This window comes from Podarcis gaigeae (genome assembly GCF_964106915.1).
Source record: "Podarcis gaigeae genome assembly, chromosome: 10".
Classification (NCBI taxonomy): Eukaryota; Metazoa; Chordata; class Lepidosauria; order Squamata; family Lacertidae; genus Podarcis; species Podarcis gaigeae.
This window is the reverse complement of record NC_139686.1, coordinates 23878269-24301021: the sequence shown is the minus strand read 5'-3', so window position 1 is coordinate 24301021 and position 422753 is coordinate 23878269. Positions and strand designations below refer to the sequence as shown.

At 43.3% G+C, this 422753-nt stretch overlaps 6 protein-coding genes and 3 long non-coding RNA genes across 23 annotated transcripts in view; 5 read left to right on the top strand and 4 right to left on the bottom strand.

The window, feature by feature from the left end:
* Nucleotides 1-636: 636 nt before the first annotated feature.
* Nucleotides 637-18606, bottom strand: LOC310826373. The gene is made up of 3 exons (XR_014555801.1): nucleotides 18552-18606; nucleotides 1378-1419; nucleotides 637-688 (listed from the first exon to the last, which is right to left on the bottom strand). It is a non-coding gene; the product is annotated as an uncharacterized lncRNA (long non-coding RNA).
* A 66-nt stretch (nucleotides 18607-18672) lies between these two features.
* On the top strand, nucleotides 18673-171368 carry LOC310826312. Of its 2 annotated transcripts, none has more exons than XR_014555728.1 (4): nucleotides 18673-19238; nucleotides 85492-85990; nucleotides 119989-120086; nucleotides 171169-171368. It is a non-coding gene; the product is annotated as an uncharacterized lncRNA (long non-coding RNA). The 2 variants fall into 2 exon arrangements; XR_014555729.1 differs by lacking the exon at nucleotides 171169-171368 and adding an exon at nucleotides 149697-149831.
* A 3385-nt stretch (nucleotides 171369-174753) lies between these two features.
* Nucleotides 174754-179165, bottom strand: ASCL1 (achaete-scute family bHLH transcription factor 1). The gene is made up of 2 exons (XM_083700961.1): nucleotides 177829-179165; nucleotides 174754-176078 (listed from the first exon to the last, which is right to left on the bottom strand). Exon 1 carries the CDS (start codon nucleotides 178576-178578, stop codon nucleotides 177868-177870), a length of 711 nt encoding a protein of 236 aa, XP_083557087.1. The 5' UTR covers nucleotides 178579-179165; the 3' UTR covers nucleotides 174754-176078; nucleotides 177829-177867.
* Nucleotides 179166-190345: 11180 nt separating this feature from the next.
* On the top strand, nucleotides 190346-230682 carry PAH (phenylalanine hydroxylase). Of its 4 annotated transcripts, none has more exons than XR_014555639.1 (14): nucleotides 190346-190696; nucleotides 197739-197846; nucleotides 206092-206275; nucleotides 213154-213242; nucleotides 215319-215386; nucleotides 221335-221531; nucleotides 222464-222599; nucleotides 222984-223053; nucleotides 224363-224419; nucleotides 225383-225478; nucleotides 227153-227286; nucleotides 228096-228211; nucleotides 229101-229611; nucleotides 229983-230682. XR_014555639.1 is itself a non-coding variant. In XM_083700714.1 (13 exons), the coding sequence occupies exons 1-13, from the start codon at nucleotides 190694-190696 to the stop codon at nucleotides 229142-229144; spliced, it is 1302 nt and encodes a 433-aa protein (XP_083556840.1). In that variant the 5' UTR covers nucleotides 190346-190693; the 3' UTR covers nucleotides 229145-230682. The 4 variants fall into 4 exon arrangements, 2 of the variants coding, with proteins under 2 accessions (XP_083556840.1, XP_083556839.1); XR_014555640.1 differs by lacking the exon at nucleotides 190346-190696 and adding an exon at nucleotides 194965-195367; XM_083700714.1 differs by having other exon boundaries at nucleotides 229101-230682.
* A 4504-nt stretch (nucleotides 230683-235186) lies between these two features.
* LOC310826107 (tyrosine 3-monooxygenase-like) lies at nucleotides 235187-253980 on the top strand. Its single transcript, XM_083700726.1, has 12 exons — nucleotides 235187-235467; nucleotides 236461-236635; nucleotides 239024-239112; nucleotides 239348-239415; nucleotides 239806-239856; nucleotides 243988-244133; nucleotides 246527-246662; nucleotides 247357-247426; nucleotides 248764-248820; nucleotides 249594-249689; nucleotides 252908-253041; nucleotides 253743-253980. Exons 1-12 carry the CDS (start codon nucleotides 235336-235338, stop codon nucleotides 253900-253902), a joined length of 1314 nt encoding a protein of 437 aa, XP_083556852.1. The 5' UTR covers nucleotides 235187-235335; the 3' UTR covers nucleotides 253903-253980.
* Nucleotides 253981-308300: 54320 nt separating this feature from the next.
* On the bottom strand, nucleotides 308301-393509 carry LOC310826324. Of its 2 annotated transcripts, XR_014555747.1 has the most exons (7): nucleotides 393437-393509; nucleotides 390940-391127; nucleotides 351469-351592; nucleotides 327131-327205; nucleotides 310238-310401; nucleotides 308900-309021; nucleotides 308301-308753 (listed from the first exon to the last, which is right to left on the bottom strand). It is a non-coding gene; the product is annotated as an uncharacterized lncRNA (long non-coding RNA). The 2 variants fall into 2 exon arrangements; XR_014555748.1 differs by lacking the exons at nucleotides 351469-351592; nucleotides 390940-391127; nucleotides 393437-393509 and adding exons at nucleotides 332507-332606; nucleotides 334117-334247.
* Nucleotides 318425-383555, top strand: IGF1 (insulin like growth factor 1). Of its 4 annotated transcripts, none has more exons than XM_083701017.1 (5): nucleotides 318567-318938; nucleotides 327072-327231; nucleotides 370829-371010; nucleotides 372943-372998; nucleotides 381859-383555. In XM_083701017.1, the coding sequence occupies exons 1-5, from the start codon at nucleotides 318876-318878 to the stop codon at nucleotides 381896-381898; spliced, it is 501 nt and encodes a 166-aa protein (XP_083557143.1). In that variant the 5' UTR covers nucleotides 318567-318875; the 3' UTR covers nucleotides 381899-383555. The 4 variants fall into 4 exon arrangements, with proteins under 4 accessions (XP_083557144.1, XP_083557143.1, XP_083557142.1 ...); XM_083701016.1 differs by lacking the exon at nucleotides 381859-383555 and adding an exon at nucleotides 374711-377349; XM_083701019.1 differs by lacking the exons at nucleotides 318567-318938; nucleotides 381859-383555 and adding exons at nucleotides 321188-321254; nucleotides 374711-377349.
* A 13132-nt stretch (nucleotides 393510-406641) lies between the features above and the next one.
* Nucleotides 406642-408641, top strand: PMCH (pro-melanin concentrating hormone). Its single transcript, XM_083701015.1, has 3 exons — nucleotides 406642-407155; nucleotides 407937-408141; nucleotides 408401-408641. Exons 1-3 carry the CDS (start codon nucleotides 406886-406888, stop codon nucleotides 408448-408450), a joined length of 525 nt encoding a protein of 174 aa, XP_083557141.1. The 5' UTR covers nucleotides 406642-406885; the 3' UTR covers nucleotides 408451-408641.
* The window catches only part of PARPBP (PARP1 binding protein), a 29741-nt gene continuing 14342 nt past the window's right edge, over nucleotides 407355-422753 (bottom strand). For 3 of the 7 annotated variants that reach the window (XM_083700441.1, XM_083700442.1, XM_083700443.1), the window contains 5 exons: nucleotides 416806-416989; nucleotides 415733-415899; nucleotides 412834-412915; nucleotides 411152-411314; nucleotides 408523-409125 (listed from right to left, as the gene is read on the bottom strand). In XM_083700441.1, the coding sequence (XP_083556567.1) occupies nucleotides 408785-409125; nucleotides 411152-411314; nucleotides 412834-412915; nucleotides 415733-415899; nucleotides 416806-416989 (937 nt within the window). In that variant the 3' untranslated portion in view covers nucleotides 408523-408784. Of the gene's footprint in view, nucleotides 410857-410983; nucleotides 411315-412833; nucleotides 412916-415732; nucleotides 415900-416805; nucleotides 416990-422753 lie in introns of all 7 variants that reach the window. The other 4 variants (XM_083700439.1, XM_083700437.1, XM_083700440.1 and 1 more) reach the window with 3 other exon arrangements.

The window sequence follows — 422753 nt, the reverse complement described above, 5'->3', positions numbered from 1 at the left end:
TGGTCAATCTGTTCTAGAGGAGGAATGGGCTTGGATCTGAAGGAGTGTCCTCTCCCAATTGATGTCAGTAGTATCAAAGGAAGATTTCTATATAAAAAAAGAATTCCAATGGCATCTTACAACGCCAAGTCCCAGTTTCAGAATAGTATTTGAAAATATGGCATGTTGCTGTTATAACCATGATAACTTCTTCTTTTTTTTTTTTAGGAATCAGAGGGAGGCAAAATGGTGAATGGCTTATTTATGGGAAAGCTAAGGGGTTTAAAAAATAATAATAGAAGCGAGTGGGAAAGGGTCGAGGTTCTGGGGAAAATGACTATGATAATTTCACCCGCCATTTAAAATCACATATAGTTTTAAAATCACATATAGTCTTGACTAGATGCGATTTTGGCTTTAGGCGTGATTCCCTGGAACGTAACCCCCACAATAAGTTGCAGACCTACTGTACTACTGACTTTTCCAGGGCAAAACCAGAGGTGCTCTAATCAGGAATACCGCCAAAGGTCAGATATGGACTGAACCAGTTGTTTCCGGTATGCCCTGGGATATCCTCGGGAGAAAACAGAAGTTGAAATTATTCCTTGCCCCTCCAGGCACAATTGGCCCTTTCAGGTTCTCTAATTTCAGTTTATACTACGGATCAGGTTCCCTCTACTGGCCACGTGTGTGTATTACATATTATAATCTAGTACAGAGGGAAACAAGAGGGGGGGATCAGATCAGATCTTTCCATATACTGTATATATAGAAAGAAATCCTAAGAAGAGGTTCCGCCTCCTAAAAACCCAGCACAGTGTAGTCTGAGCATGCTCAGTTTCCATGGAATACTGATGGATGGGAGGGGTACAGTAGGCTAGTTTCTACACATACTTTCACGTCCCTTTCTAACCTCCATGTAAACAATCAAGGACATGCTCCAGCCATGCAAAAACACGTGTGTGTGTGTGAGAGAGAGAGAGAGAGAGAGAGAGAAGCAGGGCCGGGGGTGGGGTATGACCTGGATATGGGTTGGGAAGAGTTCTGAGGACCAGGGAGAGGCCTGGAGGATAGACAATACTGATCTAGACAGAGAAATAGTCTGAATTAATATGATGCAGCTGTGCATGTTCCTAATTAGTTACCAGGAAATGAATCTTCTTAAATTGCATGTGGTTAAACTAGAATATTTTCTTTCCCATGTGTCCCATGTGCAAATTCTTCTTGTTCCTTTGCATAGAGCGCAGAAGATTTCGTTTGTGTACAAGACTGACCAATGCTATTCATTTAAATCTTCCCGTGCCACTAACTAGATTTGTTCAATCACAACCTCTCTGAATAGACTTTTATCTCATTGGAAAACATTAATCACAAGCACCAAACAAATAAACCTCCAACCTGTCACTGTGGACGTGTATTGTTCTTTTTGAGAATGTTCTGCTAAAAAAGAAAAAAGATTAAAATTCTAAAAATTATAACATAGGAAAGGACAAGGCAGAGAGATTTCCTGCACACTCATCAGATCTATTATGTGCAGGGGAAGTCGATCGTTTCTCCAGGATTTACAATGTATACATTACAGTTGACTGTGTATACTGAAAGCCTATACTGTACAGCCAAGTCATCTTGTGGGCCATTGTTTCGTTTTGACCTTTATTTCAACAGGTCTATCCATGCACTTTGACTTTTGTGGCCTGTATGTGATTTATGGGCAGCTGGATCCACTCAAGAAGGCTTCATTACTGTACGGAGGTGCACATGTGCCCCCCCCCATGTGTGCCAGCTTGCAGAAGTCGCTGCTGGTTCTGGTGCAGCTTCTGGGATCCTCGGATACAAACTGGTGTCCATAACAATTCCAATGCAGATCCAAGATTCCAAGAGGGGACCTGCAGCTAAATGGTGCAGTGTAGTCTCTCCTCCTAGCATAAAGTAACCAGCCATCCAGCCATCGTGCCCTTCTCTAGCAGCCCATTCAATTTTTGCACCCCTTTCTGGGTTCTCCATTCTTCTCCTTGATTGACACTTGACATTCTGTGGCTACTGAGCATGCTCATTCTTTAAGGGACTATGCGTTTATTTTTATTCTAGGGTTGTTCTCTTAAGTTTATTTGAAATGGTTTTTCGGGGGTGGGGTGTGACTTCCCTGAACATGCTGATACCTTCCTCTTGTTTTTCAGTGGTCCTGTTGGGGTTCCATTCTTCTCAGCCTATACAACCTGAGCCTGCTATTAGTGGGAATGTTACCCTGGTGCAAGGCTGCAGAGACATGTCACTGGAACACAGAGCAGCAGTAGCAGAGAGGAAGCTGGATGTTCTCTCTTCCTTTGTGTCACTTTGTCAAAATGTTTGGATATAAACAGAAGTGGCTTCCCAGGTAAGGCAGAACTGCTATGCTGACATCCTAGCAGGTGGGTGGCTGTTGTTTACTGGGAGGGGTGCATGGAGGTCAGCAAGGTGCAAATGCACTGGAAGGAGCACCATGTGGCCTCTGATGATGCTTTTCCACCATGCCACAAGTGGAGAGAAAGCAGGATAGGAGGTTAGTGCAATGAGGGCCAGGGGAGCTGCAAAGATCCATTATAACATTTGAGAGATTGGAAGATTTGTATGATTGTGATTCCTAGCAGTTCCTGAGTTGCACTACAAAGAAGGAAAGAGAAGAACTCAAATTAAGCACACAGAAAACCTAGTAACTCACATTAAGCATAATTTGTTTGTTTTTCTTGTATCTATGTTCCTGTTTGGCAACTCACAGGGTCCTGCAGCAACTGGGGGGGTCAATGTGGCTTCTTTCCTGTTATCCTCTGTCAACCAGGGGTCCAGAACAGCTTTCAGAAAGGCTAGAATTCAGACATTTCCCTTTCCTGTGCTATGATCAAGACAAAGCCAAACATTCTTTATCCATCACCAGGATGGGGGATGGGGGAGGGGGGACCCACCCTTTCATTCCCATGAGACTTGCTTCTTCCCCACTGCCTGCAAATACCAGAGCACAAAAATATGCTCCTGTGTGGATATATATATTTTTTTAAGGTCTCACTAGGAATGTTTGCGGAATTAGATTTCTGCAACGCAACCCGACATGCATTTCCCAGATTATGGGTGGTATTCAATGAAGCAATAGTCATAGCAAACCCACTGAAATTAATGAACACAAGTTAGGTCCATTCATTTCAATGGGCTGACTCTGAGTAAAGCTTAGTGGAATATGTCCCTTAATATATGCATCAGAACATATTAGACTCTCCCCCCCCCATTTTTTATTCATTTTATAACACAAATAAAGAACACAAACAGAAAAACAAACAATACAAACAAATTCTTGTCATATCCTTATTTTTCTAAACATTGTTAAGTGGGTTTCCCCAAGTCCCACCTATCTGATTTTCATTTTACTTCATCTTTAGCAGTTTACATATACCATAGTTTCTAACCATCTTTTTTTAAAAAAATACACTTAAAATAACTTCACATTTTATCACTTACAAATAATACTATTTTAAAATACACTATCTTCTACTTCTAACCCTACAGCCTATATCCACTTCCAAAGCTATTCTAAGATTTAAATATTAACATATTTTTTCAAATATTCCTTAAACGTCTTCCAATCATCTTCCACCATCTCTTCTCTCTGGTCTCGGAGTCTCCCAGTCAGTTCGGCATGTTCCATATAGTCCATCATCTTCATCTGCCATTCTTCGATAGTTGAGAACATATTAGACTCTTGGGGTGGAATTCAATGTCACGCTAAGGAGATCGTTCCATCAGTGCCAGCATTTCTGCTTCCAGACAGAACAATCTCCCCCCTCTGTGTTGTCCTGGGGTTTTCCTGACTCACCCAAACAGATTGGGGGAGAGTACAGGGTGGGAGTCACTAGCAGAACTCATTGCGCTAGCTTCTGTTAGTGCCTTGCTTATTATGTGTTATGTACAAATAGTCCCAAACTGCTTGTGTATATTATGGAAATGTATACCTTACTTATGGGACGTGGGTGGCGCTGTGGGTTAAACCACAGAGCCTAGGACTTGCCGATCAGAAGGTTGTGGTTCGAATCCCCGCGACGGGGTGAGCTCCCGTTGCTCGGTCCCTGCTCCTGCCAACCTAGCAGTTCGAAAGCATGTCAAAGTGCAAGTAGATAAATAGGTACTGCTCAGGTGGGAAGGTAAATGGTGTTTCCGTGCACTGCTCTGGTTTGCCAGAAGCAGCTTAGTCATGCTGGCCACATGACCCGGAAGCTGTACGCAGGCTCCCTCGGCCAATAAAGCGAGATGAGTGCCGCAACCCCAGAGTCGGCCACGACTGGACCTAATGGTCAGGGGTCCCTTTACCCTTTACCTTTATACCTTACTTATATGTCTTGTGGCTTCTTGCAAGCGGAGGAGTCACAAATGCACAAATGCACTGTGAAATTAACTACAGTAAACCTTCACTGGGCACTTTGAGAACCTGTCTCTATTTTCTTATATCTAGTGTTTTACTTCCTCTACTGAACACTACTAATAGACTCCAGTGAAGAAGACGGAAACATTCTGCGTATCTCACAGACTTACTGAGAGCATTCTATGGCTCACGCACACCACAATGGAAAATCCATTTCCCAAACCTCTGTACTCCCATGCCTATCTGATTCGTTAATGATTCACATAACTCTGTGTTTATCAATTAAACAGGCCCACATTTCCTTTGTTTTATATAGTGCATTTTGTTTCGTGTGCTGCATTTTGCTTAGCCCTCCCAAGGTCCACCCATAGATGGCCCCTGAATCTACCCTCCCTTGCATATTTGCCGGCGCATGTGCATTAGTGGAAGAGAGGAAGACAGAGCAGGCAATATATTTCCTTCAATCCTTCCCTCAACAATACTCCAGTGTGGCATTTCCAGAAAACCAGAATACATTTTGGTTCTGCACAGGCTTTTTCCTTTCTTTACAGGCACTGGGAGGGAGGGAGAGAGGGAGGGGTCATCATGGCAAGTGCTGGTAGTTATTGCATGGCATAGGTAGTGAAAAGCTATCTACGGCAGTAGGGATGCCCACTTAAATAAAATACTGTGGGGGCCCAGGTAAGCCCCGCCCTGCATAATTGATCACATGACGCAGTGCACAGACACCATTTGAATAGGAATGCCCTTCAACTTTGTGGGGGCCCAGCCCCCTCAAATATTTTTATTATGGGGGCTGAAGTGCCCACAGCCCCTAGGAGTTGGCTCCTATGTATGGCATCCATACCAGCAGCTGGGAAAAAGAGGCTGCGGAACACAGTGGAATGCAGGAACCCAGTACCTATATTTACAGTTGTTCACATCTACGCTAAAAAATAAAATTATAATAACAGATCTACAGAGTTACAGAGCTAGGCGAAACAAGTGGCGGAAACCAGCAACACGCCAACACATGAAGGGAAACAGTAAAAGCCCGTAAAGCCATGAAGTGCTTCAAGTGCTCTCTTCTTGGCAACAGATATGAGCAACACAGAAAAAGAAATGAGACAGAACAAATCTAGGATGGATGCAGATGGGGAGTGTAGGAAGGGGCAAGGGCACGGAGGAGTAGTTCTGAGGTGGGGAAAATTGGGATATGCAACCTCCCATCATTCAGGGAAGCAGTCATCCCTTTGATTTTCAAAAGTTTTCATATTGTTAGTGGGTAGTGAGAAAGTGGTTTGTTTGTTTGTTTGTTTGTTTGTTTGTTTGTTTGTTTGTTTGTTATGTGAGAAAGTGGATTTGAAAAGAGGAAAACCTGAAATGTCAATCTTTCAATAAAAGCATGAAATGTTTCTTGTGAAATTGATATAGGTTGCTGGCCTCCATTTTGTATTTGGTACCATAAATATTGCTTCTGGGAGCCTGTAACATTTCCTACCGTTCTCCTCCCTGGATTGCAGCAAAGGGAAAATAATTTCATTTGGCATTAAGAATGAGAAAGCTATAGTTGAGCACAGCAATTTATGGAATACTTCAGCGTCAAGGCACTGCTCTGAAACTCTTTGCAGGAGTTGTGCCGTTACAAATCTTGGTTTCTGTCATGATGGCAGCCATCTTTGTATGGGTGTGTGAGAGGCAGAGACTGACAGAACTAATAAATTATGAGAAACCCCATTGGAAGCCTTCGGCCAGAGCTGCAGATGGTATGCTGAGGAATGCTCTGCGTCTGCTGCAGCCTGTCGCTTTTCATCAGCGCTAATGAGGGAGAAGGCAAAGACAGCTGACTGAAATGAGAAAGTGTTCATGGGGCACACAGCTGATGGTGGTGCACGCTGTCAGTCAAGGGGTGGTCTTAGCCACAGATTAGATCTTTCCAGCGGCCTCTGCAGCTTGCTCGCTCCCTTTGTTCTTAAAAGACTCTCTCAGCTGGTGAAATTGCAAACAAAAGGCAGCTCTATCCGAAGCAACAGTGCAGAAGCCATCGCTGAGGAGGAACATTAAGGGAAGCCGTATCAGCGAGACAAGCGGTGCTCGGACAATGCAGGGGACCACCGACGGCATTGCATGAGACCTCGAGGGAGTCTGGTAATTACTCTTAGAGGCCCCTTCCATCTAAAAGGCTGTAGAGAAAAAGGCCCCGTTCGCACATTCTCACCCGTTGCTTGAAGACTGCAGCACCCAATGTTGCATATCCCCAACGACACATCATACTTTTCAGTGCCGTTATTAGTCACATTGCTGTCCCACCCATTTCTAGAAGTACAGGATAGCATACAAGTCCCCACCACCACCACCCATTTTTATCTACACAACAATTTTAAATGGACCAAGACCTGAACTATCACACTGAAAATTATAAAATGATGTGAGATTAAGTGATTCTCTCCACCACCACCACCACCACCACCACAACCTAGAGTGTCAGAGAGCAAACCGGCCAGTAAATCACACAGTTAAAAAGTTGGAGTTAACTTTTTATTAGCAAAAAGATGATCTTCACAAACTTGAGTGGGTGCGGGCCTAATGGAGCACAGCAGTTCATTCCCTGTAGGTCTTACTCTATGAAATCAGTTGCCAAGACTAAAGGTACCCCCAAGCCATCTATGTATCCTCCTCTTGAGGGCTTTCCCCAAGCATTCAGAGACTGTACCTGTGTGCCTCTCTTTGCTCCTTTTGTTTCATGCCTCTTCTGGTTCTGGCAGTCTGGAGTGGGGAGCTTGTCATAGCAGGTGGGGGAGATGCCCAGGACTCTTCACCAGCCTGACTCATCTCTGCCTCTTAGCCTCCCTCCTGTTTCAGCTTCTGCCTCTAATTCTGGGCTTCTTTCTGCCACACACTCTCCCAGCTCACTAAGCCCTGCTACCTCTTCAGTTGACACCTCCTCTTCCCCATCTTCTCCCTGTGACCACTCATCATTGTCCCACCACCATTCCCCAGGCTCTGCACCTTCTTCCCTTGGTGATTCCTCAGCTGGTTCCTCCCACCATACTTCTGCATCCAACCAGCCCATCACAGACAGATTACAGAGAAGTCATTTGTGAGGTAACCAGAAGCAAAGTTGGCCAGGCCTGCTGTTGCCAATAAGAGGCTTTTTCTCAACTAAGGTGCTGCTTAAAAGCAGTGGCAGCTGGCAGTGGCGTAGCGTGGGGGGTGCAGGGGGGCCGGCCGCACCGGGTGCAACATCTGGGGGTTAGGGTTAGGGGGCGCAAATCCACGGGTTAGGGGGCGCAAATTACTTGCCTTGCCCCGGGTGCTGACAACCCACGCTACGCCACTGGCAGCTGGTGTGTATAGGGACTGGTAGGGTGGAAAGTGGGGAGCCCAACTGTAGATGGCGCCATAGACATTAGCAGGCAGAGCCCGCCAGTTCTGGTTTCTCCTCTCTCCTACTTCCTGTTGAGTTCTACTAGCTACCTTGTAAGCCAGTAGTGGGGAATATCCAGACGTTGTTGAACTACAACAACACCTTCAGCCTCAGCCAGCCTGGCTAATGGTCAGGGATTTGGGGAGTTGGAGCCCAACAACATCTGGCGGGCCACTGGATCCCCTTCCATATAAGCAAAGTGGGTTTTTTGAAGGGGGGAGGGTTTTAAGAAAGGGTGGTATGGAGACCAGGACCCACCATGAAAATTTAGGAGCCCCTGGGCCACCTCTAAAGCACCTTTAGGCACTAGGCGATAATGTTCCTTTTCAACCAAACCTTTGGCTGACTGACATCTGATGCCCTTTTAAATGTATTGTGGGAGGAAGGATTTTTGTTTTGTACTTATTTTTATTACGTATTTTTTTATATTACAATTTTATGTTGTCAACCACACTGAGATCTACGGTTGTAGGGCGGTATGCAAATTTAATAAATCATCATCATCAACATCATAAAGTGCAATGGTTATAAACTGCTATATGGGAGAGATCAGCCTTAAGAGCACTGGAAGACCTAAGACCAGTGTCAGGAGAACGGTTGTGACCTATGTGACCCAGAATGCCTGGATTCCAAGTATCAGTTGCATGTGCTATTGCTCAAAGAAAAATTAATGTTATTTCCACCAGGTGGCAGCAGAATAAAAGCAATTGCAGTAGATTATAGCCGGTTGAAACAGCTGCCATTTCAACCACCTTTCTCCCTCCCCTGACCAGCTTTTAGAAATCTAACGGCTACCATTCTGGAATTGGTAGCTCCTGAACACATTCGTATCATATTTTCTTGCAGAGGTGTAGACTTTTGCTTCCAAGATTACATGCTGACGTTACGTTAGTTAAAAATGTGCGTTAAGAAGAGGCCTGCAGGATCAGACCAAAGACATATCTAGGGCAGCAGCCTTGTTCACACAGCAGCCATTCAGATGCCTATGAGAAGCCCACAACTCCTGCCTCTTTCCCCAGCAACTAGTATTCAGAGACATATTGCATGTGTCTGTGTAACTCAGATGTTAACATCTTTATTTTATTTTAATTGCTTTGGACAATCCTTTGTGTAGGATCTCAACAAAAAAATATAGGAAATCTTTGCAGGGTAATAAGCCAGGAAAGTCTGGAGCAACTTTTTCTTACAATTTCTGTACTACTACTTAAAGGGCCTGGAATAGCTCAGTTGGTAGAGCATGAGACTCTTGATCTCAGGGTTGTGGGTTTGAGCCCTACATGGGGCAAAAGATTCCTTCATTGCAGGGGTTGGTCGAAATGACCCTGTGGTCTCTTCCAACTCTACAACTCTACTAGAATTCTAAGATTCTAGTATATAATGTCTGCCTCCTGCAATAGATGACAGTGGAAGGAGCTAACAGGCTCTGCATCAGCACCTTGGCCAGCATAAGCCCACCAGCGCTGATTCAAGTCACCACGGCATCCTTCCTTCCTTATTTTAAAAAAATGTTTTATAGTCAGCGTGTGGCTGACTGGGCATGAACATGGTTACTGATGCTCGTTTTATTATTTGCACATTACAAATGTATTATCCATTTCTATGGATGGTGCTTATGTGCCCAAGGAAACATATTCAGCATCAGGATAGCAAAAGCAAATTGCCACTTTATTGCTCTGGCTAAAATGCAGTGAGTTTAAAATGCAAAACTGCACATGGTTGGCAAACTGGGTTTTGTTTACATTTTTGCTCCAGGACATCTGTAGTGTGGAAGCAGTAATGCATGGAATGCGGGGGGGGGGGGGGGAGAAGATAAATGCAAATGGGGCACAACCTCAAAGTCACCAGCTGGTTAGTTTCCTCCTCTTTAGCCCCAGTTTTGTCCATGTGGAACTCAGCAGGAAGGAGGACGGGGACAAAATTGGAATTAGGCTGTGTGCATGTTACTGGCTTAAAACAAAGCTAGGCCATTCTTTTTCTGAATTTGGATTGAAGGTGGTTTTGGGGAAAATACATCACAGAATTCTGGGGTTGGAAGGGATACCAAGGGTCATCTAGTCCAACCCCTTGCAATGCGGGAATCACAGCTAAAGAGTCCTTGACAGATGGCCATCCAGCCTCTGTTTCAAAACCTCCAATGAAGGGGAGTCCATCACCAAATTGCAGCATTTCATAAGAAACATCAGCGTAGATACAGATAGATATACGTTGTGGCTAATGCCATGTGTACACAGCTTCTCGAACCAGCAGCAGGAACACAGTGGATACAGAAGTGTGTACATAGCTGTTGTTAGCGCTGCCTGTCTTTGGTTCTGGCGCCACCTACTGTCAGTCTCCCTGCCCTCCACCCTACCGGTCCCAATGGGCACCCGCTGTCACTGCTTCTGAAGCGAATTGTCTGTAATAACAACTGAACATTCCCCGCTCAATCCAAAAACTGCATTCCAGTCCTGCCTAATCCAGCAGGGTGTAATGGTTCAGCAGGGTGTAATGGTTCAGATGTAGGAATGGGGAGACCTACATTAAAATCTCCAGTCTGCCAAGAAGCTCACTGGGTGACCTTGCACAGTCACTTTCTCTCTACCTCACAGGGTTGTTGTGAGGATAAAATGGGAGGTGGAGAATTACATGACACAACTTTTAGCTGCTCATTGAAGCCCATAGAAGACAATCTTTCTAAGGAGCTGCCTGCATTTTGCCAACGCAAATGAACTGAGAGGAACCATTGCCTGTCAAGCTCGTTGATTGAACTGAGCTATGAACTTTTGTTTGACTGTCATTAGTTCCAGTCCTGGCAGCTGAAACACAGTTCCCCTTTGTATGCATGCTACATTTTCACCTTCCCTGTGGGCTGAAAGGAGGTTTTTATGTGACCTCTTTGAAGGCCAAAGTATATGTCTCTATACCCCTAGATACACACCGTCATAATAGAAAGCCAGAAAATGCTGGCAACATGAATGACTGCCACAGTTATCCTGATTTCCTCTCTATTTCTGGCTCATAGCTAGCAGGTCAGAAGATTTTAAGAGTAACATAATTAGTGCACTGTGCAAAGCTCACAAAGATTGATACACAGGTTCAGCTCAATGTGACACCGTGGCGATAAAAAAAAAAAGGTGAACTTAAAAACCTGGTCAACATTTTCTGCTATTTATTTATTGTTATTGTTACTGTTCTTTCCATATAGGTATATATTTTACACCTCACCTTTCCTCCACGAAGCTGAAGGGGGTGGCATATGGTTCTTCTCCCACACATTTTAACCTAACCTCGAAATAACTCTGTGAGGTAAGTTAGGCCAAGGGATAGTGACTGGCCCAAGGTCACCCAGTGACCTTCATGCCTGAGTGGGGATTTGAATGCCCGCTCTCCCAGGTCCTCGTGTAACCCTCTACCCACTGCACCACACTATACGCCACCAAATGTTTTGTTTTCACAGAGAAAACAAGGAAGGCAGGTCTCTTGTCGTACGATTAAGGATAGCTCCTAGTGAGCAGAACTGCTCAAAGGCTGGAGGTAAACTTATCAGCCTCTGTCTCCAATCCATCCTTTTGAACAACTGGAGTCGGGACAGCTTTCTCTCCTGATTTCCATTGACTCCTGCTTCGTGTGCTTCCTCTACTATTGGATGGTGAAGGAGGTATGAAAGGCACTGGATTCCTTGGGGTAAGAGGAAGGACCCTAGGAGACCCTGGGGCTGTGAGATTCGGGTCAGATGGCCCTTGTCTGCCAGTCTCCAGTTTAACATTCCTCTGATCACCTGCATCATGCTCAGAGATGGCAGCATGGACCAGCTCCCCAGCTGGTGGCAACGTAAACCTGTATCAGTGCCCTGTATCCTTCCAGGGCTTCTTGGTTCATAACAAGGCATTATACCCTCCAACATTTCGCCATTGAAAATAGGGATGTCTTAAGGAAAAGCGGGACGTTTCAGGATCAACTCAGAAGCTGGGATGGCGTCTCTAAATCCAGGACTGGCCCTGGAAAATAGGGACACTGAAGGATTTGAGGCATTGCCATGTTCCTGATTACAGGTATATCCTCAGATGCCCCATGAAACATAGAGCTCAGAAGGGGCCTCAGTTGAAACCAAGCTAATCCATTAAAAAAAACACAACACTTTTATTTGTGAAATTTTAACAGCTTTTATACACACATCGTACAGTATCCACCACTCATCTATTTTCCTAAGACTTCCCAATCCAGCTCTCTGTGGCATTCGAGGGAAATCTTGATCTGCATATCCTGATATTTCACCCATTATCATTTCAAGTCTTCCTTTTTTGATGTTATCTGCTGCTCATATGTTAGGTACAGTGGTGCCTCGCTAGACGAAAAGAATCCGTTCCGCGATTCTCTTCGTATAGCGGTTTTTTCGTCTTGCGAAGCAAGCCCATTGACAGCTTAGCGGATTAGCGCTACAGCGGTCTAGCGGCTTTCAGCGATCAGCTGTTAAGCGGCTTATCAGCAGAACAGCTGATAAGCGGCTTAGCGGCTTAGGAAAAGGGCGAAAAAAGCGGGGGGAAAACGTGGGGGGACGCAAGATTTTTTCGTCTTGCGAAGCAACCCCATAGGGGAATTTGTTTTGCGAAGCGCCTCCAGAACGGAAAACCCTTTCGTCTAGCGGGTTTTCCGTCTTGCGAGGCGTTCGTCTTGCAGGGCACCACTGTAAAGGTAAATGTAAAGGACTCCTGGACGGTTAAGTCCAGTCAAAGGCGACTATGGGGTTGTGGTGCTCATCTCGCTTTCAGGCTGAGGGAGCCGGCGTTTGTCCATGGACAGCTTTCCGGCTCATGTGGCCAGCATGACTAAACCACTACTGGTGCACGGATGACCGTGACAAGTGCCAGAGCAGACAGAAACTTCATTTACCTTCCCACCACAGTGGTACCTATTTATCTACTTGCACTGGCATGCTTTTGAACTGCTAGGTTGGCAGGAGATGGGCAGAGTAATGGGAGCTCACCCCATTGTGGGGATTCAAACTGCCAATCTTCCGATCAGCAAGCCCAAGAGGCTCAGTGGTTTAGACCACAGCTCATCCTGTGTCCCTCCTATTTAGGTTAAATTGCACATTGTACCCTCTAAGATAATCTCCAAAACACCTCTCCTCTCCTCTTCTTTAACTAATCCTTATTCCTTAGTTTTGTGGTCATGGTTATTAATTCTATTCTATTAATTTGTTCTGTCAAATTTCCTTCATGTGTATCTCTTATTTTTTCCATTTTTTTTTGCTAATTCAGACTTGTTCATATCAAGCTCATTTTGGGTGAGCCCATTCCAGATTGAACTCATTGAAGCTTACCCATCTCTAGTTACACCTTTGGACATATGTGATCAGAGCATTCAAAGAAGCCCACAAAAATTTCTGGCCTGCACAATTTTTTGTTACCCCATATGCCTGCTCCTGCAAATCTTTTGTTAAGTGCTGAGGGTCTGAAAAGGGGCAGGCGTTTCTTACTCAGCAGACTTGTAAAGAGCTACTCATGATATCATGTGTCATCTCAGCTCATACAGTGCAGGTCCCTGTTCTTGACAACCCTTTGTCCTTATGATATGCATTTTAGGTCCGGTGTAACCAATTCCCGAAGCATAGCTTTGCTGACTGCCTTTAGTTTGTTGCAGGAACAGGCAAACTGAGTTGCTGCCATTGCTATCAACTTTACATGGAGCAATGACAAAACTTCAAGTTGTATTTCTGTGTGTGGGAACCTTTTTTTTATTTTAGAGGATATTTTGGAAGCTTATAGAAGCCTAGTGACAGGAAGAGGGGAAACTCAAAATGTTCCTGGGAGGAATAGGGGGACGGAACACATATGTTGTTTATGCTGACACATTTCTGTTGCCCATCTCCACAATAATTAATTAACAGATCCCCAGCATAGCCCCCCCCCCACTTTCCTTTCCTTTCTTTGACTGCTCAGATGCCTTCATCATCTCCATTTGAATAAAAGCAAGTCTTTGCCATGCTGATTTCTAAAAGCAGAGAGGCGGTGCTCTCTCTCTCTCTGTGCTTGTGTGGAAACTAGCTTTCAGTTTATGCAGATAAAAAATGTATATTGGAAGAGCTATGGAACTTCTTATATAGAAAAGGACCAACTTATTCAGTGGCAGCAACCTACAAAGAAAATTAGATTAAACCTGAGACTGATTCAGAATTCCCCCCCCCCAGGGGTGCCAGACTCCACAACGTATTTGTAGGAAGGCACTGTCTAATACAGCTGCTGAAATGTAATGCCGAAAATGCCTTGTTGAGATACATGATATTGACAATTTCTTCCTCATCTGAATTTACTGTCTGCATGCTTAGCGTTGCTCAGCACAAACATGCCTAGGATTCCACTGTAAATTAAGACACACACCGTATTCTTTTCTCAAAGACTCCATAGAATTGTAGTTTACTCCTCATAGAGCTACAATTCCCAGCACTCTTAGCAAACCACAGTCCTTAGGATGCTTTGGGAGAAGCCATGTGCTTTCAAGCCGTAGCGCATGGGCAACTGAACTTTAGCTGAATCTGAGCCTGTATATACAGTATTATCTTTCCCTTTATTTATTTTCTGGGCGGGAGGACAATTGCTTATGTAGCCAGTGAGGCACCATCCATTCTCAAGAGGAAGGTGCCAGCATTCTTACGAGGAACCCTGACATTTACAGAGTGTTTTAAAAGCCTCAAGTGCATTGAAAAGAAGCTGCGGCTGCACATGGCGTTTTCCCACTCCTTGCAAGCAATGGCCGCTGTGCGCATTAACCTCTCCTGGGACTTAAGCAGTGACTGGGGTGGGGCAGAGGAGACATTTCAATAGAATAAAAGGCTCACAAGATTCTGAACTCCTCAGCACAGACAAACGGTGTTTTCCTCTACAGAACGAAGGAGTCCCTCATTGAACATTTTGATACTGTACATCTGCCTGTGGCATGAGGACAGTTCACAATTCCAGACCCTTGGCAGTGTGGTGTAGTGGTTAAGAGCGGTAGACTCGTAATCTGGTGAACCGGGTTCGTGTTTCCGCTCCTCCACATGCAGCTGATGGGTGACTTTGGGCTAGTCACACTTCTCTGAAGTCTCTCAGCCCCACTCACTTCACAGAGTGTTTGTTGTGGGGGAGGAAGGGAAAGGAGATTGTTAGCCGCTTTGAGACTCCTTCGGGTAGTGATAAAGCGGGATATCAAATCCAAACTCTTCTTCTTCTTCTTGGCAGGCCTGCTTTATGGGTGATCTTGCTTAACTCAGAATAAAGTGAGTGATTCCAAGGAGTGTTCATCCACGGATATAGAGGCCATGTCTGCACTATCCTTTTAGAGCAGACAAGGCAAAGAATCCTCGGAATTAGTTTAAGGATGTAGGGAGTTGTTAGGAGGCTTCCTCACAGAGCCACAGTTTCCAGAGTGGTTAAACAATCAGCCCCTCTCCCCAGGGAACTCTGGAAACTGTAGTTTTCTAAGGAGAATAGGGGTTTTCTGACAACACACTCAGCATATTTAACCAACTACAGTTTCCAGGATTCTTTGGGTTAAGCCATCCATATTTAAAGTGATATGATTCTGCTTTATATGTATAGTGCAGACGGGGCCATATTTTAAAGAGGCCTTGCTGCATGAGCTCTTGCTTTGGAAAAGCTTTTGGGCAAGACGCTTCTCTCAGTGAGTCTAACTCCATTTCTGTAGCTCAGTCAGTAGAGCATGAGACTCTTAATCTCAGTGTTGTGGGTTCAAGTCCCATGTTGGACTGAAGATTCCTGCATTGCAGGGGTTCAGACTGGATGACCCTTGTAGTTCCTTCCAACTCCAGGATTCTATGGTTCTACCACCAATTGCTTCATCTTTCCCATCACTGCTACCACCTATTTGCTTGCCAGGCACAAAGCCAACAAGCAGACTGGCATCTCCTTCTCTCCACAACTCTCCACATGGGTGATCAAGCAAAAGCAGGCTGCAATGGTGAAGAGTAAGAGCAGGTCCCGGGGGCTCTTGTCAGTGGCCCCTCTGCCTGCTGGGATGTGGGCCCTTAGTAGTTGCGAGCCCTGAATATTCGTTCCATGCATTACGCTACTCATGCGAAAAGAACTGTTCCGAAGCATGCCTTTTTAATGTATAAAAGTACCACTTAGAAATGAGGTTTCTCATATTAAAACGATATCTCCTCCTGGCACTTTACATGTTTTGACAGCCTCTTGGGAAATGAGCAACCATTAACTGGAAGCCATGCTTTGTCTTTCAGTGATGCATGGCAGACGCCACATAAAGTTCGGAGCTTCACATCATCATCCTGGAACGGAGCTCCAGTGTGCTGGAAAGGATAACAACATCCAGCGCTGCCACTTAATTATCCTTGAAAGTGCATTCAGAAGGCCCTTTTCTCCATCTCCAGGTTTGAGCCAGATAATTCTATTTACCTGTGTTGACAGATTTTCCTGTCTGAAACAAATCATTCTGCAAACTCTTTGCTTGATTCATGGACATTGTTTTTAGCTTACAAGACATATCTTGCATGGAAAACAAGCCAAGCTACTGGGTTCTGAAGCAGAAATGCCTTCACAACAATAACAACAAATAAATAACAACCCATTGTTTACATTTACTTTTGGATGCAGTTTTAGCTTGTCATTTACCATTTCCACAGCACTGTTACCATTTATTACTGTAATCATTTACATAGCACCATCAATTTGACCGGTATAAGAGGACAATTCTCTGCCCTTCAGGACACAAGCTAACACAAAGAAGGGAACAGGGAGATGGACATCAATGTACTGTCAATGTACATGCTGCTTTATGGGGGATAATATAAGCAACAAAACAATACTCTTTCCCTAGAAGCCTGCAATCCAAATGTTGACAGAGCAGGAGGTAACAGATGAAAGGGTGGGAGGAAAAGAAAAGACCAGAGTAATAAAGGATGGATATATGCAATGGCAGTCACACATGCTCAAGCTTAGATTTGGATTGGAAAGAGCTGAGCAATAATGCCCCTGTTCAAAACTCAGGGTGCCTTAAGGCGATCTGACTCTATCTGCTCCCACTGGCTCCCCACTATCTCCAGCAAATACTACAACTCTGTTTGGCCCTACTGCCCCTGGTGGCGAGTTGCTGGGGATGTTGCCCATTGCAGGGACTGCAGAACTGAAGTCCCTCAAGTTGGAAGTGAAACATTCAACTTGTGGCCAGTGAGCACATTCAGTCATGCACTGTATTGCCAATATGAAAACTCTGGAATTAGAGGGAAGGAGCAAGATTGACGTGTATGCAAATTCCTGCTCTTACCTTTATATCCACACAGATCTCATTTGAAGACTCATTAAAGGCCCCTTTAGGCCCCAAATCTGGGGTGAAATGCTTTTCTGGTGCTGCCCACTTTTGACATAAGTCCTTGCCTAGCCTGAGTATTCACTGCTGGGCTTAAGTGTTGTAGCTCAAATGAGGACACTCAAGTGAGGACACTGTAGTCTGTATATGCCTTCAACTAGAACAGTATATGTTTTGCTTCGGAGCAAACAGAAGAGTGTGCCAAGCCATCTTATCACACGCCTCTGGCTTAAAGAAGAAATCCTTGGAACAATCTAAGCTGATGCCTAATTACTTTTCTTTCTTTTTTTACCATTTGAAATATATCTACCATGAAAATATGCATAAAATGAATGATGAAGTGACTAACTGTAGGGCTAGATTACAGCACCTGTGTTTCATTCAATGGGATGAATAGGATGCATGTGTCAGAAAGGGGTGGTTTATTGATGAGTAATAATAATAAATTCACAAGACACAACGGAGCTGCACTGAGCATCCCTTCCATAAATTGTGCCTGCTCTGGGATTGCTCATAGATGAAGAGCAGAATACACACACACACACACACACACACACACACACACACTAAAGTTAGTTGTTCTTGAGCAGCTCAGTAGTAGAGCACAAGATTTGCACTTCTAAGTCCCTAAATTCAACACCAACATCTACAGCAATGGCTGCAATGTTTTCTTAATACAGCATAAGGCTAGTGTTGAATATGATTTAGCACTGGGATAGGATTGGGTTCTTCAGTTTAGACATTACACTTTCCATATTATCCAGAGTCTAAGACTGCAACCCTAACTCCACTTACTTGGGAGTAAGCCCAGTTGAATTCAATAGGCCTTACCTCTGAGTAGATATAGCTGGGATTGCAGTGGCTCAGTTTCTTAAGGGTTGGATCCCAAAAGTTTGCTTATGTGCCTTGCTTTTTAAATAAACAAATTTACCCCAAAAAAGCAAAATAAGCATATCCTTATCCAATATATCCCAAACTATAGTTATCATTTCTTCCATCTTACATTTTTATATAGAAAAAAGAAATACAGTGGTACCTTGGGTTACATATGCGTCAAGTTACATACGCTTCAGGTTATAGACTCCGCTAACCCAGAAATAGTGCTTCAGGTTAAGAACTTTGCTTCAGTATGAGAATAGAAATCGTGCAGTGGTGGTGCAGCGGCAGAAGGAGGCCCCATTAGCTAAAGTGGTGCTTCAGGTTAAGAACAGTTTCAGGTTAAGAATGGACCTCCGGAATAAATTAAGTACTTAACCTGAGGTACCACTGTAAAAGGGTGGCATTCTGAATTCCTTGGGCTCATATCCTGGCAAGTACGTTTACGAGCTCAGGCACAATCCTATGCAGAGGTACTTGTTTATTATAACTGGGTTAACTATTGCACTTGGTAGTAAACCCCAGTGAAATCAGTGGGGCTCAATTCTGAGTGTGTGTGTGGGGGGGAAACCACTGTGTCTACATTTGCTTAAGCGTGCTTACATCTCAGAATCTGTTTTGATGCATGTTTTCCAATTGCACGGTTTACTGAGGCTGTTGTCGCCTTCCTCCCCACCACCCCCTTATACAAGATTTTTTTTAAAAAAAAATCAGCATTTTTAAAAGTGCCTTGGTAAAATGACACACACACAGAGCTCTGAAGGTAGGAGAGATGCTATCCCCTTTGTCAAACCCCTTCCTCACCACGCTACCCCTCCCAGCGAGGCCCCTGGAGGAGCCAACCACAATTTTTTGGACTATCGGTTTATTGTGTGGTAGTGCAATATAGTAGGCCCTTTCTTCGACCGACCTCTCCCCCACCCCCGTCTCCTTTCAGCATTTCAGCAGAAGCAGCTCCGCCGCGAGGGGTGTGCGGGGCTGACCCTCGGCATCTTCACCCTGAGCAATGTGCAAAAGCATCCCTCGCGCCCTGCGAGCCTCGCGGCCTTTGACGGCGGCGAGGCAGGAGCAAGGCGAGCGCAGCCGGCTTCAGCTTCCAGCCGAGCCCGGCCTTCTCCCCGCCCGCTCCATGTTTCCCCCTCCCCGCCCTCCTCACAGCGCGAGAGGGAACAAAAAACAGGCCCTTCCCCGGCCGCTCCCGCTTAATCTCCCTCCACCCACCGGTTGCCCGGCCAACAAGCCAGACAAGCAGGTGATCCATTGACAGGGAGCAGATGGTCTCCCGCCGAGGTAAGCGAGGCCCAACAAAGAAACCATATTGATCATATTGCTCCTTTCCTATTCTTCGGATGCAGCGTCAGGGCTTGGGACGTTTTCTCACTCGAGCTCCCTCCTTCCCGCCGCGCCGGGCCTGCCTGCATCTCCCTCTCACACACAGGGCGACGCTGCTCCGCCTCCCCCTTGGAGAGCGGAGAACCAAGCAAGGCCTTGAAGGGCTGCCTCAAGCGGAGCTGCAAATGGCGCGCTTCCTTCCTTCCCTCCTTCCTCTTTGCCTAGGGCGCCTATAGCCCAAGGCCGGCCAAGTATTTTAGGCTCCTGAGGCAAAGCGCCCCACAAAATACTTCTTCCCTCATCCTGACAGGGAAAAACGCCACAACGGTTCAATCGCAAGGTGTTGTCCTTTCCATAGCTGTCCACTTTCAGATTTGAAAATACAGTGGTACCTCGGGTTACATATGCTTCAGGTTACGTACGCTTCAGGTTACAGACTCCGCTAACCCAGAAATAGTGCTTCAGGTTAAGAACTTTGCTTCAGGATGAGAACAGAAATCGTGCAGCGGCAGAAGGAGGCCCCATTAGCTAAAGTGGTGCTTCAGGTTAAGAACAGTTTCAGGTTAAGTATAGATCTCCGGAACGAATTAAGTACTTAACCCGAGGTACCACTGTAAGGGATCAGCAGCCTCCCCTGTCCGGGGGACAGTCTACGGGATATCTAACAATCCGGGATAGCAGCGGGAAACGGTGCTGGAATAAAGGAATTTCCCGCAAAAAAAGGAAAGGTTGACAGTTATGGTCCTTTCATGGTGCCCCAAAATCAACTGTTGACACACCATCAGGGCCAGATTTCATAGAATCATAGAATCATAGAGTTGGAAGAGACCACAAGGGCCATCGAATCCAACCCCCTGCCAAGCAGGAGACAATTTAGATTTAGGTTTGATGAGGCCCTAAGCTACTGAAGGTAATGGGGCCCTTTATATGTCCAGCTGTCCTTTGTCAACAACAAATCGTGTTTTTGTGTTGAATATATGCTATATGGACCTAATAGGTATCTAAATCCATTTGCACATGTTGCCATGCAACCAGTCCATGAAGAATGTAGGCACCCTATATATAGAAATGAGCAAACAAGTGATATTTTAGGGAGCAGGCTAGCAGGCTTGGCCCATGACTTACATCATAGGAGCCTACACAACACAACACTGTTGCTGTATGTAGGTTTTATTTTATTTGTTTTTTATCTTTTATTTTGGAAATGTACATCCAGTTTCCCCCCCTTAAGAGAGTGGGGCCCTAAGCTATAGCTTATTTAGCTTATATGTAAATCCGGCACTGCACACCATACATCTAAACTGTAGTTTGTTAATGGAGTGGTGGCTCTGAGTGCTGGAGTGGTGGCTCTGGAGTGGTGGCAAACTACAGTTCCCAAGATTCTTGGGGAGAGGGGCGAAAGTTGTGTGCTTTGGGTGTGTGGTGTGTATGCAGCCTCAGTTTCTGCCTAATGGCAGGGCCAGCTGCTTCACAGTTTAATGGATGTATTCCTCGCTTCCCACAGCCTAAGGAAATCTTGAAGCGATGGATCAGGGCAACTTCTGTTCCGTTAAGGATTTGATACCCTTGAGGTAAGGAGAAGAAAGTCATACGCTTGGAGGCACCCTTCCATTCTGTCACATAAAACCACACTTGTGAAAAAGTGGGAGGGGAGGCTGTCATACATTTTGCTGCTTGAGATAGAGTAGCAAATAGAAAACCTCACCCCTGTCATGGGTGTAGCCAAGGGGGGGCAAGGGGTACAGCTGCTCCCCCTAAAACAATACAAATCTGAGGTTCTGCCCCCTAACTCCCATGACCCCTGTTGAGGTACATGGTACTCAGGACTGGCCAAATTATTTTGGCAGCTCTGCTTACTGGCACTGTAATAAATCAAATAGCTAACCATTTGCTGCCCTTTCATGACACCCCAAGTTAGCTTCCTAAGGTGTCTGTCGTATTCTGGCATGGTTCATAAAAGCTGAGCCAAAATATGGCTAAGTATGAAAGGTATAACTGGAGAGGCGACCATGGCCACTTTGTCCTCCCTTCTCTGCTTCTGCAAACTAAGGCATAGTTTGGCTTCACATCTGATCCAAAAACAGTCTCATACGTTATCTCCCCATGGCAAACTTTGTCTAAACCTTGTGCTTTGTTGGATGACACACTGAGGGCTCATCTTTGTCCCACCGCTTTCCCCCATGGTTTAGTGATGAAGTGGAACAAACAGCAACCACATTTTCTGTGGATTGCCGTTTGTTCCAATTTAGTGCTAAAGAGCATGTTTTCCAGGGGAAAATGGCGGAGCAAAAGCAAAACTGTAAAAGACACATGCTTAGAAAGAATGGGACAAACAGAAAACCACTCAGATCCATGCTTTCTAGGCACAGGACAAGAAGAAGTGTGCATAAGCCCCAAGTCCCCCCAACTTTTTTTTGCCATAGACTGCTTGAAAATTGCTGAGGGCTTTGGCTCTTTTTTATAATATATTTATTAACAATTTTTTAATTTAGTTACAGTTCCAATAAACGATACAATATAACATATCTTTTAACATAATCTTCTTAACTTCTTTGGACTCCCTCACATCTCCCACTCCTGCGTTCCTAGCCAAGAAATTTTTTCCAGATCTTGGTAGATCTTGGGTTTTCCAATGCTTAGCGACGAGTATCCTTGCTGCTGTTGTTGCGTACATAAAAGATGTTCGGTCCTTCTTTAACACCTTCTGGCCGACTATACCCAAAAGGAAGGCCTCTGGTTTCTTAGGGAAGGTATACTTAAATACCTTTTTCAGCTCATTATATATCATTTCCCAGAAAACCTTCACTCTAGGGCAGGTCCACCAGAGGTGAAAGAATGTTCCTTCACTTTCCTTACACTTCCAACATTTGTTATCAGACAAGTGGTATATTTTTGCAAGTTTGACTGGGGTCATATACCATCTATATATCATTTTCATAACATTTTCTCTCAAAGCATTGCATGCAGTGAAATTCAACCCAGTAGTCCACAACCTCTCCCAGTCCTCAAACATGATGTTATAACCAATGTCCTGTGCCCACTTTATCATAGCCGATTTGACCGTTTCATCTTGTGTATTCCATTTTAACAGCAAGTTATACATTCTAGAGAGTACCTTAGTCTTAGGCTCTAATAGTTCAGTTTCTAACTTCGATTTTTGGACCTGGAATCCTAACTTTTTGTCAAGTTTAAAAACTTCTTTGATCTGAGCATAATGCAACCAGTCTCGCACTTTATCTTTCATTTTCTCCTGACTCTGCAATTTCCAATTATCTCCATCTTTTTCTAAAATTTCCCAATACTTCGGCCATTTGGCCTCCATATTGAGTCTTTTCCGGGCCTTAGCTTCCAATGGTGAAAGCCACCTTGGAGTTTTACTTTCCAATAAGTCTTTGTATTTTGTCCAGACATTAAACACTGCTTTTCTGACAATATGGTTCTTGAAAGTCTTATGAATTTTAACCTTGTCATACCACAAATATGCATGCCATCCAAAAGCGTTGTTAAATCCTTCCAAATCTAGAACATCAGAGTTTTCAAGAAGCAGCCAATCTTTCAACCAGCAGAAAGCTGCTGATTCATAGTACAGCCTTAAGTCTGGCAGGGCAAAGCCCCCTCTTTCTTTCGCGTCAGTTAATATCTTAAACTTAATTCTGGGCTTTTTGCCCTGCCAGACAAATTTGGAAATATCTCTTAATGATTTTTCTGCCTGTTGTACCAACTATAATGTGCTGCGAAAGGTGCTATACAATTTTAAATTGTATTTTTACAGACAGGCCATGGACCACCTGAATGAAACACTCTTAGACCACAGTTCGGGTCTTCTAATCTTTAAGCCCTAAGCTCATAGCAGCATAGCAGTAAGAGGACTAGGAGGGGAGCAAAGCAGCCACGTTTCTCTAGGAACCCACATGCTTTTTTGTTTCTGACGAAACGTTGTTTGGCTTAACAGCACATATGATTCAGGTCTGTGTCTAATAATAGGGCTGACACAGCTTTTTCCTCATCTGGGCTTAGCTTTTCTTTCATCCCATATTACTCTTTAATGCTGCTGCTTTGGCATTCTATAAACCCTCTTTCTCATGACTGGCTCAAGACATTTTAGCACCATGAGTGGCATCATGGCAAAATTTGAGTGCGGTGTCCCAGGATCCTTTACAGTGTATCAGAGTGTGGCACAGGGTTCATAGGGACACAAGATCAGGAGCAAAACTGGCATAGCTCTGTGTATTTTATTTATTATGGGAATTCATATTCTACTGTTCAGACAAATATTCAAGGCAACTTCCTGTGTAGATGTTCCTGAGTTCCTGAGGTAGTTTGATTCCAATGGAAGGTTGTGTGCCTGTGTGTTGGCAAATTGCAAGTCTTCAAAGTGCTGCAAATTGCAGCCTGGGGTGGGGGCATGATGGAAGGAAGGATGTTCATTTTCTTCTGTTGCATTTTCTTGCTATTTGCCCTGTTATACTTATTGAGTTTTCATAACACTAGATTGTGTGTATGTTTGGGATTTTCATTGAGAAAATGGCACAGGGGAATGTGTCAAGCCCTCTGTATGTGACCATAGTCCCAGTCCAAATGGGAACCCCACATTGCTTCAGTTTTCAAAAGGCTAAAGAGTGAGATGCATTCACACACATCTGTCTCATCTATTTTGGCCCTCAGACCCAATCCATTGAACCAAATATTTCTTTGTTAAAACATGCCCTCCTTGAGACAGAAGAAAGGAAAGGAAAATGACCCTATAGATTATCTCCCTGCCCCCAATCACTTTATTCAAGTCTGGATGCTTATGAGGGATATTTGGAGGCTCTCCGACTGTACAGTCTTTCCCTTCTTCTCAACCATTTATCCGGACCGACTCAGTATTCACTGCTGTGTAGCAAATTGTGATGATACCAACAAGGAAAGCTTGAAAAATGGTTAGCTCTTGTTCACAATTTTGTGTCCTACTTTCATAGCTGTCACATAAATTCACCGCAAGCTTTGCGCTAAGACAAGAGAGAAGAATTTTTAAAAAAAGAAATAGTCTGAAAACAACAGTGACAAAACCCAAGGGCACAGTTTGCTACGGTGTCTGCACTTGTTTGCAGGTGGTTCTGGAAACCATAACTACAGTAGCTGCTTCTAGTGTTTTCACAAGTAGTTGCTGTATAGCTTTTAAGATAAATTTACTCTCCCTTCCCCCCAGTCCATTTTACAGTAAATAAAAATGCCCCAAAGGACTTTTATTTCCCTAAAAGGGTGAAATGTGTGTGTGCATGCGCACCCCCTCCCCATACACACATGCAAGAAAGAAATGAAAAGAAACAGGTTCTGTGAATAAAGGCCAGACAATGCAGGGTCACAAAGCTGTCTCAACTAATGTCATAGTGGAGCTGCTGGGCCAGCTTACAGAGGACTGCTTGTTCCTTGATGTTTATGGTGATCGGTATAACGCATGTAACACTTTGCGAGTAGTTTTAGGACAAGTGGAAAAGAAAAGGTCTTTCACAATAACCTCTTTTCTGATGCATTTGGAGCATTATGTGCTCCCAAACACCTGTGGTTGACAAAGAAGGAGCTGGGCGAGACAAACATAAATAAATAAATAGAGGGAACAAGAGATTGTTTCGGTGTATGCAGCCCCTCTCTTCTGAGCACAACAGAGCTTTTAGCTTTAAAATGCTCCTTAAGTTAGTCTTTTATGAACTTCAGTAATGGACAGCAGCACAAGAAGCAGAGGGTAATTTAAAGTGATGGCAAAAGTTTTGTTCTGCAAAGGTATTTCAAAAGATGCGATGCTTTCATGCCATTTGAAAACATTTTCTCTGTGTTGTGCTTTGTTTTATTATTTACAGCCAGGCCTAGCCACAAGTGCCTAGCAGTCTTTGTAGACTGGAGAATTTTGCAGCATAAACCACAAACACTAAACTATTCCATGGAAAAGGCTGGTTTGTAAAAGAAATACATACACAGAGGTACTCTTACTGGGAAGAAAACTTCATTGATCTCAGTGCCGCTTCTAAATAAACATGCCTAGTATTGCACTGTGTGGGTGTAATAAACATATCTTTCAATAAGTGTACTCAGTGATGCTTACTTCTGAGTAGATGTATAAGGGACCACTGCTAGGCATCAGTTCCTATGTATGCATATCTAGAAGTATATTCACTTGAAAAAATGAGTGAGACCCACCTCAAAGTAAGGATGGAGAACAGAGAATAAATATATTTCTGTAATTTTTTAAAAAGAACATATTACTATAGTAAGTTCTTTTTGGACAGACAAAGTTAGGAATACAGAAAATCCAGATTCAGATAGATTTGATGTAGTTGCACAACTAATATGCAAAATTAGAGCTGTATCACACCTTTACTTTTGTAAAGTGTCACTGACTTAATTCTGGCCCAGTGCCAAATCTGTACGGCTACCCACTTCCCTGCCCAGTGCTGGTGGTGGTGGGGAATGAAGGGGAGAAACATATGGGAGAGAGATGTTTTGCTGCAGCTGGGTCAGAGGAATGTGTCCAGTTGTGCTGCTGCAAGTGCACCATGCTGTTTCTTCTCTCTGTACTCCTCACAGCAGTCATTCCTCCTCTGGTCACTGCTATGGATGCATGACCTGATTGTTACTCTCCACACACTGCAGTAATATGCAAGGGATTTCTGTTCTAATGCCAGGGTGGGAAAACTATGACCCTCCAAATATCCTTCAGTTCCCATCAGCCTCAGCCAATATGACCAATACTAGCAACCAAGCTTTATGGGTATGTTTAGCCTGGAAAAGAGAAGACTGAGAGGAGGTATAGGCATCTTCCAATATCTTAAAGGCTGTCACATGGAAGATGGAGCAAACTTGTTTTCTCCTGCTCGGGGGGGGGGGCAGGACTTGAACCAATGGCTGCAAGTTACAAGAAAGGAGAGTCCAAATAAACATCAGGAAAAACTTTCTGATAGTAAGAACTGTTCGACAGCGGAACAGACTCCCTTCATTGGAGGTTTTTAAGCAGAGGTTGGGTGGCCATCTGTCCTGGATGCTTTAGTTGAGATTCCTGCATTGCAGAGGGCTGGACTTGATGACCCTTGGGGTCCCTTTCAACTCTACAATTCTATGATTCTATGATTCAAAAGTAGGGGTGATGGGAGTTGCAGTCCAGCCAGCAGCATTTTGAGTGTAACAGTTTCCCCACCCCATCTAGACCAAAAATGGTTTGAACTACTATTGTTTCAAAAGGTAGATACATAAAGATAAATATCAGGTTTCCATGTAATAATTTCATATATTTCAAACATATTATTAGACTGTGAGAAATGGTTAAATAATTGTAATAAAGAAATATGATTTGATGCTGCTTCATATATAACTATTCAGGAAAGCACACATAATCTTCTTTACAATTTGCACAGCTAGAATGCTTTGTATTGAGATCAGGTTTATTTTCAACCTTCTGGGGAAGGGATAAGGTTTTATATCATGTCATTGAGGTTGGTAGCATTAGAAATAAAGGGAAAATAAAGGGAAATTTAGCATGGAAACAGATGTTGTAATTTAGCATGGTATGGGGTCCAGTTTGGATTATTATATGGATTTTAAAAGCTGTGATTCAGGGCACTGGTTCCCAGAGTAAAATCATGCTGTTTAGGATTGTCTTGAAGGAGAATCCTCAATTTATGAAGGTCATAAAGCAAGGGATTATACAGATAGGTTTTCACAAAATATCTGATCTGAAGCTCATTGAAATCAGCAGGAGTTTTTAACTCCAGCTTTAAACAAGTAATGAATTGAACCCCCAATGCATTATTTATATTAAAGTATACTTTTCTGAATCAGACTGTTAGCAAATCAGATGTTTTAACCAGGGGGCATCTCAAGCTCTTTCAAGATTGCAGGAAAAGTAAAATATGTTTACTTGAGAAGCTGAAGTAGAATTCAATGATGTCCAAACAAGAGATGAAAATATACTTATTATATACAGCATACATCCGTCACAATCCCCAACTAAATGCAATAAATAATAATAAAATAAACTGAAGCAAAGCCTAAGTGAGAGACCTTGTGGGGTAGTGGTTAGTGTAAGGGACATAAGCTAAAGAGCCCTGGATTCGAATCCCCACAAAGCATACTTGGTGATCTTGGTCTAGGCATTCTCAGCCTACCATACTTCACAGGGTTACTATGAACATAAAAGGAGAGGTGTCTTGCATACCACCCTGAATTCTTAAGGAGAGTAGGATAAAGGTTGCCAGGGTGACAAATCTACAGAAAGTGGAAGAGGAAACTTAGTAATAAGAAATTACATGCAGATTTGGGAGAGTGTGCTCTATGTCAGAGATGGGCAATGTGGTGCCCTCCAGAAATTGAACTATAACACTCCCCTTCAGCCCCAGCTAGCATCAGCAGTGGTCAGGGGTGTTGGAAGCTTTAGTCCAAAAGCATTGAAGGGCAGGTATTGACCATTCCTCATTTTTCTGAATGAAGGATAGTTAATCAGTAGCCAGTGTGGTTGTCATAAAATCAGTGTGCTGTGTTCAGACCTTCTCATCACAGTCAGCAATCTGGCTGTTGAATTCTGCACTAGTTGTAGTTTTTGAACTATCTTCAAAAGCAGCCCAGTGTGTAATGCATTACAGTAATCTAACTTATAGGTTATCAGAGCATAGACAACTGAAGCTAGGTTATAGGGCTGGGAATCACCTTTGCTTGAAACCCTGGAGAGACACTGTCAGTTAGCTAGGGGAACTGAAGCATAATGTAGCTTCCTAAAGTTCTATATTGCATTTGCTGAGGTATATTCTGAATTAAGTTTTTCCAAATATGTCATTAACCAGCAGAACCAACATGCACTGAAATCAGTGGAGCCCAGGCTTCTGTAGAGTAAATGAATAAAACTTGCAGCAGGCAGAAAAGAAGAGTCTTCAGCAATGTGTGATAGTGAGGTGCATGTGCTGGTAAAAGTTTTGGGGTTGTTACAAGCCTGTCTCTATCTCCCCATATGAAATGTTGGAGGGTATGCAAGGATATCCTATCATGGACACAGCAGCTGACATTTTGGGCGGCTGGTTCCATGAGAGCAAACCCACTGGTGTCTTCCACCCCTAATTTGACAAGTAAGTGAACAAACATTTCATACCTCAGAAGGCTGTGTTGTAGAATGTGGGATGGTTCTCCGCTCTCTGATGTTTCCCCTCAGTTACTTAGCAATGGCTAATCAAGATATGCACACACCATATTGTTTTACGTGTTTGACTAGGACCCTGACAGATTAATAGGAAGGGTAAATAGCAGGCCTCTCCGTGGTGGCTCAGTGTGGGCTGGCAGGGCTGACTGCTGCCAGACTTTGTTGTAGCTGCACAGAGGAAGCTGCAGCAAAAGCCTGCTGGGGCAAAGTGACCCAGGTCATTGGTATTTGTTTCTCATCTCTATAGAAAACAATTGTCCCCTCAATGGAAGACGGCTTTCCGAAATGATGTGGTTCCACAGGAGAGGAAGCAAGTTTGCTTCCACAGGAGTATAAAGACATGGATGTACACAAAAGCTTTAGAAAGCTTTAGAAACTACTGAATGCCATGCAAAATTTGGGGGATGGTGGATCTGGAAAATTATTTTTACAAATTTTTCTATTCGAAGCAGCAGATAATCTAATGATTATTGCTGTAGGACTTCCCCTGTAGGACTTCTGAAAATTGTCTTCTTCCTTACTCTGGACATCCTTGGTGGCGGCGGCTGTTTCTTTTCATGACTATTTGTGTCATGGTATAAACTTTCTTCGTTCCATACACGTTTCTAAAGCAGTCTAAAAGCATGTTTCCCCATAGGAGCTTAGTGTAAGAAGTACTACTGTAGTGACTGTCTTCCTGGTTAATATACTTAGCAAAATTAAGCTTTTAAACCAAAGTTTTAAACACATAACTTATTTTCACACATTTGTTTGTATAGCATGGATGTGTGATTGTATAGCGGAACTGTGCCTACACTTTCTGGACGCTGTCCTCCATATGTTCATCCAAACCTATGAACAGTGCCTACTGTGTCTTTTATAAAAGCAGGAAAGAAAAAACAGAAAGATGTTTATGGTGAGAAAGAGCCAATGAGGATATGTGGAATAGGGCTTTTTCTGGGGTAACTGAGACCTAAGCACAAGAGCACTCTCCCCTCCTGTGGTGTCCAGCAACTGGTATTCAGAAGCATTATGTATAGCTATCATGGGTAGTAGCCATTGATAACCTCCTTCATGAATTTGTCTAATCCATCTAATTAAGGCCATTCATGTTGATGACCATCACTGCCTCCTAAGAGTGAGTTCTAGAGTTTAACTCTGCACTGTGCAAAGAAGTACTTTCTTTTATCTCTCCTGAATCTTCCAAGACATAAAGTCATAGCTAGGAGTCTAGGACTCAGCTGCCCAACACAGCTTGGACTACTGTCACTCCAGCAAAGTAAACCCAGCAGGGTCCCCTGACAGAAGAATGGGACCAGCAGAGGACTCATTCCCCTGGCCCCATCAACTTCAGCCTGGCCTAGAGGCCACTTGTCAAGCACTTTTGCAAAAACAATGAGGTTTCCCTGGATAGTGTGTGCTTTGCCTAGTAAGTGGCTAGAAAGAGATTGTCTCTTTCATTGGTTGACCACTTCCTGTGATTCCTTTGCTTCTGCTAACAGATACTACAACAGTCCTAGGCAGTGCAGAACAGAAATGTGAGATGTTGTAGCCTTGGCTTACATTTCTTTTGCTTTGCTTTGGTTCAGCTGCTGTTGCCCGTAGCTCCATCCTTTCCAAGACTTTCATATCTGAGGCACAGTGTTAGCCAACATGATGCACTCATGCTGGGGCTGGTGGCAGTAGAAGTCTAGCAACATCTGAACAGAGGCAGCTTTAGGAGAGTGCAACTGGTTTGGCTGCACTGGGCACAGAGCCTCATGGGTGCTGCAGAGGATGCCACAACTATTATTTAAATTGGAGCGAGAGAGATGGCCAGGGTGCTGAATTTTGGTGTCCCATAGGGTGGCACTTAAATTTGAGACCCCAAGGTCTGCCGCTGATCTGAAGGGCACTTACCTTTGACCTTGTTTCTGCTCTTCCTTCACTATTGACTTTGGTTAGGACCATAACTTTGTTACAACTTCCATCATGTGTTTATGACTTTGGTGGCTGACTTTAAAATCATACCCTTCAACGTTACACAATTGAAAGAAGGGACACTCAGGACCTAGCAGCCCAATGCCATGGCCTGGGTGATGGTGGTGGACAGTCCTTTTTTTCCCAGGGAGTCCTCAAGAGCACGCAGTACCGGCAACCCTCTTTTTTTGCACTGGTGGTGGGTCAAAATAGTCCAGGCTTAAAGGTGGTAATCCATTTTCTCTCTCTCTGACCCCAGCAGCAGCCCACTTTCCCTCCCCTGCCTCCCTCTGGTTTCTCCATTTTCACCCACCTTGTTTCCCAGTTCCTTCTCATTTTTTCAGTTACTCCACCGTCAGCTGCTCAGGTTCCAATCTGAGCCTTGGAGTTGAGGAAGAATTGTGAAAGTGTGTGGCTTTTCCAGCTTCCTCTTTCAGCTTTATGTACATTTCAAGAGGTGGGGAAAGGTAACCATCTTCATTACCATGGCATGATGAAGAGACCAGTACCCTTCCCAGAGATGCTTACTGGGTGCCTGCACTATGGTCTCTTAGATCCCAGGTGAATGTATTTTTATTCTCTCATATGTTTAAAGTATAATGGCTGCTTCTATTTTAACACTTTTCACAAACCCTTGCTGACTTTAGATTGTTTTTAGTTGCTGTGTTTGTGTTGGTGTTCACTGTTTTGATTTATTTATCATTTGTTTCAATGGTTTTCAACTGTTTGCATTTTGTTTTATGTTTTTAATAAGCAAACTATCCAGGGAACAGTTATATTGGCAGTATACAAATGTAATAAATAGATAGGCACCCATGCATGCATGCATGTAATAAATGAATAGACACCTGGTTTTCTCTTCTCCCTCCCTCCACTATTTTATATTTTGGCAGCCAAATGGATGGATGACTGATTAACTTACCAGCAGTGGGTAGTAGTAGTAGTAGTTGTTTTTATAATATACATCTTGATGCTTATTAATGCATTAGCATGTGGGTGTAGAAGGCTCTGGAAGTTCCCTCCCCCCTAATATAGGGAGCTCTTCCTGCCTTTCTTCCCCACTCCTCTTTTCAAACTTTAGTTGCAGTTCCCAGCCATTGGGCTTGAACGAAGAGGGAAGCAGCTAATAGTAAATAGATATCATTTGCATGAAACGCCAAGGCTTTTACACGGAATGGGTTTTTGGGGGGGGGGGATATCAGTGAGTGCATTTAGAATACTATATTGCACCAGCTTTTTTGCCTCAGATCACAGAACTACAAATTATGCAAGAAGTATATTTTACCCCTTCCTTTCTGCATAACCTAAACTTCGGCTGTGTACTTATACACAGCATACAATGGAAGTACCTTTTCCAACCCCAGAAAATCTTGGGAACTGTAGTTAAGAGTGTTAGGAATTATAGCTCTGTGAGGGGTAAACTAAAGTTCCCAGGATTTTGGGGGTATGTGTGTGCTTTAAATGAATGGTATGTATGTAGCCCAAGTATCCAAAGTACAGACTATTACATACACCAGCTTGCTAGATGTTAAATGTATAATGTCTGTGTTCCAATTTCATTTTAGGTGCTATAGGCAAACAAACAAAAAATAGAGAGAGGCAACCATACCACATGGAGGTGTGTTTGCTTTGAGGAATGTGGCAGCCCAGCTAAAAGAGGGTAGTTGGAAGATAAGCAGCATCCTAGTTAATTTCTTAATAGAAAGGCAAATGTGGCTCTTTATCTAATAATTGTTTTCAACTTCTGTGTGGCCTTTTAGAACGAATCATAAAGTAACTAACCAGCTTCATTTCTTATGCCTGTGACTTTCAGCTAATAGAAATGTTAAGCGAATGAACACATACAAAGAGAATAAAAAGTTTTATCTAGCTTTCCAGCACTGCCTGAAAAATGCCTCATCCAGCTATGCCGAGTGGGGAGCTGGCAAAACGGCTTATTTTAAAGATTCATGATTGGAGCTCCCGATAGAATCTGCCGTCTCCATAGAGCCAGGCCCTAGATTCCCCTTTAATGTAATTAAGCCTCAAGATTTATGAATACAAGAGGCCAGAACTTGATCCATGTTCATTTTCAATTACTGCGCTGAAAGGCCTCCATCCAGATGTCTCTATTTACAGCATTCAAACAGACGGGACCAGGGGCCTTAGGGGGGAGGGATCGCAAATTGTCACACTTGTTAATTCTTCACTGAGGATACTCAGCAGAGGTCTTGGCTTTGACCCAGTTACAAAAGACAGGGGTCTGCTGGAGCAAGTGCATCAATGATTAGAGGACTGACCCCATGACCTGCCAGAGTCCCTCCCTCTGCTTTGTAGGTATTTGTGTAATAATGGTGAGGGGGGCTTCAGTCCTTTTTTTAAATTTTAAATTCTGTTACAGTTCTAGGATACAGAAAGAAAGCAGCTAGCCTAGCTCTGATGTGAAAGACAAACATACATAATGAGAAGATCAACCCTCCCTTGGCAACAGTAACTGCTATGAAATGCTACAGGGGAAACACACAGTACTTAGTGACCCAGATAATTGGGCCTATTTTAGCAACATTGTTTTATTTTTCTTTAGAAGGTCCCCCCATCTCATGTTCCCAGAATCTGTAAATCAGCTTGGAATATTAGAAGATAGTCTCTTTTCTTTGTTACAACTCAGGGTTTTAGGTATAAACTTTTAATTCCCTAGCCCTGAATTTGTGTAAGAATAAAAAGTGCAATATTTGTACTTTTAGTTTCTGTTTCCCATCTCCCCCACACCTGCTAAGCACAGACTAAGGATCCCTCTTGTTAAAAATACTGACTTTAAAATGTAGATTACATTTACAGAAAAAGAAATACAGCTTGCTGTGTGCCTGTCTTCAATTAAAAATGCTAACAGAACATACTGTGTTTCTCAAAAATATTGCCTCTACCATCTTCTTACAGCTCAGGAGACGCAAATGCTACTTGTCTGCCATATGCCCTCATTAAATAGTCTTGCTGAGTTCTGCTAAATATGATTTGATTTCTTCTGTTTATTTATTTTTAAGTCCTTCAATAATTGCTGGTAGAGCTGTTCCCATGTCAGTCTTTTTGTAAGGTTTTGTGAGCTGGTTTATACAGCTAAAGTAGTATTCTTGAGGATGTGTACTGGACAAGGCTGGGTAGAATTTAGGCAGAAGTGGAAGTGGTTGCTGTTGGATGGATCAGCCTTTGCCAGCCTGGTGTCCTCCAGGTGTTTAGGACTGCAACTCCTATCAGGCCCAACCAGCTGATGGGGATGTCGTCCAAAACACCGGAAGGGCTCCAGGTTGGCCCAGGCTGCATTATATGATTGCTCCATGATCCACCCATTTGCCCTTCAGAAAGCTGCTGCTACTGAGGCCCAGTTCTCACAAACAACAGGTAAGGAGCCAAACCTATTTCTGGGCTGCACCACCTCAGACTCCTCCATACATAAAATAAAATTCACCACATAAAAACTAGCATATTGGAGGAGAAGCTAGGCTAGAGCTCTTTCTCAAATCTAGCTTTCTATGTGCAAGGAATTCTTTCTGTGGAGGAGTTTCCATTCATGTTGTCCACCTGCTGTCTGACAATGGTGCATTCCAGAAACACACAAACCACCTGATCTGCTCTTTGTGGGAAGTTTGTCTACATGCATGCAGGCTGAGTTCTGATCTTGGGTGCATGGCTCGTTTGTGCATGACAATTGAATACCATTTGCTGGAAACCAGGGGAAGGGAGACTGCATCTGAGAACCCTGGTTAGGCCATGGTCCCCATTTGCATCTACACAAGTGCACATGTATGTGTGGCATTTGCACTTCATGTCTTTGCTGTGGTATAATACCATTAGTTCTCATGTATTTCACTTCTTTCCTTGACTCAAGCCTCAAAGCTGTGCATTCCTGCTGTAGTTTTATCATGACCTCATACACTTGTTGGAAATTCCTTCGGAATATCTCTTGGCTACCATAGACACTGTGTGAACAAATATTGAGACTAGCACTTCCCTTGAGTTCAGTACTTTTGCTCCGAGATTTGCAATTCTACTATCCCACCATTTTTTTTTAAAAAAAGGTGTGTGTGATAAATGTAGCACATCCTGAGATGCGAAAGAAGCAAAGATACTTTCCATCCTTTCCTCCAGGAACTTGATCAGTCAACCTACTACAAAGAGGCCATCATAAGCTGTTGAGATCATATATTCTCCTAAAGACCAGAAAACAATAAAAAATATAGCAGGATGGGTGACCGGGAGACTAAGCTGCTACTTGCTCAGGAAGATGTTATGATGCCAATAAAACTAAAGAAATTAACTTTGGGTAAGGGAAGTATAAACTATGATTGCCTTGAATTCATGAATTCAGAAATGAAGGTGGGTGAGGTAAAGCTTCTAGGTGCTTTAATGTCTGCTTTAGTCTTTCTGGTAAAACAATGTGGCATAGATTATAATTAAATAAACATTATGAATATAAGTACAAGTAAATATTTAGAATTTTACACATATTACACTGACTTGTTGAATGTTCTTTTTGATTCCCGACTAGCCATTCATGATTTATGCTTTCAAGATAAATTATCATTTGTGCAGTGATATATATAAATCATATGATCAGTTATATACTGTACATACTTCCATACCATGTGTCCCACTATATATTGACCCAAATCTAAATAATTTTACTTTATTTTGTCTATTCTTAGGTGTTACCTTGTGAGGCTATTTACTATTTACCTCGAAAGGCAACCTTTGGTAGCACATGACTCTCTTCATCTCAGGGTTGTGGGTTCGAGTCCAATTAGGACAAAAGATTCCTTCATTGCCGGGAACTGGACTAGATGACCGTCATGGTCCCTTCCAACTTGATGATCCTATGATTTCCTGTGAAATGAGGCAGTTATGGTGAATTCCCTTAAAAGTAATGAAATCAGGCAGAAGGACACATGAAATTAGGCAGAGTGGCCAGTTAGGGTGAGGGCCACATGTAGCTCTAACAGTCCAAGTTGTCCACCTCTGCTCTTAAGTGATGGACACAAGTGGCTTAACATCTGTGGAATGCTCTCTCAAGGAGGCTCATCTGGCAACATCTTTATTTATTTTTACATGCACAAACTTTCCTTTTTACCCAGGCGTTTGCTCCTTAATTTGAAAGGATTTAAAGTATTTGTGGCCTCTTGGGACAGGATCTGTAAGTCTTTTAGTATTTCCATTGGGTCTGTAAGTTGGTTTGATTCCTTTCCATGAGTAAAGCAACTAAATAATTTCAAGTGGGACATACTAGTAAATCTTCAGTTGTTCAGATATGGGAATAAGCAGCTCACACATGCACATTTACCATTTGATGAATGTGATGACAGGTGACAGGCTTGCATATGTCTAACAGTTCAGTGATTTCTTGCTGTTAATTAAAATGAAGACAAATCCTTCTCAGGTGTTCCAGGTCACAGGCAAGAAGTCAAACTGTACATTGTGGCTCTACATTGATTGCTGCTGACGATGTTGTAACTTATGGGTAGGCAAACTAAAGCCCGGGGGCCGGATCAGGCCCAGTCGGCTTCTAAATCCGGCCTGGGAATCAGCGTGCATAGAATGTGTCCTTTTATTTAAAATGCATCTCTGGGTTACTTGTGGGGCCTGCCCGGTGTTTTTACATGAGTAGAATGTGTGCTTTTATTTAAAATGCATCTCTGGGTTTTTTGTGGGGCATAGGAATTAATTCATATATTTTTTTCAAAATATAGTCTGGCCCTCCACCAGGTCTGAAGGACAGTGGACCAGCCCCTTGCTGAAAAAGTTTGCTGACCCCTGTAATGTAACCTGTGCAGATGCAGGATGTGTGTTCATGCACTTTCTTGAATATAGTGGAACTAGATTAGAGTAAATGCAGTCAAATGCTGCCTGTGTCCCAGCATGTTACCGGGGAGAAAATAATGTGCTCCTTCATGCCGTTTGGTTTGGCTGGAAGTGAAGCCAGAAGCATGACCTTTGGATATTTATGGAGAGGCTATATAATTATCTTTCTTCTTAGCTGACCTAAGATTGTCCAGCTGTGGAAAGCAAGTGCTCTTAGTATTGATTTTATCTTAAGGATTTTATCATAGGAGGAAAGAAGAAGCTGAAGTAGGGGATATTTTTTGTAATTAGGTGACTCAGAAATTGAATAAAATAAAATATACAGTTGGCTACAAAATGGACTATCATTCTCTTAAAGCTTACGTTAATATACTAGGGAGTTTTTGCAACTGCACACAGGTCTTATTCTTTAATACAGCCTTCCATAACCTGGTACCCTTCACATGGGTGTGCTGGCTGAAGCTGATAGAAGCTGTAGTGTAGAGCACACCAGGTTGGAGAAGGGTGCTTCAATAGTATCTCCAGTGCTGTATGCAAATCAGCAAAAACAGTTGGCACACATTGATAATCCATCATGAAAAGCTTGAGTGGATCCCACTTTCACCCACAAGGACCTGGTGTTTTATCACTATATTGCCTGTAGAATTGGAATGTAATGCTTGCATGCATAAAAGTTAGAGTTCCACTGCTTGTGAGGTGATGCAGTGGAAGAAAAATGTTTCTGTCATTGAGTGGGTGACTGAGGGAGAGGTGGACACTACATGGACGCAGTGGTGGCATGGGGTTGCTATGTCAGACATGGGGCTGGTGAACGGCTGGTGTCAGCTGCCTCTACTGGGTACTGTCCCAATAGTGATGTGCCTTTTACTCTGTTTTTCACAATGTGTGGGTGAGAAGGAAGGGTAAGGGAAACAAATGGAGGAATAGGGTAGGGTGGGGAGTTTGTGGCCAAATAATTTTAGATACCTGTGGGCTGTGGCTGCAATCCTATTTACACTTCCCTGCTAATAAGTCTCACTCAACTCAATTGGATGATTTTCTTCTAATTAGGTCTGCATAGAATCACACTGTTGGAATATCTAAGCAAAGTTAAAGGCTTCTTCTCTTCATATTCCATCTTTGTAAAGTTAGGTAAGCTTCAGAATCTGATGATAATCCTGGATAAAACTCTTAACAAAGGGTAACCATCACAAATATGAGCAACTTCCCACAGAACTGTGTTTGCACTAAAGTATTGTTGTTGTTTAGTCGTTTAGTCGTGTCCGACTCTTCGTGACCCCCTGGACCAGAGCACGCCAGGCACTTCTATCTTCCACTGCCTCCTGCAGTTTGATCAAACTCATGCTGATAGCTTCGAGAACACCATCCAACCATCTCATCCTCTGTCATCCCCTTCTCCTTGTGCTCTCCATCTTTCCCAATATCAGGGTCTTTTCCAGGGAGTCTTCTCTTCTCATGAGGTGGCCAAAGTATATTCAGAAGTAAATGCATATTTGCTACCTATTGTGGGATCCCATGTAACTTACCTTTCCCCCAGGCTTTTGATAGACTAAAATGATACTATTATGCTGTTAGTATCCTGCCAAAGCGTCATGTTGCTGTTATGGAGGGTTGTTTGCTTTGCTTTCTTTTTGTGGTGTAATGTGTTTATATTTAAGTTTTTAATGTGTTGCACGTCACTTAGAGACCTTCAGGATAATATAGTTCCAACGTGTTGCTGAAACAAATGCTATATGTAAGTTAATAGAGATGAACAGCAAATATAGACCATGGGTTAGGAACTCCTGTTACACATGGGGAGGCCTCTGCCTGAAGGTCTTTCCCCTAACATCAGCCTCCAGCTTGCACTGCAAACTGCTGTTGAATTTCTCTGGAATTTAAATCAAGGCTAAGAATGGGGTTATATTAGTAGTGCATTAATGTGTCGGTGAGCATATACATATATTATCAAAATACTGTTTTATATAGCAAGAGCTGCTGTGGCATCTTAAAGATGGAGACATTTAATCTGGCATGTGCTGGCAGAACACACTTTACCAAATGCATGTACAATAATGAATTAGGTGGTAAAGAAGCATTGAGGAAAGTGGACTCTAGTGCTCATAAACAGATGCCACAATAAATGTGCTCATATTAAAGGCGGCATTGGGCTTCTTGCTGATCTTGCCAACCTTGATCTTCATTTAGAAATAGTATTGAATGTGGTTGCTGAGCCATCAGACTCATTCGCTATGGCACTCTTATCAACTGTCCTAAATTTGTGATTTTTATTTTTTTGGTTGGCAACTTTTGTGCTACACATTATTTGAGTTGAGAGTGATGACTAATGGTACTTTTATAGCACACATTCCTTTTCATAAATAAATGCAAAGCTTATTAGCGGACTGTTTAAATATTATGTTCAAAACATTATTTATGCTACCTGGATGTAGAGATGTTTTCTTTTTTGAATTGTAAAGACCAATTCATACACATGAGACAATCTAGAAGGTAACTCCTAAATTTTAAATGTGCACATCTGTCAGCTTTTGACAACAATGAATCTTAAGTAGATTTGCGAGTTATTTATGGTTATCAAAGTGATGTCCCCATTGTAGATGGAAAGTCATGGGGAGCCTCCCTTGTTTTCTGACTTCCCTCTTGCGGTGCCGTAAATCTAACTTCTGCCCATCCCATTGTTAAAAGAAAAGCAGCCATATTGTGCTGATTGCTATTAAATTAAAGCAGAAAGAGTGAGAAACAAATGGGAAAGCCCATCTTACCAGCAGGAGTGCCACTACCTTTTATTTGGCCTTTTGGAGGTCACAAAGTCATTCCAGGGATCTGACCTCCGATAACCCCCTTTGCTGGAACAGCATGCAGCTTCTCTCTGGAAGAACTTAATTAAACACAATTGAATTTCCTTGCTAACATTTGTAGCTGAAAAGCTTGCTCTTTGATTGCTTGGTGTTTGCTGGTTAGAAGAAAACCAAGATGCTGCTTTTGTTCCCCAAAGAAAAGTTAGCATATGTTAGTTCAGGAGTCATGGTTTTCTTTACATTTCTCACTGGTTCTCAGGCACTGCAGGGTGAGGAAAATATTGCAGGATAAGGAAAGGGGGGAAATAAAGATTTATTGTTGTATTAATTAGAAAACGAAAGACAAATTCTTATACTTGGAGATAGTGTGCGGCTTGTTTTGTTTCTTTTTTCTTTCCCCACTCATTTAAACAATTGCCTAAATAATTGGGTCAATCTATTTGGACAGGCTGCCCTATGCTAATTGCCAAAAACATAGCTTTAAAATACCTTAAAATGTATCTGACAAATAAACCCACATGGAGTGAGGCTTTTTAAAAGGCTGATTGTGCATGTGTGTTTTGGGTTAATTCCTATTTGCATGGTGGCCCCAACTCAGACATAGCACATATGCAAACACCTGTAGTAACACATTTCTGGCTATCTCATCACTTGTGTGCCAAGTTGCTCCCTGGGTCAGTGTCAATTATTCCTCGGGGGCGGACCCTAACAAAACCCATTGGCCGGTTGAGAATCCCCAGATCCAGGCCTGCCTGCTATTGGCCAATCTGCAGGCAGACTTACACTCTTCCCCAATCAGCTGCTGGATCGCTGATGTGGGCCACAATACTGTCTGAGCGTTTAAAGTAAGTGGATTTTTACCTGCCTTTTAAACAGCAGACCCACAGTTTAGAAGAACGCCCCATACCAATGTGTGGCAGTCATGCAACTAGTGCAGCTATCCAGAAGCAAGTCCCACCGAGTTCAAAGGGGCTTAATAGCTAGGCATAGGATGGCAGGTGTGCAGTCCAAGACAAGGCACATCTACTCAGAAGAATTAGTATGTACAAAAGAAAATACTTCATACAATGTCTAATAAATTTATGGAAATCACTGCTGCAAGATGTGATTATAGCCATTGCATTAGATGGCTTTGAAATGGGACTAATTTACGGAGGACAGGTTTACCTGTTGGTGCTAGCTAAATGGAAGCTACAGTCATAGAGCTAAATGGAAGCTAAAATCACAGGCCCTCTTGTCTAGAAAACCCAGAAGTGGAGCATCCCCAACAGATGGCTTCCTGGGTTCCTTGGGGATCTCCCACCACTTCCCTCCTTCTGTAATTGGTGCCCTTGCCAAACTGCTCTTAACATCCAAAAAATTCTCTTAATGTTCAGCAGGAATCTACCATTTTGTAACAAGCATATAGATAGACATTAAGTTGACTACTCTCAAAAAACTTTTGACAAGGTCCTCACCAAAGACTCCTGAGTAAATTTAGCAGCCATGGAATAAGAGAAGGGGTCCTATTGTGGATCAGGAATTGGGTAAGTAACTGAAAGCAGAAAGTAAGAATAAATGGACAGGACAGTTCTCTGAATGCAGAAAGCCAGCATGGGAAAGAACTCCTGGAAAGCATAGTATATATAGATTGGATGTACAGCCCACATGCACAACATGAATTTGTATGATGGTATGCAATGAACTTGTGTGACAGCCCTTCAGGTATTTGAAGAGCGCTTATTGTGTGCCCTGCGGTCTTCTCGAGGGTAAACCTCCAGTAAGGATCTGAATATGCCACTGAAGGCTACTTAGGAGGACAACAGCAGAAGAGGGTTGATCTGCTATGTGCTTCCCAGAAGCTTTCAGATGTGCTTTCAGATAAATCATGTGAAAACTGGTCTAAGATTCTCCTACATGAACCTAGCTAGGGCTTGCAAACTGAATATTCAATTAGATGGCACTTTGGCCTGATTCAGCAGGGCTTATATTATCTGACTGTTTTCTTTAGGCTTAGCCCTGTCCTTGTCACCCAATCTGGGACTGTGTAGATTTTGTGCATAGAAGGTAGGGAGGGCCAGAGGTATATTTAGGGGCATGCAACCAGTTCATCTGCAATGTGTGCCACAGGGGATGCCACAACTATTATTTAGAATGGAGTGCGAGAAATGGGCTTGGAGGCACACACAGAATTTTGGTGTTACAAAGGACGCCACTGAAAGTTAAGGTCACCCCAAGGTCTGCCACTGGGAGGGAAAAGACATATGTGTGATTCTACTTTACAGATAAAGGTTTTGTTGTTGTTGTTGTTTTACTTTTTCTAAGGTTACATGATTCTACACAGTGTTCCTTATTGTTCAATCAGATGTACTGGAGGAAAACCTGTGTGGCTGTATCGGGTCTTAAAAAGCGCATGTTTATTCTCTGGCCTGCAGGGGTTTGATGCCCATGTTTAGTGGAAGCACACACACACACATGTACACACACCACTAAACCAAAATAGATCATTTTACCAGCTCATTAGAGTGAATGTGTCCTGATAACTGTAAAACGAACCTCACCCATTTCATTCTGCCCCCCCTCCCATTTTGCACATTTAATTTGCTAGGTGGTTTCATTTATTACTAGATTCAAGCAGGCAGGCCCTGGGACTGGGTCTTCTTCATGAAACAAAAACATTAACCCTCTAGTACACCACCTGTTTGCACTCCATTGTTAACTCAAAGGTCTTTCTTTTTATATCCAAAGTTGTTTAGCTATTTTTTCATTGACTTCGTTCTTTATGAAGACAGAGGCTGGAACTGTGTTCCCTTTTAAAAAACATACACACACAAAACCAAACCAGAAATGTACTCTCTCTCCCCCTCTCGCTCTGCCATTAATACCATACTTATGTGAGTTGTGTCTGCTTTTCTCTGTATTCAAAGAGGACACAAAACTCCTTGTATTCTTTTTAGGACCGGTGTACCTTTAGTTTTCTGCCTCACTCCTCATGCTTTCCCCAAATGTGCTTGATTAGGTGACAATATATAATTACTGGCAAACTAGTTAAATTGCTTTATAAGTGTCCAAAATTCCCTCATTTCATTGCTTTCATTTATCAGTCCCTATTGTACAGCCACAGTTCTATATAAACACAAATGATTGTTAATGAATGCCTAATGCCATATTCATTAGAAAATTGGGTTAATGGTTAGCAGTGAATATCTGAAGTCCTTGGTAGCTTCAAGTATGTTTTCTCCCTTTGCTGGATACAATGCCTTATTTTCTTTCTGATGATTTACCTGTTTCTTATTCTCATGCAGCCTAACTTTAAAAAATTGGAAATGAAGCCTTTGTTCCAAACCCTACAAAAGCTTCCCTGCTGCAGGTGCTTAAGAAGAAGAAAAAGAAGACAGACATCAGCAGCAGTAATTTATGATTAGCAAATACTTTGCAGAATAAGAGGGTGGTTAATGTTCAGAGCCCTTTTTTAGAAAATATTTTTACGTAAGGACTCAGAAACCAGACAAAGACTGTTAAATATGCTAGATGTGCTTTCCTACTTTCTCTGGTGTCACCTTTTGGGGACAGATGAGAATGAAGTCCAGTTTCTGCTAAAGCATGAAATTACACACAGGTGTAACTTCAAATTAGTGTAGGCAGTAGCAGGCATACACTGGCGTAAATGGTCACGTATGAAGATTGCAGGGATGTCTAAAGGGTATTTTTCACACTAGGTAAAGGGTAAAGGGTAAAGGGACCCCTGACCATTAGGTCCAGTCGCAGACGACTCTGGGGTTGCGATGCTCATCTCGCTTTATTGGCTTTATTAGTCATGTGGCCAGCATGACTAAGCTGCTTCTGGCAAACCAGACAGCGCACAGAAACACCGTTTACCTTCCCGCCGGAGCAGTACCTATTTATCTACTTGCACTTTTGATGTGCTTTTGAACTGCTAGGTTGGCAGGAGCAGGGACCAAGCAACGGGAGCTCACCCCGTCGCAGGGATTCAAACCGCCGACCTTCTGATCGGCAAGCCCTAGGCTCTGTGGTTTAACCCACAGCGCCACCCACGTCCCAATTTTGCACACTACACAAAGGCAAACCCAGTGTAAATGATCTTGACTTAGGTGTGAGCAGTGAGGTGGCCAAGTTTGCTGATGGCACCAAATTCTTTAAGGCAACATGAAGCAAATCAGATTGCATAAAATGCTTAAAGGATCTCTTCAAACAGGATGAATTGGCAGCAGCATGTGGTATGGTAATTGAAAAATGATGCACATTTGGACAAAAAAATCTCTTTACCTAACATCATGTATTCATAGATAAAGTCTGAGCCAGTAGTATCCAGGAAACCCAGAAGTGTGTTATGGTGTGTGTGTTGGTGTGTGTGTGTGTGTGTTTCAAGATGGTCAGAATGTCAAATAATAACTTTATTGGCTATCATATTCAATATTGTGCTTGCTCAAAATATAACTGTGCTGTCAGTTCTCTTTTTTGCCTGATCATCCATGGTCCAGCTCCCTCTGTCTCCCCCTTTCCAGGGTGCATTGTGGTGACTGACCAGAAAAAAGATCTCAAGGTGGTGGCTAGCTCAGTGAAAATACGTGCCTGGAGCACTTCTAGTCTGTCATTTTTGCCATAAAGAAAAGAAGTGTTCTGTTCTCACAGAGCCAACAAGATAACCATGGGAAGCCCATAAGCTGAGTGCAACAGCACTCTTCCACTTGTGCTCCTCAGTGACTGATGTTGTAGATGGGCTTGCTCATAGGTGAGAGATTGGAGCAACCTGGGGAGGCAGGAGGGAGTTAACTTGGCTTCCAAGTGAGAGGTGGAGTGCTGATAAGCTGTTTCTATGGTGAGAGCATGAATGCAGCCCAGGATTGCATATCCAGTGTAATTTTGCTATTTTAAATTGCTTTGATCATTTTTGTATTCATATGCTATTCACTGCTTTGAGGTCATTTGGGTCAAAAAACAGTATATAAATCATAATGTAACATAATAATAATAATATAATAATATATTTTATTTGTATCCCGCTCTCCCCAGCCAAAGCCAGGCTCAGAGCGGCTAACATCATATAAATAAGACAATATGCATAATACAATATACAATATGCACATATGGTTTGAAATACAGAGGGTTCTTTCTGTGTGATCAGGAATTCAACCTTTGTGTGCAGATAGTCCTCTTACACACATTTGTCTGAGTAGAAGTTCTGTTGATCTCAATAGGGCTTACTTCCCGTTAGACATGTATAGGATTGTACTATGGAAAAAGTAGGCCTAAACCTTGTGGTACTAAATGTTCTGCCCATTGCTTACCGAAATCTCAAGTAGTTCCCAGAGCTGAATCCTCTTGTTTGCTTTATATGTATATGAATGTGAAAACAACCATTATTCCCTTGGGCTCAGGAGACACAGCGTGACAAATTCTGAGAACTCTCGACCAAACTATAATCAAAACTGAAATACAAACAATCTGGCCACTCTTTTCTTGTCACTTTCATCCACCCACCAAGCTGTGATTTGAGAACTAGGGTTATATATTATATATACACTGTAAAGGATGAAAGGCAAATTACTGGGGTGGAATGGGGAAGAAACTCTACCAACCATTTGTTCAATGTTTAGGAAATGATGTTCTCCAAGGCACAAAATACATACAAACTAAAAAAAAAAAATATGAGAGAAAATTATAGTATCGGGTTAAATAAGGTTACTTCATATCATATGATTCAAGCAAAATTGACAACAGGGAATAAGATACAAGGCAAAAGGGGGCATAATCTTCCCTCCAGGTATAAGTGGATCAAATTCATTTATGTAACAAGAACGTAAGAAGCGGTGCTTCCTACACAGTTCATTCTCATGTAAAGCATTTTCATCTCAGCCAGGCAGTCAAGGTTTGGGAAAATGAGCAGTTTATGGCCATTTTTTTTACAGAGTTAGACGCAATATGAACATCCAGTACTGCTCAGTCAATTCTTTAGACTTCAGCTCCTACAACTAAGCCATTTAGACCTGTGGATCCTTATGGGGTTTCCTACCCAATACAATTCAAAGAAGAAGAAAGTAGGCTTTTCCCTCCCTCCTTTCCCACTTTATGCTAGCTGGAAAAAAAATGGGTTATAAGGATATTTAACAGTGCAATGCTGTGTTCAATTAAGCTTGAACCCTTTTGATCACAGGATAAAATATGTAATATACCGTATACACTCAAAAAAGCTCAGTTGGTTGGAGCATGGTGCTGATAATGCAGCTTTGATCCCCGTATGGGACAGCTGCATATTTCTTCATTGCAGGGGACTAGATGATCCTCAGGGTCCCTTCCAATTCTAAAATTCTATGATTCTATGAAAATACTTCTAAAAGAGATAATTACAATATCCCCATATGCATCTCCCCATCACTCTATGCATACTTCGTAGGCCATCTTGTTCAACCCCCGCCTAATGTAAGAAATTATAGTTAAGAGTACCCCTAACGGATGGCTGTCCAGCCTTTGCAACACTCCTCTAGATAATTGATTCTATTGTCAAACTGCTCTTACTGTCCTCATGAAAATTCATCAGCATTTTAGTGTGAATTTCTGCCTCATACTTTTGCCTAATACTCATATGCTTGAGAAACAATTTCTCCCCTGCATTTTCATTAATGTATGCATTTCTTACGCACACTTTACCCTAGTATATGCATTTTTGTACATATTACTGGAGGACTTCACTGGAAAATTTGGAAGCGTGCAAATTTGGAAGGATTGCTGCGTTTCGGTTTTCAAGTTGTTTAGGAAAGTGCAAATTAGGTAGGTAAAAAGGTAAAGGTAAAGTACCCCTGCCCGTACGGGCCAGTATTGACAGACTCTGGGGTTGTGCGCCCATCTCACTCAAGAGGCCAGGGGCCAGCGCTGTCCGGAGACACTTCCGGGTCACGTGGCCAGTGTGACATCGCTGCTCTGGCAAACCAGAGCCGCACACGGAAACGCCATTTACCTTCCCGCTGGTAAGCGGTCCCTATTTATCTACTTGCACCTGGAGGTGCTTTCGAACTGCTAGGTTGGCAGGTGCTGGGACAGAGCAGCGGGAGCGCACCCCGCCGCAGGGATTCGAACCGCCGACCTTTCGATCGGCAAGTCCTAGGCGCTGAGGCTTTAACCCACAGCGCCACCTGCGTCCCTCAAATTAGGTAGACTTGCCTTTAAATGCGAACTGAGCCAAGCAGCCTCAATAACTCAGCAAGGCAGAGCATGAGACTCTTAATATCAGGGTCATAGGTTCCAGCTTCACTTTGGGCAAAAGATTCCTGCATTGCAGGGGGTTCGACTAGATTACCCTTGTGGCCCCTTCTAACTCTACAATTCTATGAAAGATTCTATGAAATTTCTCCCCTATCCCCATCCTGCACATGAAAACTACAATGCCAGGAAGAAAAGTCTAGACTGGGTTTTTAATTCAAGCCATGTGTACTTGGTACAATGATTGGTGTGGTTGGCATCACAGGAGCACTGAATTGTACCTTTGTGGGGAAAAAGACTATCACTATTCTGTTTTATATTACTATAGTCTCCAAAAGTATCAATCCTGGTTTGGGCTTGCCACGAGGGATGGTTATATGTTTAGTGACTGGACTTAACCGTCCAGGTGTTCTGGTTCTTTACCTTTACCTTAGTGAAACTACAGTTGCTTGATTCCCAAATTGCCTTGGAACTGGCTCACACCTTAACATTTGATTTAACACATTCCATTCATGTCGTTTCCCCCAAAGAATCCTAAGAACTTTAGATTACCTTTCACAGAGGTACAGTTCCCAGAACCCTTAAACTACAGTTCCCATGATACTTTGTGGGAAGCCATACACTTTAAATGCATGGTGTAGATGTGATAGTAAATGGCCCTAAACTAATGAACAAAGTATTTGAGTGTTAGCTGGTAAAGCTTAACATGTTCAAGACACACAAATAGAAAAGAGAAGAGCTGTATTGGACCATGTCATGGTTAAAGCATTCTGATGGAATGACACCAAGACTATCCAGTTTGTCCAGTAATCTCAGATCACAAGAAGTTCCTGACACTAAACTAGATGGGCCATCTATTCATATACTGGCTAACAGCAGCAATCTATGGTATTAATGTTCTGATGATGGGAGATGATTGCCTGTAAATGCATTAGTTAATTACTTTTAATAGATTACTTTAAAAGCAAAACAAATTACACACCCAGCTGTGTAATTTTACATAATTTCTTAAATTCCATCATACACATTGTACATACATCAATTTTGTTTTTATTGCACAGAACATTAATTAAAAAATTGTTCAGTAGCACCTTAGAGACCAACTAAGTTTGTTCTGGGTATAAGCTTTCATGTGCATGCACACTTCTTCAGATTCTTAAGGCTTTGTGACCTAGTGTACCCAGTTCATGATACTTAGTGGATTATTTACAGTGCATTTTTTCCTGCATCTAAATGTGCTATGCAGCCAGCCAGCAGATGTCACTCACTTGTAGTTCCACAGCCTTCAGCCTCACCTGCAAAATTAGCTGATCAGTTCTGTAGTATGCTGTACTGTCTCAAGCAGCATTTAACCGACCAACAATTTGAACAATTTGAACTTTTGTGCAAAAGTCACAGGAAGCAAAATCCACCTGTACAAACTCCAAAGGAAACTTAAATCACTTTCATTTGAGTTGATAAGTGTGAGAGCTGCATGGTCCTAGTTTCAATCTTTGGCATCTCTATTAGATGGGCTCACAATCTAATAGCAGTGATATAAGTGATATAAAGAAGTGATAAAAAGAGTGGGGAGGGGAGAGCAGCTACTCCTTCAGTGGCTGGGGCTGCATCTGTCTCCCCCCTGCAATGATCAGGCCAGTGGTCCATCTTATCCAGATGCCACAAGCAGGACCCAAGAACAAGAACACTCTGCCCTCCTGTGGTTCTCAGCAAGTAGTACAGTGGTACCTCGGGTTACAAACGCTTCAGGTTACAAACACTTTGGATTGCAAACTCCGCTAACCCGGAAGTAGTACCTCGGGTTGAGAACTTTGCCCCAGGATGAGAACGGAAATTGTGTGCTGGCAGCGTGGCGGCAGCAGGAGGCCCCATTAGTGAAAGTGCGCATCAGGTTAAGAACGGTTTCAGGTTAAGAACGGATCTCTGGAACGAATTAGGTTTGTAACCCGAGGTATCACTGTATTCAGAAGTATTACTGCTTCTGACTATGGAGGCAGTAGTAGCCATGATAACCTTCTCCTCCATGAATGTTCTAGTCCTTTTAAAAAACCATTCTGGTTACTGGCCACCACTCCTTTCCGTGGAAGTGCATTCCATAGTTTGATTGTATGAAGAAGTACATTCTCTTCTTATGTTCTTATGACTCATCAAAGTCAAGTAGGCAAATTAATATTTCCAAGTCTGGTATGAGAATGTAGAGAAGGGGCCCTTGCTCATTCTAATATTGCTTCTGTTATCATCCTTTCCGTAGGCTGTAGTGGCTTTGAAGTTAGAGCCTGCCATAGTTGTACAAGCATGGCAGTGCCAAGGTATAGGCAAGGAATACTTTCTGTGTGTATGCGTGTGTTTGTTAGAGAGAGAGAGAGATCTGTGCCAAAGTTCTTAGGTTGCCTGGTACTCATTCATGCCATGATATATTACTTGAAACATTTATGTGAAAATTATATTCCCTCTCGAAAGGGAAGGCCACATCTCCTGCAGCTCACTTGTGACATTAGCACAAATACTTTCTGAGACAGATTACAGTATTTTGGATGCATTACTCATCAGTAAGCATAATTACCGATGAAAAGGAGCAGATGTTCAAACATGCAGGGAGAGTATCCTTGACACAGCATTTAATTCCCTTTATTTGTACTTCTTAAAGACCACAGTTGAAGAAGTGCAAACAATAAACCCTACAACAATAGGAAGTGTTTGATAAAAACATATGGGGACATTAATGCATTTTTAGATCATGGTTTATTGTTGAATTACTAAGGAAGCTGGTTTTACTCAGAAAACTATTGATGATAATAGTGCCAAAAGCTTCTGTCTTCAAACATGCCAGTGCCCAGCATTGCCTCTTTCATCTAGGGTTAGATCCTTCCACTTTAAAAACCCCTCTTTTTTGTTTAAAAGGGCAACTGAAACGTATAAAATCATTGAGGTGTGTGAGGGAGATTACAAAGTTTATGCTAAATGATAGATTTGTTAGATAAGAAAACATGTTTGATCTTTTTTTAGTTCTTTGTTTCAACAATATTCTAATATTTGCTTAAAGAAGTGAACTTTGTTTCTACTGCTGCAAAGCACCCCAGAAGTATAGTACTTATGCATTTGATGCAGACCTTCTCCACTAAATGGGTGCACTAAATGCATGGAGATGTGGGAGAGTGGACTGAATGTATGCATGCTCAGCACAACATCTACAACCTGGTGCCTACTTACACAGAGCTGTGCACACACAGGGGCTCCATTCCAGTGGTGTTCATGACCTAACAGGGGCTGCACTCATGTGAAGCACCAATGTATGAACACTTCATTATTATTACATTTATACCCCACTGTTCCTGTTGTAAATGTTCCTCTCCCCACTCCTTATTTTATCTTAACATTTTTTTAAAAAAACCCAGAATATTAGACTCCATCTCCTCTGCCACATTTTAGACAGAGGAATACAGTGATTTTAAAATTATTATTTTTTGCTGGACATCTTTAAAGTTGATCTGGTAAAGGTCAAAAGTTGATCTACTCATCTCCCGTGATTTTCATTCCTACAATCTGGGGTGGGGGAAATAACATTGCCACCTTTTCCTAAACACACCCAGAGAAAAACACATGGTGTTCAAGATACATAAAAATGGCCTAGTTCAGATACAGCATGTGTCAACTCAATAAGGTGAGGTATGCACATGCTTTGTGTTTGTTGCCCCTTCCTTCCTTGTTTCACATGCTACAGCTGGTTTAATTAAACATAGTTGCCCATTACATTTGAACCAGGTAACTATAGCTATCAGGATCTGAAAAAAAACTTCTGATCACTATGTCAGAACCTGATTTGTTCTGAATGTGGTAGCTAAGGTTTCCTGGTTCTGATGTAACAGGGAATTAAGATAAGAACATGAGAAGATCCCTGATTGGTTAGGCAAAAGGCCCCTCTAGTCCATCATCCTACTCTTGCAGTGGCTAATTAGATGCCTTTGGTAAGCCTGAAAGTCAGACCTAAGTGACACAGCTCTCTTTGCACTTGTAATTCCCAGGAATTGCTATTCAGAGGCATTCAGCCTATGACAGAACATAATCATCATGGCACATAACTATTGAAGGCTTTTATCATGGCACACCAAGAAGGAACAAAGGAAGTGGTGGTGTAGATGGTCACAAGGCTCGTGTTATGTCTGAACTGGGTGGGCCAATGTGTCTCATAATGTGGCAGGAGTATCTTCTAGCAGGAATGGGCGGAACTGTGTCTCCATACACTCTGAAAATGGATTTACCTGATGTTTTCTGGATGGCCAGAAACTTAATCTGGATTCAAAGTTAGGGACAAAATATTGGAAAAGTGTACATTATGAATGGAAACAAGGTGATAATTTGCTGGCTAAGGCTTTATAAATTTGGAAAGTAGGAGTGAGAGACGTGAGGAAGTTCAAAGATGAAAAGAAGGAATATTGTTTGTTCTATGTTATGCTGTTTTTTCTTTCTTTCTTCCTATTGTATTAAAAAAAAAACCCTTAATAAAAATTTTATATATATAAAAAAAGAAACTTAATCTGGATTCCAGAGTGGCTCTCATGGGACAGCTCAATTGGTAGAGCAGCAATGATGCCATCACTATTCTCCAAATTCTGGAGCCAAAGAAAACTCCCCACCATATTGATTGACTTGATGCTCATGAGAAGCTTAAAAGCAGGACAAAGAGACTGGAGTCCTCTCTTTTAGCATGTCCTGCATATTGGCGCCCAGGGGTATACTACCTCTGAACAAGGAAGATTCATTCAGCTGTTGTGGTTAGGAGTGGTTGATAGACTTACTGTTCTGTATGAACCATGGAAATGAACAAGCATATGATTTATTATCTTTTTCTGACCTAGTACCAAAATTGCTATTAAATTCTAACCATGATGAAGTCAACAGGAGCTCAGAAGAGAATGGCAGATGCAGCTGATAGACTATATGCAACTGGCAGAGATGACCGGCAGAATCCGTGACCTGGGAGAAGAAAGGATTGAAGAAGACTGGAAGAAATTTAAAATTTATTTACAAAAATATTGTAATTTGATTGAATGTTAAGAAGGATGCTTGATCATAAATAACTGGCCACCACTAAACTAGATTGGAATTTGATGATAAGTGAGATTAAGGAAAAGACAAACCCTTTGGGAGAACTATTAGATTATATTTAAACGAGTGGATATAAGATTGCAAATAAGATGATAATTTGCTTGAAAAAACTTCTAAAGACTGTAAGTGGGAGCAGGAGACGTGAGGAAGTCTAAACAAGTTATGAAATTCTGTTATGATATAAGCAATGTTGTTTGTTACTTATGTTTTTCTTTTACAAAAATCTTAATAAATATTTATATATATATATAAAAACAGGAGCTCAGAAGAAGTTCAGCATCATACAGAATTTTCTCTCAGAAAGGCCGTTTCCGTTCAGCTGCAGCCATCGTTCTAGTCCAATAAGAGTTGTGTTGTTCCAGTCCATATGACAATATGGTTCTGAGTGTAGCTTTTGTGCACTGACAAAAATGCAACTTTGCATGTGAACTTGACATGTTTAACTTCTTGGCCTTTTTTGAAATTATACTCTGACATTAAGTTTTACTTTTTGTGGCTAATGAAATTACCAGGAGGGAACAACCCCATGTAAATAACAAAATCCTATAATTCTTCTTTAGCCATTGTGTTCTTTTTTTGCTATTCATAGTGTTGAGGGCCATAGATACTAGATATACTTACGTAAGACTTAACGAACAGTAATTATCTTTTGGCGAAAGAGAAAGCCCAAACAAATGCTAAACTGCATTATCGTTTGGCTTCTGACATGAGCTGATAATCAGATTTTCTTGCTTAAATCCACGGTGCTTGAACAATGCTACCCACTGTCTGTCCTTCCCGATATTACCCTAATTAGAAAGAACAGAAACACAAATCTGAATTATTTCAAAATCTGGTTTCCATGGTCAATGGTTTGATGGGTTTAACTTTATTACAAATAAACCTGGTTTTATAGACTAATGAAATCTGAAATGCTAGAGAAAAGATAGATGCTACAGTAGCAGAATGGCGTTTACCCAGTGAACTATCTAGTATGGGCAAAGTGTTTTGCAATAAATAATTAAGTAATTGATTTATGATTGCTTACTCCAAGCCCCACATAAACAGAAGAATACAAGGATGATCAGAAACTGTAAAACTAGGCTACCATACTTTAGGTTAAACTTTAGATGTAATAGGTTATTATCAGCATTGTTATCATGATTATAAGGTTTTTCATTTATTTTAAGGTACTGTCACAGGCTCAAGTGTCTTGCATATATCCATGGTGCTTCTATGATAGCCACTTTCCCCAGTGTTAAATGTTTTGATGTGTCTGATTTCAGATGTTTTTAATTTTTGCTGGTTACATCAGCAGGCTGTTTCTTCTGCCTGGCAAATCACAAAAGGGCAAATTCTGAATCAGGGCAGAAGAAACCTTCTGGAAATCCAAGCAGGCTTAAAGTCAGTAACAGCTAGTTTACATATCATTTTAAACTTTAGGTAAGCTTGGTGCTGTTTTTCTAGGAAAAAGAGGTGCTGGTACTCAGCATAAACGCCTCCCTTGTTCTCTTATAATGGTAATGGCACCCATCTGAGAGGTGCTGGAACTGAGTTCCAGTGAGTTCTGGCTTTAAAAAAGCCCTGGACCGTAAGCTTAGCTATGGTTTATAGGTGAACGTGCAGCATGCTGGTGCACAGGGCTTTACTTAAATTGTGGCTGCTTTCCTCCACACCTGCTCCTATTGTTGCCAGGTGGCATGCCCCAATGAGTCCTCTCAGGGGTTAGGATCCCATCCCAGGGAGGCAGAAGCCTTCTATCCAAAACATCAGCATGCATTTGTGATGCTGGCATAGCAGTGTCCAAAACAAGTGAAGTTAAAGCATCCTGTGGGTTCACCTTCAAATTATAGTAAAGCTAAACTCGGTTTAAAGCAATGCACAAATAAGGCCCTTGTTTCCTTGAAAGACCTGAGACATCCTTACATTTGTAGGGTAGGTAGTTTTCAAAAATAAAAATAAAATAGTCTGACCATGCTGTTTAAGAAGGTAGGACCACTTTGGCAACAAGGAACAGAAAGTACCTCTTGGTGGTGGAGAGTATACCCTCCTCCCACCTTTTCCTATGTCCCTCTCCCATCTTTTCCAGATCCAGGAGCTGCCTCTTATATTTGTTCTAATTTTTTTCTTTTTTTTTTTAAAAAAAGAGTGGCTCAAATGCACAAGTGATCTCACAGGAGTTGAATAGAATTGACATCCACGCTGTCTGTGGGCTGTTGTCCAGCCCTCCCCTATAGCCTGTGGGTTAACTTACTTATCTACTCTGAAGCACCTTGTTCACTTCCAAGCTCTGCTTGCTGCACAGTCTGGCCCAGATTGCTGGTTAATCTATGAGAGCTGATGTGCTCCTGAATGGCAACACTGCCTTAGGGCCTTGGCCTTATGCTTTCATGCAGGGCCATTGTTCTCTGATTCTAATTTCAGGACTTCAGCACTAACCAATATTCTTGTTAATGAACCAATACATTACCTAGGATATTTCCCAGGTATATATTGATTGCTTACCTTGCCATGTGATGTTTCATGAAAACTAAATTGAAATTCTGTGTGCACCCATCACACAGAGTTAGCATAATAACTCTTAAATGAGAGCGCAGTCGACGTTGGCTAACTGAAGCAGTTTTCAGTTCAATTGTAGGTATGCTTTTTGAGAAAGGGAGAGAGAGTAATAAAGCAATTTAATTTTCTTTTTTAGAACAAATATATACAAGCTATAACATATATAATTGAGATTGATTTTTGTATGTAGTAAGATCTTTGGGATGGCAGCCACTGTTTTGCCACAGAGGGTATTCAAGGAGTGATCATCTTAATGCAACTTTTGCTTCCTGTTTTTAAAGTATTTTCATTTATACTTTAGTCAGGGTGGTTATCTTTCATGATTACTCAGTTTTTCTTCTATCCATCTCACCTTCTTTAGATAAAGACGGCTTGGGCCAGGGGAATCCAAAACAATAAAGGCAATTGATATGTATTTTTTAATGGCCCCCATCCTTTTGAATCTGGTTTTAGCTGTTTTGTTTCTTTCTTTTACAGTTAGTATTACCAGGTTGCAAGTGGAAGGTCCTGTGCTGAACTTTAAAATTCTACAAGGCAGCATGAGATGAGGTTGCCAGGGCTGGCTCCAGGTTTGTGGAGCCCTTGGCATGGGGTCTTGAGGAGCCCCATTTCAGCCCCTCCCTTTCTAATATTTCCACCATAAGAACATAAGAAAAACCTTGCTGGATCAGCCCAAAGGTTCATCTAGTCCAACATCCTGCTTTTTATAGTTACCAGTCATATGCCTGTGGAAGACCTGAGTGCAGCAGTGCTCTCCCCACCTACAATTTCCAGCAACTAGTGTTCAGAGAAATAGAGCCTCTGACAAGCAGAGGTAAAACATAGGCACTGATATCCTAACTCTCTTTTTAAAGCCATCCAAGTTGATGGTCATTCATTCAGTTTATGCACTGGGTATAGAAGTTATTGCTTTGTCTATCCTGAATCTTCCAACGTTCAGTCTCATTGAATGTCCCAAATTTTAATTTCATGAGAAATGACAAAAAAAGTTTTCCCTACCCACTTTCTCCATGATGTACATAAGTTTCTACTTACGTTATAACCTTTCCTTATGGGGGAGTTGTTCCAGCCCCTTGATCATTTGGTTGCTTTTTAAAAGTCTTTCCCAGTTGTACAATACCATTTTTGAGATGTGTTAGAAATATGTGCACTATTCAGAGTGTGGTCGCACCACGGATTTGTATAAATGGCATTATGATATTGTCAGTTTTATTTTCAGTCCTTTGCCTATTGGTCCCTGCCAATGAATTCACCCTTTTCACAGCTGCTGCACATCTTCAGCAAGCCAACCATTACAACCTAAAGGTCTTAGTCACCACTAGTTAAGACCCAATAAGCATATATGCAAATTTAAGATTATTATTTTTTGCCCCAATGTGTGTCACTAGATTTATTTATTAAATCATTTTCTATTCTGCTTAATTTCCATTGTCTTGAAGTAGTTCACAGGTTACTCAGTAGAAGAAAGATAATCTTGCTCACATTAACTGGCTTACAATAAAGGGAAAGATCACACTTCCTTACATGCATTTGCCATTTAACTGCCCATTCATCCAGTAATGTGGTCTGGGTAACTGGACGTACAGGGAGGAGGACCGTGGTAGTAGAGGAAATGGCACTCCTCCTCTGAGTGCTGGGTGACTAACACTGTAATTCCCCATGATCCCTTGTGGAATTGTATTCAATGCCTCCAGGGCATTATATTTAATTACACTGTCAACCATTTGGTGCTCACTGAAGCATGAGTAAAGGAGGCCCAGATGACTGGCATTGGCAGTAGTGGGACTTTGGCAGTTTCCTAAGATACTCGCCCGCAACTCAGACAGCCGCTCCAATAGGATATCATGGTTGTTAGCATCCTGAGAGATAGCTCAGTTGGTAGAGCATGAGACTCTTGATCTCAAGGTTGTGGGCTTGGGTCCCATGTTGAGTGAAATATTCCTGCATTGCAAGGGGTTAAACTATATAATCCTTGTGGCCATTTCCAACTCTACAGTTCTATGATTCTATAATGCATTGCCTGCTTACGCCAGCTGTAAAGGCAGACATGGCTTCCCCACAGTGTTCTGCTTGTCACACCACACAGCTGAGGGATGAAAGAACAGGAACAGGGGAAAGAGAGTGAAGGAGAAGTTACAACTGCTTCATCTCTCACTTCATTAGGACATCTCTGGCTGCTGGAACCTTGCAGTCCTGGAAGCTTCCAGGAGGTGGCTACACATGTGTACATATGTGTGTAGGCTGGTGAATGTCATTGTCTCCTTAAAAAAATTTGAATGAACTCTACCTCTTCAACCTACATTGATAATTTAAAAAAACAATCCAGGAAGCCACAGTGATCTTGGCAAACGTAAAACTGAACAGTACAGGTGCCTGGAGTGTGCGTAGGCCCAAAGCAAACACTACTTCAGAAAGGAAATCTAAAGATGGCATCTTTCATGCTGAGAAATTTATTTCTCTTCAATATTTGCTATGTGAAACTGATAGCGTATAATGCCACTTGGCTTTATTTTCTGACAAAAGGAGGTAGCTTGTGGTAACAAGCAGATGCTTAAGTTGTCCATGCACTATGAGGTACAGTATACCGTCGGCCAAGAAGATCAATATTTACTGTTCTGGTGGTGAGGAAGTCTGCCTTGTTGAAAGAGGTTGATGAGTAGCATGTAAAGCCTTGTTTTGAGTTCATCTATAATGGAAAAAGAATAATTAAAGGCATATCTCATTACAATGATTTTTTTAAAATAAAAAACTCACCTTTTAAGATATAATGGGAGGAATTAAATGTTGCACTGTGTCAATTGTTCTGGCAGGGCAAGCATTTCAGCTTGTCAGACAGAACAATCTTCCTTCTCTTTCCCTTGTATGCTGTCTTGGGGGATCTTTGGACACTTCTGTGCCAATTGCAGAGGGTTCTGGGGTGCTTGGGAGGAGAGGAAGGAAAGTCCCATGGTGCAAGCAAAAGTCTTGGGATGGGCTTCCGCAGCTGGGACTTGTTAGTTGAATCACACCCATTTTTAAATTTATTTTTGTACATTGCTGTATCATGGCATGTTGCAAAACATTATTAGCCTCCCAAGAAAATTCAAAGCAGAATATCAGTAATGGAGCAGATACAATGAAATTCAAAACAGGGGTGGGTGGATTGCCTGAATTTAGCCTGTACTACTATAGCACAGTTTACTCATAATACCATTCAGTTTTTCCATATTAATCTGTGATTTTTAAAAAGACTTCTTATAATATGTATTTAAAAGCTACTTGCTTCCAAATACATATTGAAATACATATTTTATGATGCGTAAACTGTTGAAAACTATTTTTGCAACATTTAGAGAAGTTAGGCATTCAGTGGGCCAGGGAGGTGATTAATGCCTTCCTGCAAGAAAGGATGGTCCCTGCCTGCTTGAAGGAGGCAGTGGTAACACCATTCCTCAAGAAACCCTCCCTGGATTTGGAAAATCTAAGTAACTACCAGCCAGTTGCCATTCTCCCCTTCCTGGGCAAGGTTCTTGAGCAGGTGATTGCGAATCAGATTCAGGCACTCTAGGAAGAAATTGATTTTCTAGATCCATTTCAGTTGGGGTTTAGTCCCAGTTTTGGCAGAGAAACGGCTTTGGTTGCTTTGTATGATGACCTCTGTTGGGAAAGAGACAGAGGGAATGCGTCCCTGTTAATTCTTGACCTCACAGTGGCTTTTGATACCATCAACCATGGTGTACTTCTGGAGTAGGTGTCCGAGTTAGGGGTGGGTGGGACCGCCTTGCGGTGGTTTCCGTCCTACATATAGATGTTTCCAGAAGGTGATGCTCGGAGAGTTCTTTGGCCCCCTGGAATCTTCAATGTGGAGTTCCTCAGGGCCTGTTTTTATTCCCTTGCTATTTAATATCTACATGAAACCATTGAGTGGGGGTATCCAGAGGTTTGGAGAGTGTGGTCAGCAATATGCGGATGACACACAGCTCTACTCCTTTACATCTGCAGGTGTGCTGGACCATTGCCTTGTCTCGGTAATGGACTGGATGAGAGCCTACAGATTGAAACTCAGTCCAGATAAGACTGAGGCACTTTTAGTGGGTGGTTCCCTAGACCAGATGGATGGGAGGTTGCCTGCTCTTGATGGGATTACACTCCACCTTAGGGGTACTTCTGGATCCTTTGCAGTTGCTTGAGGTTCAGGTGGCAACCATCAACTTTGGCTGGTGGCCCAGCCACACCCTTATCTGATCAGAGATAGCCTTACCAATTGTTACTACTGGTGGTGGGAGGGGGTTGTTGTTTGGTTTTGGTCTTCTTGTTTTTATTATGTGTTTTGTGTTTTTATCTTGTATTTTTATGCTGTGAACCACTCTTAGTTCTATGGATGAACGGCGGTATACAAATTTAATAAATAACAATAAGAAACAGTCCTATATCTATCTGTTCAGAAGTACCAGTAAGTTCCATTGAGTTCAATGAGACTCACTCCTAGCCCCATGTATAGGATTGCAGTCTTAAAGAGAGTGTAAATGGTACAAATGCATCAGATAGGTCATCATAGTGCAAGAGAAAGGGATTTAAGATAGATACATGTACATGCATACTGTTTTATTTGAATGCCACCTTTCCTTAGTTCAAACCATGCTCAAGGCAGCTAACAACATGAAAAAATACATAATAACAGCATTACAAAAGTTGTCAAAAACAATAAATGAAACATCAAAAAATACACAACCCAAATTGAACAATTTTCACATCTAAAATAAAGATAAAAATGAATATCAATAACAGCAACAACTCCCCTCCAAGAACCCCCCAAGCCCCAATACCCCAGCCCAAAGATCTGTTCAACAACCATAGCTTTTGCAGCAGGAGTCAGTCAGTCAGCCCCACCTTCCCAGGCCAGGTGAAAAAAGGTCTGCAAAGCAGGAAACAGATCTTCCAAGACTCAATAAAGTTAAGTTAGGTGGCAGATAAAATATATTAGGGCTATACCCCAAAAAGGTTTTCACCATATATGTTTTTAATAGCATAATTAATATAATAACACCCCCATAACTATATGGAGCATTTCCCAAGGCCTCAACACACTGTTCAAAATACAAATACTTTGTATTATTTTTGGAATAATCGGTGAACGTGCTGATTGGTTTAATGCGCATTATTGGGATTGTTCTTCTTTGTGTATTTGATACATAAATGTTTCATAGGCTAATGAACAAGTTATGCAGAACTTCCTGAATGCTGCAGCTTGACATGCAGGGCCATGACAATACCTTTGGGTTGTTAGAACACAGCAGGAGGCGTTATAGTTAGCTGCCTTAAATGGAATCAGACTGTTGGTCCATCATGCTCAGTATTGTCTACACTGACTGGCAGTAGCTCTGCAGGGTTTCAGAGGGATTCTTTCTCCGCCCTACCTGGAGATGCCAAGGATTGAACCTGGGACCTTTCGCATGCAAAGCATTTGCTCTACCACTGAGCTATTAACTGTCTCTGAAAAGCAGAAGGTCCAGTTTGTTCATTGCTTCCAATCTGGGGTCAAATATTTACTCAGCAAGGAGTAAGACATTTTCTCTGCTGTCTTCAGCTTCAAAGGAGGATCAGTGCCAGGCCAAAAGGAAAGTACAATGGGAATTTTTCCTCTATATACTAAGGGCTATAGTTTATCTCAGAGTGATTGCTGAGAAGAGGCTCTGGTTCATAGTGGGAAGCCCTTTCTGTGTAAGAGGCTTACATTTAGGAAAGCTTACACATATTGCACACTGTGACAATAATGCAACTTTACAAGTAGCTGAAAAAATATATGGTGTGTACCCTAAAGATATTAAAATCTGTTCTCAGAAACAACTGTAAAGCATCAGAAACATCAGAAGTAATCTGTACACCATGAGAATCAGAGAAGAGCAGGATTGTTGAATACCACACTCTTTGAGTTTGGGAACCCCCCCCCCCCAATTTTCAGGAACAGCTGGAGACACTAACCATGGTGTCTATTCTCTGCTCCCATGGCTGGAGGAAGTAATGCTTCTGAATACCAGTTTCAGGAAAACTTAGGAGGGGAGAGTGATTTTGTGCTTGGGTCCTGCTTGCACGTTTCCCATAGGCATCCGGGTAGCCAGAGAACAGGATGCTGGACTAGGTGGGCCACTGGAACTTCTTATGTTCAGTGTACACAATGTGGCACAATGTGTAAGAATGGTGGTGTTGGTGTAAATGGTGGTAGTGGTAGGGAACAGCTATCTTCCTGTGTGTGTAGTGCTGTATATTAGGGGTACATAGATCATGTATCTAGTTGTTATGATTGAGCTAGATTTCTGAAATCAGTTATAAGAATACTACATCAAACATTAGTGGTCTTGAGTGGTCATTTGCCATGTGAGTTGCACTTTGAGGAGAAGCTGTAGCACAGTTGTAGAGGGTATGCTTTGCATGCAGAAAGACGTAGGATCAGTTCCCACATCTCCTAGAAAAGGATCTTGGGTAGTAGATCTTGGAGAGCTTTGTGACTGAGTACTTAGAGGGCTGCTAGGCTAGATGGACTAATGCCCTGACTCTGAATAAGGCAACTTCTCATATTTGTTCATGTTCCAAGCTTAGCAACATCTTTACAAGGGCTGGGTGGGGAACCTGTAGGTGTGGCTGGGCTCCAACGCTAGTCAGCATGGCCAATGGTCAGGAAGAATGGAAGCTGGGATCCAACAACTTCTGGAGGGTTACAGGTTCTCCATCTCTGATTCCTCAGCACTCAACCTGCATTGCAAATTAGACTGTATGTGCCTTGTGGGCAGGTAGCTGTCCTTTGCTTTTGCTGTTTAGAAGGTACTTTGTGAATAATACATAGTAATATGTTCTCTATTCCTGCCGAAATCAAGAAGACCGACCATTCCAGTGTTATAGCTAAGTGGGTACTTTGCATTTTTCTCAATATAAAAAGGTAAAGGGCCCCTGACAGTTAATTCCAGTCGCGAACGACTCTGGGGTTGCGGTGCTCATCTCGCTTTACCGGCCAAGGGAGCCGACGTTTGTCCGCAGACAGTTTTTCTGGGTCATGTGGCCAGCATGACTAAACTGCTTCTGGCGAACCAGAGCAGTGCACTAAAACGCCATTTACCTTCCCACCGGAGTGGTACCTATTTATCTACTTGCTCTTTCGAACTGCTAGGTTGGCAGGAGCTGGGACCGAACAACGGGAGCTCACCCCGTTGCTGGGATTTGAACCGCCAACCTTCTGATCAGCAAGCCCAAGGCTCAGTGGTTTACACCACAGCGCTACCCGCGTCCCATTTCCCCCCCTCAATAGGGATTACTTAATTGTGCTCTTAAAGTGGTATTCATCTTTACAGGCTTTGTTGTGTGATAGACTAGTGAAAACAATGCTTTGCCTGACTCCTGACTTTTTCCTGCCAAAGACACATCTCATGGGTACATTCATATGTATCTTTTTCTTTCTTTGTCCTTACTTCCATGGTTACTTGAGCATTAATTACCGTATATACTTGTGTATAAGCCGACCTTTTCAGCACATTTTTTATGCCGAAAAAGCCCCCCTCGGCTTATACTCGAGTGAGGGTCCCACTTACTGTTTGCTGCCGCCACTCGTGCTATCGCCGCTCTGCCAAGTGCGGCTCCTGTGCCTGCCCTTGCAAGTGGCAGAGGCTGTTGTTGGCGGAGGAGGAGGAACGAGCAGCCCGAAAGCAGCCCTTTTGGGCTGCTCCTTCCTCCTCCTCCGCCTTTGCCGCTGTTGGCATTTCCCACCCTAGGCTTATACTCGAGTCAATAAGTTTTCGAGTTTTTTGTGGTAAAATTTGGTGCCTCGGCTTATATTCAAGTATATATGGGTAGTTTACTTCTCTTGCATCCTTATGTGCCATTCAGCAGCAGGTTTAGATACTATTGTCCCCTTCTGATGCTCAGTTCATGCTTTGAAAACTAGTTTATGCTATAGCATTTTTACCTGAATAGGATGCTATACTTTGCAGTACAGCTGCAATGCAGGGTTAAGTGAGAATCAATATTTTTTTTCAACATCATTATGGGGGCCTTTTGCTACACAGAGTTGGCCAGGCAAGGAAGACATGATTATTTATAAATTTATTTTAAAAGTTATATTCTGCTCTTGAATGGCCGACAGAGTGATTACGATAGATTAATATCCCACCAGGCCTTTTCATTTTGGGGCCTTCCCCACCTTACCTTTCTCCACTGCCTGTTCCCACTTCACCTTTCTCGAAGCTAAACTTTTTGTTCTTGTTGCTTGGAGAAGGTGAACTGGATTGGAAAGAGCAAGTTAGGTTTATGAGCATTCAGTTAAAAAGCCCACTTGGTTTTCAGGGACAGCCAGAAGGGCTCTTTAGTTTAATTTGGAGATCAAGGCTCAGTCACAGTGATAATGCCTGTCAACTTCCCTAGGAAAAAGGAACATCCCGTTTTTTCTCACGAGAGGACAGTGGCCAAAATGGCCTCTGCAATCTCACGCAATTTTGGAGTAGCAAACTTGCGTGGTGCTGCAAAACGTGATTTTCCATGCCATGCCACGCAGAAGCGTTTTTTGGGGGGCCTTAATCTCACACGGGTCACATAACTTGCATGGGAGTGTTGCCCTGGAATATTGCATCCTGGTTTTGGGCCACTTCGTGTTGGAGGGCATGAGTGATACAAGACATTTAGGTCATATATTGAATTTAAAATGAATTAAAAGACCTTCTAGCATAAATGTGTGAATACAGTCCTGTTAGAACAACCCAGTTTTTATCTCTTTAATTATTAGAAGGTACTAATTCTCCAAATTTTAAAAGCAGCAACTAATTATTGTACACAATTATTGCTTGATTACTGCACAGCGTCTGATTTGTGAAGTCTGCACACTCAGAGAAGGTGCAGCCATTTCTCTTAATCCTTTTGTTTTCTCATAGTTTAGTTCTCGGGGAATGATGCAAAATTAAAACTGCAGGCTTGAATCTCTGAAATAAAATTCTGGACGCATCGTATCTATGTGGGGAGGGAAGTAGGGCGGTTATCAAAGTCCCCACGCTGCTGTATTCCTATAAATGCTCCCTCTTTTGTCCCTGCAAGTTTCTAAAGAATTAAAAAAAAAAAAGCCACAAAGCACAAAGCAGAGGAGGCACCGAGGAGTGAATGCAACAGTATTTCCTTAATCCATGTGGATCAAAAACATTAACGTTTCGATTCTGTAAAGAATCTTCCTCAGCATGCTGGATTAATCACATGGATTAATAAAACACTGTTGCATTCACTCCCTGGTGCCTCCCCTGCTTTGTATTTTTCTTTTATTGTTATGCTTTGGAGCTGTACTTGAACAAAAGAGAGGGCATTTATATGAGTATCGTAGGCACAGAGACTTAGAGAAATCTCCTCCAGTAAGTTATGCTTCCTGCATTTTGCGGCATTTTCGAGTCAGTTAGACTTTTATTTAGACTGTGGTAAAAGGTTTCACGTTGTTTCAAGTATTTGTAATGATTCCTTCAAAAACTGCGCAGAATTCTACAGCTAAGAATATACTTGGATTCTATTCATCATTACTGATTTATTATTTATTTGTTTTATAAACTGTATATACCACTTGATTGTTAAAAAAAACCTCCAAGTGGTTTACAAAAGATAAACAAGTTAAATCAAGAAAAATCACAACCATACTTAAAACATACACAAGTTTAAATACTAAAACATTAACTTTCTAAGCATCTGGGTAGATTTGTCTAAACAAGAATATTTTTAGTAGGCACCATAAAGAGTACAGTGAAGGTGCCTGCTTGATCTCAATAGGCAGGGAGTTCCAAAGTGTAAGCGCTGCCACACTAAATGACTGAGTTCTTACAAATGCAGAACAGGTATTATGTGACACCTGTAGTTCTGCCAATTCCACTGATCGAAGCAGTCGATTGGGCACATGAGGGGTAAGGTGATGTTGTAGGTAAAATGGTCCCAAGTTGGTAACAGCTTTATATTCTAATAGTAAAACTTTGAACAAATCAGCAAGCAGTGCAGATCTCTGAGCACAGGTGTCATATGCTGACAAAGCCCCACTTCCTGTCAGCAATTGTGCTGCAGCATTATGCACTAACTGCAGCTTCCTGATCAAGTGTGAGGGAATCCCTACAAAGAGTGCATTGCAGTAATCCAGTATTGAAGTAACCAATGTAGGAACTACTGTGGCAAGGCCTTCCCACTCCAGGAATTGCTGTAGTAACACAGCTGGATCCAGAAGCACCCCCAAACTAAAAATCTGCTCCTTAAGGGGGAGTGCAACCCATCCCCCTATCTTCAGTCTATCCAGCATATTACCTGGGGCAAAGAGCACATCAAGACTGTGCCCTGCTTGGTATGTCTGAGAGAGGCCTATGTTTGTCATGAAGGCCATGAAGTCTTGAGCTGGCCTGTCAGCAGCCTCCGCGTCGATACTGAAGTTACCCAGGATTATAATTTTAGGGTCTTCTAACAATGCTTCAGAGATCACCTTGGCCAGCCTGGTCAGGGATGCTGCCAGGCAATGGGTTGGTCAGTAGATCAGCAAGATCCCTAATCTTTCTCTTTGACCCAACACCATGTGCAGACCATCTAATTTTTTCTGAGGTCAAGGAGAAGGTGTCCATATAGACAATAACGCTCTGGATACCCAAGGTGGACATGTGCTTCGTTTAAAATAAAATACAATCTAGAACCTTTTGTAATCTTTGCAATGTTTTTCTTTCTTTATAGCATTTCCTTATGTCCATCCTTCTTCTCTTGGCATTTTCCTTATAGCAGTATAGTAACACAATCCATATTATAAATGACAGCAATGTGCATGTCGACCTCCTAGTATTTTACAGGATCCTTACTGTATGGCTGTGAAACATGGACCCCTTATAAACGCCATCTCCAACTCCTCGAAAGATTCCATCAACAGTATCTCTGAAAAAATTGACACATCACTTGGGAAGACAGGTGAACTAATGTCAGTGTACTGAAAGAAGCAAAGGTCACCAGTGTTGAAGCAGTGATTCTTCAACATCAACTTTGTTGGACTGGTCATGTTGTGCGGATGCCAGGTTATTGTCTTCCAAAGCAACTACTCTATTCTGAACTTAAAAATTGAAAGTGTAATGCTGGTGGTCAACAAAAGAGGCTTAAAGACTCTCCCAAGGAAAATCTAAAATGTAGTATAAACCCCGACAACTGGGAAACACTGGCCTGCGAGTGCTCCACTTGGAGAACAGCCTTTACCAAAGGTGTCATGGACTTTGAAGACACTTGAATTCTGAACGATAGGGAGAAATGTGCTAAGAGGAAGGCACGCTTGGCAAACCCTTACCGTGATCAACTCCCACCCGGAAACCAATGTCCCCACTGTGTAAGGACGTGTGGATCCAGAATTGGCTTCCACAGTCACTTACGGACTCACTGTTAAAACCGTGTTCATGGAAGACAATCCTACTCCAGAGCAGCTTACATAAGATCAGTAATGAAGAAGGGAGTGCCTGCCCTTAGGCAGGACACCAAAGGAAAAAGGAAAATAAGCAAACTCCTACTCTTAAAGTTGCGGAGTTCTTATAAATGACCAGCTGGACAGGAAACAGTTCAGGGAGAGAAGGAGCGAAATAGACCTGGTCTCTTTCCGTCTGCTATAGACATAGCACAAAGGTGTCCATCGAAGCTGGTCTTTCAGCGGAGCTGATGGAGTGGGTCATGCAGTCCTATATGCAGACTGTAGTATAGCCTGACTCAGAGTTTCCCAAATTGGGTTGCCAGCTGTAGTTGGACTACAGGGCCCATCATCCCTAGCTAGCAGTGGTCAGGGTTGATGGGGATTTTAGTTCAACAACAGCTGGAGAAACCCCGGCCTGACTTAATGCATCATCATCATTAGCTACAGCCCCCTGCCTGCTATCTGCCATTTTTCTCCTGGCTCTACATAAACTTGATTGGGACAAATTATTTACATCCATGAAAAAATGGATTTCAGCTTGGGAAAGATCAACTTGCCACTGAAGTTTCTCCGATTTCCCCTTTAGGGAGTGTGTGTTCATTTTGAAAACAAAAATTAAACAAAACAACACAAACTTTGCTTGTTTTGTTTTAGTTATAGAAACGGATGGGAATTCAATTGAATGACTTCTGATTGTGAATGAGAATCCCCCCCCCAAAATTTGGTTTAGTTAGAGCCCTGCTAGAACACATCAGTGAAGGGTTACAAAGAAGGAGGAGAATCAGAATCAGATGCCAATCAATAAAATGAATGTACTAGCTAGGAGTCATTTATGAATATGAATGAAATGCAAATGGATAAGTAACATAATAAATGACACTTTTAAGAATGAAAACAAATGGAGGAGGTAAATGATTCCCCTTCCCCCCGCTGATAATGGCTTGATATGAGAATTTTGGCATTGCAGAGGATTTGATGTGATTGTCTATAAAGCTTTTTTAAAACTCTCTGGTGATAGCCAGCACGGGATGCCTTCCTGTAACTTGACTTCAGTTTTAATAAGGAAATGTGACATATCGTTTATTGAAATCTCACATGTGATGTCCTGTCTAGATTAGAGCCAACAATACCTTCATATAGAAGAGGATGGCAGTTGCAATTTCCTCCCTTACATGCAAATTAGCATTAGCCCTAAAATCCCTGGCGGAATGCCAGGGTTGCCTTCTCTGGCAACAGTTTCACTTCAGCCCTTTTCTCCATCAAAGACCCTTTTCCATTAATCAAATGGGTCCAGCATTTTACAGAGAAAGATGAGATCTTGATTTGTATTGGAGGCAGGTCTAAACTTGCATTAACTTTAACCAAGGCAGAATTTGGCCCTTTGATGTGTGTGTGTGTTTTAAAGACTTATTTTATAAACAAAATCATAGTTTGGGTACCTACAGCAAGCACTCAGCCAAGCTATAATAAACTACAAATAAAATAATGTAAGATATTCCTGTTGCTCTCAATGTATCGTTATGGCTTCACAAATGCTATTAACATGCAGGTCATGAATTATTGTATGCCTGTCTCTATGAGCCTTTTAAAAATCACTCAACTACATAATGACTTTGAAATATATTCTTTTTGAAATGGAAAATGAAAAACCTTTTTGCATTTTTTTAAAAGATATTGATAGCTATTCAAGAAAGGCCTTAGGAATGTCTTAATATCATGCTTTGTAGAGATCTTTTATGCTTACTACATTCACTTGATGAGATTTTTTTACATTTGAATGGCATTGTGTATTGACTAGATAGCACACAGTGGGAATTTAGAAGATTTTTTCCTGACACATTTTCTAAAATTAATTTCATTTCAAAACTCCCCATTTTTTATATTCTCCGGAAGCAAATGTTGAAAAGTAATTTGTAGAGTGGTGGGAGGGCTGAATAATACAGTGCAATCTCATCCAGGGCTGGCCAATTATATTTGCTGGTGAAAGGCAAGATGGCAGCTCCTCCCTGCTTCACATATAGAAGCTGAATGGAATGGCAGTTGAATTTTATTTCAGCACTAGTGGCAGGATAGCATCCTTCACTGCACCTGAAGCTGCTGGTTTAGGGCCACAGGCTAGAGACTATACGAGATATATATATATAGAGAGAGAGAACTCTGTCCTCTAACCAGTGGTGGATTTATGGTCCATTGGGCACAACCCTCCCCCCCCCAACCATTCACCTATGTAGAACATGAGTATGCCTGAAAATGGCCTGTGTTTTTGGCATTTCCTTCACACACAATTGTTGATTACAGGTAAAGGTAAAGGGACCCCTGACTAGCTTGCTCATCTTGCTTTACTGGCCGAGGGAGCCGGCGTACAGCTTCCGGGTCATGTGGCGAACCAGAGTAGCACACAGAAATGCCATTTACCTTCCCGCCAGAGCTGTACCTATTTATCTACTTGCACTTTGACGTGCTTTTGAACTGCTAGGTTGGCAGGAGCAGGGACCGAACAATGGGAGCTTACCCCGTCGCGGGGATTTGAACCGCTGACCTTCTGATCAGCAAGCCCTAGGCATCCCTAATTACTTGTCATAATTTATGTACCTCTTGCAATGTAGAACCTTCAATCACTAAGGCTGCTGAACTCGCTAAATTCTCTTGACCATATATGGTAGAATGCAAGTAATTTTTTATTCTTTTAAGGCTGTTGAATGAACTTTCACCAGTTGCATCACCACTTTATTAGGGCGGTACATAATTTGGGCTTTGTGGTACAAAATGGTACAAAATCAATACAAAACCTTGGCACCAGTTTGGAGGGGATCCCAAATTTTGTGGTTAATAAAACTAATTGATATGAGCAATGTTTACAAATATTCAAGAACTGCTTCTGTGTTAGGAAATGTGGTGTGCAAACCACCAGTAACAAGCTCATAAAGTGGAATCTAAGATATTGGTGATATAAAGTCCTCACTTCACAAAAACACAACAAGTTTCACTATTTTAACAGAATCTGTGTCCTCTGAATACATATCCATTAATTTTTGGATGCTGTCATTTGTATTTTGTAAGAAGATTCCACAACAGTGATTTCAGTCTGAAATATAAACTCATTGAGTTGTGTCCCCAATTCTGCTCTGAAGGGCCAGGAGAACCTCTAGAACTTGCTAGACTGTATAACATACAATAATGATGAAGGATAATAGTATTGACAAGTGAGACCTGCAGCACAATATTGCAGTGCAGAATGTGTTCCTGTTCACTCTGCCAGCCAACCAGCCATGCCATTTTCCTGGATCTTCAGTTTCACGGAATGACATTATATGATGATGTAGTGCAGCTGTGATGAGGAGAGTTGAAGATTTTGGCTGAGCAGTGCCATTGATTGCCAGTTGTTGGTGAGCAACAATGAGGAAGGGCTGTCCATGCTTTCCTAGCGGACTTCCCAGAGGAAGTGTGAATGAAGATGCTGGATTCACGGAGCTTTGGTCTGAACCAGCAGGACTCTCCTTATGTTTACACACCGTGCCTACACAGTGCAGCTAAACAAACTTCAAACCCAGAAATAATTGGTTTCTGAACCTTATGTTGCCAGTCCTTTGGTGGATACTGGTTTCAACATTTCTAGGCTAGAGAATGATGCAGGCACATCAACAGAGCCAGGCTTTTTTTTTTATAAGATATTTATTAAAGATTTTCTTAATACAATAAAAAAACAAACAAAACAACATATAACTTTACAATAACCATATTTTCTTCACTTCTTTGGACTTCCTCACATCTCTCGTTCCTGCGTTCTAAGTTTTTCAAACTTTACCCAGCAATTTATCACCTTGTTTCAATTCTTATATTATAATTTCCAATATTGTGTCCCTAGTTTTAGATAATTTTACCCAAACCTTAAAAGCTTAATTTTAGCATAATATTTATCCAAAATTTGTCTTTTCTTATGTTTTCATTTATCTTCATATTTCTTTTAACTAACTTGATGGTGCCATATTGTTAATAATCTTACATCTTTCTTAACACTCATACAATTTACAATATTTTTGCAGATAGTCCTTAAATTTATTCCAGTCCTCCTCCACAGCCTCTTCTCCCAGGTCCTGGATTCTGCCAGTCATTTCTGCTAGCTCCATATAGTCTATCAGTTGCATCTGCCATTCTTCCAGTGTGGGCAAATCTTGGGTTTTCCAGTGCTTGGCGAGAAGTATCCTTGCTGCTTTTGTTGCATACATAAAAAATGTCCGGTCCTTCTTTAACACCCTCTGGCCAACGATGCCTAAAAGAAAGGCCTCTGGTTTCTTAGGGAAGGTATACTTAAATACCTTTTTCAACTCGTTATATATCATTTCCCAGAAAGCCTTAACTCTAGGGCAGGTCCACCAGAGGTGAAAGAACGTTCCTTCAGTTTCTTTACATTTCCAACATTTATTATCAGACAAATGGTATATTTTTGCAAGCTTGACTGGGGTCATGTACCACCTATATATCATTTTCATAATATTTTCTTTCAAGGCATTACATGCCGTGAATTTCAAACTGGTGGTCCATAACCTTTCCCAGTCAGCAAACATGATATTGTACCCAATGTCCTGTGCCCATTTTATCATAGCCGATTTAACCGTTTCATCTTGTGTATTCCATTTTAGCAGCAGATTATACATTTTTGAAAGTACCTTAGTCTTAGGTTCTAACAGTTCCGTTTCCAACTTTGATTTTTCCACCTGGAATCCTATCTTTTTATCCAACTTGAAAACCTCTTTGATCTGAGCATAATGTAACCAATCTCGCACTTTATCTTTTAGTTTCTCCAAACTCTGCAACCTCCAATTATCTCCATCTTTTTCTATTATTTCCCAATATTTCGGCCATTTGGCCTCCATATTGAGTCTTTTCCGGGCCTTAGCTTCCATTGGTGATAACCACCTTGGGGTCTTATTTTCCAATAAGTCTTTATATTTTATCCAGACATTAAACACTGCTTTCCTAACAATATGGTTCTTGAAAGCCTTATGACTTTTGACCTTGTCATACCACAAATATGCATGCCATCCATAAGCATTGTTAAAACCTTCCAGATCCAAAACCTCAGTGTTTTCAAGAAGCAGCCAGTCTTTCAACCAGCAGAAAGCTGCTGATTCATAGTACAACTTTAAGTCTGGCAGGGCAAAGCCCCCTCTTTCTTTAGCATCAGTTAGTATCTTGAACTTAATTCTGGGCTTTTTGCCCTGCCAGACAAATTTGGAAATATCTCTTTGCCACCTCCCAAAACACTCCATTTTATCCACAATCTGTAAAGTCTGGATCAAAAACAGCATTTTTGGCAATACATTCATCTTTATAGCAGCAATTCGTCCTGACAAGGAAAGTTTCAATCTTGACCAAACTTCTAAATCCCTTTTAATTTCAGACCAACACTTTTCATAGTTATCCTTAAATAGACTCATGTTTTTCGCTGTTATGTTTACCCCTAGGTATCTTACTTTTTTAACCACGTTTAACTCTCTCTTTCTGAAACATTTCTGATTCTAAAGGTGTTAAATTTTTTTCCAATACCTTAGTTTTCTGCTTGTTGAGTTTAAATCCTGCCACCTGACCAAACTCCTGAATCAATTGTAATACCCTTTTCGTGCTAGATTCTGGCTCCTGTAGGGTCAAAACTAGGTCATCTGCAAATGCTTTAAGTTTATACTGTTTCGCTCCGACCTGAATTCCTTCCACCAACCGGTCTCCTCTAATCATATTTGTCAGAGCCACCCGTGGTCCCAGCTCACAAGAGACCAAAGTCCAGTCCAAGTTATATACAAAAGGTTTTATTGAAGAACATTGTTGGCATTACATCCAAGCTCCGTGGCTCCGGATCTGTTACTCTTAGATCGTAGAAGTCCCCTCTGAGTCAGTCCCGCCCCTGCACCAGCTTAAGAGGCTTGTACTGCTCCACCTTTTCCTCTCCTTCCTTTTCCGCAGGGTCTTCCTGCCCCCCTGTGCTCCCTCCCTCCGGGACTCCCCCGAGGCTGAGTCTTCTGACGCCTGCTCCCCCCTCCTTCGTGCTTTGGGACCAGGCTCCTCCTCAGGGCTCTCCTCATTTCCGCGCGCCTCCACATTTGAACTTGGCGCGCGTACGTTGCCTCTGACCTTCCTTTCGACCGTTACGCTACTCTCGGTACTACACTCCTCCCCTTCCGGCAGGACGTTCTGCTCCGAACTCCTTCCCCTCTCTGCTCCCTGTTCTGCTCTTTCTGACACACTGGCAACTCCACCCCCTTCACTCCGTTCCGACGGAGAGGCCGGTCCCGATCTCCAACCCCCACTGGGGATTCCCTCTTCGTTCCCCTGCTTCTGACTGCTTCCCTCTCTACTGCCCCTTGGCCTGACCAGGGGGGCTCCCTTTTGGGAATCCTCGGATTCACTTGACGGACTCACTGACAACCTCGGGTCATCGTCGTCCTCTTCCTCGTCGCCCTGGGACCCCTCCCCCTCGCTCTCTGTCCCTGAAACCCTGACATCCATCCCCCCCTCGAAGCCCCCCCTTCCCCCCTCCCGCCCATCGGGTGCAGGTTGTAGGAGCTGCAGCTCTTCGGAGGTGGATGCAGGATACAGGTTGTGTACCTCCACTTCCTCTGCTTGCAGTTCGGTGTATGAGTGTTCGAATTCGGGTTCTTGACCCAAAGTGTTCTCTTCTCCCTCTTCCATTGGTACCTCGTCTGGTGCTGCCGGCCAAGGTCCCGTCAGCCATTTCCTGCGCCAGTCCTCCTCTGGTTGCTCTTCCCACCAATAAGAGGGTTCTGTGTCCACCCCTGAGCACGATCCCCTGGGCGGGCTAGATTCTGGCGTTCCCTCCTCGGCTGAAGAAAAACCCCGGAAAGTACTGTCTGAGAGTGTGGGCGTAAAGAGCCAGTCATCAAAGTACTCGGCTGGCATGGGTCTATGCGGGAAAAGGGCATGGAACTCGTCTTTTAGAAGAGGTTCGTCTAAAGCGTAGCCCGGCACCCAACCGTTGGCACTGGCTGGAGTGCCCTCTGTGGCTAGAAAGTATTCTACCCCCTCTTTCCCCCATCTCGAGTCCAGGATTTCTGTGACCTCGTTGAGTGGTTCGGCCCTAGGCGCCCTCTCCCTCTCCTGTGACTTAGTGTGTAGTTGCGGGACTGTTTCAGACTCCTGAAACCTGTGCGGTGCCTTGTAGGGGGTGAGCACCGACCTGTGAAATACCGGATGCACTCTGGAACCTTCGGGGAGGGCTAGTCGAAAGGCTACAGGGTTGATCTTAGCCTCCACCTGGTACGGCCCTAACTGCCTGTGCCCTAGCTTCTTCTTGGCCAACGACTTGGCTGGCATCGCTTGGGCCGCTAACCACACCCAGTCCCCCACCTGGATCTCCTCCCCCGCTCTCCTGTTTTTGTCTGCCTGCACCTTATATGCTTGCTTGGCCAGCTCCAAATGTCTCCGCAATTCTTCGTGCACCTCCTGCAGCTCCGCTGCAAACTGGTCGGCTTCTTGCGGCACCCCCTCTCTCGGTGCCCCGAACACCGGGAAGGTTCTTGGATGACGACCGTTGTTCGCGAAGAACGGCGTCACCCCCGTGGACGCGTGCTTCGTGTTGTTATAGGCAAACTCTGCCATCGGCAGGTAGTCCACCCAAGCTGCGGGTCGCTGATTGGCGTAACATCTCAGGTACTGCTGCATGATCGCGTTGACCCTCTCAGCTTGGCCGTTGGTCTGTGGGTGTCTCGCCGACGTAAGGTTGATCTTGACGTTCAGGATACCTAAAAGCTTCTGCCAAAAATTGGAAACAAACTGGCGCCCCCTGTCGGACAGGATGGACTGCGGCAGCCCATGCACCTTGAACACGTGATCAATGAAGAGTTTGGCAGTCTGTTCCGCCGTCGCCACCTTTGCGCACGGAATGAAGTGCGCCATCTTGGTGAACAGGTCCACAACCACCAGTACCGCCGTCTTCCCTCTGGAGCTGGGCAGGTCAGTAACGAAGTCCAGGGCTACCCTCTCCCACGGTTGCTGTGGCGTTTCCAGCGGTTCCAACAGCCCCGCTGGCTTCTGGTGTACTGGCTTGAACCTCTGACAAGTGTCACACCTGGCGACGTAATCCGCTACCTCTCCGCGCATCCGGGGCCACCAAAAGTCCCTTGCCACCAGTTCTATTGTCTTCTCCTTACCGAAGTGGCCAGCACTGGGGGCGTCGTGCAACTGCTGCAGAACCTTTGCGCGAAGCTCGTCGCTTGGCACGTAGAGGGCACCTTTGGGAGTTAGCAGTCCGTCGCGTAGTTGGAACTCTTCGCCACTCTGCACACCTCTGCGCAACTCCTCCATTTTGGACTGTGCGAACTGATCCACTTGCAACGCGCGTCGCACCGCGTCCAGATCTACTGTGATGGCAGCGCACGACCACGCCTGCGGTGCGAAAATGTGCTTGGCTGCTACTGGCGCCGCTTCATCGAGATATTGCGGTTTCCTGGATAGCGCATCGGCTATAACGTTGGAATCTCCTGGGATGTACTCTATCCGAAAGTCGAAATCCGCGAAGAATTCCGCCCAGCGCATGTGTCTCTGGCTTTGGAGCTTCGCCGTGCGCCAATACTCTAGGTTCTTGTGATCCGTGCGGACCTGTACTGTGTGCTTGGCTCCTATGAGGAAGTGTCGCCACGCTTTGAAAGCTGCGTGAATGGCTAACAGCTCCCTGTCCCATATGGTGTAGTTTTGCTCCGCCTTGCTGAGCTTTCGGGAGTAAAAGGCACCGGGTCTCCAGTTTCCATGTGGATCTTCTTGCAGGAGTACGGCTCCAACCGCTCTGTCTGACGCGTCGGTCTCCACTCGCATGGGCCTGCCTGGATTCACGTGCAGCAGTTGCTCCTCGGAGGCGAAAAGGCTTTTAAGCTTCCGAAAAGAGCGCTCCGCCTGTTCCGTCCACACGAACCTCTTCTTCTTGGAACTCAGAGTGTCCGTGATCGCTGCCGTCTCCTTTGCAAAACCTCTGATGAATTTGCGGTAGAAGTTGGCGAAGCCGATGAATCTCTGGACTTCCTTCCGATTGCGTGGGCTCTTCCAGTCCAACACCGCGCTGACCCTGACGCTGTCCATGGCGAGCCCCTTGTCGGACAGCTTGTAGCCTAGGAAATCCACCTCCGTCACATCAAACTGGCACTTCTCTAACTTGGCGTAGAGCCTGTTCTCCCGTAGTCTCTGCAGGACCTCCTTTACGTCCTTCTCATGGGCCTCTTCCGTTTCCGAAAAGATCAGGATGTCGTCGAGGAAACACACACATTTCTTGTAGAGAAGTCCCGCTAGCACGTGATGCATAAAGGCTTGGAAGACGTGAGATCCATTTTGGAGACCAAACGGCATAACTCTGTATTCATACATGCCCAGAGGCGTGAACATGGCCGTCTTCCACTCATCGCCCTCCCGGATGCGTATGAGGTTATACGCTCCACGCAGATCCAATTTGGTGAAGATCTTCCCCTTCCTCACGGTTGCTAGGAGATCATCTATCTTGGGCATGGGGAAGGCCTTGGGCTTGGTCATACTGTTTATGAACCTATAGTCCACAATGAGTCTTTTTTGGGGCGTGTCCTTCTTCTTTACAAAGAACACAGGACTGCCCCCCACTGCTTTCGATTCCCGGATGAATCCACGCTTCAAATTGTGCTCTATGAACTCCCTGAGCTCTTGCATCTCGTCCTCAGACATGGAATACAGTTTTGCAGTCGGCAACTGCGCCCCCGGCACCAGGTCGATGGCACAATCATAAGGTCTGTGGGGCGGCAACTGGTCAGCTTCCTTCTCGCAGAAAACCTCCAGGAACCCTTCGTACTTGCTAGGTACTGCCTGCACCATGCCAAGTCGCAGCTGGTGCTCAGCCCCCTCCTCCTGGCAGGACTGGATGCAATTTTGAGCACAGTACGATGAGCAAAAGGTGATCTGGCGTTGGTACCACGCTACAGCAGGACTGTGTCTCTCCAGCCAACTCATGCCTAATACTATAGGCGTGTCAGACAGGTGGGTGACATTGAAGCTAATGACTTCTCGGTGATCTCCTATCCGCATCACCATGGGAGGTGTCTGTTGCACAACTTGCCCTCCAAGCAATTTCCTGCCATCCACCGTGACTACGTTCAGAGGCGTCGTGACGGGCAGAAGCGCTATGCGATGCTGCTTGACGAATTGCATCCCCACGAAATCGGCGTTGCTCCCAGAATCGATCGTGATGGGCACTTCTAGGGTGGTCCCATTTGGCAACTGAAGTGTTGCGGTGAGCTGCACCGCTGGCTTGGGTGGTAAAGGGTCTGTGGGTTGCAAAGACGCTGGGGACTGTTCTATAGATCCGCCTGGCTGAGCCCCAGCATTCGTGCTTACAGCCAGGCACTTTCGTTTCCCTGAAGCTCCTCTTCTTGGATCACTTCTGCTGCTACTGTTGCTAAAGCTGCAGTGTGTTTCTGGAGCCTCTGGGGGCACTCTTTCGCCATGTGCAGTGCACTGTCGCAAATGTAACACTTCCTGGTTCCTCTAGGAGGCTTCGCCTTTACTGCACCGGAAGCTGGGGCTCTGGCTGTTGCTTGAGCCTTAGCACCACCAAGTTCCATCGGCTCCTCCCCCTGCCTCCCCAGCGGCGAGGGATGTGACTGACTGAACTCCCTGGGGATGAAAGAAGACGTTCTCGCTGGTGGACGCACCTGACGTTCTTCCTCATTGTGCCAAGGACGTCCCTCGTGACGTATCCCAATCGCCAGAGCCCTCTGCACCACCTCCTCCAGGGGTCTGAGGTCTGTCTCCCCTGGCAAGTTCGTCCTTTATGGGACCGCTGAGACCCTCCCAGAACAAATCCCTCACAGGTGTGCAGTCTTTCTCCCAGCGTAACGCAGTCAGTAAAGCAAAAAATCTGGAATGGTACTGACGCACAGTGGCTTTGCCTTGCCGTAGTCCAAATATCTCCCTGCGTGCAAGATCCAAATCTACAGTTGACTGGAAGCAGGCATCCATCGCTTTAATGAATTCATCAGAATCGCGGCGGGCAGGGCCATCTTCACGCCACAAATTGCGCAACCAGTCTCTGGCCGCCCCATACAAGTGAGAAACAATAAACCCCACTTTCTCCTCCTCATCTTTAAAGTCATGACGAAGCAAGTGCAATGCATACAAAACGTCTGCTCTGAAACTGGGGTAGTGCTTCAGGTTCCCATCGAAGTGGGTGACTAGGCTGCCCCCCCGCCTTCCAAGTCCAATTCCCTCTGATCTGGACCCTGGGAACCCTTCCCTGCTTGCACGCTCCCACCTTGTTTGCAGGTCTTGGCAGCGCTTCTCCATTTCGTCATGCTTCTTCTGAGACGCAAGGACTGCAGCGGTGAGTTCGGAAACTGTAGTTCGCAGTGCTGTCAGCTGATCCTCCGCACTCATGGCTGTCACCGTTTGTGAGCTTTGCAAAAAAAATTTTTGCGTTCTTTGGGAGGGGACTTACTGTCAGAGCCACCCGTGGTCCCAGCTCACAAGAGACCAAAGTCCAGTCCAAGTTATATACAAAAGGTTTTATTGAAGAACATTGTTGGCATTACATCCAAGCTCCGTGGCTCCGGATCTGTTACTCTTAGATCGTAGAAGTCCCCTCTGAGTCAGTCCCGCCCCTGCACCAGCTTAAGAGGCTTGTACTGCTCCACCTTTTCCTCTCCTTCCTTTTCCGCAGGGTCTTCCTGCCCCCCTGTGCTCCCTCCCTCCGGGACTCCCCCGAGGCTGAGTCTTCTGACGCCTGCTCCCCCCTCCTTCGTGCTTTGGGACCAGGCTCCTCCTCAGGGCTCTCCTCATTTCCGCGCGCCTCCACATTTGAACTTGGCGCGCGTACGTTGCCTCTGACCTTCCTTTCGACCGTTACGCTACTCTCGGTACTACACTCCTCCCCTTCCGGCAGGACGTTCTGCTCCGAACTCCTTCCCCTCTCTGCTCCCTGTTCTGCTCTTTCTGACACACTGGCAACTCCACCCCCTTCACTCCGTTCCGACGGAGAGGCCGGTCCCGATCTCCAACCCCCACTGGGGATTCCCTTTTCGTTCCCCTGCTTCTGACTGCTTCCCTCTCTACTGCCCCTTGGCCTGACCAGGGTGGCTCCCTTTTGGGAATCCTCGGATTCACTTGACGGACTCACTGACAACCTCGGGTCATCGTCGTCCTCTTCCTCGTCGCCCTGGGACCACTCCCCCTCGCTCTCTGTCCCTGAAACCCTGACAATATTCAAGAGCACCTCCAGGACCGAAATAAAGAGCCAGGCTTTTTAAAAAGGAAAAATATAATAGGAGTGGCTTTAGTATTCCCCCCCAATCTCAAAAATACAATTATTTTGGTACTCTCAGTCACTTGGTTAGGCTATGAGCTACTGCTGAATATATATATTTTTTAAAAAACCAAACTTTTGTTAATGTACAGGCATTCGTCATCTGCTGTTCATTAATGCACATAGGCCTGGCAATGGAATGAGCGTTTTTCTAGAGTGGGGTCGAAAAACTAATTATTCACCATATGGTGGCCGGCTCAGCAACAATTGCTGAAGCCATGGAAGCAAAAGGAAGTTGGCTGGCTGCTCTTTGAGCAGTTTGCACAGCGATGACTCTCTTGACACATGCCATTCATTTAGCTTCTGAATAACAGATGGACTAAGGCTGGGAATTGTGGAAAAATCATGGCAGGGATCTGGTGGCTGCCCTTGCCTTTTTATCCTTCAGAATGACTTTGGGTCACATGGCCTGTGAAAAATAACAAGCAGGGGATTGTACTCCCAGGATTTCCCTGCTTCTTTCATAAAGCAGGGCGTAATTTTGACTGCCTTTTCGTATTTTGTTTATTAAAGGGATCAGGGGTTTTAGATGAAAGAGATTACTTGGTTTGTGGTTGGTGTGTGTGTGTGTTGGATGTGTGTGGGGGGGTTGTGCTGTACCAGTGACACTCAGCTCATTGTTAGAGGGGAAAATGCTGGCAGTTTGATAAGGGATAAGAAAACAGAGGAGGTTTTAAATTTAAATTTAAATTACTTGCTATTTGTTCTCCTCCCGTTTGTAAATTGCACATAGGCAAGTTAAGATAAGAGCTGTTTTAGATTCAGAATGTTCAAGCTGGGAGGGGGAAGAGTACCCCCCCTTCCTGTTTTCCCCTCCCACCACCCACAATAGAGTTTAAGAAGGAAGGGTAACAATCACAGGACCAGAACATCATCTGCACTTGCAACTTATATGCTATCTGGATTTAACATTGTTTTCAAGACTGACAAGTGTGGAAGAAGGAGAAAACTGCAAGGAAGATTTTTTTTCTGGACTTCTTGTTTCTGTAAAAGTGAATCAGATTAATTCAGGCTATTCATGGAAAGTGAATGAAATTTTAATTAAGCACGGTTGACAGTGGTAATATGGGTTAAAAGATTTTTAGTCCCACCCTTTCCAGACTATTCTGAGCAAAAGGAAAACAAGCATCCTTTTTTTCCATGTTAAGTGTAGTATGATCCACACCGTGATCAACTCCCACCCGGAAATCAATGTCCCCACTGTGGAAGGACATGTGGATGCAGGATTGGCCTCCACAGTCACCTCTAGACTCATTGTTAAAACCGTGTTTATGGAAGACAATCTTACTTGGCTACGAGTGATCGCCAAAGAAGAAGAAAGAAGGACAAGTAGATATGGTGATATGAGCCATGTGTCAGAATCAGAGATGTCATGAGAAATTGGAAAAAAGCAACAGCAGATGCCCCTCTTTGACTTCTTGCAAGTAGGCTTGTATCTTCAAGCACCTGCCTCCACTACCACCATTCCCTTCACCTGCCCACTCCAGGGCCTGTAGACTTTCCCTGGGGCAGTTTTGTTTGGAGAAAAGATGAGTAAGAAGGAACATGATAGAGGTATACAGAATTATGCATGGCCTGGAGAAAGAAACTATAGAAGAGTTTTTCTCCCTCACTAAGAATACTAGAACGTTGGGAAAGCCAATGAAACCGAACATTGGAAGATTCAAGACAAACAAAAGCTAGACAATGGAATTCACATCAAAAGTAGTGTCTGCCACCAATGTGGATGGCTTTAAAAGAGGATTGGACAAACTCATGAAGTGGCTACTAGTCACCATGACGGCTATGTTCTGCCTCCACTGTCAGAGACAGTATTCCTCTGAATACCAGCTGCTGGGAATCACAGGCAGGGAGAGTGCTGTTGCGTTTAGGATATGGGGTTCCTGGCTTCTTCTTGTGCTCTTGGAAGAAAGTGGAAGTGGCTATTTACACAATTCACATTCATTTCTCACCAGGGAATACAGGATATGTGTTCCCAGTCCCTTCCCCATGCAGGAATGGGTGGTGCAATCATCCACCACCCTGCTGTTTCTGTCTTTCCTTCTCCTTAAAAAAATAAATAAATCGTTTTTATTGATTTTCCCATAAAAAGCATCCAATTAAATATCCAATCATAATACTCCAATTAGAAAACTAAAAAACTAAAATAAAAAAGATCAAATTATAGTCAAAATTGTATTTATTAATTGCCTTTCCTTCTCCTGCCCTGAGAAAGTCTGTAAGCTCATGTGGAGCACACACAAACACTTTCTGAGGTGAACACAGGGTTGTGTGAGCATCCCTGGTCAGAATTCCGGTGGCATAAATTTTCTATAGGGGAAGGACTGGGAGAATGGTGTGTGTGGTGCAATTTCAAATGCACCACGAGCAGATGTCCATTGCCCCAGTTCAGGAAGGCTGTGATTGAGAGTGAAGAAAGTGAAACTGTATAGGAGCTGGAAGCTCTGCCTATTCCTGGCTGGCAGCCAGGCCTTGATCTCAGTAGGCATTTACTCACAATCCCTCTTTCCCAAACCTAGTATAGTGCTTTGACAATGTCACCTTTGTTCCTTGGTGGGAGGGCCACTATTTTGTGGTTCACCTCAGGTGGCAAAAGGTTTTGGGCCATCCTTGATTCCTGTGACTCTGGAAGTAATGGGATCCAGAACCTAGCTGACTAGTGTTAAAAACATCTGGACCTGGGGTGTCAATGTCTGGTTCTTCTGACATCTCCCTCTGGACCTCCAAGGAGATCCCAGGTTCCAAGTATGAGTGGGGCTGAAGCCTGATAGCAGTAGGTGCTCAGCTGTTCCTCCACCTGCATTTATTCTTCTGAGATTTCAGCCATTGCCTGCTCCCTCACCATAGGAGTTACTTCTGATCTTGGAGCAACACTGAGAGAAAAATGTCTAGGAAGAAGTGACATGGGGAACCATCTTTCACCTGCATTTTGATTTCTCTGTCCTCCCACCCCACTACATTCCGGGGTGTGGGGAGATCATACTGCCATAACTTCTAGTTCCCAAACTACTTTTTTAAAAGTTGCCCATGCCATCTCTTTGTTATAGGAAACTGCCAATGACTTGATTCTGACAAATAGATCTGTTTCTAATGCTATCAAAATTCGCAAACCCCTGTCATGAGGCCCACTGGCATTTCTCTGCTAGGGGCTGCTAGACTCACTGATACCTCCTCTCTCATCATCTCTGCTGAACCTTCTTTGAATGACCTTTGAATGGTGCAAAGCAGAACCAGCGAGAGGTGTGGCCTGGGGCATGTTCCAAAGGCCAGATAAGAGTACATTTTTGTAAACTTTACACTGACTTTTCCATTCCAATAGCATTGATTGTTTCCCTTGTAATTAAATGTGACTATTGAAATGTCTTTGTATAGCCAGTTTCAGCCATATCTTTACATCCCATCTCCTATGCCCAGGAAACAAACAACAACATTTATTTGCAATAACAATCAGTGCCCTTGTTATATTTCTGTATTTATTAATTTTTATCCCTCTCTTCATCCGATGAACTGAGGAGATGGCTCCTTACCCCATTTTGTCCTCACGACAATATTGTGGGGTCTATTAGTTTGAGATTTAATGTCTAGACCAAGATCACCCAATATACTTCCTCTCTTTGTTGCTTAGTGGGGATGTTTAAGTTTTATACAAATGTGTTGCAAGTGAGGGTGATTTAACTACATTATTGCTTTCTTTAAAAACTGGATGTATTTTGTCTTTTCTGCACCTTTAACAGAGGCAGCTGTCTTGTTCACACCAAGGAATGGCTACTCATGCTCATACTCTGTGGGTGATATGCAACTAAATTCTACTCAGAGCAGACCCGCTGAAATGAATGAAATGACTAAGTTAGGTCCATTAACTGGGGATACTCTGAATAAAACTCAGTTGAATACCCTTGTTTTGTGCTTTTCATTTACTACTCAAACTGGCACGACATTCTCTCTGTGTGTTTGCACATAGTTGACTGCATTGCTGAGGTTAGATTTGCTGGAGTCCTTCCCTCTGGATAGGGCAAAACTGCTTGGCCTAATTATGGCAGATTATTAAATTAATTTGATAATTGGACAGCATAATTAAAAGAACTCCCCACCAGCAAAAAGCAAGGAATAGCTCCTTTGTCTTAAAGTTCACCCTCGGAATAATTCGTTGCAGTTTCAAAGGGTGCCAGAGAGGATTTTTAAAAGAGAGGAAAGAAAATCATTACTCAGAGAAGTGTATTATTCTCTCGTCAGCTGTCAGCTTTCAGCACTTATTTTGACAATGGTTGTTTTTGACAGAATTTGTAAGATGCTTTTCCTCACCCTGGGCCTGAGATATGATGAATGTGCCATACAGGTGACCTTTACCCAAGGCCACATGTTAATATTCAGAATGGTCCTTTTGTTACTTTCGAACAATGCCTGTCTTTTTTCTTTCTTTCTTTTTTTTAAAAAAGCTTGATTTGCCAATATGACCCTCTGTTAGAATGCTGGACCATTCCAGATTGGTCACCAGGAAGCATCAAGTGCCTTTGACTGAAATGACATGGAAGATGTATGGTCGAAGTGCTGTATGCAGCACCACTGCTGTGACACGAAGAAAACCACTTTGACCCAAATAGAAGTGTACTCAAACAATGTCGCACCAACCAAAGACAACATATGGGAAGAAAAATGCTTGTGAACAGTTTGTGCTGGAAGATGTATTGGCCAGACTGCCATAGGGCAATCTTTGAACTATTGAAATCTTTAGAAATATTGTTTAGTACTTGAACAATACTTACAAACCTAATTAATCAAGCATAGATGCTCCTGCTCTCTCTTTACACAGTGTATTATTTGACTTCAAGAATAGCATTCTCAGATATATTTTGAAAGGCTTTACTGTTTAGGCAAACTACTACTTCTAACAAGCAGTTGAGATTGCAGCTCCATCTGTGCCAAATAATCAGATAAGTGACATAATTATTAACAATGATATTGCATTTTACCGTTAGTTCACTACTATAGAACTATGTTATAGCATTATATAGCTCTATAGATATTATAGATATAGATCTATAGATATAGATCTATAGATATAGATCTATAGCATTAAGTGTAAATAAGCTAATATTTTCAGCTTAATCCAATCCTAACAAGTATTATAGTGCTTCTAAGGTATGCTCCACAGCTTCTGGTGGTGATAATGTGAATTAGTATATATGTGGTGGCATTAATAAATATTGTTTAAAAACTATCAGGATAAAGTGCGAGACTGGCTACACTATTACCAAATCAGAGAGGTCTTTAATATGGACAAGAAAATAGGTTTCCAGGTGGAAAAATCGAAATTAGAAACAGAATTGTTAGAACCTAAAACTAAGGTACTGTCAAGAATGTACAACTTGCTGTTAAAATGGAATACTCAAGACGAAACGGTCAAATCAGCTATGATTAAGTGGGCACAAGACATTGGTTATAACATTATGTTTGCTGACTGGGAACGGTTATGGACCACTGGTATGAAATTTACGGCATGTAATGCCTTGAAAGAAAAGATTATGAAAATGATTTACAGGTGGTACATGACCCCAGTCAAGCTTGCAAAGATATATCATTTGCCTGACAATAAGTGTTGGAAATGTAAGGAAACTGAGGGAACATTCTTTCACCTCTGGTGGACGTGCCCAAAGGTAAAGGCTTTCTGGGAAATGATCTATAATGAACTGAAAAATGTATTTAAGTATACCTTCCTTAAGAAACCAGAGGCCTTCCTCTTGGGCATTGTTGGCCAGAAGGTGTTAAAAGAAGGATAGAACTTTTTTTATGTACGCAACAACAGCAGCAAGAATACTTATCGCAAAGTATTGGAAGACACAAGATTTGCCCACCTTGGAAGAATGGCAGATGCAATTGATAGACTACATGGAACTGGCAGAAATGACTGGCAGAATCCGAGACATGGGAGAAGAACAAACAGAAGAAGAATGGAAGAAATTTAAAGATTATCTGCAAAAACATTGTAAATTATTTGAATGCTAAAGTGATGCAGGATAGTGAGATAATGTGGCATTAGTGACAAAGCTGAAAGGAATGTGCAAAGATGTTTTATGAGTAACAAGTAAAGAAACACAGTTAAATTAATCAAATGATGGGGGATTAGAAGATAAGTGGACAGCAGTGGGAATGGTTAATTTAAAAAAAATTAAGTAATATTAAAATTAGTCAAAATAGAGGAAGAATTTGCTGAAACTAAATTGGAAATTTGAATACAGAAAAGGGAGATGTAAGGAAGTCAGGAAAGTAAGTTATATGAAATTAAGAGTTGAACTTATATATTTTTGTTTGGTTTTCGTGTTTTTTACTGTTTATTGTTTGTTGTTGTGTTGTTTTGTCTTGTTTGTTATTATAAAATCTGTTGAAACCTTAATAAAAATCTTCTAAAAAATATATATAAAAAATAAAAACTATCAGAATATAACAGTTCAACTATGACAGCATTTTCAAAGCCCCTTGTCCTCTGTGCAGCCTATTTGCTTCCACATAAATGTGCATAGGATCACCATTAAGTGGATTTCGCAAAATTCAAAGGGAAAATGTTCTTATTTAGTCCAGGAACTAATATAATTGTTTCGTTAATGAACTGGAGCCAGATATACACCACAATCTTTATTCCCTGAACATTGCTGCTGGAGAGGGTTAGCATAAGGCGGAGGTGTCCCTCTGCTGGGCTCTGCCAGTGGAGGCGACTCCTCTGCAGACGTCCCTGATGGTGACAGCCTCTTGAGAAGCTTCTGGGGCACAGTTTTGGTTGGCAGTAAGAGAGTACAGGGTGCTGAAATGGATCAGTACACAAGTGGAAGTGGATCAGAGTCAGCATGGTCCCACCAGATACAAAGCTGCTGCATTTCCCTGGGAGAAGTCCAGCTTTGACCTGGCACAACAACAACAACAAAAAAGAAAAATCTGCCCACTTCCTTTCCTGGTCGTCATGCGTATCAGGGATTTGGATTGTACTGCACTCCTCCCCAGTCCCATTTAGGATTTCTGTGCTGCCTTGAGCTGGTACAGCACAAAAGAAGGGGGGAGGGGAAATCTTACCACCACTTTTCACCCTGGGCAGCATGAATGGCAGGACTTTGGATATGGCAGTAGCTCTGCCATTCCACTCTATCCTGCTGCTTCAAGTTCCCCATAGCATTGCTCTGCTCACCATGCTTAGAGTAGACCTACTGAAGTTGGTCATATTCTAGAGTTGCCATATTTCAAACAGGGGAAAAACAGACAGAAAAATTGTTGTTTTTTGGCCAAAGTCCGGATTTTCCAGTATATTTTAGCGATTTCCGCTTGGACACTGCTTCCGACTGCAATATTCTGGATATGTCTGATAAATTCTGGACGTATGGCATCCATCTCATAGTCCTATTTATTTCACTGGATGTACTGTAAGCATGACTAAGTCTGAATCTTAGCCAAAATTTGAGATTAAGACACAATACGTTTGGTACACATCTTTATGAAAGTCCACAACATTTATTGATTTATTTATAGTATTTTGCATTGCCTTTTAGGACATAGTTAAAACACAATACTGTGCATTAAGACACATTAATAATCAAATCATAATACAGAAAATTATAAAACAGCAGCTGAGAGTTGTAGGTAGGCCTCAATCATATTGTGCAAATTTCCATTAAAATTATGTAGCCTCCAGATCAACAAGGCTTTCAAAGCTTTTTCTTTTCTTCTGCTTTCTTGTAGGATATGTTTTACTTGGATCTAGAGTGCAGCAAAGGACTTTTCAAATAAACAGATTTCTTTCTTTAGGTCTGATTTTGTATGTTCATTCAAGTTTGGAACTATATATTGGAGACTTAAAAGTCCAGATGCAACAGGTAGGGCTTAGCAAAGCATCAGGTGTTCTTCTAATTTTGCTCCTGTTTATTTGTGTTCTTCAGCCAATTTTAGAAGAGGACAGGTGCAGCCAGTGAGAACCAATCTGCTTGCGCAATGTGAATATAATGTATGAATATGATGTTCCAAAAATGCCACCACCAAGTTCTGTCTCCAGTGGGGAAGAGATGGTTGGAATGGGAGCAATGGCATTTCCTCACCTACCTATCAACCTGGAGACCACCTGTGTACACATTAAGGAGAAAGCAGAAGACACTGAAACTGCTATAGAGTAAACACAGAAAGAAATGTAGAATGTCTCGATTCAGCCAGGATACAAAGCAGTGCAACTTCATTATTTTCAGAGGCTGAAGCCATCCAGAAAATTTTCGTAAGCCATCCTCAACTGTAATTAGCCAATCACCTTTGAGAGGGAAACAGATTGTTGTAAGAATATTAAATGACTAAACAACAACAACAACAAGCCTTTTCCCCAGATCGGGGTGCAAGGCAGCTTGCAGATAGAACGGAAACAGCTAAAATACAAAACCATTGATTGGCCAGGTATGTAACTCATATTGTGTTCTTATGCCTCATTCAAGGAAGCCCCATGGATTTTGGTACAACATAGTCACACAGCTTACTGTCCACCCTACAGGTACACATATTGGCACACAAATCAGCACCTGCTGGTGGGGTGGGGTGGCATTACTTTCCCAGTTTCCCATTGTGGAAGTCGCTGCCAATAACCGAGATGGGGAGTCAAGGTGGCAAGGAGATTGACATGGTGCAGGTGTAGTGGCAGAGTCAAGCTGAAACTCCTAATGCTGTGCTGAAACTGTACTGACCTCCTCACTGCTTTACCCCTTTGAGTTACTGACAGCGACCTCTGTTTTGGTAAGCCAGGTAAACAGTGTCATCCCACAGTGCTCCATTGGTCACTATTGATGCAGATAACAGCATTCATCACTGACTAGGGGGCTAATCTATCCCCTTATAGCAAGAGCCAGAGGGCAGATAATCACAAAAGGTTGCACTATCAAGCATAAAGTGTGTAGGCTAAAATGCCATATAAGGTGAGCTGCTTTTATATGGGTTATTAATACATACAAATTTAGAACACTAGATAGCCATTGCCAGTCAGTGTAGGCAGTATTCAGCTAGATGGACCAATGATCTGACTACATATGACAGTTTACTATGTTCCTAAATTCTAGTTCAGCTTCAGACTCAGATCAGAATTTTTGTCCAAGGAACCCACTTTAAGGGGTTTTCTGTGAGCTAGGAGGATGCAGCCTCAACCTAAACATTTAAGGCTGAAGGTCCACTAACAATTGCCATCTCTTAACTTTGTCACACAAAACTCCCTAACCACATCATTTCCTTTGCAGCATTTTTTAACAGACCTGTGTGCGTAAAAATCCCACATGTTCCCTTGTTTTTTGTATGTGTATGTTCTTTCAGATATAGAAGTGCATGTGCAGAGTACATTATCTCTAGGGTTGTTTTTTTTTTTAAGCTTCTCTAGTGCTTTCCTCAGTCACAAGCAGTGCTTTTTTTCTGGGCGGGGTACACATACCCCTAAACATTTTGTGAATCTAAGTTTGGCCTCGGTATTTCAATATGAGTAGGAAAATGAGAGTACCACTAAACATGTTTTTAGAACAAAAGTACTGGTCACGAGGAATGACTCTTTTTCCGACTTGGGCTCATCTCCCATGCCTGCAAGAGTTTCTTCAAGCCTGAAGCAAACTTCCTACCAGCCCTTCTCTAAAGACTTTCTCTGGGAAGGAAGGTGCTTCTCCAGCGGTCTTCCAAACCACGATCCGGACAGCTTCAGTTACCATGGCACTGCAGACATTCTCCATGCTTCGCCATATTCTATGAAAAAATGCTCGGGGCAAACCCCCGTCTTTCGTGGAAATTTGGCATGACCGTCTCCTTCACTCCTGGCCTGTCCTTCCGCCGATCTCGGCACAAAGAGGTTAATAAATGTTTACTTCGCCCCCCTCCCCTTGCCCCCCTCCCCCCAATGTTTCCATATGGCTTGTTCACAGGCTTGTGCTTGTTTGTGTCTGAATGCCCACTTGCATTGACTGGTGTGAGGGAATTGTTCCACTCATGCTGGCCATCCTCAAATCAATGCCGGCCTCTAACAAGAGAAAGTGCCTCAGATGTAGTGGTTTCCACAGGACCATTGTTGGGCTTTTGTTAAGCATTTTTGAACCTAATAAATAATGTCAAAAGTCTCTTTCCTAGCCAAAAATGTTCCTTTTGAAAACTCTTCTAGTAGTATTTTTGTTCAGTGATGGCTTCCAGTGTTGCAAAGAATTTGCACTTTACAATGGTAATTTGATGTATCGCGTGCCATGTTGCAATATGGATTATTATTTTTTTAATGCTAAAGTGTTGTCACTAGATGGGAATCCCTCTTTCTTTAACATGTTCTCAAATTGAGAGGTCCTTTCAGGGTGTAACTGTTTCAAATGGGATTAAATATCATAATCAAGAGCTAAAGTGAAGAAATAGATTTTTTTTTAAAAAAAATTGACTTTAATTAGAGTGTGATGGTGGTGGTTGTAAGATTTAAACTTGGGCATTATACATTGAGAAAATTTGATGGCAGTTTATTGTGAAACAAATCCTAGCTAACTGGACAAGGATATTTCTCTATCTCTATCTCTATCTCTATCTCTATCATCTCTATCTCTATCTCTATCTCTATATCTATAACCTATATATTATCTATATCTATCACAAGTCATTGCATATTTTATATTTCCACTGTTTTTAATAGTTACAAACTTAAATTCATTTCTAAGGAAGTCAGATCAATAATTTGGGTTTAAAGCCCAGCAAGCAGGATCACTGTTACATTGACAAATGATTGTATGTTAAAATTCCTAATACTAAGTTAACATGCAGAAGTTCCCTATTCAGTCCCCTGGCATATCCACATAGGACTGTGACAGTATTGCGCCTGAAATGCTGGGGAGTTGTGCTAGTCATTGTGTTCAGTTCTGAGCCACGTGGACCAGTGATCTAACTCTGCGTAAGGCAGCTTCCTATATTCCTAAATGTTCTGAGGCCTTCTAGCTCCCATGAGCTCATCTGAGCTTTCTCAGGCCTTGCAGCACATGGCATTCTATAAATAATGCACCAGGCAACCATCCTTGATTTGTTTCTCTGGGTGTATTAGCATTTTCAGATAACAAGGCAAACTGGAAAACATTGTGGGCACAATCCATCTTAAATTAAGGACTTTTAAATTCCTGCAATTTCAATAGGAGGGATTTAAGCACCTGCTCAGTTCACCCCCTTGAAATTAGTGGGACTTAAGAGTGGTTTCTCACTGGCTGGACTGGACTCCAGATAACTTCAGCATTGTGGGTTGAGGTCACTTGATGCTTAAGTCTTTAGCTACTTTCCAAACCATCATTTCACTCTCAGAAAATTAGCATGTGCCTGTTTTGTACTGAAGATAGGGAAATGAATGCCTTTTATGGCCACCTCAGAAAAAAAGAGCTTTCTAATGTGCTGTGTGCTGTGGCACTGGACCACTCTCTATGTTATCAGCAAAAAACACACAAACTAAAGCAAACATTAAGTTCCTGAATGGAGCAGATAATTTAGCACTAGGTGAGACATTATCCATGATTTGTAAGTGTCTAGGCACTGAAATTAATTCACCTGGACATAATGTCATAAATATTTTTGGACAATTTGGCATTTTCTTACGCTCATTTCTATACCTTCTTTATGTTGAAAATAAAAGGAAATAATTCACAGCTCCACAGCAGCATGGTGTATAGATCAATAGCATGATGAAAATTGCACTTCACTAAAAGTACTACTCATAGTGAAAAAATGACAGATCAGTCACTGGGAATTGACAAGTTAAAGAGTGCAAAAATGCACATAGTATGAGGAAAGAGAAATTTCTGTTTCTGACACAACCCCCCACAACCCCCCCAAAGCTCTTGAACATCAACCTTGGTTTTCCATCTGCAATATGGGTGTAATATTACTGACTTCCATTATCTTGTGAGGTTTGTTGAGATTATGTGTGTTTTGTAAAGTGCTTTGGGCAACCAAAAACATTACAAAAAACTCACACATTATATATATATATATATATATATATATATATATATATATATATATGTATGTTAGTGCATAGATGATATACTTAAGAGGCTATGAGGCAACATGGGGTCAAGGCTGTGTAGGTAAGATGCATTGGATATTTAAAATAGGCATTAGTGCAAAACATTTTTGAAGCAAAGTATCACAATATAGTGCAGAAACTTTTGAATTGTCCAGAATTCTTCATCAAGCTAGCTAGATAATAAATAGAGCAAAGGGGGCAGGATACAGCGCAAACTCTACAGCTTTGATATCAGCCAAAATAATCCCTCCCCCCAAAAAACAATTGCTCAATTTACCATCTAGCTTTCTGAAGCTTTCTGGAGAACTTGCAAGCAATTCTGTGATATTTCGGTTGTTCTAACAAAGGCATTGCCCTTAAATGGATTTTGGAATTGTCTCAAGGGCCAGCACAGCTACTTTCACTTTTTGGATATTTAAGTTGTCATGTACTAACCAAAGGTACATAGAAATACGTACAAGGATGAGGAGTACTGATAATCATCCCAGATGAAAATAGATGTCCATTCCATTACATTTGTATCTTACAAAAGGGATTTGAAATAGTAATAAAAAATTGTTCAGTAGCACCTTAAGAGACCAACTAAATTTGTTCTGGGTATAAGCTTTTGTGTGCATGCACACTTCTTCAGATAGGGATTTGGGCATGTTTATTCCACCCTTTGTCCAAGGAACTGAGGAAAGCTGGCCCTTAACTGAGTTGTCCTCACAGCAACCCTTTGTGTTAATTTCAATTCATGGAGAGTGAAACATCCAAAAGCTGCCTCAATGTGTGAGGATTTGAATCCACACCTGTCCAGTTCTAGTCCAACATACGTTCAATCTACCTCACTATACTGACTCCCTGGATGGTGGATGCCACTTACAATTATCCACTTATATATTTGTAGATCTTACCTTGCATTTTTTAAAAAAAAAGCAGTGAAAATGTTAATGCCATTGTGCTTAAAATATCTGTAACTGTGTTTTCTTTTCTGCTGATGATCACCTTACGTTAGGGCTCAGTCCACTGGGACATTCTCCTGTGTAACCCCTATGAAATGGATGAGAGCTGAGCAAGACTACAGTATATTATCTACTCAGCAGATCACCTTTGTTGTTTTCGGTACTGAGCAGAGATAAAATTAATGGGGTTCTCCAAAGAAGTCACCAATATAGTTTGCCTGATTGCACAGAAATGTTTGTTTTTTATTTCTAAAAATGCTTTGTTGACATCAAACCCTTTCTAAACTTAGCATATTGATTCGAAATGAGTTTATTGCTACAGACAGGAAATCCTTTGTAATGAACTAGCATTTATAAACAGGCATGGTGCATTTTCATTGTTCGTCATAGATCTTAAAAGAACCAGACCATTGCAACACCAACATGCAATTTTTTTAAAAAAAAAGGAGTGAAAAAGTTAAGGCCACCTTGGGCCAAATTCTGAAAGTGTATCTCCTTTTTTCAATGGATGATGATCCTATTTCTCCTGCACTGCAAATGCCTACCGTTTAGTGCAATCCCATCTAGACCGAAAACACCTCATCAATCTATCTACAGTGGGGGTTGTAATGGTGGCCTTAATTTATTCCTTGTGACTAAATCAGTATGGTGTGTTGATCTTCCCCTTCCCACACTGGCCTTTGCTTAAAAGATGCATCCTTTTAGAAGGATTTTGTGTGTGTGGCTTTAACAATGTTCCGTTCAAATTTCCTTGGATGGGGCCAACAATTGCTTGTTGACCCATTTTAACCCCTTTTGAGCATCATCTTCAAAGTGTAACTGTCCTTGACAATGAAAGAGACCTTCCTATTGTCTGGTCCTTCCAGGCACTCTTTAGCATTGAGTCAAATGGCTTTCAGATGGAAGAGTTGGCTGTAGGAAGGAGACAAAGTGGTCTGTTGTTTCTGCGTGACTTTGGTCGAGTTTCCCTTTCCACCACCCCCTCCCCTTTTGGAATGGCACATTTCTATAGAAAATGACAGACATTTTGACAGGTGCAATATGCTTTGAACTGTTGTGTCAGATAATTCTTTTGTCTTGTTTTTTCCCAGCAGAGTGGTACATCTCCTTAGGATGCTGATATGCATATTGTTTGCTTTTCATTTAGTGTGGTGAAGCCTTCCACACCCCCTCCCCTTGTTTCTCACTTTCTCCCTTTTTTGCAAGCATGTAGCTAACCCAGATGGGAAGGCAGACAGAAATGCCAGCATCCTCCTTTCTAACCCTTTCATTGTGATTGCTACTAAAAGCAATCCAAACTCTAATAAAGAAAGGGTTGTGAGTACTGGCTGAGATACATTTCCTTCATTGCCAATTAATGATCTTGTTCCATGAGATAAAGTCTAATACTGGCTTTTCTACCCTGGCTGTAAAAAAAGCTCTCCCTATTTTTTTTTACAAAGTATTTATGTTAGCCCAGCAGATTTGAACCACAGGGGCAAGTCTAGCATAGGTTTCCTACAGACGTGTAGCACAGATGATTGTTAGACTTTAGGGTTGTAAAGCTGCCTTAAATATTCCAAGGTGCTCCTTTCCTCAAAAGATGCCATATTTAATCATTTTTCAGAATGAATATGACACATTCTTCCTTACATAAGTTTCATTGACAACAAGCTGAGAGTAGATAATCTCATAGGTAACCTTGCAATATAAGCAATGTATGCCCAGTTCTAAAGCACAGAACTCAAATGAACCATAAGTAAGGTGGTCATGTGTCCTTTGACTGTCCTTCAAACTAGAGGGGTGTCCTCAATTTGAGACCTGTCCAGTTCAAAGTTAAGGAACCATGAGCTGGGGGAACAGGATTTCTCAGCACCTGGTCAGCAGACAGAACAGTACACAGGTTACCTGGGGTCTTTCCCACTCTGGTGAGATGTACTGTATTTCTATTTAAACTATGACGATCATTTCTAAATTTGTGTCCATACATATAAATTAAAATAGGCAAATTTGTGCCCTCTTTCTTAATGACGCAGATCCTCTTTTTTGGCGATGCGTGACTAGCCATCCAAACCATAAGTCATAAGCTCAGCAGCTTAACATATACATAAGGGGCATAACATATACATAAGGGGTGTATATGTTACAGTGAAATTTGATAAATGCAGGAAGCGTGTAGACTGGGCCCAAAATGTGATGGTCTTCAGGACAGACTTATAGCCCAATTCTATGTCCATTTAATCAGAAGAGTTCTATTGTGTTCAACAACAGGTGGGATTGCAGAGCACTGATAGGACTGCAGAGTTAATTATTATCCCCAACGATCTTGAAATAGCCAATAACTTAACTAGACAGAGATTGTGTAATGTACTATAGTGACTGGCACATAAATCAGGAATTCCCAAACTATATCTTTACTTAACCATGATCTGACTAGTTAGGTCACTCACCCCCCCCCCCCAGTTTAAACCCTCCTTCTCATCTGTTTTAGAGGGACTGCAATGTCCCACCTTACAGGGATTACAGAGACAAATCTCCATTATTATTTGTTAATGCCAATTTAAAATGATATGTCCTATAGAGAAGAAGCAGCTTCATATCTGGAGTAATAGTATTTCAGAACCCAGCTAGCAGTGCATATAAGAATATCACCAGTTTTAAGGGACCTGATTTAAGCAGATACATGCTGTATATGATCTGGTTCTTGTTTTCCTTCTTTTCTTAAAACCTTCTAAAGAAGGTTGCACCTGGACAAAGTCATATACAATCATCCAAGGGATTGCTTGAGGGCAATCAAATAGTTGCAATTCCTTGAGGGGAACCAATGCCCCTTTCACAAGTTTTGAAAGATGCATGGCAAATATGTTTTATTATAAGGTTATCAACTGCTGGATTTGCTCCCCTGTGGGCTTTTTTTATTCTATCCCCGCCCCCAAGCGTCCCCCTTTTGTTGTGCAGTTGTTGACCATATCAGCCAAGATTTTTCACAGCCTGCTGATGCTTCATAAAATTTCCACTGTAACAATTCACTGGCTGGATGAACTTCATGGTTGTCAGCTATTCTCCCAAGCCAAGCCTTATAGGCTTCACGGTTGTCAGTGGAGATAGAACTCCATACCTACTCCAAAAGCTCTGAGCCTACTGTTAAGATTGGCATCGTGCTAATGGCAGCATGGGCTAGCAATCTAAATGAGAGGGTGGCTAAACATAGGAGGTGGTGATGACTTTGCTCATGCCATGGTTAATTTTCTGAGCATGGCCTGTAGGGTTAGGCTCCTCAGGGGCCAGGGAAGTATAACAAGGGGAAGAACTGCTGTGTAGAAAATGATCAACCTTGCTTAGGAATCTGTGTGGATTTTTTTTTTAACCCTCTGAAAAGATAGAAGAGCAGCAGTTAAGATTATGGTATAAAGGAAGCTGTCAGTATTGTCTACACTGAGTGGCAGCAGCTCTCCAGGATTTTGGGCAGGGATCTCTCCAACCCTACCTGGAGATGCTGGGGATTGGATCTGGGACCTACTGCATGCAAGGCAGCTGCTGAGCTACAGCTATTCCCGGTTTTTGTTAATTAGATCTGGTACCCTACCATTCTGCTTTCAAAAGCCTCCAAGGTGGTTCATGGTGGTGAGAAGCAGTCTTTTGAATAGCTTTGCAGAAGGGATTCTGCATATTTTGGGACACTAGCAACTACTAAACCCAAACTTGTTAACAACAGCTTTTGTGGGCCAGTAGATAACAAAATACATAAAGACACCTTTTGCTTTTAATGAAAGATTCATAAATTTGCATGCTGTGTGCTTTGATTTTCTCATGTATGTCAGATGATGTTAGATCACAAACATATAATCCTGGTATAGCGATAGCACAATAACTTGGCCGAAGAACTGCCTTGCATAATTTGGAGAAGGGCAAAATTTTTAAGGATGGTAATTTTTGTTTGCTTAATGTTTCAGAAAGCGTGAATTAGGTAGGTTTCTCTTTAAATGGGAACTAAATTAAATTTCACCCCTAATCAAGACTAAATTCGTTGAATTTAGTTTCATTGAAATCAGTGGGACAAGTTAGTCTTTAATGAAAAAATGGTTGGAGGTTATTTTCTAGAACTTGGAGATGCCTGATCGTCAATAGCATACTAGGTTTCATCAGCAAAATAGTTCAAATTAAAATCTTGCATTTTCCCAGTTTGATTTATTAGCTGTGGGGGGGGGGGTTGGGGTGGGGGATGGGAAAAGAATAAAAAAATGAATGTAAAAATGTCTCTTATCACTTCATTGCCCATTTCAGAATCCTCCAAGAACCCATTATCATAATATGTTATATTATTAGGTGAAATTCATGCAATGGCAAAAGAACCCACATACGGCCCTCTGCCCCACTTTAAAACCCCACTTAACACCCTTTCTGTGGGGATTAAGTGGGTCTTGGCCTGACACTGAATGCTTTTGACAGGCCTCCTGTCAAAGAATACTTAGATTCTTTTAAAGATCACAAATACTCTCCACTAATTTTCTATATATTGTTCCTATGGGTGACATAATAGTTAGGAAATGAGAGGGAGATAAATAATTGCCCCATGATTAGTGTTCAAATAGCCATCTTCTTTTTGAGCTGGAGGTTTCAGCATGAAGGTCAAGAACAGAATGGAATTCATTGCTTGGTGCCGGGATGATCTTCAGCAGCCCCTATTTATGGAAGCAGGTCTCCGAAAGGGGGTTAACTATGAAATTAGATCTTTATTCAGGACCATTTGCAGTGTTAGCTTCCCTTGCTTGCATTCTGAATGTGGCTGCAACAAAGACACTTATGAGTTGTATAACAGTGAAAGCAAGCTATTTCTGTTTTCAACTGCCTTTACCTATGACATGTCCAGGAGAGCAATAGTGTTCTGGATCATAGTGACCACTTATCAAATAGGGCAACCTTGCAAGTATCCTGCTTTATGAGAGCCAGTGTGGTGTAGTGGTTAAGAGCGGTAGTCTCATAATCTGGGGAACCGGGTTCGCATCTCCGCTCCTCCACATGCAGCTGCTGGGTGACCTCGGGCCAGTCACACTTCTCTGAAGTCTCTCAGCCCCACTCACCTCACAGAGTGTTTGTTGTGGGGGAGGAAGGGAAAGGAGAATGTTAGCCGCTTTGAGACTCCTTTGGGTAGTGATAAAGCGGGATATCAAATCCAAACTCTTTTTCTTCTTTATGAAACCTGTGGATGTAGGGCTGTATAATGATGATGATGATGTTGATGATGATGTTCCCCCTGAACTGGGTACCTTGGTTGTGTGCTCAAACCACAGAAACCAGCAGCCTGGCTCTCCTGCCTTAGTTATCACTTGTGTTACCTTGGTTGTGTTTTTCTACACTCAAACACCCTCAATTTGTGCTCCAGTTTACACTCATTTAAATGAAAGAGAGAATGTTTCATTTTCTGGTGTAAGCATTGACCTCTGTGGAAGGCAGGCAAAGGGAACGAAGTAGGAGAGCAGAGATCTGGTGTTGCTTCAGCAACCTTGGACTGAGCTATATGTAGCACTTAAGATCTGTCCCTATTGCAAGTGCTGCCTTCACTGAAAAGTGCCACAGCCAGCTCCTGCAGTCTTTTACTGTGATGGAGTGGGAGAGACTCTGGCTGTACTGAGGCTTCTTCGATGGAGGCCTCTGAGTGAGAGGATGGCAATGCAATATCCTTGGGTCAGAGGGGAACTGGCACCACTTATATTGTAGAAATGCTTCTGGTGCTGGACCTACATGCAGTTCCCCTTCCAAGTCCTAGACCTTATCCCCTGAAGAAAGGAAATCTAAACACCAGGGTCACAACAGTGAGCTCCTTCTATAGTGCCATGTGAAAAAAGTCCATCATTACTTCATTTTATGTAGGGAAGCATCGATCCATTCTTCCTTTTGGTCACTGACTTCTTGGTTGTGCTAATGTAAACATAGGATGTTTAGATGTTTAGATGAAAAATTCTGTACTCGTGAATGCAAACCCATTTTGTAAAGAATTTTCAGAAAAGTTGGAAAGAGGGTTGCTTAAATATTCAAGTTCAAAGTAACATAGTCCTGTGCACAAACACACAAATTTTGGAAATTTGGAATTGTCAAGTTTTGAATTTCTTCCCCCCTACCACCTTTAATGCAGACAAAAAGAAATGTGTTTTTCCTGTTAATTTACATCTGTGAGATCATCCTGATTCCTAGCTGTACTGCATTCATGTTAAACATTGGTCCTCTGCATCCAAAAGCAATTCATCATCTTCATTGGCAGGCTCTCTCCTTCAACTTGCACCTGCCTTCTTGAAAGAAAGCAAGGCATCATATATTCATTCCGGTAATGGAATAGGTGATCAAGAGGGTAATCGTACAATGGTAAGCTATTCATGTTAAAAGAATAACTTTTTATGCCTTGTATGGGACACATGCATTATTTCTTTTGAGGTTTATGACAGCCACAAAACATTATCATTGTTCATAAAATCAAACACTTCGGCAACCTAGCTGTGAATCTTTGTATCAATAGATGGTGTGGAAAAATGAGGACTGGTAGAGCAACGGCCCAGCCTGCTCATGTTGGCTGCCTTTGTCTCCATGACCAGGGTGACTTCTCCCTACTTGTGTTGAATGGCTCATCTGACTCATTTGTCATCGGCAGACACTTAAAATTTATTCATTTACTAGTTAAGGCAGCTTGTATTCTGTATGCATATATCTATTCCTGGTTGCCATTGGAAAATCTGAGGAAGGAAAAGAGCAAGCCAACTTATAAAAGAGCTGGAGCAACTCCCCTGCGAGGAAAGGTTACAACATCTGGGTATTTTAGCATTAAAAAGGGTGTGCAAAAGGGAACAATATGCATGCAATTATATGTGGTCTGGTGAAAATGGCTAGGGAAGTGATTTTCTCCCTTTTTCATAATGCTAGAACCTGTGGGGTCATCTGATGAAGCTGAATAGTGGGGAATTCAGGACAGACAAAAGAAAGTACTTCTTCACACAACACATAGGTGTTGGCGAGTCACTTCCACAAATGCAGTAATGACTGCCAACTTGGACAGCTTTGAAAGAGGATTAGGCAAATCCATGAAAGATAAGGCTATCAGTAGCTACATATTTGACCCCAAGTGCGATGGCCTGGGACACGGGCTCGGACTCGGAGCCAGAGTAGTCTCAGTCCGCACCGGATCCTTGGCCTCAGACGGCAGCTGAACCTAGTCTAGGACTTGATTCTGAAGAGTCCCAGTCTGCACAGGTTCCCCTGCAACAAGCACCAGCTGGGCCGAGTCAGGGGCCTGAGCCTGCCCTGGCTCCAGATGTGGGGATTACCTCGTTGCCTCCAGCTGGGCAATCACTTACAGCTGCTCACCTACCAGTTTGGTCAGGGGAGGCTGAGGCTGCCTCTGGGTCTAGTAACCCACCGACATCTCCCAAGCTGCAGAGACTGAGGTCTGAGAGAAGGAGAGATCTGAGTACTCGCAGGAGGAGTGCTTGCCTTCGGGCGAGACAGGGAGGTGAGTCACCGGGGGAACAGGACCGGCCGTTACCCAATCAGAGATAAAAGGCTGCTGGACCCCACCCCAGTTGTGGGGGCAACGTTGCTGTTTGCCAGAACCTTCCTGTGATCCTGTGCCTGACCTTGCCTGGTTTCCTGCCTTGGCCCTGCCGGACTGACTCCTCGTGGAACCCTTGGATTCGGGACCGGATCTGGACCGTGCTGCTCGGGTCACCCCCTGGCCCAGCACACCAAGTATCAAGGGGAGTTAGATAGCATCTTAAAAAGCAAAGACATCACCTTGCTGACAAAGGTCCATATAGTTAAAGCTATGGTTTTCCCAGTAGTGATGTATGGAAGTGAGAGCTGGACCATAAAGGCTGATCACCGAAGAACTGATGCTTTTGAATTATGGTGCTGGAGGAGACTCTTGAGAGTCCCATGGACTGCAAGAAGATCAAACCTATCCATTCTGAAGGAAATCAGCCCTGAGTACTCACTGGAAGGACAGATCCTGAAGCTGAGGCTCTAATACTTTGGTCACCTCATGAAAAGAGAAGACTCCCTGGAAAAGACCCTGATGTTTGGAAAGATTGAGGGCACAAGGAGAAGGGGACGACAGTGTTCTCGAAGCTACCAGCATGAGTTTGACCAAACTGCGGGAGGCAGTGGAAGACAGGAGTGCCTGGCATGCTCTGGTCCATGGGGTCACGAAGAGTCAGAAGCGACTAAATGACTAAACAACAACAAAATCAGAGGGTGTATGCTTCTGAATACTGATTGCTGGAGAACATGAAAAAGAGAGGCCTGTTGCATTCATGTCCTGCTTGTTGGTTCCCATTGGCATGTGGTTGGCCACTGGAGAACAGACTGCTGGACTTGATAGGCCTTTGGTCTGGTCCAGAAGGGCTTTTCTTGTGTTGAAATCTTGGCCATACCAAGCTTGGCCCCAGTTTGATACATTCCTGAATACTAATGGAAATTTCCACCCCCAGGTAGAGGTGCTTCAAGGACAGGAAGGGGGGGGGTTTCTTTGTATTATTAGGCTTTAAAGCCCTCAGCCAATCCCTTGCTCACTGTAACTCAGGATATATGTGTGTATTGGATGGATAGATAGATAGATGATAGATAGATAGATAGATAGATAGATAGATAGATAGATAGATAGATAACAAAACCTCTTTCCCTGCCCAATAATCCTCAGTACTTCCTATGAAGAGGACCAAATATATAATCTCCTGAACTGCCTCTGGTGGCCTTCAAATGGTTGAGGCAAGGGGTGACATAACTGGGCTCCTGGGCCCTACAGGGGTGCTGCAGAAAGAATGTAGTTGGTCAAGGGAGCCGTGGACTCAAAAAGGTTGCAGACCTCTGTCCTAGGAGATGACCTCAATTAGCTGCCACTGATAGGGCAGTAAGGATCTTCTAAGTCCTAAGGAAGGCGAATGGTCTTCAGGAGCTGAGATATTGTATAGCTAGCAACCTGGGCTCTCTGTTTTCTTGAGATTCCACCATTAGATGTTAACTTTGTTTTTGTTTTAAAATAATGAACAATCAGCTACAAAACTAACACCATTTGTCTGCTTGTGATTTCTGCCTTCATTCTGTAGCAATGAAAGCAGAAGAAATACCTAGAGCTTTGTGTATCTGGTTGCTTGGACAAATTGCGTTGCATAGCAGATTCAAAGAGATTGAATTTCTATTCAGATTATTAAAAAGAGCTCCATGTTTTACTGTATGACTGGAAGTCTGTGGACGGTGCATTAAATATTACTTTTTTTAAAAAAGAAAAGAACTCCCCCCTCCATTTCTTCTACCTCTTCATTTTATTTTGCAACAGATGTTTCTTCAGAACTTGTGATCACCTGTGTCTTTTTTTGCACCTGATTCAAAAGGTTTTTTTTATAATGCATATATTTGTTTTTCAAGTGTGTAGTCTGAAAAGGTTACAGACAGTGTCAAGTTACATAGATTGTGCTTTCCTTTCCTGGTACTTGATTGAAATGGTGAACCCAGCCATCTCAAGGCCGTAACAATTAGCCTTCATGCTGCTAGGATACCTTGTACGCCAACTGTACTTTGCTTTTATCCTCCTGGCTTAGGCTTCTTGGAAGATCTTATTTTAGAAAAAAAAAATCTAAGGACTGATTTACTGTACGGGTAACTAGCGAAAGGGCAAACTCTCCCAGCTCAAACTGGATTGGCTAAATAACATGTGGAGCTGTTTCTCCCAAAATCAGAAAATAGCTCCTTGATTTATTTCTGAGTCAATCCGAATTTAGTCTGAACTCACCCTCTACTTCCATGAGTCCCCAGAAGTCTCTTCCTCAAGCCTTCAAAAGCTGCTTTACTTTCTCTCCCACCCTCCATTTGTTTGGATGCTGCGGGTGCTCTGACAGCAGCAAGCAGAAGTGGATGGGAGGGAGGTCCCTCTCCTTTGCCCCTTCAGCACCTGATGTGCCAATGCAAGGTGCAAGTGGCTCATGGGAAATGTAGTTTTTTGCAAGTGTTGCTGCTATTGTGCGAGATAAGCTTCTGGTATTGGGGAGAGGGGGCTTGGAAGAACGGTTGAGGGCGGGATGCCAACTACTGGGGCCCAAGCCCTTTTGGGCCCTCCAATATTTTGGGGGAGGGGATTGGGGGCCCCCAATGCCCCCCAAAATAAGGAGGCTGAGTGCGCAGCTGAGCGTGGCACAGCTTCAGTAGCCAGCTCCTTCTCCTCCTGCCTTGGAGGGGAAGGAGGGTCGAAGCAGCTCCCCCCCCGCACTGGTGGTGGAAGCAGGAGGCAAAGTTAAAAGTAGGGGAAGGAAGGATTAGCATACACTGGTGCTCTTTTCTTGAAAGGAGACATTCGGCTCTTGCATTGAAAACAAATAAAAAGTAATTACTTTATCAGACCAGCCAACTGCTTTAAACATAAATATTGATTTTAGTTAAGTCTTTTGTGAAAGACTAGAGTTTCAGAGTGGTATCTCTTTTTTAAGATTCTCAGGTTCCCAGTAACCCATTCATTTTAAAGTATGTATGAAACATTAATCTGTCATCAGGATTACATAAAGTAGTTGACTAATTTGCATTAGCAGATTCTGTCAACATGACATGTTTAATTTGGCTCTCTCCGATAAATGTTGCCATTTTTATATTTCTGCATGTGTTTTGTGGAGGAGAATAACTCCAGGCTGCCCTGTAGAAGGGAGAAGAAGATGTTGGGGAAACTAGCATGGAACTGTGTGCTTAAATATCTCCTGTGCTGGGAAAATTCTCCTCATGGGTAACGCTGGATGTGACTTTTGTGCTTCTTGTATCTCTAATTCTAAAGTCCAAAACATTGGTACATCCATTCAACCCCCTAATTGTTTTAATAGGAGTATAAGAGACTACTTCATACCAGGTCAGTGCATTATCCCACACTTTCCAGTGCATTTTCCTTTTACTTTCCTTATTGTATAAAGTCTGGGGTTTTATTAGAGTGGGGGGAGAGTAACAGATTTGTTGTGCCAGAGGACCAGCTTTAGTTGTGGAAACGGAATTTATCAGTATATGATTGAATCCCACCTGAAAATAGCAACTGTCTGGAAGTGCCCCGAGAGAGGAAAGACTAGTTGGCCCAAGCAGGAAAGACTAGTTGGCTCAAGAAGGCCTTCTACCTTCGCCCTCCCTGGTTCATGTGATACATGTATCAGTGAGTTGTAGATGGGTTAAAGCATCTATTCTGCTTGTCATCCCTGCTCGTAACTCTGTGAAGCTCTGATCTTTGATCCTCGTTCTCTGAGGCATTCAGCAAAGTAGACAAATGTGTCACATTTAGGAGGAAGCAGAAGTAGGCTTGCCATACGTCAGGAAAACTCCTGACATGTCCTTGTTTTGGGGTGTAAAAATGGCGTCGGGGGAATTTTGCCGAATTTGCAAAATGGCAGGGGGGGGGGAAATAACTTTGCAGGTGTCAGGAATGTTACTTTTTGAAATATGACAACCCTAAGCTGAAATTACATGTCCAGATGGCCAGTGAATGTGTGACTCACCTGCTCTTGAGCTTTTGCTCTTAGACGTTTTCTTTCCAATCTAATGTACATTGCACATGTAATAGACTGGGATGGGACAACCTTGCAGAGAATGGGGGGAGGGAGGGAGAGGGAGAATGTGAACAGCTGTACCAATGTCATCATTTTAAACAAAAATATGATAATTTTGGATCCACAGCAGCAAAAATGCGAGGGCGGGGCATGGTTTTGCAAAACCTTTCAGCTCTCTCTCCCCTGCCAAAGCCCAAATTTCTCTGTAAAATAAAAAAGCACTTTTAAGCATTTATGGGAAGTGAAGGTGTTAGGCACTCTCCTCTTCGGCCTAGGTTTCAATTCTGACCTTGCCTCATCATGTAAACACTGCATGCAGCATCCTGTTGAGCACAGACTTGCTTGAAGGTCAGAGTTGACAGTACGGATTGTGTTACCAGAATCCTGGCTGGTTTTTCCCCATTGCATTTTGGTGCTCTCCCCCACCCCACCCTTCCCCAAGATAGGCTTGCTGTGGGATGGCTCTAAGCTTTACTCAAAATACAGCAGACATTTCCTGGATCTCTCCTGACATTCAGCTGCTGTTGCTGAAGATGTTGAAAAGTATGAATAGTTGTCCTAATTACGAAGAATGAAGGAACTAATCCAGGCTGACCTACAATTTGTTTAGGATCATTTGGAGCAACTAGGAGATTAAAATGTGTAAAGAAGTAAATGGGAGGGGGGTCAGAGATTAGAAGTGAAAAGGGGGAGAGGCGTGCTTTGCTTCTTAGATCCCTCCCCTTCTCCAGCCACCTATCCTAGACCACACACTGATAGTGGATCTTCCTTCAGCAATTGTTAGGAAATGTTTCATGTTTCTTTCTCTTTTTCTCCCCCCTCCCCCCCCCCCCGCAAAGCTTAGAGAACAGCAGGTTTGATTGGCACTTGTCATGGCTGATAGAGAGATGAAGCAGCTTCAGTAAGAAGCAAAGGGTGGGGGCTCTGCCCTGTCCAAAGCAACACTAGTCAAAGGATGGCTCCTGTTTTCTGTGGGGTTTTTGTCTCTCTCTAAATTATTCAAATCTGGGTGGCATCTGAGGATAACTGGCATTTTGACACAGCTTAAAGGATTGTCTCTCGAACGCTGCTGAATAGAGGCTGCCATCCCTTAAAAAACAAGTATAAAGAGGCAGATCTTCCATAATCTGATACGTATACAACGACAAGGCTGCTTTATGCTGGGGTCTTCAAATATTTGGGATGACCATTTCCATCCATTGCAAGAAAGATTCATTGTCTTTCCCCCTCCTATCTGCCTGTAAGAAAGCCGATTTACAGGGCTTTTCGTGTACTGTTGTTAGAACGGGTCACAGGAGCTCCAAATGCACCTCGGGAAATATGAATTCAAATCAGACCAACTTGCTCAGGACCCATTCTCACCATATGGCCACTTTGTGATGGTCTCTTGAAACTGCCTCCACAAGATGCAGTTATTTGGTGTGAAACTGGGTTGCTTTGCAGAGAAGGCTGCATTCTTTTTTTATCCACATTGCCTCCAGGCCTGGCTTGCATTATGCAGCAGCATGAAGACAGAGCCTTGGGGCGCTCCTGATTCTAACTTTGTCACTGGAGGCTCAAGTGGCCTCACTGGCTAGGAGTGCCTTTCAGAAGGAGCCCTTCTGGGGCACCTAATATGCCCTAACAAGTTATTTCACAATTCTGGACTCTGCCAATCACCAAGTCCTCAAGAAAACTGATAGTAGTGAACCTGGAACTGAAGCTTTGTTGCTTGACAGCACAAGGCATCCCATGTCAGAGTTTTACTCTGGAGGAGAAACCATGATTATAAATACAGCCAGGATCAAGGCCGTACTAGTACTTGAGAAAGGGAAGCAGCCAGACTGATTCACAGCTGGTGCTGAGAAACTGTTGATGCAACACTTTCCATAGACTTGCTTCTAGTCTAACAGTCTCTGGACAGCTCCTATCCTGTTCAGCCCTGGGCCCTCTGACTGCTGACATTGCTGGACAGTTCCCTTACCTGGCTTGGAAAGCTGGGACTGGATACCTAATGGACCTGCTGAGTATTGCACGTGAATTGAGTGGCTATCGGAGAAGGTATGTCCCCAAACCCTCTGCAATGTGTTGGAGTTCTGTGGCCAAGGTGTACAAATGGCAGATGAGTCAAGGTGGAAATAGGTCTTAGCTAGAAAGTTTGAACACTACTGATGCATACATGCCTTAAGCCTCTGGGAGACATCACATGTGCACAAAATCCCTTGATATGCTATAGAAACAGCCTTGTTCTTGCTGCTGCAATTCTAGGTGGAAATGAGGTTAGAAAACCCACTGTGTTCACGATTTTGGCCTTTCGTTTTTCACACCTCTCCATCACACAAAATTTAGACAGTTGGGTATTTTCTAATTTTGAAACAAATGCATTCAGAAAACACCATCTGCTTTTGAGAAAGAGAACAACAATGACTAAGAAGTTATACAAATTTAGTAAAATTAATGTAAAAAGGGTGGGGAATGCTGTTGACAGTCAGCTCTTAATGCTTAAAATTTAAGGTATGTAAAAAAATATCCAGAAGAAGTAAAACCTGCCTGAACATAAAATATATAATTTAACTTTTCTTTTAACTTGAAGTCAAGTTAGTGCTTTTTAAGATCATTTCAGATAAAATATGAGATTCCGTTTCTTGCTCAACCTGTTGTCTTCCTAGAAATATTATTTAAAAAGAGGAACATTTTCTGTCACATGGTCATACAAGATTTATGTTGTGATGTTCACTCAGTGGCTGTCTCCCAGAAATCCAGAAAGTGTAGGGGAATGAAGCAAGGGCAATCAAAATAATTACCAAAGTGAAAGAAATGGGCAGGGGGTGGAGGACTTGTTGATGTGTGCAGTGCGCTAAAATATTGTGGATATCAACATTTAATTGCCCCATGTGCATTTCAAACACACAAGCAATCTAAACTGAAGTGCTGCTGCGAGGCTATGGAGGAAATACTGTGTTCATATGTATTTTCTATGTGTAAGTAATTATCATGATTATTGTTTATGGTACACTGCGTGCATGCATGCACACACGCACACATGCACACACACACAAAAGCAACCTGTGTCTTTTTAGCAATTTGGAGGGGACCAGCAGAGGGAATCCAAATTACATGTGTGCGTGTGGGGCTGTGCGTATCGAGCCCTAAGATGTAATCATATAACGCTAGCTAGCTGTTTGGCATTAGTGTGTTAGCTTTGTCCAAGCCTTTGCACCTTCAATGGGGCCAAAGCGTTCTCTTCATTTGTCACCCCAGCGCACCTTTTGTTCCCATAATTTCCCTTTGGCATTGTCCAGAGCTTGGAGTCGATAGCCGACTAGCCTCTTTGCTTGTACCATTATTTTCCGGATTGCTTGATACATCTGCAATAAATCCAGCAGGATTTGAAAGTGGGCAGAGGAAGGATGAGTGACAGAACTGGCTGATAAGGCTTGGTCTCTGCAGAGACAAAAGGCTTTTCTATTTCTCTTCAGAGGAGACCGGCGTCGTCAGGGCCTTTTGCATCGATTTCATTTGATGAAGTTTTGGCCAGCTGTCTGGGGGTAGCTCAAGAAAGGGAAGCTCATAAGAAGCTCTCCTATTGTCTTACCCAAAGCCAGTATCAGAAGGATTAAACATACACACACAAACACACAAAGTTTGGTTAGATAAAGTAGGAACTTTGAAGAAAGGAAGGCCAGAGCTGACTTAGTGCCAGTACTCACTAAGGTTCAGTCTATGGCCAATAGCAGAGCTTAACCATGGAATTTAGGATGAATAGATAGGAATCCTCCTGAGCAGATGCAGAGTGCTATATATTCCTCACCACTGGGTAACCACAGAGAGTATTTGTGTATCATGGGTTGGGGGAAGGTAGGACTTAGCCCAGATGCTCCCCCACCCCAACTTCACAGCCTCATTTCAGTGACAGAAGTTTCTTTTTACTGTATTTAATTATTTTATTTTTACATTTATACCCCACCTTTCCTCCGTGCAGCTCAAGGTGGTATACATTTTACAGTGGTACCTCAGGTTAAGTACTTAATTCGTTCCGGAGATCCGTTCTTAACCTGAAACTGTTCTTAACCTGAAGCACCACTTTAGCTACTGGGGCCTCCTGCTGCTGCCGTGCCGCCGGAGCACCATTTCTGTTCTCATCCTGAAGCAAAGTTCTTAACCTGAGGTACTATTTCTGGGTTAGCGGAGTCTGTAACCTGAAGCGTATGTAACCTGAAGTGTATGTAACCCGAGGTACTACTGTATTCTCCTAACAACCCTGTAAGGTAGGCTAAGAGACAATGGCTGCCCTAGAGTAACCTACACCCTAGTCTAACACACTAACCATTACACACACATGGGAGTCATTTCAGTGTTTGGGGGGAGTCCTGACTGCCATAGTTGAACCGGGGGGGGGGGCTTACTCTGAGCAGTGGTGCTGGGGGCATCTCTGTATCATTTACATTTACATTGCATTTATTTATTCCATTTATTAATCATTTCCTATGAAACATCTCAAAATAATTTAACAGAAAGAAACCCACATCAACAATACAAGCATAAAGTTGGTGAACTACGACTTCTGCCACTCCTTCCTATTGGCTGTGCTGGTTGGGACTGATGGGGGCTGGAGTCCAACAACATCTGGAAGCTCACAGCTGTCCCACACCTGGACTAGAAAGGTTCTCCTGTAGCCAGACTTACTGAGTCTTTCTGGGAACAAACTATTAGGATAGTCTCCTGTACAAACTCCATTTGTAATTAATGGGGACCACGCACAGTCCTGGTGGATTGTGCTCTCTAGTCAGGTGTTTTTCTTCTAAGTGTCGAGCGAGGGGGAGAAATACTGGAAAAGGAGGCCTTTTAACTAGGCTAATTTATCCTTTTCTGTTCTCAGTCCTCTCTTGCAGTTGACTTCTTGGCAGAATATTGCATTTTCAGTCAGGATAAGTTGGCAAAATACAAAAGGGTTTTTGGAGCAGTAAGTCTAAATTCAGGCTTTTTAAGAATTATTCCCTTCCTTTATCCCCACCTCCTCCCTTCACTCCTCCAGTGTCTGTGGACTATTGAACAGAAATAAGCCACTGGCTGCAGTACACATCCCATGAATTACCCCAACATCAAATGTAACCTTAGAACGGAGGCACGCTTTATTCTTTTAGGCAAACTGGCTCTCCCATCCTTTCTTTTATTGGCATGGTGCGAGCCTCTGCTGCACAACTACACACACACAAACACAGAGAAGCCATTAAACAAATTAAAAGGGATGGGGGATGACTAATACCGTACTCTTGGAATCTGCAATTTGATTAGTCTGAGTTTAATATACAAAAGCAGCGCCGGAGCAGGAGGGGAGTCGAAGTGCTCTTTAATAACCTTCTACAATTAAATTATGGTGATGAATTTCACTATTCTGTAATTCTAAAAGGGGGTCTTATTATTATCTGATTGACTATGAAAGAAAGTCAGTCATCAACCAGACATCTTGAATATAGTCACTGTGAGGCAAAGCGGTTGTATGGCTTTTATGGCCTCTTCGTATGTTTGTTTCTACAAATCTTGCTCTCCATTGAATCAATTTTATGATTTGTGAGTGAAAGCTGGCCTGGGTTTTCTACTGTATTTTGCAATGCTGCCATTTTATGGCTTTTTCCAAGGAGTTGGAACTCTAATGACTGTTGTCAGCTTCCCCCCTCCACTTTGACTCCCCCCCCCCCCGCATCTGCTTTTGTTGGGAAGAGGAATGTGATGCTCTCTTAGAGGTGAGGCAAGTTTAGCCTAAACCAGGGCTCAGCAAACTTTTTCAGCAGGGGGCCGGTCCACTGTCCCTCAGACCTTGTGGGGGGGGCAGACTATATTTTGGAGGGGGGAAATGAATGAATTCCTATGCCCCACAAATAACCCAGAGATGCATTTTAAATAAAAGGACACATTCTATTCATGTAAAAACATGCTGATTCCCGGACCGTCCATGGGCCGGATTGAGAAAGCGATTAGGCTGGCCCCGGCCCCCGGGCCTTAGTTCCCCTACCCATGGCCTAGACTGTTGTCATCCCACTTAACTTCGGATGGAGAAAGCCCCCTCCTGTATATTCCTGGGGCTCTTTAAAGAGTCAAAATATTAAACCAACTGGAACAGAGATAATTGTAGTAAATCTTACAAATTATTCCATGATAGTGGTCACCGTGTTCGCACTGTAGCAAAACATGCTGCCTGAACCGAAAAATAGCAGACAAAGAGCAGTTGTGCTTCCATGCTTGGCATTAGCCCCCCACCCCACCCCCCTTTTAAGAGCTTATTGGAGAAGCAGAAGGGGACTGAATTTAGTCTCCCCTAAAACAGCCTGTCCATTCTTAAGGAAATCAGCCCTGAGTGCTTACTGGAAGGACAGATCCTGAAGCTGAGGCTCCAATACTTTGGCCACCTCATGAGAAGAGAAGACTCCCTGGAAAAGACCCTGATGTTGGGAAAAATGGAGGGCACAAGGAGAAGGGGACTGCAGAGGACGAGATGGTTGGATAGTGTTCTCGAAGCTACCAGCATGCGTTTGACCAAACTGTGGGAGGCAGTGGAAGATAGGAGTGTCTGGTGTGCTGTGGTCCATGGGGTCACGAAGAGCCGGACACGACTAAACGACTAAACAACAACAAAAGCAGCCAAGGAGCTGGATTTCAGTTCTATTTAAAGGGATGTGCACACACAGCTCCTGAACTGGAATGGAGAACCATGTGTCTAGGGCTGCCCATCCAGCCAAGGATATGCATGGCAAATGATACAGTAGTATTAAGGCATATTTCCAAGATTCATGCAAATAGGTTGACCAGGTGCTGATAGGGCTGCTGTACCTTTCAACAGGTGTATAGAAGTAAACAGTTTAGCCATTATGGCTTATCATGCAGGGAAAACTGTTTGCCATGTGATTAATTGCATGCAGCTATTTTTATTCTAAATAAAAGTCCTCCCCACTAGTGCCCTTGAAGATACCGTGCCATGTCTCCACTCAAACTTAATGCAGTTGTATCAGTTTCAGTTGTAATTTTCATAAATGAGCAACATGGCAGCCGCCTATGAAGCTCTTACAAATAAGTACCACCATGTGAGATTAAACATTCTTGCTTAAAAAAACAAACCAACAAACCAACCAAACAATAAATATGCCAATAAATATGATGCACATATTTATGGTGAAGATGTGTGATGAAGGGCAGGGTGTGAGTGGTTATGTGCATGCTAAGGCAATGATCCTTTCTCTAAAGCCAGTACAAAAGGCTGTCCTTATTTCAGTCTGAAATGTTTTAGGTAGGGATGCCATCTCTGAGCTCATCTGGACTGGAGGAATCAGTGAAATTGGCACAGCAACTATCTTGCCAAACAACAGAAGGATCTGGGGCACCTCGAGGGTACTTTGCACCTGATTGCAACACTGCTAGGAGCAGTGGTTGGTATTATGATACTGTGAGATGATATTTGCCCAGAGAACTTGCAAGCTGCAGTGGGGATCTGGAGGTTATTAGGAGAACATCTCCACTAGTGTCTACAGGACCATTCCAGGAACAGAGAATTTTATTTTCATTCAGAAATCTATAGCTAGCAAAGAAAAAAACAGGTGCGTGCATGTCCAGAGAAGACTCCCTGGAAAAGACCCTGATGTTGGGAAAGATGGAGGGTACAAGGGGAAGGGAACGACAGAGGACGAGATGGTTGGACAGTGTTCTCGAAGCTACCAGCATGAGTTTGACCAAACTGTGGGAGGCAGTGGAAGACAGGAGTGCCTGGTGTGCTCTGCTCCATGGGGTCACGAAGAGTCGGACACGACTAAACGACTAAACAACAACATAATGTTTTGGGCCACATTTTGCTGGAAAGGTGTTATTAGAAGAAGGAGATGAAGCTTGATTGAGAAGAAAAAGACTGGTTGATTTTATTGATTTATTATATTTCTATGCCGCTTTTCATTCAAATGAATTCCGAAGCAGCTTACAACAATAAATAACCATAACATGATAGAACATTGTGTTGAGCATCAGAAATATAGCTGGTAGCATGGGCAGCGTTATCCATGCAGCAAATTTCTTCCTCTACTTACCAACATAATTTTGCAAAACCAGAATGCAAATTCCCATCCAACGGTCTCAAAAAGAATAATTAGCAGGACACTCAGACAAGCAGGCTTTTAATAGCTTATAATTCAAATCCCCAGTGACTTCGAGCTCAGTGCACTTGTGGGAATGGCACCTCTGTGCTTGAAACTTGAGGAGTCTTTGCTAAGCCTTTCTTTGCTGTGCTCCCAAATTAATTTGTTCTGATGTGGAGCGCAGGCAATGAGAGTGTTGCAGCTAAGCAAAATGAATGCCTTCCCCTCCCTTTTTTTTGGTAGCATGCCTGCTGGTTTGTTCAGCCGTGCTTTGTGTTCTGCTTTCTTGACGGCGGCCTGGACAATGGTTCAGTAGCTACGTTGAAGCACTGTGTTTAGATTGTAGCCAAAGCAGTGACACACAAAATAAGGGCAAACACGGAATTATGAATGCAAAATTAGCCTTTACAACAGCTAACTTGAGGCCATTCTATTCACCTTCCCATTTGATACACTCCTTATCCTGTTCCCCCCTTCTTTATTTCTATAATGTGCATTTGTGACAAAGCCACTAATTAAATTAAATGTACATATTACAGTTGGCTAAGATAAATATGAGCCTTCTCCACATTATATTAAAATATATTTAATTATGATCTACAGGCAGATATTATTAATTGCATTTGTACCCCATCTTTTCTCCAAGGAACTCAAGGTGGTGTACATGGTTCTTCCTCTCATTTAATTCCCACAACAGCCCTGTGAGGTAGGCTTGTCTGAGAGGCAGAAACTGGTCCAAGGTTTGAACCCTGGTCTCCTAGGTCCTAGTCCAGGTGCTCCTAGGCAGTCCTCTTATACAAGGTCAGTTCAAACTAGACTTGCTAGTGAATTTTGTTCAAGACTGGAACCTAAGATTGCAATAGTGCTGTGTCTATTCCTTTGCTCCTCTCCTACTATCATCTAATAATGCCAAATGTCTGATGTGGCATCATCATGTTAAGAGTTCCTCTACAAGGGTAGCCAATGAAGTTTGGGGGGTATTGGAGAAACTTACATATTTGACATGGGGAATTGCTGTTTTGGTGGCAGCTACATTCTCTGCAATGTCTAGTTCCTGAAGGAGACCATGTACTCAGTTGTAGAGCACTTGCCTTGCATGCAAAAGGATAAGTCTGTAGAATCTCCAAAGGCAGATAAACCCCTCAGAATGCCACCCTAGGACTTGAGCTCTGTGGTTTTTCCTCTGGAACAACCCCTGACAATTGTTTGCTGGGGATTGATCTGTGTTGTGTGTGTGTGTTTTACAGGCAGAACAGTACTTTGGAACACCACTCCAGGACCCGGGTTCTTTCTTTTGTCTTCTGTGCTGCCTCTTGACAGTACTGTGTGCTGGGAGTCGCTCACTGCTTCACAGATGGCAGAGAATGGGAGGAGGCAGGCAGGCAGGTTTGTGGGGTGTGTTTGTGTGTCAGAGGGAGATAGAGAATGGTAAAAGAATGAATGGGTGATGAATGAATAAATGAGAGAAAGAAACACTGTTCTAAAAAGGTTGGTTTTTACCTCACCACTGTCACTTGTATGTAGCCCCTGAGGAAATATGGCTTTCAACCCCAGAAAGGTTGCCTAGCCCTGAAATAAAAGGACTGCAGTCCATAAACGCCTTGGGGAACCACTGCCAATCAAATGAGGCACCAGCCAGGTAGATGAATCAGTGGTTGGCTTAGTGCAAGGCGGCTTCTTTCATGTTCAAGGCAGAAATGCACCTCAAGGAGGAAGGCTGAGTTGTATCCTCTCCCTCATGGAGCCACCAACTAGAGTTTGGGAATTGCAAGTGGAGAAGCTGTATCCTATGCAGGAATCCTAAACCAGCTGTTGAGAATTTTTGCTGCCCATTTGTGCAGAGTCAGTAAATCTGATTCTGATTTTTTAAAAACAAAACAAAACAAAAAAACAACCTTTAATCCTCAAACCATATCAGGTATGTTTAGCTACAGGTGGCCTCCATGGTAATGCCAATGTCAGGGAGACCTGTGTCAACCTGCTGCAATAGAGCTGTTTGCACAAGGTTAAACTTTTAACTCATGTGCACTGTTTGTTTGTTTGTTTGTTTCTTTCATGATCTTCCTTCCTCAGCTATGTGTGCTTTTCCTGTTGAGCTTTGCTTTTTCATCAGGAAGGCAGAACACCTTCCCCAGAAGTAGTGGAAGGAGAATAAGCAAGTCATGGTTCCTCCATTACCACTTCCTGACACCTACCTAATATATAAGAGGAGGGTGTTTCGAAGGATAGGTACCATTGTATTAAAGGCCAGATCCCTACATTGTATAGAAAGGACCTCCTGATGAGTTGGTATCTACTGGAGGCTCTTTCCTGCAGAGCACAGTGATTGATTAGGCATATAAAAGGTGAAATGATCTTTCAGGTGTCCTGTACTTTGCATACCAGTGCCTGCATCTTGAACGTAGGCAGTTGGGGACTTTGTGGGGGGCTGAAAGTCTGTCGTGGCAAGCATTCTCCACTTGTGTAGGCTTCCCACACAATGTCAGGTTCTGGCTATGCAGGGTTTTAAATGGTGCAGGAAGTCTATTTGAGTAACAGCAGGATCCCTGCTATAGAAGTTAACCCTCCAATACTTTGAGAGGTGTGGGGCCATGGGGCAAAGTTGTGTTGGAGTGGGTAGGGTCAATAGACTTATCTTTGCTCTCCCCCTTCCACAATTTTGTGTGTGTGAGAGAGAGAGAGAGGGGGGAGGGGAGAGAGAGAGAGAGAGAGAGAGAGAGAGAGAGAGAAGGTTCAGAAAAGGGCAACTAAAATGATCAAGCAACTCCCCATTAAGGGGGACAGATAAAATAAAGAACTTCTTCATGTAGCATATAGTTAAATCATGGCACTTGCTCCCCCAGGAGGCAGTGATGACCAGCTTGGGTGGGTTTAAAAGATGATTTGACAAATGCACATAGGAGAAGGCTATCTATGGCTAGCTGAAGGCAGTAATGTATCTGAATACCAGGTTCTGGAGACCACATGAGGGGAGAGTGTCCTTGTGCTCAGGTTCTGCTTGTGGGTTTTCAATGGGCATCTGTGATACCAGGATGCCATTGGCCTGATTCAGCGTGTTCTTCATATGTTGTGTTCCTATGTTCTTAGAGAGAGTGCAACTCAATATGATTCTGATTGTACACATCCTCTATTTCACTGAGTATACACGGCTATGAAATAAACACACATGCACATTGTACATTCTAAGTTCTATGGACGGGTGAAGCTGAGAGCACAATAGGCATGTAGAACATCTGAAGTGGCCTTTGCTGCTTTGCAGAAAGAGTGCTTCCCCTGGGATGTTTTCCAAATATCTCCCCTGTGCATGTCTGCTATAGTTACAGCACCACACAGCATTGCTAGAAAGGGCAGCCGTCTGCTGCGTCCAGGGCTGGCTGCCAGCAATGGTCTCTGGAGCAGACAGCGGGGAATGCAGTTGCTTGTGCTGAATGGTCAGCTCCCTCCCTCCCGTCTCTCTCCTCCTGACCTCCCTTCACTCTTCTTGGAAGCAAAAAGCACAAAAGCAGATTCTGCTGTTCAAGACAGTTCCATTTGTATCAGGTCACAAAAGTGGTTTTGGCTGAACAGTTGCATTCGGCACAGACAGTGATGGCTCATTTGGGGTGAGGGAGCCTTTTTCGGTTCCTGGTTGCATTAGGCTACATCCAACGAGACATGTCAGAGCTTTTAATTTCAAAGCAGTGCACCATGAGCTGACACATGTCAGAAATATATTTTTTTTAAAAATGCAATGCCTTCCCCCCCTTATTTCTAAGTTTGAGTAGTCTGAGACCTGGTCTTCCACACTTGCAGCAGAATGAGATGGTGGAGTGGACTGTACCACTTTAGGTTGCAAGTGGGGTTGTTAATTGTGAATGGTCCTCCATGAAAAAAGCCCTGCATTTATTTTTTTTGACTTAGCATATAAAAAACCTCTGGTCCAGGTTGCTCACTTCTGCACTGTGTTATTTCCTGCAGGGGTGATCGTTCTCCTACCTTCTGATGTCACATAGTCTATTCTATCACTTCAGGACACCAGATGTGTTCCTTTAGCTATAAAACTAACACAGCTTGGGACCATTTTTTAAAAAAAGAGAAGTGCCTTGACAGAACCTTCGTTAAACTAGTACAAGTTCTTAGAGAGAGGAAGCATAGTCCATCCCTGCGCTGAAACACTCCAATCTCCACTTCATGAATGGTGGAATAGAGTATTGTGCTAGAAGGTCACCTCACATACAAAGCCCAGTGGGAAGGGATTGTGGCTCAGTGGTTGAGCACCTGCTTCTGAAGGTTCTAGGTTCAAAAATGAATGGGTAGATGGAAGAGTTTGAGGAGAAAAATAATTTAATTTGAAATGTATGCAAAAGAAAACTCTACAGCACAAAAGAGGCAGTTACAGTATCAGAAGAACAAAATAATTTAAGTCTACAATCCTAGGCATACATCAGTTGGGTGTACTCATGAGTACACAGCATAGGATTGCACTGTGAGTGAACTTACATCAGCGAGGCATGCTACTGAGTAAATTATACATAGGATTACACTGTTACACATTTCCTCTGAGACCCAATGCAAGCAACTTGTGGATTGCATTCCAATTATTTTATTAACAGACAATGAATTACCTTTTTAAGGAAGTAATTTCAGCAGTTTTCCGTGAACAAGCTGCCAGCCCAGGGAGCTTCCATTGTGTCTGCTTAATTGGTTGCAAATAGAATGTTACTGCAAACAGCGAAATATACAAATACTCCGGAAACTTGTGTGTGACATTATTCAGGTTGCTGAGATGACAGTAAATAAGAACTGATCATTTTTAAGGAGAATGAGATAAGACAAGGGATTAGAATGACCGTGTTATGAACTTGATAGAAATGTGCATTTACAAGCTAAAATTAAGATTTTAAAATTAAAGCTGATAGACTGATATCGTATAAGGCAGCTTCATATATTTTTAGCAGTGTTTTATTGTTGCTTTCTTGTTTTTTAATGCATATTTAACTGATTTGTATGTTTTTGTTATTGGGTTTTTTAGTCTATATTGCCTGGGCACCAGATGGGAAGACAACTAATAAATACAGTACATGAGTAGTTAATCATGCACAAACCACAGTTCCCCTTAGGAAGAGATATTACACTTTCTACCTAAATATGTCTTTTTTGGAGGATGAACCCAGTGCTGTTATCTTGCCACTCTTGATTTTCTCTTCCTATCCAACACCCAGGACAACCTTGCCTTCCACTATATCCAAGTCTCTTGCCTAATATTTCATGCTGAGAATGCAAAGCAGTGGATCAAATACAGTAGCACAAATAACACTTTATCTTTTACAGTTGCTGGCCATTCAGACTTCCTGTCTCCACAGTCACTTCCTCTTCATTACCCTTTGAAATGTTACGTCTTCTTAAAGTATGAAAAGAGATTGAACCCTAAGTGAAATCAAGGATGGTTTTATGCTTTCTTTCATTCCTCTATTCCCTACTGAAGGTTTTCTGGGGCAACACAAATAGTACTTTATATATGTCAGTGGAATTGCAACCAAGCTTGTGAAAAAAATGGGGAAAGAATCCCAAATAATACAGCTTACCGGATAAGCCAAACTCAGTTCATTATTTGACGTAAATGGGAGAAAAGGTCACACTTGGTAGTTGGAACAGCCTTGGCGCTGGGATGTGCAATGACATTGATCTGCTTCTCTGAGTCGCACTCAGGTTGTCATACAGGCCAACACAAGGCCATGTTGTTCATTTTATTCTCTGTAATTCGGGTTCTTTTATTCTCTGCAACTCGAGAATAAGGGCCCATGTTTTATGGTGTTGTAGGCACTGCATGTTCTGTCACAGCTTTGAATGAGGATGGTCATGTGATGGCTGGCAGCACACTGCGCTTTAGGGCACCAGTGACCCTTCCCTCTACTATTTGAATAGCTGTGCTATTACTCAGTACACATAGGGATCTGCATGCACCATGGGCCATGGCATAAACATTGCCACTGATGGAACAGGGGTTTGAAGTTGGCATGAGCAGCAGCAGCAGCAGCGCCAGAGCTGGTTGTGAGAATCACATGTCTGTTTAGGCTAGATCTAAGATGAAAAATACATTATTCCCATGTTTACCCCCTGCCTCTGAAATCTCATCTGTGTCAGGTATTATACTGTAAGCTTCTTGGGGCAGGGGCCTGCCTTCTTGTACTTTGTAAAGTATTATGCACAGTGATAGTGCTTTTTAGATATATAATGATGCGGGGAGGGGAGTTAGTCTTCACAAGCAAATTCTCCTAGACTTTCTAGGCATGGGTCTGAGTGTTTTGTTTTCATTTGTCCTGCCGCTTTTCCTGGGAAAACCTGCTGTTTACTGATGAATCAACATGAACATCAATCTGCAGGACAAAAAATTGATTGTTGTTTGTTCCGATTCAGCAGTAAAGAGTTGTTTTTCCCAGGGGAAAGGGGTGGGGCAAGCAGAAGTGTGGACAAGCCCTCTGTAGACAAATAGGCAACCTGGTCACAGTCTTTTCTGGTATGGTGAGATGTACTGTATTTCTGTTAAATTCTAGTACAGTGGTACCTCGGTTTAAGAACTTAATTCGTTCCGGAGGTCAGTTCTTAACCTGAAACTGTTCTTAACCTGAAGCACCACTTTAGCTAATGGGGCCTCCCGCTGCCGCCGCACCACTGCTGCAAGATTTCTGTTCTCACCCTGAAGCAAAGTTCTTAACCCGAGGTACTGTTTCTGGGTTAGCGGAGTCTGTAACCTGAAGCGTCTGTAACCCGAAGTACCACTGTAATCAGGTTATATCTAATGTTAGTCCTGTTGAGGGCAGACCCGCTAAAAGTAGTGGGCATGATTTACATAGGTCCATTGTCTGTGCATCTACTAATCTGATCATTACTTAGTTGGAAACAATACATTAGTTGTAAATTTGCATTGATGCATGCATATTAGCATGTGCAAATTTTATGCAAATGTGCACAAACTTTTTAGGGGGGATTAATTTCCTCTTTGGGGTGACTTTCAAGCTCACATGAAATAGCTTCATTTCAGTGTTGCAAAGCAAAAACACCCTAATAAACCTCATTATAGCAACTCATATTCCATGATGACAATTCACTTCATTGATGCCGGTGTGTTCACTGTTTACTTTTATTCAGTGTATAAAGTTCATCTTCTCCATCTGTCAGCATGATTGTGTGCGATCAATTAATAAACCTAAAAAAGGCTGCAGTGCACTTCTTTAATGAATGTTCTTTCATAGCACAGATAATGGGAAGGAAGAGGGCAGCCTTTCATGATTTCCGTAATGCCATATTTGCTCTTTTCTGATGCGCACTGCTTTATGAAAACAACAACAAACAAAAAAATCCAACCACCTTAAACCACAAAAAAGCTCTGAGCAATTTGTGTTGACTGTGCGTGTGCCTTCAGTAAACATTCATATTCCCTTTCCTCCCTGCTGCCTGTGTGATTGTTCTTTGATCAAACTAAACAGGGCTTGAAAAGACAAAAGAGGCAGAAACAGAAGAAAGATGTCTTTAAAGAACTTATCGTGCAGCTACCTCCACTATGAGCAAAAGTGTTGTCCAATGAGTATGATAAAGAAGACTTGCTTGTTTGGGGCTTTTTTCTTTCTTTGCAAATGCTTAAAAAAGAGGGTGATTTGTGTGGACATTATCTAGCATTGTGTTTCTGAAAGACAAAGAGACCTGACTAAGCAGAGTCCAAGTTTAATGTCATAAAAAACCCTTGAGCTCACAACCAAGGGCATTTATGATCCCTGGATAGGCCCAACCAGTAATGGCATTGAAAGTTTCCATGTTGGGGTAGGAAAGCAAAGGGGGTTTTGGTAAGGAAGAGCACATTTTGCAGGGAGGTTTAAAGGCACTGTTCAGGATTAAATATTATTTTCAAGTGCAAATTTGGCTTTGCCTCAAATGCATTTTAAGAGCCTTGGTTATGGTGACTAGCTTATCCTGCATAACGATAATTGGCAGGGAGACTCTGAGTGACAGGTGTTGGGCTACTCATCTCACTAAATGCCACCCCCATCTTGTGCATGCTTGTTCATATTGACTGATTGATTTAATATTTTTATAAAGTGCCTTTTGTGATATAAGACCCCTAAGTGGTTTCCACCAAACAAGGAAGCCGTTGACAATAACACGTTTAAGATACAATTAATGCCCCACCAGCGTAAACAGCAACAACAATAGTAACCATCAATACAACAATATAAATGGAGTCTGGACCCCAAACATGCATGTAACATCCCAGTCAGATTCTCTGCATAATACCAGTAGCAATGAGATAGACCATTTGTCCATTTAGCTCTGTATTGTCACTACAATGACTGGCAAAGGTTCTCTGGGGTTTCAAACAGAAATCTTTCCCACAGCCCTACCTGGAGATGCTGGGGAATGATGCTTGTGACCATCTGCATGGAAAGTATGTATTTTACACCAAGCTACATTTGAGAAGGAGACTTGTCTGCTGCCTGGGGCTCCACGTTTGCAACACAAACTCCGACTTTTTCAACTTTGAGAAATGTAGTTATTCACGTAGCATGCACACTTTTTACTTAGATTTCTAAACTGGAACTGTTCATTAAGCTGATGGTGAAACCATTGCCTGGATCTCTGACGTTCTTCTTCCAAATCCCTTTCAGGAGGCGGATTGCAACAGTCAAGGATCAACTAGTGTAGGGGTGCACTGGGACTGTGTAGCCTTGGGGCTCTTCATTCATTTCCCTGACTTTTTCATCAGTCAGATCACATTAGATTCCAGGACACTGCTTGGTGTCAGTTACTTAGGTCAAAAGGCTGGCAAATACCTGTGGGTAGATGGGCAGTTGGATGGAGGACATGCAGTTAGTCTGTCAGGCCACCAGGAATTTGGGTGGCAGATGGTTGTTCAGATAGTCTGGCACTGCAAAGGGGATGCCTGGTGACTACTTCCCCAGACTGGGGGAGAGCTGCAGATTCAGGAGAGATGGCTAGAGGAAGAGTCTATCATCTATCTATCTATCATCTATCTATCATCTATCTATCATCTATCTATCTATCTATCTATCTATCTATCTATCTATCTTTCTATCTTTCTATCTTTCTATCTTTCTATCTATCTATCATCTATCTATCTATCTATCATCTATCTATCTATCTATCATCTATCTATCTATCTATCTATCTATCTATCTATCTATCTATCTATCATCTATCTATCTATCTATCTATCATCTATCTATCTATCTATCTATCATCATCTATCTATCATCTATCTATCTATCTATCTATCTATCTATCTATCTATCTATCATCTATCTATCTATCATCATCTATCTAGTGTGGCAGTTTCAATCCCTAGCATCCAGATATGGCTAGGAAAGAATCTTTACTGAAACCCTGCAGAGATACTGCTAGTTAGTGCAGACCACACAATGCAATAGTGCCAAGTTCTCTACTATTTTTAGAATGACTTCAGAGATTGTCCTAACATTAAATCATGCCAAAATTGTTGTTGTTGTTGTTACCTATTGGGGTGCTATTGCGTTATTATGCATGTATTATACCTGAAGTCTTGAACTGCCTTGGGCTAGTGTTCGCCTGAGTGAATATTGCTGAAACCTCATTGCAATGCTGTTGTTTGCCATCAATCCTATTTTGTTTTCTGCTGTTTTCTTTTTTGAAAGTTTGTTTTGCTGTCTAATAAAAGCCAGTCCCGCTTTGACTTGAGCTTATTATTTATTACTACCCTCCACCTTTCCTTTGCAAGGGAGGTGGCAATCTGTTCTCTTTTTCTCCCCCCCCTTTTAAAAAAACCTTTCATAATCTTTGCTCTCTCCATCCCCAGATTTCAGAAATCGGTGACTATTATGTAACAGATGGTCTGACAGACCTCCGACTCTTTGACGTGATGGCTTGCTTGGCGTAGAACATAGCGGCAGTGGAGTAAGTATTCAGAAAGATAGACGCTCATGAATTTTAACTCTCTCATGACAAAGGAATTCAAGGGGGCAAGGGCTGATCTATCAGTTGCCGAAGTAATTAAAAGACTTAGATGGCTCTCTAGGACAGAGTATCCCTTCACTGTTACAGGCTGTTTATACTGGATTAGCCTTGTCCATGCCCCATTCATCTATATATGAATAACTAGAACAAAACAATGGGCCAGCCTTAATCCAGAAATTGATACATTCCAACAAGCACCAGTCAGGGCTGTTCTTTTAGTTTTTAATGAAATGTACAGTGTGACATCAAGATGGGGCATGCCACAGCAAAATGAGTAGCCATTTTGATTGCTGTTTTTGATACTCTTGCTTAATTGCCATAGTTCCAGTGGTGTAAAATCCACTTTTCTAATACTAATTGGGATACTGAGGTTTTGCCTTATTAGCTTTAGTAGTTGAGAGACACAACAGTGGCAAAAGTTGGACCACTTTCTGGTGGTGAGGTGAAAATGTAAAGAATGAAAACTTTGCAAATGCACGAGTCACACCAGGCTCTTTCTTCTGCTTACCCTGGATAATCATTCTGTCACTTGTAAGGGGTAGTAATATGCTTGTCTCCAGGGTTGTGGGCAAGGCAAATGCACCTTGTCAAGGGTGAGGAACCTCAGGTCTGCAGGGTCAAAAGTTGCTCTCCATATGTCTTTATCTAGCACTTGAGACTCTTTCCAGGCCACACCCTCTCCTAAGACCACACTCGTCACCAACACTGCTATGCGCTGTCTTGGGGTGCTTTTTCCTGGCTGAAATGTTCCTGTAAACTGTGGCAATGCATGTTGCTTGCCTGGGTGGAGGATGAAGATATATGGTTGGGTGAGGGTATAAATACAGCTGATGGTTGTGTGGCTTGAATGCACCTGACTGTACAAAGGTAAGAATCACATGCATTTCACTTCTGCCTGGCCCTGCATGTGGCCTCCGGAGGCTTGCCCACAAGGGAATTTGACCCTCTGCCTGACAAAGGTTCCCAGCCCCTGGTATAGGTGGCTTCCTACACACCACAGCTTAAAGGGTCTCAGGTACCAGGGTTTGGAAGGACCTGTGCTTGAGAACGTGAAGGGCTAATGCCAGTCAGGATATACTGGACAGGTGACTTTTTTGACTAAACAATTTGGTACAAAGTAAAGTGATCCCACTTCACTTCTTGTCTAAGGAAGGGCATTAGTTGCCCAAGGTCCCTTGATGCCTACCTGAAACATCATAGAAGGCACATGGGGCTCCATAATGGTGTAGAAGTGCAAGGCTTTAATGGGTAGCCATCTCCAAGACAATGGGTAGCCATGAGGGCTGCACCAGAATAGAAGTACTGAGTTGTCCACCTTTCTTATTGGAGCAATGCCAGTGTCATGCTGAATCTGTCCTTGCGCCTGCAAAACCTTACTCTGATTCAGCTACCAATAACCCTGCCATGTTATTCCTGTTCAGGGCTCACGCTCTGAACTCCACCTAGGCTCAAAAAAACTACCGTATTTTACAGGGGCATTCTGATATCTAGGGCAAATGGTGCACAGCACTGTATAAATTAAAAGTAAAAGTAGACTGTAAGCAGAATGTAAGCAGAGTAAGCAAGGCTCTGTTGGATTCTTCTTAATCATTCTCTGTAAGGTGGATAGGAAGTTCTTTGTAAATTGGCACATTTCACTGTCAGTTTTGTTTCATCAGAGATGGTTCTCAAATGTTCGCTTTTCATATTCTTTTATTCGGATATCTGTGATTTGTGGAAAAGAAAACTATACTTTTCTCCGTTTTGTGTCTGGTACTAGTACCTTTGTAGCTGAATAACAGAGAGCTCCTTGAGTTTCAGCTCAAACAGAGTGTGTGCAGTCATACCCTTTAACAACACAGTGATGCTGTGATGGTATTTTGGTTCAGCTGCTGGTTTTTATTCCTTTGGAGTAAGAGAAGAGAAAACAAAATAATAATTATTTTAGACTAAATTTTCAATGATTCGAAAGACACACAAGTCCTAAAGTTTTTTACCCTCTGCACAGTAAGTTGGGAATTCTGGGTTGTATTCAACAAGGGCATAGTGCTTATAGAAGGCCTTCACTCCTGCAGTGGGACTAGGTAAAGGTAAAGGTACCCCTGCCCGTACGGGCCAGTCTTGACAGACTCTAGGGTTGTGCGCTCATCTCACTCTAGAGGCCGGGAGCCAGCGCTGTCCGCAGACACTTCCAGGTCACGTGGCCAGCATGACGAAGCTGCTCTGGCGAACCGGCACCAGAGCAGCACACGGAAACGCCGTTTACCTTCCCGCTATAAAGCGCTACCTATTTATCTACTTGCACTTAAGGGTGCTTTCAAACTGCTAGGTGGGCAGGAGCTGGGACCGAACGGTGGGAGCTCACCCCGCCGCGGGGATTCGAACCGCCAACCATGCGATCGGCAAGTCCTAGGCGCTGAGGTTTTACCCACAGCGCCACCCGCGTCCCGGTCTATTCCTCCCCTATTCCCGCCCCTATTCCCGCGTCTAGGGGACTATTCCTCCCCTATTTCCCTAGTGCTTCCCAAATCTGCTCTGGATTCCACCCCACAAGGTCTGGAGCAGTTCTGGGGGAGTGTAAGGGTACATTGTGTGGGCACTAGAAGTTCCGTTGTGCAAGCAGCAGCCATTCCATCAGTGTGATTCCTTTGTTGGGCAGAATGTTAAACAGAGGGGGCACCAAATAAATTTACTTAACAGCGCTTAGTAACAACAGGGTAAGAAGCAATTAAGAGTCAGGATTCCAGACATAGCCAGAATTAACAGCATTTTAGTCAGGATGCCAAAAGAAACAGAACAGATAATGTGCCTGTTTCTTTCCAGAAGGTATAGGAAGAACCAATATGGTTTCTGCCATTCTTGAGATATCCAGTTCTCATAGAAATATAGGCAGCTGGTCAGACCACTGGTCCATCTAGCTTAACAATGCCTACATAGTTTGGCAGCAGCTCTCTGGGGTTTCAGACAGGGAACAAATCTCAGTCCCACCTGGAAATGCCAGGGATTGAACTTGGAACCTTCTGCATGCAAAGCAGATGTCCTGCCACTGAGCTACGACCCAGTTCAAGGGACAGCCTTACCACTTGGCAGAATGAGGTGGATGCCACAGGCAGCCCGTGCTGAAGCAGGGGCATGGGAGTAGTGGCAAGATGTTGGGGACAGAGCTGTGTATGCTACTTGGCCTGCCCTGCATCTGTAAGTGCAGTGAAGGATACTGTCCCTGTATTGAAGTCAGACTCAAAACTGCCAGTCAAGTCAGTTTCTGTCCACAGGGGTAGAGGAACAGCATCTTGTCCTTCTCAGGCAGCAGAATGTCTTAGGCCGGCCCTGTCAGGTTCTAGACTGGATCAAGCTACTCTTGCCAAGTGCTTGTTATTTTAATTTTTTTTAACTTTAGGACCAACACAGAAAGGAATAATCCAAGTAGATTTTTTAAAAAATCATCATCATCACCATCGTCAAGGCAAACAGAGGTTGTTCATGGGCTGCCCTATGATTCAGATGTTCCAGCCTGTGGATAAACAAAGCTGCGAAATAAAGGTCATTTTAATCAGACATCACGTGAAAATTACCTGAGGGCAAATAAATGCAAGTATCAGATTCTTATCAGATCCCTGGGATAATAATAGCCGCGTCACTGGGGAGAGTCTGTTAGTGTTGGCCCACTGGGTCATATAACAATGCAAATGCTCCCTTTGGCTTCCCACTGCTGTGACCCGTCCATCTGCTTCTCTCTGGCCATATGTCAGAGAACTATCAAAGACTACAAACATCTGAGTTTTATGCATCTGAATGTTCTTCAGTTTTCATTGAAGCTTCATAGAAATGCTGCTGCTCTGAAATTCTTCTTTCATAAAAGGGCTTTTTGTACTTTTAAGTTGAGTGTTAACATTCTAGTATTGATATTATTAGGAGTTGTATTTGCATAGTGTTGCTGTAACGGCTTGTAGCTGAGCCCAGGAAAGTTCGCCCAATGCACCATTATCACTTTATTGTGATAATTTTTAAGTCACATCTTGGGGAGAGAAAACAGATGGAAGTGTGTGTGTGTGTGTGTGTGTGTGTGTGTGCGTGTTTAGTAGCAGCACTAATATGAAGCTCATAGTAAAACACTAAATGGTTTCAGTATCAAAAATATCATAAAAGATTAAAATGTTTTCCAAGGAAACAGAAAATGTGTGACTCAAAAATAAAAAAAAATAATACCTCCGGACTCTCTATTCTAGAGCTAAAATTTAAAGCAAGCCATTCTCTGGAGCATATTGTGAACAGGCAGTTTTACAAGTTGTAATGGAGCCACACAAAAGTAATAGATGGAAAGACCATCTTTGTTGGGCTATAAATGCAGTGTGCAGTTACATTGTATTTAAGATAACTCTGTTAAAGTTCAAATTCAGATTTCACGCATTCACACAAGTACCCCGAATAAGTTTCTTTAAAGGCAAATCTAAAGCTTCATGTAGGAGTTATTTTGCTCATTTGGTTCATTGTGCGCTCGATGTTATAAGTCCCATGTACTTTCGTGCAAGCATCTAGAGCAGGGGTGAAGAATTTACCACCCGCCTGATATTGTTGGACTACAAATCCCATCATCCCTCACCACTGGCCTTGCTGGCTGGGGCTGATGGGAGCTGGAGTCCAACAATATCAGGAGGCAGGTAAAGGTAAAGGGACCCCTGACCATTAGGTCCAGTCATGGCTGACTCTGGGGTTGCGGCGCTCATCTCGCTTTATTGGCCAAGAGAGCTAGCGTACAGCTTCCGGGTCATGTGGCCAGCATGACTAAACCTCTTCTGGTGAACCAGAGCAGCACATGGAAACACTGTTTACCTTCCCGCCGGAGCGATACCTATTTATCTACTTGCACTTTGACGTGCTTTCAAACTGCTAGGTTGGCAGGAGCAGGGACCGAGCAACAGGAGCTCACCCCGTCACAGGGATTTGAACTGCCGACCTTCTGATCAGCAAGTCCTAGGCTCTGTGGTTTAACCCACAGCGCCACCCGCGTCCCTCCATATCAGGAGGTACACAGGCTTAAATGGACTAGTGACCCATCAATTTTATCCCTCCCTCTAACTGTGAGTTAAAATGTTAACTTCACTGAAGTGGTATGTAATATAGTGCCAACTTCTTCAGTTAAGAGAATGTGTGTGTACAAGTTTTGGTCCCAAATAAATGCCGCTTTCCAAACCTTTGAAACTCACCTGTGCTGTTCCTCCCGGTAAAAGTATTCTGCTGCCTTACTTTCCAGCTTCTTTTATCTGGCTGAGTTCTCTCGGGGTATCCAGTCGGCCAGGATACATTAGAAGACCTCTAGAATCTTTCCTTATGAATCCATTCTCTTTTTAACTAGTACAAGGATCCTTTCATATTTAAATCTCAGAGCCTATTTATAGTTTCCAATAGTCTTAATGTGAGTTCAGCCCACCAAGGGGAAATCTGGACAGCAGTAAATACACGAGGGTTCAGCTGAATTACCTTTCAGAGGGAAAAAGCCATTATTATGGTACACTGCAATCTAATTTATCCGAATGCACTTAATTGGAGCAGGGGAAGAGAGGGGAGCAGAAAATCAGATATTTGGATGTGTGTCACAGTGAAACAGGCTTATATGGTGGTGGGAGATGCAAAACAGATTCAGGTACTTTTGCTAGAGCTGAAAAAAAATGTTGCACACCTTTGAGATTCATCAAAACTTCAGAATTCAGTTTCAGCTTTTTGAATTTCAAGAACAACCTCATTTCAAATCCCACAGTTCCTATTTCATTCTGGAGCCCTTAGAAGCAAATGTTCCTGGTGTCTGTGCTCCCCAGGTCCCCTTCCCTTCTGCACCCCAATGCCACTGTTCTCATGATTTCTGTCCCCCACCCTGCTGAAGGGTAAAAGTTAAAAAGTGCAAATCCTGGCTGTACTGTAGGCACCACTTCACTCTCTAATACATTCATTGGAACCCACATTATTATTAGGGCCAGGGGAGGGTGAAGGGGTGAAGCATATGCTGCCCAGATGACAAGACCCCACTCTTGGCCTCACTGATGTTGTCCAAAGGAAAGCAGAGCAATACATTTGGCCCCAGCTTGGCTGCAGGAGTTGCTGGAAGGAGGGGTACAAGGCGTCATCCAACTACCTTAAAGACTTCACTCCAGATTTGTGTAGGATTTACTTCTTAGTCTCTTCTTTTCCCAAAGACATCCCAACAAGGCAGTGGAGGTTTAGGACCAGATTTTTCCTTCTCTAGATAGGCTACTTTCCCAGGTTGACAAGCCCCATCTGCCCCTCACTTCCCTATACAGTATGTGCAGAAACCTCCTTCTTGACTGTTGCACCCACAATCTGCTAGACCCTGTCTTTGCATGCAGGGGAAGTCCCTAACTCAGTGTGTGTGTGTGTGTGTGTGTGTGTGTGTCCCAAAGATGGTTCAATTTGTATGAAATACAGCTGGGTTCTGTGGATTTTATTCAGGCACTGTAATATTTACTCTTGACTCCCTGAATGGCTTAGGACTGTTGGTTTACCCAGCACACTTTGCCCTGGGATCACCACTGGTGCTCACTGGTGGCAGTTCTCCAAGTTCTCTGGCAAATATATCTCTCAACTTGGTTATCTAAGGTTATCTTGAACTAGGGAGGGCAAGAATTGATCATGGGATGTAAAGCAGGAATAGGGAGCTGGAGATGCTGCAGATATTGTTGGACTACAGCTCTCTTCATTCATGAATGTTGGCCATGCTGGCTGGGGCTGATGGGAGATGGAATCCAACAACACACAGAGAGTCACAGGTTCCTCATCCCTGATGCAAAGCATATGATCTACCACTGAGTTTTCTGCTCTTGAGTTGACTGGATTGTTATTGAAGGTCTGTTCTTGGTTGTGATTAACCCAATCAAATGGGTGGGGTACAAATAATAATAAATTGTTGTTGTTGTTACTGACTACACAAAGGGTGGAAAGTGGAGTCCATGGTAAAAATCAGAGAAATTTTTATTGCTGGCATGAATAGATTCCATTTTCAAGATCAGCAATTTTGGGATGTTTGCCTTCTACAGCCTTATGAAGTTTTAAAGCAGCTGTTCACACATCTCTACGGATTTTCTGCGGATGGGTGGCAACAGCTATTCTTTGGGACTGATTAGTTTGTTTAGTTCTCTCTCTCCCTATACTAACTCGTTAAAAAAAATCATCAGGATCAGTAGTGTGTTCTTTCTGATACAGTTACTCTCTGATACAGAATGGCTGTGAAATCTGTAAGGCTTGGGGAGACGAAATCACTGTTGCTGCTCTTCAGTGATCTCTGTACTACCACCACTCCAGTCTATGTGTATGTATCTGCCTGCCTCTCTTTGTGTGCACATGTGCAAATGGATCTCAACAGAAGGTTTTGACCTTACAGCTCTCGGAGGGTTGGCCAACACCAAATGTGGCCCTCAGGCCCATAAAAGTTAACCATCCCTTTTGTATATGGTTTTGTTTTGTTTGTTTATCATTCATTTTACCAAATATCAGTGCAATCTTATACAAATCTTTTCTGACACAAGTCCAGTTGAGCTCAATAGGACATACTCCCTGGTAAAAAAGGAGTATAGGATTTCAGCCTTTTCCATTGTTCAGCCAGCCACATTTCTGGCTCCAAGAACATACCACTGACAGCTGCATAATTCGGATTAATTCTTTTTATGAAGTTGTGTAATCTCATTTTACAAACAAGAGGTTGCACTTCCCCTATTTCCTATGACTAATGTATTCTACTTTAGAATGTTGGTTTTACTTATTGGATCCAACCTTTCTTTGAAGGAACTCAGGGCAATACTCAGGGATAATTCACAGGATTATCTTGTTTTTTCCTCACTCTACAAGGAGCCTATGAGGTGGGTTCAGCTGAGGGATAGTGGCTGGTTAAACAGCCTCCTGCTTCTACAGTGCTTGAACTGTATTCATTTTTAAAAAGAATTTGTTTTAATTCAAGTTCACCTTGTTCAAAAAGGAACTAGCTCAGTTCGTGTTCATCCTAATGAAGCTTGTAGTTCATAGAAAGTTCATCCTTGGCAAAAAAATAAAGTAAAGTAAAATAAAATAAACCAGCATGTTCTTCATTCTTTCATTCATTCAATTTATATTCCACTCTTTATTTCAAAGTAGTCATGGATGGCAAACACTCACTAAAACAAGATAATTAAAAACAGTTTTTTTAAAAAAAAAATGTAATAAACCACTGTGCTAAAGTATAGGGTACACAAGTAAATCAGGGGCCACCACCAAGCGGTAATATGTCTGCCAGACAGAATGTGAACAGATGATGTTTTCCCCTGGTGGCAAGGAGAAACAGATACAAGACACTATTTTAAATTTCCCATGTCCCCCTGCTGTTGTGTCATTGTGGGAATTTTAAATAGCAGTTCCTCAACACACCTGTGTGAGGCCAGTGGGACCTCAGAAGCTGACCAAAGCATGGGGTGCTGATCTCAGAACTGGTTTGAACCTGGGCCAACCAACATTCTATCCACTGATGGTGCAGGTGCCAGGTTTAAAGCATGACCGCACAGTTACAAAATGGAGGAAGAATGATGGGCTTAAACCTATGAAGCTCACTTCTCTGGGTTTCATATGTAACTTCATGTTACAAAATCAGCAGGTACATTATACACCCACTTGCTGCATACTATTGTGCTTTCTGAAATGCATGTACCTAGAGATAAGGCCAATCATTAGCAGTGGGTGCGTGGGTGGGGTCACATGGTCTAAAAATTTGAATCCTTCTCACCCATTAAAGCATCTACATGTTGTACACATGGCAAACCTGCTTCTTTTGTAACGTTGAAATGGCTGATACAGTAATGTATTTCCCCCAGAAAATCAGACTAAGGGGTCATGGTGGACGTGAGCAACCAGGATTCGAATCTCCACTTGGCCATGAAGCTCACTGGGTGACTTTGGGCCAGTCACTGCCTCTTAGCCTAACTTACCTCATAGGGTTGTTGTAGGGGGTGAAATGAAGACGGGGAGAATCATGCATGCCACCTTGAGCTCCTTGGAAAAAATGGTGGGACTAATAAAATGTAATGTAACGTAATCCAAGATTTCTTCTCTTACCTTGTACTATTTATGTTGCAAAAAGGTTGCAGGAAGCAGTAGTAAAGTGTGTGGGTATGCACACACGCTTGTGTATTTAAATCTGCAAGCTTGATTCCAGGAATAGGCACATTTAACACAGCACAGGCTCTGTTCAAATGCAGTATTTCTGAATACACAAAAGAAACTCTATTGGCTGAAGCCAAGAGAAGATGCAAGCTTGAGCTCGCTCAGAGCTGAGTAATGCTATCTTGTCAATAGGAATTGCCTTGAGTCTCTATCTGTTTGGCCACGCTAACTAATGATCATTTAACTGTACTGTCAGTTCTGTTTAAATTTGAGTGTTGCCAGTTGCTTCCTTCGCCTGGCCAGCCAATGAGAGCTGGGCAAGTCATTCATGCATGCTGCTGCCCCAGTGGCTCTGAGCCTATAGCAGCCCAGTTTAATAGGGCATTCAGAGCTCATTAGCAAGGAAACACATCAGGAGTGACCGCTCCAGTACCACACGTTGCAACTAATAGCCTCGCTGAACAGAATCGTTTCTGTTTCTGCTCACTTGTTGTTGAGTCCTTTCTGTGTCAACAAGTGGTCATGTCGGCAGGAGCCCGGCCATTCTGCCCAACAGTTTTATCCGTTGCTCTCCCGAGCCAGACTTGTGTCCTCCTTCATTGTTCGGCCTACAATGGAGCATGAGCAATCACAAAGGCTTCACAGCCATTCATCATCAGCTCACAGATTCGCCCGAGCAATATTGCCTGCCAAACGCTCAGGCCATCGTGTTGGCACAGTGAGCGAGTGAGTGAATGAATACCCATGAAATACAAATAGTTTCACAACTTGCACTTTTTTGTATGTGTGGCTCCGATGGCATGACAAGGAGGGACAGGAGCACAAGGAAGCTCTGGCTGGAAAAGGGAAGATTCAGGAGGAGAGAGGGAAGCAACTTGGAAAAGGAAAAGGAGAGGCAAAGCTATTGGAGGTGGAATGCACATTGTGGGCCAAAATAAACTTGAATTGATTTCTTTTTATGACAGGTGCCATTGAGCCAGAGCTTAGCACTGTGAAATATCACTGATTTAAACAGGCATTTAACTCTCTGCCACAGAAACCAGCTGGATCTCAAACTGTTGGCTTGAATTCTGTTAGGGCTGCGATCCAATTAACAGGAATCTTAAGAGGCCACTCCTAAACATGTTTACTTAGACATCAGTACTAATACTCTCAGGTACGTATGCATAGGATCGCAACAGTAGCCTATTACTCATATGAATTTTAGTCAATTGGTAGCACAATCCTATTTGTGTTCACTCGGAAGTCTCACTATGTTCAGTCAGGCTAACTTCCTGGTAAGTGTGTTTAGGATTGTAGCCTAAATCTGCACACAGTCACAAATAAATTGCAGTATTGCTGGAAGAAGAAAGCATACTTTGTTTTTCAATTAAGCACATGTTATTTGAAGCACCACACACACACACACACACACACACACACAGATTAATTGGGGAGGGGAGACATTTTCATGTTAATAAACAGTTTTGTAATAAATTAATTTAGGCCGCAGTCCTACCCAATGCCCTGATAGGCTCTCTCTGTGGGGAAAAGTAATATTGAGCCCTTCCATCCTATTCTGTATTTTAAAAACTATTTCCCTCCCATTGGAAATGAGGAGAGTGGACTGTGCCAGTACCAGAGCTGGTGCAGTTTCCTCCCTGATCTGGGGCTGTATCAGGGGAATGGGAAGACATTAACATTGTTGGATCCAACCTTCACTCTTGTACACTCTTGGCATGTTCCTTGGCAGCTCTAGCCACTGTCAGAAAGGGAAATGCAATGGCATAGGCTGTTGGGTCTATTGACTAAAAGCTGGAACCCTACAATTTATTGGTTTGGACCCAGATTTCCTGTGAGTAGAGTGATACTCATGGGACACCTCTTCTAGAGGAAAGAGGGAAGGAATTTCATTTTAATCCAAATTGGGTCATGGCTGCACATGATAATGATAATGATAATGAAGGAGAGCCCACAACCTCCTGAAGGAATCTGTTCCACTTTTCAACAGCTCTTGCTGTCAGAAAGTTCTTCCTGCTGTTTAGTTGGAATCTCCTTTCTTGTAACTTGAAGCCATTGGTTCCAGTCCTACCCTCCAGAGCAGAAGAAAACAAACTTACTCCATCTTCTGTGTGACAGTTCTTTAGATAGTTGAAGATGGACTGCAAGAAGATCAAACCTATCCATTCTTAAGGAAATCATCCATGAGTGCTCACTGGAAGGACAGATCGTGAAGCTGAGGCTCCAATACTTTGGCCACCTCATGAGAAGAGAAGACTCCCTGGAAAAGACCCTGATGTTGGGAAAGATTGAGGGCACAAGGAGAAGGGGACACTAGAGGACAAGATGGTTGGACAGTGTTCTCGAAGCTACCAGCATGAGTTTGACCAAACTGCAGGAGGCAGTGGAAGACAGGAGTGCCTGGCGTGCTCTGGTCCATGGGGTCATGAGGAGTCAGACACGACTAAACAACAACAATCATATATCCTCTCAGTTGCTTTATGTGGGCTAGCTTACCAGAAATTGGCAGAAATTGATTTTGTTTTATCGAGGAATTTAATCTTACCAAGTATACTAGTAGCTTTTAAAACTGAGACATAGTTTTGCTATCTAGAGGAGAAGTAAGGTGATGATCCTATATATACTTGCTTGGAAGTAAGCCTCACTGAATTCATGTGGGACTTACTTCTGAGTTAGACATGCATAATGTTGCATTACATATCTCAGAGAAATTAAGTGCTTGACTTAACAACTACTCATTTATCCCTACTAGTTGGGGTGACATCTGGGAACTTGATTCCATCATGCCCACATTGACAGCCATTTCAGCTGAACCAGTGAAACTTGCTACACTATGTGAAGAATATGTGTCAACAAAAGAAAAACCTACAAGAAAATAAAGTCATGCTCAGAGCTCTGGCCATTGTTGACTAGCCCACATTTCATAGGCGAGTTAGCTAAAGAATAGCTGTCTCTTGTTCGTCAATCTGCCATTTAACCACAGCATATGGTTTTTGTCTTGGGATCATGCAACATGTCACAAAGGAACAGACAGTGGACAGTTACTAGGGAGTCTTTGTATGCTTTGGAGGGCAAAGGAAGATGGTATTTTAATAGATTTCCCTAGAGACCTCTTAGAGCAGTAATCTAATTGCTGAAATCAAATTTGGGACCCTGATCACAAATCATTACCTTGTCTTTTAGCCATCTATCTTTCTGTTGTTCAAACAAATAACATGCATATAGACATCCATTAGTGTTGTTCCTTTCAGGGTATGTGTGTGTGCTTAACCAGCGACTCCTGCTAATGATGGGTGAGTGACCAATTGTTTAAAAATGGGGCGAGCAAGTTTGCTTGCACTTCCTAAAACACCAATACCAATGCTGTTTGATTGTTCCGCTTACTGAGGGTAAAAAATGCATGCATTTGCATGACATTTGCATCCTGATACTTTCTGCAGCTTTAGGTGCCATGACATGAGCAAAGGCTTGCAATGTGTCTCTCATTCCAGAAATTCTGCCATGTTGGCCAGTTCAAAACTTTAATTGGTTGTGATCATCATGAGACTGCATGAAATAAATCTCATGCATGCTCCTCTTCTAGGTTAATACACCCACTGAGGCACCTGGAGGGTTGCATTTGGTCCCTGGAGTTATAAAAATGCAATACAAAAAATTAGAATCTAGCAGCTTTTATGCAGATCTGTGTCCTCTTTTGAGAGCGGTGTAAGAGTCTACCCTAGGTCCAGGGAGGTTGGCATCTAGAGAGTTTTCTATTTTGCCTACTTCCATATTGCACCTAGCTTCTTCTGCGACTGGGCCAAACATTTATTTTAAAAGATGGCCCTGAAGTATTTGGTATGTCTTAATCCGAAAGTGCTTTTTTTAATTCAAAGAAGAAGAAGACAAGGCCGTAACCACTGGTATGTCTTTCACCTATTAAACCAAAGAAAATACATATTTGTATTAGAAGTGTAAAGATTGTGGTGCTGACTTTGTGCATGCTTGGGGGGGGGTATTGGAAACAAGTTGTAAAGGAGATTTATAAGATTACAAATTATTGCTTGCCTACAGGTTCACTGACTTTACAGCTTTGTCTGTTTAGAGATGTGAAACCTAATGGGTAATGTATTGATTGCAGCTGGAATGTTTCTAATGAGGAACTGGAAAAAGAAAGAAAGAAAAAGTGCTGTTGTAGCTTGACTGTCTAGTGAAATGTGTGTGCAGGTGTTGCCTGGAGGAAGCAGATTGTCTAGATCCATTTCAGCCTGATTTCAGACCAGGTTTTAGCGCTCAAGCAGCCTTGGTCACTCTGATTTATGACCTTTATCAGGAAAGAGACAGGAGGAGTGTGACCCTGTTTATTTTCCTTGATCTCTCACTGGCACACAGTATGCTGATGGCACACAGCTCTCCTCTTTCTCCATTCAGGAGAGGCCGTTAAGCTGTTGGACGGGTGCCTGGAATCAGTATTGGGCTGGATAGGGGCTAATAAAATGAGGCTGAATCCTAATAAAACAGAGGTTCTGTGGCTGATTGGTTCCCATGTCCAGGAATTAGATGGGCCACCTGTTCTGGGAAGGGTTGCACTCCTCCAAAGGAAAAGGTTCCTAGTCTGAGAGTAGTTCTGGATTCCAAAATGTCACTGGAGTTCCAAATGGCTTTTGTGGCAAAGAATGCTTCTGTCCAGCTTAGGCTGGTTCACCAATTATATCTGTTCCTTGGACTGGGATAAGCTGCCCTCAGCTGTCCATGCAGTAGCCTCTTGGGCTACTGCAATGGGCTCTTGTGGGTCCATGCTTGAAGATGTCCTAGCCACAGCTGGTGCAGTATGCAGCTGCCATACTAGCTGGCTGAGTGGGTCAGCAATGGGACCATGTGTCACAGGTTCTGAGAGCACTGTACTAGTTGTCAGTGAGCTATGAGACCCACTTCAAGGTGTTAGTATTAGCATACAAAGCCCTAAATGGAATGGAACCTAAATACTTAAAACAGCATCTCAACCAGTACCCCAGCCCCTACAATTGGCAGGGGAGGTCCTGTTGATGTCCCTGACCTGTGGCAGAACCTTCACAGTAGTGGTTCCCCAATTACAGAACGCCCTCCCTGTTGAGGTGTGTCTGTCTCCCTCATTATCAACATTTAGGAGAAATTTTAAAACATTCCTGTTTATCCAGGCATTCTGTTAACTTTCAGATAATTGGCTGAGAGGATATGTGACTGTTTTTAGATGTTCTTAATTTTTGAAAATGTTTCAAATGCATTGTGTTTTGGGGAGGAAGGGTGTGAAAGGTACTTAATGAATAGTATTAATAATCATATTAGATTACTCGTATAAGGCAACCCCTGATTTGTGCAGGGGTTGCATTTTGGGTCATCATGCACAATGGCAGAGTGCACATAAACCTGCTCCACCCCCTTATGTCCCCACCCTAATCTGCCCCCCCTTTCCAGCCAGTTCTGGGTCGACGCAATGTGCATGGTCCCCCAGCCACACATCAGTTGGATCCACGTACATCGGTCATTGCCTGTAAAATTAAAAGGCTTTGACCTCACTTGCTCACTCACTCACTCACTCATCTGAAGAAGTGTGCATGCACACGAAAGCTCATACCAAGAACTGGCTTAGTTGGTCTTTAAGGTGCTACTGGAAGGAATTTTTTTTGTTTTGACTATGGCAGACCAACACGGCTACCTATCTGTAACTATCACTCACCAGAGGTATCAGATTTGTTAGAGTAGATGTAGGAGCCTTTGCCCTCCTGATATTCCTAAACTACAACTTCCCATCAGCTCCAGAAAGCATAACCAATGGCCAGAGATGATGAGAGTTGTAGTTCAGGTGTCACCTGGAAAGCTACAAGTTCCTCACACCTGAACCAGAGCACTTAGCATTTAGAACCTGCACAGGCCAAAGCACACCAGTTACTGGAAAAACAGTTATTTCCTGGCCACCCAAAAGACTGGAATTTGGCATACACCTCGCCCACAATATACCGACAGTTTAAAAGGAAGATGCTCATATACCCCCCCCTCAAAATGGTTGTCTGAAGTTTTTCCATTGAGCTTTGCTACCATAAGCCAGGAAGCTAAAATTATTATAGAAACCAGAAGCGGCCTGCAATAATCTGAAAGGGAGACTTCTGGAAGTCTGTGCCCTCAAAATAGTGGAGTAAAAGGTATTTTCAGGCCAACAGAAATTTTAAATTTAGCATGCACATGTTTCAAGATGCACTGATTAGTAGGAACATCTGATAATGAGGGTTTGCTTTTTTGAAATCTAAAGGCTAAGAAGGTTTACTTTGTAATGGGGGCCCAGCATTCCAGCACAGGGCAAGTATGGTAATGGTTTCCTGCTTGGAATCTTCTGTCACCTCTGCTTTATACAATCATTGCCTTCAGAAGCACTGGAAAAGTCGAATAAACAGATAATATTTCTTGTCTTTCGAAAGTTGTAGTTTCTCAAAGGGAGGAATGCTAAAGCAGAGATATTGCCTTATTATTGATCTTCGTAACTCACTAATGGAATTGTTTGGGGCTGAAGGGCAGGGTAAAAACAAAATCTTCAAAAATATCTAATTAGCAGAGGTGAATATGGCATTACAAGTTTTCTTAATGAATCAGGCTCAATTTTTCTCCAGTTTGGTGAACTGTTGTTGAAGTCATGAGGGGTGTCTATGTGCGTTATATAATTAAAATGTTTCTTCGTACCACGTAGCTTCTATGCCTTCATATTGAGCTGCGGCATTTAGTTTCCAATACTGCCTTTCTCTTAACGTCGAAGTGTTGTAGGGTGGGAGGCAGGGGGAATGAAAGCTGAGACTCTCCCAGTTTTATTGTGAGCCTGATTTTAGAGCTAATAAAAGCCTACATCTTTGGTTGGTGAAGAAGACTTGTAGGCTATAGGAGCGGTAGTTGTGGAATTTTTTGATCTTCAAATTAGAGTGCTTTTTAATCAATCTTTTTTTTTTTTTTTAAAAAAAGCTTTTCATTTGCCTTTCTAATTTTTCTTCTTCGTTGCAGTTAAATCCAGTGAAATTGTATATCCTTTTATTACCATGCCAGATACGCTAACATGAAATGGGCAATGGGTGCAGTAAATCAGTGAGGATTTACTGTCATCTCTGTGGAAGTGTTTGTTCTTGTATCTTTTCATTATTTTTTTTAAAAGTGGTGTTGAGCACAGGGCCAGGAAGGGGGTGGGGGGTGGGGAGACGACTTCACAGTGGAGTAAACCTGAGACATAAATTCAAGAGCCAGACAGTTGAATGAACAGGATAATCGGGGTATTTTTGACAGGTGCGGGCAGCCTGCCTATAGCTGGCATATAATCATTACCATTTTAATAAGGCTCTAATAGGGGGGCTGATAATTCAATGGGGTGTGAAGATCCTAATTCAACTCCCAATCCCACATGAATGTGCTAGAATTTGTGGCCTTTGTTTTCTTCCTTTGTACCCCTGAATGCCAATAATTACTGGCTATAGATTAAAAAAAAAAAAATTCTTAGAACTGGAAGCTAAATTAGCTCTCCTAATGCTGCACAAGAATGTCAATACTCATATTTTTTAAAAAAGAAGCAAGTGGGGTTTTTGTGTTGAGTTTGTGTGTGCGTGTGAGTGTTTAGTACACTTGTTGGTGCTGCAAAGGTTCTACAGCTGAAGAGGGTTAGCTTAGCGCATGAATAATACAACCACTGTTTCTAAAAACCATCAGGGGCTCCCTTTTCTTCCACCGGCAAATGTTATACATGCATCAAAGTGGCTGAATTGTATAATAGTCTATGTCTTGTAAAAAATGCAACTTCAGATGTCCCCAAATGCTGCATTGTTTGGCCAGTATTGATTTAACAGCAATTCATAGGGAGTTGCTGCTCCTCTGAACTTCACAGCTAATAAATGTGTGTCAAAAAGTAGTGACGCAAACTTTACTTGGGCAGTAGTCAGCCATGTGTATGAAGCGACTTTAAAAAATAAATGTTTGCAAAAGATACTCTTACCATCAAAATATTGTGTTAAATCATTGGAGGGCAACTATATTTCACTGCCAAAATGCCTGCCATTGTGGCAGATGGTGTGCATTCAAAGAAGCTTGTATATTACAAGGTGCTCTAAAGGGGTATAATGTATTTTTTAAAATTTCTTTATTGTGTTTAAAGTACTAAAATCCTGCTTTTTAACCTCAGGGGCCCCGTGAATAACATAAAATAACCATCGTAAAATACAATGCAACTAAGAAAGTACTGTAATACGGGCTCACCCACAATTTTTCTTGACCCAGATTTTGGTCGTTTTGTGTACTGATTCATTCCAAGGGGTCCAATAGCTTTTCTCAATCTTGCCCACTGAATTGAAGCTCAGTTAAGCAAAATCTCATTTCAGATTTTCTGCACATCTGATAAGATCCGATTCAGTTGGTAAGATCAGTTTTTTACAAAGCACAACCACAGAACAACGAGAAAGGTTTAATGCCCTGGGAAAATTAATTGGTTAATAGTCTTATACAAAAGAGATGGTGCCAGACAAATCTCCCTAGGAAGAGAATATTCCACAAATGGGGCACCCCCAGAGAGGAGGCCCTATCGCCAGTTAGTGCCTAACTTTGGTTGGTGGAGGCAATCAGATGAAGATCTTAACCAGTGAGCGAAGCTTCCTATGGAAGAAAGCAACCCTTCAGATCCACCCCCACATTTGCCTCTCTTCTGTGGGAGCCCTGTCTCGGGGGAGGAGAGCTTTGCCTTGACTTTAATAATGTCCCCAAATGCAACACTTTACTTTTTCCCATGGGAGAAAGTGAAGGGTTCCATGTGTGACAGTTGTTGAACAGGGGCTAAAACTTTTCTTTCTGCCTTTTGACCCCAGCAGCAATCCCACTTATAGAGAATTAAAGCTTTTCCATATAGCCTAGAGGGCTATTCATTGGTCATGCTAGAGTGTGACTGAAGATTCAAAACAGAGGACTGAGCTACACAGCTGCAAATAAAATGTTTTAAATGTGTTGTAAAGTGCAATATGCATATGTGACACTAGATGGCGATAGTGAGCTATGCAAAATTCAATGTATTTTTCAAAACGTTCACAGTGTTTTTTATATGTGTGGAAATTCCTCCTGGGAGGAGGGGGAGGATACCACTGGGGACTCCGAAGCAAAAAGGAATTACTGACAGGGCAATGAAGTTGACCAGTTGCTGGGACTATGGAAGAAAAGAGAAACAATTCTGTTCCTCCAAACTATCATTTGGCAAAATGATTGTGTTCCTTCACATTCTGTCATTGCAGTGCTGGAAGGTATACATTTGGCTTTATTTATTTATAAGTTTTCCCCTGTTCAAGGCAAAGGACATTGAATTGCAATACAGGTAATAATAATAATAATAATAATAATAATAATAATAATAATAATAATTTATTATTTATACCGCGTCCATCTGGCTGGGCAGCTTCAGGGAGGGCACCACTACCGAGAAGGCCCTCTGCCTGGTTCCCTGTAACTTGGCTTCTCGCAGTGAGGGAACAGCTCAGTGTCCGGGTAGAACAATGGGGGTGGAGACGCTCCTTCAGATATACTGGACAGAGGCCATTTAGGGCTTTAAAGGTCAGCACCAACACTTCAAATTGTGCTCGGAAACGTCCTGGGAGCCAATGTAGGTCTTTCAAGTATAATACTTACTTTCCACCATTATTTTAAAAAGAACATGCTTCTGGACTTGGCATAACTGGGGAAGCCTGGATGGCAGCAAGGTCTGGGCCTCTTTTTATCAGCTTTGGCTGATACAGCATATGTGACCATATTTAGAGATAATGGACGTTGCCATGGTTAACCACAAAGCCCTCACTTCCAGGTTAGACTACTGTAAATCACTGTACATGGGGCTGCCTTTGAAAGCGGCTTGAAAACTTTGAATAGCTATGCTATCAGAAGTGAATCGTGCTGAGTTCAATGGCGTTTACAGCCAAATAAATGTGTATAGTATTTCAGCCTTAAAGCTTTGTCAGAACTAGCACCATCCCCCCCCCCCAAATGTGGTTTACCAGAATCATGCTGTTTTGTTTTTCCTCCACTCACATCTATGATCCTCCAACCCACGTTTCAGCTGAACCCAGGGCTAGAAGAAGTGAAATAACCTTTAAAGAAGCTATTCTTGACATTTTCAGCCCTGCCAGCTGGCCATAAGTCAGACCATAATAGCTCCTCTTACTATAAGTGAGGTTTTACCCTACAGAGGTTCTGAGAAGATGCCAAACTTTTAAATAATTATCCTAACTGTGCAAGATCGTTGAAAGTTTGCCCATCCATTGCAATAAGCCCTTCCTTTTCCCAAAGAAAGTTGCATGGAGATATTGTGAAATTTCCCTTTGGCCCTGTATATGCCATTGTATATGCCATTCTGTGGAGAGAGAGAGAGAGGTGTTCAAGTGATGTGATCACACCAAACATGAATCTATGCTGAGAGAGTCTGTCTGTACTGTGTTTGGTTACCTGGGTTTCATTCATTGTGAATATGCTAGTATTGAACCTGAGATCTTATGCAGACCAGGCATGTGCTCTACTGCTAACAGGTTGTCTTTTTGTGGTGTGACTTGCATTTGCTCCACTACAACTTAGTTGACTTCCCACACTGAGTCAGCGCCCTCCATTTTTTCAACACCATTTGGGTTGTGCTTCCCATTCACTGCTCCTTTCACTTTGTGCTCTTTGGTTATGTGAATGCCTGTGTTAGAGTGGGATACCATGCACATCATGCCAGCATATAGCAAATACTATTGCTTCTTTGTAGCTCATAGAAATAAAGCCCAGTGGTGGAGCTACATGTGGGGGACCCTGAAGCTTGAACTATTATGGGGGCCCTCTTCTCAAGCAGCAACAAGGTCTGGGTAACCAATGTTACCTTCTCCAGTGGGATTGTTCCATGACAGATTACATTTTTTTTAAAAAAATCAACTACTACATCTCAGTTTTTGATTAAAATTGCTGTACTGGATTATCTAACATGTCGAAGTCACTGATGTGAACAAACATTTCCTAGGCCTTACAGTTTTCAAGTTATTGGGGGGGTATCAATTAAGGAAATGTTATATACATGCATGAATAAAGTCGCTTCTGGGGTCCCTCTGGGATTAGGGCCCTGAAGTTTAAGCTTCATTTGTTTTACTGTAAATCCACCCCTGAGAAAGGCTATGAGCCTTGGCGCTTGGAATGCATGGCTGTAGCTAAAGTGGTTCTGGCTAACACCCACAGGCCATGTTCTTGGTTGCCATAGTTGTAATCTATAGGTTATGAACTTTGACGCACAGTTATCAGTTAATATTCAGCCTAATGCTCATGTTTTGTGGTCACAGTGTTGCATTGTTGCAGTGAGGTCCTTGCAATTGTTCATACACATAAAGGTAAAGGTAAAGGGACCCCTGACCATTAGGTCCAGTCGTGACCGACTCTGGGGTTGCGGCACTCATCTCGCTTTATTGGCCAAGGGAGCTGGCGTACAGCTGTCATGTGGACAGCATGACTAAGCCACTTCTGGCGAACCAGAGCAGCACACGGAAACGCCATTTACCTTCCCGCCGGAGTGGTACCTATTTATCTATTTGCACTTTGATGTGCTTTCGAACTGCTAGGTGGGCAGGAGCTGGGACCGAACAACGGGAGCTCACCCCGTTGCAGGGATTCGAACCGCCGACCTTCTGATCGGCAAGTCCTAGGCTCTGGGGTTTAACCACCCATGTCCCTTTTGTTCATAAACATAGGGCTGTGCATATGCCCCACTCCTCTGTTTGGCCCCTCTCAATACAACCTACTCATTTTTCTATGAGGCTTTTTAGTTAAATGTCTGGCAACTTTGGTACATAATAGCTCCATTTCTCCATAACATTTGAGTCAAGAGAGATTGGGTATGGATCCACTTGTTGGAATAGATGAAGGCTCAAAAACTCAGCTTGAACCCTGGGAGGACACTGTAGATGGGTGGTTTCTGTGTGCAGGAGATTTGCCTGTTGGTTGAGACTACTTTCCCTCTGAAAGAACAGGTGCATAGTTTGGGGAATGCGCACGTTTGTCACTTGAAGCTCAGGTAGCCACAGCAGCCAGGAGTGCGTTTTACTAGCTGCAGCTGGTGCACCAACTATGGCTGTTCTTGGACACAAATAGCCTGAAGGCATGATAGGGATAGCATGAAGCCTTCTCATTTGACAGCTTCATATATACATCTCACATGGATGTAGGGCATAGGGATTGTAAACAATGGAATGAAATGCAAAAAGTAATTCTCATGACAGCTTGATGTTGCTCTTACAGTTCTGTAGATTTTAGTTAGTGGGTTTATTATGTGTGAAGTTCTTTATTCTCACCTTAGGAGTATGATTGAAGGGAAGTATAAATATACTTATATAAAATAAACGAACCATGCAGTATAACAGTAAATACAGTTGTCTCAGACTGTACTTTTTAAATTTGCATTTCATTGTCACTTATAATTACACCATTTTGAATTTCACTCCCCCACAGGCATCCTTGTGTATACATGCCTGTGAACTGAGGATAGCATCTTATTCAGGCATCTGATGGACTCTTTAAAGCCCTAAACGGCCTTGGCCCAGTATATCTGAAGTAGCATCTCCACCCCCATCGTTCAGCCCAGACACTGAGGTCCAACTCTGAGGGCCTTCGGGCGATTTCCTCCCTGTGAGATGACAGGGAACCAGGTAGAGGACCTTTTCAGTAGTGGTGCCAGCCCTGTGGAATGCTCTCCCATCAGATGTCAAGGAAATAAACAACCAATCTGACTTTTAGAAGACATCTGAAGGCAGCCCTGTTTAGGGAAGTTTTTAATGTCTGATGTTTTATTGTGCTTTTAATTCTGTTGGGAGCCATTCAGAGTGGCTGGGGAAACCCAGCTAGATGGGCGGGGTATAAATTATCATCATCATCATCATCCACATACCCAGGATTGGTTCCAGATGTTGTGAACTATGACATCCATCATCCATCCATTGGCTGTCTTGTGGGAATTGGAAGATAGAACCCCTAGGTTATGCCAAGATAAATTTGTTACATCTTTTAGTTATTCTTTGTTTTAATCCTATGACACTTGTTTTGAAGTAAGCCCTATTGAATAATGTGGGGCTCACTTCTACAGAAGAACGCATAGGTCTGATCTGTTAGTCTTGCAGCAATGCTCTGGTCAAATTTCAGCATGGCAGATGCGACAGGTGTGTTTTTCCCACTGCTGCATCACTATGTTATAAAAGCTTCACCTGCTGAATATTTACATGAACAGGAGCCTGACCAGTTGCTTCGTTCTTATCTGCTTTTTGCTGTGCACTTTGCTATATATGAACCATAGAATCATAGAATTGTAGGGTTGGAAGGGACCACGAGGGTGATCTAGACCAAACTCCTGCTATGCAGGAATCTTTTACCCAACATGGCACTCAAACTCACTACCCTGAATTTAAGAGTCACATGCTCTACCAACTGAGCTATCCCAAAGTATAACAGCTTCAGAGTAAGGACTGAAGCTTTCACCAACTTGTGAAAGAATAACAAAATGACATATTGGGACAAAGGGAGATGGGCTCGATCCTAACACCATTTGTTTATGTGCTTTTGAATTCCGTAGAATTTACTTATGCAAACACAGGTATTTAGACCAAATAATTATGCCAAAAGTTTGGTGGCCACTGCAAATGCAAAGTGCATCAAAGCTAATAATTCTTCATTGCTTGTAATACTACTAGACGTGCCCTCCGTTTGATGAGTTTAGCTTATATACAGAACCAATTCACCTTGAAGACTGGCAAAACGGTCATATCAGCTGCGGAAAGTAGAACTGAAAGATGTGCTTTATCTGTGTTGTCCTTTGTAATTATGCTGCTGAATAAGAGAAGTATTATCACACCAGGGTCAGTGCCAGAGGATTACCCAAAGTTTTTTAAATGGGATGCTAAAGTGGTACAAACAGGTGCACAGACAAAGAGCAAAAGGGAGAAGAGGGGGGGAATGAGCGAAAGAAAGCCCTTCCACTTTCAACCACACAGTAAAATTAATGGTTTCTGTAAATGAATGGCATGGTTAGATTACCATTGAACTTGTAAAATTAGAGGAAGGAGTCAGATTCTTCATTACACTCCTATTTTAATTTAAGCAAAAGCGGCCAACCTTAATTGTGCTTTACCTCAAAAAAAATCTTTTCACTGGCATAATTTTGCAGCAGGCAAAGTGACTCCTTCAAATAATGGTGCTTTCTTAAATCTGTTTGTTCCCTTTTCAAACTGTATCCTGCTTGCTGAGAGTACTCTTTGAATTAACCACGTGTGCAGAGAGAAAAGAGAACCAGGACGGCGGGGATTTCTAATACGTGATTTGAGCGGGCTGGGGTGGGAGAGAAAACTTTTTTTAAAAAAAATATTAAGAGTGTAGTAGTATATGCTGAAGCATGGTCTTAATTTTCTTAATTTATTTCATCCTTTTTGGGAGAGGGCAACAAGTTTCTAAAACATTGCTCCCTTCCCTTAACAACTTAAGAATACTAAATTCATACATCTACGGGATAGAGATTTAAACTATGGAACTGATGCTACAGAGTAGACTTTTAGACATCTAGCGAGCATTATACGAGTTCAGTCAGAGAGAGATTACTTTTTTAAGGGGCTGCAAGGGGAGGACATGCTTTTATACTTGTTGGCTCAGAATCAGTTCAATTGCACTCTCTAACAGTGGTGCAGTTTGGTAGTTTCTAGACTCCAGACTTCAATTCTGGCCTTATGGGCCCCCTCTTTAAATAATTAATGCACATTTCCACATTGCTTCATTTGAAAATATGGTAAGCCAAGCCTTGTTGTGTTTGAAGGCCTGTGGTGGCTAAGTGCTGCCAACCTGAGAAATAGGTGAGTGGCCATTTCTACCTCATCCTTCTCAGTTTGAAAACCTGTATCTCCAGCACAATCTCATCTCTCATCAGTGAGGCAGCAAGTTCCATGTCTGTTCAAGATCAGCGACAAAACCATTTCTCACTTTGTTTTCTTGAATGCAAAATGGCTCTTTCAAAACTCTCATTTCCACTTGGTATAGTGTTCCTCAAAACTTGTCAAGCACAATATCACATTTGGATCCCACCTCCCACAGTTAGTGAAAAGGCATTAAACAAATCACCAGTTCGGAGCCCTGCAAGATTCAATAAAAGGGCTACCTTCCTTTTATCAATCTTCTTCACAGCTTGTTTATGTTTTAATGCTTGTGCAATTGACATTTATACTTGCAAACCACTTGTAAATGAAATCATCATCATCATCATTCAAGGGAGCAAGAAAGGGTGCTCTGGGATTCCCTGACGCAACACTATGATACAACTGACAGTCATGGGGAAGTTCCAGGAGCATCACCATTGCCCAGAAGCCATCCTTGAAGTCCTAACTAGCTGAACAGAAGGGAGAGTAGGTCACTAGGAAGCAATATTATTAGATGGGCTGTCCCACAGTTGCAAGAAGGATGTTTTCTCACTGCAAATAGGAACTGATCAAGAAAAAGAAATCCTGTGATCCGGGGGTGGGGTGGGGGACATGTGATCCAGATATCAGGACTTTGGAAAACACAGGTTTAGAAAAGGCTTGCATACTTACACACACTAAATGAATATACACACAATTTTAAAAATAAACAATTTGCCGTGGATCTCTGTTTTAAAATATAGTTCCAGAGCTGAGCTGTACCCGGTCCTAATTAGAGACAGTGCCAGAGTTATCAATAAGATATATTTTAATCCATATCAGCGACAAGCTTGTACCCCTGCCGTGCTGGTTTCCTCACAGAGGGAAAACGGGTGACCTCAGCCTTAACCTGGAATGACCAGCTTTTTCATGGGTGAAAGGTCAGATGAAACTCTAGCTATGCTTGACCCTACTTAGCCATGAGATCTTGCACTCTCTTCAGCGTAACAGCCTCATCCATTTCAGTTCCCTGCCGACATACAAAACTGGATCTTGGTAGGGGAGCTGAGAGATGGGGTAATGTGCAACCAGGCATGATCTCCATTTGCCTGTTGCTGTAAGTCTTCACACAGCCAGGACTGAGAGTTGGTTTTCAGAATGGTACACCTCTCATTCTGAAAGGATTAGGTTTTGTGTGTGGCCCGTTTTACCACATTGAGGGTGGATTTGCATGATTTATCTTGATCATATTTTCATCCTACCCCCATTTCCTTTTTTGAGAATCCAGGCTATCTATCTATCTGAGGGTTACTCTTATTTTACCCTTACAACAATGCTGTAAGTTTATTTATTTGGAGGATCTGTGTCTCATTTTGGTTGCAAGAGCCCTGAACATTAGGTTTCATCCATATTCATAGTCTTGGCTCTAATAATTGAAGAATGTGGGTCTACTTTTATTATTTATAATTATTAGTCACTTACTAGCTGAGTGCTCTAGGTGATGTACAGCAATTTAATCACAAAATTGAAGCACAAATCAAAGAATACAATACAATAGCAAATCAGATAAAATACATCAACTTCAAAAACTTTAAATACATGAAAAGGGTTACCATAAACTCATGGGGTTTATAAGGGGTACAATAAACTCATAAACTTTTATATATTTATTCATATCCCATCCTTCAGTAAATAAAGTCCCTTAGAAGGTAGCAGAAATGTCTAACCGAAACAACCTACAATAGCCATATATAAATACATAATTTTAAAATTTAAAATATCATAGCCAGCACATTTAAACAGCGGTAAGCCTTGTAAGACCATAAAACACAGTATAATCTGAAATACTTTGCACCACAAATTTACATACTCCAATTACAATCCTTCCACGAAAGTGTCAGAAAACAGGAAAAGCTTGCTACATTTTATGCACAGATGATACAGAGATGAGACTTTTTTTGTATTGGATCAGATTGTTGTTACATGTGTGATCTTGGCTGTCTATTTTCTTGTTTCTTCAGCTTGTAAACTGCCTTGTGTTTAGTAATATAGAAATTGAAAGTGAAATGAAATGTTTTCAAAGCAAAACCCACTTAGAATCTTGTAGGGATTGGATCTCTGAAACCACATACAGATACGTCTGTTGCCGGTCTACTAGCTAAACATGGTAAAAAACACTGCGCGTCAGAGACGCTACCTGTGTCTAATGACAGTGACGGATTCAAGAGTACCCCCCAAACAGAACCCTCCCCAGACAGAGAAGCTGCCCGCTGATTCTGTCTTTGTCTTGTCTGGGCTAAGCCTCCATTTGTTGGTCTTCAGCTGACTACAAATATAGGGCTGATATTTTGACACTGTCCAAATATTTACTATGTTGCAATTTCCTTGTCATGCCAATAAAAAAATAAAGTAGAAGAATGTGGAAACCAGGCTTCAGTCAGGTGGCATGTTCAGGAAAGTATAGATCAGTTTTCATTTAGGACTTTCTAAGACTGGCGAATTTGACTCTTTCCCATAATAATTCTTGATTATTTTTACATTCATATCCCAGCTTTCCTCCACAAAGCTCCAAGTGGGCTCCCCACTTTTATCTTCAAAACAACCCTGTGAGGTCAATGAGGCTGGCTAGCCCAAGGTCACCCAGTGAGCTTCATGGCCAACTGTGTCCCCTGTGTCCCAGGGCCTAGTCCAACACTCTTACCTGCTACATCTCATTTGATGTAGATAGGTTTGCCTTTAAATGTGGACTTCCCCATCCTTACACACTCTCAAGGGTCCCAGGAATAATCATGTTTACATTCCTTCACACTCTTCCTCTCTTTTCTCCACTGCTTTACAACTTAGCCAGAGCGGGCAAAGTCTGCTTGTGGTTAAAAAGGTAAAGGGACCCCTGACCATTAGGTCCAGTCGGGACCGACTCTGGGGTTGCAGCGCTCATCTTGCTTTATTGGCCAAGGGAGCCTGCGTACAGCTTCCGGGTCATGTGGCCAGCATGACTAAGCCGTTTCTGGCGAACCAGAGCAGCGCACGGAAACACCGTTTACCTTCCCACTGGAGCGGTACCTATTTATCTATTTGCACTTTGATGTGCTTTTGAACTGCTAGGTTGGCAGGAGCAGGGACCGAGCAACGGGAGCTCACCCCGTCGCAGGGATTTGAACCACCAACCTTCTGATTGGCAAGTCCTAGGCTCTGTGGTTTAACCCACAGCGCCACCCGCGTCCCTGCTTGTGGTTACTACATAGTTATTTCATGGTGAGGAGGTAAGGAGGATGCAGAGAGAACATTTAGGAGGTGATGGATAGTCCCATGCATTAGGAAAGCCTATGAGTGGAGCCTAGCAATTGCTCTTGAGATTATGGCTTGGCCTATCCCTCCCTCCCCAGCAGATCTCCACAGCACTAATGGCTCTTAGGAGCCTGGCATCCCAGCTTTCGGACTGGAGGTCTCCATGCCAACTGCCTGCATTCCTGGTCAGCTCTTGGATCTCCCTTGTCAACTCCAGAGCCAAAGGAGATAGTGAACCTGGGGGCGGGAGCTTTAGGGACACCAGTGGAGAGTCTGTCTAGCAGCGTGGAAGGCTAGTCGGGTGAGGGGAGAAGCATGTGGAAGCAATTGCTCAGATCAGGGCCCAGCTGAAGAGCCAGAAAAGTGTGGAATCTCCAGGTCTTCTATAAACACTCATTCTGAGCTGAAGCAAGAGTGGGAACTTCAGGTCTACCTGAGCTAGGGAAATAGACTGATTTCTCCAGTTCTCCTCAACCCTGCCCAATGTTAGATTAAGGTGGTTGGGGCCCCTGATGCAATTCCCCAAAGAGGGACCCCTTCCTCCAAAAAGGAACACAATAAATAAGGTCCCACAAAGAGACTAACCAATTTATTGTGGCATAAGCTTATGTGGGCTACAAAAAAATACTCTGAACCTGTGGAATTTCATAACTCTTAGCAGAATACAAACAAAAACAATTTTTCAACACATACACACACAAACACACACTAATATATTAATATATATTACTCTAAGCATGTGTACTTAAGTAATCATTGTTTTTGCTCACTTCCTGCCTTGGGCTAGTCACCAACTCGCTGCATATGGCTATTGTGACAATATAAAAATATATAAAAATGAAGTCTAAATGATTACAAAAGGGGACTTAGGGTGCTATTAAACTGGGTTTTATTCAGAGTAGCCCCAGTGAAATAAATGAACATGACTAAGTGAGGCCCATTAATTTCAATGGGTCTGAGTAAACCTTACTGGAATACCACCCTTTGAGCTTGTATCATAGGCATCAAATTCTTCTTCCTTAACCAGAGTGTTGCATCTTTATACAGTAAATGGACATATTTTCCTGCCCTCCTCCTGACCATATTAGCACAACTCCAAGGCTTCAACCAAACTTAATCTAGTCCAATTATAGCATGTTTTAGATTTATAAATCCCTCTTGTGTTAAATTGATCTTACTCCCAGATTAGTGTGCCCTGGAGATTGATTCTTAAGGAGTTAGTCTCAGCCTGTAGTCACTGTGGGATTGTGGAAAGCAGTGTGATCTGCTTTCATTTTTTAAATGGATCAATTATTTACTGTTTTACTTTTACTAGTAAAAGTGTTTTTCCTAAGTGCTGAATAAAACAAATAAAAGCTACTCCCATTTTCCAGTGTTTTTCTCCAACAGAAAAAAATAACTGAGATAATCAATTGGATTTTAAAATAAAATTTGCATTTTATTAATAAAAATTGAATTGTGTTAAAATTATTTGATTTTATATTTCTCTTTTATAAAATATGCCTCTGTATTCCAGTTGTCTGGAATGAGCCCAGGCATAAGTAGAAATATTTATGGCATTTGGGATTTTGCTCCCATCTTGGCTCCCCACTCCCCACAATGGCTTGAATCAAAAAGCAAAAGGTGGGCATCTATATCAGCTGCAATTGAGATCCAGTACATATGCAGGACTTCTCAATTTTTAAAAAAATAAATTGCAGTCTCCTTAGCGGACAGTAAGATAATATGTTTGTACAAAGAGAGATGTTGGAGCCACTTAATTGTGTTGTGTTGATCATTCCAGAGTGAAAGCAGTTAAATCAATATTTTTATTGCATTACTGGAAGCTCTAGTTGTGAGATATTAGATTACTGATAGCTGACATGGAAATTCAGAGGCATGTAACTGAATCAAACAAATGTTATTTGCACAATATAGGGGCAGTTAATAGCTGCCAATTGAGGTGATTTGTTTCTAATTATTATGACAGGTGTTATATATCAATCAGAGCCACATAATATTAAAATGATACAGACTCACCAGGGTGCTCAGTCAAGAGCACTTTGCAAACAGCTATGTCATGGTGTACTCTAGTGAACTCATTATATCTATTTAACCACACATTCTTGCGATGCGGAGCTTCTCTGACTTTCTCCCTTCTCCTACAGAACTGCAAAAGACCTGCACTGAAAGAGGTATCTTGTTGTTTCAAGTCAATATGGGCTTCCTCACTGGTGTGACTTTTATCTCTCCTTCTTTTCTTTCCCAGTTACCGGAGCTAGTCCTCCAACATAAGAAAAGCTCTCCTAGATCAGGAGAAGGGTCCATCTGGTTTAACATCCTGACTCCAGTCAACAGATGCAAGACCAGCATCTTACGTCCTCAGACAATCAGCTGCTAGGCCCAACTGACCCAGCTGATGCTATCCTTTGACCCAATGCAGTAGATATTATATATGATTTATAACTGCCTTATTTTTTATTTCAATTACTTATATAATAATATATAAGAAGGTAATTCTTTTAGCAAAATATTGGAATTATTTGCACTTTGAAGGGAAACATGGGTTTTGTTTTTAGTTTTTAGTTTTAAAAACATTTAACATGCTTATTCATTAGACCAGCCTTGAAAATGGTCACTGAAATGTTTTCCTTCTTGAAATAATAACAATTATTATTATTATTATTATTATTATTATTATTATTATTAATACCCCGCCCATCTGACTGGGTTTCCCCAGCCACTCTGGATGGCTCCCAACAGAATTAAAAGCACAATAAAACATCAAACATTAAAAACTTCCCTAAACAGGACTGCCTTCAGATGTCTACTAAAAGTCAGATAGTTGTTTATTTCCTTGACATCTGAACAGGAGGGCGTTTCACAGGGCGGGCGCCACTACTGAGAATGCCCTCTGCCTGGTTCCCTGTAAGTTCGCTTTTCACAGTGAGGGAACCACCAGAAGGCCCTCGGAGCTGGACCTCATTGTCTAGGCTGAACAATGCGGGTGGAGACACTCCTTCAGGTATACTAGGCCGAGGCCATTTAGGGCTTTAAAGGTCAGCACCAAATACTTTTTTGTGTTTTATGTCCATGCTTCAATTTTAAAACCTATTGAACTTAATATGATGCACAGTGAGAAAATTTCCCCTCAAGTCTTCTAACAATGGACAATGAGAAATTAAGACACATTTTTGAAAAAAGAAAAAAAAATCCATCCACAATCCAACTCAACACTATGTATCTTTTAAATTCCACTGAGCACAAATCTCAGCTGTGCCTTTCAAAATGTTATGTGTGACCTTGTAGAAAGCCCAGTGAAACCCATGGAAATGTTCCTATTGATGTGAATGGGCGCTAGGCTCCTCCCTAAGTCCCAAATTACAGGTGTATAAGACCTGCTGAGGACACTGAAAGTTCAGACTTAAAGTTCAACAACTGTATACTAAGGAGAATCCAAAGACGGCCGCCTTGGGCGATCAAATATTGATCTATTGACACAACCCCCAGTCGTGTTGTACTGTGGCTCGTTTATCAGTCTTTACTCAGGAGACACCTAAAGCTGAACTCACTTGGAACCTGAATTATCTCTCTTCCTGAAGGCAGGTGGCTTGTCTGTGGTAAGGCAGGGATTACAGCTTCTGCAGAGAGTGTCAGAAATTTTGTAGTGCACCTGCTTTGTCCTATCAAGCGTGTAGATTAAAAAAAAAGTTTACTGCCCTTCCTGGCACTGCCACCGTTCTTTCAAAAACAAACACTCAGGCTGAGCTGTTAAATATAAAATAAGAGTTGCCACCACCCTTTATGGAGCCTGATTGAACTCCACACAGTCCTGTAAGTGAATAGGAAAGATTAGAGATCAATTTCCATACAGGTGTTGTAAGCTCGCTTTAAAAAAACAAACAAAAAACTTACTACAACGTTTAATTGAATGCTGAATGCCTGTGTGCAGGTTCATTTTTCCAAAAGTGCTTAAGGTGGCATTACCTTACACTGCACATTCAAAGGTGATTTTCACTCACCTGCCTAGTATTTCTAAGATGAAAGATTTTGTTAACCCTTATTGGAACAGTCAGAGGGGAAAGGAGTTTGAGAGAAGCAGAATATCAGTCTCTTGATGCAAAATTATTTCTGAATACTTTGAAACTTGGAAAAAATAGACAGAATGAACATTTCCAGGAAGTAGGGAAACTTTGGACCATATAATCATTTCCTCACCCACCCAACAATCAGGTGTGTTTTTTTCTACCAATTTGAGATTGTGGTTCTGACTGATAAGCTGGACTCCAGTCAACTATGGTCCAGAGACCAGTGGCTATATTGATGAGAGTCTCCAGTTTTTTGGTTTTTTTTTATTTTAAGAAGGTTTTTGATTTTTGGTAAACATTGGAAATCATAACTAGAATTTTGTACCCAGAAGAGTTTATTTTAAATAATGCAATATTTTTTAAATTGAATATGAAAAAATGTGATTAGTAGTTCCCATCTTGAAAATGATTCAACACCCCATGACACACATACCATTTCTTATATTTGTATTTGTAAATTGTCTTCTGTATGCTGTTGGGTTTCCCCCCGTAAGATGGTAGGATGGCTTTGTAAGTATAATAATAAATAAACAGGTTTTTTTTAATAAAAAAAGATCAGGTATCAGATGATGTGAAAGACCCCTGCATGAGCCTTTGGAGAGCTCCTGCCAGTCAATGTTAGCCTGACCTGGTACAAGGTAGCTTCTTTTGTTTATAGTCAGTTGCAGATGTGGGCAAATACTGTAGTCTCAGAGAGGAAGAAAGAATGAAAAATGTGGATCCAGGCAATGTATTAGGGATAGCCAAGAGCCAGCTCTCCTAAGCACTAATGATTCCCCATAGCAGCAGAGAATGGGGAAGAAGGCAACAGCCACGATTGGAGCAGTCCTTCCTTCTCCCTAGTCCACCACCCACTACCCTGCTTGTAGTGAAAAATGCTTATCTCTGCTGCACTATATAAATGGCTAGGTCACCTGGCCTACAAGTTGTCACTTGCTCTTTCTTTACCCAAAGGAAGGCAAAGAACACATGAGGATGCTGTTTGCAAAGCAGATTTCAAGTGGGAAATGTATCCGGCCCTGAAAGGGAAGCATTTGTAGAAGGGGTGTGATGGAGTACCCAATAATGTGCATTGATAGATCTCGCTCACATGTGCCTGCATGCGTGTGTGTGCGTGCGTGTGCGTGCGTGTGCGTGCGTGCGTGCGCACCCCCCCCCCACTTCAGGAGTCCGCCTGCACAGATGGAGAAAATCTTAAGTCAATTTCACTAATGTTTGCTTTCGAAGGGGGAATTGTGCAGAGTAGCACTGGATCATATGGGAGAATTTTTTAAAGCATTCTTGAAATGGCACACACAGAGCCTTTTAAGTTTCACTTGGTTTCTCCAGACTCGCTGTGGAGAGGAGGAAGGGGGACACTTGTCAGTTTCACCAGTTTTTATTTGATAAGGCCATTGGTGGTGGACAGGGCAGTTTTGCTAAGGCTGTAGAGGTGGGAGCTCCACATCAGAAACAGAGTTGTCTCTGAAAATTGTAATCATAACCCAGTTTTGAATATACTGTACGCTTGAATAGCTCATTATTCTCTATTTGTTTATTATTCGATTTATTTTCATTTTCATTTGAATCACCATGTAGAAATACAGAAATAAGTAATGCAGAATAAATGATACAAGAAGAATACAGAGTATCCAATGCTGCTACTTCTTCTAAACGTTTTAAAGTCAAGTTCAGTATAAATAGTGGCTGCTCATACTGTTACCAATAAAAAATAAGGTGGCACCACATGTTGAATCTTATTCCAATAATTTACAAAGTATCACTGAATTACAAGCATTCAGGTAGGTAGCCATGTTGGTCTGACAGAGTCTAAATAAATAAATAAATAAATAAATAAATAGTCTAGTAGCACTAAGTTTGTCCTGGGTATAAGCTTTCGTGTGCATGCACACTTCTTCAGATACCTTCAGGTATCATGCATGCACACAAAAGCTTATACCCAGAACAAACATAGTTGGTCTCTAAGGTGCTACTAGACAATTTATTTGTATTACAAGCAATCTCTGGCTGTGGAATACAGTTGCATATGATTGTGCTCAGGCTATTTACCCAACCTGTCCCACCACATTCCCTCTCTTCCTCTTTTCGGCCATGGTCCTCTGGCACAATTGGCAGTGCAGCATTGCTGTACCAGTACAGCATCCTGGGAACTTAGCCTTATCTGTACAATACCATAATTTATTATATACACTGGTCAAGGATCTTTGTATTATATCCAATATTAGTCTTGCAAAGCAAACAACAATCCTTCCCCCTCTTTTTAAGACCAAGACTCAAACTACCTCTTCTAGAATGTTGTTTTCAAAGTCATTCAGGTGATTCTTCAGTAAGACAAATGGCATGGGAAGTTTCCTTAGCCCAAAGCAGTCAAGTATCCATCCCACTAACGTTTGATGAGACTGTTATAGAACCATCTGAGTGTTATTTGGTCTTGCATTTTCTCTTTTTGAAAAGCACTTTCCATATTGTATGAAGTTTGCCTCCCTCCCTTTCTGAAATTAGAGTACCAAAAGAAAAAAGGACTGTGTCCAGTGCTGTCTATGGTACTGAAATTTTCATTCCTTAGACTCCATGTGTTTAATAAGGAAGAAGTTTTTCAAACTAGTGATATTGGAAAGACAAAGTTGAAGGAAACGGAGAGCGGAGGTTGAGGAACTAAATGAGAATGTGAAAAAACAAACAAACCACTGTTCCTGACAGAGGAAGGTCCCTAACTGAGTCATAGAGTGTCTGCCTTGCAAGCAGAAGGTCCCAAGGTAGCGCTGGGAGAGACTCCTGCCTGGAACCCTGGACAGCTGCAGCCAGTCAGCAAAGAGAATAGTGAGCCAGATGGACCAATTCTGCGACTCGGTATAAGGCAGCTTCCTATGTTCCCATGATATTGTGTCTTGTGACCATTAATAACAGTGCAATCAAGAAGAGATGGACTGGCCATGTGTACGTTGGCTTCAGTCTAGTTCTCGTCATATGGAGTTAAAGGTAAAGGGACCCCTGATCATGAGGTCCAGTCGTGGCCGACTCTGGGGTTGCGGTGCTCATCTCGCTTTACTGGCCGAGGGAGCCGGTGTACAGCTTCCAGGTCATGTGGCCAGCATGACTAAGCTGCTTCTGGTGAACCAGAGCAGTTACCTTCCTGCCAGAGTGGTACTTACTTATCTACTTGCACTTTGACGTGCTTTCGAACTGCTAGGTTGGCAGGAGCAGGGACTGAGCAACGGGAGCTCACCCCGTCGCGGGGATTCGAACCACTGACCTTCTGATCAGCAAGCCCTGGGCTCTGTGGTTTAACTCACAGTGCCACCCACGTCCCCATATGGAGTTAGTCACATTCAAAAATGAGTGATCCCAGCTTGAGTTAAATACCCCCCAACACATCAAAAGACACATCCAGCCAAGTCAGAGGAGGAACATAGAAAACTGCCCTATACATTCAGATTATTGGCCCAGCTAGCTCAATATTGCCTACTCTGCCTGGCAGTGACTCAAGGCTTCAAGCAGGAATTTCACCTTGCACTACCTGGTGACACTAAGGACTATGCCTGGGATCTTTTGCATGCAAGGCAGATGCTCTGCCATTGAGCTGTGGTCCTTCTCAGCCTTAGATCGGGATTATCATGTGGCTGCCAATGCACATTGAGATGCATGCATAGAAGCCATCTTCCAAGCAAAGGATCCTTCTTGCTGGAATGAGGCAACGCAATTGAAAACCTGAGGCCAAGCCTGCACATGTGCAGCCATTGCCATTATTTAGAACACAACTGTATAATGCTATGCAAGGGACTGATCCTTCCGGAGCTTACATGACCAGATACTGCCAACTGTATCCACTTCAGATAATTGAGCAAGTAGCAACTCCTGATTTAGCTAGTTCTGCATGTGTGACATTTTTTGTTTGCGTGGTCAATCATATTTTGTTTACTCTTTTATTCCTCCACAACCTAAGAGCTAGAAAGGAAATACAAAAAGCCCACTAAAACATAATGTGCTAAACATTTAAAGTGCTAAAAACACATCAACAGCCTAATTTTACTGGCTTAATCCCAGTCCTCCAAAGACAGATCAATGGAAAGGTATTGGCAGTGCTTCCTAAAAATACTGAAATGCTACCGGGAAAGGCCATAGTTCAGTGTTAGGTCACATGACAAAGCTGGATCAAGAGGTATCCTCTACATACTTGCTCCAGAACAGGCACTTGACCTTTCTCTCGGGCACAGCTTCCATGTTTGGAAACAATATACCTCTGTATTCTAGATTCTGGGGGCACTGTGATGGGGCCATCACCTTCGTGTCTTGCTTGTGAATTTTCCAGAGACACCTGCTGTTCTCCTGTAACAATCCATGGAGGCAATTCTCGTGTTCTTATGAAAGGTTGTGTGAGGAGCCCTTTTAAAGAACAATTCTGTATGCTGCTTATCCAGCCTGAAACACCCTCTCCATGTTAGTAAAAAGGACCCCTTTACGGTTAAGTCCAGTCAAAGGTGACTATGGGGTTGCGGCGCTCATCTCACTTTCAGGCTGAGGGAGCCAGCGTTTGTCCACAGACAGCTTTCTGGGTGATGTGGCCAGCATGACTACACCACTTCTGGCGCAACCAAACACCGTGACGGAAACCAGAGTGCACAGAAACACCATTTACCTTCCCCTAGCAGCAGTACCTATTTATCTACTTGCACTGACATGCTTTCCAACTGCTAGTTTGGCAGGAGCTGGGACAGAGCAACAGGAGCTCACCCCATGATACAGATTCAAACTGCCGACCTTCTGATCAGCAAGCCCAAGAGGCTCAATGGTTTAGACCACAGTGCCACCCGCATACCTTAAAAAGCACCCTATCCATGTTAGTAGCCTCTTTCCGGTCAAAATAGCATTGATAGGCACAACCCCCACCCCATGCAAGTAAACAACATTAGCATTCGTTTCTCTATTGTGGCAGTTCTGCACCCAGACTACATCATATGTGCATACCTGGCCCTGACACATTCAGCAGCTCAGAGTCCCTTTGAAGGTTTGCGTTTGGCTAATGACTTGGAAGTGGAACTTACTCCTGCCAAATGGTGTAGTGCCCAGGGCCTTGGAAGGTTGAAGACCTGTTACCTATTTCTACAACAGAGTCCCTACAGGAACCCTGTCACCAGTGTCCTAGAGCCACCCAATCAGCATGAGGGGGGGGGAGGCTTTATAGCCACAGTCTGATCCAGAGCTAAGCATTTAGGAACACTGAAAACACCAGGCGTTTCAAGAGAACAATGTATGAGTTTTGTTACATACAATGGAACCTCGCAGAAAACATAATAATAATAATAATAATAATAATAATAATAATAATAATAATAATATTTTATTTGTACCCCGCCCATCTGGCTGGGTTTCCCCAGCCACTGTGGATGGCTTTCAACAAAGATTAAAAATACATTAAAATGTCACACGTTAAAAACTTCCCTGAACAGGGCTGCCTTCAGATGTCTTCTAAATGTCAGGTAGTTCCACAGGGCGGGCGCCACTACCGAGAAGGCCCTCTGCCTGGTTCCCTGTAGCTTTGCTTCTTGCAGTGAGGGAACCGCCAGAAGGCCCTCAGCGCTGGACCTCAGCGTCCGGGCAGAATGATGGGGGTGGAAACGCTCCTTCAGGTATACTGGGCTGAGGCTGTTTGGAGCACCCAGATCATTTCCCAAGCGTGTGCATAGAGCATCACAGATATAGCTGAAACACAACCCATGGGGATCTGCATTGACTGTTGCAAAGCATCCCTAAATATTATTGTTGTCTGATTATAAGATGATTGTATAATCTTAGATGGGGTGTGGCTGTGAGAGGGCATGACTGTGACTATCATGAACAGGCCCTGCACTGATGAATCTGCCACTGCTCCAATTCATCAAGCAGGTCTGCTTCAGATATCGGCCACTGACATTTATATTGAGCCAGAATAGCTGCGTTGAGGCCAAAGAAGCCTCGTTTCCCTCCCGTCTAGCTGCTCCATGGTGCTTTTCAGGAACAAGTGAGGGCCCTGGCAATGAATCCAAAGGCCCATCTTGGCATGCGTCTTTAGCTTCAGTGCGGCCTCCTGTACTTAGATGCTGTGCATTGCTATTTGTGTGTCTGCTTTCGCTATACAAATTCCAGGAGACGTCAATCTCCCTCCTTCTTTCTCTTTAGTACTTTACTAAATGAGTGTAATTTCCCCCTGCCCCTTAATGCCTCCCCACTCCCTCCAAACTCCCTCTTCATCTATGAGCAGCATCACTAATTGCTTTTTAGAGTCCCTTTTCTGCTCTCTGTTCAAAATTCACAGGGCATTCCCTGGCTCCTTTATGCTCCCGTTCTGAATCTTTTCAGCTTCTTTTACAAACTTAGCACTTTCTGGGCCTCCCTTAGTTCTTTGCAAAAAAAAGGGGGGGGAGCTTGCTTTTTATTTTTTAGCAAAAAAGCACCCACCCTCATCAAGGCATCCTCCTTTCCCCCCCCCCTCTAAAAAGCACATGCATTGTCCCACCTCCCCTTGAATGAGGGGCTTTGTGTGTGGAATTTCCGGAACACAGACCAATGCTGAAGGCTCTGTGTGAGTGGAGGGGCTTTGGGCAAGCAGCCTCCCTTAAGCCCACCCCATTACCACGGTCACTGTTTGCCCTGGACCTTCTAAAAGAACTATTGTTGCTTGTTGCCAGGTATTCCCTAGCAACATTTAAGCCAAACGGTCTCCTCTATTTATGACCCAAACTTTTCAATGGTTTCCAAAACACGTGCTTGTCAACTCAGGAGAATACGCTTCAAACAGGCACACAAAAGGGAGGGGGCATTAACCGCTGGGCTTTCGCTTAGTTGAAATATGTGTGTTGGGAGTGTTCTTTTTCTAAAAGGAAAAAAAAATCCTTGTCATTTACCTAGGATCTGTAGCCCAAACAATTGCAGCAAAAGCTTTGCCCCTGTTTCCCCTTTTCTCTCTAGCGCCCATCTCTTAAGTCTGGGAGCCCAGGAGGATCAGGGTGGGTAGCAATAACGGTGTGGGGATAGAACTCTTTGCTGAGCCTATATTGGTGTTCTCAATATGTATGGGGGGTGGTTCCCTTAAAGGAAAGAGGCTTCTTTATCGATTCAAATTGTTTGATTTCCATTAGTGTGTACCTGTTAGAGTCATGTTATCGGATGGAGAGTCAATAGATAGCCTTGTACATGTGACACATTAAGTATAGGAATTTAGAATGTGGTGGGGAAAAAGAAAGCTGGATGAATGAGGTATTTCTGGCAGCATGCCCTGCCAATGTCTTTCCTGTAAAAATAAGACAGTTGAGCTGAACTTTTGCGTATGTCGAAACCCTCCACACACAGATGCCACCCCCCCACCCCAGAAACCATTTGAGGGGAGGCAGAATTTTTCACCAACTATGCTGCCACCTGCTTTTTCTTTGAAATGTTGCAGTTCTTTTGTGCACCAGTCCCAGAATGCACTAGGTTTTCAGCCACTGCCGGAATTGCCCCTTCCGCTGCTTCTCTGAGGAGCCCCTCTGCTGCTGCTGCTGCTGCTACTGGTCCAGGAACTACTACCTCTGCAGCCAGCATAAAACTCACCACACTTGGCAGTGACCTCCTTAAATAACAGCAGGTGACATTGTGCCATTTGAAGAATATAAGATAAAGTGAAATCCATTGACGCTGGTTGCCTACCATAGTCAACATTAGCCCAGTTTGGACATTATTCGCTCCTGTGTTGTTCAACAGGATGGTGCTGAGCGGCCTGTCTCTGACATGGGATGTGCCTCCCCAGACACCCATGCATACAGCATGAACATCTGAAGTCAGGAGGCCTTTGCACATACAGACATGCATCTGAAAGTTTCCTTGGAATTTGCAGCCCTCATTGTTGAGGCTTGCAGATTTCAGGGAAGCCTCCCCATGCACAACTATCTTTGTTACATCCATGCAGGAAGGGTAGACTGGCTTCAGGGAAAGGAGCAAACCCCATTTCAAGCCAGGCCCAAATTCTGAGAGGTCTTGGCCTGGCAACATTTTGAGTTGGAGGAGTCCCCTCAGTTGTGACTTCAGCAGCATCTGTGCTACCCAGCTTGATAGAAACCTGTTCCTCAGGAGTCTGGTTTAGTCAATGGATGGCTCAGCGGCTGTGGCTGGACAGCTCCATGCTCCCAGTTCTTAGGTCTGTGTTTTTTGTCAGGCAAACTCAGCAAACCCTTCTATCGGCTGTGGCTTCTATGAAAGCTTCCCTGGTTGCTTCCAGATGAGCATTCATCCCGATTGGTTTGTGGGGAGATGAAATGAAGTCAGCTATTTATTGAGCATTTGGTCTTATTTTTCCTTTTGCAGGGAAGTTAGAGGATGTGGCACCAAAGTGTTATCCCACACTTTCCAGTCATTCTCGCCTCACTTTCCTTATTGCACAAAGTCAGAGGGTTTTTTTTTGGGGGGGGTTCTTGTGCAAAAACCTCCTAATCCATTACAGTTGCACAGCCTGAATTGTGTGTGATTGAGTTCTAGCTGAAAATATTGATGGTCTGCAAATGCCCCCTGTGTTCAGCCATAGAGCATCTTGATATGTCCAAGATAAAAAAGACTCTAGTCTGAAACCGTAGAGTAATGGTGGTGCTGAATACTGAGCTGGACGGACCAATTGTCCATCTTATGTTCCCCACCAGCATTTGCTCACCCCAAATCTCAAAACCAGGTGGATCTTACAGTGAGACAAAACACAGGAGCAAATTCTTCACATTTTTCACAGTTGCACAACATCTAAGCATTCATAAGTGCTCTCCTACACTGATACATTGATATATTTATGCATTCAAAGCAGTGAGCATGCACAATAATACTAATGCTTAATGTTAGAAGCCTCCCTAATTGTCTTCCATAAATATTAAGATGAGATAGGCATTCCTTTATGGGTTTATTATATTTTAAAATTTTAAACTTTTTAAACATTGATGGAGCGTGTGTGCGTGTGTGTGGACACTTCAGGGTAGGGAGAACCAGAAGAAGGAATCTTTAACACTTCCCCCACTTTCCCTCTCCACTTTTGGCTACACAGGATCCTTTTCTCCCAGATATGATCTTCAAATATTTGCAAAATATTTTCATCTAACACACACACACAAATGGTAGCTATATTGCACAATCCTCTCTCAGGGTTCCTTTTCTTTATTTTAAAAGCAGCAAATTGTATAAGCATTTTGACTCCCTGCAGATATATATTTAAATGAGTGTTTTAATGAAATTGTTACCATCTACTCAAGAATTACAAGTGAAATTATAATAAGGCCTGTATGTTTGGAAATCTGTTGAGATTTTCAGATTATGTTTATGCCCTGGGCTTCGCAAGATTAACTTTTCTCTTTCAAATGGCATTAAAAGCATTAGGCCTCAATTAATCAGATTTGAAATTTGGAAACAAAGGAAGTATTTTGTCGGCATAATCACTAAGGGGCCATACGCTGGGCTCTTTTCTAACCAGCCTTTTTAAACAATTATTTCAAGTCCTGATTTTGTTGGGCTTGTGTTGGGCGGGCGGGCGGTGTCCCCCTCCCTTTTCTGGACAGGGTAGCAGGGGGTGGGATGAGGGGGGAGGAAGAGTGGAAAAGTAAAAGAAAAGAAGCCACTGAAATCTGGGCTTTGAATGTTGTAAATGAGCTTGCTGCCCAACACACTCCGCGGCAAGATAAGGGCAGAATGGCATTTGCCGAAATGCTTTGCTATCTCTCCAACAATCCGTCTGGGTTGTGGGCCCCTTGGTAACAGCTTGGCAAATCTGCAAAAGGAATGCAACTATATAGTTTTGTGTGTGGATTGTTGAGTCATTATAGGCTCCAAATTGCACAGCAGATCATTAATCATAGGCCAAGATAGGCAATCGCTGCAGAAACCTGATGAAAAGGATCCCGGAATAATGCCTTCTAAATCATGTTTAACATGCAGACCCTGCCTGCGAAGATATGGAATGGGAGGGGAGGGGAAAGGGAGGGGGGAGGAAATCATCCCTCTTTTAGGAAAGAAAACTTCTACTTATCTTTGATTTGCATTCAGCCCTTCCCTCAATAGTCTTTAAGCCTGTTATTTAATTCATTTTGGTGCCAAGTCCCCATTACAAAGCAAAAAACAAAAAAACAAAAACCCAAGCCAAGGCCTATGCAGTCCATGACCAGCAATGGTACACACACACACACACACACACACACACACACACACACGGCTGCCACAAACTGTCTGTCTTTTCTTGTCAGTTCTGTGTCATTTGTGCCGTTGAACTCTACCAATTTGAAACGCTGACCTCTTCCATAGACAACCTTATTCTCCTCGAGTGAACGAAAGGGCCAAGGCCTACAAACCACTCAAGCGAGAGATAGCAAGAAAAGAGAAAAGTGGTTGACTCGTAAATCAATTTCCATAGGCCACCCAAAACCCATATGCACGGGGACACTGAGTTTTCAGGAAGGCAGGCGGGGTGGGGGTGGGGACACCCTGTGTGAGATTTATTTTTAAACATATTTCATGTAAGTCTTCTTTTTTTTTTTTTTAAAGAATACAGGGGGAAACAGAAAACCTGTGTCATCCAGATACAGAAACAGTAGTACCTCGGTTTAAGAACAGCCCTGCTTACGAACTATTCGGTGTAAGAACCGCAAAACCGGAAGTAGTATTCCGGTTGTGAACTTTACCTCGGTCTACGAACGGAATCCGAACAGTGGAAGGGCACCGGCGGCGGGAGGCCTTGTTAGTGAAAGCGTGCCTCGGTTTAAGGACGGCTTTGGTTTAAGAACGGACTTCCGGAAAGGATTAAGTTCGTAAACCGAGATACCACTGTATAGACAGATGTAGATATATATAGGTCTATAGATATATGAGTGTGGGTGCCAGTAGAGTCCTTTTATACCTATTGTTGGGAAGAAAAAAGGAAATGGTGATGCAAAATGCATGAAAAGGGCTTTGTCAGTAACTGCGGAGTTGCTAATAAAGAATGTAAATCTAGTGCACAAAAGTAGGGCTTGGGAAGGATGTGCCTGTTGAAATAAAATGTACAAGAGAAGATAAACAGGCAAGTGGGGCCCACTGCATCAAGATATTGCAGCTTAAGAGAGTTCCTGATCAGTGTTCAAACACTCCCTCTCCCAGGATGCTCCATTCTTTCCCTGACTCTACCATTGCCACTTCCTCAACAGTAAGTCAGCACTCTGAAAAGGGTTCCTAAGAATTCTGAGTGCCCTTTACCAGCTACAGATTCTTGGGGGAAGCCATGGCTGTTTAAAGTGGTATCATAGTCAGCCTGGATAGCTCAGTTGGTTAGAGTGCAATGCTGAAAACGCCAAGGTTGCTGGTTTGATCCCCGTATGGGACAGCGGCATATTCCTACATGGCAAGGGCTTGGACTAGATGATCCTCGGGCTCCCTTCCAATTCAGTGATTCTATCATACTGCTTTAAACGGGACCATGTTCTGTGTGGCCGAGAAAGAGGAGGTAGTTTCTCTCACCCCTGGCAATTGGTGGCTCAGTTCAGATTCCAGGCTGGGGGCCAGAAATCAATGTAGAAGCATTCTGGGTCTGTCTGAGGGTACAAAAGCCAACCCCAGAAATAGTGCCTCTGTTGATCTGCATACCCTCCAACATTTCTCCATAGAAAATAGGAACGTCCCGTTCCATAATAATATTTTGACTATTTATACCACCCGCATCTTACTGGGTTGCCCAAGCCACTCTGGGCAGCTTCCAACGTATATAAAAACATAACGAAACATTAAACATTTAAAAAACAAAACAAAACTTCCCCATACAGTATTGTCTTCAGACGGCTCATGAGTCAGATAACACCATACCCTCCAACATTTCTCCAATGAAAATAGGGATGGTTCTTCTAAAACAGGGGTGTCCCTGGAAAATAGGGACACCTGGAGGGTCTGGATCTGCATGTGTGAATGAATTGCCTTCTAAGCCAAACACATCGCAAGGATGAGGAAGCCTGGATCTCCGGCTTTGTTAATGCTATCCCTTGTTTTTCTTTCTCCTCTCATTTTATTGCACATACAGGTAGCCTCGCCTTTCTATTGAAATGTCACCGCCATTTAATTAGCAATACATTGTGACCTGAAAGTATAATCAGACAAACCAAGGCCATATGGCAGCATTTTAATCTACTCTGCCAAGATATAATCCTGACAAAATGGCTTCTCTTTTCAATTGCATTATTTCACGCCTTACCAATACAAGGCCTTTTCCGGATTTTTATCCCTGAAGAAACATAAATCACTGTGGAACCAATGCTAATGAAAAGAATAGGAGAGGAGGAGTAATTAGCTGCTCAGAGGAGAAAATAAGGATAAAGATTGGTTAGGAACAGTGGTGCATTTGTGGACCCTCTGCACAGCCCTTTTTTGGGGGTAACTGTAGAATTAGGTGGCAGCATGGACTGCACCACTTCAGATCACAGGTGAGAAGCAAATTACCATACTCTCTTGGAAACAGAAAACCAGCAAAGGAGCTGGTCTACAATCTTAGTTTAAAATTTGCAGGCTTTAAAACAATAGATTGGAGGGAGTTTTCAGAAATGATAACTCCCACCTGAGCTGAGGTAGTACAGTCTACTTCTCACTTTCAATGCCACCACTGGATCAGGTGGGATAAAAGTCAAACCATGTACATATATGTAAGAACATAAGAAGAGCATTATTGGGTCAGAGGAAAGACCAATTTAGTCCAGGACCTTGTTCTCACAGTGGACAACCAGATGCATATGGGAAGCCTGCAAGCAGGACCTGAATGCAATAGCATCCTCACCGCCTGTGATTCTGAGCAGCTGATATTCAGAGTGTACTGCCTCCAATGGTCGGAGAACGTAGCCATCGTGGCTAGTAGCCACAGGAGGAGTGCCAGCGTGGCTCTGCAGCCGTGGGTGCCATACAGCATGCACGGCCCTGGTGCTGGATTTTGTGGGTGCCTGGCCTCTTCATGGGGAAATTTGTGGGTGCTCGGGCACCCAGGGACCCAGCACCTATGAGCCGCAGATAACCTTATCCTTTATGCATTTGTCCAATCCCTTTTTAAAGCCACCCATGCCACTAAATCTTGTGAGGGCAACTCCCATAGTTTAATTTTTCCCTGTGTTAAGAAGTACAGTGGTACCTCTGGTTGCAAACGGGATCCGTTCCGGAGCCCCGTTCACAACCTGAAAGGAACGCAACCCACATCTGCACACACACAAGTCACAATTCGCCACTTCTGCACATTACGTCATTTCGTGCGTCTGCACATGCACAAGTGGCGAAACCTGGAATTAACCCTTCTGGGTACTTCTGGGTCGCCGCGGGACGCAACCTGAAAAAACGTATCATGAAGCAAACGTAGCAAGAGGTATGACTGTACTTTCATCTGTTCAAAAACTCCCAGCGTTCCGTTTCATTTGACGCCCAGAAGTTCTAGTGTTATGTTGAAAAACTTACTTGTTTTCTCTCTCAACCCTTTGTCAAGATTCATTTCTATAGTACAATTTTTATAATCTAGACAGTTCCATCCTTGACTCCCCCCAGACTTTCCTGCCCAACCCACTTTACTGATACCCCCTCACCCAAATTATTTCTTAAATTTGTGTATTTGTTTAATTAGTATGCCACGCTTCATCCATAGAACTCAGGGTGGTTCACAACATAAAAATACAATATAAAAACACAAAATGCCTAATAAAAACAAGAACAAAGGCAACAAAAACATGAGCCAATAAACGTGCTCCCTCCTTCCTCCCACACACACATTTAAAAGGGTATAGGATATATATCAGCCAAAGGCCTGGTTGAAGAGGAATGCTTTCACTTGGCAACTAAAGGTGTATAATGAAGGTGCCAACCAAACCTCCCTGGAAAGAGCATTTCCCAAAGGGGGAGCCACTGCAGGAAAGGCCCTTTCTTGTATTGCCACTCTCCGGACCTCTCCTCGAGGAGGCACATGAAGAAGGGCCTGAGATGATTGCAGGGTCTGGGTAGGTTCATATGGAGAGACGCAGTCCTTGAGCCATTTAAGATGTTATAGGTCAAAACCAGCACTTTGAATTGGGCCCCAAAACTAATTGGCAGCCAGTGCAGTTGGACCAGGATCAGTGTAATAAGCTCAAACTGTCTCTTCCCCATGAGCATCCTGGCCACCGAATTCTGCAGCAGCTGAAGTATAGTAAGATATAAAAGAGTTGCATATGAGCAACTATTTAAAAACAATTATAAATATAAATGTGGTTTAAAACAACAGCATATACCATATATACTCGAGTATAAGCCAACTTTCTCAGCACATTTTTTATGCTGAAAAAGCCCCCCTCAGCTTATACTCAAGTGAGGGTCCTTTCGGGCTGCTCCTTCCTCCTCCGCCGCCTTTGCCGCTATCGGCGGCAGTGGAGGAATGAGCAGCCCGAAAGCAGTCATTGTGGGCTGCTTGTTCTTCCTTCGCTGCTGCCACCGCCACCAGGTTTGTGGTGTGAACTGGTTTATACTCGAGTCAATAAGCTTTCACAGTTTTTTGTGGTAAAATTAGGTGCCTCGGCTTATATTTGGGTCGGCTTATACTCGAGTATATATGGTACATTAAATCAATTTACATCCAAGGTAGATACTAACTGGGATAGTGTTTTAAAGGTTTGTTGTAAGGGGAACATCTTTAGTAAGGGCCAGAAAGACTGTAACAGAGAAGGCGCTTGTGTAATATGCAATGGGTTAGGGTTCCAGAGGGTAGGTGCTAAGTCCAACATTATGTGGAATGGACTTCCTGATAGGATGGCATCTGCAGGATGTTATGAAAAGTATGCAGGTATATTATTCCCCACCTGTCCCTTTGAAAAGCACAGAAGGGCTCACCAAGAAAGGATTGGACTCTGATTTAGGGAGGGAGAACCTACAGCTCTCCAGGTGTTCCTGGGCTACAACTTCCATCATCTCTGACCCTCGACCGTGCTGACTGATGCTTAGGGGAATTGGAGGAGTCCAACAACATCCGCAGGGCCACATGTTCCCCTTCCATGGGACATCATCATCATCATCATCTCTAAAACAGCATCACTATGATTGCGCCATAGGCAAAAGCCAGAGCCAACAGATATGAGGCGCACCATTATATTAAACGTTGATTGCATCAGTTAGCTAACAGGGAGACAGATACTCAGGGAGACTTTTAAGGCAGAAGCAGGGCCCCCCCACTCAGGATTTGAGGGCCCAAAGTGCAGCAGGGTTGGATTCCCACATATTGAAGTAATGCACATTACCATCTAGAGGGGTGATTGTGGTGGTGCATAAGTCTAAAATGATCGCAACTGCATCACTACCCACACACTCAATGCTCCCCCTCCTCTTTGCCTTCCAGTATTTCCACAAGGGGTGGAGGTGCGATTTGCTATGGCAGTTGTCTTTTTTTTCTTTTTCTTTTTTAAGATTTCCAGGGGCGCCTGACAGGCAGGGAAAGGAAGGCGTTAATGTTTTCTGACAGGCGACCCCTAATTGTTGCAGCTTTTCTTCTTCGTGGCCTTTTCTGTGAAATTCTGACTTAGGCGAGGAGCAGCATAACAAAATGCTCCGCCATTGAAATGGGTACCTGCTCTTCTCTTTCCACCACTCAGGGGAGGGGAATAGCATTATTCATGAAGATTTTTCAGCTGGTTTTTTCTCTCTCTTCCTTTTAACCAACCTTCGAGTTGGATGAGAAGACTGGCTAGCTCCCTTTCTCTGCGAAGGCGGAGCTGCCAAGGGGACAATGGAGCCAAACTGTTTTACCCTGTTCAAGAGATAACTATGCTGTTAAGTTGAACATGAGGAAAATTAATCTTCGGGCCTGTATCAATGATGGCTTCGCACTTTTGTTTGGGAATTGCCTCCATGGGATTATTAATAATCCTGCACTGGAAAGTGCCATGACAGTCAACACATAATGGAGGCCTCTGGTGGCAGGGGAAGGTGGAATTTAAAATAAAGTCCTCCTTGCACATTTAAAAGACGCAGCGCAACACCAAAGCATCGGATGTGTATTATGACAGGGGACATAGGCTGGTTGGCGCCAGGGGGCGAGGGAGCAGGCGGTCGGTCTTAAAACCTAAAACGTGCTACTGACAAAGTATGACTTTTTAATAATAATAATAATAATAATAATAATAATAATAATAATAATATATCACTCTTCATCTGAGGATCTCAGAGCAGCTGACAAGATGAAAAAACAAGATATATATATCTTTATCTTCTTATATTTCATTTGTGAATTGCTTCCTATGAAGCATCCCCAAGCAATTTCACAATACAACAAAAATGTGCCTAAGCTCTGTATGTGTATCGGTCAAAGCAATAGCAGATATAAAAACAGGCAGTCAGGAAGCATGAAATCAGTGCAACCTCAACATGCTTAATGCCTCCACTGGATCATATACCTTACTCTGGCTTAAATGATGGTAGTGGCAGCATTTGACAAAGCTCAGATCCATCCTGGTGCCTTCCAGATCTTTTTGCACTCTGACCCAATGACCAAGGCTAGTGGTCAGACAGGATAGGACCTGCAGTCAAGCAACATCTGGAGGGTTCCAAGTCCTTCATCCCTGTCCTGGGTAGTAAATAAATAAGTGCACACATGTCAAACATCAGAAACGGCACTATTGAGAAACCAGTAGGAGAACATTTCAGCATACCAGGACGTTCTGTTCCTGACCTTAAGCTGGTTGTCCTTGAACAGAAGAACCTCAAAGAGAGACACATTCCAGCAAGAAACTGCTGAGTTGGTTTTCTAGGAAATTTAATTCTATTACTTATGGTTTGAATTGAGATTAGAGTGGTTTTCTAATCACAATAAATGCATTACTTGGCTCACCAATGCCAGAATGTTTGTGCAATCACCAAAACTGCACTTTTAACTATTATGGTTTTACATTTATTATCGCCATCTTTTTTTGTTTCTACATTATTTCCCTCTGACTTCTCTATATCCTCCTGCACCATGTGTGCAAATATGCCTTGCAATTTATATTAGCCAGTTCTCAGGTCTATGACTGTTGTTGTTGAGTGCCAGATCGGCCATGAATAAAGTTTATCTCATCCATGACTTGATTGTCTGGTCTCCATTACTGAGGCCTGGGTGGGGGAGCAGGATGGAGTTGCTCACACAGCTGTGCCCACCTGGATATTCGGCACAGCATCAGGACAGACTTGAGGGCCGAGGAGGGAGAGTCGCTGTGGTCTATAGAAATTCTCTTTCTCTCTCCAAGCTTTCTGTCCAGCTGAATGGAGATCTAGTGTGTTTGTTCTTGGTGTTGGGTAATCGGGACAGATTAGGGATTCTGCTGCCCAGCAGTCTTCCTGCCTGAGCTGGCAGACCTGGTGAAAGGTGGTCGTGTTGAGGGTTCCCAGATTGTTGGTTCTGAGGGACTTCAGCGTCCATGGCTAGGCAATTGGCCCTGGGGAGGCTCAGGGCTTCATGGCTGCCATGACAACCATGGAGCTGTCCCAGCATGTCATCGGCTTGATGTATATTGCATGTCACACTGTGGATCTTGTCTTTTCGATTGGGTGGGGGGAAAGTGATCTGGAAGTGGGGGATATTGGCATCAGTCCCTTGTGATGGTCAGAGCAATTCCTGTTGAGCTTTAGGCTTTCAGCACCTTTTGCCCTTTGCAGAGGCAAGGGACCTATTAGGATGGTCCAGAGAGTTGGAGGTTGAGGGATCCAATTGGTTTCCAGGGGATTTTTCAGCTGATATGACTGGCAGTCCTGTCAACACCCTGGCCAATCTGTGGAACATAAGGATGGCTCGGACCATTGACACGATCACCCCTGAGCACCCCCTCCTGCTTCGCTGCATTTTGTTTTGCTCCTCCAGAGCTTAGGGCAAAGAAACAAGCTGGGAGACAGCTTGAACACAAGCGGAGGAAAACTCGAGACAAATGAAACCGAACACTGGTGACTGTGCATTATTGAGCTTACTTGGTGGCAGGCAGCAAAGGCATACTGTATTTCATCATCACCAGTGTGGTGTAGTGCTTAAGAGCGGTAGATTCGTAATCTGGTGAACCGGGTTCACATCTCCGCTTCTCCACATGCAGCTGCTGGGTGACCCTGGGCTAGTCACACTTCTTTGAAGTCTCTCAGCCCCACTCACCTCACAGAGTGTTTGTTGTGGGGGAGGAAGGGAAAGGAGAATGTTAGCCACTTTGAGACTCCTTCAGGTAGTGATAAAGCGGGATATCAAATCCAAACTCTTCTTCTCCTTCTCCTCTATGCTGACAGCAGAGCTTTTCCAGGTAGTGCAGGGCCTCTTGCAAACTGGCCCGAAAGCGGTGCTAGAACCGATGGTAGCTTGGTGTGACTTGTTTGCCAAGCACTTTGAGGATAAAATTGCTTCCATTTGTTGGGACCTTGACTCTGCTATTACAGTGGTACCTTGGTTTAAGAACAGCTTAGTTTATGAACAACTTGGATTAAGAATACTGCAAACCCGGAAGCAGGTGTTTTGGTTTGTTAACTTTGCCTTGGAATAAGAACATGTTTCGCTTCCTGTTGAGTGTGTTCTATTTGTAAATTGAGTCCCCCACTGATATGGGAAAGCACGCCTTCGTTTAAGAATGCTTTGGTTTAAGAATGGACTTCCGGGACAGATTAAGTTCATAAATAAAGGTACCACTGTATAGCAGTTGAATCTCAAGAGACATCCAGAGCACAGTCTAGTCCTGTTACGTTGTTTGAGTTTCAGTTGGTGCAGCTCGACGATCCGCTTGGATCAGTTTGGGTGACTACTTGTGCTCTGGACCTGTGCCCTTCTTGGCTAATAAAATCCAGCAGAAAGAAGACAGCTGTCTGGGCCAGGGAGGTAGTCAATGCCTCTTTGTAAAGTAGTATTTATTTCTAGTTACATGTATAGCCCAGCATTCCTCCCTGGAAGTCAAGGTGGTGTACATGTCCCCCTCTTCATTTCATCCTTGTAACCCTGTGAGGTGGGTTAGGACAAAATATTTGATTTCAAGCAAAAGTAGTCTAGGCTTTTGCAGTAGAGAGCTGGTGCATCATAGCAACCACCACTCATTCTTTGAAATCTGTATTAGTCCTACGTTCACATTTTGCTTCTACCTTGCTCTCACTTGGTGGGGTGGGGGGCTAGCCAGGTTTTTTGCCCTGGGTGAAGCCTCCAGAGGAGCACCATTTTGGCTCCCAGCTTGTGTGTGTGTAGGCAAATGTGCATGGAGAGGTGTGTGCCAAACTGGGTCTTGTACCTGGGTGAAATAAAGCCCACTTTCGCCCCTGCACATAAAATAGTAATATCAATCCTAGTAGGCTGTAATCATGGACACGTCTACCCAGTCGCAAGCAACACCATGTTCCGTTGAGCTTGCTCCCAAGGTAGTGTGCACAAGACTGTAGCCTTGAAGTGGAATCCTATGCATATTTACTCCGAAGACACCCCTGCCAAGTTCAAAGGGGGCTTTCTCCCATGTAAGCATGCACAGAACTGCAGCTTTAAAAGGTTTCCCCAGGCATCCTGAAAGCCATGCTTTCTTAATACACCCGATAGCTGCGGTCCTGTATGCAGCGCCCGAAACGGACGTGACTCCCTTCCCAAACATGCGCTAGGATCGGGGCCGCCTCCCCGAGATGCCCGCTAGAAGGAAGATCCCCCCCTCCTGCACTTTAGACTTTTCTTTTCTCATTTGGCAGGCCACGTGCTCTCGCCTCCCCTCGCCCACCCGGGAAAAGAAACACGTCGTGAGAGGGCCATCCTCTCCAAGTTGGGCGGCCCTTCCAAAGTGCAGGCTGAGCAAGGAGGAGGCGGCAAGAATGCAGAAGCTTGGCTCCGGCGCCGGCGGCGTTCCCCTTTCCTCGGCGCCTCCCTCTGGCTCCCCGGCCTGGCCTGCCCCGCCGCACCCGCCACCTCCGCTTTCAATGGGCGGGCGGGCGGAGCGCCCCTTCCGGCGGCTGTTCCCTGAATGGCGGCGCCCGCGCGGGAGGGGCCCGGGGCGCGCGCGCGGATGACAGAGGGCGCATGCCTGCAGCCAATCAGCGCCGGGAACAATCTGGGACTGCCCGAGAGCCTGAATAAATCATTAAGCTTGACACGCGCGCCTCAGTCTCCCCGGGCTGGGCTGGGCTGCGCTGCACCTCTCGGCGAGGCTGCAGACAAAAGGGAAGGCTGTCCTGTAACTTCCACCTGCGCGTCAAAGGTGGTGTGGTGTGGGGGGAGGGGGGATCGGGACCCCCAAAGACTGCTTGCCTTGCAGCTCCAGCAGCCCGAGCCTGAGCTGGTTTTCTGGGGATCGATGTAGGATCACAAGGTCCTGAAACTTTCAGGAATTAGAATAGTCAGGCGCGGTGAGATGGTGGGAGAGGTTAGGAAAGTTGTTATCTGCGCGGGATAGCAGCGAATGTTTGCTGAAAACGTGACAAAAATGGTATATGGTGTTTGATTCAGGGTTGATTTTTTTTAAAAAAGCCGGTCCGTTTAGGATAATCTCAGTAAGCATAGGCGCAAACTCCTAGGGGGCGAGGTCCCTTGGTCCCTCAATAAAATATTTGAGGGGGGCACCCTGCTCCCCAGTTGATGGGCATTGCCATTCAAATACAGTATTGTGCGCGCTCAACATTTTGTGATCGATTTTGTGGGGCGGGGCTTACCTGGCTCCGCCCTCAATATTTTATTCAAGTTGGCACACCTGTCTTTAAGCCTTGTAAGTTTAGCATTAAAGGTTTAAATGGATAGCATTATTTCTTCCTCCTCGGACCCTCGCTCAATGGAAGCGAAAGCTAAACCCCTGATGGTGGTATATTACGCCCGCACTTGGATGTTAATCGATGGCGAAAGAGTGAGGCCTAGGCCTTTAAACTCTTAGTCCTCATGCAAGATGGGAATCGATTCTCCAACTTCTTCCCGATCAGTTTAAGAAGAGTCGAGGGGGGCGAGCATTGGTCACTGGGAGTTTTCTTCTTGCTGGCACTGAGCTCCGTTCTGTCCTGATTTAGGGTTAGCTAAAAAAATTAAAAAGCGGTGGAGGGAAAAAGCCGTTAAAGCAGGATCCAAAGAAAAACTGAATCGAACTCTTTTTTTACCCAAAAGGTATCGATCACCTTGCCTCCTTCTGCGAGAAGGTGCACGCGCATCTATCTCTGCGCACAATTTCTGTTACCTCCCGTCTTTGTGTCCTAACACACACACTCGCCAAAACAATGTTGGCTGCACAGACATAACAAATTGGGGTTCTCTTTTTTCTCTTTCCCACATGCAACGCGCGACTGCTCCGGTTGGGTGTCGGCGGCTCTTTTTGCCTATTTAATGCCAGCGACTCCAACCTAACGAACCAACCTGCCCAGCAGTGGGTGCTCACCCTGTTTTTTAAAGAGCGTTTATTGAACTGCCCCTTGTTTCGTTCGCGCAGTTATTCTTTGGGGAAAGTGGTTGAAGTGGATTTGGCAAATATGGCTCGATTTCTACGAATCCCCTTCTTCTAACAACGCCTAACAATTTCCATCGGTATCTCTGGTTGTTTCGCCCCTAATGCGTCCTCCGCCCCCGCCCCCCACTCCCTCCATATAGCGCTAGCTGAGTAGCTTGAAAACTTGAGAGTACCATAAAATAGATGCTCCCTGATTTATGGAGTTTACTAAGGCTGAATCCGTCTTGTCAGAGCCCCTGAATAGCTTTGCCTCCCAGCACAAGAAAAGGCTTTGTGTTGCTAAGCGATTAGAGCAGATGTAATGAGATTTCGCTCCAGCCTGCCCTGCACTTTCCTATCTCCAGTGAAATGGTGTGGGTCTTTGGGGGGCGGGGGGCGAAAGGTTTGGGTTCCTGCCCGCTTCTGACTTCGTTACAAGGAGCGCCGTAACTTTGCCTCTTGATTTCACGAGTCTGGATATTGACTATTCAAAAGAAGAAGAAAAGCGCGCGGGTGGGGGGAAAGAGAGAGGGAGAAAAAAAAATAATAAGAGAACACCTGTCTCCATAAGGAACAGAAAATTTGGTCTTGGAGTACTGTATCAGAATGAGACATTGTCGTAATGGGATACACATAGCCATAAATTACTTGCTAAACTTCATTTGCATACCTTATCTCTACAGCTTTGTAAAGGTGGGTAAACAAACGAAAAACGGAGCCACCTTTTAAATAGCATAAAAAAGCGGCAGAAGAGAATGTAACCGTTATTATTTTCCTAATCAAACAAAAGTTGCAAGATCGGTTAAAACAACGAGTGCTTGTACTGAATGGGCAATCCAATGGTTTCTTTACTCCTGCCTCCCCCTCCCGCAGCATATTAATGGACGAGGGGAGAAAGGAGAGGAGGGGAAGGAGGCCGCATGTATGGCAATGCAATGCTGCCAAATTAAATAAAATTCCGTTATAGTCCAGTGCATGAAGACTTTCTGTATTAATTTATTCGCGTAGCATTGTTTCTCTCTCACTCTCTTTCTTCCATTTTTTAAAAAAGCAAGATAGATTTTTTTTTTTAGGAACATTGGCTACCTCCTTTTTTATTTTATTAGATGCGTTTTGCGCTTGGCTTTCCGCTTGGCTTGGCGCACGCAAACTGAATTTGCAAGCAAGGCGGGAGGAGCTAAGCAAGAAACGGGGAGGTGGAAAGGGACGAGGGGGAGAGAATGAACCCGAGGCGGATTCTAGTCACGTCTTTGCTAACTGACAACAAGGAGACTAGCCAAAAAGGGGGGAAAAGGGGGGAGGGGGAAGAGACCCAATTTCTTTTTGAATCTTGGTAATTGGGCACTTTTACACGCAGATCACGCTGTTGGGGGAACGTAAAAAACAGGCCAGCTAGATCGGCGTATTGAATCTCAGGCGCGCACTTTCTGCGGCCTTGCTGCCCGCCATCCCATGTCATGTTTCTCATACGCCAGCGCTTCTCTAACATGGTTTCAAGGTATATTGCCTGATAAACATATTTGATTTTCTGGTGTACACCCTGTTATATAGCACTAGAAAGTGGAGATGTCAGATTTTTAAAAAGAGCTCCCTCCCTGCTAGGATTCATTCTTTGGTGGAGTATGATTTGTGTAGATGCAGAAAGGGAAACTAAGCAGGCAGGCCTCTCCCTATTTAATACACATTTGGAAAACCCAGCAGCAGAAGAGCAACTACTGCAATATCCTTGTGGGCCTGCTTATTTTGAATCCTCACATGCATCTATATATAACAACAGATTGAGCCCCAGAAGTATAATATCCCCCTCTGTGAACATTTGACTCTTCTTATACATGGAAAACATAGGGCAGAAAAGAAAATCAAGATGTGCAGTAGAACCAGGAAGACGTTGCTTTAATTGAAACAAAAAGTTTTATTACCAAACTAGTTTGTATAAAACACGGTTATACATGATTTTTGTAAGTTTGTAATAAAACAGTGTGAAAAGGCAGTAGTAAAAGTTTTCTTTTTCTTCAAAAGGCAGCAGCTTGTAAAATAAATAGCTACCATTTTGTGTTTGGACAATAGCTGCATAAACTTTGTTCACTTTGAACAATTGTTTAATAACATTATTAATACATTAGCAAAGTTTCTATAAAAAAGTAAGACACATCGGTGCTAAAGTACATCCGGAGGCATTTCCAAGTCCTTTACAAGACCACATGACAAAAACATGGCAGTTGTAAGGTCATTTTGACTACGCATCTAGATATGAAGAGGTAATAAGCATTACATATCATTTAAAAAGTTATCAAGATATACACATTTTAAACCATTTGTACAAAAAAGTCTATAAATTTCTCTGTCTCTTATATACAAAAATAGCTTAATATATCCCCAAAATTGATTAGGATACAAATAGATTTTTTTTATATAATAAAAAGTTCACAAGAAAAAATTGGAAGCATTTTATGATGGGGGTGGTAGGGAGGAAGTGGATGAAGGAGAGAGGGAGACGTCAGAGGATTCTTTGAATACAGCAGTTTTGATTTTCAAAATCTCCACAAGTACTAGGCAACAGGAGTGTCCTTTGCACACTTATTTAAGAGCAAGTCCCACTGAATCTAGTAAGCATACACAGGATTCGTCTGCACAGCTGCAGTCCTAAAGCCATATACTTGGGAAGAAGTCCCACTGAATGCTGTGGGGCTTACTTCTGAGTAAGTATGCTAGGATTGCACTGTGTTTTGTGTCCAGAAAGCTGCGAGTGAAACAGTCTTTCCAAAGAAGCAATACTGTATTTATTTCAACAAAATGGAAAGATCCTTGCTCTGTTGAAGATGTATATGATGTATATAGGCAGTGTTGTTTAACTTTGGGGGTACTGAATAGGCAGATAGTTGCTCTTGGGCCTCCTGTTGCTACTAAGCCCATTGTGCAACCTGATCCTATGTATGTGAATGTCACTGAGGCTGCAATCCTGTGCACGCTTATCTGGGAGTAGTTGAGTCCCATTCCATTAAATGGGGCTAACTTCCAAGTAAACATACATAGAATTGGGCTGCATGTCTCTTCAAAACAGCCTGGAGTGCAAAGGCAGAATCAGGGAGTGCTTCCGGTTTCTTGCAAATGCAGTCAAAACTCATTCTGTGCTTCACTGTCTTGACTTTTCTTCCTTTCCATAATGGGAAGAAAACAGATGCAACCGTTTTTCAGCAAGTCCTGTAACAACATAAGGAGAGAGAGGTAAGCATCAAGGCTTAATCCAAGTTGTGACAAGGACACAATTGCTTTTGGCATGCCAGCTCCATTAAGTGATCATTCTGCTCAGAAAGACACACCCGCTTCACAGCAAGGCCTACAATTCTGTTACGTTGAATTTTTTGGATTTAACTCAAAGATGCTTCTGAGTAAATTATTCAGGACTGCAGTGTAGATCCCAATGACTTCAATGGGTGCAATTCCCAAGTCCTGAACACGCTTACAGTAATGCATATCAACTCACAAAAAGTCCCATTATGATAAATGGGGCTTCTTCCCCAGAAAGTGTGCATAAGGCTTCAGTCCTAAATCTTACTAGGAAGGAGGTCCCACTGAACACAGTGGCAGAGATCCCACTGGAACTGGACTGGATCGCATTTAAGATTAAGTAATCACATTCATTACACTGGCGTGATGGACCTCAAGCAGCCTCCCATCCAGGCACTGACTAGACCTGGGATCTAAGTGATCTCACAGTGTCCTTTGATCACAGTCTGAGTCCTGTTAGCTTCCACAGAACTGGCATCCAGACATATTTGGAATGAAGGCCCTTTAACAGTTCTATATCATAATATAGATCTATTGGCCCTCTCATAGGACATAGCAGGAAGTTAAACCAATGGAATATTCTTCTGAGTTGTTATTTTGAGTACCAATTGGCAGGTATCCAAGTGTGCTAGCTTACGGTTTATCATGGTTTTGTTGCTGTTTTAGTGTTTTGATTCATGTAGACAAAATATTGTTGTGATATACATTAGATAGTGAATGGGAAATAAATAAAGGTTAAGGGCAGTATTGACCTAGCTGCTCAGTGAGATCCCAGCTGAAGGCTACAAACCATTTTCCAGGCCTACTGCATATTAAGCATTTTGTTCACTACAGAAGCCCAGTCTTGGAGTCAGGCTATGTAATACACAAGCCACTTAGGCCAGTGTTGTCTCCCACTACACTGACTTCCAGGAGTACGGTACTTCTGGAGCACTTGGTTATTTGCAGTTTTGTAATCAAATAGGGCTAGTTCAAAGCAGGTCCCACCTCCCCATAGGGCACTCAGAATGTATCCCAGTATTGAACACTGAATAAAGAGAGGAAAAGAAAAGAGAAGCATAGGCACCCTACACTCCATTTGCCATGGACCAAGAGGGCTCTTTTTTCACCCGGGGCCCAAGCAGGGCAAGTGGTCCATGGACTGCAACCTACCACTCTGGAGATGAGCCACTGAGCTCAGCGGGATACAAGTCGCTCAACTCCCATAAATTTTAATGAGATGGTGTCCTCCACTCCTAAGCTCTTGTTAGGTGCATTTGCACATGCTTGTCCTCCCCGTCAAATTTGTTTTGATTGTAACCTCCTTGGGGCAGCGGCCTTTCCTCACTCCGATGAGTGCCATGTGCACTGATGGTAATGGGAAAATAGCTGACTAAAAGCATGAGGCTCTTAATCACAGGGTTGTGGGTTCGAGTCCCACCTTGGGCAAAAAGATCCCTGCAGTGTGGAGGCGGGTTGGGCTAGATGACCCTCTGGCTCCCCCTTCCAGCTCTATGGTTCTATGCAGGGGGTTGGACTAGATGACCCTCGGGTGTCTCTTCCAGCTCTACGGTTCTAGAAAAGAACAAACCCTTCTTCCTTTCCAACCTGCCAGCACCGGAGCCCCGCCACGACCCCCTCCCCGCTCGCCCCCCACCCGAGAAGCTGCCTCAGCCAAACCCACCTGCTGCCAAGCCAGCGCCAAGAGGGCCTCGGGGGCCTCTCAGAACCAGTTGGTGAAGTCCAGGAGCTCCTGCTCTTCGGGGCTGAGGGGATCGTAGGACCCTTCGTCCGAGGAGTAGGAGGAGACGGGCGAGCCCGCCATGGAGTTCATGTCGTTGGGGTAATTGGGGGAGATGGTGGGCGAGAGGACGCCGGCCTGGAAGGCGGCGCTGACGGCGTCGTGCTCGTCGAGGAGCTGCTGCAGGGCCCGGATGTACTCGACGGCCGAGCGCAGCGTCTCCACTTTGCTCATCTTCTTGTTGGCGGCGCCGTTGGGGACGTGCTCGCGCAGCGTGGCGAAGCCCAGGTTGACCAGCTTCACGCGGTTCCTCTCGCGCTCGTTCCGCCGCGCCACCGCCGCCGGCTGCTGCTGAGGGAGGCTGTAGCCGAAGCCGCTGAAGTTGAGGCGCCGCTTGCAGCGCATCAACTCCGGCGACGACGAGCGAGGGCGCTTCACCTGCTGCTGCTGCTGCGGAAGGGGCTTCGGCGCAGCCGCAACAGGCGCTTTGACGCCGCCGCCGGGAGAGGACTGGTGTTGCGGGTGGCCCGCCGATGCCGGGCTGAGCTGCTGCTGCTGCTGCGCGCTCTGTGAAGCGGCCACTGCAGCCGCCGCCGCGGCCGCCGCGAAGAAGCAGGCGGGCTGCAGGAAAGGCGCGGGAGGCGGCGGCTGGCTGGCGACGCTGTCCATCTTGGCGGGGCTGGCGCTGGCCATTGGGCGGCCGCACAGACGAGGAAAGGCGCGCGGCTTTCGCTGACCTGAGGCGCGGGAAGGAGAATTTGGTTTCTTTTTAATAAAAAAGAAAAAGAAAAAGAAGGGAAAAAAGGCTTGCGGGTGCAGAGCGCGAGCGAGCTCAGACGGCACCGCCGGCTTGGCCTCCTCCCCTTTCTTTGGAACCGAGGGAGACTCGTGGCGCTCGCGTGTGCGCAGCCCGCTTCGCCAAACCTCTTTTGCCAAAAACGTCCAGAGATTGTGTCTCTTATAAGGGGCGGCCGGAGCTGGGCTCGCTGTTGTGCCCCCCCCCGCTCGCCCCACGGCCGCCGCCTTTTCTCTTCACACTCTCCCCCCACCCCCGCGCGCTCGCTCGCGCCGCCTCCTATCGCTGCCTCTCTTCGCACACACGCACGCACCCTCTCTCTCTGTGCACCTTGCGCCTTCCACACTCCCCGGCTTTGCAATGAGTGGCCGCGAGTCGGGGAAGTGCTGCCCGTCTTTTCATGACCGGTCCGGAGAAGGGTGGTGTGTGCGTGTGTGCGTGTGTAAAAGAATTGGATGGAAAAGGCACAATACACAGGGACGCGCGCGCACAGTCACAGGAGCAAACCCCCGTACACGCGCGTGCACGCGCGCTGGACCCAACTCCGCCTCTTCTCCCCCCACCGCTCCGCTTGCAAGGTTTGTTGTTGCAAGTGCGTGCGCCCGGCGCGTGCCGTTGGCCCAGCCGCTGAATAAACAATTGGGCTGGGCCACCGCATGTGGGGGGAAGGAGGGAGGGGGCCCAGGCGGCACAGCGAGCGCTGATTGGCTGAGTTGAAGCCGAGGCGGTAATGCAAGAGGGAGGGGGCTGTCGAGAAAGGGCGTGGGGGAGGGGTTCCCCGGGCTCCTCGCAAACGGGGGAGGCGCAGCGCCTGGCGCGAGCTTTCCTCTCAGGAGCCGCTTTCTGAGGCGGCGAGTTGGGTGGAGGGTCGTGGCGGGGCGCGCCTGAGAGCGCGCTTCTTGGGAGACCCCTGCGAGGAGCAGCCCGGTGACAACGGCGTGGCCCCCACGGGTGAACGGGGCGGGGGCAGCGGAGAATCGAGAAGCACCAGCCCTTCCTGCGAGATGGAGCGACCGCTTGGAGAGCGCTGTCAGGCGGCGGGCTTCCGAGCGAAGGGGAGCTTCCGTAGCACATGAATACAACAAACATGACCTGCCAAATGCACGCCTCGTATCCCACTTGCCAGGGAGCTGGGACTGCTCCAGTTCCCTGCCATGTGTGCGGCTGATGGCAAACTTGGCAAACTACTGTGACGTGTGAAATCCCGCTCAGGAGCAGGAATCACAAATCTGAAGCCAATTCAGGCATATGAAGATGCTTCACTTTGCATACCCCGCCAAATATTCATGAGTGCATAGCTTTAGTACAAGGAAGAACTCTGGTCAGATCTGCAAAAATAATGTAAGACTTGCCTGGATGTAGTGGCAAGATTTAAGTGCCAGCCCTGCATATGGCTGTTTAAAATGCAGCCCTCCAGGGATCTCTGCTTGGCCCTGAGTGCCAGGCCATGCCCCTCGCCAGCCCTGGTCCTGCTCCTCTCAAGTGCTTCTGTCTGGTGCCTCCTCAAGGACTTTTGTCATAATGCTTCTTCCTTTCCTGGATGGAGAAAGGTGAAGCCTCTTTTCCTAGACCCTTTTTACTCCAACCCCAGTGCTGGATTTAGGGTGATGCAGGCAGTTCCCCTGCACAGGGCTCCAAGCCAAGGGGGCACAAAATTGAGAAGATCCATAACTGAGAAGTTTCTTTGGGAATGCCAAATTTTGGCCTCACAGGGCGCCATATAATGAAAGATTAGCAAAGTCCGCCCCTATGCTTGCCCCACCCATCAATGGCATGCAGCCCCTGGAAGGTTTCCTATGAGGGTCTGCAGCCTTTGGACCAAAAAAGATGCTCCATCCCTGTTGTCAAATGTCAACAGCCCTGGGTACCAGCATTATATTTCTAGGAGCCTCTTCAACCAGACATCTTGGCTAGCTCTTATTTTTAGCGTGAGAATATTGATGCTGCTGAAAGCACTTAAACAGGTGCTGTGTTTTTATGCCCCCCTTCCCAGGCCTACCATCAGCTTCAGGGGGCAATTTTAGATCAAGAAAACAGCACAGAGGCCCATAGCATCCACCTCACTTCACTGCAGCTTGAGTAAATTGGTAAAGCCCATCAAGGAAATTTAAGTCAAAGCAAAGAAGTTGGGAGATCCGACCAGAGGCCTCTTGTGTCCACATGTAGGGTGGCTCTAAGGCTCAATAATCCCTAATATATATTCCAGACTTAGATGTGCAATGAAATAAAACCCAAAGTGCATTCCAATGACTCACCTTGAAATAGTTGTATACAACAATGAGTTGGTAGAAAAGTCCACTTAGTCCATTGCGTGCCTGTCAATAGCCTCTGTTCAAAAGAGGCAACTGAGGAGAGATTCTCACAACCTACTGACCATAGGCAGACAACTTTGTAAATATGCCCCATAAATGCATGTGTGATTAGGTGGGGGGGGGCTGTTATTTCCCAAATATTTGGAAACAAAGCATCTTACAACACACCTGTCTTGCCCAGAATGGTCATCTCTGATTGAGAAGGTGTTTCAAGCCCAGCTTTTCATGGAAGGGACAGCTACAGGTTTAAGGCAACCTGGGCCACGTGATGTTTGATAGGTGGAGGCCCCATGAAACTCATTCTGTCCTCAACCACCCAGCCACCCACCTGCCTTCTTACTGAGTCCAGGACAGGGGTGTGTGTGTAGCACTGACTGTCAGCTTCTTCCTTTTCCATAGTCTGAAAACTAAGACCTCAGCCCTGTTAGAACTCAACAGGGAGGAGAATGGCGCCCACTCCTCGTGCTCCGTTCTAAATCATAGTTGCGGCATCCCCTGCGCCACTCAGTGCCCGGTGTGACTGAACCAGTTGTGCTCCCCTAAATCCACCTCTGAGAGCCACTGCCAGTCAGTGTAGACAATACTGAGTGAGATGGATCAACAATTTAACTCAGAATGGCAGCTTTCTGCGTTCCTAGACTATCATCATCCTTGGCCCATTGGTCATGCTAGTTGAGAGGAGCTGGAATCCAGTAACAGCTGGGGAGCTTCAGGTTTCTGTCCCTGCCACAAATGAAAGTGTCTAAAAAAGGCAAGAAACATCAAGCCAGTGGTGCATGGGACCCAGTAGGTCCATGCCTCCCCTGCATGACCATAAGGGGGGCAGGTCTACCCAGTGGCGTAGCGTGGGGGGTGCAGGGGGGCCGGCCCCACACCGGGCGCAACATCTGGGGGTTAGGGTTAGGGGGCGCAAATCCACGGGTTAGGGGCGCAAATTACTTGTCTTGCCCCGGGTGCTGACAACCCACGCTACGCCACTGGGTCTACCCAGGGATGTTTTGTTCCTGGAGAAAATGGAACATTAGTTTGATCAGCCAGGTAAGGTTTCTAAACTTCTGCATTGCTCCAGATCTCCTGTAGGCTTTGCTTATGATACACAAGGGCATCATATCTATATGATGCCCTTCTCTCTCTCTCTCTCTCTCTCTCTCTCTCTCACACACACACACACACACACACACAGCTTCTGAATTAGTTTTGTTATCAGGCTTTCTTCTCAAATTACTGATCGGAATAAAATAGCTATTGAAGTGAAGAGTTATAGGTACCAAATGCGATTTCTCTCTCTCACACAGCCTCCTTTCACTAGCTCTGCACCTGCAGTTAAGAGTCCTCAGTTTCCCCATAATAATAAATATTCCTTTTCTGCTCCCCTTCAAGAAACTCCCGTCATTATTTTGCCCTTGTTTTCTGGGTGTGAATTGCATGCAGCCACAGGCCCGGGGTCTTTTGACGTCCCCCCACTGCCTTCTCCATTTTTCTTTTTTAAAAACTTTCCTCTGCTTAAAAAACAACCTTGCTTTAAAGCTTTCCCCGCGTGCGCGATGATAAAATGCCCGTCCTTTCGAGAAGCATAACGAAAGTCATTAATTCTACCTAGTTCTTCAAAAGACCCAATACATTTGGAACTTTTTTGGGGAGGAGGGAGAAAGGAGGGTCCGATTTGTTACACTCTGTTTTGTTACAGTAGGCAAGCTAGCTTAGGGTCTTAGGCACATGTCTCTGCCTTCCCCCTCCCCAAACCTTCCATCTCTAAGAGCGAAAATAAAGTAAAAGGTCTTTCATAGTAAACAAAAAACAAAACAAAAAAACCAGCTTATTCTCCGCATAGAAGACATGAATAGCTGGGAGGGCGGGGGGAGGAGGAGGAGGAGGGGGCACCCTTACAATTTCCATCTCTCTCTCTCTCTCTGCTGGGTATAGCATTCAAGATCAGTCCAGTATTCAAGAATCAGTCCATTTTTTGCTCAGCAAGAGAGTTTAGAAAAGAAGCGTGGGGTCTATTCAGGGATCTTTCCCCCCTTCACAATTGTGGGGCTTTATGAACCCTATCTTCCATGCCTTGTCAGGGTATTTGCTGGAGCCCAATTAGCGCTTTGTGCTGCAAAGGGTCTTTTGCTGAATCTTTGAGGAGGCAGGAAAAAAGGAGGAGGAGAAAGAGGAGGCGGAGGGGGTGGGGTGGGGAGGACTCTGCTCAAGTCCCCCTCTTATTTTGACGATTTCAGTCATTACTCCGTGTAATAATTAATATGACAACTGGACGCTGAAGTTTGTATAGAAACAGCTCGGCAACAGCAGAGAGAGGGAGCGTGCAGTGGGTGGTAACAAGCTAAGGATCACACTGTCCAGGCACAGGGAGAGAGGGAGAAAAGAAGGAATGCGAAGAAAAGAAAGGAGAAGGAATAATAAAGATAAATAAATAGTTGGCACAACCCGCAGGAAGATAAAGAGAGCTGGAGAGAGAAAAGGAGTTTGAAAAGGGAGGGGGGAGGGAGAGGGGGAGAGCACAGAGAAGTTAACTTTAAAAAAAAAAACGGTTTTCTGACTATAACTCTGGATCCTAAAATGTTGTGAATTAAGGGGAAAGAGAGGGAAATTGTTTGAGATTTCCTCCAAAATGGGAAGAGACGCGGAACTTCTGCAGAAAGGAATGCCTAAAGTTTGTGTGTTTAAACTAAACTAAACAAACAAAATAAACCACACACCAGTAATTCTAAATGGGAATATTGCATTTGTTTTTCTGATTCAAAGTTTCCCTTCAGGGCTGAAACTCCGTCTTTTTTTTTGGGGGGGGGGGAAGGAAACGATGGCCAGTCGGATCTCCCGCCCCTCCAACACGCGCGCGCACACACACACACACACACACACACACACAAACACTTGGGACTTCAGCGAGGTCAGTATTTCACTCTTTCCGAGTTTTCACTTTCAAATCGGCTGACCATGACATTGACCTCCGTCCGGCCACGATGGACAATCACTCCCTCCCCCCTCTGTGGACCAGCCCTAAATCAATCGTCGCCGTTGTTTTCGAGACTCTTTTTGTTCATTTACCATTATTCTTTAAAAAAAATTAATTAAAAAGGACGTCGTTACGATGCTTCCCCCCCCCCCCCCAGCCATTAAGGGCATAATAAATAATTAGGGAGCCTTAAGCATATTAGCTACAGCTCATGCTAATCAGCGGCCTCGGGTTTCAAACTAACCCGAAGTGACAGGTTTGTTGCATTTAACAGGAGGAGAGCGGGATAAAGATATTCAAAGCTCCCATCCCTCGCTCCTTTTTGCAACATATGAAATGAGAAGTGGAGTGAACGCGCTGCAGAGAGCCGTTTATAAACGTCGACTTCTGGATCAAACCGCGTTCCTCGGCTACTGTCACTATTGCAACTCTAAATTGAACAGCCTGCGTCGCAGATGCAGCCCACGTCTCGACAGCAAAAGGCAATGGGTGAAGTATGGGGGGGGGGGTTGTCTCTGAAAACTCGCCCCTCCCCTTTCTACTCCCCCCAGCAACCTTCCCCGCGCAAAGGACGCCGGGATCAGGTCGGGGGCAGTTTGCCGACTTGGCTGAGGTCAGTCGTGTGTCCCCATTGTGCGGCCACGTGTCCCGCGTCCATCAGCGGCCAAGGCGGCGAGGCTCCTTGCTGCACGGACTGCAATGGGAGCTCGGCCCGAGGAAGCAAGTCGAGGGATTCCCAGCCAGGTTTGCTAGGGAAATCGGACGGCTGGGCGTGCAGATCCACTGGGCAAAAAGCACAGTTTCTGTCTGGCATTCACAGACTCCAAGAAGCAGACTTTCCCCCTCTATTCAGACGTGTGCAATTTCCTGTGGCCCAATAAGTCAAATATAATAAGAAATCAAGTTGTGCCCATGCACCGTCCGCAGCTGTGTTGCTTGCTTCCCTGCAACGCGGGCAAAGTGTGACTTGCACTGTGATGCTGGAATATTAGTCTAAATAGGATAACTCAATCTGCAGAGTTTGGGAGCTTTCTTCCTTGCCTTGCACCTGGAAAGCAAGGGTGCTGGTTTCTTAAATGTCTCCAGCCCGAATTCAAAGCTCACCCACTCCTCTATTAGCATTGGCAGGCTTTTTTCCAGATCAGACTTCCTGAAAAGCTAGGAACAGGGGTGAGAAACTGAAGGGATTTGGGCTCCCAGCCACCATCTTCCTCAACATGTGTGGCCAATGGTCAAGGAAGATGGGAATTGTAGATCTGACTATATTGAGATGGTCATGGGTTCCTCTCCTTTGGTTTTGGAACTTGGGAAGTTGTTTTATACCATTTCTGACCAGTATTGGCAACACTTACAGCAGCTTTCCAGAGTTTTGGGCATGGTTGCATTGCAAGGGGTTGCACTACAGGTAGCCTTAGGGAACCTCCCCACTGTATGATTCTGTGATTCCCAGTCCTACCTGGAGGTACAGGGTGATTGAGCCTGACCTGGGATCTTACGCATGCACAGCATGTGGTCTATCACTAGGGTGGAGTCAAGGAAGGAAGGACTTGGCAAGAGTTGTATAAAACTACGGACAGTCTGGGGACAGTTGATAAAAGAGTGACTAGAGTGATAAAAGAGTACTAGAACCTGGAATCATCTAACAAAAGTGAATGGTGGGCATACCAGGACATACACAGCAAGAAGTACCGTACTTATTCACACAACGCACAGTTAAACCGTGTAATTTGGTTGTCCAATTTGGGGGTCGTGGCCACCAGTTTAGATGGCTTTAAAATGGGAGTAGAGAGCTTCATGCTATGGGTACTGGTCAGGGTGGCTGTGTATGTTTAGAGGCATGGTTAGAGGCAAGATAGGGCAGGATCAAATGCACTTGTTCCATTAGTGCACAGATTTACTGTTTCTCAGTGGAACTCCCTTCCTCCTTCCCCAATGTGTGCCCCCTGCCCCCTGTTCTGGAGGGTTGGTGGAACCCCTAGAACAGATTTGGGGAGTGCATGGGAGGAAGGGTGTGTGTGGCATTGTGTTGTGCAAGCTGAAATATTTGTGCTGACGGAACATCCACATACGCTGTTTTGAATGCAGCCCATACCTGTGAACCCCAGTCTCTGGCAGATATTGGGGTGGAGGCCCTCACTGTGTGTTTCCCATAGGCTTCTGACTGACCTCTGTGGGCAAGTGCTGGTGCTGTCCTGCAGGGGAGCAAAAACAATGCTGTAGAAGAGAGCACAAGAGGCAGGGATACCAAAGTTTAGTGTTGCACAGGGTACTGCCAAAATCTGAGAGTCCAAAGTCTTTTGAATAGCCTTCTGGGGGCCATATGGCAGTGGCGGATGGGGCCAGAGTCAAAGTGTCCAGAGCAACAAATGTGGATCCTGACTTTATGCACCAGGCTGCTTTTTGCATCCCTTTCTTCTCCCCACCCAGGCAAGCGTTCAAGGACACAGTAGGGGTGTGGCCTAGGAAGTAGGTGTTTCCTGAGGGCAGGTAGATGGTTCCCCATCTTTGAGGTTCTCAATCCCTGCCTTGATCTGGCCTTTATGTTTGAAAGGAGGAAGAGAGGAAGGAGTGGAGCCCTCTTTCCCTGGAGTAGAACCTTCAAATCCCCAAGAATTAAGCATCAAGAAAGGGGGCCTACTGCCATGATCATGGAATCATAGAATTGTAGATGCTTCTTGTTGGATCATCATCAGCGTAACACTAAATATCAGTATTTGGGGAACAGTGGGAGAGGGCTGCCATGTTCATGTCCTGCTTGAGAGCTTCCCAGAAGCATCTGCTTGGTCACTGTGGGAAGCAAATGCGAGACTGGATAGGCCTTTGGTCCGATCCTGCAGGGCTCTTTAAATGTTCTTAGGAGAAGCTATGGAGCAAATGGTCATGCTGGGAAATAGCCTGCCTGCTGGTGACAAGCTGTCCATGCCAGCTTGGTCTTTTCAGGTGACCTATGACATTAGTGAAGAAACACTGATATTCCCATAGGCTGTAAGCTGGCCCACAGCCGACTACTGATCCATGTACATACAGGTTTGAGGCTCTAAGGTGAGGCAGGAAAATGGAAAAGCAACTCTCCCTCATGTCAGATTTTAAACTTCCTTACTGACATTCTCAGCACAGGTGGCCGTTGGCAGTGACACCACAGCTTTCGATTAAAAAATGTAAAATGAGTTGGCCTGCTTTTGATCTGGCCTTGTTACTATCTCCTGTGCTGCAATTTGATCTGCAGCAGTTAGCAGGTGATAAGATTTAGCTCCCATGCCCAGGAAATACCCACCTATTGTAAATCTCTGTTAAAGAGGCAGAATGTTGATTAAAAAATTGTGTCTACTTGGCAACACCAGCCAAAGCTGGTCTTACAAGGGAGGTGAAGTAGAAGGCACTCAGGATCCTGTCTTGGATGGCTCTCAACAAAACAAAAACAAACAGATAAATAAGGAACCTATACTTGGCAACTCACAATGGGGCGTTCGCAGAAAACTCTGCACACAGAAACTCTGCACATAAGCAAAAGAATGAAAAATCACTACCCCCTTCTTTCTCTCCCCTACAACCTCACAATGTCTGAGATAGCAGTGTATCACACCGAATGTAACTGACCTGTATAAAGGACCCTATGAATTGAAAACAGAGACGTCATATGTACGCTTGTTAACTATGAAAATCCTTTAATAAAAACAACTAAAAAACCAAAACAAAGAACTTTCTATTCACTTTACTGAAAGGACTTGAGTTGCAACTAATTTCTGATCAAGTGCTTTCATAGGAGAAAATGGAGTCAAGTGTGCTTCTGGTCATTTGGGGAGAAAAGGGGGAGCATGGAAGTGTTGGGGTGCTATTCAGCTTGCATTGGAGGCTGATGGGAAAGAGTAGGTGGAGAAACCTCCTAGCTTCCCATACTGTCCTTTAACCTGTGCTGGACTTCCCCCGGGTGTTGTACTGATACTCTGGGTGGCTGATCACTTTTCGTATTTCCTTGGAAGACAAGACATCTTTGTTCATCTCTTTTTCTAAGAAGAATGGCTCTTTGAACCTCTGCCTAAGTTAGAACTAAGATCTTTCCTATCGAGCATGTGTTTTCTTTAAATTTAGCTTTCTTATTTTCCTGACTCAGAATCTCAGTGTGGAAATATCATTGCCTGCCCACCAATACTGCATGCAAGGTTTTTTGTTTTTTAAAATCCTGATACAGCTTCAGTCATGAGTAAATTGGAGTGGTGTCATAGCCCAGTGGTAGAGCACATGCTTAGCAGGCAAAACATCTTCAATCTAATCCCCAGCATCTTAATGGAGGACTGAGAAAGACGTTTGCTACTAACATAAACAGTACTAACTTGATGGACGAATGGTCAGGATCAGTCTAAGGCAGTTTCCTGTGTCTCTAGTTGTGGCAGAATGTCAGTGAGGATGTGCAACCAAATGCACATTCTGTTGATACGATAGTGTGGTGCATATTGACTCCCATCCACATGTGGGTGAATGCTCCCTCTCCTTCCCAACATTTGCCCTGTTACGAACGCCCCATTGTGAACACTTTGACCAAAAATGTCAACAGTGTGTGTCTTTTCTTTTTTTTTGCAGAAGTGGAAGAGGTTCATAAAAAAAAAGGTTGCTCATTTTGGCTCAGCATTTTATAATGTGATTATACTCCTTTGAACAAAAGTTTGGCAAAGTGGTAAAAAGACGGCAAAATCGTTTGTGCATCGACCAAAATTCCTGGGGAGTGGTAGCGCTTGGGTGTTGCTAGGAAATAGTATCTCCGCTTACTGACTCAATTAACTGGAGTGAAGCAAGGGGCAGGTGCTGATTCAGGTGCACAGGAGATGGGGTTCTTTGTAGAAACTGCCTTACCTTAATTAAGTTGGACCTACCTACCCTTTCTCCCTTTTATTGCTGTGTGTTAAGAAGCAAGAGCGGGGACGGGACAGAAACAGGAAGTCCATCATCTCACATGGAAAGATCACCATCTACTGGCCAGTGATCATATTAGGAAGTAGAACACAAACTGTCTCCCTTCACAGCCATGGGTAGGCAAACTAACTCCTTCATGGAGGCGAAGGGGCTTGAATAACTTAGAGAAGCTATGAGCTATGCTGTGCAGGACCACCTAAGATGGACAGGTCATAGTGGAGAGTTTTGACCAAACGTGATCCACCTGGAGCAGGAACCGGCAAGCCACTCCAGTATCCCTGCCAAGAAAACTCCATGGACAAAGACAACAGGCATATAAAAGTTATGGCTCTGGAAGCCAAACTGCGGGATGCGGTGGAAGACAGGAGTGCCTGGCGTGCTCAGGTCCATGGGGTCACGAAAAGTCGGACACGACTAAACAACTAAACAACAACAACAAGGCAAACTAGGGCCTGGATCCGGCCCAATCGCCATGTCAATCCAGCCCGCAGACGGTCCGGGAATCAGCGTGTTTTTACATGAGTAGAATGTGTCCTTTTATTTAAAATGCATCTCTGGGTTATTTGTGGGGCCTGGTGTTTTTACATGAGTAGAATGTGTGCTTTTATTTAAAATGCATCTCTGGGTTACTTCTGGGGCATAGGAATTCGTTTCCCCCCCCCCAAAAAAAATACAGTCCGGCCCCCCACAAGGTCTGAGGGACAGTGGACAGGCCCCCTGCTGAAAAAGTTTGCTGACCCCTGCTTTAAGCCCACTATCTCAGACTCAAACTACATGTTACATGGGAGATCAGTGTTTCCCATGATTTGGAAGTTGGGGGGTAGAGGAGACACTTATGATATTTTCTCCGGTGGGAAGCAATAACAGTTGGGGATGAAGGATCACCCTCTGCCTCTGCCAAGGTCAGGCTGGAGAGATCAGATGCAACACAACAAGCAAGAGCTCAGGGGGCAGGAACTAAGATCTCATAGAAAGCTGGGCAGGGCAAAAGAGGTAGGAAGCGGAATGGCATATATTGTTCCAGCAGCTGGTAGATTAATATCGTCTGGCCTGCTAGAATATGCCACACACCAGCTGCAGGTGCTTAAGTCTGTCCAAAGAGGCCTATCTCATGAAGAATGCTATTCCTCTAGACTAGAGTCATGCGTGGTGATATTGGCCTCCCAAGTGTGCACACCATCATTGACCAGCTGCCTTGGATCTTCTAATGCTGATGCTCTTAAGGGAGAAACAGGGGTGACTTGGTCAGGGACTCCACTGCCAGTGGTGGGTCAGGAGCCCACCCCAAGGGTCCTTCCTGAAGGCAGACCTAGGGAGCATCTTCAGTGATGGTGTCAGGGGGCTCTACCTATTCATCTGGATCTTCAGTCATCAGGAGGTCTCAGTCCTCAATGGGGAATTTATGCTCAACCACTGAGTTAGGGCCCTTTCCCATAGGACTGGGAGCCCATGGCATTTATTCAAAATAAAACCAGTCAGTGTGAGCATGCTTAAAAGAAATGTTGCTTGTCATAACACATAGGGCCTATTTTGTACTGTGGCTGTTCTACATGGACCTCATTCAATATGGTTACTAATATGCTTTGGAGTTTGTGCTTGTAGATGATAAAAAGGATGAAACTTTCATGGGGCAGACTTTCCCCACAGGAGAGTTAATGCTTGATGTGCTAACCGTTCTGTTTACACTGCTGGCAACGTAGCTGAAAGCCAGTCCCCCTGCTGCTGCCAATCAGAGCCCCTTGCAAAGTGAATGCCTTGTGTGCCTATTGCATCAGGTTGTCTGACATCAGCCATAAAATTTCTGGGGGGAAAGGGAGTGTTTGAACCAGTATGGTGAGTAGCTATAATGTTTTGCTTGCTTGAGATCTTGCTTCATCCTAAAGGGTCTGGGAAGGTTACACAATATTTAATGTTTCAAAACTTTTTTAAAAAGAAAAAACTAAAAGAAATTGAAGTTTCCTTTTAAAGAAGGCACACGTACAAGCTAGCTATTGCCCTCTAGGGCAATTGACCTTTGCAGCAGAGTTCATTCTGAAGGGTAGTGAGGGAGTTGGCTCCCTGCTCGGGGCTCTGGAGTAACCCACGAGTGTGGGATGCAGTACCACTAAATGTGTCTTGTTTACTGTGGGTTTCAAACAGGCCTTAAAGACCCACCTCTGTACCACAGCCTTTAGTAACTAGTTTGATCTGAGATTCAGAACTCTTGCAATTTTTGCCTGATTTTGATCATTTTAATACTGGATTTGCGTTGGTCCCCTTGGCTTCCAATAACATCTGGAAATAGTGTTTTGAATGTATTAATTCATTTGTTGGTGTTTGATATGGTCTTGAATTGTATTTTATTGTACATTTGATATGCAGTTAATAATACGCTCTGTAAATAATTTTATTTTTCTTGAAAAACAAAATCCAAGTTTATTAAATACTACCAATAAAAATAGCCAAAACCCTTACTGGTGTTCTTCCTGGGAGGGCGGGGTGTGTGTGATCTCCCAGAAGCCAGTACTGGCCCTCCCATTAGGCAGAGTGAGGCAGTGCCTTTGGAGTGTTATGTAAGGGCAGCCAATGGTTAGCTATTTAATTTATTATTGTGGATTTTGTACTCTCAGGGAAAGGCACTTGCATGCCTAGGCGTCCCCTGCCCAACAGACCGTCTAAATAATGAGACATGGCAAGTTCAAATTTGGGCCAGGCCACAACTTTTCTTATATATATAATTTTTTATTAATTTTGCATAATACAGCGAAAATAACCATTCCAAAAAATAAAAACAAAGAGGTTCTTTCAAACCTTCAGACCTCCTTCCTTCCCTCCATGAGTTCCATTTCTAAAAGTTATTCCTGCATCTTTTAATGTAATCCATCTATTATGTGATCATGGTAACCAAAGTTCATGTTACTTTACAAGTGTCATTGTGTTCTTGCCAATGATTTCAACTGTTTACAGTGGTCTTTCAAATATATTAAAAAGTTATTCCAGTCTTTTAAAAATACTTGGTCTTCCTGCCATCAGTCTTGCCATTTCCGCATATTCCATCAGCTTGGTCTGCCATTCTTCTCTGGTTGGTACTTCCCCTTCTTTCCATCTCTGGGCCAGAAGCATCCTTGCTGCCGTCATTGCATACATAAACAGTCTTTTATTTTGATAGACAACTTTATTGACTACAGATGTAAGAGGTTTGGCATAGGCATTGGGTAGACCACACTCCTTCCAGCCCGTGTCAGCAAAGCTCAGATGCTCACAGGAGGAGGAGAAGCAGGCATAGGGAGAGAACAGTTAGCAGCTGAAGGCAGAGAGGAGAGGGAGAGCAGCTGTAAACTGAGTTTGGAACAAAGGGGATGAGAAAAACAGGGCCAGAGTGACAGGCAGCTGTGTGAGAGCTCCAATAGTGAGCCAGATGTTGGAATGCAGGAAACATTCTCTCCCAAATCTCGTAGGATCTCAAAAGTGGCCGAGACAAACAAAAGATACCGGAAGAGAAGGTGGGGGTTTCCATGTTGGGGAAGGGGGAGGAGCTCCATCTTCTGTGGAGGATGATGGGTAGAGGAGCTCTGTCCTAGTTTGTTGTTTTAGCAATAAATCTGAAATAATTAACAGCCAGAGTCATCTTGTGTTTGTGGGAGAGAACAAACCATAACAGTCCACTTGCCGGAAGTACTTAATATAGGGCCAGCTGGAAGAGAGGAAGTTCTTGACCTGCATCAAAGAGTAGCTCCCCCTCGGGGTTCCACTTGGGCAGTGCTGTGGTCCTAGGCCCTACCTGGGCATCCCGACAGAAGCATCTCCCCTGGATCCCTTTAATAGGATACCCCGTTTTCAGGAGGGGCAGGCAGAGGCTACAACCTCTCCTCTGTCCAAGATTATGCCTACCCAATGCCCAAACTGCCAAAGTCGTGATGATTGCTATGAGGATGGTGAAAATCAGATGGGAGGAGCCAGTTAGCCATATGGGAAAATTCCAGCCTGAATATGGTGACCGACAAGGTCCATAGCAAGGCTGTTCAATGCAACCCACCTGAAAAATTGAGAGGGCGGATGTGTGATCCAGCGACAGTGGCTGCCAAGGCCAGCCATGAACCCTCTTTAAATCCCTTGGGAGCAGGCCCGAACAAAGCCAACAGGGCCAGCCGTGTCCGCCCCTGGAGTGGTCTGCCCCCAAGCCTGCTCACAATTGGCCAGTTGTGAAAGCAGGCTGAATCCACTTCCTGGGTGGCAAGCTCATTCCAGGGACATCCTTTGCAGGAGGAGCACCTTCCCACAGCGTAAATGGGTGAGTGGATTTGTGGAACTTTCTGCCTCAGGTGTCAAAATGACTTGGTCATTTTGTGCTTTGAACTGAGAGAGGGAGTATTTACCACATTTTTTGCTCTATAAGATGCACCAGACCATAAGACGCACCTAGTTTTTGGATGAGGAAAACAAGAAAAAAAATATTCTGAATCCCAGAAGCCAGAACAGCAAGAGGGATCGCTGTGCAGCAAAAGCAGCGATCCCTCTTGCTGTTCTGGCTTCTGGGATAGCTGCGCAGCCTGCATTCGCTCCATAAGATGCACACACATCTCCCCTTACTTTTTAGGAGGGAAAAAGTGAGTCTTATAGAGCAAAAAATACGGTATTTATTTAACAAAAAATGTTTACTGCTTGAATGAAAGAGAAAACTTTAAGCAGCATGACATTTGCTGTTCCATCTGAGGCAGAAAAATATCCTGGCTCAGCCCTCTGTTCTATGGTCAGTGACAAGAGAGCCAGACTGTCCTTCACCCTCACTTCTGCAAATGCAGGGAATTGGGCATGGAAACATCAGCCACACACCCCATGCCTTGAAGCAAATCTGTGCCTCCCTCAACATGGAACTGGGATGTTAAAAGGCCTTGGAGGCAACTCACAGAGAATGCTCAGTGGGAGGAGGATGAAGCAAAAGGAGAGGCTGCTATTCACTTAGACTTTAATACCTTGCCTCTTCAATCCAGTAGGATCCGCAGAGTGATTTACATCGCAGGTGAGCATCACAGACAACAAACGCCAGGACAGGATAAAAAAAACCAAACAAACTAGAAATAAAAAGGGCTGGGAATTTATTTATTTATATTCCAAAAGGGCTCAGCTGGCACCAAATAATTGTCAGCCTTGGCACCAAAAGGAATCCAATGGTGGGGGCACCACTTTGAAAATGTCAAGCCGGCGTCAACCTCTGGCATCTATTGGTAGCTCCTCCATTAAAATACTTCTTCTGACCCAGGACTAGAAGCAGTGCTGTGGATGGGTAAGATTAGTGATCCTTTTAAGATCCCGGAATATTTCACATGGGTTACAGAAAGGACTCACTCCCGGTAATACCTAGAGATGCCAAGGATTGAACCAATGACTTTTTGCATGCAGAGTAGATGAGCTGTGGCCCTCCCACTAAATACATTGTCCTTAGTGGTTTTTATTTAAAGCATAAAGGTAAAGGGACCCCTGACCATTAGGTCCAGTCATGGACGACTCTGGGGTTGTGGCGCTCATCTCGCTTTACTGGCCGAGGGAGCCAGCATACAGCTTCTGGGTCATGTGGCCAGCATGACTAAGCCGCTTCTGGCGAACCAGAGCAGCGCACGGAAACGCCGTTTACCTTCCCGCCAGAGCGGTTCCTATTTATCTACTTGCACTTTGTGCTTTCGAACTGCTAGGTTGGCAGGAGCAGGGACTGAGCAAGGGGAGCTAACCCCGTTGCAGGGATTTGAACTGGCAAGCCCTAGGCTGTGTGGTTTAGACCATAGCGCCACCCACGTCCCGTTTAAAGCATAGGAGCCTAGTAATGCCCTTTTCTGCCTCCTTAAGTTGCCTTTCCCTTAAACATTTGTTAAACAGATGCAACTCATTAAAACTCCCTTTAGACACAACAGTCCTATATCTACATGGGCAAACTCTGTCCACAGCGATACAAAATTATAAAGAGGCAACGGATGAGGCAACGATGTTACTTTCCCATCAGTCTTCGTTACACACAGACAGAGGCAAATAAGTTAAGCATGGATGGGAACATCGCATGTTGTCAGATGTCGAAATTCTGTTATTACTTTCTCCTCACATGGGTGGCAAAAGAAGAAGCTTTTCAGAGCTGGAATTTAAACACAGCAGACAGTACGAAACCGCATGAGAAGACTCTTGATTGTTTCCATTTGTCCACACAGAAGCCACATGGCAAAGCTAAAAGGTGTTCCAGCCTTGTGGCTTTCGTTGGACGTGTAAACAATGTGTGCCTCTTGAGCCCGAAGGAGGTGGCGCAGGGGTGTGTGCAGAGCGCCCCGCCTACCCCAGGGAAGGGGAGGATTAAAGGAAGAGGGCTGACCCTTCAATTATAAACTAAACTTGAAATATCTGTGTACATTATACTCAGACGTTCCTGCAAACTCAGTAAGGTCACCCATCTTTCCTCCCTGTAAGAAACATCCTGATCACTAGTGCTGGAGGGTGGAAATGGATAATAAATTCTTTAACCATATGAATGGAGATGCCTCTCAGGTAAGTCCATTATAATAAGCACTTTACTAGTTTCTGATTTTAGGGCTGACAACTTTTCGACCAGCTTTGATATGACTTCAACAATGGCTTGACCTTTGCAGAAATTCACAGGCAACAGGCTTTTTCTCTGTCCGGCGCTTTACCTGCTAATTTTCGCATATTAAACTGTTGTCAAATGCAGAGTTCCACAAGCAGGTTGGAAAGTTGGAAGGGCTGCCCAGTTCTGTGGACTTTAATGGGACTGGGGAGCAGAGCTCATGAGCACAGCACTTCCCCATTTCAAATATGGAGTGCCACAGGTTCTTGGTATTATTAGTCTGAATTGGTAGAGGCAGTGCTTTTTTCCCTTGGGGGTATGTAGGGGTACGCATACCCCTAAACATTTTGTGAATCTAAGTTTAGCTTCATTGAAGGGCGGTATTTCAATATGAGTAGGAAGATGAGAGTACCCCTAAACATTTTTTAAGGAAAATAAGCACTGGGTAGAGGAGTTACCGCATATACTTACGACTGCAGTGGAAAAATTCAGGTGAACATTTAATGTGTGGATGCAGTTATGCAGCAGGGTAATTTTAGACTTATGGGTTCTTCACCTCTTTGGGTTGTATTACATCACTTTAAAATGTGGTTGGTCTGCCTTGTTTTTTGGTGATCCTCCTGCTCCTTAAGTCTAGTGGGGGTCCTGGATTTCTGCCCCAAAATCTTGCCCTGATAGCATCACTGTCTGGTTGCTACCCATATATAGGTGCATGTATAGATGAAATGCGTATGCACTGGTGTTTAAAGATGCAATTTCGCTGGTGTATGATATCCATGTATTACATATCTGCTGTGAGCAAATGTAGGTGTAAGATCAATTATTTCCTGCAGGAGTCCAGGTGTCCATAGCTGACTGTAGTCCGTACACTTGTTCCTGTGGAGCTGGCCAAAGTTAGCCAGTCTCACAGAATTATTTTAGTAAATAGCTTCAATGAGGAAAGAATTAATTCAATATAATAGTTAGAAGGAATAGTAGAAGGAAGGGGTGGGTGAAATTCTTCTGAGTAATTTTACCAGTATCTTATTGACCTCTGAATTCCCTAGTTGTTCCTTGAGGAGGAATACCCTCAAAATTGCTCATGCTTTAGGTAAAATTTAGATATCAAGGCTGGGAGGAGCTGATTCTATTATACTGCTCCGAATCAGCTGAATCTGTAATTTTGTCATGGAATGAAGGTGCAGCAGGATGAGGTGGTATCACTTCAGACTGCAGGTGGGTGATGAATTTCTGGACTGCTCCAAATAATAGTAATAATAACAATAATAATAATAATATATATTTGTAAACTTTTTGCCTCTCAGTTGGCAAAACGAGTTGTCACACACACCCTCCCTGGAACAAACTCAAGTGCTCTAGACTCACAAAAGTCAGAATTCAAATCAAGGTGCTTCTATTCCTACTTACATGTCAGATTTTGCATGTAAGCAGGGTTCCACAAACACACTCGCCAAGTTTCCAGTGGTGACCATATCCTTTCATCTGGCAACTGCCTGCCCCAGTGCTTGCCTTGGCCTCATGCCTGTTGGATGCACTTGAAAGCAGCGAGACTTCTGAAGGTCAGTGCGACTAGAGGGATGAGTCCTGGGAGCAGAATCCTGTCCTGGATGTGGAAATTTGGATAAAGGTCGGATGCTCTTCCCTTCAGTCATATTCACCTATTGAAGCAGTGAGTCGCCCCTGGTTCTAAGCTGTCCTGGAGCTCAGCATGGCATTGGTTGAGACCATTCCCCTTCCCTCAGTCAGGATGGAGTAGGTCAGGTTTGTTTGAGACAATCATGCCAAGCCAACATTTGGGGACTTCTGAATATAAATGTTTAATACATATAAATTTGCCCTGAGTAGTTTCTGTTCTTCAGACATTTTCAGTGTCCAAGCAGACTTCTACAGGTGAAGTTCTCTTTTGTTTAGCTGTGGCCTATTTTGAGGAGCAGCTCCCCCCCCCCCCCATGGACTAAATTAATGTGCTGAAGTTAAAAGCGTCTTCTGAGTGATGGATTCTTGGCTCTTCTAGGGATAAAATTAACTGGTGTAAAAAAAAAAATTAAAAAAATCAAACCCTCATGGGTTGCTTAGATTTGCAAACAACACTTCCATGGATCTATTCAAGATTTTCCTCATAAAATTGTGCAACCAACCAGCAGTCTTTGGATCTCTTTGTGTCTTCACCATTTCCTCATTAGCAAGATTGTTCGTAGTGAATGGCTTTTATTAGAAGACTTTCCAGACTGTAGACTTTGGCCCAGATGGTTTGAGTTTGTCCCATGCTTTTTTCTTGTAACACATGTTTATGAGAAAAGACTTATGGTCAACATTTGCGTATGTATCATGCAGGAATCCAGCTACATTGAAGAAAGCAAGGCCCAGAATGATGCAATCTCCTTGATTTTCTCCCTCAAAGAAGAAGTTGGAGCGTTGGCTAAAGTGCTACGCATATTTGAGGTATGTGTTTTGCTAAGCCTGTACGGCAAGAGAAACACGGCTGAAATTTCAGAACCAACACCTGGCTCTCAAAACTGCAATCCTGATGCATTATTCTTAGCTGTTGAGTCCAGCGCTACCGCAACACCACCTCTGCACCCCACACCCCATGTAGTCATTGCATGCATGTTAAAAAACCTCTGGGGAAAACTCTTGCATTATGCCATCATATCATTCTTCATTTTCCCACTCCCAGTTCATATCATTGGCTGAGAAAAGTGGAATGCCATGACATCACAGCACAAGGCAAATTCTACTAGATATTGCAGGTGCTGGAATTAGATGTACAGCTGCTGTTTTTAGTAACAGCCATTGTCAGGGGTTCAGGAGCAGAGGCACAGGAGTGGGCGGAGATGGAGAGCGAGGAGGAGGAATCTGAGGGGGGTGGAGGCAGTGACAGCGGTCAGAGGGATTCCACGAGCCTCTCCAGCGAATCGGAAGATTCACAGAAGGGAGCGCCGATGGCCTGGGCAAGGGGGGTGCCAAGGGGGAAACCCCAGAAGGAAGGGGCCAGCGGGGACTCCCAGAGCAGCAGTTGGAAATCAGGACCAGCTTCCCCACCAGAGCGCAGTGGGGGGGAGGAGTCCCAGGAATCGGGACCAGTGTTCTCACTACCAGAGAGAGGAGATGAGTCAGGATTGACCACGCCTCCATCGGAGAGCGGGGAAACGGTCAGGAGGAAGGTTACCGGCTGGGCGTGCGCGCCAAGTTCAAATGTACAGGCGAGCGGCACAGCAGGTAGCCCAGATAGGGAGCCAGGTCCTAAAGCCCGCCGGAAGGAGGGGCAAGACTCAGGGGGGTCAGTGTCAGAAGAGTCCAGAAAGGAGGAAACCCCAGGGGGCAGGAGGACCCAGAGGAGGAAAGAACAACGGAAGAGGTGGAGTAGGGCTAGGATCTTAAACTGGTGCGGAAGGGGTGATGAGTCAGACGGGACTTCGCCGATCTAAGGTTAAGATGTAGGGCTGCACGCTCTGGCGCTGGAATGGAAACCAAACTTCAATAAAGACCTTTGTACATTACATCAACCTGGCGTTGGTCCTCTGTGAGCTGGGACCTAGAGGCAGCCCTGACAGCCATGCACTTGCTGCCATGTCCATGGGTCCCGTCCATTTCCCCTCTCTTTGAGAAGAAAGGAACATCTTCAGTATGGGGTGTACTTCCAAGTACAGAGGATCATGTATAAAACTTTGCTGATATCGAATTTGTATGTGTTTTAAATAACCATGCAGGTGACAGCAGACTCAGCAGAATCAGCAGAATCATATAGTCCAACCCCCTTTCAATGTAGGAATCAACGACTTCATGATCCTTCTGCTGCTGGAGACAATTTCTAGTATTCAGTTGTTATTTATTTGAGTAAACACAGGCCTAACATCACACTTACACCAGAGGAATTGGCAGTGACCAGTACAGCAATCATAGGGTTGCTGTGGATAGCTTGATAAAAAGGTTACTCCTGTGTGAGACATCTTTCTTTTTATTAAAAAAGGAGTCAAATTCCATGTTAGAGATGATCAGAAAATAAAACTGCCAATACTATAATGCTTTTGTACATGGAATGACCACACTTGGGATACTGCATACAGTTCTGGCACATGTGGTGGGAGTGTCCCCAAATAAATTATCTTGATGGAAACACTATTTATGGAAGTCGGATAACCACAAAACAAACTGTATTACCCACAGAGGGTGTTATTAACAGCTCTTCTTGAATTGCTAGTAATGTGACCCAGGACAGTCTCTAGGTGACTTACAATCAAGTTTTAAAATATACAAAATTCTTTAAAAACATACAAAAATCACTATCAAAATTGAACACGTAAGGCATAAAAGCATAAAACCAGCCTACGCAGGGGCAGGCGAGGAGGAAAAGACTTATCAGCAACCCAGAGAGAGCACTAACAAAGCCTTGACACAGCTGGATCATATTTCATCTGATGCTTAAGAGAAGAGGAAAGTATTAACCTGATGCCAAAAAGATGCCAGTGCTGGCGAGCCGGGCATGACTCACTGGGGAGAGCATCTCATGTTAAAAGCCCAGCCTCTGTGGTTTCATTTGTTTTCTTTAAAGAACATTGAGTCTCCTCTTAAAAGCAGCTCATCTGAGAGGAATAGTTCTGAACAGAGAAACTGTTGTGTAATAAACTACTGGCAACTTGTTTTGTATCTGGGGGGAAATTAAATTAGCTAGCAAGTGAAAGGGAAATATGGAGGGGAAATACAAGTAGAAAAAGTTATACATCCCAAGACCACTTCTGTTTGTTAACCTGGGAAAAAAATAATGATTACCCAGAAGAATGGGAACCATAAATCCCTTTCCAGCAAAGTAAAAGTTTGTGTGTGTAATAATTGCAGAACTGGTTTCTCCACAGTTGATGCATCTTACTCAGAACTCATCTGTCTATCAAGCATCCCGAAAAGAAAATGCAGTTGGTTCTGAGTTGAAAAATTGAATTTTTGCCGGCTCCTTTAGTGCTAGGCAATGACTAATTGCCCAAATTGCATTGGCAGGTGTGGGGAACCTCCAGATGTTAATTGAACTACAACCCCCATCATCTCCAGCAACCTTGACCAATGGTTAGGGATGATGGGAGTTGTAGTGCAGCAACATCTGGAGGACCAAAGGTTCCCCACACCTGCTATATGCAGTGGGCAAAATGTACGTATAGAGTCAAGTCAGATATGTAACTCTTAACAAAGATTTCTCTGCCTCCTCTCCCTTCTGTTGAGCAAACATAACTTTAAAACAGTTATCGTTCTCAGTATTTTGGATGTGCTTATAAAAAGCAATATTTACTTTGGTCAGTGAAACTACCCTAGCTACCTTCAAAGAGTCACGTCTGCACATTTGGCAAGCGAGTGGATGGTCACATCATTTTCGGAGGGGAGTGGTGTTTGTATATTGATGCAACTGGCATAGCCATTTGCTGCAGGAGATCTGTTTAGCCCAGATAAAAATTAACCCTTCCATTACTCTGATGAGGGGAATGCGGGAATAAACTCATTGTTAAAAGTGATGCATTTTCATCAGGGATCAAAACAGATGGGTGGAGTAAAGGTAAAGGGTAAAGGGACCCCTGACCATTAGGTCCCATCGTGACTGACTCTGGGGTTGCGGCGCTCATCTGGCTTTATTGGCCGAGGGAGCCAGCTTTATTGGCCGGCTTTATTGGCCGAGTACAGCTTCTGGGTCATGTGGCCAGCATGACTAAGCCGCTTCTGGCGAACCAGAGCAGCGCATGTAAACGCCGTTTACCTTTCCGCCGGAGCGGTACCTATTTATCTAATTGCACTTTGACGTGCTTTCGAACTGCTAGGTTGGCAGGAGCAGGGATCAACAACGGGAGCTCACCCCGTCACGGGGATTCGAACCGCTGACCTTCTGATTGGCAAGCCCTAGGCTGTGTGGTTTAGACCACAGCGCCACCTGCGCCCTGATGGGTGGAGTACATATTGCTAAAAATTCAGTTACGGAATTGTGTAGGGCCTCAGATGCTATAAGTGAATGGGGAGGAACAAATGGTTTTGAGGGCAGTCTTTTCATTGTCTTCAGTAGAAGACGAATGTATTTTATAATTGCGAAAGAGCCATAGCTCAGAGGCAGAGCATCTGCTGTACATGCAGAAGGTCCCAGGTACAATCCTGGCATCTCCAGCTAGGGTTGGGAATGAGCCCTGCCTGCATCTCTGGAGAGCTGCTGTCAGTCAGGGCAGACAGTGCTGAGCTACATGGACCAGTGGACTGGTTCAGTATAAGGCAGCTTCCTATGTTCTTAAAAGGTGGCAAAAGGTTCAAACAACGTGCTTGATAATACTATCATTAAGAACACAGAGACAGCTCTGATCAGCACAACACTTGGTTACCATGCCTTGAAAAAACATTGAAGAGGTTTACCATGATGGATGTGAAAGAAGACGTTTTAATAGCAAAGTAGCTACAGATGGGTTTTATAGCGCATCCCCTTCCATTTCACTAGCTGGGAATCGGGGTCATTCCAGATGAGAGAAACTGTTGACTTAGGAAATTCACCCACTTTCCAGAGCATCCTGGAAACAGATGTTGGTGCTTATATAATGTGGGCAAAAAAGAAAAAGAAAAAAAGCTTTGTTCATTGACATATTGTTGTACAGGATATGGGAGGTGACAATTCACAACTTCATGTCTGGTTTACTTCAGCTGATGAACATAGATTCAGGGTGCTTCTAGACTCTGTATTTCCAAGCTGGATTCAATAACATGCTAGCAAATTTAAGTTCAGTTAAAGCTGATAATGGAGCATGTGCGCAACTTCCTCCTCCCTCCCCGTCATTTTTTTTCCGCAATAAAGAAAAAGTTAGGGAAATGCACTGGGAAGTATGGGGTAAAAGTTGCTTGATGCAATATTGTACAGTGGTACCTCGGGTTACATACACTTCAGGTTACATACTCTTCAGGTTACAGACTCTGCTAACCCAGAAATATTACCTCAGCTTATGAACTTTACCTCAGGATGAGAACAGAAATCGTCCTCTGGCGGCGCAGCGGCAGTGGGAGGCCCCATTGGCTAAAGTGCTGCTTCAGGTTAAGAACAGTTTCAGGTTAAGAACGGACCTCCGGAATGAATTAAGTTCTTAACCCGAGGTACCACTGTATAACTTCCCCATAAAGAAATGAGAATGAATTCTCTGTAAATAGTCAACATTGTCTAAGAACCCTGAAAATTTTGACCAAACAAATTGGGATGAATGCTCAATAAATAGGTCACCTGAAAAAGGCTAGGCTTTTTTTAAAAAAAGGTAAAAATAGTGCAGTGGTTCAACAGGCCTATATACCTTCTTCTGCTTCTTTTACTCGGTTTACAGAATAATGCATCCAAGGAACCCTGAAGTAAACGCTGTAAACACTACAGTGGTGCCTTGGTTTACGAACTTAATCCATTCCTGAAGTCCATTCTTAAACCAAATCTGTTCTTAAACCAAGGTGCGCTTCCCCTAATGAGGCCTCCCGCTGGTGGTGCCCTTCCACCGTTTGGCTTCCGTTCGTAGACTGAGGTAAAGTTCGCAACTGGAACACTACTTCCAGTTTTGCAGAGTTCGTAAACCAAATGTTTGTAAACAGGATTGTTTGTAAACCAAGGCACCACTGTATTTTATAATGGAAAACACTCTCTTTTGTTTTATAATTGTAAGCACTCTGAAATGAATTTATATGCAATTAGTTGCAAGTTTAGTATTAGGCACTAGGTGGAGTATGAGTACTGAAACGCTATTAGGATTTCAAAAACTTACCTAGCTCTAAACAGCTATAAATATTTTGAATTAAACCAATTATTAGTAACAGAGAGATCACGTTTATTTGTTTGTTTATTAAATTTATATACTATCCTTCAACATAAAATCTCAAGATGGCTTGCAGAATAACCACAGAATTTTAACAACCCAATGACCTGTGGATTTAATTGAATGTTACTAAATGTTGTTAGGGAAGCCCCAAAACAATTTTTGTAGCTCATTTCTGTACATGTCTACTTGGAATTAATTCCAGTGTGTTCAGTGGGACTTATGAGTGAGTACTGCATTAAATCTTTAGACCGCAATCCTGTACACACTTAATTTGGAGTTAGTGCACTTACCTTGGAGTAAATGCCACTGAAGTTGATGGGGTTTATATCTGCATAAGATGTATGGGATTGCCCAGTGAATCTTTGAGCAAACCTCAAAGGGCTTATCACTCTTACCTTTTGCCCCATGCTTTCTAGGCACAATACTGTGCTTTAAAGTTCCAGGTTCTAGTAATAATAATATTATTATTAGCCCTGGCACAATTCCCTTTGAAAACCCACTCTTTAATGCTGAATTGGAACAAAGAAATCCGACTTGTCCACAAATTGCTTTTTGCTCCATTTCACTGGCAAAGATCAGCTTTCTGCAGGGAAAGTGCCAGGGCAAAAAAATACCCACCCATGCTCAGACACTTTCTAGGTCCTGTGCCTAGAAACACAGCTCAAAAGAAAATCTGGATGAGCCCAAAGAAACACATAATGGATACAGATCAGCAAATTAATTGTTACTACGGCCACATTTAAATGACCATGATACCACTTTGAACGGTCATGGCTTCCCGCAAAGAATTCTGGGGGTTGTAGTTTGCTAAGAGTTGTTAGGGGACTCTGGTGGTGCAATTTTCAGAGTGGCTTGACATCCTGTCCCTCATCGCAGGGAAATCTGGGAATTGTAGCTATGGGCAGGGGAAAGTTGTTCTTCTGAGAACTTTCAGCATCTTTCACAACCTCCTCCTTGTGTGGCCTTGTGGCTTTCAGAACAGCAATAGGCACTCCTTTAATCTCTCTATTTCCACAGCTTCAGCCATCTGCCCCTTTCTGGCGCCCTGCAGTCATTCATTCTGCTCCGCGGCGAATCCAGGGACTCTCACATAAGAAGGGTCAAAAAGAGTTTCATTCTGCCCTCTACTTTGGCCTCCTTGGTGGTGGGTGCTGAAGCTTTACTCTGGCACCGAACCCTAAGTGGTGGAGATGCTGTAACATTTCTGGCTGTGGCTCTTAAGATGTGATACAACCAAGTGTGATGCTCCATAGCCCTTTGCAGTAAAGACAAATACACCTCCGATATAAAGCCTTAATCTCAAAGATGACCCAAGGAAGGTTCCTTGCTGAGAGCAGGCTGTGACTTTTTGAGCCTGGTCTCAATCATCATAAATCTTGCTGGGAGTAATTTTAACTTTTTCCTATCGCTGGAGCCCTGTAATGATTTGTGAGCACCTAATTAAATAGCAAACACAAAGCATTGTCTGTGTGTGATGCAGACCTTTAGAGAACTAAAACAACTTGACCTCGGGGAGCAGCCTAGTTAAATGCATTATTTGCATCGAGACCAGCTCAATTAGGAGAACATCTTTCCTGAGCTGCAGGATTTGAATGCACTTCTGACCTTTTCAACTTATTGTGTTGGTATCTGGTCAAACATTTTAAGTTCATCTGTAGTGTCCACTGCTAAGAACTCAGAGAAAGGCACATACAGCAGTGCTCACGGCAAGCGATGGTGGGGAGCCACTTCAGATGTCTGTGTCAGTAATGCACAAAGGTCTGCTCTTGAATCTATTTAAGGTTAAAGTACCCAAAAAACAGCATTTATCATGGCTCTTCTTGGAGGTGACTGTTTTATATAATGACCATAGTAGTGTTTTCAACACAGACCAAGCAGTCCTCTTTTTTTTTAACAAAGAAAGAAAGAAAAGAATTTGTGCTTCTGGCATGCGGTGAAGATTTAATTGCTTACAATAGTCACTTGATAGAAAGAAGAAGTTGCTCAGGTGGCCAGCTAGGCATTACTGAAAAAGAGGATTTGTATCACAACAAGGAAAGAATGGGCATAAAAGTTGCATATTTAGGCAAACATATCCTCCAGCATTTCTGAAAATGAAAATAAGGATTCCCTATCCATACCCAGTCCATTGTTTCGAATCTTAGAATTGGAAGGGACCCAAGGGTCATCTAGTCCAACCTCCTGCAATGCAGGAATATCAGCTAAAGCATCCATGACAGATGGCCATCCAACCACTGTTTTAAAACTTCCAAGGAATGAGAGTCCACCACCTCTCGTGGGAGTCTGTTCCACTGTTGAACAGCTCTTACTGTCAGAAAGCTTTCCCGAATGTTTAGTCGGAATCTCCTTTCTTGCAACTTGAATCCAGTCCTACCCTCCAGAGAAGGAGAAAACAAGCATGCTCCCTCCTCCATGTGACAGCCCTTAAGATATTTGAAGATGGCTATCACATCTCCTCTCAGTCTCCTCTTTTCAGGCTAAACATACCCAGCTCCTTCAACCATTCCTCATAAGGCATAGGTTCCAGACCCTTGATCATCTCGGTTGGCTCCTCTGCACACGATCCACCTTGTCAACAAGCTTCTTAAATTGTGCTGCCTAGAATTGGACACGGTGTTCCAGGTGTGGTATCTGACCAAGGCAGAATAGAGTAGTACTATTACTTCCCTTGATGAAAATAGGATTCAAATTTAGAAAATATGATGCATATTGCCATAGTGGGGAAGACACCAGGGGACTTGTGTGCCTGCTCAGTCTTCGTAAACATAGTGTGATTTCTTTTTTTTTTTAATTGTGCCGTGAACTACCCAGTGATCCCAGCCACTTTCTAGGCCACCAGCCAAAATTGTGTTTCATTTTTCATTATGTTACCGTCTTTGTTCCAGGAGAAGGGGATAAACCTGATCCACATTGAATCCAGACCTTCCCGGCTGAACAAAGATGAGTACGAATTTTTCATCAATCTAGAAAGCAAGAACATCCCAGCTCTTGAGGGAATCATTCATACATTGAGAGACGACATTGGTGCAAATGTCCACGAGCTTTCACGTGAAAAGAGGAAGGATGCCGGTAAGGAGATATTGTTCAGAATAACAACATTCCTTCCCTACAGCAAAGAGGTTAACTGCCAGCCCTACTGTATACCTGAAAGAGCATCTCTGCCCCCATTTGGCCGGGGAGGGAGGGATATAAATAAAATAATAATAATAATAATAATAATAATAATAATAATAATAATAATTGTTATTATTATTATTCAACCTGGACACTGAGGTCCAACTCCAAGGGCATTCTGGCAGTTCCCTCACTGTGAGAAGTGAAGCTACAAGGAACCAGGCAGAGGGCCTTCTCAGTGGTAGCACCCATCCTGCGGAACACCCTCCCATCAGATGTCAAGGAGATGAGTAACTATATAACCTTTAGAAGACATCTGAAGGCTTTGATTGAACCACTTAAAGACACTATGAATAGAATTTTAGTGGCTGGAGTGGTTCCGGCTTCCTGGAAAGATGCATTTATTACCCTGATTCCTAAACAAAACTGTGACTTAACAAAGACTAAAAATTACAGACCGATTTCACTACTTAACTGTGACTATAAATTATTTGCTGCAATTTTAGCCAACAGGTTGAAAAAGGTTTTAAGTGAGTCCATAAGGACCAAGCAGGTTTTCTGCCAGGTCGACAGGTGAAAGACAACATAAGAAATATAATTAATTTAATCGAGTACCTGGAAGTAAGAAATGAAAAACAAGCAGCTATAATTTTCTTAGATGCTGAGAAAGCTTTGGATAATATCTCTTGGTCATTTATGATCAAGTTGTTTGAGAAGATGGAGATAGGTAATTCTTTCTAAGCAGGAATTAAGGCAATTTATACTGATCAATCTGAAAATATACTAATAAACAATATTCTTTCTGACAAATTCCAAATAAGAAAAGGTACTAGACAAGGCTGCCCCTTAACTCCATTGTTGTTCATTTTGATGTTAGAAATATTGCTTCAGCATATAAGGAGAAATAGGGAAGGAAATTAAAGGTATAGAGGAGTTGTGCAAAGTCTACAAATTAAGGGCATTTGCTGCTGATGTGGTGTTAACATTGGAACAATCTATGGTAAGTGAACCCAAAGCCTTAGAAGAAATGAAAAGGTTTGGAGAAGTGGCAGGTTTCAAAATAAATACAGATTAAATCAAAATGTTGGTTAAAAACATGGATTAGCACTCGAAAAAGGCCTTAGAAAAAAATGCCTGGCCTAAAAATAGGTAAAAAAGTAAAATATTTGGGGATTTGGCTGATGGTGAGGAATCTCAATTTATTTCAAGATAATCATATTAAACTATGGAAAGAGATTAAGAAAGAATTGGAGATTTAGGGAAGGATGCAGCTTTCACTGTTAGGCAGAATCTCAGCCATTAAGATGAATGTACTACCTAAGATACTGTTTTTATTCCAATCGATCCTGGTTGCAAATAAGTTAAGTTGCCTCAAAGAGTGGAAAAAAGATCTCTAAATTTTTCTGGCAGGGGGAAAAGCCATGAATTAAACATAAAATGTTGATAGATGTAAAAGAAAGAGGAGGCTTTGCCCTGCCAGACCTACAATTGTATTTTGAGGCAGCATATCTGTGTTGGTTAAGGGAATGGATCATATTGGAAAATGCAGATATTTTAGATTTGGAAGGCCATGATATAAAATTTGTTTGGCGTGCATGTCTTTGGTATGGGAAAGCTAAATGTGTAATGTTTTAATTTTAATTTAATATATTCTTACTGATCCTTCTAGACTTTTTGGGACTATCATTGATTAACTACAGAGACCAGATATTGTGGGATTGTTAGATACATACAGCAGGGATAGGGAACACCTGTGATGCATTTGATGTTTTTGGACTACGACACTTATCAGTCCCAGGCAGCATGGACAATAGTTAGGATTGATGGGAGTTGTACTCTAACAACCTGGGTAGTAATACAGGTCCCTCGTCCCTGGTTTAGATGTAGCTGGAGCAGCTATATCTCCTTTGACTCAGATGGTAGGAGGGATGCTTGAGGAGTTTGATTTCTGTGAATTCCAGTGTAGACTTGATGTGATCCATACCTACTGGATTAATTTGTTGATTAGAAGATAATTATCCTTCTACATTTTTGTGATACAGTTATTGGCTAATAATAATAATGATAATACCCAAGGTTTGGGTTCAGCTCCCTTTTACCATCAATGTAAGGGCTGTTGAACTTGCATAAGGGAAAGAATTGTGCAATATGAAATCCAACACATCGGTTGTGCCAGCAGTTGCATAACCAGTTGTTGCACAACAGAATGTATTGGGGCTACAGCAATTGATTGGGCCACCAGCAGCAAGAAGCATGTTAGCCTACTGCCGTTCTGCAAGAGCAAGTCCTTTTGCAGCTAGCACACTGCCAAGGGTCTTTAACTTAGTGTGGCATTGTATTCCTCCCTCATGGTATTAAATCTGAATATAAAATATGTTTGTACATTGAGCTGTAACTGTGTGATTTAAATATGTACAGTGGTACCTTGGGTTACATACGCTTCAGGTTACATACGCTTCAGGTTACAGACTCCGCTACCCCAGAAATAGTACCTCAGGTTAAGAACTTTGCTTCAGGATGAGAACAGAAATTGTGTTCTGGCGGCGCGGCAGCAGCAGGAGGCCCCATTAGCTAAAGTGGTGCTTCAGGTTAAGAACGGACCTCTGGTACAAATTAAGTACTTAACCCGAGGTACCACTGTATATTGTAACAAACCATATATTTAATGACGTACTTTGGTATGTTCTTAATGTGGATTGTTTAAAAGAATTGCTTATTTGTGGGAAAACAGATCAGAACAGACTTATGAACCTGTGAAGTTTGCACAGGTTGGGAACACGCTGATTCATCCATACCTAGTCAGTGGCAAATATTTGCCCACAATCCCTGTGCCAAATGGTTCAGATATGTGCCATATTCACAAAGACATAACCCAAGGGCCCAAATCAGACCAGAGGTCCATGTAGGCAAAATTCCTGTTCCCAAGAGTAGGCACTCAGAGAAGCCCACAATCAGAGCATGAGTCTCATCACGCCACCTGTTTGCGTTCAGAATTTGTCACTTATGGATTCCTTATTCATTATATGGAAATAAATATGCACACAGGAGTAAGACAATCACCTGGAGGTAGCTTTTCTATGACCAGTGCAGTATTCCATGAGTGTCCACATGCAGACCCTTCTCTATGTCTCATACACATGTACACATATCCAAATCTTAATGCCCTCCTGGCTTCTCAAGCAGCAGATGTGATCTTAATAGGATTTCAGTTAAGGTTGGCTTAAAATGCTTTAGGTCTGCTGCCTCGTCTTCCTTCCCGGGAGCAACATGAAAGGGTAGTAATATCATCCTGGAATAAATCCTTATAATCTCCTTACCCTTCCCTTTGTGTCCTGTCCATGACATTGCATTGAGAAAAAGGAAAATATTTGGAGCCCTCCATTCAGGAAAGGGGCAAAATGTTATGGCTTGGCAGGGAATCACAATCACTTAAAAGTGAAGGTTTAATTACTTTGGGGACTGTGTGGGTCTGTGGGGGAGGGGAGGTTATCTTGCTTCATCTTTCTTAATTATAATTTGGACCAAAAAAGAGAGAGAAGAGGGTTGTACTTCTCTGTCATTTATAGCATCTTATGGCATGTTCCCTTAAACATAAGACCCATTGAAGCTGTTGGGTCTTAGTTTCAAGTCGACACAGTTAGGATTGGGGTTTACAGAAAGCTGATTCACACAGCCATCTTGTATATTGCAAAGTTATCATAAGCAGCCAACCTTCCCATAAAGCAATGCAGAGAAAGGTGCTTGGAGCAGCAGCTTTCAAACAGGACGTCACCACTCCTCTGTCTCCAATCTGTGTGCCATTTTAAAAACCGAGCTCCTCCAGTCTAGAGGGAAAAGCTTTCTCCAGACTAGCCATGAGCTGTACTCAAGATTTGTTATCGGCCAACGAAGCCACGGTGCCATTTGCTCACAAGCCTTTTTAATATAGACAAAAAGTTCAGAGCCCCCTAGTACTCTTGAATAAAAGAATTAAATATGATTCTGTTTCAGTGGGAGTTGGGAGGTAAAGACAATGCTTTGCTGTCCGGAGACAAGTGAGAGGCTTAGAGTCTGTAGAAGCCTTGTTTGTCAGGACCCTGGGGCTGAGCTGAGCAGTTGGCTATGTTTTAAAAGGCTCCAACCTGGGCCTAGGACCGACAATAAATTTTAAAGCCCTGTCTCTGACCCCTCCCCAGAACGGGCAGAGTTCCACAGAACCTCTGAAGCCCTCCGGTTTTGTTGCCCCCTCATATAAATAGCTGATTAGCATCCTATTAAGCATCTGACCCCATGTTAAATTGGCCACTACTTGGGTGTTCACCGCAGGACCATAAAACTCTGCTGTTCCTCCTACAGACAAATCAATATTTATTACTGATCAGCCTGCATTTGCTCTGCAGAGCTTCACAGAGGGTCAGTGTTGCAACAGCTTGCTCTGGCCATTCATTAATGGCAGCAGGAAGAGACAACATGTCTGGCTAACTGGGGAAGGAGGAGAGAGCCCAAAAGAACATCTCAGCAAGAGGATAATGTGATTTTCTATTTTTAAAAAGTATCTCTTGGAATGCTGCTGTTGTTTGCTCTTTGTGGCCAATGGTTCCGGCATAAGCTGGGCAGCTGAGCCCAAATTAGCCCTTGTAACAATTTATTTGCCCAAAGCCCCATCTAGTCCTGGGGTGGAGGCCTCCAGATGTGGTTGGACTCCAACTCCCATCATCCCTTTGGTTATGCTGACTGGGGCTAATGGGAACTGCAATCCAGCAACATCTGGAGGACACAAGAATAGCGAAGGCTTTTCAAGCACAGCCTTAGTTTGCAATCCTATACCTTTTTACCTGACTATAAGCCCCCACTTAATTTTAAGTAGACCGGGGATGAATACCTTGAAGCCTTTAAGACATTGTTGGACAAAATCAATGGCCACCCACTGAGCCTCTTGGGCTTGCTGATCAGAAGGTCGGCGGTTCGGATCCCCATGACAGGGTGAGCTCCTGTTGCTCTGTCCCAGCTCCTGCCAACCTAGCAGTTCAAAAGCACGCCAGTGCAAGTAGATATATAGGTATCACTGCGGCGGGGAGGTAAACAGCATTTCCGTGCATGCTGGCTTCCGTCAGGGTGTCCCGTTGTGCCAGAAGTGGTTCAGTCATGCTGGCCACATGACCTGGAAAGCTGTTTGCGGACAAACTCCAGCTCCCTCGGCCTGAAAGTGAGATGAGTGCTGCAACCCCATAGTTGTCTTGGACTGGATTTAACTATCCAGGGGTCCTTTTCCTTTTACCTTACTGTGATTGCAGTATTACTACATCCAATAAAGAGAGGTCTCCTAGCTCAAGGGCAGAGCACATGCATTGCATGCAGAATGTCTTGAGCAGATTCAGTCCTTAGCATCTCTGCTTTATCAAGAGCCCATTTGCAGAGTCTCTTGGACACTTCTGGGCAGGACAAACCAACGGGTATATGCCTCAGCACTGACAGATGCACATAGAAGAGCTCCAGAGGTTCATTCAGAAGTGGATAGCTCAGTTGGTTAGAGCGTGGTGCTGATGATGCCAAGGTTGCAGGTTCGATCCCTGTATTTGGCAGCTTCATATCTCTGCATTGCAGGGGGTTGGACTAGAGATGACCCTCAGGGTCTACAGTTCTATGGTTCTAGGAATGTAGTCCCTGAAACTGTGGGAATCCCTCTTCGCATCCAGCCTCCATGTGCTAGAATGTGCGCAATGTGGCTAAAAGTGGCTTTCACACAAGGCACCTATTTATTTCAAACCTTAGTCTTCCAGCTTCCTTCCATCACTGAAATGTGTTCTGTGGGGTTCACAGATGGCCTCCCATCCAGTCACTGCCAGACCTGTCTATCAGCTGCCTGTCTCCTGCTTTCAGACCATACCGTGGGATGTACCTCTGAGCAGCGCATAAAGATTGGGCACATTGGCCGGCTGGTTAGCTACACAGTCACACTCCTCCACAATGCTGTTATTAACAGCAGGAGAGAAAGTTTGCTCTTTTTAAATTTCCCATAAATCTCCTTGCACAGGTGGAAATCTGAGTTGCTTATGATGTTAGAGGTATCCACCCATTGCATTTAAGGGGTGTACAATCTGTGTGCCTGTGTATGCCAAACCAACAAATAATTGGCTCTTTAGTGCAAACGCTTGTATGCGTGTAAAGCCAGCTTGTGCCTGTGTTCCTTGTAGCGTGTGGACAAGCTTATTGTCAAAGGTCTTTAAGAGATACCTACAACTCCCTAAAGTAAACAGAACTCTTAAGTAAGAGAAAGTGTGTGTGACTGAGGCAGTAATATTTTGCTTCTGCTGCCCTCTAGTGGTACGATTCATAATATTTCTTAGCTTTTAGGGGAAACACATTTCAATATCCTTCTTGCTTTATTGCTGTATGAAGTGTCGTATTTTAATGGACAGAGGCTATGTAAGAGACAGAAATTCAGTGCACAAAGCTTTTCTTATATGCCATGTAAATGCCAAAATGTCATCCTAGGCAGCTTTCATCAACCTGGTGCCTTCCAGATATTTTTGGCTACAAGTATCAGTCACAGTCAGCACAGCTGTAAGTTAGACTTTTACATCAAAAACAAAAAAAGTAGGCTTGTGACTCCATAAGCACTAACTGATTCCTTGCGCCATCAAGAAATATGCTAGTTCTTAAATGCCATAAGACTCAGTATCGTCAATGCTTTGAGTGCAAGTATTATTATTTCCTAGCATTAACATTAAATAAGGGCTAACACTTTGCTGATTTATATTTGGCGAACACCATAGCTCAGTGACAGAAAGTCACTGAAGGGAGCCAGCAACAAGAAGCTAAAGACTATTCATGTTTTCTTTCCTGCTGTCTAGTTCCATGGTTCCCGAGAACGATTAAAGAACTGGATAGATTTGCCAATCAAATTCTCAGCTACGGAGCAGAACTGGATGCTGACCACCCCGTAAGGCAAAAAAAGTCTTTCTGTTTACATCCTTTTTTTTTTTTTAAAAAAAAATGATGTATCTAGTCCTCATGAGCACAAAGAACAACTTGAAAACATAATTGGTGTGCTCCAGACTGAGACATTTAAGGCTTTAAAATCAAGGCACCCTTTTCTTCCCCTCCCTGCCTTTGCTTAGCATTCAGCCTAATCGAGAATTCTGAAGAACCTGAAAGCTCCTTCACTGTTTTGTGACATTTTTTCTTGGTCTAATAAAGGTAATGCCCTTCTATGGATTCTGGATCTTTTTTTCTTGGATGCTGTTGGGGTTTTTGTTGTTGTTGATGATTACAGCTCTGTTCAAAAACCCCATAGAGCTTCTACCAGCCAGTGCAGACAACAGTGAATTAGATGCACCAATGGTATGATTTGGTATAAGGCAACTTCCTATGTCCCTAAAAACTTGGGACAAATATTTTCAGAATGAACCCATGATATATTATAGGAAATAATTCAGGGTTTTGTAATGTGTGGGTAAAGTGTGGGAGCCATAAAAATACATGCCCTTACCCCCCCCCTTGTAGTCTGAAATGATGCAGTCCCAAATTAGTACAGTTTATAAAACTGGGACGCAGGTGGCGCTGTGGGTTAAAGCCTCAGCGCCTAGGACTTGCCGATCGAAAGGTCGGCGGTTTGAATCCCTGCGGCGGGGTGCGCTCCCGCTGCTCGGTCCCAGCGCCTGCCAACCTAGCAGTTCGAAAGCACCTCCGGGTGCAAGTAGATAAATAGGGACCGCTTACTAGCGGGAAGGTAAACGGCGTTTCCGTGTGCGGCTCTGGCTCACCAGAGCAGCGATGTCACGCTGGCCACGTGACCCGGAAGTGTCTTCGGACAGCGCTGGCCCCTGGCCTCTTAAGTGAGATGGGCGCACAACCCCAGAGTCTGTCAAGACTGGCCCGTACGGGCAGGGGTACCTTTACCTTTACCTTTATAAAACAAAAATGTGGAGCCACTCCAAAGGCTACAATTTATTCTAGGCCTATGGATGCGGCTCTCTGGCAGGTAATTTTTTTTTTTTAATGAATGAAACACACAATCCCAAAGCAAGTAAACAACTTGCCTTATCCTTTCAGGCTAATAGCACCTTGTTCTGATGTCAGGAGAGGAAGCGCAGCAGCCAGGATTTACTGCTATTAATTCAACGAATGCAGGATACTTGCAAATAAATTACACTCAGTGCAGCAATTTTTTTTTAATAAAAAATAAAATTGCAGCTATTACATTAATTGGGGCGGCGTGATTTGTCTTTCACTAGATGTAGTTTAATCTGAAATGAGCTATGTATTCTGTACAGTCACTTGGCACACAAATATTTGGCAGAGTCCTAGAAGAAAAGCAGGGTGAATGGAGACTCAATTGCTCTGAATGATTGGATCAAAGAGTCCTCTCAGGATGAAAAAACGGCGCAGTAGTTGAAAGCAGGACAAAATCATCAGCCAAACAAAACCTCAGTGCACTGACATGAAAGCTGTATCCTGCATGCATGAGCTAGTATTAATTAGATAATGAGACTTTCCTTCTGGATTTTTTTGGGGTTGGGGAACCAAGCTGCAATTAGGTAATTTAGGATGTGAAGAAGCAAGCGAATCTGGAAACATCACGTTTTGTCTTCGGTGACTGCAGTGCAGGAAACCCTCAGGCCAAAGCTCTTCCTCTTCCTCACCGAGCACCTGTAACTTCCCCAATGCTATAGGCTGTGTTACAGTCAACAAAGCTTTGTGAAGTATCACTGCCATTATTCTACATACATTTATGGCTTAGCACAATGGGCACCATCTATATTTCTTGTATATTATTTCCCTCCGACCTCATTGCCAACATTTCTTCCTTTCTCCCTCACTCCATGTGGACCTGTCAGTTTAGGATAATCTTCACACATTTGATGAAATAGATTCTAGTCCACAAAAAGTTACGCTTTTATTCGTTTTTAAAATGTGTATAAGGTGCATTTTGTTGCTTCTGCACTTCTTGTTAAAACTGCATTTCTGTTTTGACACTCACAAACCAGTGCTTTTTATTATTCTCTCCCCCCATCAGGGTTTCAAAGATCCTGTTTACCGGGCCAGAAGAAAGGAATTTGCAGATATAGCTTACAACTACAGACAGTAAGTGTGAAAAAGACAAGGGACAAAATGTATCCTAAAAGTCAATGTATTAACTGTGATGAAATGGTGTGTGGGGTTGGGGAGTGCGCTCATTCTTTGGATAATGCTGAAATATGTCTGGGGCACTGAGGATTTAAATATACATAGCATCGTGACGCTGGATTGCCTCTACTTAACCAGTGCTGTCAATGGGTCTCCATCCTGACAATGCAGCAGTCCCTTTGCAGATATATTGTAGGATCTGGGCATATATAGAAAGCCCTTCTGACTCAGCTAGAAATGGTGAATGAGAGTGTTGCATACTCCTTGAGTTCCTGCTGGTTCTTCTCCAATTCTCATGGGACGAGTACAAAAGTTATATTGGGGCTTGGGTGCGAATGAGGAGGACAGGCATTTGACCCTATCCTCAATGTAAGCTAAAAGTCTGAGGACCAGGAAGGAAGGGGAAGAAGATGGAGAGGAAATGTCTGTGTAGAGAGTGGGTTACTCCAAACCTGGTATGTTTAGCCTGGAGAAGAGGAGATATGATATCCATCTTAAAATATCTAAAGGGCTGTCACATGGAAGATGGGGGCAGGCTTGTTTTCTCCAGAGGGTAGGACCCAAACCAATGGCTTCAAGTTGCAAGAAAGGAGATCCCAAAGAAATGTCAGCAAGAACTTTCTGACAGTAAGAGTTGTTTGACAGTGGAATGGACTCCCTCAGCAAAGGTTGGGTGGCCATCTGTCATGGATGCTTTAGTTGACATTTCTGCATTGCAGGGGGTTGGCCCAGATGAGTCTCAGGGTCCCTCCCAACATTTCTACATTTCTATGATTCTGTGAACGCCAAAGTGTGGCTTGATGCTACATAGATGAGCCCTGTGTTCATGCTTCTTCCCTCCCTCCTCCTCCTCATACAGTGGACACTCGGGTTGCGAACATGATCCATGCGGGATACACATTGGTAACCCGCAGCAGCGCTTCTGCGCATGCACGGGTTGAGATTCTGCGCCTCTGCGCATGCACTAAGCGCAATTTAGCGCTTCTGCGCATGCACAATTGCCAAAATCCGGAAGTAACCCGTTCCAGTACTTTCAGGTTTCAGCAGTCCGTAACTCCAAAAAACGCAACCTGAAGTGTCTATAACCCGAGGTATGACTGTATTTTAAACATTTCCCAACTCACTTCCAAATGAACAACAAATAAGCATAGTTAGCCATCTGTTCGGTGGGTGCACAGGCAGAGATTCATACTACTGTTCAAGTGTTTCATAACTATATGCAAACTTTAGTGTACTTTGTGAACTATCCAAAGAAGGATCACAATGGATAAAAGACTCTGTTTAACCTTTACCGTCACTTGTTGGCTGTCTTTGAGTAGAAAGGCAACTTATTTTCCATGGGTAGCATATACAAGAGGTTGAATACCACCTACTTGAACACACAGAATCATAGAATGGCAGAGTTGGAAGGGACCCTGAGGATCATCTAGTCCAACCCCCTGCAATGCAGGAATATGCAGCTGCCCCATACAGGGATCAAACCTGCAGTGTTCTTAGGTGAATGGTTTGCTGATAAATTAAAAGTGAGCTGGGGAAATCGGAGCACTGCCATGTGGACTCAGGGCTCAGTCACAGCACCAAATCTGAACTGTCTGACAGTCCAGATGAAATTGGCCAGGAACCTTTTCACCAAACCAATTCTTTTCCCCAAAGTGTTTATTTTCCCTTGCTGGCTTTTCTTTCCTCTCTGTGCTTAAATCCTCCTTTGACTGCATTTATCCTAAAATTGCAGCTTACCGGAAATCAATTGGATTCAGATGAGGACCAAGCTCTGGCCTCGCAAAGCTTTGTTATTTAATGGCACTCGCAGCATCAGAGGCAACTACAAAGCCCCAAGCGCCAAATGAAGCAGCGCCTCTTATGCTCCCGCCATTAAACAGGGGAGAGATGGGGAATGTGCACAATGTACATTAAAGTAGAAGCTGTAAACAGCATTGGAATAATTCATCACTCGTGGTCTTGATCTCATACTCTGTGACTGTCATTCCTGGCCCAGCTGCATTGTGAATTTTTTAATGGCTTGCTTCCCCTCCACTGTTTTGCATGAGATGGGGACGGGATGCTGAAGAGGCAATATTCATCTAGAACTGATTTTATGCAGCACCTCTCTAAGGGGTCCTTGCCAACCTCTGTCCTGCTTCCACCATCCCTTCCCATTGCCCCTTTACCCTTCTCTGCTGTTCATGAGAGCCATAGGCACTCCTGTCCTGGTTTGCAGGTTTCCTTAGGGTAGGATTCTATTTGTAAAGTTGGCCACCTGCCAACAGGCACACTGGATCTGCCCCATCATGTGGCTGCTCCCAAGAGCAGGACTCCAGCATCACACCTAAGAAGTTGGCCAAGGCAAGTGAATGCCAGGGCCCAGTGACCTACCTGTGTGAGTCTGTTGCTGATTCCAAGCCCCTTGAGAGTGGTAGATGGATGTGAGTTCCTCACTGATACCCAACTCTTCTGACCACTGTGAAGGGCAATGCAAACTCTAGACCTGCCTTCACCAACTGGATACCCCCCAGGTGGTTTGGACTAAGGCCAGATGCACAGCATGCATTTAAAGCAGATGGCCGCCCTCAAAGAATTATGGGAACTGTAGAACTATAGAATTGTGGAGTTGGAAGGGACCACGAGGGTCATCTAGTCCGACTGCCTGCAATGCAGGAATCTTTTTGCCCAACGTGGGGCTGGAACCCACAACCTTGAAATTAAGAGTCTCATATTCTACTGTCTGAGCTGACTACTTTGTGAAGGGGTAAGCTACAGTTCCCAGTTCTTTGGGGGAAGTCATGTGTTTTCAATGTGCTTTAAATGTATAACATGGATGTGACTATAGCTGTCATGAGCCCCAGCCAGCGCACCATGACTTCCTGTTGAGCCTTAAAAGAGGCTTAGGTAGCAATGTTAACATGGATAGAAATTATTCCCCCCCTTCAACCCTACCCTGCTTTCCCCCTCCTTTTAAAAAATTATCTCTGCATAACCAAGGAATGTATATTATGAAAATCATTCATAGTGTGCTTTTTTATTATGATACTATGTTTTATACTGCCTTATTTTGCTGTGAAGTGCCCCAGTGACCATTTCTGTTGAAAAGCATCATAGATATCTCTAGATAGATAGATGATAGATAGATAGATAGATATAGATAGATAGATGATAGATAAAACAGATTAAAGCAAGAGATTGTAGAAGTTGTGAAAGTGAAATGGTAGCGTTCCCAAGGCCCACACAGAAAAGGATGGACAATTTAGGATGGTGCTCTGTGAGCCCCATTTTTTTCCACCACCCTCAGGCATTCATGCTTATCTCCTCCCCTCTTACACCCCAGTTTCCCTCCCCTTCCCCTTCCCCTCCCCACCTCACCTGCCACCCTGAGCACTAGTCTATTGATCTTGGCAGCTTTCAAATTGGTGTCTGGCGGTGCCTTAAGCCTCTGCTCTTTTCTCCAGGCCCACGAAGGTGGCCTAAGGATTAATTAGAAAAGGTCAATGCTATAGAAACCACAGTGGTCCCGGTTCCCCCTCCCTCTAATTCAAAATCACGTTTAAAGCTCCAGAGATCAAGGAGGACTGGTGCAGAGACACAGAAAATTGCACAATTATTGGGGGGCTGCCATCAGGCTCCGGCTAAAACGAAGGGGGTAGGGAATGGTGGGGTATCGCTTGTATTTCGACAAAGAGCCTGGAGCTCTAGAAATCCCTCGCATTATCCCAGCAGCGCCTCAAACCCTATTAAATTGCTGGAAAAGACTCTTTGATTTGGGGAGGGCCGCCTGTCCATTTTTGAAATTATTTTCTGAAGAATCAGCCTCCCTCCGCTTTAATGTCAAGGCAATAAAGTGAAGCAGGTCAAAGGACTCCCTTCTGGTTCGAGGCAGAGCCAGACTGACAGCGCGCTAACTGTATGGAGGGCAGAGACAGATTTGCTGTTCCTGCTGAGCCATTACCTCAGCTGACTCTGAGGGCTGCAGAATTTTAGGGCCAGGGGAGATCTGAGGGGAGAGCTAAGGCAGCCCCTTGATCCTATGGCCAGTCCTCTGTGGCTATAGCATGGCTTATATATCAGATCAGCGCTTATCCAGATTTTGAGAGCTGTGTGGAGTGAGAACAGGACAAAAGGCCCAGTCTTTCTGCCTGTAGAATGAAAAATGAGGCGGGAGATGGGGGTGCATGTCGCTGTGGTTTTCGGAGCTGAATGTGCTTGGTAAGAAGGGTCAGGAGTGCCAAAATATGGGGGGCAGCTAAACCCCATCCCACATATTCAGTCACAAGACGCGGTGCACACATACCATGCAATGACCACCAGCTTTTCAGGGGAGGGCAGCCCCCTCACATCTGTTACTGGGGGCCTTAGAGGGATCTGGGCCTCTTGGAGTTGGCTGTGTCCATGTCTGTGTTGTACACACAAGTCCCCACTTTCTTTGCTGGTAACAAGCTGCCTTTTGAGGGATACTGTTATTGTTTTTTTGGGGGGGCACGGTTGTCATCAGCACCCAGAATGCTTTCCAGGGGCCCAGCAGCCTTTTAGGGTCCACCCTGCCCCCCCCATTTAAATGTATTTTCTCAGCCTGGCAACTCCAGGCAGCAACATGTAGCCAAATCCAGTTGCCATTAGAATTTCCCACAATGCCTCTGTTGTGAAGGGAAAGGGGACCACTCTGAATCAGGTGGGTGCAGTCCTGAGGAGACTGCAGAGGACAGCCATTGCCATTTCCTTCATAGAGGTGGAAGGACACTAGCAGCACCCCTTCTTCCCTGAGAGGCTGCCATCGAGGTGGCATTGGGGTGTGGTGGGGTTGCTAAGGAGGCAGCAGAACATACCTCAAAGGAACACACCGTAGCAGCAGGAGCTGCAGTGGGCGAGGCATTTCTTGGAGGTCTGATCTGCTGCCCCTGTGTGTCACCCATAGCTGTCAACTTACAGATTTGAAAATAAGGGACCAGCAGCCTTGAAAATAAGGGACCAGCAGCCAAAATAAGGGACCTGCAGCCTCACCTGTTTCAGGCACTCCAGTCTTCCTGTCCTCCTGCAGTCTGGTCAAACTCATGCTGGTAGCTTCGAGAACACTGTCCAACCAACTTTGTAACCAGAGGTTCAACGGAATAGAATCTGAATCACATGCACCACAAGGCCTATGCAGCCTCAACTTAAGATGGCTCCCTGGCCTGGCTTTACACTGCAAAGTTTGCAGCAGCACGTGCAACAAAATGGCGTCGAGCATTCAAACCCCCCCCTCAGCTTGCATTAACTAGCCACACACAAAGCATGCAAGCTCCACCCCCCAGTCGTTCTTAGACTTCTTATTGGGTGAGCAACACAGCCAAGCAACACAGTTGGAGCCTCCCTCCTCCCTAGCCGGCAGGGAGGGAGGGAGCGGAGCTGCTTCCTTTAAAATTTAAGGGACATCCATCAATAAGGGACAGCAGCGGGACATGGCGCTGGAATAAGGGACTGTCCCTTCAAATAAGGGACACTTGACAGCTATGGTGTCACCTTGCCTCACTATTCGGTGCTGTTTTCTACAAGAAAGAGTTACCTCATGGCTGAGGTAGCCCATCTTTTCGAGTCACATTTGGAATTTTGAGAAAGCGTTGTGGGTGCCATGCACAAAATGGCTGCCGCCGGGATGTGGCTAAACACAAAATGGCTGCTGTGGGGGCATGGCATATCATGAAATGTATATTTGCCGAGACCTACCGGAAGTACCAGTGAGCACACTGGCACCTGTCTCACCGAGTTGTGATGATCCAAGGGAGTTAGATATGTTTCCTTGAGAGCCTTGGAGGCCACACCTGCAACCCCCTCTTCTATACAGTGATTAAAGGCACCTTATTTGGTGCTGGTGTTAACAGGGATGGGGTGCATTCATGCAGTAGCTTTAAGCTATCTGCCTTTTCCTCTTTTTTTTCTAGTGGGCAGCCAATCCCCAGAGTGACATACACCGAGGAAGAGAAGAGAACATGGGGAACGGTCTTCAGGGAGCTGAAGACCCTGTATCCCACCCACGCTTGTTATGAACACAATCATGTCTTCCCTCTCCTGGAGAAATACTGTGGCTATGAAGAAGACAACATCCCGCAGCTGGAAGATGTATCAAACTTCTTGAAAAGTAAGTAAAGGTGTGAATATCCAATATCCGACATCGTCAACACAATTGCTATAACTGTGATCCTAATACAGTGGTACCTCGGGTTAAGAACTTAATTCGTTCTGGAGGTCTGAAACTGTTCTTAACCTGAAGCACCATTTTAGCTAATGGAGCCTCCTGCTGCCGCCGCGCCGCCGGAGCACGATTTGTGTTCTCATCCTGAAGCAAAGATCTTAACCTAAGGTAATATTTCTGGGTTAGCGGAGTCTGTAACCTGAAGCGTCTGTAACCTGAAGTGTATGTAACCCGAGGTACCACTGTATTTGAATGTACTAAGGCTGCAATCCTATCCACATTAAATCCAATGATTCCCACAGTTCTAAAAATTCAGTGGGAATTAACTTCTGTGTAACCATGCCTAGGATTTTATTGCATAAATGATCCATAAATGAGAAGGGCTTTAGCTCAGTGGTAGAGCATGTGGTTTGCACCCAAAAGGTCACATGTTCAATCCTCAGCATCTCCAGGAAGAGCCTTGGAGAAACCTCTGTCTGAAATCCTGGAGACCCCCTGCCAATAGGTGTAGACCAGAGGTAGCCCATGTGATCCTCTCCAGATGTTATTGGACTACAACTCCCATCAGCCTCAGTCAACACCACCAATGCCCAGGGATGGTGGGAGTTGTAGTCCAGCAACATTTGGAGGGCACTACATTGGCTTCCCCTTGTGCTGAGCTAGATGGACCAATGCTAAGACTCAGTAAAAGGCAGCTTCCTGCATTTTGTACAAGTGCCAAAGTGATTTCAACCATAGAACTGAAGAATTGTAGAGTTGGAAGGAGACCCAAGGGTCATCTAGTCCAACCCCCTGCAATGCAGGAATCTCAGCTAATGCATCCATGACAGATGGCCATCCAACCGGTTTGTAATGCAGAGCTCCTCTGTTCTTTAAAGGTTGCACTGGATTCCGCCTGCGTCCTGTAGCTGGCCTGCTGTCTTCTCGGGATTTTTTGGCTGGCTTGGCGTTCAGGGTGTTTCACTCTACTCAATACATCCGCCATTCATCGCGGCCAATGTACACGCCAGAACCGTAAGTATTTGGCCAATGAAGTGAAAGGCCACGTTTTGGTTTTTGTGGTTTGTTTGTTTTTCAAATGTGCATAGCACCTTATAAAATCAGGGTGGGCCAATAAAGGAAGAACTATATCGAGTACAAAAGAGGGGGCTGGTTTGTGTAGCATTTACATGTGCTAATTTTTATGTAGAGATGCAGGTTTAGAAAGAATGGCTGTGATTGAAATAGACGCACAACCCATCTCACAGTAGTGGGAAAGGCTGGGGCCAGGTGAGCTGTGTACCTGCTTGATCTGCAGTCCGGTTGATTGATGGACAACTTCAAGCCTTTCCTCCTTGTGTTCAAAGCGTGAACAGTGTTTTTCACACTCTTGATCAATTCATACTGCTTTTCTTCTAGTGATGTTTGCCACGAACTCCTAGGACATGTCCCTCTGTTTGCTGATCCCAGCTTTGCTCAGTTTTCTCAAGTAAGTAGAACCCTTAAAAAAAGAGATGTTAACCGACAGACCTTTCAGAAAATAATCAAAAAGCATCATACAGGATCTAGAGAAGCACAAACACTCCAGATATTGTTGCCAAAGGATTGAGTTTCTAGGATTAAAACCAGCGCTGTTTTTCTAGAAAAAGAGGTGCGGGAACTCACCATGAACACCTCTCTTGTTTTCTTATAATGGCAATGGTGCCCACCTGAGAGGTGCCGGAATTGAGTTCTGGTGAGTTCTGGATGAAAAAAAGCCCTGATAAAGACTGAAATCCAATATAGTACACACTTCCCCCGGGGGGAAACACAGCAAAATAACTTTTCATTTGCTTCTGAAATGAAATGCTCTGTTTGTGGATTGTGCCTTAATAAACTTGCACAATATGTTCACTACTGATTCTTGTGGGTATGCTCCTGAATAGAGACTCAAACTATCTTCTTGGATGTGTCACTTAGACCTAAAATCACATTTTGCATGACTTTGAGATTCAGTAACATTTCAGAATTTAAATTAGATTTTTTAAAAAATTTGAGTTTTCGCTCAATCTTTAAAAGTTGCCTCATTAATGTTATGTTGTTGTTATCATTATCGTCACTGATTTATTAACCACCTGCTATACAACCATCTCAAGGTGATGTACATTGAAACAGTTAAAAACAGAAGCCCTTTTAGAAGGGGTAAGGCAGTCTCTCAGATAACATGGTTGCGAGCTGTATAGGACCTTTTATGTTAGTACCATGACCTTGAATTTGGTCATAATGCCATCAGCTATGAAAACTACATACAGTGGTACCTCGGGTTAAGTACCGTACTTAATTCGTTCTGGAGGTCTGTTCTTAACCTGAAACTGTTCTTAACCTGAAGCACCACTTTGGCTAATGGGGCCTCCTTCTGCCGCTGCACCGCTGCAGCACGATTTCTGTTCTCATCCTGAAGCAAAGTTCTTAATCCGAGGTAATATTTCTGGGTTAGCGGAGTCTGTAACCTGAAGCGTATGTAACTTGAAGTGTATGTAACCCGAGGTACCACTGTACTTTCACACTTTGAGTTTTCTTCTTCCTAAAACCCACCTACCTATATGAACTCATAACGATTCATAATCAGGAGGGGAGTGGTGGAATTATTCATTAATAACTAAGTAAGTAAGAAAGAAAGTCACCTTAAATTTTTTGCCCAAATTAATTTTGTGCTTCCCACAAAAAAAAAAAACCTAACACCAAAAAACACACCTGGGGGTGGGGAATGCTTTTTAGAAAAAAGAACAACTGAAAACAACCATCTTTCATTTTTACAGGAAATTGGATTGGCTTCTCTGGGTGCTCCAGATGAATACATTGAGAAACTTGCTACGGTAACTCTAGAATTCAGGTGCCATCCGCCCCCGCCCCCCCAGTTTGATCCAGCACCAGATTCAGAATGACAGCTTCAGGCTCAGTGGATGCAAAATGCTCTTGAAATCCCCCTGTAAAATAATAGTTTCATTTTGTAGATAGAGAAAATGTTTAAAATATGGACTATTATATTGATCCAGTTTAAGGCCAAAATCTTATACAAACAAAAAATGCCAGGCATTTGAACTCTGAGCCCTTCTGCATCAGAACCTGAGATCTGGGTCCTTTGGCCAGATGTAGAGCATGTGCTCTGTTGCTGCTGCGTGGCCTCTCTCTTCCGTCTCCTGTTAGTCAATGTGGCGACTTCCAGATGTTGCTAAACTACAAATGCCATTAGCCCTAGCTAGCATGGTCGATGGCCAAAGATGATGAGAGCTGTAGTCCAGCAACTTCTGCAGAGCACCATATTGGTTATGCCTGCCCTGGCTTAAATGTGGCGTCTGTTCTTGCAGAGCCTGCCACTCTGATTGCAATATACCGCAACCTGCATATCAGCAGTTGATCTCTGGAATGGGCTTCTTCCTTCTACCTCTATGATGTTCTCATTTGGGGGATGGGCTTCAACATTAGGATTCCTTTATCTTTAATAATTGTGCAGATGGGAGAGTTTTGGCAGGTCATGCGTGTCCATTCCCAGTGCTTTATTCCTGGACAACTAATTATCCTTCCGTATCCTGGTTGCAAAATGGAAGTGGTGATGAGCTGTCTGTTGGAAAGCAGAGGTTTGAGAAACCACACCTGGCAAAATACCCTCATATATGAAATGATAAAGGTTCTGAAGGCCCAAGTTTGAAAATTCAGCCATCCCTGTAGTTTTCCATCATGGTACCTCCCACCCTTTATTTGGCTCATAGCCACATTAATGGAATCATCTGGGAGTTCATGCACAAGAAATATAATCTTTGCACTTTCCTTTATGCCAGGTTTATTGGTTTACTGTGGAATTTGGACTGTGTAAAGAAGGCAATGAGATAAAGGCATATGGAGCAGGGCTGCTGTCGTCATTTGGAGAATTACAGGTACGAATCCACATTTGTTCCTATTTCTGCAAATCAAATCTTGTACAGTGGTACCTCAGGTTAAGAACTTAATTTGTTCTGGAGGTCTGTTATTATCCTGAAACTGTTCTTAACCCGAGGTACCACTTTAGCTAATGGGGCCTTCTGCCGCCACTGTGCAATTTCTGTTCTCATCCTGAAGTAAAGTTCTTAACCCGAGGTACTATTTCTGGGTTAGCAGGGTCTGTAACCTGAAGCATCTATAACAGGCATAGGCAAACTCCGGCCTTCCAGATGTTTGGGACTACAATTCCCATCATCCCTAGCTAACAGGACCAGTGGTCAGGGATGATGGGAATTGCAGTCCCAAACATCTGTAGGGCCGAGTTTGCCTATGCCTGGTCTATAACCTGAAGTGTCTGTAACCCGAGGTACCACTGTATTTTTAAAAAATAAAAAAATAAGTATAAAGGTATTTATGTAGGTCTGCTTTGTATGTACCTTGGTCAGTAAAGCATGAGACTCTTAATCTCAGGGTTGTGGGTTTGAACCCCTACATTAGGCAAAAAGATCCCTGAATGGCAGGGGGTGGGCTAGATGACCCATGTCCCTTCCAACTCCATGATTCTAAGTCTTATAATCTTCCAGAGATGGGCAAGGAGCCCTGCACTCACTCAACAGATAAGTTGGGCCCTTTGAGTGTGCTCCATGCTAGTTGCATGTGAATGGAGCTAGATTAGGACCTGTGTGTATGACATATAATAGGGACCCTGTCCTGCTTCTGGCGTTCAGGGGTATCAGTAAGAAAGACAATATAACCCTTTTTACTGGAAAGAGTGAGCAGGGCCTGCAACTAAACATTGCAATGAGAACATCAGAAGAGCTTGCTGGATGAGGCCACCAGGGGACACACATCTAGTCAAGCATCCTGTTCTTACAGTGGCCAAGCAGATGCCATAAACAGGACTTGAGCACAACAGCACTCTCCCCTCCTACGATTTCCAGACCTGGAATTCAAAAGTATACTATCTCCAACAGTGGCAATAGAACATGGCAATCAGGGGCCCTCTCCTGTTTTTCTCTTCTAACTGTTGCTCTAAATTCCATGGATCTGAGCACAAGAAGAACACTAAGAAAAGCCTTGCTGAACCAGACCAAGGGCCTGTCTAGTCCAGCATCTCGTCTGTCTGTTCTCACAGTGGCCAACCAGATGCCTGTGAGAAACCAGCATGCTGGGTGTGGGTCGTCTGTGATTCTCAGCAACTGGTATTCAGAGGCATAATGCCTCTATCAGTAGAAGTAGAATGAAGGCTGCTCAGTTCTGGGTGGACTGGTCCTTGTTTTTATAAAGATTTTTGGCTCCTTGTTTTGTTTTGTTTTGTTCTTATTTCCTGAACTTCTGTGAACCTCAGGCCTGCTGATATTTCCCTCCTGTTTGGTTACCATCCTTGCAGCACTTACCACAAGGAGTTTGCTGCTAGAAATAATAATTAGAGTTAAAAAGCTTGCCCTCCTGTTGTATGACAGTAATAATAATGATACTGATATTTATAATATATTGGTCATCTTAATTTTCATTGTAAACTGCTTTGAGGTTTTACCACAAGAAGGAAAATCTATATCTATATCTATATATCTATATCTATATCATAACTTTTATTTAAAATTTAAACCTATCTGCTTTTTTCTCTTTAGTATTGCTTATCAAATAAGCCTGCCATTGAACCTCTCAATTTGGAAAGGACAGCAGTTCAAAAATATCCTGTCACTGAATTTCAGCCCATTTACTATGTTGCAGAAAGTTTCAAAGATGCAAAGCAAAAGTTAAGGTACCGTAATAATTTTACCTCCATTAGGATTTGGTTGGATCATTCAGTGTCCCTCCGTGTGTGCGTAATGCAGAAATTTCACAGAGGTCAGTGCTGCATCTTGACACTCACCTGCCAGCCACCCTGGGAATGAAAAACTGTTGTATGAAATGAATAAATCAACATTTATCTGTAGTTAATCTAAACTGGTGTTAGATAGAAAATGCCACCTGGAAGGGTGGGGAAGGAACATGTTGACAGGGGCTAGAAATGCGAAGCTATGGGCAGAAGGTAGAATAGCAAAATGAGATGAAAATATACAATGCAATGATATGCATGTGTACTCAGAGGTAAGACCTACTAAGTTCAATGTTGCAAACTCTCAGGAAACTGGGTATAGGATAGGGCTGCCATTCATCCTGATTTTCCAGGACATTTCCTGGAATTCGCCTCCGAAGATAGTGTCCTGGATTATTTTTTGGAAATTGGGCATGTGTCCTGGAAAACCAGCAACAAAACTGGCAATGGGGGTTAAATTGTACCGGAAATGCCTTAAGAAGCTCCAAAACCCAAAAAATGTTGTAGCTTTTACTATAAAAAGCTCAACAACTTTTGGGGTGTCCTGGTTTTTACTTTTTGAAATATGGCAACCCCAGAGAGGACTGCAATCTTAATCTTCCATCCCAAATCAAGGGCGGGGCCTTGATCCCTTCTCAAGACATGTGTCTCTACAAAGGGCTTGCTCAGCTGAAGAGCAGGATGCAAATTATTCATTCAATCAGTGTATTAATCCATAAACAATGTGACAAAGTTTCTGTTTTCTCCTTTAGGAAATATGCCTCAACAATTTCCCGTCCGTTCTCCGTCCGTTACAACCCATACACTGAGCGGATTGAAGTTCTGGACAACACAAAGCAGCTCAAGAATTTAGCCGATGCCATCAGCAGTAAGTAACTGTATTTTAATATACAACGGTTTTCCTATGAAAATACCCAAACCCTGAGTTCTTTATGAGTCTGGCTCAGTGTCAAAAGAGAACTCTTGCACATCTGTTTTTGCCCCATTAGTTTTAATGGAGCCTACAGATCCTGAAAACACAGCATCAGTAAAAGCTTAATTCTGTGGCATGTAGGTATTGCCATTTCAGCAGATTTTCACATCAGAGAAGTGGAAGGAGCTAACTCCTAGGGAAATCTGTTCCACAGTCCAAAAAGTCTCTTGGGGAGTTTCAACTAATATTTCGCCAAAATCCAGTTGCCTGCAATGCCAATCCCTGGTTCAAGCCGTGCCATATATCTGTTTGCTGGGATATGGCCACAAATCTGTACGCCAGGATACCACTACAAATTTCATTCAGTGCCAAATTTCTGTAATTTTCCAAGTTGAATGGGCTTACAAATGGATTTTTTAACGGTGAAATGAGGGCTAGACTTCTGCTAGATTCCACATAGGGCTCACTGGGGAGGAAGGGCAGGACATAAATGCAGCAAATAGATAAACAGAGTCAAGTAGGCTGCAATCATGCCTGCTGATGCCATTCTCCCTCCTTGTAAATGCAATGCTCCTCTTCATCCTATATCACATTATCAACAACATTCATTGTTTTAAGACTTCTTGGGTGCCAGTGCATTCAGTTTGTGCCCTCCTGGCTCCTTCTGTTCATCAGAGGCTGGCTTCTGCAGAGTGCAGGATTTGGACCTAGTGCCATTGAGGTGATAAAATGGGAATGACTTCATGTGCACATTCTATTGTGCTCTACGGATGAAGGGTTGGATATAAAACTGTAGCAAAAGAAAGAGCAAAACAGAAGACTGACTTCCTTCATTTCTTTGCAGATGAGTTGGGACTTCTTTGCAACGCTCTCCAGAAGATCAAGTGAAGAAGCTCTCAGATGCCTTTTGATGGCTCCAAGAGCCATGGGAGGGACGGTACTGGACAGTGAAACAAATATCAAACTTTTAAAAAACAAATGAAGAAAGTCTACCAATAACTAATAGCATATAGAAACGTGATACATATTTAATGTGCTTGTCATCGCAGTTATAATAAAGGCAGGTGATAGTTTAGATGTCTGTAATCTCCATTTATATCATATGACACATGCAAAAGGTCTCAGCAAGTTTCCCTTGCAGAAATCCACAGCCATGAATCTCATGGGAGGTTTCATGGGGGCAGGGGGATGGTTGGCTCCTGAAGAGAAACTGCTAGGTTGGCAGAAGTAGGGACTGAGCAACGGGAGCTCACCCCGTCGTGGGGATTCAAACCTCTGACCTTCTGATCGGCAAGTCCTAGGCTCTGTGGTTTAACCCACAGCGCCACCCGCGCCCATTACATAAGAACATAAGAGCATCCTATTCTCACAGTAACCAACCAGATGCCTGTGGGAAGCCTGGAACTAGAATTCAAGCAAAAGAACATTCTCCCCTCCTGTGGTTTCCAGTGGCTGCTTTTCAGAAGTGTTGCTCCATCCAAGAGTGGTATCTATAACCAGATATCTTCTGCTGTGGGGCCACCCCTGGTGCCTCCTCCGAGGAGTGAGGGTCCCCCCTGCTCCGGGGGAGGCAACTGAGAGTAGATCAGATGCTGAGCTGCCACGGACAAACTTCGCAGACTCAACCAATTGGAAGGAAAGCCTGTTTGCTTCCCCACTCCCAGGACTCTGGCCACTTGCCACACAATCAGCTGCATCCACTCTGCTCTTCAGAAGGAAGTTGCAGAGGGCATGTTGCTTGTTGGATCATCAGCATCTTAGCATGCACTTAGTCATGCTATACCTCTTTTGTACCTATTGCATATTATAACTTGTGCCTTCCCTATGGACCAATCTGATTTATACATTAAAGTCTTGGGTAGAAACACAGCTGGGAATTTAAGTGGATCCTTTGGCAGTGAAGGCCCAGACATATCCTGCCCAAAGTCCTTTGTTTTGTTGTTTAGGGTGCCACCCATCTTCATCCAGGAGTTCACATGCAAAGCATGGTGGGGGCTGTTCTCCAAATTTATTTTCCTCCGTCCACCTTCAGAGCCAGGATGCCTGTGAATGCCAGTGATTGGGAATTGCCTGTGGGCAGAGCACTGTTGCGCTCATGACCTGTCTGTGGGCTTTCTAAGGGCATCTGCTCAGCCACAGTGAGAGCAGGATGCTGGACTAAATGGTCCCGACTCAGCAGGCTCTTCTTGTGTCCTTAACCTGTATGCAGCTTCATGCAGTTTATTTTTCTTCTTTGAAATGACAATAAATTGCTAGGTAATACACAGCTATAGCCTCACCTGCAACTTTTATTTCTCTCAGCTTTTTCTTTTTTAATTACTTGGTGTTCTTGTTAGTTTATATTGTTGTTTAAAGCTGTTTGCAAGGCTATGCTAAAGCTAATTATGTGATTTTGAACCATCAATAAATTACAATTTTTAAAAACCCACGATTCAGTAGAGATGGTTGGCTCTTCCTGTTCAGTTCCTGTTTGTGCTGTTTCAGTCTCTCCTACATCAACACCCCCCCACACACCCCACATGTCAACATGTCATTGGATTCCAGGATCCTCCCAGAGGAGCGGTGCAAATAGTTTCTCTCCATGAATAAGTTGTTGGAGATGAAGAAGCATCAAAGCGTGGGCATAGCGCAGCTGCCCCCCTTAAATCAAGTAAATCAAGAAAAATACTTAACTAACTGAGGTTCTGCCCCCCAACATGAAGCCTGGCTGCACCCCTGCATCCAAGATTCCTGCGTTACAAGGGGTTGGACTAGATGACCCTCGTGGTCCCTTCTAATCATTCTATGATTCTGTAAAACCCTGCACAGCTGGGGCAGCTGCTTCCCTTCGATTCTCCCTAGACAGGAAGGCACAGGAAGCCAAAGAGATCTGAGCTCAGTGGGGAGAGCAGGTCTCTCTTGAACAGCCACCAACGTCCCCCTGCGGGGGGGGGGGGCAGAGGAAGAGCCTCTGCGCCGAAAATCAGGTTCCAGTAGTTCTTTTAAAGGGCCTCTTGAGGGCTAAAAACTGAACATCGGGGAGTGTTATGACGATTCCACAACTGAGGGGGAGGCAAGGCTTTGATGTCTTGATATTGTTGGAAAATATCCCCCCCCCAATTTGCATAATACATTTGCACCGGGCAGGATCCAGCCTAAATCAAAGAAAGGCTTTAAAGAGACAGAGAGCACCCTATGGGTGCCTACCTAGGAGTACGCCCGACTGAACTCAATGGGACTGACTTCTAAGTAGACATGGTCCTGTTGAGCTGCAACCCACTTACTAGGAGCTCCTTCTACGGAAGGAAGCGAAAGCTTGGGGATATCCGAAAAGATCAGCTATATTATATCTCGGGGGACAATGCTATTGCAGCAAAATTCAAGTAGAAGTCTGGGAGGACCAGGGATTCAAATAAACGCTTAGTTCATTAGATGGTTTGGGAGACGCGATAATTCGCACTTCAGGATTGCAGTTACTCTCGTGTCTGGTGGAAATGGCCACTTTCCCCAAAACCTCAGGGTCTGGAGCCCCGCTGGTGCAGGCGTGGAATTTAAGATTCTGCGATAGAAGATCCTTCCTCGGTCTTTTGATCGATGACGTGCGTACCGATTTCATTGCGGAGATCACCTTCCCAATGCTGGGCTCTTCCTGGAAGCCTCTTATTTCATCCATCTAGTTGAAACGATTTTTATATCACTTTTCGCTTACAAAAGGAATACCAAAGCAGTTCGCACCCTAATAAAAACATAGACAATATCTAAGGAAAAGTCAACAATAAGCAATAAAATCAACAGTAAAATGTCATTAACCCCACCCCACGTCTAAGCGTTATGAGTTTCGTTAAAAAAATATCGGAGGCGCGCATGCTATAACATCTAACGTTATCCACGATGGCTGCATTCCACAATTACTATTTTAGTTGCCCACAGACCGCACTCTGTGAAGATGAGACTGAAAGCTGTTTTTATTGTATTTTATTGTTATTTTCACGACATAAAACCTCACTGTCAAGGATCACCGAAGCAGATCTCGCTAGGAATAAAATAATACACACCACTGCAAGAAATAAAAATATACCATCGGGGGTTTTGTTTGCTTGTTTAATTTAGAACTGACGTCTTTTAAAAACAGCCTATCGCTTTGTCTCCGTCTCTCTCCCCACTATCTAGCTTTCAAAATAAACTCAGCTTACTTTTTTTAAAAAAGTCAAAATGTCACCGATTTTTTCCATAGCTTTTCTTCTAAAAATGACCAGCTACATCGTGCCTGAGTTAAAAGTGGCTGATTTTATCACCAACAAAGCAGTAGGGCTGAACTAACATTTTTTAAAAAAAACTCTTACATTTCAGCTAAAGGAGTCTCGTCGATAACTCTTATATATGCACTACATTTATAAGCCCCCGCTCCATCCTCGAAGAAGCTCAATGCGGCATTCACGCTTCTCCCCCTCCCCACTTTACCTTCACAACGACCCCGTGAGGTAGGTTAGGCTGAAGAACAGTGACCGGCCTTAAGTCATCTGTGCGCTTCACGGCTGCCTGGGAATTCGAACCCTGGTCTCTCAGATCCTAGTCCGACCCTCTAACCACCACCACCCCACAGCCATTTAGCTTTATTTCTTTGTATTTTTAGGACAGACAAAAAACAAAAACCCCCAATACTTTCATTCGGTCTTCGAGTCAGCCCCAGTTAGAGGCATTTATATCCCGCTGGTGAGATGTTTGCCCATCCCTGGCTTACCGGTAATTGTAGGTGCCTATATAGTTTAAAAATATGATAAATAGATTTTTTTAAAAAAAAGATTTTTCAGAATGACTCCATCCGGCTTGATCCCGGAGGTTAACGAGAGGAAAACTAGCATCATCTCACATCGGGGTAGCTGGAATATATACCAGCTTGACATGAATCTGTACTGGGTTGTTAGGAGGCAGTTTCAGCACCTCGGACAGGAATTGTCTAAGGAAGAAGCATCCACATTGATCTATATCTATATCTCATTTCTCTTGCATTTCTGGGGGTTCGGCTAGAATGACCCTCGGCATCCCTTCCAACCCTATGATACACACACACACACACACACGATTTCATTGTCCATTTCTTCACAATGTTAAGAAAGAACGAAATTGGGAGGACAGGATGAACAGCTTTTAAACAGAACAAAACAAGGAATAACTCCGCTGCTGCCCCGCTCTCTATCCAAACGCATTGAGCTAAACGGAGGTAATATATTTCAGTCCGTTTTTACACCGCAAACATTTCGTTTGTGGTTGGGTTTCAAGTGAGAAGATTTAAAATAAAGGATTTTTATTTTTTTTAACCCTCCCATCTTTAGCCATCAGCCTCCTTATCTCACATCCAGCATTATCGTTCCAGTCACTGATTTTCCCAAAATCAGGATAAAAAAGTCCGATAGCAGCAGCAGCAGCAGCAGAAGAAGTCATTTACAGTTTCCCTAAATACGTATGGTGTTTGTTTGGCGGCACCTGGCGCTAGAAGAAGCGCCATCTGCCTTACTGGCGGTACCTTGGAGAGCAGGTCTTTATTTGTCAATGGCCCAGGAAATCTGCTTTCGCATTCCTCCTCCTCCTCCTCCTCCTCCTCCTCCTCCTCTTCTTCTTCTTCTTCTTCTTCTTCTTCTTCTTCTTCTTCTTCTTCTTCTTCTTCTTCTTCTTCTTCTTCTTCTTCTCTTCTTCTTCCCCTCCGTTGTCTCCCGAGACGGATGCCAACTGATTATATTTATTTATACACCGTCAGGTGAGCGACCAATGCAGTACAAAAGATTTCGCAAATGCGCAGCTGCCATCCAAGCCGGACTTTCTTCCTCACAAGGCAACACACAATTGCAGATCCATACCGAGTGTAGGGTGCGAGTGTGGACCGACACCAGACAGCCCACGTATTTGCAGGTTCAGAAGTTTATCATAGTTTAACGGACTCCGTTGTTTTCAGATGCCTGTTTAGTTTGACGGGCTTTATACACGAATCGACCAATTACCGTAATTAATTTCTATTCAGTTTATCAGTCCCTTGAACATAAAGCATGACATAAAATCAGCGGAACACACTGCAATAAAACACTACCTAAATCTATATCGTGATATCTATAGCCAAGAGACGCACGTGGTTCTCCCATTTTATCCTCACAACAGCCCTATGAAGTAGACTGGGAGGAGAGACACAAACCGGCCACCCAATGAGCTTCATAGCTGAGTCGTGATTTGAACCCAAATCCTAGCCCGGAGTCTATAACCAAGCTACCATACTTCTGGCTCTTAGTCGGATTTTATATTTCGACTGATCGTCCTTATCTTATGTTCTGAATAGGTAATCTGTACAGATGAAGGGCGGGTTATAAACACTTTTAATAACACATACATACCAGTCAATAATCCAGTTATTTATATCCCCCATTTCCCAGGAAATATATCTGTGCTCAGGGCGTTTTAACCCCCCCCCCCAAAAAAAACCCTAAACAGTTGAACAACAAGGAGAGCTAATACAAACCGATGATGATGATGATGATGATGATGATGATGATGATTTATTTATACCCCGCCCACCTGGCTAGAAGCAATAACTAAAAAGAAACCCCAACAATGCACAATTTAACAGACATTTTAGCAATTTAACACCTGTCAACATTAAAGCGAGCATAAAGCTCACCAATCGGTAAGGTCAAAATATCCAGTCGAGGGGGGAACTCGCCCTGCTTTGAATGATAATAATTATGAAGGCGCTGCTTGGAGTACCTTCCCAAGTTGGTCCCCCCTACAATTCTCCTGGTGGGACTGGCCACACGTGAGCAGAGACTCCGCCGTCTCTCGCCCCTCTGGGTTACATGAGCCCACGTCCCAAGTATTGAAAGACAAGCCCCAGCCGTCGTGGGCAGATTTCCCTCTCCCCACGAACAGCTCCTCGATTGCTTGCCAAGCTGAGCCAGGTGTGTAAAGGCGCTGCCGCTGCCATTCCTGGAAGGCGAAGTGGGCTCTCCACCTCCTCGCAGAAAGAGCCAAGACTGCTTTGCCTCGACTGAAAAGCTGACGCAGGACATTTTCCCCGGCAGACCCGCACGAACCTAGACGAGGAGTTGCCCTCGAGGATGGAGCCGTCGACCAAGAAAGAAGCTTCTGCGGGGGAAAGAGAGGCTGGGGGAAAAGCCACACTGACCCTAACCTTCGCCCTCCGCAACGGGAGAAAAGCTGGCATTTCTAGGGCGACCAAAGTGTTCGAGGTACATCTCTTTATCACATTGATAAGGAGCTTGAGAGTTTTATTCGTCCCCATTTTTAGCCTGCCTTGTTAAGCTGAGATTGGCTCAAAGTCAGGAGGTGGCCTTCAAAGCTGAGTGGGGATTTGCACCCTTCCCTCTTTTCATCCTACAAAACTCTGATTTCTTTCTTTCTTTTAAAAGAGTGCTTTATATACAGGTTCGTGAGGCTTATTTTGATATTGATTTCCTTTTTTTCATTAGAAAGCAATGAAAATGTTTTTAAAATCTTAGCAATGGAAAAATAATAAATAAATGTCTGTAGGGGGCAGCGTATTAGTTTTCAGTGATCATCACCAACATAATTCATTTTTTTAATGAGTAAACTCCCAGCATGTTTGCCCAAAACTGTGCATCAAATGTTAATTTGGAGCAGGGTGATGAAGAGATAATTAACAACATGCCCTGCCAATGATTGTGGTAGAGGAATATTTGCATATGAGCTATGAGCCTCCATAACATAAGAAGATTCCTGCTGGACCAGTCCAAGGAGGACCCCTCTTTTCCAGGTACCTCTGGGAAGCCCACTAACAGGAGCCGAGAGCTACAGTCCTTGCCCCACTGGTGGTTCTTTGCAACTGGTACTCTGAGGCTTACTGCCTCTGACAGTGGGTGCGGAACATGGCCATTAGCACTTTTAATGGTGCTTTTGTTAGAGCTGCAATTCCATGTGCACTTAAATGGGCACCAATCTTACTCAATTACAGTGCAACTTAACTTCCCAAGTAGAGATGCATAAAACTGTGTAGTTTCTGGTTAAACAAAAGGTTTGGTTCCAGATTGCTCTGGGAAGGAGGGGAAGTCAAATTCGTATTTTATTACTTTTATTTGCTTGCTACTTTTGTTGATTTGCTTGTTACTTTTGTGAACAACCCTGTGCATTGCAATTGGACACACACACACACACACACACACACACACACACACTACATGCTTATGTGGGACTGCCTTCTACAGGTGTTCGATACTAAAATCTATCACCTTGAAACCAGACCAGCTAAAGTATCTAGAAACACAGCAGATGACCTTGAATTTTTTGTGAGATGTGAAGTTCCTAACTGCGAGGTCAGCAGCCTCACTAACTCCTTAAAGAGGGTGGCGGAGGATGTGAAAGCCAGCCAAGAAGAAAGAGGTAAGCAATCTGTTGGGCTTCTGCCTCACTTTTCCATATAGACACATAAACATTTTTTTAATCAGTAGTGCCATATTCATAAGGGTTTATTAAGCTGTAATACCAAAAATAACTAAGCCTGTTTTATGATTGCTGAAGACTTGGGTTTGGGAATCCTTCACCCCTCCAGGAGTGATCATCCCTGGCCAGCAAATCTGGGGGGTTCCACAGGTGTATCTGGGGTGGTCCATCTAAATTATATGAGCTGCAGCGACTCCAGCTCTTGTTCAACCCCTACATGATGTAGGTATCATGTACTCAGAGGCGTCCTTCCTATTGGGCTTACTGGCGCCTTGCACCAGGGCGCTGGCCTCTCAGGGGCGCCCCAGCGAGTGGGGGGGAGCTGTGCGGCTTTGCCGGTGGCCTCCCCTTTCCCTGCACCAGCCAACAGCGATCCCTGCAGAGGCTTAGGATGGAAGCTGCGCCCAGCCAACTATATGGCTGGCTGGCGTGTGGCGCTCTCTCTCTCTGTCGCCCACCCTGTGGGAAGAGAGAGGCGGGCGATGATGGGGAGGGGGGAAGTTGAGTGCAAGGAGGAGGAGGAAGGAAGGAGGAAGAAGAAGAAGAAGAAGAGAGGTGTCCCCGACTTGCCCCCTTTCTTCCTCCAGCTGAGGAGCCTCCACACTGGGGTTGCCGCCCTTGCCTGTCCTGTTTACATCTAGCCCGAGTCGTGAGTAGCAGTAGCTGCTGCCCTGGTTTCTCTCTCTCCCTGGAATTGTGCCCTGTGTTTAATGTTATGGGCAACTCTATTCTGGGGAAGGGAAGCCTCCTCCCTTCACTTTTCAAGCCTTGCGAAAAATATCACCACCATTATTATTATTATTATTATTATTATTATTATTATTATTATTACCCTCCACCCATAGATATCAGGGCTGCTCACAGCCTGAAACTACGGTACTAAGCACATGCTAAAAACTAGAACAAAGGCAAACCAAACCAAGCCAGCAACCCTCATTCTCCCTTATTTGTGAAACAAGCCTGTTAACTGCCTATCCAACTAAAAAAAGAGAAAGATCAATGCAATCTAAAAAGCATTGCAGCGGGTTGGGCTAGATGACCTGCAGGGTCACTTCCAATTCTACGTTTTTCTGAAAAACACACACGCACAACCCAACTATGGTCCCTCTGCAGTCCTTGCCCCAAGCAACAGTGTGTGAGACTTGCTCCCCAGAAAGTGTGCCTTGTCTTGCTACCTGTGGTTTTTGGTCTCTCATCAGCCCCCTCCTCCCAATCTATTCATATTCCTTTCTCCCTAATCTCCAATATTACATTTTTCTCTGGTTGAGACTTAAAACAGAAAGCCCTAATTCCCAACTGTGTTTCTTGCTGCAGTCCTACTATCTACTCAGAAGTAAGGTCCTATTAGATTTAGCAGGGCTTACTCTCAGGTAAGTGCCGTTAGGGCTGCAGCCTTTGTGACCCAAGTTTTGGGTCCTTTTTAGGTTCAGGATGTCACTGCTTTACACCTCCACCCCACCCCCCCCACAATATTTGAAAATGTCGGCTTTGTACTTAAACACAAATTGGCTGGGAACTTCATTTTCTGTGGCTTTAATAATTTATTTAAAGAACAACAAGCTGGTGATTGCTTTAACTTTTAGATATGTGGTGATTTGAAACATGAGGATGAATTAGAAGAACTGCTGAGTCTTGAATGAGTCTTGCTTTGGAATTGAGAACTTCATTAGATTTTCTTCTGCCTTTTCATTTTATTTTGTTCTAAGGGACGCAGGTGGTGCTGTGGGTAAAACCTCAGTGCCTAGGACTTGCCGATCGCATGGTCGGCGGTTCGAATCCCCGCGGCGGGGTGCGCTCCTGTCGTTCGGTCCCAGCGCCTGCCAACCTAGCAGTTCGAAAGCACCTCTGGGTGCAAGTAGATAAATAGGGACCGCTTACCAGCGGGAAGGTAAACGGTGTTCTGTGTGCTGCGCTGGCTCGCCAGATGCAGCTTGTCACGCTGGCCACGTGGCCCAGAAGTGTCTGCGGACAGCGCTGGCTCCCAGCCTATAGAGTGAGATGAGCGCACAACCCTAGAGTCTGGTAAGACTGGCCCGTACAGGCAGGGGTACCTTTATCTTTACTTTAAGGGCTTGTTAGAGATAATGTGTAAGTGATTTCAAATCTGATTTCATTTACACATTATCTCTAACAAGCCCTTAGAACAAAATAAAATGAAAAGCTCCAAAAAAAAAAAGGTCAACAACTTTGGGGAACCTTTCCTAAAAAAGGTCAAAAACTCTGGAAAAGGGGGGGGGGCGCTGGAGGGATTTTTGCACCACAGTGCCGGATATGCTTAAGATGGCCCTGCATGCACTCACGATCTGTGGTTTACTCCCTCGGCTGCAGCACCATGGTTTCCAAAGAAAATACGAGACCTTGACAACTGCCATCATCTGATCACCAAATTTCACCCTGATCTGGATCATGACCATCCGGTGAGTTATTTAGACCTGGTGGTAAATGAGTGCTGCCCAGTTCATAAGCTCTATGATTTGCAGATCTAACTGGACAGTTGCTAACTTCATTTGTCCTCTTCCATGAAGCCTTTCTTTACTATCTCAACCATTATCAGAACTACATTCATACGCTAAGAATTTGGATCTCATTATATTATGTTTTTTGGCTATTCTACTTACTGCAGTGAAGTGTTGTCTCTCAATCCAATTTTAGGGATACACTGATGCTGAATACAGGAAGCGAAGGGCTTTTATTGCAGACCTGGCCTTCAATTTCAGACAGTAAGTGCACAATAAAACAAAACAAAAGCAATAACCATTCTCTCATTTTTCTTCACCGCTCACACTTTCATGCAGTTGTAGTATAATTTCCTGCAGACTTCTGTGGCCTCCTCTGTTGGAAAACAGGAAGAAAAGGGAGAACTTCTAAAAGATAGTGAACGTCTGTAGTTATTTTAAGGAATATTTTGGCTTATTATTATTAACAATAACAACATATATTAAAATTATCTGGGGCGCGGCTTACCTAGGCCCACCAATATTTTATTCAAGTTGGTAGCTCAGTCCCTGATCAACAAACAATAGGCCTCAGGGACACTTTCTAGAAGATCCTTGGTATTGCCTATATTTGCAGCATGTAAGGGACTTCTAATCACATGTGCTCTTTTACAGGGGTGACCCATTGCCAAGAGTTGAGTACACAGCCCAGGAAACAGCTACATGGTAAGTGCCTGGTGTCACAAGGACCCACAAAAACTGTAGAACATGTGGGGTAAGGTGAGAACGTAAAATGGCTCCTTCCCACCTTTCCATTCTCCAGCATGGAAAATAATAGTGGTACCTTGAACCATATGCAACACGGCACATTTGATTCCAACATCGGAAGCAGAGGCCCCTCTCCAGCCGCCCCCTCAAAGAGAGATTCATACAAGGGAGAGGGCCTTTTGAGTGGTGGCCCCTTTTTATAGAATGCCTATCCCAGTGAGGCTGCCTGCTCGATACTAGCAGGAACATCCTTTGGGTCCCAGGTTAGGACATGCCTCTTATTCCAAGGTTTTGAGGGAATACAGTAGTACCTCGGGTTAAGAACTTAATTCGTTCTGGAGATCCGTTCTTAACCTGAAACTGTTCTTAACCTGAGGTACCACTTCAGCTAATGGGGCCTCCCACTAGCTGTTCTCACCGCCACGCGATTTCTGTTCTCGTCCTGAAGCAAAGTTCTTAACCCGAGGTACTATTTCTGGGTTAGTGGAGTCTGTAACCTGAAGTGTCTGTAACCCAAGGTACCACTGCATGATGATCCTGCTTATTGCCATTTCTCGGTGGAGGATGTTATTGTAGTAAGTCATCAATGGAGTCAACTCCTAGGGGCTGTGGGGACTTCAACCCCCACAATAAAATATTAGAGGGGGCCAGGCCTTCGCAAAGTTGATGGGCATTCCCATTTAAATGGTGTGTGTGCAATGCATCATCTGATTGATTATGTGGGGCGGAGCTTACCTGGCCCCCCCACAATATTTTATTCAAATTGGCATCCCTGCAAGTCATCTGGAGACATTTCGTATTACTAGGTGACAAATAAATAAGACGTTGGTTGAGCAATGTACACATCTAGCGTAAAACCAACCAGTGGGATTTACAAAGTGCATTAAGCAGCTGTAGACTGTTGATGCAGTTAGGTGGCTGGTGGCCAAAATGCAAAACAAGTTTACAGTCTATGCCTGGGTACAGTTTGGAGAAGAGATGGGTATACTGACCCTCACCCCATATTCCAACTCAAACCACAAATTATTATTCCAGATTCCAGGACATCACACTCTTTGGCCAGCTCAGTAGCTCAACAAAGTGGCTGATATTTTTTCCCTAAACAATTCAATAGGTCTCTGTTCTAGCTATGCGCTTAAAAGGAACCACTTTCATACAGTGGAGCCATCAGAGCAGGTCTTTAGGGCAGAAGCCTGGCACAACAGAATGAGCAGCAGGGCTGCCTGAACACAGCAGGGCCGAGTCATCCACACTTGCTTTTCTCCACAGGTCTGGAATTTCTAGGTCCACGTCGGGGTTTTTTGGTTTTTGGTTTTGGTTTTGTCCTGCTGCCTTCCCTGGGAAAACTCATTTTTTATTGCTGAATCAGAGCAAATGACAATCCACAGAAAACCCGATTGCTATTTGCTTCGATTCAGCAGTAAAATATAGTTTTTCCCAGGGAAAGCAGCAGCAGCAACAGTAGAAAAAAACTGCGGGTCACACTCAGACCCAGAAATCCCAGACCTGTGCCTAAAGACACAGCACAAAAGGATGAGCCCTCAGTCTAGAGCTGACGGCAGTCAATATAATGCCCTCCAGATGTTTTGGACTACAATGTCCATCATCCCTAACCATTGCCATGCTAGCTGGAGCTGATGAGAGCTGTAGTCTAAAGATCTGGAGGACACCAAAGCACCACAAAGGCACCACAGTTACCGTATTTTTCGCTCTATAACACGCACCCGACCATAACACATACGTAGTTTTTAGAGGAGGAAAATCCGTAGGCATGCCACCCGTAGGCATTCCCTCCATAACACGCACAGGCATTTCCCCTTACTTTCTAGGACGAAAAAAGTGAGTGTTATGGTGCAAAAAATACGGTAGTCTGGAGTCTAAATGCACTACTCTCGGGATCACTTGCATGAGGCCACCAACATGGGTGGCTTTGAAAGAGGTTTAGAGAAATTCATTTTTTTAAAAAAAATAATATTTATTGAAGTTTCAACAAAATTACAAAAATAAAAGAAAATAAAACAAAAAATACAAAATACAGAAAAATAAAAACAATTAAAAACAAATCAATTATTCCATATCTTAACTTTAATTTACTTGTTCCCTTGACCTCCCTCACACCTCCCTCTTTTGTATTCTAGTTCAGTTAGTTAATTCAGCAAATCCTTTCCATCTTTGTTTTTATCTTAACAATTTATCTTGATATATTGTAACTTTACATTCACCTATTAACAAGAGGTTTAGAGAAATTCAAGACCACCAGCCACGACAGGATGCCTCCAGGGACCACTGATGATGTGTCAAAATCAGAAATCATTCTCATTTCCTCACAGGGAGGATTAGATGATGTTGGGTTACCCTACACCCTGCAGGGCCTTTCCCCACTTTTGCCTCTGGCCCTGTGCACCACTGGCATGGTTGGCCCCAAGCGAATGCAGCTCTTGAATTGAAACAGATTATTCACCCCTGCTTTTGATAAGAAGAAACAGGACAGAATAATGGACCAAATATCTTGCTGAATTCACCCATGCTGTGTAGGAAGCACAAGTTTGGTTTCTTGCTCTCCTGAACTTTTCCTGACTGATTGTGGAAGTGGTCTAAAGCTCATAAGGCTTTTCGGGTTTTTTAAAAACAGTACTAACAATAGCCACCACTGGAAGCTGATGTCTTTTGTTTCTCATTCTTTAACATAAACTGCACCCTAGTCTTGATATTTATTGAAAATAGAGACAACCATTATGTGATGCTGAATTTCACCCTTCATAGCAACACTTGAGCAGCTGAGGGAGGGAGGGAGAAAGAGAGAGAGAGAGAGAGAGAGAGAGAGAGAGAGAGAGAGAGAGAGAGAGAAATACAATACAAACAGGAAAAGGTTATTGGCTTAGTCAGCATTTCCAAGAATGACCTCAATTTTCATAAAACAATGTTTACAAATGTGTGAGAGCCCCAGAGCTGAATAAAAACCTACTTCCACAAGGCTCCATGCCATTGCATGATTATTACATGTTCTCTTTCCAATAACTAAACATGTTTCTTCCCTTTAAAGACAGTTACTTTAATCATCCCTGACTGCTGGCCCTGCTCGCTGGGGCTGAGTTGGAGTCCAGCAATATCTGGAGTGCAACAGGTTCCTCATATCTGCTTTACATGGCAAATCATTTTCCATGTTCCATGTGGTGAACACCATGAAATACCAGTAGCAGATGTCCAGTACATGTCCATTTGGTGCCCCAATTGTTCCAGGAGGGCAATCAAGATGATCAAGGGTCTGGAAACCAAGCCGTATGAGGAATGGTTGAGGGAGCTGGGTATGTTTAGCCTGGAAAAGAGAAGAAGAGAAGAAGAGTTTGGATTTGATATCCCGCCTTTCACTCCCTTTAAGGAGTCTCAAAGCGGCTAACATTCTCCTTTCCCTTCCTCCCCCACAACAAACACTCTGTGAGGTGAGTGGGGCTGAGAGACTTCAAAGAAGTGTGACTGGCCCAAGGTCACCCAGCAGCTGCATGTGGTGGAGCGGAGACGCGAACCCAGTTCCCCAGATTACGTGACTACCGCTCTTAACCACTACACCACACTGGCTCTCAAAAGAGGAGAGTGAAAGGAGATATGACAGCCACCTTCAAATATCTTAAGGGCTGTCATGTGGAAGATGGAGCAATCTTGTTTTCTCCTGCTCTGGAGGGTAAGACCCAAACCAATGGCTTCAAATTACAAGAAAGAAAATTCCAACTAAACATCAGTAAGAACTTTTTGACAGTAAGAGCTGTTCAACAGTAGAATGGACTCCCTCAGGAGGTGGTAGACTCTCCTTCCTTGGAGGTTTTTAAACAGAGGTTGGATAGCCATCTGTCATGAATGCTTTAGTTGAGATTCCTGCATTCAGGGGGCAGGCACATCGCATTGCCTCCAGAGCTGAGGGGGCCCAGGGCCACACAATGTCACCACACCATGTGTGCATGCCCCGCAACATATGCACATGATGTCAACATGCCCCGCAGCCCTGTCACTGTTATGAGAAAAGTGTGGTGTATCATTTAAAATATGCTGTTTGCAAAGAGGTCTGTTGTAAGCTAACACTGCTATTGTTTTCAGGAGAGAAGTCTACCAGAAGCTAAGCAGTCTTTATCCCACTCATGCCTGCCACCAATATCTGGAGGCCTTTCATCAGCTGGAAAAATACTGTGGGTATCAAGCGGACCATATCCCTCAGCTGCAGGATGTCTCTGCTTTTCTAACAGGTAAGGAGGTATGGCACTAGGACTGCTGCCAAGTAAGGGTGTTCTTATGAGTGGCAGAAGTGAAGTCTGGAAATGGGGGGTTTGTAATGGGGCACACCCAACAATCGTTCAGAATTGGCTCAAGCTCATTTCAGAGCCAAATCCAAAACTGAGGTGGGATGAGTTCACTTATCACATCCTCCACCTCCTAAAATATGGCAGCTGGTTTCCATGCATCACCCTAAAAGTCCATTCACCCCCATTTCCGGTGGGCAGCTTTGTGGGCGGGCCCCAGGCCTTCCTGGCAAACTGACCTATCACAGGCCAGATCGTAGGTGTTATGTACTGAGTTGAATAGGATCCAAACTGCAGCAGTCTGATTGGTCCTAGAACAATAGGCTCCAAAAGGCAGCAGTCTGATTGGTCCTAGAACAATAGGATTCAGAATGCAGCAGTCTGATTGGTCCTAGAACAATGCAGCAGTATGATTGGTTAGCAGGAACCACCCAATCATGCTCCAGATAGCAGTGAATCCACAACCTGATTGGCTTACAGTAGAATTCTGGAATTAGCCAATCATGTGCAGCCCATTGTGTAAATAATGTATATAAAGCAGATACTTTGAGGGGACATTCATTCATTCCTCCTCACCACTATGAGCTGAATAAAGAGCATGAAATCACTTTGCGACTCTGAGTATATTTCACTGGCGACGAAGGTGGGATCCCGCTGAGCTGACTGCCACACACAGCACCGCAGCACCGCCACCTGCCGCACCGCTGCCTCGCACCGTGTATCCAGGCTTCAGCTCCAGGACACAAGGAACTCAGAATGGCAACTGACAGCAGCTTCTCGCCGTTGCGACTCTGAGTATATTTCAGTAGTCCTGCTGCCAAATGGGCCAATGGCGGCAGGAGTTAGTGGGTGTTCTCTTGTGCACAGGACCAACCGACCAATTGCAGCCCTTGGTGTTGTGCCCAGGGGAAGTTTAAATGCCTGGCCAGCATGGCCTTGTGGTCTTCCTGTTGCTGTGCCAGTTCTCCCACCATCCGTCCCTCAGATTAGGGCTTTTCATGGATGGTTCAACCTTGCTATGGACAATCTCGGTCGCCTAATTTTTCAGGGACTGGGCAGGAATTTCCCCCACTTGGCTAATTGGCACCACCACTTGGGTTTTCGCCTACCTCATAGCAATCGTCGCAACTTTATATGGAGGATAGGCATTGGGTAAGCATAGTCTTGGCTGGAGGGGAGGTTGTAGCCTCTGTTTGCCCCTCCATGGGTAAGGGTATCCTGTTAAAGGGATCCAGAAGGAGTGGCTCCTGCCCAATGCCCAGATGGAGGCTAGGGCCATACCACTCCTCCAACAGGGACAGCTTGGCCCAATTTGACGTAGGTCATAGGGCATCCCTCCCCCCAGCTTCACCCTTAGAAACACTCCCAGCGGATGAGCGGGAGTAACATGTGCAGTTGCTTACCACAATGCCTATGGCCAAACCTCACATGTGTAACCAATAAAGTTGTGGCCTTATTTGATCCCAAACCAATATGCTGTATGGTGTCTAGTTATTTATACCTTGGGGAACAGAGTGGTCACGGGGCCTCGATATACAATATGGCAACTGGTTTTGTACTACCTTGGTACAAAACTGAAGGATGGCTTTCCAAGTCATTAAAGAGAGAGAGAGAGAGAGAGAGAGAGAGAGAGAGAGAATATTGTATTTCTGGAATGCATCTATCCAGATACTAGACATGATTTTATTCCAAGGAACGAAAACCTATAGCCAAAAAGGGAAAATAATTTTATGTAGCTGTATTTGGAGGCTAAGAGTAGAAATTTGTTCCTGTAAGTTCCTTTAGGGCAACTGGTCATGAATTTCCTTTCAACTCTCTTTGGGTTTCCAGGAGATGTTAAGCATTCAGTCCAAGTGAGCCCCCTGCCCACCTCCCCTGTTCTTTATTGCAGCCCAACTTTTATTGGAGAGCCATAAATCACAAGTAAAAGTTTTTACAAGTTACTCTTCTTACTAAATCCTTCTCCCTTCCTCTACCCCAGCCCACCAACTCTTGAGATTTCCATGTTTAAGAATGTGACTGTGTGTCGTGTGTGTGAGTTGTTGTAGTTACAATTTTATATTACACAATTTTGCAAGTTGCTTGCAAAGAATTATTAACCTGAGAAGGTTACAGAATCATTTAGTGAGAAGAACGCATGAGCTAAGCATTCCACAGCTAGAATGGAGAGCCTTGTCAGAGGAAGGTAAAGACATGTTTCCATGGCATGATGGCATTCATGAAAACTGAGTAGTGCATGACAGGTTGCATTAAGTGATTTGGATGCAATAAATAAACAAATGCCTATTTCCACCACAACCCTATTCCGAATTTTATTCCTCCTTTAATTTTCCTTGCAGAAAGAACTGGCTTCAAGCTGAGGCCAGCTGCAGGGCTTCTCTCGGCTCGGGATTTCCTTGCTAGCCTGGCATTCCGTGTCTTTCAGACAACCCAATACATCAGGCACTCGTCTTCCCCAATGCATTCCCCAGAACCGTGAGTAGGAGTCGCGTGATCATGTAGTCATTCTCAGGTAGCAGCCAGGGAGGCCAGCAGTGGCTCTGTAAAAGCTGGTTTGTTGCTTCCATATAGCACAATATTTCTGTTCTGCTAGGATTGGGGGTTGTGAAGACTCAGAGAGCTGCTGGGAGCAGGAAAAGGGTATAGGAAGTCTTCAAGATTCTCACTCCGTTTGGCATGAGCATAGTTTTGACTGTCAGCATCAATCTATTATGATCTGTTCACACGCAACACCCTTCTCTGGCCACACAGTAACTTCTATTATCCATCTCTCCCCACCTCCCACCCCGCCCACCATCCGTATTTTATTACGTTCCACTGGCTTTCAGATCTTGAGATCAGGATCCAACATCAGCATTTGAGATGCCAAATTCCTGTTTCGTTAGAAGTTGCATAAATGTGTCTGAGGTTCAAACTTCACTTGGCATTGATCACATGCAGTCCCCTCCCCCAATTCCTTTCTTTCCTTCTTTCTTTCTTCAAGAGGACTAAGAAAGGAACAGCCCACTAAAGCCATTGTCACTATCTTCTGTTGTGTTGTGGAGTTTAAAGAGGCATTTTAGGTACATTCTCTGGATTGAGATGTGGAAATCTAAGGATTGTCAGGTAGACGCAAGGGACACATCTTATGACTCTTAAAAAACAGCAGCACATGTTTTCGTTTTCACAGTGATTGCTGTCACGAACTGCTGGGCCACGTTCCCATGTTAGCTGACAAAGAATTTGCCCAGTTCTCTCAGGTAACGTTTCTGTTGTTCTGACAGGGAAAGGTGCCGTGGCTTGGTGGAAGGGCATATGTTTTATATGCAGGAAGTCACCTGCCCCAGGTATCTCCAGTCAAAAGGAACAGGAAGCAAACAACAAGGAAAGTCTGAGACGTTGCAGAGCCTCAGCAAGTCAGAGTAGATAACTCTGGGCCAGGTGGACAAATAATCTGATATACAGGAGTCTCCTATATAAGATTGTCCTCAATCTAGAGGGAGGGGAACTTGGGGTCCAAATGTAGGTGCACCCCAGATCCTTTCAGTGCTTGCCAACATGGCCAATGACCCCCGTTCTGTAGAATCATTTATGCCAGATAGGAAACCACTGGACTTGCTACCTAATTCCATCCAGCCAAAGCAGAAGGAGTTGCAGGCTTCACTCAGGTGGGATGTATTATATAGGAGGGATGGCATGCAGTAGCCTCCAAGACTCGAAAAGAAGGGAACAATGTAGATATTAGACCTATTTTTATGGGACCAGGGTCTGGAGAGCTCTCAACCTCAAGTGTGAGGAGGTTGCACAGTTCCTTGGTCTGGCCAAAAAGCTCAGTTCAACCCTGAGTGCTCACTTCAACTCCAAATTATAGTAGGGGGCCAAATTATTTGATCCATCCATTTTCAAAGGTTTCAGGGGTTGGATGAGCCAGAAAAGGCATCCTGGAATTGTCTGTGCTCCTCAGGGGCATGCCAATTTAAAGGAGGGAAAATAGGTTGGGGATTCATCTGATAGATATGTGGCAGAGGGTTATAGATGGCCTTTATTTTACCTAAAAAACCCTCCAAAAACCTTTGCTTCAAGTAGTGTCAGAGTTGCACTAACAAGAGCATTACTTCCTCCTTGAGAATGGACAAATGGTAATGACGCTACTCAACATGACATAGTTTTGCTAGGATTCATTAAGGTGGATATGGGTCAAGTTTTTTCTATTCTGTGTTCCGCTGAGCATGGTTGGATTACATCACTTTTTAAGTGCAAACGATTCGGTTCCTAGTTCTGTGCTGATGTTGCCAGATGTGTCTCAAATCACATGGGTGTGGACCAGGAAAGACTATTTCATACTAGAAATTTATGTATCCTGCACACTTGACTAAACTATAATTCAAATATGCAGCATTAGCTCTGAATTTATTGTTATTAAACAATAATACATGATATACTAGATTAAACTGGGGGAAATTACAGGCATACAAAACTACACAGATGTTTGTCCTTAAGCTAAGGATCATACCTTCAGTGTAATAATAATTCACGGAAAAGGACTGTATGTTCTCATAAACCAGCCTTTCAATAAATATATTGATCCTTGATCTAGGATATTGGATTAGCTTCTCTTGGAGCATCTGATGCTGATATAGAAAAACTGTCAACAGTGAGTATATATATATATTTATATATTTTCATACTGCAGGTATAATACCAAAGGCTCAAAATATAAGCTATTTCAAGCTCCCCTAGAAAATGCTCAGTGGTTGGTTTTTATTTTTATTTTTATTTATTTTGTTTTTTTAATGCCAGGACATTTGGGTGTCTTGAGGTAGAAAACGCAAATTGCATCCTCTTCATGGAGATTACACACACACACACACACACACACACACACACACAATTATTTCCAAACAAACCCAGATGGCATCCTGATTTGTGTACACAAAGTTTGTGTGATTCTTGCAATGTGATATAGTCACGTTCCAGCACAGGGGTAGCCAATGTGTTGCCCTCTGAGTATTCTTGGATTCCAACTCCCATCAGCCCCAGCCAGCACGGCCAATGGTCAGGGATGATGGGAATTGTAGTCCAACAAGATATGGAGGGCACAGCATTGGCTACCTGTCTTCTAGCATGAGAAACAGAACCCAAGGTGGGTCTAGCAGATGCTTACCCTCAACTTCCCCACCCCAAAGGACTAAGTTTTGTTGGCCTCAACAGCCACCATTTTGTTTGACATTGTGGGGAAATCAAAATGGCCGCCAGCAGGCAGCTGCCTTTGAGGAGCAACGTTAACGCAGATAAATAAATTTGCAACCTAATGCAGTGTATTTCCAGGGACATAGTGACTACATACAATCACAGGATAATCTGGTGGAGCTGGGACTTCTCAGAGGAGTTATCATAGTCTACCCCATTCCTCTTTGTATTTACCAGCTCTACTGGTTTACTGTTGAGTTTGGACTCTGCAAACAAAATGGAACTATTAAAGCCTATGGAGCAGGTCTCCTGTCCTCCTATGGGGAGCTGATGGTAAGTTTGTTTCCCCCTCTCTCCAAGTATTATTTTAACATTAGATAAACTTACAAGCTGACATCACTAGAGGGCAGCATTATGCCTAATGTTCATGTGCTTCATTTTAAAATGAATCTGTCCCTCATGTTTCTAATAAATGGTGAAGCTACCAAGTCACCAGAAGAGTGTAATAAAATGATGAGGATGATCAGGATATTGAAAATGATGATCAGGATATTGAAAACATTGCTGTGGCGTGTGTGTTCCCCCCCTCTTCAACTGTTGTTTCTATTACATTTATATACTGTTTACAAGCCAAAATGGCTTCTAAACAGTTTGCAACTATAAAATCAATTATAAAACCTATACATTCTTTAAAAAGCACAATAAAACAGTTCCACTACTGCATCAAAACATCCCTAATTCTAAAAACTATAACCCTAAAATAGTTCAAAAAAATTAAAACAATAAGATCAGAAGGTGATGTTCCAGGGGAATGCTGATCCAAGCAGGTGTGTCTTCAAAAGCCGGTGGAATGCCAATACTGATTAGGGTGCCTCCAATCATTTCTGATTGCAGTGCTGCTTTCCTGCACCAGGGCCCAACACTGTAGACGGAAACGCACAGTGGTGAGTGGTGACCATTGGAACTGATAGAGCAGAAAGGCAAGCCAAGAGGAGGTGGAGTCAGAGTCAATGATAAGCAGAGTCAGAACCAATGGAAGGCAGAGCCAACTAATTCTAGTCTTGTCTCCATCCTCCTGCTGAGTACTGTAACACCGGGCCATTTTGGGATTCAGTGGAAAGGCACATTTTAAAGGCTTTACAACCTCTATTTCCACACTTTTCTTTGCTGCTTGTTTTGCTTGCCCTGAACCTGGACCGTGGCTTCCAGGGTCCAACATCATCTCATAAAAATGCCAGGCAGCTGCCACTGCAATTGCCCAAAACGCCCCAAAATGATGTTATGTTGCTCTGGGGCATTGTGGGCAATTATAATGGCAGAGTCTGGCGCTCACTTGGTAAGCCAACCCACCCAACTCCCTGTGCAGTGTAAAGAACAGCCACCTGCTGAAATATGAGGAGGGGGACAGTAACTGTTAGAATTCCTGCTCCATGACTGCAGTCATGGGATTTTTGTCTATCACATGATGGTATATGTGTGCCCTGCTAATACCCTCTTCATATTTGGACTCACCCTGTGGAAGTCTGAGCACCTTTCTGGTCCAGCAATCTACCCACTATGTAATTATGTCTCTCTGCAAAGCTATCAAAAGATGGCTTTCAAAATATGTATTTGTTTTAAGCAGTGGATACCATGTGCTTTTAATTGACAGCTCTTGTTTTGGTTTTGTAGCCGAATCCTTAAGGCAAACTTCAACCCTATTTTTCAACCATCACTTGGCCTAGAAACCTAGCTTTGCCTTTCAAAATAGGAGGTGAGATCTATCTGTACGACGATATTCAAATCCCCAACTAGCATGAAAGAGTTTGCCTGCTGGCCAACCTTACGTTTTCTGAGCTATAGAATGCACCCAAGACCCTGAGTTTCGCACTGTAATTTTACTGTACTGTCAGCTGTTCTGCATTAAATCAAATGAATTTCATGTTAACACCCCGGCTGGAGTCTAGCCTACGTACAGTAAAATGTAATGGCCCATACATCACAATTGGCAGCGCTCACCCCTTGGCATGCTTCATTTGCAGAAAAACAGGGCTCCCTTAGCTCCCTACAGGTCACCTCGGGTCATCTGATCATTTTAAAGCAGAACTTCCCACAGCAAAGAAGGAAGGGCTCTGCTTGAAAACTCACGCCTGAGGTTCTGAAACCTTTCAGCTGGCTTTCCCAAGGCCTGAAACACAATATATCTGCGTGTTTTTACTGATGCATCTGGTTTAGATTGAATGAGGACTCTCACAGGAATCTCCCACATCCAGTGCACTGCTAATCAAGCAACTAGAGTCTTGGGTCCCCTTTAAAAAAAATTGTGTCCTTTGGGTCAAAGCCGTTTTTTCTCCTCTAGTTCTTACACCATCTTTGGAAGAAATGGCAAGTAGAGGTAAAGGCAAATAAAGAGCTTGGGTGATTTAGAATACAAAGAGCAGAGCTTTACCCAAATGCAAGATCATGCAAGAGTCAGTGTGGTGTAGTGTTTAAGAGCAGTGGACTCGTAATCTGGTGAACCGGGTTCGCTTCCCCACTCCTCCACATGCAGCTGCTGGGTGACCTTGGGCTAGTCACACTTCTCTGAAGTCTCTCAGCCCCACTCACCTCACAGAGTGTTTGTTGTGGGGGAGGAAGGGAAAGGAGAATGTTAGCCGCTTTGAGACTCCTTAGGGTAGTGATAAAGCGGGATATCAAATCCAAACTCCTCCTCCTCCTCTTCTTCTTCTTCCTCTTCCTCTTCTTCATGTTAGGATTTGCCCTTATCACTACTGCCAGGCAGCCCTTCTCCCAACCTATCACTAACCCCCTTTCCTTTCTTTCCTCCAAGCCCACATGGTAGTGGCAGGGCAGTAGCAATGGAAGGACTCTCTGGAGGCTTCTGCGTGAGGCTTCCTTGGCTTCTAAGGACATGGCAGCCACAGTATCCCAGGCACTGGGAACCCTGGGAAATGCAGTTCCCCAGAGCTCCCAAGACCTGCTGCTAGTGTCCTACTGCCATCAGCTTAGTTAAGAGGAAGGGAACAAGAAGCAGAGTTAAGCAGTTCTTGACAGGAATAGGGGGGCTTGGGGAAGGGAGTTGGTCACATCCCTTTGCACCCATGATGACAACATTGGTAGCACATCTAATTCAGTCACAGCATGACTAATCCAATTTCAGAACTGAGCTTTTTTTGTAAAGAAAAGGAAAAGCAGCAATTATTTCCACTTTAGGGAGAAAACATTTTGCTCATCCCAGTCCCAAGCCACACAATGAGGAGTTCATTCATCATTAGAAATATACAAACTTGAAGTGTAGATATGAAATTGTCTCCAAAGGTTAAATAATCCAGGTGAACAGGTAATGTGATTGAAGGTGAGGGAAACACTGATATTTGATGGGGAGGGACAACTCTCCCTTCTTTACTAAAGTTAAACATTGTCACACACACCCCTTTGAAGCCCCATAGATTCCTTTCTTCCTCCCCACACCTGTTTAATTTTTTGCTTTGGTTGCTACCCCCTCCTTGCATTCTAAGCCTACATCTTTGACATTTCTGAACATGAACACTGTCACTTTTCTTTACAAATAGTATGCCTTGTCAAAGAAGCCACAGTACAAACCCTTTGACACAGATGCGATGGCCGTCCAGCCTTACCAGGACCAGTCCTTCCAGCCCGTCTACTTTGTAGCAGAACACTTTGAAGACATGAAGTCTCAGCTCCAGTAAGTATGGCAATGACACTCATTCAAAGCAGATATAGCCCATCACTAAGTGAGGATGATTTGGCCTTCAGAACACGGAGTCATGCACAGACCTCAGAAGGTGTTGTTGTCCTTTCGGAATTCTTAACTTGGCATGTGTGTGTTGTGGAGTGAGGGTACACAGGGACAAAGCATCACCCCTGATTTCACAGCACTGACAATTATGCCATCTCTTGGGGGTCTTATTTCCTAGTTTTCTGCATGCCAAAGAAGTTGATTCTTTTTCTTCTGGGAAGAACCCACTAAATAAGCCAGGCAAGCTTCTCTGGGGAGAGCATTCCACAAATGAGAAGCCACCACAGAAAGGGCCCGTTCTTGTGTTGCCACCCTTCAGACTTCTTATGGAGGGGGGAGGAACATAGAAAAAGAGCTCAGATGAGAAGAGGCGGTCCTTAAGATCTTGAGGTCTTGAGCTGTGTTATATGAGGATGTCTCCAGGCACAGGGGATGCACCAACAATTGGAAGGATCATCTCCATACAGAACTTTTACTTGGTAAACATTAAGGCCACAGTTTATTTATGAGACCCTGCTGTATTTAATTTTCCAGTGGTGCCAATCATAAAACTGGAAAAGAACACACTTTTCTCCAGACCCTATAAAATGCATGCACTTGTAAAACGTAAAAACTCATCTTTTGATCATTTTTTTACCCCTCTACAGAAAATACACCGTTAAGATCAAGAAACCTTTTATTCTTCATTATAACCCCTTTACCTGCAATGTCGAGGTTCTTGACTCACCACAGAAAGTGAAGGAAATTGTTACCCACTTGAAAGAAGAACTGAAAACTCTCTGCCATGCCTTTGAAAAGCTTTCGTAAAACAGTTGGCCTAAGCTATCACAGTTATAAGATACTATTTAGAGAAATGTGATTTACAGTGCATTTGTAGTCGTTGATGGTTCCTCGGTCAAAGAGAAAATGTATTAGTTAGTATTCTTAGTAAGGTAAGGTAAAGGTAAAGGGACCCCTGACCATTAGGTCCAGTCGTGGCTGACTCTGGGGTTGCGGCGCTTATCTTGCTTTATTGGCCGAGTGATCCGGTGTACAGCTTCCAGGTCATGTGGCCAGCATGACTAAGCCGCTTCTGGTGAACCAGAGCAGCACACGGAAACGCTGTTTACCTTCCCGCTAGATCAATCTGTATTTATCTACTTGCACTTTGTCGTGCTTTCGAACTGCTAGGTTGGCAGGAGCAGGGATCGAGCAACGGGAGCTCACCCCGTTGTGGGGATTCAAACCGCTGACCTTCTGATCGGCAAGCCCTAGGCTCTGTGGTTTAATCCACAGTGCCACCTGCATATTCTTAGTAGTCAATCTGTAATAAAACATGGCTTGTGAAAGTGATAATCAGGGTGGGGAGAGTCCCCTGAGAGTTAAGATTGCCAATTCCATCCTAGAGAGTGTGTGCTTGTATCAATACATTTGTTTCCAAAGACAGCTTGGATTCATTCATATTTTAGATGCACCCCTAAAAAATATAAAAGCAATACAGAGGCATAAGTACTTGGGCTGGTCTCTGCCTCTCCACCTAGCCTACCTCAGAAGGTTGCTATGACGATAAAATGGGGGAAGGGAGGACCACGTACATCACCTTGGACTCCTTAGAGGATAAGTGGGATAGAAATGTAAACAACAACAACAGAGAAACTTGGCTTATATCAAGTCAAACCATTGGTCCATCTAGCTCAAAGTTGTCTACATGGACTGGCAGCAGATCACCAAGGTCTCAGCCAGAACTTGTTGGAGATTGAGCAGAGGACCTTTTGCAGGCACATCAGATGCTCTGCAGTGGCTACAGACAAGCCACTTGTGCGCCATACTGCTTGTGGCTTCTTTGGTGTAACCCTGCAGTATCACACCAAGGGATAATCCATTCTGGCACCTGCTGCACAATGATCACTCCGTTCATAGAATTCCTGGCTCAAAACACAGACTGCACACACACTATACCTTTGAAGCGTGTTCAAAACACAACTCCTCCCCTCATGGTATTGTAGTTAAGTTTTGTTGGGAATTGTAACTGTGAGGGATAAACTACAGTGCCCAGAAATCTCAATCTCTCTCTCTCTCTCTCTCTCTCTCTCTCTCTCTCTCTCTCTCTCTCTGTGTGTGTGTGTGTGTGTGATTTGAATGTGCTTTAAAGATATAGGATGTCTGCAACCACAGCCTCATGTGAGACTGCACTTATTTTGGATGGCTGCTCATGTAGACAAAGACACCTCTTTGATTAGGCAGCATGTTCCACAATTGTGCATATTATATTTTGGCATCCTGGTGATAATTCTGCTTTGTCCACAAGATGGAACTGTAACATCAACATTCATCCTCTCTACCTCCTCCCAAACTGGAAATAAGACATTCTTTTGCTCCTCCTGTGTCATTTTCCAGTTATGACTAGGAGAAGTTCAACTTGGATTACTGAGTGAAAGGGAAGTGGGGTAGTATTTGCTCCCCCCCCCCCGCTTTTCTGCATGAAAAATAAGAGTCCGGTTCTCCTTAAGGCTGGCCCCATTAAGCTGTGCCTCTGGACTCCCCTAACTGTTTGCATCCTGGAAGAAAAAGAGAAAGAAAGCTGGACGGGGAGAGGAAAACTGAAGCCAAGACGCATCAGTTTAGTGAGCTATGGATCTTTGGTTGGTGGGAATGGCGATGCAAATAATACTGAACTTTACTGGTGCCACTTTATACCACCTGACTTCATTGTGTGACAACAAAACAGCTGATCATTCTACCCTGTCTTAGCAATATACCAACTGATCTGAAAACTTGATATTGAAAGAAGTGCGTGAGAGACCACATAGGAGTGATCTGTTAGACCAGGCGGGAGCAGACTTCAGCTTTGTACATCCACTGGGCTTTTTATTAGAACCTAGAGGTTCATCAATCAGGGGCAAAACAGTGGCACAGGATGCAGAACAAAGGAATGTGTCTTTTTTTTGCATTTCTGGAACAGAGCGCCCACTCCTGGGCTTCACAACGGAAGCAATACACATGCCCATCTAAAGGCAGGCAGGCAGGCAGGCAGGCAGGCAGGCAGGCAGGCAGGCAGGCTGTAAGACCAATAGGTCAAGGGTCTAAAACAGATGGGGAACCTTTCTCAGTCCAGGGTCTACGTTCCCTGCTTGACAACTTTCTGGGAGCTGCATGGCAGTGCTGGGCAGAGCCAAAGGCAGGAACAGGAGCGGCAACAGATGTGAAATGTATCTTTCTACAGTAGACTAGTTCCTCCAAACACCTCTGTCCACAATGTGGACAAGCAAAGGGCATAATCAAAGCTGAAGTGAGGAAAAGAGGAGGTGCAAACTAAAATCTGTGAGGGGTGTGGCCTGGGGAAGAGTCCTAGGGGCCAGATGGAGGGGTGCAGAGGGCCGCATTTGGCCTTTAGGCTTGAGGTTTCCTACCCAGGTCTAAAAATACCACTGGTATACCTTCTGCTGTTTATTTCAGTGAAGGAAAGTAAGGAACTGATTTTTGCGTCAGAATGCACATTTGAATGCTCTTCCACATAAAAAAACCCTGTCCCACACAGATAAAGCATCACCTGTTAGGGACACAATGCCAGAGCAGTCCTTCTTGATGTGCCATCTTTTCCCAGACGGGCATTTCTGACATGGGGAAGAAGCGTGTGCAGCCCCCAGGAGAATAACAAAAAATTGACGGTCTAATAAAAAGAGTGGTAAAATAATTCTATCGCCTTCTTCCCTTACCTGTGTCCTGAAAGGGCAGTATGTATCAGTTACCACTGGCTTTTCTTGACTCCTTGGGTTAGAACTAAAAAGAACTTTATTGGGAACAGACAAATCATGGCTCTAAGACATGATTTGTTAATTGTGACAGCCTATTATCCAGTTAGATGAACGTATTCTGGAGCAAATCCATGTGGGAGAAGTTCCATGCTAATAAAAACAGGAATAAATGTCAAAACATGGTAAAGATATTGCAGAGTGTTTTGTCTGCTGCACAGTGAACACATCCACACCACCATAAAAGGGAATGGATACATTTGGGGTGATTGCTTTGTTTAAAAGGGTGGGGTAAGAATGACATGGGGCAAATGAGTGGAAATGGGAGAAATACACAGAAACACAGCCGTGCAATATAAATGGGCATTGCCTTCAAAAAAGAAAAAAAAAAAGATTGAATGTGCTGGTTACATCAAGTGCCCATTCTGAAATCAGGCAAGCTTTTGATGGATCAAGTTAGAAATCCCATGAATCAGGAGTGGCTAACCTCCGGACCTGCAGATGTTGCTGTCCATCAGTTCCAGCCAGCATAGTCAATGGTCTGGGATGTTGGGAGGAGTCAAGGAACATCTGGAGGCACCTAGGTTAACCAGCCCCGATCTACCTGGACATTTTGACTTTGCCATGCGAAACCTAACATTGTGTGCGTGTGATGATGACGTTTTGTGGCAACCTACACTACACTCAAGCCACACATGCCAGAAGCACAACACGCAGCTAGGGCACTATGGAAAACACAAAATCTCTATGCCAGTGTGATCACTGCTCTGCAAAACAACCCGAAACTACAGAAGACATGGTAGTTCAAATGCAAACATCCAAAAATCAGTGAGGGCCTTCTCAGTAATCTCGCCCACCCTGTGGAACACCCTCCCATCAGATGTCAAGGAGATACAACCTTTAGGAGACATCTGAAGGCAGCCCTGTATAGGGAAGTTTTAAATGTTTAATGTTTCATTATATTTTTTAATATGCTAGAAGCCACCCAGAGTGGCTGGGGCAACATTCAGATGGGCAGGGTACTATTATTATTATTATTATTATTATTATTATTATTATTATTATTATTAAGCAAATGGAATTCCAAAAGCTTGGTTTTAGTGGTGGTTTGAAACTGCAAAATAAGAATGTTCATAATAATTCTCCATTTGTAAGTCTTACACCATTTAAATTAGGAGTGGGGGAATTATATTTTTATTGGGTGCCACATTACCTGATGAGTAATGTATTGGGGGGGCACACCAACAGTGAGCAGGGCTGGAGCCAGTGGTAGGCAGGGCCAGGGCTAAAAGTGAGTGGGCTTGGAACCAAAGGGGGAAGGGCCAGAACTCAGCAGCAGAGCACCTGATTTTCATGCAGAAGGTCCCTGGCATCATCTGGTGGGGCTGGGAGACCCCCATCTGAAACCCCTGAAAGCTGCTGCCATACAGGCAGAGACAGCATTGAGCTAGATGGAACAGTGGCTTGACTTGGTATAAGTCACCTTCCTAATGGGACATTCCCTTCTCTCTCTCTCTCTCTCTCTCTCTCTCTCTCTCTCTCTCTCTCCTCTTTTCCTGAATTTCTCCTCCTCTTGACTCTTGTACAAAATTAGGTCTTAGGCATATGCACCAAGGCACACCCTAATGTTTCAAAACACAACGTTAAGAGCAGTTTAAAACAACTCACAAACACAGAAATAAGGAGAATCCTTAAAATATACATTTCAGGTTTCAGAAGCCAAGGTAAAGAGGTCTCACTCCTTGCCACCACCGCCGCTTTAAAGATTCCCCCTCTCTCAAGTGTCCTTATCCTTCTGCAAACCTTTTGGCTTCCCCTGAGTCTGCTGATAGCTCCCTCTTGTGTGGCTGGGTGGTGCCATTTTGGCCCATAAACCATGGAATTTCCCCCCTGAAGACGGGAATTAGTAGTGCCTGCGATTCTATTGCCAGGGAAAGATTAGGGAGTCGCTGACCTACAGAACGCAGAATTCTGGCTTCTGTCCCGCGGCAAATTAGCTGGGTTGTGTTTATGCCAGTTCTGTTTGGGTGGCTTTTGACTAATTCGGGGTCCAAGCAGCAAAGAACAGGAACCTTCAATGCTTTGGCAGGGGACAACTTCCCTCGTTTAATGAGAACAGACCAAAATGAACAGTTAGTGCTCCTGAAAGAGTTGCAGCAATCTCAATAAAAAGGGTTCTGCACAAGGGTGCGGTTACGAATGCCAGGGGTTTGCTGCCCCCACACTTGATGGGAGAAAGAAACAGGAGAGTCGAACGGAGAGACTACGTCCGTGGCTCTTTTGACTGTGCCCCTGCCCACCCCATGGCAGCCCGCCCCTGGAAGGCCCTTCCTTGCCCATAAGGAAATGTAGCCAGTCAGGCTAGAAAAGGTCCCCCAGCCCTGATCTAACTAATGCATGAGGTCTCCATGGAGACCTGGGTTGGGGTAGAAATTTACTAAACAAATAAATAATCATTGCAAGCAAGGGGAGTAGCGAGACATGCTACCACTGCCCCCACCCCCAGATATTTATTGCACATACTGAATTTTAATCACCAGGAAACAGTCAGTGAGAGAAAATGTCCAAGGGCCAGTACATACCCTCTAAGTGTCCCTATTTTCCAGCGACAGTCCTGGAATTACAAAAGCCATTTCAGCTTCTGATTTGATCCCGGAATGTCCCTGTTTCCCCCCCTAGTACTGCTGTTGCTAAACTCTAAGGGAGGAGGATGACATATCCTCCAACATTGCTCCAATGAAAATAGGAATGTCCATTACTACTACTACTGCTACTACTACTGCTATTTTATTTATACTCCACACATCTGACTAGGTTGCCCCAGCCACTCTGAGTGGCTTCCAACATTTATTAATACATAATTAAAAGTTAACCATTAAAAAAACTTCAGCACTGCCTTCAGATGTCTTCTAAAGGTTGTATAGTTACTTATTGCCTTGGTTTGGGGGGTCACATAACTCCACACCCTCCAATGAAAATAGGGACCTCCTACCATACCCTCCAAGGGACGTGGGTGGCGCTGTGGGTTAAACCACAGAGCCTAGGGCTTGCCGATCAGAAGGCTGGCAGTTTGAATCCCCACGACGGGGTGAACTCCCGTTGCTCGGTTCCTGCTCCTGCCCACCTAGCAGTTCGAAAGCACGTCAAAGTGCAAGTAGATAAATAGGTACCACTCTGGCGGGATGGCAAACGGCGTTTCCATGCGCTGCTCTGGTTCACCAGAAGCGGCTTAGTCATGCTGGCCACATGACCCGGAAGCTTTACGCCAGCTCCCTCGGCCAGTAAAGCAAGATAAGTGCCGCAACCCCAGAGTCGTCAGCGACTGGACCTAATGGTCAGGGGTCCCTTTACCTACCATACCCTCCAACATTTCTTGGATGAAAATAGGGACATTCTAAGGAAAACTGAGTCATTATGGGATCAGATCAGAAACTGGGACAGCTTCTGTAAATCCATAACTGCCCCTGGAAAATAGGGACACCTGTGATGAGCCGACTGCTGTGAGGGAGCCCCCTGTTGCCTCTCCATGGGCTCCAGTGCCAGCTTCCTCCCTTGGGCAGCTTGTAGTGGCTGCTGGAGAGCAGGTGAGGAGGAGAAGAGGCTGGAGCAGCTGAGGGCCAGCCCTGCTTGACACACCAGCTCCGAGGGGCACGCAGAGGCCAAGGCAGCCCTGGGTGGGAAGAAGGGGGGAGCAGAGCAAAAGGGGTCTTGATAAAAAAAATTAAAAATGGTTTGTGTGTCCATTTCTAATCTTGCCCTTTTCTGAAATGTATTTATTGGGGTGCGTTTTCCTTTTTTTGTAAATTTACCAAAGAATAAAATAAAATTAGGATTGAGGGGTTTTCTCAGGACGGTGGAGAGCATGTGTGTTATGCCCCGGTGGTGTAGTGGTGGCCCTCACCATTCTTCTGATAGGAAATGCTCTGCAGTGGGAAGGGGAGAGAGAGAACTCCAAAATGAGGGGTTGGGGAGGGTCAGTTGGGGGAGTGAGAAATGTCCCTATTTTCACCTGCGGAATGTTGGAGGGTATGCCAGTATGCAGTGCAAGCACTGCACCCTAGAACTATTGCCAGCACTGGATTGCCAGCACTGGATTTACTCTTTTTGCAGAAGCATTCCTAGCGTTATAAAGAATAGCCTGGCAAAGAGTTTTGAGTAACAACCGAGAGAGAGAGAGAGAGAGAGAGAGAGAGAGAGAGAGAGAGAGAGAGAACCTGCAAAATAAACTTGCTTGTTTACGCTTTGGATTATGGCCTTGCTTATTAGCCAGAAAGTTAACCCCAAGGCAGTTATTGTTCCTACTAAGGGGGGAAGCTCCAGAAAGTTAATCTCCCTTCATATGAACTCAGGGCATGTCAAACTAAAGGAAAACAAGCCAACAAGGAAGACTGGACAGAACTGTGCTTTTTGAGCAATCTGCTTCTGTTATTAAAAGCTAAATTAAAAGATAAGTTCAATTTCACTCTGTGGTGTTGTATGGTTTGACATCTACCTCTGTTATCAATACTTTGCTTCCTGTGAGGTCGGTTGGGTTGAAAGGTACCAACTGGCTCACTTCATGCTGAGAAGGGGTTCGAACCCTGGTCTCCCAGGCCCTAGTCCAACACACTAACTGCTGCACCACACTGACTCCCCTAAATCTGCACCTATACATTTAATTAGAATACGTGAGTGAGTTTGTAACCTTAAGTACCTGTAAAATTTCCATTCAGTTCCATGCGAATAAAAGTTGAATACAAGCTTACTTCTTCCTTCAGTGGGACTTAGAACTCATTTTTGTTGGATCGCACCCTACTGTTTGTTACACATGATAACAGGTAACCAAGAACTTTGCAAAAAATATTACCTTTATTTTTAAAGACAATTTTGTTAGAGCTGTTGTCACTTTTAGGGATACACAGTATATAAAAGTGAGTTTCATGCCGCTAGCTTCTAAACTCTTCCTCTCTACCCAAAGCAGCTGCAGATGCTAGAATTTAAAACAGAAGGTCAGTATAGAGGGGAAGGTGTTATTTCCCCCCACTAAAAATCCCCTAGAAGCTGATCTTTGCCCCATGAAATGTAAGAACCCCACCAGCCTCTCCAGTCTTACACTTTAGATTGCAGCATTCATCGCTGGATTTTGTAGAGCAAATAAACAAACAACCTACAACATGCAAAGGACAAGCTCCACATTGTGTGTGGTTTGGCCCCTAGATACCAACATTCCTGGAAAGTAAACTAAAGGGAAGGCTGGTCCTTGGAAAGCATGCGATGCCAGACACACCGATAAGGAACCAAGTCAACATTTTGTCATGACACTCAGTTGATTTTGAGGAAGACAGGAAAATGTTCTGTATCACCTGAAAGTCAGCTGGGATCCTGGCTTCTTGAGGTTTCATAAGCAATGGCATCCATTTCATGGATCTGATGAAGTAGGTAATGATGGGCCACACAACAACAACAACAAAAAGGAGGGAGCTAATGTCACAATAAACCTTCTCTTTTGCACGTTCTTCAATATGTCCTGAGCACTTGCAGAAAAGGAGGATTTCTGTTCAGCTGTCATTTAAAGTCAACCCGTCTAATTCACTTTCAAAAGCAATGTCTGAACCAAAGCTGTCCTTCAAAATTCACACGGCTCCAGTTTTTACAATGTGGTTCTCCAGCCTACTGATGGGCACAAAAATTAATACATATATATTGGCATATATTGGTGAAAAGAACAGATGACAATGCTGGGGAAATCTGCTTTGCAAAAATGTCTGTGCTAGGCAAAATGTGGATATTGGGATAAATTTGCACTTAGAATGCTGATGAGTATTTGTAAGGACTTGAAAGGAAGTAAATCCAAAACTGATGTGGAAATGTTGGTAAATGAACTTAGGGTTGGAAAAATGGAAAAGTTGCAGCTGTTTCCACTCACAGCTGTATCTAATGCTGCAGCTCTGCTGATGCAACAGACTTCCTTGCATGCCATGGAGCTCCTGTCCTCCAGCCCCACTTTGGTGCAGTGTCTGAGGGTACGTGGAGAAAGGGGAGGAAACAGAAGTCCTGTTATACCTGCAGAACCACACACAGGGAGCACTGGAGTCAACCCCCAGTTTCTAGAGCCCCAGGACAGGGGAATGAAACCTGAAGAATGACAACTTTACTAGTTTGTGTCAAAGTTTGTGTGTCCCCCCCCAAGACACCCTCAAAGGGTAAAATAGAGAGTGAGAGGGTGATTTACAGGTGCCACACCCAAAGCATGACTTTGGTCTTCTTGTTTCTAAATCCCAATGTGCTGCTTGGGTTTTGCACCATAAATACCCACATGGGAGAAGTAGAGGGTTATAGGTTGGCAAGTTGTACTACAGAATTAAGACCAACTTGTTTTTAACATGGAAGAAAATTTCCTGGGTCATTAATATGTGGTGGAATTCATGGCATCCGGGCTGTGCTGGAGGAAGGGGAGACCAAATGTGAAGCCTTTGGGGGCTGGATTTGGTCCCAAGATCTCCTGTTGCCACTACTACATGAAAGTGCATTTGGTGATATTTTACAGTATGCTGGAATTGGAGGTGACTGACCATATTATATGTACGTGTACGTGTACTCATTCATTCATTCATTCATTCATTCATTCATTCATTGTTGTTAGGTACCTTGATCTTCTACAACAAAGTGGGAGCTAACTTAAGGAAAACATTGGCAAAATGGATGAATTAAAACATTAACTCAGCAGCCCAATCTTAGCCTAATATATGTTGATTTTGGTGGAATTTTCCCCACTTCTTGTTTGTTTGTTTGTTTTTACTCCACATTCCTGTCCAGATATGGGAACCCCAATGTAGCTTTTTTTAAAAAAAAAAAAGTTAAAAAGAAAAGACATGGCAGATAAGAATCAGTTATCTAATTTGCACATCTCAAAACAATATGTGAACAGAAACATTGCTATCTTCAGCCAAGTAATTGATGCAAAAATTATTACCCCACCCACCAGACTGGGTTCCCCCAGCCACTCTGGGCAGCTTGCAATAGATAAAAGAATACAATAAAACAGCAAACATTAAAAATGTCTCTATACAGGGCTGTCTTCAGATGTCATCTAAAAGTTGTATCATTATTTGTCTCCCTGACGTCTGAGGGGAGGGCGTACCATTGCCGAGAAGGCCCTCTGCCTGGTTCCCTGTAACTTCACTTCTTGCAGTGAGGGAACCACCAGAAGGCCCTCGGGCTGGACCTCAATGTCCAGGCTGAACGATGAGGGGTGGAAAACAGCACACAAAAACACATTACATTAGGGGCGAATCGCTTCACAAAAATGTGTATATATGAGGAGAAAGTAACACTAATTCAGATGAGATCTCATGAGGATTTTTATTATTACAGTATTGCAAACTGATGTGGAAACATGGAGAACTGAAGTTAAAAGTTGGCAAAACAATAAACCAAAATTGGCACACACCCCTATCCATATCCCATTTGCCCTCCTCTGGTCAGGTGCAGTTGACCATTGTCCTTCTTAACATGTTACCCCTCTTCTGCTTCTTGGAATAAGGATTCCAGGAGCCAAGATTCCACGTACAGGATGGTTCAAAAAAGCAAGACCAGGTCACGGTTCAGATCGAGCTTAGCAGAGTCAACAAGAGAGGCAAAATCCAGTTGCAGGCCAGGGCCAAACACACAGGGAAGTTAGACACACCACACAGGACCTCCTCCAGTCAAGAAGCTGGAATACAGACTCTGTTTGATCAACTTTCCCAAGGGACTGGAAGCTTTTATCCAGAAGACTGATAAGCCCCTCTCTAGGCACAGCTGGTAGTCATCGCAGCTACCTGAGAAGCCAGGACAACTTGTGAGGAAGCAGTGTCTGGCAAGTAGCCCATTACTTTTGGATTTCTTTCACCCTACCTGGTTCTTCACCTCCATGCCTTGGCACACTCTTGGGCTTAGAGCTGGCTGAGCTTCTACCTTTTCCACACGTTAGTCACTTAGTGACTTACAACCAAAGTGGTGGCAGATGAGGTGGCAACGGCTGAGATGCTGTAAGACCCGACTGTCCCGGTTCAACCCCCCTGCTGTCTGATTCCATCTGTTCCTTCATCTGATAGACTTCAGGGAGTGGCAGGTCCTCTTCTGATGGCCTCCTCTAGGTGGGGAGGGATGACAGCACCCAGAATTAGAAAGAGTACTCCAGATGCGCTTATCAGTTTGTTGAAGGAATTTTATATACCACTCCATTACCCCAGTGTGGTTTACGGTGCAAATCAAAATAAAGGAATGGCAATAATAGGTCCAATAAAAGAATGAAAACAAACAAATGAATAATGCAACTAAATGCAAATTACATCTGTGAAAGCTTCGATTCCACTGTTTAAAGCACAGCAGCCTTTCAACACCTAGAATACAAACCATTAAAATGCCTTAAGGAATAGAAACACCTAAAAGATGCCTAAAAGTTTGCTCACTTGCTTTTTAAATTTTTTTATTAATTACATTTATTGCTCACCTCATAAAGTAAGTGTCTAGGTGACAAACAGCTATATATTTTGGGAAGTTGCTGTGAATTTGCACACTTCTTTTTACACACTTCAATTATCATTGCTACCAAGGCGAAAAGCTTTAGAAAGTTAATGTCCCTTCAGATGAAGTCAGGGCATGGATATTTCTCTGAGGGTGGGACACCCTGAGAGAGAGGAATACCAACCATGACCTCACCAGTAGGAGATGTTGAACATGAAGACATGAATTGGGGTTTGTGCTGAAGACTTTTGCAAGCAATTAGGCTCAGATGAGAGATGTTTCTTGCATACACAGAGTCATAGAACCATAGAGTTTGAAGGGATCACAAGTGTCATCTAGTCCAAACCCCCTGCAAAGCAGCAATCTCTTGCCCAACGTTGGGCTCAAATCCACAACCCTAGGATTAAGAGTCTCTTGTTCTTCTGACTGAGTTTAAAAGGTAAAGGTAAAGGGACCCCTGACCATTAGGTCCAGTCGTGGCCAACTCTAGGGTTGTGGTGCTCATCTTGCTTTATTGGCCGAGGGAGCTGGCGCACAGCTTCCGGGTCATGTGGCCAGCATGACTAAGCTGCTTCTGGTGAACCAGAGCAGTGCACGGAAACGCCGTTTACCTTCCCGCCAGAGCGGTACCTATTTATCTACTTGCACTTTGACGTGCTTTCGAACTGCTAGGTTGGCAGGAGCTGGGACCGAGCAACGGGAGCTCACCCCGTCGCGGGGATTCGAACTGCTGACCTTCTGATCAGCAAGTCCTAGGCTCTGTGGTTTAACCCACAGCGCCACCCGTGTCCCATTCTGACTGAGTTACCTCATAACAAATCAGACTATGGGTCCATCCCTAGCCTAGCATTGATACTTTCTAAAGATCTTTTAAGCAGAGACAGCAGATTGACCTTCCGCATAGAAAGCAGGCACCCTACCATTAAGCTATGACCCACAGCTTTAAGTTTTGCCACAGCTGAAGGAAAACACAGCATTGTATGGAAGAGAACATCAGCACTGCTGAGAAGTCAGCCCTGGACTGGCGCTGCAATCTCAGCCCTCTCTCTCTCTCTCTGTAGGAGAATTTGGAAACCTCTCGCTTTGCTTCTCAGCGGCAGCGGCAGCAGTTGTGAAATCTCAGGAGGAGGATGGGGCCACCCAGAGTGCGTCAGTTTATCAGCTGGACAGCTGTGATGTGTCTGCAGATGCCAAAGCATAAGCTTGCTGGCAGGAAAGGCAGAGATTGTGTCCAGCACATACAGAAGAGGCTCCTGAGTTTCTGTTACACTTAAAGTCAGAGCCAGCTTTCGGACCTGCTCATAATCATATTGAACCACCCCAGTGGCACACACAAAAGCTGACTTAGTTGAAAGGGTTTTGTTTAGGTGGGTGTATCTGAACACCAGTGTGCAGATGGTGGGGAAGCTACCATGCTTGTTCTCGGACATAGGATATGCTCTCAGAAACAAGTTAGTTGGGTTGGGTTGACCCTAGGCTGAGGCAAAACACAGATCAGGAGGTAGAAACATAGGAACGGAGGAAACTGCTTTATACAGTGGTGCCTCAGGTTAAGTACTTAATTCGTTCCGGAGGCCCGTACTTAACCTGAAACTGTTCTTAACCTGAAGCACCACTTTAGCTAATGGGGCCTCCTGCTGCTGCTGCACCGCCGGAGCATGATTTCTGTTCTCATCCTGAAGCAAAGTTATTAACCTGAAGCACTATTTCTGGCTTAGCAAAGTCTGTAACCTGAAGCGTATGTAACCTGAAGTGTATGTAACCCGAGGTACCACTGTACTGGGTTAGACCATTGACCTCAGTATTGTCCACACTGACTAGAAAAAGCTCTCCAGGGTTTCAGACAGGAGTCTCTCCTAGCCTACCTTGCCTGGAGATGCCAGGGATGAATCTGGGACCTTTTGCGTGCAAATGCTCTACCATGGGGTCATTCCCTAAACTTAGATATGACAGCAGTGTCTTTCCTGTTAGAACAATCGATACACCAGTCCTATGGACGTGGGAGAGAAGAAAGTTATCCCTGCAAGAACGTCTCCTTCCTAGAATGGAGGAAACCCATTTGCCAACAAAACAGAAAATGCATGCCCCCCAACATTCCTCAGGTGAAAATAGGGGCATTTCTCACTCCTCCCCCCAACTGACCCTCCATGACACCCCCATTTTTTTCCTCCACCACCACAGCAGTGGGATGCAGCAGACACCCCCTCCACCACTCTGAGAAAAAGCCTTAATCCCAACTTTATTTTACTTTATACTTTACTAGATTTACAAAAAGGAAAACACACACCAATAAACGAATTTCTGAAAAGGGCAAGATTAGACATGGATGCACAAAGCATTTTTTAAATAAAAAAAAAAATCAAGACTCCTTGTGTTCCACTCCCCCTTTCTTCCCACCCAGGGCAGCCCTGCCCTCTGCCTGCACCTCAGAGCTGGAATGAGCTGAATTCTCCCCTGACTTACCGGTATATTTAAATCTGAGTTGAAGAAGAAATTTGGGGTCATGATTCTCACCTTGTATTTGAGGATGAGCATTATGGCCATGTACAGTGGTACCTCGGGTTACATACACTTCAGGTTACATATGCTTCAGGTTACAGACTCCACTAACCCAGAAATATTACCTTGGGTTAAGAACTTTGCTTCAGGATGAGAACAGAAATCGTGCTCCGGCGGCGCGGCAGCAGCAGGAGGCCCCATTAGCTAAAGTGGTGCTTCAGGTTAAGAACAGTTTCAGGTTAAGAACAGACCTCCGGAACAAATTAAGTACTTAACCCAAGGTACTACTGTACTTGTATTCTGAATACAGGAAATACAAACCTCTGCTCTTTGGATACCATGGAGAATTGATTTACACATTGTGACAATGGGGTTTCTTTTACACAGCTTTTTTTTCTTTTCTTCTTACATCTAAATCCTACCAGTCTGGGGTTTTTTTATTTCTCCAAGATCTATGCTTGCCTGTCTAACTCTACTGCTGGTGATTTCTCACACTGGTAGCTGGTGCCCTTTGGGAATGGCAGGGCAGAAGGCAGGGAGCCCAACAGTTGTTGTTTAGTCATTTAGTCGTGTCCGACTCTTTGTGACCCCATGGACCAGAGAATGCCAGGCACTCCTGTCTTCCACTGCCTCCCGCAGTTTGGGCAAACTCATGCTGGTAGCTTCGAGAACACTGTCCAACCATTTTGTCCTCTGTCGTCCCCTTCTCCTTTTGTGCCCTCAATCTTTCCCAACATCAGGGTCTTTTCCAGGGAGTCTTCTCTTCTCATAAGGTGGCCAAAGTATTGGAGCTTAAGCTTCACGATCTGTTCTTCCAGTAAGCACTCAGGACTGATTTCCTTAAGAATTGATCCGTTTGATCTTCTTGCAGTCCATAGGACTCTCAAGAGTCTCCTCCAGCACCATAATTCAAAAGCATCAATTCTTCGGCGATCAGCCTTCCTTATGGTCCAGCTCTCACTTCCATACATCACTACTGGGAAAACCATAGCTTTAACTATATGGACCTTTGTCGGCAAGGCGATGTCTCTGCTTTTTAAGATGCTGTCTAGGTTTGCCATTGCTTTTCTCCCAAGAAGCAGGCATCTTTTAATTTCGTGACTGCTGTCACCATCTGCAGTGATCACGGAGCCCAAGAAAGTAAAATCTCTCACTGCCTCCCTTTGTGGTGCCAAAGCCAATGAGTGACAGAACCAACTGATTCTGGTTTTGCCCCTATTCTTCTCCTCCCTGGTGAGTTCTGGAAGGGCAGCACTAAAGAGGAGGAAGCTGAAGGGCAAGGCCATCCACTGCAGGCTGGTGGGGACTGGCTAATGGCAGACTGAAGTTGGTGGGGCAGAGGCCGATTCACCATAAAGGACCAGCCTCCATTGATCTCTCATTTATAGAGTTTTCATTGCAAGCCTTTTCTTCCTACTGCATCTTCCCGCTTCAGACAATTCAGAATAATCTGTTAAACTCATTGTACACATTATTTGGACATCTATGCTATTTTAGAACAGAAAGAGAATCCCAGAAGCTGTCTAAACCAGTCCTTAAAAAAAAAAGCACATCCAATCACATCTCTTATCCCCGTATTCCTTTTCTTGCTTATCTTTAACTCAATGTGGGAAGTGATAATGGGCTGGTGAACAGACATAAGGACAAGGAGTGATTTGATGGTGGAGAAAGATGACTTTAGCAGAGGCTTTCCAAAGTATTTGCAATAGCAACTAATTATAAATCCAAACATTGGCACAAAACCACGTAAACAGAGACTGCTGTAAGTATATTGAAATGTACTTTATCCGACGGCATTTAAATTCTGGTGAAAACCACATTGGCACTCTTAAATGCCCCCTTTGTTATTGAAACTCCCTTGGACGTTAAGCTTGAACTTTACATCGTCTGGAGATGACCTTACGTCATCTGAAGCAGCTTAATTTAATTTTCATAACCTATTTGTGGTGGGAATCTTGTGTGCCTTGATTTTTCAACCTCAGCAATGTCGGTGTTGTTGTTACGCAGGTTTCAATTTACAAGAAATCCAGAAGCTGCGAGGAGCATATGATTGAGAAATGGCCAAATTTCCACATGCATACGGTGGTCATACAGGTCACATTATGCTCATACAGATCATAAGTTGCAGATGAATAGGAATGGTAGGAAGTGGGGAAGAAGACAGGGGTCTGAAAGGAGGGTGCAGGTGAGGCTCTGGACACAGGTGGAGATCCCAATGGATGGAGAGACTTTGGGAACCAAAATGGTCAAGGGACTGGGACAACTCGCCTATGAGGAAATCTATTTGTAGGGTTTTTGTTTAGGGAAAAAAAAAAGTCAAGTAATTGGAGACATGCTAGAAATGTACAAAAAGTTCTTCTCCGCCTCTCAGAACATTAGAATCTGGGGACATCAAATGATGATGAATGTTGGAAGATTCAGGGCAGACAAAAGAAAGTATTTCTACATGTACATAAGCTATGGCATTTGCCTCCACAAGACGTAGATATGGCCACAAACTCAAGCTGCCTTAAAAGCAGATTGGATAAATATCAATGGCTGCTAGGCATGTTGGCTATGCTCTGCATCCACTATCAGAGGAAATCTGCCCCTGAATGGGAATCATAGATGGCGAGAGAGATGCCAACTCAAGGCCTGTTTGCTGACCAGTGTGAAGGCAGGATGCTAGACTAGTAGATAAGCCTTTGGTCTGATCTAGCAAGGCTCTTACGTTCTTATGAACCAAAGCCTTCAGGTGGCACCAAGGCTGTAACCATTGTGGGGCTCACCTGAAGTACTGAATCACCCCCACCCTCAAATCCAGGCCCTTCAGTTTGTGACACATGATAGCTTCTATATGGAGAATGAAGGTTCAATTTTTAAATTGGTAGAATTCTCTTTAAAATGAAGTCCTCCAAGTCATACCTCAGTAGTTGAGCCCATGCTCTGCATGCAGAAGCCCCCAACTTCAATCCCTGGTGCCTCAAGTTAGAAGGATCAGGTAGCAGGTGATGGAAAAAAACCTCTGGAGCCTAAGACCTTGGATAGCTACTTTCAGTCAAAGTAAACATTCTGGACTAGATGAATGGATAGTCTGACAAACTGTATGCAAACTGTCTGGCAGTTCTGCTTATATCACTCCAAACTCTTGATTTGCACAAGTCTCCCCATTCAAGATCTCCCCTTCCCTACCATCAATCATGCTTACATGATCTTTAATAAATCCTCTTGTACTTACTTTTGTTGTAAACATGGAAGAGTAATTGAAAGACATCAATGGAAGCTTAAGGAAGTTATTTATTTAAGAAAGGTGTTGAGTCTAAGTAGATAATAAGCTTTTGCACTTAAATCACATTTCTTTGCTCAACTTGCATGTGTTTGAGCTAGCAGTTCAAAAGCACTGAAATACACATAAATAGGGGCTTGAGCACAGGGTTCTAAGTTTCTCTTGAATGGGAGTAAATTATTAGTTTTCCATTAATTTTTTAAAAGTCTCGGTGGAAGGCAGCCCCACTCAGTCAGGAAGGCTGCAAAACACCTTGAGCTATCACCAAAGTTCTTCAGCCAGCTGAAATGCAACCTTATAATTAAAAATGCAGATAATGCAACAGACAACTGTTGCCATTTAAAGTAGGAATCCTATCAAGCAACCTCATCAACAGAAAATGAGGAAAGTATTCAATCTCAATGCAAAGCCTTCCTCTATCCCAATGTACTTCACAAAAGAAACAGGGCCTGGCATATACACCCTGACATAGCTCAGTTGGTAGAGCATGAGACTCTTAATCTCAGAGTTGGGGGTTCGAATCCCACGTTGACACCAAACCACATAAACAGAGACAGCTGTAAGGATGCTGTACTTTGTCTGACGACATTTAAATTCTGGTGAAAACCACATTGGCACCGACTGAGTTTTCGGAATGGCATATGCTGAAGGAGTCTTATCCCTCACCAAACATCCTATATGATATAGCTCAGTCAGTGGAGCATGAGACGCTTAATCTCAAGGTCGTGGGTTTGAGCCCCGTGTTGGGCAAAAGATTCTTGTATTGTAGGGGGTTGGAGTAGAAGACCTTTGCGATCCCTACAATTCTATAATTCCATGATCAGCAGCCTATGTGTATAGGGTTGAGTCCATCAACATTTACTCAGAGTAGACCCATTGACTTTAATGGACCTAAGTTTGTCATGGCCATTAATATCAATGGGTCTACTCTGAATAAAGATTAAATATAATCCACAGAACAGAAACCTGAGCACCATCTACCCTGCCTATAGCTGCTGCTGCAGCAGCAACAGCTGGTGAAAAAAGCATTCTCAAGGTTATGTAGATTGAATCCCCTGCATACTTTATAGTCTGCAAAGAGTAAGTGCCAAATTCCACCCAATGTTTCAGCTACATTGCCAATTCCTTTAAAGACGGGGGGGGGGGAGCCCTCCAGAAAGGACCAGAGCTTCTTTAGAGATGCAGTGCTGCTCTCCCCAGTGCAACGCACACTATAATTTAAGGCAGTGTCATCAGCAAGAGAGGGCCAGAAACTTCACCCACCAGGACCGAATTACAAACCTAACCCTTCCTGTAACAACGCTTTTTGTGGATAGCTGCCCAAAAGGCCGGGAAAAGGAGCCCGTATTAAATGTCACACAAATCAGCCACATGTGTATATAATTTTTAACATTTCACATTAATTTCAGCTTAAAACATTATCCTTCTTGAAGGTGTTGCCGGTCATAGCCTTCGGGCAAGAGTTCAACGCAAGGACAAGGCTTCCCGGCAGTTATCTTGTTTCTGTTCATTGCCGTGTTCATCAGCGGCAACCAATCTGTGTTCTTTACTCGGACTGAAATGATTGTGTGTGAGGGGGGTATCAAAATTATTTCCCTTAACTTAAATTTGCTTCAGCTCATAGGAACACTGGAAGCCTGGGAAGCTGCCCTCTTCGAGACCACATCCACATCCATTTAGGGCACCAGTGTTAAAGTTTTATTATTGCTATTATTTCTAAAGTCTTTAAACTTCTGATCAGTGCATATATTCTTTTTAAGGTAAAAGGAACAACTTATCTTAAAAACACAACCTGTGAGCGCACCCATCTCAGGCACTCAGCAGGCAGTTCCCACAAATTTCAGAGGTAGATGTCATATTGGAACTCTTCTTATCAGGCTTTCTTCGGGTCAGGAAGGACAGGCAGCCAGGGAGGCTGCAAGGCACTGGAGAAATGTTTAATGGAAAGATGTAGAACACACATACACCCCTCAGCCACCTCACAACAGAAGGCAAGCTCGGTTTTGCATCCACTGACAAACAAGGCCAAGAAATGGAAACTTGTTTTGCAAGGGTAAGACTTTGAGGAAACTGGAATAAAGTTTTTGGCACAGTGCTAGCTTGAAACCTACTCTGATATCTATACCTACACAGTGCTGTTGGCACAGTAAGACAGTAGCTGCAGTTTTATATCAGCAGTCTCCACTGCTGATGAGATGTCAAATTGGTCAGCTGATGGGGAGCAGATGGTTTTCATGAAAGGCTACTAAATCTTTCAGCTTCACAACTGGAATTTTTGCTGATATTTCTGCTTTCCTAAAGAAAATAAGGAATTCTGCATGAGCTCTTTTGACTGGGTCATGACCAGATCAGATTCACTTTCCTGTGGTCTTTTGGGAAGATACAGCTTAAGCCATTTTGCAGGTACATAAACTATCCTGCATCTAGCCCAAGTGTTTCAGTGGAACACTCTTTCTTGGAACACCAGGTTCAACATTTTGGTAAATACCAACATTTGAAAAACGTCTTTAAAACAAGTATCAAGGGTTTACATACAATAAAAAGGGGAACTGGACGTCCTGAAACTGACCACATGGATGAAACTTAAAAGTGCAAGTTTACTGGAAACTGCTGTAACTTTCTAGTAGCGTTGCAGTGATTTTGTAAAATGGTAAATTTCCAAACATTTTTCAAGATCCATTTGGAAATGATTAAGCTCATGTTACTTCCCTCCGTGCCATTATTTAAGAAAATGCTTCTCTAGAAAGAGGCATTTTGAGGCCTTTTCAGTCAGATCACAGTGCAAACAAAATGGCTTCTTTTTGCTATGCCTCTGAATACTACTTTCTGGGAATTGCCGGTGGGGCAGACCACAGTTGTACTCAGGTCCTGCTTGGAAGCTTCCCACAGGTGTCTGGTTGGTCACTGTAATAACAGGATACTAGACTAGGTTGGCCATTGGCCTGATCCCGCTGGGCTCTTATTATGCTCTTAGTCTATTTACACACTATACCTTTGAAGCATCTTCAAAGCACATTTCACCCCTCAAAGAATTCTGGGCACTGTAGTTCATTTGGAACTCTGTGAAGGGTACACTACAGTGTCTGGCATCCTCCACCCAAGAAATTGTTAAAAGATTTCTTCTAGAGAAAGGTGGTGAAATTGTTTCCCCAGTTTTTCTGCTCCAAAAAAGTAGCAAATTTGAGGTTATTTGTGCAACAGCTCTAGTTCTCCGAATCCATAAACAACTGCTGCATTCGAGGTTGTCAGGAACATCCTCGCTACACAGCAAAGGAAAGCTCTCAAATCCTGATATTCTAACTTCATTTGTGTTGTGGATCAGAATGGTATTTGCTTGTCAATACTCAGTAAATGCCTCCGACAATGCAGATTGAATGCTGTAAATCCCCTGTTGTGTTTTACACGCAGTGGTTTCCAGGCCAATTCCCTTCTGAAAAACTGGCTTGCTGTCTCATAGAAGTAACAAAAAGTGTGACCAAAGCTTGTCCCATTGTTTAAATAAAGTTTCGCATTAAGCTTAGCTTGATGCCACACATTTGTACATCTTAGACAAAATTGTATTGTGGTTTCTAAGTGAGACTTAAAAAATCACATTAGACTTAACAAAATATAAAGTGCCATAGTACGTAGTGTTGTATTTTACAATATCATGATCTTTAATTCTTTTAATTTATAAATCCATGACGTTGTAACATCATACAATATGTAATTATACAAAGGAACTTTAACATAACCATAACAATACAGTTCACAACAATTTACTTACATGCCGAAAGAGAGAATTTACACATTAAATACATTTACTTAGCAACAACAATTGGGAACAGCTTAAGCATGGCGGTGTCTCAGTAATAAATCTAACCAAAATATTTTTAGAGAAGAGATGGTTTTGTATTATACCTCTCTGATCAGCCACATAATGCAAGGAAGGGCTCTGTGTATCTGCAAACTTGTCTCTCCTACTTTTGCTCCTCATTTTGTTATGCACTGTGATTTTTAAATGTTGGGTTTTGTTGCGTTTTGTTAACTGATGTGAGAGCTGTGGGTGTGTGCAGGACACAAACAGATTAAGTGTATACATAGGGCAATGTTCAACTAAATAGTTGCCTTAGTGCAAGGTCTGACTGCACTGGCTACCAATTAGTTTCCAGGCCCAATTCAAAGTGCTGGTTTTGACCTATAAAGCCTTATATGGCTCAGAACCGCAATACCTCAAGGACTGCAACTTCTTAGTTTGCCTCCTCATCAAGAGGTCAGGAGGGTGGCAACACAAGAATGGGCCTTCTCTGCAGTGGCTCCCCGGCTGCGGAATACTCTCCCCAGGGAAGTTCACCTGACGCCTTCATTGTACACCTTTAGGCACCAGGCAAAAACTTTACTTTTCAACCAGGTCTTTAGTTGACTTCATTTGCATCCTATCCCCTTTTTAAATATGGTGGGTTTTCATGGGGGGTATTGGGTTGTTGTTTTTATTTTGATTGTGTATTTTGTAGTTTTATATTTTGATTTTATTCTCTGAACAGTCCCAAGACCTCCGGGTATAGGGTGGTATATAAATTCAATAAATAAATAAAAATAAATAAAAAATCAGTGCAATGGAATTCCCCCCTTGTGCCCCATGCCAAATCTGCTACAGAGTGTTGGGGAAAACCCAGAAGAGAGTAAGGGGGAGCATGTAGGAAGGAGAGGGGGAGAATGCTGCATTTGCAAAGAGAAATCCTTGCTCTGATGGATCATTTTGCTTAGTGCTCCACTGAATACAGCCCATATATATATAAAATATAAATTTATATATTCATTGGTTGCTTTTCTGCCTGAAGCAGTTTACTTCAAAGCAGTTTGCTCCAAAACACAACAATAAAATATAACAATTAAAAATAGGAATGGGAGCCAAGATCAGCTCCCATTCATATCTTTCTATGTGTTGCTTTTCCTTTTTTAAAAAAGAAAACACAATGACGAATACGTGGCCACATAGACATGGGTGCACCCCAATTATGCTTCTTATGTAAACTGGAACCCTGGCTCCCCCCTGTAAAATGCTATTCCTATCATTGCTGGAGAGCAGTGTAAATCAACCTTATCTTCCTGTTCTTTCGTGTTTGCATACCAGTTTGTTTGCCTCTCATTTCCAGTGCTATCTCATTTTCATGCCGTCTATACAAAATGATAGAACGATGTCAAGGGCGTTCAATGCCCCAGCACAAAATTCCTCTCTTCCTTCTCTGGGGAGCCCTACGCATGACAGCAAGGTTCTACTGACTCCCTAACACCGTAAGGTTATGTTAAAACTAGCAATGGGGAAGATGCACATTTGTTCCGTGTTGTGGCGTGAACCTACCCATTCCACTCCTCTCAGATCCATGCATGGATTGGAACATTCATCTGTGGATCAAGTCACACATTTGAGGATCCAATGAGGACATGGATCTATACCGTACTTCCAAGGTGGTCTAAGAACTACATTTGTCCTTCTGTAACTTTTTACAGCTCCTTTGAAGCAGCCAATACCTCCTCTGTGACCTCATGCTAAAAGAGGCTTTTAAAAAACCATCTTCCATTTACTGAAAGCGTTGTTGGCATCTGTGATGTCAATCCATTTCTTAGCCAAATGGGCTTGTACATTCTTTTGTATACAGTACTCTCATTCCACCCTGTTCTAGGCTTTTTCAGCACCCAATAAATAAATAAATTCATTATTGTGTATTCTTAAAATGGCCAATAATATATATGTTTTTAACTTGCAAATATCCATATCCAAGGGCATGCCTTTTATAAAACATGTCTGATCTAGCTCAATATAATTAGAGATAATCTTGATCTCTTCAAAATGGTACTCTGTACTGCCAGTACCTGATGACATCATGGCAAACATCATGATATGGTTATTGTTATGTACTGAGTTGAATAGGATTCAGAATGCAGCAGTCTGATTGGTCCTAGAACAATGCAGCAGTATGATTGGTCCGCAGGAGCCACCCAATCCAGCTCCAGGTGGAAGTGAAGCCATAACCTGATTGACCCACAGGAGAATCCCGGAATTAGCCAATCACATGTAGCCCACTGTGTAAATAATGTATATAAAGCAGACATTTTGGGGGAACGTTCATTCCTCACTCCTATGAGCTGAATAAAGAGCATGAAATCCACACTCGAGTCCAAGTATATTTCAGCTATATAATGCTGACAAAACAAAAATAAATAAATAAATAAAAGCACCTGCAGCAACAGTGAAACTGGCACCATGGAAGTAATTGCTATGCAAGATTCACTGCAAACAACATGACCTGAATTTAAGTTTTTACCTCCAGCATTAAAGTGAGGTTTGGAACTTTATCTCGCCCCCCACATACACGGAGCAACTTTGCAGGTGGATGGGATCACCCATCTGGCATCATAATGATGTCAGGTCAAGTAATAGACACTTGTGAACATTGCTCCATGGGGAGAGATCATTTAAAGGGCACAGTGCTTCCCAAATCACCTGATTAGCCCAAATGACCAACAATCAGCCTCCCAAACACTGAGCCTAGAGCTTGCAAAGTACCACTTTGTGTCAGACACTAAAGAAACTGTTATGTTAAAGCATCAAATTGTGCTATGCAATTTCAGGTAGACTTTTAGGATATTTGTAAATTGACATAATATGGGATTGATCTACCAGCATGCTAGAACTAACTCATGTGTATAAACAAGTGAGAATTTCAACATTGGTGGAAGGAGAGTTACCCGTGGATCACTGGGAAGCCAATACTAGTTACAGACTGAATACAGTTTTATTGATCATACCGGTAGATAAATTGGCTGAGACATGATAAGGAACCTGAAAATAGATTGCATTGCTAATATTTGTAAAAAAAATTTTTAAACGTGTTGCCTTCTAGTACATAATGGCTTGTGAAATTGTCTGCACCATAGTCTCAAAATTTATTTGTCATATCTGTAATTTATCTTCCGTATTTTTCCATGTATTAGATGAGGTTTTTTGCCTCAAAAATCATGTCCAAAAACTGGGGTCGTCCAATACACGGATAGTGGCGGCGGCGGGGTGGGGGTGGGGGTGGGGGAGCGGCGTGCCTGCCAGCCAGCCGGTTGACAGGAGCGATATGTCTCTCCCAGAAAATTTTGCCAATTTACCCAGCCTAATTGTTTTTCTGCCAGAATCACAGTAAATTATAGCCAAAGTGAACATTGAAAAGACTGTAATCCTTCTCTGATGCAGGTTTGAAAGTTACAAGGTTCCAGCTGGGTTTTAGATGTCAAGTGGCATTTTCAAAATGGCTGGAATGGCACCTCTTCATTTCATCATTGTTATCAATTGCTAATAAACTGCAACAGCCTCCCACACTTTTATCTGCACAAAATAACCAGGAATGTACACAGGACACATGAATACAGTGTTCCAAAAGATGAACTGTATTCCAAAAGATACTGTGCTCACCAGAGAACTAGAATTAGCAGCACTGGCCCAAAACTCTTTTCTTCCTGCAGTGGAACAGCAAAAGACATCCTGCCACAAGCAGTCAAGGTGCATAGAACCCAAGGCCAGCCCAGATATTTGGGTGCCAGAAACAGAACATCCCACAAGTGCCTCTCCCTTGGAGTAAAATAATATAAATAGCATCATCACCACCATCATCAACAAAAACAACTTAAATGTCTAAGAATTTGCTGTCCTTTTACGATGCCCAAAATTTGCTTCTGCAGTTTGTGTTGCCACCAAAGGGAGGCTCTTCACACAGTTTAGCAAGCTGCTTTATGAAGCACCGCCCCCTCTTTAAAAGGATGTGGGGTAGGCATAGGCAAATTCGGCCCTCCAGATGTTTTGGGTCTACAGCTCCCATCATCCCTGACCATTGGTCCTGTTAGCTAGGGATGATGGGAGTTGTAGCCTCAAAACATCTGGAGGGCCGAGTTTGCCTATGCCTGGTGTGGGGTTTGGAATGTGAGGTGCTTGAAGCAAGAGGGAAGGGATTTGAAGCAAGCTGTGAGGGGATAGGTGAGGGGGTGGATGGGATGAGGGGGGAAGGGCAAAGGGGCAGGTGGAGTTGGCAAGTGGAGTGAGCAGGGGTGATAGTAATAATAATAATAATAATAATAATAATAATAATAATAATAATAATGATGTTGCATCTCCTTTGGGAGCTGATATTTCCTTTTGTTGACTGCTGGAATCATTGGCTTTGTCTTAATTAAGAACAGCTGCAACAGTTGCCATTGAAACTCATTGTGAAGCTGACCTAGCAATACTTGCCGGGCAGATGTACGACAAGGAGGAGTTGGCAAGTTACCCAGCGCAGTTCTGGCCAGCACAATTAAAGGAAGTTGTCAGCTGTGCCACTGGAAATTCCCATGAAAATCAATTACACACTGAAGTGACAGAAACACTGCCTTGTTGGAAGATTTACTTAGCAATTATGAAGAGGGAAGTTTAGGGAAGTTTTTAGTGTTCGACTTTTTATTGTGTTTTTAATATCCTGTTTGAAGCCGCCCAGATGGGCGGGGTATTAATAATAATAATAATAATAATAATAATAATAATAATAATAATAATCTTTCTAGGTGACTTTGGACAGATGGCCTAAGCAAATTGGATGCTGCAATGGACCAGAGTCAGTTACTAATGGCTGTTGTGAAATGATAAAGTATTCCTTAAAAGCATGATCTCCAGATCAAAAAAAGCCTGTCTTCCCTTGCAACTTTTCTCAACCGCTGCTGAAGAAAGTTAACAGAAGCAAATGTACGAGAGACTATGCAACTATTCAACGGGAGGGATATTTAGCATCTGTTCCCCTCCCCATCACTACCATATGTTTGTAACATGGCAGCCTCCATTGGCCTGTTCTTTGGTCCAATGTGCTGGACTGAAAAGTTGACAAGACCACTGAGGCATGCTGGGAAATCAACTCTCCTTCACCCTTTCCCCCTTTCCCTCGTGACCAGACTTCCTGGCTCCTCGCTCTGATGTGTGGCAATAAAGGGGGAACTGATAAAAATTGGCAGAAACAAAGGTTTGCTGGGTTAATTCCTTTCACCAAGTAGTCCCCTCAACTCAGGAAACAGTTTGTTTTCTTGCCAAATACATATGATGCGAATTAATGACAAACCTGAGTCAATAAGACAACACCTGGTTGCCAGACTTCCTGATAAATCAGGAACTAGTATTTAAAAGCACGTAGGCACAATCATATCCTCAGGTTCACCTGACAAGCAGTCAGTCCATCCCTACCACCTTCCTGCCTGACCTTACCCCTTCCTAACATGAATGCCTATGGGACTAAACCCACAGGGAAAGGGTAGATTTTGGCTCCTTACTCACACCAACGTACCTTCTTCTCCTGCATGCTGGACTCTACACACAGACTCTCTTCTTGAGAGGAACATCAGAACAAGAAGGTAAATGATTCTATTGCCTCATTGTGATCATCCTAACTCAAGGCTGCTACACAGCAGATGTTGTGTCTCTAAGAGCTGGAAATCACACAAAAACCTAAAGCATAGGATTCCTAGTAGTAGGTCCCAGATCTGGCTTTAGCATGTGTGTGCTAAAGCATGTGGGAAGGCAGCACGAGGGCTGGGGTGGCACCAAGTTTTGGCCTTGCACCACAGTACATAAGTCCGCTGGAAGAGTTACATCATGAAGTCTTCGCCTTGGGTTTTGTTGAAGGATGAGCACCTGGAAAGGCTGCAGTGGGGAGATGTTTTATAAGACGAAAGAAAGGACACCCACAAAGCCCCACCTGAAAAAATAATATTGACATGACCAAAGCCCTGCACCTGCCCAAAGTTTGCTCATCCTTTATGTGATGTCTGGTGCTATTTCTTTCCTAATGAATTTATTCTTTTCTCGTGAATTCATGGAGAATGACCAGGAGGAATTATCAGCACGGCACTACTGAAAAGGTTATTGGCTATTTCCAGCACAGAGGCAGCCAACTTAAGAATTGTCTCAGCTTCCATCACTATCCACTATCTGCTGCTCCATTTGCTGCCATTCTCTTGAAACTTCCTATTTTGTTTTTCTAGTTCCAGCAACTGCTGTTTTGGCAGTAAAGATTATGGTAATCTTTAAGAAGATCTGCCCGAAGGTCACAAATGTTTTGCGAAGGGAAAAAGGGCAGAGTCGGATTATGGGAGGAACATGGGGTCCCTTGGTTGGCTCAAAAAGAAGCTGAAAATAAAGGCCGACCTTTTATTCTGATTTAATAATATTTACATTATTTTCAGCTCATAAGCATAAAAACACACAAAACGTCACATCTGGTACAGAAGGTTGCTTCATATAAACCATGACAGGATACATCTTGTGAATAAGCGAAGGCTTATATTTGCAGGTGATTTATTTTATTTTATCCTAGGTCTGGATGTCAATCCATAACTCGTCTGCAGTTCTTGTCCACACTGCTTATTTCCAGGGGTTATAAAGCAGTACTGTAGTTCAGTAAAGTTGCCCATGTTTCCTTGTCCTCCTGTGACTCTCAATTAGTTTGTTAATTTCTCTGCTAATGCAGTACCATTGGTCTGGTCGAGCCTTCCTCAACCTGGTACTCTCCAGATGTTTCAGACTAGAACTCCCATTAGCCCCAGCACAGTCATGCTGATGGGATTTGTAGTGCAAAAGACGTGGAAGGTTGGTCTAGTGACAACTTTTTGTGTCTCCCAGTTGTGACCTATGACTTGTCAAGTGGCTGCTGTCATGAGATGTAGGTCTGAAGTATACCTAAGGACCAAGAATCTTACTATATCCAGAAAATATTTTTCATCTAGAATTGGCTTCCATTGTGCTAATATACTCCTATGGTGGATCATTCATAGAATCATAGAACTCTAAAATTCGAAGAGACCACAACAAGGGCCATCTAGTCACTCCAACTTGAAGTAGCCACCTATTTATTTCCTTGAAATAATTTATGTACTACTTTTTTCCTTCTAATATAGTGGTTGCTGACTCATTTGCAACTCATCATCCACAAAGATTCTCCGCCCAGCAATATTGTCGATTTACATATGAATGTATGCAAATTTAATTGACTGAAAATCTCCTACATAGAAGAGAATGCTTCTTCTATTATGGTGTTTGCTGAAACAGTACGTGCATCGTCTGAAAACAAGTACACATACATTTTTCTTCTCTAAATTTGCAACATATAAGCAAGTTCGGTTAATAAATTGCTGAAACACATATGGTTAATCTTATTTTATGGATGAGGTGCTTTATATTTATTAGTCATATGAGTATTACTAGTATTTTACCTTCAGGCTACTCCCAGCATAGAATCGCAGGATAAACAAAACAGCCACTCGCTTTTCACTAGTCATTGTCATCCTAACTAACGAATGAAATTAAAAAAGGGTGCAGTTGGTGACAATGGCAGCAGCTGCAAGGACTGCCTGTGTTTTAGCTGTGCTTGGACTGGCTGTTGCCCCAGACCCTTTGTGACATATATGCTTTGTCAAATTTGCCAGCCTTGGTGGTAAAGAAAATTTGAAAGGGATGCCATTTTTAAATCCAAACAAACATCACCATCCTCGGTCAGAGGCAGCTATGCTTCTGAACCCCAGTTGCTGGAGACTGCAGGAAGGAAAAATGCTCTTGCCCTCAGGTCTCGCTTGCAGGTGTCCCACAGACACCTGCCTTGCCACTGTGAGAACAGGATACTGGACTAGACGGGTCCTTGGCCTGATCCAGCCAGATCTTCTTATGTTTGCAAAAGATGTGGAAAGTGGGTGGGTGCAGGGAGTACAAGGTTAGGAAAGGGACCTCTTTATCTGCTTCATTTAGCTGCATCCATCTCCTCAGAGTATTGCGAAAGAACGATATCAATCAACATCTGATGATCTCCTTCTACCGGTCCACAATAGAAAGTGTCCTTTCATACTGCATCACGATGTGGTACGCTGGTTTGACATCAACTGATAGGAAGTGCCTACAGAGGGTGGTGAATACAGCACGAGATATGGGCTGTACCGTGAATCCGCTGGATGAAATAGTGGAAGAACGTTGCCTCAAGAGAGTGAGGAAAATTCTTGATCTCTTGCCCTCAGGCAGAAGATATAGAAGCATGATTAGCTGCACCAACAGGGTAAAGAACAGCTTCTATCCATGGGCTGTTAGGCTGCTGAATGAAAAGATAACAACAGGGCAACTGACTTTTGGGTTTGGTGGGTGTGCGTCAGTAAACGAGGGGAATTAAGACTAAGAGAGCTGAGTGGGGGGGGGTGCTTGCGTAATCTCACTGTATACAAGTTGTACAGGTGACAATAAAGTATTTCAGTTCAATTTCAATTCAATCGTTTCAAACACACAGTGCTTCTTTTTTGGGATTTTTCAAAGCCACATACATTGGGTAATATCTTCCCATATACACAGCTCAATGGGGATGAAATTTGCCTCCTTGTGGAGGATTAAAAGGGAAATAAGCCGTTCTTTTGCTTATAGGCCCTGCCACCCTGCAGGGCACTTGCCCTCCACCTGGTCCCACTCCTGCCCTCTTCCCTAGCTTCCTCGCACCACTTTTCCTTCTTCCGCAACGGTGTTACTGGTGGTCTATTGCGTGCTCACCAGATGTTTTCCCCATGCTATCATAAGATTATTTTTAAAGTGGCTTCTTAGAACAGATGCTCCAGTATCCTTGCCTTGGCTTAAAGCGCTCTGGTCGACAAACAACAACAACTAGGGAAAAAGAGCAGATTGCTTTGCTGCTGTCCTTTTGATCTGAAGGGGAGGGAGGGGAGGGGAGGGGGAGAGAAGAGGGAGAGAGGAAAATCCCACACACAAATGAGGCTGGCTTGCACTGCGGACCCTTTGGAAGGAGAGCACCTGGGGCGGTGGGTGTCTCCTGCTTCTCTGCTCCTCATCACTGGTGCTGCCTGCAGATGTTTCATCGGGGCCTTTCTTCTGAAGCCTGCGCTTCCCCCTTGGTGACCTAGTCCCTCACTCCCACTGCTTTTGTTTAAGCTCGTGTTCAGCAGAGTGTCAGCACTGCTGGTTCCAAAGTATTTTCAGACTTCTGCCAGCATCCCGGCTTCATCACCCGCTTATCCTCAGTGGGCAGTTCTAGTTTGCTTGCAGGTCGTTTCTTACACGTAAACGTTCTGGGTCAAAAAAAGAAAAGAATAATAACCATCTTGCCTCCCCCCTGGCCTCTTTAGTACGTTGTAGGGGGGTGCTGAGGGGACGCAGGTGGCGCTGTGGGTTAAAGCCTCAGCGCCTAGGACTTGCCGATCAAAAGGTCGGCGGTTCGAATCCCTGCGGCGGGGTGCGCTCCTGCTGCTCGGTCCCAGCGCCTGCCAACCTAGCAGTTCGAAAGCACCTCCGGGTGCAAGAAGATAAATAGGGACCACTTACCAGCGGGAAGGTAAACGGCGTTTCCGTGTGCAGCTCTGGCTCGCCAGATGCAGCTTTGTCACGCTGGCCACATGACCCGGAAGTGTCTCCGGACAGCGCTGGCCCCTGGCCTCTTGAGTGAGATGGGCGCACAACCCCAGAGTCTGGCAAGACTGGCCCGTACGGGCAGGGGTACCTTTACCTTTACCTAGGGGGGTGCTGATAAAATCCTGGCTGTGCCATTAACAAGTGAAGTGTGCAGTAGCAAAAAATAAAAATAAAAACGTTGATATTGTTACGCACACCCCAATCCCTGAGCAGCAAGAGACTCGGGGGGGGGGGCTGCCCTTTTCCAGGGTTCAGTTTCCTTGCAGTAAAGGTCATCGGAGGCTGTGGTGTCTTTAGAATATATGGTTTTACCAGCATGTAGATGCAACCCCAGATGGGGACGCGGGTGGCGCTGTGGTCTAAACCACAGAGCCTAGGGCTTGCCAATCAGAAGGTCGGCGGTACGAATACCCGTGATGGGGTGAGCTCCCGTTGCGCAGTCCCTGCTCCTGCCAACCTAGCAGTTCGAAAGCACGTCAAAGTGCAAGTAGATAAATAGGTACCACTCTGGCGGGAAGGTAAACGGTATTTCCGTGCGCTGCTCTGATTCGCCAGAAGCGGCTTAGTCATGCTGGCCACATGACCTGGAAGCTGTATGCCGGCTCCCTCGGCCACTAAATCGAGATGAGCACCGCAACCCCAGAGTCGGCCACGACTGGACCTAATGGTCAGGAGTCCCTTTACCTTTAGATGCACAACCTACCTTTATATGCACAACCAGGGCACAACCTAAACATTTCAGCAGATCTTGCCGCCCCATTAAGTTCCCAGGGAGAACCTAACAACATCTGGGATGCCCCATAGGCTGCATCAGTCTGCCTTTAAATCACTGGGAATGACAAGTGGGGTGGCGCTGCACCCAGATTCAGCTTCTGGGCTTCCCATAGGCATCTGGTTGGCCACTGTGAGAACAGGATGCTGGACTAGATTGGTCATTGGCCTATTCCAGCAGGCTCTTTTAATTTTCTTATGGAATAGGACTGTGCTGCAATTTATTCAGCCAGTCTGGCCCAATCTTATTAACATTAAAAAAAAAAGTTAACATTTAAATATTCAGATTGATTTTCAATGCTTCCTTTGAAGGCATGCTAGAAAATTATCTCAATCTATTCTAAGCAAAGCCCCCGTTTGTTTCCCCTCATATTGTCCTTTAATTATATCCATTTGTGGGTTGCTGTCCTGCAGCAATGTCAAGGGAGCACACCCAAATTGTATTAAGCTCAGATGAGTGGTTCTATAAAAGATTCAATAAAACCCATAAGGTGAATTTAAACGGGAAACAAAGAGCAATTTTGTAACAGATTTCTTCTTGCATGCAAACATCTTCCAGCTAATGGAATTGCAAAAAGGTATTTCAGAAATCTTCGTTTTTGCCATTTGGCACAAGATACATGATTGAGTCATAGTGATTACACACATTACATTGATTTGTGATTTCCTCATTTACTAATTCACACACAAAAAAATCTTAAACCAGTTGGTGAAACTCTGAAACAATAGATACAATAAGGACCCCACTCAGAGGGTGTTGGGCTTCTGAATTATCAACCTGTGCCATCATACAAGGGGTAGAGAAATCAGCAACAGCCCTCTGTTTCGTCTTTCATCCTCCACACCCGTATCCTCTCATTCCCAGTTTGGAAACAAACATTGTGCACATGTAAGTACATGCAAGTGAATGGAACCAGCTGTTGTTGATGACTGCCACTCAGTCACGGAGTTACAAAAGCAGCATGGCTGAGGTTTGCTTTCCCAGGGAGATGCTGACTTTAGGGTTGCATTCCTACCATACATTGAAAGGACATGGCTTTCCCCAAAGAACCTGGGGAATTGTAGTTTACTCCCTCGCAGAGCTACAACTCCCGGCACCTTTAACACACTACAGTCGGTCAATAGGAGCATATTTCAAACCTCCTTAATTTTAATTTGCTTGCAGAAGAGGTACACATAAGGTACAACAGTCTACACCAGGCATGTCCAAAGTCTGTTTTGGGGGTTTAATCCTGCCCCTGTGGCAGTTTATTTCCTGAGGTAAAATCAAAAAAGGTCAACAACTTTGGTCAGCCCTTTGGTCAGCCTCCATGGCCCTTCACTTCATCAAATCTGACCCTCTTTGAAAAAGGTTTGGACACCACTGTTCTACACCCATGTCACAGTGAAGAACACTAAATAATAAAAGGTGTGTGTGTCTTTATGCCTTCATCTGTGGTGAGGGTGTGGGTGTTTTACCCTGTCCTTCACCCAAGTTTCATTGAGACAGTTTTACTTAGAAAGTTCAACCAAATTTTGTGTTTAAGATCTTTAGGAGATGCTATGGCTCATGGATTCTATGGTGCCTCTTTTGACATGTGAGGTGTAACATGTGAGGTGTAACGTTACATCAGATAGTGTTCACGTATCTGTCTTTTCGGTTGATGAAAAGCTGTGTTTTGAGAGGATCGTGAAGGTTTACAGTGAATGTGTACACACTCTACCCACTGGTGTGAATGGAACATATGGAATGCACACACAGAAAATACACATGCGGAAAGTCGTTTTCAAATTTTATTTGTAGCATGCAACAGAAGAGCAACGACTGGATAGCACTAGGTGCCGCCTGTCTGGAAGTAGTCACTTACAGGTGGGGGGGAAAAAACACTTGGAAGTAGTTCTTGCACAAAGAACTTGACTTCCCCACTCCTCTGCCAAATAAGACGACATGGGTGCTGTATTCTCCACTGCATCACTGTTGGAAACTTCAAGAAAGTGCCACTGATAAAAGTTCGCTCTTATCCAAATGACTAGTACTTCTTTAAAAATTTCATCTGGGTTTCCTGTTCAATTCACATAGCACTACAACCAATAGACTGAAGCTAAATCCTGAAAGTGTGTTCCAAGTTCTTGAGTCCAGGAGGTGGAATGATAGCCTGTTCTGGACAGTCCCAAACCCCTCTGGAAGGAGCAGATCTGCATCTTGGGGGTGTTCCTGAACCCAACAATGTCACTGGAGGTCCAGGTGACCTCCCTGACTAGGAGAATGCCTATTTCCATGTCTGGCTGGTTTGCCAGCTACAGACACTCTAGGGCAGAGATGACTTGGCTATAGTACTCCAAACTCTGGTAAACAACCAGAAGGGATTATTGCAATGCACTCAGCTTGGTGCTGCTCTTGGAAATGACTCAGAAACGTCATATAGAACCCCTCTTTTAAAACAGCTGCACTTGTTGCCATGTTAGTGCTTAAAGCCCTAGCAGACTTAGGCCCCAAATATAAGAAAGACTACCTACCTCCTTTCCTACAGACCCTCAAGAGGTAAGACCACCAGAGAGGACACTCTTGGAGCTTCCATTGCTCTCAGAAGCTTGGGGTGCGATAGTCTGAGATTCACCGTGGCAGCCTCTAAACTGTGGAATTTCATCCCCATAGAAATGCATCTGGTGCCTTCATTATACTGCTAAAGACTGTATGCTGAAGGCACACATCTTTAGCCTGCCAGAAACGTTTGCTGCTGTAATTTGTTTGAAAGTGTTTTGATATTTTATTTCGTTGTAATTCACCCTGGGACCTTATGGTGAAAAGTGGGTAAGAAATACTACTACTACTACTACTACTACTACTACTAATAATAATAATAATAATAGTAGTAGTAGTAACATAGGAAGCTGCCTTATACTGAGTCAGACCACTGGTCCAGCTAACTCAGTATTGTATACACTGACAGACAGTGGCTGGGAAGGTCTAAACCACTGAGCCTCTTGGGCTTGCCGAGCAGAAGGTCGGCGGTTCGAATCCCCGCAATGGGGTGAGCTCCTGTTGCTCTGTCCCAGCTCCTGCCAGCCTAGCAGTTCAAAAGCATGCCAAAAAAGTGCAAGTAGATAAATAGGTACCACTGTGGCGGGAAGGTAAATGGCGTTTCTGTGTGCTCTGGTTTCCGTCATGATGTTCCATTTTACCAGTAGTGGCTTGGTCATGCTGGCCACATGACCCTTGGCCTGAAAGCGAGATGAGCGCCGCACCCCATAGTTGCCTTTGACTGGATTTAACCGTATAAGGGTCCTTTAACTTTTTCCTCTCCTGGATTTCAGGCAGAAGTCTCTCCCAGTGCTGCCTGACGGCAGAGATTGAACCAGGGACCTTCTGCTTGCAAGGTAGATGCTTTACCACTGAGCTATGGCCTTCCCAAATAACAACAACCACTACTTACTACTACCATCTTTGATCCATGTGCAACTGTTGTTGGTTGTTTTTTTTTAAAAGAATATTGCCCGAATAACCATTTTGCTTCTTTAAATATTTCTTTTCCGAAGGATAGCAGCATTAAGCTGGAGTCATTTTGGGTCAACAAAACTTAAGTTTAAATGGGAGCGCTGCCATTGTTTTTCATGTGTGTATGTCAGGGAAGTTGATGATTGATTGTCCACAGCTTCAGGGTAAAAAATGCCATACGTTTAAAATCCTAGGATTACAACACATCTCTGTGTTATATCAGCACTTGGCAAAAATAGCACGATACTCCACATCAGGGATGGGGAAACCTGTGCCCCTCCAGATGTGCTAGACTCCGACTCACGTCATTGCTGATTCTTGGCCGTACTGGCTGGGGCTGATGGGAGCTGGAGTCAGTGGCGGCTGGTGTCCATTGAGACTGGTAAGGTGGGAAATGGAGAGACCAACTGTAGGTGGAGGCAGAACCAGTGACAGGCAGACCCAAGTAACTCATTTTTGCCTCTGTTGTCCTCCCAGCTGAGTTCTGCAAGGGGCAACACTGAAACTAAGAAGGAAGCTGACAGGCTGGCTGTAAGAATGATGGCAGGTAGGGGCTGGCTGAGATCAGTTGACGTGGTGGTGCCCCATTCTCCCAAATAGACCAACCTTCCCTGGTTAAAGTCTAACAACATCTGGAGGGCACCAGGTTGGCAAAGACTGCCTTGAACTTTGTAAGCAGTGCATGATGGAGATAATATTCCCCTCTAGTTTCTCCTTTGGAAGTTCAAAGGTACGCTGCTGCCAAAATGGAGGTTCCGTTGGTAGTGATCATGACTACACCCAAGACACTTGCACATTGTTATATCATCGCAATAGCAGCCAATTTTACAAAACATATCAAAGCTGTATACAGCAACAAGACATATGCAATAAAAACAAGCAGAATCACAAATCACCAGCTAACTGTAAAAAAGAGGGGTTTCTTCTTTAATTGTCTGCATAAGCAAACATCTAAAAGTTAATACTGAGAGTGCCTGCTTATACTGCATATACAGATACCCTATTTTGTTCATCCTGAATCTACGGTCAATGAATTTAATTGGATAGCCCAAAGTGTTCTAGTGTTTGGAGGGTAATTAAGAACTGGAGAGAAGTATATCTTCTAGCCAGGAAGAGGCATACAGAATGATTTCTCTCCCAGTTGCTCATGATTTTATAAACATCTCTTTTTCTTCTTTCTTCAGAATCATCATCATCATCATCATCATCATCATCACATTCTCTTTTGCCATAAAGAAATATGTTCTAGGACTTCCGGGTTAGCGCCTCCGGCAATGGTGGAGTTCCTCCGAACGGGAGGCATTTGCTCCGTGAAAAGTAGGGTCTGAACCGCCACGGCGAAGGCGGAGACCCACTGAAATCACAGGCAGAAGAAGCCTGTGAACTTGGGATTCGGCTGGCACCATTTGCGCCTCCCCTACTCGCGGGGAAACCCTGTTTTGGGGATCCGGAGCGACGTGGGGTGAGCGGCGCGGTGCTTTGAATCGACTGCTTCTTTCACAGTGTGAAGCCGCATTGCTGCTGCCGGAGAGCGCTGACCTTTTCCTGTGGACAATTGGACTTTAAACAACAACCCGTGAGTAGTACGGAAAATTGGATCTTTAAATACCTTAATTTGATATCGAACGGGGAAGGTTCAAAGCAGGAAGTCCGCCTTCCCCTTTTGTAAATAGACTGTAAATAGACTGAAGCAAAGAGCTTACAAGTTAAGGTCTTGGAAAGCCTTATGTAAAGGATTAAACTTCCAACGATTGAAATTATTAGACCCCCCTTGGAAGCAGGAGAAGAGGGGGGAAATTTTGGACCGTGTATCCTGAAGGAGAGAGTGATTAGAATTAAATTGCCACTGCTCTGAACCTGGAAATGGACTGACAGTGATTGACATTTTGGGAGAGTTCATTGACAGCGAAGAGAACGGATGTTGACAGTCGGTTGAATAAGAGAAATATATTGTTTCCATTGTCCGCTTCTGCGTTTAAAAGGGAGGAAAAGTAACTGAAAATTGAAACCAACTTTACTTTTTGAACTTTCTTTGAAAGGATTGATACAAGTGGAGGCTGTTTCCCTCTAGAGGGAGCTTTTGAAACTGTTACAAGAGTGGAGCTGGGAAATCTCCAGCTGCTTGATAAGAAGTGTGGGAACTAGAGATTGACCTTGGACATTCGAGAATGTCGACAGGAGAAGCCTTAGTAATTGCATTTTGCAAGATAAACTATTTGCTGGAACAGCTTCATAAAAAATTGGATGTTATGATTACTAAAACTGACATTTGGGACCAAAAGTGAGCACCAATACAGAAATTATTCAGGATTTGACACAGGAATCTATTTTAGCAGGACAAATTGCTGAAAAGGAGGAGAAAGTTGCTGTTGTCGAACCTAAAGCAATACAAGGGGGAGCCTTAGTCTTACAGAGGCAAATCGAAGACTATAAGTTGAGGCCCTTTATTATTGAAACTAGAAAAAGTCAGACTCTGAAGATCAGAGCCTGGCCTGGACTGGAAAAGGAAAGTTAGAAAGATCCCTCTATGCAGGGATTAACTGACTTTTGAAATATGGACTTGGGTCAGGAGGAGATTGGAGTTGGCCTTTGGAGTTGGAGGAATTTTGAAATATGCCCTGAAATACTTTATGGATCCTAGCTTTAATTGTGGAAATTTGGCTGACCTGTCCAGAGGGAGTGGAGGTGTCGTTGGATTGGAGTTTCCTCGAGATCCGCTCTTTAGCATCAAAGAATATGAAGAAGAACTGCAGAAGGGATGTGGAAAAGAGTTAAGAGCCTCAGACATAAGATCTCCAGGTTGATGGACTGTATGGAGTGGACGGAAGTGTCTGTCAGAGCCCGAGACCGGGGAGAGGAGATGGTGGAAGAAGATTGGAAGATTTAAAGTCTATATATAGAAATATTGTAAAATTAATGAGTGACAGGAAAATGTTGGAATTAATTTTTATGGCCTTAGTAGAAATGCTATAAGGAGTTAAGCTTAAATAAGTATACTAATTTTAATGGAAATAAGATTAAAAATATGTTAAGACATTTATATGATAGAAAATGGAGAAAGATGGAAAGAAATTGCTAAAACAATTAAAGGAAGTGGAATACAAAGAGGGAGGTGAGAGGAGGTTGAGGATATAAGGGAATGAAAGTTAGAATATGGAAAAGGTATGATGTATGTTTTTAAATTGTTTTTGTTTTGTTTTGTTTAGTTCATTGTGTTCAGTGATGTTTTGAGGTTGTGTTTTGTATGGTTTATATATTGTATTGTATTGTTTTATTTTTTCTTGTTCTTGTTCTTGTTCTTTTTTTCTCTTTTCTCTCTTTTTCCTTTTTAAAAAGTAATAAATATATTTTTTTTAAAAAAAGAAAAAGAAATATGTTCTAAATCATTGATCATTTTTGGTTGTCTTTTTCTTACACTTCTCCAACTCTATGATATCATTTTAGAGGGGAAAGGCAACTAACTAACCTGAACTGCAAAATGGATTCCAAATGTTGAAGCACTATCAACATGTGTAGTCAGAAAAAGAGAGGCAGGAGGATGACTGTTCTGATAAACCAAATTAATAGAACACCAGAAATCTCATACATTTGTTTGTTTATTTGCTACCTTTCAGGGCAAAAGCCCTTCCAAGACAGCTGACGAAACATTATTTAAACAAAATCAAATAATATTTGAAAAAGTACATATGAAAGAATCTAATTCCTGCTTAAAAATAAAATCCAAAAGATGGAGGGAGTGAGGAGGGAAAGAGAGGTGAGGCCAGGGAGCTGGATGAACAAGAAATGTGTGTTCTCAAAGTCAATACACAACAATAAATGGATAGTAGCATTAAAAAAACAAAACATAACACCCTCATTTTGGAGGCTTCTGGGTTAGACTCCATCTCACATGAGTGATTTACCCCCCAAATGAACATGTAACATTTCTCTCCTTGTGCAATTCTTTAATGGTCAGATCTACAAATTTCATATAGAAACACTTGTATAACACATCACAAAAATACTGAGAGAGAGAAAAATGAAACCTTATGGGCAAAAACATAATGGATTACACAATAGGTTGTTCCAACTTGTTTGTGGTTCAGTACATTTACATATATATATTAAAAAATACTGGTATTATTAGACTCTAAGGGCATTCTTCCAGACAATATATATTTTTTTTACCAGAAAATGATACCTCAAAGAAAACGAGTGCCAGGGGCTTAAAAGTTAACCCCCTCCCTTTAGTTTGAAAGGTTACAACTTAATGGGATTTTTTTTAGTATATAAGCCTATTTTTCAGATGGAAGAGTCAAAACTTCAGCAAAGTAAAAGCAAAGTTTAAACATCTCTGAAGGATTTGTAGGTGACTGACCTTTTATTCTTCTCGAAGCCACCTCACCCTATGCGAGTTTACTGGCTATAATCCTATACTCACATGCCTGAGATTAAAATTAAGATTTACTTCTGAGTAACATTGGAGGCTTGCATGATGCCATACAAATCAAGAGGTTCCTCAGATTGTTGTGAGGATGTCAAGATAATGCTTGTGAAGCCCTCTGAGCACACAGGAGAACCCTACAAATGATAGGTAGCGATTATTCTTATCAACATCCTGTTGAAACCACCCAGTGGGCTTCTGCTAAAGACACCAAGTCCTGTTGAAAGCGTTTCCACTTCTTAAGTTCTCAGAGCCACCCAGCCCAACTTTCAAATGGCCATTAGCCACATACTGTCAACTCCAACCACCAGCAATATGCTCCTCCATTCCTGTTTGTCCAACACAACCATTTAGAAGTAAGCACATGCTGCTGCCACACCACTCTGCCTCCGCCTCTTCTTCCAGTTATACTTAGTTAAGTATTCAAATTAGTCTTTCAGACAAATCATCTCCCCAGGAGATGCTGAGACAATGGACAAGATCTTGAAACTTCAGGTTGAACCCTGAAACACAGCAATCCACATGCATATGACTGTACATGAACATACATGAACACAAGTGCATGCATACACGAGTGCGTACACAAATTCTAAAAAAAAAAAGGAAATCCTTTATGTCCAGCATTTTAGCTTTGTCTACCACAGGTTGTGCCTGAACAAAAAGGACACTGTGGCCATTTACCAAATTAATTAAATATTCAAAATGGCTGCCAAACAAAATGGCTGTTTGTCAGCCCCTTGAACAGAATAGCTTCCCTTTTTGTGATTGACAAAAGCAACTAGGCCTGCTCCTCCATTCTCGTTTTCCCACTCCCCCACTTCTCTCTTTGACCCTATCAGTCGCCACCAGGGCTTATTTGACTAGTGTGCTGTGATCTCACATCTAAGAAAATATTTGGATAGCTGCATTGTTTGTAACACAGGTGACTCACACTGGAAATTCCCTTGTGAGTTCTCACTCTACAGGAAAAGGGGCAGCTGTGCTAACGTGGGAGCTTCCCAGAACATGGTCTACACAGCTCACTTGATTCAGTTACTGAGACGTTACCTGAGAGGTATGAATCTAGCCAGATGGAAGCAGCTCTCACACGGTACCACTAATGCCATCACTCATGGTGGGGAACTTTTGGCCTTCCAAATATTGATGAACTAAAAATCATTGGCCATGCTTGCTGAGGCTGATGGGAGTTGTAGTTCAGTGAACATCTGGAGGGCCAAAGGTTCCCCACACATGAAAGCAGGCCAGAGAGATGGATAGATTGCAATAATCCCAGCACTCAGAGCCATTAGAAACCCAGAACCAACTACATTTTTACTCTTAGATGCTGCTAGGTTTTTAGGCATTGCTAATTTTAATAATATGCATAAGCATCGTCCTGATTCCAGAGGGGCGGGAGGCAGAGACTGAACCTTCTGTTAGGTCCCATATGCATGACAAGAAATAATGTTCTTGCCAGATTACAAATGTAATAGGACTCACTATCTTCCCCTCAAATAACAGTGCACTCAAACTGCTCCCTGTTCCAAGGAAGAAATAGAGTGTTTTTACCCTGCAGAATATTTAGGCAGAATCAACATGAGGACTCCCAGCTGAATAGTGAAAGGTCGTGAATACATCTGCCTTCAATCTACCAGTGAAGGAACAATGGTTCAGGTGTGAGATATTCATGTGGTTGTTTCAAAGGCTTCTACAGCTCTCCATTTATCAATAGGCTTGGCTTAGCAGCCAATATCGAAAGGAGGTTTTTAGATGTTAAAAACTTATAGGTTAGCACATACAAATGACTGGCAAATTTATTCTTCTGTGAATACCCCAGCATGGATTTTAGACATAGCTTATGTAACACCCATCTTTGGCTGGCTAGTATAATGAAAAGAAGGGATCTATACTACCTTCAGAGACAATTTTTACCTCAGTTACAGTATAACTGATATGGTCACGCTAAATTAACCTAATGGGGTAATCCAGAGAGGCAACTTGTGGAGGTGGGGAAGGGGAGAAAGGGGTTGAATGGGGGTTATATACATGAGATCAGGTGATAGGCTCAGATTGGGGGGGATGTCATTTCCTGTTTACAGTTTAAACATCAATTACCAGCAAGTGCTGAATGGTGGTATCTTCCACTACAACATTTGTTGGTGTCTATTTATGGGCCATCTGCTTTGAGCACTTCAGCATCATCTCCTAAATTGTTGGAGGGAGATATTGGCTCCTTACAGAAAGCTAAATCCATAACTGTTGTTTGAAAGGTAATCCAGGAACTCAGAAAAGTTTGAAATAGGAAATTAGTGTGTATCATACAGCCTAAACAAAGAATGGGGAAATTCCAGCGCAAGGCCAATTTGGGCACACTGAGCAGTCTAATATGGCCTACAAGGTCATTTCCACCAAACCATGCCCACTGTTCCACTGTGCATCTCTGGGTTGCTTTTATGCTTGCATGCCTGAGGCAAAAGCTTTCTTTTCATCTTCATCTTCAAACATCTAGAAAAAAGTATGGATAGTGGACGTGAAGAGCCAGAGTAAATTAAACAAGCCGGCATTAGATGTGCAAAGCAATCAGTTCAGAAAAAATGCATTCCTACTGCTGCCAAGCTGAATGCTGTAATAACAAGACATAGGTTGAGAAAAACCAAAAGGAAACTAGACCTGTTTTCAGGAAGATACCAAATAGGGTGTGCATGGTGCATGTGAAAACAGATGAACCAAATATTTAGGACAATCAATAAGGAAAAATTCCAACAACGCACAGAACCAGAAAGGACTGGAGTAAAACTACTGAGAATGATTGCAGCAGATTAAAATTTACTGTGTTCTAAGGAACTTGCTATTCAGCCATCACATTATGTTAGTTTAACATGGTTTGTTTGTATTACACTGAGGACTTAGAAAGACAGACGTGATCTAGAAGGAGAAATCTATCTGAACACACATTGATTGCTCGGTGCAGTAGACAAAGACACAAACAAAGTTGCTCTGTCAGAATATTTTTCTGCGGCTTTATCACATCTGAAAGAGCAATATACTAAATGAGACAACAGCTGTTTCTACAATACCCAGAGATAATCTGGGGCAACCTTGTGTTCATACTTTAGTCATTGGGTCATGTATGCATATGTTTCTTTCTAAAAGCCAATTCACTACTCCTTTGCAAGGTGAGAGAAGAACCTCACCAAAGAATGTCAATATGTGTAGATCAAAGAACAATGAAACATCTGGAATAACCTGGGTTCTGTCACTGTGGTAGTTTCTGCCAATCCATATGGCAGTGGACTACCATCAGCCACTCACACACCAAAGGAGGCCCATAGCAGTTCAGGGCTCAAGTGAAGAATAGGCTAAAGGATTCTTTGCAGGAAGTCATGGCTGTTTAAAGTGATATAATATGGTTAAATGTATGGCACAGATGGAACCTAAGACAGGGAAAAAAAATTCCCATTATGCCATTAGTCTTTCCTTAGGCATCAATGCTAATTTTTATTACAAAATAATAATAGGGATGCCAACTCAGGACCATTCCAGACCCTGAGATTCCAGGGCCAAAACCAAAGACCTAGGGAAGGCCCTGGAGACGGAGGTTAATTGGGAGAGGAGTGAGGAGGATGGCAGACCCCCATAGTGTCTATGCTATAATCTGTAGCCAGCTCCTGAGATCAAAAGTTGACATTTGGGCAGCCTTGAGCCAGAGTTGAAGTGGGCGAAGGAGCAAATTATTATTATTTTTTTAACCTTTGGAAAATAGGCTAATTTCTACACACACTTACTCACCTTTCTGTATCCTTCACCCAAGCCACCAAGAAGCTTTATCAGAATTCAAGGATACATTCCAGCCAGGCAAAAACAGTCACAAGGAGTATGAAAGAAGGGTGGCCCTGGGGGGAGTGTATGTGACTAAGAAGGGGAAGTGGCCAGGAAATAATGCTGAGGAAATTTCACACAGAAGTATATTATTGTTCACTCCAACTCGCATGTGGAAATAACTCAGAGGCTGTGAAAGAAAGAAGGATAACAACAGGAGGACTCAAAGAAGGAACTTTTGGAAACTCAAGGCAGTAGAAACGTAAGATTATTGGACCCCACTGAACTTGAAGCATGGGAAGCCCCAACAAAAATTTATAATTTGGCAAAATATTTGGACTTTATGATGTGTATTTGTATAATTTGGAATATTTAATGTGATTGGATTGGATTGTTAAAATGGAAAACTTAATAAAAATTATTATTTAAAAAATGAAATAATTCTGAAGGCTAGAGAGAAATCTGGAAAGGGGGCGCACTTGACCCCATTGTTGGATTGCACAGTGTAGCCAAATGCGAGTGCGGAGCAAAGTGGGTGAGATGGGGGCAGACCACCCTGGGTGTCATCACTAAGGGGGGGTGACATTTGGCGTATTCCCTGCCCATGACTCCCGCCCACCACAAGCCGTCAGGGGAAGGGGGAGCTGCGTCACTTTGCAGTTTTGACAGCCCTGCACCCCGGGCTGCTGGAGGAGACAGGCAGGCAGGGAGAAGACGGGAAGGAGGCAGGTGAGCAAACAAGTAGAGGGTGGAGGGAAGGATAGAAGCAGAAGCTCCCTCAACTCAGGACCCAAACCCTGTAACCCCCCAAAAAGCTCAACAACTCTGGCTAACCCTCCCCTAAAAAAAGCTGAACCACTCCTGGCAATGACAATGGGTAGATCACAGCCAGTCTTTTTTTACTGTGAGTACATTGCAGTCTCTTGGGAGCCCAAGTAGATTTCAATGTTGGGGGGAGGGGTGACAAAAATCTTTTTGCGCCAGGTACCCACCTGACCTTGTTACGCCACTGACCAAATGCAGCAGTGAAATGTCTTGAGCTGGCTTTCTTTGGAGAATTAAACATTCCAGCAGAGAAACATGCCCAGAGCCCTGTGTGGTCAGTTTCTGCATACGTTGGTGCACATAAAGGAAGGACCTACGCAGGCACTCATGTTCTTTTCTTTCCCCTGCTTTCCTAATGCTAAACTGGAAAATTAGGCAATAAGATTGCATGCCCTGTTGACATTAGATTAACACAGGCTTTTTATCATTATTATTATTATTGAAGGATTTCAGCGCTGCTACCCAAAACCTGCACAGAAATGGTGGCAGAGTCTCTAAAATGTTTAAAGAACAAGCTCACACTCCGGAGCCTGCTTCCAGTTTCCAGTGGTATTGGAACAGAAGCCAGGATAAATCCTGTTGTCACAAAAGAACAACTTCTAGTATACATTCAACCACACTTAAAAATGTTCAAGCAACATTAAGGATATAACTGAAGGCCACAAAAGCCAGGAAATTTATCATTGGGGTTGGGAAAGCTGTCCTTAACTCACCCTCAGTATGTGAAATAAGACCGTTTAGGATTGCACAGCTTATTCCTAAACCTGCTCTGAGTGGAGCGAAAGGAGAAGGGTTGGGGGAGACGTTGATACTGGCTAGTTTTCCGCAGCTACCTTTGCCCGCACAAACCCCTCTGGAACTCGTAATCGGAACCGTGATTTATTTCAGTCAAGATTTGAGGATGTTGCTTGTTGAGTTCAGTAGTCACTCCTTTGGAGTCCTTCTGCTCATTTGGGAAGGGATTACTTGGTCTAGTTCAGTGGTTCTTGAGCTTTCCAGCTTTGGAAAAACCTCTGGAGCCAACTGAGGATTCCCAGATAAGATCCTCCCTCTATTGTGTGGGCAGGTAGTCCCTCCCCTACCTGGCCTGGTCTCCTTGGCAACGCTTCCCCCAGGCGGGATTGGACAACTGACTGAGGTAGGCGGAGACCTCCAGGTATCCCACCTGGGGGGGAAGGCGAGGCCAAGCCTATGCTGATGGAGCTGCACTGGGTCCAGGGGCAGCACGCGTCCACACAATGGGCGCCCCCCCATTTAATATGGGGAGCGGTCATTGCGCATTGTCTTGCCCACAAGTCTACCCCAGGACCATTGTGTGTTGCAGAGATTTCTAGGGTATCAGGTAAAGGATATTGTAGAGTTAGGAAAGATGCTGAAAATGGCAAACTAAATAATTATGGGACTAGAGCATTTCCTCTATGAGGAAAGGTTACAAAGTTATGGTGTCTATGTATGTGTTAAAAATTACAAGTGGGGTACCAGCTACATTATTTATTTATTTTTAATACTAAGGATACCTAAAATAAGGTGAGAATTTTGAATGAGGCTAAGATTTCTTAGCAACAATTCAGGTCTGACTAGAAGAATACAGATTTGGTTTCCAATGCCCAGCTTTAAAATATTTAAAATATTTTAAAATTACAAAAATATATATTGCTTAAGATAAAGTTTATTTCCCTTTTCATTTATAATGATGAACGGAAGAAGGACTGGTGATATGGGTAAAATAAGATAGGTATTGGATGATATCCAACTGAGTCATACTCAGTGTAGGCTGAGCCCTTTGATTGCAATAGGTCTGAATATGACTAACAGTGGGTATTTGCAAAATACATCCTACAATTTATTTATTTATTTATTTATTTATTTATTTATTTAAAATTTATTGGTATATGAATTTTTAAAATATCCAGCGCTCAAGATAGGATAACAGAGAAACAGCTCCAGCTTAAGGAGGAGCTTCTAAAAAATATTCCAGTAGTGCCAGATGTCCGAAACATCAGCATCATGTGATAATATTATTTATTTATTTATTTATTTGAAAGCCTTTCTATATTGCTTAATATTTAAAAATCTCTAAGCTACATTAAAAAAAATACATAAAAACATAAAACAGATAAATAAACCCCAATAGTTTCCCACTGCAGGTCTGTTTTGTAATTAATAAAGTGACCTATTAGTTTGTTCAACCCGGTTTTTCTGTCCAACTGTATATCTGGCCCCCAGATAATGAATGATTAGTTTTCTGGTTCCTCCTGGCTTTCAGAGATCAAGTGGTAGGGAGAGATAAGCAAGGATGTGCTTAGTTCTACCCTAAAATGTCAACTAGTCTTCCTTACCTCTTCACAACAGGAAATGCAATGGCGAAAACAGCAAGCAATGCTCCAGCTATGTACGCAGTTTGCTTATAAGCCTGCGCCTCTCTTCCTCGGATCCCAGCCCAAACCATTAGTTCATAACTTACTCATAAGGCGTTTCTCAATGCATATGGGGTCGTCCATTTGTTTAAACTGCAGGTTTCTCAGGACAAGTGTAGCCTATTTTTCGGGTTCTGCACAGCATCAAATATAATGTCAATAGCGAACAATAAAAACTTAGCCAAATTCTGTGGTCATACCAGCAAAATTCCCATAGAAACCAGAGGGAGTTTTACTTAATTAACAACTTTTAGAATTTGGGCCAAAAAAAATAATGATCAGCTCCTACTATAACAAAATGTGTTCATTTGCAGCACTGAATGTTCCAGGGGTTTGATGCACACAGTTTAAAAAAAAAAAGAGGATTTTGAGTTTAAGTGTTAATACCTTGCTCATAGTTCTATGCGTTTGTCAGGGCTGATATTAATTCTCCTGGATCAAACTTTTACTACATCCCATAGAAAAACAAAGATATCATCTGCACATTACATTTAATAGTCATGGCTTCCCCCAGAGCATCCTGGAAGGGTAATGAGACTATTCCCCTCACAGAGCCACAATTCCCAGAATTCCCTGGGAAGAGGTATTGATTGTTAAACCACTCTGGGAAATGTACCCCTGTTAGGGAAAGTGTGGTCTCCTAACAACTCCAGTACTGTAAAAATAAATAAATAATAACATTCCCAGGATGCTTTGGGGTAAGCCATGGCTCTTACAGTGGTACCTCAGGTTAAGTACTTAATTCGTTCTGGAGGTCCGTTCTTAACCTGAAACTGTTCTTAACCTGAAGCACCACTTTAGCTAATGGGGCCTCCCACTGCTGCTGCGCTGCCGGAGCACTATTTCTGTTCGCAACCTGAAGCAAAGTTCTTAACCCGAGGTACTATTTCTGGGTTAGCGGAGTCTGTGACCTGAAGCGTATGTAACCTGAAGCATCTGTAACCCAAGGTACCACTGTATAATAGTGCTTTGAGTGTAAGGTACAGATATGGTATTGGTGTGTGGGGTACACACTTCCTCTCAATCTATCGCTGGGTGTGTGTGTGATCTGGGTGACGGAAGAGAGAAATGATCAGATGGAGTTGGCACCCATAGCATTCGCTCCAAATTCCAAATGTGCCCCCACAGACCTGAAAAGGTTGGTGACTCCTTATACTGCCAGTGAAACAATTTTCCTGCAACAGTAATCCTGGTAATCCATTTTGGCTGCGGAAACGATCAAGCTCAATCATTTTGCTGCATATGCGACCAGCCGGCTCCTGGAGCCTGCTCTGTGCGTTTTGGCTACACCATGGCACCAGATTTATTGTTTCTAAATGGCTGTGAGATCCCTGGATGAAACATGTGATAGATGAGCAAGGCAATGCCATGGCCTTCAACAAAAATCATGTTAAGACCCTGAGGACAAAGAGGGAAAACCGGGGGTGGGGGTTTGCTGTTTCCTCACGAGTCCTTGCAGGTCCACACGGTTGGGTCCAAACCACAGGAGGTATTTTAGCAACCAACAGCAAACTGGTCATGTCATTGCAACTGGTTTTCATTAATGTTTGGAGCACGCCGTTTTACTGCAGCACGCTCTGGTTGCCTGAGTAGAACACAAGGAGCCAGGTTCTAATCCTGGCACTCGCTCCAATTCCTTCTGTGGCTTTGGGCAAGAAACAATTGTTCGGCAGTAAAATGCTTGCCTTAGCAGGAGAAATAATCTTGTGTAGATGATCTAACATTGGCTTTCCACCCCTCGTTTCTACAATTCCAGCTTTTGAGATGCTCAACCCAACGTTCTCTTTGGTTTTTTGTGCGTAGCAATGAAGAAGAGTTGGCTTCTCACCTTTTGCCTACTGCTCAGTGTTCAAGCAACTACCAGATTGTAATAATAATCATGTGCTTCCAGCCACCCAAAATGGGTACCTTAATGATGAATAATGCTTAATAATTAATATTTTTTCCCCCCGTTTTAGACATTTGGGGGTGAATCAATTCCTCATACACAATACTGTTAACCAGCAGCATGTAGCACAACCCTTTGGCATGTTCCAGGGCCAAGATTGGGGGAGACTTAGGATCCACTGGATCCTAAGCCCCCCTCCTTCCCAGGCTGTGTCTCTGTAATGATAAGAAATGTACAAGAGCTGTAGAGTTGACATACTAATTTTCCTTCTCACTGGAACCAATGGGAGGGAATGTGTGTGTGCTTGTGTGTGTGTGTGTGTGTGTGTGTGTGTGTGTGTGTGTATACCCCCCCAATTCTGCCACACTGGGGTATATATGAATTGTGGTGTTTGTGCTAGACAGGCACAGGGCTAGTACACAAAGAGTTCTTGAACTTCCTAGAGGGCACCCTCTGTGTGTGGTCACTTCCTTTGCCTTATCAGGGCAAGAACTCCGTAACAAAGAAGACAATACTTTATATTTCCTTCTGCCTGTGAGGAGGAGACTCTCTTTTCCCACCATGCCTCCAAGCTGACCAGACATGCATGGCTAAACCTCCTGCTTTCAGCAGTTTTAGCTAAGATTGCCAGCTTTCATTTTACTGTAACTTAAGAGCAATTTTCTGCACACTACTTAGTTGTATTTGCTGCCTGCACTGAAATGTAAGTAACCCCTTTTCTGTTCCTCTTACTGAAAACATGTGGTTTGTTCTCTGCAACAGGGGTGGAGAAGAGGAGGTCAACAGACCACAAATAGAAGGGATAAAATGATATAAGTGCCTAATTCCTAAGCTTTAATAAGCTGCAAAACGTATAAGTGTTTTACTCTGCTAAAAAGGCTTCACATCCATATTACTTCTGTCTCCCACACATGTGGAATAGGAGGTTTACATCTAAATCTACAGATTTACTCCTCGTTCCATTTCCCACACAAATGAGGAGGATGTCTCCCTCTGGCCAGCCCATAACAGCCCTTCCTGTCCACCCGTGGAGTGATGCTGAGCGCTATTGGATCCTGATCCAGCCTCACTGTCATCACCTTGCAGCACACGATGCTGGCATAGCCTAGCATAGGCTTTTGCCTGTCTCCCACCTTCTGTCCTGGACAGCACAAACAGCAGGGCTGCTGCAGATATGGTTGTGGCTATGGTCATGTTTCCGTCACTGCCCAGCCATGGTTTGCCAGTCATGCGATCTCCCAAAGCCCTTGCTCAAGCCATTTCGACATGGTTGTGGCCATGTGTTTGAGGGGCTATACCTCCAGCAAAACCGTGCATTCTCAGCAGTGTCAGGATAATAGCATGTGGCCCTAGGAGAGGTTCACCATCCCTGCTCCCTTTGAATCCCCTCTACAAGAACCATTCATACTCCACATAGAGGTGATTCATGAACAGAAGAGCAGCGCATGATCATTTATTACATTCCACACCTTGACTTCAACCTAACTTTGCATCCTGTCCAAATGTCTCCAGCCTATGATTTTAAAATAAAGTGTGAATATCCCAGATGCTCTTTCTGAACTCTTTTGTTGTTTTTTTGTTCTGGTTTTTGGAAAGTAACTGATTCAAGCTTAGCCCATCATCAGATGGGAAATATTAATTTAGCGAAGCATCCGAACATTTGGAGTAAATTTGAAAACAGAGCCATCTGTTATATAAACTAATCCAATAGACTCCACACTTTGTATCACCAGCTGCTGTCAAGTAAGAGATTATGAAACTGAGTCATAAATCTTATTTTTATTTTTTTTAAAGACTCCCTTCCCTCCTCCATGTAAGAAAGGGTTTGAGAATTCCTACTTTGAATGTAAACTGCTTGCAGGCTGCCTATGGTTGTTGAGGGGCATGGAATATAGCATCCATCATCCCTTTGGGAGACTGAGGACAGCATGTCACTGAGATCAAACAAAAGAGATACAATGGGATGCACCCCTTGTCTGTGTCTGTGATCTACTTGCTTTCCTGCTGTGTAGAATGGCTAGATTTGGGTCCCAGGGTGTTAAAAAATTCAAGAAAGCTTTGTCCAGCTTTACAGAGCATAGTCACAATATCTTCAAACATCCCCCCTCCAAGATTCCCGACGGTCAGAATTTAAATGAAGAGGGTTTTTTAAAAGAAAGAAAGAAAAAAAAGTTGCCTTGAGTTCAGTTTCAGTTCCCTATTGTGGATAAACAAACATGATTTCCAGCAGTCAAAATGTTTAAACTGAGTTCAACAAGGTTTTCTGCAGCCAAGCTCTCACTCTCTCGCTCTCTCCGCCCCTCCTGAAGAGCAGATTTGGTCACCAGCCCCAGCCTCCATCAGCCCTTTCCTGTCTCCTCTCTCTTACAGTATGATAGGGAATTATTCAATCCATGACAGCTGGCTCAACTCTGTTACCCTGGCAGTCCTTGTGATTCTGTAGCAGTAGTCTTTCCCCTGCTCAGGGAGGGATAGAGGAAGAAGAAGCACCTTTTAAAGCTTCAGTTGCATGTGATCTATCTACTACATTACTCAAGATTTACAGAACTGTGGAAAAAAACACAACTTTTTCTTTTTTTGCTTTCTTGCTAGTCTCCACTTGATTTTCATGTGTCAAGATGACAGTGTGAAAAAACAGACATCTTTCTCAAAGTCATTGTGTGTATGCAAATACCAACTAAACCAATCATGAAAATAGTTTTCCCCCCTTTGTTGTTTTCAACCTGATAAATGATTATTAATTCACATTTTTTTCCTCCTCCTCCTCCTCCCCGTCTACCTTCTCTTCCTCCTCCTCCTATATTCTGTAAAGTGATCAGGTCTGCAGTACAAAACAAAGATCTAGGCCAGGAATGAGGGATCCATAGCCCTTTAGCAGCTGTGGGACTACAACTCCCATCATCCCTGACCATTGGCAATGCTGGCTGAGGCTGATGGGAGCCGGAGTCTAACAGTAACTGGTTCCCCATCCCATGTCTAAATCAGATTCCTCAGTCACAGCTTCATATAAGACTGCAGCAAACTCACAATTTAAACAAATTTATCAGCCTCCGCTATATCCAGTTTTGCCCAATGGATGAACAAAAGAACAACGACCATGGTATATCCTAATAAATGAGAAATTGCCCTTCATTTTGCATACCCTCTAACATTTCTCCAGGGACATCCTACTCCATAATAGGGACATCCTACTCCATAATGATAATTTTACTATTTATACACCACACACCTTACTGGGTTTCCCCAGCCACACTGGGCAGTTTCAAACATATATAAAAACATACTAAAACATTAAACATTAAAAAAACTTTCATATACAGGATTGCCTTCAGACGGCTCGGGGGTCAGATAACTCAATACCCTTCAACAATTCTGCAGTGAAAATAGGGGCATCCTAAGGAAAAGTGGGACATTCTGGGATCAAATCATTCTGGCTTCTCTAAATCAGGGACATCCCTGGAAAATAGGGAAACTTGGAGGGTCTAATTTTAGAATGAGTACAAGCCAGGCCAAGGGACGCGGTTGGCGCTGTGGGTTAAACCACAGAGCCTAGGGCTTGCCAATCAGAAGGTTGGCGGTTCGAATCCCCGCGACAGGGTGAGCTCCCATTGCTCGGTCCTAGCTCCTGCCAACCTAGCAGTTCAAAAGCACGTCAAAGTACAAGTAGATAAATAGGTACCACTCTGGTGGGAAGGTAAACTTTGTTTCCATGTGCTGCTCTGGTTCACCAGAAGCAGCTTAGTCATGCTGGCCACATGACTCAGAAGCTGTACGCCGGCTCCCTCAGCCAATAAAGTGAGATGAGCGCCGCAACCCTAGAGTTGTCCACAACTGGACCTAATGGTCAGGGGTCCCTTTACCTTTACAAGCCAGGCCAGCAGGCATTTCATTGATTTGGTCACCTGAACTTTACAGCAATCCCTCAGACAGGGTAATTTTCTTCTTTTCAATAAATTTGTGGTGCTGTACTTTGACTAGATTTATTTTCATTATCAGTTACGATAAAGGCTATTATTGACTACTCAAGGAATGCGGGGGGGGGGGGCATTGGAGTTTCATGGATACAGGCACAGCCAGCCTGTAACTCAAGACATTTTGCTACCTAGGAGAAGGACAAGATGGTGCCCTGCCCCCATTCCACATATAGGAGCTGGACTAGCAACTGAATATTAACTTCTGCAATGGGAATGAGACAGTGTCCTCTGTCACACCTGAGGGCAACAGGTTAGTTGGCTGGATGTAGAGTAGACTATGGGGTCCACACAGCTCGGTCTTTCAACAGACAGTAACAGATGATGTGGCTACCACAATTATTATGCCACACAAACAGCATACACCACCTGAGGCAGTTATCTCACTCAACCTAATGGCAGAGCTGGCCCATAGTAATTTGTTTTCTGCTTTATGGAGAAGTCTAAAAAAGAAGAAGAAGAAGAAGAAGAAGAAGAAGAAGAAGAAGAAGAAGAAGAAGAAGAAGAAGAAGAAGAAGAAGAAGAAGAAGCCTTAGCCACCCATAGTTCAAAACCCTCAAGGTTTATGGTCCCTCTGTCAAGTTCATCTCTTTCAGTTTTACAAATTATGAGTTCAAATGTTCTTTCTTTCCCTCATTATGTCTCCCTGACAGATTTTTCATTCACTGAAACAGACTTTTTGTTATTCTGACAAATTTCCCACACAGCCCTGACAATTCCCCAATATCTTTTTTCTCCAGGCCTTTTCTCATCACTTCTCATCCTAGTCTCTTGCTATTCTCGTAGCCATTTTTACTAATATATTGGAGAGTCAGTGTGGTACAGTGGTTAAAGTATTAGACCAGGAATGAGGAGATCCAGGTTCAAATCCCCAGTAAAGCTCATGAGGTGAATTTATGCCAGTTGCTCTCTCTCTGCCTAAGCAACCTCACAGTGGTGTTGTGAAGTTAAAATTGGTGGGGAAACTTATGGAAACACACAGAGATAAAAACTAAAACTTCCCCATTAATAAATCCCATGGGACGTTTGTAGACTGTTCAGAGGATTGTTCTAGGAAAAATTACATGATTCCCTTTATTTCCAGTGTCCATGCATGTTTTGTTGCTTATGTAGCAAAAATGGCACTATCCACAGGAGGAAGAAATCAAGAAGTTTGGAGAACCCCAAGATTTGCTGAAGGACAAAAAGATTGGTGGGGGAGATCTCCAAACTGGCCCCACTGTTCATTGACCATGGAAAGTTGACTGAATTTTGGGAGGGGTGAAAAGGCATCTTATGGAGGGAGGCATGGTTGGCAGACTGGAATAATGAACAGGAGCAGTCCATACTGCCATATCTTGTTGCAAATCCAGTTGTGACTAATTCCAAACTGGTTTGTCTGTAAGCACATGCACACACACAGAACAATTTCAATTTTCCTGTGGTCAACAAATGTCCATGGACTGTGGACAATTTAAGTACATATTTGCCTCCTTGCCATGCTTTTCTGCGGTCTTTGTGACAAAGATGAGTCATCGGCGTTAATAGGACCAGGCTAGAAAAAGTGGCCATATATTTTAAAAGCAAAATATGTTAATGCTGCCTTGGCTCCCAAAGTTGAACATGATGAGGTCTAATGTAGATTACCAAGTAGCATGTTAGCAACCCTTCCGTTTTTATGTTGCTCTTAAAGAGCTGCGGTTGGAAAGAGTCACCATGCACACGTCTGTGATACTCATTATCCCAACGTTGGCCATATGGCATCAATAAGGCAATCCTCCTGTACACTCTAAAATATCTACGTGTCAGTTATTCCTGACCAAAACAATATTGTTATTCTTTGGCACAAATCCTTACCAATTAGCTACCTTTGAGAAGCTGGCCAGATCTTTGTTACTTGGCAAACCAAAGCCATCTCAAAGGTATATAGGCTATAATGAGAGCCAGGATATTATTATTATTTTTTGCTAAAATATTAAGAGTAATATTTCTAGCATCCCTGACCTCCACCTCTTGCATATTGATATTGTATGTTATGTACATCTGTTCATTATCTGGCCATTTCAACAGCCATCAATCATTCCGCTGACGTGGAGGGAAGCAGCAGTGATGCACAGTATTTTCTTCACTGGTGCTGCATTGTGACAAGGTGGGTATCTCAATGCACCTCTGGATGTAATAAAACTCACAGTTTAAAGGACATTAAAAAATAGAGAAATATTTACTTCAAAGTATGCTCACTACACTACTCAATTAATATGTGTCCATCTGATCCCTATGGGCAGAAATTATTCTAGGGTGCAGATGGTGCTGGGGGCAAAATGTCCTCTGATAGGATCTGTCCTCTGTTGGTGACTCCTGGAAGCTGTTAGGGCTCTGGTAGCAGCCCAAAGATGCCAGATGTCCACATGCTGTCCATGCACTAATTTCCCACATGTCTGATCTGCAAATACAGAATCTTATCGTCTAAGCAACTCTGCAGTCTAAACTGTGGCCCAACCAACTTTCTTCTTCTGAGAAACAAATCACAGACCTGGAATAGGTCTTGTAGGCCATCTGGTCCAGTGGAGGAAATCCAGAGCTAAGGCAACCCAACTTGTCTCTGCAACTGCAGATGCCACAATAGCCTGCCACCATTTTAGCATCCTGCGGAACAGCAGCAGCAGCAGCAGCAGCAGCAGCAGGAAGAGAGACCTGTGAGAATTCAAAGCCATTTTCATGAACAAGGCATGTGCCAGATGCAGTGGCATAGCGTGCATTGGCAAGGGTTGCACCTCCTAACCTCCTTGCAGACATTGCATGGGAGGCAACAAGTGGTCTTCACTGCACCCCTGCTGTACCTGCTCCTCATGGAGAGCCACCGCATTCTCCCTCTCAGCTTAGTGAACTCCCAGCAGATGCAGTGGCTGCTGCTCCTTGGTGGGCTGGGTGACGTCCCAGAAGCGCTGGAGATGCAGCAGGTCTAGGAGGATGGCAGTAGAGAACAGGCTCAGGCACCAAGTGCAGCCCTTCCCTGCCCACCTCTCTTTGGTCGTGCAGCACAAGGGTGGGCACCAACAGGTTCTGGGTGAGCGGGCAGCTTTCCTCTCTATGTTCCCACTGTGGGGCACGTGCTTCGCCCAAGGAGACATGCTGGGAGGGAGGCACCAGGGAAGGACCAGGAAATGTCCAGGAACTGGCTGGTGGGAATTCCACCCAGGACGGGCTTCTCTTCACCAGCCACAAGAAGGAGATGCCGCTGCAGCCCTAAACACCTAGCTTGGGCCCGGCTTGCCTACCCGTGGCTCCAGAAAGTGGCAGCCACACAGCCTTGGCGAGGGAGCCTGTTGTGGGCATGCTGGGTTGTGCCCCCTCAGAATTCTGCACCCGGGACCACAACCCCCCTCAGCACCCCCCCACTATGCCACTTGCCTGATGCGCAAAGAGAGAGTTTCCAGTCATCACTGCTGTCTCGTGAGAAATGCTTCTTATATACAGTGGTACCTTGACTGACGAACTTAATCCATTCCGGAAGTCCGTTCTTAAACCAAAGCTGTTCTTAAACCAACGCGTGCTTTCCCATAGCAGCAGGGGACTCGATTTACAAATGGAACACACTCAACAGGAAGCGAAACATGTTCTTATTCCAAGGCAAAGTTCACAAACCAAAACACCTACTTCCGGGTTTGCAGCGTTCTTAATCCAAGTTGTTCATAAGCTAAGCTGTTCTTAAACCAAGGTACCACTGTACAAAGAAACATAGACAGCTGCCTTTGTTCTGAGTCAGATAATTGAACCTCAGCATTGTTTAAACTGGCTGGCAGCATCTCTCCAAGGTTTCAGGTAAGGAGATGTTGCCAGTCCCAGCTGGAGATGTCAGAGTTAGAACCAGGGTTGTAGCGCCTGCAAAGTCATATCTCTGCACTCAAGCCCTGGCCCTTCTCTTAACTTTAATTCAACTGGGGCCGGTAAGACTGAACTCAACAGAACTAGCTTTTCAAGCTAGCCTGCTAGAAAAAAATATATCAAGCCTAAATCTTCACATGGATAATCAGCATGTTAATTAAGACTTTTATTGTGCATGGAGGTCTGTCAGGCAGTTCTGGAGCCAAGTCTGAAGAAGTCGTCTTAGGGCACTGAGTGCTTTGCCAAAAAAAGTGGGGGGGGGGGGAGCAAACAAAACAAAACAAAAAACCTACCATGACCAAGAGTGTCATGACCACTTAGAAAACTTTCTTCAAGGATGAGAATTCTTCTGCTGGCAGCATGCTATCAGGAACATCTGGCCCAGTGCTATGTCACAGTTTCTTCTGTTTATTTTACAAACAGCCAGCCACTGCAACATTTTCGGGTTGTAGTAAATCTGAGATAGGAGAATAAGGAGCACAGAAGAAAACATTATCAAGTAGTAAAGTATAAATTAAGACCGGGGGGCGGGGGGATCAGAATGATGTGCTTTGAAAAAGAGAGTATTTTATTTGCCACTGCAGCTGCAGATTTTCACATATGAACCAGCTTGCCTCTGGCCTACATTGTCCACTTCCCTTCACGATTCTGGATAAAACAAAACCAATCTGTACTCAGTGGATACAACCACAGCTCACAGAGGGTAGAAATAAGAAGGATAAAAGGGGTCTCTTTAATTAGTGGGAGATGGTTGGGGAAAAGATGGGGTCAAGGTGAGTACAGACATTTGGGTTTGTGGAGTGCAAGGGTCAGCTAGCAATTGTGTGTCAAAGTAGATTAATTAAAAGAAAGACTATCTAGAAATGCAGTGGCTTAGAACAGTGGATCCCTTCCATTTATGCAAGGCACTTTCAGGGGCAATGGGAATGACTTCTGATTTTTCAGGTTCCCCACTGCAGCCCGCCCATGCCCCATCCAATGCCACTCTGATAGGTTCTCCAACCTCAGGAGTGGCTTTTCTCCAACCTCAGGAGAGGGTAGTAGTGAGAAGGACGAATTGTTGAAGCCCCATGCCATGAAGGCAACTCCACCTATGGGTTCTATTGCATTTCAAGCAATACATAGAACCTGACCAGTGGTATGCCTGAAAATAGGAGCTGACATGAAGATATATCACTCAGAACAATGCAAATTGCTGAATCAGCAGCCCACTGGCTTCATCAATCCCCTGTCCGTATAATTCAGATGCAAGACAGACAGAGCTAGATCTATCAGTGTGGAAGAAACTGAATCCTGAAACAGCATTGTTTATTGCAATTGCCACTCCTGATATGATACTGAAATACAATGCCACAATCTATCACGTGCATTTTGAGTGCAAAGAACTTTGCAGTCCTTCTGTCATAACAAAACCTGTAAGTTAGGTCTTTGCTATGGACATTTTCAACGAAAGTTAAATACCGTGGTTTGCTCAAGGCCATACAGCAAAGCTGGAATTTAAATCTGGATCTCTTTAGTCCAACATGATCACCTACATGCCTCATTTCCCAGTGTTCTAGTCACCTTGGTTTTTCAGTAGCATCAGGTTGGTATGTGTCTGTCTTCAGTACATCTAATAAAAGAGTTACTGTTGATTAGACTTTGAATGTCAAGTTTCCTTTGGAAGAAGTTGTGAAACTTAAGCAAGGGATAAATAAATGCAATTTCGCCCCCAGTTACTATAGGCCATTTAACTTTATGGTTTATCAAAAATCTGTTATTTAATAGGATGATTGGGTCTGTGTGTGGTTTCTACCTTCGGCTTTAGCCAATTTTCATAGTTTCTAAAAATTTACTGTAAGAGGTTATGGCTTGACAATGGGAGACCACTAAGGCTGCCAGCCTTGCCAAACTATGCTGAATTATAGTGGTTTTGTAGTATTGGGCTGTAAGCCACAGGGAACCAGAGGGCTATAGCGAGAGAAAATGCTTTTCTAGGCAGACCTTGTTCTTCTTCAAATACAGGATTCTAACTAGAGCTTATTACTACAGTTCATAATGGAAGATACTAGTATTTATTTGTACGAGTACCAAATCCGAGAAATGTGAAAAAGACAAGGTATGGGAGGCCTGCAATACAAGGTTGCTGTGTGGGCTGCTCCTGTTCAGCTTGCAAGCCAGCCAGTCAGCCCTTCCAGGATGCTCCAGTCCATAATTCTCCTTGAACAGACAGTCAGTATTCCATGCACTATGAGCATGCATTATTTGCCCATTTAGGGAGGGGAGTCTCTTCTAAAGATTTTCTGTACTTCTGCAAACCTTGGGGTTCTCCTGAGCTTGCTGATCTGCTTGCATAGCACCATGTTGGCTGGATAAAGATTGGCACTTGCAAATGTGTTTGCTATTAGTACAGTGGTACCTCAGCTTACATACACTTCAGGTTACAGACTCCGCTAACCCAGAAATAGTGCTTCAGGTTAAGAACTTTGCTTCAGGGTGAGAACAGAAATCGTGCTCCAGCAGCACGGCAGAAGCAGGAGGCCCCATTAGCTAAAGTGGTGCTTCAGGTTAAGAACAGTTTCAGGTTAAGAACGGACCTCTGGAACGAATTAAGTACTTAACCCGAGGTACCACTGTATATAATACGGGTTTGCATAGGCTCTGCATGTACCCCAAACTACAAGAAATGAGGTGACTTGGGGAAGGTTCTCACATTTCTGAGTTGGATGTTACCTTTTAACAAGGTATGGGGACGCAGGTGGCGCTGTGGGTTAAAGCCTCAGCGCCTAGGACTTGCCGATCGAAAGGTCGGTGGTTCGAATCCCTGCGGCGGGGTGCGCTCCCGCTGCTCGGTCCCAGCGCCTGCCAACCTAGCAGTTCGAAAGCACCTCCGGGTGCAAGTAGATAAATAGGGACCGCTTACCAGCGGGAAGGTAAACGGTGTTTCCGTGTGCGGCTCTGGCTCGCCAGAGCAGCGATGTCACGCTGGCCACGTGACCCGGAAGTGTCTCCGGACAGCGCTGGCCCCTGGCCTCTTAAGTGAGATGGGCGCACAACCCCAGAGTCTGGCAAGACTGGCCCGTACGGGCAGGGGTACCTTTACCTTTACCTTTACTTTTAACAAGGTTAGTGAAATCAATTCCTGGGTTGCTCTGTGGCCCAACCATGTTTTCTTTTCCAGAGAAACAAAAGCAAGCTGACATGGGAAATGTTCAGAGCACGAGAGGGGAGGGGGACCAAAGTTTCATGGCAAAGTTTTCGACCAGATTATTGGCCACTTTCAGTATAACTAATACAAATGCAGAATATATTAGCAACAGTAGCAATAATAAATAATACAATTTAAATAATGGTGATGATGATGTTCAGTAGTAATGAAATGTTGAGTTTTACTTGGAAAATATACACAAAAGTGGGAGGGAATGGTTAGCTAGAACCCCCAAGGGGACCTTTTAAGAGGTGAGGATGCTTTGCCATGTCCAACTTGTAATATTTAAAGTAGGGTTTCCCAAACTTCGGTCTCCAGCTGTTGGACTACAACTCCCATCATCCCTAGCTAGCAGGACCAGCGGTCAGGGATGATGGGAATTGTAGTCCAAAAACGACTGGAGACCCAAGTTTGGGATACCCTGATCTAAAGCATAAGAAAAAAGGGTGCTGTGGCCCCCAGAGGGCTCACGAATTTTCTAGTAATTTTTGGCACGGCTTACATCACACATTCCCCGTATCGTAACACAGGCAAACAAGGCTACAACTATACCTGTAGAAGGCAAAGAGCAAAGCAGAAGTACATGGCAACACACACACATATAGAGATGGAGAAAGATATTCTTTGGAAAAGGAGTATGGGGTTCCTATAAGCATCTACACAGGAAGTCCATAAAAGCAGTCCTGATGCTGAACTATTCTTAAGATATAATGGGAGGAATTCAGCACCAAGCTCTTCTGATCACTCCATCTGTGCAAGCGTTCCTGCTTTCTGGATAGAACAACCCCTCCTCCTCCTCCATCCATGCGCTGCTCTGGAGGTTCTTCTGACTCTCCAGAGTGGATGTCGGAGAGGCACATGGGCATGTGATGGAAGGAGAGGAAGCAAATTTCTGTTGTGCTAGCAAGAGCCTTTGCAGTAACTAACACTAGCACGTCATATTGGTTGAATTCAGACCACAATATTTTTAATTGATTATTATTTATCCCATTAACACCTACATAGCATTCATCTTTTTCAAGTTCCAAACCAGGATGTGCATCTTCTGGGGCATGCTCTCAGGCAAGTCACGTGACCTGTGCCTCACTCTCCTTCCCCCCCCCCAGCACTTTTTGAGGGTGAGATCTCACATGCTTTTCTGAAGAGCGCGAGAGATCACGGCACTCAAAATGGCTGCTGCCATCTTGTGTGAGAGAAAAAATGGGATGTCCCTTTTTTCTGGGGCACTTGGGGAAGTATGTACCTGTAGACTGAGGAGTATAAAATATATCAAGTTTGACTGAATTGCTCCAGCAACAGTATGTTTCTAGGTGCTGTTCAGAAGTCACATACAGCACTGTCATCATTCAGTAGGTTTTAGGCCCCCAATTCTGAACAGCAAGGCACTGAGTTCTCACCTACAGAGAGAGCACATTGTTGGTAACAAACACATAACAAGAGCCATGCTGGATCAGGCCAATGACCCTTCTAGTTCAGCATTTTGTTTCCACGGCAGCCAACCAGATGCCCTTTGGAAGCCGGCAAGCAGGACATGATGAGCACAGTAATTTAATTTCCCAATTGTTGACTCAGATAACATCTCCAAGGATGTCAGGGGATTTTAAAAAGAGACACGGGATCCAAGAGAGAAGAGTAGAACAGGCTGAATGTGAGCAGGCATAAGAGACTCAGTGACTGGACACGGAGGCTAAGGATGTATCCTATTCTCTGCAGTAACCAAAAGATGCCTCTGGGAAACCCATAAGCAAACATGAGCACCTCTTCCTTGTTTTTCTGCAGCACCTGGGACCTGGAAGCATGTGCTTTCTGAACTTGAAGGACTCCATTAGATCAGTGTTTCCCAACCTTGTGCCTCCAGATGTTTTTGGCCTACAACTCCCATCATCCCTAGCTAGCAAGACCAGTGGTCAGGGATGATGGGAGTTGTAGGCCAAAAACATCTGGAGGCACAAGGTTGGGAAACACTGCATTAGATGACATAAAAAAATAGTCACTGGTAGATGTGCCCTCTATAATTCCCATTTAAAGCCCGCTAAGGTTGCATAAAAGTAAAGGTAAAGGGACCCCTGACCATTAGGTCCAGTCGTGGCCAACTCTGGGGTTGCAGCGCTCATCTTGCTTTATTTGCCGAGGGAGCTGGTGTACAGCCTCTGGGTCATGTGGCCAGCATGACTAAGCCGCTTCTGGCGAAACCAGAGCAGCACACGGAAACGCCGTTTACCTTCCCGCTGGAGCAGTACCTATTTATCTACTTGCTCTTTGATGTGCTTTCGAACTGCTAGGTTGGCAGTAGTAGGGACCAAGCAACGGGAGCTCACTTCGTCACAGGGATTCAAACCGCCAACCTTCTGATCAGCAAGTCCTAGGCTCTGTGGTTTAACCCACAGCGCCACCCACGTCCCTAAGGTTGCATACCTTATCCTAAATTTAAAGAATGTTTAAAGCACATGACATGACTTCAATGAAACATGGCCCCCACCCCAAAAATATTCAGGGCGCAAAAGGGCTTGTCCCCCTGGAGCTGGTGCCCTTGCTCCAAAGCTAAGCATTTAGGAGCACTAAAAATACAAGGTGCTTCAACTTCAAGGGAATGATGCTCAAGTTCTGTTATGCACAATGGAACATCACAGAAAACACCATTTAAGTCACTCTGAATTAAGATTTCGTAACACCCCAAATCATTTGCAGAGAAAATTGTAGATCAAGCCAAAAGGCAGCGCATGGAGACCTGCCTTAACTGTTGCAAAGCAGCCCTAATTATTATTAGTCTAATTCCCATTATGAGGCTGCATAGGCACCGGCTCCTAGGGGTTGAGGCAGTCTTCCGCTCCCCCGTTTTTTGGGTTTTTTTAAAGGGCCAGGCCCCCTCCGTGTTCAGAGGGTGTTTGGTTCCACCCACTGGCTCCTCGCAATGTCACACGCGCAATGTCAGGATGTCACATTGGGCCCCCTCAATCAACTTGAGAACATGGTACCTCTGTGAGGCTGGTTCCTGCATTTCACTCTCTGTATCGTATGAGTTCTAAAATCCAAAGACAGCATTTCCAACAGTTTTAAGGAATCTGTTCAACTGGTGAAAGTTGCATTCCTGGCGTAAGTCAGAAAGAGAAATACGATTTATCTGTGGGAAGCAGACAAGGGACTTCTTGGCCTCTCTTCTACTGAGTCATCTTTCTCTCCCCCCCCCCCCCGCCGCCTTTCATACTGACAGTGGTTTCTAGGAAATGTGTAGACCTTCAAACATGAGTCAATAAATTGCTTATCAAATCTCACACAAGATCCTTTCAGACCACGATAAGATAAAAAGTGGATAATCTTGCCAAAGCCCAATGCTGCCTCTGTGGAAATGTGTAAACTGGCTACGGAACAAGTCAAGGTGTAGAGTCCTTGCTGAATGTATGCCCTTTCCTTCAGCCTAGCTCATTGGGGAAGGACTGTAGTGCAATGGAGTAAAAATGTATGACGCATTCATCTCCTGTTAAATGTGTCGTGGGGTGGCCAAGTCGGGGCAATGCAGGTGGAGAATTGGCCAAGGACCCAGAGGAAAGCTCCAGCAGGATGTGGTGGCCTCTGATGGGAGTGGGGGAATCGGCTAGTGAGGATCCTGGGTGGGGGCTGCCTCAAGAGCTATTCAGCAGTAGAACAGGCTCCCTCAGAAGGTGGTGGACTCTCCTTCATTGGAGGTTGGATGGCCATCTGTCATGTATGCTTTAGTTGAGATTCCTTTGTAGCAAGCAGTTGGACTAGAAGACCCTCAGAATCCCTTTCAACTCTACAACTTATCATTCAACCTGCTCTCTTGTCTCATCCGTACCTGGGTGTTCCATCACCTTCTCTGTCCCTGCCTCCCTCTCCAAGCTTGACGGAGCCTCTCACTGATAAACCCACTTCTGCGCCCTCAGATACTGAGAGTAGCCCTGCCTGCTCAGAGGGAGAAGAAGGAGCAGACTCGGGGGAGGAGGTGTTGGAAGTTGTAGAGGCAACAGGGTTTAGTGGGCAGAAGGCAGTCCAGAATGAGAGGCAGAAGTGGGGGTTGGAGAGGAGTGGGGTTAAGCGGCAGAGATCAAGCAGACAGCTGAAGAAGCCAGCGAGTCTCCTCTTCCTGCTGCATCCAACTGCCCTCCAAACCTGGTCTCTCAAAACACAAAGAGGAATGAAAAGGGTGGAGCAAAGAGAGACAAGAAAAAGGAGCCTCAGGTTGCTGGGGAAGGACCGGGGGGTGAGCCTTAGAGAATGGTGGGAAGGCAGAGCCATTCATTCCTCGCAACTGCTTCATTGGGGCAAGACCTACTGGGAAGAGTTGCTGAGATCACTAGGTATGAGCTATTTAGTTTATATAAATAAAGAGTTAGCATCACTGACATCTTGTGAGTTATTACTGGCTTGCTCCCGCCTCCCGCCTTGACAGCAGCACCTCCAGCAAAATCGTAGCCAGAGTTCTTTGCCATCATCTACCTAGGAATGGGGACGCGGGTGGCACTGTGGGTAAAACCTCAGCGCCTAGGACTTGCCGATCGCATGGTCGGCGGTGCAAGTAGATAAATAGGGACCGCTTAACAGCGGAAAGGTAAACGGTGTTCCGTGTGCTGTGCTGGCTCGCCAGATGCAGCTTGTCACACTGGCCACGTGACCCGGAAGTGTCTGCGGACAGCGCTGGCTCCCGGCCTATAGAGTGAGATGAGCGCACAACCCTAGAGTCTGACAAGACTGGCCCGAACGGGCAGGGGTACCTACCTAGGAATGGGAGAAAAAATTGATTCCGTTTGCATTTTAAGCAGAATCTATCAAATTCACCACACTTCAAAATTCACACTTACCCAAATTTTGTGATGCAGTTCTCAAACAAAGCACCCCTTTTCCCAAGCACCTCTTCAACCCTCTATTACTATTTTTTTTTACAAACAGAATAAACAAAATCCCACGAGGCAGCCACTAAAAGAAATGGAAGTGCTCTTTGCTGTAGTCAGAGAGGGTAGGAAATCACATTAGCCTGTAAGGTAGGGCAGATTGCAATGTGATTTAATGTGATTTAATAAAAGTTAGAAAGCCTCCAATCAAGCACTCTATAACAGATCAGTCTGCAAACTTGTGATTTCAGAGTTAACGTTAGCAGGAGCTTGTTTTGATGGTGAGCTCAAGTGTGCATAGATGTATCCAGCTTCTCATTTCGTTCAGCTGAAAGGTAAACGACAGCTGATCTCTGGCTGTGTGTGAAGCCGGCTGAAACGTGACCATTCATACATTTCATTTCCCATTGCAGCTTCAGTTTCTTTGACTTCTTAAACTGTTTTTCCTCCTCCCCCTGCCCTTTGCTAATGTACATTCTTTTAAGGGTGGGGGGGAGAGAACATGCTCCAGTGCTCCAGTTTCAGAATGCAAAGGTATGATGTTATTTGTCACCATGCCCAAAAAAGTCCTTACTCAGTAACTTTGCCAGAAGAGGGAGAGGGAGAGAGAGAGAAGGCAAATGTTCCCCCAGCTGTTTCCTGTCTACAGTGTCTGTGTAATGTAGATAAATGTGAGGATTTTCTCTAAATCCCTCTTCTGTTTGCTAAATCTCACTGTCACTGCTAAAATCAGTGCAGATAGAGCCTGCGCAATGGAATAAAAGTCCTCAATATTGAAATGTGACATTGCTCTCAACATCTCACCTCTCTCTGGATTTCTTTTCTTCCCTTTTTTCCCTCCCCCACCTCATTATTACTGCTAACCAATTCATTTCCAGAGTTTGCACTTAAGAAGCAATGGAAAAAATCAACAGTCTTTCAACACAATTATTTAAGTGCTGCTTTTGTGATTTCTTGAAGGTAAATCTTTCTTCCTATTTGATTTTTCTTTTTAAAGAAAATATTATGATTATATTGTGTGTAATCTGATTCTGCTTAGAAGAGTGTTATATGCACTTTTTTCAGTGTCATTATTTCTGTACTGGGAATTTTATTTCTAAACTGCTGAACAGACAATTTTAGCAGAGCTGAAGAATGACTGCATGTGATGGTTGTTCTGAACACAGCTAGGTAACTGACGAGGTAAAGCTATTGCAGGTACTTAGGAATTCAGCTTGTGTTGGGGAAACTTTTTTGCAAAATTCTGGCTAGCTTGTCATATCTGAAATTTCTACTAACATCATTTTCTGTAGCTAGTGCTGCTAGCATGGAGCAAGAAATTTTAAAGTTTCTCTGCAGGTGCAAATGCAAATGTGATAGTCATTTGACAGCAGGTAGCTGGTTCACTTCTGTAAGACTGCTATATGCACAGAATTAACATTGAATGTACAGCTGTTTTCTGACAGTGTTGTACATTTACTTCTTTTTAATGCTTTCCTGTTAAGTCAACATTAAGTTTGTTTTTCCTTTTCTAAAACAGAAACCATGTACAGCTTTTGCTGGCTATGCAGATTGATGATAAGATTAAGTTATTCTGCATTAAGGAAAGTAGAGATATCTTCCAGTCAAGCTTTATTTTGCACTCTGCAAAGAGGCTTTAGTCAGGCAAAGTTGGAGATGGAATTTTTATACCATATTACTAGTCATTGCTCCTTAAGAACATAAAAAGCTTTTAAGGTTAATTTTGGCTTCAGTAGATGCACTGACCTCTGTTTCTCTCAGCTGGCCTTCACTCAAGTTTCCATTCTCAGCAAGATTATATCCTTCAAGAACAATTTTTTTTGTTTTGTTTTTCCATTTGTAGCAGGATTTTGTACAGCTGACACAGTCTCTAAAGCAATAGGTGCCAATTTAGTTTTGTTTTTTTAATTATCTAAGTAGGATTTATCCATTTCATTTTAAGATGGGGGGATTTTGTAACAGTAGAAGCAAACAGAATGCAATGCAATGCATTGCTGAATTCAGTAGCCATTGGAGAGTCAGAGTTACAACTCCACAACTATGTGCATCCTTTGCTCAGTTTACTGAAGAGTTGGAATTAAACTACTGAGGTTGTTTATATATATATATATCTCCAATATACTACAGATTCCAAATTGCTGTCATTTAGCCATGGTCTACTGAAATCAACTGAGCTATCCCAATTTATAAGTGAAGACAGCTTCTGCCAGTTTGGTGTGCATGACCTAAACATGCTAACAGAGCCACATCTGACTAAGCTCTAAGGGACTTACTCCCTAGTGAGTCTAAGAAGGACTGCAGTTTCAGTCCAGAAGTTCTAAGAGGGGTCAAAGGCATCTTCAGAAAGAGATAAGCAATATATTGTATGGGTGCTTTCCCCAACATTCCGGATTCTACTAGACCCTTTCATATGAGCTAGAAGCACGGGGGTCTACCCCCAAATTTCCTTTACATTCTGCTATCTGCATTGATTTTGCTAATCCCTTTCCATGGGAACTAGAGGCTGTGTGACTTGTGATTGTCGGTTGGGAAAACCATCCGTTTAGACCTCTTGTTTAAATCTTCCACTGCATTACTTTGATTGTATCCACTGTGTTAGGTTATTTCTCTATCACAAGATGTGTCTAGTAACAGATTGATGATTTGTAGTGCTGTCTTTGACAGTAGGGCAGTTTGCATGTGTATTTACTTAGCATAGACTGATACTTGGTTCTTGGGGCAGCCAGACAAGTTCGGAAACATACAAATGAATGCATTTTAATCTGTGGCATCCCTGCTGCCACCGCTGTGTCTCTGAGAAATGTTTTCAGTCAATTGAAAGCGTCATCCGTTTAGACGAATCAGCGCTCACCCAAATTTCGCTGGAACATTCATATGTGCTGCTTGATTTAAAGCTTGTTGAATGGGAGGAGTTGCGGAAGGGCAAGGAAGGTGTAAAAGCCATGGAGCAAGCCATCTGTTGGCTTCCTTAAGTGCCACTGTTTTGGACCGCCACTCTCCACATGCAGTAGACACTGGATCTTCTCCTGAAGGAGAGATTCGTGAAAATCTCAGCTGTAAACACAATTGGTCATTCATTATAGGGGTGTTTAGTCTGCCTTGCACTGTCCTGAGTCAGACTCAGAGTCCAAATGTAATCAGATGCTTCAATAAAACTCCACCCACATGACAGTGTGTGCTTTTAAAGGCCTCTGTTTCCCATTCAATTTGGACATACAATAAATTGGACACACCCCGACCTATTGAAAAGACCAGCGGCCAAATTGTTAGATCATCGTAAGTATTTTCTTATGAATCCCACCATCCCCATCTAAATGAAAATGAACAGGAAAGGTACAGAAGAGAGTATTATTTCTGTCAGATTCCTGAATATTCTTTAAGGGACAATTTTATGTTTTTTCAGAGCTAGGTCGATAGGTCCATTTGGCCTAGGAGCATATGAATCCATCCCTTTCCTCCAAGTCATTGATTGTTTTATAATTTGTCAGGGTGGGGGAGTGTTGAAACTCTTGGCAATTGCATTGTGTCATATTCTTGGCTTGCACTAAAGAAGGGGGGGAACATGGAAACCCTGTATCTTGTCCCAGAACTGATATTTCACTTACAACGTAACTCTCCTGAAAAGTCTTTAAAAAATATAACATTGCTGAATGAGGCTTATGTTTGAGGCAAGGCCAGATGTGAATTAAGAACACCCTGCTAAACACACAGTGTTCTTAGACAGATACACAATGCCATTCCGTTGAGACCATGATGGAAGAGCTCTTTGAACTGCATCCTTGGAAGCAAGAGCATGAAGTCAGCAGGTGATTTACCTCTGCACGCAACAGCTTTTAAGATATCATTGAACAGAGGAAGTGATATTATTAAAACATCGCCTCTTCAGAGCTTTAAGAATGAAATACAGAGGGGCTTTACTGTCATGTTCATGCATTCAGGGTTTTTCTTTTGTTTTGCCAATTTATTTTTTAACGTTACAAAGCTGAGGGAGGACTCATGTTGCAAATGGGAAGAAGGGGTATTTTCCAATCACTCCTTGGTGTATCTCATTTTGGTCTTTGTGTTGGATGTTTTCATTGTATCAATGTCAGTATGATGAATGAAAGTGATGGTTCCAGCTTCTATACTAGCTGTTTCAATACAATCTAGCAATTAACCCACCAGTCATAGCTGGGCATAGAGTGTTGGCTTGCAAAGAGCAAGGCCTGCGCAGGGGCAATGGATCCTCACTTGCTCTGTATTAACCATGAGCTCCCTGGATGGTAGGACCAGTCCAGGTGTTGCCAAGGGTAGATTCTGCCCTTATGCTAGCAATGGGAAACCATGTTCCAGATGTTGCTGGGATCCAACTCCCATCATCCCTGTCTGTTGGCCATGCTTGGTGGGGCTGACAAATACCTGGAGGACCACAGGTTCTCCAGTCATGCCTTACAGAATAAGCTTACCATGTACTTTTTCCAATGAGAGTGAATGGCAGCCATATGGGACAAAGTGAAAGAGGACACTACTGAGACCAAACCTACTTTACAACCAGGGTGAACCCAGCCATTGAGAATATCCTCTTTTCCTATTTGCATAGGCTCTTCTGGATCTGGGGTTTTGGTCATGTTGGGATATGATACAGTGCTGGGGGGGGGGAGTTGAGAAATGTCTTATATATGAAGGATTACTCAATATAACAAATGTGTAGGATCATGATGTTAATGTGGCCAAAACACAGCTGAAAAACAAGATGGAGGTATCAGTGTGAGTGGGTTGGGGGTGGAGAATCACAGAATTGTTGACTGGGAAGGGACCCCGAGAATCATCTAGGCCAACCCCCTGCAATGCAAGAATCTCAACTAGATGATACATGACAGGTGGCCATCCAACTTCTGCTTTAAAACTTCCAAGGAAGGAATGACCACCACCTTTCATGGGAGTCTGTTCCACTGTCAAACAGCTCTTACTGTCAGAAAGTTCTTCCTGAAGTTTAGTTGCAATATCCTTTCTTGCAACTTGAATCCATTGGTTTGGGTCCTAGCCTACGGAGCAGGAGAAAACAAGCTTGCCCCATCCTCCAGGTGACAGCCCTTTAGATATTTGAAGATGATTATCATATCTCCTCTCCATTCTCAGTAGCCAGAAAATGTTGAGCATCTGTTGCAGGGAGCTGGAGAAAACCAAGGAGATTCAGAATGGAGTGTCCTGGAAGAAGTAATAAGCAGCACACTAGAACCAGTCCCAGCTGTATTTCAGAATTCCTATCTAGCAGGTGTTTAGGTGTTCCCAGTTGCTTCTGAATCTAACAAAACATAAGAAGTGCTTTTGTGCTTTGATGGTGCTTGTGTTTGCCATTTCCGCCTGGTCCATCAAACGTTCTGGGGAAGAATGTGACTAAATTGTCACTGATGTCCAGGAGAGATCAGTTCACTGCAGCTGCTTTGTGCTGCTCCAGTAACACAAAGCAGCTGCTAATCCTAATTTAAACAGCATTTATACAAGGGTTTAGAGCTGCTTTGGTAGCTGGACCACACCCAATCCATTTGGCCTTGCCCTTTGCAGTTGAACCATACTATATCTGTTGATTTAAACCCTCTGCAAACTGACAACTGTAACACTGCCTGGGTTTACCTATTAGCTGCCAGGATCAATAATATACTCAGGGTAGGGCTCCTGTGCTTTTAACTGTAATGCAAAAGAGCATTTTGGGGGAGGCAGGGGCAACTCTGTGAGTTACAGTGGTTAGAGAAGCTTTGTCTTCTATTGAATCTGGCAACTCTCTTTTCCCTACACTTTCAGGAACAGTCTTCATAACAAAGGGACTGGAAAGTCTTTAGAGACTTTGGACTCTGGACGTTTTCCGTGTTTTTCTACCCCTCCCCACCCTACAATTTCCCTCAGAGGATTGATTTGCATGATCTTTGACTGCATGGGATGTGGCTTGGCTTGATCCCTGCCCTGGTTGTCTCACATATGGTGGGAGAATGTCCATTTCCAATCAAGGGAGGCTTGAGTCCATGCCTCTGTCTGGAAGCCCTGGGCTCTCTGTGCCTTTCCCCCACCAGTCCCAGATATGTGTGGGCAAAAAGCAGTTGCTCAGGGAAGAACGAAATGCACCCAACACATGTTCAGTGGTGCCCTGTTAATGACTTCACATGTTCCTGGGATGAGCCCTATATTTGAAAGTATCTTCTGTGACTGAACCCACAAACAAGGTTTGGCTCAAGTTAAACCCTGGTGGGTGCAGAATTAGGTTTTCTAATTCTGTACAAGCCACACAATTGGACAGTGCTGAAAAACTGACCAGGCAGGCAGGAAGACTCATTGCTCCAAACATTACCGTATTTTTTGCTCTATAGGACGCACTTTTCCCCCTCCAAAAATGAAGGGGAAATGTGTGTGCGTCCTATGGGGCGAATGCAGGCTTTCGCTGAAGCCTGGAGAGCGAGAGGGGTCAGTGCGCACTGACCCCTCTCGCTCTCCAGGCTTCAGGAAGCTATCTGCAACCCGTGGGAGAGCTGCGCGACTTCGCGCAGCTCTCCCACAGCTAGCGGAGAGCTTGCCTGCACCCAGAAGCTTGCGGCGTGCTGAGCTCAGCATGCCCCAGGCTTCCGGCTTCACGCAGCTCTCCGCTAGCTGTGGGATAACACGGCTTGCGGATAGCAGCCTGTGTTGGGGGCAGGGGAAGCTCCCCCCCCCCTGCACCTGGGAAAAAAATAATTCCCCCCCCCCCTTTATTTCCCCCCCAAAAAACTAGGTGCGTCCTATGGGCCGGTGCGTCCTATGGGGCGAAAAATATGGTACTTATCCTAGGACCTTAGAAGATATTTCCTTATTGTGAAGGAAAGCAAGGATTTTTTGTATAACTTAACATTGTCACATATACGCTGCATTCACATTGCAGTTTATTCCATTTTTAGGACTTTTCCCTGTTAATGTCCACATTACATTTGAGCTTTCGCATGCTGTAAAAACCACTTCCAGGACTATAGTGGAATATAGTGCAAGTTTAGCACTCATTTCCATACTAGTTATAAACAGATTATTATTTTTCTGGAAGCAAATAATATGGAAAAGAGCATTGAACTTGGAGTATATTACATTATAGTCCCAGAAGTGGCTTTTACATTGTGTGAAATCTGAACTATGATGAGGAACTTAACACTTAGGGGAAAGTCATGAAAATGGAATGAACCGCCATGTGAATGCAGCCATAGTCTCTGTTTCAATATAATGTGAGCTATCTTGGATGCAACTCTAACAAGTCTGAATCAACATCTGGGGACCCAAGGTTGGAGAAGACTGGTGTAAACAATACCAAGCTAGATGGTCAAATGGTCTGACTGTGTAAGGCAGTTTCCTATATTCCTATATTCTATGTTCCTATAACCTGCCTCTGGGCTTCCCAGAGACATCTAATTGGCCAATAAGGAAATGTGGTGATGGATTGAATGCAATAAATCCTCAGCCATTCCCAGCTATTAGTCATAAATGGGTCATTGAAGGAAAGATTAGGCCTGGAAGCCTATGTCCTTCTCCCACCTTCATTACACCTTTGGCTTGCCAGCATCTGCATTCTCGTACAATATGGTTTAAGGGTTCACCCAGAACATAAAACATGACTGCACAGAACATAATTGCAAGCATGTTATGCAGGTGTTCTCGCCCCGGAAACCAGCAATGTCTCTTTCCATTGTTCCTGTGGTGGTGGTGGTGCCCTGAAAGCTGAACCAGCTTCTTGCTGTGGTACAAGATGAAAAGAAAATGCATCTCTTTAATCAGACCAGCATCTTGATATTCCCTCTGCATGGATCCTAAGTCTTATTCTTAGCGCCATCAATTAACGCGGTGGGAAGTAAGGAAGGATTTTAATCTACTGAAGCTTGTAGCCCCTGCTGTGTGCTATCTTGTCTATGTTGTGTATCCAACAACACAGAAATTGGTCCAGGACACCAAGTGCGTAGTGGGCTCTCACTATCAGCCACAGTAGACTGGGGGTTCCAACTAGCTGTTGCATTGGGGAAAGAATCACCCCAGCAGAAATTGCCTACCAAGCAGAAATTATTGGACGTGTGCTCTGTGATTATGGAAACAACATATGCACTTGGTAAAAATGCACCCTGCACATACAAAGAAATTCCTCTACTATCAGGTCAGCAGGGACCTTTTTCAGCCGAAGGGCCACATTTTCTCCTGGGCAACCTTCAGAGGGACCGTGTGCCAATGGTGGGTGTGGTCCAAGGCAAAAAGTGGGTGAGGCAATTCATCTTCAGCAGTCTGCATTCCAGCCACACACATACACACTTCTTTCAAGAAAATCAAGATGTGTTATTACGGTTCAAGGATACATTCTACCCAGGCAAAAGCATTCAGAGCATGGTGCAGGACGGCTATGGGATGTGGCCTGGGGGCACTTCTGAGGGATGGATAGAGATGCCTTGAGGGCCACGTTGAACCCCCAGGTCAGAGGTTCTCCACCAGTGCTCTAGTCTACCAAAACTCTTTGGGCCCTCAAAATTCCCCAGATGTTATCATCTGAGGCCAAATGTTCCTGAATTCACTTTTCAGGAGAAATCTAGTGGTGTACCAGACTGTGTGAGACCTGTTGACTAATTTATTTTATGGATTTGTTGTATTTATATCCCACTTTTTCTCCAAGGAGTTCAAGGTGGCGTACGTGGGTGTCCCTCTCCTCATGTAATCCCCACCACAACCCTGTGACGTAGATCAGGCTGAGTGTCAGTGATTGGGCCAAGGTCACCCTGTAAGCTTCATGGTCAAGTGGGGATTTGAACACTGGTCTCCCACGTCCTGGTCTGACACTCTAACCGCTGCACCACACTGGCTCTCTAATGCTAATGCTCTTATCAAATCTCCAAGTTTTCCCTTTGCCAAATTTGCTTTAAAGTTCACTTTTGTCAAAAGCACCAGGGGTTCTCCTAACACATGGCATATGGCAACCAACTTTCACAGTAAATAGGAGGTGGGAGAGGAACAGTGTGGACCTGGTGGGTGAAGCAGAATGGGAAATTTCCCAAAAAAAGGCCATGCTTCAGGATTCTACTGGGAAACTCTGATGCAGTCTCTCTCTCTCTTTTACTTCTTTGGCAGGTGAAGATGCACACTGTGTCCTACATTCATCTCTTCTACTTTGGCCTGTGTTTGCTTACATTAACCAGCTCCTCTGCTGCTGCTGCCCCGGAGACACTTTGTGGTGCTGAGCTGGTTGACGCTCTTCAATTTGTCTGCGGAGAAAGAGGATTTTATTTCAGTAAGTTTGAACATTTGCTACCATTTCCCTCATGCAATCAGTTCTAATCCCCTCTCCCCTCGTTTTTCATGGGGATACAGTTATTTGAGGCTTGCGTATGCATAGTTCTAGCAAACCGCGCACAAAATGTGGCTTACTCTACTGCACCCCAGAGCTCTTCAAAATCCAAAGGTCAAGCAAAGCACAATATTTGGTCTAAGTTCAGCATCTTCCCTCTGCCCTCCACTCCCTGCCGGATTTAGGTTTGATGAGCTACTGAAGGTAATGGGGTCCTTCGTCAACAACAAATTGCTTTTTTGTGTTGAATACATGCTATATGGTAATTTATGGACCTAATAGGTATCTAAAGCCATTTGCACATAACAAAATATGTATTAAAGTAATTGTTGAACTGAAATACAATTAATACAGGTTTTTTCCTTTACATTTTTTCGGGGCCTCCAAGAGAGTGGGGCCCTAAGCTATAGCTTGTTTAGCTTATACATAAATGGGGCACTGCCCAGCAACCTTTAACACAGTTATTTCCCTCATCCTCCTGTTGTATTTGCTAGGATTCCCACCCCCACCTCCGGTAGAACATGTTGCATCTGGCAACTCTTGAGAAGTGCAGCACAGCACTTTTAAGCAAGTGACAAAGAGGGTTCCACATTGCATTGCCAAACTCGCTTTACTACAGCATCTGGTCTGAGCGGTTGTATGAATTGACGTTTATTGAAGTGGGAAGTGTGGGAGACAGGAAATGACTGCATAAAGCAACTGCTAGGAGATGAGTGTTTTGCATTGATCAGTCCTTGCTATTGACTTGGCTTCAATGGGTTTGGGTAGCAGGGATAGGGGAAAAAAACCTGCATTGGCCTCTAGAAAGCTAGGTGATCATGTGACTGCATGGATAAAGGCCATTGCTTGGCCGGAGAAGAGCACTAGAGTAGCTAAGTGGCATCTCCTCTCTGATCCTTAAGGTGAATTCAGCTAATATCTATAAGAGTTTCAGTCTTTGATTAAAAGGATTTGCCCTTGGTTATCAATAGTGGATCAGTTGCAGAGCAGTGATATTTAGCAGCTAGGAAGCTACAACATATGTCAGGGTACAGTGTAAATGCAGCACACACAAGGCTTCCATTCCAGAGGCAGTGTGTATAAGCAAAGTCATATATAGCCTGTGTCTCCACTGCTTTCCTCGATTTCTTTGTTCATTTGTTCTCTGTTGCTCCAGAGGGCTGGGCTTGAACCCATCGGTGGAAATGGCAAGGAAACTGATTTGGATTAAACATTAGAAGAGACTTCCTAGTGATAAGGGTTATTTGACAGTGGAACAGTGGACTGCCTTGGGAGGTGAAGGGCTCTGCTTTGCTGGAAATATTTAAGCTGAGGCTGGACAAGCATTGTAGTTGCATCCTGCATTGCGGATATGGCATTGAGCAGGGAGTTGGACAAGGGTCACATCCATGCCGTGCATTTAAAGCACTCTCTTATACTCTTTAAGAGTCATGAAGAATCCTGAGAATTGAAGCTTTTAAGGGTGCTGGGACTTATAGCTCTGTGATGTTGATACACTTCACAAACTGCACTTTTCGGGTTTCTTTGAAGGGTGCCATGACTGTTAAAGTGGTATAAGAGTGCTTTAGATGTACGGTATGGGTTGTGACATGATTGTGACACTCTCTCTCTCTCTCTCTCTCTCTCTCTCTCTCTCTCTCTCACACACACACACACACACACACACACACACCACTTCATTAGAAATAAAAAAGCATCACTCTTTGTGGGGAGGTTAAAACTGAAGTCCAAACAATGGATATTTTACTGTCAGGGAGAATACCCAAGTAGAAAACTCTTGTCTAACTTTAGGGGGTTCTTTATAATGCTTGGCCTCACTTCTGAGGTCTGTCTTAGTTGCCACCACAGGAATCAACGTGATAACTGAAAAGGTAGAAGGTGTATTCCTGATGCCGAGTTAAATCAATTTCACATCACTGGTATGCTAAGTATGAGTAAGTCAAAATGAAGTGTTGAACTACTGGCTCAAAATGAATAAGGTGACAAGGTTTGAAATCTTAGCTATGGGATAATAGACAAAAACGTTACTTGATTTGTGCTCCTGGGGTGTTGAAATCTTTCTGTAAATGTACCCAAATAGAGAAAAAGAGAGTAATGGCAGCCTCATTCCTATGTGTGATGTACAGTTGTATCTCTGGTTACAAACGCTTCTGGTTACAAACGCTTCAGGTTACGAACTCCACTAACCCAGAAGTAGCTGCTCCTGGTTGCGAACTTTGCCCCAGGATGAGAACGAAAATCGTGTGCCGGAGGTGTGCGTGCAGCAGGAGACCCCATTAGCAAAGCGGGCCTCAGGATAAGACCAGTTTCAGCTTAAGAACGGACCTCTGGAATGAATTAAGTTCATAACCAGAGGTAGCACTGTACAGTTACAACTCCCCTTGTGTACTCTTTTGAAGTGTATATTAGATGAAAAAAATAAAAGCACTGGAGATTGCTATGGTATTATAATTCAGACATACATCCCCACACCACCTGTTTTGAAACTCCACACATTTTGGGGATTAAAATATTAACAATTTATTTCATTATTAATCACCTGAGTGCCACATTCATCCTAGGCCAACCCTCGAGGGCCACATGCAAATTTGATAGACCTGCCTTAAATGCAAACTCAATCAAATTTCTCTCCCTCCCTTGATGGGAGTTGCATTCCAGGAACATTGGGAAGGGCACAGATTTCCCTGCACCAAGCCACTGACATATGAATGAAACCTATATGCATTCTATCTCTATAGACGGCCATGATATTCAAACTTTTTACCAGTGTTCAAGCATTAAGTGCCTGGGAACTTTGAGTCATTGCAATGGACATACTAGTTTCTGGACTGAATGTCCGGGAGAATGAAGTTCTCTGTTTGTTCATAGAGCACGTCTAGCTGCATGGGCTGTGGGCAGTGCCAGTGTGAGCTTCTACCCACCATTCCACCAATGGGCCTTACCCCTGACACAGAGGGGCAATCTCTAGGGGTGTGATGGCAGTTCATTCTACATGCTCATTTTGTTCTTTAGTTTCTCCGCCAACACTGCCAACAAGTGTACTCATTAATTAGTGCTTATTTTGTTGGTAGGGGTTTGGGGTTTTTGGGGAGGGGAGAGGGTGGTGACATAGACATAGGTCCATTGTCCACTAGACGGAATCCTGCAGTTGGGGGTGTATCACCTTATGGCTGCCAGCTATAAAATTAATGTTCCATGTAAGGTCAGGTCCAGTAGTTACTGCTTGGGTGGAAGTTCTCCAAGGAAAACAAGCTGCTCAGGAAATGCTTATTCAGTTGACCTTACTTTGCCATCTGAGTCAGTCCATGCTCAGGGTTAGAGAAAGGCCATCATTTGGCTGACAAAGAGACATCCTAGCCACTGGAGAGGAAAAAATCCAGTACTGTGGTTTTTCAAGTGTACAAGTAAGGCTACCTTTAGGAAAGCTGAATTTTATCTTTTCCCTCTGCGTGCCTGACATTGCAAATGGGATATGGTACTCTTTCTTCTGGTTCCTTTATCGTAGCCTTTTCCTCCCCATTTCCTGCCCCACACCACTTATAAAAACATCCATGGAAATATCACTGATCTGCACTCCCCGCCCCCATCCCGTATCATAAAATTCAGCTCCCAAATATAATTGTTTTGCTAGGGTAGGCAGAGATCCTGAAAATGATTGTATCTGGTGTCAAAACGAAGAGAGACGGAATTCTACCTTCTAATTAAGCACACTGGACATCTGCTCCCATTCTACTGATAAAGCTGGTCTTGGCAGGAACCACATTCTGATAACACTGAGAATATGAGATGGCACTAAGCCCTTGAGGATGTGAGGGTTTCAGCACATGTTTCTTTTTGCCAGGCATCAGTGGTTGTTAATATAGAGCTTCTAAATCATTACCCACCCCGAGGTCTTGGGATAAGGTGGGCTGGGGGGGGGGGGAATTGATCTTCTGTTAGAGGGCTCTTGCAATCAGATCTCAGGTGGCACTGCAGCAAAATTTATGGTGCTCTGTATTTTTTTAATGCAAAAAAGAAAAGAAAAAAATCCTGCTTCCCATTGTTTCACAATATTTTCCACTCACATCCATTGCTCCCCTGAACTGCTGCTGCTTTTGAGCCATTTCTTTTCTTCTACTTGAAAGGACTGTATTTTAAAGAGCAGGGGAATTCTCCCTGGCCAGAGTTCTAGATTGCATTTTGAATCTATATGAGTAAGGATGGCTCCCTGGTGTAGGAGTGTGTGTGGAGTGACAAGTACTGCAGCAATGGCACCAGTGCCCATCAGTTCCTCCTTCTTACCCCATTGGAATTTCATGTAAAAATTCAGGAATTCCTGAACAGGGCTTCAATTTACCCTATTAAATTTGTGATGGGCTGATTCACATCAAAAGATGTGAACCCATGGGGGTTTCAACCCCTATGGGATTGCAGTGGGATGAAGGACAGTTTATCAATGAGGTAAATGAAAGAAATTAAAACAATGGAAGAATTAAGTTTCCTTTTTAAAAAAGCAACATTAATGTATGGAGTTGTTTTTTGTATAATAATAATAATAATAATAATAATAATAATAATAATAATAATTCCTTTAAAAAAAAAAACCACAGGCATTCCCCTCCCCACCCATTTTAGTGCCCCCTGACAAGGATTGCTGAAAATGGGGGTCACTATATTTTCATTTAAGCACTTTGCTAAGTTTAAAGCTACAATAGAAAATATGGCCTAACAGTTAAGGTATGGCTTAGATTTAATACCTGTCAGGTTTTGCCACTGATTTGTACAGAGACGTTGGACTGGTTCAGATAGGATTTATGAGAATTCGCATACCCTCCCCCTGGGTTTGCTTGCTCCCCCACCTGCTGCTGCTTCCTCCTGTGGTATGACCTTAAGGAAGAGTTCAAAAGCTTTCCCTTCTGTTTTAGATTAACCATAAATTATCATAGTGACTGAATCCTGGCAAACGGTGGTAAATCTTAACTTTAGTGAGTTGAAATAAGCCAAACCATAGTTTATGAAGCTGTCTTGTTTCAACTAACCATAGTTAATATTAGCAACAGTTAAGGTGTCAGATGACACACTAAACAGCAATTAATCTAATAAAACCACTTCTGGTGCCATTCTTATGAGAAAGGAGGGAAAGGAGGGAATAGCATTTGAGCCCAAGGCTCATTGATGTATGTTCTCCTTATGCCAATCATACAGTACATTCTGTGCTACCTGTAACCTATAATGTTACCTAAGTCATGATGTAGCATAACTTCCATGAGAATTCTGACACATGAAAGGTTGTGGAGGTGTTGTGAGCAGTCTTGCTTCTGCTATGAAAGGTGGAAAGGCTGTAAAAAAGGGGGGATGTAATATTGTGCAATATTCTTATTCTTATTTACGTTTGTATACCACCCTTCATCCATAGATCTCAGGCCAGTTCACAACATAAAAATACAATATAAAAACACAAAATGCATAATAAAAACAAAAACAAACCAATGCCCCCCCCAATCTATTTAAAAGGGCATCAGGTGTTAATCAGCCAAAGGCCTAGTTGAAGAACATTTTTGCCTGGCGCCTAAAGGTGTATAACAAAGGTTCCAGCTGAACTTTCCTGGGGACAGCATTCCACAAACAGGGAGCCACTGCATGAAAGGCCTGTTCTTGGTTTGCCACCCTCTGATGTTGTCGTGGAGGAGGCACACCAAGAACCACCTCACATTTTGATCGCAGGGTCCAGGTAGGTTCATATGAAGTTGCATTGAATTATATTTTCTCAGTTTCATTGTTATATCTATTGCACTCTGTCTGCTAAGGGATGGTTTAAAATATTAAGCAGCATATAAATATATTAAACAAAAAACGAACCAATTGCTTTCCTGTAACCATGAATGAGGAGCCTGGGGCTCTCTAGGTATTGTTGTATTCCGGCTACCATCAACTACCTGTCCTGTCACCAGCTACCTGTCCATTGGCCATTCTGGTGCAGGATGGTGACAGTTAGTGTCCCACAACATCTAGAGGCCAACGGAATTCCAATCTCTGGTGTAAACTCCTTTTTAAAAATCAGAGAAATTCACCTGCTTCCCCAAACCTCCTGAACATTCTCCCCCTTCATGGGGAGTGAGGCAGAGGCATAGGAAGGGGGTGCGGTGGGTGCGGTCCGCCCCGGGTGTCATGACTGAGGGGGGTGACAAAATGGCAGGCGAGTGGGTGGCACACCTTGCACTGGGCGGCAGCTGTTCTTCTGACCCAACGGCCAAGAGCAGCCCTCCTCAACCATGGTGAGGTGCACCCAGCCGCAGCAGCTCCATTGCTGGGTCATGTCTGACCCGGCTGAGGAGAGCAGGAGGAGAGTGAGCAGCAGCGAGAGCCAGTGTGGTGTAGTGGTTAAGAGCGATAGACATGCAATCTGGGGAACCGGGTTCGCGTCTCCGCTCCTCCACATGCAGCTGCTGGGTGACCTTGGGCCAGTCATGCTTCTTTGAAGTCTCTCAGCCCCACTCACCTCACAGAGTGTTTGTTGTGGGGGAGGAAGGGAAAGGAGAATGTTAGCCGCTTTGAGACTCCTTCGGGTAGTGATAAAGCGGGATATCAAATCCAAACTCTTCTTCTTCAGCTTCCCTGCCCCTCTCCTACCCTGAACTGTGGCATGTGGGAGGGCACCCCCCACACCCCACACCCTTCAGGAGCACACCCGCCCTGGGCAGCAGGGGCATATGCTCCACCGCTGGGGTGAAGGGCCCCATTAAAGAGGGAGAAAGATCATCTCAACATTAGATACTTAGCAGTAAAGATTCACAACACCCCAGCAGGAGACTGAACTGTGGACCCTAGGAATCTGGGTGGAGTTGACACCTTTGATGACTTCACTGCATGTTTAGATCCTGAAGGGATGGATGTTGCTGGACTGCAAATTCTATCCTTTTTGTCCACTGGTCATGCTGGCTAGGGCTGATTGGAGTTGTAGTTCAATACATCCAGAGGGCTCATTGGCTACCTGTGGTGTAGGCAATATAATGCTAGATATAGTGGTCAGGCCAGATGGCTTCCTATGTCCCCATATTCTTCTCATACTAGAGACTATGGCTAAGCAGTAGCAGCTTGTTCAAGGCCACCTGGTAAGATGCAAGACTTCAAGCAGAGACTACGTATTCCATGGTTCAGCCTCTTAGCCTCTATGGCACTGAAAGGCTTGATTTATATGCAAACCTATGCACAACTAAAGAGAGAGGAATATTACTTACAGAGAGAGAGAGAGAGAGAGAGAGAGAGAGAGAGAGAGAGAGAGAGAGAGTGAGTTGAGAAAATTATCCAAAGATACAACAGGCAGGGTGAACCAAAGAAAGATGTAAAATGCAGAAGGAAAACTTGGCCATGAGCAGCTAGGTGATAAAGGACAAGTCATATTTCACTGAGTAAAGCAATCTCAAACTGGTTGCCAAGTAGCATCAGACGTTTCCAAGTTATTCCTCTCTTCTCTCTTTGAACAGCATTCCATTTTGCTGCTAAAGCAAGCTGTTTGGTCTCCCAAATTCCATGGCATGGTGAAATTGTGGCTTTCCAAGCTCACAATAAGATGCCTGACAACCAGTATAAAGCTTTGTATCTGAGCCTGTTGGCCCTTGGGGCCCAAACAGCTGGGAAATTACCTGAAATCTTATGTCTTTTTCAGAAGGAACCACAGGTATTCAAGACAGGATTTTGACGTTTGTGCTTTTTATTATTTCCTCTCTTATAATCATGCTACAGATCTATAACTGATGCACTAGATTTGACCCAGCAGGGGTGCATGGCTAGCAAGCATGCAAATAAATAACAAGTCAGGGTTAAAAAAAAAAAAGGAATTAAATATAAAGCTGGTATATAAAATGGATCCTGGGATCCAAAGTAGGATAAGAGGGAATGCTCAACTAATCTGTTCAGAATAGCAAGCTGTCTCTTGCTCTCCTCAAATTTAACTCTGAAATAGTCATTGAATTTAACTCAGAAATTATCTTCTCTCATACACAGCTCTCCAACCCTCAGGGATGACACAATTTTATGAGCTTGAATAAATGAACTCCCCATCAGCCTCTCACATACTCTAAAACACACCCTGGCTTTCTCTTCCTTGATGATCAGTGGGGTAAATAGTGGCACAATTGTGGGACAAGGAGATTTGTCCTCTTTTCTTCTCATGTGATGTTTTAGCAATAGCACAATTTCAGAAACCTACAGACATTCACCATGACAAAGAGGCTGAACAATAGCGAGCAACCCTTTCTCTCCCTATGTGCTTCCGCTATGAATTGTCATGTATGAGAAACAAGGAGGGCTTTGGGAGACAGTGAAGAGCTGGTGTGGAAGGAAAATTGGGAATTCTTCTCTAGCTCAGATTTTGATCCTAGCTGGGGAAGGATTGAAGCAAGAATTAAAAGCTCACCTCGCATTTGAGGCTGGCTTTTACTAACTCTGGGTTTTTAACAGAGCCTGGCTCAGGAGAACTTTGCAAGCAACTCTGTAGATTTCACCTGACTGCGACAAATTATAATAGCTGATTCTCTTTTCCTAGTATTTTGCATGTGATCAAGATAAATCGCACACCTTTAAAATAACCAGTTGTAGGAAGGGGCCTTCACGTGTTTCGCTTTGGTGTTCTGCCTCTTATCTCAAGAACTCAAGCAACATACTCAGGTTTACGGTACGTTGTCCTCAGAAGTACACTAGGCAGAGAAATGGTTCAAGGCCACCAGTGAACTTGAAGGTTCAGAGGGAATTTGAGCCCAGGTCTATACTCAACATTCTCTCCACTGTACCAGGAAATACCAACTTCATTGAGAGGTGGGGGGAGAGATGATCCCAGCCAAGTTATTCATTGACCAGAGCCTCTGCCCTCCTACAGATCACCCAGATGTAGCAGACTAGCTAGGGAAAATTCATTCCACTAAGAAAGGTGCCTGCCAGGTTAGAAACATTGCTTTCTAAAGATGACGTCTGACCATTCCATTTCTAGAGGAAGATAATAGTTTTCTCACAAATCTATAAAGGAAATAACACATTTTTATCATTAATTTGTTTTTTCAAGGTCTTGTTACCATTTCCCCATAAAATAACATCTCTTGCTCCACCCATGATGGATCCTATTCACCAATCTGGGGAAACAGTGGAAAGTCAGCAACATAATAGGTATTTACTTGTAAGAAAGGGGACAATAGTCCTTTGGAAAGTGGGTCAGAAGCAAATTAATGAATACTTGATTCATTCATTCAACAAACCTAGCGTAAATCTAAAAGCAACCATAGAAGTTTTCATTTTTACAAAATGAAATGCATTTTTCCAGTTACAAAAGTCATCTGTGTGCTTAAAGCAAATCTTCTGAGGCACTGCTGGCTTTAAAAATGAAAATCACAAGTTGGAGTTAAAGACTTGGCACTGAGCAGGAAGAATGATCTAACACATGCTTCCTTGAACAGAAAAAGGAATTTCATAAAAGAACTGGGCAGATTTTGGTTTCTCTGATATTCAGCACTCGGCACTGCCTGAATCCATCCATGACGTCATTTGACTGTTGGCTTTCTTGTCAACAAGACCATAAAAATCCCTAATAATTATGACTGACCTCCTCCAAACTTTGATATTTTGATTCTCTATTCAAATCCATTGAAAGTAGCTAATATAATGACACCAGTTTTATGTTGCTCAGATGAACACGCTTCCTTACTTACCATCCTTGAAACTCCTCATTGGGTTGGTCCCCGTTCCCAGCATCAAGGTGCCTCCTCTATACCCATGATGCAATAGACATCAGTATTTGAGGAACAGAGGGATCCATTGTGTCTTGTATGAGATATTTTACTGCCTAAAGCAAAGGACAAGATGGGGCTCACCACCCCATTCCATATACAGAAGCTTTTGTCAGTTGAATCTTACTTCAGTATTTGTAATAGGATGGCATCCTCCACTATACCCTAGGCCAGGCCTGTCCAAAGTCCGCCTCGGGGGCCCTAATCTGGGCCCCTGGTTGGTTTAATCCAGCCCCCATGGCAGTTTATTTCCTGGGGTAAAATCCTAAAGAAACCTCAGCAACTTCAATCCTTGAAAAAGCTCAACAACTTCAACCCTAAGAAAAGGTCAACACGTTTGGTCGGCCCTTACGGCCCTTCACTTCATCAAATGAGTCCCTCTTTGAAAAGATACCACTGCCCTAGGCCATGGGTTAGTTTAAGGGGGCAATGGCATGTTGTGCAGCATACACAGCTCTGCCCTCTATCAAATGGGAATGGCCAGAGGGCTGCCTCTGCTGCCCATCATCACCTGCGGAGGTCAGATGTACATAGAAATATTCATGCTTACAGTTGCTTTCATAGGTACCTGAACCCCTCCGTCATCTAAAAACTATCCACATGTATGCTGCTTGAAACAATGCAGCGTATGTTTGTTTGTTTGTTTGTTTTGCTTTTGACCATACAAAATTTCAGGAAAGAAAGAAAAGTGGATCTTGCTTATGCTGGAACTGATGACCCTTTTAGAATACTGAATCGGTAGGACTCTTGAGTTTGTCAGCATGTCCCAAAGCCTGACTGAGCAAGAATTCCGGTAATGAGAGCCACCATTACACTTTTCCAGTAGTATCCAGGAAGAAAGTTTATATGGAGGAATTTGAACCTTGCAGAGAAGAAAAACAAAAAAGACCAGCAAGAGGCAATGTTGCGGTCATGTAGGCTTGCATTTATCGCTGCTTTTTCTCAACCATTTCTCATTTATTTTGTTTAAATAGTCTTCTTGAGGCAGTGTTGGTGGTCACTTTTCGAATCTGAAAGTAATGTGGAATAATAGGTGGAGTAGGGACCTCAGTACAAGTACTTGGGGTTATTTACATGTGTGCATGCCATGAAGTCTGGCAGAAATATATAAATTATAATGGCAATTTTCTGTGAGGGGTAGCTGCTGAGCGACAAGATTTAAAGACTGTGTGTCAGGTGAAAATAGTTAAAAGGTACAAGAGGGGGACTGAGTTACTTAAGGTTAGAATCCTTAACCATCATTTGTTGTGCTGAGTTTGTCCTCCATGCCTTATTTAGTGTCATGGATCAGTGCTGCCCTTGCAGCCACTTGGAGCTTGAAGCAATCTCTCATGTTCACCTACTGTGGACGTTATCAAAGGGTTAGAGAACACATAATGTATCACCTTATTAGGAGGCGGCCTTAGAGATTCTTTTGTGTGCCTTCCTTGAGGATTCCAATAAATCTGTTACTGAACAGGTGGCAATGTCTCTGAATGCTGTGGTATTTCTTAGACCTGCTGTGAAAGTTAGCTCCTGGTTTTGTCGCCCTAAATAATAATGGGTTCCACTGAGGCTGTGATTTTTGTACTGGTTCATATTTTGTACTTTGTTTAATGGTCAGTCAGCCGTAATAAACATTTGATTGATTGATAGTGTCATGTTGGCAAAAGTTACTTAAAGAAGCTCTTGGCAAGCTCAGCCCTGGTTCTGGCATGACTAACCCCCTTCACTTTTTTCACAGGACCTTAAATACCAAGACAGCCTTGACTTGCTTTACTTTCTGGCATATTCTATTATGTAATCAGCCAAAACCTTTGCACATGATCTCCTCTATTTGTCCTGATATTATTAATGGCTTTGCAATATTTGACCAGGGGTAGCAAGAGTCATTCAGACATATCATACAGTCAACCAAGACCACACAGTCTCTTAATTAAAACCTTTTGCTCAACATGTTGAAACATATAAGGCAACTTACATGGCAACTCCAATCCAGAGCCTGGTTAACATGGATTTCACGCGCTGTGAAATATATAATGCACAGTAGATTGTGTCCTGCCTCTGGGCCTTTTTCACACCTTATAATTTTTAATATAAATTTTATATTACATGCTGAGATGTAATATCATGAACTGTGAATGTTTGAAAACATATGTTTTGTTTGGAGACACCCATTAGAGAGATTATCCAAGGTTCTTTGAGTAGTCACATGGTAGGAAATCTGATTTTATTGCCATCTTGTGTGTGAAATGGCCTGCCTGGCTACCAGGCTTTACAAGACATCTGTATCTGCTGGTACTTCACTGTCTTAAAAGAGTTGGACAGTGGCTCCTCTGTGAGGGTTTACTGAAGAGATATAAAGGAACAGCAATGAAGTGTTTGTGGTATGATTTAGAATTTTCAGCATTTAGTTTAAGTAAACTAACAAAGGTCCCATCTGCACTATACTTCTAAATCAGTATCATCACCTTAAACAATCATGACTTCCTCTAAGGAATCCTGAGAACTGTAGTTTGTTAAGGGTGCTGAGGAGACCCCTATTCCCTTCACAGAGACACAATCCCCAGGGCTCTCTGGGAATTGAAATTTGTTGTTAACTGAAGCAGAACCAGCATGGTTTCTTGCAAGGTCAAGTCCTGTCACACTAACCATTAGAGTTCTTTGAAAGTGTCAACAAGCATATTGATAGAGGTGGTCCTGTAGACTTTCAATGATACTTTGACAATTGCATTTGCCATTTAATAATAATAATAACAACAACAATAATAATTTATTATTTATACCCCACCCATCTGGCTGGACTTCCCCAGCCACTCTGGGTGGCTTCCAAAAAAAAAAAATTAAAATACTGTAATACATCAAACATTAAAAGCTTCCCTAAATAGGGCTGCCTTCAGATGTCTTCTAAAAGTCTGGTAGTTGTTGTTCTCTCTGACATCTGGTGGGAGGGTGTTCCATAGGGAGGGCACCACTACCGAGAAGGCCCTCTGCCTGATTCCCTGTAACTTGGCTTCTCGCAGTGAGGGAACCGCCAGAAGGCCCTTGGTGCTGGACCTCAGTGTCCAGGCAGAACGATGGGGGTGGAGACGCTCCTTCAGATATACTGGACCGAGGCTGTTTAGTGCTTTAAAGGCCAGCACCAACACTTTGAATTGTGCTCAGAAACGTACTGGGAGCCAATGTAGGTCTTTCAAGACCGGTGTTATATGGTCTCGAAGGCCACTCCCAGTCACCAGTCTAGCAGCCACATTCTGGATTAGTTGTAGTTTCCGAGTCACCTTCAAAGGTAGCCCCATGTAGAGCGCATTGCAGTAGTCCAAGCAGGAGATAACCAGAGCATGCACCACTCTTGCAAGGCAGTCCGCAGGCAGATAGGGTCTCAGCCTACATACCAGATGGAGCTGGTAAACAGCTGCCCTGGATACAGATTTGACCTGTGCCTCCATGGACAGCTGTGAGTCCAAAACGACTCCCAGGCTGCGCACCTGGTCTTTCAGGGGCACAGTTACCCCATTCTGGACCAGGGAATCTTCCACACCTGCCCGCCTCCTGTCCCCCCAAAACAGTACTTCTGTCTTGTCAGGATTCAACCTCAATCTGTTAGCCGCCATTCATCCTCCAACCGCCTCCAGACACTCACACAGGACCTTCACCGCCTTCACTGGTTCTGATTTAAAAGAGAGGTAGAGCTGGGTATCATCCACATACTGATGAACACCCAGCCCAAACCCCCTGTTGATCTCTCCCAGCGGCTGCATGTAGATGTTAGAAAGCATGGTGGAGAGGACAGAACCCAGAGGCACCCCACAAGTGAGAACCCAGGGGTCTGAACACTCATCCCCCACCACCACTTTCTGAACGCGGCCCAGGAGGAAGGAGCGGAACCACTGTATGACAGTGCCCCCAGGTCCCAGCCCCTCAAGACGGTCCAGATGGATGTTATGGTCGATGGTATCAAACGCCGCTGAGAGATCTAGCAGAACTAGGAAACAGCTCTCACCTTTGTCCCTAGCCTGCCGGAGATCATCAACCAGTGCGACCAAGGCAGTTTCAGTCCCATGATGAGGCCTGAATCCCGACTGGAAGGGATCCAAATGCTCCGCTTCTTCCAGGCGTGCCTGGAGTTGTTCAGCAACCACTCGCTCAATCACCTTGTCCAAAAATGGAAGATTTGAGACTGGGCGATAGTTGGCCATTGTGGCAGCATCTACCCAGTATGGAGAGATCATCGTGGCCGCATTCACCCAGTATGGAGAGATCTTTTTGCAGCTCCTTGCAGTCTCATTTTGCTTTAACCATCCTGAACAATTTGGTATCATCAGCAAACTTGGCTATATCACCGCTCAGCCCTAAGATAGTTTTTGGACACGTTATAAAACGCAGGTCCCAATAGCAATCATTGGGTGACTCCACTTTTTTCAGTCAGGAGAATTATCGAGTTATTCCCACTCTGTGCTTCCTGTTATTTAACCAGTCCCTGAACCACAAAAGGATCTCACCTCTTTTTCCATGATTGCTAAGCTTCTTCAGAAGTCTTTGGTGAGGTACTTTCCCTGTAAGCAAGTGTGAAGTGATGCACATTGGGCCCAAAGCCCTAATTTCACATATACACTCATGAAGTCTGAACTGACAGTGACTTGCCAGGAACAAGAACCTATAGCCTTGCTGGGTAGCTCAGTTCAGACATTGACCGAGTGTGCACCAGCTGTGAAAAGAGTGAATTCTATGCTAGGGGTCATTAGGAAAGAAATTGAAAATAAAACTGTCAATATCATAATGCCTTTATACAAATCTATGGTGCAACTTCACTTGGAATACTGTGTTCATTTCTGGCTACCTCATATCTCCTCAGAAAGGATATTGTAGAGTTGGAAAAGGTTCGAAAAAACGGCAACCAAAATGATCAATTCCCCTATGTGGGAAGGTTACAACCTTTGGAGCTTTTTCGTTTAGAATAAAGGCAAGTATGGAGGGACATGACAGAAGAGCATGGTTAGGAGAAAGTGGATCGATATTTTCCTCCCTTTCGTTGTGCTCATTCAATGATGCAGGAGATTCAGGACAGACAAAAGGAAACACTTCTTCATGGATCAAGCAATTGTTTTATGAAACTCACTGCCACAGGATTTGGTAATGGACAATATCCCGATGGCTGTAAAATGGGATTGGACAGATAACATGAAAAATAAGGCTGTTAGTGGTTACTGGTCACAATGGCTATATGTAGCCTTGAGGTTCATAGACCGTTTGCACCAAAATATCAGCTGCTGGCAGCCTTGCTTATGGCCTTCCCAGAGGCATTTGGTTGGCCACTGCAGGAATCAGGATGCTGAACCAGCCATACTGCTGGTCTGATTCACAACAGCTTTTGTTACATCCTAATTATGTATGTCCCAGAAAGCTTCCCCTTGCTTTTCTGGCCTTCAGCAGGCCCACAAGCATCTCACACTCAGCAGGGTCCCACCCCCCACCCCCACCCTCAGCTGCAAGCTATTTTGTAGAAGCTAGCTCACTTCACCCTAATTGAGGAGGCATCAATGTTCCCCTCACTCCTTAGCTCTTTCATCACATCTCTGCTGGACTGGCATCAAGCATTATTTTGATGGCATTTCCCCACATGTGCATCATGCCAATGAGGTTTACTCTTATTCATTATCCTGACATTTATTCTTTTCACATAAAGACTTCCTTGGATTGTTTGGGTTTTTGGTTTTTTTTTTTGTTAGTTTATTGTTTTATTGTTTGCTTGTTTGCTTATATGTTTGTTTATGAGAGCCAGTGTGGTGTAATGGTTAAGAGCGGTAGATTTGTAATCTGGTGAACCGGGTTCGCGTCTCCGCTCCTTGACATGCAGCTGCTGGGTGAGCTTGGGCTAGTCACACTTCTCTGAAGTCTCTCAGCCCCACTCACCTCACAGAGTGTTTGTTGTGGGGGAGGAAGGGAAAGGAGAATGTTAGCCGCTTTGAGACTCCTGAAGGGGAGTGATAAAGCGGGATATCAAATCCAAACTCTTCTTCTCTTCTATGTGATTGGGCAACTGTGTTCACTGCTTCAGCCCCTGGAGGTTAATGGAAAGCTAATTGTTGCATCTATTTTATTTTCAATTTTGCATGGTCAAAATTATTATCTCAAAAGCCCTTTAAATCGAGTTATAACATCTCACTTCTGCATCCCTTAAATTGCTGAATTATGATTCAACAGGCTTCATAGAAGAACCTGATTCCTCCCCCCTCCCCTTTACATATTTCAAGTTTTATGTTTCTTTCCATTAAAGTTTCCAACCTTTCTCAGACGTATTTAGTTTGGCAAAAGGAGTAATGTTGAGTCATGGAAAAGATTTGAGAATGAGCTACTGAAAATGTATCTAATTTCTCTTTGTGTAATTTAGGAGCAGGGAATGGATAAGTGGGTAGAATCACAAAGTAACGAGTGGTTGTTGGGGGTTTTTTTCGGTCTTCAACCCTACTTAAATTTGATGCCCCAAATGTAGCCTTTCAAAAATCTCTAGGCTAGTGCTTCATTTTCTCTAAATTAGATAGCGTGTGTATGTTCTTTAAACACCAAGAGATTAAATTCTCTTGTTTTTGATAGGGGTGTTGTTGTCACTGCTTAAGCTGAATCTCAAACTCCACAGTTCAGTGTTACATCAGTGCCATGCTTGGAGCAGGTCCCACTGTGTTCAGAGAGGCTTTCTTCTGAGTATACATGCATAGCACAGGGCTGCACAGTGTCAGTCCTAAGCACACTTTGGGAATCAGCGGGATTCCCTTCTGAGTTAACATAGTAAAGTGGTTTCTGTCTCTTGCAATCAAAATGACAGAACCTCTTGCAGAATTCCTCAGACCAGTCCAATGTATTTGGGGGTGTCTAGAAATGGAGCTCAACATTTTTGTGGATTCAGGGTTGTAAGCCCAACAATTTTTGGCAGTTCTAGGGTGCAATCACTTTCTATTCAACTCATTTAAAGAAAAAATGAGGGGAAAGAAGCCTCAGGCTTGTCTGTTGTCTGTTGCTTGTCTGTCAATTAGCCCTAAAGCATCTTCCTACAACACTCACTGGGTTCTCTCACTGCGAGAAGTGAAGTTACAGGGAATCAGGCAGAGGGTCTTCTCGGCAGTGTCACCTCCCTGTGGAACACCCTCCCATCAGATGTCAAGGAGATAAAGAACTACACAAGTTTTAGAAAAACATCAGAAGGCAGACCTATATTGTGAAGTTTTTAAAGTTTGAAAGCAGCTCAGAGTGGCTGGGGAAACCCAGCCATATGGGCAGGGTATAAATAATAAAATTATTATTATTAATAATAATAATATTGTTATTAATTACTACTTCTACTACTACTCCTCAGGATTCAGCTGTAAATATGTTTTCTTAGTTCAGTTTTCATCAGTGGATTTATATTTACTTATTTATGCCTATTACTAAGCTGCCATTCAGGGAGCATTTTTTTTAAAAAAAAGAAATTTAAAACATCAGAAACATGTTTTATTATGATTGATGTCTTTGTCTAATGCAGAGGTGGAAAACCCCATAACGGCCCCATATGTTGTTGGACCCCTGCACCCCAATAGTTTCTACCAGCATGGCCAATGATTAGGGAGAATGGGAACATCTAACATCTGGTGGCTGCATAGTCCCCTTCCCTGGTCTAATGTCGTATTGAAAATATTTTATATTCACTTATGCGGCAATCCTATAGACCAAAAGTCATTTTATTGTCATATTATATGACTCTTCCCCCAACCCCAATGATCTTCAGGACAACAACCTATCTACAACACAAAATGGCCACAGCACCTTCACACAACAACAGTTTCTTAAGATTCCTTTGGGAAACCTAAACTTGTTCAAACCTGGTTTAGGATAGTAATGTAGATGTGATCCAAGTAACAATAATAGGCCCTACATAAAGAGTCCTGTTGTGGTCATGCCCTGCTCGAAGGCTTCTAACAGGCCACTGTGAGAATAGAATTCAGGGCTCTTCTTGAATGAAAGCAAGTGAGTTCATCACTATGTGGAAGACAGACAGCTGACTGAAGTAAACAAAAAGCTGGTTGAGGATAAGGTTTCATTGAAGCTTAAGCCAAGTCAAGAGTGCAAAGTCTCTCAGAGTGCTGCCTTTCCGTTTTCCTTTTTCCTTTGAGGTAATATACAACTGCTCCAAGGATAACCCCACTGCCTGACCTCCTCTGAACTGGAAACTGGAAATGCTAATTGCTGTGGTTGCAATTTCCAAACCAGTGGTGTGGGCCAGAAACTGTACTTATTTAGTCCCATCTTGCCATTTTGTAATAGTTATGTTCTTCAAAAATGACAGAAAGGGAGAAAATGAGAGAGATTTATGTCAGCAATGAGTAAATAAGTACGCAGTCCCTTTACTTTACATGCCTTTGCAATTCATATCTCATTGGGGCCATTTTGGACTTAGTTTGTTCTCTTATCACTAAAGTATCTTATCACTAAAGTCCTCACTGGTACCCTAGACTTTCAGTTAGAGTAATGAAATCTCATGCCACATGTATTGATATATATTGTCTGTGTTCCCTGGCTGGGTCTTATATACCTTGATGAAGTGCTGTGATTGGCCACTGAGTTAATTGTAATCCTATGCTGCACTGTGGTGTCGTGTCAGAGAAGAAGTAAATAGAGGGAGAGGCTGGAGAAACCCTTTGTGAGGAAAGGTTACAAAAGACAGTGGGGGGCGTATGCAGGGCATGATAGAGATACCCAGTGTGGAGAAACTGGATAGATAATTTTTCTCTGTCTCTCATAATGTGAGACTGTGGAGAACAGACAAAAGACTTATTCTCACAGTGCATAGTTAAACTAAGGAATTTGCTGCCACAATATGCAATGGTGGGCCACCAATTTACGGTAGATGGCTTAAAAGGGGGTTAGAAAAAATCACAAAGGATAAAGCTATCAGTAGATACTAGTTGTGATATCTATATGTTATATCCAGCACCAAGTTGGCAGCTATGGGGAACAGGAAGCTGAACTAGGTGTGTCTTTGGTCTGATCCAGCAGGCCTCTTAAGTTATCTCTTGAGAAACTCCATTCTCCACAAGAGACTTTTAACTTACACCACCTTTTGTTACAGGTATAATGTTGTACCACCATCAAGGATAGAACCAACTACTAAGCAAACATGAACACCTGTGTTGAGAACAACACCCATTCCACCCCTTCAAATGCACTTAGCTCTGCTAAATTTTTATCCTTTTACTGCAGGACATCCACTGTCATAGTTTGCACAACTGTTAGCCATCACTGCAAAGGGCTCACAACACTGGTGCATTTCCCCCATAGGGAAACTGCTGGTGCAAGGAAGTTTAGGAGCAATTCTATCCTAGATGGATATCCTGTGCCAGGTCCTGCTAATTTTGTGGGTTTTGTACATAACTGTACAAAATAAATGCTCTTTTAGTTTTTAGCTATGCATTGTGGCTATGCATTATTTTACTGTTGGATTATTATTTTGTACTCTATATTAAATTTGTATGCTGCTCTATACCCATAGATCTCAGGGTGGTCCAGAACATATAATATGTTGCAGTAATCTAACTTAGAGGTTACCAGAGCATAGACATCAGTAGTTAGGCTTTCCCTGTCCAGATAAGGGCACAGCTGGGCCACCAGATGAAGTTGATGAAAGGCACTCCACACCACTGAGGTCACCTGAGCATGAAGTGACAGCAAAGTATCAATGAGTTTCCCCAAGCTACGTACCCACTCCTTCAGAGGGAGTTTAACCCATCAAGAGCAGGCAACCTCCCAACCATCTGGTCTAGGGAACCTCCCACTAACAGTGCCTCAGTCTTATCTGGATAGATCTTCAGTTTGTTGGCTCTCATCCAGTCTATTATTGAAGTAAGATGACAGTCCAAAACATCCACTGCCTCCCATGCAGGTGTACAGGAGAAAGAAGTAGAGTTGTGTGTCATCAGCATATCGCTGACAACATACTCCAAACCTCTGGATAACCCCACTCAGCAGTGTCATGTAGATGTTAAACAGCATGGGGGATAAAATCAAACCCTGTGAACCCCATATTGAAGGCTCCATGGGGCTGAAAACACTCCCCAAGCAACAGACCTGGGGAAAGTCCACCCAAGTAGGGCTGGAACCACCGCAAAGCGGTGCCACCCACCATAGGCGCTGACTCCATGGGGCCTGAGGCACCCCCCCCCCAATAATTTAAGAAAATTATTAGTTATATTATGCTTTGTAAAATCACAAAATTATGTTGGTATTTTTTATTTTCCTTGTTTGACGATAGTTACCTTTTAAAATACATTCAGTAATGAGTTAAAACAAAGCCACTCCCGATCTAGAGAGGGGGTGGGGTTGCGGGCTCTCAACCCATCAACAATCTCGCGGGGCTGGCGTCAGCGAGAAGCGGGGATTCCCCCTAGCTCATTAATATTCACCGCCCACGGCGGCAGCCAATCGGCTACCGCAAAGGGCGAGCCCTCACAGGTTCACTTAAGGTCGGGGCAGCCCGGGGCTCGCCACTTTCGTTCCCCCAGCAGCAGCGGTTTGGAGGTCTTGGGGCCCCCCAATATTTTTTATAAGTCGGTATGGGCCCCCGCCCCCCCCAATATTCTTTATAAGTCGGCGCCCCTGCCACCCACTCAGATTGCAGCTCCAGAAGGATACTATGGTTCATGGTACCAAAAGCTGCTAAGAGGTCGAGGAGAATTAACAGGGAAACATTTCCTCTCCTCACAGAGGTCATTATACAGGGTGACCAAAGCAGTTTCTGTGCTAAAACCAGGCCTAACCCCAATTGCAAATAACTGGTTCAAATAATATTTTGGTGAAAATTATAGTGCCATCTTCTACTGTGTGGTGTGTGGCTTTTCTTTGATTTCCGAAAGCTCTGATTATTGCTTTCACGAAAGTGGCTGTACATTTCTCCTGTAACTAAAGTCCTGATGAACAAACAAGGGCGATACCAGGGAGCTTTATGTGTTTGATTCAAATGCATGTCTTCCCAAAGATCATTGATGATTCAAAACAGATGAATCTTAAAGATGTCAAAACAGATTTAAATTTTAAAATAAATCCAATTTGATGGCACTATTAGCAATCAAGTAATAGACAACAGATTTTTATTTCAAATCATTCTTTTTTTTTTTTAGATTATGACACAAGCAGAGGCCACCCAGTTTAAATAAAAACAGGGGGTGTAATTCCCAAAAATGCAACTACAGTGGTACCTCGGGTTACATGCGCTTCAGATTACATACGCTTCAGGTTACAGGCTCCGCTAACCCAGAAATAGTATCTCGGGTTAAGAACTTTGCTTCAGGATGAGAACAGAAATCGTGCTCCGGCAGCGTGGCAGCAGCAGGAGGCCCATTAGCTAAAGTGCTGCTTCAGGTTAAGAACAGTTTTAGGTTACGAACGGACCTCCGGAACAAATTAAGTACTTAACCCGAGGTACCACTGTATAGTTGCTTGGGACAGGTGTCTCAAAGACGTTAGAGAGGCAGGGTTACTGAACAACAGGAGATTAGCAAATTAGAAGCAATATATATATATATATATATATATAGCTTCTATTCCATACAGTTAGTCTTGTAGAGGTAAATAAACATTTGACAAAAACGTTTAACTTATCTTGAGCTTCATATTATGCAGGCCACAGTCAAACTGTATGACTCATTCTATACAGGTAGCGATGGGGGAGAAATTCAATTCAGTTTGCATTTAAAGGCAAAACTACTTAATTCACACTTTCTGTAACAATATGAGAACCGAAACACAGCCATCATTTGAACTTTGCACTGCTCTGAATTTTGTGGTGCAGTTCTCCAACCAAAGTTCTCTAACCAAAAAAAAATAAAAATGCATAGGTTGGGGAGAACGTGCATAAAATGCATATAGCATACAAAATGCACTATATTAGGGAAATTGCTTTCGTGTGTGTGTGTGTGTGTGTGTGTGTGCGTGAAAACTGCATACAAAAAGGTATTTATTAGCAAAAATTCACACTAATATATTGACAAATTTTCATGATTTGATTTTCCCCCCATCCCACAAATTGCTGCAGAAAAATGTGGAGAACCAGATCTTAGATTAGAAAATGGGAAACTGAGAGGATCAAAGTTGATTCTCGATCCATCCCTATATACAAGTTTAATTAAAAGTCAGAAACTTCCTGATGGAGAGGAACATAGAGTGGACAGCTAATGTTAATGATGAGGGCAAGAAAAGATCTGCACAAAGTCAGTACAGTATCTAAACAGCTACCAAATAGGGATCTGTGGAAGGCACACATGCCATGGTTAAGAGAAAAGAAAATGGGCTGAAAAGGAGGCTAACCCATTTGACTGTTCTATACAAAACTTCCAAGGAAACTGAAAGCTTATTAGTGTCACCCTACTGAGCCAATATGATGCCACTGGCCTCGTCCAATAAAAGCTTTCATTGGATGGAACATTAGTTGAAGTGTATATTCTCCAAACATTAGTACAGTCGTATTCAGAAGTCGAACAGAATCCATTCCGGAAGTCCGTTCAACTTCCAAAACATTTGACTTCCAAAGGGCGACTTCTGCAGCCAATCGGAAGCTACAGACATTCAGCTTCCCAAAGAATGTTTGAAAACCGGAACAGTTACTTCCTGTTTTTGATCGTTCTGGAGCCGGAACATTCAACTCCCAAGGCGTTCGGGAGCCGAGGTACAACTGTACCTCAAATGAGCTAGCGTAGCTTAGGGTTGCTTTATGATTTGTCTAGAACTGGCTGTTCTCTCAGCTGGTCATATTTTTGAAGACAATTGTAGATTATTAGATTATTGTCAAGTTAGTTCACATTTCTGTTTTTCTGCCACCAGAAATTGACATTCCCCCAGATCTTTTAACACTTTTCAAGACCCAGAATCCAAATATGTATTGCACCCTTTTGATTACTTCACTGCATGCACCCTTAGCTTTTCAAAAATTGACTGCTCCTCAGTATTATCCAGGCTAGGTGTTTAAGGCAGATAGGTTTATTGCTAGCTACTGAATCATCAGCAATTGTCCCACTTGAACTTCAAGATACACCAGTCACTTAAAAAAGAGAGAGAGAGAGAGTGAGTAAAGGCTGACCTAAAGATTTGACTTCCTGACACACAGAACATCCTAATACACTTAAAATGAATCTTCTGGCAAGAATATGAGAGGCATTCAATGAAAACTAATAATTCATGACATGAGTTAAAAATAATGATGGCTGAAACTGAAGGGACATATAGTCTGCATTTGCATTTTAAAAATTAACAAAGGTTACTCAGGGTTCCAAGTGCTGGCTTTTCCTAGAAATTTAGACATTCCTCTTTTTTTAAAAAAAAACCCCACAAATTGGGATTCAAAGTTCACAAACAACAGGAAACTGTAAGAACAATCAAAATCAATTTAACTACACTTAATGTAAGTCTTCTGGCATAATGCATGTTTTATAAGGTGATTCATATCTTCTTCACTGAACATTAAAAGTACCAAGTAAGGAGCGCTCTGCCACTGTGGTAAATTGTCTTTTGTCCTCATGACTTGGAGAAGCAAGAATAGATATAATTTGATTGGCTGATGCCAGCAACAGGTGCTATTTTAGTGCCAGAGAGCAAAGTTAAATGCAGACATACCATTTTTGAAAGCACAAGATCACTCTGATAAGTGATTTGCAGATTTGTATGCATGGAGAACATCATCATCAACATAATCACAATAATAATAATATTAAATGGGCTCAGGGCAGCTAACACCACCAGTAAAATCACAATAAAAACATAATAGGGGAGGGGGGGAACAATTTAAAATATGGGTAAAAATACAATTTAAAATGCAGCCTCATTTTAATAGTAGCCCATAGTTCAAAACCATAAGGGGAGGGAAACATAAGGGTCAGGCTGAGTCCAAACCAAAGGCCAGGCAGAACAGCTCTGTCTTGCAGACCGTGCAGAAAGATGTCAAATCCCGCAGAGCCCTAGTCTCTTGTAACAGAGTGTTGCACCAAGTCGGGGCCCGTACTGAAAAGGCCCTGGCCCTAGTTGAGACCAATCTAACCACCTTGCGACTTGGGACCTCCAAAGTCTTGTCATTTGTGGACCTTAAGGTCCTCCGCGGGACATACCAGGAGAGGCGGTCCCGTAGGTATGTGAGTCCTAGGCCGCATAAGAGGAAGTCCAGCATATTTGAGTTGTGTGCATATCCACAGTTTCCTATGGGGAATGAAAATGCATACTGAATTTCTAGAAGTAAGAAATTTCTTGGACTCACACTTAAAGACACTGCCAAAGAAGGGTGTGTCATCTGCTGCTACCTGCCCTTTTGGCATGTCCAGTGCACCCCTGGAATTGTCTCAGTAATGTAACTTGCTTATCTTAAGAGCATATACTAAGAGCATAAGAACATAGAAACATAAGACAAGCCCACTGAATCAGACCAAAGGCTTACCTAGTGCAATATCCTGTTCCTCATAGAGGCCAACCAGATGCATCTAGGAAGACTATGAAATTGCCCCCTGACTCTCCCACTGTTGTTCCCCAGCCGCTGATATTCAGGGGTTTTATATTTAACTCTGCAAAAAAGAAAAGAAAACAGTTTGTGGGAAAGCAAGTTATGCACCTTTTGTTTTAAATGAAATTCAGACGCAAGAATCATTTTTAGAATTTGTCCTAACTGTAAAATGTAGCCTTTCAATTTGTCCTGAGGGATTAAAAAGATGTAAAATTATATTCCTTACTGGATCAATGGTCTAAGCATAGACCCTTAAGCCAGTGTGTCAGTGGTTTGAAAACTGAAACACAATTCCCGTACACAAGAGGCAATTAGGAAAGAAAAATGTGTGGGTAGAGAGTTGGAGTCACATAATACTAAATCATGAAAATAACTATTAACATTCCCACCGAAATTACATTTTTGATCACGGCTTTCCTGCATCATATGTGTACAATGTCAACAGATGAAACAGTGTCAAATGACAGCTTTGCCAGAAAAAAATTATCCATTGGTGTGCTGTCCAGGCCAGCACTATGTGTAAGGAATATCTTATATGAAACTTATTATACCAGCTCACCTTAGAATTCTGTTATAGAATCTACTGAGGGAGCAGATTATTGCCCAGCTTCCATGTAGACAGTGAGAAATCTACTCTGTGACCCCAGTTCACTGAAATTTCTGGAAAACAACAATGCAGGTTTGGAAGGGCCATGCTTGAGCATGAAAAGAAATATATTGAATGCTTTTAAAGATATAAAATTCCTAGAACTGTTGGAAAGACTCTTGCATGTGAACTCTCCCATCCAAGTTGCTCAATAGTATGACTCCAGTCGAGAAGGCTGACATCAGACTCTTGTGTGACCCATGAGCACAGGAATGCCAGTTTTGCAAACACATTCCGTAATTTTAAAATCTCACCAACATGTTATATATAGTTCAAGGTAGTTTTCCGAAGTATGAACTCACTTGTGTGCAGAGTTACTTCCTCTTTATTCAAAGGAAAGAGGCACTATAAAGAACATAGTCAGGGGCAATAGAGCTTCCACAAAAAGGGTTCCATCTGTTTGCAGAAGAGCTGGCAAACCAGTGGAGGCTGATGCTCCTGGAAGGGGAGGAGATTTTTCTCCAATTCCTCCTTCTGCTTCCCATGCCATTCCGGAGAGTCTTCCACTCTCACAAAGTAAATGATAGCAGGCTGCAGTGGGAAAAGAAATCAATGGCAATCACTTTCTTTTTTCCGCGAGTACAAGGTTCTGTGAGTGGAACTCTGCTTCTGGAATCTCAGAAACCATCCTGTTATATTTGTGGCAAGCAGACTTTTTTTTTGCTCAAAGGAATAATTTCATTTCTTGCAGGTGCATCAGTATAGCAGGCAGAGTTCCATAGTAGGTGCTAATGGAACAGATGAGTGGCTTTTCCAACAATATCTAGGATTCCAAGTCTCTTTCCCTGGAGTTCTTCATGGCTGAAAGTTGTTGCATCCAATTTGATTATACATTGTATTTGTGATAGCATAGTATTTCAGCAATGGGCATGTGTTTTGTATTCTGCTCATCTCTGCCACTTACCTTATTACTTAGATACAGTTCATACATAACCTGACTGCCCAATCTCTCGCATGGTGAAGGAGTAGGATGAATGGGAGGCACAGGATTCAAGAGTCATGGGAAAAATTTTGCTCTCAGTAGTTCCTGAAGAGTTAATCCCCCTGGCTGGCAAGGCCAGCGCCCGTGAGATGTGGGAAGGGCTTAAGGCCTGTCATCTCCGACAAGAGGCTGGGTCTGTGTTGCTTTACTTCAGAAAGCTGCACAGGAAGCGTTTGGAGCCAGGGGAAGACCTTAGAGCCCACGTTTTACATTTGCAGCATCTCAGACAGGAATTGACTCATAGAGGTTTCAATATGCCGGAGTCTTTGTTTGCAATCCTTATTCTGGACTCCCTGGATGAGAGCTATCATGCTGTGGCAAGCCAGCTAGCAACTCTTCCTGCGCAGGACCTCACTGCTGCAAAAGTTTTGGCAACCTTGCAAAACGAGTGCTTGTACCATCCGTGTTGAGGAAACAGCCAGAACAAAAGCTATATACAAAACGGAAGTTCTCAGCGAGAACAGTGCTGGGAGTAAACAGGCATGTGACACACAACAATCATGCCTGACTCTTTTAAGGAGGAATGGAACGATATCCTAACAGGAATATGCCCCTCTCCTCCCATAGTCACTTCCTCCCGTAGTGTATGACACAATGGCTGCATGTACATCATATTCAACCTCACTTTCGTTGCAACCCCACCATGTTTTAGAAAATCACCGAAAGTTGGGTTCTTCCCTGTGATCCTCTATAACCACTAGGGATGGAGGAGAAATCAATTCACACTTTCTGAAAAAAATACACAAACAGAAGCATATCCATCCTTCAAAATCCTCATTTCTCTGAATGTTGGAAAGCAGCTCTCTAGCCAAGTAATGCATACAAAACTGCACATATTAGGGTAACTTGTGCATGAAAGCACATGTACTAGTGAAAATAACTTAAAAAATGTGTTATATATAAGAATATTGCTTTGCAAAACAGTGTATGTTAGGCACAATTGCACACAAGCATATACGTTAGGAAAATTTCACACTAAAATCCTTATGAAATTTTATTTATATATAACTCTAACTCTACCTAACTACACACATACATATATATATAACAAAGGGATGTACAAATGTGGAGAACTGAACATAAATCTGGAAAAATTAGAAACAAAAACTGAAAGATTCATCCATCCCTAATTACCACACAAGTGATTTGAGAGAGCTCCCAAAATAATGTTTTGGGGTCCAACTCAAAGCTGGAGACAATTTTCTAGGGGGAGTTGCAAGCCACAAAATACAAATACAGAGACATTTTTCACTTCTGTTATAAAATTAAATTTCTGACTTCCAAATTAAATTTCTGAATAAAGGCACAGCTCATTAAAGGTAAAGGTACCCCTGCCCGTACGGGCCAGTCTTGACAGACTCTGGGGTTGTGCGCCCATCTCACTTAAGAGGCCAGGGGCCAGCGCTGTCCGGAGACACTTCCGGGTCACGTGGCCAGCGTGACATCGCTGCTCTGGCAAGCCAGAGCTGCACACGGAAACGCCGTTTACCTTCCCGCTGGTAAGCGGTCCCTATTTATCTATTTGCACCCGGAGGTGCTTTCGAACTGCTAGGTTGGCAGGCGCTGGGACCGAGCAGCGGGAGCGCACCCCGCCGCAGGGATTCGAACCGCCGACCTTTCGATCGGCAAGTCCTAGGCTTTAACCCACAGCGCCACCTGCGTCCCATCACAGCTCATTACCTCAGCCAAATTTGAGTGGCACAATATTGCCAGGTGGTGCTGAGAGTTTGGCTGAGGAACAGGCCTTAAGTGACTAAGCACGTGATGAACAGAATAGTTCAAAAGTATTGTGTAGAGGTGTTTGCTAGTGGTGGTAACTAAGGAAGGGACTGTGGGGACTAGAAAGCACATGAGGGATTCTTCAGAAAAATATGGGATGTGCTCCAAATAGATCTTAACATGATGTTGCGACCTCAGTTGCTCCTCCTGTCTTAGAATGAAAGTGCCATATCACTGCTACTAAATCTTCAGCCAGTACAATGTCTGACATGGAAGCTTACAACCTGAACTCACAAATTAAGAATGTCTACTCTATTAAATGACTTCTATAATTATTGCCAGCTTCAGCACTAAAATGTTAGCAATAGGTTTGTATGCCTGAAATGCTGTGTTCTTTTTACAGCAAATCAGTTTGGATGATATTCTAGATCTTTGCCAGATGTGACAAAGGAACACTGAAGCCCAAAGCTTGCTTATCCTTAAATCACCCCTCTCACTCCTTTCCCCCTCTCACACACACACTCCCCAAAGTGGGGAGAGAAAAAGATTTGAATTCTGATCTTTCAAGATAAATATTAATTTTTAAAGCTCTGCTGACCCTTATTACATTAAAATCAGTATGAGTAGATTTTAAAATGCTGGCGCTAAGAACATAAAACCTTTCCTAAGTCCCGATTATCAGCACAAAAGACCTCATGTAGTGACGTCACCTTGGAAAGAAGGCAAGGATAATCTCCTGCTCATTGCCACATTATTGAGGAACTGAGAGTATTTCTGATGAATACACCTCTCGGCTCATACATATGCTTAATTAGGATTGACTTGGAACACTGCACGGTGCACAGATGGAACAAGTTACGGATTGTATAAGCGGCAATGTCTCTGGTTTTCAGCGTGGTTAAGTGTCTTGTCTTCCTACTGTACTGCAACACTTTCCAAGCATTTTTGAATATTTAACAAGTCTCCAATGGTGGTTTCCTCCAGAACCAGATGTCGGCTTTGCAACTTTCTGCAGTATAAAGTTGACGGGAAAGGGTGGGGGGAGGAATGGAGGGAAAGAGGCACAGATCTGAGACTGCAGCCTAATCACACTTGCTAACGAGAAGCTCCACTAAATTGCATGGGGAATTACTTCCAAGCAAATGCGCACAGGTTTACACTGTCAGTGCTAAGTAAGAATATTCTGGTTCCTAGTGTCACATTATTTATTTGTTGTAATCAAATATATACTAATAAGCTGTATTGTGGTTTGTTACACCTGCATATTCAAGGTGCAGATGGGATTCCAGTTTGCACTACGCTTCCTGGTTGCATGCCAACCACAACATTTTGTTTGCTCCTTATCAGCATTCTTTAGTCAACCTTTAATTGCTGGAAATTCTTTAAAAAGATGAAAAGGTGGTGGGAAAGCCTTCCAAAGATTGCAATTTATTTTTAATGGCCTGCTGTCTGACTGCTAGAGGGATAAACAACATTACACAGAATGCAGCAGCCAACAGCTCCATTTCCAGAAAGTTATTAATAATTGTGAAGAGATCCAGTGAGGTGCAGCAGAAACTAGGCTCAGACAGTTGGCATGGGGGGGGGGGGGATAGCGGTGATGGCAAATGCTTAAAACCTTTCCTTTGTTTTGGCAAAAGTGCTCAACTCTCTACATCTACTTGCAAGTTGGGAAATGCGGGAAAAATATTTGTTTACTTATTCAAGAATTATAGATGCATTAGCCACAATACTGAACCAGGCATGTGCCCTATGGCTCATAGGGCTGTCATCTGAGTGCAAGGTTCCCTTTCAGCTTCTAGGGGTACCAATGGGAAACCTAGGTCAAGGGCACAAGGTGTGAACTGGATAAAGTTTTATTTTGTCCGGGTAGCATCAAACTTCTCTAGTCTAGCAGCTCTAGTGTGTTTGTGGAGTTTTCCATGTTTATGTGTATTAATCGATGTCAAGGGTGGGCAGGGACATTATAAGGAGTTGGTTAGGTTGGCCCCCACCAAGGGCACAGGCCCAGGGAGGCACAAAAATTGTGCCTGTGGCTCAGAGTGGCTAGTAGCCCGCTCGCGCGTCTGCCCATCTGCATGCTCCCCAGGGCACTCCTACACTGCTCTGGGCAGCCAGATGAAGCATGCAGGTTCCTCTGGGCACCTTGGCAGAGGAATCTGGTCGCTGGTTTGGGCCAACGCAGCAGCCCCCCAGTGCCCCCTCCCCAGTTGGCTGGCGGCACTGTTAGAAATGTGAGCAGAGTGCTCAGGGAAGAAAGATGAGAGAGCAAGCAAGAGTTGCAGGAGGAAGAAAGGAGGGAGGGAGGGAAGGAGGAGGGAGGGAGGGAGGCAGCAAGTAAGAGAGGCAATCAGGCAGGCAGATGGAAGAGGAGGAGGAGGGGCAGAGTGGAGCAGACCCTGATGACCGTGGAGGAAGTTACTGGAGGAGCACGCAAGGTGACAAAAAGTGACGTTTTTTTCTGTTTTTGGTCCATAGTCTGTCCCAGCTTTGGAAGGGCCGATGTGTCTTCTTGCCAAGAGCACAGGGGAGCCTAGGTACACCTCTGAGAGTGGGGAACATGTAACCCTCCAGATATTGTTGCACTATATCTCTCATCATCCATTACCATTGGGTCATGCTGGCTTGAGCCAATGGGACTTGGGAGTTCACCAACTTCTGCGGTGCCACAGGTTCTCCAACCCTAATCTTTTTCTCATTCTCTTCCATGAGCCTGGGAATGTTCCATGGATGCCAGGGTGGTTCACAATTAAATGAGTGGATTATTCCAGGGCATAATTATCAGGACAGCCCCTCCATGCAGAAGTTATAAGAGCACATCAGAGCCCTCCGGGATTTGGAGTGTGACTTCATTAGAAGTTATAATTTATAATGAGTATGGATGCTGCATCTACTTATTCTCAGGAGGCCTCTCCTTTGTTTCCAACTTAGCTAAAGCTTCAGAGTCCTGCTCTGTGTCATGCTAAACACAGATGCAATACGTTCAAGGTTCAGTCGCCAGCTTTTCCAGGTAGAGTTGAGAAAGACTCCTGACTGAAATCCTGGAAAGTCACTGGCCAGTTTCATCTTTCAGAAAAAGCAGGTACACAGGGCACCAATCAGGACTGGGGTCACAGGGAGGTTGGCTTAACTCTTTCCTGTACTCAGTTTTACCCACTGAAAATCCCCACCACTTGTTATTACTTCCAAATGTGCTTTTAGAATAACATGTAGCTCACCCCTTCAATCTGTATTAGCATCACAAAATGTAAGACGGGAAGTCGTCCTGACTGTGATCTGTCATGGTATCATCCTGAGAGATGCCCCAAAGATAAAATATGTGTTCAGGTGTTCATCTGAACATGTGTGAGCTAAAACTGGGGATGGGGGACAGAGGTATGCATACAAGCTCCACACCCCAGCATCCTGGTACTCCTCTCTCAGTCCCCAGCAACAACTCCCATCAGCCCCAGACATTTGGGTTGGTGAAGGCTGACAGTTAAGGAAGTGGTGCATTTCTAAATAACCTATTCAACTGTCCCCAAAAACCCTTTCTGTGCTTGTATTTGAAGGATGCCATTGAAACCCCAAACTGTCTTATCTCACAGGAATGGCAGGCTCTCCACACTTCCACAGGCTCTCCTTCCACTTTAAGGATGACAGGGCTACTGGGCAAAAAAAATATGACTCCAAACAGTCAAGAACAACACGGCTAGTGACCTCTTCTCTAAACAGTGCAGTGAAAAGCTGTGACAGAATAATGTGGGCACAGCCAGGAAGGTGCCAAGACTGATTACACAATAATCCTATCATTATATATGTATGAACTTTATTCCCTTTCTTCATTCTGCAATACTTTTACAGCAGTCGCTTTCCACTTACTTAGGGTTTAATTTGAAGGGAAAGGAAGTGAAGACTCTTCTTCATATACTGCATAGTAGGATTCAAATACCGTCTATTCTAAGGTAAAGGTAAAGGTACCCCTGCCAATACGGGCCAGTCTTGACAGACTCTAGGGTTGTGCGCCCATCTCACTTAAGAGGCCAGGGGCCAGCGCTGTCCGGAGACACTTCCGGGTCACGTGGCCAGCGTGACATCACTGCTCTGGCGAGCCAGAGCCGCACACGGAAACGCCGTTTACCTTCCCTCTGGTAAGCGGTCCCTATTTATCTACTTGCACCCGAGGGTGCTTTCGAACTGCTAGGTTGGCAGGCGCTGGGACCGAGCAGTGGGAGCGCACCCCGCCACAGGGATTCGAACCGCCGACCTTTCAATCGGCAAGTCCTAGGCGCTGAGGCTTTAACCCACAGTGCCACCTGCGTCCCTACCGTCTATTCTATTGTGGGCCAAATGTCTTGAACAGTGTTATTACTGCATTTATTATTTTTTAGCCTCATTTTTCCTTTCAGGAGCTTAGGCTGGGTAGACAGGGTAGACAGACTTCAGACTTGTTAAATCTACTTTGCTTTTTATTAGAACCTGAAGTGTTTGAACAACATGCACTTTGCAACATTTGAGAAGTGGTCTTCCTCAGGGCCATAGCTCAGTGGTAGAGCACGGGTCCTGAATACAAAAGGTGCCAGGTTCAATTCCCAAGCATCTCCAGGTAGGTTGGTGAAGGACCGCTTTCTGGAATCTTGTAGAGCTGTTATCACCATAAACCAGAGGTGGAAAGCCTATGACCCTCAAGGGCTTGTTGGACTTCCAGCAGCCCACATGGCACAGGCTACATGGCCAGTTTCTCAGGAAGATGGGAACTGGGATTGATGGGAGTTCAACAACATCTGATGGACCACAGGTTAACTACCCGTGGGATGGGCAACGCTTAACTAGACGGCATCTCCCCATCTTTCACACCTCTCAGCTTTCTGAGCCATGGATCCATACTTATCAAATCAGTTACTAGACTGGGGAGCGTTAACTGCTCCCTCAGCACACTGTCACAGCTTGTAGCAATATTGCAAGCCATTAAAGGGCATTTCCATGCTGATATATTACAGTTAGCAAACAATAATGTTACATGATCATACATGTACATCAGGGATGGAGAACCTATGAACCTCCAGAGGTGGTTGGGCAACAGCTCCCATCATCCTCAGCCAGCTGATGGTCACAGGTGATGGGTGTTCGTTTGTATGTATGTATTATTATCACTATCTATGTATTACCTACCCTCTACCCTAAGGTCCCACAGTGAGTTACAGCATTAAAACACAACTCACAATCATAAAAATGTAGCCCAACAACAACTGGAGGGCCACAGATTCCCCACTCCTGATATACATAATGCACAATAGTAGCATAGGGCACACCAGGAGTAAAATGGGGATGGAACAAGGCATTGTTCACCTATCCACTTTACAAATTGGTTTTTAACCAATAGGGACATGGCTATGTCTCTGTGCAGACCTACACAATGTAGTTGAAATATAACAACAACTTACAGGCAGTACAGTAAGGTGGATGCTCCACTCCATTCGTCATGGAAACCACAGTGCAAGTCAATCCTTACTGAGTCACTGCTATGCAAATCTTTCAGAGTTAGAAATTATAAGGAATTATAATTATAATTTCAGAGTTAGAAATTATAAGGAGCTGCGGCCTTATATTGAGGCTCCTTACATATTAACCCACCTATAATGTCATTTGGCGGGTGTAGATGCAGCCACCCCACTGCTGGGACCACCTACATCTGTTTCGAAATGGACACACTGCAATAAGCTTTTATTTTTGGCATGAATCCAGCTTCCCACGAAGCACTTCCTCAGAGCAAAAAATATGCAATACAGTGGTACCTCGGGTTAAGTACTTAATTCGTTCTGGAGGTCCATTCTTGACCTGAAACTGTTCTTAACCTGAAGCACCACTTTAGCTAATGGGGCCTCCTGCTGCCGCCGCGCCACCGCTGCACAATTTCTGTTCTCATCCTGAAGCAAAGTTCTTAACCCGAGGTCATATTTCTGGGTTAGCGGAGTCTGTAACCTGAAGCGTATGTAACCCGAGGTACCACTGTACGTCTAGATTGTATGTAGACTATGTAGAACCAAATAAGAAAACTCAGTCTCCATTGAGTAAAATGTTATGTGTATGCAACCCGAGTCAGACCATTGGTCTATCTTGCCATCTACACTGAGTGGCAGTGCACTTTAGGATTTCAATTAAAGGCCTTCCTGGGGATGCCAAGGATTGAACCTGAGACCTTGTGCATGCAATGCAGATGGTCTACCACTGAGTCACAATCCTTCACCCCCGCCCCAGTGGGGTACACAAAGTACATTCCCTATGTAGGTAAATTCTAAAACAAAGGTTTGGCACTTTCAAATAAATATAGGGATGTTTTGACCAGGCAAAGAAAATTTTGCGTGGAAACATTATTCTTTTCTAGATCTAGCTTCAGTGTGATCCAGCTTTTCTATAATTTATGATGTTTGTTTAATCCAGAGTTTGAATCCAATGAAACAAAGGAAAGAACAGTTGCCAATTAAAAAATAATAAAGTACTGCTGAGAAACATCTTTAAATGTTCTTAGGATTCATGTCAAACTCTCAGAAAACTTGGACTGGAAATAGTGCAAGAAAGGAATTACTATGATTACTTTAGAAGCCTAACTGTAAGGGAAAACTGAATTTATTGAACATTAAAAAGACTAACAACTGAAAGACCAACAAATACGAATGTGGAAAAGTCTCAAGAGTTTTTCCCTGTAAGAAGTGGAGGGAGAAGGGGGGAAATTCTTTTTCTTTTCCAATTAAAAGCTTATTAACTTATTAGAGAATGCATGGGAATACTGTGGCCAGGATTCAATGTCTTGCACCACTAGTTCCATGCATTCAGTGGGACTTGGGGACTGTGTTCTTCTAACAACATCCCACTATGCCACATGGTAAATCACTTTGGAAACAGAAAGAACTTTCTAAAAAATATCAGAATTCAACTGAGCATACCCAAACCCCTGATGTGGCTAATGCTGCAGTTTGGATATGATTCCCTTTTGGATTTCTCTCTCTCATACATATAGAGGGGGGGGAGTTCTAAGATGTTTTCATCAGTAGAGAAATCAGTGTGGGTTGCCCTGAAATACTACCCAGTGAGTATCTCAATCTTGAGAGTTGATCGCCTGATGTTTTTGCACTGCTACTACACCATTGGTGTCTGGACAGCTATAGCACCGCAAAATCAGGACCAAAAAACAATAACCAGAACTATTGTAATATAAAAAGTTAGAGCATGTGTTTTGCTTGGAAATGAACCAGTGTGACTTCTGAAAACCTATTGAGGTGCAAACAGTACTGAATGAAGGTTTGCATGTGACTGTCTTATGGGCATGAATCATAACGAATGCACAACAGGACGGATTAAATTACGCAATTGATTTTCTCTGGATTGCACAGATTGTCCTCATACAAAAAGTAAACTGAGTTGTCAGTGATCAAACTGATAAGCAGCCTATGAGTCTCACACACGAACACAATAAAATGAAATAAAGGAAGCATAGATTGATGGCTCTTTGGCACTGCACTGTAACATATAAGAAGTGGATTTGCCCCTTGGGAATTGTAGTCCAAAGTGTGAGCCGCCCTTCGATCTTCTCACGAAGAGCAGTATAGAAATTAATTAATAAAGAATAATAAAGAAAACTGGGCCAGCCCTAACATTAGGCAAGGTGGGACAGCCTATCTCAGAAAAATGATTGTCTGGTGCATTGTAACAACAAATGGTCAATTAGTTTATTACAAATTTTTTTTACCACCATGGTGGAGTACACCGTTTGTACTTTTTCTGCCTGAGCATATCTACAAGGGATAGTGAGGGGTAGCAGACACACCCACAAACTATTTCCTGTTATCCCAAACTATTGCCCATTACCCTCTTTCCTCCTCAGTTTTCAGTAACAGTATATTATGTTCCCATATAGCTTGAATCAAATTCTTGCTCTGTTAATAATGATCTTCGCAACACCTTCATTTTCCCCGACTAACTTTTTTTTAGACTTGCTCCTGTGTCTCACTATTAGGAAGTGGAAGAAAAAAATGTTTTCTTCTTTACCACTCATTTCAAAATGCAACAAAGGTCTACAGTGCATTTGATAGTATTTCTCTGAAATTATTAGAGACAGTGGAATTGTAGAGGTGCTGGTGACACAAAAATATTTGTCAAGTAACGATTAGAGATGTTCAGAGTGTGCTGAATTCTTTATTGACAGTGGTATTTGCATAGAATTTAGATACTGGGAAAATATCAGCCTTTGATATTTAAAAATGCAGGTCTTTATACAGGATGGTGATTAAGGTGTATTGAAAAAATATTCAGGCACTAGCATCAACAAAGGCTTCAGTGTCATTGTTGAGATGGGAAATAAATTTATTTACTGCTAATGTGGATTCATAGCCCACTGAAGGGTTGAACAAAACTTGTTGAATAAAAGCATTGTATGCTGATTTCTGCTGATGTTGAACTTTGATGCATCTCCAGGGGAAGGGAATTCCAAGACTGTTGAGAGGAAGATATCAAGAATGCCCAACAGTTCAATCCTATGCAGAATTATTACTGAATTCAACGGGATGCTTGAGGAATTTGTTTTCTGTGAATTCTGATAGTAGCTGGTCTGATCTGCATATCCCAGAATAATGTGTGAATCAGAATGCAATTATCCTTGAGATTTGTGAATTAGTACATTGAAATATACTTGACATTTGTGAATTAGTACATTGACATATACTAAAGTACTCAGCTTAAAAAAAAATATCCATAAGAAATACAATTCTCAAATGAAAGCCAAACAAGGACAGAACATACTTAGTAGTTAGCAATTCAATTCAATCTGCATATCACTTCACACTGCCAGAGTGTGATTTACAGGGGCACGATACAAATAGACAATAAAAATCCATTAATAGACAAATATACTAAAAGTGGCAAGATGCAAAAGTGACACAGACCAGAAATAGATCAGTCTGTCCCTACTCCAAAGTAGAGGTGTATACAGCCTCTGTGTCCTTGCCGTCCTGATTTGCTTTTGGATGATTTAAAATAACTCAGTTTAATAATAACATCAGAGCCTAATGGTACTTTGGGTGAGTGCTCACAAAAGGCTCCAGTTGCGTGTCGAGACCCCGAGACCACCCCCTCATTGATGAATAAGACACTGGCTGGCAGGCGAATGACATGGCTGGGAACCTCCGGGGGACGCGGGACTTCATTCCCTGCCCCCAGAGAGGAGTGGGTGGCCATGTGGTCCACCGCAACTCCTCCCTACTGGGAAGTGGAGCGGATTTGTCAGGAGGCAGACTGAGGAGAGGTGTGAGAGAGTGACAGGAAACAAAAAAGGAAGAATACAACAAATACCATAAAATATTTGGCCTTACTGAACCAAAAACACGACAACTGGCTTCATCAGCTTCTAATTATGTTATCACAGTCCTTAATAAATCTGGCAATTCCCTTTTTGTGTCCAACACAGCATTTTTCTTGCCAAAGTATCATATTTGTTTTCTGGCAACCTTCAGCTTTCCAGCCATGGAATCTGACCTAGGCTTGTAAACTCTGACGAGCTGGCAACACACTCGCCCTCTAGAGCATTATATTGGTCTAAAGCAATACATCATATCAGCTCCCACTCTCTTGTTGGCCTTTATCTCGAAAGAATCCTGAATGCTATAAAAATTTCCGCCTCAGATCCCAGATCAATACTGCCTATAGGTTCTGCTTTTCACACCAGCACAGCTGGCTCCAGAAACTACTGTGTTGAGGATAGAGGCCATATCGTGCACTATGTAGACTTAATAGCTTCCCAACGGCAGCAGCCTTAGAAAGAGGGCATGGTGCAGTGCAACTATGTGTGAGAGTAATCACTTTCCAAAGTACAGAGTTTACAGCAAGATTGGGAGAATGAGAGATAAAAAAAAATAAAACAAAGATTAAGCAATTTGGGAAAGGGGGGAAAAAACTGCTACTGGAAGCAGATTCCTCGAAGAGGAAAGTCTATTGCCCTGTTTGATTGTGAGACATGTCTAGCAACCAAATTAAAAATTAACACAACCTGTTGATTTTATAACCTATTCTTCCGTAATGCGTGCAAAGATGTTGGCAAGGCTTTCTGTGGAAGACCAGGGTCATCCAGGTGCTCCAAGATGGGCACCAACCTCAAACAAATATTAGAAGAGCCCCCTATATTCATTCATGAGATTTATGCCCTGCTTCCCAGACCAAGCTCCCACACTTCACTGTCAGGATGCATCAAGATTCTGCAAACCACCAAGAACAGCCATCTCCAACTTGGAGAGCTCCATATGTTATTGGACAACAACTCGCATCAACCCTGCCTGTTGAGTTTGCTGCCTGGGTGGAAGGGAGTTGTGGTTCAAAGCATCTGGAGGACCCTGGGTTAGGATGGGCCAGCCATGGGGGTGTGGTGGTCTCAGAGGACCACCAATGAACAATTATTGAGAATTATGCTTTCCTCTCCCTGGAGCTTGATTCCATGTCCTCCTAGAAATGCTAGGAAACAGGAAACACATGGGCCATAGATGATTCCATTCACATTGTTAATTGTTCTTAGTAGAGGACTTGGTGGTGAAGCTTGATATCCCCTGGCATTCTGAAAGAGAATTAGCTAATCAAGGATGTAATTCAGTACTCACTTATTTGGGAGTAATCCCCACCAAATTTAACGGGACTTATCTCTGAGTAGCGTATAGGATTGTGCTGTAAACCACTTTAAAATGTGTATCCTGCATTTCTTTCTAGAGGTGGGGGGAGCCAAAGCTGCTAAAGAAGAGGCAACTAAAAACTACCACCACAAAGGTCAAAATTGTGGGGTAGGAATAAGGAGCAGGTACAGCAGCAACTGAGAATACAATGCAGCAGTGTCAAGAAAACAAATTGACAACTGAGCAAAGGAGGCAGGGAGTATTGCGGACCACCTGTTTTTCAAAAGCCAAGTCATGGATCCCCTACTTTTGAAACTGTTTATACATCTATGGTAGTTTCTATGTGAATGGTGCCTCGGATCCCCTAGGTGGGCTACAAGGAACCCCTGGGGTCCGTGGACCACCAATTGTGAACTCACCAACCCCATTCTGCCTTCATCCAGGCCTCACCTGCCTGCCTTCTTATTACATCTACTCCAGCCGTGGCACTGCTCAGTGTCCTTGCAGTATTCAGCAAGGAAGAGGATGGGGACAAAACTAGAACGAGTTTGTTCTGCTGGTCATCGGCTCTGGCTTCACTTACCGTTGGCTCTCTGACTTCATTTACTGTTGGTCTCCCTGCCTTCCACCCTTCCAGTCCCAGTGAGCATCAGCCATCACTAAAACCAATACAGTTGTACCTTGGATCCTGAACACCTTGCGACTTGAACGTTTTGGCTCCCAAACGCCGCAAACCTAGAAGTGAGTGTTCTGGTTTGCGAACGTTCTTTGGAACCCGAACATCCAATGTGGCTTCTGCAGCTTCCAGTTGTGTGCAGGTAGCTACTGCAGCCAATTGGAAGCCACACCTTGGTTCGACAACCAAGGTACAATTGTAGTAGTAAACCAAGACAGAGCCCTTAGCGGAAAAGGCAGCAATAAGGGAACCCAGTCAGGTGACTTCTGAAAGCTTGCCCCAAAAGAGTATTTGACAGTGCATTTCCACTTAGTTCAGTGGGGCTTACACACAGGTCTGTGGGGTAGAGATCTGCAGCCTTAGCATTCTGATAGATACTTTATATTCTCCTTGCAAACTCAGCATACATGCTCTCTTGTGATAACTCTCTTAGGATTTATGAGAACAAAATGTTTCACGGTAAGTTTTCTTTAAAAAAATATCAGTGTTTAATGCAAATAAGTTCATTCAACATGTAAACATATGCTACATTTGGCAAAGAGAAACTGTTGCAAACACACTTGTTTTACAACTGTTATTGCTAAAATTTAAATGCAAGTTTAAAACAAAGCCATCAGGAGGTAAAATCCAGAGTAGGCTTTTTAAAAAAAATTAAATGAGACTGAAGTGCTTCATCAAGATTTTGCATCTTCGTTGGTGTCATGACCAGTAGGGAATTTTTGTTCAAAGCAAGAATATAAAGTAGACAAGCAGAGCTTGCAACAAAACGTTGCCTGGCAAAGTGTTCCTTGTTCCAGGATACAGTGGTATCTCCAGTTACAGACGCTTCAGATTACAGACGCTTCAGGTTACAGACTCCACTAACCCAGAAATAGTACCTCGGGTTAAGAACTTTGCTTCAGGATGAGAACAGAAATCGCACGACGGTGGTGCAGCAACAGCAGGAGGCCCCCATTAGCTAAAGTGGTGCTTCAGGTTAAGAACAGATTCAGCTTAAGAACGGACCTCTGGAACGAATGAAGTTCTTAGCCCGAGGTACCACTGTACTATAATAATAATAATAATAATTTATTTGTACCCCGCCCATCTGGCTGGGTTTTCCCAGCCACTCTGGGGGCTTCCATAGAAACCAAAAATACACTAAAATATCACAGATTAAAAACTTCCCTGAACAGGGCTGCCTTAAGATGTCTTCTGAATGTCAGGTAGTTATTTATCGTTTTGACATCTGATGGGAGGGTGTTCCACAGGGTGGGCACCACTACCGAGAAGGCCCTCTGCCTGGTTCCCTGTAGCTTTGCTTCTCGCAATGAAGGAACCGCCAGAAGGCCCTCGGCGCTGGACCTCAGTGTCCGGGCAGAGCGATGGGGGTGGAGACGCTCCTTCAGGTATACTGGGCCAAGGCCGTATACTACAATCTATGTCCCAGGAAAGAAGGAACTATGTTGCCTGCTGGGCTGAATCCTGAACTCCTCCGCCCCCAGCCAGTTTCTTTGGAAGGCACCTGACAACACCATATCATTGGGTGGCCCATTTTTTATTTTATACTGTGGCTGCAAGGGAAGATCCTAGCTGATCAAATTGGGACTGGATCAGCTGAGCGGCAGCAACTTCCAGTTCTGCTTGGTTGAACTCTATTCCAGAGTTCGCAACTGGAAACTCCAGAGTGTAGCTGATCCCAGCTGGCCCTACTACTAGCTTACACCTGCAAAACTAGCCTGTTGCCCTCAGCTGCAGTGGAGAACTCTGCCTCTTGTCAGAATGTGGGAGTATCCTGTCCTTTACCTTAGCCAGCAACATATCTTGGGCCGGCCCTGTCTCAGAAGAGATGGTTTAGAAGGAACCATGTTCAGAACTGTCACACAAAAAGACATTAATTATTTCGGGCACTCTGACAATTCTCTTAAATTCGACTAGCGTGCTCCAGCAAACCATTTGAGCATAATGGCTATATTGTTTCAAAGGCAACTGAATCACACTTACTAATAATTGCCTATGGGTACTCTGTGGGGTTTGCTTCTGAGTAAAACTACGAAGCATGTGTCTGCAAAGATTCTGAACATCTTGGTTTACTGATGCTCCGTCAGAGATGCAATGCAGGAGTCTCCATTTCTGCTGTTAGTGCCTTGAATTTGATCTATAAATCTGAACAGCAGGAAACGTAGTCTGCAGAAGGAAATGGCTAGGAGGCACAAAAGTCAATACAGCATGTTGCAAACTTACGCAAAACACTGACTAGTCAGCATGCTGTATGACACACAAAGGCAATGGCCAAGCAGTCATTTGTTGCACCAACAGTTAGCATGGATACTGGAAAAGCAATGTCCCAGGACCTCTGTAATTCTGCTCTTTGCACTAGCACACATACTGGTTGTCGGGAATGGACCACACTTCAAGGACTCAGTGTGCTAGAACCACCATCCCTATGTGCATTATTAATATCCGCATTAATAATCGGCAACTGGCTGGCTTCTTCTGCCCACTCAGCTGTAAAAGCAAATTCTTTGATGAATACTGATTCTCCATTTTAAGTAGTGCAATCAAGGCTGGATTAGTCATTATCCTAAGTACCGTATTTTTCCGGGTATAACAACAACCACAAAAAAAATGGGGGGGAGGGGATTGCCCAAAGTTGTTGAGGTATTTTTTTTGGGGGGGGGAGATTGCCCAGAGTTATAGAGCTTTAGGGGGCAAAAGGAATGATCAATTCAAGATAATGCGTTTTCTGTGGCTTCTGAAGGCAAATTATCGGAATTATTTATTCATTTATTTTTGCAAGCTGGCACCGGAGAATGGTGGTGTGACAATGGTTAGCCCTAAGTAGAGAGCCCTGCTGGCTATTACAAGTCCCATGGGCTTTTCATTAGTAATTACTTGGACAAAAAAGAGTGCAAAATGTCACTAACAGCACAATTCTCTGCACATTTACTTGGAAGTGGTTCGCACTGTGTTCAATGGGGCATACTCCCAAGTAAGTGTGCATAGGTTTGCAGCCAAAGTCTTTTCAAAATATGATTTGAGCAAGGTTTTTAAAAGAGCACACTGCTCCTATCTATCACAACTTAATCTAGGGCACAGGCTAATGACGTAATATACTGAGATGTGCTCTTTGTGTTGTAATTTATCACCAAAGCCTGAAGAACACCTGCATGACACGGGTTTCAGATTAGCTTGCATGGTACTCCTGATCCTTCAGACCATTTGCTCATGGGGCTTCCAGAGCAGTCAGTTAGAAAAGCATAGGGTGGCGAGTTACTGATTGCCCAAAAAGAGGACAATGATTTGCATAAATTGTGGATGTGCACCTTTAAGGCCCCTGCACTCCCTTCTTTAAGATTCCACAGCCTTGCCATATACACTGGCAGGGGCTGGATATATGGGGATGGGGAAGCAGATTGTCACACAAGCCTGGAGCTCATGCAGCAATTGGGCCAAAACTGGTCATGGTGCCATCGCATAAGGGCAGTGCGGTCACCCCAGAATGCTCCAGGCAAATAGGATATTCGGGGGGGGGGGGGCTAATGAACCTAGGTATCAATAGAATTAATTTTATGTTGCTTTTAGTGGAGTTACTTTGTAGTTGTTTTTCTTTCATTAACCATGTTCCTATGTTTTGTTTTTGCACTGCTTGCTTTATTATTACAATTATTTTATTAGGATTATAACACAGTGGAAAAAATGATTCCTGAATGAGTGAAACTCAAGCATTCATGTGTATAAAATCTATGTACGTTAATGCGGCCACTTACACAACACCAAAAATTTTGAACCGTGGCATCAAAAAAGAAGGCAGAAATTTGCATAAAAACAAACATGATAATTTATATGCATAGATGCAAATTTAGAAATAATGACTACAACTAAAATAGAAATACAACATCTCTCACCATAGTGGTGAACGAGACTGTGCCCAGGCGACCTGTGTGTCCTTTTTAGTCTGCTGTCCAGCTCTTAACTTTTGACCAGCAACTTCAAGACCACTGCTGCTCCCTTTAAGGTTTTTTTAGCTTTAAACCACACCTGGAAAACCCTTCAGACAGAGAACTGTAAAGCAGGACACATAACTATTATAATATATAGCCCTGTTTGCAGACATGCCTTGAACAGCCATGTGCCTACTGAACTCCAGCAAAGTTTTGGAGTTCAGCCAATATTTTTTAGCTACTGAATCCAGTAAAAAATATTATAACAGTTGCTCTTGTGGGCCCACTCAGCTAATAATACTCTAATGTTAGTAGTGTGTTGAGGCTTTGGCCACCTCAGACCCTCCCAGTATCCCTATTTTCCATGGATGTCCCTGCTTTAAAGAAGCTGTCCTGGTTTCTGATTTGATCCTGGAATGTCCCACTTTTCCTTAGGATTGTTCCTATTTTCATCAGAGAAATGTTGGAGGGTATGGAGTTATCCAACCCCCGAGCCGTCTGAAGGCAATCTTGTACAGGAAAGTTTTTTTAAAATGTTTAATGTTTTATGATGTTTTTATATATGTTGGAAGCTGCCCAGAGCAGCAGGGGCAACCCAGTAAGATGTGCGGGGTATAAATAGTAAAGTTATCATTATGGAATGGGACGTCCCTATTTTCATTGGGGAAATGTTGGAGGGTATGCAACTCTTCTCTAACAGTGACTGGTTTTTGTTATACTTAGGTAAACCTGCAGGGTATGGGGGCAATAGGCGTCCACCTCCCACCCGAGGAATAGTGGATGAATGTTGCTTCCAGAGCTGTGACCTGAGACAGCTGGAGATGTACTGCGCTCCTGTTAAACCACCTAAATCGGCAAGGTCTGTACGTGCTCAGCGCCACACTGATATGCCTAAAGCACAAAAGGTAGGCAGAATATGATCAACTGTAACCTCCCAATATGTTGCATTTGAGGATTCCCAGCACTGATGCAGAAGCATGTTCATGCACCGTTAGTTCTTCATGCATCCATGCTCCTGGGAACTCACACAGATAACAAAATCCATTTATAATATTATTGAAGTTGTTGGGCATTGTTTTAGAGGTTATTTTCACGGCAGCGGCACAACCATAGTTTTTTTGTTAACTTTTGTTTGTTCATTTTTTATTTTAAAAAAGATGGTCAAGTACAAAGGGGGATAAGCCTCCTTCACCTTTTAATTGTTATATAGATGAAATTTCACTAAATGCCGCTTGTCTGCCTCAAGGCTCAGAAGGCCTCAGCATGAGCAGGCCGTGTGAAATAACTCAGTTTTACAGCAGAGATATTTGTGAGTATAACTTGTCAGGGGCCTAAACAGTGTTTGGCCCAGAATGAGTCAGAACACTTTAAGGCTGGGGACATACAAAATCATTAGCAGCAGGTCCTGCTAGCCTGTTGGGGCCTTGACACTCGCTCTGTGGACACTATTGCAGAACACATATGGAATCTAAACAGTGTCATGAGAATACCAGTTAGGCCCTGTCATAGACCTGTGTATATTCATAGAGTGCACCAGAGCATACCCAGCAGTTCCTTGTAGCTATGTATGACAAAGGAAGATCAATAGGGGTAGACAAGCTGCCTTTCAGAGAAGATGATTATTATTAATTATCACCAATAGCAACAATACTCCTGTGGAACTCACTGCCAATTGAGATTAGATGGTCTGTGTCCCCCATCCCGCTTATTGTCAGGTGCTTGTCAAAGACTTTCCTATTTCAGCAGGCATTTTAAGGTGGATTTCTGATCATTTGTTTTCATTTAAGAAAATTTGTATAAAGCTTAACTGTAAATAAAACTTCCAAGCAGTTCACAAAGAATATAAGACATGTCATAGAACTGTCAGTAATTATCAGTGTTAAAAATGAGCATATAAAAAGTGAAATGAATAAAATCAACAGGTAAATGTATACTTTCTAAGCTAAGATTATAGTTTAAAACACACAACAGCTTTACATGTCTAACTAGGCTTGCCTACGCAGAAAAGTTTTAGATGAGCACTGGAAAAAAAATACAGAGAAAACACCTGCCCAGTGTCAATTCTTAATTTTAATTACTCTTATTCTTTGATTTTTGAAAACATTTTTAAAACACCCCTCTTATAAATTCTTTCTTTTTCTAAAACTACAATCCAATGCACAATTATCCAAGTGAAATCTGTGGGTCTTCTGTAAAAAAGTAATATTAAACAAAAGTTTAATGGTGGTTTTTTTAATATTCTAGCCTTTGCCAAATCTTAGGAACAAGGTGGCCTAGAATTCCAAATCAGTCAGATAAATGCATTGGCTTATTTAAACCATCTTTCCCAGGCTGATCAGGAGCCAGATGTGGACCATAAACCAGTTTGCCTCCTGCAAGAACAGACCACAGCCTGTCAAGAAAACTTAGAGTGATCAAACTGAGACAAATCATCCTATGGGAATGAGACCAAGCTCTCAGAGTGATTTTGTTCCATTGATATCATTGGCTGCATGGAAAAGTCTCATTAAGGCTGGGAGGATATTCAAACACAAACCAGATGCCTCCATTGATTTTAAATGATCTCAGCTGTTCAAGTTAGTCACAAAAGTTTGTCACTCAGACAAAAGTAGCATTTGTACACTGCACTGTCATTGCAGCCACTCCATTGATAATCAAAGCACTGGTGCAAAGAAAAGGGATGTTATTTCTAGAGGTTAACACCATCATCTCTCATGTTCAGAGAGAGGTTTCTAAATATAATATAGTTTGTGAGGGTGAATAACATTTTTTAAAAAATAATAATTGTGAAGTGTGCTGAAAGGTCTCTATAAGTAAATATTTTATTTCATTTTCAGGAAGTGCATTTGAAGAACACGAGTAGAGGAAACACAGGAAACAGGAACTACAGAATGTAAGAAAATATCATCCATAAAAGTGAAGAATGAATGTGCCATCTGCAGGATACTTTGCTGTAAATAAATTGTCAAACATTGGACAAAACACTAAAGTTCAATAAGCTTGATGAAATTTCCACTAATGGGCATTCTCCCAATGAACAATGCAAGTAAACATTCCAATAGAAATTAACTCAGTGCTAAAATGTTTCTGAGACTGGCAGATCGCTGTTCTAATTGTTCACCTGCTATAAATGTCCTACACACACACACACACACACACATACACACACAGAGAGACACAATGAATCCTGTGCCCCTCAAAAGCCACCAGATGTACAGGCCTTTGATGGATCCAATTGCACTAAATTAACTTATGAACCCTGCTGTTGGAGTCATTCACCAGCCTTGTCTAAGTGGGTTATGTTTTGTTTTGTTTTTTGTTTTTAATATTTGCACTTCCATACAAGCAACAGACTCTGTTTGTTTGCCCCTTTTATATTTGCACAGTTTGGCATTCCCAGTAGCAGTGACAGTAACACGTCAATTACACCAGTAGCGTTCTGACAACATGTGAATTGCATGCATTCACCCCAGTTAGGGATCCTTACATGGTTCAATATGCACACAGAGTTCCTGTGTAGAATGGAAGCACCATTTACTTTGATGGATGAAGTGGCAACACACATTACACGCACAGTCACTGAAGTGAATGGGACTGACTGCATACACTTGATCTCCACATGTGCATGAGAAACCCTTGTTTGCAACAAATTGCTGGATCAGGGTAACAGATTTTAAGACAAAGGCTCACCACCACAACACATGAAGATACAAATAGATACAACATGGACAATTGGGGTGTTGTTTTTTGTTGTTTAGAATCAGTTAAGAGCACACAAAAGGCAATCTTAAATCCTTGGTGATTCTTTCAGGTGATGAGTTATTTTGCCACACTATAAATAAAACGTCTTTTCCTCCATATAGTGCAGTTTGTAAAAAAATTAGCATATCAATAACACACATATAATCAACATTATGTAAAACTGTTTCATAGTACAATGGTGCTATTTTGTAGCTTGTTTTATGGAAGGGTCTGGCAAAAACAGTAAGAGGTAAAAGCAAAATAACAGTGGAGTTGGGTGAGAACTAAGCCCAAGGTGAAAGGGAAGGAATTTGTAGGAAACACATGCATAATTTTAAAAAAGGCTTCCAAATAATTAAAAAAAATAACTACCAATATCAAGTAATAACACTGGTATCCCATACTGATGAGATTTTTGTCTGACTCTGTTTATCCAACTGAGTGGCAACATACAAACCAATGCATGATGCCACTCCAAAGAAACTGGCATCTTGTTCTTGGCTAGTGGCAATCTGGGAATTAGCTCTGAGTCACATTGAAAAGATACAAATTATGGCTTGGCAACATGTGTACCCAACTGGTGCTTCCCCAGTGCACCAGGTCCTTGGTGATTTCCCTAGGCTCTGGTTTAATAACACTACTTTCTTATCACTGTAAACAAAATATCTGGGATATCATCAAGTAGACCTGAGCAATGCAACCAGAATAATCTTGCTGTACTGTACCACTTAGGATTGCAGATGGGAGATTGCAGGTCTGAAATGTTTGCCTGTATATAAAACTGCCTGTATACAGAAAAATAGCAATAAGGAAAAATGATTTTAACCTCATTTTCTCCCTGACACGCTACTTTTTCGTTTGCAGGGTATTCCGTGCCCAGAGTATTTCCAAAATGATACTGTCCAGCAAGAACCTCACCATGTGATTCTGCTGATAATGTACCTTGAGTCCCAGGTGGTACTACCCTCCAACTCCCCCCACCCCCAAAAAAAGATTGCAATACCTACCTTGGTGCTCCGTAAGACTTTATTTAAACTGTGACATGAATAGGAACTCTAACTGGAGCCAAGGTGAGAAGCAAGCAAGCCACAAATCATTTGACTCAGTAATGTTTTAGGAAGGACTACAGTGAGGAAACAAGCCAATAAATAAATTAACATCATGTAATTTTAGACTGTCCTAAAAAAACTTGCATGCAATAAGTATGGTAACTGTGTGCAAATAAGCCTCGCTTGCTTGCTTTCTATGCACCCCTTCCTGGGAGAATGTCTCATTCAACTCAATGGGGTTAGGATTGCATTGTAATCCTGACCTGCCCATATCAACAAAGGCATTCTGTTCAATGGGACCCAGAGAGGTTTACTTTCTGCATAGGATCATGCTGCATAAGCTCAGATTTAATGCAAAACAGGCTCAGATGTTGCAACAGTCTTGTGTTGGCCCTCTGAAAGGATATCAATTTTATTCGTACCTAGCAGTAATTTTTACATATCTTTGGATGGTGGCTGGAACCTATGAATGTATATACATATGAAGTCTTCTGCTGTATTCAAGGCTACTCCATTTTTACAAGCAAGAGATATACAAATGAAGGATTGGGGGGGGCAGGGGGGACCTGTAGCAATTTTGCTTTACCTTTTACTGATTTGGTCAGCTATGCCAAAGTGGTGCTATTGTTTTGTTTAAGAAAGTACTTGACTCTAAAAAAAAACTATAAAAGAAAGTATATGCATATTTTTTAAAAAAATAAATTGACAGATATATAGATTTTGCTTTTTAAAATAGAAACATGCCTAGCCATAATTTTTCAACTTTTTGTCATTTTAAAAAGGGGGGATTTGGGACAGTACTTACATTTTTTAAAAAATGAGAGAAAAATAAAATTGCCAAAATTAATACTAATGTTAGTTGTCACATTATCAGAACAGAAGTGTAGGGCTTACTAAGTAGCTTAATTTCCATTTGTTTTGGTGGGATATACAGGGATACTGCTCTAACCCTGTTGGGATGAATGAATGTTGCAGTACAACAGTGCTTAATGTTGCAGTACAACAGTGCTTAAATCCGTAAACCGCACTCAGAAGCTCCAGTGTGCCTGTGAGTGTTCCACAGCACCCTATAAGCTCCCTATAAGCTCCCATTCTGCTTATGGAGGGGACAATACTGTGCTTGTGACAGGATGCCTGTGTGGAACTTTGGGTCATGGCACAGTCCTCCACCCATTAAAAGCATCATGTGTTCTTGCACAAGGGTTACGTTGGGATTGTTTGTATGCAGGGCTTACATTGCCTTGGTGGAAATCACCTTTCACTTGTCAGGGCATTTGATTTTCTTCAAATCCCCTTACCCACTTAAGTCCACCATCTCCTCCAGAGTCCTTCTGGAGCAGAACACAATATGGCACTTTCTACTAAGGCAAAGTCACCATATGGATATAATCTGTTCTAATTACACCAAATTACAAAAAAAAAACCTTTCATCCTGGGCTTGGTTAGGACCAGAAGTCCAAATTATCATTCAAAGGGTGATAATCCCTGGAGTGTTTTCACACAACAAGAAAGACACACTTGAGCCTTACTCATGCCTTCTGCATGCATGCATGAAGTCATAAAGCAGAGTGCTGTTAAAAAAAAAATTCTTTTTCTATCCATGGTTCCTGAACTACCAAGTAATAATAATAATAATTTTATTTATACCCTCGTCCATGTGGCTGGGTTTCCCCAGCCACTCTGGGCGGCTTACACCACATAAAAAATTGTAAAACATCAGACATTAAAAACTTTCCTAAACAGGGCTGCCTTCAGATGTCTTCTAAAAGTCAGATAGTTGTTTATTTCCTTGGTTGGAGGGTGTTCCACAGGGTGGGCGCCACTACTGAGAAGGCCCCTTGCCTGGTTCCCTGTAACCTCACTTTTCACAGTGAGAGAATCGCCAGAAGTCCCTCGGCACTGGACCTCAGTGTCCAGGCTGAACGATGGAGGTGGAGATGCTCCTTCAGGTATACTGGGCTGAGGCCGTTTGGGGCTTTAAAGGTCAGCACCAAAACTTTGAATTGTGCTCGGAAATGTACTGAAAGCCAATGTAGGTATTTCAGGACCATATGTCTCCGCAGCCACTCTCAGTCACCAATCTAGCTGCCACTTTCTGGATTAATTGTAGTTTCTGAGTCACCTTCAGAGGTAGCCCACACATAGAGTGCATTACAGTAGTCCAAGCAGGAGATTACCGGAGCATGCACCACTCTGGCAAGAAAGTTCACGGGCAGGTAGTATCTCAACCTCTGTACCAGATGGAGCTGGGAGACAGCTGCCCTGGACACAGAATTGACCTGCACCTCCATGGATAGCTGTGAGTCCAAAATGACTCCCAGGTTGTGCACCTGGTCCTTCAGGGGCACAGCTACCCCATTCAGGGTCCCCCCCACCTGTCCCCCCAAAACAGTACTTCTTTCTTGCCAGTGATCCATGCATAGAAGGCTACTTACTACTTGATTTCCTTAGCTGGGTTGAGACAAAAGTGTATTGAGTTTATTTTATCTAAAGCAGATAACTTGAGGGTTATATACATATATTTATAGAGAAATCAGTTTAGGTACAAATCACAGCTAATTTTTTAAAAAATGCCTTGAAGTGAAAAAATATATATATCCATTTCTAATGGGGGTGAGGAGAAGTAGTGACATATTCTGTAGCTTTTGAGAAAGAGTTGAAAATATATGGCTAGCATTCTGTGAAACTGAAATTGTGTGCATGCATTGAGTCTGTATGTGTGATAATTTTTTTTAAAAAAAGAAAAACTTTATATGGTTTTCACAAACATCAAAATGTGCAAAAATGACACCTTTATGGTTCTTTTTAAATGAAAGTTAAATCTGATTGGAGATTCTTTGCATTTAGATAGGGGGGGAATTGTTCTGATGAAAGTATACTCAGTCTATTTAATGTGTTTCAAAACTACTTTTAGCCTGGAAATGAATTGTAGTAATTTATTAAAGACACAATATATACCACTGATTCCTCTTTTAAAAATATCATTGCAGTTCAAACAAGTATGCCACATATTTTATAGTTTATTCAAAGATACTTTCCATTATTCTGGTTTCAAATGGCTTCTCTAGTTTAAATGCCTGTGCATTTGATGATTATTTTTAAAAGGGGGATTAGGATTTTTTGCTCTATTTAACAAGTCACAAATCTTCATTGGTGACTTTCCTCACAAGCCATTAACTATATAGAAGCACCATTTGGTAAATCGTGTAAATCAAATTCCTGTCTTGAAGGAGAAACAAATCCTAAATGCAAACCTATATTCATTTTAATCCTGCAATAGACATTTTTGCTTATCACAATATTACAGTATTCTACAAGGACTATCATTGCTCAAACACAGTATCTTGTGTACAATTTTTTTTCTGTTTGACTTTTACATGAAGGAGGTTATAAGAATATCTGAAACTTGACTACATATAATACAATATAGAGATACCACTCTAACAAAGGCAAAACTAGACAATATTTTCATTTCCCTTGAAAGACTGAGGCTAGGTACAGATAGTGGTTCCAGCTGACTTCAAGTTAATTGTGACAAGTTAGTCTCATAAACTAGCTGAAGACCTGTTGCTTTAATGTGATTTAGTCACAACTGCTGGATCAGGGCCAATAGTTTTTCACATGCTTGAAGGCAGAATAATTCAACAAACACTGTCCATAGGGCACATCTTTACTTTCTCTGTCCCACGTTGCCACTGGAGACACTTGGGCTAAACCTAGCCCAGAGATGCTGAGATGGCCAACCATCCCTCATCAAAGTAGCTCTCCAAGAATGCGAGTTGCTGGCCAGGTCACTACAGTCTCTAGTCATCCAAATGACTTAAAGCACAATTAGATTTTGCCACCTTCCCAAGTGGATGTGTGAAACTTGAAATTTAAAACATACTTATGAAGTTGTATTATACCAAATCATACTCTTGGTCCAACTAGCCCAGTATTGTTTTGTCTGACAGGCAGAAGCTCTGCGGGGCGGGGTCTCAAAGAGGGAGCTATTTTCTCATCCCTACCTTATCTTTTTACCTGGAGATGCTAGGGATTGAACCTGGCACCTTCTGAACCACTGAGCTATGCCATCTCTCTTGCCATTTATTACATGGCACATACATAAGTACAATATGGACAGGAGAAATTAACATATGTGCCCTTGGACATTGATAGCTCTATCATGCTACCTTAGAGATGTACTAGCATCTATACCTAGCTCCATACTGATTGCATGAAGGGTGCATGTTTTGATTCCCCCCACACACACACTTTTAAATAACCTGCAACATAACTAAAACTTTCTGCTTCTCACTTGCATTATTTATTTTCAGAAATCTTATGCTGTAGCTGTTTTCATTGGAATGTATCAGCACAGCCTTATATTTGCAAACCAGACATAACCAACACTTCAAAAACATGTGTTTCATTCACTAGCACTTCTTGGATAACTTTGCTGTGCTACTACCACAGCCATCTATTGAATGGTCACTGTGACATCACGACACCTAGCCATGCACGTTCCTTCTCTGCTCACTGGTACCACTTTGGAAAACTCTTTCTCTCGATACGTTTACTTTGTCTCACGCACACCAGCTGTGCACTCCTGCTCTCCAGCAGTGGAATACATGTCTCTTTCAATATGTTTTTGCTAGGCAACCCCACTCCAATTACACAGAAAACGAGGTCATAATGGAGAATGGGACTACTGTTAATCCTGTGTTTACTACAACAACAACAAACCTGGACTATTTGGAAAGGGCCCTTGGCTGCAGGGACATCCTGTTTCAGACAATAAGGAAAATTTACCTTGTGCTGCTTGTTAGTTGCAGCCCCGTTAGACCACAGTTACACCTCTACCTCTACCTCCTGTTCATACATCTGGTTACCCAAGCAATTGACTTTGGGAAATTGTGCAAGTGGCCACCATGATTTGCATACAGCAACCTTTTTCAAAATGTCTCCCTGTCAATTTGGTGTGCAGTCATAATTAGATCCCATTGAAATCAATGTGGAATATTTGTCATGAGTAACTTTTAAAACAGGACCATAGCATGACTTTGCCAGGATCCAACCCACTGTTTATTCTTGTGAAAACAAAATAAAAAAAATCCTTCCAGTAGCACCTTAAAGACCAACTAAGTTAGTTCTTGGTATGAGCTTTCGTGTGCATGCACACTTCTTCAGATAAGAAGTGTGCATGCACACGAAAGCTCATACCAAGAACTAACTTAGTTGGTCTTTAAGGTGCTACTGGAAGGAATTTTTTTATTTTGTTTTGACTATGGCAGACCAACACGGCTACCTATCTGTAACTTTATTCTTGTGGTCTTTCTTTTCTGGCATAGTATTGCTCACTACTCTATAGCGTTGCCATGATTTCCCAGTTTAGATCCTAATACCAGATAATAACACGGGCCCAGATGTTTCACAGGTCTACTTCTAACTTGCTTATTTGCTGCTACAACTGCACATAATATTGGGGTTGACACCCTACCTCTGTGTTTAAATTTCACAGATACCAATGGAGTAGATCTACCAAATAGATCTACTGATAATTGACCACCAATAAACATAAGTCCAAGGATGCAGACTATCTGATGCATAATCAAAAACATTATAAAAGGGGGAAAGACATTGATGAAAGACTGACTGAATTGATGTGTGAAATGTTGCTTGATGCACTTCTTGCTGAAAATCGTTAAATTTCTTTTCTTTTTCTTTTTCTTTTTTTTGGCTGCTCCTGAATAATGTCTTGCTTTGCTAAGAAAGCCTGTTCATTTATAATGGTCACTAAATGGGGTGATTTTGCTGCTAAGTAACCTTAAAAGTAAGGCTGTAGGTTATGTACAACTTGCATGTGGAATTTGGCAACATACGCTTGGCATGAGAAGTCATCCTACTTTCGTTATGGGAGGGAAACAATGACCCTTGAAAGTGTTGACTTTCAATATAAAGTAGCATTTCCCCACATTAAAAGAAGCAGACTTATGTTTTCTAAAGGGTATATGACCAGGGTACATGACAAGGAGCCACAGCCAATCCTGGACTCTTAAGAAGTATAACTATATGGTACCCATGTTTTTCATTCATTCATTCATTCATTCATTCATTTTTTAATTTATTATTTGCTTTATCTCTCTCTCTTTTTAAATTACATAATCCCTCAAACTAAGCTACAACAGCATTAAACCAGAAACCTTTAGTGTTGGTTGAATTGCCCTGCCTCACTTACATCAATAGGGATTGTTATTGGTACTCAATGGCACTGATGAATTATTTCAATGCTTAATATGGCAATACACATAGCACGATGACTGTAGATAGAGATGGATGCCCCAGTTTTGAGTACATTCATACATATTTCACTGAAGGTACTGGACTCACACAACCTGGAGCCTCACATGTGCAGAAGTGGCCCCTATTCTCCTTCATGGCTGCAAATAATCTGTGCACATCAGTGGGAATCCATACTACATATGAAGAACATTTCCTCAATTCATGGAAAGGAATGGAGCTGCTAATGGCCAAGATGTAACCTAACACAGGTGTTTAGTTGGATGCTCCCAAAATCAGCAGTGGCAAAGAAAGCCTTAGTTGAGCTTGCAGAACTTCATGTGCCCAAAATGGCAATGGTGGTCCTATTTCATTGGCCTGTAGGCCGCAGCCTATGTCCAAATCCTGCCTAATGAGACCTTTCTTTTGTTACTTGCAAAGGAGAAAATGCAGTACTCCATTGCCCTTAATTTATGAACAGCACTTTGCTTTTGCAGAATGAAATTTACGGGGATAGAGCACTTTGAACATGTCTTTGCTAGCCAAGGTTGTGTGCTGGGGAGGGGGGAGGCTCCATGCATGTACATGGTTTTGCACGCCTTAATTGTTGTTGCTACTTTCTTGTAATCGATCCATTAGCTTAAATGCCTGTTGTAAGCAGTCTACCAAAACTGTTTTGTAATTTAGGTTTATTTCCACTTGCAGCCCAATCCCCAAAGCGCTCCGCCGGCACAAGCCCCATTGAGGACTGGAGCCTTAAGCAAGGAACTTGCCTGCATCAAACTTACACAAGGGCAAGCTTCCTTACACTATACAGTAAATGAGAACAACTTTTACTTTGAGGTATGACAGAGTGACTCTGATGCATTTCTAACCAATTCCAGTGATGGAAATCAATTGTGACCCAAGGAGAGTAACGAAGCAACTGAAGCAACCAGCTGGTGTGTTACAGCATGTTTTTTTTTTCTGAATAGGTTTTGCGAGCCAAAAACAAGATTCCTTAGTGGGAAAGGACATATGCTGCTTTAAAAAAACAATCAGAATGTGGTGAAGTGTTTCACATAGTTCTGGGAGACTTTGAAGTACCACATGCTTGTTTTAAGAACCGTACATCCCTAGAGGCACAGCTAACAACAAAACTAAATGCAAATTTCCAGTATGCCTCCAGCCGATATTTTTCTGTACGTGTCCAGCATAATCTAATCTATAAGACAACAGGATCAAGGACTGACTGATACCTAGATAAGTGACCCTCTGCAAAGCTAGAATGTCATAATTAGCCATCTAGCTTATATGTATTTTTAGTTACTTAGCTGCCCAAGTGCTAAATGTTGAGATTAATATTCATTTGTTTTCCACAATGCCATTCTTCCAAACAAAAATATGAGCTGCCCACTTACCTTAAATTAAGAGTATGGTCAACATCAGAATGTGAACTGGCCCACTTACATCTTAAGAAAAGGTATGTGCAACCTCAGGGTTTAGATTATACAAGCATGGTTGTATGTGGGCACTTGAATTCCTAAAAATTCAATACTGAAAGCTATTGATGGCAAGCATATAAGCAAAAACCATGATGAGGGACATCGTTTGCTCACCCTGTCAGCTCCTCCCACACACCAAAAAAGTCCATAATCCTTGAAACACTTTGGCGGCATATGTCGTACTGAGATAGATGGGCAATGCACCAGCACAATGCTTTGTAGATTGGGCTGTAAATATTTGGATTTGTACAGTTTTTATTTTCCCTGTGCTCATTCAAAATGCAAACTGTCATGACCTAATGACAAGTAAATAATATTTCATACTGTGTATGTAACATCAGTGTGTTGCAGAACCCCCCACCCCACCCAAACAACTACTTCAACAGTAGAACTCACCCCATTATTCTCCCCATTTAGCACTGGTAAGCTTTCCACAGATACACAGGAATGCCAAGTAATGAAGGTTCTAGTGCTTGCGAAAAGAAAAAACTGATTTTACTATTTCACAGGTACCTTGGAACCATTTAGCCATGTCCCCCACTCTGTGCAAACTTTCTAACCCGGTAAACATTGATCCATAAACCAATAGTGTATTCATGCTTCTTAAAAGGCTCTTTATATGCATTTATCATGATAGGTCCAAAAGATCTCAAGAGCTAGTTATCTGGTTTTCATTGTTTGTTTTTCTAAATATCCACTGATGCAGTAAAAAAATTAAAAAGGGCTTGGTCACACTGTATAATAAAATAAAGACTATGGCAACCTTAGGTTGGTAGAATGTACTGAACTGTTTGCTCCCTCTTGAGATCCAGTCCAAAATGTGAAACATTACTGTAAGAGGGTATCTTTCTAATGTATTTGTATGTATAGTTGACACCTCTGTGAGGTCTAATAAAGAATAATGGTTAATAAACATAACTGCTAAGCATCTTTCTTGCTCCAGGATAACTCTGACTTCTTTGGCTATAAAGCAATTGCTTTAGACTCAGGCTCTGCACATGTGAGAAAAAACACAGAGACAGTGTTGGCTGGTGATCTTAAATTAAGATAATCAGTACTCCCTCTCCCTCTCTTAAGTTATCACCACCACATTCTTTCTTTCTCCTGCCCCCCCCCTTTAGAACGAGAGAGAAAGAGTGTGGGATGAATGGATGATAGATGAATGGAGGCTGGAGGTTGTGTGAGTGAGAATGAATGGAGCGCATCCTTGTATGCCTGTGTAAATAAATCAGTGCTGTGTAAGAAAGGGTATGGAGTGGCTCCAGCCCTGCTAACTGATGGTATGCAGAATCTGACATATTACTCCCAAGGGAATGCAAACTTCAGAGGCAAAAAAAAAAACCAAAAGATTATTCACCCCTCCTTTAAAGCGAAACAAAAACATGACCCATGTTAACCAAAAAATACATATGTTAGAGGATTGTGTGCATAAAAATGAATATATTAGTGAAAATAACATGCAGTATATTAAAAGAAACTGCTTGCAAAAAGGTGTACATTAGTCAAAACTGCATCCCAAATGTGTTTATTAGGAAAATAATTCACTAACAATACAGTACAGTGTTTTTCTTTTCTTTTCTTTAAAACTGCAAACTGCTGCAGAAATGTGGAATTTAAGATTGGGAAAATGAGAAACTGAGTGAACGGATATTGACAGATCTTTCCATCCTTATTGGAGTGGCCACACTCAGTGCCAGAATGTGGCCACTGGAGGATTAACCAAGGTTGAAAGAGGCCCTTAGGCCAAAAATGGTTACCCACCATTGGTCTTCTTGTTTGGCAATCACTTGTAGCTGAGTAAGATTGTCTTCCATGAGCACAGTCTTAATGGTGTGTCCACAGATGACTTTGGAGGCCAATTCTATGGCCTTCCACAGTGGAGACATAGGTTTCCGGGCAGGGGTTGATCATGGTGAGGGTTTGCCAAACATGTCTTCCTTTTAACCCATTTCTCCCTTTCGTCCTGAGTTTGAGTGTCTTCAAAGTCCATGACACCTTTGGTAAAGGCTGTTCTCCAACTGGAGCGATTGCAGGCCAGTGTTTCTCAATTGTTGGTGTTTATACTTCATTTTTAAAGATTTGCCTTGAAAGAGAGTCTTTAAACCTCTTTTGTTGACCACCAGCATTATGCTTTCCATGTTTAAGTTCGGAATAGAGTAGTTGCTTTGGAAGACAATAATGAGGCATCCGCACAACATGACCAGTCCAACGAAGTTGATGTTGAAGAATCATTGCTTCAACAATGGTGATCTTTGCTTCTTCCAGTACACTGACATTAGTTCGCCTGTCTTCCCAAGTGATGTGTCAGATTTTTCATAGACACCGTTGATGGAATCTTTTGAGGAGTTGGAGATGGTGTTTATAAGTGGTCCATGTTTCACAAGTGTACAGTAAGGTTGGTAGTACAATAGCTTTGGAAACAAGCATTTTTGTTTCCCTATGAATGTCCCAGTCCTTAAACACTCTGCACTTCCATCAGAGAAAGCTGCACTCACAGAGCTCAGGTGATGCTGGATTTCGGCATCAGTGTCAACCCTTGTGGAAAGATTACTGCCTAGATAGGAAAAATGATTGACATTTTCCAACATTGCAGCATTACACCATTAAGTTGGATTTGTGGCACTGCAAAGGGGTTGTTTTGTGCTTGTTGATACTGCACTTTGGTTTTTTGGATGTCGAGAGATAACCCAAGCTGTTCGTAAGCTTCTGTGAAGATATTTAGGATGGTTTGGAGGTCATCCTCTAAGTGAGCACACACTACGTTGTCATCAGCATATTGAAACTCTATGATGTAAGTTATGGTAACCTTACTCTTTGCTTTCAGTCTACTCAAGTTAAAGAGCTTTCCATCTGTTCAATATATGATTTCTACCCCAGTGGGGAGTTTACACTGACAATGTGTAGGATCATGGCAATGAAAATATTAGAGTTGGAGCGATAATACATCCCTGTTTAAAAGCTGATCCCACTGTGAATGGTTCACTTTGACAGCCATTGTTATCCACAATTGTTTCTGCCACATTATCATGGAGGAGCTGAAGAATGTTCACAAATTTATCCAGAAGGACAGTCCACAGAGCATTACGATTTATAGTGTTGAAGGCCTTAGTCAGGTCAATAAACGCCATGTACTGGGATTGGTTTTGCTCTCTGCATTTTTCTTGAAGCTGTCAAGCGGTGAAAATCATGTCCACTGTCCCCCCTAGAAGGTTGAAAACCATTCGGGATTCAGGAAGGGTAGCCTTGGATATAGTTGGGAGACGGTTTCCTAAAATCCTTGCAAGAATTTTGCCAACTGCAGCTAATAAAGAGATAGTTTCCCCAATCCGTTCTATCAACTTTTTTAAAAAAGAGATTGCATTCTCTTCAGTACCAACAATTTGAGATTAGGTGCCAGCTTCTAGCTTAAAACAACTGAAAAATTCATCTCCATGAAATTTCTTTGTCTGTCAAAATACTTACATCTCTTCCCTCTCTGAACTGCAGTCACGATCCTATCTCTCTCCCCGCCCCCCCAAACACACATGCATGGCTACTTACATTTTTAATGCAATAATACATTTAACATCACATCAACTTTGGCCCAGGGAGCTGCAGTTTTGTAAACACATTTCTTCATATTCTAAAGCTAGGTTATCTGTATCCCACTTCATCATTTTTATCTCAGCCAATTATTTGAGGGAGGAAGCATGGATAAATACTTAGAGCTGTTCTACCTAAATCCTAAAACCAGGAGGTTACATTCTACAGTGCCTTGGCGTTACTGCAGGGATGGAAAACTTCAGTCCCAGGGCCTAGATGTGGCCCTCCAAACCTCTCCATCGGGCCCTCAGACTCTCCCTGGACCATGGCACTGAAGCGCTTTGTGCCTGGAATATGTCTTGATTGCCTGGATGAAGAAGTGTGTGTGTGTGTGTGTGTGTGTGTGTGTGTGTGTGTGTGTGTAAATCTTTTAAGTTTTGTGTGACTGGAATGTAGCTTAGTGTAACAGAGATAAGAATCACATTCATTCCTTTTCCCAGCCTAGCATGTGGCCCCAGAAGGTTGTTCACAAGGAAACATGGCTCTCTGATTTAGTGAAAAGTGTTTTCCACTCACAGAACAGTGATTTTCATTCCTCCTCCCCTACCTACAGAAGCCCTTCACATCCTACACTGTTTTGGAGAGTTCCCTATCCTCACAACCAGCTTTTGGCTCAATGGAAACAGGTTGCCACACGGAGGCACACTTTGCACTAGTACAAAGCTACCATTAGTCACAACCCAGTAATGATCAGTGCAATCATATGCTAAGGTTACCAGATTTTTTCAATGAATCCAGGGACACTTTTCAACCTCAGTAGGAATGATAGGATTTTGTCAGGGGACTGATTTGTAAATCCGGGGACTGTCTCCAAGAAACGGGGACGTCTGGTAAACCTTATCTTATGCACGCCTGCTCAGAAGTAGGCTCCATTGACTTCAATGGAACTTATTCCTGGGTATGCATAGATCACATAAATAAATTAAAACCCATGCATGAGCAACCATAAAGCCATCCTTCCATAATTCAGACACCCATTGTGTGTCAAACTGAAGCTTCTGTACAATCACAAAGAGCAGTCCTCTGACAATGCATGGCAGCTGCTACCCCCACCCAACAAAACTAGATTATGGGGCCAGTTTCAGGGGTGAGAAGGTCCAGCACTTAAGGAGCCTTGATCACCCTCTGCAGAAGCTGCAGTCTTGTTTCCCCAGCACCTTGAGTCTTAGACATGCATTGGTGTCTAACTTGAATTCAGTTCAAAGAAATTCTCTCCTGACATTCTCATTTTGCAGGAAAGCTGAATTCCATGGGCAGAAGTTTCAAGCCAAGCTGTCCTCGAAATGACTTTGATGCTGATTTGTAGAGCGGGGGAAACAACCAGCTGTCATTCCACAGATGCAGAATGAGCCAGAAACAATTGGTACTGATTGTAATGATAGCGTTTGCAGCCTATGTGGAAGTCAAAAGCTTTTTGGACTAGGGAGCCTTTCTATTCGGAAGGATGCCCAAGTGCTTTACTCTTCCTGTTGTTCCCTTCCAGCATGACAGTTACAGTGCTAATATCTTAGCATGGTGCCTGATCTTCTGACTATAATCATAAAGGCAGACGGCTATGGAAGAACAATAGACTTTCTGTATTGGGGTAGGTGACATCATGCCTCAATCTCCTGGCAGAAGAAGCAAGTGAGACGGGCAGCAAAATGATGCCATATGGAGTACTCCTGTTCAGGGTTTCAGTTACCCTGCCCCTGCCCCCGCCCCCAGTTTTCTATTTTATCCCCACCCCACTGTCAGCATCAGCAGAGGTCACTGAGCATGCTCAATCTTCATTAGGCTATTGGAGAGGTCTCCCCTTAGGGTTTTTTTCCTTAAGATATTGTATACTTCTGTAAATCTTGGGGTTCCTCTGAGCCTGGTGACACCTCTGTTATGATATAGTTCCGTTCCACCTTAAAAGGGACGGGCATGACTATTGTGTGTCACATGCCTGTTTACATTTCCAGCACAGTCTGCAGGGAACTTCTGTTTTGTATATTGCTTTTGTATTGCTGTTTTGCTGGAGATGAAGGGAAGCAGACATGTTTTCCTTTGTTCCTGAACTATGCTGGAAAAAATGCTGTACATATGCTTACACATGGCTCTGTCTGCCTCTTCCGTTGTGAGAAGATTTATTCACTTTGCTGATAGAGCATGCACAGTTCTCTTAATGTTTCGGAGGCTCATTTCACTGACTGATGCTGTTCCAAAGGAGACCGGTGATCGTCCGGCTGCCAGCCAGTGGCTAGAGCCAGCTGGGGCACTGCCTGTTGCCCCTATCTCCCCAGCAGTATCCCAACAACCTCTGTCATCTGTGTGGGCGGTGCCATTTTAGATACAAAGACTAGCATCCGGAATATTAGGACTGCTGTTGGTGTACACAAGTGGGATCTACAACAAGATACTGCAGAGCTGAGTGCTTCTGTTCCAGCCAGCCAGTCAGTCAGCCAGCCATGCCCTCCTACACAGTGCTCCATTTCGCCACCACTACCTGGCCCCAAGTCAGTCAACAATCCAGGGTCATCAAGCATGCTCAGGTCTCATTAGGCTCAGGGGGGCAAAAAATTACTTTTGCCAAACTTTGGTATTCCCAAAAGCCTACTGTTTAGCATCGGTGGCACTGTTTTAGCTTCTTACAGCTTCTTACAGCCTGCGTACTGGATATACAGAATAAACGTTAAACAATAACTATTCAGTCTGTAAGAGGAGATTTCTATAAAATGTAGGATTATTTTTAGCAACCTTGCTTCCCGCCACCCCTCCATTTCTGTCATTTGGGTGGGGTTTATAAGACTTTGTTGCTGTAATAAGTATGCTTTTAGCAGTCTGGTCTGTAGCCCAAGTCAAACTGACCTGGCTATAAGCTCTGGGGAGCTGTTCTCACACAGCTCTGAGACTATATATTATTTTCTGTGACTACAGCCAATTTGGACCACTTCCAGGTTAACTAGGGAGGTTTACACAGTTGTCGTCAGCATAATCATGGCATGGCCACAAGCACTGATGTTCTTAAGCATCCGGGACAAGCTTCCTCCCATGGCATTAGGAAATTATAATTAAGCAAAATGAAATTGGATTGGATTCTAGCATGCTTTGAAAGTTTATATCTCAATGCCAGGTGTTACTGGTTTCAGAGCCAGGCCTAGAGGATTACCTTGGGATATTCTTCCTCATTGCATCACCAGGGAAGCCTAGTACAGGAACCACAGTACAGTAATAAAATCTCAGTCCTATCCACAGTAGTGAGTGTGCTGTGTTCACAAACAAGCTGAGTCATGATCAGCTTGTTGACTCCCCTGCTCATTGGTCTCCTGAAAAATCACAATTCATGTGCATGTCTCCTTGTAGGTCCTCAGGCTAGCTACTGCTCTGGACCATCCATCCAGGTGTTCCACCTTCACCTGATCAATACTCAGTTTATGGCAGGGGTAGGCAACCTAAGGCCCATGGGCCAGATGCGGCCTAATCGCCTTCTCATTCAGGCCCACGGACGGTCCAGGAATCAGCATGTTTTTACATGAGTAGAATGTGTCCTTTTATTTAAAATGCATCTTTGGGTTATTTGTGGGGCATAGGAATTCATTCATATTTTTTTTCAAAATATAGTCCAGCCCACCACATGGTCTGAGGGGCCCACAGCAGAAAAAAGGTTGCTGACCCCTGGTTTACAGGATGGGGGCAGCACACAACTCAGTCGCTGTACTTCATGACCACTCTCCAGACCAAGGAAAACTCCCAGGCAGGGCAGTTTTGCAGCCAAACTGGGCAGGAAATGCATGCAAGGTTGCTTTCTGTCCTGCCCTCTCCCCATATCTGGATATTTGTCCAGATTGCAACTGAGGAGGGGAAGATTAAACCTCTCCCAAGTGGTGTGGACTTGATAAAAATCATAGGTTGCTGGCACCTGCTATTATTATTATTATTATTATTATTATTATTATTATTATTATTAAAATATTAAGATGCTTCCTAATAACCCATTTAGCATCATATGTGATTGGGCCCTCAGCAGTCTAGGACTGATATATGGAGGCAGAATAGGACTGTGCCTGCTGGTCTATATCAACAACATTGTGTGCCCCACCAGCCTCAGCCCCCAACATCTGCACATTGTGTGTGCAGTGAACCTCTGCAAAAGTGTGTCCATGCAAGAGGTCATGACTGTGTTCAAGGGAACAATATGTAGTTAATACAAACTACATTCATTCAGCAGTTTATTCCATTTCTTGAAATCCTCCTGTTAATTTTGGCATTTTATTTCAGCTTTCACGTGTCGTAAAAACCGCTTCCAGAAAACTAATGGATTCTAGCATGTGTTTAGAACTCATTTCCATGTTATCTGATTCCAGAAAAAGAAAAAGAAAACCTTTGCAGCCACCGTAACCCAGAAACTCATAGGAGTAAAATGACGAGATTTGGGGCAGTATATTGGCATACACTTCTTTCCTGCAATTTCCATGGGGGAATTGTGGGGGGGACAAAAACATCCATGTGCAGAAAGTGTGGGGGAGCAGCAATATTGTCCAATGACATTGTTGTGGTGTCATACCATGCCCACTGCTGTGAATGAAATTTAGCTCAACATGCCACTATATTAGTCAAGAAGGCATAGTTCCATACAAAGGCGCCGTCTTGTGCTTAACATTGGGAGGGGGGTCGCAAATGTGTGATGTCATGTGCACACTGCCCCCCCCCCAACTTGGCCTGCCATCCCCCACCCAACCACCGTCCAACGCCATACCTGTTTTTGTTGTCGCTGCCACAAGGCTGAGGCCGCCCCAGCAGGGCCACCTGAGGTGCTTTGGTACATTCCTTTGCTACATTCCAGGGAGCACACCAGTGCACCTTCCAGGGCCCCCTGCGCACAAATACTGAGGGGGCCAAAGATGCTCCAAGCCCTGGAGTTGGTGTGCCTGCTTGGTGTGCCGTCTGAAAGGAACATTGGAAAATGAGACAGAAGCACTAGCATTATAATCAGGAAAACTAACACAATATTCTCCATGTCTGAATGCATTCTTACTGCGCCTAAATACAATATACCCAGTAAGTCACTGGTGCCTAAAAAAATGGGTGTATGTCAAACACATATTTTTCACATTAATATATAAAGCAGGGGTGTGGAGGTTTATTATTTCCCTTAAAAATAGCCCAGGGTGAGGGGGACAAACCCAGGGAAGGGAAGCAGGCAAGAAAACTGCTCAAAGCTAGGGACCCCTTTTCTGCGTAAGTTTGATACCTCATTGCTTTTACCTCTTTTAAAAATAAATAGGGGAAAACATGTATTTAGCATGCACATGGTTTTCCCACCATGTCTGGTTTGCATTGCTGAAGAAGACAGTAAACAGCTTTCTCCTTGCCCCATGCGTCCTGCTGCTTGTAAGGTTGGACTTCTGCCTTCTCTTGCATTCGGATACATAGATTGATAGATATTCTTTATGATTTTCTGCTTTTACACACTCCCTGACCCATTCCCTCTCACTCTCTCTTGACATAATGAAAACAGCAGAGCTTCAATAATGGTTTCAGATTGTGATTTGTTTGTTTTTAATTCCTCGAGAGAAAAGAGCCAGACAGCAATCCCCGATGTACACTAAGTTTTCAAAATTTCCTTCCTTTCTAATTTGCTCATTTTTCTTTTTGTCCTCAACTTCTTTCATTCCTTAAACTTCCTTCAGCTCACACTTTGGTAAACCTCCATTGCTTTTCCACTCAGTTTCTCTGTCAGCATTTCTATCCCTTCTACTCTAGGCATATTTTCCCTTCCTGCACATTTCTTTCCCCTCATCACCTGGGCCAGCATTAGGGATCTGCATAGTCAGGCCCTTCCTGAAGGTCTGGGGGGCCCAGAAGGGCCGACTGCCAACCGCTCTGACCTTGCCACCAGGATCCCCACCCACTTGCTATCAGTTCTACAGCGCAGAATCTCCTCTCACCCCATGTGTGTGCTACTTGTTGGCATTTATTATGGGAGCCAAGTCATAAGAAGACTCCCTTCAGATATAGGCACCCACCACATTAGATTCCCCAAATTGCAGTGACCAACATCAGACGTTGCCTCTTGGAGAATTTAACATGGTGGCCAACCACTGTAGCACATAGCTGAGGACTGGCTCAGTTCCCATAATAAGTGTTGCTGCCACCAGGTAATATTATTATGGGCTGTCCTGTGAATCCGCTGGATGAAATAGTGGAAGAACGTTGCCTCAGGAGAGTGAGGAAAATTCTCAGGGATGATTCACACCCTGGCCGGCAATTTCTTGATCTCCCTCAGGCAGAAAATATAGAAGCATGATTAGTCGCACCAACAGGGTAAAGAACAGCTTCTATCCGTGGGCTGTTAGGCTGCTGAATGAAAAGATAACACCAGGGCAACTGACTTTCAGGTTTGGTGGGTGTGCATCAGTAAAAGAGGGGAATTAAAGACAAAGAGAGCTGAGTGGTGGGTGCTCGTGTAATCTCACTGTATACAAGTTGTACAAGTGACAAAGTATTTCAAATTTCAAAATTTCAAATATGTTTGCAGGGAGAAGAGGGCTGAGGTAACCGACTTAACAGCAGCAGACTCTGATGTGGAAGCAGCAGCAGCAGATGGGTGGGTGGGCAGGGTCATATCTATGTCATATGTTTAAAGCACATGGAATCCATCTGCTTTAAATGGATGATGTAGAAGATGTGACCCAGGTTGACACCAGGCAGGGGCCCATGGGCAGTATCAGCCTAAAGGGCCATTAAAGTCTGGCAGTGGCCCTGCTTATCACTCTTTTATTCCCCACTTTGCCATTCTTTACATCTCCATGCTATTCCTTCCCCCCTCCACATCTTTATTTGACCCTAATCTGCCTTTCTTCTTTTTGTTTTCCTGTTTTTAGCTCAGTATGACCCCCTACTTACTGCCCTCACTCAGTTTGAGCCTTTCCCTCTCCCACCTATTCACCTCTTTCCTCATCTCCCCCTCCACACACAGAAGCAACACTTCCCAGAGGAATGAGGTCACACTTCCAGAACCTTCCATTGTAAGGTCTGTAACCAGTGCTTTTTTCTGGGGGGACGCAGAGGTACACATTTTGTGAATCTTTGTACTTTAGTCCATTTACTGTATTTATTTTCCCCAATTTGAACTACAAAATTGTGATTTTCTTGAGTCAAAATGAGAGCACCCCTAAACATTTTTTTTAGAAAAAAAGCACTGTATGTAACAATGGCAGCCATAGACCTTAGGAAGCATGCTTTTTCCTCACCAATGAGCAATCTTGGTCAGAATCTACCTGTTGGAGCGGGGGGCTTGTCAATCCCAGCACATCTCAGGGGAAGGTTTGTCTGAAAGGATGGCAGTAAGGGAGGGGAATATTTGAATGCACCAATGAAAACAGGGTCTCTCACCTCACTGGCATGCCCAGGTAGTACCTCCAACACTTCAAAAGTGAGCAGCCATCTTCTTGTTATTATCGTTCTTCCCCACCTGCTGTATTTTTCTGCTTTGAATCTGGCTGCAATTTCGGTCAATGACAGCCTAATTTGACAGCTATTTGAGCAGCTATTTTTCCTGCAGGTGAAGATGATACAGATGTTTTTTCTCATGAATACACATTGAAAATGATGAATTGAAGCCTGTGCAGTATACAAAAGCATCCGATGAAGAGGGGCCGAAACTTGTTCAGCTGTTTATACTGGACCAAGCTGACTTCTAAGATTAAATGGATTTGGGGTTTTTTGAGTTGCAAATTACTGTTTCAAATACCAAGATGTATTTGGGTTATTCCTCCCCTCCCCAATCCACTGCCCCTGTTGATTGGAAAGTCAATATAACAAAAAAATTGTACTTTTGCTGGCAAAATTTTAATAAGATATCCCCAATGTCTACCCTAAACAGGGTCACCATAGGGGCACTTAAAAACAACAACCCATAAACCACAAGTTAAAGTATATAGTCTGTGTCTCTTCCTTTGGGTTTGCAAAGAGTATTTTAAGCTAAGCAGAGATATAAAGCTGCAGCATTATTAGCTCCTAAACTAGCTTCAAAAATATTGTTCTTACAATTATTCATTCAAGGGTTTGGTTGTGTGTTTATCATGCTTACTGCACTGACACTCTACATTGTCTTTGTGTGAATAAGCAGTATATAAATTTTGTTAAATAAATAAAATAGTAATAAAAAGCAATTAAACAATCTAAAATAGTTATTTAAAGTACCAATAAAAGCAAAAAATTAAAACAGGTTACATAAAAGCTTTAAAGTAAAAACTAAAATCAGTAATTTAAAAACAGTTATAAATAATAATAATAATAATAATAATAATAATAATAATAATATCACATGCTAAAACCGCATACTAAAATTAAGTTACTGTACACAGCTTTAGGACTTTCTCTTTTAGTACAAAGTGATATATAAGTTTAATAAGTCAAATACAAAATAAAAAGAATGGTCTGGAGAATGTAGGATAGACACACACTTTTCTCCTCTTACAAGATTAGAACCTGGGGAGATTCAGGGCAGAAAAAGAGGACTTCTTCATGCAGCTCTTAATTGAACTACAGAATTTGCTTCCATGTGATCTGGTGATGGGCACCAACTGAGACAACTTTAAAAGAGGATTAAAATCATGGCGGGTAGGCTGGGATAGCTCAGTTGGTAGAGCAGGAGACTCTTAATCTCAAGGTCGTGAGTTTGAGCCCCACATTGGGCAAAAGATTCCTTGCATTGCGGGGGGCTGGACTAGATGACCCTTGTGGTTCCTTCCAACTCTACAATTCTAGGATTCTACAAGTGGCTACTAGTCATAATGGCTACACCACCGCCAGGAAAGTACAACATACATTGAGAATTACTTGCTGCTGGGCAAAGCAAGCAGGAAAGGACTATTGTACTCACGTCTTGCTTATAGGCAAGACATCTGGCTGCCCACTGCAGAAGAATGGATTTTGGACTAAAAAGCCCTTTGGTCTGGTTCAGCAGGATGCATAATTTCTTAACTATGGCTAGAAGATTGGGGACAGTTACATCTACACTAAGGAAAACCTAAATTTCATCATTGTGTTTTGCACAGCTATATACTTTACTGTCAATAAAAATGAAAATGTTTCTGAAATAATTTTTAATGCAATCGTGCAAAAGTTTGAAATTTAGGTTTAAAAAGATTATTTTAAAGCTTGCCGTAACATTTCTGTTCTCTGATTATTACATTGGATCTCTTCACCACAACACTAACTCCAGACAGGAAACATTTTGGCTCCTTGTCATTTGGATGCTTGTCTGAGGATGTTTATGGAACTTCTGGAAACCACTTCAGTCCTGGACAGACTATGGTAATGATGCACTGAAATATTGTTTTCAAAGCTGATATAACTCTTCAAAAAGTCATTAGCAGTTTGCACTTATAATGCGTCTTGTATATTGTAGATTAGATTCACAAAAACAGTACATTATGGTCTCTTTTTGAGGCCTCTTGGGGGAGAATGTTTGAAATTGTCATTTTTATTGTGAATTCATTGCTGCTAGGAAACTGCTGACAGAGAACTCTGCTATACAGTGGTACCTCGGGTTAAATACTTAATTCGTTCCGGAGGTCCGTTCTTAACCTGAAACTGGTCTTAACCTGAAGCACCACTTTAGCTAATGGGGCCTCCCGCTGCCGCCAGAACACGATTTCTGTTCTCATCCTGAAGCAAAGTTCTTAACCTGAAGCACTATTTCTGGGTTTGCAGAGTCTGTAACCTGAAGCGTATGTAACCTGAAGTGTATGTAACCCGATCCCATGTGCAGTTGTTGTGCAAGAAAGGTCTGTTGGCTGCCTTCAGTCTTTTTGATTTTTCATAGCCTGCCCTAATACTTTGTTATTTGTTCATAAAATGTCTGTACCACTTAAATAAAATTGTGTAAGATGGAACAGGGCAGCATGCAAAACACAAAAGGGAGGAAAGGAAGAGCTTGGTTTAACACGTATGCTTTTAAGAGGCATTTAAAGGTCATTACCATCTCTGCCTCACAGATTACCTGGGGAAGGGAATTCCAGATGGTGAATGCTATTACCTGGAAGGTCCACTTCTCCCTTGTCACCAAAAGATAATCCACACTGGATGTGACCAGCAGGATCCATATGGAATATCTTCAAGATTAACTTGGTATTTACTTATGGTAGGGTCCCAACAAAACTCAAACATGGCTCAGTAGCTACTAGCACCTGATCTCAATCACCTCTCTGCTTTATACACAATGTCTCAGCCAGACAGAAGCAATGGTCTCTTCAGCCACCCCCTCCTCGTCACTGTGCGAAGATCAACAAAGTACCAGTAAAGAGGCCTCGACCTCCGTCTTTGTTCACCTGGTAGAAAGTCACTGAGTGAAGCTACCATCTCTTATAGAATCAAAACATGATGCAAGTCAATATTACAGGCTTTTGAACCCTGGATCCGTAGCAAATATGGCCCTGAGTTGTGAAAACAGCAGAAATCATCTGGCATGCGTTAGCCTTTAACTTTGTTTTGTCTGTTTAAAAATGGCCAGGAAAATACAGTGCAAAATGAAATGGACTGAGGTCTTTTACATCTAGCTTGATTGTTGGCAAGCTGGAGCATGCGCAAAGGAGGGTGATCAAGATGACCCAGGTCTGGAAACCATGCCTTATGCAAGAGCTGGGTATGTTTAGACAGGGAAAGAGGAGACTGAGAGGAGTTATGAAAGCCATCTTCAAAAGGCTGTCACATGGAGCAAGCCTGTTTTCTCTTGCTCCAGAGGTGATGGACCTGAACCAATGTCTTCAAGTTACAAGAAAGGAGATTCCTACTAGGCATTAGAAGAACTTTCTGATGGTTAAAAGTTGTTCAATAGTGGAACAGATTCCCTTGGAAGGCAATGGAGGCTTTTAAGCAGAGGTTGGATGGTCATCTGTCATGGATGCTTTAGTTGAGATTCCTGCATTGCAGGGGGTCGGACTAGCAGGGTCCTTTCCAACTTTTCAATTCTATGGTTCTGTGTAGCAACAGCTTACTGCCTGAAAACAGAGTGTATCTTACTGAATCCAAGTGCTGCAAAATTGCAACAACACTATTTGAACTCAGTAGTATCACTGGCATGCACAAAACTGCTGAAAAATGCTGGAAGGCGCAACAGTCTTAGGAACTAGTTACCATCCAAAGATCTGCATAGTCACCTCTGCGAGGCAGGCCAGTCACACTGTCTTGAGTGTGATGATACAGGTAGAAGGTGATTAAGACATGGAAGAAACAATTCTCTATTGGTAAATCAAAATCTAACCCTTATGGTACTAGCTAATTGTATACGTAGCACCTCAAAACTGTCCTGGATTTTATGGTGTTAAAGACAACTCTGTCTTCAGTGCACATAATCTCTCTCAGTATTGTTGCAATGTGGGTTTTTCAAATAAATTGTGTTTGAAAGCTGGACTATTCACCTACTCCCAGCTGCCCTTTGCTGTTTTCAATGGACAACACAGTTTCAAATCATCTGCAAAAAATCAACTGTAGTCTTAGAGTTTTTGGTACAAAAATGAAATATTCCTGCCAGGTCTTTTTCTGGCTGATACACAAGTCTTGACAAGCAGCCAGATTAACATTACCAGACTACCTCTCTTTAACCCCCAACCTAATTACTATACTTCTAGAGGGAAAAGAATATTTTACTGAAATATCTTATAAAATTCATCCTCTTCCTTTAATCAGAAGAGGGAAGAAATAAGACTGTGGATGAGATAATGAACCTTATTAAGGTGAACATTAAATATCATGGACTTTTAACTTGCTTTTGATAAGCCGAATAAACAAACTTTTGCTTTCATGGCATATCCAGGTGCTACTTAGAAGTTTCTTTTTGTAAGTATCAGAAATGTAATGGCTGCCAAACAATCTAAAAAACCTCAGGGGGTAGGGAATAGATTTTGCAAGTTGCCAGAAAAGTAAGGAGAATAACATTTTCCTGTTAGCTTTTTTAAAACTTTCATCCAGTTATGGGGTTCTAGAAACTTACCCCTAGAGCACTTTTCATTGTGCAATTTACACATACCTAGACCTACAGGGTAGTCTTTACAGGACATTGTCACAAACTGTCACCCATACAACATTCCCTAAATTTCAGCCAGTTGCCACCTACCAGTTTCTGGAAACAAAACAAAACAAAACAAAACACTTCTAGCATAAAATGACCCAGAAATGCAATGAATTTTGCCATTTGGGTATGTTTATTAACCCAGCCAATGTTTACAGAATGGGATAGTAAAGCAGCCCCTAGTTTTCAATAAACAAGTGGCCAGGGAAAGGTCAAGAGTGTATCAGTAGGTTGGCACAAACCATATAATGTTGTTTGGGGGGCTGCTGTCTAACCAAGGACTGTTTTCTTGTGAGTCTCTTAATGAAATTAGAAATACATCCCCCAAAAAGTTTGTTAGCTTTCAGTAGAAACAGATTTTTATTGACAGTTTACAATACTTTCATAATATTTTTACTTTAAAAAATAGTTTTGGTTGTTCGTAAATAAAAATAAAAACCATAGCTTATTAAAGATTCAGAAATTATGTTGTTTACTCAGTATGCAACTGGCTTAGGGGAACAATAACTACACAGACAGATTTTACCTTCTCTGAATAAGTGTTTCCTGGCTCTGAGTGTTCAGTTACTGTCAAGAACACTTAATTTGATGTCACAGAAACAAATATTACATGGGGTATACATTCTAAGTTGTGGGCCTCCTTGGCCTGTCCCCGTGTGGGGAGCTGGGGCAGCTCCTCTCTCGCTCGCCTGCCTGCGGGGTTCCGGCCAAGGGGCCGGCACTGGGGCGCGGCGACGCCCCACGCCAACCCATCACCTGACGGTCGAGGGAAATAAGGGACGAGGGTGGCACTGTGGTCTAAACCACTGAGCCTCTTAGGCTTGCCAATCAGAAGGTCAACAGTTTGAATCCCCGCGACAAGGTGAGCCTCCATTGCTTGGTCCCAGCTCCCACCAACCTAGCAGTTCGAAAGCATGCCAAAAAAAGTGCAAGTAGATAAATAGGTACCACTCTGGCGGGAAGGTAAATGGCGTTTCCGTGTGCTGCTCTGATTTCAGTGTCCCATTGCACCAGAAGCAGCTTAGTGATGCTGGTCACATGACCCAGAAAAACTGTCTGCAGTTTTTCCCTTGGCCTGTAAAACGAGATGAGCGGTGCAACCCCAGAGTTGTCTGCAACTGGACTTAATTGTCAGGAGTCCTTTACCGTTACCTTTTTATACATTTTAACACCCCCCCAAATACACTGAAAATCTCATTGGGGTATGAAATGCACCCCCAAAATTATTACTGTGATTCCCACCAACCCACCCCCAAGATTGAATGAAGGCTAAGGGAATGGTCTGATTTTGAACTAGGCTCTGCCCTTGGATCGGCCAAAAGTTACTGAGCTCTACCCCATGGATGCACCAAACATGGACCCACAAATGCAGCAGGGCTGGCTTGCTAAAATTTTAGGTAAATGAAGTAATGCATAACTAAGGGGATGGGGCTGTATGACCATTAAGTTCAGAGTTTAAAGTCACCTCAATGTATGCAAACACTATGCAAAGGATTTCTGCAGATATTCTAACTTATATAGGTTGGAAAACCATTTTTTTCTATAGAAATTAAAGTGTTTAAAAGGGGGAGGTAGGCTGACATTTAGATACCTTGCTGCAGAAATCAGCCGTCTTAAACTGTAAATAATCCTCAAGATCTCATTTATAGCATTGCTTTGACACCTTCCTTGTCATCATCAGTTGTCTCTCACTTTCAAAACTATCAGGTCAAACATACAAACAAGCAAAGCATAGTCACAGCAAAAAAATATAGCCCTTTCAGTTATGTGAGAGGCTCCTGACCTAATTAAAGTTAAATCATTTAGGCCTTTTTAATCAACTTAATGAACCATAGTTCTAGAGTGGAAAAATAAGTATAGTGTACTGCAAACCTGGTTTATTGAGGGCTCTTCCACAGTTCCGGTTGTCGTGTGATCTCTAGGCATGAGTTTGAGAGGTTTTTCTTTTGTCCCACTGTTTGTCTGGGATAACCTGCTGTTTACCGCTGAATCGAAACAAACATGTCAGGTTTTCTGCAGATTGATGTTTGTTCTGATTCAGTAATACATAGCAGGTTTTCCCAGAGAAGGTAGCAGGACCAAAAAAACCAAAAACTTCAGACCCGTGCCTAGAAACCACAGGACACACAGGAATATTGCAGTCTAAGTTATATTAGCTTCCATATTCAGAGGCAAAATGTCACAGAAAGGGAAGGTTATTGCCCTCATACCTTGGTTTCATCTAGCTAGGCACTGTGGGAAGTAGGATCCTGGATGTTTAATATGAATCAGAAGGGTTCTTAATATGAGTAGCAACACACACACACACACACACACACACACACACAAGAAAATGTAACTACCATGTTTTGGGTAGGCTTAACTAGGAGTTTTGGGGGCAGGGATTTGGTTGTCAGGATTTTAATGCAAACCTAACAAGCACTTTCTAGGGACGCAGGTGGCGCTGTGGGTTAAACCACAGAGCCTAGGACTTGCCGATCAGAAGGTCAGCGGTTCGAATCCCAGCGACAGGGTGAACTCCAGTTGCTCAGTCCCTGCTCCTGCCAACCTAGCAGTTTGAAAGCACATCAAAGTGCAAGTAGATAAATAGGTACCGCTCCAGCGGGAAGGTAAACGGCGTTTCTGTGCGCTGCTCTGGTTCGCCAGAAGCAGCTTGGTCATGCTGGCCACATGACCCGGAAGCTGTCTGCGGACAAACGCCGGCCCCCTCGGCCAATAAAGCAAGATGAGTGCCGCAACCCCAGAGTCAGTCACGACTGGACCTAATGGTCAGGGGTCCCTTTACCTTTAACAAGCACTTTCCAAAACAGTGTGCAAACCAAAACTTAGCTGTCCTTCAAAATGTTCACTTCTCTGAATTTTGTGGATCACATAGAATTCACGCAATGTTCATGTTAGACTGTACATCTGTAGACCTATTCATTAGCTATGTAATGCGTATATATAATTCTTGATTTCTTGAAAGATGAAGTTTGTGTGCTTTCATTATAAACCATTCACTCAAGTGCCTAGACAAGTCTGTTATGAAATACTGGCAATTATTAAAAGTACTTTTGGCTCAAAGTAGTAAAAGTCTGGGGAGATGGAGAGAAACAATAAAGTGCCCAGGCTAAGCTTTAAGTAATTACTGTCAATATTAAACCAAAAATATTTCTTCTAATCTAAGCAGCCAAAGGGGAAACACTTCCAGAAAGCATTAGGAAAAATATAGGTAGAGTTATTCTGCAAATATTATATTCAGGTATTACTGCTAACAAGAGATGCTCCATGCGGAATAAAAATATCTTCAAGATATTTGTCATACTTGAGAGAGAACAGGCCTCCAGTTTTGGATAAAGGTCCATATTATAGATTCATAAATATTTTCATTTAATCCCATAAAGTTTTATATATGTATGAATAGAATTTTATATAAATGTGGGATGTAATCCTCTGGAGCAGTCAAGTACATCATTTCCTGTTTGCCTAGAGTGAACATGCATAGGGAAATGGAGCATCCTTCCTTTTACATGTGACTAGTAGGTGGGTGTGACCTTTCTAGACCTAGTAAAAGGCCAAGTCACATAGCTGCCACCCCCTCCTCTTTTTTCCCCCCTGCCTGCTTCCTGATTCAACTGGACTGCACTGCTGACTGTCAGCCAGCAGTCCCTAGGTTATCTCATATATGGGGTAAACCTGTTTGTACATATTTGTAACTTTAAGCCTAAAGCCTGCCTTCAGGAATCACGCTGTGCTCTGCTGTTCGTAAAACTTCTTTTTGCTACTCATGAATAAGACTATTGTGTCTTTATTCTCTTAGGAGGGATCAAAGGGGTCTTACCAGAAATAATAGAACATATCTCAATCTGAGCAAGCCAGACTGAATTGCTTATTATCTTAAGAGATTCACACAAGTCTGCAACCAGCGTCCTGCTGTGTAAAAGGGGGGATGCACTCTGCTGTATAATGAAACTTACTAGTGCAAGTTAGGAAGCATAATATTAATCAATATATCCTCTCCCGTTACCCACAACATTCCCACAATCAAAAAGATTCTTGATGCATAATAGCTTTGAAAAGGGTTCAGGAAAGTTGGTACAAAAATACAACATCCAAGCTGCTGGTAGAAACTTAATTGTTTGCTCATATAACAATATTATACAAACTTCATTAGTTTGCAAATTGTTTCCAGGCCCACTTCAAAGTGCTGGCTATCACCATTGTATTCCTAAATAGGATGGGATGTAGATAGCTAAATGCCAGCCTCGTCTTACTGTATATGCATTTACCTATATAAATGCTTTAGTCCTCAGGGGAAGACCTGCCCTCTTTTCAACTGCTATCTGAGATGAGGTTGGTTGTGCAAAGAACAGGTCCTTCTTAGTGGTGGTATCACCCAAGCTTTGGACTTTTCTGCTCCAGAAGACTTGCCAGATTCCCCTTCTTTCTGCTTTCAGCCAGCATATACCGGTAAATACAATACAATACTATATAAATACAAGTTCTATTAGGGCTTTCTACAATATATTAATATCTCTTTGCTAATTTATTGCTTCTGCTACAGTTTGAGCGATCTTTTTATGCTGTATTGAAATTGTTTCTATAATATTTGTTAACAGCCTTGATGTTCTGTCAACAAAAAATGAGGGAACCCTTTTTTAAAAAAAGAAATATTTTAACCCACTCTTCATTGTGGAGCAAACCTAGTAGTTTCTCAATTAAAACAAAAAAATCTCAACACACACACACATGTATATTTAAGCAAAACAAAAATACCGCAAAAATTGCAAGTGGTGAAATCTTTCAAAGATAAACATATTTGGTACTGTATTATGCAATCTGAAAACTATGATAAGGAGCAAACAGTAGCTTTCCCACTCAACATCTCTAACCACATATCCAGACAAGCATCCAAACACAAGAAAAAATGGCAGAAAATCTTACCACTTGGTAAAGTCCCTATTGTTTCCCACACTTTCAAATATGTCACAAGGGAAAATGAATGCATATTTGCATGAGTATAGGAAACCAAGTCATCATGTGGTAGAAAAATGAAGCACATGGTAAGCAGGACATCAGATTTCAGCTTGTTTCAATCACTTTTACATTAAGGAAGTCTGCTAAGCAAAACCAGCTCCCATTTTGAAATGAGCCCAGACAAAATGCCCTCCAGGTGGGCACTCTCCTTCTCTGGGGACCTTACCTGCTGATGGCAGTGCTGCAGTCTGTGCCATGCTGCCACCCACCATTTAATTTTTTTGTAATGCTCTCAGTGCAGCATTGCTCTGGGGTAGAGAGTCTCCACCCATTTTGGTGACTGTGGCAGATCCAGGTTCAAAGACTCAGTTCTGTAGATATCATCATTAGAAACATGTTTACTGGCTGGTGTTGATTTTTTTTAACCTTATTTGTTTTATATATCACCTTCTTCCCAGTGTAGAACCCAAGGATTCACAACATACCTTGAAAACAGATAAAGCTTTTTAAAAGTACCAGTTAGTTATAAATATTAAAAACAATGAAACAAGTTACCGTATTAAAAAACAATACTGACTTAAAACAACTTAAAACCTTTAAGAATGCAATAAGAGAAGAAAATATCCACTATTAAGAAACCCTGCCACAAAAGCCAGTTGGTGGCCAAAGGCCTCTAGTAATTTTGGTGACTGAGCGCTGCTTTTTTATTTGCAAAAATATCCAAGTTCACAAGTAAATAATAGTTCTGAGCCCATCACACATACACACACACAGCAATTATTACCTATTTGACCTTGTGGGAATATATATTAGAAATCTGAATACAATGAAATCTGTCTTTCCAACTTTACAGTATTAGAACAATATTTCATCCTCTCCCCCTTCTTACCACATACCTTTCACTGTGCTTGGCAGCACAGCCATTTACGAACAGCCCTGCATCTGCAAATACTATTAGTTTAGAAATTTTTTCCTGCACTATGTTGTTATAAAACTCATTTTTGGCCCCATTTCTTGGTATTTTTTTCATGTTACAGGACATTTTTCCCCATTTTCTTTTCCCTGTATAATGACAGTTTTAAATTCAGCTATTTTGGCCATATATATAAGTAGTTTTCCTAAGGCCAAATAAAATGTCAGCCTAAAGCAGGTCTTGAACTACAACCATGAGCTTCTGTAGTTAATTATACTGTTAAGTGGAGCTGCTGAGGCAGATGGTGATGTGCTAACTGAAAGCCCTGTTGTTTCATTGAACTAAGCTGCTAACCTCACCCACAGCTCTGGTGATCAGGAAGTGGCCACTTGGCTTGTGATTGTTGTTTAGTCATTTAGTTGTGTCCGACTCTTCGTGATCCCCTGGACCAGAGCACACCAGGTACTTCTGTCTTCCACTGCTTCCCAGTTTGGTCAAACTCATGCTGGTAGCTTCAATAACACTATCCAACCATCTCATCCTCTGTCGTCCCCTTCTCCTTGTGCCCTCAATATTTCCCAACATCAGGGTCTGCTACTGTCTCAGTAGCAGCATCTAAACCACAGCGGAGCCAAGGAACGTTATCCTCAAAGTGTTTAGCCATCCAGTTACAGTGAATTTCCATGTGTTCCAGAGGTCTGCCCCCCTGGTCAGGAGCAACCAGCCTCTGGACCATGTGAAACAGCTCCACCAGACTGCTCCTCAAGAATGCAGTGGAGGCAACAGGGTAGGATCTTTTTGCTGCCTTCATCACCACATGGAAGGCCCAGTTGTGAGCCTGAACACATGGTTAGGTGGCTCCAACTTCTGGTCCATTCCTCTCCCAGCCTTGCAGGGCTTTGCATCCCCTTTGGATTTCCCCTCTTCCTTTGGGTTGATCTTTCCCAACATCAGGGTCTTTTCCAGCGAGTCTTCTCTTCTCATGAGGTGGCCAAAGTATTGGAGCCTCAGCTTCACAATCTGTCCTTCCAGTGAGCACTCAGGGCTGATTTCCTTAAGAATGGATAGGTTTGATCTTCTTGCAGTCCATGGGACTCTCAAAAGTCTCCTCCAGCACCATAATTCAAAAGCATCAATTCTTCGGTGATCGGCCTTCTTTATGGTCCAGCTTTCACTTCCATACATCACTACTGGCTTGTGATAAAAAGCATCAAAACTAAACCTGTCCAAACAGGACTGGGGAGACCCAGGTATAAAACCCAGCTTGGCCATGTAGCTCACTGGGTAACCTTGGCCAGTCTGTCTTTCAACCTCTTTGTCACAGGGCTGTGGCAAGGATAAAAATGGCAAATGGAATCATGTACGCCAACTTGATTAAGCTCCTTGAAGGAAAGGTGGGGTATTAACTTAAGTAACATAAAAAATCCATTATAGCTGCTGCCTTCTGCCTGTTTCCATTTTCTTTATCTACTCCTGCTGGCTTCTAGTGTGCTCATCTTCCTCCACCACCTCTTCAGACCTTTCAATCAAGTCCTAGTCAGAGAATCGTAGAATTGTAGAGTTAGTCCAAGCCCCCGCAACACAGCAATCATAGGTAAAGAATCCCTGAGATGGCCGTCCAACCTCTGTTGAAAAACTTCCAATGAAGAAGAGTCTACCACCTTCTGAAGTAGAATCATAGAATCATAGAGTTGGAAGAGACCACAAGGGCCATCGAGTCCAACCCCCTGCCAAGCAGGAAACACCATCAGAGCACTCCTGACATATGGCTGTCAAGCCTCTGCTTAAAGACCTCCAAAGAAGGAGACTCCACCACACTCCTTGGCAGCAAATTCCACTGTCGAACAGCTCTTACTGTCAGGAAGTTCTTCCTAATGTTTAGGTGGAATATTCTTTCTTGTAGTTTGGATCCATTGCTCTGTAGTCTACTTGACTGTTGAACCAGTGTTACCATCAGTCTTTGGGCCTAGCTGTCCCTTTGCCTTGCCCTATTATGTGATTGAACTGATAGTCAGGCTCATAAATGGCAGTCACTTGGCATTCCCCAATGGTGGGGAGTTGCTGTAGATCCTTTTGGTTGGACAGGTCCTACAATACACAAACTGTGGCCATAATGAAGGCATGTGTGATCAGAATTCTCTTTAGGCACTCATAGGCAAAGTACCCATTACCTTGCATAAGTGGAGGGGGGTGAGGGCATTTGTAGGAGAGAATCAGTACCTAGTGGCGAGGTGAAGTTCTAGGCCTGATAAAATAAAGCATTCTCAAAAAATTCAAATGTGCAATTGCTGATCTTCTAACAAAAATATCTAATGACCATATCCATGTTTAGCTGTCTTTTCATAAACAAAAATGTTCATTACTTTAGACTTCCCTTGTTGAGATTCCCCTCTCTCCATTCTCAAGGAAAAGTACTCTCCCCCCGCAACACACACATTTCTTCCACATATGTGCAAATTAGTTCTTTTAAAAAATGGTTTGTATTTGGAAAAAGGAAGAAGTGATGTTTGATATATGATAATCCGAAGTATTTCAAGATTATATTACTAAATAAATTCATCACCTATGGTGTAAAATAAAAGAAATGTAATAGTATACAAAAGGTCACCCTCTTAACTAGTGGCCATCTGAAGAACACATAAGCCACTGAAGTGGTTGCTATTCACTCGGTAGGCTATATAAAGACAGTTTTGACTGTGACCAACACTATTTTCAAAGTAGTCTCTTTCAAATAATATTTGAACTTGATTCTCTTCCATGCAAACATTAAAGCACCAGAGAATGTGTATCTCATCCTATGCATTAATACTAATTTTTTCTCTCTTTTCTCAAGGTTTCTTTCTTTCTGTCTCAAAGTCTATGCGAAAAGCAGAAGATGATATGCTGCTCAGTACATTCACGCTTGGAAAAGTAATACAGAATGGAGGCAAAGCTGAAAAGGCACGGCCCGCATCTTCTCTTGAGCATTATAAAATGGAGGACAACAGTTTTCTGGATGAAGAGGAAGATGGAGCCCCCAAGTTCTCTGTGAGTTTCATCTCTTGAGCTAATATGGTTTTTTAATACATTATTATAAATTATATGAAACAATATAATCATTGACCTTAAAATTCTTAAGAATTCCTGAATAGTTAAAAACTGATAAATATAATCAATCCTTAATCAGTTACAACTATTAGTTTAATCCAATTTTATTAACTAGATTGCTTTGAATAGATTAAAAATAAATAAATCAAAATAATTCACTGGAAGTATTCTTCTGGGCTTTTCTCTGCTTGTAACCCAGTACTGTATTTAACTTTGCCAATTTAATCATTTTCCATCAATTTCTCAATTCTGTATTGCTGAGGCTTCTTCCTTTATTCAGTTCTGAGCAATGAGAACTTTAGCATCACCAACAAAGAATAAGTTATCTGACTTCAATTACTATTACAGAACCTAGTAAAATTACAATACAATTGCTTAAATCTTTACTTGAGTTGTAACCTCAAATTTCCTTAATATTAACTTGCAAAATTTCTGTATCACTGGGCAGTCCCAACATATCTGCTTTATGCTATTTAAAACTCCAACATCCAGCTTTCTTCTCAACCTCATTCTTTTTATTCATTTATTTTAAAATATATATAAACTGCTCACCCACTTGAAAAAAATGGCATCCTCCAAAGAGACTTTCTTTAAGGAGCTGCAGTCCACTTCATGTTTTGGAAATGGCTCATCAGATTGACTGAGATCACTACACTTTGCATTCTGGCCATTAATCTGTTTTTTTCCTTTAACATCTAAATTACCTTTTTATTAAATACAGAATATAAATCCTAAACACCATGCCATAAGTCATGGCCAACCCATGAACCTAGATATTAAGCAACTTCCTTATTTTGCACTGGAGGGACCTATGACTTTTCCATCTGATGCTGAAGTTCAGAACATTCAATCTGTACAACAAAGGAGAGAGACTGAAGATGATGAGAACTCAGCTAAATTACCTATTGGAAGAAGAGATTTTGACAGTAAGTATAACTTTCAGGTTATTTCAAGCAAGTAAAACAGCTGGATTATTGCAGCATTTTAAGGTATCAACTACTGAGACAAACACTTGGACTGGAGTCGTTTCCTTTAAAAAATAAATAAATAAATTGATTTTAAGATTATTAGCTTAGTGAAGGTATGTAAGATGAAGATGTTCTTAAACCCAATTTAAATAAATGTTATGTGTGTTAACTATTTATCTACACAAAAATATCAATATTTATTGGATGTTTTATGCAGTGCTCAGATGCATGCTGGGAAGAGTCTACCGACCTTGTTGGCAAGTCTAACAACTGCTGAAGTACGTCATTTGGAAGAGACAAAACCATGTTCTTGACAATTCAGTAAAGAAGTAGTTGTGGTTTAAGTATTGTTTTGTGTTTGTATTTATCCTATATATTTGTACATCAAAATACCACATGATTACAGTATACAAATGTAAAAGATTACAGTGCATTATTAAAACTGGGAATTCCGCAAAGCTTGTTGATCCATTTGTCCAAATACTGCATACATATCAATATTTATAATCACAAGGAAGATGTTACTGTAGCGTATGCATTTTTTCTATCAAACCTCAAAACGAGTCAACAATTGTTTGCATAAGAATCACAGCAAGAGCATTTATAATCTAAAGAAATGAGTTAGCTTTGCTTGACCAACAATCAGTTTATTTTTGGCTATAATCTTGTTGCATTTTCCAGCCCTCTTTATTTTGCTGTCCAAACTATTCTGGCATTTCACGGCAGTTTTCGGTCTCTTACTGTGTATGTGTTGAAGTGATTCGTTTTCATTACTGCATATGACATTTTCACTAGTCCTGTCCACCTGCTTCCTCTTTGAGCTCTTGTTTCTTGGCTGGCAACTTAGTTTTCCTATTTCTTTACTTTTACTTCCATTCTGATGAACATTTCCAGAACTAGTTCCAAGTGCAGCACTTTCAAGTTGTGAATGTAGGCATTCTGCTGGTTAAGAGAACACAACATTTTTATAAGGAAAAAAAAAAGCAAGATAATATTATTTGAGTAATTTTTTTCCTGATGTGCTAGTCACTTAAATCCACATCATTATTTTTACACAGATTACTTTCTTATAAAAATAATTAGCCCAACACAAATTAGCAGAGTTAGTGCACTACAAGCCAAACATGATATAGAATTGTAGCAATGATTTAGAAAAAAAATTCAGCAATTGCTATAGGAAATGGACACACAGAGGGCAGAAAGTCCATCTTTAAAAAGTAAAACATATACAGCAAAATGCAACTATTTGTTGATGTAAAAGAATTAAATCAACAGTTTAAACACCTTTGTCTTCATCTATTTACCATGGCAATACACAGGTTATTAAAAGTATGTGAAGTTTAAATAACTTTTCAAGAATATTTAGAGTATCACTTTTGACAGAGGTCAATTCACACAAGGTACTTTTACACATCAGAGATCCGTGTACTGAGTTATGCACCTGGGTAGACAAAGATAAAAGGTGCATCTGGTGACCGCAGATTTAGTAGCAACAATTTATAAGATCACATTGAACTTATTCTAGCTGTTGCAGCAACAGGATTTGCTGCAAACTGTATCCATGGCTGCATTATACGGCCCTTGTGATAATCCAGTTACTTGCTTGTAGAAGCAAGCATAGAAGAAATACAGCCCTAAGGCAACAAAAAACAACACTCAAAAGCAATGCTGTTTTCAACACCAGTGCTTTGAAGGCCTGAATGTTCATGGCCAACATTTATATAAAGGGATTTTGTATTAAATAATTGCAGGAGAAAGCAAGCAGTGGTGTCTCCTGTGGATCTGCACTGAGATCAGTACTATTCAACTAATTCATAAATGATTGTATTAGGAATTATCAGTGAAGTGGCCAAGTTTGTGAAAGACACCAAATTATCAAGAACAGTGAAACTCCAAGTGAACTGGTGAAGAAATTGAAAATGGGTAAATGGGTAATAAAATGGCAAATGATACTTGAATTATATGTTCACTTTTACACATAAAGTTATGCACCTTGGGGCAAAACATCCTATCTTCACATATACACTTCACATATGTATATATACTGCTGGGGTCTGAACTGATAATGTTGAACCAGGAAAGAGATTGTGGGGTCATTGTGGAAAACTTGATGAGAACTCAGGTTGCGTGGTGCAAAACAAAAAGGCAAATTCCATGCCATATTGGACCTGTCCAATAGTCTATTCCCACATCAACTCTGTAAAGTAGGTGAGATTGAGAATGAGGTATACAGGAAGCGCATGATTAAAAGAACAAAACGTACATAATAAAACAAATCTAACAATAAGTTCCATGCTGGCTAAATAGAATCTGGATACTAGTTATCTGCAACCAGAACCAAGGGCGTAGCTAGCTGCTCCAGCACCCGGAGCAGTGGGGGCAGGGCGAGCCGCCGACAGGGATGGGGCAATCCATGCACGGGGGTGCCGCAGTGATGACCCGCCCAGGGGGGCGGCGCAGCGAGCTGCCCACAGAATCCACTTGGCGGACGCAAGCTCTACACTGCCATTTTGGGTAGCGCAGGGCCCCGAGCCACCGCATCACTCCCAGGAGCGACGCGTGGCTCGGGTGCGCTGCGGGCCATTTTGTCACCCCCCTCAAGGATGACACCTAGGGCAGACCGCACCCCCCTTCCTACGCCCCTGACCAGAACTAGCTGCTGGATATCAGAACCTGGAGACAGAAAGCAGCAGCAGGCATGACTGCCTTCATACCCTGTTCATGGACTTCCCAGGCGCCCCAAGAGGCCAATGTTGGAAATAGATGAGCTAGATGAGTCTTTGGTGTGATTCAATAGAACTCTGATTTTCTTATACAAAACAATTTTAGATATGATTATAATGGTTAATTTGAATTTGGCAACATACAAATCCACCTGGCTTATCAGAAAGATGCAACTATATAGTCACTGAAAAGCGGAAAGAGAAAGCAAAGAGGTCTTGAGAAGTTTTATTGCTGATTCATTTACCTGCAGTTGATTCATTTTTAGAGTCTGGAACAGCCTTATCTTTCAGTGCTGGATGTTCACATGTTGGGGCCTGGATTGCCTGGAAATGCTGACCCTTTGACTCAGTCATTTGGTCATCTTTGTAGGTGCAAGAAAACTGAGACCTAATTAAAGGTTGCTTCAACTAAATTGAAAGAAGTGAAATTATGAAATGCAGGTGGTTGCTATGAATATGATTTCTAATATGGAAATCTGATGTGAAAATACTTCCAGAAATTTAGATAACTATATTTTACATTATATACCGTATTGGCCCAAATATAAGCCACATCCCCCCCCCAAAAAAAATTCTGACCATGAAAAGTGCGGCTTATATTCATGACCTTACAAAAATTGGATTGGAGTGGGCTTGTCCCCAGATGTTGCCTGGTTTCAACTGGGCCAGCTCCCAAGATGGCGGCGTGGTGAGGGGGTCCCTGAGAGGGAGCCAGAAGGCAGCGAGGAGGAGGAAGGAAGAGAGGAGCGCAGATGAGCGAGTGATAAGGTCTGCTAGGAGGAGGATCAGGAGATGCAGTTGGTGTGCTGGGACTGGCGCTAGCCTGAGGTGCTGCCTGGCTTTAGCCCGCTGAGGGCCACATGAATCCCACCAGCTGCTGCCTCTCTCCGCCCATCCCATTGGGGGCCGATGGTGGTGTTGACCCTCTGGAAGGGCTGCTGCCCACTGCTGCTGCCGCCGGAGTGAAAGAGCTGCCTCCTTGGCCCTCCTCAGCCCCCACTCCTTCTCAGATATTGTCATTTCTTTTCCCCCCTTTAATTTTAAAGGTGCAGCTTATATTCGGGTGCGGCTTATATTCAGGCCAATATGAATATACCGGTAATCTGAAGTCTTATCTTGTTCCGCCGATTTCAGTGTAGCGTAACTGCATTGTATGATACTATATTTGGTGATGTTTAATATATGTACTGTAGTTCCAACCTATCACATTGCATTATCACAATACCAGAGGTTGTGAGATTAGAATGAAACACAGAGTACCATTACAATTGGTGCTTTACTGATATAAAGGCCCACAGGATTAGATCTAAGCTGTTAAGCTTTGCTTAAAACAGTTTAAATCCAAATTAACTTTAAAAAAACCTTGATACATATTTTTCTTCTAAGGACTCTAAGGAGGCAAACTAATCATTTACAGCAATAGCTTCTGGAGACTGAAGAATGTCCAGATCCACCCCTGCTGTTAAGGTACTTGCTACAGACAAATAAGCAGAAGTGATCAGTTCACAGAGGACAGACCAAAATGCTCTATTTTACAGCTTTTTCCATCTTTAGAAAACTTTCAGTATGCTAAAGCCAGGTTGGGGGGAGCACCTCAGCCAAACACATCTTCCTAATTCCACCCCATGCACTAACTTCAGTTCTTTATCCCTTGTATTAAGTGAGAGTTCCCCAGTCTGGGTTCATTATCATGCTTAGGAAAGGAAGTGTAGGAGCTGGTGCATGAGGGTAGACAGTGTTTACCCCAGTGCTTGTTCATGGCAGTTTTGTTGTTTTTTAAGGGATGGTGGGGAGAAAGAAGAGTGAAATAAAAGCATCATTTCACCCAAAATTGCAAATCAGGCCTCAGACACCAGACAATATAGATATGTAATCAATTAGATTAATAATAGTTCTCCTCAAGGCAGGGATTTTGCAGTTATCATACCTTAATTTTTTTTTCACCAACTGCTGTCTGAATTCTCTGTCTCAAAACTTTTGGAGAAGATCCACTAGATTGTGCTGGAGATCTAAATTAATATAACAGTGACTGTAAGCAATAGTGACCAGCCCAATATATGAGAACATATTACGGTGAATTTTCATTACATGCATATATAGATTTGGCGTCTGTTTTTTAAAATTCCAAAATAAATGACTTTTTAGCATACGAACAAAAAAGCAAACCCAGTCCCAAAACAAAAACTACTGCAGCTGCTCTGACTGGAGAGATGCAACATGTATTTTGATCTGCAGAGACCTTTGGCTGTGTGGGTGTTTAATTCATTTTAAAGAAGGGAGCCAATTCATATGTACACAAAAAATGCTTGTGTAAATAGGTTCCCATCATGAAACAAATGCTTTTTTAGTTCAGAAATCTGCAAACATACAAAGGAGCTCTGTACCTATTGATGACAGCTTGATTGGAAAAGCTAATATTGGGGCGGGGGGGGGGGAGACAACTTATTTATTAATGTTGTACATACTTTTAGTTTTTTACCCTTTTTCTATTGTTTTTATTTTATCACTGTAGCTGTAATAACCATTTTGGGTAAAGTCATAAGTTTACTAAACATTCTGCTGAAACTGAATTTTTCATTAAGGAAATATGGGTAGTGTCAGGGGTTCAGGAGCAGAGGCACAGGGAAGAGAGGAGATGGAGAGCGAGGGGGAGGAATCCGAGGGGAGCGCAGGAGATGAAAGTGGTCCGAGGGATTCCATGAGCCTCTCCAGCGAATCGGAAGATTCACAGAAAGGTCACTGGGTTGGCGCGAGAGGCAAGTTCAAATGTACAGGAGCGCGGGACAGCAGAGAATGAGGACTTGGCAGCGGAGTTGCAGGAGGTCCACGAACAGCTCCGAAGGCAGTTGGAGCTGGCTAAACAGGCTTACAAAGTGCAGGCAGCCCGGCACAGGAGAGTTGGGGAGGACATCCGGGTGGGGGACTGGGTCTGGTTAGCAGCCCAGGCAGTCCCGGCCAGATCGTTAGCTAAGAAGAAGCTAGGACACAAGCAGCTAGGGCCTTACCAAGTCGAGGCACGGATCAACCCAGTGGCTTTCCGGTTGACACTCCCGGAGGGATCCAGAATGCACCCGGTCTTTCATAGATCAGTGCTCACGCCCTACAAGGCACCTCACAGGTTTCAGGCGCCAGGGACAGCACCAGACCCGCTCAGGGAAACGCCCAAGAAGGGGGGGTCACCGAGAGGGGAGCCACTCAACGAAGCCACAGAGATTTTAGACTCGAGATGGGGGGAGGAAGGGATTGAATATCTCCTCGCCAGAGAAGACACCCCGGCCAGCGCCAACAGGTGGGTACCGGACTATGCAGTGGAGGAGCAATTGCTCAAAGACGAATTCCATGCACTTTTCCCACACAGACCCATGCCAGCGGATTATTTCGACGAATATCTTTTCACACCCACACTCTCAGCCAGCACTTTCCAGGGTTTCTCTTCAGCTGAGGAGACGGCGCCGGAGACTAGCTCCCCAGAGGGATCACTCTCAGGGTTTGGCACAGGCGGATCTTATTGGTGGGAGGATCAACCTGAGGTGGGCTGGCGCAGAGACCTGCCGAGAGGACCATTGCACGCAGTGTCATCCCAGGCGACAGGGGGAGAGGGGGTCTTGGGCGATTTGGGGGTAGCTCCAGGTTTCGAACACACCTCCCAAGAGATGGAAGCAGAGGAGATCGCCGTCGACGAGACCATGGAGGACTTCCCGGACTTTTCCAGCTGGCTGCACGCCACGGGGGAAGAACTGTATCCTGCTCTCACCCCCACAACTCTGGAGCACCCAGAACCCACTCCAGAAGAGGGGGAGGGGGGAAGGGGGGGCTTTGAGGGGGGGATGGATGTCAGGGGTTCAGGAGCAGAGGCACAGGGAAGAGAGGAGATGGAGAGCGAGGGGGAGGAATCCGAGGGGAGCGCAGGAGATGAAAGTGGTCCGAGGGATTCCATGAGCCTCTCCAGCGAATCGGAAGATTCACAGAAAGGTCACTGGGTTGGCGCGAGAGGCAAGTTCAAATGTACAGGAGCGCGGGACAGCAGAGAATGAGGATTGGGAACCTGGTCCTAAAGCCCGCCGGAGGGAGGGGGAAGAGCTGAGCGACTCAGCGTCGGAAGAGTCCAGAAAGGGCAATGCCCCAGCGGGCAGGAGGACCCAGAGGAGGAGAGAACAGCGCAGAAGGTGGAGCAGGGCTAGGATCTTAAACTGGTGCAGAAGGGGAAGTGATTCAGAAGGGACTTCGCCGATCTAAGGTCTAAGACGTAGGGCTGCACGCTCTGGCGTTGAAATGGAAACTAAACTTCAATAAAGACTTTTGTACATTACATCAACCTGGCGTTGGTCCTCTGTGAGCTGGGATCTAGAGGCAGCTCTGACAAGTAGCAATAAGGCTTCTCAGTTGCCATATTTTAACTCCAAGCAACATAAAACTGGCTCAGTTAGAAAGTATCTTTAACAGTACTTAAGTCTTGGTATGCTTCTTCTCAAGTGTTTCACTCCATTTTTTACTTTGCAATTGTTTCCCCCTTGTTGATGACATTATTTCTGTTATACAGAATTCTATGACTAATATTTTATTGATACAATATTGTCATCCTTTTCCACCCAAGAAAAATTCCAGCCGAGGACAGTTGAATGCATCAACTTCCTGAGCCATTGTCTTCTTTGAAACACACATTCCACACTTTCCAAGTTACAGTATGCTTGCTGTTCTTTACATAGTCTTTGTATAGGAGATAACTGCATATGAGGTGGCCCCAAGTCATCAGCTTCATGAGAAAAAGCATTCTTGCTCTCACCTCTTCTGTGAGGCTTTGCCATTTTTCAGCACCTAGCACTTACCTGAACAACAAAAATGTACAAGGGAATCCAAATTCATCACCAAACAACATTTGGGCTTTGTTTTTGGGAGGAGGATCGGTAGCTGCTTCATCCAAAAGTGCTAATAAAGCCTTTACAGTATCTTTGCCACAATAAGCAGTGCCATGGTTTATAGCATGTAGCTTGGGCTGAAATTAAATATTGACTATTATTAGCTTTACAGGAGGGGTTTGCATCAATTGACTCACCTGATCAAAGTAGTTTTAGGTCGTACAATTTAGGATATAAAACCTCTCTGATAAAGCTTAAAACCTGAACATAAATGTTTGTGCATGTGTATCATTGGATCAAAAGTGACTAGTTACAGGTTGGGATTTTCAGATACATGGGTGGAGGTTGTATCACATAGTACATCTACTTATCTTAGACCATGCTGTGCCCCAACCTAAGACAGCAAGAATTAACAAGGTGCACCACTGAAGGTGTTCATGCAGAAAGATAATGCCAAGGGATTGAAGCAAGGGAGAGCTTAGCAAAAAGACCTCCCAGAGTTAATAGCCAATCCAGCCAAGGAAAAACCCAGCATATAAACATTAGTAACATAATGGTAAGGGTAATCACAATGTCAACCATTACTAAGAATGAAAGGAAAATCTTTTTTAAAAAAAAAAAATCTGAAAAGCTAGAAGTTTATAATGTTTGGGTAAAATTGTTGTTGGTAGCAATGTCTTGAGACACTAGACAAAATCTAGAATAGTTCACTCTGAGTTAAGCTATCAGTATTAAAGTATTAGAAAAACTCTTTTCTTTCATAATTCTTTAGAAGTACCTTATTTGCCAAGTAAGACTATGTGTGTGTACACACACACACACACACACACATCCCTCAGTGCAAAGCAAATTCTTTATTTCAACTAGTTAAACTCATATTATAGGAAACCTAGATTGCATATAGTTCTTACATTGTATTATATATATTACCTATTATTGTATTAAATTTGTATTAGTGAGTTAGTTTCTGCATTCAAATCATTAAGAAAAATGTCCTTTCTTTTATATCAAACAATTTAGAAGAACAAAAGGAGGCCCCTTACCCGGGCTGGACTAATTCCAGTGGTGCTAGCTGTCATAGACTCATGCTGAAAGTTGATAATATTTTTAATCCTCAAATCCAAATCTTGTACAACTTCCTCTGCTGCTTGACAGAAGGCATCCCTGCTGTTTCTTCCTTTTATCAAATGCATCTTGATTGTTGATAGAATTTTCCCCCCTGCAAGTCTAAAAACAGACCTAGGGTCATCTCCATATTCATCTTGGCGCTATTTTAATATACTTAATAGTTCTGAAAACAGAGCGTCTTCACAGTTAATCAAAACTGTTCAGCCAACAGCTTTGATCTATTCAGTTGCACAGCATCATGCAATAAGATCTTGCCCTTTAATGCAATCTTTCACTTTTAAGAATTGGGAGATTACAAGAGTCAAGGAGCAGGGACAGTAGACTTCTCTCTAGGTTACAATTTTAAATAGAAAAGGAAATAATTAAAACTTGCTATGCCATCAGGCTATCATTTGTTCACTCACATTATCTAATTCTGCTTAGTAGCCACAAGTGGATTAAAGTTTGAAAAGAAGTGAAATCTGCCTGTTGTTATAGAACATTTCCATTTCCCAAACTTTTATAAGCTCATAAGCCAGCAAAAGTGTTTTGAGTACTGTATAGCAATAATTAAATAGCTAGCACAAACAGGTCATTTACAAACATATTTTTAATAAAAGTGTCTGACATATGCTTCCAGCAGCAGAGGGAAAGACAAGATTTCTGTATTTTTAATACAGTGCATACTTTATACAAGTCAGTTCTCAACATTCCATGATGCATACTAGTGTGTAATCAAAAAAACAGAAATTTAGTGAGGACCATGCAAATAGTGATTCTAGTGATTAGGAATTGAACTTATTCTAAGTATAGTGAGCAGCTTTAACCACTACCCCACGCCAATTCTTACATGATTGTTGGGTGTTTGTTGGTATATAGGTAAGAGTAAAGAATGTAAACTTTCCATCCTTATCTGACCCCCACCATTCAAACTTGATAGGCCTTTAGCTAGCTTAGTAAGAAATGAAGCTTCTGCTCTTTTAGCTCAATTACATAGGAAAATCCTCCTTTTCAAGAAACTTCAGTAGCCAAGCATTTTGTCCCAAATATGACCTCTTAGTAAACCACTACTATGTTTCTATCTACTATGGATTTTTACCTGCATAATTTCTGATCAAAGAGCTCTGAAGTGTAAAATCTGAGTAGTAAAACCTATGGTACCTTAATCCAGAGTTTTCCCCATACACAAACACTCAGTGCTTTTTTTTTTCTTAAAAAAAAAATGTTTAGCACTACTCTCATTTTCCTACTCATATTGAAATACTGCCCCTTAATGAGGCCAAACTTATATTCACAAAATGTTTAGGGGTATATGTACCCCTGCATCTCCCCTGAAAAAAAGCACTGCAAGCACTGCTACCTACCTTCCAATAAGGGACCATCATAATTAAAACTTCTGTTCATCATAGGTATAGAAAAGACTCTTTCCAGGCCAGGCAACCTAAAACAGTCTTTTGATTAAGATGCTTACAAACCAATCTCCCATTAAAAGTCTGGCAATTGTGTATGAGGATCACACCTAGTCTGATTGGATAGTTCTACAAAGAGGGCCATTTAGCTATTATTCTTGTTCTGGCAGCACAACATTCAGGAAAACTAAGATCAATGTGTTTGTTTCTACCTAATATTGCTGCTCCAACAGCTAAGATCCCAATGCTCATTTTTCTTTCCACGTTTTTCATTTCCAGGAAAAATGTTCCCATTCCCCATCAGATATACACAACTCTAGCTGGAGCAATGAAAGGAAAACTTAATTCATTTTTCATATGAGGAGGCCAAGACAAAGTACTGATCTACTGTGTATGGGAATTAAAGACATTAAGCCATGGTTTTCTTCATTTTGCATTAAGGTACAGTATAAACAGATTAGTCTTCCCATCCAATTCTACCCTTGTTTAATCAAAAGTAAATCTCACTGAATTAAACAGGATTTGCTCCTAAATGCAAGGGGTTCTACCTGAGGTTGATTTTATTAAGTTGCCCAAAGTATTAAATCTGTTCCTGATACATTGCATGAATGATTTTAAGCTGTACAAAAAAAAAAGCCAAGCAGTTAAGATTTGGTCTATTTCACTTCCTGCTACATTACCTGTGCCACATTAAATTAATTTAAACTGATTTCTGCCCCACCTCTGACCTGCAATATTAACAACTGGGAAGTTACACTTCTGGTCAGCAGAGAGTGGAGCATACAGTAAGGGGTTGGCTCATCTTCAGAAGGCAGGGTAAGAAACAATTCTAAAAATGTTTGCAGTAGCAAGCTAGAAGAGGAAAGAACCACCCTCCTATCCTCTCACTTGGCCTTGCTGATAGCATTGTGGCCATGGGGGGGGGGGAACCACACTGGGGAATGAAACCTTAACAGAATAGTATAAGGAAATAGCTAGAAAAATATGGAGAAGGGGTGTATTTAGAATCCCTGCCTGGCTTACCAGAGGGAACTGCACAAATGTGATGTACATAGACCCTCCCACCACACTGATTTGACTCAAAAGGCAGAGCTGTATGCACTATTGTCTGCTAACTAGAAAAAAAAATCTCTCCTTTACAGTAAATCCAACTTTTCATTCTTCATCAGTGGATTATACAGGAAAGGGATTTACAAATGCAGTACCCTCATGGACTAGGTGGAAGGAGAATTAGTAATCACAGCACTTGTTGTAGGATCCTCCTCCCAAAGGCTGCTTCTGTCAAAACATATTTGTCTAGTTTGAGGTGCCTGGTGAATGTAGAGGGGTGAGCCCATGTGAATGCCCTGCAGGTGTCCTCCGTTGAAGTTCAGGTATGCAGAGCAGCTGAACATGCTCAAAAAACTGGTTGATGAGTGTCCCAAGTACTAGGTACATGTCCCATGTAGGGAATCTATGAATAAATGCAGGGGGGTGGCAACAGGAGCAAGGGGTGGCAACAGGAGAACAGAACCACATAAGAACTGCTTAGTGTGGCTATGGGACCTTCCCCCAATCCAGTAACATTCAGTCCAGGGCCACCAAGTGCTTTCAAATCAAGACAAGCTTGCACAAACTCAAGGATCTCTCAGACGCCTGAAGCTGTGGCCTGGACACAAAGGCATTTCCACCAGCAATGGAAAGCTTTCCTGGCCATTTCATAGACAAACATCTGGAAGCTAGGATTTTCCAGGCCACTTTATTGGGAAAACCCTTCGTCTAAAGCCACTCATGGTCTAAACACAGAGCTGCTGCCAACATGGGGGCTTATGGATTAGAAAATCCAGCTGCATTGGGATATGCCAGAGTTCTTAACAGTCCATCAGGTCCAAGAACCACAGACTCTGGAGCCAGTGGCAATTCACTAGTTGGATCCTGTCTCAGAGAGTTCTGACCTTCTGTAAAAGTTTGGATAGGAGGAGAAAGTAGTGACAGGGAGGTGACACGGGTACCAGGTGGCCTATCTTTCTCAAAACTGGGTCTTGGATGGGGAAAAGCCTTGTAGGTGCATCATGTCCATTAGATGGAGCTGGATTCAGGTTATGAACTTCCTTGTTTTGTCCAGAAGGTTGTCTTCTTGCTCCTGGGACACAAATATTTTGAGCTGGATTGTGTCACCCCCTCCTCACTCCCAGGTGTTGGATCATCTCAGCTGTGATGAGAAAGCTCTTCAGTTGATTTATCATGAAGCCATGTTACTCCAGTACTAAAGTGGTGGTCAGGATCTCCCTGCATGCTCTGGCCTTGGATACTCACAAGTCTGATCCTATAGTAAACAAGTTGCTGGCGGCATAAAAAGAATACTACTCCTCAATATGATTTTATAGTATGTACTCTTTCTGGGAACTATGTGACAGAGAGAGCAACACAGACTGTCAAGAATATGGACAGCATTCAAAAACCTGATAAGACATAAAACAGCTTCCCCAACATCTATTCCAGGAACAGGAAAGCATATATCAAAATCCTATTACAGAGGTATCAGCATTTTTATTTTTTCCCGTCATGGCAGTTACAGAAAATGCACATTGCAATTTATAACAAATATAATGTATTATATTACGGTATGTTATTATACAATAGAAAGACAGCTCATGATAGATTGTGGGCATCAATCAGCTGAAGAACTTCTGTTATTTTACCAATTACTTATTTTAGAATGCACATTTTTATAGAATAGGTGTTTGAAATGCTCGCTCGGGTATTTTGATGCCAACTCTCTGGAATTTCCCCTCGCCATATTCAAAGCCTTGTATTATCCCTCATAGTTTTCACAAACCTCTTTTTACTCCAGGGTCAAAGACTTTGGAAAATTCATCAGCTGGCTAATCAAGCTTTTTTTTAAAATAAAATAAAATACAGTGACCACTCTGGTAAACTCCATCCTCATTAGGTACTGTTCCCCTATGGGTGCCTCATCAAGGGGTCAATGGTTTTTATACTTGAACTTCTCATGTAATGACTGGTATGATGTGATGGGCATGCAGATTTATAACTATCTCAGGTTAGAAGCATATTCCATTATTTAAGGATGCCAGAAATATTTGCCCAGTTAATGGTTTAACACATAGCTGGGCTGTTTGTCTTCTCTCTGCTAAAAAAGCATGGCCAACTAAAGGACATCCCATGTAGCTGTTCAAAGAGTTATATATCCTGAGCCCACAAACTGCTCGAGGATACAGGAAATTTTTCTGGTCATGTGATACTGAAATATATTTTCCTAAGGAACCCTCCATTATCATGTCACCTCTCCTCCCACACTGGCTCTCTGAGAAGCTTTGTAACTATAGCAGGGAAGGTCAGAAATTAAGGGAGCTGGAGTTGTACAATGTTTGGAGGGTCACAGGTTTCCTTAATTTATAAACTCATTTTCACTTGAATCCCACACGCACTTCCCTTCTCTCTCCCTTGCAAACCTTGCTCTGTCTGCAAAGTTGACCTCCTGTTATACAGCTCACAGTTATCAGGTTCATGTATCAGGTTCTCATCCTTCAATGAACTCTTCTTTAATTAAGTATTTCCTGAACTTTTGCCTAAACTGACTGCTTCTTCCTCCGCATTTCTCCTTGTCAATCCCATTCGTTCTTTACCCATTCAGATTTGCCCAGATACTGTGAACTACAAAGTTCTTTGAACATAGATGTCACTTCTGTGGTTGTGCACAGGATGTAGTACTAGGCAAGTTTGCAGTAACAGCACTAGCCTCTGTTACTACTACTGATATTCTTTGGTAACACAAGAAAGCAAGCTTAAATCAAAACTAGAGAAAGAAAAAATGGAACAGAAGCAAGAAAGATTCACATATCACAATAAAGCACAGGGCAATGTTTATGAGCTAGAATTAGTCCAAACAAGTCCCAGTTTCATGTGTTCCTCCCCTCTGGAATTTGGAAGTTTTAACCTCCACTTTTAGTTAAGCTCATCTTGCTATGCCATCTGGACCCAGAGTTATAATAAACTTTATCCATCAGCTTCAGAAACCAGTTTGAAGTTGGCTTCTTTTAAAATTAACCATACAGTGGTACCTCAGGTTAAATACTTAATTCATACTGGAGGTCCGTACTTAACCTGAAACTGTTCTTAACCTGAAGCACCACTTTAGCTAATGTGGCCTCCTGCTGCTGCCGTGCCGCCGGAACATGATTTCTGTTCTCATCCTGAAGCAAAGATCTTAACATGAAGCAATATTACTGGGTTAATGGAGTCTGTAACCTGAAGCATATGTAACCTGAAGCGTATGTAACCTGAGGTACCACTGTAGTTTTAACCACAGTTTGTTTGTCCAGATAACACAACAAACTGTGGCAAACTTAAAGCAAAACCTTCTGAACTCACTCACCCACCCAGCCACATTGGAGTTGGAAAGAGGAACATAGTGTGTAAACTTCTGGCTTATTTCCGTTTATGCATGTCACGAAAAACTAGGAGTGAGGAAC

Coding starts and splice junctions, on each gene's coding strand:
- ASCL1 (XM_083700961.1), bottom strand. CDS start 178,578: ATGGCCAGCGCCAGCCCCGCCAAGATGGACAGCGTCGCCAGCCAGCCG.
- IGF1 (XM_083701016.1), top strand. CDS start 318,876: ATGGAAAAAATCAACAGTCTTTCAACACAATTATTTAAGTGCTGCTTT. Junction 371,011..372,942: donor ATATGCCTAAAGCACAAAAG/GTAGGCAGAATA, acceptor TTTCATTTTCAG/GAAGTGCATTTGAAGAACAC. Junction 372,999..374,710: donor GGAAACAGGAACTACAGAAT/GTAAGAAAATAT, acceptor TTTCGTTTGCAG/GGTATTCCGTGCCCAGAGTA.
- PAH (XM_083700713.1), top strand. CDS start 195,323: ATGGATAATAAATTCTTTAACCATATGAATGGAGATGCCTCTCAG. Junction 215,387..221,334: donor ATAGCTTACAACTACAGACA/GTAAGTGTGAAA, acceptor TTTTTTTTCTAG/TGGGCAGCCAATCCCCAGAG. Junction 224,420..225,382: donor ACATTGAGAAACTTGCTACG/GTAACTCTAGAA, acceptor CCTTTATGCCAG/GTTTATTGGTTTACTGTGGA.
- PMCH (XM_083701015.1), top strand. CDS start 406,886: ATGCAAACATTAAAGCACCAGAGAATGTGTATCTCATCCTATGCATTA. Junction 407,156..407,936: donor ATGGAGCCCCCAAGTTCTCT/GTGAGTTTCATC, acceptor TATTAAATACAG/AATATAAATCCTAAACACCA. Junction 408,142..408,400: donor TGGAAGAAGAGATTTTGACA/GTAAGTATAACT, acceptor TGTTTTATGCAG/TGCTCAGATGCATGCTGGGA.
- LOC310826107 (XM_083700726.1), top strand. CDS start 235,336: ATGGAGCCGTCGACCAAGAAAGAAGCTTCTGCGGGGGAAAGAGAGGCT. Junction 244,134..246,526: donor TGTCTCTGCTTTTCTAACAG/GTAAGGAGGTAT, acceptor TTTTCCTTGCAG/AAAGAACTGGCTTCAAGCTG. Junction 249,690..252,907: donor CCTCCTATGGGGAGCTGATG/GTAAGTTTGTTT, acceptor CTTTACAAATAG/TATGCCTTGTCAAAGAAGCC.